Below are 576,716 nucleotides of genomic sequence, written 5' to 3' on the forward strand. Positions count from 1 at the left end.
CAAGCTGACTTGCTCCTCAAGCCTGTTCTCTCTTGAACACATGTCTGTCTTACTTTCTGTCTGTCTGTCTCTCCCTCTCTCTCCCTATCTCTCTCATCCCTGTCCTCTCTTCTCTCTCTCCTCTCCTCTCCTCTCCTCTCCTCTCCTCTCCTCTCCTCTCCTCTCCTCTCCTCTTCTCCTCTCTCTCTGTCTGTCTGTCTGTCTGTCTCTCTCTCTCTCTCTCTCTCTCTCTCTCTCTCTCTCTCTGTCTCCTAATGCTTTTTCCACTCTGGAGAAGCCCTCTTCCTCTTGAGCAACTATTCCTCTCTTTCTCTCCCCTCGCATATTTCTAAGCAAATTCCTTTCCACAGAAACCATTTGGCTTCACTTAAAAAAAAAATTTCTGTGAAAGCATTGATACTTTATTTATTTATTTATTTTTAACTTTTGGATCATACCTGGCAGGACTCAGGGGCTATTCTTGGCTCTGTGCTCAGGAGTTACCCCTGGCAGTGTTCAGAAGATCACGTATGGTGCCTGGAATTAAATGTATAGTTGCTGGTTAAATTCTCTCTATTTATAAATTTTACAATGACACAGAAGGAAACCACAGATCAGATTTTTTAAGCTAAGGATAGATTAGGTTTTGTTTCGGTTTGGTTCGGTTTTTGGCCTCCACCCAGTTGTGCTCAGGGCTTACTCCTGGCTCCCCACTCAGGAATCACTCTTGGTGGGCTCAGGGGCTATAGGGGTTATAGGGCTGCCAGGGACACAGCCTGGATTTGCTTCATGCAAGGCAAACACCCACGCACTGTACTATCACTTTGGCCCTTAAAACAGACTAGATTTTAAAGTACATCAAAGGAGATGCATTTCAAAAATAGATGTTTAAAAATACCCGTAGATGCCACAAGTCAGATTATTATCAGATATTTCCAATAAAAATCCAGCACTGAAAAAAAAATCTAGCACTGAACATGCCAAAGCTCTTTGTTCACTGACATAGATATTTCGTCAATGAGGAAAGGATTGGGGGAAAAATAGAACTATAATGGAACATAATGGGCATTGAATGTGTGTCTTTTTGTTTTGTTTTGTTTTGGGGATCACATCGGGTGGTGCCAGACTTACTCCTGGTTCCATGCACAGGGATCACTCCCAGTGGGCTCACGGGACCATATGGAATGCCAGAGATCAAACTTGGGTCAGCCTCATGCAAAGCAAGCACCTTATCTGCTGTGCTATCTCTCTGAAGCCTGCATGATTCTTTTGGAAGGATTAAATGCCAGGGAGCTAGCTGAAAGGAATCGTGTTCATGCTTTGCACATGAGAGGTCTGGTTTGATTGCACATGCCCCAACAGTCCCCCCAGTATCACCCAGAGTGAGACTCTGAGCACTGAGCTGGGAGTGGGACTGAGAACTCTGGTATAGACCTAAAACAAAATAATAGTAATAAATAGATGTCATTAAGAACTGCATATCTTCCTTCTGGGAGAGAGAGAATGACTCAAAATTGCTATATATTCATAGAGAATAGCATAATACAGTTCTGAGAATAGAAGAAGCAGAAGAGATTTTTTTTTGAAATGTCATCAAACAGTGCCAATGAATATAATTTCTGCCAGGGAACAGCACAAGAGAAAATGTTTTATTCAAGAATATCCCAGGAAATAAAAATTACATTTAAATTGAACGTGTGTCAGTGCCATCAAAAATGTTTAATGAAAAACAGCTTTGGGGAATAAAAGTGTTATATATTTCATTCTGAGAATTAAAAGTGTAATATACTCTGTGTAGTCTCATAAATGACTACTCTTTAGCTGCTTGATTTCCAGCATCAAAGAGTGCTGGCAAAGAAATGACTAAATGGAATTCTGAAATTCAGATTTCTGAACTTCACGTGACTCTGGCAAGGTCCTACATCTTGGCCATCCTGCTAGTCCCCACGTGAATACACTGGGACTAGTGAAGCGAAGTCCACAGACACCAGTGAGCTTGTGGTCATGAGTTCAAATCCCTGGTGCCCCAAATGCCCCAGGCACAAACCTGTGAGCTCAACTGCTTTCACCTCACAGCTCTGCTATCTGGAATCTATGATGTGGGAGGGTCTCCGCCACACCCAGTCATGTGCAAGCATGAAAATAGAAATAACCACTGCAATTGGGGAGACCAGACCTAAAAGCGCATCAGCACAGTAGCGCTTTTCCGAGCTGCAGAGCTTGATCACTTGACACCTGACTTCCCGTTACTCATCGATTTGCTTGAGCGGGCGCCAGTACTGTCTCCATTCATCCCTGTCACGTGCTAGTGTAGCCCAATGGCATCTGTTCATTCTAGGAACACGAAGAGCCTCAAACCGATAGTTCAGGGTCTTGACGAAGAAGTCTGACCATCTTGTAGGTGGGCAGCCACGCCGTCTTTTGACGTCCTGTGGAATCCAGTCGGTAACAGCTCTAGTCCAACGGTCATCTCCAAATCTAATTATGTGTCCAGCCCATCTGATTTTTGATGCCTTGGCAAACAAGATAGCATCCCTGATTCTTGACCGTCGATGGAGGTCGGAACTCCAGATTCTTTCTCTCATTTGAGTGAAGCATGATACTCCGAGCATAGCTCTTTCGATTCCTCTTTGGGAGACCCGAATAGCGTTCTCATCCTGTTTTCATAGAGCCCAGGTCTCTGAGGCATAGGTTAGTGCGGGAAGAATAGTGGAGTCCAAGAGATGTGTGCAGAGCCGGAGGTTCTTCATCCTCTTAGCTCTTTCTTCCATGCTCTTGAAGGCATTCCAAGCCGCTCTCTTCCTCCTGTGCAACTCCGGTGCCAGGTCATTCGTCATGTGACTTCTTGACCTAGGTACACGTAACAGTTGCATTTGGAGATGGTTATTTCATTGAGAGTGAATGGAACGTCAGGAACGAGACTGTTTCTCATAAACATTGTCTTCGTGAGATTCAGCTGGAGTCTGACCTTTCCACACTCGTGGTCAAAGTTGGCCAGCATTTGTGCCACTTGGCTGATGTTTGGTGTTATTAAAACAATGTCATCAGCAAAGCGGAGGTGGTGTAGTTGCCGACTATCTATCTTCACTCCCATTCCTTCCCATTCCAGTCGCCGCATGATGTTCTCGACGGTGGCACTGAAGAGTTTCGGTGAAATGGTATCACCCTGCCGAACCCCTCTCTTGACATCGATGATTACTTCTTTGTAGAATGGTGAGATCCTGGTAGTGAATCCGCAATACAGCTCACAGAGGATCTTGATGTATTGAGCTTGAATGCCCTGATTGGCTAGGGCTTCTATGACTGCTTCCGTCTCAACAGAATCAAAGGCCTTTTTTAAATCAATGAATGTTAGACAGAGCGGCATCTTGAACTCCTGAGAAATATCAATGAGCTTAGTAATCGTGTGGATATGGTCGATGGTGCTGAATCCTTTGCGGAACCCAGCTTGCTTGCATGGTTGTCCTTCATCTAGTGTTCTGCCAATTCTATTTAGAATGACTCGAGTGAACAACTTGTAGATGACAGACAATAGGCAGATCGGGCGATAGTTGCCAATGTCATGGATGTCTCCCTTCTTGAACAGCAGTACAGTCCTGCTGGTCCTGGCCACATGCAATGCAAATACCTTCCCCACTGTGCTATCACTCCAGCCCCAAGGCTCAGCCTTTAACAATATATTAGTGATCTCTTCTAGAAGGGCTCAATGGCCCCTGGTGAAATACAACAATCTTCACATACTTTCCTCTAAGGAAAATTCTTTGGAGCATCTTCAGCGGTTTTTCATAAAAAATAATACAAAACAAAATTATTTCAGTTCTGCTTTGGGGCAGGAGTTGGGGTTCAGGATGGAAACATCTGAAATATAGTGGTGGGAAGGTGTCATGGTGGTGGGATTGGTGTTTGAATATTAAATGTAATCAAATATTGTGAACTACTTTATAAAAATAAAATTAAACTAAAAAAAGGTTTCCGTTTGTGCGAGCCCCAGCAGAACAAGAACACAGAGCTGGGTGAACACTGTGGCTAGGTGTGCACCACAGCCTGAGAGGCAGCGCCAGCAGCAGTGGCCAACTCACAGTGTCTGCAAGACACCAGTCCCTGGAGGGAAGGGGAAGGCGGCCATCAACAGGCAGGCTGGGAGAGAGGGGGGCTTGATCCCCTTACAGCTTGGTCTCTGAACACCGCCAAGAGTGACTGCTGGTCCTCAGGGAGCTTGCTTGGACACAGTAAGATGACTGCATCAACAAATGTCAGCGAGTTAAACTCAGCAGTGGGAAGAAATGGTGAGTTCAGCCAGTTACAACATGGAAGAATGTTAACTGTATTTTACTGTGAGAGAGGACTACACATCAGGAGTCTATGCAAAATACACAGCCCGGAAGAGGTGGATCTACAGAGACAGTCAAGAGAGCAATAGTGTCCAGGAGTTCAAGGAATAGGAGCGAGAGTAGGCAGAGGACAGAAGATTTTGAGAACAAGGAAACAATTCTGCACAATAGTGTAATGGAGGAGGCATTTGATCAAACCAAATCAACACCAGAGCTCTAATCTCAAGGTGAGTGCTGCAGTTGGGGTGCAAGGGCCTGCCAGGGTGGGCACAGCTGTGGGTAATGGCAGGTTCTGTGGGTGTGGGGAGAAGGCAAATGAGCACTTCTTCATTCTTCACAAAATCCAGAGGGAAAGACTCTGGCATCGCCGGCTGCTGGCCAAGGTTCAGTCCTGGATGGCAAATGGTGCCTACATATTGCCAAGACTAAGGCTGGAGCACAGCAGGTATGGCCTAAACACGTCTGCAAAACCAAATTAATGAAATAATATGATTAAGAAAAACACAAAATTATGTTAGGAGGGAGGCTACCTCACCCAATGGAGACTATTTTTTTAGATAAGGGTTCTTAAGCTTTGGCCCAGATCCATTAGTTCATTTCTGCAGGATTAGGAGAAGTTTCAATAGGTTTCTTCCCTTCGGTTTTGGGGCCACACCAGTGGTGCTCAGGGTGTACTCCAAGCATGGTGCTCCCAGGTTGTTCTCAGCTCCCATGCCCCTGGGGCCATGAGGTGCCAGGGTTGCAGCTGGCTCTCCTTCCTGCAAAGCATACCCTTCGGCATACTGAGCTATTTCTCTAGCCCTCATATCAGGATTTTAATTTTTATAATAATTTTACTTATTTTTAATTTTTGGGTGACTCCCAGCTGTGTTCAGGGCTTACTGCTGCATCTGTGCCCAGGGATCACTCCTGGCAGGGCTCAGGGAACCATATGGGGTACCAGGAGGGATCAAACCTGTATTGGAGCATGCAAGGCAACTGCACTATCGCTCTGGCCCCAATATCAGGATTTTTAATAAGTGCCCGTGTGATCATTTTGATTAGATACGTTTGGGTGATACTAGTTCCAAGATGAAAGCAATCATGGGAACTTATAGCTAAGGTCAGAGTTGGTGGCTTGGAAGAAATTTATACACAGCATCAGTAAACCACATTCTTTCGGAACCACTGAGGGGACAAGAAGTTCCGAGAAAATATTGTGGTTCCATGTTCCCTTTGAAGTCAAAATGCCACAGGCTATGCTTTGAATGTGAGTGAGAGCAGTAAGAGTGCAAGAGATGTGGGATATTTTTGCACAGGAATTTCAAGAGCCCGGGCGTGATTTGGCATGTTGCTTTGCCCCTGCTGACATGATCATGGAGAAATTTAGAGACTTGTGTCACAGTGATTCCTTGACCTATTTTTCTTTTCTTTCTTCCTTTATTTTCTTTCCCTTTTTGCCTTCTTTTGTATTTGAGGGCCACACCCAGTGTAGTGCTTGGGCAAGGGGGGGAAGGGGCTCACTCCTCACAGTATTAGGGGATCATGTAGGACTGTGGATGGAGTCCAGTGCTCCTGTGCCCCGGCCCTTCTAGTCATCTCTGTCCCCATATCACTTCCATGTACAAAAGAAAAGTCCACTTCCTCAGAAAGAAAGCAATTAGAGGACTGGACAGATCACAGACTGCATCTGGCCCTTGTCTTACTCACAGCAGCTCCACGTTTAATTTCAGGCATGGCATAACATCCCCTGAGCATTGTCAGGAGTAACCACTGAGACTAGAGCCAAGAACAAGCCTGAGTACTGATAGATGTAAGAAAGAAAGAAAGAAAGAAAGAAAGAAAGAAAGAAAGAAAGAAAGAAAGAAAGAAAGAAAGAGGGAGGGAGGGAGGGAGGGAGGGAGGGAGGGAGGGAGGGAGGGAGGGAGGGAGGGAGGAAGATATACCTCCAGTTGGGATGAGGAAGATTCCACAATGGAATGCGCCTTAATATTTCTTCCTCTGCGGCTCCAGCCCCACCCCCAAAGAAGCATGATGATGCAGTTAGTTCTGGCTGGTGAAACTGGAGTGGGAGGACCCAGGGTCACTCAGGGGTGGCAGTGATGTCCCCCTGCCTCACCCCCCATCTCTCTGCCCTCCCCACCTCCAGTCCTGATGAACGAAGCCATCTGGATCAATGGGGCTCAGTCCGGGCAGAGAGAAGGGGGTGCGCACATAAGGACCCCCATGCGTTCCAGGCACTGCTCAAAGGTTGCCACATAAACCCGACTTTTCACCCCACCTCCCTATGATTATTTCCTTTCACCACTTTCTCTGTAAATGATTCTCAGCATCTCCAGCTGCCACCACCTCCACCCACCACCCACAATCACTCCCCCCTGAGTCTCCCATTCCTCAGATTATCTGGTAGCTCTCTCTTCATTCACAGATCCATTTCTGGAAGGAACCTCCACTTCCTCACAGCCCATTCACTCCTTCAGTCCTGGAGATCTGCCTTCTGCTCTATTCCTTCTCCAGAAACTCTTTTTTTCTAAGACCAGCAACTGATATTTGCAGTGCAGTCATCTGCTTGTCTTCTTTTCTGTTAAGGCTCCAAATACAGGTCACATGCTTTCAAATAGTTTTGTGATCACAGACCTCTTTGACAATCATGTAAAGCTGTGGATCCTATTTCCAGAGCAATTACATCCACATGCACACAAATTTTTCATACATCGCAAAAATTTGAAGCAATAGTACAGTGGGTAGGGTGCTGCCCTTACAAGCAGCCAACCAGGGTTTGGTCCCCAATATCATATATGGTTCCGTGAGCCTGAGCACCACCAGGTAAAGGCCCTCCCGTTGTTCATCGATTTGCTCGAGCGGGCCCAGTAACGTCTCCATTGGAGATTTTGTTGTTACTGTGTTTGGCATATCAAATACATCACGGGTGGCTTGCCAGGCTCTGCCGTGCGGGCGAGATACTCTCGGTAGCTTGCTGGGCTCTCCGAGGGGGGCGGAGGAATCGAACTCGGGTCGGCCATGTTGGCTGCGTGCAAGGCAAACACCCGGAGCACCACCAGGTATAGCCCAAAAACCAAAATAAATAAATGAATTGAAAAACATTGGGGGCTGGGAAGAAGGTCCAAAAAGTGCAAGCACAAAAGACTGAAATCAGGCTGGAGAGACTGTACAGCAAGTAGGGTGCTTCCCTTGCCTGTGTCCACCCTGATTGGACCCCTGGCACTCCATATGGTCCCCCAAGCCTGCTAGGAGTAAACCCTGAACACAGAGCTAGGAGCTAGTCCTGAGCAATGCCAGGTGACCCAAAAAAACAAACAAAAAATAGCATGAGCCCCTAGCATAGAATGGTCCACCAGAATGAGCCCCACACGGGAAACTGGAGTAGCCCCTGAGTATGATTGGGTGTGACCCCCCCCCTCAAAAAAATGAAATAAAAACTCTCCCTAGCCTGTACTTAAGAAAGAAACTGAGAAAACCGAGAGAGTTATTTCAGCAGAAAGGCTGTGCCCACACTGCTGACGCCACCCTAGGTTGGATTCCCCCTATCACATATGGTTCCCCGAGTCCTGCCAGGCTGATTCCTGAGCACAGAGCCAGGAGTCAGCCCTGAGCACGGATAGTGCTCCCCAACCAAAACAAGAAAAAAGAAGCAGAGAAAGGAGGGCCACGCATCCCACAAACAAATCACATGGAGTATTCTTGCACCCAGTGCTCTTTCTTCCTCTCTCCTCTCTTCCTTACTTCCTTTCTTTTTTCTTTCCTTCTTCCTGCCACACCCATCAGCGCCATTTCTAGTGGTGCTGGGGAATCGCCCAGAAGGCAGGATTCCGTCCTGGACTGAGGTTCAGAGAACTCCAAGACCTGGGGAGCAGGCTCAGTCCTCAAGCACCGCCAGCTGCAGCCCAAAAATAAAGAGCAAGAACTTGAGAAACAGAACAAGAACACCTATTAATAAGTGGGAGACAGACTGAATCATAACTGGGGAAGGGTCAGAACCTGCTCTTGTATGAGAAGGAATGCCAAGTGGGCTGGAAATTGGAGCTGCATGTTGATCAGCCAAGTATCTGGGACAGAATAAATTACGTGACAATGAGCTGTTGGGGACAGGGCGTGGATAGAGCAGAGACAACAGAACAGGCGGTTGAGGCCAGTCTCCTGTTAACCCTGGGAACAGGAGCGCGGGCAGCATCCTCAAGCAGGCGCTTTGACCACAGCCAGTACAGCCCTGCTGGGTCTCTGCCTATGGGTCCGTAAGTACCTGAAGGGGCTGCCACAGCACCTTCCCCATCAAGACCGAATCCGGGGAGTTCTTAAGCCCAGAAATTCTTGGTGAACTCAGGACTCCGATGGTCTTTGCTCCAGCTTCAAGCTGGTCTGGCTGGGACTGGCTGAGGTTTCTAAGTGTAGAACCCTGTTCGCTCCCCCACTCTGCCATCCCGCTGTCCCACCCACTTTCCTGACACCATTTTCCTCCTTCTCTTCACCTGCAGGCTTCCTGGGCATAGTACCCCCTCACCAACTAATAACAAATGCTTTAGAAATGCATGCCAAGCATATTATAAAATTAGCACTGTAGCACTGTCCTCCCATTATTCATCAATTTGCTCGAGCAGGCACCAGTAACGTCTCACAACAAATTGTGAGACTTGCTGTTACTGTTTTTGGCATATTAATACGTCACGGGTGGCTTGCCAGGCTTTGCCGTGCAGGCGAGATACTCTCAGTAGCTTGCCGGGCTTTTCAAGAGGGGCGGAGGAATCGAACCAGGATTGGCTGCGTGCAAGGCAAACTCCCTACCCGCTGTGCTATTGCTCTAGCCCATATAAAATTATTGCAAGTAAAACTTAAACTGATAGCACTCGATTATACCTTAGGAAAAAATTCCAAGCATAATTCTGTTACCAACTAGAAAGTTAAGAAATATGATGGTTGGGGCCAGAGAAACAGTCCAGGTGGTCAGCACCCTGTTGACCCAGGCATAATCCCTGGCCCCACAAAGGGTTCCCTGATACTACCATGGGTTACTCCTGAGTACTACATGTGTGATCCCAAAGCCCCCTAACCTCCAAACATTCATAGATGCTTCCATTGAATTTGATGTGATGAAATAGTTTCAATTTTCTTCTAGTTTTCATAATGTTTACATAAGAAGGATTTAATTTGAAGATACTAACTTTGCTGATTTAAAACACAGAGTTTAGCTAAAGAAAAATGCTGGTGGGGCAGGGATAGTACAGTGGGGGAGCTTTATGGGGTCCCCAGCATAGCTCTGCCTGAAAGAGTGACCTTGGCACTGCCGATGTGACCCCCAAGTGTCACATTCACCAGGTGGGTGCAAACACAACTAAAGTGTGAGACCTCCAACAAGCACCGCAGCCACGTGAGTGCTACCCCAATCACCACCACAGCAAAATAAAAATTTTAAAGGAAGAGAAGCAGGGTAAATAAGCATTAAACTATGAGTTTAGGATGAAAATTATAAATACGGTTTTTTAAAGGAATGTGATAGTCTAAGGTATTGAGAAAAACACCAAGGGTCGTTGCATGAGTTAATTTTCTACAAAATGAAGTCTTTTCTCTAACTTCAGTTGAGATTAAATAAGAGCCTAGTGTCATTTTGGGACATTTCTTTATTTAGAGGAGGTGATTTTTTTTTTTTTTTTTTTTTTTGGTTAGGAGAGCAGTGTCATCTCACAAGTGAAAGTAATAATGGGTTGCATGGCTGGAGCATAGCGGGCCAGAGACAAGTGTCACAGAGGAGCTTCAGCAAGGCCACAGCAGCCGGTGTCCTGGAAATCCGGTCTGTGCATAACAAAGATTCCTGAGCATACTTACTGTCTGTGTGCCTGAGAATGTTCTGGAAAAATGGAAAGACTCTCCTGTTCTGCAAAGAACCATCACATGATGTCCCAACTTGATATTCAGAATGAAACGGAAACCCACGGGACAGACCATCGCTCAGCATCAGCTACACAGTTTTTGTCTGTGGGGAACTGCCCCTATAAAGTTGGAGGTGCATTTTGTGTGTGTCTATTGAGTTGAGGGAAATGAGCTGGCCATTGAATTTCTGTTTTCATAGAGTTATTTGAGAATCAAACTGTTACGTGAAAGTAGTTTCAAGCCAGTATTTGATTGGCCATTTCATTCTCATTTTTGAAAGAATTGCTTCATCCTTTTGTTGTTTATACAAAGTTTGTTTCCCCACTTGAATTGAGGAATAACCGGCACACATTGCTGTATGTTTAAATCACAGAATATGAGAAAATAGTTTTCTCTTAAAATAGATATATGTAGAGATTGCAATGTTTCAGTAACATAAATTCAAATGATCATCTCTCTTTTAGAAAACAATTTTTTAATTCTCCTTACCTCCAGCATTGCTATTGTCTATGAAGTTTCCCTTCCACATTCTCTTTCCCATATACTTCTCCTTGCTCTTCAATTCCAACTTCTTACTTTTCCACACTATGCGCACTTGTCCAACTCTTTACTTCCATTGAGACATTGGGTCTCTTCTCAAAAAAACAGAAGTCATCAAAAGCTGCTTATCTTCTGATTTCCAAAGCTTTCATTTCTTTTGTTCCTGAATATTTTCCCTGTCTCCTTTCTAATTTCTCCTCCCCACATATAATTCCTACTCTGGATCCTTCTCCCCACATTCTGTCTTTCTAATAAGTTATTCTGACACCAAACAAATATGTGCTAGTATCTCTCATCTGCACAAAACTCCCTGGCAACAAATATGCCCCCTAAATGACCAGTAGTCCCTGAGCACAGCCCCTTCTCCCAGCTTCAAAAAGCTACAATTTCTTTGTCTCACAGAAACTCCTTGAAATATCCTATCTAGACATGCCCCGAGTAGGGCGTTTGCTTTGTATGCAGCCGACCCGGGTTTGATTCCTCTGTCCCTCTCAGAGAGCCCGGCAAGCTACCAAGAGTATCCCACCTGCATGGCAGAGCCTGGCAAGCTTCCTGTGGCATATTTGATATGCCAAAAACAGTAACAAGTCTCACAATGGAGACATTACTGGTGCCCTTTCGAGCAAATTGATGAACAACGGGAGGACAATGCTACAGTGCTACAGTGCATTCATTCTTTTTTATAAAAAAAAAAAGTTCCCTTACTTTTATTCTTATTCTCATAGAACCTACTCCCTATTCAAGAATTAGATACTCTGTAAGTTTCAAATTGTGACTAAAACTTGTTGTTGAAATTGTGTGTATTGGTTTCATTGCACTTGGAGTAAATATTAATTCTTAGCCCAATTACTGGGGGAAAAGTATAGGTTTTACATTGTGAAAAAGCTTGACTCATATTACTAAGTGAATGAGTGAAGCAGGGATTAAGGTGTTAGATGAAGGATCAGGGATAAAACTCAAAGAGCTGGAGGACATGCTCTGCATGAGGAAATCCCAAATTTGACCTCCAGTTGCATATAGTCTTTGGAGCACTGCTGAGAGTAACACTTGAGTACCAAGTCAGGAGTGATCCGTGAGCCAGGAGTGATCCCTGAGCACTATCAGGTATGGCCCTGAAACAGAAGGAAAGAAAGAAAGAAAGAAAGAAAGAAAGAAAGGAAGGAAGGAAGGAAGGAAGGAAGGGAGAAAGGGAGAAAGCGAGAAAGAAAAGAAAAAAGGAAGAAAGAAGAGAGAGAGAACGAGTGAGAGAGAGAAAGGAAGAAAAGATAGAGATGTTCTGGCAAGAAAAAATTGTCTCTTGCAAGGTCTCTCTTTATGCCTGGAGATGACTAAGGTCCTTTGGAGGAATATGAAGATGGTTAAAAACAACAAAATTGGCTACTTTTAATCATTCACAGTACATCACTAAATACTTATAAATGCAGTCACCTAGAAGAATCTCTTCTCTATTAGGGGAAAATAAATTTGCTTGCCTTTTTTTTCTTTTGCCTTCTAAAATGATTCTTATCCAAATGAAATTTGCTAATCAATGATATTATAGGATTAATAAAATATTATCCCCCCCCCAAAAAAAAGAAAAGAAAAAAATACTGCCACCAATAGTCTTCTGGCCGCAGCACGGCCAAATATGACCTTGTGGCCCCTAAGTATAGTGCCAGGATTGTCCTGGTGACTCCCAGCTCCTCTGGGCCTGAGCATCTCTGTATCATCAGACAGAGCACTGAACCATCTGGCCCTTTTGGACAATATCAAGTAGCACAAGTAGTGTCCAAATAGAGTACTCTTTGGGAAGCCCCCCGGGTCCCAAGAAAGATTCTCCCATTACCACCCTCTCTGCTAGTGGTCAGCGTAGGCGGTCACTGCTCCTGACATCCAAGCGAGTCCAGAATAACTAAATCACCACTACCACACAGCCAGCATTATCCAATTTAGCATTCCTCATTCGAGACTCAACGTAACTGGTTGCCAAATGAGGGTTAAGGATCACTGGGGAAATGAAATGAGAAGATGAATCTCACCCCTCAAGCTCTTGAAGTTGGACATAGCTTCCTTCTACCCAAGCCTTCATAATGAGGATTTTTCTAAATCTAGTAAGTGGGTTCAGATACTAAGCAGTCAAAAATAATAACAGCTGCTCGCTATTCTAAGTATTCTGAATAAAGAAAATGAAGTATATTTTTAGCAAGATCATGTTGTAAGAAAATGAGACAAATGTATTCTTTGTATTACTAATTCTAAATTTAAGAACTGTCCAAAACATTTACTCTTTGTTCTTGAGAGAGATGCTTCTTCATTCAAGCTTTGGTTCACAGATGATCTTTGTTTCTGTTTTTGGGACCACATCCAGTACTCAGAGCCTACTCCCAGCTCTGTGCTCAGAAGTTCACTCCAATGGTGCTCAGTGCTGGAGATCAAACCAGTCCTGGCCACAGGTAAAGCAAACACTTTGACGTTCTACTAACTCTCCCCTGTCCCAGAGAAGCTTCAGAGAGGGTGGCACCAGTGTGAACGTGCATTTCTACAAGCAAAGGCCCTGAAATTTAATGAGTTTGTGGGGGACATTGTTTTGTGCACTGGATTTTTTATGGCATTCCTGGGATAGTATTTAAAACTGGATTAACTGAGTACTAATAGTAAAAAAATAAATCTTTCAAACTTAACTCAAAGTGGATCATGACTTCCATGCAGAATATAAATGATAAAACTCCGAGGGAAAATATCTTAAAATAACATAAGACTGGAGTGATAGCACAGCGGTAGGGCGTTCGCCTTACAAGCGGCCAACATGGCCGACCCGAGTTCGATTCCTCCGCCCCTCTCGGAGAGCCCGGCAAGCTACCGAGTATTCGATATGCCAGACATAGTAACAACAAAGTCTCCAATGGAGACGTTACTGGGCCCGCTCGAGCAAATCGACGATCAACGGGAGGGCCTTTACCTTTACCTTTACCTTTAACATAAGACTAGGCAGAGTTCTTCGATTTGATATGTTTGACTCACAGAAGAACAATTCTGTGCAGAGACATGGCTGAGTGGCAGTGCACCTGGCTTGTAGGCTTCAGGTCGTGCATTTGATCCCAGCACCACCCTGTGTTGGCAGGGGTGTTCTGCTGCCACTGCCCTGTGTCCCTGACAGCAGAACAAAAGCACAATCTCTGGCACACCACAACCAGTCGCGAGTGTGAGTAGTTCAACAAAGTGTGCAAGCTCCAACCTCTGGATATTGCAATAGCAAAAACAAATGAAAGGGGGAAAATTTTAGATAAAAATATTTTTCACTTTAAGTAACTTAGTTTTAAAAGGAAAATTAATATGATCTTATGAATATTTTAAACATTTTCTTTGAAAAAGATCTTATTAAGAGGACAAAAAGATGAACTACAAACAAGATAAAAATATTTTCAGGTAAAGTGTCTGAGAAACACAGTGGCAGTAATTCACAATATAAAGAATTCACCAAATGCAACAATAAAGTATCAAGCAGTATCAAGATTAGAAAATAGGCAAAATCCCATGGGCTTCACCAAAGAGGGTGGCAAATAAACCCATGCAAACATGATCAAAGTCATTAGCTGTTAGGAAACTGCAAATTGCAATGAGATGCTCTATGAAAATGGTTAAAATAGGGTCTGGGGAATAGTATACTGGGTAGGGTACTTGCATGCACCTGACCTGCATTCAATCCCCAACACCCCATATGGTCCCCTGAGAACTACCAGAAATGATCCCTGAGTGCAGAGTCAGGAGTAAGGCCTGAGCTCTGCCAAGTGTGGCCCCCAAACCAGAATTTTTTTTTGCTTTTTGGGTCACACCTGACAATGCAAAGGGGGTACTCCTGGTTCTGCACTTAGGAATCAACCCTGGCGATGCTCAGGGGACCATATGGTATGCTGGGAATCGAACCCAGGTTGGCTGCGTGCAAGGCAAACGCTCTATCCGCTGTGCTATTGCTCAGCCCCCAAACCAGAAATTTTTAATGAAAAAAAAAAAGGTTAAAATAGCAGTCACCACTTGACCAAAATTTTAGCAAGATTTCCTTATGCTTTGTTGGAGCAAGCAATATGAAGTAAATTTGTTATGTGCTTAGGGGGGTGGGCTGGGCTGGAAGGGAAACTGGGGACATTGGTGCAGGGAAGGTCACACTGGTGGTGTTGGGACACTAAATGCCTGGAACTGTATTGTGAACAACTTTGTAAATCACAGTGTTCTAATAAAAATAATTTTTAAAAAATTTTGGCAAGGATGCAGAGAAACTAAGTCATACATACCATGGGTGAGGATGTAAGTTATACAGATATTCTGAAAATTGGTCTGGAAGTTTTTTATTTGCAAAATATTACATACAATCCAGAATAACACAGAAATTATACTCTTGGGCACTTATCCCAGGTAAATTAAAATGTATACCCACAAAACCCTATGGTTCAATGCATGTAATTATGTTTTAAAAAGCCAAAACTGGGGCTGGAGCAATAGCACAGTGGGTAGGACATTTGCCTTGCACGCGGTTGACCCGGGTTTGATTCCAAGCATCCCATATGGTCCCCCAAGCACCGCCAGGAGTGATTCCTGAGTGTAAAGCCAGGAGTAACCCCTGAGCATTGTCGGCTGTGACCCAAAAAGCAAAAAAAAAAAAAAGCCAGAACCAACTTTAACAGGTGAAGCAAACTCTGATCAATCCATCCCATGAATGCTAGTAGGCAGGAAAAGGGAGAAACTATTGGTAAATGCAGCAACTCTTATACTTTTATGAAATTATACTGGAGTAAAAAGACCCAATCCTACAAGTTACTTCCTGTGTGATTCCATTTATATGATAGAAATCCTTTTTCTTTTAATTTTTATTAGTGAAACACCATGAGGTACAGTTGTAGACTTACAAATTTTTGTGCTTGGGTTTCGATTATACAATGATCAACTACCCGTCCCTCCACCAGTGCCCATTTTCCACCACCATGGATCCCAATATCCCTCCCACCCCCATCCCCCCATCCCACTCTGCCTCTGTGGCAGGGCATTCCACCTTGTTCTCTCTCTCCTTTTGGGTGTTGTAGTCTGCAAAAGAGGCATTGAGTGGCAATCATGTTCAGTCCACAGTCTACTTTCAACATGCATCTCCCCTCCTGGGAGGATCCTCCAAACACCCTTATGATAGAAATCTTACAGTTGGATAATCACTTGATCACTTGATCCCCCGCTATTCATCGAATTACTCGAGTGGGTGCCAGTAGTGTCTCCATTCACCCTGTTGCGTGCTAGCGTAGCCCAATGGCATCTGTTCATTCTAGAAACATGCAGAGCCTCAAACCGGTCATTCAGGGTCTTGACGAAGAAGTCTGACCATCTTGTAGGTGGGCGTCCACGCAATCTTTTGACGTCTCGTGGAATCCAGTCAGTAATGGCTCTAGTCCAGCGGTTGTCTGTAAACCTCATTACATGTCCAGCCCATCTGATTTTTGATGCCTTGGCAAATCTATTATCCAAACAGTTGGATAATAGATTAGTAATTTCCAGGGAAGTAGGTGATGGTGGCAATTAATGAAGTGAATGTGACTATGAAATAAATCAACAGGAGGGATTCTATTTATTTATTTATTTATTTATTTTTTATTGAATCAAGTGATGTACATATTTACAAAGTTGTTCTTGTTCCACCCGTCCCTTCACCAGTGTACCTTTCCCACCATCGGTGGTCCCAGTTTCACTCCTGCGCACCCCTTCCCCATACTCTGCCCACCACCTGCCTCTATGGCAGATATTTTTCTTCTTCTTCTCTCTCTCTCTCTCTCTCTCTCTCTCTCTCTCTCTCTCTCTCACTATCTCTCTATCTCTGCTCCCTGGTCAGATCATTTCTAATTGTCATTCCCCCAGTGCTTCATTTATCAAATGCTACTTCCTCAAAGAAACCTTCCTAGGTCTCTCAGGTGTCCCTGTTCTACGCAGCTGGGGTACACTTTGATTAAAGCATATAGCAACCTATAGAATTGGTTGTCTAATATCTGTTTAATATCTGATTGCTCCATATATACAAAACTTTGCATGATGGTCTCTTTTGTGGGAACTGTGGGATTTAAAGGAAAGCCTCAGACACTGTATATGATTTAAAGCAGTACTAAATTAGTGGTAGCAGATACCTTGTGGCAGATAATCAGTTAACAGAATCAGTTTAGCAGAAGCAAAGTTTAGAACTGGAAGTGACCATAAAAATATAAGTCCCCCCACCCCAATTTCCCATTCATTATAAAATGAGGCATGGATGATTTTTCAATGTATAGATAAAAGTTTGAATTAGTTTTGTTGAAAGATTTTAAGAAGTAGAAAGAGCTCAGCAGACATTGGGTTAGAATTTTTTTCTCCTTAGTCAATCCACTGGGCAGTGAACTCCTTAAATAAAAGGACTGTGTTATTCTTGTAAACACATCAAACTTGGTATTTTGGAAATATTCGATAAATATTTATTTTTTTATTGAATCAATGAACATGTAGTTCACTCTGGAAAACTAGGATTTTCTCTATTATCTCCCATATGAATCTTTAAATTTCAAGAGATTCTGCTTAGTACAAAAAAGAAAAAGAATGCAAAGGTAGTGTTTCAAACATCAGAGAAAGTGCAAGTATCTTGCTGACTATTCTGATTATCTATGCAGACAACTCTATTCCTTATGTGAAAAACCTTTTTCTATTCATATATATATATATATATATATATATATATATATATATAAACCGGGGGGTATGTGGAAAGGGTGCACATCCTCCCGGTGCATTAGTTATTATCTCTCCACTGACTCTATTGTTAATTTTTCATCTACCATTAAGACATACATTACATCTTTCCCCTATCTTTGCTTATGAAGTAAGTTATAATTATTATAGCTTCATTATAGCACTATGCAAAGCTCATCAGAAAGAAACACAAAGAGGGGGCAGGAGGCCCCACAGTCACACCCCACAGCCACCACCGTACAGACTTTATTGCTTCACTCAACTCTGAAGAGATGCCAACCCAACGAGACTCCCAGTTCCACAGATCCTGGAGCTCCTGGGGAGACCTCTCCAAATCCCACAATCTCAACAGCCCAATTGGAGCACAGCGAATCAGACGCAAAAGGAGCATGGAAGCACACTGAGCTCAGTGAGCCAAAACATAACACAGAAGGCTCGACTAGCAATGAGCAGAGCAGCTCGGTCAACCCTCACAATGAGTTTAATAACACCTTGAGAGACATACCAGTTTTCACCAACTTCCTTGTATGGAACTAGTTTTTGTTAATTCCACTTACAGTTTAAAATAAATTATGGTGGGCCTGCTAAGGGGCAGGCAGGGTGGGGGTGGATGGGAAGCTGTGGACAATGATGGAGAGAAGGTCACACTGGTGGTGAAATTGGCACTGGAACATTAAAATGCCTGCAAGAACTGTATCATGGATGACTTTGTAAACTACACTGTTTAAATAAAATTTTAAAAAAGACACTAAGAGCTTCAGTGGTGCTAAAAAAACCATTCTTTGTATGTAAGTTCTGAGTAGGTATTTTCAAAATAATAAATTCTTTTGTTTGTTTTTGGGGCCAGTGCTCAGGGATCATCTATGGTGCTCAGAGGACCACCCAGTCCTGGGGACCTAACTCTGGCTCTCGTGTCTGAAGCAAATGCTCAAGCCGTCTGCTCTCCCTCACTAGCCCATAGCACTCCCTAATGACTTGACACAGCATTGCCTGTGGGCAGACACTGTCTATAGCTCTGGTGGTGACAGGAGGCTTCTGAAAAATCTAGCTGTCTCTTATTGCCTCCTTTTGCATTTTGTCTATTCTTTTAACTCTTTTATTTCCCCTTTTAGTTGTCCTTGCACTGACCACAGGGTTCCCACGTATGCCTGGTTGTGACACTCACTTTTGGGAGCAGATCTGGCCACAGAACTCACATGCTAGGTCACAGTGCTCTCTGAAAGGTGCGCTGGTCCCACCGTGATGCTCACACACATTCTGGCTGCAGTGCTTGTTCTCTGGGGGAGCACATGCCTGCTTGCAGGTGTCCATACTCCTAGCCATGGTGCTCAGGCACCTTACAAGGGTGGCCCTGGACTCACAGCACTCACACACAGCTAGCTGAAGTGTTTTAAAGACTATGCGCACCTGGGGGCTGGAGCGATAGCACAGCAGGTAGGGCGTCTCCCTTGCACGCGGCCAACCTGGGTTCGATTCCCAGCATCCCATATGGTCCACCGAGCACCGCCAGGAGTAATTCCTGAGTGCAGAGCCAGGAGTAACCTAAGCATCGCCGGGTGTGACCCAAAAAGCAAAAAAAAAAAAAAAAAAAAAAAAAAAAAAAAAAGACTGTGCACGCCTGCAGCACCTCGGGCTAGAACTTCCGCTGGCCTGATTTCTGTGCTGGTCTCCAGCTGGTCTCGGGCTACAGTGTTGGCCCTTCGGGTTACTGAACCACCCCTCAGGCAAGTGAATATCTTTGAGTCGAAAATTTCTTAGAGCCAGAGAGAGGGTAGGATGTTAGGATGCATGGATGTTTGGATAGAAGTTATGACGTGGCTGTGACTGCCACCCTGGTTTGAATTTACAACTAGTCCTCTGAGCATCAGCAGCATGGTTCCTGAACACAGAACACATGTAGTCCTTGAGCCCATGGGTATGGTTTAAAAACATTTTTTTTAAAAAAAGATTTATTTTTTAGGCATCTTGGAGTTCCATCGCTTTGTCTGCTTGACCTAAAGCAGGGACATTATGTATGTATGTATGTATGTATGTATGAATGTTTTTGAGCCATACCTGGGCAATACTCAGGGGTTACTCCTGGCTCTGCACTCAGGAATCACTCCTGGCAGTGCTTGGGGAACCGTATGAGGTGCCAGGGATTGAATCCAGATGGGACACATGCAAGGCAAAAGCAGAAATACTCTTACAGAGGAATACTGCATTAAAGACAAAAACAAATGAAAACCATAGATGACCTTACACATAGAAGATGAAAAGCTCCAGTTGACAGAAACAAAGAAAAAAGGAAAGTTAGTGGTTGTGGTATGCCTAAGAGTTAACTGCTTCAACTTTGCAACAATGATTAGATCTGTAAATGGCAAACGAACTGGATTTTAATAACTACTCAATAAGAGAAGTTGAAATCTTAGACCTTGGGGATATCAAAGGAAAAGAAATATTCCATAAAAAACAAAATTCTCAGGGCTGGAGCAATAGCACAGCAGATAGGGCATTTGCTTTGCATGTGGCCAACCCAGGTATGATTCTCAGCATCCCATATGGTCCCCCAAGCACCGCCAGGAGTAATTCCTGAGTGAAGAGCCAGAAGTAACCCCTGTTTAACACCGGGTGTGACCCAAAAAGCAAAAATAAAAAAACCAAATTCTCCCAGGGTTGAATTTGTAGGCCTTTAATTTACATGAAATAGAAAACCAAAATTATACTAGCTGAAAGTGAGTTCAAATATTGATTAGTACAAGGTCTATGATACATCTGTCAGTCTGGCAAAAGAAATAAAAAAAATTCTCTGATTTACACAGAATTTCTACAGAGAATAAAAGTTATCTCAATATAATCTCATAAAAAGTAATGAAACATAAGAAAATTGTTCCACCATGAGAAAAAGTTAATATGTGCAAAGCACCTCTAAGAATCTGAGATAACACAAAGTCAATCTAAATATGAATACCTAAAACAACTAAGTATGTCTAAAGTGATAAAGAAGATGGAACTATAAAGAACAAAACTCATGAAGAAATTGCATGGGCAGATTTGGAAGAAAACTAGTTAGAACTTTTAAAGGTGAAAACAATGAATACTGAACTTAATAGCTTAATAGTCAGCTCAAATAACAGATCAGAGAGATCCCAGGCTGGAGCAATAGTACAGCGGGGAGAACATTTGCCTTGCACAAGGCTGACCCGGGTTCGATCCCCAGCATCCCATGTGGTCCCCCTGAACATCACCAGGAATGATTCCTGAGAGCCCAGCCCAACCCGGAGCTTCGCTGGTTGTGACCCCAAAACCAAAAGAAAAGAAAAGAGATCCCCCAAAATTCCAAGAATTAGAAATAGAGATGATAAAGTGATCCAAAATGAAAAATGAGACTGAAAAAGAGGTTTACAGGGTATTGGAATAAACATGGAGATGAGAATGACAATAGGATGCGGATGAGGATGAGAAAGAGAATGGCTGACTGGAGTGCTAGAATGACAATAGGATGAGGATGAGAAAGAAAATGACTGACTGGAGTGATAGCGGGTAGGCAGGTCCCAGCAGCCCTGAGTCATACAGTTCCTGAGTCATCAGGGGTGATCCCAGAACACAGAACCAGGAATGAGCCCTGAGCACTGTCAGATGTGCCCCCCAAACAAACAACAATAAGAGAAACTATATGACTGACAGGAGTTTTACAAGGAGAGAAGGGTCACAAAAGTGACATAGAGATGATAGCTAAAGAATGTGCATGATTTGGGGGTAGTGGTTGACCCAGGACCTCACACATGCTAGGCATGTGTTCTGCCATACGACCTTTCTCATCTGCTGTGACCCATGACCGTCAAGAATCTTTGGATTCAGAAACACAGACACCGTGGAAGAGAAATGGTGAAAACTTCACACATAATTACACAGTAGGGACAGACAGTACAGGAAAGCTAAGGGCCTCACTTGATCTTTTAACTATATTTTCTTCCTCACTCCTGCCTGCCCACTTATGCCCTGACCAGTCTCCCAGTTTAGAGCACCCTCCTGCTCCACACAGCAAAATGCCATCACCCACCCCTTAGGCTTTCTTCCTCCAAAGGGATTTTGCATTAGCCCTGGGCGGGCTTTCTGCCCAGCTTCCTAGGAATCTGACACTGGATCTCCCCTTCTTGCTATTTCAGGTCTCAAACCCTTCCCTTAGACACCCAGGCAGTCCTGTCACGGGGTCTCAGGGGTCCTGTAGTTCACCATCCTCTGTTTCAATTCAGTCTCCACACACAGTCAGGCCCCTCAAATTCTGAACATTCTTCACAAACCTAAGTTACATCATTCCATCCCTAGGCTTAAAATCTTCCAGATCTTCATTCTCTTTAAGACCAAGCTCCAGGCCGGAGTGATAGTACAGCAGGTAGGGCGTTTGCCTTGCAGGCACCGAGCCCAGGTTGGCATCCCACAGTCTCCTGATTCCTGAGTGCAGAGCCAGGAGGAACCCCTGAGCATCGCTGGGTGTAAACCCCTCTCCCCCCCCTCCTCCAAAGATCAAGCTCCAGAATGGCTGGGGAGAAAGTCAGTGGGTAGGGTGCTTGCCTTGCCCGCCACCAACCCGGGTTCAGTCCCTGGCACCGCATATGCCATGGTCCCCAAACGATCTCTGGGTGCGGCCAAAAATAAAGTTCTGCAAACTCCTTAGCACGTCCTTCGTTCTCGGCTCTCCACCCGCTGTCCAGCAACCTTGGGCAGCGGCCAGGGAGCCGGGCGGCGCGGGGCGGCGCGAGGTGGGCAGCGCGGGGCGGCGGGGGTGGGCGCGGGTGGACGCGAGGTGGGCAGCGCGGGGCGGCGCGGGTGGACGCGAGGTGGGCAGCGCGGGGCGGCGCGGGGCGTCGCGGGTGGACGCGCGGTGGACAGCGCGGGGCGGCGCGGTGGGCGCGGGCGGACGCGAGGTGGGCAGCGCGGGGCGGGCAGCGGGGCTATCAGCGGGGCGGATAGCTGAACAGCGCGGGGCGGGCAGCGGGGCGGTCAGCTGGGGCAGCGCGGGGCGGGCAGCGCGGGGGAGCGGGACGGTCAGCGGTGTGCGCAGCCAGGCGGCGCGGGGCAGGCAGCGGGGCGGGCAGCGGGGCGTTCCGCGAGGGCAGCCCCGCCCCGGCCCGCCCCGGGCCCGCCCCGGAAGTGAGCGTTGCGGGCCGGAACCGGGCCGGCGCGGCGTCAGCACCGGGCCGGCGGGCGGGGCCGGGCCCAACGTCGCGGGCGCGAGGCGGGCGCCCGGTGGGGCCCATGGAGCCGGCGCGGCGGGCGGGCGGCGGGGACCCCCCGGAGCCGGGCGGGCCGGGCGGGCCGGGCCCGCGGGCCTGGGCGCCGCAGAAGGAGATCGTGTACAACCGGCTGCTGCCCTACGCCGCGCGCCTGGACGCCGAGGCCGACGTGCAGCTGGCCCTGATCAAGAGCAACCTGGGCCGCGCCGTGCGGCTGCAGGAGCTCTGGCCCGGGGGCCTCTTCTGGACCCGGAAACTGGCCACGTAAGTGCGCCCGGCGCCCTTTGTGCTGCCGGCCTCGGCCCCTGCCCGGCCCGCCTGCGGGGCCGCGGGGCGGACGGTCAGGGGGCCCGGCGCCCGAGGCGGGGCTTCATGGGGGCCCGGGAAGGGTCAGGGTGGCCGCAGGGCCGGAGGGTCAGGGGGCCGGGGCGCCCTTGGAGGTGAGGGGTGTCCTGGGATGAGCAGTGCCCAGGTGCCCTGGGAGTGAGGGGTGCCTCCGAGAGGGTTAGGGGTGCCCGGCGCCCTGGGGAGGGAGGGTCAGGGGGTCTCGACGCCCTTAGGGGTGAGGGGAGCCCGGGGTTGAACGGTGCTCGGGTGCCCTGGAGGATAAGGGGCGTCCTGGGAGATGAATGGTACGCGGGGTGCCCTGTGGGATGACTGATGCGTGGTAGTACCCCGGGTCAAAGAGAGATGGGGCGGGGTGGCCTTGGGGGGAAGTATGATGGGGAACTGGGTGCCCTGGGGGTGAGCTGTGCCCGAAGATTTCTCCGGGGTGAGACTTGTCGGGGTTTCCCTGGGGTGGGCGGTACCCAGGAGTTCCCTGGGGGTGCCGTGCGGGGCGGGTGGGGGGGCGGTCCCGGGGCTGGGCAGGGCCCGGGGGTTCCCTGGGGGGTGGAAGGTGCTGAGGGGTTCCCTGGGTTGGGCGGTGCCCCGGGGGGTTCCCTGGGAGTGGGCAGTGCCCGGGCGATCCCTGGGGCTGGGGAGTGCCCGAGGGTTCCGGGGGGGGGTGAGCTGGAGGGGGGGGTCCCTGGGTCCCCGGGGGTTCCCTGGGGCTGAGCGATGCCTGGGGGTTCCCTAGGGGTGGGGGGTGCCCGGGGGCTTCCTGGGGATGGGCAGTGCCCGGGGGTTCCCTGGGGGTGGGCAGTGCCCGGGGGTTCCCTGGGGGTGGGCAGTGCTGGGGGGTTCTCCGGGGGTGGGAGTACCCAGGAGTTCCCTGGGGTGGGGGTACCTGGGACTTCCCTGGGGGGTGGGGGGTGCCGGGGCGCCCGGGAGGAGACTGGAAGCAGGCCCTGGTCCCAGCCCGAGGCGGCCAGAGTCGGGGTGCGGTGCGCACTGGGCACATTGGGTTTCGGGGCCAGCGAGGCGTGTGCCCGTGTGACACTGACTCTGGAGGGAAACGGGGCGAAACTGGGTTGTGAGGGTGCCCGGCTCTGTTAGCGTCCAGTCTCCGTTCATTTCCACGGGATGACCTAAATTGGCTTCAGGCCATCTGTTTCAGTGGGTTTTTAAATAAACTAGCTACAAACTGTAGAGTAATTAGGCGAGGAGTAAAGATACAGTGTAGCTGCAGACCATTAGCTAGGGAGGGGTCTGCGCTGAGTGGGGCTCTTCCCCCAGATGTGCTCCGGTTGCGTCCGCTGCCCGAATCGGTCGGTGCTCCGTGTGGATGCGCTTGAGTGAGCGCACGGGACGGCAGCAGGACGCTTCCTTATCCACTGTTTATTTACCCAAATCTGCTGAGTGAACCTGGCGGATGACTCAGGCTTGCGAAATGCAGTCGCGGCTACATTTCCTTACTGGATGAGCCTCGGGAGTCGTGATCTGCCCGTTCTTTGGGAAGCCTTGGACCGTTTTCTCGGCTCCAGTTGGGGGTGGAGAAAATCATTTTTTTTTTCGTTAGAAAGAAGCAGATCTAATGGACTGCTCTTCCCTAAGACTGACCCTAAAGTGTCAAGGTGAAGAGTGCTCTTCTCTCAAGAAGTTGTCGTGTTAGAGTTCTTAAGGAAGGGGGCTGGGGTGGGGCAGACAACAGAAAGAATGTTTTATAGGTGATTGAAATAATTTCTAAGTTAGCCTTCTTGGTGTTTGTTGCTCTGTCGCTGAAAATAAAATTGGTTCCAGTTCCAGTCAGTTTTAGCAATACTCCCGTCTAATCACTTGGCTCATATTTGTCTGGGAATAACCATTTTTGGAACTATAAACCGCTTCTTTTAGATGCGTAACATATAAATACACCAACGTGTGAATGCATGTCTGAATTGGCTCTATGAATCTAGGATTCACACTGGCATAGTTTAGCATTGTTTCCCGACAGAGTTACTACCAAGTCTGGCAAATTAGAAGCTGAGGTTTGTTATTTTCTTCTTTATTGGGGTTAATTAGCATTTTTTTCTTCCAAATCTAGAAGGGCTTAAAAAATATGTTAAAGACAGTCGTCAGGATGCAAGTTTGTAAGGCAAGATTGAAGTTCGATGGCTTAGTGATTTATAAATGCAGAGTAAGTAACTAGCAAGAAATCGTGAAATTTTATTTTTGAGACCATGGTTCAATGCTGCAAACTGCTTTTGGGATTGTGTGTAAAACATTTTGTATTGGTGACACGGTGTGATCCTGGGAATATTTTTCCTCCTGGTCATGTTAAGGTGATCTGTTTATAGCTGAGTGTGGCTTTTTTAAGTCTTGTATATTGCACAAGATTTTATCAAAATGATGCCTAGACAGCGATGGTAGCTATTAATTGCTTAGAGTAGTGACCAGATTTAGTACTTTGCAGAAGAATGGAAGGAAGTCATGAAAATGGTCGCATCTCTGCCAGTTAACTTTGAGACTGAGAGTTACTTGTGATAAATTGTGCATTTCAGTGTCATGAGTAAAATGATGGATTTTGGACTAAATTCCTGAGAGCCAATCTTGCTCTTGTCCTTTATAATTTTGTTTTTTATTCCGTAGATTCTCAAACAAGCCGGCGTGTATCTTTGTCTGCGGCCTGTTTAAGCTTTGTGTAAAGCACCGAGAATAGTTTCATAGATAAGCACATTCCTGAAAACTGGACAGGGTGTACTTACAGCGCCTGGGTCTTCAGCCTCACGTGCACCCCTCAAGCTGTATATCGCAAGTTTTTGGGGGGTCAGCTTCTGCCTCAGGAGATGCTGAGGCTCTGCATTTGGTACCCCTTTGTAATTTTTTACTTCATTATAGTAGCGATTGTATTTCTGCTTTAATTGTAACATTTTGAGACTTGCAGGTCTGTTTATCATCTCTGTGATGAAAGGTGATTTATATGTATTTTTAAAAATGATCCTATGATAGAATACAAGCTTTTGTATATTTTAAATTATTAGAATGCCTGACTGGAGAAAAGTGGCCTAAATTAGCAGCCTTTGGAAAATGCAGGAAGAAGCTCCTGCATTTTCACGGGGTCACGGGGAGGAAGATGCTATGAGAGGTAGCTGGTGGACCCCATCAAGGAATGGAAAGATTCTTTTGAAACTGGAGTTTTCCCTTTGTTCTTTCATCAGGGGTCACCGGAACTGGTCTCCATTCATCCATGCCCTGATCCTGGAAGTTTGTACTACTAGGCAGAGTAGAAACCACACTGATTTCAAAGCAAGGCAATAAAATCTCTGACTGCTACTCTGGGTTTTAAAATGTACTTAAAAAAAAATCACTGAACTGGTACAGCAGTAAACTGATCTGCAAGAGGGAAAGGAGGGACAAGTAAATGAGATCTACACTTTCCTACAAACTTAATGCATCTGTGATCATTTTTTTTTCTTGTTGCTTTTTCTTAAAACAATTTTGGTTTCAATTAAGTACGTCGATGTGGTGTAATAAAGTAAGTAAGTAAGTAAAGGCCCTCCCGTTGATCATTGATTTGCTCGAGCGGGCCCAGTAATGTCTCCATTGGAGACTTTGTTGTTACTGTGTTGTGTTTGGCATATCGAGTACGTCATGGGGAACTTGCCAGGCTGGGCCCAGTTACAACCCTGGTACCAACAGGATCCCTGCCATCCCCAGCAGAGCCAGGAGTAAGACCTGTGCACTGCCAGACTCCAATACCTGTCACACCCCCAAATTGGGAATGATGACAAGAATTCAGAGTGCACTGAGTTCTAAGTACTTTGAAAAATTGCTTGCCTTCTAACCAGTGTGCTTGCTTTAAAAAAATATGATTTGGGGGTTGGATATGGGCACCCCTGGCGGTGCTGGGGCTTTGTCTTGGCTCTGTGCTCAGGAATCACTCCTGGCAGTACTCTAGTGACTGTGTGTGGTACCAGGATCGAAGCAGGGTCAGCTGCTTTCAAGGCAAGTGTTTTAATCCCTATACGATCTCCAGCTCAGACCAGAGTATTTTATTATTGGCATTGAGGAAGCCATTTATATAGTAAAGCAAACATAGTGCCGTTCATTCTTGTGAAGTTAGAGTATATTGTTTAAAAATAATTTGTTTTGTTTTGGGGCCACACCCAGTGGTCCTTGGGCTGTTTGCTGGTCTGTGCTCCTAAGGGGCTTGGGGACTCGAACCCACGTCTCCTGTGTGCAAATCTGTGCTGAGCCCGTTGAGCCATTTCTCTGGCCCTAAAAACAGTTTTCCCAAATAATCTTGGTATCATGTTGTAAAATTAAAAAATGTTTTAGCAGTCGTACTCTGAACAAAGTAACTCTTAACCCCCTAGGAAAGGATGGTGATTCCTAGGGGGAATGGGAATGGGAAGGGCGCGGTGGGGTAGAGGTGACATTGGCCGAGTCATGTCAGTGAAACTGGTGTGTGAAGGCACTCCCAGAACTGGACAGTGCCGGCTCGACCTTATTTCATTTAAAAAGCAACACAACAAAAAAACTTATTTTTAGTTAAAGTGTGAATTGAGGGCAAATATTTACTGTAGTCAGAACATTTTCAGGTGAACAAGTTGTAGACAGTTTTTTTAAATTATGGAAGCTGAGCATTAGCTTTTTTCCTTTGAGACTCTTTTCTCTAACTTTTTGTGGTGCCAGAAGTGGAATCTTGGAACCTCCCCAGGGCCAAGTACCCCACCACTGAGATGCCCTGCCCCTGGCCTTAAGTGGGAACCTTTCAAAGGAGTCAGCCTTGTGGGTTTGTCATTGTTTGGGGCCTGGGGTGGCGTCGGGGACGGGCTGGGTGCTGGTGGGCCCCAAGGTGCTGGGAAAGGCTCGGCCGCCCGTTGGTGCCGGGGAGGCTGGTGCTGGGGACAGGCGCCGTGGTTCCCTGGACTGTCGCCATACTCCCTGTCACACACCCTGCCCGCTCTACCTGCCCCACTTAGCTCGAACATGCAGCCCAAATCTGTTTTTCCTCTGTGGGATGCTATACCTGAGTCCGCGAGCCTCTGCTGAGAAGGTTGGGACAGGAAGCAGACAGCCCCACTGGAGCCCCGGGTACCCAGAGCAGCGCCCTGGCTAAATGCGCGCCCGAGGTCACCACTCTCCTCCCCTTGCTCCTGTTGTGTTTTCTTTGTGTGCTCATGCTGGGGCTTCCCAGTCAGCATCCTCCTTCTTCACCTTTCAGTGCTCAGCCTCACTAACTGCTGCCCTGCCTCCAGCCCCATAAGGATATCTAATTTAGTGCGTGTTTATGTGTTGGTTTGGGGGTCGCGTGGCTGTGCCGGGGTGGCACTGCTTGAGGTCCTGGGCTGGCACTGGGCCTGGCCCCTGCAGAGCCTGTGTCTCTCTGGCCCTCAAGCTTCATGCGCTGGCTTTGTCCTTGTGGTCTGGTTTGGGGGCCACATCTGGTGGTTGTCAAGGTTTCTTCCTGGTTCTGTGCTTAGGGGACCAGAAAGGCCACTGGGGGTTGGACCCTGGAGTGGACGTTCAAGGCAGATACCCTCGCCTCCCGGCTGTCTCTTCGCAGCTGCTATCACTTCCACGGGCAAAATGGGAAAAGGGTTTAAAAGAAAGTAGGTATTTGAAAAAAAGTGGAAAGAACGAACATTTTAGTGAAAGAAAATGATCATTTTTATGACCCAAAGAAGGGGTCTGGGGAAGTGGGATTTAGCAAAATGGAAATGAAAGTAGATTATATGGTGGTTTAATCAAACTTACACCAAACTACTATAAGACTTTTGCACTGAGTTTGTTACACATGAAAAGTAAACCTAATGACTGGGGAAGATCAAAGGGTGGAACACATGCTTTGGAGGTCTGGAAGGCCCCAGCAGGACCCCAGGTATACTGTCTCTCCACCAGTCCTGCTGCAGCTGGTTATTAAATAAAAGAAGTATTACATAAAGCTTTAGGCTGGAGATATGTTCAGTGGTACATGTTTCCACATATGATGCCCTGAATTATGTCCCTGGCACCACCAAGAAAAGCTAAAACATGATTATTAGCGTTAACTACTTAGTTTCACAAACATCGAGAGTCTGGTTCTGTGTGTCTGTGTGTGGGGAAGATCTTGCTGGGATTCCTGAGGAGCATAGAGCCAGGAGTAAGCCCTAAGCACGCAGGCTCTTCACCCCCCACAAGAAAAGCAACAAAAATGTTTTTCATGGAAGACCCATAAGTTTTGGTGGTGGTCAACACCTGTGTATGCCAATTTCTAATTTTGGCTCTTTATCATATTACCTACACCCTAAATTGTAGCTGTACAGTAAAAACCTTTTGTCTTTCTAAGACAGACACCACCATAACTGTGGCATTGGTTTGAGAATAGTGTTGTGGTTCATACAAGATGGAAATTGCATGGAAATTAAGAATGATTAGTAATGCCCTAGTCTTTTCATCGTTGACAGTTTAATTTGGAATGTGTAATATTTGGGTTGTTAAGTGTGGGTGGTTTTTTTTTTCATTTTCTGATTTTTTTTTTTTTAAGCCAAGAGTGAAATAGAAGTTTTCATAGCAAGAAATTTTTGGAATGTAATCATTTGCCTGTGTATATTTAGGGGGTATACTTCAGAAGAATTTAATTAGGTTGATTTGTATATTTAGGGATGGTAGGTTACTTAGAGAGATTCTAGTAAATACAAAGGCAGATTTCTTTTGACATATACTAAATGGAGGCTTCTTTATTGTACCATTTAACAAATACTGGACTGTAGCTTTTTAAAAGTCATAAGTCACCAAACTACTGTAAGACTTTTGCACTTAGTTTTTAGTTTGATTTTTACAATTTTTTTTTCTTTTTATCTAAAAAGGTGTTTACAAAGAATTATCCGGGTTCTGAATCATGCCCATATTCTTGGTTTTGAGATTTTTTTTCCCTAAATACAATTGGTGCTTTTATTTCTCTCAAGAAATATCAACGAACTCATCACAGACTATACCTTTCTATTTGTAACAAAGCAGCTCTGTTTTGCTGAGATCTTAGAAATAAGAAAAAAATTAACTAAAACAAAAATTTATTAGAGATGACTTTTACAAACACACAAAGTGCGTGGAACAAGTAACGTCCCTTAACAAGCCTCAAGCGTTTGAAAATTCCATCAAAGAGTCTTCTAAGAAGCTGGCAGCAGACGCTGAGGCAGTCACCAGCCTTCGCTATATTCCTGCCTGGGGCCATTCCCAGCCACAGCTCCCAGGGCTCAGTGGGGGCCCCCCCAGGGTGTGGTGCTCTTGGGACCCCGCATTTCCGAGACCAGCATGCCCCTGTGGCCAGGCTCAGGGTCACGGGGAGTGGACACAGGTTGAATGCATGCCTTTCTGCCTCTGCATTTCAAAATGTAGCCTCTCAAGATTCTTCTCTTTAGAGCAGTAGTCCACATCTCCAGGTTTTGAGGTATTTTTGTTCGTGAGCCAGTCTCAGATGAATTTGGAAGTAATAATGGTGAAAGTTTATGCCTTTGTTTTAATTTTATATGTGTGTTAGATTATATTTTTATTATTCTGGTTTATGTTCTCCCCCCTCCCCCCAAATTAAAAGTCATTGACTTAACAGGAATTTTTTTTTCTCTATTTCAGATCATAATACAGTTCTTTACTGAGAGGTGTAAAAATATACTAGGAATGAAAGTGAAAAGTTCCCAGTGTGAAAATACCAGTAACTTGAGAGATCTTACACAAGAGCATTAATAGATTTTTAAATGAGTGTCATAGACACTTCTACCATGTTCAGGACTCTGTTAAGGGCTTTGTTTTCATTTTTTTTTATTTAATTTTCTCAAGCATCCCTATTTTACCATTGGGAAAAATGAGGCGTAAGCTGTAGCCTTTCTGATGACCAGAGAGCTTTTGTTCTTTTGTTTGGTTTTGGGCCACACCCAGGGATGCTCAGGGCTTACTCCTGCTCTGCACTCGGGGATCACTCCTGGGGGTGCTCAGAAGACTGTGTGGGTGTCAGGGACCTGTCCTAGGCTGGCAGACGTCCTCCCCGCCATGCTGTGGTTCTGGCACCAGAGAGAGAGCTCTTGTTCATGCCCATATTTCTCGTTTCTCTGTGTGGCAGCGTTCTGTGCTGTGTAGCCTGGAAAGGTACCCCAGGGGAAGGAGTTTCACCTGAACCTTGGTTGGTATTTAGATTTGGAAAGCCATTTTCTGTGGTGAAACAGAGACATTGACTCCTGTAACTCTTCAGCCTGTGCTCAGGGCATTTTAAGACTAGTTACCGGTCTCCTGTTGTAGAGTGTATGCACCAGGACATTTTCACATAGATGTCTTTTATTTTTATGTTTTCTTTTTTGTTGGTGTTTTGGGGACCACACCCAGCAGTGCTCAGGGATCACTCCTGGCAGTGCTCCAGGGACCATATGCATTGCCAGGAATCAAACCTGGGTAAGCCATATGCAAAAGAAGCACCTTAGTCTGTCCTTTTTCCCAGCCACTACTTTCATGTTTTAATCACTTGTTCTTTAATGACTCCTCAGTGAAGCATGTCAAGAAATGATGCCTGATGCCTTGAAAGAATGTTAATATTAATGACTTTATTAATCTGGAAGCTAGATTTTAATGTCAGAAAAATGTAACTCTGGAAGAATAACTGCATGCTGAGTGAGCATTGCCTATGGTTTTAACTATGGCCCACAGGTGGAAAGTGAGCGAAAGTCACAGACTGAGGATAACAAGTGGATGCCTTAGATCTCCTTGTGCGTCTTGCACCTCCATCGTAAATGCTAAAGATGATAGCCCTATTTTGCTCAGAGATCTTCCCCCTTCTTTTGAAAACTGCAGTTAACTCTGGCGAATTGCTTGTGTGTGTATGATTCATCTGTCTTTACTAGAGCCATTTGTACGGGCACATCTGCCCAGATGGGACTCCCAGGATGACCATGTTTTCTTTAGTTAGGATTGAGGATTAATTAGAGTCCTGGCTCTTGCCATCTCAGCTTTTACTCATCTAAAAATAGTGATATACTAGAGGGAGACTCAGGTCACGTGAAGGCACTAGCCTTACTGTGGCCAACTCTGCTTCAGTTCTTGGCACCACACAGGATCCTCCAAGCCCTACCAGGAATAATCCCTGGGCACAGCCAGCTTGACCCCCCCTCCAAAAAATGGAAGATTTGTGCTTAAAAATTGCATCTCTAGTTCTTACAAATTCGAGAAACTGCACCTGAGATTAGAAAAGTTTTACAGCAAATCAAAGTGAAAGAAACGAAGTGTAACTCATGGGATTGAGAACGATCTCTCACTGAAAATATGTATTAAAAGCACACAATTAAAAAAATGGAGCCCAAACCCTTCCCTTATAGTGTAACCCCCGTGAACTGATGGCCAGTGTGATGGGGTCAGTGGTCACTGCACTTCAGAAGAGGAGTTTTCTTCACTCATGTTAACAGTGTAGCATGAATGTGAGTTTTTCCATCTTATGTACTATGACAGTAAGTCTGTATGCTATAAATTAAGTCTGCTTTATTTTGGTAACCGACAGTGGGGACTCCATGCAATTCAGGCGCAAGATTGGTTCTGGTACAGTTCTATGTTTAAATATTTATTTATTTTATTATAAAGCTTTGAGCCTACAGTTTTCACAGAAAAATAATTACTGTTTAGCATATAGCATATTTGGCAAGCCTTCTGGTTCAATAGTTCACATTGTTAATTCATATTCCTGGCGCTGCCTCAGGGATCACACAGGTGGCCTCTGGGGGACCCTGTGGGGTTCTGGGGATGGACCCAGGGTTGGCTCTGCATGAGGTGAGCTCCAGCCTGCTGTACTATCATTCAGGCTCCTGTTGATACATCTTTTGTCTAAGTAGCACCTTGAGGAGGCCCTCGAGGAATCTCCTGGGGTCCTAAAAACACCTCTTGTTCCAGCCCTGCTCCTCCTGGCTCCCTGGCAGAGTCCCGGGGTGGGGGTGGGGGTCCTGTGCCCCTCTTCTCTGCTGTCGCTTCTTTGCCCTCACTGCTCTGGGTGATCTGCAGGGCCACCCTAGCTGTGCCCCCATGCCCACTGCTCTCCCACACCCTCCCTTTCTGCTTTTCATGCACCAAGGAATGTCTTTTTTTTTTTTTCTTGTTGGGTCACACACACGGCAATGCACAGGGGTTACTCCTGGTTCTGCACTCAGGAATTACTCCTGGCGGTGCTCATGGGGCCATATGGGATGCTGGGAATCGAGCCCGGGTCTGCCATGTGCTAGGCAAACGCCCTACCCGCTGTGCTATTACTCCATCCCCGGGAATTTTTTTTTTTACATGTTCTCTGCAAGTAAACTGCTTTCCACAAATATCACACCAAAGTGATCTGACTCTAGTATGAGCGAGCAAATGGCTTTTTTGCATTTGCAGATAGTTGGCTACACAGCTAGAGTAAGAACATTTTAATTTGTTCCCGATTAGAGATGATTCACCACTTCACTGCTTCCTGTTTTGGTCAGGACTTGGAATTGTCTGAAGGACAATATTCATGAAAAGAACTAGTCAATCCGTACTTGAAACAATCATAAGTAAGTCCCTGGTATCAATCTCTGAACCCCTTGGGCCAGACCCGAGCCTGGACCTGAAACCAGTCTAGCCTCCACCCAGAGTGACTTCAGTCAGTAAGTGACAGTTCCCACTGTCCCACAGTCTTGTCTGAGTGTAGGGCTACATCCAGACTGGTTCTTCTTCGGTGAGCGATCAGTCGGCATAGCCGGGAGGCTGTATCGCTGAGCATTTGCTCTCGAAATTGGTGTCATTATTCTTATATCATAAGCAATTTTCTGCACTTTGGTGGTTCTTCCTTGTTCTGCCAGTTCTTGGATTTCCCAGTAGCTCTCACTCTTCCAAACACTGGAACTGTCAGGTTCGTTTTAAACAAGTCTGGAGAATCATCTGGGACCCAGCTACTGCCACTTACTTGGTAGTTTTCTCTTGGCTCTCTTAACATTACAGCCCTCATTTTCAGTTTTTTTCTAGTCCCTATCAAATTGGTAAGATTTTCTGTGGCCCCGAAGAGATGACTGGTTAAAGAAACTTTGGTACATCTGCACAATGGAGTACTATGTAGCTGTTAGAAAAGATGAAGTCATGAAATTTACATACAAGTGGTACAACATGAAAAGTATGCTAAGCGAAATGAATCAGAAAGAGAGACAGACATTAGACAGACATTAGAAAGATTGCATTCATCTGGGGAACATAAAGTAACAAAATCGGAGACTAACACCCAAGAATAGCCGAGATAAGTACCAGGAGGCACTTTTACTCCATGGTTTGGAGGCCAGCCGCACACGCTAGGGGAAAAGGCAGCTCAGTTAGAGAAGGGAGCACCAGATAAAGGGTGTTGGGAGGATCCTCCCAGGATGGGAGATGCATGCTGAAAGTAAACTATAGACCGAACATGATTGCCACTCAGTTTCTCTTTTGCAAACCATAACACCCAAAAGGAGAGAGAGAACAAAAGGGGATGCCCTGCCACAGAGGCAGGGTGGGATTGGGGAGATGGGAGGTGGGAGGGATACTGGGATTAGTGGTGGTGGAGAATGGGCACTGGTGGAGGGATGGGTATTTGATCATTGTATAATTGAAACCCAAGCACAAAAATTTGTAAGTCTACAACTGTACCTCATGGTGTTTCACTAATAAAAATTTAAAAAAAAAAGATTCTCTGTGGCTCAAGAGACGTGCAAATGTTGGATTCCATGAAGACAAACCATCTCTGTCCGCTGGTTTTCCTTTTGTTTGTTTGGTTGGTTTTGAGCCACACCTGGCTGTGCTCAAGGGTCATAGCGCACAGTTCTGTTCATGAATATTCGAATTTGTCACTTCAGACCCTGGAACTTCTGGCTTAGTACTTTGATTTAAGGCAGCTTTACGGGAATTTCGGCCAGTTTAAAGGACTTCATTAACTCAGATGGCTGGCCACTGTCCTCACTTGAGTGGCGTTTAGGCTGCAGAGCAGCTCCGTGACAGTGTTCCCCAGGTCCAGGATGACCAAGGAGTCTTGAGCCCCAGTGTCTAAATGGCTAGTATTGTCGGATCGGGACTTGCTTTGTTTGAAGAGCAACATCAAGTCTCACAGAAACTAACCAGGGTTTCTCACGAGCTTTAAAGATTTTTCTGTTCTCCGCAAAGCTGACATCACAAAGAATGCCCTTGAAGGTTGTTGCTATTGTACAACAATAGAAGAAGATGCTAGTGCCCGGGTCTCCTGTGGCCTCCTAGCAGCAATGTCACGGCGCTCTGCTCGGACAGAGAGTCGTCTACCTCTGGTGGCCTGGTGGGTGGCAGAGGGTACCTGCAACCCCGGAGCCCAGCAGAGCCCAGCGGAGCCCAGCAGAGTGAGTTCCTGGTTTCCTTATCGGCAGGGGTCTTGACAGCAGCCACAGGAGGGCAGTGGTCTTGGCCACGGCAGCTAAGGAGCATCTCTGAGCCATGGCATGGGCGGGGCACTGGGCCTGTGTCAGTCAGAGACTTTGGCCTCAAGGGTGGGCCATACCAGAGTGTCCCATGGGGGCTGCCTGTTGCCTTGGCGTGTCTCCACCACCTCTGCCCTCCTGAGCCCTGCCACCACCCTCCCCTGTGGCAGTGCCGCCATCTGGGAAGGGGCTGCTGCCACTGTTAACACCGCTTGGCCATCTCCTTGCTGCCAACTTGCTGTGCATGGAAACGTCATTTAAAGCCATGTCTTGTGGGGCCTGCGTACCTGCTTCGTGGGGAGAGCCCTGCTCTGATACCCCCGAACCAGGGCAGTGCTCAAGTTGGGCTCTGTGCCGACACCTGTGGAGCTGGGATTCGGGGTCCTTTCCAGAGGAAAGGGGCCGGGGCAGCCCCAGGGCCTTAGGAGAAAGCCCCTGCCCTCAGCCACTGGACCCTGCAGACTCGCCCATCTCGGTCCTGCTGGGCTCCGGGTTTGAGCCGTATCCTGCCTCTGCAGACTGACCTTGGCACGCCGCAGTGATTACCACCCTCAGACCTTCTCGGATCACTTCTCACACACGCGGCTCGGACTTGGAGGGAGACGCCTCCTGTGAATGATGCTACATCCGTCCCCTGCTTCTGCAACTTTGGTTTCCTAAGTGCCTGTGTCCTCACATCTGGTGGAGCACTGTGCAGGAGCAGCTACTGAGCCGTCCTTGGCACTGCACGTGTCGTATGCTCCGGCAGTGCTCTTTGGACAGATGACTGACGTGGAGGGGGTGGATTTAGGAGATAATGCTTTATTTCATTTTCTGGCAGTGAGTTGTCTGCATTTTTAATACTGAGTTTGGTGCTGAAGAACTTAGCCCTGGAAAGTCAAAGTAATTTATTACTGATACTACAGGTGTTTTGTTTTGTCTTGTTTTGTTTTCCACCATCCCCTCCCCCACCTGCCCACCTGTTTGTTTTATTTTAATGTTTTCTATTTGATGACACCTAAGGGAGAGAAGGAAAGATAGGGACTGACATAGTTACAACAAAATGATTTTTTTTTTGGTAGAGGAAGGAATTATAGCTACTGTCTGAAATTATTTGGGGGATTGGTATTATTAATTTCATTGGTCAGGGTCATTTTCCTTGCTGCAAGATATTTGTCATATTAACTCTAGTTATTACTTCTTTAGCAACATTTAACTCTAGCTGTTACTTCTTTAGAAACATTTAAAAATAACTCCCTATTAAAATATGTTGCATTTGAGTTAGTTTAAAGCAAAATTTTTTTTAGGCACCCTGATTTATAGTATTGTCATCGATGAGATTTTGTGCATAGTCTTCCAGGACCTCACTGTCCATCAGACCCTCTGCTTCCTTCCCTCCCCCCATACTCCTCTGCCCCCCAGCACTGCCTGCCCCCAGTCCCTGTCCTGTCATAGAATCGGGTCTGGAGAGCCTTCTCTGTTGGCCTGCTTTTGGCTATTTGTGACTCCCTTACTATTCTATATATCCTACATACCGTAATATATTCCACATATAGTAATAGTAATCAGGTTTTACTGTTAGAAAAATTTATCTTCTGTGCATTTTGTGTGTGATGTGTGCTAGGAATCAGGGCCCTGCATTGTGTGTGTGTGTGTGTGTGTGGTGTATGCTGGGGATCAGGAACCTGCACGTTATAGAAGCTGTTTCCAATTAATCTTTTTGGTATTTATGAATGGACCTATTTTCTCCAACGACTATAATTTTGGAGAGGGATTGTAGGTTTTGGGGGGAATTTTTTTTTGGAGAGGTGGGGCACACTTGGCAGAGCTCAGGGTTTATTCCTGACTGCTCAGAGTTTGCTCCTGGTGGGCTCATAGCAGGGACTGAAGCCAGGTTGGCTGCGTGCAAGGCGAATGCCCTCCCAGCTGCACTGTCTCTTTGCTCTAAGAGAGGGGCTGTGCTTTCCAGAAAGGTGCTAATCAGAAATTTTTTTCTGAAAGTTTTCTTCATCTAAATATGGGTGTTGTTTTGTTTTGTATTGTTTTTGTGTTGTTTTTGTATTGTTTTGGGTGACACCAGGGTGTGTCCAGGGCTTACTCTCGGCAGTGCCTGGATATCTCATTCAGTGCCAGGGAGTCTGCCAGGGTCAGCACCTTCATCCCGGTACTGTCGCTCCAGCTCCAGTTTGAATATTTTTTGTTTTGGGCCACTCCTGGTTGTTGTTGAGGGCCAGTTCCCCTCAGCTCTGTGCCAGGGGACTAGGCCAGCCCCAGCCTCCTCTGCGAGGCCTGCGTTCTTTTCTCCCCAGCCAGGTAGTGAGTGGAGTTTCAGACCTCGGTCAGCCGCCTTCCTGCCCAGGACTCTGTTAGCTGGCATGGGAACAGGGTGCTTTCACCCAAGGGATAAATGCTTGATGAGTGGTTGTTGTCAGGTTTCTGGTGGTAAAAGGTTGCTTGTTCTTCTCCACCATAGTACCAGGTGGTGTTTCCCACTGATCGCAGACCCCAAGCTCTGCACCACGCCGGGGTCTCTCCACCAGGACCCAGCTGCGGCCTTCTTTTAAAAGTTGGCTCTCTCGCTGGCATTCTTTGCAAGTGTGATCTGTGAGGCTTTGCTTGCATTTGTCCTTTGTAGTATTGTGAATTCAGAAGGCTCAAATATAGTTACAGAATCTTAAAACCCAGTGATTGTCTTGAAGAAAAATAATTGGCTGATGACAACGCTTGTACTGAAAAGCAGGTATTTTCAGTTTGGGGTCTGGCTCTAATTCTTGGTTTATTTAAACTGTTTTGCACCTGTTTCTGCACTACTTTAAAATTCCATTCAGTGTTTAGCAAACTTAGGATGTGTGCCTGGTCTCCCACTGTGGCATCAGACAGAAAAACATGTGCTTAGTTTAACCCCATGTTGTGTAGAGGAAGCAATGAAAAAAATTTTTTTTTTCTTTTTGGGTCACACCTAGCAATGCTCAGGGATCACTCCTGGTTCTGCACTCAGGAATTACTCCTGGCAGTGCTCAGGGGACTATATGGGATGCCGGGGATCGAACCCGGGTCAGCCGTGTGCAAGGCAAATGCCCTACCTGTTGTGCTATTGCTGAAGCTATGAAAATTTTTTGTTTTATCTTTTTTTTCTTTTGAGGGAGACCAGGGTGGGGGAGGCTTCCCTGGCAGTACTCAAGCTGGCTACCCTACTTGGTGTTTGGAGGGGGGGTTCCAGTGGTGTTTGGGGGATCCTGTTGCGTTGGGACCCACCCCAGGCTGGCCCTGTGTGAAGTGGGTGCTGTAGTCCTTGGCAGCTGTTGGGGGACTCTGCTGGGAACCATGTCTAGGCCCCTCTCTTCCTGCATTGTTTGGTGGTTTTTGTTTCTGAGTCTTTTCCCCCACGCCCAGTTGTGCTCAGGACTTACTCCTGGCTCTGTTCCAAGAATTGTTCCTGGTGGGCTCGAGGGACCATCACGATGTCGGGGGTCGAACCCCGGTGCAAGCCAAACACCTTCTGTGCCTGTACACTCTCTCCCTGTGCCCCCCACCCCCATTATCTCTGATCATGCTCAACGCTGCTCAGGGCTTACTCCTGGCTTCACACTCTGGGATCAATCCTGGCAGTGCCCAGGATTGTATAAGATGCCAGGGATTGAACCCAGGTCAGCTGAGTGCAAGGCAAGCACTTTGAGTGCTGACTCCTCATCCATCCTACCCCCATCTGTTCATGTAACACCCGTCCGATCCTCTGGGGGAACAATGATGGCTTGTCATTTGTATATTCTGGATCATTTAAGAAATGCTCTATTTGAAAGTTAAGTCGTGAGTTTTAGCAAGGATTTCCACAGCTTGTAGTAATTCTTATTTCAAAATTTAATGGAAAAAGAAATTGGATAGTCTAGTCTTTAAATATCATTCAAAGTAGTTTTAAGCATTTAACCAAAAAAAAAAAAAATCAGCCAGAGAAGCTTTCTTTGTTTTTTTTGTTTTTTGTTTTTTTCTGTTGTTGTTGATTTTGGGTCAAGCCCAAAGATGCACAGGGGTTACTCCTGGCTTTGCACTCAGGAATTACTCCAGGCGGTGCTTGGGGGACTATATGGGATGCTGGGAATTGAACCTGGGTTGGCCACATGCAAGGCTAATGCCCTACCCACTGTGCTATCGCTCCAGCCCCACTCTGGTTTTGGTTTTAGAGCTGCAGGTGCCCAGGGCTTAACTTGCGGTTCTGTGCTCAAGGATCACTTTTGGCAGTGCTCTGGGAGGCCGGGGTTGCCTTGTTCTTTCTCCCATCCCAGCGGTTGGTATCTGGTCTTTATCTGGGGCCACACTTGCCTGGCACTGCTGAGGAGTGAGCCCTGGCAGGGCCTGGAGCCATCTGTGGTGCCAGGGCTTTGCGCGAGGGGCTCTGGCAGAAGCGTCCAGGGATCCCTCACTTCTGTGTGGGCAGCCGAGTAGGAGCTCAAAGTGAGGAGTCTCAGTTTCCATACTAAGTGATTTGATAGGTTTACGTGTAGAGAATAATTTAGTACCAAACGAGGTGGGGGGAGGGGGGGGGCGAATCAATCTTTTAAAAATTGAATGATGGCATCGCGATGGGCGAGGTAGGTCGACAGCACCCTTCACCCTTGGGGTGCACAATGGACCTCAGAGCCTGAGCTTGTGGTTACAAGCACGATGCGCCACCTGGGCCGCTCTGTGCCCTGTCCGCCTCTCTACTTCTGCCGCCCGCCATCTTTCGTCTGGGCTGCAGTGTCCGCACACTGTGGGGTCAGGTCACCAGCGGCAGTGCTGCCAGGATGGCATGGGTGCTCTGGGTGGTGCTGGGGGAAGGGATGCTTCCTCACGCCTGCTGAGCCATGCCCTGAGCCCCGCTCTCGTGCCACACTTGGCCCGTGCTTTATGACAGAATTGTGTGGCACACAGCATTTGTGAGTGTCGCTGCTTCTACCCAACACGGTGACAGTGAGACTGGAGTCCATGTCTCGCTCTTGGTTGACACAGCACATTTCCTGCAGAGCCTGGTCACGAGGTCGCTGCCCCCCTCCCTCCCCCCCCAGGCCTTTGACTTGGGGCCATGTCATAGGTTCTCCCTGATCTTTCACCAAGAACTGTGGCTCCACGTCCTCACCAAGTTAGGCTTTGTTCAGCTTCCCCATCCTCGTCACTGTAGTGGTGGAATCGAACCCTGTTGCGTCTTCCTTTGCCTTTACTGGTCGTTAATGGTGCTCAGTATCCTTTGATGTACTTTGGAGTCATCTGCATGTCAGTGATGAGTGCCTGAGTCCTCTCACCGTTGCGAGTGTGTCTTACGAAGCTCTGCTGATTTGAAGGAGGTTTTAGATCATTTGAATGCGAGTTATTTTTCAGATACATGTGTATAATCTGCCTAATTTATTTCCTTTTTATTGTTGTTGAATTGTGACTAGGAGTCCATCTGTTTGGTTTTGGGCCACACCTGGCTGTGCTCAGGAGTCACCGTGAACATGCTTTTCATGAAGACTTGTTTTTCTTTTAGTGCTTTTTTTGTGCTCTTCAAAAGAAGTCCTGGGCTGTGCTTTGAGAAATGTAGAGACAAGAACCACTTTCCAGTGGGCAGTGGCTGCTTGTTGAGTGATTCTTGAAAATTCTCCATAGTTTTATCAGAGTAGCTGTAACTCCATCAGCAGCCCCTGTAGGTGTCTTCATGGCAGAGTTGGGGGCTCTGCTGTAAGCACAGTTGTTCCTAGCAGGAAAAGCAGCAGGCGTCCAGCTGTGTCATGGCAGTCATGTGACCAGTTGTTCTCTGCCCAGTAAATTCCTCTGTTCTACAAGGCCTGAGGTAACTATGGAGAGCAAGGAAAAGTTCTTGCAGTTTTGTTTTATATATTTGAGCTGATGTGGGGCAATATACTTGGAAAGTAGCATGTTAGCATTTACTCCTGTGCAGAGTGAAGTTGGGGGAGATTCGGGAAGCTTGTAGCCTGTTATTGAAGGCAGCAGCTTAGCTAAAAGAATCTCTGGCATCTCTGGGTTTAAGGTATGTTTTAGTTTTCACTCGTTTATTTGCTTTACGAGTCCAAGGCAGGTAAACATTCACAGGGGCTGGAGAGAGCACAGCCTTATAGAGCTCTTCTCTTATATGCGGTCAGCCCATGCTCAATCCCGGGACAATATATAGCCCCCCCTGAGCACAGTCAGTGAGCCTACCACCCTCCAAACAAAAACAAGGAGGTGTTTTTCAACAAAGAGGGGGCTAAGGGATTTAGGCACTTGGCTTGCAGGAGACCAGCCAGCTTTGGTCTGCCCCCACCCGTTAGTCTACCCTGCCAGGTGACCCCACCACCCAAATAAGGAAGGGTCATTTGTGATTGCCATGGAGGTAAGCGCCCCCCCACCCCCCACCCCCTCTCTTCCTGGCAGGACAGTTTCCTGGGTGGCAGCAGTGGTTTCCAGCGAGGGCTGCCAGAACCGTCAGACAGCCGGTGACCGGGAGTGCAGTTGGGGGCACTTTCTGCTTATTGGCTTAGAAGTTTTTCAAATTGTAGATTTCTAGGGCGTTTTCTTTCCCTGGCAACACTAGTAGACCAAGTAAGTTGGAGAAACTTTGGACTAAATATTGAAATATTGAAACTTTGGACTAAATATTGAAATATTTCTCTCCAGTGGGATGAGAGCTGGCAAATGTATAATAGTCTAAAGGCGGGGGTGGGGGAGCTTTTAGTTGGCTAAGAATTTTCAGGAAAACAAAATGTGGTTTTTGTGCGGGAGGAAAGGGGTCTCGGACCTGCAAGGCAAAAACAAGCACCCTGATTTTAGAAGTTAATTTTCCTCTCAGTTGTTGAAGAAGTGGTGTAGATCACATAAGGACTCCTTTCCAGTGCTCCTCGTCCTGTTGGTTTATTATTGTACTTGCTTAGTGCCCTTCCTGAGAAGAATATCTGGTCGTGAGTTCAAAGTGAGCTTTGGTTTCTTAAGTTTTAAAACAGTAACTGCGTTTTAAGGTAATATACTTAAGTTTTGGTTATTAAATTTAGGGTACTTAAATTAGTTCTTTTGTTCATTAATTACTCCAAAATGATTAAAAAAAACCTTTTGAGAAATCCCTTCAGATTGTTTTTGCTTGTAGGTCATGCTTTTGATTACATTGGCTCTTCAAACTTAAAAATAGAAAAGCTGCATTTTTGAGATGAAAGACTTTATTTTTGGTAATCAGTTAATTTGAAAAATTATATTCTACTTATGTAACCTGCCTATATTATTTCAGGATCCTAAACCATCTGTGTTCTTCAGAGTTCTTACGGTTAAAATTGTGAACTTTTAATTGTGAAGCCATCTGCTAGTAAAATATTTGGTACATTACTTTGGTTTGGGGGCCATACCTGGTGGTGAAGTCAGTGGCCCACACAGTGGTTTATGTGAGGCGAGGGTGGTGGGGGAGAGACATTCACTTTCTCCTGGTCCGCCTCTGCCGCCAGGGACCCCTGGGAAGGCCGGAACAACATCACAGATGATGAGGCCCTGCGCAGGCCAGGGTCAGTCCCTGTCTTCCCCAGGGTTACCGGGTCCTTTGTCTCACCTCACAGAAAAGAGTCTCAGGAGTAGATGAGCAGTGAGGTAAACGCATTTTATTTGGAAGCATTTAGGAAGGGGAAGAGGGCAGGCAAGGTGAGGGACTAAGGACACAAGGGAGAACCGGAGAACTTGGCTTCTCCCGCCAGAGGGCGTCTCCACAACACCCCAGCATTCCGTGGGAAAGCATGAGAGCACACCTCTCCAGTGGGGCTGCGGCCCACATGCGTGCTCGGGCAGCATGTGTGCGCGTCTCCTTTGTCCAAGGTGGCTCTTGCAGGGTTTGCCCCACGCAGGGCTTTCTAGCTGGTAAGAGTCCACTGTTAGGGAGATTGCCAATGGGGTAGGGCTGGGAATGGTCATGGCCTTCTTTGAAATTCCTTTCGTGGCCTTTCTCTCCTACTCGAGCTTCTCTCAGAGGGGATCCAGCCTTTTCTGGGTCTGTTGCTGCGGCGAGGGTAGGGCCCTACCAGGCCTTGGTTCCTATGTTTGCAGCCTTGGCCCAGTTGGTTTTATGATTTCCTAGGACTTCATTGGGCCCTTCCCTGTCTGCCTGCCTGTGTTCATGGTGCTTGGGGACTGTCCTGAGTGGTGCCTGGTGGTCTTACCAGTCATGCCCAGGGGACTATGCAGAGCCTGACAGGATGCACCCGGCCCCTGCATGTAGGCATGTGCTCCAGCCTTGTGTGCCATTATTCCTGGCTTGTTGGCAATCTGTCAACTACAGAACAGAATGATTTTTTTTTCCTGTACATTAATGGGTAGCTAGAAAATACTTAGCATAAAGACATTTGAAATAAATCACCATATTTTTGTTTTATGGGAAATTTTTTAATGCATGCCCTGTTTTATAAGTGTACAATTTCTTAAAATTAGAATATTATACTTTGTGCAGTATTTAACAGATTTCTACAACTTCATCTTGAGTGACTAAACCATTCCCCTTAAATGTCAGTTCTTTCTTTGCATCCTCCCTATGCCCTCTGGCAACCTCCGTCCTACGTTTTGTTTCTGTGAGTCAGGCTACTCGAGGTACATCTTAAAGTAAATCAAGACTTATTTCACTTGACATCATGTCCTCAAGATTCATCCATCTTGTAGTAGGACCAAAATCTCCTTCCTCTCAAAGGCTGAGTATTTCATCGTATGCATATGCCATGTATAGTCTGTGTTTATTTATTTGTTGATGGCTATTTATAATTCTTAAGCTTCTACTTCTTGACAATTATGAATGATACTGCAATGAGCTTGAATATGTCTCCATATTTATGTCATGGACTATTAATAGATTTTGTTGTTATTGCAGATATATTCGACTTTATGGGAGAAAATTTAGCAAAGAAGATCATGTTCTTTTTATCAAGTTATTGTATGAGCTGGTATCAATTCCAAAACTAGAAATCAGCATGATGCAGGGATTTGCTCGTCTCTTGATTAATTTGTTAAAGTAAGTCTGTTTCCTTTGATTTCTCTCGTGATTTTTGTTTGTTCCTCAAGGTTTAGGGAATACTTATTTGTGTTCTTTTATGAGCAGACCAACTCTCAAATTGCCAATTTGGAAGATAATTGCAGAAGCCTATCATGAGTTTAACATATGTATTAATTTTTTATTTCATCTTCTCCAAACAGCTGTCTCTTTCAGAACACATATTAAACTATGTGATGTCTGGTTATTTTACTTATCCTAATCGTCTTTCCTTATATAAGTTATAAGACCTTTGAAGAGACAGGATCTTTGTATTTAATCATTCTTTTTTCAAATCCCAGAATATCTTGTGTGATGCTAGAAATATTAAGTGCCTCAAAGATTGTGTGGAGTTTATCTACAGTAATAGTGTCGCAAATTTTAACTGTCCCCTTTCACCAGTGCTTTTGGGGGTTTTAGCAGCAGCAAAAATCAGAGAGATTGTTCTTCTGAATTTCACCCTCTATTTGTGAGTGTTGTGAATAGGGAAATGCAAAATGACTGCAACATTTGACATCTATCCGTCCTGTACAACATATGTAATATGCACATGTTTTTGCATACATGCATTTATCTGATTTATCTATATTTTTAATAGAAAAAAGGAACTTCTTTCAAGAGATGATTTGGAGTTACCTTGGAGACCACTTTATGACATGGTGGAAAGAATATTATATTCCAAGACAGAGCATCTGGGATTAAATTGGTTTCCTAAGTAAGTATTTCTATTTAAAATACTTTGGGAGCACTTGGGGACTTTTAGGAAATTTATCCATAATCGACAAATATTGAGTGATTAGTTCTAAACAAGCATATATACTTTTTAATGTGCTCATTTCAGCATAATTTAACTGCTAAAATAATTCCCTGCCCTCTTTAAACTATACATGCAACTGTGCTTAAGAGTTTCCCACCAGCATAATTCTCCCAGTCAGTGTCGTCATGCTTGCCAAGAGATTTTTGTTTGAAATCTAGTAATTTATCATTAAGATAATGCACATTTGGCATTTTAAAAAAATATATTCACATGTGTTTTAAGTCAGGTAAAATGTAGATTTTAAGAAGAGCAGATTTGTGTAGCCCGGGGGGGGGGCAGTACCCCTACCTAGCGATCCCGTTAGATGCCCAGCTCCGCCCGTGCCACCCAGCCTCTACCTTTGTTATTGACAGTAATCTAACATCTCTGATTACGGTTTGTTCAGATAGAATCGCCTCCTTCAGATTTTTAATTTTGGCATATTCAGTGTTTCTGAATTTATAGAGTCAAATATATCACCTGCCTGTTTTGGTTAATGATTTCAGACTTCGCTGCGAAGTGTTATTTCTCACTAATAATCAAGGCTTGTCCAGTTGTGATCTTTCCTTACTTTTTTTTTTTTTTTTTTTTTTTTGTCGTGCCAGAAATCAAACCAAGGGCCTCAGACAAACAAGGCAAGTATTCTACTCCTGAGCTGTATCTGTGGCCTGAAAAGCATTTTTTGGTTTGTTTTTTCTTCGGGGGCCATACCTGGTGATATGCTCCGGGGTCTCCCAACTTCGTGCTTGGGCAGCTGCGGGCCAGAGAGCAGAACTGGGACACCCCTAGGATGCAGGGCCTCACTCTGTGAGCTCTTGCTCGAGCTCCTTTCTAGGGAAAATAAAATTTTTAAAAAGTATTCTTATTTGTCCTGGAAATAAATGAGAATGAGGACATGAGCTACCAAAACCCGTGGGACACAGCTTAACCAGTGTCACGGGGAAAGTTTATAGCTCTCAAGCGTTATTAGGAAGGAAGAAAGGGCCCGCATAAATAACTTGGCTTCACAGCTTACGATCTTAGTAAATGACCAGCAAAAGGAGCTCAAACCAGGCAGAAGGATGGAAATCATAAAACTTAGAGCAGAAATCAACAAGCTGGATTCCTAAAAAGCGATCCAAAAGATCGTGAATCCAAGAGCTCATTCTTTGAGAATATAAATAAGATTGATAAACCACTAGCAAGACAGAGAGAGAGAGAGAGAGAGAGAGAGAGAGAGAGAGAGAGAGAGAGAGAACTCTAATAAACCGAATCAGAAATGAAAAAGGGGGACATCACAACAGAAGCCACAGAAATTCAAAGATCATCAGAGATTACTTTGAAAGTCTGTATGCCACAAAACACGAGAACTTAGAAGAAATGATTAAATTCTTGGATTCCTATAACCTCCCAATGCTGAAACAAGATTTGGAATACCCGAACATATCTATCACTATCAAGGAAATTGAAATGGTAGTCAAAAGTCTTCCCTAAAACAAAAGCCTAGACCCAGGTAAATTCAGTAGTGAATTCTTCCAAACATTTCAAGAGGACCAGATTCCAGTCCTTTTCAAGCTTTTCCAGGAAATTGAAGAATAAAAACACTCTCTGTTTTTATGAGGCACATGTCATTCTGATACCAAAAGCAGACAAAGACACCACAAAAAAAGAAAATTACAGGCCAATATCTGATGAAAATAGATGCAAAGATCCTCAGCAAAATATTAGCAAATAGAATCCAACGACTAATCAAAAGGATCATACACCGTGACTAAGTGGGATTCATCCCGGGAATGCAAGGATTGTTTAACATTTACAAGTCAATCAACATAATACATCATATAAATAAAAGATAAAAAATCATATGATCATATAAGTAGACGCAGAGAAAGCATTTGACCAGATCCAGCACCCATTTATGATGAAAAATATCAGCAAAATGGGAATTGAAGGAACTTTCCTCAATATAGTCAAAACCATCTACCACAAGCCCATGACAAATATTATTTTCAATGGGGAAAAGTTATGACTTACCTATAAGATCAGGCACAAGACTAGGATGCCCATTCTCGCCTCTTCTATTCAATATAATACTAGAAGTACTTGCTATAGCAGTTAAGGAAGAAAAAGATATTAAGGATGTCCAGGTAGGAAAGGAAGAAGTCAAGCTCTATTTGCAGATAACATGATAACTATATTTAGAGAACCCTAAAGTCTCTTCCAAGAAGCTCCTAGAAACAATAGACTTGTATAGTAGAGTGGCAGTTCACAAAATCAATACCCAAAAGTTCATAGCTTTCCTGTATGCAAATATTGAGAGTGAAGAAAGTGACATAAAAAAAAACCAATCCTGTTCACAATCATGGCTCAGGAAATCAAGTACCTTGGAATAAGCTTAGCTAAGGAGGTAAAGGACCCATACAAAGAAAACTACAAACACTACTTCAGGAAATAAAAGAGGAGATATGGAAATGGAAATACATCCCCTGCTCGTGAATTGGAAAATTAACATTGTGAAAGTGGCAATACTCCCCAAAGCATTGAATAGATTCAATGTGACCCCTATAAGGATACCTGTGACATTTTTCAAAGAAATTGATCAAACATTCTTGAAATTTATATGGAACAATAAACACCCATGAGTAAAGCAGTTCTTGGGAGGAAAAAAAGATGGGAGGCATAACCTTCCCCAACTTTGCTATAAGCCGGTAATAATTAAAACAGCATGGTATTGGAATAAAAATAGACCCATAGACCAATGAGATAGAGGTGAATATCTTAACACACATCCTCAAACATAGGATCCTTTAGTCTTTGATAAAGGAGCAAGAAATACGAAGTGGAGAAAGGAAAGCCTCTTTAACAAGTGCTAGAAAAACTGGAAAGCTACATATTTTAAAAATAAAAACAAAAACCAAACTCAGACCTCTATCCAACACCAAGCACAAAAGTCAGATAAAAATGAATTAAAGACCTCAGCATCAGACCAGAATCCATAAGGTACAGTGAAGAAAAGGTTGGCAAAACCCTCTGTGATACTGAAGCTAAAGGTATCTTCAAAGATGAAATGCCACTGACCAAGCCAGTGGAAGCAAAGATAAATAAATGGGACTATCTTAAACTAAGAAGCATCCGGTACCTCAAAAGAAATAAAGGTAGCCCACAGAATGGGAAAGGTTATTCACCCAATACCTATCTGATAAAGGATTAATATCAAAGATTACAAGACACTGGTTTAACTCTACAAGAAAAAAATCCAACCCCATCAGAAAATGGGGTGATAAAATGAACAGAGACTTTCTTAAGCAATTCAAATGGCCAAAAGACACATGAAAAAAATGCTCTTCATCACTAATCATCAGGGAGAAGTAGATCAGAACAACAATGAGTTATCTCACCACAGAGACTGGCACACATCTAAAAGAACAAGAGCAGCCAGTGCTGGCGTGGATGTGGAGAGAAAGGGACTCTTTCATTGTTGGTGAAATGCCGACCGATCCAGCATTTTTGGAAAGGAATATGGACATTTCTTTAAAAAACTAGAAATTGTGCTCCCATTTGGCCCAGCAATACCATTCCTGGGACTGTACCCTGGGGACTCAAAAAACACACAGCAAAAACACCCTCTGCACTTCTATGTTCATTGCAGCACTATTCGCAATAGCCAGAATCTGGAAACAACCCAAGTGCCCAAGAACAGAAGAATGGGTAAAGAAACTATGGCATATCTACACAATGGAATATTATGCAGCTGTTAGGGAAAATGAAGTTATGAAATTTTCCTATAAATGGATGGATATGGAGAGTATCGTGCTAATTAAAATGAGTCAAAAGGAGAGGGACAGATATAGAATGACTGCATTCATTTGTGGAATATAAAAACATACATAGTAGAACAATAATATTCATGGATAAATCATGAATTTATTGTAGTTTATCCATGGTCAGGGAAAACAGACTAGGAGGACAGGTCAGTAGTTGGAATTTACCACAAGTGTGTGTAGGGCAGAGGAAAGGAAGACAGAAAAGGGAGCAGTATGGCAGCCTTTCAGTATCAATATTGTAAACCACAATGTCCAAAACGGCGGGGGGTGGGGGGGTTGGGGAGAGAGAGAGACAGAGGAGAAAAGCACCTGCCATAGAGACAGGTGGGGGCGGGAGGGTGATGGGCGAGAACCCAGGGACACTGGTGCTGGGAAATGTGCACTGGTGGAGGAATGGGTGTCTGAACACTGTATGACTGAAACCCAATCTTGAACCCCTTTGTAAGGGTCTACCTCAGTAATTTAAAAAAATAGTAAAATTTTTAAAAATTTAAAGAAAAAGTGAAGAAGAGGGGTGAATAAATCTGTCCAAAAGGGTGAATGATAAGGGATGAAATTGGCTTTGAAAATCATGAATTTATTGTACTTTATATACACGTGGAGTTTCACTGATGTGTGATTGAAAACTGTATAAAGCTATAGTGCAGTCTTACTTCAGTAAAAATGAAAATAAAAGAAATGTCAGAAAAAAAGAGGAAAAAATTCATTGTGATTGCGTTTTAGTTTAAGGAACTTAATTTTTTTTTTAAATTTTGTCTTTCTATCGCTGTTTCCTGAAGAATGCCTGTATATTCACATTTTTATTATGAGTTAAGCCTTAAGGATTTATTGCCATAACTTCTGTCTCAGTCTATACATCTTAACATTAATTGGTTGTTTATTTTGGTGTGGGGGCACTCCTGGTGGTGTCAGGGATACCGTCTGGGGCCTCCACATGCAGAACATGTGCTTTGAGCCTCCCCCTGGCCTGGGTTTTGTTCTTGGAGACTTTTCTGTTTAGTTGATTTGGACCGTGGTGATCCTCAGCTTCACATAAGTCATTACCCTTTTGTACTTTTATTGTAGGAGTTCTGAAAAGGACCGTATTCAGCAGACTTTAAAAGGTGTTTAGGTCTTAAGGGAACAGTGAAGCGCGGTAAAGAGTTTCTTAAATGGCTGTGAGGAATCCTGAGCCTCAGCCCGGCGGGCTTCTGGACAGTGGCTACATCAAATACGCAGAAGTTGTTTTCCTTAGTTTCACTGACTAGAGCGAGGAAGTGTACTTTATCTTGGAAGGAGCAAAATTCATAAAACTCTGGGAAGTGATGTGCAAATAGGTCTTTATCAGTGTTTACCAATGCAAAGTTGAATATGCAAGAACTATTGTAAAAGTCCTAATTTGGTTTGTCTTTGAGGGCCCAGAGCTGTCCCGCACGCTCGCAACGTCCAGCCCTGAGCCCAGCCCGGCACCTGCCCTGGGTGTGGCCTTTCCTTAGGAAGATGCCGAGTTTCGTGTCTGTGGTGGGCAGCAGGCATAGGTGAGATTCACTGGGCCACCCTTTGGCTTCTCTTTTTTTTTTTTAAATGTTCCACACCCAGTGTGGGCTCCTGTTCCGGCTAGATGGCACGAGACCATCGACCTGAGCACGCAGGGCACGCACTCAGCCAGCCCCTGATCCTTTTAGCAGCAGGAGTCGCCTTTTTGATTTCAGGGACCTTTAAGCAGTTCATAATCAGCTATCTTTGTGCAGTTTTCCAGGTGCGTGCGTGCGTGTGTGTGTGTGTGTGTGTGTATGTGTGTGTGTGCGTGCACGCGCGCGCGTGCAGCTGTTTCTTAAAATCTCTGGAGAATTACAGGGGTGGAGAGAAGGCAGTGTCTGCCTTGCAGTGAACTTCTTCTTTGCTTCCTTGTACCTTTGCAAGGCAGGGCTGCTGCGTTTAAAGTCACATGTGCCCACTAATAGGGGCCAGCGGGCCATGCCATCAAATCCTTGACTTTGATCCCCTGCACCCTGCTGTTGCCCCCAGGTGTTGTTCTGGTGGCCCCAGCAGTGCTGGCCCTCAGCATGGAACTGCCATGTCCTCTGGGAGCAGTGCCTGGGCCCAGAGAGCTTTCCTCTCCGCCCTGGGTTTCTTTGTATGTCGGTAGCTTCCTGGGACTCCCATAGGGACAGTCAGTCAGTGCTGTTGGTGTCCCTGCTCCTCGTCTGCTCCTACTACACCACTCAGTGTCCCTCATGCTCCTCCCAGCTGGGACCCTTCCAGCCTGTTTTCCTAACATGACTGTCAGCTGTGGCCTCCTTGGAGTAACCTGCAGTCATCTGGCCCAGAGATATGCGGATCTGAAGCATTTTAAAACTTACTTTTCTAGTTAAGATCGCTGATGGCACCACACATAGTCGCCAGAACCTGCCAGGATCCATCCCTGAGCTTTGCTGGGGTGTCCCCAAAAGCAAAGAATCTATTTTGCACAGTAAGATGGCGTGTACTTTTGAACCTTCATAGTCAGGATAAATTTGTGATTTAAAAATATTGACTTTCTAAGGGGAAATTGCAGAACACTGTTTTTGAAATGGTGTTTGGATTTCACTATTTTCTTCTTAGATGCGTTCTGTCCCATTTTGAGACAGTTTTGCCAGCTGACTTGAACGTGCTATCTTGCTGGTATCTTTGGAATGTGGTTTTTGTGATCCAAAGGGAAAAGTTGCTTCAATTCGTTGTCTTTCAAGTCCCAAAACATATGTTCCTTGTGTTTGTCTTCATGGAAATCAGTGCTTTTTAGTGGGACCAGCGCGATAGTACAGCGAGTAAAGCTCTTGCTTGCATGTGCCATGCCCGAGTTTGATCCTCAGCATCCCACATGGTCCCCAGAGACCCTGTCAGGAGTGATTCCTGAGTGCAGAACTAGGAATTAGCCCTGCGCATCACTGGGTGTGGCCCCAAACAACAAACAAATCACTGTGTGAGTGCAGTGCATTTTACCCTGTTCTAAAAATTGTTTGTATTGTTGTGATCCAGAAATTACCTATAAAAAAAGCATTTGGATCTTATTCTCTATTTTATAAAAGTACTTCATAGACCTAATTGACCTGTAGTTTAAGTTTCACATGTTGGCAGCATACCATTGAAGGATATTGCAATGAAAGTATTATGGGAAGTTATGTTTAGGTTAACTTTTACCAATGGTTATGGGTCATTCATATTTGAATTGCTCTGTGTATACATTTTTGTGATTTTACACAATTCATGGCTAGTTCAATCCTAAATAACTTGCTTGCTTAAAAACATTTTTGTGAGAGAGGTGTGACTTGTCTCTCCATGGTGAATTGCGTGCCTCCTGAACGAAGCACTGAGCTTTCGCTAATACCACATGCATGCATACATGCATACGTACATATAGTTCGGTTTAGGTAGCATTTTTTTCTCTTTCCTATGTTGGTGTTATACCCTTGCATTATTCATTTTAATTTACCTCTGAAGAAGTTTGATATTTTCCTTTTGTGTTTCTTAAGTAATTTTTGCTCTGTTATTTGTTACTCCTCTCTCTATCTCTGTCTCTGTCTCTGTCTCTGTCTCTCTCTCTCTCTCCTTTTGCTTTTTGGGTCACAGCCAGTGATGCCCAGGGGTTACTTCTGGTTCTGCACTCAGATATTACTTCAGGTGGTGCTTGGGGAACCATCTGGGGTGCCGGGGATTGAACCCATGTTGGCTGTTTGCAAAGTAAATGCCCTTCTCTTCTCACTGGACTATCACTCTGGCCCCTGATTTGCTAGTCTTGTCTTTAAGATACAGCGAAATTCCTTTCCTTCTTTTCCTTTATTATGGCACATAAATTATATACTCTTTATTATCTCTGTAGGGGTAGAACAGTGTCTTGATACAGGTGGCCACTTTTCCGAGCTTAAATTACTGTCACTATCTCTGTGTCCAGAATTTAACATAATAAAATGATGAAAGTAACTTCTGGGAGGACTTGTTGAAATTTAACAGAGTCCATTTGGGAGGATGGAAAAATAGTACAACCAGCAGGTCAGCTCTGGCCTTTTACGTGGCCACCAGTTCAATTCCCAGCACCCTTATGGTCCCCTGAGCACTGCCAGGAGTGACACAGAGAGTAACTGCTGATCACCACAGGGTGTGGACCCCCAAAGAAACAAAGTGAGTCCATTTTGTTAATGATGGTTACTGATTTGGTATGTACAGTGACAGTTGAGGAACTCTTTGCTTTTTAAAAAATTACTTTTACATTTATTTGGAAATTAGAGATGAAGTGATTTTTATTTAAAGCCTTTTTGTTGTTTCTGCCTTTTATTTTGGGGCCAGCCCTCGGGTACTCAGAGATGACTCCCTTGGGGCTCACTCCTGGCGCTGTTGGTCTCCAGTGGTGCCCAAAAGTCAGATCCAGAGCTCCTGTGCGCAGCTGCCTCCTCTGCTCGCAGCCACCCCAACCCGATACATTGTGATGGTGTTTCTGGGAATCTTTGAAATAACTCTTCCAGGAGTTATCTCACTGATCCTTCCTTCCTCCTCTCCTTAGTTGGTTCCTTCCTCCTTTCCTCCCTCCTCTCCCCACCGTTGCACCCCCTCCCCCTCCCCTCTCCTCCTGCTACTCTCCTACTCCCCCCTTCCCTTCTTTTCCAGTCAAACCAGGGTTTCATACAGAAACTTACTATTCTTTAGAAATCGCACTTTTTAAAGCATTTTTTAAAAAAATACTTGATTGAATCAGGTAGGATCATTTCAAGGATATACACTTTTTACACGTGTGGTCAGGGTTATTCCAGTTTTTAAGTGCTTGCCATAAAAGATTTTTTTTTTCTTTAATTGTTAGGAAGAATAAGAATGAGTACTGTTTCAGTGGCATTTCATACCTTTATTATGGTAAAATTAACTAGACCCTAATTTTGTGTGAAGTGTTGTAAAAAATGGTTATTTAACCAAGTAATACTATACTTTTGAAATATTAGATATGAGGTGGAAGTGGTAAACTAAGAATGGAGTTATTTTGATTTAGAAAAAAATTAAAGCAGGCAAAACCTGATTTTCTTAGATAAAGTGTTCTACATAGAAAAGTATAGTGCATTAACCAGTTATTATTAAATTACAAGGAAGAATTATAGCAGAGGTTTATTGAGTATGTCACCATTAAGTTACAAGCAAATTAAAGCAGAGATTTATAGAATATGACAATGTTAGAACTTAGTGGTTCATTTATGAAAAAAACATTTATTTTGAAGTTAAGCTCTAATTTAGTGAAGAACTGTCTAATGTAAATTGCTCTGACTGTGGATAATACACATTGCTCTTATCTTGAATGTATCGCTTGCTGTAGATTTCTCTAGTTTAGAAATGAATGTTGTCCTTATATCCCATGATAAGTAATGCCAAGAAGGCAGGAAGCTTAGAATTCCAGGTTTCCGCAAATCAGCCATTAGTAACTGGGTAACAGACGCCCAAACTCTCAGTTCTCCTCAGGCCGTTCTCTAGTTCACATTTACTTTCTTAATGGCATCCTAAAGAGATGACAGTTTAAAGAGGAAAATTTACCCAGGAATTTGTTGAAACTGGGACAAGGACTTACTTTCTGCCCTAATAAATAGGGGGTGATAAGAAGAAGAAGAATTTCTTACTTGGATGTGATTTCCTAAACTTTGAGGATTAATAGCTATTCAGAATAAATGTAAAAGCAAAATGAGCAAAAACCTAATCATTAAAGAAAATGAAAATAAAATTTATTTTGGATAGCTAGGAAACAGTAATTATAATTAACATTTGTTGTGCTTAATATTGAACCAGATAGCTGTTTTTTAAAAGTATTATTTAAATTTTGTAACAGTTATTTTAGATACCATTAGAGGTTTATCACTTAAATAGATGGAAATATGGAAGCTATAACACTATAACACTATAGATTTTGAATAGTGGAACTGCTATTCAAAACCAGGTCTCACCGTAAGCTCTAGCTGGGATCTGTGCTTTTCTGTGAGGAATTAGGATCTGAGAAAACCTGTTCAGAGCTTAGTCCCTCAGTGGTTTCCCTTTGAGTTTTAAAAAATAAAGATGTTTTTGAATTGTTAACCCTTTAGTACCATAAGTTCCCAACAATTGGAAAAGTATATAGTGATTATTCACTCCCTCTAAAAATTAGTGAAATATACTCTGGTAGCATTTAGCCTTAACCTTTCATTTTATTTTTAAACAGAAACATTGTTCCCTTCATCTTGAGAGATTACAAGAATCACAAAAGGTCACTATACAGATATCACAGGTTAGAGAGATTGTACCCTTTTCTGGACAAAGAGAATAAATCCGATGGTACAGACCTTAAATACGAGGAGGGGTTGGAATGGACTTGATGAGGTGAATTGAGTCATGTCCTCTGATGAGCGGTGTGACCTTTGGCCCTTCTGTAACTGTTCTTTGGTAAAGTGAAGGGAACCAGAGACAATGTATTTTACTTGCTTTCTTACTACCTCCTTTCCAGAATCTTTTTTTGTGTTCTGTGAAAGTTTGTTGGTGACAGAGAAGGTCCTCGGTGACATTAGTTTTCTGTGTCAGCACCCCAGTGAGTTACCACAGAAATTGTGAAAGAGATGGAAAGTTCAAATGATTATGAACTTCAGACACTCTTAATTAAAGATCTTTTGAGTTTGGGGACAGGAAGCTTACTATTTTAGAATTAAACTTTAATATCTCCATTTTAGTTCATCTTTTTTTTTTTTGGTTTGGAAATTCGTGGCTCTTTAAACCCCTTCTATATTATTTTCTAAATGGGTTTTTCAGCACAAATTAAAGCAGATCTAACAATCTCTGTTCTTTGTTGCCATTGCAAATGACGTTTATTGAGTCCTCTAAGTATCATGAAGCTAATGTGTGTGGCTAGATGAACACATTGCCTTGTACTTTCTGGAAGTGCTGGAGTGAGAAGCTTAGTTGTACATTCCGGGGGTTATAGATACAGTTTGGGAGACATTTTGACAGCACCCCATCCTTTTTTTTTTTTTTTAATAAGCAGGTATTTTAGATGCTCTGAGCTTCACTCTCACTGTCCTCCCGTTGTTCATCGATTTGCTCGAGCGGGCCCAGTAACGTCTCCATTGGAGACTTTGTTGTTACTGTGTTTGTTATATCGAATACGTCACGGGGAGCTTGCCAGGCTCTGCCGTGCGGGCGAGATACTCTCAGTAGCTTGCCGGGCTCTCCGAGAGGGGCGGAGGAATCGAACTCGGGTCGGCCATGTTGGCTGCGTGCAAGGCAAACGCCCTACCCACTGTGCTATCGCTCCAGCCCTACTCTCTGAGCTAAACCTGTTTTTTTTTTTTAATTGCTTATATATTTTTTAATGAGAGAGGGAAATACTTATGTATTTTTCTAATAACAGAAAAAGTGCTTACAGATGTCTCTGACTATGTGCCCCTGTTTCTTAGGGTAGAACCAGGCACGGAGCCTCGTTTTCTCCTCGGTTATTTTTTCTCTGAACAGTTGTGGGGTTAAAGTGAATTCCTACTATTGCAAGCAATGAAATTCTAATTCTGACTCTTGATTTTATAATACATTGGCTGCCTGTTGTGAGTTTGGGTCTGTGTTATTCCTTAGAATTTCTTGCAGATTAGTTCTTAAGCTTTCAGAGACATAGGATACCTGACATAAGAATTTCCAAGAAACTTGAGGGGAAAGTACTCAGTGGAAGCACTGTCTGAAAGTTACCTTATTCCCCATCGAATTGTTTTTGTTTGGGGGCCACACCCAGTTGTGCTCAGGGCTCACTCCTGGCAGTGCTTGGGGGACCATATGAGGTGCAGGTTGGGTATGTGCAAGTTATGTGCTCTGCCTGTTGTTCCATCTCTGCACCCTCCACACCCAGCACAAACTGGGATGTTTCTGCTTGTTACCATGCCACACTTTCACTTTAAAATTGCAGTTCATATCACCTAATGCCCATTTGGTTTTTTTGCATTTGACCTCTTGACTGGGTCTAATTAATAATTTACATATCCCCTTAATAGTTCTGTGTGTTTACACATTGGCTACTACATTTGTAGTAGCGCTAAAACTTCTGTTACAAATTTATGAACAAATCCTTTTCTTGCTATATGTTTGAAGCAACTGTAAGGAATTAAGCGCAGCTTTTCATTTTGTTCAGCTGGCTTGCAGTCACTGCTCCAAGGGATGCTTATTAGATCTCTGACCCTTGTCGCTGGTGGTACAGGCCTTTGAGGGGCAGGGGCTCTCATCAGGTGGTTGTAGGGACCAGTTTCTGGTGGTCGCTGGTAGAAGTGCACCAGATTTTGCCCTGTCCTCTATGTTTTGACATCTGAGTACTTGAATAAAAGTGAAAAGTTGGTATCTGACATGTTAAAGCCTGAGACTGTTTACTGTGTGGATAAGTGCGGTGTTTGCTGTATCCTTGGTGAAGATGGAAAATGACTCATTGTATTCCCGGTTTTCTTCTTCTACCTTGTGGCAGAGCAGGAATTTGGGTGGTTAGTCCTTAGAATTCATCTGCATGAAAGAGAAATATTAGTTACGACATATACAGAGAATATCTAAAAATATGAGCAGATCTTAGAGATGCATGTGACTGAATTCTATGTGTTCTTAAAATACTTAACCTAATTTACCCAATGAAACCTAATTTATCAAATGACTTTTTTTCCCCCAGTTCTGTAGAAAATGTCCTCAAAACACTCGTGAAAAGCTGCCGACCGTAAGTAGCTTCTCGATTGATAAAGCCTCTTATTTCTCTGGGCTTTCCCCCAACTTTAGTTGCTTTGAGAAAGAAATTAAAGGTATAAATAGCTTTGTGACATTGTGATACTAGGTATTGTCACTGGGTGCAACGTATTCCAGTTTTTGGGGGGTGGGTAGGAGCCTGGGATGGAGGCTCTGCAGAACACTTCGTGTTCCACCACTGAGCTGTATCTCTGCTCTATTTCTAACTCTTGAACTGGATTTAGAAATTTTGAAGTAGTGTGGGTGTCATAAGAAACTCTTAATTTCTGTGTAATTATCTTTATTTGCTAGGTTTTCCTAGAACACAGTTACTCAAATATAAAAAGTTTTCCAAAATGGTCTTTGTAGTTAACTGCATTGATGTGCTTTCTTCTCATTTTGATTAATTTTTTTAATAGAATATTTGGCCTTAAATATGTTACATTCTGCTGTTTAAAGATGACTGTAGATAGATTTTTATTTCAGTTGGGTGAATTCCCAGTTCTCATTTGAACTGCTTTTTTGTTACCGGTTGTTTGTTCTGACACTGCTTACCTGCTGTAGTGCAGTGACTTCTCTCAAATGAATATCCCTGGATGTACTTATACTTGTAGCAGGAATTCAGGTTAGTTTCTAAATCAGCTCTCTGTTGCTGACCAGTTACTGTATGACTCAGGCTAAGCCTGCAGGACAAGATCCTCTAGTCCAGCAATCTTCAAAGGCTGGGCCACAGATGGGTGTTGGCCATCAGGTGTGGAAAGTTTGCAAACCACTGGTCTAGCCCCTTTGGTGCTGATGGCCGGCTGTTGTCCTCACATGTGGACAGTCAGTCCAGGGGTATAAGCGTTGAAGAGTGCTGCTCTAGGGTGGCGGTGTCCCGCCTTTTCTGTGCTTGTGGGTTAGTTCCACTCTCTTGTACACAGGCTAACTGTCACCTTGGGGTCTCAAGATTCCCACACTGACACCTTATCACATTACTGATTAGCATTTCTTTTGTAGCGTGGATTCTGTATGATAAGATTTTCTTTCTATTTCTGTTATATAAACAGGAAAAAATCTGCAACAACCATGTTTACATTTATAAGACAAGACCCTTGCGTCCTTAGATTTGAGTGTATATGTTTTTAGCCCTGAGTTTCTCAACTGCAATTTCCTAAACCCCATAGAAAAAAGAATTTGTCTTCTCCAGTGTTACAGAATAGTCATTGTGGAGTTAGGGAAGTCTGTGTATCTTGTCACCTGCCTCTGTAGTCAGGGATGGAGCTTAGGAAACCCTCTCCCTCCCGCTCCTGTTTTGGTCGATGCTAAAGAGAGACATGGCACCTTGGTTCGGCCTCCAGACCCGTGAAAGCCTTCTTCTCTCCAGGTATTTCCCAGCAGAAGCAACAGCCGAGATGCTGGAGGAGTGGCGGCCTTTACTGTGCCCGTTCGATGTCACCATGCAGAAGGCCATCACTTATTTCGAAATATTTCTTCCTACCTCCCTTCCTCCACACCTCCATAATAAAGGTTTTAAGTAAGTATCTTGCTAAATTCTACAATGTGGTAGGAAGTATAAATAGGCAAGCTAACAAGTAATGCAAAAAATGTTCAAGAAAATACAAACTCGGCTATTAATTTTACTACATTTGAAGTATGCTTGAAGTCTGGTGAAGGTTGAAATGATACAGGATTGTACGTAAAGAGACAGGAATACTTGTGTGTGGAGCCTCAGAAGATGAGGGACTTAAGAAACTGGGGGGCAAACAATAAGTAGAGAAATGTTCAGTTATATCAAATTTAGAGAGAAAAGTGTTTCCTAGAACTTGGTTTTAATTTACATTCTGTGTGCTTGGGTCTTTTGAAAATACCCCAGCCTGTTGCCCCCTTTAACTAGGATAGTCTTTGCCCCAGTTTCAAGAAGTGCTTTCCTCTAGCACTTCAGGAATATAAGAAATCATACAAAATACCTTGACTGTATTTTTTTTACAGCCGAGAGTCTGAAAGGACAATAATGATTTCCACGGTGTTGTATGCATTTTGCTTGGCCCATTTCGTTCACATTTCCACTGAGATGTCAAATCAGAAAAAATGGTATATAGCTGTGTATTTGTAAAATTGTAATTAAAAGATGCTGAATGTTTCTATTTGACATTGGTAAAGATTGACTAATGATACTCAAATTTCTTTTGTTTCTGATTTTCTTTTGTTTACTTAAGTTGAAGTTCTTCCCCTCCCCTCACCCCCTATCTGCTCCATCCCCCATAATAGCACTTAGCACTCTGGCTTATTTCTGTTGAACTGTTTACTATGATGCTGATTAACAGTATAATATATTTACTATTTATTAATTGGCTTGTTAAAGAAAAGGAAGTACAGACAGCTGCACAAGCAGGTAGTAACAAGAAACTGCTAAGGAGAAGGAGAGAGAGTGAAAGAAGCTTGCGCGCAGTCCCTGGGTAGGAGTGGCAGTAAGTGTGTGAGGAGACAAGCACACGTGGGAGGAGATTTCTCTCCAGCAGGAGTGCAAGGACATACGCAGACAGAAGAGTTCTTTCTTCTGTGTTTGTAACTTGCAGCATTGTTTTTTCTAGGTTGCATAGTTCTCAGTAAGTGTAACAGATTTTTAAAAATAGAAAGGATCCCTGGCTTTGATCACTTGCTGTTCCTAACGCCTGTTTCCTTCTGCAGACTTTGGTTTGATGAACTCATGGGCCTGTGGGTCTCCGTGCAGAATCTCCCGCAGTGGGAGGGGGTGAGTAGCCACGCTTTGCCCTTGTTGGTTTGGAAATAGATATTGGCACATCATTTTTATTTCTCAGAAATGGCTATAACGTGGTGTTACCATCTTTTTGTTGTTGATTTTTAGTTGCTTTATTCTAACAGAAGTAGGCATTTATTTTGGTTTGATCAGTGACTGGTAGCATCCGTATGTATTTGTGAAATGCATGAAATGTAAAGGTCCTGTTTCTCTTTTATCTCCATCAACTGGTGCTGGAAGCAAGGTGCATGCTTTCTACATGCTGATTTGGTTAAAATCTCTTCTTCTGTTTGCATTGTGGATCTCTGTTGTTTTCCTTATTAAAAATGTTATTAAAAATCAGCCGCAGTTGATTTTAAGTAGGTGGAAAAAAACAGCTTAAATTGGGTTTTTTTTTAAGTGCTCGAGCGGGCCCAGTAACGTCTCCATTGGAGACTTTGTTGATACTGTGTCTGGCATATCGAATACTCTCGGTAGCTTGCCGGGCTCTCCGAGAGGGGCGGAGGAATCGAACTCGGGTCGGCCATGTTGGCTGCGTGCAAGGCAGACGCCCTACCCGCTGTGCTATCGCTCCAGCCCAATTTAATTAATTTGGTTTTTTAAGTGAGTAATATTAAATTGTGTTAATGATTTGTGAAAATAAATGAAAAAGTTTAGAACATGGTACTTAACAACAACAAATATATATATTTCTTTGTTTACTTTCAGCAACTAGTAAATCTCTTTGCTCGTTTGGCTACAGATAATATAGGGTACATTGACTGGGATCCGTATGTACCAAAGGTAAATAAGAACATTTGAACATACATGTAACTGCATTGGTGTTGGTTTTGGTTTGTTTTTTGGGGGGCACGCCGGGTGATGCTCCAGGCTTACTCCTGGTTCTGGACTCAGGGATCACCCCTGATGGTGCTAGGGGGTGGGGGTGGGGTGACTATACAGGATGCTGGGGCTTGAGTCCCTGTTGGCCACTTGCAAGGCAAGCCTTCTACGTGCTGTACTATTACTCTGTCCTAAACTGTGTAATTTTGATTAAGACTTGATCTGATGAGAAGATACTCAATAACACTATCAATTATTTAAAGAGTTGATGCCTATATGTAAATGTTCATACTCAATTCCTTTTTTTCCCTATAAGATATTTACAAGAATTCTGAGAAGCTTGAACCTCCCAGTGGGAAGCAGTCAAGTGTTAGTTCCAAGATTTTTAACAAATGCCTATGATATAGGACATGCTGTAATATGGATCACCGCCATGATGGTTTGTAACACTATAGTTCAGTGCTGCATAGATTCACATCTGTTTTTGTGTTAATTGTCCAGAAATCCTGTCTGACGATGCAGGTGCATATTGACCCTGTTGATCACATTATTTGGGGGTATTTCCGATACATTAAGTTTATCAGAATGTAGGCATAATGTCGCATTTATAAATTTTCTTAATTCAGACCTTAATAATCAAGTCAAAAGAGTTTTGAGAGCTTTAAAATGTCTGTTAGAGTTCTATAGATGAACACTCAGATTCAGAAAGGAAAAAACCCAAAATTTCCTAAAATCGAATTGAAAATGTTAAAGGTAGGATTAGAACCTAGGCTTCAGCATATGCTCCATTTTTATGCATTCACTTTTAATATTCATATAAAAATTTAAACACATAGTTTATTTTTCTATTCTTGTGACAATGGGAATTGAACCCAGGGCACACCCAGGCTGGTGGTCTTTTACCTCTTTCCTGGCCCATAGCGTGTGAATTCCTTTGAAACATTTAGAAATAGCTATAAAATATTTTAATGTGTTTATATAAATCTCACCTTTTTATTTTGTACCATCAGAATTTTTAAAGAATGACCTTTGGAATTCTTGGGGTCAGAGAGATAGTACAAGAAGGAAAGCACATGCGTTGCATGAGGCGAGTCCTGGTTTGATCCTGGCCCAGGAGGGTGTCCTGTGATGCACCAGATGTGCCCCCCCCCAAAAAAAAGCAAGAATAGAAACAAAACCTTGAATTCATAAGGAATTTTTTTTTTAATGTCTGATGTTGTCAATTTAGTGACAAGCTCTGCAGAGATTTTTCTTTTAAAAAGTACACTGTTATCCTAAATTTTGAGATACTTTTCCAGTTTTCTGATCTGGTTTAATAAACATCCCAGATCCTCCTTCCCTTTTATTTCTTTTTCTTTCCCTCACCCCCCTTTTTCTTTTTTGTGCTAAAGATCATACCAGAGCCTCATAGAGGTTAGAAGAATGAGTAGAATATAGGTGAGTAGGTGAGCAGGATACAGGGGAATAGGATTAGAATCTAGGCTTCAGCATATGCTGAAGGATGAGTAGAATACCGGTTAGTGGGTGAGTAGGATACAGGGGAGTAGGATGAGTAGGCTGTGAGTGAGTAGGATGCATAGGACACAAGGAGAGTAGGATGACTAGGATATAGGGGAGTAGAATGAGTAGGACGACTTTCTCTCTGGCTCCAGCTGCAGCCCCAGTTGCTGTTTTTGTTGGCTGGTTTGATACTTGTGCCACACTCAGCCATGCTCAGAGGCTGCTCCTTCCACTGCTCAGGGGCCACCCCTGAGGTTGTTCAGTGGGAGAAGCTTGTGGGACTGGGGTGTGTGTTCAGCCCATGAGCTCACTCTAAATGAGTGACTTTTTAATCGATGAATAAGAAGTTGTCTGGGAAGTTGTTTTGACTCTTGTCTAGAGCAAGAGTCTGTCCCCGCTTCTCAGCAAAATGGACCAGGGACGCCAGAGTCGTATTTTTAGTACCCTTGAGTTAGTGACCTTAAATTTTACAGTGGATTTATTTAGGTTTAGGGAAAGCAGGTAAAAACTGAGTTTTTAGGGTAGTTTTATAGTAAAATATGACTACTGACACTTTTGCTCTTTTATCTGAACAGGGTGGACCAAGTAAGCTGGTACAGAAACACTTAACTGGTTTGTTTAACAGTATCACATCTTTTTATCATCCTTCAAATAATGGGCGTTGGCTGGTAAATATGTTCATTTTTCATTCTAGGGTTTAGAAGTTTTTAAGATGCAGTCATACTCAAGTATTGCCTATTGGGAAAACTAATACACTTTCTTTCATATAAATTATATTTAAGTGAGTTAAGTTCAAATAAAGTTACTGTATTTATAAACCATGTGCAAATAAGTTAAAATATTTGCCACATGGGAAACTGATGATAAATGTATGTTCTGGTAACAAAATGATGGCCAAAATACCATAAAAACATGGAATTACCTCTCTAGTTTTGTGACTTTTATATAGATATAGATTGTGTGTGTGTGTGTGTGTGTGTGTGTGTGTGTTTCACACAATGGAAGATTAGTGCTAGAAATGAAAATAAGTTTTAAGTAAATTTCAGTTTTGTTAAGTAATTGGTAATGGCATAGTATCTAGCTACACTGTGCAGATATAGTGTAAGAATTGTTATTTAAAAAATCTGTTTGATGTATATAGAGAAACCATGAATATATCTGTGGAAAATAGAGCATACTCTAGACTTTGTGCTTCTGTGTCCCCAGAACAAGTTAATGAAACTCCTCCAGCGGCTGCCAAACAGCGTAGTTCGAAGATTGCATCGCGAGCGGTACAAGAAGCCCTCATGGCTGACTCCTGTCCCTGACAGCCACAAGCTCACCGACCAGGACGTCACCGACTTTGTACAGTGCATCATTCAACCCGTCCTCCTGGCAATGTTCAGCAAAACTGGTAGTTTAGAAGCAGCCCAGGCTCTGCAGAATCTTGCACTCATGAGGCCTGAGTTAGTAATACCTCCTGTTCTGGAAAGGCAAGTGTGGCTCTCAGTGTTCCCCCAAACCTCAGCAGCAGCCTTGCCCTGCTTCTTCCTCCTGCTGTGCTGACTCTTCTTTCTTTATTGGTTCTGAATTGTTCTTGATCAAAAGGGTGTTGATCGTTCTTCTCAGAGAAGTAATATACATTTAGCCTATATCTGGTAACTTGATAAAGACTATCAGGGAGAAAAGATAATTGGGACAGAGTAAGTGCTGGGGGTTATTTGCACATTTTGCTACTCATATCTTTGGCTCTTAAACATTTTTTCATCAGGTGAGTGTCAGAACACAGCCATAGACGGGGTTGTGGATATTTGTTGTTTCTTAGAATGAAGAGTAGGGCAATTTCTTGTTTTTTATTATTTTTGCCTGCTCTATAAACGTAACTATTATTTTCACATACAGTATAGTCTTTATTGCTTTCCTCTTTGTTGGGGTGGGTCTGCGAACCGCACTGAGGTCTCCTGGCGCGAGGCTTGTGAGGTATACACATATATGTCTGAGGTATACACACAGCCCAAAAAATGTCGTGCAGTTCCCTACTTGCTGGCCCAGTGTGCACCCTTAGGTCATTGTAGCTCTGTGCTTTTCCTTCGCTCTTGCCTTAATTTGAGCCTTAAATTCTTTAAGAGCATTTGTCAGTATTAGGCATTGCTTTGTAGAAATCAGGAGGAAATTGATTTGTCTAAGAACTCAAGATTGTCTGAGGACCTTGGTGGCAGAATGCAGTTTCTTTTAATTTGTTGAAAAGGGAATAATGGGTCACATTTCCTTACGCCATAGGCGCCTCGATCCAATTGGGACTTCAGTATATGTCAGTTTGGTTGGTTCTGCTCTCTGATGATCTCAGTGCTGTGCCTGGCCTATACCTTATTTTCTCAACCTGCAGTTCTTGGGAGCCTGCCTTGGGCCCAGTGTTGCCCCCTCCGCCCCCCAGAGCTCCCCCGGGGCAGCGGGACGGGGGGGGGGGGGCGGGGGGGGTGACCAGTGCCTGCCTGCGGTGCATGGGCATGGGCATCAGTGGGCAGCTGCTCGCATAAATTTGTTAAAATTTGGGGACATTTTCATGTTTTTTTTTTTTTACTTCTCCCCTTTCAGTTTTCCCCCAGCTGTTTAGTGAGATAATATTGAACAGGAGGAACAGAATTTATAAATAAAAATGTCCTTTATGTTTTTCTGTAGTTCTCAATTCATGTAATATTAGTATCTTGAATAATATGCTTATTGATAAAATTGACAATAGAATGATATTTGGGGGGATTCTAAGGGGGTTTTTTTGTTTGTTTGCTTGTTTATTTTTTGATTATTTAGAAGTGACAGGATTGCTCCTGGAGGAGAAATATTCTTGTTTTCATAAAATCAAAGTTATTTTACAAACGAGAGTTTGGGGACATTTAGTTTTGCATTTTCTGAAAAGGGATAAAAACTATTTCTAATGGAGTTTGGTGGTGCTGAATTGTGGCAGGGAGAGCCCGGGGCCTCACACATGCCCGGATCCCTCAGCCCCGTCATGACAACACGTCTTCATCTTTGGAAGTGTGCATTGGTCTAGGTGTTTGGGTTTTCTCCCTTTTGCTTATTGTTTCCCTTTTCTCCAGAGGAAGAATATAAAATACATTTTCTGTGTAGGTGAATATTAGATATGGCTCTGTGAATAATACCTTCTGTATAGAATCTTAAGGGCAGTGAGTGAATGTTGTCTCTCAAACACTGTGATGAAAGACTGGGTGTGTCTTGATCCCCCTCTCTCTGCTCTGGCACCAGCATATTCTCATGTTCTGATAGCTGATTTTCAGCTTCAAAATACCTGGCTTCAAAGTTATAAAATAGAGGGGTAATTTTAGCATTCTGCTAAGAACCTTTTCGAGAAAGGGGGAAAAACGAAGGTTAGTTTAGACTTTTAGGTCCAGATTTCTAGTATTTGCTGACCATCAGGTTACATGGAAACTTGTTGGAATGTGAATTGAGAAGGCAGAAATAAGGCAGAATCTACCAATTTGTGCTCTTTTTCACTGTGGAATTTCTGTGGAGTAATGTGTTGAGGAGGCAGAAGTTTAGGGGAAATCTTATATTACCTGTGCTTTTCTTCTCTCTTTTGTGATTTCCTACAACTTTTGAGTGCAAATTTTCACCCAAAGATTTTGCTTCCTACAAGCTTAGGAATCAAAATGCAGCCACAAATTTAATATATCTGATAGCATTTGTAGAGTTACCTGTGATGGATGTTCTTGGATGTTCTCTTTTCTCATGGCAGGACGTACCCCGCGCTGGAGACTCTGACGGAGCCCCACCAGCTCACGGCGACACTGAGCTGTGTGATCGGGGTGGCCCGCAGCCTGGTGTCGGGGGGGAAGTGGTTCCCCGAGGGGCCCACGCACATGCTGCCACTCCTGATGAGGGCGCTGCCGGGGGTGGACCCCAATGACTTCAGCAAATGCATGGTGAGCGACAGAGCCGTCTGTCTGGCATTTAAGTTTCCTGAGTCTTCGATGCACATTCTATTCATTTGTACTTAAATGGTCTTGGGAATGCAGATCAGTGTACACTTTGCTAATAGCAACAGAATTTTCTTGAGTAATGCCCAAGTGTACACATATCTGAGACCTGTTCCTTTTTCTCCACAGCGTGTGTCTTCACATGTATTTGCCTTATCTTGTGTAATTTATGTTTTAATAATCATGGCTTGGCTTGGTTTTTTACTGCTGCGTATCATTCATCTGGTGACAGGCAGAGACTCTGGGTGCCTCAGGGGCCTGCCCTGGGCCTCCTGTTTCGGGGAAAGCTTGTGCTCCCCATCGAGTGCCCTCCCTGAGCGTGACATTTGAAACTTCATTGTGTTTGCTGCCTGTTTCTGTTAGATTTGGGGTGGGGGAGGGAGGAATATAATTGTTTGCATGTTCCTTCATGTACACTGGTGATGAGGGGTATTAGAAAAGTTACTAACTGTAGAATACAGCTTTGACACACACTCAGACACACACTCAGAATACAGATACAGCTTTGACACACACTCGCACACACACGTGCGCGCTTTTGCTTTAGTTTCCTCCCCCCACCGCCCTCCAGTGCAGGGGTTCAAACCTAGGGCGTCACACGTGTGTGGCCATGGTGTCCACAGCTGCGTTCCTGTCCAGGGCAGAGCATTTCTCTTAGCCCTTCAGTAATGTCACCTTTTCAAGAAGGAGCAAAGAAACTTCTCACTGTAGCACTGTTCACCTGTTGTTCATCAACTTGCTCAAGCTCGGGCACCAGTAACATCTCCGTTGTGAGACTTGTTATTGTTTTTGGCATATCATATGCATCATGGATAGCTTGCCAGGCTTTGCTGTGTGGGCAAGATACTCTTGGTAGCTTGCTGGGCTCTCTGAGAGGGGTGGAGGAATTGAACCCAGGTCGGCCACATGCAAGGCAAATGCCGTACCCGCTATGCTATTGCTCTGGCCCAAAGGAACTTCTCATTGACAAAAATTTGAAGATCTTGAGACTTAAACAATATGTAAGTGAATATAAGTTCGTCTTGTTTACTAAGTGTGAGGAACCTTAAAATGTTGATTGAAAAAAATATTTTTTCTGTTTTGACTTTGGGGCCACCCCAGGCAGTGCTTTGGGGCTTACTCCCTCTCTCCTTTCCTACCACCCATCACTTTTTTCTTTTTTTGGTTTTTGCATCATACCCAGCGATGCACAGGGGCCACTCCTGGCTCGTGCACTCAGGAATCACTCTTGGTGGTGCCCAGGGGACCGTATGGGATGCTGGGAACCGAACCCAGGTTGGCCGCGTGCAAGGCAAATGCTCTACCCACTGTGCTATTGCTCCAGCCCCTGCCCTTCACGTTTTTCTTTCTTTTTTTTTCCCCTTAAATTTTATTTTATTTATTTTAAGTTTTTGGTTACACTGGGTGATCCTCAGGAGTCACTCCTGGCTCAGAATTTACTCAGAATTTACTCCTGGTGGTGCATGAGGTCAGGGGTGTGTGTAGACCATATGGGATGCCAGGGATTTTCTTATTCTTTTGGGGTCATACCTGGCGATGCTCAGGGGTTACTCCTGGCTCTGCACTCAGGATTACTCCTCAGGGACAGTGCTCGGGGACCATATGGAATGCTGGGGATCGAACCCAGGTTGGCTGTGTGCAAGGCAAATGCCCTACCTATCACTCCAGCCCTTCACGTTTTTCTTGCATTTGCATGCAGCCAACATGGCTGACCCGAGTTTGATTCCTCCGCCCCTCTCGGAGAGCCCGGCAAGCTACCGAGAGTATCTCGCCCGCACAGCAGAGTCTGGCAAGCTCCCCGTGACGTATTCGATATGCCAAACTCAGTAACAACAAAGTCTCCAATGGAGACGTTACTGGGCCCGCTCGAGCAAATCGATGATCAACGGGAGGGCCTTCTTTAAATTTTACCAGCACAGAGAATTGTACCAGCCAGAAGCCCAGAATCTCTGAGATGTGCCAGTGTGCCAGTGACAATGGGAGTCGGGGTCCTGGGCGTTGTCTCTGTCAGACACAGTACTCAGCTCTGTCTTCTCAGAGGACTGCACTGCTGTGAGGGTGTGGCTGTCCAACTGCAGCCTGCTGACTCCGACAGTTCGGGCCCATGACTAGTTGCTCTTGTCCAACGGGGGAGACAGTCATTCCTGCTAAGTGAGTGACGGGTTTGAGGCCACACCCGACAGTGCTCAGGAATCAGTCCTCATGGGGCTGGGCTGGGGGTAGGGGATGGCACCCTTCGGGATGTCAGAGCTGGAATCCCAGTTCGCCATGTGCGAGGCAAACACCCTGCCTGCTCTCCTGCTGCTCCAGTGCCCGGAAAATATTCATTTGTAACTGAAGACTTCCTAGATGGTTGTGGAATTTCCCCCAGGATGTGTATCTTTAATTACTTTATTGTAACCCCGGGTGTACTTGTACTTTTGAACCAGAAATCTAATGTTTGGATATTTTGTTTTTTCCCATAGATCACATTCCAGTTTATAGCAACATTTTCCACTCTGGTGCCTTTAGTAGATTGCTCATCTGTACTGCAAGAGAGAAATGATCTCACAGAAGTAAGGGTATATTCTGGCTCTACAGGGATTAGTTAATGGATTTCTAGTTCTTGTCCTCTGTCTAATCCCCGGCAGTGATGAAGTAGCTTTGCATGCTATGAAAAGGCCATTTGTGGGGGGGAACAGATGACATCCAGCAGTGTATTTCAATTTTTTGTCACTTTTTGGTGATTACTTAAGTAAAGGTGATGGGTGGTGGTTTGTTTTTTCATCTTGGGTTAGACATAAATCTGTTGATGAGGTGGGTATCTAGTGAAGAGAAATTTTATTCATCATAGATTGGTACTTTGAGGATTCTTGCTCTGTTTTAGGGCCACCAGGAGATGGGGTTGGTATAGGGCAAGGGTTTCACAGGGCTAACTCCTGCCTCTGCTCAGGGATCAGTCCTGGCAGGCCTGTGGGGACCATGGGAGGGGTGGCAGGGATTGAAGCCAGTTGACTCTACCCTAGCTGCTGTACTATCTCCAGCCCACCTTCAGGACACTTATTTGCTAGGGGCATATTACTACTGAGCTCTTGTCATTTGGCTGTTTAGTAGTGAAGGATTCTTCACATCTTATACCAGCAGTTTGAAAGCTAATTGATAATAAAAAGGGTTCCTGTTTTTTTCCTTTAGAAACTTTGTTAATTACCTTCTCATTTGGGTTTCTAGAAGGAGGTTGCTTAAAAATCTATAATATGATCATGATGGAGCTCTTAATGATACTTAATGGTGTTATAGATCTAACACTATTTCATACGTCACCAGGTTTTGTTTAGAAAAAAGAATTAAGTGCTATTTTAAATTTCCCTTCATGTGAATTGTTACAGGTGGAGCGAGAACTTTGTTCAGCCACAGCTGAATTTGAAGATTTTGTCTTACAGTTTATGGACAGGTAAGTGTGTACTTCACACCTGCCCTTTCTCTGACATTGCCAGTAATGACTGTCCTGTTTGGTTTCATTTTCCTTATAATCTGTATTTTATTACTCCCCAAGAATGATGCTCTATAGTGGGAAATGGACAGTCTGTCAGCTGCTTATTTATTAAGTGGCTCGAGTTGAGTGGTCGTGATAATAGTGATGACCTAATCTTCAAAACTGTTCATCTAGGTTTCAGCTGCTAAAATTGTACCTTTTTTTGAATTATTTAGATGCTTTGGACTTATAGAAAGTAGCACATTGGAGCAAACAAGAGAAGAGACAGAAACGGAGAAAATGACTCACCTGGAGAGTTTGGTCGAGTTAGGTCTGTCTTCCACGTTTAGTACAATCCTCACACAATGTTCCAAAGAAATATTTATGGTAAGAGTGTATTGTTGCAGAAATTATAAACTTTTATTTGTGAAGCTTTACGGTCGGACTTTGATGACTCAGCGTGGGGGGCTTCTCCTTCCTTTCCTTCCTGGGATGGGGCAGAGGCACACAGTCTTCAGGATTCACGAACCGCATATGTCAGATTCCCACCACAGGCCTCAGCAATTGAGTGCAGATGTGTAGAAGTGAGAAACATCTTTTTCCTTGTTTCTCGCAGAGGTCGGACCCGTGTTCTGCCTGGTAGCTCTCGTGCTATAGAAACTCTCCTGTGAAAACTGTGCATTTTCATGGTTTTGGGCTCTTCTGTTGGTGATTTTATTTCGTTTTTCCAATTTTTAATCTATTTTCCCTTTCCCTCACGATGAATGTTGTGAGCAGGGGTCCAAGTGGGTGATAGTGAGCCCACCCATGGCATCCTCACATTCGTTGCAGTTTGCTGAAGCTCCCGAGGTGCAGAGTCCCTGGCCCCAGAGCCTGGTGCCGAGAGTCTCACCTGGACCTACTTCCGGGAGGCAGGACTTGGCCCCGAGCCATGTGGGGAGCCTGGCCGTGCCTACGGAGAGCACCAGTAGGGATGCCTGACGAGAAAAATCCCCCGTCTTAGTTCCCTTCTTTAGGTTTCCGCTATAGGAGCTCAGCGCCTAAACTGAAACACATAAAGCGAAAGCATAAACCAGAAGCATCTCAGGATTTCATTGTTTTCCCTGAGGAATAATGCAGTTGTTCAGTATTTGCTAATTCTGTGTTCACAGCGACCTTTTAGTGGTAACTACTATAAGTAACAAAAATCCAGTGTGTGCTCAGTGTGCGTGTTGAATAGGTCAGTGGCCAGGACTTTTGGGCGAGGGCTGAATCTTGGCTTCTCATATGCAGTCCTTCAGTCCAGCCCTTGGGCAGTGAGCCTGCCCCTCAGTCATTTATTTATTTATTTATTTATTTGTAGGAGTGCTGCTATTTATTCAGCCACTGATTAGCTGATTGAATTGGGCATGAACTCCACCTTCCTTTTTTTTTTCATTTTTTATAATTTTATTTATTGAATCACCATGAGAGCAGTTACAAAGCTTTTGGGTCTAAGTCTCGGTCATACAATGAAACACTCGTACCTTCACCAGTGCCCATTCTCCACCACCAAAAACCCCAGTATATCCCCATCCCACACCCTCCCCCTACCTGTGGGGCAGATGATTTCCACATTACTCTCTCTCTACTTTACTCACATTCAATATTTTGACACCAGACCCACTATTATTATTTGAGATTTTACCCCAACACTCAGATCTGCTGAAAAGGCAACAATAGACAATTTGTGTTCAATTGCTGGTTATGAATAACGTATGATGTCGCGTGGCTGCAGTAGGGCCATGTGGTTTTGAAATTCCGAAATTTTAACACTTAAATCTGGAGGGATTTCTGCCAAAAGCCACTGGGTTTCGAGATCTGTTCCTGAGTCTCTGGGATCATGGCCGTTGAGCAGCTTGATGAGGAGCCAGAGAGGCCGTTTGTGGGTGATGACTTGGGGTCTCGTTGGGGTTGGGAGGACAGGCCCGGCTCCACCCTATCCCGTGAGGCCCAACAAGTTTCATCACTGCGGGCCCAAGCCTGACTGTCCAGTGGCCTCTGGAGAATGATGGCTACCGAGCCGCCAGAAGGAAACAGGCGGAGGGACAGTACCCTTTCCCCCCTGTGGTGGCCCGGCGACAGTAACCTACTGCGGGGTCCGAACACATTTCTGCCAAAAGCCGCCCTCAGTCATATATTTAAAATGTAATAGTCAATGTTATTTTTTTTATGCCATCATATGTTAAGAATTAAATCCTAAATATAAAATACCAAACTATGGGTTGGAAATAGTTTGAATCTCATAAAACATTCTGCATCATTTGCTTATATCTGTTAAGTTTAGTATGTCTTTCAGATCACATTATAATTCCATTTCTATTTCTTTTCCTTTTGACTGAGGTCATCACTATTTTTAATATGTTTATTTAGGATAAAAGCTGACCTTTAGAGGCACATAAAATTTTTACTAAGATGTTAACATAAATTATAATTGAGCTTTCGTTTAAACAAAATTTCTTAAGTGGAATTGCCTATATTTTTAGCAGTTCCCTTACACCTGGAGCTCATTCTTTTATGACAAATTTACTTAAAATTCTGTGACATGACCATAAAATTAGACTGCTTCAGATCTTTTAGAGCAGGTCAAGTTTTCATTTATAGTTGAGGAAGGATAAATATCTGGTACTTAAAAAGTTTCCCTTGTTGTAATGAAATTACATCTCTTCAATACCCACCCTACCCTGCCCAGCAATTATAGGGTGTTTTTTTTTTGTTTTTTTTTTTTGCTTTTTGGGTCACACCAAGCAATGCACAGAGGTTACTCCTGGTTCATGCACTCAGGAATTACTCCTGGCCGTGCTCAGGGGACCATATGGGATGCTGGGAATCAAACATGGGTCAGGCCGTGTGCAAGGCAAACGCCCTACCCACTATGCTGTCACTCCAGCCCCAACTATAGTTTTTTATGTTTAGTTTTTTTTCTAACAAAATCTTTTTTTTCTTTTATTTTTTTGGGTTGCACTGAGTGATGCTCAGAGTTTACTCCTGGCTCTGCACTCAGAAATCACTCGTGGCGAATTTGGGGGACCATATGGGGTACCAGGGTTGAATCTGGCTTGACCACATGCAAGGCAGACACCCTCCCACTGTACTATTGCTCTGGTCCCCTGTGATAATAAGATCTTATGTCTCAGATGTTTTTACTGATGTTAGTGTCTTATCTAGATATGGTGGCCCTGGAGGTGACACTATAGGAATCCCTGGGTAGGAGCATGGCTCTGCTGTGCTTCACCAGGTGAGCTCTGCCAGTGTGGTCCAGAACAAAACCCAAAAGCAAGTAGAAGAAGGAATTCTTCTAAATTCACATGCTTAAATTTTTCTATCTTTAGCCTAGTCTGTGTATCATTTTCTTTTGTCCTGTAGATGTTGCGATGCCTTTAAAGTTCTAATCAGACGTTCTTGTCCTCATGTCCCCTAACAGGTGGCCCTTCAGAAGGTCTTCAATTTCTCTGTTTCCCATATATTTGAAACCAGAGTTGCGGGGCGTATGGTGGCGGATATGTGCCGTGCGGCTGTGAAGGTACGTCTGGTTTCTTCCCACAAGTGGGTGGCGAGCAGTAAGTTCACATGCTTCTTTGAGTAGCTGCTTGTATGACACTGAACCTAGTGTGTTAGTGTATACTTTGTGACTTTTAAATGTTTTCATTTTTACAAGATATTTCTAGGGCATGAATATTTGTGTTTTCAGGGCAGGGGATATTGGGAATTTGGCTTGGGTGTGGCCTTCTGGCTGTCAACAGGATGTGATCATTGCTTTTGGCTTCCTGTTCAACACTTCCTGTCCTTTTTTTTAACTAATTAAATTTAATGTGGATAGGGGCCAGAGTGATAGTACAGCGGGTTGAGTGTTTGCCTTGTACGCGGCCCACCCAGGTTCAATTCCCTGCATCCCATATGGTCCCCAAGCTCCGCCAGGAGTAATTCCTGAGTGCAGAGTCAGGAGTAACCCCTAGCATCGCTGGGTGTGGCCCAAAATAAAGCTAATAATAATAATAATGTGGATAATTCATTAAAGAAATTTGTATTGGGTTTTCTTTTTTAATCTCCTGTACAATCTAACTCTGGCCATCAAATATATTTGCTGAAGTGTGAACTTCTCTTCCTAACTGCAGTGTTGGGTGATGGCCAAGCACATAGAGGATTGCCTGACCCCAGCTGTTTAGTTTTTTTGGCCCCGAGCACTGCTGTGTGGAGCCCCCATGTTAGAACAAAAAGAAGAGAAATACGAAGGGACAGGAGATAACTTCAAGACCAAGACCGCTAGAGGCCTGGCTTCAGTTCCTAATGCCACACTGTGCCCTGGAGCTGGGAGTAACCCTGAGCACTGCTGGGTGTAGCCCCAAATGCATACAAGTAGAGCTAAACCTGAACAGTGTTGGAAATTAGTGTTGTCGTAACAAAAATAATGTTGAAATTATTTATATAAACATGTTTTCAGTGCTGCCCAGAGGAATCCTTGAAGCTCTTTGTTCCCCAGTGCTGCAGTGTTATAACTCAGCTTACAATGAGTAAGTCATCACATTATTATTCTTTCTTAGTTTCTAGAACTCTGTTGGTGAAAACACACTCTTTGAGCTCTGCAGCACTTTGATTTTGTTGTTTTGAGGGAAGTTATTCAAAATGTAAGCCATCATTCAGGCTCATCGTTGCCTATAAAAAAAATAATTTTGTTGATACTTTTTGCGTAATGAACCGTACAAAGGTTGCCATGAAAAATGATTTAGTTTGTAAGATGTGGAGGGGCTGAAGACCAGCCTGATTGATGGGTTTATTTTCTTGAGAATCGAATGTCCACCTTCTCTGGCATGCTCAGCTTCCTGAAGGGTAACTATAAAGCCTCTCTAGAAGGAACTCTGGAATGTAAGCATTGTCAATGATGTGTTTCGTTGGATACATAGGTTTTTTACCCTGATACTATTTTGCCATTTTTAGATGATGATGTATTAAATGAAGAAGAGTTAGATAAGGAGTTACTATGGAATCTTCAACTTTTATCTGAGGTATTGTAAATCTTCAGAATAAGAAAATATTACTGTGAAAATGTAAACCTGCTTTTTGGTTGATTTTATCCTTTTTCTGAAAAAATTCATGTGAAAAATTATAAATTCAAAAAATTTCTCAATATGACTATAGAAAACCAGTAACCTTTCTCTTATTATTAAAAGGATTCTTGAAAAGTCCATGTTCAACATTTTTCTTGACTCTTTTACTGATCAGTATGGGTAACTTGTTGATTAAGCACTTTATCAGGTTTGCCAGTTCCTTTTTCTCAGCTCCATTCTAAATTTAGCCTCCAAACAAACTTCAGTTTTCTTTATGGGATAGTTTAAGAACCAAAGAGCAAGAAAATCCAATTTTGTTGGAAAGAATGCAACTGTGAAAGATGAGAATCTAAATTCAGAAAATATGTGTTTTGATTTTAAAAATAAATGAATGGTTAGGCCACAGTCGGAATGCACAAGGCTAAGACACCAAGCATTTCCCAGGAGACCTGGTGAGAACCGTGTCTCAGAGCTACACTGGCCTTGGTGTGCCAGGCACCGGGTTTGACCCCTGGCCTGGGGGTGGGGTGGGGGTGCAGGCGGGTAAGGGGATACTCCACTTCAGGCAGTGGTAGCGACAAAACATGGATGTTTAGGAATTTTTACGATCACCTGGTTCTTGATCTTTGATACTGTCCCGAACGGTTCTTTTCTCTCTGTTCAGATTAGCCGAGTGGACGGGAAGAAACTCCTGCTGTATAAGGAGCAGCTGGTGAGGATCCTGCAGCGGACGCTGCACCTGACCTGCAAGCAGGGCTACACGCTCTCCTGCAACCTGCTGCACCACCTGCTGCGCTCCACCACGCTCATATACCCCACTGAGTACTGCAGCGTGCCCGGCGGCTTCGACCGGCCTCCGTCCGAGTACTTCCCCATCAAGGTGCGGGCCCCTCGCCCGCCCGGCTGTCACTCTGTGTGCACAGAGAAATAGCTCTTCCGGTAGCATCTCAGCTTGGCAGGTGCCGGCAGCCGGGCCGTTGCCGTGTCCCTGCTAGCACTCAGCCTGATGTGGCCTCCGACCCCTCCACGCGCACTTTGGCCTCACAGTCGCCTCCTGTTTGCGCTCTCTTCGGGACGGGGACGAGCATTTCTTTGCTTGGTTTATGATTATGCCTGTGAGCAGCCAGCGTGGGTGCTCCCCTCTTTACGCTGTCCTGTGCTCCATCCAGCTCTTTGCTTGGTACTGTTGGGGAGGCTGTTTGTCCTCAGAGCCCTGGTGCCACGCCCAGACCCTCAGGCCCAATGCAGAACCTGCTGGGTGACCCCGGGCCCTGGGTGCCAGCGTTTCTGCCCTTCCAGCCTGGCCCCGCGGAGAGAGTGATCAGGGATGGTATGGGGTGATGGGAGGTCTCCTGGGGTGAATTCTTTGCTACTTTAGATCTGGATGATTTACACAGGCTTTTTTTTAAACCTTTAAGTTTTGTGTATCTGGGCTAGAGTGATAGGACAGTGGGTGGGGCATTTGCCTTGCCAACCCGGGTTCGATTCCCAGCATCCCATATGGTTTCCTGAGCACCGCCAGAAGTAATTCCTGAGTGCAGAGCCAGGAGTAACCTCTGTGCATCGCCAGGTGTGACCCAAAGTAATAATGATAATAATAATAATAATAATAATAATAAGAAGAAGAAGAAGAAGAAGAAGAAGAAGAATCTTTTGTGTCTCGGTGCCAGAGTGATACAGTGGCTAGGGTGCTGGCCTTGCTCGCAGCCGACCCCAGATTCCATCCCCAGCATCTCATATGGTCCCCTGAGCACATGTACCAACAATAAATAAAATGTGTGTCTCTGGGAGCTAGCAGGATAGGACAGTGGGTAGGTAGGGCGCGTCCCTTGCATGCAGCCTCCCGGGTTCAATCTCCAGAACCCCATGGGAAGTGACCCCTGAATGCAGAGTCAGGAGTAAGCCCTGAGCACAACAGGTGTGACTCCCAAACCAATAAATAAGTGAACAGATTTTTTCTGTCAAAGAACAAAATTTGCTTTAAAAAGAAATGGTCTTTTCTAGGACTGGGGTAAGCCTGGAGACCTGTGGAACCTAGGGATCCAGTGGCATGTCCCTTCTGCTGAGGAAGTCGCCTTTGCCTTCTATCTGCTGGACTCTTTTCTTCAGCCTGAGCTTATTAAACTCCAGCGTTGTGGAGAAGGAGAACTGGAAATGTCTCGGTTAGTTTCTGTATGTATGCACTTACTGATAAATGGTTGCTCACTTAAAAACTGGTTGCCTTTTCTGTGTGTTATTTCTGATCTGTACATTTCACTGTTTTGAGTGTCCTATGGGTAATCAGTTATAAAGTAGAACAAAAGTTTGGTCACTGTGTTGAACCATTTTAGAAAAGTTTTTTTTTTTTTTCTGGTTTGATTTTAGTGTCCTAGCAATTTTTTCTTATGTATCTATAGGTTTTTGTCTCTTTGAAAAGAAATACCTTTTGTCTAGACTCAGCTTAGATTTTATTGGACTGTTTTTTTCCGGTAATTCATATTATTGACATTAGTATTACATAAATACCTTTATGTGATTTCTTTTCCCTTTCCCTGGAGACTCTTACAGGAAGCACTTGAGACTGTTAGATTTTTGTAGTTTAAAATAATCAAACCTAAAGTTGAACGTTCTTAAAGTAATAATGCAAAAAGTATGTGCCAAATATCAGTAAAAAAAATTTGTGTGTGCCATACCCGGCAATGCTCAGGGCTTACTCCTGTCTCTACTCTCAGGAATTACTCCTGACAGTGCTCACAGGACCATATAGGATGCTGGGGATTAAACCCTGGTTGACCTTAGGCAAGACAGGCTCCCTATGCGCTGTTTTGTCACTCCAGTTCCTACATTTTACTAAGAAAATTCAGTGGTTTAGCAGCCATAGAGGTAACAGATTGATTTAGGTTGCTTTCTGGAATGTAAAGTTAGTTTTTAAAGATGAAAGGTTAAGGCACTGGCCTCTGGGTGGCTGTGATGGCCACGGCCTGATTTAGATCCCTGAGCACTGCCAGGCTCTCCCTGAGTGCAGGCCCAGGAGTAATCTCAGACCACAGCAGTGGGCCTGCAGTGAGACAGGGAGACCAGTCGCTTCCCAAAGGGAATCTGATATTACATCGGATTATGTCACACCATTGAAATCAGCAGGTCTGTTCAGTGTATGTGTTTGGCTGCTTTGCCCATCAGGGAGCTCACATGAAGATACTTGGCATATCTCTGTCTCAGTTTTGTGTGTCCCAACTTGGCGCTGTTTCTGGCTCTCTAACAGGGCTTTTTGTTGAGTAGGAGTTTGTACTGTTCTAAAATATGAAACACTTTTTCTTTTTTAGAGATGATGTTCTACAGAGTCTGACTATAGTACACAACTGTTTAATCGGCTCGGGAAACCTCCTACCTCCGTTGAAAGGAGAGGCAGTTGCTAACTTGTAAGTAAAAAGAACTACTTTACATTATTTTGCTGTTTTGCCATTTAAGTCTCACAGAATGATTCACTAATTTTGTTACTGGTGTTTTTTTCTGCATCATTTTATAAAAAGCCTGAGCTACAACTTAGCATTTTCAGGTTTTTATATGGTACGAAGAAAAAGGTGCCTTCTCTGCTAATCAGTTTTGAAATAACTTGGAGTCAATAAGTTCATGTGTTATTTTATACTGAGTTAATTATGATGAATGATCTTACTGAAAATATATTTTTGGGTCTGCAGTCAGTGTTGATTGAGGACTTTATAACAGAAAAGTATTTTATTTTTAAAATAAAAATTTGTTCATTGCAATTTTGTACTTTTTAATCATCAGACGGTTTTCGTGATTTTGAGTGCTTTTCCGCACTTTGTTACTTTTGATGAATTTAAAATTTTTTTTATTCTATCTGTGGTGTAGCAATTTGAAGAAAAAAATTAATTTTAATTACTTCAGTGGCATATCGTTTTAGCTCAGCTATTAGATAGTGGCTAGTTTTCAGTGATCATCTGAGATCATTTCTCTCACCTGAACAGCTTAATAAAAATCACATAAAAATGAAAAATTACCTTCTTTAAAACACACACACACACACACACACACACACACATACACACACACAGGGGGTGAGGGGAGAATTTCTTATTTGTTGATTTTGCAGCAGAAATCTTTAAAGGAGTGATTTTTTTAATGTGGCTTGCTTATTTTCCCCCTATTTTATATGAACATCGCTTGTAGTTCATACCTTTTCATAACTTTCACATATTTTACTCTAATAGCTGTTTCTAGACATCAAATTTTAGAATTCTTAAAGAGGAAGACCCGTTTAGCAAAGGAGATTTATTTAAGTTTGCCTAAGTATTTTTTTTTTTTTAAGAACCTTTTCCATTGCATTTTACGGTTTGATCTAAGAGCAGATTTCACTTTTGTTCAAGATGAATTTTAAACAGTATTAAAAGTGAGAAAGCTAAAGAAATGATTTTGAGTTTTCTAATGACCTTTATAGTAAGAACTTGTTATGGCATGCTAAAAATTACTCATACACAGCAGATTTATTAAATCAGTACGTGTAGTTCTGCCAGGAAATGTTGATGATGAATGTGATCCTTTATCTAAGATCGGGAGCTTATGTCTTTTGTGGGTATGATTAGATGGTCTTGAGTGTAGAGCTGCTAAAGGCTCAGCCAAGTGGGTTGGAGGATTCCAGTGCTGCCCCGTCGGCATGGGCCGGACTCATGCTGCAGCGGTATCTCTCAGCAGAATAGTGATTCTGTAGGTTCAGCATGCCTCGGGGGTCTGGAGAGACAGTACAGCAATGGGGTGCTTGCCTGGTATGCAGCTGACCTGTGCCTGATGTCCAGCACCTCGTATGGTCCTATGAGCACAGTGCCAGGAGGATGCCCTGAGCACTGCTGAGTGAGCCCCTAATGAGAACAAGAAAAATTCACATTAGGATAGAACTTTCCTTATTTCGCTGTTATAAAGCCAATTAGGTTTTTATATAATAAAATGCATTTTTATTGGTAAAAAGTCATGTTAAGAGTTTTTCATATCATGAAATATATAGGTAAGTAGATTACTAATCTACGTATATACATTTTATATATGTATATTATAAGCACTAAGATTAATCTGTGTATCATCAATGGTTTTTCTCAGAAAAATTGAAGATATAATTTAAACTAAAAGCTTTTGTGTTTTAGGAATTTCACTTTTGGAGTAAAATTTTAATATGAAGTATAGAAAATTATATTATGTTGATATATTTTAATGTATAATGAAAATGCTTGCTTATATATGTAACAATACTGATTAAGTAAAATATAAAACACAAAATCTTCAGTCATCTTAGTCATTGAACAATACACAGCGTTAGGGTTCTTTTGTAACATCTTTCTAGAGTTTTAAATAGTGCTTAACATAAAAATTTTAAGCAGTTTTTTTACTATCTGAAATTTTATTTTGACAATGTGCAATTTTTTATATTTCCTTTTTATAACATTTAACATTTTCTCGTTGATTGTAAGTTTAGTTCTCACCAAAGTATCATACAATAAAATTTCTTAAATGCTTATTCAAGTACAGGTAAATAATTGGTGATAATTTAAATATTTAAAATATTTTTTTAAAGTTTTTAAATATAATCTGATTTGAAAAAACAGCTAAATAATTTCAATTGGTGGTGCCATTGTTCTTTGATTGATCTTCTCACTAAGCATAAATTTAATGCTTAGAATTACGCTATAGGAATTCCTTCTCACTAAGCATAGTCCTATAGCATAGTTCTTAGGAGATTATCATTAAGAAGTTAAGTTAAAACTAGTAGAAGAAAATAAAACTCTACTTTGGATATTTGTTCTCCAAGGAAATAGAGTAAATTGTGGTAGGTGTGGGAGAAAGGAAACAGGTAATTGTGATGGATGCTTTTAGAGTTACTCTTAAGATATTTATGAAGACTTTCTTGTAACAAAATAGCTGTGGTGCTATGTGGACAGGATATGTTTTCTGAGAAACCAGGCCCATTGGTGGTATAGATCTGGTACTTCAGATCCATACCAAATTTAAATTGGTATTAAATTTTATCAATCTCAGGTAAAATATTATGACTGCTTTAATTTTTTTGTTAGATTATGCATGATTAAGTTTTCTCTGTATGTGTTTGAGTAGTTTTTGTCTTCTGGAAAATCACAGTAACTAAAAACTAGACGCTTTGGTTGAGTTTTCCTATAAGAATATATAGTTTCTGGGTCCAGAGCGATAGTACAGTGGGTAGGGCATTTGCCTTGCACACGGCTGACCCGGGTTCAATCCCTGGCATCCCATATGGTCCTCCAAGCACCACCAGGAGTAATTCCTGAGCTTCGCTGGGTGTGACCCAAAGAGCAAAATAATAATAATAACAATAATATAGCTTCATTCTGAATAGAGTGTATGAAGTGGTCTAAAATTTCGTTGTTTGAAGGCTGGAGCGATAGCACAGTGGGTAGGGCATTTGCCTTGCACACGGCCAACTCAGCTGACCAAGGTTTGATTCTTCCACCCCTCTTGGAGAGCCCTGGCAAGCTACCGAGAGTATCTCAACCACTTCAATATGCCAAACACAGTAACAAGTGTCACAATGGAGATGTTACTGGGCCCGCTCGAGCAAATCGATGAACAACGGGAGGACAGTGACAGTGACAGAGAAAATGATTAGTATTAAATGTAAAAAGCAAGCTTTTGTACTATGTGATTAAATTGACAAAATGCTTAGTTGAGTCCATTTTCCCAAGTGTACAAATGAATGTTATACCAATGGGTATAGACATTGTTCTTTTTTGGCCTTTCAGCAGACAGCTTTTATTTATTGTAAATTACTATTTTAAGATAGCATGGTTGTTGAATTAATTTTAAAATGGAACCCTCTCTGTTTTTCTCTTGAGACCTTTAGTTAATGTTTCCAGATAAAATGTTGTGCATAGGTCCTCATGGTTCTCCTACCTGGAGAACTGTGGTTGGATCACACCTCTCCAGGTTCCTACAGGAATTTTGTGCCCTTCCTATAAATCCTCAGGCTGCCTGTTGCAGCCCACTCATTATTACCTTTTAAGTTACTTCGGGATGCAAAAAACATCTTTTGAAAAACAGGGTTAGTCAAGGTAGCAGAGTGATCATGCTCCATCTCCAGTGTGTCTTGACTTTGTGCCCCTCCCTTTGCTGGAGCATAGTCAGAGCGTTCCTAGGATCTCAGCTCTTTCTAGCTTTACCTTCCAAAGTTAAGACCCGTGAACTGTGCGGGGATGTGTGTTCGCTGCGGGCGGGGCTAGCTAACCTCTCTTGGCACCTCCAGGAAACTTCCCAGCTCAGCTGGGACAACCGCTCTCCCTCAGGGAAGGAAACGGTCCAGCTCCATGGTGAGTAACCCTGTTTCTCCTATTGCACCTTCTTGCTGTTTCCATTGATTCTGAAAAGCTCGTGTGTCAGACAAACTTCGTTTTTATGCTTAGCATTCATTTCAGACCCAGCAGGGTGTAAGGTTCCTCTGTACTTAGGAAAGCCCTTTCCGCCTGCAGACTTAGGAACCAGCTTTCCAACTGTTCTTGTAAGTGCTACAGAGCCCAGGATTGTAGTGTAATTTGGCACAGGAGACCAGGGCTCGCTCACGACACGCATGGAATTGTCTAATAATGACTTGATGTATATCTTTTCTGTTTTTCATTTGAGAAGAGATTGTTAGGAAACACTAGTGTGACCTTTTATTTTTAAACTGGAAAATTCTTACTTGCTGTTGTTTAATGATAAACCACCTACTTTCAAGTGCATATTTAGTAGACAGTGTATCTTGTCTGTTACTAGTCATTTTATTTTTCTTTTCCCTTTCTCACCAGCGATTGCAAATCTAAACACGTTGGCCCTTTAGTAGTACAAATAATATAAAACATACTGGTGGGAATTTTACAGGTTTCTTTTTCTCACACACACACACACACACATACACAAATATTGAACATGCTTTATAAATTGAGTGACTCAGCACTATCTGTATTGCTATGAAACTGATTTAACTTTATTATAATTGTATAGTTTGTATTATTTACCATGTGTTGTGTTGAAGTTCCTTGCCAGAGATTTTTTTTTCTTTGTCTCTGAGGTCAAATGATTACACTGTTTATAAAATGAAACAGGAAAATGATCCGAATGAATTTCATTAGGGGTAAAGGGAGTGATGGTATTTGATTTCAGTTTTATGCTTTTGGCCAGTGAACAGGGTTTGTACTCTTTGGGTCCACGTACAGATGGCCCCTCTGTCTATGGCTTGGCTTTCAGGGACACAGCTAACTGCGGGTGTCAGTCAGTTCAGTAAGTGTGTGCATGAATTGATGGGGGTGTGGGGGAGAATGGGACTAGACTTGCCTTCAGGTGGGCAGCTGACATATTCCAGACCTGGTCTGTTCAAGGGTAAACTGTGCGGCTCTATTTAAGCAAAATAACATGCGTAGCTGAAAGTTAAAAGCAGTTTAAAGAAGCAGAGCAGACAGAGGGTAGAGCGACAGTACAGCAGGGCGAGAGGGCACTTGCTTTGCACTTGGCCGACCTGGGTTCCATCCCCAGTGTCCCATATGGTTCCCCAAGCACCACTAGGAATAATTTCCTGAGGGCAGAGCTAGGAGTAAGCCCCAGACATCGCTGGGTGTGGCCTCCAAACTAAAAAAAAAAAAAGCAGAAAGAAGCAGAATACAGCCTGTACACACACAGACTCATTGTGACTACAAAAGAAACTATTATAAAATTTTACTTGGGTAAGTGGACAGATTTGTTTCATAAAAATCATTCTTCTGGGGGCTGGAGATGTAGAGGTAGTATAGCAGGGAGGGCACTTACATATGGCCAATCTGGTTCGGTACCCTGTATAGTCCCCCAAGTCTGTCAGGAGTGACTCCTAGTTGTAGAGGCAGGAGTAATCTCTGAGCACTGCCAGGTGTGGCCCCCAAACAAAAAGATCATTCTTCTAAAGGCCAGAAAAAATACACTGGTATAAATTTGAATTCTTGCTGCTACACATCTAGTATAAAACACGAGTTGATGGTTTGATAAGTTTAATTTGTCCAAGACACTCCTCCCCTGTCCTTCCATCACTTTTACTGTGATGGGTCTTTGGCAGTTTGATGGTGAAGGCACAATGCTTTTTCTAAAGAAGGTAGTAATAAAGGTATGCGTCAGAACTACAGACAGGCTGGAGTGACAGACAGCACAGCAAGTGGTGCCCTGGGCTGAGAAGCATCTGGACTGATCCCTGAGCGCAGAGCCAGGAGTTACTGAGGCGGCCAGGTGTGACCCCAGCACACACGCACCCCGGGAAAAAAAAGCATAAACACGAAGAATTGTAATCAGATTACCTAAACCACAGTAGAAAAAATGGTAAATTAGTTAGATAAGGACAAATTAGATAACTGCTTCATTATATAAGAAGTGACTCTTAGCCTAAAAGAAACCTGGACAGGGAACTCGCCAGGGCCCTGGGCCAGGCCACGCTGTGGTAATCCAGACTTCATAGTTTCTGGTAAAGAAAAAGCCCAGTGTCACGTGGTCCTACAGAGTTAGGACCAGGCTTCTTCGATGGGACTTTCAAATGTACAGTTACAGACACACAGATGTAGCTTAGCGTTGGAGCATGTGCCTCACTTAGATGAGGCCTTGGGTTCAGTCCCTCGGCCAGGGAATTTTCAAAAACCAGGGCTGGAACTAAAGTGCTCTCTGGGTTGGGGTTTGGGTTCCACATGGTCCCTGTGCTCATCCGAGCAAGGCTCCACAGCAGAACTCAGAAATAGAAACAGACACGTGCTTGCAGTGTGCTCTGGTTCCCAGAGACAATACAAAACAAGAAAGACATTTCCGATTCCCGGTGGTTTTCTTTCATTTAAAGGGTAAAATTGTTAGAAGGAGATTCATTGTTTTGTGAGTTTATTTGTGATAGGATTAAAAAAGTGTGCTTGGCTTGGTATTATTTGGTACTCACCATAGACTGGGAGAGGTAAAATCATGTCCCATAGCAAATGACGTCCGTTTGTAGTTGCTGCAAGAAGACGTGGACAGCTCCTGTGATGGCTTTTGATAAAAACCCTGCCCATGTCCTGTGGGCTGGGCTGGGGTGGGCCTGGGCCCTGGCCGTGCTTGCTGCTGTTCAGGCAGTCTTTGCTGCTTTGATGGTGACATTGAACTTGAATAGAGTTGTTCCCTTGAAGTTCATTGGGAAAAAAATCTGTGATGGGGGGGGCAGGGTTAGCAACTAATATGTATGCTTTTCACCATATGAAATTTTATAGTATAGAATGTTCGATTTCTTTTCAATTTAATCATCACCAATCGTGCAGTTATTCGTAATTGGTGTCCAGTGCAGTGTCCCAGCCCCGTCCCTCCCCCAGTGCCCGTAGTCTCCCGCCACCCCCAGACATTCAGTTTTCTAAGTTGTCACCAAAGTTTAATGTGGAACCTTAGAATATGAACCAGATTTTTAGAGGATGTTGGACTTCACAGTCTCTGAAAAACAAGGATTTTCTGTTTATCAAGTCTGAATGAATGCATTCACGGCAAAAGCTGCTCTTTCATCCTCTGCACTGGCCCTGCAGCGGGACGAGGTCACACCAGTTGGGTTCCAGCATCTTAGTCATTCCAAAGACCTCACCTGTTAACATAGACCAGAGCATTACCTACCAGATGTGGAGTAGAATTGACTCATTTGTTCAACAACAAAGATGAAATATAAGGGCCTGAGAGACAGTGTGGAGGAAAGGCACTTGCCTTACGTGTGGCTGGCCCTGGGTTGTTCCATTCCTTTACCTAATATGGTCCCCCGAGTCCGCCAGGATCAATCAGTACCTGAGCACAGAGCCAGGAGTCATCCCTGAGCACCGATGAGTGTAGCCCCAAACAAAAAAAAAAATCAAAGAATATATGAGTCTGTGAAACTCAGGATTCAATCCATGGCATTACGAAACAATGATAAGTAATGGGTATGCTGATTCCTTTTAATAAGTTGTGTAATTCATGATTACTGACTGTGAATTTTTCTATTTATCACTAACAGTTATTTCATATGCCCTTGGCATTTGTGCCTGTATTCTTCCTTTTTATGATAATTCTCTTTGGTTTTTAAAAGTTAATGAATTAAATCTTATAATTTGAAAGAGTATTAACAATTAAAGTATATTTTTTTAACTAAAGGAAATTTATATTTCTGATAAAATTTTTATTTTTCCCTGTGAAGATCTGTTCTTGTGCAACTAAAAAATGACTCACCTGCTTAATGAGTTTCACTAGCTTTTCTGTCTGGTAACATGAATGTTTATAACAGATCTTTATGATTCTCCAGGAAATTAGGAAATGCTATTATATCTGAATAGTTTTATAAAAGTGAAACTGTATTGCTGTACATGGTAGCTCATTATCACTGCTTTTTAGAAGAGCGATAGTGATTACTCATCTGCTATAATACAGTAAAATTTAGCTTTAATTTTGGTTTACAGTTTTAACTTTCATTGTTACATCATAAGGTTGTCTTCTGTATGAGTAAATGTATATTCTCAGACTTAGGCTTTCATATTAATATTAATAGTATCAATATTTTATTGTTCACTGTGTTTAAAGTAGTGGATTTTCTTCCCTAAAGTTATTAAATTTAATACTTTGTTTCAATAAGGACAGTATTTTCATCTTAAAAGAGAGCATTTATCTTCAAAGGACAGCATACAGAATTGCTGTATTGAAGACCAAATCTTTGTTTGTGAAAGAACAGCATCTGTGTTTTAAGCATTCTAGCAATGAGATTTTCCCCTTTACTTCTTCTTTTTGGTCTCATTAATAAGTATAAGCACTCTTGTTTTTATACAGGGTGCCAAGTATGGTGTCCTTGCAAGAGACAAAGTTGTATACTGGACTTGAATATGGTATGTAAATCCTATCTCAATAAATTTGTGTCACTCTATAAGGATTAAAATGCAATTAATTATCTCAGAGTTCTCCTAGTTTCATTATTCCATATAACATTAATGTTATTTATCTAAAAGTTTTTTCTCAAGAAATTGAAAAATTATTATATAAAAAAGAGTCAGTGAAAGAAATTGAGTCCAAGAAAATGAGTACTTAGATGTGTTCTATGCATGGGCATTTTCATTTATTGCAATACCTTTAGATTTGCTTTAGAACAGGTAAAATTTGATGTGAATGATGGGAATGTTGATATCTTTTTTTATATTTTTCTATAACAGTAAGTTGAAATTTTAATAAAAATGATGTAACATGTTTTATTAATGTAATATTCCAAGTCTAAATTAATGGGAATTTAGTAGTCATTGCTAGATTAATCCTGGAGTTCATTACATGCTTTAATTGCTAGGGTGTAATTTTTCTTTGCTTGACTTGGGTCACCCATACATAATTAGAGAATCCTTTTCAATTAAAGTCTCTAATTAGTGAATCAAGCCTTTGAAATATTCGTTGATATCTTTTTCTCCTGCTTCCTTCCTACCTAATAAAATTTTGTGAGCAGGTTACAAAAATGTTAGATTTTAAATATTGTTTCTTACCATGCCTGGCAATAAGAACAGACTCATTTGAATTTCTTTCTTAGATGATTCATTATCCCTTCCTGGTTAGCAGTCTGAGAAGCCACCAATATATCTAAAATAACTTACCTCATTTTTGTTGTTGTTGTCGTTTGTTTTTCAAAACTAGATCTGTCCAGAGAGAACCATCGAGAAGCAATTGCTAGGGTCATAAGAAAACTTCTTAGTAAGTATATACATATGTTTAACTTAATTTTCACTAGTAATTCTTCAGAGATTTTATTCAGAGCATATGTGCTTTTATTTTTAACATTTAGACTCTTAACTGGTGAGAGTTTTAGTGTTTCCCCATCCTTGAAACTATAGAATGACATCAGGAATCTTCAGGTAATTCCCAATTTTTTGATCAAGATTCTCTTTGTTTTCTTATTCTAGATCACATCCTGGAAAATTCAGAAGATGACACCAAATCCTTGTTTCTCATCATAAAGGTACAAGCCTCACTTAATAGTTGTGTGATGACTATGATTAGGGTATGATGACTCACAAATATAAATTTTGATATTTTTGGACACAGATTATTGGAGACCTTTTGCAGTTTCAAGGATCACACAAACATGAATTCGACTCCCGGTGGAAAAGCTTTAATTTAGTAAAGAAATCCATGGAAAATCGGGTTAGTATTTTCCTTTAAAACTCTGAATTATGTGAAAGATATCTAATGTTGATATGACCATTGAGCATGGATTATTTTTTTTTTCAATATACAGAGGAAATTTTCTTACAAAGTAAGTAGTAAGTTTCCAAAATAGATCCTGGGGTGAGGTAGACAGGTAGCCAGCAGTTTCCCTGGTGGGGGTTCTCTGGCAACACGTGTGGCCCTCACGCCCATGGGAGTGACCCCTGAGTCAGGAGGAAGCATCTGGCGGTGGCCTCCAGATAATGATTAGATAGATGTTCTGTTTCAGACGAGGTAGTCTAGTAGGTGAGGTGCTGCCCTTGCACCAGGCTGGCCTTGGTTGTACCTCCTGAGCACAGAGCGATGGATAAGCCCTGAGCACGGCAGACGGGGCCTAAAAACTAAAGACCCTAAAAGCCAAAGACCCTGTAGGACAGGGCGGCCCCAAAACTCTCCTAGCTTCCCAGACAGTTGCAGAACTTTGGGGGATTTGAAGTATTATGACAGCATGCAATTCACACTGCCTCATATGAACTCGAAGAATTAAAAAAGACAAGGAATTGTCCCTAGAAATGGATTTAAAGCAGTGGACTAATGAGTACGGATCTAAGAAAAAATACTTGTTCTAATGTTCTCTGGAAGGAATTAATACCAAGCTTCTCTGGGAGACAGCAGTCAGGACATTCCAGGCAGTGCTTTGCTGGAGGAGAAGTTTGCTGTAATTTTGTTCGTTGTTTTGGCAAGAGGTGCTGTGTATGTTAGACAGAGAGATGTTCTGTAAAAGTCTGAGGGCATTAAAGTATGTTGGGATACGGGGGAAAGTGACAGAGGAAAAAGTAAGTTGTTTATCGGGAAAAAGTATTTTTTTATATTCATCAAGTGGAGAGGATCATTAAAGTTTCACAAATAGACATGATTAAATTCTTATTGAGATCAATTAATTGTTTTGTGTGTATGTTGGTGAGGGGGTAATTTGAGCACACGGGTACTGCTTGGGGCTTATTCCTGGCTCTGTGCTCACGAATCACTGCCAGAAGGGCTTAGGGGATCATATGGGGTGCTGTGGATCGAACCCAGTTTGGCTGTTTACAGAGCAAGCACCCTTCCTGCCTAGCTAAGTCAAGTTTGCAAAGATCTACTAGGGGAAAAAATGAGTAGTTTGAGGTGAAAACTAGACTTTTATTTTTCCCTTAATAATTCTACTTACCAGATCTCCACTGTCTTCCTGAGCTAATTTTTCACTGAGGGATTCTGGAGAAACCTGAATTATGGGGTATTATGAGGAAATTGAACTTGGTTACTTACGGGGAAATTCTGATTGTTATTATTATCTTTCAGCTCCATGGGAAAAAACAACATATCAGAGCACTGTTGATTGACAGGGTAATGTTGCAGCATGAGGTAAATATCATTTAAAATCTCAGTGAATTTTCTAAATGGCCATTTTTCCAATTGGATATTTGTGAGACGTTTAGTCAGAACTCTTTTGACTTGAAATGATGTAATACTCTGCTCTCGTAGCTACGAACGCTCACTATTGAAGGCTGTGAATATAAAAAGGTCCATCAGGATCTGATCCGAGATCTCCTGCGATTGTCGACGAGTTCATACAGTCAGGTAAGGCAGCTCCACACGGGGCCTTTTCCTCCCCTCCTCACTAGACACAACAGAGAGAAGTCCATGTCTCCGGTTTCTGCGGATACGTTTGAGGTGATTTTCCTAGTAGTTGTGCTTTTGTTGAGAGCCATACCCAGCTACCCTGCCCGGATAGTGGCTTGGTTACCTGGAGGCTATTCCCCTGGTGCCAGGGGGCAGACCTGGCCTGCCTGCCTGCAAAGCTTGGGGCTTTTGAGCCACCTCTCTGGACCCTAGTTTTGTGTGTATGCCCTTAATTTTGCTGTTTGCAATTGTTTCTGTAGTTTAACACAAATATTTTAAGACTATTTAGAAGGTGATGGCAGAATGATATTGCTGCCATGTAACGAAAATCACATTTAAAGACTAGGAAAGACGCTCGAACTCACCTTCAATTCGGGAAGCTGCTATTATGTGAACTGTGTAATCTGGCCAAGCAAGTAGCACAGAACCACAAAATGATTTCCAAGCAGCAGAGAACTGGGGAGAGGAACGTGCAGCCAGTTTCTCTGTCATGGAGCAGGATGTGAAACTAATCTTTGCAGAGATTTTAAGAGTTTGAGATTGAAATTGAAATACGATGTATAAACTGTTGGCACTACAATCATTTTTGATCCTTTACAGAGTAACTGGTAAATAGGCCATATATTTATACTGAATCTTTTGTTTGGTTTAAAATATGCGAACTCTCTTTTTTTAGAGGGGGGAGGGGTTTTTTTTGTTGTTGTTGTTTATGGGTCACTCCTGGCATGGCTCAGGATCTACTCCTGGCTCTGTGCTCAGAAATTACTCCTGGCGATGCTCAGGACAATATGGGATGCCAGGGATCAAATCAGGGTCACCTGTGTGCAAGTCAGCCATCCTCACTGCTGTGCTATTGCTTTGGTCCCAGTATGTGAGCTCTCGCTAGGTTTGCGCTCTAAAGTGTCATTCTTCACTGGCATTGCTTCTTTTGAAGGAGAAAGGGCCTCAGTGATGCCGGGGCTATCCTGGTGTTTCCTGAGGGGCCAGAGCAGCACCAGGTCTGACTGGGTTGTGGATGCATGTGAGGCATGTTCTCCACCCCTGATCTCTCTTCCCGACCCCCAGTTGTTCTTTGTTCTAGAAAATCCTTGATTTTGTTTTTGTCAGCACAACCAAAAATCGAACTCTTCTCTCAATAAGAGCAGCTCAGTAAAATAATAATAATAATAATGATAATAGTCTCTTGATAGTTACTCAGCAGTGCATGTCAGATCTTTTCAGTTTCTTCTTAGAAGAAATATTTGAAAATTTTCTAGTATTTTCTAAGCCAGTGTTTCTCATTTTTTTTTCTCACCATATCCACTTTCTACACTTGTTTCCTCCCTGTCACCCCATCCGATAGGGTTTTGACCCTCTACTATCAAGTGTGGCATCGCAATTTTCAATGTTTTCACCTGTGACCCTCTTAGAATATTGTGGGGGCCTGAGGTCATGAACTCCCAACTAGTCTAAACCATGGCAGTGCTTGCTAGTCATATACTTTCTTGCTTGCTGGTAATGTACTTTCCCTTCAATGTGATAATCCTTTTGTTTTAGTTATGCCAACATTGAAATGATATTCACTTTGTTCTGAATAAAACATCTCCTCAATCATTCAGAAATGTAGTATGGGTAGCATTTAACGAGTGTGCTAATACTGTGTTCTTCAGGTCAGAAATAAGGCTCAGCAGATATTTTTTGCTGCCTTGGGAGCATATAATTTCTGCTGCAGAGATATCATCCCCTTGGTTTTGGAGTTCCTGCGGCCCGACAGACAAGATGTCACACAGCAGCAATTCAAGGTAGGGAGTTGGTTCTGCGCAGAAACGTTCCTACCTTGAGAAAGATGGAGGGAGAACTTTGTCATGAACATCAGTATGTGTACTGCTCAGATTCTTTACAAACACTCCTCTACATTCTCTGGATCATATTTGTGTCCACCTTGCTTTATCTAGTCAAGATAAGTTGCTGGCGTTAGTAGACTTCTACTATAGAGTGTCAGCGGTTTCTACTCCGGAGAAGTCTATGTTCACTGTTGAACACATTTTTTTTTTTTCACTCCTCATTGTCTTTCTGTGATTGCCCCCACAGTGGAGAACTATCAGGCACAGTAGGAGTTATATCAGTGAGTTCATGGTGCTACCACCACCTTCATACATAAGTACATACTTTAATCCCAAGGAGCCTGTGGAAGAGACCAGAAAGTGGCCTGGTGTCATCGTCATGAGGGAAGACCTGAGGCAGGGCAGGGCAGGCCGGTGCGAGCTGCTGAGGGAAGGCTGGTGCCATCAGAGAAGGGACGGAAGGGACACCCATCCCCGCTCTGGGATGCATGCAAGCAGAGGGGAGGGCAGTTCATGATTACTTTGGCCGTTCAGTAGAGGGAGAATGGATGGATTGGAACTGATTTGGAAGGGGATTGATAGAATTGGTGTTGAAGATGATGACTACAAACGGTTTCATGGATCTGCATTATGCACCCGGTGGTCAGGAGTATCAAAGATAAAAAGAAGAATGGAGGAGGAAGAGCTAGTTTGTTCGGACATGTTCAGGCCAAAGCACCCAGAGGCCATGAAGTTGGTGCTCAGAGCTAGACTGTTGCAGCCTTCATGCTGTGTCACTTGGGGCCCAGAGAGCCACAGGGAAGAGAAGCAGCCTTAGAGGGCCAGTGGAAGGGTAACAGCAGAGGGGAAATGAGGCAAGATGGCGAGAGCATAGGGAGAGCAGGGGACAGGTAGCCTCCCTTCATGAACCCCTGACAGCGTGGTCGTATTATGGGAATTGATCACAGCCCGCTGGTCGGCTGTGAAGGCGCTGCGCTCTGGGTTGGCTCACTCACTCGCCATGTTGGTTGCCCATTCTCTCAGTCATGTCTGGGTCCTGTGCTTGCTGCCCCGGCGGAGAGGAACAGTTGAGACAGATCGGTCACTGTTTACTCTCGCCCAGGAGAGTAGAAGTTTGCCGACCCCCAGTGTAGGAAATGGAGAACTCAGTAATGTTCTAGAAGGTCTTCGGATGGCATGGTGTTGGCTGTCTTGAGAGTCAGGTCTTGCAAGATAGAAATTGAGGTCAGGAAACTGAAGATGCCATAAGGAGGGAAGGAGAGGGCAGAGCGCAGGGCGTGGAAGAGTCCAGACTGGCTGGGTGAGGAGGATGTTTGAAAAATGCATATTTTAAGACGAATACCTTAGAAATGTACACTGGCATAGGATGCATCCATCGAGGACCTGATGGTACAAGCGCGAAAGATCAAATACAACATCATTGGTCTGACCCAGATGAGAAGGCATCAATCACATCATGCCGTTTTCAACACTGGAGAAGAACTGTTCCTCGGAACATGCGACAGAAGAGGCGCCGATGGTGTCGGTGTCCTTGTCAACATGAACTTGGCCATAAGCATTGATTCATTCAAATGCCTAACAATCCGAATTGGACGATTACACTTGAATAGATGTGGCTCACTGTTGGCAGTTTCTATCTTTGTTGTCTACGCACCAGCATCCAATTATGATGAAGGAGAAATTGTGGCGTTCTACATGGAGCTGGAGAAGTTCTATAAAGAAGACCACACCTCCTACAAGATCATTGTTGGTGATTTTAATGCCAAGATAGGACCGAGAAGATCAGCCAAAGAACTCCACATCGGGACCCATGGCTTAGAATAGAATGAACAGGGTGAGAGACTATCTGAGTTCATCATGACGACCAAGACCATCCATGGTAACTCACAGTTCCTGAAGGTCGAATCTAAACGTTGGATATGGTAGTCTCCTGGTGGACGGTTCCACAACAAAACTGACCACATCATATTCAATCGACGGTTTTGCCTGACCAATGTCACTGTTGTCCCAAAATTCCAAACGGGATTGGACCACTGTCTACTTTGTGCAAAATTCTACTTCACTACCAGGATTTCACCATTCTACAGAGAAGTGATCATCCATGTCAAGAGAGGGGTTTGGCAGGGTGATACTATTTCACCGAAACTCCCTCGAGGATGTCATGCGACGACTGGAAAGGGAAGGAATGGGAGTGAAGATAGATGGTTGGCAACTACACCACTTCCACTTCGCTGATGACATCGTTCTAATAACACCAAACATTAGCCAAGCAGCACAAAAGCTGGCCAACTTCTACTGTGAGTGTGGAAAGGTCGGACTATAGCTGAATCTCACAAAGACAGTGTTTATGAGAAATGGTCTCGTTCCTGACATTCCATTCGCTCTCAATGGAACAAACATCTCCGAATGCAACAGTTACATGTACCTAGGTCGAGAAGACAACATGACGAACAACCTGGCACCTGAGTTGTGCAGGAGAAAGAGAGCGGCTTGGAACGCCTTCAAGAGCATCGAAGAAATAGCTAAGAGGATAAAGAACCTCCAGCTAGATCTCTTCAATTACACTGTTCTTCCTGCATTAACATATGTCTCAGAGACCTGGGCCCTATGAAAACAGGATGAGAACGCTATTCGGGTCTCCCAAAGAGGAATTGAAAGAGCTATGCTTAGAGTATCATGCTTCACTCAAATGAGAGAAAGAATCCAGAGTTCTGACCTTCATAGATGATCAAGAATCAGGGACGCTGTCTTGTTTGCCAAGGCACCAAAAATCAGATGGGCTGGACACGTAATGTGATTGGAGACGGCCGCTGGACTAGAGCCATTACCAACTGGATTCCACAGGACGTCAAAAGATCGCTTGGCCGTCCACCTACAAGATGGTCAGACTTCTTTGTCAAGACCCTGAACCATCAGTTTGAGGCTCTTTGTGTTCCTAGAATGAGCAGACGCCATTGGGCTACACTGGCTCACAACAGGGATGAACGGAGACATTACTGGCGTCCGCTAGAGCAAATCAATGACTAATGGAATGTGAAGTGATCAAGTGACCTTAGAAAAGAATTTCTAATGTCACCAGAGTTATTTCGGTTAATTGACCATTTATGGTTATAAAACATGGAGAATAACTAAGAAATCTCATTTTCATATGCTCAGGAAAATAATTGGTGCCAAAACCATCACTGTTTGGGGAATTATTCTGAGCAATATGCCTGAAAGCTAACACTGGCACATTTTATGGCCAGAATCATAAATATTTAAATATTATTTTTTTAAAAAATGATGCTAGTTAAAAAGGACTAAAATGGAATCTTTAGTCTCAGAAACATCATTTTAACCCTTACCTTATTACCTTTTCTGTTATTACCTTTTTGAACTAAGTCTACTAAGTTAGAGAAATTGCTCCACGTCAAATGTCAGATTCAAGCTTCTAAAAGATAATATGTTGAATGTGGAAACGGTTCTATTTGGAAGCACACGTGAGTGGGCTGCGGATCAGGTGCTCCCCTTCCTGTTGTGACCTCCGTGTCCCTGCAGGGCGCCTTGTACTGTCTCCTTGGGAACCACAGTGCCGTGTGCCTGGCCAACCTTCACGACTGGGACTGCATCGTGCAGACATGGCCGGCCATTGTGTCCTCGGGTCTGAGCAAAGCCATGTCTCTGGAGAAGCCGTCAATTGTGAGACTCTTCGATGATCTGGCAGAAAAGATTCATCGACAGTATGAAACAATCGGCCTGGATTTCACTGTAAGTAAACTTCTTACTGGAAATCTTTATTCCCAAATTTTAGTGAAAATAGTACCTTGATTGAAGTACCTCTTATTTTTTGTATCTTTTTATGTTTTCAGCAATAACATTCTTGATATTTTATTCTAATTTTTTAAAAAATTCTCATTCGGTTTTGTTTGCTTGTTTTGGGGGGCATACCAGCACTTGAGGCTGTTTCCAGCTCTGCTGGGGCCACTCAGAGGTGCCAGGGATCGAACCTAGAGGTCTGCATGCAGGGCACGCACACCTCCCCATGCAAACCCATTGAGCTATCTACCTGGCCCTGCGGGAATTTACTTGGGAGGTCAGAGTGGGGAGTTGGGGCCAAACCCAGTAGTGCTCAGGGATCAGTCGCTCCTCATGGTGCTGGGACACAGTATGTGGTGCTGGAAACCTCACCCAGTTCAGCCACGGAAAATGGAGTCTTAACTGCTGGACTATCTTTCAGGCCCCACTTTTTTTTTTTCCTCCTGTCCCTTGTGGTCACCTGTTCTCAATGACATGGTAGGATAGAAAGTTGGAGCATGACCAGGAAAATGCTAGTTTCCTACCTGGAAGCAACAAAAGGATTATTACATTTCTAGTGCTTTCCTGACTCTGTCCAGACTTTTGTTGTAGTTTAAGTTATTTATACTAGCCAAACTCCAAGCAAAAATAAAACAAAAAATTGCCCACTGGTACTGTAACTGACAGACTGACACTCTGACACTGCGGAAAGCTTGGGTGACGGTGGATGGACCAGAGGGGCAGGGCCAGGCGGCTCCCAGTGCCGTCAGCATTGCTCAGAAGGGAGGCTCAAGAGCGTGGGTGGTGATGCCACTTTCCCTAAGTCAGTCATTGTTCAGATAGGATGCACATGTCCTGAAACATGCCGCACTGATCCGGCAGTTGCATGGATTCACAAGGCACTGATGATGTTTTATCGCTTTGAAAATGAAAGCTTCCCACTCAGTAGCAGTTACCCTCACGGTCCATTGTGTCTGACCCTGGAAACCCGGTCTCCTGGCTGCTGTTGCAGGATGGAGCACGGAGGTGGCACCGAGTGCTGAGTTGCCCTTGGAGTGGGTTTGCAAAATGCATTCATGTTGTCTAAGTGTCGACCCTTGACTTCTCCCTGTCTCTCTTTTCAATAAGATTCCCAAATCGTGTATTGGAATAGCGGAACTACTCCAACAATCAAAACACCCCTCTATCAATCAGATAACTCTTAGCTCAGAAGAAATTAAAGAAGGACTTAAACGCCAACAAGAAAAGAATGCTGATGCCCTAAGGTAATTGTGAAGGCCCTGCTTATCAGATGGGCACTATTGTAGAACTTGGCAGGGAGTGGGTTTAAATTTACACTTGATTCTAGGAAAATTAAAACATTCCTAGCAAATTAATTATTGTGAAGATTTTTGGAAAGCACTATTTAACACATGTATCTCTTCAGAGCTCTTCCATAGTTATTTTAAAATCAGATTTATCCAGTTTTGGTATGAGAGCACTTAGATTTTATTTTATATTTTATTTCAACTTTTTAGATTTTATTTTCCGTTTTTTCTAGGAAGGTAGTTTTATTTTTACCCAAGTTGTTTATGATGCATTTGTTTCAGCCATTCAGTATTCCAGTACCAGCACGTGTTCCACCACCAGTGACCTTCCCTCCGCCATTGTCCCCATTTTCCCAACCACTCTCCAAGCCTGCATCCTGAGCAGCACAAAATAATTTATGGCTTTTCAACTAAATGGCTAATAGAACTTTCAAAAAACATACTCCAGTAAAAGAAAATTGTTGTATCTCACCATGGAGCCATTAAGTTGCTGTCTGCATGTTTATTAAGCTGTCTGTTGTTAGTTGAGCCTTTTGCGTTTTTTTGAGCTTCTGTGGCTTCTGTGTTCCTTTCTGTGCCAGGCTCTCGGAAGGGGATTGTGGAGAAGACCTGGGCTTTTAGCCTAATGACAGGTCTACTTGGGATTTTCTGCAGTTTGGCATCTTCAGGCTCAGTTGTGAGGCAGTGGGTCCAGCCAGTATGGTGGGGATTCAGCCAGCCCCACTCCTGAGTAACCTGGAGCTCTCCACTGGGGACCCGTGACGCTCTGTAGCTGTTGATCCCTCCGAGATCATTAGTGCTGGAAAGGGCCAGAGGATGTGCTTGCATGGGGTGTGGGTTGTCATTAGATTTTAGATATCAAATTACTCTTAGCTTTCATTGTAAAGTGAAGCAGAAATATTAATTTGACTTTGTTTTTGTCTTTTGAATATGCTTGCTGATTTTTTTTTCTAGTATGTTTGTGTACATGATTCAGTCTTGTGTCTCCCTTTGGTAAAGCTGGAGTACATGTAAATAGGCCACTTCTGTCTTACCAATCATTCCAGTTTTTTTTTCCAGTCATTTGGGGCCCCCCAGTGGGGTTCAGGAGCTGAGTGGCAGCCGCCATCAAGTCTGGCCTCTCATGCAGACAGGCACTCTGCCTTGGAGCATGTCCTCAGCTTCACTGACTGGCTGCTCTGTAACGCCCACAGACGAGCATTGGAGACGCTCTGCCCTTCCCCTCCTTCTCCCCTTGTCTGTTAAGCTATCTGAATTATTTTTTATTGTTTCATTTTAGGAACTATGAAAAATTGGTAAACGCTTTGCTGGATGGTGTGGAGCAGAGAAATTTGTAAGTGAGAAAATCTTTCGACTTTTGAGCTTTCATGGAAATATTTTTGTTTTCTATTATGCCTCTGTCAAACACAAACAGAACATTGGTAGTCATGATTTTAGAAGAATAGCAAGGAAGTTTGAGGGGTTAGGGATAAGGAGTGTTGTTCTTCACTTTGGGCTGGAGCCATAGCACAGCGAGTAAGGCGTTTGCCTTGCACGCAGCCAACATGACTGACCCGAGTTCGATTCCTCCGCCCCTCTCGGAGAGCCCGGCAAGCTACCGAGAGTATCTCGCCTGCACGGCAGAGCCTGGCAAGCTACCCATGACGTATTCGATATGCCAAACACAGTAACAACAACAAGTCTCACGATGGAGACATTTCTGGGCCCACTCGAGCAAATCGATGAACAACAGGAGGACTGTGACCGTTCTTCACTTTATCTGCTAGGATTCTTGGGAAACTTAAAACTGTTTTGAATGCAGTTTTATATGTATGTTTTTATAAACAGGTTTTATGTATTGTGATTCTCATGGAGGTGTGTATATATAAACAGGTTTTTCTATATTGAGACTTTTCTTCAATGAGAGAAACTGTTGATAAACTCAGATCTCCTGTGTTGTTCTCTCCCAAGGCCCTGGAAGTTCGAGCACATTGGCATCGGGCTGCTGTCCCTGCTCTTGCGAGACGACCGCGTCTTGCCACTTCGTGCCATCCAGTTTTTCGTTGAGAATCTCAATCATGACGCTATCGTTGTTCGGAAGGTAAAATGCTTCATGGAGTTTCAGTCCTGGGTTTGGGCATCTTGGAATGTGTTCCTTTGATACCCTCCATTGACTCCCTGCTGAGGAAGTCAATCAGGAGATATTCGGGTGCTTATATTTAATTTTGACACTTAAGAGCGCAAACATCGGATAAAAAGTTTTTAGTCTAATGGGAAAGATTGTTTTTGAAAAATTATTTTTAGAGGGAGGCATTACAGAAAGGGAAAAGATCTTGAGCCATTGTACAGTGGGTAAGGCACTTGCTTTGCACACAGCTGACCCAGGTTCGCTCCCTGGCATCCCGTTAGGTCTTCCAAGCCCCATCGGGATTTCTGAGCACAGAGCCATGAGTAACTGCTGAGCATTGCCGGGTGTGACTCAAAAGCCAAAAAAATAAATAAGAAGAAAAAACTCTTAAGAAGCAACGCTTTGATTTTGTTTCAGAGTATGAAAGCATGAAATGGAGCTGACTGAGTCTAGTGCATTGTGTAAAGGAATTTAGGAAATGGTTAGCTGATGGGCCGGAGTGAAAGGCCAGAGGGGAGGGCGTTTACCTTGCGGCCGACCCAGGTTTGATCCATGGCATCTCAGATCGTCCCCCAAACACCGCCAAGAGTAATTCCTGAGTGCAGAGCCAGGAGTAACCCTTGAGCATCGCTAGGTGTGACCCAAAAAGAAAAAAGGAAAAAGAAAAAAGGAAATAAATGGTTAGCTGAGATTTGAAGGGTGGAATTTGTTTAAAATAGAATCCAAAATAGGATGAAGCGTGAAGACCAGAAGCATGACTGGCTCATCCCAAGCCGTTCTGAGCCCTCACCTGACTGTCCATTTCATGTCTGCCTACACAGGGCAGAGTGCTCTGTATGAGACTATCAAGTGTTGGTCCGTGTACTGACCGCTTTGTTTTCTAGATGGCCATCTCAGCTGTGGCTGGCATTCTCAAGCAACTGAAAAGAACTCACAAAAAGCTGACCATCTGCCCCTATGAAATCAGTAAGTACTGACCAGATACCATCAGTGGCTCTGCCCAGTCAAACAGTTCTTGATACCAGTGTTGGTTTAGGGATCTTTTTTGGGTCACACAGTGTGAGGAATTTAACCTGAGATTTCCTCAGGCAAAGTGCCTGCTTCAGGTAGAGCGACAGTGCACGAGGGCTGGGCACTTGCCTCGCACATGGCTGCCCCTGATTTAATGGTCCCCTGGGCCTGCAAGAGTGACCTGAGTACAGAGCCGTTAGTCAACCCTGAGCACTATCAGGCATGACCCAAAAATCAAACCAGAAAAGACATGTTCTTCAGCCCTTAAGTCATCTCCTCAGCCTCATCTTTGAGTTTTGATTTTTCAAGGTATTAGCATGAAGGAAAGCACTTGTTTCAGTGGTAAGGAAGTTTGATAAAGATAGATGGACTTTTTCTGTCTTCCGTGTGTACAGATCTTTTGCACACCTGACAGACCTGTCATTTCTTACCTCACTAACCATGCCAGAAATCTATCAGATTGTAATTCAGACTCAAATTTTCGCCACTGGTTAAGCATCTGAGAGTGGCAGGGTTATGGGCAAAGTTAATTTTCTTTTCAGAGACTGTTTCTCTTTAGAACGATCACTATATTATAGAACAATGTCATTGCAGCTTATAATCAGGAAAATTACAAAGAAACCATTTGATGTTGGTGGCAAAGTGTCCTTTTTATTCCTTTGGATACCATTTATTTATTTATTTATTTATTGCCTTTTTTGGGTCACACCCGGCGATGCTCAGGGGTTATTCCCGGCTCATGCACTCAGGAATTACTCCTGACGGTGCTCGGGGGACCATATGGGATGCTGGGAATCGAACCAGGGTCGGCCATGTTGGCTGCGTGCAAGGTAAACGCCCTACCCACTGTGCTATCTCTCTAGCTCCCTGGATACCATTTAAAGAAGAAAAAAAAACTCTGGAAACTCCCAAGATGTTGAGACGGCTGTTCTCAGTTCTCGCTCCACATTTAAGGGGGGGAACTAGCTATAAATCATTTTTTTTTAATTTTTTTGCTTTTTGGGGTCACACCTGGTGATGCTCAGGGGTTACTCCTAGCTCTACACTCAGGAATTACTCCTGGCGGTGCTCAGGGGACCATATAGAATGCTAGGATTCAAACCTGGGTTGGCCGCGTGCAGGGCAAATGCCCTACCCGCTGTGCTATCACTCTAGCCCCTATAAATCATTTTAAATATGATTAATTAACTGTGCACTTTGAAGCATATCCAGAGGGCTAGAACAGCAGGTGGAGCACTTAGTTTATACAAGGTTCATCCCCCGCACCCGATATGGCTCCCAAGCCCCACCAGGTGTAACTTCTTAGTGCAGAACCAGGAGTGAGCCCCAAGCACTGCCAGTGTGGGCCAGAAGCCACCAGAAGTACAAATGGGTAAGTAGGAGAGGAAGTATGCTTGAAAGTGTGGGCTTCTCCAGAGGAGTCTCATGACTGAGACAAACTTGCACCCACACACCCTCCGGGCAGCTGTGGCTGGCCAGGCTGGGCTGCACTTTGAATCAGATTCTGAGCTGGCATCTGCGTCAGCCTCATGGGCAACGCCTCTCTGTGTGCCAGCCGTTAGTCCCTGGTGGGGTGCCCACGCCCTCTCTGGCTCCTGGCACATGGGCGGCGCTGCTGTGGGCATTACCATGAATGTTTTAGATAGAGAAGATTTTCTTCAAAGATAGGCAAAGAGTAGAATCTTCTTCGTTTCTGTAACATACTGGTCATTAGGTGATAGTTTATGAATGCTGACCATTTTCTAAGCCACGTTTTAATTACTAAGTTGTAAGGATTTTTTTGTTTCCCGTTTGCTTTTCACTTGTCATAATGTGACATATTTTTATGTTTGTCATCCTTAAACTGTGTATGTATATCAGAAAAGAATCGTCTGTAAGCAAAAATGCTTTTATATTTTATATTTCACATTTAGAAAAGTGTCCCTTTCTTTGGTATTTAAATTTCACTAATGGTTTTCTTATTCCTACTAATCATTTCAAAATTTTTGTCTCAGATAACTTAATTTCTAGATTTTGCTTTATAAACAGTCTCCAGTGTAAGGAACCAGTGCTTCCTGGATAAATGACTGATTTCAAGGCTCTTGCCTGAAACTCCAGGAGCCACATCTGGAACAGTTTCACTATTACACTTTTTAAATGGTATTAATTGTATACTTACAACCTTTGCAGTAAATCTAGTGTAATTCATGTATCTCCATAAACAAAAATGGCACTAGTAGATTACAACCCTTAGAATAAAGTAACATCACAAGTTGCTTCCTGTTGACATAAATTAAAAAAAAAAAATGAGTAAAAAGAGATGAGAAAGCTGGTTTTGTTTTTATATTAGAATAACAACTAGCATCGTGGTAATAATAGAACCGGAAAATTACCATTTGGTTAGTCATTGGAACAGGAATTAGGAGGCGGCAAGCCGGGCATCTTGCCCTTCCAGTCCTGCTGCAGGGTGCAGATCCTGTGTCACTCACTCATCACTCACTCCTGTTTTTTCCCAACGCTCTTCTGAGATAATCCACACCAGGTAAACACAGCCTGAGGGGCAGGAAAGGCCAAGTCCTGCTAGGCCTGAGAGACATTCTCCGGGGCCAGAGCAATAGTGCAGCATGGAGGGTGCTGGCCTCACACGTATCCAATCCTGATTTGATCCCTGGCCTCCCATAGGGTCCCCTGAGCATCGCTGGGCATGGCCCCCAAACACACACATGAAGAGACATTCTCAGGAGCTGTTCCAGGTTAAAGACTAAGCGCTGACACGAAATGTACCGTTTCCCTGTGGATCTGCAAAATGATGTTTTCAACAGTTTTTCTCCTTGGCTATAAAAAATGTTAGTGGGATGTTTGACAGAGTTTTAATAAGGTCTGCTTATTCAAAGAGTTAGTGTTCATTTTTTTATTTTAGGAGTTGTGTTTTGGCTTTGTGAGAGAATGTTCTTGACTGTGTGGCATGGAGACTGCTGTACTGGAGGGTAGCTGAGGTGGGGGAAGCGGAGTGCCAGGACAGGCCCGGTGGTCTTCAGCTTAAGTGTGGGGGCATGGACTCTGTTACCTAGAATTCAAACCTAAAAGCTTTATCCCAATTAATCCTTTTAATTTTAGATAAATGAAATGTGAAATATACTTGATTTTTTTTCTTCCCCAATAACTATACCAGCATCGTTTAAAGTTGAGAATAATGAACTGCATAGGTGTTTTTGAAGTCCTAAACTAATAATCCTTTCTCCTTAGGTGGACATCCAAAACCCATTCAGATCCTTGCTGGGGACAGACCTGATAATCACTGGTTGCATTATGATAGCAAAAATATCCCAAGGACTAAAAAGGAATGGGAGTCAAGTTGCTTTGTGGAGAAAACACACTGGGGATACTATACTTGGCCACAGTAAGTCTCACTTGGCTCTGTGTCTTGTTTGGTTTGGGGTGACACCCAGAGTTACTCCTGGCTCTGCACTCAGGGATCAACCCTGGCGGGCTCAGGGGATGCTGGGCACTCCGGAACCAAACCCAGCTGGGCTAATGCAAAGCCAGCACCCTGCCTGCTGTGCTGTCGCTCTGGCCCCTTCTGTGTGTCTAGGAGCATACAGCCTGTCTTGGATCAGTTTTGTCATCTTTAGATTTTGAAGAAGGCTCAAAGGTGCTTAAGGATCTCTGAAAGCCTTCCTCCCCCAGATGTGCAGTGCTCCTCCCTTTTCCCTTCTGCTCCCATTAACCCTGTGCCTCAATCCTGTTTTTTCTTTTTCTAGATTATCTTTCACTTTCTTCCTCCCTAATCATTATTCATTAAGGAGATTCTGAGTACCCGTTGTTCATAGTACTGTCAGTATGAAGGTGGTCACTCAGCCCAGAGAATTGTTTGTTAATTTAGAATTTGTCTTGAAGGCATTGTCATCTGATTTTTGTATCTGAGACCCTGAATATTATCTTCACATCCCTAAACTTATCAATGCTCATTAAAAGTCTCCTGTAGGGGCTGGAGCGATAGGATACTCCTTGCCTTGCACCCAGTTGACCCAGGTTCGATCCTGGCATCCCATTACAGTCTCCTGAGCACAACTGGGTGTGACCAAAAACAAGCAAGCAAACTAAGTGCCTTCTGTTTTCTGTGTGCAAAATCGTCACCTCACTGTCTTGCCATTGTGAATTCTTCCTCCTAGGAATATGGTTGTTTATGCTGGTGTGGAGGAGCAGCCCAAGCTTGGCAGGAGCAGGGAGGACTTGACCGAGGTAAGGATACCGCTTGCACTAGCACGAGCACTTTCGGGTCAGATGCAGCTTTGAGCACTCCAGTCTTGAGGGGTTACCCGCCCCTGTTGCTTCAGCAGAGCACTGAGGCCATATTGGGGGTGTCTGTCCTGACAGACACATGGGTGCTATCAGTTGGCTGAGTACTTATCACAAAGGTTATGTGGGGGCATGGGCCTACTTACCTGAGTGCTGTTTGTTCAGTTACCCACTCGTTTGTGTGACTGGACAGGACCGCTTACTCACTTTTCCTCAGTTTAGATGTGTCTGGTGTTTCTTAGTGTTTTTATATTAGTTCTGTCTTTTTATACAATTTATTTATTGAATCATCATGGGAAAAGTTGCAAAGCTTTCAGGATTAAATCTCGCTCATACAATAATCAAACACCCCTCCCCTCACTGGTAATTATTTTTCACCACTAAGTTCTGTCTTTTAACACACTTCCTGAAGGCATGGGAAACAACTGCTGGCTTTGTATCGCATATTCAGTAAATAGATGTTTCTAGATTTAAATTGACACTCCTTATTCTTGGACTGGAATCGTTTTGAAAGTTGAGAAAGAGCACCTGAGTTTTTGTCCTAAAAAGCTTTTCATTTATTTTTTAATTATTTTTTTCCTTTCATCTTTTGGTGTTGGAGCGCCCCCAGCAGAGCTCAGGACTCACTCCTGGCTCTGCACCCAGGGATCACTGTGGGAAGTTGGGGGCGGGAGACCGTACTGCCTGTGGCATCAACACAACTTTGGTTTTCTGATTTTGATCCGAGTTTTCTTCTTAACTTTTCATGTTTTTGGACTGATTTGCTAGGGTTCGCTTTTCATTTAGAGGGGTTTTCCCAAAATTGCTCACCAGATGGCCTAATAGCATTTGGTTTCCACATCTCCCACAGAACATGGGATCTGTTGGTCTCTCTTTTCCATTGGAGAGTGGAATCCAAACCTGAACTTTCAGCTAGGGCGACTTTTAGCCAGGAGGTGAACTTTCAGATATTCTGACGGATTTCACATTTTAGAAAGACTTCATGTGGGCTGCAGTGTGCCTCTGTGGCAACGGCAAGGCTTTTTCAGGGCTGGGGGCACAGCCAGGAGTGGCTGGGGGACACTCCTGCCCAGAGGCCCTGAGCTCCCCCTGGCCCTGCACCCCGAGGGGTTTGGCTATGGGGGAGGGAAGAGGCCAGCTGTGCTGAGGGGTCAGTCCTGGCAGTGTTGGGGGGCGTGTGTGGTGCTGGGGTAGAGCCAGGTCGGGGCGAGGTCGGGGGGGACTGCGTGCTCAGCGCAACGACTCAAGTGTTTTTCAAACAAAAATAGAGCATGTGATTGAATATCAGAATTTCATAGTTGAATTTGAACTTTTCAACATGTATTTGAGCAGACATAAAGCCCTTAATGTTGTTCTTATTCTCTTTAACTTTATAGGCAGAACAGATTATATTTGATCATTTTTCTGATCCAAAATTTGTTGAACAGTTAATTACTTTTCTATCTTTAGAAGACAGAAAAGGAAAAGATAAATTTAATCCTCGCCGTTTTTGCCTCTTTAAGGTAACTATGCTATTTCCATACTGTTTGCAGCTTGGTACTTGCAGTCTGGGGGAGGGGACACCGTGGCCTTGTCAAGGATCAGACGGGGCGCCCGCCTTACCGGCTGAGTTCTGTAGCTCTGGTCTTGGCTTGCTGAAGAGTCAGGTCTAAGTTTGAGCCAAACCAGCCTCAGCGCCTTCTGAAAAGGCTGGGAAAGCTGTAGAGCTCGTGTTTCTCGGTCTCGGGGTGTGCTCAAGGGCGGGTGGCTGGGCTGGTCGGTGGACCCCTCCAGGCTCCTGGGTGATTTCTGACACTTGTTGGTATACTTCTCTTCATAACAACCAGAACTCTACACAGGAGGCTGTGCGTGTGGTTGGGGTGTGGTGTTTTTGATGTGTGAATTGTTACTGTTTCTATTCTTTTGGTTGGATTGTTTCTTCCCTTTCCTTTGTTCTTTAATATGTGTAAGGTGACATTATTCTGGATGTTTTAATTTATCTGACACCAAAGCGGCCGGGCCCTCCAGGCTTGTTAGCAAGCTGTGCCGTGGCCGACTGCGGGCAGCAGGTGAGAGGTTCAGATGCCCGAGCACCCCTGTCTTGGCAGGGTCTGTTCAGGAACTTCGATGACGCCTTCCTGCCAGTTCTGAGGCCTCACCTCGAGCGCCTGGTCGCAGATTCGCATGAGAGCACCCAGCGCTGCGTGGCAGAGATCATGGCTGGCCTCATTCGGGGCTCCAAGCACTGGACCTTTGAGAAGGTGAGAGTTTATCAGCAGTCCTACAGAGGCTGCGATGTCTGTTCATTTGGCAGTTTCCAACATGTTAGATAATGACCCCAAGATGAGAAATGCTCTGTTTTGTCTTGCTTTACAGCACAGACCACACGCCTCATGGACATTTTGCTAAAGTCTTTTTTTTTTTCTGCTTTTGGCTCTTTGGGTCACACCCGGCAGTGCTCAGGGGTTACTCCTGGCTCTACACTCAGGAATTACCCTGGTTTGGAGGACTATAGGGGACCATATGGGATGCTCGGGATCAAACCCAGGTCAGCCATGTGCAATTCAAATGCACTACCTGCTGTACTATCACTCTGGTCCCAATAGTGGTCATTTTTAAATTTGAATCATTTGCCAACTGCAGGGATAAAAATTAGGAATGTCAAAAAAAAATCAGGAATGTTATGTAGAATCTTGATTTCTCTTGAAAAAGAAAAACATTACTCATTGGGTCTTGTGAGCGGTTAAGGTTTTTTAGTACTCCCCCCCCCCCCCCTTTTTGTTTTTTTATTACAAGGTTCAGTTTTACATACAGACCCTAAGGTTGGTTTCTTAGAAAAAAGAACTGGTCTTATTATTACCTAATAAAAATCTAATATCCTTGAATATAAGGAATCATCAAAGAATAGAAATACTGTTTTGAGTAAGTAACTTAATAACATGTTTTTAGGAGGACTCAGAGAACTTTATTTTTTTATGTTTTGGAAGGCAAAATTTTGCTTTATTTAAGATTAATGATTGCTCCCAGAAAGGCATTTCCCACGTAGCTTCATTATATCCACTTATAAAGACCATTTCCTGGACAATTGTTTAGCTTGTTTATGTTTCAGAAGACTCTTAGATTTTCTCTCTCTTACTGTCACTCTCACTGTCCTGCATTTGTTCATCAGTTTGCTTGAGCGGGCCCAGTAACGTCTCCATTGTGAGACTTTGTTGTTACTGTGTTTGGCATATCGAATACATCACGGGTAGCTTGTCTTATTGTAATATTTTATTTGTTTATTTATTGAATCAGGCTGGAGCGATAGCACAGCAGGTAGGGCATTTGCCTTGCACGTGGCCTACCCAGGTTCGATTGCTCCACCCCTCTTGGAGAGCCCGGCAAGCTACCAAGAGGATCCCACCTGCTCGGCAAAGCCTGGCAAGCTCCCCGTGACTTATTTGATATGCCAAAAACAGTAACTACAAGTCTCACAGTGGAGACATTACTGGTGCCCACTTGAGCAAATCAATGAACACCGGGAGGATAGTGCTACAGTGCTATTTATTGAATCACCATGAGATACAGTTACAGACTTACAAACTTTCGTGATTAAGTTTCAGTCATACAGTGATGGAGCACCCATCCCTCCACCAGTGCCCATTCTCCACTAACAATGTCCCCTGAATCCCTCCTGCAACCCCCACCCCTTCCCACCCCCTGCCACTGTGGCAGGCACACTCCCTCTTATTCTCTCTCTCTTTGGGGGTCTTACGGTTTGCAACAGAGGTATTAAGAGGCCATCATATTTGGTCCATAGTCTACTTTCAGCTCCCATCCCAAGCAAGCCCTAAAACCATCATATATGTAATGGTCCCGTCACTATCCCAGCTGCCTTTTCCCCCAGCATGTGAGGTCGGCTTCCAAGCCATGGTGTGATCCTCCTGGCCCTTATCTCTACTGTCCTTAGGTGTTAGTCTCCTATTATGTTACCTTATATTCCATAAATGAGTGCAGTCATTCTATGTCTGTCTTATCTCTTTCTGGAAAAAACCCAAGTACCTGAGAACAAAAGACTGGTTAAAGAAGCTTTGGTACAATCTACACAATGGAATACTATGCAGCTGTTAGAAAAGATGAAATCATGAAATTTGCATATAAGTAAATGGACATGGGAAGTATCATGCCAAGTGAAATTAGCAGGGAGGGACAGTCATAGAATGACTGCACTCATTTGTGGAATATGAAGTAACACAATAGGAGACTAACACCTAAGGACAGTAGAGATGAGGGTCTGAGCACTTTTTAATACCTTAACGTATACATCCATCACTTACTGAAAGTGATTGTTGATGTTCATGGGTAATATTGCCCCTTTTCCTGCTCACATGTCATGGAACAGTTGATATAAACATGATACACATTTTGTTGTTGTTGTTCAGTGTGTGTTATTTTTGAGTTAACCGCTTTTCCAGAGCATGTCAATTTTCTTACGTTATAGATATTTTTTGTTCTGTGTTTTTAAACAACCACTGCCCATTACTACCACTGGGAATGTTATCCCAGGTCCCCTCCCCGTTTGTCATATATAGTCAGTGAAGCTGCAGCATGGGCATCGCCTCGGGAAGAGTCAGAAAATAAGATCTCTGGTTTCATCCTGAGCCGTGAGTCAGGGTCTGCATTTTATCAAGATCAGGAGGTGATTTATATTTTCATTCAAGCTTGAGAAACATCTGTACACATATTTATTGTCTGTAATGGCACTTCTCAAAGACTGAGAACCCCAGGGCTTGCAATGTGAAGATTAGACATCAGCGCCCTTAACAAAACTTTTGAAGAGTCCTTGCCTCCTGATTTAGGATTTAATCAAGTGACCTCAATGAGTGTGCAGAACAAATTGAGCAAATTGAGATTTTTTTTTCCAGAGTACTGTGTTACTCAGAAACGTAAAATAGAAGGTTTTGTAAGGAACCATTTAAGGTATCTTTCTCTTTTAAAATAAGCTCATTTGAGACAGGGGGTGGGATTAACTTTACACATTTAGTTTTCGGAATAATTTTGAGAAATTATTTGGGGCTGGAAAGAGATGTCGCAGCAGGCAGGGTCCGCAGGCTCTGCCTGCAGGGGTCTGGGTTCAGTGATGGCTCCCGCCCTCCCTCGACTCCACCTCCCAGCCCCAGCAGAACAAGGGGCATCCCCTGGTCATGCGAAGGTGGCGAAAAGCAACAACAAAAATTTAAGTGAAGCCTGTTTTTTGGTTTTTTGGGGGGTCATACCCGGCAATGCACAGAGGTTACTCCTGACTCTGCACTCAGGAATAACTCCTGGCATTGCTCGGGAACCATATGGGATTCCGGGGATCGAACCCAGGTGAACCATGTGCAAGGCAAATGCCCGACTGGCTGTGCTATCACTCCAGCCCCTGAAGTCTGTTTTTGTGCATTTGTATATGCGTGTGGCTTGTGGGGAAAAAAAAATAGAAGAAAACTGAGAGTGTCAGTAAGAATTTCTGACTGACATTTCTCTGGGTAGGTGGAGAAGCTCTGGGAGCTGCTGTGCCCGCTGCTGAGGACCGCACTGTCCAACATCACCGTGGAGACCTACAATGACTGGGGCACTTGCATCGCCACGTCCTGCGTAGGTGTCCTTCCCCTCCCCAATTGTGTCCGACCTCAGCCCTCTTAAATCTTGACATTTTATTCATAGTTCCATCATCATACATAGCTGGGGTCGATTCTGTTTAGTCTCTCAAATAAGCATGGAGTAATAACTCTTAAGAGATCAGTTTCCCTTCTGTGCCAGGGAATGTAAATGACACTGAGTTGAGCCCATCTGAGTAGGAGCCTCACAACATGGGGTCATGGGTTTTACTCTGGAGACTAAGACTCTGAACATCGCTTGTATAACTTTCAAGAGTTCGCTGATACAGCATTATTTTTATTTTTATCTCTAATACATTGTGTTGACTCACCAAGGAATTTTAGTTTTATTGTCTTCCTTAGATAGAAATATATACTTCTGGCATGTCTAAAATAAGATAAATATGTTTGTATATAAAATTGGAGGTTGGGGCTGGAGCGATAGCATAGATAGTGATAGCATGTGCCTTGCACATGGCCTACTGGGGTTCGATTCCCAGCATCCCATATAGTCCCCCAAGCACCACCAGGAGTGATTCCTGAGTGCATGAGCCAGAAGTAACCCCTGTGCATTGTCAGGTGTGACCCAAATAGGAAAAAATAAAATAAAATTGGAGGTCCCTTGGGGCTGGTGAGCTCAACAAGGGTTAAAGTGCTTGAGTGACACGTGGCTGACCTAGTTCCATCCCCGCCACCACATGCGGTTCCCTGAGTGCAGAGCCAGGAGTGGTCCCTGAGCACCTGCAGACCAATAACTGTGTTTTAATTGTTCCTCTCTGTTTTTGAAACAGGAAAGCAGAGATCCCCGAAAACTTCATTGGCTTTTTGAGCTGCTGTTGGAATCTCCATTGAGTGGCGAAGGGGGCTCATTCGTAGATGCCTGGTAAATAAAAAGGACCCCTGGGGCCGAGGCAGACACTGGGGCTGACTGATGTGTTTAAGTGGCATGGGCATGTGCCAGCCTAGGACCCCTAAATGGGGGATGGCGTGACCCAGCTCAGGAATGCACAGGCCACTGGTGGCAGCATTTCTCAGCAGGAAGCAAACAGGAGAAAACGGGAGCCCAAGCAGCTGGGAAGTGGCTGATGGGTCTCTGTATCCCACCCTCATCAGGGCTGCTGTGTGCCGCAGCAGCTGTCACTTCCTACCACATCTTCCACCGCTGTTTGTTGCTCTTTTGGGAAGGGTGGTAACCCTCTCCAGGGAAAACCCCCTTGGTGCGTGGAAGGAGCTGGGAAGAGTAGAGAAGGGAGCAAAGATTGTGGCTTCTTAGCAGAAAACCTGCAGTTGCACAAGGATAGTTAAGGACTGAAGAGAATTTCTGATGCCAGGTGTTTTGACGGAGTGTTCCACAGCCAGTTGTGCTGGCACGGTAGGAGAGGAAGTGAGAGCACAGAGAAGAGTCTACGTAGAAAAATGATTTCAAATGTTGATGAAGTTGGGGTTCTGCACAGCTACGTATGCTTCTATGGAGGAAGCCTTTGTAGTTGACCCCAGGCATTTAGTATCAGTGTCGCCGTGGGGTGGGGGGAGAGTCCTGACCAGCCCTGACCTCCTTGCAGCTGGCTGTATGTGTGGTGGGTGGGAGTGTGGGGGGTGGGCTGGTGGCTGTCGGAGAGAGCGTGACCCACCCTGCCTTCCTTGCAGCCGGCTGTACGTGCTGCAGGGGGGCCTGGCGCAGCAGGAGTGGAGAGTGCCAGAGCTGCTGCACCGGCTGCTCAGCTACCTGGAGCCCAGGCTCACCCAGGTGTACAAGAACGTCAGGGAGCGCATCGGGAGGTAGGTCATGGCCTCTCAGCTTGCGACAGTACCACAGAGTGGCCTGTTGCCATGCACTTCCACCGTGTCTGCCTGCAGATGTTGTTGCACAGCAAGGGTCTCTGAAAGTAAAATAGTACAGAGAGGGCATAGGGCAGAGGGGAGCAGAGGGCACAGGAGAGCAGAAGGCTCGGGGCAGAGGGGAACAGTCACAGGAGAGGGGAGCAGAGGGCACAGGGCAGAGGGTCTCGTTGTCCTTCCCGGAGTGTGGCATTGGACAGGGGCTGTGCGTGGGGAATTCGGGCTCCCTCCACTGTGTCATCTTGAAGCCACGTCTGACTGTGGTGGGTGACTGCTCAATGCCTGTTTCCTTCCCAGTGTGCTGACCTACATATTCATGATCGATGTTTCCTTGCCAAATACTGCGCCCACGTCATCCCCACGTGTCCCTGAGTTTACTGCTCGGATTCTAGAGAAACTGAAACCCCTCATGGATGCGGATGAAGAAATTCAGAACCATGTTATGGAAGAAAATGGGGTTGGTGAAGAAGACGAACGAACTCAGGGCATTAAACTCTTAAAAACTAGTGAGTGACTGAAAATAGGAGAAACTGCCTCCAAACATTTCTCTGGGTTGTCTTAGGACTGGCTTGGATGCACTTTTTCCTCCTAACGCACCCACCGTGTGAAAGCTGGGTCAGTGGTCTCAAAACCCCATCACATCACCCAGCAACAGAACAACACGTTTGTGCTTTCCATCTTCTGAAGCTCCTGCCTGTTAGGTAGAACTCCTCGCTTCCCCCCGCCCGGCCCCGCAGGCATACGTCTGCTCTCTGCATTTTATCGAGGTGGGTGGGTGCAGGGTTTGCCTTCTGTGTCTGGAGTTAGTGCAGTGATCTTGGTGGCTGTGGGAGTCCTTGGTCCTTTTGAGCATTGTGATTAGTACTGTGGAGCTTTAGAGCTTTGGTGTTGAAGTGCCTTTTTGGTTCCTTGCTTTTTTCTTTTTCTTCTTGGGGGGTCACACCCAGCAATGCACAGGGAATACTCCTGGGTCTGCACTCAGGAATTACTCCTGGTGGTGCTCAGGGGACCATATGGGATGCCCAGGTTTACCACATGCAAGGCTAACACCCTACCTGCTATGCTATCACTCCAGCCCCTGATTCCTTGCTTTTAATTATTGTTTGTATCAGAGATGGAATTGGGGGCCCGGGGGAGGGGGATGGGGAGGAAGGGGTGTAGTTCTACCATATGTGTGATCCCTGCTATCACATGGTCCCAGTGCTGCTCGGGGCAGCCTGTGATGACAGTAGACTTGGGACCTGCGACTAGTAGACACCAAGGGAACACTCTGGCCGAGCAAGCACGGCACCCAGAGATAGTTCCCCTGCATCCTGGGAGCTCTAGAACACTGTCCAGGGTGGTCCAGTTTCTCCTGGCAACAACTGATAGGCAGCAGTCGGTCCAGCCTTCTGAGCACTGCCTGGAGAGTGCAAAGTGAGCTCTTTTTTTTCCACAATTCCCAGAGCTCACAAGACTCTGTCAGGGGCTCCCAAACTGCTTCCACACTGGTGGTGCTATTTCACATCTAACAGCAGTACTGGCAATTCCGTTTGTCCGCCTTCGTGTAGCACTTGTTTTGTTTCTGGTGGGGCTGGAGGCAGCTCCCAGCGCCTCTCTGCCAACTGGGTCCCGCTAGGCGGATCCTGCTGCCCATTGATGTACTGGCACCCCGGAGGTGCCAGGGATCAAGCCAGGGCTGAGCATAAGCAGGACCCGTGCCCACACCCTGCCCCCCCACCACCCCACCCCTTGGTCCTGCCCTCAAAGCGTGGCTGTTCTGACGGGTGGATGGGCATGTTGGGACTTTACCTTGCCTTTCACTCACAAGAGCCAAGCACCTCTGCATACTCTCTTGCCTTTTGAATTTCTTCTTTAGAGAAATTTCTGTCCAAGTCCTTTGCACACTTATGCCCTGGGTTATTTCATTGTTGAATTGTACTGCTCTTCGTTTTCTGGCTTTCTGTCTGTTGGTGATGCATGATTTGAGAATATTTTCACCCCTGTGTGGTGTCTCGCACTCCCTTGATAATGTCCTTTGCGGGACAAGAATTTGTAGTTATTTTCAGCCGATAGTATTTGCTTCTGGAGTCCTACTCCTTTGTGGTGAGGTGTACTGGAGGGTGCCACCTCTGCTCACCCGCTGGGGGCCGTAGCCTGCCCCGGGGCCCTGTTCTCATCACTGTAGTTTTGTAGCAGTGAATTTTGAAATCTGAAATTATGAGTTTTTCATCTTGGTTGTTTTTCAAAGTTGTGTTTGGTATCATGGATAGCTTACTTTTCAGTACCTATTTTCTGTGATTTTTTTTTTTTTGCTTGTTTTGAATCACACCCATCTGATTTCAGTTTAAAGTTTCAAAGAATAGCATCGTTCCTCTCTCTTTTTCTTCCTTTGCTGCACTGGGAGTCTTGATTTCTGTTCCCTGTAGGTATTTGGTAGAGTTGGAATGTTTTGTTATCTCATTCAGCACGAGTCACTTAGAGAGTGACTTCGGCACTCCAGGTTGGCTGATCCCTTTTATTGTGATTCTAGTCATAATTTTGCTCACTCAGTAGTAGATGGTTTCTCAGTAGTAAACAGCTATCATAGGCCCAGAGAGAGAGTCCCGGGATTTAGGCTCTTGCCTTAACACGTCGCTGACCCTCACTTAATCCCCAGCACCCCAAGTAATCCCCTGAACACCAGTAGAAACAGTGATCCCTGAGCATAGCTGGACACAAAACACACCCCTCCCAGCTGCCCCCATTCCCCAAAGGAAAAAGCTGGGGGCCTGGCGTGAGCATTGCGGTGTGTAGCAGCTCTGCTCCCTACTGGACAGCTTGGACTGACCCTCAGCGCGTCTCTTTCCAAACAGTATTGAAATGGCTGATGGCGAGTGCAGGAAGGTCCTTCTCCACGGCGGTCACGGAACAGCTGCATCTTCTCCCTTTGTTTTTCAAGGTAAGCTTCTGACCTGACGTGCATTCTCTCTGACCCGAAAAGAGGTCTAGACTGACCATTTGTTCCATGTGTTTTCAGACTGGATGTTTTGTTGGCATCAGAAAGGCTTAGACTTATCACCAGTATTGATGTGGTGGTAGGGATTTAATGTTTGCTGAAATGATCCTTTCATTGTTCCGTTATAAAGAGGAGGAGCTGGGTAGTTACCTAAGAAGCTCACAGACGACGGCGATCAGTAACTCCCAGACACATTTCATCCTGAAATACTGTCTTGCATATATCTAAAAGATGTGTTATCTTCTGAGGGTTGCGGGTGTGTTTGCGAGCTACCCTAGCCCTGTGCTCAGAGGTGGGGCCCATGTGAGGTGCGGAAATGGCCCCAGTAAGCCACCCACCCAGCGGGGCTGGTGACGAGACGAAAAGACTTTTCTATAAATGTGTAACAGATCTAGGAGGAACAGAAGAGAGAAATAGCCCGACCTGCTGGGCAACACCAGCTCTGACCCAAACACCAAAAATAAAATGTTCAAGCATACTCACATTCCCCATTTTCTCAATCATGTTATTACTTCTGTGTGTTTTTTTTTAAATTAGGATCAACAGCATGACTACAGGACTGTATTTAATGTATTTAATGTTTTGTCTGAGCGTTGGGCTGGAGAGAGGGTCCGACGGTCGACACACTGCGCAGCTTGCACCCATGGCCCTGACCAGTCCCAGCCCCAGCCAGTCCTGGCTCCGAGCACCACCAGTGTGGGCCCCCAAAATAAACTTCAGAAAACTCTTCAGTGGATACTAAATTTTAATAAGAATATATATAGTCCATCATCTTACCTTCTTGTAATATTTTACATAGTTTTCAAAACCTGTCAGGGAGAAGGGGGGTACTCTGTTAGGTTCTAGTTCTAAATTTAAAGTTTCCCGAATGCTTAACGGACTCGCTGCCGAAGAATAGCTACAGTTTTGATTTTTGTCAAACTAAAGAAATAACTGGTGTTGTAACAGCTGATAAAAATATTACATACTACTGATGGCATTTCTTCAGAGAAATCCTTTCTCTTGATAATTAAGAGGAAGGTTCTGGAAGGTGATTATTTTGCTAACTGCATAGGCAGTATTTTCTACAGTCAGTCCTATCTGTGGGCTTACAGAACAAAGAATCTGAACTCCTCTTCCCTCCTGTTTAAGAGAGAAAAAAAAGAATTCTAGAGAACTTTATGTGATTAGATGCTAGGGACATAAAGAGTCAGGGACAGGATGTGTCCTGGTGCTGACACTGGTGCCGGAAAGCCAGTTTGACAATGATTATGATTTGCTTATGTCTGGGATTCACTTCAGATCATGAAAATGGGGGTGAGAGACTTGGAAAGAAGAAAAAAGTGAAACAAGGAATGTTATATAGAAGCGTGTTGATGCTGAGGAAATGACTGTTTCACAGGGATTTATTGTTACTCTCTAGTTTTGTTTTATGTTTGAAATTTTTATCGACACCCTGAAAATTAAACAATTCAGTTGCTAGGGCTGGGCGTGTCTGTGGCTGCCTGGTTGAATTCTTGCCCTGTGTGTGGGAGATCCTCGATTTGACAACCAGTCATGCACGTAAGGATGTCTTGCTACTTACTGGCACTGTTGCTTATGCCAATGTTTCTTTCTTCTCTCTAGATTGCCCCAGTAGAAAATGACAATAGCTACGATGAACTGAAAAGAGATGCAAAGTTATGTCTGTCACTAATGTCTCAGGGGTTACTCTACCCTCATCAAGTGCCTTTGGTACTTCAGGTGCTAAAACAAGTAAGGATGCATAATAAAATACCTGCCTTGGGGGTGGAATTTTGGTTTGCATTTGTAAGAATTTCATGAAAAATCGCTGCAGTGCACCCAGTCCCTCAGCCTTGTTTTCTTTTTTTTTTTTTTTTTTTTTTTTAGCCTTGTTTTCTTGGGGCCTTATTTCGGCATTAGTTAAGAGGCCACGTGCCCACTCAGAAGCAGCCCAAAGCTGCCCATGTGGGCCAGCCGCCAGTGCCAAGTGCTCCAGGGGGGTGGAGGGGTTGTTTCCTTCTTTCACCTCCTGGTCTACCCTAGAAAGACCTTCGCCTGGATTTAATTTTATTACTTCATTTTTGGCATATTGTGCTCTCTGTTTTATCGAAGTCACGAGGGTGTCATTTAATGTAAAACTGAGCATGTTTTCAGATTTCTAAGTTTGATTTGCAGCCCCAAATAGTTCTTTTATTTTGCCCTAGTAGCATTGGTCCTCCTCAACCTTGTTTGCTTTTAAAACACTCTGAAGTGGTAACTCCCTGGTGGAGTCAGTCATTCACTGTAAATGGCTGCTGCTTCTGGAGTCAGCTAGGCTAGACAGTCCCTTCCCTTTGCACCTGCCTGAGTAACTTCACCAGGCTGGGTGGTAAGTACTTATCCACAGGAGGCCCTGGGCTCCATCCCCAGCACCCCGGAAAAGTAAATGTACTTGTTCAGTCTTTTCCCGAAAGGGCTGTCGCATCAGCCGGGCTTGCATGCATCGTGTGTGCTGTGTGGGTCCTGCTCCGGTGCCACCCCGTCACGTTGGTCTCGCCCATCTCGCCCGCAGACCGCGAGCAGCAGTTCTTGGCATGCCAGGTACACAGTGCTGACCTACCTCCAGACCATGGTGTTTTATAACCTCTTTATTTTCCTGAACAACGAAGATGCAGTCCGGGACATCAGGTGGCTGGTGTTAGGCCTTCTGGAGGATGAGCAGCTCGAGGTAAAGTTCCAGTCATGTTGGAACCAAATGGGTTGGTGCTGAGAATGCGTCTGCTGCCTCCCCTCCGAAGAGCTGGCCCCTTGCTAAGAGGTGTTCGGAGACATCTCAGTGCCTGCCTATGCAGTGGTTCTTCAGTCACTGACCTTCCTGATATCGGGGAGAAGAAAGCTCCCCACCTCTCCGGGTTCTTCTAGGGCCAACCGAATAGCAGAATCAGATGTGCAGGGGGAGCTGCCGTGGGCTGCATAGGGGGTTGACAGAGTGGGCTCCAGTGAGGCAGAGGTGGCAGGAAGTGTGCCTGGCCAGGGGGTGGGCTTGAGGCTTTGTCCCCCGGAATGGTGTGAACAGCTCTGACTTTGCATCTCTTGGTGATGCGATGAAATAAAATTTAAAAAGTAGAAGGAAAAAGACTTAGGACAAGGACCTGGGCCCTCAAGGAGAGGGAAGTGGGACTCAGCTGAGGTCCTGGGGATTCCCGCCATGGCGTGGCTTCTCCCATGGAAGACAGCGTCAGAGCAAACCAGAACGGTTTTGAATCTTCTCGTGGCTGAGAGTGGCAGATTCCCCCTGAGCCTGCGGGGCAAAGGTTAATAATCCCCTTGTCAAGGGACACATCAAGAACAAATTTGGATGTGATTAAAAGCAGTTTCAAGCCAGTATAAATCTTAAACCTATACATAGAGACTGTGCAGTCGACTTCGGCAGGACTGTTGTCCCATTTAATTTCCTTGGTAAAGAAATGAAAAGAAGGGGCTAGAGCCAGAGCACAGCAGGTAGGACCTTTGCCTTGTACACAGCAGATTTGGGTTCGAGTCCCTGCTGGGTCCCATATGGTCCCCCGGCACCGCCAGGAGTAACCTTCTTGATTGCAGAGCAAAAAAAAAAAAAAGAAAGAAAGAAAAGAAGCCATAAAAAAAAAAAAGAAAAAAGAAAAGAAGCCATGTTTGTAGTGAGATTATATTAATTCTGTATTGACTTTAGGTAACAGAAGTATAATTGAAATTTTTGTGAAAATGTTGTGGACTTGATGGGTTTTCTTGTGCTGGAGAAGTGGCAATGCTGTTTATTTGAGAACATTAAGCAGGGCTGTTAGGCCGGGGAGAGAGGGCCACAGGTGAGGTGTTCCTTACACACAGCCCATCCAAGCAACCTGGCACACGGACTGTCTCCCCACCCCCCCAAAAACAATGAAATGATTTTTGATACAGGAAACTTGAGAGCAGAAGTGTCTGCACCTCACCTGGTGCCGGGACCTCACACCGGCTTCTCTGTCTTCCAGAGCAGATTCTGCCCTTTCTCTGGGCTCTCACACAGCTGTGAAGAGAATTCCACAGACATGCACAGCGGCTAGGGCCAGGGAATGGCTCCGAGGGCCAGAGGATATGCTCTACACACGGGAGCCTCAGCCTTGACCTTTGAGTGCTGCCTGGTCCCCCAAGCACTGCACTAAGAGTAGTTTCTTGCACCACCCTCATCCAGAGAAATAAAAATATTTACAGTTGTCTATAATTTTTCAATCTTTTTTTTTTAAACTAAAGAAATGAAAATGAAGATGTACCTCTTGAAAAGTCAGTGTTTTCTAACTTTGTGTTAAATTTTTTTTCTTGGCCAGAGAGATAATATGGGAAGTGCAAATACTTGGATATGGTGAACCCACTTTGAGTCCTCGGTTAGTCCCTCAAGCACTTCCGGGAGTGAACCGTGAGCACAGTGCTGGGAGCAGCCTCTGAGACCACCCCTCTACTCCCTAGGTTGTTTGGGGTTTTTTAAGAACATTTTTATCAATTGTTCTTTTTTTTTTGGGTCACACCTGGCAATGCACAGGGGTTACTCCTGGCTCTGCACTGAGGAGTTACTCCTGGCAGTGCTCAGGGAACTATATGGGATGCTGGGAATCGAACCCAGGTCAGCCGCGTGCAAGGCAAACACCCTTCCCGCTGTGCTATCTCTCCAGCCCCTCAATTGTTCTTTATTTTCCTCTCTGTCATATGCTTTACTATAGCTATTGCTATCACTATAAAACAACTGTGACATTTTTAAACCTCGTAAAACGTAATTTTAAATATCAGTAATATTTTATACTAATGCACATATTACAACTATTGATAGTGTTGAGGCATTTTATGATAATCTGAATCTAAAGAAAAACATTTTAGAAGTAATAGAATACAATTGGTTATTTTTATGGAAATAAAAGCTAAATACTTTGTTTCATTTTCAAAAATTCATAACTATAGACTTTCACATCCTGACCCTTGGAACAAAATATCCCAGAAGTGAGTCTTCCTTCTCTGACCAGGAAAGAGTATAAAATCATTTAGTTCATCTCAGACTGAAATATACGCTGTCCCCACTTTGGAGAAACGAGTTTGGATCTTTATAAGAGCTTCATGCGGAGATGACTGTCGAAACCTACCATGTGAATAGACGTTGCGACTCAAAAATGAGCAGGGACAACACAAATGTTGAGTCCTGTCTGCAGGATGCGGCTCCCATGAAGCGCTGTAGCAGAAGAGTGTTCGAGACCTGGGTGGGGCTCAAGGAGACTCACTGGGGTTAGGACGAGGCCTGTGAGAACCATCACCACGGCAGAAAATATGCGGGAGATCCGAGTGGGTGCCTGGCACCCATGGTCCAGTCTAGGCTGGAAGGAGAAGCAGGACATCACTGGGTGTAGCCCTCGAAAGGAAAGAGAGAGAAATTGCTGTATAGACAATGCTAGTCTGCTTACCTATCCGCTCTTTAAAGAACAAGCTATCAATAATAGGTCAGTCCTCTGACCAAAGAAATGCCAACTTAAAGCTACCATACGAACCCAAAATGTCACTGTAAGAATTTTTACGAATATGTCTTGGGGACTGAGCAATAGTACAGCAGGTGGGGCACTTACCTTGCACGTGGCCAACCCAGGTTCGATCCCTGACACCACATAAGGTCCCCTGAGCCCCACCGCGGTGATCCAGGAGCATCATTGGGTATGGCCCCAAAACAAAAATCTTAATAAATGAATAAATAAAACTTCAGAGTTTTGAAATACTGATTATCTACCTTTATGAATATTTAATAAGAATGCTTGATTTATATGAATTAAGATTTTCCTGCATTTTGTCTTCCTCAAACTTGAGTTATTTTTTTCACTGTGCAGTGGGGTCACTGTTTTCTGTAAACTGTATAGTCTGACAGCAACCTGTGAAATTCCTAGGAAGTCAGTTGGATCTGAGCCCCATCTCAGGTGCCAGTGTGGAGCTGGGCTCTCCCTCGTCCTTGGTGCTCTGGGCAATGGCAGTGGCTTTGAGAGATGTAGATTCTATGATCACTGTCCCGTTGTTCATCGATTTGCTTGAGCGGACCGAGGAACATCTCCATCGGAGACTTTGTTGTTACTGTGTTTGGCATATTGAATACATCATGGGTAGCTTGCCAGGCTCTGCCGTGCGGGCGAGATCCTCTCGGTAGCTTGCCGGGCTCTCCAAGAGGGGCAGAGGAATCGAACTCGGGTCGGCCATGTTGGCTGCGTGCAAGGCAAATGCCCTACCGCTGTGCTATGATTTTTTTAACATGGACCTCATACGGAAAAGTGTTCATTTGGTGTGAAAAATCATTAATAAATGGAGATTGCTTAATTCTGCGTAAAATACTGGTTTATACCCTGTAATGTGAACTCCAGCGACTGGTCTCCATTTGTAGACAGTAGACTTGAGAAATGAATGAGATCTCTGTAGAGAAGCAAACAGGAGAATCGTCTCGTAAATTGCATAGAAATCTCCTTCTGACCCCTGTCCCGTTTCCCCAGCCCTTACTGGTCCTCTTCCTACCAAGATCCCGGCACTCATGGCAGCTTCCGCCTACAGGTCCGAGAGATGGCTGCGACCACCTTGAGCGGCCTCCTGCAGTGTAACTTCCTCACCATGGACAGTCCTCTGCAGGTTCATTTTGAGCAACTTTGCAAAACAAAACTACCCAAGAAGAGGAAGCGAGACCCTGGTTTCGTGGGCGATACTATTCCTTGTGCAGGTAACTGAAGGGAGATGTGCTCACATCCTTCCTGGGATCGCCCAGGCACGGCCAGTGCGAGGGAGTCTGCGTGCGTGGGCTGTACTTGGGCCGGGAGGAACTCTGCTGACTCTCGGGGCCTCTCGTGCCGAGGGCACACATGGAGTACCAGAGCAGGAACTGAGGTGGGTTCAGACGGACGAGACAGATGTAGCGATTCCATCAATCAGGTTTGTAGCCAGCCGCCTTTGGGTCACTGTGTGAAGAAAGGGAATAGAGTCAGTTCTTTGGGCGGGCCTAAATAACCTGTTCTTAGAATGTAGCATGTAACTACCTTGCATGGGGAAAGAGAGAGCAATCCCCATTTTTATTTGGAAAGGAGAGTATTGAGTGCTACGTTGCATGTTTGGAATAGGGCAGAGGAGTTATTCTGTAGAGGATTCCACTCAGCAGAAAGTTAAAACAGGTTTTTTCTTTGCTGCATGCTGGCCTTGCCTTGTTTCAAGAGAAGTTTGCAAAGTTACCTGGCCTTGCCACTCCAGCTGTAGCTGTAGCATTGAGCAGTGGAGAACAGGGTGGAGAGAGTCTTCCGGCAGGCACTTGCTGGCACCTCGCTGCCCTAGGTCTAGTCCCTGGCACCACCTCTGTTCTCCTGAGCACTGCTCAGTGTGGCCCCCAGAAGGGGGAAATAGGGGCTCACCAGAGAGATAGTAATAAGCATAGGGTTAAAGTGCGTGCCTCCCACACAGCCGTCCTCCAGCACAGGGTCCCTGGCGTCACTGGAGTGCCCCGCAGGCTCTGATCACTGATCTTTCTCCCCCGTTTTCCTGTTTGGTGTTCAAGCCACACCCGGCTGTATTAGGGGCTTATTCCCGGTGCTGTTCAGGGATCACACCAGGCACAGCCACTGCCCTCCCCTCTTTGTTTCTCTCCAGTGCTCCCGGACACTTTCTGATCTTCAGAAAGCTCTTCAGTGCTGTAATAGTACTTGTTCTTCATTATTTTTTATAGTTCTTTCCAAGGAAACATCAATGTGTATTCTAGGTTTTTTGCTTGAAAACTCTGTTAATTAAGAACCAAGGTGTTTTTAGGTCTTTTAATAGCAAATGACATTATTTACAATTTTGACTGCTTCAGATTCTCTTCCCTTCAGCTCCTGTTCACTGTTCCATGCATCTACATATATTGCACTTATAAATGTATAATGTCCACTTTTTTTTTTTTTAAATCTGAGTACCGGAGAGAGCACAGCTGGTTAGGCACTTGTCTTGCACACACCGACCACATTTATACCCCCAAGATCATCAGGAGTGATCCCTGAGTGCAGTCAGGTGTGGGCCCCAACCAAGAATAAAGAGAATTTAGAAGTAGCTTATGGTAATTTCTAAAGAAAGAATAGAGACCCCCTCCTAGAATCTTACACCTGATAAGATTACAATAATCTTATTATTGATTGGGGGGGACCCCTTTACTAAAAAATGTGACACATTTCTGACCTGGTGACTTAGAGTTATGTTATCATTGACAGGCAGCTATAGACTGTCCTTAGTCCCACCTCAGACTCCTTACATTTATTGACGTAAGGACATAGTTTTTGTTTAAAATAGAAATGCATCTCTTGGAAACACTCTCGGTCATTGCACTCCTTCACTGTGAGTATACGCGCACCCACTTCCCTTCCCTTCACAGAGTTGGTCAAGCGGCATGCGGGGGTGCTGGGCCTCGGGGCGTGTATCCTGTCCAGCCCGTATGATGTCCCCACCTGGATGCCACAGCTGCTCATGAACCTCAGTGCGCACCTGAATGACCCTCAGCCAATCGAGGTGAGGCTGCTCCGTTACTGGGAATGTTTGGTTTCAGAGACACTAGCAGGGCTGTGGAGATAGTTCAAGCGCCAGCCCAAGTCTGCTCTTGGGTGCCTCGTGTGCCCGAGCATCATACCTGCAGTCCTGCATCCCTGGCCACTGCCTCTTTAAAAAAGCGTTTCTACCCAATTCCCAGACACTTTGGTCTTCCTCAATCCCCTTTAACTGATCCCCTTGCCAGGGCAAGTTTACCTTTTTAGTCATCAAACCCTTCCAGAGACCTGTCCCAAGATGTATTTGCCATCTTTTGGAGCCAAACATAATGCTGTATGTTCTCCTGGTCCCCTGGAAGCAAAGTATTGGCTATGTTTTGGGATCCTTCAACTTTATACTCTTGTTTTCTAGCATTCTAGATAGAATGAGTCAGGAGTGTAACATCAGGTACTGGAAGTATCTTACCTCGAGACTAGTATGAAACAGGGAACTGCGATCTGTTCCTTAGTTGTGAACATGAATGCTTGGGCCGTGTCCTTGTGGCCTGGTCAGTGTGCATCTGGGTCCGAGAGCAGTTTTGTGGCCCGGGAACACGGGACCCGAGGTCTCGCCCTGTGCAAAGTCACTCCAAAGCAGGAGCTCGGTGTCTGCACGGTGGCCTTGAGACATATGTGGGATCGGAAGGCGACTTTGCAAAAGGTGTCCTAACTGTCCCGTGCTTGTCCAGAAAGTCACCATTAAATGTGTGTGGGTTGCCTACTCTACAGATGACTGTAAAAAAGACCTTATCCAATTTCCGAAGGACGCACCATGACAACTGGCAAGAACACAAACAGCAGTTCACGGACGACCAGCTGCTCGTCCTCACCGACCTCCTTGTGTCACCGTGCTATTACGCCTAGGGGGTGAGTCTCCTGGCCTGTGCTGCGGCAGGTGGGCTTCATGCCCGAGAAGGGGGTTTCATCAAGTGTTTGTTTCTTGCTACAGATATTCTTAGATATTCAGAGGGCTTTCTCTTTTCTTTGTTTTCATAACTGAATCACCATGAGATGTACAGTTACGAAGTTGTGCATGATTAAGTTTCAGTCATAGAATGTTCCACCATCAGTGCCCCAGTTTCCCTCCCACCAGAACCCCCCCAGCCCCTACCTCTGTCACCAGACACTCTACTCTCTCTCCCTCTGTCTCTCCCTCCTCCTCTCCCCCGCCCTCTCTCCCTCTCTCTTCCCCATCTCTCTCTCCCTCCTCTCTCTCTCCCTCTCTCTCCCTCCCTCTTTCTCCTTGACACCCCTCTCTTCCTCTCTCCCTCCCTCTCTCTCTCTCTCCCCGCTTCCCCCTCCCTCCATCCCTTTCTCCTTCTTGTCACTTTCATTCCCTTTAGATACTGTGGTTTACAGTACTGTTACTTAAACATTCTCATTTACATCACTTGCCCTCCTCTCAGCACTCTTGTCCAGGGTCATCATTCCCAGCTCTCCTCATGGTGTCTTAACCGCACTCCTCCACATGAACCGGTCCTCCCGACCCTCATTTCTACAGTTTTGTTTTGGTTTTTTTTTGGGGGGGGGAGGTATTATTCTCATACTATGTTTTATTTTTTAATATCCCCCAAATGACTGTGATCATTCTGTGTCCCTTTCCTCTGACTCATTTCACTCAGCATGATACTCTCCAGGTCCATTCGTTTGAAAGCAAATTTCATGGCAGCTGCATAGTATTCCATTGTGTAGATGTGCCATAGTTTCTTTATCCAGTCATCTGATCTTGGGCATTTGGGTTGTTTCCAAATTCTAGCTATGGTGAACAGTGTCACAATGAATGTAGAAGTGCAGGTGGTGTTCTGCTGTGTTTTGGGGCCCCCAGGGTAGATTTCCAGGAGAGGTATTGCTGGGTCATATGGAATGAGTTTTTTTGTTTTCTTAACATGAGTTGCTTTAGCTAGGGGAAATAAGAGTTTCCTTGCTTCTCTGCTAAAGGTTATAAGCAGAGTGCTTATATGCAGCTGCTGTTGGACCTTTCTTTTAAAAAACTATCTTAGGGGGCCGGAGTGATAGTATAGCCGGTATGACGTTTGCCTTGCCCGCAGCCAACCCGGGTTCAGTCCCCGGCATCTCATATGATCCCCCAGGACTGCCAGGAGTAATTCCTGAGTGCAGAGCCAGGAGTAACCCCTGAGCATCACTGGGTGTGACCCAAAAACGAATATATATATACATATATATATATATTTTTTTTTTTTAGGGGCCTGAGATTTAGGCTCTGAGGCAGAGGACATGCTTGCATGTAGAAGGCCCAGGATTCAAAACCCAGCAGGAACAGGGGGAGGAAAAGAAATACACATGTAACCTTATGTATGTATAAAGTTATATGTGTGTGTATGTGTAAACAAATAATTACATTAAGTTAATAGTACATAAAATAAATCTCAGGCTGGAGAGAGTACTGTGGATAAGGGCATGGAACACGGCTTACCCAGATGCGATCCCCAGCATCCCATATGGTACCCTGAGCCCTCCAGTCGTGATCACCGAGTATGGCCTGGTGTGGCCCTGAGTCTTATTCTTAGTTGTTCCCAAGTTGGCGCTGGCCATTTTTCTCGCCACAATAGTTCTGGGTTTTCCGGTAGGTTCCTTCTGTTTCATGTTGGAAAGAGGCCTCTCTGTCAGCCTCGGAGGGCTTCCTTCTGAATCACTCACTGGGCTTTTGGAGTTGCGTCTGCTCTTGTCTAACTAAGCCTTTGCTTTTCCTCTGATGCAGATAAGTAGTCTGCACTTGAAGCTCTTTCCATCAAAAACCCCAGCTCCTCAGGTCCCATCTGTGGTGGCTCCGCAGCTTCCCCAGCTCCGCCTCCGTGAGCCCGTCGTGTGGTGGTTCCTGCGTCTGGTCTCACTGGTCTGCGTTCCATAGGTTCACAGCTGCCGTTTGATTTCTTCTTCCTAACTTGTTCGGAAGCATTTCGGAATATTGATCAAAGCCACAATGTCCCAGACTAGAAATAATTACCCAATCTGATCATGGCGTCCAAGACCAGACGGAGTCCAGGAAACAGTTTCCTCGGGATGGAACCTGTGCATCTGTCAAACAGGTCCTGGCATTTCACTCATCTCAAATTAGTTTGAAATTTTTTTTTCCAAACGGCTGTTGGGTGTAGCTAGTAGTATCGCCGTGGGCCCGAGAGCCTTGGGCGTGGACAGCCGCCATGCGGGAAGGACGAGGCGTCACTCAGACCTGACCCGGGCCTGCTGGGTCACTTGACCAAGACAGAAGCAAGTCTGTGTCCCTGTGGTTCCCACAGACTGGAGTTTTTGGTGCTGAATAGAAAGAAGAGCAGTTGCTTAAAAATCGGGGGTTTGGTGAATAAATTTTTGATTGATTGTTGTATGTGTATACAATGCGTGATTTTGAAAATAAACAGCAACAACAATAAAAACCCTGACTGGTTGATTTTTACCTGTATCCTTTACAAATATTGTTTGACCTCTTTGAAAACTGTTATGTTTCACCTAGTGAAAAACTTGTGTTTGTGGAAATTCTGTGGGTTTTTTTTCTCCCCCCCCACCCTTTGTCTTTGTTTGGGTTTTTTTGTTTTGTTTTGTTTTAGGTGTTTTTGGTTTTGTTGGTTTTTTTTTTCTGCTTGCGGAATTGGTGAGAGGCTATTAAGGCTTGATATTTAATTGACTCGTTTATTATATAGATGTAAAAGACTGTATAAACTGTAGCAATAGCACTGACATGACTTTGTACAGATACGATCTTTTACACAACACCATTGTGTAATTAATTTGTAAAGATTGACATGTAGCTCTTACAGTGAATTTTGGCTTTTGTGCCAATTGAATGCCTTTTTGTGTGTGTATTTTTAAGTTATTTTCTTTTATCATTTCATGTTACAAAAGCTGATGGATTTTTTTTAAGTTCATTTATCATTAGACTGTCTGAATTTTATGTAATTTCGTGTGCATCTCTTAAATGCGAAAACCACATTTTTGCCTATGACACACATAGAGAATGCAAAGCACCCTCTAAGTTGAAGTGATTCACAAGTTGGTGAATGTCACCCTACAACACACCCTGTACAGTCTTCCTTAAAGGAACACTAAATCTATTTTTAGTATCTCCTTGTCGAATGACCCAGTACATAGCTGAGCCTGCCGAGTTCTGGTACCGTATTCCGACATCGCATCCATGGCATAGTCCCTGTATAGAGTAGTGCCAAACTGATTCTTTCAATGGTGTAACTAGTTTGAAGCCCAATAAATGAATTGTTTTTAACACCTGGCTTCTGTCTTGATTAAGAGGAGAAGACAGTACTATGAGCACTCGCTGTGGATTCTCTTGCAGACAGAGGTCTGGGTATGCCGAATCTTATCCTGACATAAATTGGCTAGTTCTAGCCAGTCCAGTAAAGCAGCTTTGTTCCTCTGTTTACATCCAAACTGAAAGTCCTTTTCCTGAGTCTCACTGGCTGTGATTCAAGTGTCTGCTGTCCCTTGCAGGTACTGGGTTGCCCTTTGGAATCACACGGCTGCTTCCCACCCTCAGCCTGATTTGCGAATTGCATCTGAGAATCATGGGAGAATTGTATTAAAATGCGAACTCAAATTCTGGCTTCTGGCTCACGGTATCAGTGCCTGGTCCTGAGAGTGCCTTCAGTTCTCTGCAAGTGGTGCCAAGGGGCTCTCCCAGCTGGGCCAGGGAACCCTGGATCTCCCCTAGGCCCAGAGCGGGAACTGGAGCAATGGTAGCGGGGGTGAGGTGCTTGCTCTGCATGCCGCCAGCAGAGTGCTCCCTGAGCACTGCTGAAATCCCAACCCCCAAATCCCATCCCAGCAAACAACAAGAATGATTTCGTGCATTGATATACTCCTCAGCTAGAATTTCTCTGAGTAGGAATGAGGCATCGATGTTGAAAACTGCCTCAGGGATTCACATGTGCAGCAAGAATCAAGATGTGGCCAGACTCTGGGTGAGCCCCCACCAGCCCAGGGTCACTAATTCCAGCGCATGATTGGTCTCCAGCTCCCCACCACCACTACACCCCCCAGCCAAGGGTAATTCTGATGCTGGGATTAGAAGTTGCTTAGACCCTGATACCATCATTTTGTTAAACTTGAAATCACACTACCTAAATTTTCAGTGGCCCCGAGAATGAAAGGTAGGAGGAAAAAAATAAGTGATGGTGGCTCCTGAGTAAAATGATCTTAAATGTCTGTTGTGTCAATGAAGGGGAAAGGCAGGAAAGGTATGAAGGGAGGGAGATGATGGAGAGGTCAGAGCACTGTGAGAAGGTAGGCAGGCTTCTCTGGAGGGGAGAAGGCTCTGAGGAAACAGGTAATAAAGGTCATTAAAGTCCATCTGGAGGGAGGGAGGGGAGAGAGGGAGAGAGGGCAAGAGCTGCAGTTCATATACAGGCAGGTGACTGGATTTAGTGCCCAGCACCTCTCAAGCACCACCAGCAGTAATCCCTGAGCATGACTGGCTGTGGTCCCCTCTCAGCAAAGACTCAGAATTTGTTTCTAAATGAATCCCTAAAAAAAAATTAAATATTTCAGAATTATGGGGGGCTGGAGCGATAGCACAGCGGTAGGACATGTGCCTTGCATGCAGCCAACATGGCCGACCCAAGTTCGATTCCTCCGCCCCTCTCAGAGAGCCCAGCAAGCTACCGAGAGTATCTCTCCCGCATGGCAGAGCCTGGCAAGCTCCCTGTGATGTATTCGATATGCCAAACATAGTAACAACAAAGTCTCCAATGGAGACGTTACTGGGCCCACTCGAGCAAAATCGATGAACAACAGGAGGACAGTGACAGTGAAGGAGGGCTGGAATGATAGTATAGGGATCATGGCGCTTGCCTTGCATATGACCAAGCCGGGTTCCATCCCTGGACCATTTATCATCCCTTGAGTACCAGCAAGTGTGCTCCCTCATACCCTCCACCCTTTTTTTAGGAGGAAAACTTTTCCCATTAATTTGACAAAAGTTGCAGAGCATAACAATTCTAAATAAGATAAAGACACAGCCTGCCTTGGTGGGGGCAGGGTCCAGACCGTGCAGTGCTTAGGAGATCCTGTGGTTCTCACATGGAAAACTTGGTCTCCAGCACATGCAGCAGTTTTCCTGGCAGAAGGAGCAGTTGGCACTACTGGAGATGGCTGAGGATGGGAGAGTTTGCTTGTACACGCCCTCTGCATGGTTGAAGGGGAGGGGGCTGCTCAGTGCTTCATGGTCCCCTGAGCACTGCCAAGGCAGCCCCAATTATTTAAAAACCTGTTATTGGAGCTGGAGTGATAGCATAGTGGGTAGGGCATTTGCCTTGCATGCAGCCGACCTGGGTTTGATTCCCAGCATCCCATATGGTCCCCCGGGCACCACCAGGGGTAATTCCTTAGCGTATTAGCCAGGAGCAACCCCTGTGCATTGCTGGGTGAGACCCAAAAAAAAAAAAAAAAACCCTGTTATTGCCAAGTCGTTTGGGTTGCAGGCATTTTTTTTATATGTTGAGTAGTGCATACATAAAGGTACTGGCAGAGGGACAAAGCCACGCGGGTTCCGGGGCCGAGACCTCCAAGTCTACTCGATTGGAGTCGAGCATCTTCCACCCAGATCCTCCAAATTCCAGTAGGCAGGGGTCACACCCACCACCTGGCCCCCTGGCGCTGTGTAATCCCATCAGCGGCCAAGACTCAGAGACTATAAAATCCAGATCCCGGAACCTGACATCTTATCAGGACATCTTTTTTATGACATCTTATTGTCTCATTCCTACTTTGGACAAACTTGCAGGCTATCGAATGTAGCCTGCCCACAGGGCAGAGTCTGGCAAACTCCCCGTGGCGTACCAAATATGCCAAATACCAGTAACAATGATGGGTCTCATTCTCCTAAAGAGCCTTGAATATAATCTCAGGGCTAGGATGAAAGAGACGTTACTGGGGCCTGCTCGAGGCAATCGACGAATAACAGGATGATGAAATGAAATGAAATGAAATGATGAGTAGTGTGAAAGAAAGAACCCATGAAAAATTACGAATTTTGTTCTACTGAAAAAAATTGATGACATAGTCTTCATACTTTTGTAGACAAACCCCATTTGTTTTGTTCACTAATGTAACTTTTGCTATTCTCCCGTTGAATATTAAAGTTTTCGTTTTGGAGCTGGAGAGAGAGCACAGCGGGAGGGCGTTTGCCTTGCACACTGCGGACCCGGGTTCAATTCCCAGCATCCCATATGGTCCTCTGAGCACTGCCAGGAGTAATTCCTGAGTGAAGAGCCAGGAGTAACCCCTGTGCGTTGCCAGGTGTGACCCAAAAAGCAAAAAAATAATAATAATAAAAATAAAGTTTTCGTTTTACTGTCAAATAAGCTACAACATTTTCAATTTTGTTTGGGTTTGGGAGCCACACCTGGTGATACTCAGGGCTCATTCATGGATCGCACCTGGCGATGCTTAGGTGCCCACATGGGGTCCTGGGGATCAAACCCAGGTTGGCCACGTGCAAGGCACCAGCCCTCTCTACCCGTTGTACTATCGCTCCAACCCCAGGAGCAGAATGTTAAATGTGGGGTTAAACTGACACTGATTTAAAATTAAAGGCCTGAGCGACAGTACAGCGGGAAGGGCGTTTGCCTTGCATGAAGCGGACCCTAGTCCATCCCGGGCATCCCATATGGTCCCCGAGCACCGCCAGGAGTGATTCCCGAATGCAGAGCCAGGAGGAACCCCTAAGCATCGCGGGGTGTGACCCCAAAAGAAGAAAAAATAAGTAAAAACGTGATGTACAATGCGCTGGACCATGACACACCAGTTTAGGAGAAAAACGTTCTCAGCCACGGCTTCCCGGCGGTGGGCGCAGGGGGCGGCGGGGCCAGGGCGCGCACGGGGGGCGGGCGCGGGGGGCGGCGCCGGCGCGCGTGGGCGCGGGGGGCGGGCGCGGGCGCGGGCGCCGCGGGGGTCGGGGCTGCGCGATGGAGGCGGGGAAGGCGCGACCGCCGGCAGGTGAGGGGTCGCCGGGAGGGGGGAGGCCGGGCTGGCGGCGCCTGCGCGCTGCGTTCCCGCCGGGCCTGCGGGCGGGGGGCTGTCTCAGGCCTGCGGGGGTCCCTGTCCTGTCGCCAGACTGCGGGTCCCTGTCCCGTCGCCGGCCTGCGGGGGGTCCCTGTTCCGTCACTGGCCTGCGGGTCCCTGTCCAGTCGCCGGCCTGCGGGGGTCCCTGTCCTGTCGCCGGCCTGCCGGGGTCCCTGTCCTGTCGCCGGCCTGCGGGTCCCTGTCCTGTCGCTGGGCCTGCGGGGACCCCTGCCCCGCGCGCTGCGGGGATCGGTGTCCTGCGCCTCGGGGATCCTGTCCCGCGCCGTGCGGGGTCTCTGTCCCCGGCCTGCGGGTCCCTCTCCCGAGCCTGCGGGGTCCCTATCTTGTCGCAGACCCACAGGTCCCTGTCGCCGGCCTGCGGGTCCCTGTCCTGCACCTGGGGCACCTTGTCCTGCGCCCTGCGGGTCCCTGTCCCGCGCCGTGCGGGGTCTCCGTCGCCAGCCTGTGGTCCCTGTCGCCGGCCTCCTGCGGGCGGGGCGCTACACCCCCGGGAGCCCACTCCGACGCAGTGGTCCCGCCGCCCGGCCCGGGGCCTCCAGGCCGCACCCGCACCCGCACGTCGCGCTCGACCCTGGCCCCACCCCCCCCCCACGCCCTGCCCTGTGCGCGCGACCTTGGACAGCGTCTAGGCGCCCAGGCGCTCCCGCTGGGACAGGAGTCTGGCCCCTGTCAGGGCCGGCCTGTGCGCAGCGCCGGGGTTTGATCCTGGCACCGTTTTTGCGTTTGTTGTTTGCTTGTTAAGTGTCTAGAAAAGAACATATTCTTTCAAAAAATGTTTTTAAGCAGCGCAGTAAGTCACGAGGCGCTGCGATTGCAGTGAGCGTGTCCCCTGGCGGCAGCCCACACCTTGCCAGACTTGAGGTCCTCGCCTTTGGCGTCAGGAGCTTGGCTCAGCGCCGATCTTCCAGCACATAGCTGGAGAGTGGGCTGACAGGTAAAGGGAAGCAGGGGCCGGGAAGGGGGGCCGGGGCTGGGAAAGACCCCCAGAGATATATCAAGAGGCCTTGTCGTTTTCATCTCATAGTCGGGAGTAGCAAATAGAGAATTGACTTGCTCCCGTTTCCGCGGCGCAAAATCTTGCCATCAGAAGAACTCTGCTCCCCTTCGCATTCTCAGTGTCTTTGTTTACTTTAAATTGCCGAAAACTGGTACTAAGACCTGGTGTCTTTCCCTACCGTTTCACTCCTATCAGCTCCTGAGGTTTCTCTGCTCAAACCTTCAGTTTATTCTGCCTCTGCTTTCCTCCCTTTCTGTCCCAGCATCTGATGGCCTTGGACCCTTCCACTGCCCCGCAAGCAAGCGGGAGAGAATACAGGGTTCCACCACGCAGTAACTCCTACCAGGGGTCACCCTAGCTGCTCTGAGGCTGCTGGCCTGGTGTAGCCAGCTAGCCAATACTGAGTGCTCAGCTGTGGCTTCTGTACTGCCCTGTGGAGAACTCAAGGTGAGGAATGTGGGCTTCAGAGATTGGCACAGCAGGGAGGGTGCCTGTCTGGCACAAGGGTGACCCGGGTACAATCCCCAGCCGCCCATAGAGTCCCCTGAGTCCCACCATGAGTGATCCCTGAGCTCAGAGCAAGGAGTGAACCCTGAGCACTGCTGGGGGGGTGGTTCCCTTCGGGACTCAGGCTCTACCTATTAAGTTAGGTTTTTCGCATTTGGACTCAGTTTCTCACCTGTAAAATGGATATGAGTTACCTATCTTAGGGATGCTGTGAGAATTCCGTGAGTTATTACTTAGAAGCACAGCATGGAGTGTGGCCTGTCATAACACTTACAGTTCATTTACTAATAACAATGATGACAGTTATATTCCAGACCTGGAATACTCTTATTATTTAGAATTGCCTCTTGGTTTAGAAGTGAGGTAATATCAAAACCATGAGTGAACCTGTAACTCAAACTAGGAGGTAAATTGAGAAAGGACTTTCCTGATGGGGAAACAGAGAGTAGCCTTGGGATGTTATGGAAGGGCCATAGCACTGGTGGCAGGTTTGTAGTTGGAATGCTCAATGCCCGAACTCAGTTACTTAAAGCTTTGTTAAAAGAAAAAAAAATCTTTGTAAATTACAGTGCCTAAATAAAACACTAACATTAAAAATAAAATTATTGAAAGTTTAAACAAATGAAGGGGTATGGAGAGAGGTCCCAGGAGTCACCCATGTGCATTGCCTCAAGCCTTACCCCGGATGCACAGAACCCTCAATAGCTGGGGATGCCAGCCCTTCCCCCCACCCCCCCCACACAATGAGGCACCCTAGAATGACAAGAAAGTAAAAAAAAAAAAAGAAAAAAATGCCTCTTATCTTTTACATCCCCAAATTTGTTTTCCTCCGATTTTTTCTTCCTGTTAATCTCAATTACTGGCTAGCATGTAAAAACAAACAAAACCCCAGGAAGATAGCTTAGAGGCACTGAAGGTTATCTTTAGCAGAATCCATGTTGAAGAGCTTCAGGAAAAGCTCCCCTCCCCCTGCCATGCAAATCACATGATCCAGCTTTGGGCTTTCTCCCCTAGCCCAGCGTTAGACAGTTTTAAAGTTGTAATCATTAAGAAACAGAGAATCAGGATCTCTCCCCCCCCCCCCCCACACACACACGCGCACGCAAGCACAGCGTGTGGGGGCTCTTCAGGTCACACAGCAGTTTAAGGGCTGATCCTGGCTCTGATGTTCAAGGGTCATTCCTAGAAGTTCTTTTGGGAGGGGGGTCCCACCTGCGGTGCAAGAGAGCAAGGGCTGAGACAGGAAGCTCTTTAACCTGTGCTGTCTCTCTGGTGCTCACGAAAGTGTTAAGGGGGCTGACGCCCTGACCCGACCCCTTTCTCTGCTTCTATGGTCCTGCAACTGACTGGTTAAGCCCACACACAAGTGGAGGTCTCTTCACACCAACTGGTGCTGGGAGTTAAGTATTCTGAACATGCCCCCAGGTGTCCCAGTGGCCTTAGTGATGGCTAAAATGCTGGACTACAGTGAATGCTTTCCCTTCTCGAGAGCCGTCTCCAAGAGACAGTTTCAGCTGTCCCACTTTCAGCATCTCTGGGAATAGGGTGTGTACCAAGCCATACAGGGTTTGGGATTTGGAACAGAAAGATTAGACTGTATGTGTGTGTGTCGGGGGGGGGGGGGGAAGAGGGTTAAATCATACTGCAAAAAAACAAAGAAAAAATGATTAAGCAAGGCGCCAGAGGTTGTGCTTTTGAAGTGGAGAGAACCTTATGCCTTCACACCCTCCACACCATACGTGTGGAGCTGCCATACGTGTGCACATGGTACATGCAAGCTGAGGAAAGGGCCACGGGACCGTACATGCTTTCTGATCCACACTTAGTCACATTTACTTAGTTGCCAGTGGGGGAGTTTTCACTTGGTAAATTTTCTATAATTCTGACCCCCTTCATTACTTCCCTTTCTCAACTTCATTATTTCTCAAATGTAATTCCACATAAAGTTTTTTCCAAAGGAGGGTTTATGGGGTTTACTAAGAAATCATAAATAGGGATAAGAAATGATAGAAAATAGGGGAAAAAGGGATTCCTCCAAGGGAAAAATATGAGTTGCTAGCAATTTGTGAGTTACACAAAAGACTACAAAATAATTCAGCAAAATTTATATCTACATATAAATACATAGCTACAGATATATAAATATGTATGTATTTACATAGATGCAGGTATTGCTGAGTATGTGTGTATGTGTGTGAGCATGAGTGTGTGTGTGTTGGAGGAAGGGAAAGGTGAGACTAGGTCCTAGGGGTTACTTCAGGCTTTTTGCTACCCAAGCACCTCCTCCCACCCTTTGCTATATCCCTGGTCCACCTCAGCCCTACCCCCCTTCTCTCTGCCCCCTCCTCTAACCCCCACCCCTGCCCTTTCACCTTTCACCCACCAGGCTTCTCACAAGACTCCCTTTCATCTCCCTAGGAAGGATAAGCTTCCCTGCTCCCTGCTTTCTTAGTGGCCGCCACCCTCTGATCATCCATACAGTCACATTAACCACCAGCCTGGTTGCTGGTCTTGCTCCCTGGGCTTAGCTGGGTAGTAGGCTCAGTGCAATTCAGGGGGCATTTTCATTTGCACACTTAAATTTCTGGGGGGCCCTGAGCAGTAGGGTATGTGTGTTCTGAGAGAAAGGCAGTGGGATATAGAAACTGATCTGGACTAGGCTCTGACCTCTCTGGCAGAGAGGTCATGTTCTGTGTCTCCAATGTCACATCTGCAGTGCCAGTCAGAAACCCAAGGGGTGGGCTCAGTTTCTATATCCCACTGCCTTTCTCTCGGAACACACACACACTACTGCTTTTTATTTTATGGTAATCATAATTCTGTATATATATATACATATATATATATATATATATATACATATTTGGGCTGGAGCGATAGCACAGCGGGTAGGGCATTCGCCTTACAAGTGGCCAACATGGCCGACCCGAGTTCGATTCCTCCGCCCCTCTCGGAGAGCCCGGCAAGCTACCGAGAGTATTCGATATGCCAAACACAGTAACAACAAAGTCTCCAATGGAGACGTTACTGGGCCCGCTCGAGCAAATCGACGATCAACGGGAGGGCCTTTACCTTTACCTTTATATACATATTTAACTTTTATTACATCACTGTGAGATAGATCCTTGCAGAACTGTTCATGATTGGGTTTCAGTCATACAGTGTTCCAACACCCATCCCTCCCACCAGTGCAAATTTCCTAGCACCATTGTCCCCAGGTTCCCTCCCATCACCTTCCACCCCACATCCCCTACCTGCCTCTATGGCAGGCACTTTCTCTCTCTCTCTCTCTCTCTCTCTCTCTCTCTCTCTCTCTCTCTCTCTTTCTCTCTCTCTCTTTCTCTCTCTCTCTCTCTCCTTTTGGGCATTGTGGTTTGCAATATTGATACTGAAAGGTTATCCGGAATATCCCTTACCTACTTTTCATCCTCAGATCTTGTCCAGCAGTCTGCTTTTAAAAACACTCCAGTGCTGAAGAGATAGTATGGGGTAAGGCCTTGCATGTGGCCAGCCCTGGTTTGCTCCCAGGAAAGCATGTGGAATACCTCATGCTCCATTAGGAGTCATTCCTGAGAACAGAGGCAGGAAGAATCCTTGAGCACTGCCTGGCATGTCACATGATCCCACCCCACCCCCAAATTAAGTAAATAAAACACTCTACAAGCAGGGGTCGGAGTAATAACAACAATAATAACATTGAGTTAGGCACCAGCCTTGTACACAGCCAGCCCAGGTTTGTCCCCGACATCCCTGTGGTCCTCTGAGCCTGCCAGGAATAATCCCTGAGCACATAGCCAAGAGTAGATCCTGAGCTTCATCGGGTGTCTCCCTAAACCTAAAACAAACAAACAAAAACCCACAAAGCACTCTCCAGGTAGTTCATAAGCCAGTTTGAAAAGTTTGGTTTCATAAAGCCTAATGGAATGACTTTATCTTTTTTTTTTTGGGGGGGGGGGTTAGTATATCAAGAGTTCTGCAACCATAGCTGCAGTTAATTTTTTTTTTGAATTTTTATTAGTGAGACACCATGAGGTACAGTTGTAGACTGACAAATTTTGTGCTTGGGTTTCAATTATACAATGATCAAATGCCCATCCCTCCACCAGTGCCCATTTCCCACTGCCACGGATCCCAGTATCTCTCCCACCCCCCATTCCCCCCATCCCACCCTGCCTCTGTGGCAGGGCATTCCCCTTTGTTCTCTCTCTCCTTTTGGGTGTTGTGGTTTGCAAAAGAGGTAATGGGTGACAATCGTGTTTGGTCTATAGTCTACTTTCAGCATGCTTCTCCCATGGGATGACTTTATCTTGTGGAGTTTTTGTCTCTCCTGTGTTGGGCTTTGACAGGCAAAGTGTGGCCTGTGCATGGGGGTGGGGGGGAGCTGGGAACATGGGGGGAGGTGCTAGCCCGAGACCACTCCTCTCTCCATTAATTCCTTTCTGCTTCTGGGCATGCATTTTGTGTGCAGGCTTTAAGCCTCAGGCCTCTTTGTCACATGTTGCTCCTCTGTGAATTGAGGCCCTGACCCCCTCCTGCAGAAGGAAGAGTCGTTTCTCCCTGAAGATGAACTCAACAGCCCCCCTCCCAGAGGCCCTCAATGCCAGCTGGCCCCCTGTGCACCAACCCCCCGGAGGAAACGGCACTGCCCTCTCGGAGAACTGCCCAGAACTCGTCCACACGGCCACCTTGGTCACCTGCACGCTCCTCCTCACCATCATCTTCTTCCTGGGCTCCTATGGCAACTTCATTGTCTTCCTGTCCTTTTTTGATCCAACCTTCAGAAAGTTCAGGACCAACTTTGACTTCATGGTCCTAAACCTGTCCTTCTGCGACCTCTTCATCTGTGGGGTGACAGCCCCCATGTTCGCCTCTGTGCTGTTCCTCCACTCAGCCAGCGCCCTTCCCGATGCATTCTGTTTCACCTTCCACCTCACCAGCTCGGGCTTCCTCATCATGTCCCTGAAGACGGTGGCCGTGATCGCGCTGCACCGGCTCTACCTGGCCCTGGGCAAACAGCCAAGCCGCGCGGCCGCCCTGCCCTGCACGCTGCTCCTCGTGTTGCTGCTCTGGGCCAGCAGCTTCACCCTGGCCGCCCTGGCCACGGTCAGAGCCAGCAAGTCCCACCTCTGCCTCCCCATGTCCAGCCTGATGGCGGGGGACGGGAAGGTCATCCTGGCCCTCTATGTCGTGGACTTTGCCTTCTGCGTGACCGTGGTCTCAGTCTCATACGTCATGATCGCTCAGACCCTGCGGAAAAACGCCCAGGTCCGGAAGGGTCCCCCTGTGATTGCCGTGGATGCGTCCAGGCCGCAGCCCTTCGTGAGGGGCCCTGGGAAGGCAGGTGCAGAGCCCCTCCAGTGCACCATGCCGGCCCTCTACAGGAACCAGAACTACAACAAACTGCAGCACGTGCCAACCCATGGGTACCCCAAGAGTCCCAGCCAGCTGCAGCTGGTCTCAGCTGTCAACCTCTCCACCACCAAGGACTCCAAAGCAGTGCTCACCTGTGTGATCATCGTGCTCTCCGTCCTGGTGTGCTGTCTTCCCCTGGGGGTGGCCTTGGTACAGGTGGTTCTGTCACGCAGGGCGAGCTTCCTCCTGTACCAGGTTGAACTGTTTGGGTTCACCCTCATCTTTCTCAAGTCGGGACTGAACCCTTTCATATATTCTAGGAACAGCGCGGGGCTACGGAGGCGTGTGCTCTGGTGCCTGCAGTATGTTGGCCTGGGTTTCTTCTGTTGCAAGCAGAAAACCCGGCTCCGGGCCATGGGCAAAGGGAACCTGGAGGTGAACAGAAACAAATCTTCACACCACGAGACAAACTCCGCCTACATGCTCTCTCCGAAGCCCCAGAAGAAATTTGTGGATCAGGCTTGTGGTCCCAGTCACTCCAGGGAAAGTGTGGCGAGTCCCAAGCTCTCGGCCGGGCTTCAGCACCACGGCCAGAGCACCTCCACCCCAGTCCACACGCGGCTGGACGCCTACTACAGCATCTATAACAGCAGCCCGCCCGGGGAAGAGAGTGTCCCCTGCAGCTTGCAGCCCGTAAACTCCTTTGCGTTTGCCAGCTCCTACATTGCCATGCATTATCACACCACTAGTGATCTAATGCAAGAATTTGACAGTACTTCTGCCCGGCAGATTCCAGTTCCTTCTGTCTAAAGTCACAGGGTCCTGAGAGTCTCGTGCAGACTCGTTTTCTTTCTGATACTAACTTAGCTTATCTTTTAGTTTTGTGAGACCAGTGGTAGGTCAAAACTTAGAGTCAGCTAAATAGTTGGCAGTTGAGTTTTCCTTTTTACTGAAATCTGATGATGTGCTCTGTGATTTCTTGACATTTCTTGATTGGACATAGATGGTTACTTTTTAGATTTTTACCCTGGTCTAGCTTCCAGTCTTTTGTACTGATTATTTCATAGATACCAATAATGATCCTACTACGACGTTAAAGTGGAGAATGAACTGATTATAATCGCTGGGACATTAAAATATACATGAACTCAATTTTTTAAAGAATGTGAAAGTATATATTTACTGATGCTGTTTTTTGATTTATAAACGCAGAATTACTAAATTATAAATTTTGGTTCATTGAAGTGTTGAAATGGGGTGCAATATTTTTGGTACCAGGCTTATTTGATCACATAATATACTGTTGGGACTGGAGTGATAGTACAGCAGGAAGGGTATTTGCCTCGCATGCAGTCATCCCGGGTTTGATCCCTGACATCCCATATGGTCCCCCAAGCACTTCCAGGAGTGATTCCTGAGTGCAGAGCCAGGAGTAACCCCTGAGCATTGCTGGGTATGACCCAAAAAGCAAAACCAAAACCAAAACAAGACCCCCAAACAAATAATATACTATTGGGGCTGGGGGAGGCATTCCAGGGGTGAAGGCACCAGCCTCTCATGCACTGACTCAGTTCACTTTCTAGTGACACATGCCTGTGCATTGCTAGCGTATCCCTGAGGCTCCCTGGACACTGGGGGGTGTGGCATCACAGAGCCCGACCATCACTGTATCCTTGGATCCTTCCACTGGGCCTTCCCTACCCTCATACATAATTATTGCAGAAAATAAGAAATATATTGTCTATGACTATCCTTAGCAAAAATATACAAGCATTGGGTCTTGTGCAAGACAGCCAACTAAGAATATAGTTATGTTATGTTATGTTATGTTATGTTATGTTATGCTTAGTGCTATCTGTTACTCTACACATTATTATTTTGTGCCCATTGAGTATGTCATTATTTTAAAACATGCTCTTACTTGCTAAAAATAAAGTGTCTATTTTGAAGTCCTAGAGAAGAGGGCTGCATTGGGGTGGCCGTGTGCTATCCTTGGGAGAGTGGGCACTGTGGCTGCCCGCCTGCTCTGTGAACAGCACTGGACACAGTGATGGTGGGTGCTGCGTTCCTGCTGAGGAGAGTGTGCAGTGAGGCTGGCAGTGTGCAGATTCAGGCTTCCTCCATTGTGAGACCTCACAGAGCAAGTCCAAGCAACTATTCAGAAGTCAGTGTTTGTCTTTTCATGCATTACAAGGGTAGGAAAATTCTTATGATGATCTATTTTCAAATACATTATTTTCCTCCTGTATTAGCAGGAAAAGAACTGGAAATGAACAGAAAGGAAGCATTGATTCATTATTTCTGTGCCCAAAACCAATTTTCTTAAGTACTCTGTGGATTCAGGCATAAAGATGAACATATTTTCATGTAGATTTGGATATTATTATACAGTTAACATTTGAACTTGTTGCAGTTTTAAAAGTATAACTGCTAGACACGAGATAAGCATGAGATACAGGACTTCTCTGTCTTGGTGGTCATTTTCAGGAACTGCTGTTCCTCATTGGAAGGCGTGTTTGCTGAGAGGCATTCACCTCCTACACCTCTTCTTGGGGTTACTGAATAGAGTAGTCAGGAGGGGCCTGGGGTGGACAGAGGGTGACCAGGTCTCTGTCAGGACCAGCCAGCCATTCTGCTTCTAGGATTTCAATGTGAGAAAGGTTTTTACTTCTTTTTCAAAATTTTCCTTTGAGGCTGATGTTTTCTCCTTTTTTCTTACCCTTTCATCCATTATTGATTTTGTTTTGGGGCTACGGTCAGCAGTGCACAGGGATTACCCCTGGCTCTGCACTTGGAGATCACCCCTCATGGCATTGAGCCCGGTTTGGATTCAGGCAGAGCAAGCACATAACCACTGTGCCATCTCTCTGCCCCCACTTCTTTACTTTTGCTATTAAATTTTATAACAAGAGAAGATATCCACTCTCACATTTTCTTTTGTAACTGAATGCTACTCTTGGAAGTCACTGTGACCTATTTGAATTGTGCTTTTCTATTTTTAAAAGCAACACTTCATTTATTAGTACTTTCATGAAATGGGTTAGTATACTACCTCTTTTTGAAAAAGAATTAAGAAGTCTATTCCAAGATATCTTGAAGAATTGTGGCAAACTAAGAATTAAACTTTTAACTTCAACTCAAAATCTGGTATTTAATTCAATAAGTCAGATAGCTTTCTAATTATTAACATTAAGATATTTCACACTTTTTAAGGTATATATTTCTTTTTGGCCAGGCGTATCAAATGTGATTAAATATAAGATTTTTTAAACATAATTTCTACTTGTAAATTTTTTAAATGACAGTTTTTCTGTGTGACCTTTAAGTTTTGAGATGATCCATCTTAGGGAGGTAGAAATTATAGCATATATAAAATTGAGCATGTGCATATGAGGTATTCAGTCTCTTTATGCTCATCAAGAAATTATTGATTCTGTGCTGGGAAGATTCTCAAGGGATGACGCACATGCTTTGCATGCAGGAGTCACGGGTTTGATCCCCAACACCACACGGTCCCCCCAGCACTGCCGAAAATTCACAGAGCACTCCTGGGTGTGGGCCCGAAGCAAAGAAAATAACAACAAAGCAATTATTGATTCAACTTGCATGAAATACACAGTAGGCTAGATTCTTAGCTGTCCTTCACATCTATATCTATGCAGGTATAGAGGCATTTATAACTCTTCATAAGGGCTAAAATGAGAACTAAAAGTAATGAGAATTCAGTTGAATATGACTAATTAGCAGGGCACAATAATTAGTTCTCCTGATGCTTTACTGTGATGCAAAGTATGTGACATATTTTAGACATTTTATAATTATTCTGATATTAACCATTAAGTCAGATTTGTATTTCTGATGCTTTTAATGTAATTTTAAAATAATGTTTGGAAAATAAACATATTAAAAATCCTAACATTTCTGGACATATTTCAGTGTGGTGACTTTCCTGTCTGGTCATTTGAAAACCATCATAGAGGGCCAAAGAGTGCCTTCTGAGTGTGAAGACCTACTTACTGAGGGCTGGCTTGGCTTGAATCTCCAGCACCACATATGGTTCTCTGGGTATTGTCCAGAGTGATCCCTGAGCACAGAGCCAGGCAAGAATAGGCCCTTGGGGGCTGGAGAGATAGCACAGTGGGTAGGGCGTTTGCCTTGCACGCAGACGACCCAGGTTTGAATCCCAGCATCCCATATGGTCCCCTGAGCACTGCCGGGAGTAACTCCTGAGTGCAGAGCCAGGAGTAACCCCTGTGCATCGCCAGGTGTGACCCAAAAAGCAAAAAAAAAAAAAGAATAGGCCCTGAACACCCCAGGATGTAACTGCCCCGAACCAAAATAATAACATAAAGGAAATTATTATGGAACAAATTATTGTTAATACATTACTTAACATTGATGCATTATTGCACTATTATAAACGGCATTATTGCCTAAATCTAAGAGGTACTTTCCTTAAGTGATGAAACAATCCGTTTGAGCACAGTTTGTTGTATCTGCTCAGATTTGTTGTATCTGAACACCTCGAAGATGTTTCCTGATCTAGAGGCGGCCATACATCAGAGTGATAGCCCAGTGGGGGCCACTCAGAGTCTTCTGAACTGGGAGGGCAGCCAGAGGCCACGTTCTGTCCTACCCAGTGACAGGTCATTGCTACAGGCTGTGTAGCATCTGAGAAGAACTTTGATTTTGCTGGCACCATGTCTTATCACCTAGCAGTACATAAATCTTGAAGAAGTGGATTAGAGAAGTCGATCAAATGTAGGATGACTTGGAGTGGGAGCAATAGTATGGTAGGACATTTGCCTTGCACACAACCCACCCTGGTTTGATCCCCGGAATCCCTATGATCTGTGAGTCCCACTAGGAGTGATCCCCAAGTGCAGAGCCAGGATTAAGCCCTGAACAATGCCTGGTGTGACCCCCAAACCAAACAAAACAGAGACAAAAAGCTGTGATGCCTTAAAGAGACATCAACCCTAATATCTAAGTAGCTGGCTTCCAATTTGACCTTTTTCACTCCCCTCCCCCCGCAATTTCCCTAGGATGATTATCAGTAGGAAACTAATAAAAGGCACCAGAGCCAGAGGACAGTGAGCAGTGGGAGGGTACCTGCTTTGAATGTGTGAGGCCCTGGGTTGGATCCCCGGCCCTGCACATCAACAAACAAAACCCCTAAACTACCACCAAAACATCATTAGACAAAAATCAAGAAACCAAACAGAGAGTACACCTAAGGGGCCAGGAGATTAATGGGGGGCCTGAAGGCCTTGAATCTAACTGCTGTGCGAGGCATCCCTCTGACACTCAGCACCACTAATGAACATCAGCCCTGGAGAGCACTGGGGCAGGGGGTGCGAGCACCAAGCCACATATGCAGCCTCCAGTAAGCGTGCAGGCAAGGGTGTGTGAACCCTGACACTGTGACATCCATAAGGAAGAGGGGAAAAGGAAACAGGATGCAGGTCTTGTTCTAGGACTGCCAAACTTTTCCCAACTTCTAAGCTGAAGGACCAGTCATGAGGGACTGTCCTGGCTCATAGGAGCTGACACTAACCTACGTCCTTTCTCTGTGGAATCCCATGGCTTGTGCTAGCATATGTTGGCACAGAAACTCTTTAGCACTCTCAGAGGAACAATAGGAGAGGAGGCAAGAGAGAAGTCCGTGATAACTTGGATAAAGGTGCATATTTGGTGAAATTTTGCCTCCCAGAAATGATGGTTAATAGGCAATCTCAACTTTTTGAGATTAATTTTACCAAAGCAAAAATACTGTTTCATTGCTTATAAACACATTACTGAGTTTTCCTTCCCCATCCGGATACACACATAATTATCTTTTAAAAGTGAATATTCTTTTAAAAGTGAATATATCTAGCGAGCACCAAGATGAGTTCATCTACAGGGTTAAGGCTTGACCTTGAGTTTTCCCCACCCTTCCCACTGCCAGCAGTCTGTGCTGAGGAAACAGCTTCTGCTGATTCCCAGGCTCAGGATCTTGATTTTCATGCAGAGCCTGCGGTTTTGCAAAATGCAGTTTGTTCATATGCCAGCTAGGCCTTTGGAAGTGGAGCAATTCACAAAGAGTGTTTTATGCTGTTCTGTGGACCTGGCAATGGGAGACATTTCCTAACCTGTGTAAATGTCTTGGGTTCAGTACATTTTTCTTTTCCTTTTCTTTTTCTCTTTCTTTTCCTCTCTGTTCTGTTCTTTTTGGTTCTTCCCCCCCCCCCCCCGATCTTTTGTGTTCTGTTTTGGGGCTACACTTGTCTGCACTCAGGATTGACTCCTGGCTTTGTGCTCAAAGGACTGTGCATGGGGCTGCGTTAACCGTGCATGAGGGAAGCTCTGCTTGCCCATGCTACTCTTCAGCCCGCTACATGTTTGCATATAGACGCTCGCAAGGATTCATGGAACCTACGTACTTATTTTTTTGGCATTAGTAATACATTAAGCTGATAACTGATTTTATTAATATATTAGTAACTGATTTCATTAAGATTACTTCGAAAACATGACTAGGCATTGTGTTCTTTACAGAGAATCTTGTTAAACTTGAAAAGAAGGGCATGGTGTGTGGCAAGGGGAAGTTCAGAGTGCCTTAGAACCTGGTTTTCGGTTCATGGACTGAACAGAGTGAGAATTCAACTTTTGGGTTCGAGTGATGGTTCAAAGGGTTGAGTTTTACAAACGGGGGTTCGATTCCTGGCACCACATAGTCCTTCAAACACTGCTGAGACTTGAATAGTCCCTGAGCACTATTTGGTGTGTCCCTCAAACAAGCAAAATAGAATAAAATAACTCACAACAACAAAAAGAAAATTGAGCGGTGTTTCTTCCCCCCCCCTCCCCCCCGCCAATTTCTTTGCTTGACTAGAGAGATCAGGAACTTTCAGTTGCTGCCCATAACTGTGAGAAATATTTAGTAAGTGTTCAATAGATGGCAGTTATTATTTTTTTGATAAGAGTGTGGGGAGTCTATAATCAAAATCAAAAGAATAATAACTTAAAATTGTTTTATAACTGGACAGGACACTTCTGTTTTGATCCATACCCTGCAGTGCTCAGAGGTCACTCCTGGCAGTGGTCGGGGGGACAAACTTGGGGTTGGCTGCTGCATGCAAGGCAAGCTCCCACCACGTGTACAATCCCTCCGGTTCCTGGGGCAGGGGTGAGGAGGTGGAGGAATGGAAGGGGAGGGGCACTTTCCTGGAGTGACTGATGAAAGCTTTTCCAACAAATGATATCTCTCTATATGACTAACAAACAGCAATTAAAATGACAGAAAACAAATCCAGGGAAAACAATTTCTGATGATCAGGTCAGGGCCAGGCTCAAAGTACAGCTCACAGGTTTGCACTTGGGAGCTCTTGCTTTGTCTCCGGCACTGGCACGGGCTGTGTTCCTGAGCACCAAACTTGCAGTATCACAGCAACATTGCTGGCTGTGCCCAAGGACCAAGAAAGAAAAAACAACTTCCAGTTATCATGGCCAAATTCTTGTTCTAATACAAGAGGTAATAGAGTGTGGCTCTAACTCTTGAATAAATAGATTTTACTGTTTTTTTTAGGAGACTGTCTAGTTTCTAAAGCAGTATATTGTTGAATATATAGAAATATAACAAGCCAATAGAATTTGACAAAGTTCTATTTTTGGCTAATGGCTGAATTTAGAGAAAATAGTAGATTTGACAAAGCAATTTTTTTTTCTTTAGAACTAGGGATCATATCTGGCAGCTTTCAGGAGCTACTCCAGGTGTGGTGTTTGGGGGGAGGTTGTCCCAGCTGCTCCTGGGAGATCTGGGGTGCTAAGACTCACATCTGGGCCCCCACAAGCAGAGCATTTATGGTCCTTTCACCATTTCCAGCCCAGCTCCCCCACGGAGTTCTAACCTTTAAGTTACTGAATTTTAAGGAAATTTGTTTTTGGTACTGTATTATTTACAGAATGGAAATGATGTTAGTACTTTGGGAAAATATACAGAAAGTCACATTGTGTCTAAATTCAAAGCCAGCATAATTTAATCTGTTGGAAGGTAAAGTAACTTAGTAACTGGAAACACCCGTGTACAGGTTTAGCTGAGATGATAAGCACTACTTTATGGCTCACAAATGTCTTCAACCATTGAAATGGAGAGGGATGGATAGGGATCGAAAATACCGACAGTAAGGACTTGCCATCCTCATGGCTGGCCCAGGTTCGCTCCCCCGCACCTTACTTAGTCCCCTGAGCACTGACAGGAGTAAATCCTGAGCTCAGAGCCAGGAGTAACCCCTGAGCACCGCCAGGTATGGTTCAAAACATAAGACTAAAAAACAAAAACAAAAAATAACACCCAAACACCCCCAAAACAAAAGATCAACACACACACAAGCACACACCCTCCCTTCAAAAAACAGCTAAAATGTTTACCACTCTCAGATATTTCACTTTTGCTTTTAGCAAACTGAAATGAGGGCCATAAAATAGCAGCTGTGGAGGTCCCGGGCTCCACTGGGTGTAGTTTGGAGGCGCTGGGGGCCAGAGGGTCACCACTGGGGGATCAGGGGAGCACTGGCATCACACTGCCTGCCAGCTGGAGGGTCCCCACTGGAGGCCCAGGCCTCCCAACCACCACCAAGAATCTGAACTGCTTACCCGAGCAGAATTAAAAAATAATATAAACTCTACATTCCATTTATTAACGAATTTTCATTTCTTATTTACACTATGTAAACTTTGGAACTGTCAGTCCTATTTCTTCTAAGTGTATGAATGGAAATACTGTTAGTCTCTGGTAGTGGTTTTTCTTGTAAGCACTAGTAAGGAAAGCACGCTCATTCTTCCCAATGCCTCAGCGTGCTGTACTATTTCTAACAGAATAAAGACTTGCTGGTATGAAGTAGGTGATGAAAAGAGCCTGACAAATGTTAGCCATGATGCTGATGTGTTTTGTAACTAACAATGTATGGTCTGGATGCTAATATTTAGAGGGATGATCCCGTTTTCTGAAAGATGATGGAGATATTATTTTAATCTAAATGCTATAGCAAGATGAAAGTGAAGAATATGATGTGTCCCCATCAAGTCCCTTCCACATGAAAAGAAAATCTTACTTATGAGTCATTGTGGACACCACTGTTAGCCCACCTATAAAATATTACTCAAGTACGAGTCTCTGTTGCAGATGAGAAATGTGCATATTAGAATTTCTCACTTTCTCTTCCATGGGGTAATTCTGCCTGCATGTGCAACTCCCAACTGTCAATGAGAAGTGTGCCCTTGGGTATGCTTGTTTGTTTTTGTTTCTGGGCCACACTCAGCAGGCAATGCTCAGGGGTTACTCCTGGCAGGGTTTGGGGACCATACTGGATGCAAGGGTTAGACCCGGGTTGGCCACATGCAAGGCAAGAGAGAGCTCTCCCTGCTGTACTACCTCACTGACTCAGCCCTTGAGTAATTTGTGGTCCAGGATTTCCCTATCACCTTTGGAAAATAACTGAAAAGAGAAACAGATTTCCCATTTTGTTTGTTTTTGGTTATGCTCAGGAATCACTGACCTGGGGTCAGCTGTGTGCAAGGCCAGTGTCCAATGATGGTACTCTCTCCAGCCCCAAAGGTTTCCTTTTAAACTATATCACCACAGGAACATATTTTGAAAACTTACTCCAGCAGTTTGTTATAATTTATAAACCCCATATTTATGATAGCTCCATTTCTTTATTTAAATGGAAATAAATGTAATCTTTGGCAAGAAAAACCACAAAAATAATAGGAAGAGTCTAAAATAGGATTCTAGGAGAGCACTTTAATTAGAAACTCTGCTTGTAAATCCTTCTTTTCAATCTTTTAAGCCTTGATTTTTATTTTTCTGTTTAGCTCAAGTCCTTTTATACTAAACATCCAGTGCTAGGTCAGTCACGATGTACTGGGAAATTTAAGTACTGTCCGAAGTTGTCAGGGATTTGTAGATCAGACTGCCTGAAAAGGATAGTCAAGAATTATACACCAATAATACTAGTTTATCTTTAAACGTCATTTAGTATAGTTGAGAAAATTGAATGCCTTTTGTTGCTAGTCCCTTTAATCAAGGATATAAGGATACAAAAAAAAAAAAAAAACTAACCAAAAACAAAAAACAAACAAACAAAAAAAAACCAAACAAAAAACGGGCAATAGGCTCCACCTAACGGTGTCTCAAAGGAAAGCAGGTAGGCTAAAAACCAAACCAATCATCCGGAGTTGGAACCCTGATTAGGAGGGTTGGTATGTGTGAAATGTTTAAAGTATCTTAGGTGTTTCTCAGACATGAGAATTTAACATAAAGATAGTAAGTATTTAAAATGCAGGTGCTGGGTCTTTGCCCTGGAGACCTAGATGGTGAGTGGGGAAGATCACCCACTTGGGAGAGACCCCCAAGAGCTTCAGCATCCTGCAGTCCCGGCGTTGCTGGGTACCCCCACTCACCCCCGCGCCCTCTAAGACACCCAGTGTGCAGTCCCAGGGAGACCCTCAGAGAGCCGGGATGCACGTTTTGCACGCAGGGGCCCTGGGTTCGAATTCTGCCATTGCACGGTCCCTCAGCGCCCCCGGAAGTGGCCCTGGTCGGCCCCCAGAACTGCTGGATGTTCCCCCAACAGAAAAGAGCAAAGGGAAGAAAGCCGACGAAAACAGAACGGCTGCAGAGCAGAAGGAGCACAGCCAGACTGGAGCGGGCCTGGGGGGACTGGAGGAGAAGCAGGGGTCCAGACTCCCGAGACCCTCAGCGCTCCTTCCCTGGGCCCCGCCTCCTTCCCCGGACCTCGCCCCCTTCCCTTGGCCACGTCCCATCCAAAGACCCCCCCTGGACCCCGTCCTCATCTCCAAGTCCCGCCCCTCCGGTCCAACCCCACCCGGAGACCCTCCCCGGTCCCGCCCTCCCTGGAAGCTCAAGTCCTGATGGACAGGCCGAGTCCCGCTTGACCCTTCCGTTCTCTGGGCTGTGCTCCTGACTTGGTCCGGCCTCCGGGCTGGGCTCACTCCTGGTGGCGCTCAAGGTACCACTGAGGTGTCATTCCATCTTCCGCTCCCTCACGTTCTACTTACTATTTCAGTGTGAGTGTTAAAGATTTTTGTCCCCGTCTCAAGAGTCCAAAGGAAAATTCATCTTCAGACTGACTCCAAGACTGTTTCCAAAATTGCCAGAACGGAGGGGAGGTGCTTGTTGGAAGGGCTGAGGGGCCCGCAAGACTGTGTGTATGTGGGGAAAGGCAGCGGGGCTGGCACCTGGCCGGGGTGCTGGCATCTGGGTGGGGTCGCTGGCCCCCGGATGGTGCTGTATCCATAAAGTAACTGTATCCATAAAGTAAAGCACTGTATCCATAAAGTATAAACTTTTGATCTGGGGGCGGGGCCACAGTCCAGCGGTGGGAATTGTGTGCATGTGACTGACCTGGATTCAATCCCTACAGTCCCTAGAGCCCCACCATGATCCCTGAACAGAGCCAGGAGTCAGCCCTGAGCACCATTGGCTAAGCCCTCCCCCACAAAATTTTGTTTTGAAACATATTAAGACTAATCAAAATAAAAGGTTCTTATAAAAAAATGTTCCTTGTGAATGGAATATCCCATGTCTGACAGTAATTTTTCATAGTTCTACCGATTCTTCCGCCCCTCTTGGAGAGCCCGGCAAGCTACCGAGAGTATCTTGCCCGCATGGCAGAGCCTGGCAAGCTGCCCGTGATGTATTCGATATGCCAAACACAGTAACAAAAAAATCTCCAATGGAGACGTTACTGGGCCCGCTCGAGAAAATCGATGAACAATGGGAGGGCCTTTACTTTACTTTACTTACTTTACCTGCCCCACACCTAGATTACAATCTAACATGAGGGTAACTTTGTCTTCTTTCACTCATAAACACAGATAATTCACTAAAGGAAAAGATTCTAGCAGGTTGAGCCTCCGTCCTACAATTCCAGGTGATGGGGCTAGTGGGCAGGGCACCAGCCCCCTCTGGGCATCTAGCTGGGCTTCCCTTGGGGTGCTAGGGATTTGGGCCGCCTCAGGTGGTGCTCCTGCTCTGTACCAGGACCACTCCTGGGGGTGACCTCACTTAGCCCTGGCCTCTCCTGCTGCATGAAGTAGGCTTTTTCTGCACCGGAAGTACCAACGCACTCTTGAAAGCGCAAAATGGGGGTGAGGCTAAGAGTCAGAGGAGTGGGGTCAGAATTCAAAGTGCATACTCTTTCCATATTTGTCATTCTGAAGAATGACAAAGACTCGCATGGGAGCCTTGTGGACAGCAGGTATGAGCCGGGGGTGTGGGGGCGACTAAAACCTCATGGGAAGGGGGGCGTTCCGGTCCGTCCTTCACGCCCTACCGAGGTCACCGGTTGCCCCCCACGAGCGGCTCCCCAGCACAGCCACGGCCCCAGAAGCACAAGGACTTAATGCAGAACCCAGCAGCTTGGAGCAGAAAAGTGAACGGACTATGCATTGATCCAGGCCATCAAGTCTGCCGGAGGGGAAAGGGTGTTGCCCCATTCGCCCTCTCCTCTCTGGAAAGAAAGATGGCGGCCACATGGGAGCCTTGTGGACAGCAGGTATGAGCCGGGGGAGTGGGGGCGACTAAAACCTCATGGGTCGGGGGGCGTTCCGATCCGTCCTTCACGCCCTACCGAGGTCACCAGTCGCCCCCCGCGAGCGGCTCTCCAGCACGGCCATGGCCCCAGAAGCACAAGGACTTAATGCAGAACCCAGCAGCTTGGAGCAGAAAAGTGAACGGACTATGCGTTGATCCAGCCCATCAAGTCTGCCGGAGGGGAAAGGGTGTTGCCCCATTCGCCCTCTCCTCTCTGGAAAGAAAGATGGCGGCCGCATGGGAGCCTTGTGGACAGCAGGTATGAGCCGGGAGTGTGGGGGCGACTAGGGCCTCATGGGAAGGGGGGCGTTTCGCTCCGCCCTTCGCGCCCTACCGAGGCCACCGGTTGCCCCCCGCGAGCGGCTCTCCAGCACGGCCGCGACTCCAGAACACAGAAACCAGTTTCTTAACTATCTGACTTTCAGTAGAAATACTTCCGGGGTCGATAGGTGGAATAGCAGAAATCCAAAACCAACATTTAATTCTTGAACCCAGCTGTGGAAAGCAAATCACTTCACAATGCTTTTTCAGCATGTCTGATTTGGGGGGGGGGGGGGGTAAACTCTAAATGATGGTGGTGAATCTTTTGTTGAAACAATGAGTCTAGTCAAAGCAGATAGAGTGTTGGCTAGAATTCATCTGCCTCACAGGGACGGGGAGGGGTGGGGGGTGGGGTTTTGTTGGGGGTTCTTCATGGTGAAGAATGGGTGTTTGATGTTTGCATGACTGGGACATAGACCTGGGAGCTTTGTGGCCTTTCCCACAGTGATTCAATAAATAAAAAAAAAAAAAAAAAAAAAAAAAAAAGAATGTTCTTTTCTTTTGCTGCCTGAAAGAGGTGTAGGGAAGGTTTTGTATTACCCACAGAATTGAAAGATTGTATATTGTTATATGTAGAAAAGTGAAGTATATATGTAATGGTGGAGAGTACACATGGAAATTAAAAGTGGATATAAATCTAACATACTAATAAAATAGGTAAAATAGCAGAAATCCAAAACCAACATTTAATTCTTGAACCCAGCTGTAGAAAGCAAATCACCTCACAATGCTTTTTCAGCATGTCTGATTTGGGGGGGGGGGGGTAAACTCTAAATAATAGTGGTGAATCTTTTATTGAAACAATGAATCTAATCAAAGCAGATAGAGTGTTAACTAGAATTCATCTGCCTCACAGGGACGGGGAGGGGTGGGGGGTGGGGTTTTATTGGGGTTCTTCATGGTAAAAAATGAGTATTGGTGAAGGGAAATGTGTTTGATATTTGCATGACTGAGACATAAACCTGAAAGCTTTGTAACCTTTCCCACAGTGATTCAATAAATAAAAAAAAAAAAAAAAAAAAAGAATGACAAAGACTGTGAGCCCCCTCCCCCCCCACCTCCCTGCCCAGTTGTCAGCTTTATCGGCTCCTTTCAGACTAAAATATCTGGTTAGACGTACTGGAAAGGTAGAGAAGTTAAGTATTTTATGGCCAATGTAACCAACTTATTCGGATATGTTTGCTGAAAATAAGATAATGTGTACACAGGGCAATGCAGAAAAGAAAGAACCGAATCAACTACTATACACTACATTGCAACACTGCTTGTGGATGCTTTATTCACTTAAAAATAAATATTGTGCTATAAAACTGTCAAACTAAAATCTGCAGTATACAGTAGGCGAGCACAAAGGCTAGCCAGCACAGTGTGTTTTGTTAGAGTAAACCATTTAAAATCAAAAGAGTATCACTGACTATCTATACCGGGCATATAGATTGGGACAAACATACTAATGTCAAGGAGAAAGAAAGAGCTCAAAATTAAGAGAGAAGCAACTTATTACAAATAGGAGTTTCTTGAGATTGACAGAGGTTAAAAAAAACTTATTTGTAAGGCTCTATTAAGTTTCTAACTTATTACCTGGTACGGAGCGGTTGCTAAATAAAAATTTTGTTGGCAAGATTTTAGGCACTAGAATTTACATATTTTACAGTCTCTCATTTGAACAACTGCCTATTATTTTCTTTCTTCATTATTTTTGCTTCATTAACTAGTTACATATAATTTACATAATAAATTTATTCAAAATTCTTCAATAGGTATAACAATTAAGACATTTAATTAGACTGGATTCTAAATTGCTTGGATGAGATTTATTTTGAAATCACATTAGCCAAGCAATGAAAAATGTGCACAATCAGTTCATAAGACACAACAAAAATATGAAAAAAAAGTGAGAGAAATGTCAGCAATTGAAGTTTATCTATAACCTCTTATATACACATATTATTCACAAACAGCTGAGTCCTTTTATGATCTTTCGTATGAGGTTCAGTTCAGAAATCATAACTGTCAATGATCTTTTCTTTCCCTGGACTTTATTATCCTTTAGTTGGGGAGAGAAAGAAGTCCATTTTCATCTGCTGTGTCTAGGATTTTACAGATCACTGGAGATTCAACCTAAAGAACAATACACCATTAAAAAATTAAGCTGAACATGCACATAAATATGATAAAGGTACACGAGTCTTTGTTTTGGATAAATCATCCAATGTTATTCCTTATTTTGGAGGGGGGAGGAGCGGGGTTGGGTCACACCTGATAGTGCTCAGGGCTTACTCCTGGCTGAGCTCAGGGATCATTCCCGGTGATGATGAGGGGACATGCAGGGATTGAACCTGGATCGGCTGCCAGCAAGGCAGTGGATCTTACATAAGTACCTTACCGCAGTATTTATCTCTCTGGCCCAATACAGCTAGATCTTATACAACCAGAAACAGGATACCATAGAATACTGACAGAATGGTTGTGCAATTCAAGGAAAAGACAAAGAGCGACATAACAACAAAGATGGGCCAGGCAATGAAATGACCTGATACTAAGATAATTGATGAACTGACACAGCACAGGAAAGAATCAGAAGTTCAACAGAAATGACGCAAACTGAAACAAGGAACTTGAGAGTTAAAATAGAGCAGCTAAAATTTTGGGATAATTTCAAACTCACATATTTGAGTCCCAGAATTAAGAGGAGGAAAGAGGGGGGCAAGAAGAAATCTCTTGAGGAGATAAGGGTCAATTCCCCCCCCCCCCAATAATGATAAATTATTTGTTTTGTTGCTTTTTTAATTTTTGGTCACACCCAGTGATACATAGGGGTTACTCCTGGTTCATGCACTCAGGAATTACTCCTGGCCGTGCTCGGGGGAACATATGGGATGCTGAGAATAGAACCCGGGTCGGCCGTGTGCAAGGCAAATGCCCTACCCACTGTGCTATCTCTCCAGCCCCAATAATTATAAATTATATTAAGAAACTCAGTGAATTCAAAACACAAAGAAAATCTTTAGTCACAACATAGTTTCTGGAAAGAAATACTATGTAAAAATCTTCATTACTTTGGGGTAGCAAAAAATTTTGGGACCAAAAAAATTAAGACTAATAAAATTCAAATTTAGTACATTTCAACAATCTCCTGTTAACTGAAAGACATGAATAAAATGAATATGGGAACAGAGAAGAGCGGAACAGACTGAGTGACTGGCTTTGAATGCAGGAGGCCAGAGTTCCGTCCCTGGCACACATCTGGGTTTGATGTCTGAGCACAGAGCTGGGAGTACTCACATTGCCAGGTGTGGCCCCACAACAAATAACAACAAAAAGAAGGCAATGCCATAGCCTGGGGAGGGGTTGGGGGGTGTGTGTGCAATATAACACTAAGAATTTGTAACCATAATATATCTGAAATACAAAAAACCCACAAAATCCCCCAAACAAAACACCAAACAAAAACCTAATTAAGTAAAATAAAAACAAACTTTTCATGGTGAGCAGCAGGAAGGGAAAAACAAGGTGATGAAGCGGGTGAAAGATGACCGTATGGTGAAAGGCCGAATAAGATCTTTTTTCCTGCCTGGTTTGCTCTGCGGGCCACACCTGGTAGTATTCCAGGGCTGCTCTTGGCGTGGTGCTCAGAAGCTGTTCACGGCAGTCCTCAGGGTACCATGAGGTACCAGGGAGTGAACCTGGACTCCCCGTATGCGAAGCATGCTCTTCAGGCCCCAGAGTTAGACTTTTAATGATGAACTTAACATACAGTGATGGACACCTAAAACCAGTATAATGTTATAAAGCGGTCTTACGTAGAATAAAAACAATAAGGAGACAAAAGCAGAAATGTGTAGAAGACCGATGGGGGACCAGTGCGATGGCACAGCAGGGACGCCACTTGCCTTGCCAGCAACCCACTGGCTTCAATCCCTTGCTGTGAGCAGAGAGAGAGGAAATTCCTGAGTGCAGAGCCAGGAGGAAGCCTCAGCATGTGCTGGGTGTGACTCCAAACAGACAAAAGCAAAAGCAATGCTCATTCCCTCTTTGTTTCTGGAACACCCACTGGTTGGTGCTCAGGCCTTAGGCCTGGCTGTGTCAGGGTCACTCCTGGTGGTGGGCCACATGCGGTGCTGGGACTGGCTGGAGGCGAGCGGTTTAACCTGCACTATCTCCCTGGCTCCTGTTTAATTCCATTCATAGGGAATAAAAAAAAGACAAAACAGATCAGTGGTATCAAAAATCAGAAATGGTCTTTCACGTTTGAGGGGTGTGGACGGAACAGAAGTAGGGAACAGGAAAATTTTCTGCAGTATTGATTCCATGGATATAAAGTTTGCCTAAATTTCATCAATCTCAACATTTGAACCATTGCTTCTTATATGTGAATTGTACCCCAATTTAAAAGAAGATGGCAATTTTTACAAAGATGGTGTGGGGGCTATACTAAACTTTGAGGAGATGAAGGTTCTACTGAGACTTAATGCTAAAAATCAAAAACACAGTTTAAAATGAAACTTGATTTTTTTTTTTTACTTACCCCAAGAATATACTGACAAGAATGAGGCTCTAACATATATACTGTAACAGCATGAGGAGAATCTGATTCTTTACACCTGAAACGAAGAGCACGTTAGGGCAATACCCAAATCATACACATTTATTTGGATTTTTCTTTTTTTTTTTCGGGGGGGGGGGCGCATTAGTGCTGCAGGATTATAGCTCCTGGTATGGGGGACTAAGGGGTGAAATACCGCAAAGATTGGGCTCTAGCCTATCTCCTGACCCCAACAGGTATTTCCCCCCGTAAGTTGTAAAATCATGTGTGATTTAATAAATAATATTTACCAATAATCTTGTAAACAATTATAAAATGATATCAGCATTTTAGAATAAAACTAACCTTATAAACATCCATATAGAACTGCAACTGCAACTGCAATTGCTCATAATCATAGATTTGTATACACTTTTGCCCATAGGTAACAGACTAAGAAGGCAGAAGGTGTGAGTTGGTCTGACTTACTTTAGCTTCACAGTCACCTGTCTTGGTTTGTCAGTTATATCACAAACATCTCCATTCCCATAAAAGTGTGACACCATCCTGAATCAGAGAAACATACAAGCTTTACTCAAGTAAACCTTTTCCAATCCTAATTCACAATGATAATAAAGGGTGAGAAGATGGTTAAGGGGATCAGATTTTCACTGGTTAAATATTATTTTAAAATACCAAATTTTAAGTTTCCATCATGGAGAAGGTATTTCAGATTTCATAATGAACATACAAAACTTTGGCATGTAGATTCTTTCGAGCTGTGGTCAATAGAGGTTCCCAGGCTCATGAAAAACTTACAATTCTTTATGAGAAAAATAAGAACTGGAGGTAATCCCCAGAAAAGGGATTCTTATCATCTTATCAGAAGTAAGAATGGGAGCAAACTACCCATATGGCAAGGAAGCATCTAATTATAGGTTGCTGGGGCTTTGTCATATGAGTGCCCCGTTTTTTAAAAAAGGTTCTTTTGGGAAGCAGAGGGATGATGCAATGGGTGGAACACTTGTTCCGCGTGCCTGAGCAGAGTTCAATCCCCTATGTCTCACATGGGTCCCCGATCCCCGGGTTCAGAGTGGGGGTAAGGCTAGAGTATGGCCTTAAAGTCCTCTTGGCGTGTTCGGGAAAGCACGAACACAGCCCCTGGCACTATCTCCCGTCCCCATCCCTCTCGGACGCCCCCAGACCCTTACTCTCTATTCCTGAGCTGAGTGATCCCTCATCTGGCCCCACTGGCCTGAGATTCTGCATCCCCGGGGATTCTGGATATGACGTGACTGAGTGGACCGGAACCCAGAGGGGCACTGGGTACTTTCTCCTTCACCTCCACAGCAGCAAGTGAAACGTGCCAGAGTGACCCATCTTGGCCTTCTCTCAAAGAGACCGGAGTGAAGGATGCCCGAAGACACTGGCCAGGGGGCCAACATGCTGGGCCCTGACGGTCAGCACTCTGCACAGGTACAGCGAGGAGGCTGCTCTACCTGACCGTCTGCGTGCCATCATCCTGGAGGTGATAGGCGCGCGCTGTGTTCTTCTTGGCCCACTCGATGTGCTCGTCTTGGTTCCAGGTGCCCACTACCACAGAGGTTTTCCCACTGTCCTTGTCCTTTACATAAAAGCAAAACACAGAAACATATTTGTGATTAAAACACTTATTATCAAGTTGAAATTTACACTTGTAAGTTCTTGTATCTATATATACAAGGCTATCCATGCTTAGAATCGATGTGAGCAAAACCTGACTAATAGAAATTTCAGTTCTTACTGTCTTTACTTCTTCAATTCTGTTTTGTTCGGGGAACACAGGCCTTCGTCCTAGCTCTGTGCTCAGGAGTCACTTCCGGCAGGGGCTCAGAAAGCTGTGTGTAGTGTGTGGGGGTCAAACATGGTGGGCTGCCAGAATGCACGAGCCCTGCCCACTGTGCTTTCTCTCCTGGCCTGCTCTTTCCTTCTTGTTTATTTTTTTTTGCTTTTGGGGTACATTTGGGGGCACTAGGGGAACCAGGTGGTCATGGGGTGCCAAGAACTGAACCTGGACTGCCTGATCGCCTGATGCCACGTCTGTCGTAGCACTCAGACTGTCATCCTACTTCCCTCTTCCAAATGTGGAACTGGAAATCGTGCCGGGCTCCAGACTACTTACTTCACACCGCACTTGTTCGGGTTCGATACATTTTGTCCAGAAACTCTCATCCCAGCCTCCCACTGTGTCTTTCCTGATTCTTTTTTTTTTTTTTTTATTAGTGAAACATCATGAGCTACAGTTGTGGACATTAGAAGTTTTTGTGCTTCGGCTTCAGTTATACAATGATCGGGAACCCATCCTTCCACCAGTGCCCATTCTCTCCATTCACCAATGATGCCAGTTTCCCTCCCACCCCCCTCTTTACTGATTCTTAAAACACCCCATTCTGCCTCATAGGTGGCTTCCTTTCCTCTCCTCTTCCCCTTCCTTCTTTGCTTCTCCCCTTTCTTCCATTTAAAAGAAAAACGGCACTAATATGTACCCAATCAGAATTAAAAATTCTTACAGAGCCCGGTGGAGCTCGTTGTCTAGGCTGATAGATAGAGCGCTAACTGAGGAACTAGACCGAAGTTTCTAGGCAGACTGGAATCACAGCTCTACAGAGATATGGATCAAGACTATTTAGTTATCCATTTGCACGTGATTTTAGGAGAGTTCCTCAATTTCTGCTTTGTTTCTTCATTCTGGGATAACAATACCTCTTAAGTACTAAATGAAGATCAAATGAGTTACTGTAGTATTTAGAATATATCTAGTGTACAGGAACCCCATCTATTAGTGTCTATTATTTTTCTACTTCCCAAAGTTCCTAGTAGGGCCCTTGTGGACAAATAGATGAAAAAAAGTCATTTCTTGGCTTTGTTCTGGGGTTGTCTCAGTGCTTGGGTATCCCTTGGTTCTGAGCTCAATGGTCAGGGGACCATGTGCTCGGGCATGAAGAACATGTGCTCTACTTTTGTCTGTGTCCCTGGCCTCGGGAGAGCCACTGCTGACGGGACTGGAAACTGGCACACACCACCATGAGGCGATTATTCGGCACGCAGATGCTCTGACCCATCTGCACAGAAACATGCTCTAGGAACATACTCCAGGATGGAGCACACTTCACCAGAAGAATTATTCATTTTATTCATTAACTTCTTTTGCGTGCTGTCAGGCTCAGCCCAGGACTCATGCGCGCAAGTGATGGGCTTTCCCACGGAGTCCCATAGAATTATTTCCAAATGTTCACTAAGACGTTATGAGAGGGAAAACTGGAAAAAAACCTCAAAAGTTTACTAGAGGTTTGATTAAATAGATTATGAATTTCTTTCTTTGTTTTCTGGGCCACACCTGGTAGTTCTCGGGGCTTACTCCTGGCCCTGCATGTAGGAATCCTGGCAGTCTCAAAGGACCAAATGCCAGGGAATAGACCCAAGAGGGCCACGTGCAAGGCAAGTGCCCTACTGCTATCCTCTCTCTGGTCCCAAACATCGTAAATTTAGATGTGAAAAAGAGATGAAAACCCCCTGTTGCTGACATGGGAAGCTCCATTCTGCCGAGTGGGGGAACAGGGCGAGGAGAGGGCTTTGCTATGAGCGTTTCTGTGGCATTCAGGGCAATACCAACATTTACATGTATGCCTGATTTTCACTTGGGGGTAGTGGGTTTATCGACTAACAAAGCAGCTACTTTTGAGATGCTGGATAATGGTGGGGGGACAGTTTCCTTATTTGAACTTCTGGCATGCAAGTGTTTTATAAAGCCACAGGGGGAGAGGCTGGGAAATAGGAAGTTCCAGTCCTGACTAAACCCTGGGCACCAGGCATGTTCCCTTGCACACTGCCGGGGGTGTTTCCTGAGTACAGAGCCAGGAGCAGCTCCTCAGCGCCACTGGCAGTGCCCACAATGCCCCCAGAGCCACCAGGCATTGTCTGGGCTGTGCTTAGATGATATCTGGAAGCAATATTTCTGTATTACTAAATGTAATTAAAAATATAATATTCACAAAGCAGCAGAATAAATGGAAACACACTGAAATGGAACTTCTTAGGCTAAGGGAAGAAACGTTCTAGTGTCTCACAAGTTGGGGTGATTTAAGCATGCATGGTATCTTTTCCCATATGGCCTAACTTGAAATTTAAGAACATCTTAAAACATCTCAAAGAAGGCAAACAAAGTATTTTATATTTCCTTGTGATTATTTCTTTCGGTCAATAAAAAGCTTTTTAATTTAGGTTAACAGCAATTAAAATTTGTCTTCAGTGTCTAGCAAGTTTACCATACCAAAGTACAACTGTAACAAAATTACTGGGGCTTGAACTTGAGAATTTAAGCATTTAGGTCAAGTGTAGGAGGAAATAATGCCTAATTAATGAAATTATAATAATAAAAGGTTGGTATCTTAAAGCTCATATTAAATTTAATGACCTGGTATCTTTTTTAACTAAGAAAAAAAGTAAATTTAACTATTTTACTAACTCTAGTGATAATATACTATCTTCTCATTCGTTTACTTGATTTTTTTCAATCAAAGCTAGAGGTTAGTCATAATAGCTTGTTATTTCTCCAAGTTTGTAAAGATACAGGAATGTCAGCTTAAGATGACTGTTAGTTTCTATTTTCTTTAATTTACACACTGATTAGTATAACCATATCAAAATCCTTCGTACTTTCATACTTAAAAGTAACAACAGTGCCTCTCTTTATGTCTACGAAGGATTTTAGGCTTCACTTCCCCGAGAGCAGAGAGATAGCGCGCGCTATTCTGTACCTCGTGGTACTGATGGACGTGTTTGCCATAGCAGAACTCATACTTCCACCAGCCAACACCCTAGAGGAAAGAAAACAGAACCATTCTTGAGCCGAGAAAGGGAAGGAAGATGGGCTCCCTCAATGCTGCCACATGAGGTGACAGAATTTCCTGCAAATGTAACACTATGGCTGGAGATCAAGAATCACCGAGTGAAACTGAACCTGTACTCCCTGAGCGAGAATTCCCAGAGCTCCTATGAGTCAGGGAAGTCCTTCTAACAATCAGTGTCAGAGCCCACCGGCTGCTTCATGCCAAGTAAAGGTCACTTCTCAGCTTGTAAAGAAAGGCAACGTGATGGGCGTGGGGTAGGTTACAGTAAGATGCTAAGAAATGTTCACTGGCGTCTTCTAGAATTCTGTCTTTTCTCCAGAGACTAAATTCTTTCTCAGTGCTATTAATGTCCTGTGCTTACATGAGTGACAAATAAAAATTATTAAGATAAAAATTCAAACCAAAGTTTTACTTCTCACCCCATGAAAACAGTAAGACCCACTAAGGAACTCCTTTATGAGCTGGTCATCTGTCAGCTTGGAAATGTGGGTTGTTCCAACGGTGAGCAGAGGCTGAGAGCCAACAGCAATAGGTTTGTGGATTGCTGGGAATTTCTCTTCTTTAGTTGATTGCAGATCTTCCTAAAAGTAATTATAAAAAGGTCTAATAACTTCCATGCCGCTAAAAGTAATTATAAAAAGGTCTAATAACTTCCATGCCGCCGTTGTCTACTACTTTAAATTATTTAAAAATTATATACAACTTAGAAATTATGGGTTGCCCACTCATTTTGAAGGCATTATAAGCAAATTTTGCAACACTTAATAGTAAAAAGAAAGTTGGATAAATATTAGTTATATTTTCTAGTCAGGGATATGTTGGTCATTCTCAGTCTGTCATTAAGGACTCAGCAACTTGTTTCTACAGTAAGATCTGTGAAGTGTGGTTTCTATGGGTAAAGAGGCAACAGGGAAAAAACATGAAACTAAGAAGTTGGAAAGCATGTGAGAGTTTTAGGAAATTCTAAGTTTTTTTATAATAGTAGGGATAATGGGAAGGAATGAAGATGGGCACTAAGTCTGAAGTCAGAACTGATAAGCTCGTAGTCCCTATAAATTCCATGATCAACAATTGTATACTGATACATGAACATGTTTTTATATATGTTAAGCTATATGTATATTCATTTATAATATATATTGTATACACAAAAATATATACCAATATATACTGTTTCTTAAATATATTATATACATATACTATATATATCTCTATAGGGCTGGAGCGATAGCACAGCGGGTAGGGCGTTCGCCTTACAAGCGGCCAACATGGCCGACCCGAGTTCGATTCCTCCGCCCCTCTTGGAGAGCCCGGCAAGCTACCGAGAGTATTCAATATGCCAGACACAGTAACAACAAAGTCTCCAATGGAGACGTTACTGGGCCCGCTCGAGCAAATCGACGATCAACGGGAGGGCCTTTACCTTTACCTTTTTATAGTATACTCTATTGGTTAAATATGATATATATATATAAAACCTATACATATATCATTTATATATATTTGGAGGTGGGCCACGCCTGTCATTGCTTGGGGTTACTCCTGGCAGGTGCTCAGGGGATCATATGGGGTGTTGGGGATCAAACCCGTGTTGGCCCCATGCAAGGCAAGCGCCCTTCCCGCTGTACTATCTGGCGCCCCAGATACGTATCACGAACATCACTAATGGATTAAATCCAAAATCAGATGTTCATTTAGAAAGAGCATTGGATTGACTGTGTGAGAATAAGGAAGTGGCTGGGTAGTTTCTTGTTCCTAGAAATGATGAGGTGCTGACCGAGGAACAGGTTGTATCTGAGTACCATCAGGAAGAGAGCAACATCACTGCAGAAGGTGAGAGTCTGAGATGAACCAGGAGACAGGCAGAAAGCAACAGGTTTCTAAGTGGGACAGTTGGATACAGTGCTTTAAATGCAATGAGCAGGACACCCCGAAGGCTGCAGGTCATGCCCCCAGGAACTGCACGGTCACTGTGCGCCACTGCATGTGGCCACGATGGCCTGAGCACTACCTAGTCCAGGCTGCAGTGCACCTCTAGGCCCAAGCACTGAACTGTGGAGCCCCAGATCCAGCTTCTGACCACTTAGGCACTGTTAGGAAGCTACCTTGCCTCTACTCACCGGGGAAAGTAATGGACGAGACAAGGGCCAGTGTGAAATGGAAAAAATGGTCCCCTTGGGATTACTAAAGTGACAGGGAAAGGAGACAGTGTACCAAAAAGGAAAGGCGTCACAGTTAAGACTCCAGGGTCAGGATGTGCTGATTCTGATCAATAACCCATCACCTGTCACTGCCCCTCCCTGAGCCTCAGCTTCCTAATTTGTTAAAAGGGACACTTGAGCTGGTTAGAAAGACTCTCAGTGAGCCGACCAGTGCCCTGCATGCAAGAGGTTTAGCTCTGCTCCCCGAGCACCCCCAGGGGTGACTCCTGAGCATGGAGCTGGCGACAGTGCCAGAGCACCACTAGTAGTGGCCCAGCCCCCCAATGCCCCCAAACAGAGCAACTGCCACCAAATGGAGGGACGATACAGACAGGCCCGTGGCTTCCTGAGCTGAGACAAGATTCCCTACATGGCAGTCTCCATGAATGGAGTATGGGCTGAGGAGAAAGGTCAGTGCTGACGCTCTCAGGAAGTGCCGGGCAGTACAGCAGATGTTTCAAGAATGGGCACGGACGAGCTCACTTAAGAAAATGCCACAAAGGGCTGGAGACGGCACAGCAGGCTCACTGTCTGCCTTGCACACAGCCGAGCAGCTTCAGGGCCTGCCTGGAGTGATCCCCGAGTACAGAGCTAGATCAACACTTTCCTTTGGTGCTAAAGTGCTAAACAGGGTCAGCGAGCCGGCGGAGGAAAGGCACTTGTTTTCCTGGGCTGGCCAGCCCGGTTCCTGGCAACCACCTACAGTCCCCAGTGCCACCAGGAGGGACTCCTGAGCATAGAACCAGGAGTAAGCCCTGAGCACAGCTTGAGTTTGACCCCCGAAACAACAACAAAATTATAAACATCAATAAAAGATGGCAGCAAGGGATAAAACTATGAGAATTTCAACTTTTTAAGAGGCAAGTGTAGGAAGGAGAATGATCTGGGAGTTTAGGCTTCAATGTCAAGTGCTGCATGCGATAAAGAATGTCATCCAAGTGCGAGTGGACGCAGCGCTGTAGGGTCACTGCTATCAGGATGGCTTTAGAGGATGCTGGTGTGCCAGGAATGGACCAGACACTGGGAAAGTACCCTGAGGGTTAGCTGGGAAATCAAGGCAACTAGCTGACATTAAACACAAGGATGTAAAGTTTTGTATTATTATGAGATCACTGTTAAGAGATTGCAAGGAAAAAGAAGGACTAGAAAAAAATAAAAACAAACTGAAGCTCAGGCAGAGCACTTCCTGTGGGGTCCTGGGTTAGAGCTTGGGAGAGCCTGGAAGAGAGCATGGGATAGAGCCTGGGATAGAGCTTGGGATAGAGCCTGGGACAGACCCTGGGATACAGCCTGGGTTAGTCTGTGATAGACCCTAGGATAGACCCTGGGGTAGAACTGGCACCACAAATAAATAAATGAAAAGAAATGGAACCTAAAATTCTGAGTCAGGAAAATTAAAAACAAAACAAAACAAAACAACTATAATACTACAGAAATCAAACATTGATATATGCTCTGAAATTTGGCCGGGGTTGGGGGTGGAGAAGCCCCGAAAATACAGTGTTAGAAAATTCTCATACCTCTTTATTTCTCCTGAAAGGCACTCTCAGTATTTCTTCCTGCTGTTCCAATTGTCTCAGGGTGAGGGGCTTAAATGGTGATCCTGGCAGTGACTGGCAAAATATGTCATTCACAGGAGATGCTCTGAATCTGTAGGAAGGACAAAGAACTAGAGCTAAGTATCAAACACTTCAGAGCATGCCTGTATGTTATACATAATATAATATTTAATGCTTACATATCCAATCCCCATCCTACCTATATTTAGGATGGCTGCACAAGAGTGGTGTCAAAATGACAACTTCATATTCACAAGTTGTGACTTCGGCTACGGAGAGGATTTCGTGCTTGGACTCCGGGTGACATATGTACATCACAGTACTGGATCTGGGCCGGTTCTGTTTCAAACTACAAGGTGTCCCATTTCCCATCCCCACAGGGTAGTATGGTGTCATCTGACCTTCAATGTTTTTAGTAGGAATCTTAAAAAAAAAGAGTGCAAGACAGACTTTTTATTAGAAGTGGAGGTGGGGTTAAAGATAGGAGAAGCACTTATATTGAAAGGAATAGAACCATTTAATTTATAAACCAAAAGATAATATTTCTGTATATTCGATAAATTTCCCCCCTAATATTCTTTTGATTCCTAAATTCTTAGTTGAACAAGCTTTAAGAGAAAACAATCTTTTATTTGGTGCTAAAACTAAAATGTTATGCTGGAGAAATAGTACTAAATGCTGGAGATATAGTACAGTGACACTTGCCTTGCATGGGACCCACCTGGGTTCGATCTTGGGCACCACATATGGTCCCTCTGAGCACTGCCAGGAGTGGTCCCTGAGCACAGAGCCAAAAGTAAGCCCTAAGCATTACTAGAAGTGGCCCCCAAGTAACAACAAAATAAAAATAATAAAGTTAAGATGAACAATTCATATAAAAGGCTATCATTATCATGATAAGATTTTTTTTGGCGGTTCTAAAGAAGGAGGTGAAAATACAGAAACCTCTTGCACTGTCGGAATTTTTCTTTCTTTTTGGGCTATACCGGCAGTGCTTGGGGGTTACTCTAAACTCCATACTCAGGAATTACCCTGGTGGTGCACAGGGAACCGTATCATATGGGATGCGTGGGATCAACCTGGATGATCAACCATGTAAGCAAGGTCCTACCCTTGGTACTGGACCATGAAGAGTTCTTCAGGAAGTCCTCAGTGAATGACTGTTTAGAGGACACATACTAAAACTCAGAAGTTTGATTTGACAAAAATGGAATTAAATAGAAAAACACAATCTTCTAAAATAGAAATGTAATTGCTATGCAGATTCATTGTTCTGCTTACTTTTGTTCCATTATTAATAGTAAAAGATATACTTTCCAGCATATGAACTCAGATACATGTATTCAAGGGAAGAAAAAGACAAATGAAATTTTCATGGGCTGGGGTAACGAGACTATTATTAGTCAAGATTTAGTTTTCACAGCTATAAAAATACAAGAAAATCTAAAGTAAGGAGTGAAAAAGACAGTGTTAATAATATAATGTTTAAGCAATCTCTTGGAGGCAGGAACTCATGTTGGATCACTTTGGCGCCATGTTCCAAACAATTAAAAACAAACAAACTTCTAGGAAAAAATATCTCAAGATTTATGTTATTTTCAGGCTTGTGTGTCATTAGAAAATCCATTAAAAATGTTCTTTTTGAGCCACACCCAGTGCTCAGGTTTTATCCATGCGGCGCACAGGGCTCCCTCCTGGAAGACTTGGGGATCATATGGGGTACCTGAGATCAAACCCAGGTTGGTCATGGGTAAGCCAAGTGCCCTTCTTGCTGTACTACTATACTGGTCCTATGCCCAAATTTTGAGTTTACTGGTTTTATGACCAAATTTCAACTTTTGTCACGTTAAAAGAAGAGTAATATACATTCATGTTCTCTAGGAAGGATTAAGCATTACCTTTTATGAAACGCCCCGCACAGTACTTAGCTTAGAATTGAGGCTCAACAAATGTTATTTTCTTTCCTTGACCTTGTTTCCTCCTACTTTATCATTTCACACTTTCAATTCCATCCTTATATTTTCTTGAACCATAGTAAATAAACAATTCATCTCAAAGGCAGTTTGCAACATTAAAATATTTAAAACATAGCCATGCTATTTGTGTCTCTACAAAGGATTAGCTTATCCAAAGTCTACCAACCTTTTAAAAGTATGAGCATTATTTCAAAATCATTTTTGAGGCCATTTACCTTCACTTTGATTCTAATTGTCACTAGGGTATGTGATCATTTACAGAAATACCCTGTCAACATTTAAACCATGGAAAGTCTTAGGATTCCAAAAGCATCCCTTGAACTCACAAAGGCACTTATAATTCAGTAGCGTATGCTTTGTTACTTATGAGGTTCTGGATTCAATCTGTGGAATCCCTATAAATTCTTTTTAATTTCCAATGTTTTCATAAGGAAATATTTGTAATACAAATAATTTTATCCCGCCCCCCCCCCCCCCCCATTTGCTGCTGATGCTGTTTGGCTGGTGAGGGTTTGCATACTGGCCTGGTTGTGGGCTGGCACCCATTTGACTTGTGGAGCTTGGCAGGTACCGCACTCTGGAGGCTCAGCAGTTCTGGCTGTGCTGCTTCCTGGGAGTCACAGATGCTCACACAGGGCCTGGCGCTCCTGCAACATTAGGCTGAGCGGCTTTAGGACTCATGCGTCCCTTCTGTGGTGCTCACACCTGGTCGCAGAGCTGCCAGGCTGTGCTTGGGATGCTGGGATCTGGACTCAGAACTGAGTGTTTGCAAAGCGGATGCTCTGAGCTACTGCATTACTCCTATGGGCCACAGGTTTTCTTAAATTATTATTAGGTCCCATCAGGACTCATCCTTTTTTTTGTTTTTGCTTCTTGGGTCACACCCGGCGATGCACAGGGGTTACTCCTGGCTCTGCACTCAAGAATTACCCCGGCAGTGCTCAGCGGACCATATGGGATGCCAGGAATCGAACCCAGGTCGGTCGCATGCAAGGCAAATGCCCTCCCTACCTACTGTGCTATTACTCAAGCCCCAAAGACTCATCCTTTAAAAACAACCATATTTTTCAGTCTTTAAGCATGTATTCATATTCAACAGTCATTTATGAAGTGCACGCATTCTGTTTAGCTCTCTGCTTTGTACTCTAGCGTAGACAGATAGAAGACAGTCTGTGCTTCTAGAATGCATTCTTGTAATCTACTATATTCTTGGGAGTTTATTACAATTTTCACATATCTCTTATCTCATCTGCCTACAGGAAATAGGGCTCAAACAACAGGAGTAAATGCAAAAGCTCATACTATGTTTTTTTCCAACTTAGAATGTCTGCTAACACAGGAGTGATTTAATGCTACTAACGGCACTTTTCCCAGATATAACACTGCTAGATTTATTTACTTCTGTTGGATTTTTAAACTTTATTTTTGTTTTTGAGCCACACCCAATGATGCTCAGGGATCACTCCTGACTGCACTCAGGAATCTTTCCTGGTGGTGCTTGGGGAACTATATGGTATGCTGGAGAGTGAATGGAAGTTGGCCGTGTAAAAGGCAAGCTGCATACCTGCTGTACTATCGCTCTGTTCCTACTTTTGTGTGATTTTAAGAGCAAAAAAAAGTATATTACAGCAACTTTTACTATGGAATGAAAAAAATACAAAATGAAACTTTCATTTGAATCAATTCTTTCGAGGTATTTGATAGTTAAGGAACACATAGCTATATTCTTTCAATTAAGTATAAATTCATACCTCACTAACAATAGATGTTATGAGTGAAAAATCAACATTTATCACTTGCCTCTTTTGATTTTTCTGTTTCTTCTGCTTCTTGTTCTGTGGAATATAAGGGCATGGTAAGTGTAAATAATAAGATTCAAATGACTAACTTTTCCGTTAATTTTATACTCTTTCTAAAGATGACTCAAAGCTTACAATCTTACAATTTTTGGCAAAGTTCTTAGAATTTGTTTCATCTTTATGCTTTTACTGGGCATGAGTCTATTTCTGAAGTGGCCCTACCAGTTTCCTTCGGGCAATTAGTATTTTTTAATTTCCAACCGGTGATGCTGGGCTTCTGGATGGCCAGGCACATGCTTTTGCCCTAAGCCACATCTCTGGCCCTAAGAGTTTTCTTTGGAAGAATTTTTTTAAAAAATTTTTATTAGTGAAACACCATGAGGTACAGTTGTAGACTTACAAATTTTTGTGCTTGGGTTTCAATTATACACTGATCAAATACCCATCCCTCCACCAGTGCCCATTTTCCACCACCACGGAACAGTATGGTATCTCAGTATCCCTCCCATCCTCCATCCCACCCCCCCATTCCACCCTGCCTCTGTGGCAGGGCATTCCCTTTTATTCTCTCGCTCCTTTTGGGTGTTGTGGTCTGCAAAATAGGCATTGAGTGGCAATCATGTTTGGTCTATAGTCTACTTTCAGCATGCTTCTCCCATCCTGGGAGGATCCTCCCAACACCTTTTATTTGGTGCTCCCTTCTCTATCTGAGCTGCCTTGGAAGAAATTTTCTTTGAATCCCCCTTCCCTTCTGCCTTCAGCTGCTGCGAGGAGCTGGGGCTTGAGCACCATCTGGTCGTGCTCCCCCACAGCTGCACTCCTGGCACAGTGCTCTCAGTCTGAGCATGCCAGCTGAGCGGCAGGACTTGCCGTTGCACATGGGAGGGCCAGGGACAGGACCGATAGCGTGACCCCCGCAAGGTGGGCTTATTCTCCCAGGGCCTTCCTCGACCTTTTCTGGGCCATACGTAGTGGTGGTTGGGGGCAGCTCCTGGTGACACGCAGGTGGGACCTCCCATGGAAAGCACGTGCTTTAGCCCTGAGCTGCTACCTCCAGAGCTCCTCTGCTCAAGAATTTCACTTCAGTGAAAAGCTTAATTTTAAAATAATTGACCCATCTGAGTAATATGAATGAACAGAAACATTTTACAACTTGAGGGATCAAACCACATGCCTATTTCCCCATATATTTTTTTGCTTGGGGTCAGAGAGATAGCACAGTGGATAGGGAGCTTGCCTTGCACATAGTCGAATTGGGTTTGATCCCCCGAGCACTGCTGGAGTGATCTTTGAATGCAGAGACAGGAATAAGCCCTAAGCGCTGCTGGGTATGGCCCCAGAACAAAAATAAGAGACGCAAATAAAATTTTTTTACTTTAATATTACAGTAGAAAAGCACAATGTTTCTTAAAGCAGAAAATGAAAACCTCTTTGTAAAACTTTCTGAGAGATTGCTATGAAATTTAGAGTTTTAAAATTTATCATCTTCGATAAATCTTTTAATTTCCAATGAGAACATATATTTGACACCAAATTCCAACAGCACTATAAAATCATTCTGTAGAAACAAACCTTTTTCAGACAGAAGGTTCTTAGCCAACATATTTCCAAGGTAGTATTCATGAATATTTACTTTCTGTATTGAAAAAGAAAACAGAAACAAATATTTTGAAATGACATTTATTAAAACACAATGTTGATATCAATCTTAGTATTAAAATTATTTTATAGTGCTTCATAATTCATACTTTTAAGAATAACGTACCTGCCCACTTTCTTTCTCTTCATGGTACTGCCGGATGTGTTTCCCATGACATACTTCGTAAGTCCAGTAAGACTCAATCTAAGCAAGATAGAGGGATTTAGACACAGTGAGTGGTCTAGGGAGAGAGCCCAAAGCGCAGACGTTGTCTTAGGCACTGTCCATCCTGCTCAAGTTTCAGACCTCGTGAACACAAATGCACCAGGGCATGGGATCACTGGCTGCCATGGTCATGGCTGGCCAAGAGCGGCAGAGAGGGCCCCACCCCAACATAAATAGCACTGCAGTACTGTCCTCCCCTTGTTCATCAATTTGCTTGAGCGGGCACCAGTAACATTTCCATTGTGAGATTTGTTACTGGTTTTGGCATATCGAATATGCCACAGGGAGCTTGCCAGGCTCTGCCGTGCAGGTGGGATACTTTCAGTAGCTTGCCGGGCTCTCCAAGAGGGACAGAGGAATCAAACCAGGGACGGCCGTGTGTAAGGCAAATGCCCTACCTGCTGTGCTATCACTGGATATTTTAATAGATTTCCAAAAATTTCACATACATTTTCATTAAGTTATACTTAATATATCATGGCTTGGAACAGTGGGAAACTACTTAAGTCTCTTCATTGTTTGCACTGTATAGTGATATGTGAGGATTCTGCAAAAGGAAGTACTGGGGGGTCTACCATAACCACTGAGTTTAGGAATCAATTCTGTATAGCCCAGAAAATAACAATTAGATTTTTTTGAGTTAAAATTGTACATAGAGACATTTTTATTGGGGGAAGGGAGTTGGGGCCCTGCCCAGGCAGTGTTTTGGGGGGGTCATGTGGTGCCTGGGATTCTGCAAGCAAAGCATGCACTCCAGCCCTCTGAACTATTCCCGGGACATGAAAAGCTTCCTTTCCTTCCTTTCCTGAAAAACATTCCAAACAGTTGGATAAACAATATTATTTGGCACTGTTAAAACCCAGTATCTGTTGCCTCTATCATACAGGAATTTACATGAGCAAAATACTAGTAAGTGATAGCTTAAAGTTATAACTTAAAATTTGATGCGACATACAGTAAAATGAAATGCAAAATTATTTTTTGGGGTTAACTGATTGTTGAAAGTTTATTTCCTGGTTATCAAGTGAATGCAGAACACTTACCCTGTAAGAACAACTGCTTTGCTTAAAGAGTGGTTCCAGCAGCTCTCTTGGATTAGGGCCTTTATAATCCTTTTCTTCTTCCTAGAAAAGAATGAGAGTTTAATATTTAATAATTTTAGAATCTCACCCAACTTTACTGTTTGGGTAATTATTCATTAGTCAAATCACAAATGCTTGGAAATGAAAAATGAAAGGGGAAAAAAAGGCAAAATCTCTAATATAATCCTATGATATGTCACACTTTCAAAATACTTAAAGTATAAAAATGGAGCCACAGAATAATTTTCTATTCTTTCTTCTCCTAAAGGGGGATTTAGAACATTAATTCTCAGGACAATTTTCATAAACCTATTCTGAAATTTTTAAACACTTGAATTCCAAAAATTCTATAGCTACAGAACATTCAGAATTTTCAACCTTGTAGAATATACTAGAAAGTTTAGAAAGTTTTAAGGTACTTCTCAGTTCTTTATAGTTTTACACTTCAGATTTAAATGCCATATATGTATATGACTGGTTTTATCTGTGTAAAACAAAATGAAACAGAAAGCTTTTTGGCAGTGATTTAAAATTTGAACAAATAAAATTTGAACAAAACCTAAGGAAGACTCATTGAGTTTGATTCTTTTCATTTTACAGATTGTGAAAATATTATGTAACAGGCTCAATGAATTGAGTGGAGAAATTGCGTTTTGGATCGGTCCAAGTTCCACAGCTGACTATAGCCTATACCTCAGCCTCCTGGCGCCTAGGCCGGTGTCCTGTCCACTCTACCATGCTGCCTCTCCTGTTCCATCTTCCAAGAAGTCATTGCCTTGAAGGATGGATAAGAGGCAGTTAGGACATTTTAGGAGGAAGAAACGGGCATGATCTAAGTACTGAGAAAGCAAAGGGGAACCTCTAGGTTTGTTTATGAGAAACTATTCATAAAAAAGTCAAATATACACATAAAATTTCTCTTCAGAATCCCCATTTTTATGAAAGTTAGCAAGCATGGAGTTTGACTTTCATTCAAATCACTAATAATTAGAGGCTGATTTTTCCAAGTTGAACTGTAAAATTAAAGAATTCAGGAATGAAATAGGTAAAATATGGTAAAAGAGGATTATTATAAACTTGTCTTTTAATTTTATTTAAAGAGTGTGGTTGCAATAAATACCTTTGATGACAGGGATTATCAATATATTTATTCAAACTTACCTCATCTCCACTTGTTACAAGGGGAAGAATGCATTTATATTTTTCTTTATGTGTAGTTGTCATGATGACATAATTATCTTCTTTATACAAAACTCCAGTTGTAGGCTAAGAAGAAAAAAAAATGTTTATTACTTTTTCTGAGTGGTAGCCAGCGGGTAGGGCATTTGCCTTGCACATGGCCAACCTGGCTGACCAAGTTCGATTCTTCCGCCCCTCTCGGAGAGCCTGGCAAGCTACTGAGAGTATCTCATCAGCACAGCAAAGCTTGGCAAGCTACCCGTGACGTATTCGATATGCCAAACACAGTAAAAAGTGTCACAATGGAGATGTTACTGGGCCCGCTTGAACAAATCGATGAACGACGGGAGGACAGAGACAGTGACTTTTTCTAAATTGTGCTGCACTGAATAATTTTCTATACTAGGTGAAATGAACTCATTTCAACAAATGATTTTAACATCACATTTCCAAAGGTAGAGAAATGGTTCTATATATTTTTAAATGACAAAATAAAGAGGAAAAACTTTACCATGGATATTACAATGTAGTAGAAAAAAGATGAATAAAAAACTTTGAATATCAAGAAAAACTTAAGCGAAACAACAAACTCAAATGTGAATTAAAAAAGCTTAAGAGGCAATGAATACACAGACAGATACACCACACAGAATACTCTCTGTTCTACCTAATGTGACTCTATCAATTTACAAACACTCTCAATTCTGTTGGTGTACTAGAAAAACACAGCCCAATTTTTTTTTCAGTTGGTCACTGTATGAATAAACTGCCGTTTAAAACATACAAATGCCATATAATACTACTTTCAGTTATACTGTTCGCATCCATTTCCACACAGTTACACATTTTTTCCTTGTGATATTTTTAAGATCTCTACTGAGCAACTTTCAAATGACATCTCCATGCTGTGCATTACATCTGAATGACCACGACTTATTCTATAACCAGAAGTTTGTATCTGTTGATACCTTTGACCCATTCTCATCCTACTCCTTTCCCATACCTACCTGATCCCAACCTTCAATACATTTTATTTATGAGCCTGGACATTAAAAAAAAAAATCCACATATAGGATCACTTATTTGTTTTTTCTCTGACTTAGTTCACTTAGAATAACGTACATGGTTGTTGTAAATGGTTAAGATTTGTAAATGGTTGGTAAATGGTAAGATTTCATTATCTCCACCTTTTTTTTTTTTTGGTCTGGGGGCCCCACTCTGGTTCTCAGGGGTTATTTCTGACTCTGTGCCAGTGACCCCTGGCAGTGCTCAAGGAGACCATTTGTGGTGTCTGGGATGGGGCCGGGGCCAGGCCAGGGCTGGCTGATGTATCTCTCTTGCCTAAGATTTCATTTTTTAAAATGACTGGACAAAATTGATTACAGTATCTGTTTCCCACAGTGGGTAGTACAGCACCCTGGGGGACACAGGAAGGGTGGGGCTTGGGGTGGGAGTAACCCCCGTGTAACTTTGAGGTAGTTTTCTGTTTTTGTGAAAAAGGGGGCCATAGTCTAGATATGTTAAAAGGAAGAGTTGGTAAAGTTTTTGGCTACACTGGCAATGCTCATTCCCTGCCCACGGCTCAAGCCCAGTCATATTCGAGAGATCCTATGAGGGGCTGACCGGTGTGGAACCCTGGCTGGCTGGTTGGCTGCATGCAAGGCAGGTGGCCTAAGCACTGCACTGTCGCTCCAGTCCTATTTACTTAGCATATGTCATACATGTGTCGGCAAACTTTTTCTGTAAAGAGCTAAACAGTAAACATTTCATTCTTGTGGACCATATGATTTCTACTTCCTCCAAGTACTATCATTGTAGCCAGCAAGCACACAGGTACTAATTAACAGGTATGACTATTCTAAAACTTTACTTACAAAAACAGATGGGAGGCCAGCCCAAAGTCTGTAGTTTGTCAACTCCTGATGATATATGTAAAACAAAACTATCCTTAAAGCTTTCAATTTAGATTTCACAAAATCAGAATCAATATAACTAGAATGAACATTTCAATATTATTGGTATTATTTAACTTTAAAAAAGGTGGCTCCAGCACTCAAAAGGAGAGAGATAACAAAAGGGAATGCCCTGCCACAGAGGTAGGGTGGGATGGGGGGGATGGGGGGTGTAAGGGATACTGGGATCAGTGGTGGTGGAGAATGGGCACTGGTGGAGGGATGGGTATTCAATCATTGTATAACTGAAACCCAAGCACAAAGATTTGTAAGTCTACGACTGTACCTTATGGTGTTTCACTAATAAAAATTAAAAAAAAAAAAGGTGGCTCTGCTTTGTTATACCAAACGTGTCACAAAGTCCTAAGATACCAAAAAGACCTAAGGCAAAGGTTTTTGATCTGAGCCCTATGAAAATTCAACCCAGTGTCACCTTTTCTCTTTTTGCAGTACTGTAAAAGCAGTACTAGCTTCTTAAATTACGGGGATTATACAACTTAAGATATAGATAGGGCTAAGTAATTGAATGTGGATGTCACAGAAACATTTGCAAGAGTAAAATGTCTCACCATAACCAAAAATTCACTTAAAACCAAATGTGTGATGAATCCAAGTTGTTTCTGGTGGCACTCACCTGAGCCCTATTGAATTCTTTGGGAAAAAAAAAAAAAGGGTCACGAGTGGAAGAAGCCCTGTCTTGAACTACTTACATTTATTATGTCTTCATATGTACAGACCCTCATGATATATACAAATATAACTTTATAGGAGCTTTAAACTGAAGTGTGGGTTTTAAAGTTCTATTTTAATAATTTTATAGAGTATGTTTATCACTGGAGTGATAGCACAGGGGCTGGAGCGACAGCAAAGTGGGTAGGGCATTTGTCTTGCATGCAGCCAACCCGTGTTCAATTCCTCAGCCCCTTTGCCCCTCTCAAGAGAGTCTGGCAAGCTACCGACAGTATCCCGATCAAGAACTTGGCAAGCTCCCCGTGGTGTATTAGATGTGCCAAAAAAAGTAACAAGAAGTCTCACAGTGGAGATGTTACTGGTGCCCTCTGAGCAAATCAATGAACAATGGGAGGACAGTGCTACAGTGCTACAGCAAAAGCAGAACAACACTATTTGACAACACCTGGCAAGGGGAGAACCACTCCTCTTAGGTACTGCATTTCAGGAGGTGTCAGTTTTGGGGCCACACTGGGTTGACCTCAGGCTTTACTTCTGTCTGTGCTGAGGGCTCGCTACTGGCAGGGGTGGCGGGGGCACACGAGTTCCCAGGTTACACATGCGCAAGGCAAGGGCTTTCCCTCTGCCCAGGTCTGAACAGTTTTAGGTCATTTTTTTGTTAAATCCTTTAAGATTACAATACACAACAGCTGGGCTGTCACCTAGATGAAGAACACTTGTCTAGCACGTGTGAAGTTCCAAGCTGGACCCCAGGGACCCCAGAATATGGCTATATAGACTCCTAGATTACAGCAACATTCTTTAAGAGGTGAATTCAATCAGCGGTGTAAGTGAGGTCTGCATCATAAAGGGATCTTGAAGGACTTTATTATGCCAACAAATTGCTCTAAGATAACAATGCTTTCAGTTTTTTTTTTCAGATACACTTATAATGAGTGAGTTAAGCAAAGTATGACTCATCCACTTGGCAATGAATGGCCTGGTATCTTGTCAAATCATTTACCTCAGAAAGGACACGGAAGCACAACTGATATCACCACACCCATAGGTGATACACCTGGCAAGTCTAGCGCGCAGACTTGAATTCAACAGAGCCATCAATCGATTTACTAAGATGGTCCACCACGATGCTAATGACAGTAGAAGGAATTACTTGTTTGGAACGACAGCAAGGAAAGGAAGGTAGCTCTTGGGCTTACGTCGAGGGGATAAAGACTTTCGTTCCTTGGTCTGTTTTAAAGAATGGAGCTAGGAGAGGTGGACAGCAGGTAATGGGGATGGGGTCACAGGGGTCTCAGATACCTTGGTGGTGTAGAGGTGTGGTATGTGTATATATTTAACCACATAGTAACACGGAGAGCAAGAGACCCAAACTACAACAACGAGCTTGAAAATGTGGTTGAAATATCTCAGGGCCAGAGTGATAGTACAGCAGGGAGGCGGTTGCCTTGCACGCCGCTGACCCAGATTCAATCCCCAGCATCCCATATGGCCCCCCAGAACCGCCAGGAATTATCCCGAGTGCAGAGTCAGGAAGCTCTGATTTGGATTTCCAGCATTGCAAGGCCCTCTGAACACCATGTGGCGTGACCTTATGGGCCCTAAGCACTGACCCCAACAACCAGCCCCCCAGAAGCTTCCTTCTGGTTTGGAGAGACAGATGTTTGTCGGAGAAAATGAACCACAGTCGTTGGGGAGAGGCTAAATTCCATTCCTTGCATGCATAATCCCCTGGCCCCTGAGCAGTGACAGTAGGCATGAGCATTGATGGGTGGGGGTGTCAAAAAAAACCTCTGAACAAAACAAGAAACCATAATACATTATGAATACACAAAATTAGAAATGACAAAAAAACTCCCTTTACATAATACTATAAAGCATTTTTGGGATAAGAAATAGTATCAGTGATCGCTGAAAATCAGATTTTACCATGAGGAAGTCAACCAAATTCGGTAAAATTCTGTAGGCTGAGGAATACTTTGGGGGGGGGGCGATATCTCAGTGCTGAGGGTTACTCCTGGCAGTTGTGGGGATTGAACCGTGGCCTCCTGCATACTTCACAGAAGGCGCATGCTCCAGCTAGCTGCAGGGCAATAAAGGCCCAGCGCAAGGAATTTAAAAAATGTCCTGGCCTGGGGGAGACTTCCAAAGTTAGAGGGCTCAAGGAGGATTAAAAAAAACCTCTTCCTGGAAGAGGCTGTAAAATTTACTAAAAACAATTTAGCAACATATGCTTGGAAATGTCGACTTAGCCACCACTTGGTCAAATGCAGTTCTTAGGACCATTTTTTGAGTGGGAATACAAGCAAACAGTAACAGAAAGGGTCGGGAACGTGGCCTGGCCAGCACAGCACCTGCAGTGCATGTTTGAAGAGGCCTGGGTTCAATCGCTGGCACTGCAAAACCAAAACAAAACCAAAACAAGTAGAGAGAAAATTCACTTTGTGGCTTTATTTTGGTGACATCCATGTATAAATAACCAATGGCAGACAAAATTTAAGATGGAAACTACATACTCAAAGACAAATTTTAATGCTAAAACTCAGTAAAGTGGATTATAATTGACTTTAAAATATAGCACATTTTGGGTGCCTTTTTCTAAGCAATCATGGAAACAGGACTGTAAGGCTGACGTGGAGTACTGATGTATCTCAACGGGAAGATGACTTGAAGCAGAGAAGAATTTTAAAGCTAAAATAAAAAAGGCTATTCAAATTTTCAATCCAGCCTCCTCCAGTTTCAGATGGCAGTGACACAAAGGCCCTTACTCTGGCTAATGCAGCTGCTTGGTTTTACAAAAATGTCTAACTGACCCAGAGGGAAAAATGACAGTGACAGGTGAAGGGGCAGGAATTTGGATTACATAAAGAAAGGAAGATTTCAGATCATAAAAGAGGCAAAAAAAAAAAAATATCAGAAGACCAATGACAGCAATTCTTGTGATTTATGTTTTGTTAAATGTTACATATAAAAAACACTTTCTCTCAAAATAACTAAAACTTTTGAATAAAAATAGAAACTTTCCCCGTGCAAGGGTCTGGAGAGACTGTAAGGGACCAAGGTGCATGCATCCCATTGAGACCACCCTGACTTTTTCCTGGTATGACTCAGGGCGCAGCGCTGAAGCCTTACCAACCACCTTTGGCACAGACTATGGTGGGGGGGGGGAGAGGTCCAGGCTCTCCTCAGCACTGCAGGAGGCTCCTCCCCACACCCACCCGCACCCCTGACCTTCAAATGTGCACATCTTCTTATGCTGCACAGCTAAAGAGAACCCAGTATGAGTTTCAAAGCAAAATAGTGCTGGCACAGCAGACAGAAGACCTGAATCTTTCCCCCTCTTTTAAAGCCACTAACCTGTGTCAAAGAAAAGAGATGAGCAGTTTGGAGGCAACTTCTAAAAGGGTTCCTTTTAGTTATTCTATACACAGAGGTTAGTAAGCTTGCATGGCTGCCAATAAAATGTTCTTAAAAATTAAAACAGCTTCAAGACTGAAAAAAAAATTTTAATGACCACATATTTTAAAATGTGTGTTATTGGAAATAATAATAGAACTTGGACCAGAGTTTCACTCCAAGTCTGCTAAAATTATATCTGACCTAGAAGAAACTTTAATGTAAGTCTTTTTAATGTACCCGGCTTTCTTGGTACTAATATAAAGATAAACCTGGTTTAGCAGAGAAACTCTTAGGTCAATTAAAAACCCATCAAAGGGCCAAAATGGGAGAACTGAAAAACAGGTGTAGAGAAATGAAACAGGTGTGATGAAAATGAAACATATGCAAAAACCAATATTTGCATCGAGAGCTGTTCCGTGGTGATGATATCACTTATCATGGTAAACCTCACTATCATGGTAAACCTTATTGTACCATCACCGCATCACTAAAGTCGAAATAAAATAATAATAGTGCCATAAAATACTTTGCCCGGTTGGAAGGCTGTAGGCAGAGTAAGAAATATTAAAAAAAAAAAAACCTGTACTTTCGTGGCAGAGTCACAGTGCAGGGGCTAAGGCGCTGGTCTCACCTGTGGCTGACCCCCCCCCCCGACCCCCCGCTTGCTCCCCAGCACCACACAGGTGTTTCCGAGCACCCCAAAGTGAGCCCTGAGCACAGAGGCAGGAGTTAGCCCTGAGCATCGACGGGAAGGACCCACCGCCTCCCCCGCTGCATTTCCTAGGGGTTCAGGAGCGAACACTTGCTCCAGCATGGCCCTCCAGTAAAAAGCACGACCCGCAGGTGGCTGAACTGACAACAGCCTATTCCGGGGGGTAGGACCGCTCCTGAACGCACTCTGGACTGCGGCAGAACCGGGTAAAACTCCTGTGCTAGGGCCTTAAGCCTCAGGCACATAAACACCGTAAATGATATTCCGCAGAGAGGGTCGTCGCGAGAGAGGGTCGCCAACAGCTCGCAGATCAGAAGGCTTCTCGATAAAGGGGTCCGGAAGGAAAAGGGGTGTGTGCGTTTGCATGCGTGTGCGTGCATGCACGTGTGCACGTGCCTGCGTGTGTATGCAAGTGTGTGCACGTGTGTGCGTGTGCGTGCGCATAGAAGAGAGGCGCGAGTGTGCAAGAGTGGGGCACGAGCAGGGAGGCAGTGCGGCCCGGGCGGCGCACACCGGGCAGGGGAGGACCAGGGGGCCGGCAGCGGCCGGAGAGGAGTGACCGCGCCCGCGGGGCTCGCAGGCTCTCCTGCAGGGTGGCGGCAGGGGCGCGGGTGCAGGGCGCCGGACGGGCGGGGAGGGAAGAGGAGGAAGAGGAGGAGGGTGGCGAGGGCCGGCGGGCGGCAGGAAGGGGCGAGCGGCGGGTCCGCGTGGGCACTGACCAGAGAGAACTCGGTGCCGGGCCAGTTGACTCGGAAGGGGATGTCATCGCTGAGCGGCGGGAGCGCCCGGCCGCCGCCCGCTGCCCGCAGGAGGCCGCAGAGCAGCAGCAGCAGCGGGCTCCGCGCGCCGCCGCCCTCCATCCTCCGCCGCGCTCTCAGCCGCCGCCAGCCGGGCGCAGGGAGGAGGCGGCCGGCCGCGAGCGGGCAGCGGGGCCCCAACCGCCGCCACGTCTCCTTCCGGAGCGCCCGCCGCCACTTCCGGGCCGTCGCGTCGCCGCGCCCCGCCACTTCCGGCGCCCTTCCCGGGACCCGGGCTTAGCCCCGCCCCTCGCCGTCACTTCCGGCGCCGCTTTCCGGCCCCGCGCCTGCCGCCGCCACTTCCGGCACCACTTCCGGGCCCTACGCGCCGCCGACGGGAGCCGGGACGGTCCCGCCCCAACCGCGTCGGAGCCGGTGAGTCCTCCCCGAGGCGCGCGGGCCCGTTTTGGGCGGCGCCGTCGTCCGGAAGGGGACGCGCGGGAGTCCCGCCAGGCGACGGGCACTGGCGGGACGGAGGCGCCTCAGACCCGGAGCCTCAGACTCCCGACCCGGCCTCGGCGCGCGCCTCAGCCCCCCTCCCCGTCCCATCCTTCCTCAGCGCCCCCCTTGTCCCACCTTCCCTCAGGTCCCGTCTCGCGTTTCCTCAGCCCTCCGTCCCTCCTTCCCTCAGCCCCTCCGCCCCACCCCCCTCAGCCCTTAGCGCCTCCTCTTCCCACCTTCCCTCAGGCCCCTTCCCACCTCTCTTCAGCCCGTTCCCAGTCCCGCCCTCCCTCAGCCCTCCGTCCCACCTTCCCTCAGCCTCCCCGGTTCATCCCTCCTCATTCCCCCCTCCCATCCTCCCTCAGCCCTCCTCCCCCCTCCTACCCTCTCCTCACCTTCCCTCAGCCAACCCCCCACCCTTCCTCAGAACCCCCACTCTCACCCGCCTGCAGCCTCCCTCCCACCCTCCCTGTGCCCCTTCACTCAGCTCTCCCCTGGGTCTGACCCTCCCTGTGACCCTTCCCAAAGCTCTGTCCCTCCCTGTGCACCCCGCCCCCCAGTCTCAGCGTCACATGTTTGTTAATTATAATGGAGATTTTGTTATAGTCATTCTTTAGGCATTGACTTCGATTATACGTTGAAGGGAAGTTACAGATTGTCTCAGTCTGAAGTGAGTGGGGAAGCAGATTAAGGTTTAGTTATACATTTGGACGTTGTCAGCAGTAGATATAGTTAAAGGCATACTACTGACTGAGATTAGGGGGGAAAACGAGGATAACAGCAAAATCAAGGGTTATTGCAACATTGGGAACTAAACAGCGTTGAAGAGTAACAGAACGGACTGAGAAGTTATGCCCAGTAGGCCAAAATAAAATCAGGGAATTTAGATATCATAGAAGTCAAGAGAAAACTTTCTTCCCGACTACTGGGAATTTATATAAAATGAGGAAAGTAAGCAACTTTAAATTTTCTACCATTGAATTGAAGACTTGCAAAGGTTTACGTTAAATTAAAAATAGTATTTTGCATTTTAGCAGAATTAAAAAAATATTGGTGCTATTGGGCATTTTTTGGACTAGTTTATTTTTCATAATGAGGGGCTTTCTTGTGTATTGCTTGATGTTTCCTAGTCTCCCCTGGTTGTGTTTTTGAGATGCCAGTAATAGTATCTCAGTCCCCTATTTGTGATAATCAAAGATCTGCAAACATTTCCAGATGTTCTTTCTTTAGGCAAAATGGTTGTGGTTGAGAAACACTGATTTAGAACCTTAAATAAGAGGAATGAATATTATTAACTTCGGAGAGCCCGGCAAGCTACCAAGAGTATTCGATATGCCAGACACAGTAACAACAAAGTCTCCAATGGAGACGTTACTGGGCCCGCTGGAGCAAATCGACGATCAATGGGAGGGCCTTTACCTTTACCTTTACCTTTTAGTCATTAGCTTACTAAGTGGAAAGATATGGGTAAGTAGAGGACCTTTGTGACAGTATAGACGATTAATACGTAAGAATATGTTGTGTTTCTATATGTACATAATGAACTAGCTAAAAGAGAACTTAGGAAAACAATCCTTTTCACAGTTACAGCAAAAAAAACTAGATGCCTTGGAGTAAATAAAAGAAGTGTAACTTGAAACTAATGACATTGATAAAAGAAATGAAGAGATTGTAATGTATCCTGTATTGTCTTAAAATGGCTATCTTTCCTAATGCTGTATACAGGTTGAATGTAACCTCTGTCATAATTTAAATGGAATTATTCACAGAAATAGTATCGTCATGATATTTATTAGAAACTACAAAAGATTCTGAATTTTAAAAACATGAGAATAAAACAAAAATGGAGGAAGCATGCTCCCATAATTCAAGCTACACTACATGATGATAATTAAAACAGCATGGTATTGGAATAAAACACAATTAACAGAACAGAATTGAAATCTAAGATAAAAATCACATGTACATGGCCAACTTGGTAATGACCAAGGAACCAAGAGCTTATGCTGGAGCATAGAAAGTATCTTCAATAACTTTTGTTGGACCAACAATCATTATCACAGTGTGACAGTATAGACGATTAATACGTAAGAATATGTTGTGTTTCTATATGTACATAATGAACTAGCTAAAAGAGAACTTAGGAAAACAATCCTTTTCACAGTTACAGCAAAAAAAACTAGATGCCTTGGAGTAAATAAAAGAAATGTTCTAACTGCATTCCCCCATACCATTAATTGTGGCAAGCTTCCAATTATGGACCAGTCCTTCTGGCCCTTGTTTCTACTGTCTTTGGTCTCATACTATGTTGTTTTTAATATCCTGCAAATGAACACTGTGTCTGGCATATCGAATACGTCACGGGGAGCTTGCCAGGCTCTGCCGTGCGGGCGAGATACTCTCGGCAGCTTGCCGGGCTCTCCGAGAGGGGCGGAGGAATCGAACTCAGGTCGGCCATGTTGGCTGTGTGCAAGGCAAATGCCCTACCGCTGCCATTCTACATCTTATCACTCTCCAGCATGAGTCATTTCACTCAGCATGATACTCTCCATATCCATCCATGTCTAAGCAGATTTTATGACTTCATTTTTTCTAGTGTCTGCGTAGTATTACACTATGTAGATGTACCATAGTTTCTTTATCCAGTCTTTTGTTCTTGGGCACTTAGGTTTTTTCCAGATTCCGGCTATTGTGAATAGTGCTGCAATGAACTGCAATGATGCCTTTTCTGCGTTATGTTTTTTTGGGGGGGCCCTAGGATATATTCCCATATTGCTGGGTTGTATGGAAGCTCAATTTCTAGTTTTTTTGAGGGATGCCCATACTGTTTTCCAAAAAGGCTGGACCAGTTGGCATTCCCACCAGCAATGACCGAGAGTCCCTTTCTCCCTGTATCCACACCAGCACTGGTTGTTCTTGTTCTCTTGGATCTGTGCCAGTCTCCGTGGCATGAGTTGATAGCTTGTTCTGATTTTCATCTCCCTGATGATTATATTTTATATATTTTATATGAATATATATATATATTTCTATATCTATAAAGAAGATCACACCTTCTACAAGATCATTGTCGGTGATTTTAATGCCAAGATAGGACCAAGAAGATCAGTCAATGAACTCCACATCGGGACCCATGGCCTAGAATGGAACGAACAGGGTGACAGACTGTCTGAGTTCATCATGTCAACCAAAACCTTCTATGGTAACTCACAGTTCCAAAAGGCTGAATTTAAACGTTGGACATGGGAGTCTCCCGATGGACGGTTTCACAATGAAATAGACCACATCATATTCAATCGGCAGTTTTGCCTAACCGATGTTGCTGTTGTCCCAAAATTCCAAACGGGATCAGACCGCCGTCTTCTTCGTGCAAAATTCTACCTCACAGAACGAGGAGAAAAGAATGCAAGGTTTAAGAAGAGGACTCCCAGAACAACCACCAACTGGGAGCTCTTTGGCTCTGTTGCGGCAACATGGGAAGATGCTGTCATTGACAACATTGATGAGGAATACGATCGAATGATTCAGCACCTCCATGATTGTGCGAGGAATGCCAAAAGAGAGATAAACACAAAAAACTGCCTTTCTTCGAACACTCTTGAACTTATTCGCCAACGTGGCTTGGCACATGCCTCAGGCAACCACAAGCGAACATCCGAACTGGCAAAACAGTGCAGAGAAGCCATCAAGGATGACCTCAAAAACAGGAGAGCAGCAGTACTGGTAGATGTGGCAGAAGCTGGGAAAAGCATTCGTAATGCCTGCTTGTCCTTCACCAACTACAAAACCAAGATGACTGCCCTCCGACATCATGATGGATCTATCACATCTTCCAGAAGGGCAATGGAGAAGATTATTCATGACTTCTACTCAGATCTCTTTAATAGCCACGTCCACTTGCCCACATACCACATACCACATGATGGATATGTCGTTCCCAATGTTCTCCCTTCCGAAATCCAACATGCCATCTCGTCGGTAAAGAAACAAAGAGCACCTGGCCCAGACAAGATCAGACCTGAACACCTGAAGAACTTACCATCAGTACTCATCAATACATTGGCTCGGCTCTTCACACGCTACCTGTCTGAATGCAAGGTTCCATCGCAATGGAAAACCAGCAGGACTATACTACTATACAAGAAGGGAGACATCCACGACATTGGCAACTATCGCCCAATCTGCCTATTGTCTGTCGTCTACAAACTGTTCACTTGAGTCATCCTGAATAGGATTTGCAGAACACTAGATGAAGGACAACCATGTGAACAAGCCGAATTCCGAAAAGGATTCAGTACCATCGACCATATCCACACGATTACTAAGCTCATTGAGGTTTCTTGGGAGTTCAAGATGCCGCTCTGTCTAACGTTCATTGATTTAAAGAAGGCCTTTGATTCTGTTGAGAAGGAAGCGGTCATGGAAGCCCTAGCCAATCAGGGCGTACAAACTCACTACATCAGGATCCTTCGTGAGCTCTATTGCGGATTCACTACCAAGATCTCACCATTCTACAAAGAAGTAATCATCCATATCAAGAGAGGGGTTCGGCAGGGTGATACCATTTCACCAAAACTCTTCAGTGCCACCCTCGAGAACATCATGCGACAACTGGAATGAGAAAGCATGGGAGTGAAGAGAGATGGTCGGCAACTACACCACCTCCGCTTTGCTGATGACATCCTTCTAATAACACGAAACATCAGCCAAGCGGCACAAATGCTGAACGACTTTGACCGTGAATGTGGAAAGGTAGGACTACAGCTGAATCTTAAGAAGACAATGTTTATGAGAAACAGCCTTGTTCCTGACGCTCCATTCGCTCTCAACAGAACCACCATCTCCGAATGCAACAGTTATATATACCTAGGTCAAGAAATCAACATGATGACCTGGCACCTGAGTTGCGCAGGAGGAAGAGAGCGGCTTGGAATGCCTTCAAGAATGTTGAAGAAATAACTAAAAGGACAAAGAACCTCCAGCTACGAGCACATCTCTTTGATTCCACTGTTCTTCCTGCATTAACATATGCCTCAGAGACCTGGACCCTACGAAAACGGGATGAGAATGCTGTTCGGGTCTCAAAGAGGAATCGAAAGAGCTATGCTTGGAATATCACGATTAACTCAAATAAGAGATAGAATCCGGAGTTCTGATCTTCGTCAATGCTCAAGAATCAGGGACGCTCTCTCATTTGCCAAGACATCAAAAATCAGATGGGCTGGACATGTAATGAGGTTTACAGACAACCGCTGGACTAGAGCCATTACTGATTGGATTCCACGGGACATCAAAAGATCACGTGGATGCCCACCTACAAGATGGTCAGACTTCTTCGTCAAGACCCTGAATGATCAGTTTGAGGCTCTGCATGTTCCTAGAACGAACAGATACCATTGGGCTACGCTAGCACGCAACCGGGATGAATGGAGACGTTACTGGCACCCGCTCGAATAAATCGATGAATAACGGGGATTAAGCGATGATAAGTGAAGTGATAAGTGATGATTAGTGATGGAGAGCATTTTATTCATGTGCCTCTTGACCATTTGTATTTCTTTGAGGAAGTTTCTGTGAATTTCTTCTACTCTTGATGAGGTTGGATTTTTTTTCTTGTAAAGTACTACCAGTGTCTTATATATTTCTGATATTAATCCCTTGTCAGATGGTGTTGGGTAAATAAATTTTCCCATTTTGCGGACTGTCCTTGAATCTTGGTCATTGTTTTCTTTGAAGTGCAAAAGCTTATTAGTCCCATTTATTTATCTTTGCTTCCACTTGTTTAGTCAGTGGTTTTTCATCCTTGAAGATACCTTTAGGTTCAATATCATGGAGAGTTCTGCCTATGATTTTCTCTATATTTTGGGTTTGGGTCTGATAATTGAGGTCTTTAATCCATTTTGATTTGATTTTTTGTGCCTGGTGTTAGTCTTTCATTTTTTTCCCGCATGTAGCTGCCCAGTTTTCCCAGCACCACTTGTTGAAGAGGCTTTTCTTGCTTCACTTCATATTCTTGCTTCTTTATTAAAGATTAAATTATCATATATTTGAGAGTCTGTGTCAGGATATTCAACTCTATTTCATTGATCTGAGGGTCTTTTTATTTCAGTACCATGTTTTAACTACTACTGCTTTGTAGTATAGTTTGATGTTTGGGAATATGATGCTTCCCATCTTTTTCCCCCCAAAAAAGGTATTTGTGAGGATTTATTGTCCCATATGAATTTTAGGAGCGTTTAATATATCTTGAAAAATGTCATGGGTAAAAATGTTGTAGGAAATGCATTGACTCTGTACACTGCTTTTGGAAGTATGATAGTGTTAATTCTCCCAGTCCTTGAGCAGGGAATGTGTTTCCATTTCCTTGTGTCCTCTTTTATTTCTTGAAGTAGCATTTTGTAGTTTTCTTTGCAGAGAGTTAAGCTGATTCCAGTGTACTTTGTTTTCTGAGGCACAATTATGAATGGGATTTTTTCTTTAATCTCTTTCATTAATTGTATATAGGAAAGCCATGGACTTTTGTGTATTGCTTTTGTAATCTGTACTTTACTATACAAATCTACTGTTTCTAGGAGCTTTTTTTGTAGCCTGTAGAATTTTCTAAATATTGTCATGTCATCTGCAAATAGTGAGAACTTAACTCTTCCATTTCCTGTCTGGATCCCCTCAGTATCTTTTTTTTTTGCTTAACTGTTATGGCAAGTATTTCCCGTATCATATTGAATAGAAGTGGTGAGCTTGGGCATGGGCTGCCTTGTCTTGTGCTGATTTTAGAGGGAAGATTTTTCCAGTTTTTACCCATTGAGAATAATGTTTGCTGTGGGCTTGTGTTAAGTGGCTTTGACTACATTGAAGAAAGTTTCTTCAGCTCCCATTTTGTTGAGTCTTTTTATCATGAATGGATACTGGATCTTGTCAAATGCTTTCTCTACATCAAATGGTTTTTTTTTCCTACTTGATATTGTGTATTATGTTGATTGATTTGCATATGTTAAACTGTCCATGTATCCTCAGGATGAATCCTACTTGGTCATGGTGTATGATCTTTTCGATTAGTTATTAGATTCTACTTGCTAGGATTTTGTTGAGGATTTTTACATCTGTGTTCACCAGGGATATTGGCCTATAAGTGTGTGTGTATGTGTGTGGCACCTGTCTGCTTTTGGTATCAGGATGATGTTTACTGTTTGGGAGTTTTTCTGTTTCTTCAGTTTCCTCAGAGAGCTTGAAAAGGATTGGCAGTAGATCCTCTTTAAAGGTGTGAAAGAATTCACCATCTGGGTCTGGGCTTTTGTTTTTGGTAAGGCTTTTGATTACTGTTTCAGTTTCCTCAATAGTGACAGGTCTGTTCAGATATTCCAAGTCTAATTGGTTCATCCTTGGGATGTTATAGGAAACCAGGAATTTATCCATTTGTTCTAGGTACTCTTGTTTTGCAGCATAAAGATTATCAAAGTAATCTCTGATGAGCTTTTGAATTTCTGTGGTGATGTGTCCCCCCCCTCATTTCTGATTAGATTCATGAGGGTTCTCTCTCTCTGCTCTCTCTTTGCTCTCTCTCTTCCTCCCTTCTCCCCTCTTTCTCTCTCCTGTTAGTGGTTTATTGATCTAGTTTATTCTAAGAACTAGCTTTCGGTTTCGTTGATGTTTTGGGTTTTTTTTTGGGATTCCAGCTTGTTAATTTTTGCTTTAAGTTTTATTATTTCCTTCCTTCTGCCTGGTTTGGGCTCCTTTTGTTAATCATTTTCCTTTCTGATGAAAGCCTGCAGAGCTATAAACTTTTCTCTTTATACTGTTCTTGTGTTCCACATGTAGCTGGTTAGCTTGTGTCATCATTAACTTTTGTTTCCAGGAATCTTTTGACTTCCTCTTTAATTGTCTCTCTGACCCACTAGTTGTTCAGTAGTGAACTGTTTTATATTTAGGTGTTTGTTTTTATTCTCTGTTTCTCTGTAATTAACTTCTATTTTCAGTGCATAATGGTTTTAGAAGATAGTTGATACAATTTCTATCCTCTTGATTTGTTGTTGTTGTTGTTGTTGTTGTTGGCTTTTTGGCTCACACCTGGTGATACTCAGGGGTTATTCCTGGCTCTGCACTTAGGAATTATTCCTGGTGGTCCTCGGGGGACAGTATGGGGTGTCGGGGACTGAACCTGGGTTGGCCACATGCAAGACAAATGTCCTACCCACTGTACTATCACTCAAGCCCTAACTACCTAGCTGTCTTTTTGATTTTGGTATGTTTTGTGACTCAGCTTGTGGTCTATCTTGGAGAATGTCCCATGTGTATTTAAATGTTTTGCTGGTTCTTCATTGGGTGCAGATATGTTTTAGGAGTGTGATTTCTTCCTGATGTACATATCTCTTGATTATTAAGAAATGACCTTTGCTGTCTCTTAAAACCTTTCAACCTGAAATCTGTGTCGTCAGATAATAGTATGGCAACCCTTGCTTTTTTTTTGGGGGGGGGGGTTCACACCTGACGATGCACAGGGGCTACTCCTGGCTCTGCACTCAGGAATTACCCCTGACAGTATTCAGGGGATCATATGGGATGCTGGGAGACGAACCTGGATCAGCTGCGTGCAAGGCAACCGCCCTACCTGCTGTGCTATTGCTCCAGCCCCAGGCCTTGCCTTTTTTGAGGGAGTTGTGTTCTTGAAGAATTATTTTCCTATCTTTGACTTTGAGTCTGAATTTGCTCTGACTATTCAAATGTGTTTCTCGTAGGCAGCAGAATGTTGGATTCAACTTTTTAATCCATTTTGCCACTCTGTGTCTCTTAATTGGTATGTTTAGACATTGAGAGAGATTATTATTCTGGGGTTTTGTCCATCATTCTGTAAAATTTTGGTGTGTTTCATGGGGTTTGTCTTGCCTTAAAGTAACCCTTCAGTTCTTTCAAAATTGGTTTGAGTCTTTGAGTTCCTGAGCGGTTGTTTATCCATGAAGTTGTGTTGTGTCCTCAAGTCTTAATAAGTGTCTTGGCTGTGTAAAGTGTTGGTGAAATGCTGAGGCCAGTTGATAGCACATTGAGTAGGGTGTTTGCCTTGCACGCAGCCAACTCAGGTTTGGTCCCTGGTATCCCATATCTTCCGTTGAACACTGCCAGGAATAATTTCTGAGCACAAAGCCAGGACTAACCCCTGAGCACCACTGGGTGAGACTCAACAAAACAAAACAACTCCACTCAGTTATTTTATTTCTGGCCATTTACCTAAAAGAAATACAAGAACTGAGTTTAAGAACTATATGTACTTTTGTGTTTATTTACAATAATCAAGAACTGGAAAACTAAGTGCTTATATAATGGATAAAAAGTTATATACACACAGTGAAATACTATTTAGCTATATTAAAAAAAGATGAAATCCTGCCATTCCCAACAGTTTGAATTAACTCAGAGTGTATTATTCCTCATAAAAATAAGTCAGGTGGAAAAAGAGAAACACTGTATGATTCCACTCAAGTGGCACACAGTGAACACAAGCAAACAAATCTAAAACAACAAACTTTTGAAATATTAAATCAGTTAGTAGGATTGGGAGATATTATAGTGGGAGATAGTACCAGACCTAGGTTTGATCCCTGGCATCACATGGTTCCCAAGTATCACTGGATGTCACCCTGCAGGCCTGCCTGCCACTGCTGAGTGTGACTCTGGAGATCCCCAGGTAATTGCCAGCATTGCAGGGCCTGAGCAGGACAGTTCACTTTCATTGAACTACCAGTGGAGCCTCTGCCTCCTGAGCCCCTTTTGAGAAGCCCTCTCCCCAAAATACAAAACTCGTGGTTTCCAATAGAGGAGGACCAATAAGTCAGAAGAAAGGGGACAAATGTATGCTGAAGGATACATTTGAACTTTTAATGGGGAATTCATATATATGTGCTGGTTTTCAATGATGTACACCTCAAATTCATGTAATGCTACTTTAATAAAAATAAAGCTTTGTCTAGTTAATGAAGATTCTGCCTTATAGCTGTAAAAATAACTTCAAAATGAAGAACTATAAAGTTTTGAAGTATACTGTAACATTTAGTGAAAGGTAATTCTCAAATGGTGCTTTTTACTGACAATTTGTGTGTGTGTGTACATATATACATAATTTTTTTTTGTTTGTTTTTTGGGTCACACCCGGTGGTGCAAGATCATATGGGATGCCGGGGATCGAACCTGGTTGCAAGGCAAACGCCCTACCTGCTGTACTATCTTTCTGCCCCCAATGTTGTTAATTTCTTATGAGTTTTTGGTTGTATTTGAATTGGTACTTCAATTGAATAATATGATTTGAATTTAATGTGCTTAAATCTAATGGGTTGTATAGATTCCCACCTTTGCTTGATTGGCATTATAGAAATATAGAAAATGACATTATAGAGGAGTAGAAATTGGCGTAATTAAAGAAGTTTAGCAATCATTTTGTGTCCTGGAAAACATTAAACATCAAAATACAGTCAAGTTTGTTTCTTGACAGTTTTTTTTTTGGGGGGGAACTTTAAATTCATGCTCAAATTGATACTGTTTTTAAAACACAATTGGAAAAAATTTATCAAAGGTCTGACAAGTTTCATGTAATTAATCCTACTCCTTTTAAAAGATAATTTCATAAGTTAAATAAGTAAAAAAATATATGCACACGTGTAGCTGTTCTGCCACCTAAAGTGTTTATTTGCTTTGTTTAATGTTATGTATACTAAAATATTAATTTTTTTAATAAGATAGGTTTTGAGCTGATTTTCTTTGTTCCAATTGGTAACATTTTCCTCTGCAAAATTTTATTAGATTCTTAATCACATCACAGGTTTCATGATATATTTAAAACACATACCTAGTTTTGGTTCTTTTTTAAAAACATGTTTTTTATGTTACTTCATGAGTCATTTACTTCTGGGACATTTTCTCCTATTAATTACGAACTTCCTTTTCCTCTATTCTACTCAATACCATTTGGATTATTCTAAAGAAAAAAAAATCCTATAATATGACAAATCAATCCAAGAGGGTCTTTTCTTTGTCTCCCATTCTTCCATTTGAAGCTTTTTATTTATTAATTTTTGCCAGTGAGTGCTTTGTTGTGACTGAGGCTCAGCTCTTGACTGCACATTTGCAGGGTGGGGGACAGCAGCTCCTTCCGCTGCTGCCTCTTGGTCTTCAGCTCTCCTCTTGCTTGTTGAGTCCATGGTGTTTTCTTGGGCCACAAATCCAGGGTCTTGTATTTCTTGCCCTTGTAGAATTTTCTGAGGTTCTCTTTCTGAGTCTGGTTAATAACTGCAAGAACATAGGCGATGGATTTGTGAACAACTCTTGGAGACCTTAGAAATGAGCCGCCTCTCACTTTGGTGACACATAGCTGGAACAATGCCACCCTCAGGTCATCCACTTGCTTGAGCAGCTCCTTCTTGCCAGGAAGGTCTTGGGCCTTAATCTTGGCCATGCTGCTCAAGCTGCTGCCTTTGACACCTGTTCACTGAGGCTTTTCCCAATATTCTCCCTTCATAGTTTCAAGTCACTCAATATTTAAAAAACTAATTAAATTTGGGTCTCCAGGGGTGGGAGAGAGAGTACAGTTTATAGGGCACTTGCCTTGCATGTGATAGACCCAGGAGTAAGCCCCAAACAGTATCAGGTGTGACCTTAAACAAGAAATTGGGGGTTTCCCAGAGGTTCTTGGAACCACCAGGGATAAACCCATGAGTGGGGGGGCATGTGGTATCTGGGATTGAATGAAAATCTGCTCCCACTTAAAAAAAATTACTCTTCCCTGTTTGTTGTTGATGTTAAGACTGGAGAGTGCATATTTATTTGATTGCTTTTTTCTTCTTTTTTTTTTTTATTTATTTGGGCCATATCTAGCAGTGCATGGGACTACTCAGAGTGTGTGCTGGGGTGTTGAGAAGGTTACATTTTTTTAAATTACTGAATTACCATGAGGTACAGTTACATATTTACAAACTTTTGTGCTTGCATCTCAGTCATACAGTGATCAAGAGTACCCATCCCTCCACCAGTGCCTATTCTATACCACCAGTGATCCCAAATACTCCCCACCCCACCCTGTCTCTGTGGCAGGGCATTCCCTTTTGTTATTTCTTTCCTTTTGGGTGTTGTAGTTTGCAATAGAGGCATAGAGTGGCCATTGTGTTTGATCTATAGTCTACATTCGGCATGCATCTCCCAACCCTGGCGGGTCCTCCAAAGAGAAGGTTACATTTGGTAGTGCTTGGGGAACTATGAATTGCTATAGATTGACCCTGAAACTCTGGTACATAAAGTATGTGCTCCAACCCTTTGAACTGTCTTCCCAGCCCTATTTGTGTGTGTGTGTGTGTGTGTGTGTGTGTAGGGTGGGGAAGGGGGTTCCTCAAATAGTGCTCAGGTGTCCTTACAGGTTCTCAGCCAATTGGATCTGATGTTTTGTGCCCATGAATTTGGTACAGCTTGGATCCTGCACTGTTGGGGATTACGTGGACCCTTCCAGTGGAACTCGAGACCTCCAGGGCTCCACCTGGTGATGGTGGGATCATCATGTGTTGGGATTAAACCAGGGTCTGCCACATACAAGGAATGCACCTTAACACCTCCACTGTCTCTCCACAGACCCACTATTTTTTTCCTTGTTTTCTTGTTTTTAGACCATATCAGACTGTGCTCAGGTCTTAGTCCTTGCACTGTGCTCAGGGATCACTCCTGGCAGTGCCTGGGGGACTTTTTTCTATATTCTTTAACTGCTTTGTATCTACAACCACTTGAAGGGGAGGCTATCCTCTTTGCCAAGAAAGAACAAATGAAATACAAAGTGAAAGAAATGGATAAAAATTGGAGTGGAAATAAATTACATAGAAATAAATCTAACATATCAGTGAAACCAAGAGCTATGGTATTTTTTTTTTTTGGGGGGGGGAGGGTCTACCATTACCAAATAGCTACTTCCAGCTCTGTGTTCAGGTTGCTTATTGGGGAACCATTTGATGCCAAAAATTGAGCCTGGGCCTCCTGCATGGAAATCATGTGCTCAACTTAAATCGAGCTATATCTCTGATTCAAGAGCTCAGCTGTTATTTGTAAAGAATAAGTGAGATATAAAATCTCACTGAGAAAAAAGAAATCCAGTAAGTCGAATTAGAAATGAAAAGGAGAAGTGACAACAGATACCCAAGAAATACAAAAGATCATAAAAGATTTCAATGTGCCTTTATGCCACTAAACTGAAGAATTCAGAAGAAGTGGATGGATTTTAGACTCATAAAAATTATGTCCTTGGGGAGTTGGAGAGATAGTTCAGCAGGCAGGGTGCTTGGCATTGTTTGTGGTTAACCTGGTGTAAATCCTTGGCACTACATATGGTTTTCTGAGCTCCTCCAGTAGTGATCCCTGAGTTCAGAGCTAGGAGTAAGTAAGTCCTGAGCACCATCAGGTTTGACTCAAAACCCAAAACAGTCAAAAATCTTTTTGGTCTGGAAAGGTTATAATGAGTAAGACTCACCTTGCATATGATCCTCAGCCCTGCCTGGTGTCATTCCTGAGAGCAGAGCCAGAAGTATTTACTGAGCACAGTCAGGTGTGGCCAAAACCCAAACAAACAAAAAACAGTCCTTGGGAGGATTTTCACCCACCTAAAGAATGAAGTATGAGAAAATAGAAAACTTTCACAGACCTGTTACTAGGAAGGAAATTGACTCAGTAATCAAAAACAAAATTCAGAGCCAGACAGGTTTACTAGTGAGAGGTTTCATTATCTATCCTTCCTAATTTCTTCTAGAAAATTCAATAAACAGGAATTCTTCCTAATAGTTTTGTGAGGTCAGTATTAGTCTAATATCAAAAATAGAGACGTTTCTAATAAAATTATGGGCCAATATTCCTGATGAACGTTGATGCAGAATTCTGAACAAAACATTAGTGCACTGAATTCAACAATATATCAAAATTATACACCATAATCAAAAGGGATTCATTCCAAAGACACAAGGATGTAGTTCACTATTTGCAGATTAATAAATGTGATATACCACATCAACAAAAGATAAAACTTATAGGATCATATCAACAGATTATTTTGATAAGCATGTGATAAAGGCTCTCACCAAAAGGGCTAGAAGGAATATTTCTCAGGATACTTAATGTTCACTGCAAGAAACCTAAAACTAACATCATAGTGGAAAAAACTCAAGAGTTGGACCTGAAAAGTATTGTAAAGATTAAGGTGATTTCATTGTATCCCACTGACTCTGCTTCAAATCCCCAGCACCCTTATGGTCCTCTGAGCATTGCCAGGTGTGCCAGGTGTGCCAAAGAGCCAAGAGTAAACCCTGAGCACCTGTGTGTGTGTCCCCCAAACAAAACAAAACGAAAGATAACATGATAATATTAATATGATGGACCCTAAAGACTTAACAAAAGCTAAAAACAACAATCAATACAAAATCAATACAAAATACCCTGTTCCATTTCTATATGCAAACGAACTAGAAGAGAAGTAAAAGGCAACCCCATTTAAAATAAATCTAAGAATAAAACAAGTATTTTGGATATTAAAGATTTATACATGGAAAGATTTATACATTGAAAATTATGTCATATTGAAAGAAATAGATGGGGAACCAAGGAAATGGAAAAAAAACAGGCTGTCATGGATTGGGGAATTGACATTGGCATACATTGTCAATGGAAGAGTTGGAAGAATTACTGTCAAAATGATCATATAAAATATTCAGATTCAGTGTTTAAAATATGCAGATTCAGTGGGTGCTATCTCTGTCAAAAATTCCACTGACATTCTTCAAGTTCTTAGAGGAAAATAATACTGTTAATGTGCATTGAACCATAGTATTCTCCAAAGAGCCCACGCAATGCTAAGATAAAAGAAGATGGATTGGATTGCATTATTTAATTTTAATAAGGCAATAGTAATAAAAATTTTGTGGTATTGGAATAAAAGACATATCAATGGAATAGAATTGAGAACCCAGAAATAAACTTTCAAATATATGGACATTTTACCTATGACAAAGGAGTGAGGTGCATGAATTGGAACAAGGAAAGCCCTTTCAACAAATGGTGCTGGGAAAACTGGATACACCACACAGAGATACACACACACACACACACACACACACACACACACACAGCTAAATCTCTGTCTTACACCATAAAAGTTCAGATTGGGTTAAATACTTTGAAATGGGCAGTCACACCCATGAACCACCTACAGCACCATCTAAGCTTAGATCTACTGACCATGTTCTAGAGACTCATAAATAAATCTTGAAGGAGATAACAAGCTATGATAGATTTTTCTGCGCATGGCTGAGATGTCTAGGGCATCCTGCAGGAATATGGGTTCTGGGCTGGCCCACTCAAACAGCTCCAACAACTACACAAAGTGGTATGGAGACATTGCTAAATAAGTAAAAAATAGTTTCCATGTGGTTCTAGAGAGTCTCTTGCCCCTGCGCCTGGCTGTCCTTGCCGGGGCCCCTTGTAGGGGAGCGGGTTGAGTTTTCCTCCCTGCCCTGACTAGGGCTCCGGCAGCCAAGGACCTCCAGCACCAGCCACCACCATGCTGAGACCACTCTCCGCATGCATGAAGGCACCGGCATGGGAACAAAGGCACGCAGGTCCCGGGGTTGAGATCTCCAAGCCTACTCGGATTGGGGCTGAGCATCCTCCACCCAGATCCTCCAAATTCCAGTAGGCGGGGGTCATACCCACCAACTGGCCCCCTGGCGCCGTGTAATCCCATCAACGGTCAAGACTCAGAGACTATAAAACCCAGCTCCCGGAAACTGACATTTTATCATCTTTTTTTTTAATGTTTAAAATGTTTAATTTATATATATATGTATATATATATATATATATATATATATATATATTATTAGTGAAGCACCATGAGGTACAGTTGTAGATTTACAAATCTTTGTGCTTGGGTTTCGGTCATACAATGATCAAATACCCATACCTCCACCAGTGCCCATTTTCCACCACCATGGATAATATCCCCCCAACCCCCCCTCACCCTGCCTCTGTGGCAGGGCGTTCCCTTTTGTTCTCTCTCTCCTTTTGGGTGTTGTGGTCTGCAAAAGAGGCATTGAGTGGCAAACCTGTTCAGTCCATAGTCTACTTTCAATATGCATCTCCCCTCCTGGGAGGATCCTCCAAACAGCCTTTATTTGGTGCTCCCTTCTCTATCTGAACTGCCCTTTCCCATAGAATACCCGGCTGGCCTCTAAGCTATGGAGTAATCCTCCTGGTGTTGATCTCAGCTATTCTTGGGTATTAATCTCATATTTTGTTACTTTATATCCCCCAGATGAATGCAACCTTTCTATGTCTATCCCTCTCTTTCTGACTCATTTAGCTTAGCATGATACTTTCCATATTGTACCACTTGTATGTAAATTTCATGACTTCATCTTTTCTAACAGCTACATAATACTCCATTGTGTAGATGTACCAAAGTTTCTTTAACCAGTCATCTGTTCTCGGGCACTCAGGTTTTTTCCAGATTCTGGCTATTATAAAGAGTGCTGCAATGAACAAACAAGTGCAGATGTCACTTCAACTACACATTTTTGCCTCTCTGGGATATATTCCCAGGAGTGGTATCACTGGGTCAAATGGGAGCTCAATTTCAAATTTTTTGAGAAACGTGCATACTGTTTTCCAAAAGGGCTGAACTAGTCGGCATTCCCACCAACAGTGAAGGAGTGTCTCTTTCTCGCCACATCTGCGCCAGCATCGGTTGCTTTTGTTCTTTTGAATGTGGGCCAGTCTCTGATGATTAATGATGTAGAGCATTTTCTCATGTGCTTTTTTGCCATTCGGATTTCTTCTTTGAGAAAGTTTCTCTTCATTTCATTACCCCATTTTTTGATGGGGTTGGATGTTTTCTTCTTGTGGAGTTCAACCAGTACTTTGTATATCCTTGATATCAACGCCTTGTCAGATGTGTATTCGGTGAATATCCTTTCTCATTCTGTAGACTGTCTTTGTATTTTGGTCACTGTTTCTTTGGAGGTGCAGAAGCTTCTTAGTTTAAGATAGTCTCATTTATCTATCTCTGTTTTCACTTGCTCGGCCAGTGGCGTGGCATCTTTGAAGATACCATTAGCTTCAATGTCATGGAGGGTTTTGCCAACTTTGTCTTCAATGTACCTTATGGTTTCTGGTCTGATGTTGAGGTCTTTAATCCATTTTGATCTTACTTTTGTACATGGTGTTAGGCAGAGTTCTGAGCCCATTTTTTGGCATGTAGCCGTCCAGTGATGCCAGCACAATTTGTTAAAGAGGCTTTCCTTACTCCACTTCACATTACTTGCACCTTTATCAAAGATTAGATGATCATATGATTGAGGGGAGATGTCAGTGTATTCAACCCTGTTCCATTGGTCTGCAGTTCTGCCTTTGTTCCAGTACCATGCTGTTTTAATTATTACTGCTTTGTAGTAGAGTTTGAAGTTAGGGAGGTTGATTCCTCCCATTTTCTTTTTCCCAAGAATTGCTTTAGCTATTCGCAGGGGCTTATTGTTCCATATAAATTTCAAGAGTTTTTGCTCCATTTCTTTGAAGAATGTCATGGGTATCCTTATAGGAATTGCATTGAATTTATACAATGCTTTTGGTAGTTAAGTCAATGTTAAGTCTCCCGACCCATGAGCAGGGGATATGTTTCCATTTCCTCATGTCCTCTTTTATTTCCTGAAGTAGCATTTTGTAATTTTCTTTGTACAGGTCCTTTACTTCCTTAGTTAAGCTGATTCCTAGGTACTTGATTTTCTGGGGCACAATTGTGAACGGGATTGATTTTTTCATGTAGCTTTCCTCTCTCTCACTGTTTGCATATAGGAAAGCCATGGACTCTTGGGTATTGACTTTATAGCCTGCAACTTTACTATGCAAGTCTATTGTTTCTAAGAGTTTTTTGGTGGAGGTTATTGGGTTCTCTAAGTATAGTATCATATCATCTGCGAATAGTGAGAGCTTGATTTCTTCCTTTCCTACCTGAATGCCCTTAATATCTTTTTCTTGCCTAATCGCTATTGCAAGTACTTCCAGTACTATATTGAACAGCAGTGGAGAGAGTGGGCATCCTTGTCTCGTCCCTGATCTTAGAGGGAAGGCTCTCAGTTTTTCCCCATTGAGGATGATGCTTGCTGTAGGCTTGTGGTAGATGGCTTTAACTATGTTGAGGAAAGTCCCCTCTATACCCATTTTGGCTAGGATTTTCATCATAAAGGGGTGCTGGATCTTATCAAATGCTTTCTCTGCATCTATTGATATGATCATATGCTTTTTATCTTTTCTTTTGTTGATATGATGGATTATGTTGATTGATTTCCGAATGTTAAACCATCCTTGCATCCCTGGGATGAATCCTACTTGGTCATGGTGTATGATCTTTTTGATGAGTCGTTGGATTCTATTTGCTAGTAGTTTGTTGAGGATCTTTGCATCTGTGTTCATCAGGGATATCGGCCTGTAATTCTCTTTCTTTGTGGTATCTCTGTCTGCTTTTGGTATCAGTGTGATGTTCGCTTCGTAGAAACTATTCGGAAGTGTTTTTGATATTTCAATTTCGTGGAAAAGCTTAAAGAGGATTGGGAGTAAGTCTTCTTTAAAGGTTTGGAAGAATGCAGTAGTGAATCCATCCGGGCCAGGGCTTTTGTGCTTGGGGAGACTTTTTATTATCATTTCAATTTCCTTGGTGGTGATAGGTCTGTTCAGGTATTCCAGGTCTTCATGGTTCAGCCTTGGGAGTCTGTAGGAGTCTAGGAATTTATCCATTTCCTCGAGATTTTGATGTTCCGTGGCATAAAGCTTCTCAAAGTACTCTCTGAGGATCCTTTGAATTTCTGTAGTTTCTGTTGTTATGGTGAAGTTCATGGCCAATTCAATCAGCCTAATCAATGGCTGAATAAATAGCAATACTCCTACATTTGCTCCAGCGGGCCCAGTAACGTCTCCATTGGAGACTTTGTTGTTACTGTGTCTGGCATATCGAATACCGAATACGTCATGGGGAGCTTGCCAGGCTCTGCCGGGCGGGTGAGATACTCTCGGTAGCTTGCCGGGCTCTCCTAGACGGGCGGAGGAATTGAACTCGCGTCGGCCATGTTGGCTGCGTGCAAGGCAAACACCCTACCGTAGGGCGTTCGCCTTACAAGCGGCCAACATGGCTGACCCGAGTTCGATTCCTCCGCCCCTCTCGGAGAGCCCGGCAAGCTACTGAGAGTATTCGATATGCCAGACATAGTAACACCAAAGTCTCCAATGGAGACGTTACTGGGCCCGCTCGAGCAAATCGACGATCAACGGGAGGGCCTTTACCTTTACCTTTACCTGTTGTTATGATCCCCTTTTCATTTCTGATTCGGTTTATTAGGGTTTTCTCTCTCCCCTTCTTTGTGAGTTTTGCTAGAGGCTTATCGATCTTGTTAATTTTCTCGAAGAACCAGCTCTTGGTTTCATTGATCTTTCGGATTGTTTTTTTGGTTTCCATCTCGTTAATCTCTGCTCTGAGTTTTATTATTTCCTTCCTCCTGTTCGGGTTGTGCTCCTTTTGTTGGTCCTTCTCCAAGCTCTTAAGCTGTGAGGTTAGTTTATTTATGTGGGCTCGCTCCTCCTTTCTGAGGAATGCTTGTAGAGCTATAAACTTTCCTCTTAAGACAGCTTTTGCTGTGTCCCATAAGTTTTGGTAACTCGTGTCCTCATTTTCATTCATTTCTAGGAATCTTTTGATTTCCTCTTTGATTTCCTTTCTAAGCCACTCGTTGTTCAATAGTGCACTGTTTAATTTCCAGGTGTTTGATTTAGTTTTCTGTTTTTTTGTGTGATTTACTTCTAATTTAAGCACATTGTGGTCTGAGAAGATTGTTGATACAATCTCTATCTTCTTAATTTTATGGAGGTATGTTTTGTTACTCAGCATGTGGTCTATCTTGGAGAATGTTCCATGTACACTTGAGAAGAATGTGTATTCAGCTTTTTGAGGATGAAGTGTCCTGTATATATCTACTAAGTCCCTTTCTTCCATTGTTTCCCTCAGATGAAGTATGTCCTTGCTAAGCCTGAGTCTGGTTGATCTATCCAGAGGAGACAAAGCGGTGTTGAAGTCTTCCACTAGTATTGTGTTGCTATTGATGTCTTTTTCCAAATCTATGAGTAGTTGTTTTAAGTACTTTGCTGGTCTCTCATTAGGTGCATATACATTTATTATTGTAAGCTCTTCCTGTTGTACAGATACTTTGATCACTAAGAAATGGCCTTCACTGTCTCTTATGACCTTCTTCACTCTGAAATCGATGTGGTCTGATATTAAGGTGGCTACCCCAGCTTTTTTTTGGGAGCTGTTTGCTTGTAGGATTGTTTTCCAGCCTTTGACTCTGAGTCTGTGTTTGCTTTGACTATTGAGGTGTGTTTCTTGCAGGCAGCAGAATGTTGGATTCAATTTTCTAATCCATCCTGCCACTCTGTGTCTTTTAATTGGTGCGTTTAGCCCATTGACATTGAGAGAGATTATTGTTATGGGATTTTGTCCCATTGTTCTGTTGAAATTAGGTGTATTTGAGGGGCCTGTCCTGTCTTAAAGTAGCCCATTTAGTTGTTCTTGTAATCATGGTCTTGAGTCAATGAAGTTCCTGAGCTGTTGTTTGTCTGTGAATCTGTGTGTTGTTCCTTCTATTATGAATGAGAGTCTCGCTGGGTAAAGTATTTTTGGAGAGGCATTTATTTCATTGAGTTTTTTCACTATGTTCCACCACTGTTTTCGGGCCCTGAGGGTTTCATCAGAAAAATCAGCTGTGAATTTTAAGGATGCTCCTTTGTAAGAGATTTCTTTCTTCGATCTTGCTGCTTTCAGAATTTTGTCTCTGTCTAAAGTTTTGGTCATTTTGATCAGGATGTGTCTTGGGGTATTTTTGTTCGGATTTCTTCTATCTGGTACCCTTCGGGCCTCCTGAATGTGGTCACAAGTTTTCTTCAGCTCTGGAAATGTTGTAGCAATGATGTCTTTGACAGTTTCTTCTTCATCAGGGTTTTCTTCCTGTCCCTCTGAGACTCCAATAATTCTTATGTTACCCCTCTTGGCTTCATCATGATCTTCTCTTGCCATCTGTTCCCGAACTGTGAGTCTCTTTTCCATTTTCTGCTCTTTTCTGGCGAGTCTCTGAACTTCATCTTCGAGCTCACTGATTCTGTTCTCAGCAGCTGTTACTCTGCTCCTGAGGCCTACCAGGTTTTTCAGGTCCGACATTTCCGATTGCATTTTTCTCATTTCTGCCTTCAAATCCTCTTGTCTTTTATTGGCATTGCTTTCCATTGTTTCTTTTAGTTCCCTAAGCATCCTAAGTAGTTCCCTTCTGAATTCCTTGTCAGAGAGGTTGTCTAACACTACAATACTGTTGGTGTCTTCTGGGCTAGCCTCTTCAATAAGAAAGTTTGGTGGGCTTTTGTGTTGCTTTACCATTGTGACCAGTGTGCTTTAGTCCTTCACGTTCACTGTTCCTTACTATTCAGGTTGAGTGAGGAGAGAGTTCCCGGATCCGTTCAGCTTTGTTGCTGCGGGATGTGATGTTGCCTCAGTTCCCGTCCCGCGCAGGTCAAGGGAGAAAACCGGCTATTCTAGGGGTTCTAGCTAGCTGAGTCCCAAGCCGTGGGGGCAGGCTGTACCTGGTTGAATGAGGAGAGACTACCAGGAGCCGTTCAATTTTGTTGCCGAAAAATGGGCCTCGGTTCCCGTCCGGCACAGATTATACTGTTCCCTCTTATAGTGGGAAAGGATTTTGGATAAGGTTTGGTCGATGGTAGGCACCCTTCTATGTTTCTGAGTTTGACCTTCTCAATCCGGCGTTATTCTTTCTTTTATAACCGACATTGAGTGAAACTTTTGGAGGAGGTGCTATTTGGTACTGAGCTTATACAGCTATTTTCAAACAGGTCTTTGTTGGAAATTGAGTAGGCGAGTGGGATGTTGTTGGATTGTAGTAGAAGAGGTGGGAAATTTTTGGTTGGTATTAGGTGGCAAGTTGTGGGATGAGAGTCCTGAGTGCTTGATGTGAGTGTTATAACTGCGGCCGCCCTCGGAGGAGAAAGCCACGCCCACTTTAAGAGGCCACGCCCCTTTCTTGGTGGCCACGCCCCTAGCCCGTCCCAGGCGACTCCTACCCAGTATCCTGAAATGGAGGGAGGGTGGTCAACAGTCTCCCCGCTGGGCTTCAGGTGGGAATCTGAGGCGTGGCTGGGGGGCAGGAGCACTTCCCGGCTGGATGCCCCCTACCCACCTCCATTTTATCATCTTATTCCTACTTTGGACAAACTGGCAAGCTACCGAATGTAACCTGCTCACACGGCAGAGTCTGGCAAACTCCCTGTGGCGTACCCAATATGCCAAATACCAGTAACAGTGAAGGGTCTCATTCTCCTAACTCTGAAAGAGCCTTGAATATGGCATTTTTTAAAAAAATCTCAGGGCTAGGACGAAGGAGACGTTACTAGGACCTGCTCGAGGCAATCGACGAATAACAGGATGGTTGTGATCGTGATTGTGGTTCTAGCAGTTAACACTTGTTAGCATCTATCAGAAAAACAAAAAGCATTACAGCTCGAAAAGAGAGACACACATCTGAGTTCATTGTAATGTGAATTTCAATAGCCAAGATGTAGAAACAACCTAAATGTCCAGCCACAGGTAATTGGAAAAAATTGTGAAATATGTATATGTATATATAAAAATGGTATGCAATATGGAATGCTATAAAGCTGTAAGAAAAAAATTTTCATTTTTGTACAATGTGGATGGAATTATATGGTGTCACATAAAGAATAAGAGAGAGAAGGACATACAGGAAGATCTCAGTCATATGTAACATATTAAGAAACCAAGCTAGTAAATAAAGGTACAAAGGCAGGCAGTAGTCTCTAAAGCTAACAAACACTTGGGCCTTTGACGACAGAACAGAGATTACCCAAGTAAGTAGTGGGGGGCGCGTGGGATGTAGATAGAACAGGTGAACTAGAAGTGACACAGGGGAAATAGTGATGGTCTGCCACAGGTGGTGGTGGAGGTGTGGTAACTTTGTACACCAACAGCATAAACTTTTATCGGTTGTAAATGTGTTACCTCAGTTCTAACCAAAATTTAAAAGTGTGGTTAATATTTGTACACAACCACATAAGAAATGAAGAAATCATGCCGTGTGCTACAATTTGGGTGGAATTCGGGTGTGTTAATGTTGAAAAATAATTCAGAGGGAAGAGGACAAATGCAGGATGATCTCACGCATGAGGTAAAGAAAGAAAGCAAAGGAACGGGCAATGTCCAAGAGGGGGAAAAACCTTTGGACTCTGACAGCCGAACTGAGGTTACCAAGTGGGTGTGGGGAAAGATAGAAAAGCTGCTAGAAGTGACACGAAGAGACAGTGGAGGATTTTAGGTGTTTTTGGGTACTGATATAGTAACTATATCAAAAAGTATGAAATAACATTATTATAATCCATATTACCTCAATAGTAAAATAAAATTTAAGGTATTTAAGGCAAAAAATAATTTCTGAATGATTAGCAGAAGCTATAGTGAGTTGTCACTGAAAAAGAGGTTGTGATTATTAATCTTGGAGATTAATAAAGAGATGATAAGAGATTATTAATCTGGAAAAGGATTTGAACAAAAACTTAAACGTTCACATTCAACCATAACAACTTTTTTTTTTTTTTGCTTTTTGGGTCACACTTTGCACTCAGGAATTATTCCTGGTGGTGCTCAGGGGACCATATGGGATGCTGGGAATCGAACCTGTGTCAGCCTTGTGCAAGGCAAATGCTCTGCTATACACTGTACTATTGCTCCATCCCCAACTACATTTTAAAAAATTTTTTATAATTTAATTTATTGTACAAGCGGCCAACATGGCCGACCCGAGTTCGATTCCTCCACCCCTCTCGGAGAGCCTGACAAGCTACCGAGAGTATTCGATATGCCAGACACAGTAACAACAAAGTCTCCAATGGAGACGTTACTGGGCCCGCTCGAGCAAATCGACGATCAACGGGAGGGCCTTTACCTTTTTTAATTTATTGTATCACCATGAGAGCAGTTACAAAGCTTTCGGGTTTAAGTCTCAGTCATACAATGAAACACCCATACCTTCACCAGTGCCCATTCTTCATCACCAAAACCCCCAGTACACCCCCCCCCCCCCACCTGTGGGGCAGGTGATCTCCACATTACTCTCTCTCCACTTTGGTCACACTCAGTACCTTGACAGTAGACCCACACTACTACCTGGGGTGGGATCTTACCCCAACCAACACTCAGATCTGCTGAAAAGGCAATAGTAGACAACCTTTTTTCCACTGCTGGCCATGAACAACACATGTCGAGTGGCTGTAGTAGTGGCCGCGCCATCTTGAAATTCCGAAATTTTAACAAATCTGGAGGGATTTCTGCCAAAACCTGCTGGGTTCCGAAATTTGTTCCTTGTCTCTTGGATCATGGCCATCAAGCCGCTTTATCAGGAGTCAGAGAGGCCATTTGTGGGTGGTGACTCGGGGTCTCGTTGGGGAGGGGAGGAAAGGGCCGGCTCCAACCCCATCCCATGAGGTCCCGTGTGTCTCGTCACTGCGGGCCCAAACCTGTCCAATGGCCTCTGGAAGATGGCGGCCACCGGATCGCCAAGGGGGAACAGACGGAGGAAGAGCACCCTTTCCCTCCTGAGGTGGTCCGACCACAGTAACGTACTTTGGGGTCCCGACACATTTCTCCCAAAAGCCGCTGAGTTTTGAGATTTGTTTCTGAGTCTCTGGGATCATGGCCATTAAGCAGCTTGATCAGGATCCAGAGAGGCCATTTGTGGGCAGTGACTATGGGTCTCATTGGGACAGGGAGGAAAGGGCCGGCTCCACCCCCATCCTGTGAGACCCCACATGTCTCATCACTGCGGGTGGGCCCAAACCTGACTTTCCAGTGGCCTCTGGAGGATGGCGGCCATTGGGCCGCCAGGGGAAACAGGCCAAGGCACAAAACCTATTCCCACCTGGGGTGGCCTGGCGCCGGTAACCTACTACAGGGACTGGACTCATTTCTGCCAAAAGCTGCTGGGTTTCGAGATTTGTTTGAGTCTCTGGGATCATGGCCATTAAGCATCTTGATCAGGAGCCAGAGAGGCCGTTCGTGGGAGGTAACTAGAGGTCTTGGGGTGGGGGGGGGGAGGGCCTGCTCCACCCTCATCCTATGTCTGCATGTCCCGTCACTAAGGGCCCAAACTTGACTGTCCAATGGCCTCTGGAAGATGGTGGCCACCGAGCCACCAAGGGGGAGCAGGCAGAGGGACAACATCCTTTCCCTCCTGGGGTGATCTGGTGCTGGTAATCCATTGTGGGGACCAGACACATCTCTGCCAAAAGCCGTTGGGTTTTGAGATTTGTTTCTAAGTCTCTGGGATCATGACCGTTAAGCAGTTCGATCAGGACCCAAGAGAGACCTTGCCTCCAATTATATAGCTGAGCCGGAGGTGGTTTGTGGGTGTGTCTCCCACATACCTAACTTTCGGCCGTTTACTTTCTTGGTAAACTTTGCCCCAAGTTTTTGGGGTCTGGCCAAAGGCACAGCAGCAATTTTGGGGTATCTGGAAGTCTGAAGGAGCCATTGGGCTGCTGATACACTTGCCTCACAGGTACAGAAATTGACCTGCTGGTGGCATCATACCCCCAACCAACATATTTTTAAGGAGAAAATGTTTTGGCCAGTAAAGAAAATTACTTAGTGTTTTAGGAAGTAAAAGTTTGACAGATTAATAAAAAATGCAGTCACAGCATTTTTACTGAGAAAAAAATATTTTAAATATTTGATCAGAAGATTTCAATATAATCTGTCACTGTCACTGTCCTCCTGTTGTTCATCGATTTGCTTGAGCGGGCCCAGTAATGTCTCCATCATGAGACTTGTTGTTACTGTGTTTGGCATATTGAATACGTCATGAATAACTTGCCAGGCTTTGCTGTGTGGGCGAGATACTCTTGGTAGCTTGCCGGGCTCTCCGAGAGAAGCGGAGGAATCGAATCTGGCTTCGCCTGGCCAGCTGTGCACAAGGCAAACGCCCTACCACTGTGCTATCGCTCCAGCCCTTTAATATGATATGATAGGAAATTTGAAGCATATTCAACATATACCTGATTTTTTTCCATTTTTTATGATTTTATTTATTGAATCACCATTAGAGCAGTTACAAAGCTTTTGGGTCTAAGTCTCAGTCATACAATGAAACACCCGTACCTTCACCAGTGCCCATTCTCCACCACCAAAAATCCCAGTATACCCCCATCCCACACCCTCCCCCTGCCTGTGGGGCAGATGATTTCCACATTACTCTCTCTCTACTTTGATCACATTCACTATTTCGACACCAGACCCACCATTATTTGAGATTTTACCCCAACACTCAAATCTGATGAAAAGGCAGCAATAGACAATTTGTGTTCTGTTGCTGATTATGAATAACATGATGTCGTGTGGCTGCAGTAGGACCATGTGGTTTTGAAATTCTGAAATTTTAACACTTAAATATGGAGGGATTTCTGCCAAAAGCCACTGGGTTTAGAGATCTGCTCCTGAGTCTCAGGGATCATGGCCGTTGAGCAGCTTGATGAGGAGCCAGAGAGGCCGTTCGTGGGCGATGACTTGGGGTCTCATTGGGGTGGGGAGGACAGGCCCGGCTCCCCCCGCCCCCCATCCTGTGAGGCCCAACAAGTTTCGTCACTGCGGGCCCAAGCCTGACTGTCCAATGGCCTCTGGAGGATGACAGCCACCAAGTCGCCAAGAGGGAGCAGGTGGAGGGATTGCACCCATTCCCCCCTGGGGTGGCCCGGCGACAGTAACCTACTGCGGGGTCCAGACACATTTCTGACAAAAGCAGCTGGGTTTCGAGATTTGTTTCTGAGTCTCTGGGATCATGGCTGTTAAGCAGCTTGATCAGGAGCCAGAGAGGTCATTCATGGGCGATGACTTGGGGTCTCATTGGGGTGGGGAGGACAAGCCCGGCTCCACCCCCATCCCTTGAGGCCCTGTATGTCTCGTCATTGGGGGCCCAAATGTGACTATCCAGTGGCCTTAGATGGACGGCGGCCACTGGGCCGCCAGGGGGAACAGGCCAAGGCATGAAACCTATTCCGACCTGGGTTGGCCCAGCACCGGTAGCCTACTGCAGTGATCAGACGCATTTCTACCTAAAGCCACTGGGTTCTGAGATTCGTTTCTGAGTCTCTGGGATCATGTCCATTAAGCAGTTCAATCAGGAACCAAAGAGGCCTTGCCTTCAATTATATAGCTGAGCTGGAGGTGGTTTGTGGGTGTGTTTTCCACATACCTAACTTTTGGCCGTTTACTTTCTTGGTAAACTTTGCCCCAAGTTTTTGGGGTCTGGCCAAAAGCACAGCAGCAATTTTGGGGTATCTGGAAGTCTGAAGGCGCCATGAGGCTGCTGATGCTCTCGCCTCACAGGTACAGATTGACCTGCTGGCGGCACCATAACCCCGGATACCTGATTTTGATACTCCCAACTGCTAAGCTTGTAGGGGTTATTTTACTCATCAAAAGCACGTAATTTTCTGGTTACAGTTTTGAATATCTATGTATCTAGACAAGTTGCAGTGTAAAAGAACAAAGTGAAATGTTGAGACTACTGAATAGAGAATGTGTGGTTCTTCAACACAGGTTTATAAATCTTGAGATATTGGACCTATGGAATTACAAACTCAATAAATATATTTATTGCTTATTATTAATGCACTATTGGCATTAAATAGGGTACTTTGTAATGAACTGTTTCTCTATGTAATGAACTTTTTGAATAAAAGTTGTATCAAAGTTGAATTTAGCAGTTCTTGGTAGGTAGAGGAGTATGTTTAGAAATGAAAAGGAAATAAAATAGTGACTTGAAGTAGGAATACAGACAATTCTGTAAAAAATCTATTCCATTACAAGGACTTAATAATTTTTTCTCAGTGTAGAATTTACACATACTTTTGAATTCCTAAAATTTACCAAGACTCAGGAATGAGAATTTGAATTTTGTGTGTATGATAAGATAGAATGAGAAAATATTTCAAGTCAGTGTCTGTAAAAACAGTCTTCCAGTTTTGCTTACAATAGGAAGTTATGCTTTAGAGAACAGGGTAATTTCATTTCAGTTCTTGCTATCTTGGAGTTTTCAAATCCTAGCTTCTCTCCATTTCAGTATTATTTTCTCCATTTTGGTCATGTTTCTCTCTTATTAACAAGTATGATTCTGTCTGCCCTTAGGGTCTTTGATTATGGCGTCCCTATAAGTATATGATAAACCAGATGTATGCTCATGTATTTTCCCATCTAAATTCGAACAGCTTGAAAAGACATGTAAATGGAGATTCCTAGGTTCCCCCCCCCTCCAAGTATTTTGTATCATAATTAAATGTTAAATGGTAGAGGAATCACTTGGGAAGTAATAGATTCCTTTCTCCCTAGATCTCTGTACAGTTAAGGCCTCTATCTCTGGATTTATATAGTCATTCTTAGCTATTATATTTGAATTTTCAATAGTCACATTATCTTTGTGAGAATCTGTACTTATCTAAAAATTAGCTTAACAACTTTATATAACATATTAATTCATCATATGAAATAATACTGTTTACTTCCAGAATAAAAATGCAGGTTGGAGAAAATGGGCATTCAAATGGGTTTTTAACATACATCAAAAGGATATTTTTCTTTTGAGTTTGAGACATGGACTTCTGTCCCATACTAAATATATAACTGAAACAAGATCAGAGAAGTTAGCCAAAATACGATTCCACATATTAACTGTCCAGCAATTACCTAGCTCAGTACAGATTAAGTGTTAAGAGCAGAAAAGAAAATATGAAAAGAACTATGAGCCTATTGTAATAGAATAGCTTTATTTTATGTTTTTTTGTTCATTTGTTTGGGCCACGCCTGGCTGTGTTCAGGGCTTACTCCTGGTTCTGTGCTGAGAAATCTCTCCTGGTAGTGCTCAAAGGATCCTGTGTGGAACCTGGATTGATTGCAAGACAAGTGCCTTACTTTCTGTACTGTATCTTCAGCTCCCTCTTATGTGACAGATTTGTCTACTATTAGTCATGCCTTGGTTTGAGGAGTTTTTATTGATTCATTTTGAGAAAAATCATTTGTGATCAGAAGAATTATGATAATGATAATCTTGATAAAAATCAAGATAAGTTAATAAGTTAATATGTTATGTCAGTTAATAAGGTACAAGTATCTTTTCTGTTTTGGAGTGCCCCCCAGGAATTCTGGAGGCCACTAGGACTATAAACAGGACTTTTAGGTGGTCACGTGGTAGGAGGGATTGAAATCAGCAATTTCTGCCTGTTAGGCATGCAGTCCACTGAACTATCTATCTCTGTGGCCAATATGTATGTTTGTGATATGAGTAGCATTATTAACATAGTTCAGTAACTTTTACTTAAGTGGTGATCTGAGAAGAAAATAAAAGCCTTGTTTTACTTGAAAAATTACAATTCTTATAGCCATTTCAAATAACAGGTTTTCATGATATGTTTTTGTTAATTTGTTTTGTCAGAAAGCTTATCTTTTAAAAAGAAGTTCCAGTATAAAATGCAAAGTAAATGAAAAACTTTGTTGTTAGTAGATGTGATTTAGCTTAAGGAGTTTTAACTTGTAGTAAAATGCATTTATTAAAAAGCAGGATTACATATATTACAGTTCCAAGGAAATTTCTATATTAAATTTGTCAATTTTTTGGGCTTACATGTGAAGCCAAAATTTCTAATATGTGAACGGGAAAATTAATCAAGTTTGTAAGATCAAGTTTCTAATTTCTATTTCCATTTACACATTATTTTAAGCTATATTTTAAACCATGGTTACAGAATTACTGTGTAAGAATATACTGAAGGTATAATTAATACCTTATTATATTCATTGGAATTTATTCTCTACAACTTCAAAATAGTATTATTTGAGCCAACAGAGTAATTTTTACTTTGATAAAAATAAGCTCTGAACCCAGTCCTTCACTGTTTTTCTAGAGAACTCACTTCTCATAGAGTAAATGTTCAGTATCATATAGCTAGGAAATCATTATATTAAAACTTGAATTTTTTTTCTTTTAACTAGACCACAGTATTTTGAATATGTATTTCAGGACCTTAAACTCGATTTTGAAACATATTGACTACAACATTAAAAATAAGTAAGGTCTTAAAGTAAACACATTTCCAAATCATATTGCCATTGTGGAATGACACAATTCTCTGAAGACTAAGAGCTCTGCGTATTTGGAAAAGTCAATGATTAGATGTTTATATGCAATTGAGATTCTGTGTTCCTTCTAAACGTTCCTTTACTAGTTTTTCCAAAGAAAAAAGATGCTCATCTGCATCTTCTGGCACAAGATTTCTAATAGAATTAGCAAGTTCAAAAAGGTATTCTGTATTTCTTCCACTTGGACCAGCTGCATTAAAAATCTGTTCAGCAATGTCTTCCAGGGGTGCGGGACCAAGATAATTAGGATTATCACATGTTCCAATATACAGTAACACACTGAATGGTTTTGTTGTGGGATCTTTTGGATAAAAAAGGACTGTGGTTGTCATGTAGCCTCCTTTCTCTCGGAAGTCAAGGTATGCTTTTACTTCTTCTTCTTTTCCTACTGGTAGTCTGTAAGCAACACCCCATACACAACCCTGTGAAAGACGAAAAGCAGGTATTATTTACTTTTACATGGCCAAGCCAGGTTGACGATATGTTGTGATCTTAGAAAATAGCAGATATTTTTAGAAATCAATGCTATTTTTCTTCACTGAAGGTAATAAGGATGTATAATACCAGATAAAATCAGTACTTGAAAGCATTCTGAATTAGTAACTTCCTGTTTCTTAGGCACACCAGAATATTTGTTTAAAATTTTAAAATAAGGTCTTTTTCTTTTAACTAATGGGGCCTTCATTTGGTCATGAAAAAATATTAAAATGTTTCACTAACTGTCTAGGACACTAGCTGCCCTCATCTATCACAGGGGCTAATTAGATAATAGTATTGGGGTGCTGGTTGGGAGAACTTGCATACCCCAACCTTCTTCAGTGACAGCTAAGCATCCCTTAATTTTACATGTTCCCTGTTTTTCAGAAAGGGTTTTGTGTCTTCAAAGCTTTGTAACAAAATAAAAAAAAACCCAACCATTTTAGGTTGTAATAGATTTATTTTATTTGTTCAGTTCTTCACTGCCTCAAGTTTCAGATGTCCTTAGTAAATTACTACATCTGAAATACTAGATGGCAACCTCTTTGGTTAGAGAGCCCATGAACAAAGTGCCAGTAAAAACAATGTACTTTAGCTGCAAAGAACTTTTTTTCAGTATATACAAAGAGAAGATTTAAGAGTTTGTAATGCAGATTTTCTAATTTCTTGGACAAGTTTTAGTATTAAATATTAGGCTGCTAAACATCTTCAATGCTTTTATAAAATTTTATAAAACAGTCACATTGTTGTTAGCAGTATCAAGCATCTATCCAAACGTAAATTTTAAAAGCATTTCCAAATCTGTACTATTGTCTGCTGTTGCTAGCTGCTTAGTTTTTGTATAGCCAAGTACTCCTTTCCAAAATAAAAATTTTCTTCATAACATGAAAATTTGAATCACTATCAATAAAATGACTAGAAATATTTTAGAAACAGAGGACTAACAGGTAAATTAAAGTTTTCTGATGCTTCTACACCTGCCAAAAAGCCTGTATAGTCTAATAGAACTAGGCTATTAAAATGAGAATATCTGACTTGAATTTTTGCTGAAAATATTAGAAATATGAGAACAAGATTGGATTAATTTTACTTGTTTTGGGGCAATACCTGGTGGTGCTCATGGCTCACTCTGGCTCTGCCTTAGGGATCACTCCTGGCAGGTTTAGGGAACCATTTTTGGTGCTAGAATTTAAACCTGGGTTGACTGCATGCAAAGCAAACACCCTACTCCATGTACTATCGTTCCAGCCCTGCACTAGATTCTTAAGGGTATTCTGTCTATTGGCTGTACCTTTCATTGTCAGCTAACAAACTTGTTTAGAAATTTGGTTTAATTTTATTGTCTAGCTTGCATTCTGTTCTGACTTTCCCTACAGGTATCATTTCTATAAACAGATGAAAAGAAACGTAATAGAGAGGAATTCTAAATGCAATATAATTCATACTATCTGATGACTGTCAGTGAAATTTAATTGAGTATTAAACTGAGAAACATCTCAACATTTGATATGATTAAAGACTATACAAAAAGGAATAGTTATACCATACCCCAGGATCTTCAACAAGAGTCACAACTCTTCCAGGCTGTTTTTAAAAAAGTGGAAAAAAAAATTTTTTTTTCTGAGTTAAAATTCATTAAGTAACTAAGCAATAGTAACTTATTGTTGACATGGAATATTTAAATTTTATTTGCTCACACTAAGCACTGTTTGCTAAGACTTATTTTTATGATAAATTTAAAGAAAATCTATCTTATTCAGACTATCTTAGATTTTCTAAAAGATTCCTTTTAATGTGTATTAGGTATATTATTGTTACTAATAATGTGTATTAGATATATTTTTGTCACTTAAAATGAATATATTTAAAAATACACCAGTACTTAAGACTCATTTAAAATTAAAGGCAAAGGAAGAAACAATTATAAATGAAAGTTCTGGTCACTTTTTTCCCCACTGGGGAAAAAATACAGTTATAGGTTTTGTGGAACAAAACTTGACATTCCAGGGTGCTTTTGTTTAAGGAATTAGTTCTCAAACTTTAGTATAGACCAAAATCATATAAGACGGTGTGATGAAAACACAATGCAGGGCCACATTCCCAGGGTTTCTGCTTCTGTAGGTATGAAAAGTTTGACTGAAAAATCTTCCTGGCAAATGCTACATCTCTCTGTGACATGTAAAGTCATTTAGTGAAACTGGTAAGTTGTAAGTCACAGTCTTATGTCCAAGTATATCCACTGTGCATTACTTAGTGGCCTAATTCATTCTGGAGATTGTATCATCTTTGTTACTGTTTCATGCTGGTATTTGCCATTTGTGTAAGTTATTATGGGACAAGTTGGTTTTAGGTTATATCATTTTAATAACTATATAATTTGTTGTCAACTATAATAGAAACATTCATGTGTAGAACACTTGAGGTTTAGCTTGTTTTATGTTGAATACAATGCTGCAATGAGGAGTGTACTTCCAGTTCAAAGTCAACTCATTGAACATCCACTGTGTTTATTAGAGAAGATAACTTGCTTCCAAAAGTATATTTTGTAACTCAGAAACATGAACTTAATATGTAAATAGAGAATTCTTAATGCCAGTAACATATGGAATTTGTTAAATGCAGTAGGAATTTTGAGTATCAGGCAGTCAGAAAGGAATACAAAATTCTAGCAAATGGCCACCTATACAAGTCAGAGCTTGGAGAGGACTAGACTAAATGTCTTATTTTAGCAGAGGATTCCTTATGGCAGTTTAACTAGGTAGACCAAGATTTGAAAGGTCAGAGTGGTGGAGTTGAAATTAGGGGATGAGAAATTAGAAGCTACTGAAACTTGGTAGAAATATATAGTAACTAACATTTTTAGCACCTGAATAGCAGGGAACTGGCATGAAAAATATGCAAGTGGAGTGGGAAGAGGTAGATGCTGGGAAAAGAACAGCGAATGGTCCAAATGACTAGACCTGTATTCTGCCTTTTCATATTCCCCCTTACACCCAGCCAAGGCAACAGGTTTTGGTGGCTCTGTTTTCTGATTATCTTCTGGATCTGGTTCCTCTTTATCAGTCTGTTGTTTCTTAGGGATCTCAGTGTCTCTATTTATTTATTTGCTTTTTGGGCCAAATCTGGCAATGCTCAGGGATTACTCCTGGCTCTGCACTCAGGAATTAACCCTGGTGGTGCATGGGGGACCATCTGGGATGGTGGAGATTGAATCTGGGTCGGCTGCTTTAAGGCAAATGTACTACACTCTGATCCCTGACTGTCTGTTTTGCTTTCTTCCATTTTGCCCTGTATTTGACCTACAATCACTTTCTTGTGCCAAAAAAATGCGTCACTTACTCCTGAGCTTTGAATATTCTACAGAATTAAATAAAAAATCATTATTATGACTTACAGATAATCATCTCTTCACACTTTTCCTCTTCTCTGTATTAACTTTGTTTCTTCAACAACAATTCCTAGCGTAGGGTGGCCTCCCCCCTGTATCAGTGGGCCCTTACCTCGTTAAGCACAACTCCACCCTTCCAAGCTATCTCCCTGGCTCCCAGAGTCAGAATTTTTTAAAACAGCAGTTCTCAGTCCTTTTCTCCTTTTAAATCTGAGGCTGTTTACCACTTTCTCTGTAAAGGCTTGGATGGCTCCTAGGTACTGGAGCACTTCCTTTTTCTAAACATTGCTCCTTTTATTCCTGTCCCTTACAACATTTAATGGGTGTTATCTGCATTGACATTTCCCAGTTACTTGTAAGTACTCAGTACTAAGGAGCACTTACATATGATTGTTGAGAGGAAGAGTAATGAAGTCCAGGAATTAGACAATGACTTTAGGGACAGAAAACAGAATACATAGAGAATGATTTTGAGGACAAATAAATGGGTTCATGTGAATACTTATGACACAGATATGGACTGTTGACAATACATGTATATGGATATATTTAAAAATATTTTTTATAAGCTCCCAACTGTGTTACTGAAACTGTACATTTGTAGATGCACTTTACTTTTTTTTTGCATTGAAACTGAAAAAGGTATTTTCAGTTGAAGAGGATGTGAAATATGTCAGAGACATTTTTGTTGGGTAATGAGTATTGTTTTTGATATATATTAGGAACTTTGGTAAATGCTCATGTTTATCTCTGTTATTTGCTTCCTCTTTTTGAAACTGAAATACACTCTGATGTGAAACTCATTTAAATACATCCTAATTTGGTGAGAAGTTGCTAATTTGGTGATATACAAATGAGATGTGTAATTATATGAAGGAAGAAATTAAAGTTTAATGAAGCTAACAGGAAAGCATAATTTAATAAAGTTTGATATTTTCCCCATTCACAGGCAGCTATGAATCTTTGTTTAACAGTATCATACTCTGTGTTATGATGACTTAACTTATTAGTCATATTACTATGAAAAATACAGGCCAATATAGGGCATCTACTCTTTCTTAGTATGTGCTTGCTATTTCGGTAGCCTTTCACTCTCTCGTTTATTATCAACTAATATTTCCATAAGGTTGATGGCCTATTATAAAAGTGTAAAATTGTTTTAACAAAACAGTAAACTTAGAAAAAGTTCTTTAAATACTTTCCTTTAATTTCTTTGGATGTATTCTTTAAATAAAATTACACAACTTTTAGCATTTTATTTTTTTCCCTCCTAACATTCCTACCCTATATTTTAATATAGTACTTTTTACTGACTTGACTGTTTCTATTGTTAGGCAATTTGCATCTCCGGAAATTATATCTTACAAGCACATCATTTAGTTTGGATGAGACTAGGCCAGTGAAATATGCTATTTATAACCACATTCATAAGCATGTTATTAATACATGGTTATTAAAAATTGAAGCCTGAGTTCACACTCTTTAGAATGACAATTTTAATCAGTCATATTGGGCAATTCATCAGGCATTTCACTTAGTAGATTTTCGTTGTTTTCGGGCCATACGTGGTGCTAGGGGAGGATAAAAGAATGAACTGTGTGACCCTGAGAATTGAACATGGGACCCTAGCATGCAAAGCATGAGCTCCTGGCCCCTTAGTTCTTTAAGGTCATTCCGGTTTACAGTCATCTATCTGCGTTAAGCCAAATTCTCAAACTCATAAACTCCAATTTGAAACATGGCTTCTAACTCATGTTGTCTGTAATTTTTCTCTTTTCTATTAGCAGGGCCAATTCTTCACGATCTTTCTCTTTTTCCATCACTACAGGTTCTTCTTTGAAGTTAACCCCCATCTTTTTCTATATGCAATTTCTAGCATTTTAGAGTGTGTATTTAGGTCACTCTTTTAAAAATAGTTATCAGGGAAAAAAGTAATCAGTATTATATAATTCTCAAAATATTTTGGAGAACATTTATAAGCAACAGAACATTTGGTACTTTTCCAAAAGAAAAAGGTGTTTACTAAGTTACCCAAATTGTTAGCTGCCTAAAACTTATCTTGACTCACGAGTTGTTTTTTAGCTGATGTAAGGCTGAATTGCATAAGTAATTGAGTGCTACTAAATCTCAGTGCTAACATCTAGACGAATGTCTTGGCACGGCCGAAAAAAAAAAAAACTATCGGAGAACTCAACGTTTTCACTGTGTAACTCAGCAGAACCGGGGACAAAGAACACAGTGCCAAGGTGGATTTTCCTGCATACGGGAAGGGGGAGGTTGCCCAAGGTGAATTCAGAACTACTCCACTCCGTAGTTTGGAATCGGTCATCTAGTAAGTGTACATTCCTGTTTTAAAACAGACAAGAACCCACCCTGGATCTTTCAGTGGGTGGTGCTGCTCAGGAAGCAAACCGGGACTCATTTAATTTCACGAGTGCCCGATCACCCCAGTGATCTTTGAAAAGCAGCCTGGAAACCGTTTCCTGCATGGCTGGAGCTCTGCGAGTGTCCGAGAGACCCAGCCGCACTCACCGCGCCCGGTGCCAGCTGGGTCCCGAGGCTCCGGCCTCCCCTCCCCAGCGCGCCTGGCTCACCTTGCCGGGGACCCCGCGGTGGTCGGTGCTGCCCTGCCAGAAGCGCCTGCTGTAGCCCGTGATGTGCCCGACTAGCTTGTCCTGGTATGGGAAGTCCACCTTCCAGATGAGGGAGCCGTAGCCGAACACCCACATCCTGCCGGGCGGCGGCCGTCCGCCCAGTCAGCCCGCTGCAGTCGGGGCTGTGTAACCGGCCGCCGGGCGCAGGCGCAGACGCAGCGCCGCAAGGCACGCCGGGAGCGCCCTCTTTCTCGCTGCCGGAAATGCTGCCAGGCCTCGCGGCCCCCGCGTCCGCCTCAATGGTGCCGCCGCTGGGCGCCGCCGGAACTACAGCCCTAGCCTCGCGGCCTGCGGCACCGGGCGACCGGGACGGGCTGCTGCTGCCCCGAGAGCCGGCTGCAGGGCATATTGGCCGCGGGGCGGGAGGGTGGCTCTGTGCCCTAGCCCATTTCCTGAGGAGATCCGGCTCCAGGGCGAGACTTTTGCCTGAGACTCCAGTCAGGAGAGATCTAAAATGCTTGATCCCTCAGGATCAGTCAAATATTGAGGCTCCGGTGAAAGAGATCTTTAATACTTAATTCCTTGGGATCAGTTAGATAGTGAGGCTCCAGTGAAGAGATCTCCATTGAAGCCTCAGGGTCAGTCAGGTATGAGAATCCAGTCAAGAGACCTCTAATACTTGGACCCACAGGATCAGATAGTGGGACTCCAGTCAAGAGACCTCCATTATTTAAACCCACAGGATCACTTAGCTATTGAGATTTGAACCGTGTGTCTCCTCGGTGCTCTCAGTCACTACCTCAGGAAAAGTGTGCAGGAAGGTTCTTGGCTCACAGGCTCCACAAGCGAGCGATATGGGGATCCTTCTGAAACTGTATGCAAGTTGGAGGGTTTCATTTTTCTAGGAGGAATCTTAACAGCTTTTCAAGGATCCTAGTCATTGTTAAGATCTGCCGCCTAGTTTCTGCTCTGCAGACTATTCACTGTCGTGTTTCTATTTGAGAAAACAGAAACGTTATCTAATGATTGTTTTCCTGAAGATTTCTTAATCCGGTTGAAAGAATATCACTGGGCTCTTAAATAATTAGGAAGCCGCTACAGTAAAAAGGGTTTGTTTAAACATAAGCCGGTCTTTGCATATTTTTCTACATTGTGCTTTCCCCATCTAATTGTCTCGTTTCCTTCTGCCCCCAAATTTTGGGGAAAATTTCAAACATTTAGCAAAATTTGAAGAATTTTTATAGGAGAGATGACCCAAGAGGTGGAGTACATGTATTAAGTCTACCCCAAGGACCCACATACCTGCTTATCACCCACCATCCCCACCTCCAGCTGCAATGGATATAGCCTCTATAAGTAGAAGAAAAAGTTATAGTTAGCATATATGTGTATATACTTTTTCTGTGAGTACTGTGTGTGTGTGTGTGTGTGTGTGTAGAGTTATACCCAGAGGTGTATAGGGTTCTCTTGGCTTTGTTGCTTGAACCCTATGTGGAACCCAGTGGGGATCTGCAGCCTGTAGTAATGCAGGCACCTTAACCCTTGTATTATGGGGGAGTACATATACATTTTAATATAAAAATGTATGTGTTAGAACTATCAGTTGCTAATTTTGAGAATGTAAGGACAGCCTTCAAATAACCACAATGCTTATATCACATCTAAGAAAATAAGCAATAATTGCATCATCACATATTTCATATTCAGATTTCTGAATTATTTCAAGATCGTTTTTTGTGACTTTTCTCTCACAGTCCTGGATCCAGTTGAAATTTATATATCTCATAATTTTTTGACTCTGTAATCTTTTTTCTGTTCAGTACTCAGGTTTTGTAAAAGGAGAGCTTGTAAACAGTTTGCTTATGTTAGAGTTGAAATGACTAATCCTGTTATTATAGGACATACATATATGTTTTAAAGTTTTTGTCTACACCTGACATATATACATATTTATGCATACACATATGTGTTTATATTTTTTAATGTTTTTATACCTGATTTGATACTCCCAGGAGGTATTCAGGGAATGAATTGAATTAGGGCTTCACACAAAACATACTCCAGTCTTTTGAACTAGCTCCTGGGTCCAGGTCCTATAGAATTTTTTTTTCTTCTTCTTTTTTTTCCCATAGGAAACTCAAAGATATTCAGGTTTTCTTTCTTTTTTTTTTTTTTTTTTCAGATTATTCCCTACTCATCTGGATCTGATAATATTTTTTTTGTAAAATTAGGAAAAGAATTAATGGCTGTTCTTGAATTTGGGAGGAAGGGGTTTGTTTTTGGGGTTACACCTATTGGTGTTCAGGGTCTACTACTTCCTAGGGTGGGAGAACATACGGGGTGCCCGGGATCTAACCCTGGTTGGTGGTGTGCAAGGCAAGTATCCTACTGTACTAGCTCTTTAACACATTGAATGTTTTTAATGTTCTTGGTATAATTTTCTGTGTGTTTTTCTTACAGAGAAATTAGTTTTCTTGTCCTAGAGGGATATGCTTATAAGTTAAAATTACCCTAAAATGTGTGATTTGCTTTCTTTTGTTCATCTTAGATGTAATGGTCTTGACTATAAGTTTAGCATAGTTAAGGTGGTAAATATATTTAGGATACAGGATTTTCTGATGTTTAGCCTTCAACTGCTTCTGTAACCTCGTTTTCCTACTCTTGTTAACTTAAAACTCTTTTTGGAGTAAACTAGTTGTTTCCTGTCTTCATTGTCCCTTACCCTTTCTAATTCATTTCCATAATATTGATGATGTCTTACATTCCCTTAGAAATTCCTTCTGTGTTATCTTGTTACATCTTCTATAACCATTAATGCCCAGCTCTTATCCTTCACAAAGTAGTAGTAATTTGTCCTATTTTTTGATTATTCAGTGGCGGGACCTCTGTAATTTTTTTTTTTTTTTGGCCTTTTGGGTAACACCCAGCAATGCTCAGGGGTTACTCCTGGCTCTGCACTCAGGAATCACTCCTGGCAGTGCTTGGGGTACCATATGGGATGTCGAGGATTGAACCCGGGTCAGCCACATGAAGGGCAAACACCCTACCTGCTACACTATCACTCCAGTCCAGACTCTGTACTTAGAGGGACCTAAGTAATAATAATAATAAGTATTATTATTACTTCTAATAATACTTTTTTAAACAGTTTTGAGTCACATGCATTATCATTCTATGAGAATGTTACATGGTAGAATTTGTGTCTCATGTTTACATCTTCCACATTGCTGATCAGCTAGTTGGTGATCAGTAAATAAATGTTAAATGGTTTGTAATAAGTATTTATACTTTCCTAGTTGATCCAGTCAGATTGATCTGTAGCTAAATTGAACTGTTTGACTCATTATAGAATCAATTTTTGTAGTTGAAGCTTTATATTTTAACTGTGATTATGAATAAATTTAAATTTGATATAGAAATGTTGTGGGTTTTTTATTTTTATTTATTTATTTTTTAATTTTTGGGCACAGCGGTAGGGCGTTCGCCTTACAAGCGGCCAACATGGTCAACCGGAGTTCGATTCCTCCGCCCCTCTCGGAGAGCCCGGCAAGCTACCGAGAGTACTCGAGAGTATTCGATATGCCTCAAATCGACGATATGCAAAATAGAGAAACTAATTTATTAATTTATTAAATTATGCTATTAATACAGATACTAGACATTTGGTGCCAGTGAAAAGAGCTGTAATGTGTATTTATAAATTAATATTAAATTTATTATATGTAATACTACTGTAATTATAAATTATAAATTATAATTGTAAAATCAACTCCTCGGGGGCTGGAGCAATAGCACAGCGGGTAGGGTGTTTGCCTTGTACGCGGCCGACACTGGTTCGATTCACAGCATCTCATATGGTCCTCTGACCACCACCAGGAGTGATTTCTGAGTGCAAAGCCAGGAGTAACCCCTGAGCATCGCTGGGTATGACCCAAGAAGCAAAAAAAAAAAAAATCCCAACAAACCCAAAAAATAAAATCAACTCTTCTTGTTTTCTAGATCATGCCAGCAACTCGTGCCGTTTTTGTTATGGTTTTATTTAATTATGATTAAACTTTATTATGTACTCAATTTAGTTAATATTGATTATTGATACTATCAATAATTTGTAATTAACACTGATAATATTGATTACTAATTTAATACTAGTGATTTGTTATACCAGTAATGTATTATATAATACCAGTTGCAAAGGATTCTATTAGTAATGTTGTATTTTATAGAAAGAAATGCTTCAGGGAAAACACCCTAAGATTGTTACGTAACCTTTGACAAGTGATGCCTCTGAGTTTATCTTCACCAATAAAATGCATAGAACATTAATACTGTCATGCTATTACTTTATTAATCACTTAATCACTTAATCACTTAATCCCCGTTATTCATCGATTTATTCGAGCGGGTGCCAGTAACGTCTCCATTCATCCCGGTTGCGTGCTAGCATAGCCCAATGGTATCTGTTCGTTTTAGGAACATGTAGAGCCTCAAACCGATCATTTAGGGTCTTGACGAAGAAGTCTGACCATCTTATAGGTGGGCGTCCACGTGATCTTTTGATGTCTCGTGGAATCCAATCAGTAATGGCTCTAGTCCAGCGGTTGTCTGTAAACCTCATTACGTGTCCAGTCCATCTGATTTTTGATGTCTTGGCAAATGAGACAGCGTCCCTGATTCTTGAGCGTTGACGAAGATCAGAACTCCGGATTCTATCTCTCATTTGAGTGAATCGTGATATTCCAAGCATAGTTCTTTCGATTCCTCTTTGAGAGACCCGAATAGTGTTCTCATCCTGTTTTCGTAGGGTCCAGGTCTCTGAGGCATATGTTAATGCAGGAAGAATAGTGGAATCAAAGAGATGTGCTCGTAGCTGGAGGTTCTTTGTCCTTTTAGTTATTTCTTCAATGCTCTTGAAGGCATTCCAAGCCGCTCTCTTCCTCCTGCGCAACTCAGGTGCCAGGTCATTCATCATGTTGATTTCTCGACCTAGGTATATATAACTGTTGCATTCGGAGATGGTGGGTCCGTTGAGAGTGAATGGAGCGTCAGGAACAAGGCTGTTTCTCATAAACATTGTCTTCGCAAGATTCAGCTGTAGTCCGACCTTTCCACATTCACAGTCAAAGTCGTTCAGCATTTGTGCCGCTTGGTTGATGTTTGGTGTTATTAGAAGGATGTCATCAGCAAAGCGGAGGTGGTGTAGTTGCCGACCATCTATCTTCACTCCCATGTTTTCCCATTCCAGCCGTCGCATGATGTTCTCGAGGGTGGCACTGAAGAGTTTTGGTGAAATGGTATCACCCTGCCGAACCCCTCTCTTGATATGGATGATTACTTCTTTGTAGAATGGTGAGATCTTGGTAGTGAATCTGCAATAGAGCTCACGAAGGATCCTGATGTATTGAGTTTGTACACCCTGATTGGCTAGGGCTTCTATGACCACTTCCGTCTCAACAGAATCAAAGGCCTTCTTTAAATCAATGAACGTTAGACAGAGTGGCATCTTGAACTCCCGAGATACCTCAATGAGCTTGGTTACTGTGTGGATATGGTCGATGGTACTGAATCCTTTTCGGAATCCAGCTTGTTCACATGGTTGTCCTTCATCTAGTGTTCTGCTAATCCTATTCAGGATGACTCGAGTGAATAGTTTGTAGATGACAGACAATAGGCAGATTGGGCGATAGTTGCCAATGTCGTGGATGTCTCCTTTCTTGTATAGTAGTACAGTCTTGCTGGTTTTCCATTGGGATGGAACCTTGCATTCAGACAGGTAGCGTGTGAAGAGTCGAGCCAATGTATTGATGAGTACTGATGGTAAGTTCTTCAGGTGTTCAGGTCTGATCTTGTCTGGGCCAGGTGCTCTTTGTTTCTTTACCGACGAGATGGCATGTTGGATTTCGGAAGGGAGAACATTGGGAACGACATATCCATCATGTGGTATGTGGTATGTGGGCAAGTGGATGTGGCTATTAAAGAGATCTGAGTAGAAGTCATGAATAATCTTCTCCATTGCCCTTCTGGAAGATGTGATAGATCCATCATGATGTCGGAGGGCAGTCATCTTGGTTTTGTAGTTGGTGAAGGACAGGCGGGCATTACGAATGTTTTTCCCAGCTTCTGCTGCATCTACCAGTACTGCTGCTCTCCTGTTTTTGAGGTCATCCTTGATGGCTTCTCTGCACTGTTTTGCCAGTTCGGACGTTTGCTTGTGGTTGCCTGAGGCACGTGACAAGCCACGTTGGCGAATAAGTTCAAGAGTGTTCGAAGAAAGACGGTTTTTTGTGGTTATCTCTCTCTTGGCATTCCTTGCCCAATCATGGAGGTGTTGAATCATTCGATCGTATTCCTCATCAATGTTGTCAATGACGGCATCTTCCCATGTTGCCGCAACAGAGCCAAAGAGTTCCCAGTTGGTGGTTGTTCTGGGAGTCCTCTTCTTAAACCTTGCATTCTTTTCTCCTTTATTATTATTATTATATATTATTATTATTAATTATTCTCTTTATTAATATAAATTGTAATTAATTAGGGCGTTTGCCTTGCACGCAGCCAACATGGCCGACCTGAGTTCGATTCCTCCGCCCCTCTCGGAGAGCTCAGCAAGCTACCGAGAGTATCTCGCCCGCACGGCAGAGCCTGGCAAGCTCCCCGTGACGTATTCGATATAACAAACACAGTAACAACAAAGTCTCCAATGGAGACGTTACTGGGCCCGCTCGAGCAAATCGATGAACAACGGGAGGGCCTTTACCTTTACCTTTACCTTTACATATTTTATAGCACTTTATAAAAACATTATTCCTTTGGATAATTATTCTTAGAATCTTAAATCTCAGCCCAATATGCATCATGATGTGACTAACAATTTGGCATGATATCTGTACTGGCCACTGATTTCAGGGGAAGTTGAAAGGGAAATGATTAGGAAGAAGTTAATAATACTCTAAAGAACTTGTTGCACTGGTGTCAGAAAGCTGGATTTAGCTCGTTTTTTGGTTTTTTTTGTTTGTTTGTTTTTGATGATGGGGCCCACACCTGGTGATGCTCAGGGGTTACTCTTGGTTCAGCAGTCAGGAATTATTCCTGGCAGTGCCTTGGGGACCATATGGGACGCCAGGGATGTAATCCAGCCTGGCTGTGTGCAAGGCAAGTGCCCAATCTGCTGTACTCTTGCTCCAGCCCCTGGATCTATCTCTCTCTGTCTCATTCCTTAAATTCAGTTTGTAGGACTATTTCCTCAAGGAAAGAGAATCTGGGTGTTTATCCTCTGCTGGAAAGGATTAGCAAGTGCAGGAAGTCATACTGTTAGTTACATTACCCCCTCTGCATATTAGGGATACATTTAGCATTCGTGCTATGTGTATAGATCTTATCTACAGAGTTCTATAGAGTGCATTTTGGTGGGGTATGAACAGGAAAATGAGTCTGCTGAAAGGTACTGCTTAGACATTTGCAGAAAATGTATGATGGGGTACTTAAATCTCCCTTGATATTATTAGTAAGAACATTCAAGGAATCATCCTAAATCACCAAATGCAGATAGATTTCCAGACTTAGACTGTAGCAAGAGACCATGGCCTGACAGGTGGCTTTCTCCCTCATGGTCTTCCTTAGTAGTGTGGGATGTGTGTGGGATGACAGGCCCATTACAATCTGCTAATCTCTAGGGGTATAATGTATTACTGACTAGTTTCTTGTTTTTTTTTTTTCCTTTCTGCCTTGTTTTGTAGACTGATCAAAAGAATGGATTTTACAGAGGCCTATTCTGACACGTGTTCTACAGTTGGACTTGCTGCCAGAGAAGGCAATGTTAAAGTCTTAAGAAAACTTCTTCAAAAGGGACATAGTATTGATATTGCTGATAACAGGGGATGGATGCCAATTCATGAAGCAGCTTATCACAACTCTGTAGAGTGTTTGCAGATGTTAATTCATGCAGGTAAAGTAAATTCAAAGTATGGGAAGATGAATGTGGAAGGTGAATTAAAAAACAAAAATATGTTAATGCATGACTTATTAACAGTAATACTTGCTTCTGTCTCAGTAATCATAAATTAATTTCCTGTGCTTATTTCTTAGGCTTGCCTGTCCTGAGTTACATCCAACTGGTGTTCAAAATGAACATTTATAAATGCTGCTCTTCATATGGGAGTACTGGTGCCTGGCCACAATTATGTTTGAGCTAGATGATGTGGCAAAAGTGGCTTATGTTTGAGCTAGATGATGTGGCAAAAGTGGCGTGCTATTTTAATTGGGATAGTTGCTGGTCATATTTATTCTTCCTTTCTTTTCCAAACAGAGGGAGCAGTGTTGTTGAGATTGAGGGCGTGATTGTTTAGCTTGCATTAATCATTTCTGTATTTTTCTGTTTCTTTTGTTTTAGAAGTCTTTGCAAATATTTTGACTTTATTTGCTGAGGACACAATAGAGAACAGGACAGACAAGATCCCTGCCTTTATTATATTCTTGAGAGAGGAGACAAATGATAAATATATAAACAGACAAGATAGTTTAAACAGGTGAAAGCATACAGAAAATAGATTAATGGAACAAGGAAATGTTACGTGTTATTGCACATCTCTTTCCAACTATGTATGCAGTTTAATTAATACATATAACTTGGGATCAGTTCTGTGGGAGAAATCAAGTGCCGAGGTTCCCTATTCCCCACCCCCAAAGATTCCGTCTTAAACACACATTACTTAGACTAAATGAGAGACTGACATTTAGGAGATGAGAATACAAAGAAAATTTGTAGTGATTAAGCACTGTTTGGTAATGTTTGGTAATGTACTAGATGCTTGGTTTGTATATAAAAAAAACTGGTATTGATTGATAGTAGGTGCCCCACTTGGCAGTGTTGGGAGCTGGCAGTTGTGAGTTGGGTTGGCATGTGAACTCAGGCCTTGTCTATGCTGACTATGTGTTCTACCACTTTAGCTATCTCCAGGTTCCTGTTTTCTGAATTTTATTCTTGAAGATTAAGGCATGGAGACGTTTATCTGTCAAAGGTTTCTTAACAACCTAGGGTGTTTGATTTGAACCATTTTTTTCCGACCCTAATACATATGTTTTTCTTTCTATTGCGTGTTTCCAAGATTTAATCAAACCATTTATATATAGCATTTAGTTAATTTCAATTTAGATTGAGTATAATTCCATGTTGTAACTCATGAACCATTTATATTTTAGTGTCCTTGGATTTTGATTGTTTCCTGTGTAGTTATTACCAGGAATGATAGTTTAAGCTCAGTTTAAATCTTTGACTACTCATGTAATCAGAATTGCTACTTTGTGTGCTTATAAGTGGGAAAGGAAGTAGTCCTTACATAGGTTTGTGTGTGCATGTAGCGGGGGTTGTGGATGTTTGGTCTTTGGAATAAGGGGTGAATATTAGAAAGGCCAAATTCACCAAATTATAATGCAAAAATTTTGTCATTACTGCTTTTATATGTTCTAGAGTCTTTTAAAGTTACATGTTTAAAGATAATAGAATAATATACTACACTCCTCAAATTTATACAGCTTAATATATGTGTTCAGAATCTGAAGTTAATTCTGTAGCTTGAGTTTGCAAACTCTGGTAACAGAGGCATTAATTTGCATATATAATCAAAAAGCTCATCTCTCAAAACAGCTCATAGTGTTTTTCCTTTCCCCATATTAGAATAGTGTTGTTCACGTTACAATATTTTCCCTTTAGCTACTGAATAAATTTGGTATATTTTTGGCTACATGTTTTTGAACTTGCTATAGTAAGTCTATGGATTTTGTTGGGAATTTTAAAATTTACATCATTATTAATAGTATCTGGGGGGGAGGCTTGATGTTTTTGGAGTATAAGCTATGCAATCTGGGTATGTAGCTGTGTGAAAGAGCATTTGCCTTGCATGTATGTAAGCCTTGATTTAATCTGGGAGCCATCCCCCAAACCCTAGACAAAAAAAAAAAAAACAAGAAAGAAAGAAAAGAAAAGAAAAAGAAGAAAGTTAGCCACACAGTTAATTATGTGAACAGTTGATATAGTCAAATGAAGTTTTCTCACTATATTATTAGAGTTGGCCATATAAAATGAACTTTGGCTGGATCTGACTTATGAGTGGTGCTTACACAAGGATTTCAGTAGGGTTTCTGACTGGTAGTGAAGCAATTGTATGTCTTATTTTAGGAGAAAGCTTTAATTTTGGCCAAACAACCGTGTTTGGTTGTCTTCTATAGTATTTATTCTTAGAGATGGTGCTATTGTCTGAAAGTCTATCAGCATTGGTTATATGATTCTTCAAATAGAAAAGTCAAACTAATGAGGGACAGGACTATATAACCTGTTGGTCACTTTTTTTTTTATTAGTGAAACACCATGAGGTACAGTTCAGTAGACTTACAAACTTTCGTGCTTGGGTTTCAGTTATACAATGATCGAATGAGTACCCATCCCTCCCCCAGTGTTCATTCTTCACCACCAATGATCCTAGTAGCCATAATACCCCACACCCCATCCCCCTATGTGGCAGGGCATTCCCTTTTGCTCACTCTTTCCTTTAGGGTGTTGTAGTTTGCGATAGAGGTATTGAATGACCATCGTGTTCAGTCTATAGTCTACTTTCAGCACGCATTTTGCATCCCGAGTGAGTCCTCCAAACATCCTTTACTTGGTGTTTCCTTCTCTGTCTGAGCTGCCTTTTCCCCCAGCATGTGCTGCCGGCTTCCAAGCCGTGGAGCAGACCTACTGGTACTTATCTCAACTATTCTTGGGTGTTTGACTTCCATTCTGTTACTTTATGTTCCCCAGATGAGTGCAGTCTTTCTATGTCTGTCCCTCTCTTTATGGCTCATTTCACTTATCATGATACTTTCCATGTAGAACCACTTGTATGTAAATTTCATGACTTCATCTTTTCTAACAGCTGCATAGTATTCCATTGTGTAGATGTGCCAAAGTTTCTTTTTTAAAATTTTTTAAAAATGTTATTGGTGAAACGCCATGAGGTACAGTTGTAGACTTACACATTTTTGTGCTTGGGTTTCAGTTATAAAATGATCGAGTATTCCCTTCACCAGTGCCCATTCTCCACTACCAATGATCCTAGTTCCCTCCCACCCGCTCACCCCTCCATCCCCTCCATCTCACTTCACCTCTGTGGCAGGGCATTCCCTTTTGTTCTATCTCTTCTTTTGGGTGTTGTGGTTTGCAAAAGAGGCATTCAGTGGCAATCATGTTCAATCTATAGTCTACTTTCAGCAGGCATCTCCCATCTTGGGAGGATCCTCCCACACCGTTTACTTGGTACTCCCTTCTCTATCTGAGCTGCTTTTTTTCCTAGCATGTGCGGCTGGACTCCAAGCCATTGAGTGAACCTCCTGGTACTTATCTTGGCTATTCTTGAGTGTTAGTCTCTGTGTGACATCTTATTTTCTAGCTCTTACTCTGGAGAACCTGGCAGGCTACCAAAAGTATCCTGCCCACACAGCAGAGTCTGGCAAACTCCCCGTGGCATATTCAATATGCCAAAAACCAGTAACAATGATGGGTCTCATTCTCCTGACCCTGAAAGAACCTCGAATGTGGCACTTTTTAAAATCTCTGGGCTAGGACGAAGGAGACATTACTGGGATCTGCTTGAGGCAATTGATGACCCACAAGATGACAGTGATACAGTGATATTCCTCTGATGAATGCAATCTTTCTATGTCTGTCCCTCTCTTTCTGACTCATTTCACTTAGCATGATACTTTCCATGTAGTACCAGTTGTATGTAAATTTCATGATTTCACCTTTTGTAACAGCTGCTTAGTACTCCATTGTGTAGGTGTACCGAAGTTTCTTTAAGCAGTCATCTGTTCTCGGGCACTCGGGTTTTTTCAAGATTTTGGCTATTGTGAATAGTGCAGCAATGAACTTAGAAGTGTAGATGTGGACTTTTGGGTATTGATTTTATAGCTTGCAACTTTACTATACAAGTCTATTGTTTCTAGGAGTTTCTTGGTAGAGGTTTTAGGGTTCTCTAAGTATAATATCATATCATCTGCGAATAGTGATAGCTTGATTTCTTCCTTTCCTACCTGAATGCCCTTAATATCTTTTTCTTGCAATAGTTCCTAACCACTATTGCAAGTACTTCCAGTACTATATTGAAGAGCAGTGGAGAGAGTGTGCATCCTTGTATTGTCCCTGATCTTAGAGGGAAGGCTCTTAGTTTTTCCCCATTGAGGATGATGCTTGCCATAGGCTTGTGGTAGACGGCTTTAACTATATCGAGGAAAGTTCCTTCTACACCCATTTTGGCGAGGGTTTTTTATTATAAATGGTGCTGGATCTTGTCAAATGCTTTCTCTGCATCTATTGATATGATCATATGTTTTTTATCTTTTTTTTGTTGATATGATGGATTATGTTGATTGATTTCTGAATGATAAATCATCCTTGCATCCCCAGGATGAATCTCATTTGGTCATGGTATATGATCTTTTTGATGAGTTGTTGAATTCTACTTGCTAGTATTTTGTTGAGAATTTTCACATCCATATTCATCAGGGATATAGGCCTGTAGTTTTCTTTTCTTGTGGTGTCTGTATTTTCTTTTGGTATTAGATATGAGCCTCATAGAAACTGTTTGGGAGAGTTTCTGTTTCTTCAGTTTCCTGGAAAAGCTTGAGAAGAACTGGCAATAGGTCCTCTTTAAATGTTTAGAAAAATTCACTAGTGAATCCATCTGGACCTTGGTTTTTGTTTTTGGGGAGACTTTTGATTACAGTTTCAATTTCCTTGATATTAATATGACTATTCAGGTATTTTAGATCTTCTTGATTCAGCCTTGGGAGATTATAGGAATCCATTTCTTCTAGGTTCTCTTGTTTTGTGGCATACAGACTTTCAAAGTAGTCTCTGATGATCTTTTGAGTTTCTTTGGTTTCTGTTGTGATATTCCCCTTCTCATTTCTGATTCGATTTATCAGGGTTCTCTCTCTCTCTCTCTCTCTCTCTCTCTCTCTCTCTCTCTCTCTCTCTTTGTGAGTCTTTCTAGTGGTTTATCTATCTTGTTCATTTTCTCGAAGAACCAGCTGTTGGTTCATTGATCTTTCAGACTGTTTTTTTTTTGGTTTCCATGTAATTGATTTCTGCTCTAAGTTATATGATCTCTTTCCTTCTGCCTGGTCGGGCTCCTTTTGTTGGTCGTTATCTAAGACCTTGAACTGTGAGGTCAAGTTGTTTATGTGGGCCCTTTCTTCCTTCCTCTTAACACGGCTTTAGCTGCTCCCATAGGTTATGGTAGCTCGTGTCTTCATTCTCATTTGTTTCCAGGTATCTTTTGATTTCTTTCTTAATTTCTTTCCTCACCCACTCATTGTTTAACATTGACTTGCTTAATTTTCAGGCGTTTGATTTGGTTTTCTGTGTCTCTGCATAATCAACTTCTATCTTCAGTGCATCGTGGTTCGAGAATATAGTTGATACAGTGTCTATCTTCCTGATTCTGTTGAGGTATGCTTTGTGGCCCACTGCATGGTCTATTCTGGAAAATGTTCTATGTGCACTGGAAAAGAATGTGTATTCTTTTTTGGGTGGGTTGCAAAGTCCTTTATAGATCTATTAGCTCTCTCTCTTTTATGTCTTCCCTCAGAGCCATTATTTCCCTGCCCAGTTTTAATCTTCTTGTTCTATCCAGAGGTGATAAGGTGATGTTGAAGTCTCTGACTACTGTTGTGTTGCTAGCAATGTCCTCATTAAAATTTGTTAGCAGTTGTTTTAAATATTTAGCTGTTCCCTCATTAGGTGCATATACATTTAAGAGTGTGATTTCTTTCTGTTCTTCATATCCCTTGATAAATAGAAAATGGTCTTCGCTGTTCCTTCTAATCTTTTTCAATCTGAAATTTATGTTGTCGGATACTAGTATGGCCACCCCAGCTTTTCTGAGGGAGCTGTTTGCTTGTAGGATTGTTTTCCATCCTTTTAACTTTGAGTCTGTATTTGCTCTGACTGTTCAGATGAGTTTCTTGAAGGCAGCAGAATGTTGGGTTCTGTCTCTGAATTCATTTTGCCACTCTGTGTCTTAATTGGTGAGTTTAGACCATTGACATTGAGAGAGATATTGTTATGGGGTTTTGTGTTATCTTTCTGTAAGGGCTTGTAGTGCTGTAGTGCTTGTAGGGGTTTGTCTTGTCTTACAGTAGCCCCTTTAGCCCTTCTTTTAGGTTTGATTTTTGAGTCTGTGTAGTTCCTGAGCTGTTGTTTATCCAGAAAATAGTATACCGTTCCTTCGAGTTTGAGTGAGAGTTTAGCCGGCTAGAGTAATGCATTCATTTCAGTGATGCATTCATTTCAGTGAGTTTTTTCACTATATCGCACCATTGCTTTTGGGCTTGGAGGGTTTCCTCTGATAGGTCTGCTGTGAATCTAAGGGGTGCTCTTTTGTATGTGATTTCCTTCTTTGACCTTGCTGCTTGCAGTATTGTGTCTCTATCCGTGGCATTCTTCTTTCTGACTATGTCTTGGAGTGCTTTTGTTAGGGTCTCTTTTATTTGGCACTCTGCGCTCCTTGGATCTGAATGCCTGCATTCTCCATCTCTGGAACTTTTCGGCAATGATATTTTTAACTGTAGCTTTTTCATTGAGGTTGTCTCCTTCTCCTTCTGGTACTCCAATGATTCTAATGTTGTTCCTCTTGGAATCATCCCCTAGGACTCTAGGGCTGTTTTGAGATCTCTTGTCATTGTTTGTTGTTGCTTGTAGGCTTTGTGCAGCTGATCTTCCAGCTCACTGATTCTGTCTTCAGCTGTAGCCATTCTACTGTTGAGGGCTCAGACTGAGTTTTTTATTTCATCTACTGAATCTTTTATTCATGACATTTCTGTGCATAGCTTTCCAATTTCTGCTCTCATTTCTTCTTGTATTTTCTCGATTGTTTCTCTCATGTCCTCCTTTAATTTACTGGATATCTGTCTCACTGTTTCATTGACCTATTGGTCACTTTTAAAGTGGTTTTTGTTGTTGGTTTTATTTATTGAATCACCGTGGGAAAGGTTACAAAGCTTTCAGGTTTAGGTTTCAGTCATGCAAATATCAAACACATTTCCCTTTACCAATACTTATTTTTTACCATGAAGAACCCCAATAAAACCCCACCCCCCACCCCTCCCAGTCCCTGTGGGGCAGATGAATTCTAGTTAACACTCTATCTGCTTTGATTAGATTCATTGTTTCAATAAAAGATTCACCACTATTATTTAGAGTTTACCCAACCCCCCAAATCAGACATGTTGAAAAAGCATTGTGAAGTGATTTGCTTTCTACAGCTGGGTTCAAGAATTAAATGTTGGTTTTGGATTTCTGCTATTTTACTTATTGACCCTGGAAGTATTTCTGCTGAAAGTCAGATAGTTAAGAAATTGGTTTCTGTGCTCTGGAGTCATGGCCGTGCTGGAGAGCCGCTAGTGGGGGGCAACTGGTGGCCTCAGTAGGGCGTGAAGGGCGGACCGAAATGCCCCCCTTTCCATGAGGTTTCAGTTGCCCCCACTCCCCTGGCTCATACGTGCTGTCCACAAGGCTCCCATGCGGCCGCCATCTTTCTTTCCAGAGAGGAGAAGGCGACTGGGGCAACACCCTTTCCCCTCCGGACAGACCTGATGGCCTGGATTAACGCATAGTCCGCTCACTTTTCTGCTCCAAGCTGCTGGGTTCTGCATTAAGTCCTTGTGCTTCTGGGGCCGTGACCGGGCTGGAGAGCCGCTCGCGGGGGGCAACTGGTGACCTCGGTAGGGCGTGAAGGACGGACCGGAACGCCCCCCTTCCCATGAGGTTTTAGTCGCCCCCACACCCCCGGCTCATACCTGCTGTCCACAAGGCTCCCATGTGGCCGCCATCTTTCTTTCCAGAGGGAGGAGGGCGGAAGGGACCAACACCCTTTCCCCTCCGGGCAGACATGATGGCCTGGATTAACGCATAGTCCTTTCACTTTTCTGCTCCAAACTGCTGGGTTCTGCATTAAGTCCTTGTGCTTCTGGGGCTGTGGCCGTGCTGGAGAGCCGCTAGTGGGGGGCAACTGGTGACCTCGGTAGGGCGTGAAGGGCGGACCGAAATGCCCCCCTTCCCATGAGGTTTTAGTCGCCCCCACACCCCCGGCTCATACCTGCTGTCCACAAGGCTCCCATGTGGCCGCCATCTTTCTTTCCAGAGGGAGGAGGGCGGAAGGGACCAACACCCTTTCCCCTCCGGGCAGACATGATGGCCTGGATTAACGCATAGTCCTTTCACTTTTCTGCTCCAAACTGCTGGGTTCTGCATTAAGTCCTTGTGCTTCTGGGGCTGTGGCCGTGCTGGAGAGCCGCTAGTGGGGGGCAACTGGTGACCTCGGTAGGGCGTGAAGGGCGGACCGAAATGCCCCACTTCCCATGAGGTTTTAGTCGCCCCCACACCCCCGGCTCATACCTGCTGTCCACAAGGCTCCCATGTGGCCGCCATCTTTCTTTCCAGAGGGAGGAGGGCGGAAGGGACCAACACCCTTTCCCCTCCGGGCAGACATGATGGCCTGGATTAACGCATAGTCCTTTCACTTTTCTGCTCCAAGCTGCTGGGTTCTGCATTAAATCCTTGTGTTTCTGGGGCTGTGGCCATGCTGGAGAGCCGCTCATGGGGGGCAACTGGTGACCTCGGTAGGGCGTGAAGGACAGACCGGAACGCCCCCCTTCCCATGAGGTTTTAGTCGCCCCCACTCCCCCGGCTCATACCTGCTGTCCACAAGGCTCCCATGCGGCCGCCATCTTTCTTTCCAGAGAGGAGAAGGCGACTGGGGCAACACCCTTTCCCCTCCGGACAGACCTGATGGCCTGGATTAATGCATAGTCCGTTCACTTTTCTGCTCCAAGCTGCCAGGTTCTGCATTAAATCCTTGTGCTTCTGGGGCCGTGGCCGGGCTGGAGAGCCGCTCGCAGGGGGCAACTGGTGACCTCGGTAGGGCGTGAAGGACGGATCGGAACGCCCCCCTTCCCATGAGGTTTTAGTCGCCCCCATTCCCCCGGCTCATACCTGCTGTCCACAAGGCTCCCATGTGGCCGCCATCTTTCTTTCCAGAGGGAGGAGGGTGGAAGGGACCAACACCCTTTCCCATCCGGGCAGACATGATGGCCTGGATTAACGCATAGTCCTTTCACTTTTCTGCTCCAAGCTGCTGGGTTCTGCATTAAATCCTTGTGTTTCTGGGGCTGTGGCCATGCTGGAGAGCCGCTCGTGGGGGGCAACTGGTGGCCTCGGTAGGGCGTGAAGGACGGACCGGAATGCCCCCCTTCCCATGAGGTTTTAGTCGCCCCCACACCCCCGGCTCATACCTGCTGTCCACAAGGCTCCCATGCGGCCGCCATCTTTTTTTACAGAGGGGAGAGGGCAAATGGGGCAACACCCTTTCCCTTCCGGGCAGACATGATGGCCTGGATTAACGCATAGTCCTTTCACTTTTCTGCTCCAAGCTGCTGGGTTATGCATTAAGTTCTTGTGTTTCTGGGGCTGTGGCCATGCTCCAAACTTAACTATGATTTTCAGAGAGAAACATTGGGTGGTTTACTTCCCATGGATCACTTTATATAGAGAGATGTTGCGCGGCCGCTTATGCTTATGCGGCCGCGCGGTTTTGAGGAAAAGTCCTAGTTCCCGCATACTCGAGCTGTGCTTGTAGAGGCTTCTGGTCACCGGGGTTCCATCTGGGGGAGGCGGGATGCGGTACCTACCCCATCTGGGACTTCCCGATGATCTCGGCTCTTTTTGGAACCTGTTTTTTTTTTTTCCTTCGGGATCTGTGGATCCCGCCCTCCGTGTTGCCCTTCTCTTCGGCTGAATGCTGTCTGTTGTTGGTTTTAATATTCCCCTTCTGTATCTTCCCCCTTGTAAATAAACTGTCTATATTTTATTCAGATCCTTTGCCTTTAAAAAATATTGTTATTTAAACTCTCCTGGATTATTCATGTTCCTTAGCATTCACCTGTGAGAAACAATAACTATTTTGTAACTCAACTTGCCAGCATAAAGTTATATATGAGGAGGTTTTTTGAAAATTTTTTTAATTTCATTTTAGTTGCGTAACAGGACTACCCCTGCTGGGGTTATAAGGAATGAATGAGGGCCTCAGATACGCAAGTCCTCCACCACTTAGAGCAACTTGCCTGGACCCATGAGATGTTTTTAAATGACAATAAAATAAAAATCTAGTCTTGAAGAGTAAAATGAGATTCCCTCTGTTTTAGGGAGAACATCTTTATATCTGTACTAGTTAATTTAGTATTATGTTAATGTTAAAAGTTTTCAGGGGTCCTTTGATTTCTCTGATTCCTTTTGGTTCAGCCTTACAGGGTTGTAAGAGTCCAAAATTTTCTTCATTTCTTCTAAATTTTCTAATTTCGTGGCATAAAGATTTTCACAGTAGTCCCTGATGATCCTTTGATTTTTGTGGTATCTGTTATGACATCTCCCTTTTGTTTCTGATTTGATTTATTAGGATCCTTTCTTTTTCTCTCTTGTGTGCATTGTGAATTTAGCTAGTAGTTTGTCTATCTTGTTTATTCTCTAAAAGTGTCAGCTCTTGGTTTCGTTGATTTATTTTTTTGAAAATTTTTTAGTTTTCATTTCATTGATTTCTGCTCTGTATGTTATTATTTCCTTGCTTTGGGGTCCCGTCGTACTTTTTCTAGTACCTTAAATGTGCTTGTTAGTTATTTCACCTTAATGAATGTTTGCAGTACTATGAATTTCCCTGTTAGCACTGAAAAGCTATTTCTTTTAATATTATCTTTCAGTGTGGAGTTAAAAGTTTTTTGTTGTTGGGTCAGACATAGTTAGGGGTTAAGGATTACTTTATAGGTGGTCAACCCTAGTTCAATCTCCAGCATCATATGTGTTCCCTGAGCACCACCAGGGCACACTTCCCAGAAAAAGTAATAATTTAAATGTTAACACAACTTACACAATTTAAATATTACCAGAACTTTGGGACTGAAGCGATAGTGCAGAGGGTAGGCCGTTTGCCTTGCATGCGTCCGACCCGGCCAACCCAGCCGACCGAGTTCGATTCTTCCACCCCTCTCCAAGAGCCTTCCAAGCTATCAAGAGTATCTGGCCCACTCGGCAAAGCCTGGCAAGCCACCTGTGATGTATTTGATATTCCAAACACAGTAACAACAAGTCTCACAATGTTATTGGGCCCGCTTGAGCAAATTGATGAACAACAGGAGGACAGTGCTACAGTGCAACCAGAACCTTGAGATTTTCATAACAAACTCTATAAATCTTGAAATGAATTAGCTCATAAGTTCCCTAAAAACAGTATGGCACTAGTTGGCTTATTTGTAATATACTTTATTGTTTTACGGATATAATTATTACAAACTATACTAGAAAAGGAATATTTTACCTATTTTCATTTTAGTTGAGTACAACAAAGTAATGTTAGAGATAAGACTATTTCCCTCAATGAAATTTTGAAATAAACAAACTTATTGATATTTCAGTAGTTTTAAAACAAATATTTGGTTCACCTTCACATACTGATTTTGTGTTACATTTTGACTCTTACTTCCCTGCCCAAAAAAAGTTAGAAATGAATGTGTGTGTAGAATTTGTCTGCTGTGTATTTGTTTTTGTTTTGCGGCCATACCCAGTGATGCTTAAGGTTGTTTCTGGCTCAGAACTGGTGAGGCTGGGGTGTGGGTGGGGGAATGCCAAGGTTGACCGCGTGCAAGGCAAGTGCCTTACCAGTTGTACTATTTCTCTGGCCCCTCTTATGTGTTTGAACAGAGCTGTCATGTTCTGACCCCATTTTCTTTTCATTTTTCTTTTTCTCTTTTAAGATTTATTTATGAGTCTCTGGAACAGGGCTGGTAGGTAGTTAGACTTACATGGCTGTGGGTGGGACATGGGCATGGCTACTTGGGCTTCTAGAAGTAGGGGTGGGATGGGGAGGTCATCCATCCTGACTTTGAGAAGGCCTGGAGTTTTCAGTCAAAACACCCCAGTGTATTCTTTTTTTTTTCTTTCTCTTTTTTTTTTTTTTTAAATTTTTACTATTGACAAACCAAGAGGTACAGTTGTATGTAGACTTACAAATTTTTGTGCTTGGGTTTCAATTATACAATGATTAAGTACCCATCCCTCCACCAGTGCCCATTTTCCACCACCCCGGATCCCAGTATCCCTCCCCCCCAGTCCCCCCACCCCACCCTGCCTCTGTGACAGGGCATTCCCTTTTGTTCTCTCTCTCCTTTTGGGTGCTGTGGTTTGCAGAAAGAGGCATTGAGTGGCAATCATGTTCTGTCTATAGTCTACTTTCAGCATGCTTCTCCCATCCTGGGAGGATCCTCCCAAAACCCTTTATTTGGTGCTCCCTTCCCTATCTAAGCTCCCTTTTCCCCTAGCATGTGTGGCTGGTCTCCAAGTCATGGAGCAAAATTCCTGGTACTAATCTCGGCCACGCTTGGGTGTTAGTCTCCTATTTTGTTACTTTATGTTCCCCCGATGAATGCAATCTTTCTATATCTATCCCTCTCTTTCTGACTCATTTCGCTTAGCGTGATGCTTTCCATCCAGTACCACTTGTATGTAAATTTCATGACTTCATCTTTTCTAACAGCTACATAGTACTCCATTGTGTAGATGTACCAAAGTTTCTTTAACCAGTCATCTGTTCTCGGGCACTCAGGTTTTTTCCAGATTCTGGCTATTTTAAAGAGTGCTGCAATGAACAAACAAGTACAGATGTCACTTCGACTATACGTTTTTTGTCTCTCCGGGATATATTCCCAGGAGTGGTATTGCTGGGTCAAATGGGAGCTCAATTTCTAATTTTTGGAGAAACGTCCATACTGTTTTCCAAAAGGGCTGAACCAGTCGGCATTCCCACCAGCAGTGAAGGAAGGTCCCTTTCTCGCCACATCCACGCCAGCACCTGTTGCTTTTGTTCTTTTGGATGTGGGCCAATCTCTGGTGTGAGATGATATCTCATTGTGGTTTTGATCTGCATCTCCGTGATGATTAATGATGTGGAGCATTTTCTCATGTGCCTTTTAGCCATTCGGATTTCTTCTTTGAGACAGTTTCTATTCATTTCATCACCCCATTTTTTGATGGGGTTAGATATTTTTTTCTTGTGGAGTTCAACCAGTACTTTGTATATCCTTTGTATCAACCCCTTATCGGATGTGTATTTGGCGAATATCCTTTCCCATTCTATAGACTGTCGTTGTATTTTGGTCAGTGTTTCTTTGGAGGTGCAGAAGCTTCTTAGTTTGAGATAGTCCCATTTGTCTATCTCTGTTTTCACTTGCTCGGCCAGTGGCGTGACATCTTTTAAAATACCATTAGCTTCAATGTCATGGAGGGTTTTGCCAACTTTGTCTTCAATGTACCTTATGGATTCTGATCTGATGTTGAGGTCTTTAATCCACTTTGATCTTACTTTTGTACATGGTGTTAGGCAGAGTTCTGAGCCCATTTTTTGGCATGTAGCCGTCCAGGGATGCCAGCACAATTTGTTAAAGAGGCTTTCCTTACTCCACTTCACATTACTTGCACCTTTATCAAAGATTAGATGATCATATGTTTGAGGGGTGATGTCAGTATATTCAACCCTGTTCCATTGGTCTGCTGTTCTGCTTTTCTTCCAGTACCATGCTGTTTTAATTATTATTGCTTTGTAGTAGAGTTTGAAGTTAGGGAGGTTGATTCCTCCCATTTTCCTTTTCCCAAGAATTGCTTTAGCTATTCATGGGGGCTTATTGTTCCATATGAATTTCAGGAGTGTTTGCTCCATTTTTTTGAAGAATGTCATGGGTATCATTATAGGGATCACATTAAATTTGTACAATGCTTTGGGAAGATTGCCATTTTGACTATGTTAATTCTCCCGATCCACGAGCAGGGGATATCTTTCCATTTCCTTGTGTCCTCTTTTGTTTCTTGAAGTAGTGTTTTGTAGTTTTCTTAGTACAGGTCATTTACTTCCTTAATTAAGCTGATTCGTAGGTACTTGATTTTCTGGGGTACAATTGTGAACGGGATTTTGTTTTTCATGTCACTTTCTTCTCTCTCACTGTTTGCGTATAGGAAAGCCATGGACTTTTGAAAAACCCCAATGTTTCCTATGTACCAGTTACTAACTGTGGAAATGTACAGTAGTACAAGGGGGATGCCTAGATCATCCTTGACCCCAGAGTTTAGAGAGGATGGCAGAAGAAAAAAAAATGCAATTCGGCGGGGGGGACGGGGGGGAGAATAGAAAGTAATGGATGAAGAGGCATCAGGGATCAGGCTTCAGTTATCCTGGTGATACGGCTGAGGGGTTTAGCCATATATCTGAAGCAGTGACTGATTCAACAACACTGAAAACATGAGATGTAAGCTGCAAGTATTGGAGGTTTGTAATGTGCCTGTCAGGTTGACAGGTGGAAATGGGTGAGGATGGAATATGGGAACACTGGTGGGCCGAAGTTGACACTGGTGTTGGGATTGGTGTTGAAATACATGTCGTCTAGGGCCTGTAGAGATTGTACAGCAGGGGGGGAATTTCCCTTTCATGTGGCTGACCTGTGTTCTATTCCTGGCATCCCACATGGTCTCCTGAGTAATGCCAGGACTGATTCCTGAGTGCAGAGCCAGAAGTAACTCCTGAGCATAGCCAGGTATGACCCCCCAAAAGCCCAAAAAATAAATAAATAAAAATGAAATGAAACACATATCTAAAACATTAAAGAAAAAAATACATATCTAAAACTAAACTATCAATAACTTTGTAAATCATAGATATTTAATTGAAAAAACTAAAACCCAGTCTACTATTTTATATATACATATATATACACACACACACACACACACAAAAACCCAAAACCCAGTTTACTTGACGTTTTTGGCCCCTTTGCATCTCTGTGGAGCTCAGTCTGAGGCATTGGGATCTGGCCTGAGGCATGGCAGCAGCTGTTGGGGTGTGATGCTGCTGCAGGACCTTGGTCCTTGTCCCTTCTGAGATCACCATGAATGACCCCTTTCTCTTGATTTTAAAGTATTTTATGCTATGGGATGTCTCATGTAAATTATTTCTATTTTAATCCTATACTAAACTTTCTTGTATTCTATCTTTTTATTTGTTTTTTTAAGCTTAAGTAAGATCTTATTGGAACTTATTTGGACAGATAGGAGGGGAGAGAAAGAGGAAGTACTTGTTCAAGAGAGAACATGGTATTTAAGTGGAAATGAGCAAGTGAAGCCACATGGAGACTAGCAAGTGAGATATGTAGTCAGGGGAGAGCACGAGCTTGAAGAGCAAGCCTAATTATATTAATCCTAAGAAATAGAAATTACATATTTCAGCTTATCTTTGATTTTTTTTTCTAGATTCATCTGAAAACTACATTAAGACAAAGACTTTTGAAGGCTTTTGTGCACTGCATCTTGCGTCAAGTCAAGGCCATTGGAAGATTGTACAAATGCTTTTAGAAGCTGGTGCAGACCCGAATGTGACTACTTCAGAGGAAACCACACCACTGTTCTTAGGTGAAGGAAGCTATTTGTAGTACTATTTATTCACTTACTAACTAAGTTAGCTAAAATTGGAGACCTGCTTCCCCTCGCCTTCAAAACACCCCTACTAGCTTTTTATACTTATAGTGTTTTCTTTGGCAAATGTTGCAGTGACTGATTCTGAAACAAAGAGATACTTTTCAAGATTTCCTCATTATTTTCCACCCTTTGGTGATAGCATCTGGGAACACACACACACACACACACACACACACACACACACACACACTTTGTCTATTTATGGTTTTGGGCACGTTCAGTGGTGCTCAGGGCTAGCTCTTGACGCTATGCTCAGGAATCATTCCAGGAGTTGCCTGCGGAATTGTATGTGGTGCTGATGACTAAACCTGAGTTGGTCTTATGCAAGGCACAACACACTCCCTTCTGTACTGTCTCTCTAGCCCAGAAATAGTTGAAGTATAAAGTGACTATGAATTTTAGTCACCATCACTGTTGTTCTTATTGTTACTAGGAGGACCAGGTAGAGCTTAGCTAGCAGCAGTTATAAACTTAACTTCTGAAAGTTTTGTATTTGCTTTTATTTTTTCTTGACATTAAAAAAATCTGAAAGTTTTTTAGACTTTGTTTTGTTTATGGATCAGAGCCAGTGGTACTGAAGATTGACTCCTGGCTCAGTACTCAGGGATCACTTCTGTTGGGGCTTAGGAGACCACATTGCGTGCTGGAGATTGAACGTAGGACCATATGGGTTGCTGAGGTACACATATGTAAGGCAACTGCCCTACCTGCTGCACTGTCTCTTCAACCCAAAAATCAAGAAAGTTTTATGGAAGAAATTGGTAGTTAAGCCTTTAACACCAATCAGCTTGTTGTTACTATAATATCATTTTTTTAGACTTTTTAAATTGTGGACTATTTTTTTTTAATTCTTTAACTCTAGTGACCAAATTCTGAGTAGCATAATCTTAGTGTTTCTTCCTACCTACCCAATTCTACATTCCGTCTAATGCTTTTATCTCTTTTATATCATCTTGGCCTAAGAAGTTTTGAGAAACATGAGAAAATTTAGAGAATAAGACCTTTTTATAGGATCAATGTATTTAAACTACAGGTTTGGCCCTACTGCATATTTACTGTATTACTATAGTTTTCTCACTTACTTAATGAGAGTAATAATACTACTTAGTTTTATTTGGGCTGAAAATAAATGAGATATCAGTGAAATAGTATCTTCCTTGTGAACTAAAATTTCATACTTAAAATTATAGTTATTTGTCATTTTTTGGTATAATTTTTTTGTAATGCCAATTAAGATACAGAACTTTTCCATTATTCCTCAAATTCCTATGGTGTTATCCATTTTTAATTAGCCTTTTTCCAGCACTTTATTTCTGATATCCACTGATCTTATTCCATCCCAATAATTTGATTTTTGCAAAATATCAAAAATATAAATGGAGTACTATAATCTTTTGGAATGAATTCTATAACTTAACATACTTTTGATATTTTATCCTTGTTGGTTCATATATCATATTTCATTTCTTTTATTGCTAAATTAGTAGACTGTTAACCAAATGCAACATAATTTATCCATTTTTTATTGGAAATTGTTTTGTGATTATTAATATGTTTATAAAAATTTGCATACCAATTAAAATACATAAATTTTAATTTTCTTGGAGTAATAGACTTCCTAGATCATGTGGTGTGTGTGTGTATGTGTGTGTGTGTGTGTATGTGTGTGTGTGGTATGCTGGGATTGAACCCAAGTCTCATGCATGCAAGTCATGTGTATTACCACTGGGCTACATATCTGGTTCTTGGGTAGATGAAAGCATATTTAACTGTGGAATCTTATGATTCCATTTGTATAATACCAGTATAATTTTCTTCACAAATGTTTGTGAGTATAAGTTGTTCCACATCCTCATCACCAGTTGATACTGTCAGATCTTTCTTTATCCTTTACCCTTTGACCATTTTAATAGTAATTAAAGGTAAAAGGTAAAGGCCCTCCCGTTGATCGTTGATTTGCTTGAGCGGGCCCAGTAACGTCTCCATTGGAGACTTTGTTGTTACTGTGTTTGGCATATCAAATACTCTTGGTAGCTTGCCGGGCTCTCCGAGAGGGGCGGAGGAATCGAACTCGGGTCGGCCATGTTGGCCGCTTGTAAGGCGAACGCCCTACCGCTGTGCTATCGCTCCAGCCTAATAGTAATTAGTGCATTTAATTCTTTTAATTTTTCTCCCTGACGACTAATTACTTTGGGTATCTTTTCACATGATTCTTTGCTATTTTTACTCCATGCCCTATTTTTGTTTAGACATTTGTTTTAAAGTAAGTTCAGAATTATAGATTTTGTATTAAAAGTATGAAGAATTGTTGCAGAAAGATAGTAAAGAGGTTAAGGTGCTTGCCTTGCATGTGGCTGACTATATCAAGTTTGATTTCTGAGCACAGAGCCATGAGTAAGCACTGCCAGGTATGACCCCCCCCAAAAAATACAAAGCTTTTTTATTTTTGCTCCAATTTTTTCTTTGTTTATGGGTTATCAATTTATTTCTCTATATTTTCCATATATTATTCATAAATTATTTTTCTGATTTCTTTGAGATTAAAGGTAAGGTGTTAATTTACCGACAATTATTTCAGTGTGAATTTACTATTGCTGTCATACAGTGGCCAAAGCTAGAAATGTAAATAGACACAATACTGCCATTTACAGATTTTATTCAATTTTGGCAATTGTTCCGTTAATTTTCTATAAATGAAAAAGAAATATGTTCAAGGTTCCCAACCAGGGTAACCTTTTACTTTAGTTACCATGTTTCTTTAGTCAGTTATAATTTGGAATGTTCGGTACTTATCTTTTCTATATTTTATTATTTTTGAAGAGTCATTAGCATTCATTATATGATATCTTTCAATTTGTGTCTTTTTGATGTTTTTTTCTGTTGAAAGTTTATACATTTCTAGCAGGAAAACTATTCAAGTAAGATAGTATTTTTGCCACATCCAGTCAAAAGAATCTAATCCTTTACCAAAGTTGTTAATTTTGAATATGTAAACTGTTTTGAAGATGATTCAGGGATGATGTTCTGTAATATGGTTCAAATTTCCTAGAGGGGACATTACTTTCTTTAATTAATAATTAATTTTTGATATTTGTGCCATACTCAGCAGAGTTTATTCCTGACTCCGTGTTAGTGCCCAGAGTTTATTCCGGGCTCTGTGTTTAGGGATCACTCCTGAGGGGGCTCGGGGGATCATGTAGGATTCCGGGTTCCACCCCAGGATGCTTGCACCCAGGGTAAGTGCCCTACTCACTCTACTATTTTTCCTGCCCTGAGATTATTTTCTAATATAGAGATTTTTCCCCCCTTTTCTAATTTTTTTTAGTGAGACACCATGAGGTATAGTTGTAGACTTACAAATTTTGTGCTTAGGTTTCAATTATACAATGATCAAATACCCATCCCTCCATCAGTGCCAATTTCCTACCACCACGGCTCCCAGTATCCCTCCCCCCCCACCGCCTCCCCCCCCCCCCCCATCCCTCCCTGCCTCTGTGGCAGGGCATTCCCCTCTGTTCTCTCTCTCCTTTTGAGTGTTGTGGTTTGCAAAAGAGGCATTGAGTGGCAATCATGTTTGGTCTATAGTCTACTTTCAGCATGCTTCTCCCATCCTGGGAGGATCCTCCCAACACCCTTTATTTGGTGCTCCCTTCTCTATCTGAGCTGCCTTTCCCCTTAGCATGTGTGGCTGGCCTCCAAGCCATGGAGCAAAATGCTCCACATCATTAATCATCAGGGAGATGCAGATCAAAACCACAATGAAATACCATTTCATACCACAGAGACTGGCCCACATCCACAAGAACAAAAGCAACCAGTGCTGGCGCGGATGTGGCGAGAAAGGGACCCTCCTTCACTGTTAGTGGGAATGCCGACTGGTTCAGCCCTTTCGGAAAACAGTATGGACGATTCTCAAAAAATTGAAAATTGAGCTCCCATTTGACCCAGCAATACCACTCCTGGGAATATATCCCAGGAGAAGCAAAAAAGTGTAGTCGAAGTGACATCTGCACTTGTCTGTTCATTGCAGCACTCTTTACAATAGCCAGAATCTGGAAAAAACCTGAGTGCCCAAGAACAGATGACTGGTTAAAGAAACTTTGGTACATTTACACAATGGAGTACTATGTAGCGGTTAGAAAAGATGAAGTCATTAAATTTACATTCAAGTGGTACAACATGGAAAGTATCATGTTAAGCGAAATTAGTCAGAAAGACAGGGATAGACATAGAAGGATTGCGTTCATCTGGGGAACATAAAGTAACAAAATAGGAGACTAACACCCAAGAATGGCCGAGATTAGTACCAGGAATTTTTTTCCCCCTTTTCTAGAGGGAAGTTTCTTTATTTAAAGGTTTTGCTCCCACAACTACTCCCACAACTACATTTAACGTACTTTCAGTATTCTGTGTGCTTATAGACATGGACAGTATCCATTTTAGCTGTATTTTCAAGAAGTCTACCATATATATGACTGAACAATAGTTTTCTATAAAATACAAGTAAAGTGCTGAAGATATTAAAGGTAAAGGCCCTCCTGTTGTTCGTCGATTTGCGCGAGCGGGCCCAGTAACATCTCCATTGGAGACTTTGTTGTTACTGTGTTTGGCATATCGAATCCGTCACGGGGAGCTTGCCAGGCTCTGCCGTGTGGGCAAGATACTCTCGGTAGCTTGCCGGGCTCTCCGAGAGGGGCAGAGGAATCAAACTCGGGTCGGCCATGTTGGCTGCGTGCAAGGCAAACGCCGTACCGCTGTGCTGTCACTCCAGCCCTGCGAAGATATTAAAAGCAAGTTTTAAAAAAGTCACACTGGGATGACAGAGGAAGGTATTGTTGGCAGAATATTATTAACAGCAGTAACAATATATATTGAGTAGAGTGTTTGCCATTCCCTGTATCGGTGTCTTAAACAACTAGTTGATTTAATTTTCAACAGTGGTAGGGCGTTTGCCTTGCACACAGCCAACATGGCCGACCTGAGTTCAATAACATTCTCATCCTGTTTACGTAGGGCCCAGATCTCTGAGACATATGTTAATGCAGGAAGAACAGTGGAATCAAAGAGATGTGCCCGGAGCCGGAGGTTCTTCATCCTCTTAGCTATTTCTTCGACGTTCTTGAAGGTGTTCCAGGCCGCTCTCTTCCTCCTGCGGAGCTCGGGTGCCAGGTCATTTGTCATGTTGACTTCTCGACCTATGTACACATAGCTGTTGCATTCAGAGATGGTCGTTCCGTTGAGAGCGAATGGGGCTTCAGGAACGAGACTGTTTCTCATAAACATTGTCTTCGTAAGATTCAGCTGTAGTCCTACCTTTCCACACTCACAGTCAAATTCGGCCAGCATTTGTGCCGCTTGCCTGATATTTGGTGTTATTAAAACAATGTCATCCACTCCTTCACTGTTGGTGGGAATGTCCACTGGTTCAGCCCTTCTGGAAAACAGTATGGACGATTCTCAAAAAATTAGAAATTGAGCTCCCATTTGACCCAGCAATACCACTCCTGGGAATATATCCCAGAGAGGCAAAAATGTATAGTCGAAGTGACATCTGCACTTGTTTGTTCATTGCAGCCCTCTTTACAATAGCCAGAAACTGGAAGAAACCTGAATGCCCAAGAACAGATGACTGGTTAAAGAAACTTTGGTACATCTACACAATGGAGTACTATGTAGCTCTTAGAAAAGATGAAGTCATGAAATTTACATACAAGTGGTACAATATGGAAAGTATCATGCTAAGCGAAATGAGTCAGAAAGAGAGGGATAGACATAGAAAGATTGCATTCATCTGGGGGATATAAAGTAACAAAGTATGAGATTAATACCCAAGAATAGCTGAGATCAGCACCAGGAGGATTACTCCATAACTTAGAGGCCAGCCGGGTATCCTAGAGGAAAGGGCTATTCAGATAGAGAAGGGAGCACCAAATAAAGGATGTTTGGAGGATCCTCCCAGGAGGGGAGATGCATGTCGAAAGTAGACTATGGACTGAACATGTTTGCCACTCAATGCCTCTTTTGCAGACCAAAACACCCAAAAGGAGAGAGAGAACACAGGGGATTGCCCTGCCACAGAGACGGGGGGATGGGGGGATGGGGGTGGGAGGGATATTATCCATGGGGGTGGAAAATGGGCACTGGTGGAGGGATGGGTATCTGATCATTGTATAATTGAAACCAAAGCACAAAAAATTGTAAATCTACAACTTTAAAAAAAATAAAATAAAATAAAGGGGAAAAAAAAAAAAAAGAAGAAAAAGATCCCCTCATTTAACTACATCCTCACAAAAAAAAAAAAAAAATAAAACAATGTCATCAGCAAAGCGGAGGTGGTGTAGTTGCCGACCATCTATCTTCACTCCCATTCCTTCCCATTCCAGTCGTCGCATGATATTCTCGAGGGTGGCACTGAAGAGTTTCAGTGAAATGGTATCACCCTGCCGAACCCCTCTCTTGACATCAATGATCACTTTGTAGAATGGTGAGATCCTGGTAGTGAATCCGCAATACAGCTCATGGAGGATCTTGATGTATTGGGCTTGAATGCCCTGATTGGCTAGGGCTTCAATGACCGCTTCTGTCTCAACAGAATCAAAGGCCTTCTTTAAATCAATGAATGTTAGACAGAGCGGCATCTTGAACTCCCGAGAAACCTCAATGAGCTTGGTTATCGTGTGGATATGGTCGATGGTTCTGAATCCTTTGCGGAACCCGGCTTGCTCGCATGGTTGTCCTTCATCTAGTGTTCTGCCAATCCTATTTAGGATGACTCAAGTGAACAACTTGTAGGTGACAGACAATAGGCAGAACCGGTGATAGTTGCCAATGTCATGCACGTCTCCCTTCTTGAATAGTAATACGGTCCTGCTGGTTTTCCATTGAAATATACTTGACATAATATCTTTTTCCTTGTGGAATACTTAGGAATGTCTCAAAAGACATTAATATTCCATTAATTTTAAAATACGGTAGTCTCTTGGGACTGGAGAGATAGTGCCACTGATAGGATACTTGCTTTGCATGCAATTGACCTGGGTTCTATTCCTGTCATCTCATATGGTTCTCCAATCACCACCAGGAGTAATTCCTATATGTGAAGCCAGGAGTAACTCCTGAGCATAACTGGGTGTGGCCCCAAACCAAATATATATATTGTAGTCCCATTTGTGAAATTCAGTGTTATGCTTATATAAGTGCTTGGAAAAACTAGGATATATTTACATTGCTTTTTCTATATTAAAAATTATTCAATCCAGTGAATACTTTAAATCCCACTTTTTAAGTAATAGTGTGTATATTTAGTTTTTTTACAGCAAATTTGCCATTTTAAATTGTTTTATATTGGATAATATAAAAACTAATTGACCCAAGCCAAGGTTTTAAAGTCTAAGGAGATAAACACATGTAGTACTTCTATGCATAAGTACTTCGTCACTTATATTAGGTTTTGTTTGGAAGCCGACAGGGTACTTCTTTTAAAAAGGAAAAATTACAGCTTTAGCTTTGAAAGGATATGAAGTTGAAATATGGAACTCTTTAATGTGATCTGAGCTTCAATTTTATTCTGTTGCATAAGTACCTGGTAATATTTAAGCAATCTACTTTGCATGTCTCTATTTTTATACCACATTGGTTTTTTTTGGGGGGGGTGGGGCATAACCATTACCTTATTTATATATTTTTTGGGGCGCGGGGGTACGTCCAGCAGTGTTCATGGGTTACTCCTGGCTTTTACTCAGGAATCACTTCTGGTAGGCTTGGGGGACCATATGGGATGCCAGAAACTGAACCCAGGTTAGCTGTGTGCGAGGCAAGTTCCCTCACCACTGTATTAATCTCTCTGGCCCAATTTCAGAAGCCAAACAAAATCAAATTGTACTGTTAAAACAGTACAATGTCGTGTCTCTTCAAAGTACTGGTTTTCATACCACACTCATAACAAAGTACCACTGCCCCTCCACCATGCCATTGGACCTTACTTCTTCTACCACTCTGAAATAGCCATGAAGATCTCTGTTTCAGCTATAATGAAAAAAGATTCTTCTATAAAAGAAAATCCGAATCTCTTTTAAGGAATGGCACAAACTAGACTGTCTCTCACTCTCTCCTCCTCCACCTCCCTCAACCCCCCACTCCCCGGCGGTGCTTGGCAGACCATATGTGGTGCCAGAGGAAATTCAGAGGCTTTTCCTTGTTTTCTACTATAAAAGTGACCCTGTATTATATGTATTTTTACTAATGTAAAGTTTAGTTTTTAACCAAGAGACTGCCCTCTTTTTCCTTGTACCCCTTCCTTGCTCTGTCCATTCCTCTATCCCTTTCCCTTAGCTCTTTATATAAGTGTAAAAAATATTCTAAGGATGCATTTGTAAGCCTGTTTCAGAAGATACGATAGAATTATTTTGAAAAAACAGCAGATTCAAAGAGAAAATTCAGCTAATTAGTTAAAATTTAGCTAATGTTAAAAATTGATATTTTAAATTTTTGCTTTTTTTTTTTTCCTGATGGGTCTCATTGTCCTAACCCTGAAAGAGCCTTGAATCTGGCACTTTTCAAAATCTCAGGGCTAGGATGAAGGAGACGTTACTGGTGCCTGCTTGAGGCAATCGACAAACAACAGGAGGATCGTGATCATGATCGTGAAATTTTGCTATATAAAAAACAGTACCGGTAAACAGAGGCTGAAGTCCAACCAAGTTTGGCTTCATTGAACAATTCTTAATTTTTTCCTTTTTGATATTTGGGCCATACCCAGTATTGTTTGAAGGCCACTCCCAGCACAGTGCTCAGGGGAGACCATGCAGTGCTGGGATTCAACCTACAAAGCATGTTCTGCAACCCTTTGGACTATCCCCCTGTCCATAAGACAATTTTTAGTTAGAATCACGGTCATGGTCCTCCCATTGTTCATCAATTTGCTCGAGTGGGCCCAGTAACGTCTCCATCGTGAGACTTGTTACTGTGTTTGGCATATAGACTTCTTTTTTGCAATGCCAGTAATGAAACCTAAGGTCTCATATGTGCAAGACAAATGTTCCAGCTGCATCCTTGGCCCTAAAACAGTTTTTATGGGAATTTCACAGCATGACATTTTGGCTGTTGATGGATTGTTTTTCTTTTATTTGTTCTTTGTAACCTTTAATGTTAAAACATAGAGTAATGTTTAATAAGGATGAAGTATTTGACAAAGTGTTATGTAAGGCTTCCTATGTCAATATATAACTGTGCCATGTCAAACTTTAAACCTTACGGCATACTGAGCTCTAACTCTGCTAGCAGATACCTTCCTGAATTGAAAAGGAAGACTTTGCACTCATATCTTCATAGATATATAATTGCTCATACGAACTATTTTTTGAGATGCTAAGTAAATTTTGAGATTCATTATTAATTGGTTTTGGGGTCACACCTGGCAGTGCTCAGGGCTTACTCCTGAGGACCACATTATGTGGTCCCAGGGATTGAACTGAAGTTGGATGACAATGGTTTTTATTTTAATTAAAAAATTTTTGTTATTTTTGGGCTGGAGCGATAGCACAGCGGGTAGGGTATTTGCCTTGCACGCAGCCAACATGGCTGACCCGAGTTCGATTCCTCCGTCCATCTCGGAGAGCCCGGCAAGCTACCGAGAGTATCTCGCCCGCACGGCAAAGCCTGGCAAGCTACCAGTGACGTATTCGATATGCCAAACAGAGCAACAACAAGTCTCATGATGGAGACGTTACTGGGCCCACTCGAGCAATTCGATGAACAATGGGAGGACCGTGACTGTGGTTGAAAATAAAGTTCATCTGTTTAAAAAAAAAAATTTTTTTTTTGTTATGTTTGTGCTACATCAAGCAGAGTTGAGGCCCTACTTCCCAGGATACTGCTCAAAGGACCATGTGGTCCTAGATCCAGTCTTGGTCTCCTACATGAAAAGCATGTGCTTAGGTCTTTTAAGCTCACTCCCTGGCCTTAACAATGTTTTTTCTCCTTCCTTCCTTTACTGACGTACTATCTTTATTTTGGTACTATATATGCAATTATTGGTATTTTCATGTATCATCTCAGTACGCTGGAGCGATAGCACAGCAGGTAGGGCGTTCGCCTTACACACCGCCAACATGGCCGACCCGAGTTCGATTCCTCCGCCCCTCTCGGAGAGCCTGGCAAGCTACCAAGAGTATTCGATATGCCAGACACAGTAACAACAAAGTCTCCAATGGAGACGTTACTGGGCCCGCTCGAGCAAATCGATGATCAACGGGAGGGCCTTTACCTTTACCTTTACCATCTCAGTACCATGCCCAGCACCAGAGTATCCTTTCACTCTCCCAGTGTCCCTTCCTCTCCCCGCCTGCCCTAGATAAGCTCATTTCTAATGGTGCTTTTTCACGTGCATACTCGGTTTTCCCGATCTGTGTTTCCTTTCAACAGAGAAATCCAGATTTTATTTATTTCAGGACATCTTTTGGAAACTATAAAAAATTTACCTGGATTTTGGTGGTGGATTTATTTTTTCCAGGTTTCATCTAAAATATTCAAGCTTACATGGTTTTTATATTATCTAGCTGTATTTTACCCGGACGTTTACACATCGATGTCATATCTGTTTTCACAATCTTAGCTCTAGTTTTTTAAAACATTACTGTCATGGTTAGCTACATTTTCATTCAGTTTATAATAATATTGTTGTCTTTTTTGGGGGGGGTACTACTCATTTTGTCTATACCTTACAATGTTTTCTGTTTGTTTTAAATCTTTTTATGGTTTTTTTCCTTGCTGTTTTGTGAGAATTCATCTGAAAATGTGAGGTTTTTGTTATTCAGCTTTTATTATTTTTATGCCTTTGTGTTTCAGCTGCAGCTGGTGGTGCTCAGGGTCTGGGGTTACCCTAATCTTGTGTTCAGGGCTCACTCCTCCTGATGCTCCAGGAAACATATGTTGTGTGGAGCATCAAACCAAGGTCAGCTGAGCCCCACTACTGTCTCTCCAGCCCTCAGGAGGCTTAGGAAGGAGTTAGTAGTGCCACATCCAAATCTGGCTAGTGTTCCCTTTTGTCTTAGTGTGAATTTGTTTAGCTTTTATCTTTAACCCTTGGGCAAGTGTTTTGCATTGTGACCTCTCTTCTGTGGTGTGACTTTGTTTAGACTGATTACTTGATTTACATTTTACCTTTGATCAGTAAAAGACTTGCTGCCCACTCATAGATCTTTTCCTTTTGCTTAAAAATTTATGTTTTGACCTCAGAGTTACTGGTTTACCTTTCTTTGTCAGCTTTCTGAAAATATCTAAATGGAACACTGTTTTTCCCTATTATTTCATAAATACCTAGAATGTGCTCCATTTTAGTAAAAGCTCTTTTATTGTCCCCCAACCCCCCATCATCCCCATCCTTTCACTATTTTTGATAGGATTTTTTTAAAGTTGGGTTCTCATTTTGTTGAAAATGGAGAGTGTGTTGTATTTCTCGTTTTCCTTGATGATTTTGGATTAGTTGGTAAGAATGCTTCAAGGAAGAATAAAGAGAAATTTTTAAGTTTTGGTATTAAAATTAGAAGTCCACACCATTGATTTTTGATTGCATATTTTTTTATATTCTAGTATATAATAGTATATACTAGTCTGATGGCTTATGCTATTAAATAGTATATCCTGATATCTCAGCCTAGATGAGCTTCCCCCCCACACTTCCTGCTGAGTACACTCTCTGTTCCTTAAGGTTAGAACAGAACAGTGCAACTCAACATGTCAGTGTGTTGATACTGGTGCTTCACTTAGATGCTTAGCAGTGTACCGCTTTTTTTATCAACAAAGACTCATTTCAAGAAATAGCTTGGTTGTGCTTGCTTCGGCAGCACATATACTAAAATTGGAACATGCCCCTGTGCAAGGATGATGCACGTATGCGTGGAGCGTTTCGTATTTTAAAAAAAAGAAAAAGAAATAGGTTGGCTGCTCTGTAGTGTACTTAGGGACATAACTGAGTTATGTACTGGTTAAAATTTCTTGCATTGTTGTAGATAGTTTGTTGAGTGATAGCCAGGCAGTGAGTGACACCCAGAGGCTGGAAGTTCTGTCCATGTAGTTACTGATTTGTGTCTTTACATAGGTAATGCAGTTGCCTCTTAATTTGTCGTAATTATCATCTCTGTGGGCCAGTTAATTACTTATTATTATCACTGATTAGCATTATTGAAATAGAAATATTACTTTTGTTAAATAGAAGTTCTCTGGATAAAAGATAGTTTATCCAAACAGTTTCTCTGAAAGGAAGTTCTCAGTTTCTTTCTCTAAGCTGTACTCTGGGAATCATATTTATAGGATGGACTACTATAGTGGAATCCTAGCAATGAATGTATCAGAAATGTGAATAATTATATAAAGTAGCAGGAATTGCTCTGGGGGCTCTCTTCTACACTAAAGCATACGTTTAGAAGTGTTTTATCTAAGTCAGGTTTGTCTTGACTGCTGCGTGGGACATATATGGAAAAAATACATGATCAGGTATCTTGCATTTTTGTTTTTGGAGACTTATTTGTCACTAAAGATGTTTTTCTGGATCGATCTTTGATGTCAAATTGGTCATGTGCATTCTCTGTCAAAAAATTAGAGATTTGGGGGCTGGAGCAATAGCACAGCAGGTAGGGCGCTTGCCTTGCACGCAGCCGACCCTGGTTCGATTACCAGCATCCCATATGGTCCCCCGAGCACTTCCAGGAGTGATTCCGTTTAGAGATTTGTAGTGGCAGTGTATGTTGGATTGGATGTTCACCACAATCTTTTTGTTCTTTTCCTAATATAACAAACTTTGCTTATCAGCACTGTAGCACTGTAGCACTGTCCTCCCTTTGTTCATCAATTTGCTTGAGTGGGCACTGTTGGGATCGGGAGTTCCCTAGCCCTGGGAGGCGCGGAGAGACCAGATAGACACAATTCCTGCAGGAGTAAAAACGGGGTTTATTTAGACCAGCATGCTGGGGCTCCACAGCATACCCCAGAGTGGGCAGTGGCTGAGAGCCCCGAGCTTCTTCAAAGGGGATCTTATATAGGCCTTCATCAACCGTTACAGCAAAGCCTGCGCATTTCATAGCCAATAGATTTGTAACAACATATACTTTCTTGACCAATCCATTTAAAATTACACCCCTCCTTAGCCTATAGATTCAAAGATCAGCCTTTACGTACATTGATTGTCAGCATAAGCAAAGTTATAGCCTGAATCATTAAGCTTAGGTCATCTCCCGCATTTTGAGTTATCCATTACCCACGACATTTACAAGAACAATACATTCTTAGCTAGAACAATACATTCTTAGCTAGAACAATACATTCCTGGAGCGTGGGCAGTCTGCACGCATCCTAAGTTATCCTTTACCCAAAACGTCGACAGGGGTGTTTGCTGAGACAGTACATCCCTGGGATGGTGAATGCACCTGAATCCTACCATACTTGGGTTTACAAGAAGTTATGCCCAATTTACATTCCAGGTTCCCTCCCTTCCCCCAAGTGCGAAGCAGCCAAGCAGTTTTACAGAAAGCAATGTAGCAGGTTAGCTGAAGCATACAAGAATTTAATGTCCTAATATGGATTCTTTCATTCCCCACTTCTTTTTAACAAGCATCTCTAATCCTAGAGATAGTGGGGAGGTCGGGGCCTTATTTGAGGACTCATGGTTAAGAGTAGCTTTCCTCAGTAGGTGACAGAGCTTGATACTGCTGCCTTACAACCAGGAGTTGAACAGAATTTACGCGTTCTCTAACAAAATTCACCAACCGATTCAAGATGTAGGGTCCCAGGGTCATGATGATTAGAAGGATCAGGAGGGGGCTAGCTAAAGTTCAGAGGAGAGTAGCTAGCCACGGGGACCGATTAAACCATGACTCAAACCAGCCTTCCCTAGCTTCTCTTTCCCTCTTGCGCTGTTCAAGGCCTTCTCGAAGTTTCGCCATGGAGTCCCTAACCATCCCCGTGTGGTCCGCATAAAAACAACATTCTTCTCCTAGGGCCGCACAGAGCCCACCATTCTTTTTTTTTGTTTGTTTGTTTAAAGGTATTACCAGTATTTTAATTCTTTTTTTTTTTTTACTGAAAACGTTATTTATTTATTTATTTATTTATGGAATCATTGTGAGATACAGGTACAGAGCTTTCATGTTTGAGTATCAGTCATACAATGATAGAACACCCATCCCTCCACCAGTGCACATCTTCCACCCCCAACGTCCCTCAGTATCTCTCCCCCCATTTCACTCCTCCCCGTACTTCTGTGGTAGACAATTTTCCTCTTACTCTCTTTTTCTACTTTTTTTTTAAATTTTTTTTTTTATTAGTGAAACACCATGAGGTACAGTTGTAGATTTACAATTTTTTGTGCTTGGGTTTGATTATACAATGATCAGATACCCATCCCTCCACCAGTGCCCATTTTCCACCACCACGGATAATATCCCCCCCCACCCCCATCCCCCCATCCCCCCCGCCTCTGTGGCAGGGCAATCCCCTGTGTTCTCTCTCTCCTTTTGGGTGTTGTGGTCTGCAAAAGAGGCATTGAGTGGCAAACATGTTCAGTCCATAGTCCACTTTCGACATGCATCTCCCCTCCTGGGAGGATCCTCCAAACATCCTTTATTTGGTGTTCCCTTCTCTATCTGAGCTGCCCTTTCCTCTAGAATGCCCGACTGGCCACTAAGCTATGGAGTAATCCTCCTGGTGCTGATCTCAGCTATTCTTGGGTATTAATCTCATATTTTGTTACTTTATATCCCCCAGATGAATGCAATCTTTCTATGTCTATCCCTCTCTTTCTGACTCATTTCGCTTAGCATGATACTTTCCCTGTTGTACCACTTGTATGTAAATTTCATGACTTCATCTTTTCTAACAGCTACATAGTACTCCATTGTGTAGATGTACCAAAGTTTCTTTAACCAGTCATCTGTTCTTAAGCATTCAGGTTTCTTCCAGTTTCTGGCTATTGTAAAGAGTGCTGCAATGAACAAACAAGTGCAGATGTCACTTCGACTATACATTTTTGCCTCTCTGGGGTATATTCCCAGGAGTGGTATTGCTGGGTCAAATGGGAGCTCAATTTCTAATTTTTTGAGAATCGTCCATACTGTTTTCCAGAAGGACTGAACCAGTGGACATTCCCACCAACAGTGAAGGAGTGTCCCTTTCTCGCCACATCTGCGCCAGCATCGGTTGCTTTTGTTCTTTTGAATGTGGGCCAGTCTCTGAGGTGTGAGATGGTATCTCATTGTGGTTTTGATCTGCATCTCCCTGATGATTAATGATGTAGAGCATTTTCTCATGTGCTTTTTTGCCATTCGGATTTCTTCTTTGAGAAAGTTTCTCTTCATTTCATTGCCCCATTTTTGGATGGGGTTGGATGTTTTCTTCTTGTGGAGTTTAACCAGTATTTTGTATATCCTGGATATCAACCCCTTGTCAGATGTGTATTCGGCGAATATCCTTTCCCATTCTGTAGACTGTCTTTGTATTTTGGTCACTGTTTCTTTGGAGGTGCAGAAGCTTCTTAGTTTAAGATAGTCCCATTTATCTATCTCTGTTTTCACTTGCTCAGACAGTGGAGTGGCATCTTTGAAGATACCATTAGCTTCAATGACATGGAGGGTTTTGCCAACTTTGTCTTCAATGTACCTTATGGTTTCTGGTCTGATGTTGAGGTCTTTAATCCATTTTGATCTTACTTTTGTACACGGTGTTAGGCAGAGTTCTGAGCCCATTTTTTTTTGCATGTAGCCGTCCAGTGATGCCAGCACAATTTGTTAAAGAGGCTTTCCTTACTCCACTTCACATTACTTGCACCTTTATCAAAGATTAGATGATCATATGATTGAGGGGAGATGTCAGTGTATTCAACCCTGTTTCATTGGTCTGCAGTTCTGCCTTTGTTCCAGTACCATGCTGTTTTAATTATTACTGCTTTGTAGTACGGTTTGAAGTTCGGGAGGTTGATTCCTCCCATTTTCTTTTTCCCAAGAATTGCTTTAGCTATTCGTGGGGGCTTATTGTTCCGTATAAATTTCAGGAGTGTTTGCTCCATTTCTTTGAAGAATGTCGTGGGTAACCTTATAGGGATTGCATTGAATTTATACAATGCTTTCGGTAGTATTTCCATTTTGACAATGTTAAGTCTCCCGACCCATGAGCAGGGGATATCTTTCCATTTCCTCATGTCCTCTTTTATTTCCTGAAGTAGCGTTTTGTAGTTTTCTTTGTACAGGTCCTTTACTTCCTTAGTTAAGCTGATTCCTAAGTACTTGATTTTCTGGGGCACAATTGTGAACGGGATTGTTTTTTTCATGTTGCTTTCTTCTCTCTCATTGTTTGCATATAGGAAAGCCATGGACTTTTGGGTATTGATTTTATAGCCTGCAACTTTACTATACGAGTCTATTGTTTCTAGGAGTTTTTTGGTGGAGGTTATTGAGAGCCCACCATTCTTAAGGAGTAGCAAATCTAGCCCTCTCCGGTTTTGGAGAACTACCTCCGACAAAGAGGTTAGGGATTTCTCAAGGTGGCTAATAGATTTTTCTATGCGATCCAGGTCCTCATCTCCTCTAAGAGAGGAGAGACCTGAGTGCTGGGTGGCTAGGGAGGCAATTCCTGTGCCAGCCCCTGCCAGACCTACCCCGACCAGGGTGGCGATAGTCAAGGTGGAGATAGGCTCCCTTCGAGTCCGAGGCGGTTTTTCAGGTGGGTTGGACCAATAATCAATGGGAGTCCCAGCGGGGTGGTATATGATTCTGGGTACCACGATTACCATGAGGCAGAATTCTCGGGCAGCATTGAAAACTGATCCGGCCAGGTGTGGAGTGAGCCCGGAAAGAGAGCATACCCACCAGGCCCTGGTGGCTGGTGATATCCACACAGAGCTATTCCATCCCGGACTAGCTATAATCTGGGTACACAGCCTCTGTTTTCCTCGTGGGACTGTGCCTACACAAGTCCCCTGACCACTGATCTGGGTCATAGTCAAACCTTGACGGGTGCGGGAAACCCAGCCAGAAGGTGTTGTGCAGCTGATGTTGTAAGAAGCATTAACACCAGTGGCCTCATAAAAGGGTGGGGCCGGGCTATAGCAAAGCCAGCAGGACTCGGTCAGGTTAGGAGCTGTGGTATTGAGGATCTGATAAGCGGCTAGTATGAGATCTCTAAGAGGGTTGTGGGATGGACTGGGGGTATATGTAGGTGGGAACTTAGTTTGGGAAGGACTTGGGACAGCTACTTGAGGTGAAGTGGCAGGGGCTTGGCAGTCTGCCGAGGGCTTGAGGGTCTCGAGGGCCCTATTAGGCCCGATTGTCCCCTGTACTGGCTCTACCTTGAGGAGGATTTGGAGGATAATGCCGTGCCTTGGTCTACTATATAACATCAGACCCCAATTAAGGCCATTTACCCAGCGTCCCTCTCTTTTTCCTTTGTCGGTAAAGGAAATCTTGATCTGGATCATATTTCAATGATATTGGACACCCAGCGGAGTGTAGCGCAGGGGCACAGCAAACTGGACCTTAATGAGGTCGGGAGTCACCACCCACTTCCAATAGCCATCATTAGAGTCTACACACCCCCAACTGGCACAGTAATAAGATTCTGGCCCACCACATGTGTTTCTCCATTCCCTGGGTCTGGACCCCGGGCATGTAAAGAACCCGTTGCGCCTTATGGAGACTCTAGCCTGCGGCTTGTTTCTCATGCCCTTAAAATGTGGCACCGCATCCTCTAATGAGAAATACAGATCAGGAAAACATTGGTTAAGGGGCGCAGCATTACAGACCGTGGTATTTCAAACTTCATGGTCTTCTCATCTTCGGATGACCCAAGTCTGCTTGTATGGTTGATGGGGGTTGTCGGCGGGCTGTGCCTGGGGGATGCCTGCGAGCAGAATCGTCAGCAGCTGGAAAAGTGATTGAGTGCGGTGCTCCCGTGTCCAGAAGCACCACGCGCCAACCGGAGCTTGAGGGGATCCGAAGGATGATGCCGCACGATCCATGAGTCAGCGGGAGCTGGGTCGACTGGAGCTCTGGCATCGAGGGCAGGGGCAGGCTTGAGATGGCTGCTGTGAATCCACGTAGAAATCCCATCAACCTTGACGGCAGTAGGGGTAGTGAGGACAAGGTAGGGTCCTTTCCACCGGGGTTCAAGATTCCGAACTTGATGTCTTCTCACGTACACCCAATCACCTATAAAATAGGGGTGGGGGGAAACAGAGCCTGGGCGATACTTATCAGAAAGTCCCTTCCATATATGACGCTGGATAGCCTCTAGCGCTTTAAGCCTAGGCATTAGCTGAGCTGAGGTTTCAGGTAACACTCCCAGTCCCTGCTCAGTCATGGTTTTAAGAGGTGGGGACCCCCCATAGAGTATCTCATAAGAGGTGAGATTGTTACGAGAAAGAGAGGGTGTATTTCGAGCGCGGAAGAGAGCGTAGGGTAAGAGCATCGTCCAGCCTTTAACGCCAGTCTCTAATGCTAATTTTGTTAAGGTCTCCTTAATTGTTCTATTCATTCTCTCTACCTGTCCTGAGCTCTGGGACCTACAGGCACAATGTAATTTCCAATCAAACCCCAGAGACCTGGCCAGTCCCTGACTTACCTGGGCCACGAAAGCGGGACCGTTGTTGGAACCTATTACCTTAGGCAGTCCGAAGCGGGGGAAGATTTCTTCGAGGAGCTTTTTGGCCACCACCAGGGCGGTTTCCTTCTTCGCGGGGAAGACTTCAGGCCACCCTGAAAAGGTATCTATGAAAACTAGCAGATACTTATTTCCATACCTGGCAGGAGATACTTAAGTAAAGTCCACTTCCCAGTATGTGCCAGGGCGGTCTCCTCGCAGACGTTCGCCCTGCGTTCCCTCAGTCCTTCGAGCATTCACCAACGCACAGGCTTCACAGGAAGCGACAATGTCTTGAGCTAGTTCCCTTGCCCGCCCTGGGGCAAGGGTGGGTAGGTCTTGATCCTTTAATAGTTCCAGTAACACTCTGGTTCCTAGGTGGGTCAGGCTATGGGTGAATAGGAGGAACTCATTTACCTTACTTTCTGTCTCATCATGTTCTCCAGCTTGAGGCAGGGTAGTTGTCAGGATATCTGCTGCTGGGATCTCCTGGAGAGCGGCTGCTGCGCTTATTCATCTGCCAGCCGATTCCCGACCGCTATAGGATCGTCCCCCTTCTGGTGTCCAGGACAGTGTATGATAGCCAGGGCCCGCGGTAAATGGACAGCTTCAAGAAGATTAAGGATCTCGGCTTTGTTCTTAATGTCCTTGCCGGCGGAGGTCAGAAGGCCTCGCTGCCGGTAGATGGCGCCATGCACATGGACAGTAGCAAAAGCATAGCGACTGTCCCTGTAAATGTTCACCCTTTTACCTTTCGCGAGCTCCAGTGCCTTGGTCAGGGCTATGAGTTCTGCTTTTTGCGCTGATGTTCCTGGTGGGAGAGGTGCTGTCCAGATCTTCCCTGTGGTTCCCATCACAGCTGCCCCGGCTCTCCTCTCCCCTTGCTGGAGAAAACTGCTGCCATCGGTAAAGAAAGTGTAATCTGCCTGCGGCAGGGGCGAGTCTTTTAGGTCAGGCCGAACCCCAGTCTCCTCAGCCAAGATTTCTTGGCATGAGTGAAGAACATCTTGCCCGTGCTCCACAGGGAGTAGAGTGACAGGGTTAAGAGTAGCCGGATTGCCAAAGAAGACCCGTTCCTTATCTAGCAGGAGACTTTGATAGTGAGTGATGCGAGCATTAGAGAGCCATCGATCAGGGGGCTGCCTAATCACACTCTCGAGGGTGTGTGGAGCAACCAGAGTCACTTTTTGCCCTAGCGTGAGCTTGTCAGCATCTTTGAGCAGGAGAGCCGCTGCCGCAATAACCTTGAGGCATCGTGGCCATCCCGCGGCCACCGCATCTAGTCTCTTGGATAGATAGGCAACAGGGCGTTTCCATGGTCCCAAGGTTTGGGTCAGCACTCTTCTTGCCACTCCGCCTTTCTCTTCTATATACAGAGTAAAGGGCTTGCTAACAGGTAAGGCAAGCGCCGGAGCACTGAGAAGGGCCTGCTTGAGTTTATCAAAGGCCTCCTGTTGTTCTCTTACCCACTCATAAGGAGTGTCCTTTTTAGTCAGGGGATATAGGGGAGCTGCCAAGTTGGCAAAGCCGGGGATCCAGAGACGACAGAACCCGGCCATTCCCAGGAATTCCCTCAACTCCTTCCGTGTTTGCGGCAGGGGAATCTGAGTCACAGTCCTCCGTGAGCCAACGCTTCCCGCCCTTAATCTTGTAGCCCAGGAATATTACCTCATTCCTGCAGAGCTGCGCTTTCTTTGCTGAGGCTCGGTATCCCAGGGAGGCAAGGATCTTCAGGAGGGCCTTGGTTCCTTTCTTGCACTCGCCTTGGGTTTCAGCAGCTAATAAAAGATCATCCACATACTGGAGTAATGTTAAAGTCTTATGAGTGGTGCGGAAGGACTGTAGGTCCTTATGTAGGGCCTCATCAAACAGTGTGGAGGAGTTCCGGAAGCCCTGTGGAAGCCTGGTCCAAGTTAGCTGCCCCGAGATTCCCATATTAGGGTCGCTCCATTCAAAGGCAAACAGAGGCTGGCTCTCTGGGTGTAGCCGTAAACAAAAGAAGGCATCCTTAAGGTCCAATACAGAATACCAAGTCCTGGTGGGGCTGAGGGTGCTCAGCAAATTATAGGGGTTGGGCACCGTGGGATGAACAATCTGTACTTGGGCATTTACTTCCCGCAGGTCGTGGACTGGGCGATAGTCATTAGTGCCAGGTTTCCGTACAGGAAGTAGTGGCGTGTTCCACGGGGACCGACAAGGCTTCAACACCCGTAGTTGCAGTAATTTGATTATGTGGGGCTTTATGCCTTCCTTGGCTTCTAAGCTCATAGGGTACTGTTTAACCTGAATAGGCGTGGCCGAAGTTTTTAATGAGACTACTATGGGTGGTTGGGCTGTGGCCAGCCCTAACCCCGCTGTTTCTGCCCAGGCCTCAGGGAACTCTCGTATCCAGTCCTCGACACCTTGGGTCTTTTCTAAAGGTTCCTCAAAAAGTTTATATTCGTCGTCTAAGCTTAGAGTTATGGTCTTTAGTACCGGTGGGGTGGTTCCTTCTGCCGCCCTCACTATTGGATTGAGGAACTCGACCAGAGGGCCTGATTCAGTAAAGGTAATTCTTGCCCGTAATTTAATCAGCAGGTCCCGTCCCAATAGTGGGGCAGGACAGTCGGGTAAGACCAAGAATGAATAGTGGACCCTTCCATTTCCCAAGTCCACTGTTCTCTGAGTAGTCCATGGTTGGAATCGGCTTCCGTTTGCCCCCCTCACTAGGGCGTGCTTATGTGAAAGAGGTCCCAGTGGTTGTTGGGAGAACAGAATGGACCGCGCCAGTGTCTATCTCAAAGTTTATAGGAGTCCCCTCCACCTTAAAGTTTACCCTGAGCTCGGGGAGGGGGTCCGAGCCCCGTCCCCCCTAGTCTTCGTCCAGTGCCAGCACCTCAGTGGGGCGAGGGCCCGGGTGCGTACCTCTGTTCTTCTTCTTCTTGGGGCAGTACTTGGCCCAGTGGCCTCTCTCTCTACAAAAAGCGCATTGGTCAGAGGCCAGTTTAGGCTTATTTCCCGTACGTGGGCCCAGGTTCCCTCTCCTACCTCCCTGAAATGCCTTACCCTGTACTACCACAGCGGCCAGGACCTTAGTCATTTCCCTGCTCCTTTTTCTGTCTCGTTCTTTCTCCTTTTCCTCTCTCTCTCTCTCTCTCTCTCTCTCTCTCTCTCTCTCTTCTTTCCTCCTTTTCTTTTGCCGTTTCCCTTTTATTAAAGACCTTGTTAGCCTCTGTCACTAAGTCCCGAAGAGACATATCCTGTAATCCCTCCATTCTTTGCAACTTTCTTCTGATATCAATAGCAGACTGACCTATAAAGACCATGGCTACTGAGGCCTGATGCTCCTCTGATGTAAAAAACTATGCACGCAGAAGGTTGTGTGTTCGCGGGCTCCCTGGACGGCTCTATCTCACCGCCTGCGTTCGGTGCCCTAGAGCCGCTGTGTGTGGCCTGCATCCGGACGGCTGTTGGCCAAGGGCAGATGAAGGAAGAGACGAGGGCCAGGCCGGTTGATCTTAGTGGCAGTTTATTACAAGGAAGTTTATTCCATAGAAGAACTTATGTTGTGGAGGGCCTAGGTTCTCTCAAGCACATGTTCCCCTTGCTAGTCTCTCGGTAGTCCATCTTTCAGCCCTGCTCTCTCCCTCTCCAGCTCCCTTCTAGTCTGGGCTGACACTCCACCCAGTCAGGTAGCCAAATCAACATAAGAAAGCCCTTCCTGACTGCTCAAGGGCAAGATACCTCTTAAGGTGTTTTTCTCTTTTCCTCAGTCCAATAAACTATCAACTATTTCTGAGGTTATGCAGGAAGGACAGAACAGTGTTATCCTACACTCTGACATAGGGTCAAAGGGAGTATACTGTCGGTAAGCTTCAAACAGCCTTTCCAGAAATAAGGAGGGGCTCTCATCTGGTCCCTGTATCACTCCTCTTACCTTGGCCAAATTGGTAGGCTTTCGCCCTGCTTCCCGAAGACCCGTGGCTAGAGTCTGGCGATAAATATGGAGATGTCTCCTACCTTCCAGTGAATTAGGGTCCCACTCAGGTCGTTTCAAGAGGGAGTATTCGTCAGTGAGGTTCTGCAGTATGGTGGGTTGCTCGTCTGGTCCCGGCACATATTTGCGAGTGTTGGTAAGGACGGCTTCCTTCTCTGCTGTAGTTAGCAGAGCAGTGAGCAGCTGCTGACAATCGTCCCAAGTGGGGCTATGTGAGTTCATGACAGAGATGATGAGGTCAGTCAATCGGGTGGGATCTTCCGAAAAAGGAGGGTTAAAGTTCTTCCAATTAAAGAGATCGGAAGTGGAGAAAGGCCAATACTGAATGTAAGGCATCCGACCTCCCTGTCCATTGGGCATATCTGTGCCGTAGGCTCGGAAGGGAAGGATAACTGCCTCGGCCTCAGTGGGGGGCCCTTCTCCCGCCCGGGCCTCCCGCCTTCTGGTTCTGAATGCTGGCCCGGGGAGGCATTAGAGAACTCGGGGTTCAGGGGCGGAGCAGAGGTGTCAGGGGAACTCAGAGTGGGAGACAGAGGTATAGGGGGAGGAGAGGGTTGAGGAGCAGGTGCTGGCTATCGCAGGTAGGGCGGTGGTTCATCAAAAAGAAGGAGATCCTGGGACTCTGGGAGGAGAGGTTTAGAGTTGTCAACATGGGCCCGGAAGGGTGCGAACTGGGGGTGGAGTGGTAGGGAGAGGGGTCAGTGCCACCAGAGGAATCTGAAAGGACTTGACCCACGGAGGGGGATGTTCGCATAGGTCTTGCCAGACCAAAATGTAAGGCTCCTGGTCCGGGTGTCCTCAAGGGGCTGGCCCGTAGATGGCTCCCTTGACCTGGAGAACTGTCAGCAGGTGAAGGGATCCCTGGGGGGGGAGGGGGCAGCCAACCTGGAACATTGGCCACTCTGCGGAACAAAAGGTCTGCCATTTGGCCTTTTTAATAATCAGAGAAAGATTCTGAGCACAAGAGCGGACCTCTGACCAGTGGGAGAGGGTGAGTGAGAGAGGAGTGGACGGAGATTATCCCATGGTTCCAAAGACGGTGTCTCGGAGGAGAAAAAGGACGAGCATGATAACAACCTACAAAGAAAAATGACGCAAGCGCAAGGCCTTTTGGAGAGGAAAGAAGAATAGAGAAGTAATAGAGCGGCCGATGATTCCTTCTTTGACACACCAGATGTAGCCTCTCTTGTAGGCTACCACAAAAGAGGCCTCCAGGCGTCCCTGGCCCTCATCCACCTCCGGGGCGTCCCCCAGGGCTGCGGCCTGTGTCTATTCCTGACATGTCTGTCAGACACAAAGCTCACATGCACACCACTGTGCTGCACACTACTGTGCCACCGATCGGTTACTACAGTAAAACGGTACCAGAGAAACAGAGAGAAAGAGGTGCCTTAACTTACCCCACTGCTCAATCCGGCATCCCTGGGGCAGGGTCCTCGGTGATCTCGCTGGGGCCTCCAAATGTTGGGATCGGGAGTTCCCTAGCGCTGGGAGGCACGGAGAGACCAGATAGACACAATTCCTGCAGGAGTAAAAACGGGGTTTATTTAGACCAGCATGCTGGGGCTCCACGGCATACCCCAGAGTGGGCAGTGGCTGAGAGCCCCGAGCTTCTTCAAAGGGGATCTTATATAGGCCTTCATCAACCATTACAGCAAAGCCTGCGCATTTCATAGCCAATAGATTTGTAACAACATATACTTTCTTGACCAATCCATTTAAAATTACATCCCTCCTTAGCCTATAGATTCAAAGATCAGCCTTTACGTACATTGATTGTCAGCATAAGCAAAGTTATAGCCGGAATCATTAAGCCTTAGGTCATCTCCCGCATTTTGAGTTATCCATTACCCACGACATTTACAAGGGTCTTAGCTAGAACAATACATTCCTGGAGCGTGGGCAGTCTGCACACATCCTAAGTTATCCTTTACCCAAAACGTCGACAGGGGTGTTTGCTGAGACAATACATCCCTGGGATGGTGAATACACCTGAATCCTACCATACTTGGGTTTACAAGAAGTTATGCCCAATTTAAATTCCAGGTTCCCTCCCTTCCCCCAAGTGCGAAGCAGCCAAGCAGTTTTACAGAAAGCAATGTAGCAGGTTAGCTGAAGCATACAAAAATTTAATGTCCTGATATGGATTCTTTCAGGCACCAGTAATGTCTCCATTGTGAGACTTGTTATTACTGTTTTTAGCATATCGAATACACCAGGAGAGCTTGCCAGGCTCTGTCATGCGGGCAGGATACTCTCGGTAGCTTGCCGGGCTCTCTGAGAGGGACACAGGAATCGAATCCGGGTCAACTGCTTACCTGCTGTGCTATAGCTCTGCCCTTGCCTATCAGATAAGGTAAAGGTAAAGGTAAAGGCCCTCCCGTTGATCGTCGATTTGCTCGAGCGGGCCCAGTAACGTCTCCATTGGAGACTTTGTTGTTACTGTGTCTGGCATATCAAATACTCTCGGTAGCTTGCCGGGCTCTCCGAGAGGGGCAGAGGAATCGAACTCGGGTCGGCCATGTTGGACGCTTGTAAGGCGAATGCCCTACCCGCTGTGCTATCGCTCCAGCCCATCAGATAATAGTTTTTTAAAAAAAATCATGTGTAAGATTGTTAGTCACTGGGCAGTCAAGAGGTCCTTAATAAGACAGAAGTGTAACTTTTAAATACGAACATTTTGTTTCACCACATTTCAGAATAAAGATGACCAAGATACATTGTAGTAATCTATCAGAAGGCATTAAGAGACTTGAAGTTATTAATTTTTTAAAGTATCATCATAACTTATATTATTGCATTAATTGTTTTACAGTTGTTTAAATTGTTTACGTCACCCTAGTAGGAAAACTTAATTTTAAAACTAATATGATTATAAATTTCAATTATAAAGTCAATAAATGCGGGCATTTCTACTTGCTCAACGACAGTCTTAAAACAAAGGAGAGCAGTCTGCATCTCCACTCGTCTTTGCTAAAGTGAAGGGTCACAACTGACAGATGCTGTCATTGGCGTTGGGAGAGGATTTTAATGCTGCTGCTGGGACAAATTCTGTGGTCCATAGAATAAAGTAGGAAGAGTAGGGGGAAAAAAAAACCCTTTTCACTGCAGCTGAAGTGCCACCAGATGTCAGTGTAACCATAGGGCCGGAGAAGCACTGCAGTAGGTGAGTGACTTAAGAATGTGCTTTTCGCCCCCACACTCCCGGCTCATACCTGCTGTCCACAAGGCTCCCATGTGGCCGCCATCTCTCTTTCCAGAGAGGAGAGGGCGAATGGGGCAATACCCTTTCCCCTCCGGCAGACTTGATGGCCTGGATCAACGCATAGTCCGTTCACTTCTCTGCTCCAAGCTGCTGGGTTCTGCATTAAGTCTTTGTGCTTCTGGGGCCATGGCTGTGCTGGAGAGCCGCTCGTGGGGGGTGACTGGTGACCTCGGTAGGGCGTGAAGGACGGACTGGAACGCCCCCCTTCCCATGAGGTTTTAGTTGCCCCCACACCCCCGGCTCATACTTGCTGTCCACAAGGCTCCCATGCGGCCGCCATCCTTCTTTCCAGAGAAGAGAGGGCGAATGGGGCAACACCCTTTCCCCTCCGGCAGACTTGATGGCCTGTTCCGGTCCGTCCTTCACGTCCTTCTGCTGCTATTAAAGTTTAAAATTTTGCTTTTGGTGTAGAACTTGTGTATAGCAGTTCCCTAGAAAATAAGACCTTTTCCCAGTAGGATAATACCATTTTTAAATGCTCCTTTAAAATTTTATTTTTTAATAAACGCTGCATTAAACAATTATTATTTACTATTCTTCATTATATTTATCACTTTCATGTACATATGTCTGTCTTATTTACCCTAGATGGGAATCTAATTTTGAGTCTGCGCCTTTATGAACTTTCTTTTATGTGATACTAAATGCTTTAAGTTTTGATTTTGTTTTACAGTTTCTTGTTTGTGAAAGGCTACTTCTAGTTCCTTAATTTCCTTTCACGAGTATTTTGTAACTTAGGATAGATTTTTCTCACAAACCTTTTTTTCTAGAAGTGTTTGCAGGAAAGGATGTTTTCACGTAGTTTTTTGCTTTCTTAGACTTTCGCCCTTACAGGTTTCTTCAGTATTATAGCAGGACCTGTCATTGTTCTTCTCAAGAGTTCTTGTTTTTCTTTTCTGCTGTCTCAGTTAAGCCATGTAGACAATACCTGTATGACCAAAGGCAGATAAGTATCTCTCCCATCTCACCAACCTTTTCAGATCCCATTACCTCTGCCTTTCGAAGTGGCCTGTTTTATTTTGCCCTTATTCTTTATCCTTGGGCCTCTTTATCTCTTAGGTGCTAGTGTGATACCAGAGAGTATGTTTCTACTCTTTTTCTCTTTGAGAATCCACAGTAATACTTTCTTTCTCACGTTGAATGCTTAACCAAGCTCCAGGAGCCACAGCTAATGGCCTAGCTTCCTATTCTCATTGCCAGACATGTATGTTGGAGGTAATCCCAGTAATCTAGGTTAGATTTCAATTTAGAACTTTAGTTCTAAATTCTAGACCAGTATTTTCCCCCATAGAACTTAGAAATGTGCCTTGTCTATACTGTTCAATATGAGAGTTACTATCCTTGCACACTTGAAATGTGGCTAGTGTGAGGAGCCAGATTTTTATGTTATTTAATTTCAATTATTTAAATTTAATAGAAAAGTGAGTGGCTTCTCTATTGGAGAGAGCACAAGTCTTGTCATCTACAGAATGAGGGTAGGTCTTCATATATCCTTAACTAAGTAATATGAAGTATTTCCCTGCTTTGCATGCAGGCTAGACAGGTCTACATACATACAGAAGTGAATGAGCAAAGAAAAGCTAGTTTATCCAGTTAGCTTGGACTGTCAACAGGTTGGTGGAAACTGCACCATAAATTCTTCATTATCTTCAGTTGATAACGTGATGATTGGATATCTGTACTCTTTATTAGTATCTGCACTAAGGACTTAGCATCTAATTGGGGATGTTGGGCTGGAGCGATAGCACAGCGGGTAGGGCGTTCGCCTTACAAGCGGCCAACATGGCCGACCCGAGTTCGATTCCTCCGCCCCTCTCGGAGAGCCCGGCAAGCTACCGAGAGTATTCGCTATGCCAGACACAGTAACAACAAAGTCTCCAATGGAGACGTTACTGGGCCCGCTCGAGCAAATCGACGATCAACGGGAGGGCCTTTACCTTTACCTTTACCTTATAATAACCATAGTTCAGGACAAACTCTAATAATCATGTAAGAGAAACTAAGTGTTATAAAGTTTAGTTCTTTCCTAATTACTGTTATTTTGCTGTAGATTGGATCTGGTTTCTTTTCTCACATTCTCAATTTCTTTAGGTTTTAACGCATTTTAAAATGAATATTCACAGCACATAGCACCATAGCACTGTCCTTCAGTTGTTCATCAATTTGCTTAAGCGGGCACCATTAACGTCTCCATTGTGAAACTTCTTGTTACTGGTTTTGGCATATTGAATACACCATGGGGAGCTTGCCAGGCTCTGCCATGCAGGTGGGATACTCTCGGTAGCTTACCGGGCTCTCTGAGAGGGATGGAAAAATTGAACCCGGTTTGGCTGTGTGCGAAGCAAGCACCCTACCCGCTGTGCTATCGATATACAGCATTGACTCTAAATAATTTTAGTGTCTAAATAGGATGGTATTCAGGTCGTTTTTGTGTTTGTTATTGCTTTTGTGTGACACCCAGCTGTGTTCATGGTTACTCCTGGCTCTATGCTCAGGGATCACTCCTAGTTTTTTGGGGACCATATTTAGTGATGGGGATCAGACCTGGGCTGACTGCATGCAAGACAGGCGTTCTACCTGCTGCAATCGTTCCAGCCTCCAGGGAGGTTTTTAATTCTTCTCTCTCTCTCTCTCTCTCTCTCTCTCTCTCTCTCTCTCTCTCTCGCTCTCTCATTTTGGTGGTACACAGGACTTATTCGTGGTTCTGTGCTCAGGTGTCACTCCTGGTGGTACATGGAGGACCACATATGTTGCTGTGCATAGATTCAGGATCAGCTGCATACAGGACAGGCACCTTGACCTTTTTTTTAAAAATTTAAATTAGTTTTTATAAAGTAGTTCACAATATTTGATTACATTTAATATTCAAACACCAATCCCACCACCATTATACCTTCCCACCGCCATATTTTCAATGTTTCCATCCCAAACCTCAGCCCTTGCCCCTTAAGCAGAACTGAAATAATTTATTTTGTATTGTTTGTTATGAATAATCCACTAAAAATGATCTAAAAAAAGGTTTTTTGGAGGAAAGTGTGTGAAGATTGTTGTATTTCACCCAGAAGCCATTAGATTCTTCCGTAAGAGATTACTAACATGTTGTTAAAGGTTTACCTGTGTGCTTATGTATAGCACTGCACTGTCCTCCTATTGTTCATCGATTTGCTCGAGCAGGCACCAGTAACGTCTCACAACAAATTGTGAGACTTGTTGCTACTATTTTTGGCATATCAAATATATCTGTATAAATATATTTCCTCCTTAGATTGGTTGCCTTCCGTTTTAAACCTCATCAAATGTGGTGTGCTACTCTTGGAATGTTAGTGGTGTTAAGAAAGTATGAGATGTTGTGACTGCATGGTCCAGGAATAGTTTCATTCATGGGTGGGGCCTTACAGGCATGTGGAGAGCAGCCATGAGCCTGGCAGTGGTTGAGTTCTGGCTCCTTTGGGGTGGGGAGGGGCCTCACCCACCCCTCTGGGTTCCCCTAAATGAAACAGCCTGGCGCAGGGTCTGGTGGCAGGGCTATGACATATTGTTCTCTGCTGTCTTTTGAGAGTTTTCTGCCTTTCGAGTCTCTTATTTTTTTTTTAAATTTAGAGTTAGCTTTAATACACATCAAGAATTTTTCATGTATTCAGAATGTTTCTGGAATTCTCATTTGAAGTTGTCTCTGAAATTTGTGATAGAGTTAAAATTTTTTTAATTTCACAGATTAATTTCAATATATACTTAAGTGTAAGTATTTCAAATTACTGTGTATCTAACACTCGGCATTAGCAGTTTGCAACTTCGGACCAATTTTGTTTCAGTTCCAGTGCTCTCCACTGCTGTTTGATTGTTTTGGGGCTACGTTGGACAGAGTTCAGAGGCAGCTCCTGATTTGCTGCTTAGGGTTTGACCTAGGTGGTGTTCAGGAGACCATGAGGTGTCAGAAGTTCAACCTGGAATTTTTGCATGCACAGCACATGCTCCCAGGCCAGAGCGAGAGGATGATGGGTAGGGCACCTGCCTTCTATGGGGCCAACCAGGACTTGACCTCTCGTACCACATATGAGCCTCTGGAACTCCACCAGGAGTGATCCCTTAATGCAGAGCCCCAGAACACAAAAACTCCCCCATGCCTCAAAAACAAAAACAAAAACCCCAAAACCCAACAGCATATGCTTTAGCCTGTTGAGTTATCTTTCTGACTTTGCCATTATTTTGAGGAAAACACCTATAATTTGACATAAATATTCATGTGCATATGTCCAAAGCAGAATACTTTCTGAAAAGGCAATACTATTATGGCTCCTCAAAAATGACATTAATTTATTAATTTTAAAATTAATGTACAAATTTTGTACATTATGTACATAATGTAAAAATTAATGTAAAAATTTTCTGGTTTTCATATGTATAGCTATGCATATATTTTTCATTTTGTTGAAGTCTAAACTCAATAATCTCTGCTTTTCACTGATTCTGATTCTGATTCTTAGGCCTTTCCCCCCCAAAGTTATACAAAGTTATTCATAGTTGGATTTTTGACACATAATATTTCACCATCAATCCCTCCACCAGTGTTCTGATTCCCTCTCCTACCTTCCCCACCCTCAACGCGCCATCTTGCCAGCTTTTATGCCTCTTTTCTTTTTGTATTTTATCAGTTTTATTTCATATGTTGTTTGTTACCTGTTTGCATATTTATATATTGGTTATAAAATAAGATATTTAATGAATCAGTGGCCAGTGATGTTTTAGGCATCTGTCAGGATTGATAATGGTGTTGTAAAAGAATACAGTACATTTGCAAATTTGAGTTAATTTTCCTTTGTTCTCAGATGCCATCTTGTGCACAGATGCTCATTTGTGCACATTACTTGAAGATTTTGATGATGAGATAATTATGATCGTACTACTACTAATTCAGACAGAAGAATGTATGGGAATGTATGGTTTTTGTGGATGAAATGTTTGACCTTAGTCATAGACACACACGAAGTAGTTACTTTTTCTTTTTACTCATTTTCTCTAGATTTTCAAAATATCTTAGAGAATCTTTCTCGTATGTTCATCCTTGTATGTGTAAATTTTCTATTTTGTAGTATTTGCAAACCATTTTTTACATAATTCAGAATTATGTGAATTGGAAAATACTTTTAAACCAAAGAAAGTTAGTGTTACTACAATTGTTGGGAAAAAGAAATTTCTACCCAACAGACTAGAAAACATTTTCACACAAAAACTTCTGCATGAGAGAGAGTAGGACAAGGCAAAAAAATCTCTTACACAAATGTGTATAGTTGGCTTTTTCATAGTATTTAAAAAAGCAGAAATAACCCAAATGTCATTCATCTGCTGATGAGTGGAGAAAATAAAGTGGTATATCTTTCTGCCATTGAGTATTATTTAGTATTATTTAGCCAAAAAAGCAAATGATGTACTATTATGGACTATGCTATGACATGAACCTTGAATATTTTGATATGTGGGAAAAAAAAAGCCAGACTGAAAGGGCATATATTGTGCGATCCCATTTGTCACTCCTGAATGTCCCGAATAAGCAATTCCATGGAGACAGGATAGGTTAGTCACCAAGGTTGGTGGGAGAGGAATGGAAAGTGCACACTCATTGGAAACAGAATCTCCTGGGACCAGCATCTTCTTTTCATTTCCTGGCTCTTTCAGTCTTTCTTTCAAACTGGAATTGTGTCTGTTAATATTGCTCTTATTAAAACTCTGTGAGTCTTTTGTGAATCTTCTTAACGTTTATGTAAGGAAATAAATGTCACTGAAAAGCTCCTGCAGATACCTCCTTTCTCCCCGGGAATTTTCCGCGGAGGAGCAGCCCTTAAACCTCTCTGGAGCTCTATCTGACTGACTGAATGTGCCTGTGAGTTACACTGTTTAAATCTTCAGAGATGTCACTTTGGCTACACATTTTTGCCTCTCTGGGATATATTCCCAGGAGTGGTATCGCTGGGTCAAATGGGAGCTCAATTTCTAATTTTTTGAGGAACGTCCATACTGTTTTCCAAAAGGGCTGAACCAGTCGGCATTCCCACCAACAGTGAAGGAGTGTCCGTTTCTCGCCACATCCGCGCCAGCATCGGTTGCTTTTGTTCTTTTGAATGTGGGCCAGTCTCTGAGGTGTGAGATGGTATCTCATTGTGGTTTTGATCTGCATCTCCCTGATGATTAATGATGTAGAGCATTTTCTCATGTGCTTTTTTGCCATTTGGATTTCTTCTTTGAGAAAGTTTCTGTTCATTTCATTGCCCCATTTTTGGATGGGGTTGGATGTTTTTTTCTTGTGGAGTTCAACCAGTATTTTGTATATCCTTGATATCAACCCCTTGTCAGATGTGTATTCGGCGAATATTCTTTCCCATTCTGTAGACTGTCTTTGTATTTTGGTCACTGTTTCTGTGTAAACTCACACAAGATAGGGGCTCGGCACCCACACGGCGGCGGCTCTATCTCTCCCGCCACCCGCGTTCGGTAGTCTCACCCTTCTACCACCCCGGAGAGGTCGATGGTGATGGTCAGGCAGAGGAAGGAACGAGGGCCAGGCTGGTAGGTATTAGTCGTAGTTTATTCTGATTCTCTCCTCATCTCTTCTTCTATCTCTGCCCCCATGCTACTTCATTCTCCTTCTCCATCCCCCTTCATCCTCCTCTTCCTTCTCATCCTCTCTGAACTCTCTTCTTTCTTCTGCCCCCTGCCCCACTCCTACAGTACAGTTATATCCTCTCTCCATGAGGAATTGGGGGAACAAATACACATAGGTGCGGTCACAATCAATAGGGGTGGAGATCAACAGGGGTAGAAATCTTAGCCTCAGGGAAGACCGCTCCTAGGACAGATCCTTCCTCAGCAGGAGGACCCACCCTAGAGCAGAATCCCATGGGCGTGCCTCTCCTCTCCTTGTCGGACAAGCATACAAGAATATAATATAAATCATTTTGTATGGATACAGTAAGAAATATCTTAAACTTATAGAATTGCTCTCCTAGGGCCATCTTCATCTCAGACTACGGTGCTCAGGCCAGATAGTCTTTCCCACCCCTAGCAGGATCCTAGTCTTGTCGTTACCTAGGATCATGACAGCATTTGTCCATGATCAAACTCTTAACTTATAGTTAAGAATCGTGGCACTTTGGCCTGGCCCATTTCGCTGCCAGGGTAGCTCACTGCTTGCCCTGGGTCCATTCAGTCCCTCGTCGGGACCCTGCTTTTGGGGTGTTAGGAACTAAGGGCAACTGAGGCTTAAGTCGAGAAAGATGCCCGGGAGTGAATAATATTCAAGGCCAATCAAATCCTAAATTACAAAGCATAATGTTAACGGTCTTCCTGTATCTATACAAAAAGGACATTGCTTTAAAGTAAACTATTCATAAGGCATAAGGAGAGGAGAAAGTCAATATTTCACTCATACATATAAAATCATAGATTTCTGGGAAACTGATCTTACAAATTAACAAAGTCTGATTAAGGGGAAAGCTGATTAACTGGGTGGGAAGGAGAGCATAGGGAAGATTGTTTACATGTTTACATGTAAACACAATGGAAGTGGAAGTGCTTCAGGAGCACTGTGATGGGTGTAACCAGATTGATGGGTGTAACCAGATGAATGGGTGTAACCAGATAAAACCTAAGCTTCTTGAAGGACAAAGCAATGTTACCCAACAGTTTCTTTGGAGGTACAGAAGCTTCTTAGTTTAAGATAGTCCCATTTATCTATCTCTGTTTTCACTTGCTCAGCCAGTGGCGTGTCATCTTTGAACATACCATTTTTATCTGGATAGCATTTTTTGCAGCACTCTTTACAGTAGCCAGAAACTGGAAGAGACCTGAGTGCCCAAGAACAGATGACTGGTTAAAGAAACTTTGGTACATCTACACAATGGAGTACTATGTAGCTCTTAGAAAAGATGAAGTCATGAACTTTACATACAAGTGGTACAATATGGAAAGTATCATGCTAAGCGAAATGAGTCAGAAAGAGAGGGATAGACATAGAAAGATTGCATTCATCTGGGGGATATAAAATAATAAAATATGAGATTAATACCCAAGAATAGCTGAGAGCAACACCAGGAGAATTACTCCATAACTTAGAGGCCAGCCGGGTATTCTAGGGGAAAGGACAATTCAGATAGAAAGGGGAACACCAAGTGGAGGGTGTTTGGAGGATCCTCCCAGGAGGGGAGATGCAGGTTGAAAGTAGACTGGACTGAACATGTTAGCCACTCAATGCCTCTTTTGCTGATCACAACACCCAAAAGGAGAGAGAGAACAAAAGGGAATGCCCTGCCACAGTGGCAGGGGGGATGGGGAGATAGGGGGATGGAGGGGAGGGATATTATCCTGGTGGTGGAAAATGGGCACTGGTGGAGGGATGGGTATTTGATCGTGGTATGACCGAGATCCAAGCACAAAAATTTGTAAATCTACAACTGTACCTCATGGTGTTTCACTAATAAAAAAAAAAATCTTCAGAGAACCTTTAGGACTGAATGCTATGGTGAAGAATTAAGGAAGAGAAGCACTTGGGGAGAAAAAAAGAGGAAAGAGGTAAAGCTAAGGAAAGATTTTTAACTGCCGAGAACCAGATCCTGATGGTCTCGCAGCCTCTGTCTTTAGTGAGGGGAATTTGACTCCTGCCTAGGAAAACAAAACAAAAAATAAACAGGTATGTCACATAACCTCAGAAAGCCGTTGCACTCCAGAAGAAAAGAAGAAATGATCATTAAGACAAAAAGACATCTTGCTGAATGGGAGAAATCTTCTTGGCACCATATATCTGATAGAGGTTTAATAGCCAAGATAGGTTTTTGCTTTGTTTTTTTGTTTTGTTTTGTTTTGTTTTTGTTTTGGGGCCTTACCTGGTGGTGCTTAGGGCTGTATCTTTGCTCTGTGCTCAGTGATCACTCCTGCTGGTGGTGAGGACCATATGCACTGTCAAGGGTCAACCCAGAGTTCTCTGGTCTTTTGCAAAGCAATCACCTTGTACCTTTAGTGCACCATCTCTCTAGCCTGAAAGATAAGCTCTGCTCTGTACTACACATATGGAACTGGCAAGTATTATGCTAAGTGAAGTAATTCAGTAGGAGAAAGATAAGCAATGTCACTCATATGTGAGACATAAAGGAACAAAATGAGGAAATGGACAGTATTCAATGAGAACAAACCTTAAATTCCAACCACAGATTTGGAATGGGGGCAGGCATGGATTGAGAGAATTCAGTGACTTGTGTGTGGGGGGGAGGATTGCCTTTTGTTGGTGGACATGATGTACTGTCTTGCTGGCCCCTAGTTTTTTTGTTTGTTTTTAACAGTTTTATTTCTTTGCTTAGAGTCTCTGTGCATTTTTATCTGGATAGCATGTATATTAATAGGGAAATCTTTGAACATATTTTTCTTGAAGTTTAAGGACATATTTCCAGTAAGTGCTTCAGTTGATCTGTTAAATCTCACATCTGGGCCATGTTACAGTTTCTGTTGACTATTTTCTCATTTGTATGCCAGATATTGTGGATTCTGTGTAACAGAGATGTGAATTCTTTCCCTTCATCTGAGAGATGTTGATTTCCTTTCTGTCACCTTGAACTTGTTTTGGTTTGATTTTATGTCTTGTGACTAGGTCTGGAGAGAACTGAAGGTATTTTCTAAGCCGATCAGCTCCCTACCTTGGCCCCTTTTCTGTTTTCGTTAGGATTTATTTTAGGTTTAGTCAGAACAGATAAAGAAGCTCACAGAGGTGGCCCTTAGACCTTGGCCTCTCTTGAAGAGCTCAGGTAGATCCCCAAGGTGTTAATGAGGTATGTGGTTCACTGCTGTGACTTGGCTGGACCTCCAGGGTTCTATTGCTCAACATCATAGTCTGACTCTTAATTCTTTTACTTCTAATTCTTGAGCCATCATCTGGGAAGCATCCTCTTGCCCATGCGTGTGTGACCCAAACCTTAGCCAGAAATTTTCGAAGAACTTATATACTGGTGTCTCTCCTCTGCAGTTTTCTTTTCTCCGGGGCTTTGCTTGACAAATTCCAACTATTTAAACATATTTCAACTTCTGTACTGTACAGAGGTTAAGGCACTTCCCTTGATGGCAGCACCAGGCACCTGAGCACAACTGGAGACCTTCGAACACAGTGCCCTCAGCAACACTGGTTGTGTACCCGAACCCAGAAAACGGATTTCATTTTCGTAGCTCAGTGGACTGAGTTGTGCTGCAGCAGTTTTCTGTGTTTGGAGTATTCACTCTTCAATCTGACCCTCCCTTAGCTTGAACTTAAACTGCCCTTAATACAATAAAAAAATAAATGTAGTTGTGGGTGATAGTGGGGAAACCTCAAGTGTTGCTCTTTTCACAAGAATTGGTCTTCTGTCTGTTGTTTAATACCAATAAAAGTTCCCTGATATATTTTGTCATTCTTAAGATAGTTTATAGCAGAATGACTGCTTAAATAACATTATATTGTCATATCCTGCAGTCTAATTTCAAAGTCTAGTCAGTTTGAAAAGGAAGCATATTTTTTAGGATAGACAAGTATTGCTATCTTTTTATTTTGTTTCAGGATATATCCATCGCAACTTGGGGGCTACTGCTGGTGAATGTCTAGGGGGTCACTCCTGGCAGTGCTCAAAACCATGCAGTGCTAGTGATTGAACCTAGGGCTTCTGCATGTGACACAGTACTTTAGTACTTTCAACTGTCTCATCAGTCCCTTGAAAAATACGACATTTTTAAGTGATTATTTAAAAAATTTGTCCAATCTATTATTTGTTACTGGCCTGAGAGATAATACAGAGGTAAAGGTGTTTGCCTTCTATGTCGTTGATCAAGATTCTAGCCCCAGCCCTGCTTATGGTTCTCCCAAGCACTGCCAGGAGTGACCTCTGAGCACAGAGTTAGGAGTAACCCTTGCATCCTGTCAGGTGTGACCCCAAAACCCCCAAAAAATACATGGGGAGAAACCAGCTATTTATCACCTTAGTCTCAGTTGACATGGGGTCTAAAAGCAGAGGATGTTTTGGGGCCACACCTGGTGGTGCTCAGTGACTGTTCCTGTCTCTGTGCTCAGGAACTTCTTCCAGTAGTGGCTGATTAGTACCTATTTCCATCCACCAATAAGGTTTTTAAAAAGTTTTTCTTTAGTGAAGATTTATAAGAAACAATAAGACGAGAGATAGTTTCTGGATTCTTTGTTTTATCTTATTTGAAATATGAATCTGCATTTTAGGAAAATACTGATATGGTAAAGTTGCTTCTTAAAAAAGGAGCCAACATGGAATGTCAGGTCACTTCTACCGGTGCTCAGGGTGCCCGAGGGTGCTGGGATCAAACCTGGGCTTTCTGCATGCAGAGCTTTTCCTCAGTTTGTTGAACTATTTCTCCAGCACATGCCTTTTAAGAGTTGTTGTTTAAAAAAAAAAGTTTTCATTAAAGATTCAAGGCCCATGATTTACAAAGTTATTCATAGTTGGGTTTTAGACACATTTTGTTCCAGCACCCATCCCACTCCCAGTGTCTTCTTCCCTCCACCAGGGTTCCCAAGGCCCCACCCCCACCCATCCCTACCCCTACCCCCACCTCAGCCAGCTACCCAGACAGGCACGTTTTTATCTTTGGTTGTTGAAGTCTGGGTCTCTTGTTTTCAAGTCTCTGACTCTGAGGCCTGGATATTTAGCGGCACGGCTCCTTTACACCACCTGTGCTCAGACTCCTGCCCCCCCTGCTTCTTGTTGCTTTTTCTCTGTCTTTTCTTCCTCCCTGAATTTCTTTCCTTCTCACCCCTTCTCTATATACTCTGGCATCAATGATCTAGGCATTCCCCTTCAAACATTGTATTCCCTCCCCAGTTAGTCTATACACATATAAGTGAGATCATCCTGTGTTTGTACTTCTTGTTCTGCTAGCTTAACTTCATTTAACATGGTAACATTCTTACTTATTACTTCCTACTGTGGAAAACATTTGTATGCTTGAAGTGAAATAGAAATTTGTGTTTCAAATCTTCTTGCCCCATAGCCAAGCACATGAAGTTCATACACATGTCTGCACTCCTTCCTTAAAGATACAATATTTTCTCAAATGTACAGTTCTAATAGTGATTATAATAATTTCACAACACAACAGTCACAGTCTACCTTATTTCTTAATTGCATATGTTTGTGTGCATACTTACTAAGCTCTACTTAGTTCTGTTTTATCTTTTTCATTCTGTGCCTAAACTACAAAATTACTGACACTGTCATAGCAAAGTTTTGTGGTAGGAAATACTCTGGAAAATTTAACTCCATTTGCTTGTATGAGTTTAAACATTCTAACCTTACTAGGTAGGATTTGCAAATTGTTATATATACATCAGGTTAGAATTCACATATCTTGTGGTAAAGTTAAGTTAGAATATATGAGGAAAAAGAATTTGATTGGTACAAATAGTACAAATAGTAAAAGGGCATATGATTTTTAAAGTATGGGTATGTAAAATTCCTTTAGAGGATCTGCTCTAGCAGCAGTGTACGAGAGAGTCATTACTTTCAGTTATGGAAGCTAAATCGCATTGATTCAACATTTGTTGCTTATGTGGTTTAAATGAGCAAAATTTTACGATAATTTAATTGATAGAAGAAAATTTTAGCAGCTGCTGTTTATGATGGTAAAAATGAACTAAGACACAGAACTTGCAGTATTTCCCTTCTATTTTGTTAGTGACCATGTCATTTATGATCAAATAGTAATGATAATAAATCTTTGGGCCTTTGAACAGAATAGAAACATACTCTCTCTTATCAGAGAGAATAAATGTTTGCCTCTTCTGTTTCCTTTGTACTTTTTAAAATTGGGTTGAAAATAATTTGTAAGTGCCCAGAAGAGATGGAGATGTTAATTGGTTTGCGCTTAGACCATTGTGATCAGTGTCTTTGGTGTTGCCACAGGATTTTGTTTTGTTAGTAGGAATGCTCACAGCATTGCAAGTTCTGAGGTGAGTAAGTGGTGAGAATATCTCCAAAGTGCTCATGCCTACAAACATGCATTTTTACTGACAGCAATTTTTTTGACTGCTGTATTGCAGCTGTTGAAAGCGGACAGATAGATGTGTTAAAGCTGTTGCTTAGAGGTGGAGCAAAAGTTAATGGATCCCATTCAATGTGTGGATGGAATGCTTTGCACCAGGCTACTTTTCAGGTAACCTCTAAATTTATTATTTTATTTCCATGTAAATTGTGTGTTTTACCCTTTTAAAATGACAGTTCTATTCAGTTTTTGCTTCCTACTTGCCTGTGATTTATGATGGTTAGTGTAGTAAAGAACAGGCAGTCTAAATGCTAATGATGATTCAGAGTAAGCCAACTGCTCTAGTAGTTCTAGCTGTTTTCTGCTACAGGGATAATCTGAGTTATTCAAATGTTGATAACATAGTTAAGAGACCATCAGAATATTTGGGATATAAATTGGTAAAGAATGGTGACTCCTATTTAAATTAGTATGTTTAGAAACTGTCATAACTCTTTGGAACTGAGGCTAGTAAGCTAATTATTTTTTTTCTCTTGTTTTGGGAGGTAGGGGTGTGTGGAGGGGGCGGGAGGGCACACCCAGTGGTTCTCAGGACTTACTTTTGACTCTGTGCCAGGAATCACTTTTGGCAGGCTCAGGGGACCATATGGGGTGCTGGGGATCAAACCTAGGTTGCCTACATGCAAGTCCTACCTGTTGTAATAGATCACTGAGGCCCCCGTAGTAGCTGATTTTATAGGATTTTTATAAAGTTTGTAATTTCCTGAAATCAGGGTTCCATCTGTTTGTTAGATAGTCTAGGCAAAATTGTAGATGATCTGATTAGTACCTATTTCCATCCACCAATAAGGTTTTTAAAAAGTTTTTCTTTAGTGAAGATTTATAAGAAACAATAAGAAGAGAGATAGTTTCTGGATTCTTTGTTTTATCTTATTTAAAATATGAATCTGCATTTTAGGAAAATACTGATATGGTAAAGCTGCTTCTTAAAAAGGGAGCCAACATGGAATGTCAGGATGACTTTGGAATCACGCCTTTGTTTGTGGCCGCCCAGTATGGGAAACTGGAGAGCTTGTGCTTACTTATTTCCTCAGGTAAGAGAATCTGTTTGCACTATTAAGCTGAGTTTTAACTTTGTATCTTGGTAGAATAATTCTTCACCAGAAACAAATAGGATAGGAGCTGATAGGAGTACATATGAGTTGATTTACAAGCCTAATTATTAGGTGTCTATTACTCATGTAATGTAAGGCACGGCTCCTAATTTATCCAAAGAGTAGCATGATGATGTATAACTAAAGCAGGCTTATTGACAAATTGAATGGTAGGGCTGTCCTTTCTTATTGGAAACCAAACACTTCTAACTTTCTTGGACACAAGACTAGGTTAGCCTTAATTTATTTGATAGCTACTTTGATTTTTAAGCCTTTGAACTGTGTATTTTGCAATTATGTGATTATCCAAATGAGTTTATTTCAAAGCAGGGTTACATTTTGTCAACACATATAATGCCAAAGGGTCCATCATAATAAACAATACATTTTCAGCATTGCCAAAGAAGATGGTGTTGGGTTGCATTTGTATTGGATTTTTTGAGACAAGAAAAGTTCTGTAAGAACTTTCAAATTTCTAAAAAAAAAAAAAAAAAAGAACTTTCAAATTTCTTTCAGCACTTTATATGCTTACACTTGATCACCTGATCACTTGACATCCCGTTACTCATCGATTTGTTCGAGCGGGCACCAGTAACGTCTTCATTCATCCCTGTCATGTGCTGATGTAGCCCAATGCCATCTGTTCGCTCCAGGAACACGAAGAGCCTCAAACTGATCGCTGAGAGTCTTGACGAAGAAGTCTGACCATCTTGTAGGTAGATTGCCACACGATCTTTTGATATCCTGTGGAGTCCAGTCGGTAACGGCTCTAGGCCAGCATTCGTCTCCAAATCGCATTACGTGTCGAGCCCATCTGATTTTTGACGCTTTGGCAAACGAGACAGTGTCCCTATTCTCTATCGTCAACAGAGGTCAGAGCTCTGGATTCGTTCTCTCACTTGTGTGAAGCGTGATACTCCAAGCATAGCTCTTTCAATTCCTCTTTGGGAGACATGAATAGTGTTCTCATCCTGTTTTCGTAGGGCCCAGGTCTCTGAGGCATATGTTAATGCAGGAAGAACAGTAGAATTGAAGAGATGTGCCCGGAGCCGGATGTTCTTCGTCCTCTTAGCTATATCTTCGACGCTCTTGAAGGCCAAGCCGCTTCCAAGCCACTCTCTCTCTTCCTCCTGTGCAACTCAGGTGCCAGGCCATTCGTCATGTTGAATTCGTAACATATGTACACATAACTATTCAGGATTACTCGAGTGAACTTGTAGATGACAGACAACAGGCAGATCGGGCGATAGTTGCCAATGTCATGGATGTCTCCCTTCTTGAACAGTAGTACATCCTGCTGGTTTTCCATTGGGATGGAACCTTGCATTCAGACAGGTAGTGTGTGAAGAGCCGAGCCAGCGTGTTGATGAGTACTGACAGCAGGTTCTTCAGATGTTCAGGTCTGACCTTGTCTGGGCCGGGTGCTGTTTGTTTCTTTACTGACGAAATGGCGTGTCGGATTTCGGAATGGAGAACATTGGGAACGACATATCCATCCTGTGGAATTTGGTACGTCGGCAGATGGACATGGCTCACTGCCGGCAGTTTCTATCTTCGTTGTCTACGCACCAACATCCAATTATGATGAAGGAGAAATTGAGAAGTTCTACATGGAGCTGGAGAAGTTATATAAAGAAGACCACACCTTCTATAAGATCATTGTTGGTGATTTTAATGCCAAGATAGGACCGAGAAGATCAGCCGAAGAACTCCACATCAGGACCCATGGCCTAGAATGGAACAGACAGGGTGAGAGACTGTCTGAGTTCATCATGTTGACCAAGACCATCCATGGTAACTCAGTTTCAGAAGACCAGATCTAAATGTTGGACATTGGAGTCTCCCGGTAGACAGTTCCACAATGAAATTGACCACATCATATTCAGTCGACTGTTTTGCCTGACCGTTTCACTGTTCTCCCAAAATTTCAAATGAGATCAGACCACCGTCTCCTTTGTGCAAGATTCTACTTTATGGAGTGGGGAGAAAGGGCTGCAAAGTTTAAGAAGAGAGCTCCCAGAACAACCGCCAACTGGGAGCTCTTTGGCACTATTTTAGAAACATGGGAAGATGCCATCGTTAACAACATTGACAAAGAATATGATTGACTGGTTCAGCACCTCCATGACTGTGCTAGGAATGCCTAGAGAGAGAAAGTCACAGACACCTGTCTTCGAAAACTCTCAAACTTATTCATCAACGTGTTATGGAATAAGCCTCAGGCAATCACAAGCTAATGTATGCGCTCGCAAAACACTTCAGAGAAGTGATAAAGGAAGACCTCAAAGAGAGAAGAGCAACAGTGCTGGCAGATACGGCAGAAGCCGGGAAAAGCATTTGCAATGCTCGCCCATTCTTCACCAACTACAAGACCAGGATGACTGCCCTCCAACGTCCTGATGGATCTATCACATTTTCCAGAAGGGCAATGGAGAAGATTATCCATGACTTCTACTTGGATCTCTTCGATAGCCATGTCCACCTGCCAACATGCCAAATTCCGCAGGATGCATGTCATTCCCAATGTTCTCCCTTCAGAAATCCGACACGGCATTTCATCAGTAAAGAAGTGAACAGCACCTGGCCCAGAGAAGGTCAGACCTGAACACCTGAAGAATCTGCTCTCAGTACTCATCAATACACGGGCTTGGCTCTTCACACGCTACCTGTCTGAATGCAAGGTTCCATCCCAGTGGAAAACTAGCAGGACTACTCTACTGTACAAGAAGGGAGACATCCACGACACTGGCAACTATCGCCTGATCTGCCTATTGTCTGTCGTCTACAAGCTGTTCACTCGAGTCATCCTGAATAGGATTGGCAGAACACTAGATGAAGGACAACCATGTGAGCGCGCCAGGTTCCTAAAAGGATTCAGCACAATCGACCATATCCACACTGTAACCAAATTCATTGAGGTTTCTCGAGAGTTCAAGATGCCACTCTGTCTAACGTTCATTGATTTAAAGAAGGTCTTTGGTTCTGTTGAGATTGAAGTGGTTATCAAAGCCCTAGCCAAAAAGGGCCTCAAACTCAATACATCAGGATTCTCTGGAGCTGTATTATGGATTCACTACCAGAATCTCACCATTCTACAAATATGTGATCATCCATGTCAAGAGAGGGGTTCGGCAGGGTGATACCATTTCACCAAAACTCTTCAGTGCCACCCTCAAGAACATCATGCGACAAATGGAATGGGAAGGAGTGGGAGTGAGGATAGACGGTCGGCTACTACACCACCTCTGCTTTGCTGATTGACATCGTTCTAATAACACCAAACATTAGCCAAGTGACACAAATGCTGGCCAACTTTAACTGTGAGTGGAAAGGTTGGACTACAGCTGAATCTCACGAAGATAATGTTTATGAGAAACGGACTTGCTCCTGACATTCCATTCACTCTGAATGGAATGAACATCTCTGATTGCAACAGTTACGTGTACCTAGGTTGAGAAGTGAACATGACAAATGACCTGGCACCTGAGTTGCGCAGGAGGAAGAGAGCGGCTTGGAACTCCTTTAAAAGCGTTGAAATAGCTATGAGGATGAAGAACCTCTGGCTCTGGGTACATCTCTTCAATTCTACTGTTCTTCCTGCATTAACATACGTCTCAGAGACCTGGGTCCTATGAAAGCAGGATGGGAACGCTATTCGGGTCTCCCAAAGAGGAATCAAAAGAGCTATGCTTCGAGTATCATGCTTCACTTACATGAGAGAAAGAATCCAGAGTTCTGACCTTCGTCAATGATTGAAAATCAGGGACGCTGTATCCTTTGCCAAGGCATCGAAAATCAGATGGGCTGGACACATAATGCTATTTGGAGATGACTGCTGGACTTGAGCCGTTACTGACTGGATTCCACAGGACATCAAAAGATCGCATGGCCACCCACCTACGAGATTGTCAGACTTCTTTGTCAAGACCCTGACAAAGGCTCTTGGTATAGATGGAGCGAGCAGATGCCATTGAGCTACACTAGCACACGACAGGACGAATGGAGACGTTACTGGTGCCTGCTCGAGCAAATTGATGAATAATGGGATGTCATGTGATCAAGTGATATTACTATATTATTAGTATAGTATTGATAATATTACTGTATTATTTATTATTATCATTATTATTACTACTACTACTATAAGCTACCAAGAGTATTCCGCCTGCGTGGCAGAGCCTGGCAAGCTCCCTGTTGTGTATTCAATATGCCAAAACCCAGTAGTAATTCTCACAATGGAGACTTTACTGGCGCCCGCTTGAGCAAATCGATGAACAATGGAAGGACAGTGCTATTATTATTAGTATTATTAACAATCCCAGGCTAATATCTTCTGCTTCCACAAGTTCCAGATATTAGTGTGTGATAATACTCTGAATAAACAGGTTGAATTGCCCCTAATGGCTCTCTTCTTGACTGCTTTCCTGGAGTACTAAATACCTGTTTTGTTTTGCTTGTGCAAAAGGTTTTTTTTTTCTTCTCTCCTCCCTGAGTAGCTTTGCCAGGCTTTACTCTCGGTAGCTTGCCGGGCTCTCCGAGAGGGGCGGAGGAATTGAACTCTGGTCGACCATGTTGGCTGCGTGCAAGGCAAACACCCTACCACTGTGCTATCACTCCAGCCCTGAGTAGTTAGATTAAATGAAAAGATAATGTAATACGGTCATAATGTAACTTTGTATGTTTCTGGCTCCTTAAAATGACTTTCCTTTCAGTGAATCATCTGTCATTTTCCCATCTTTCCAACCTGTAATCCTACAGACCTGCTTCCTTATTCTTTCTGATATTTTGAAATTGTCAGTCAAAAATGAGCATGCTTAAAGAAAGATAAGTGGTTTTCTTTCTTGATTTAGTCTTTCTGAAAGTGGTAGTAGGTGAGGCATCCACCTTGCGTGTGTCAAGCAGATGCGTATGTAGACATGTTGAAATCTAGTTAGAATTTCTGAAGGTTCTACAGCCCTACCCCTTTTGTTTTGGTTTTATTTTTGGCCACACCTTGCAGTGCTCAGGGCTTACTCCCAGCTCTGCACTCAGGAATCATTCCCGGTAGTGCTCGGGGAACCATATGGGGTGCTGAGGTATGAGCCTGGATTAGCCTTATGTAATGCAAGCACCTTACATGTTGGATTATCTCTCCAGCTTCGGGTTTCATAAAATCTTTAACTTATAATTTGTGTTTTGCTTAGTTTTTACCCTTTTCTGGAGTCTGGCTTATTCAAAGTGTATTTATAGAATTTTATTGTCAGTAAATGTTCTTTCTCCTTGGGGGCTGGAGAGTTTGTACAGTGGGTAGGGCTTTTGCCTTGCTTGAACCTAACCTGAGTTTGATCTCCCCTTCCCTTCTCCCTCCTTCCTTCCTCCTTCCCTCCCTTACCCCTCCCCCTCCCTCTTTCTCTCCCTCTCTCCCTCCCTCCCCCCCCTCTTCCCTCCCCCTCTTCCCTCCCTCCCTTTCAGTCTTAGTGGTGGTGCTCAGGTATGCTGTGTTGTCAGGGCTTGAGCCTGGGCTTTCTGGAAAGCACACATCACAAGCTAGTCCTTGAGTTATCTCTCCTGTCCCTGCACTTGTCATATTTAATTGATTACCCATGCCCACATAGTCCTTGTTGGAGGAGGGACTGGAATAAAATTATTCCAATGAGTAAGATTTTTGTTTTAGTTAAAAATGAATTCTGAAATTAATAATCACTTGTTTCTTGCTGACTTGAAAGCAAAGACAAATGGAATCAAGTGAGGAGGATTAATGTTTATATAAAAAAGTCCACTCAGGAGAGAAAATATTGTATTATGAAACCCTTTTTATCATAACTGCTTTGATATTTATGATAGTTATATCTTTGTGCTTAAAAGAGGATTATCTGTTAAATATTTCATTCTGTGTTAGGTGCGAATGTCAACTGCCAGGCCTTGGACAAAGCGACTCCCTTGTTCATTGCTGCTCAGGAGGGTCACACGAGCTGTGTAGCGCGTTTGCTGTCCAGTGGGGCTGACCCAGATCTTTACTGTAATGAGGACAACTGGCAGTTACCTATTCACGCGGCTGCGCAGATGGGCCATGCACAGTAAGTGTTAAACAGGAGTTAAAGACGGTCTCGTGATTAAAAGGAAATCAGTAAACCTCTGGGACAGGCCTTGACGTCTCAGGGCTAAACCCTAACTAGTTCTTTCTTCACTAGTTTGCTGGGTGAGTTTGCTCAGTACCTAGATCCACCTCCCCACTAATTGTTCCACAGAGACAAAAGAAGGCCGGGCTTTTTTTCAGGAGGTAAGTCTTTCTTTGACTTTTCAATCAAAAAATGGCCATGCTTCTCCACTTTTCCTCCAGCTTATCCTGGGTATCTGTAGTCTAGATCTGATCGGTTCATTCATTGTATTCAAATTTGCTACCCTGGGAGTCTTCTGACTCTGTGACCTTGCTAGAGGTCTGTCTTTGGTATGGGTTCGGGAAACTCTGTGTCTAACCCTTTGGTTGGACTTCTCTTTATCTCCAGTCCAACCCAGTACTTGTCAATGCTTCTATTATGATTCTTTTGTGACCAGAAATCTATAAATTTTGCTATTTGAGAGAGTGAGAGAGAGAAAGAGACAGAGATGAAGACAGGGAGAGGGGGCAGTGAGGAGAAAGTTTAGTAAGGGAGGAAGGGAATTCTTGAATCTGATAAGCCTGTTCTTAATTTTAACATATTTTGACAAATTGCTCCTCAACAGCTTCTTAAAATACATGTTTTATGTATTAGAAGTCTTAGTTATACTATAATAATTTTGCATGCTCATACATATTAATAATTAATTTAAAAAATGAAATGTTTTCATTTATCAGTGAAGTCATCAAGTTTAGTAGGAAAACATTCTGCAGTGTAGGTATTATGTCACTAGGTGGCCTGCTATTTTACTACTATTTCCTTAAAGATATTTATTGTGTGGTGTGTTTGGTGCTGAAATATTACATGCCTAAAATGAAGCTATCAATAATTTTTAAAATCCTGGTTTTTTAATACAATAAAAAATTTTAAAACATATATTTGGGGATTGGAGAGAGACAACAGGAGTTAAGATGCTTGTCTTGCCTTGGTTTTATCCCAGACAGTGCTTGTGGTTCTTTTAAATAGCCAGAAATGATTCCCTAACACAGAACAGGACTAAGCCCTGAGCACAGATGCATGTGGCCCCCAAATGGAAAAACAACAGCCAAAGGAAGATATTTATAAGCATGTGTGTGCCTTGTGGAAGAGTATAAATTTTCAACAAATAAAAAAAATTTGAATCATTAAATTTAAGAGAAATTAAGCAGATTATTTGAGTACTTGAACAGAATTCCTGGGCTTTAAATTTTAATGTTTCTTTCTTTCTTTGGAATAAAATTTATTTGGAATAAATTTTACTTATAATTATATTCTGAATTTTAAATTGCTAATAAAAACCCTCTTGTCCTTAGTGGTACTGAGTTTTGTTTTGGGCTTTGTTTTGTTTTTGGACCACAGCTGCCTGTGCTTAAGGCTTACACCTGGCTGTGCTTGGGGGACCCAAGGGTGCTAGGGATTAAACTCCAGCTGGCTGCATGCAACACAAGGGCTTTACCTGCTGCACTGTCACTCCAGCGTGTTATACTCAGTCTTGAGATTTCCACCGATGTTTCCTTTATACACCACAAGCTAAGTAAATCCCTCTGAATATAAATTCTCCTTAAATATTAGACTTCTATACATAAGGAAGAGTAGCAAAGAGAAAGGATGTTAAAGGGAGAGTTGGCATATCCTGCTGCTTTTCCAAGAAATAGGAAGGATTTCCTGGTTTACTTTATCCCTGTAGTTTTATTTTTAATTTTAGAAGTGCAGATTAGGTTGGCCTTTGTATTCAGCTGATGACTAAAGGTCAGTTTGAAAATTATCTAAGAACTTAATTGAGATGATTTTCTTTACAGTTTTTCCTACTTAGCTACCAATTTCCTTATAAATCATCCTGAGAGTCTAAAATATTGCCCTTTCTGAGAATAGAATATTTTAGCAGAAATTCACATCTTTTCCTGAAGAGATGAAGAGATGTCTTGTTGCTCATTATCTTAAAATAATGTACTAGTTAAAAATAATAATTAAGTTGCTTTTATTTAGAAGAGAATAAAAGAAGGAAAATTGTTGGGGAACAGTTTTTCCCCAAAGTGCCCAGACATGTTGTGCACTGGGTCCGGGGCAGACGTGGGGCGAAGGATGCCAGGCACATGGAGAAACCACTCCAGGAGACAGCTGATGGCTGCTCACTCTATTGCCAAATACACACATATTTTATAGCAGGCCTCGGCTTCCGAGGATGGTCCAATCACATGAAGTTTAGCATTACTGACCTTTCCAACTCTGCTTTGCCCTGGTCCAGTTCCAATTAGTGCTAGATGCTGCAGTTAGAAATGACTCGCTAAGCGTAGGTGACAATTCTTGGGGTTTGGGTGAGACTCAAGACCAGATCCCTGGTGCTTATCAAATGAGCCCAGACACTTCTGCTGGGTCGCTATGCAGGTACAGATCTTATCTGTTATGCAGGGACAGATCTTATTTGCTCTGACTCTTGTTGCCATGCTCCTCAGAAAATAGTAAAATAGTAATTATTTTGTTATAAGATTATATATGTCTGATATATAAGATATGTATATGTATATATGTATATTTGTTTTGTTTTGGGGCCCCACCTGACAGTGCTCAGGGCAGTGCTTGGGGATGCTGGGGATCAACCTCAGTTCAGCTGTTGCAAGGCAAACTTACCAGCTATTCTATCTATTGCTCCAGCCCCATAAGTTCATATTTATTATAATGAATTTAAATAATTTTGAGATCCTGAAGTGTCTGACATAATGTTTAAATTTGAGGGAGTAGGCTAGTAGGGTAAATAATAAAAAATAAGTGTTGCCTGTTTATTTGAAGGAACATTAATCCTGTTTCAAATATAATTAAAGATTTTCATATTAGCGGTAATACAACATTCTAAAGAAGATCGGTAGCTAGAAATAATTTAATGGCAGTAGAGGTACACTGAATGCAGAGGTTATTTTTTTTCTTTTTTTTTATTTGTTTCTTTTTTTTTTTTACAGTTGTAGATTTACAATTTTTTGTGCTTGGGTTTCGATTATACAATGATCAGATACCCATCCCTCCACCAGTGCCCATTTTCCACCACCATGGATAATATCCCCCCACCCCCATCCCCCCATCCCCCCCTGTCTCTGTGGCAAGACAATCCCCTGTGTTCTCTCTCTCCTTTTGGGTGTTGTGGTCAATGCAGAGGTTATTTCTAAAAATCTTATCAGTGGTTCATGCTGTAGAAAGAATGCTGACTTTTCACATGTACTTTAATTCTTCCTGAATTTTTCTACTTGCAGAATCTTGGACTTGCTAATACCACTTACTAACCGGATCTGCGACACTGGCCCAGACAAAGTGAGTCCTGTTTACTCAGCAGTGTTTGGAGGGCACGAAGAATGTTTAAAGAAATTGCTCCAGTGCGGCTACAGTCCTAGTGCCCAGATGTGTCTCATCTTTGGATATACTTCTCCCTTATGTATGGCTTTCCAAAAGGAGTAGGTATATTTATTATGTTTATGTTATTTTTCCTGTATGGAGACGTATTTACAAGTGAAAATTGTTTTGTTTGTCTAAGTAAAGTATATCTATATAACAAGTTATTTTTTTTGTGATAACCATAGAGCTTATTGCTACCTTAAGACATGAAACAGGCAAGTAGAAAAAATAGTCCTCTGAGATATACCCTGTTTAGTCAAAGTTCAGTAAAGATGAGGTGATAATGCTAGATTTATTTTCTTCTCTCTTTAAATTTGGATTATATTTCTAGAGTAGAAACTTTGAGGGAATGTTTTCAGTACATTAAAGTAAGTACAGTAATTCTCTTAGATCTTCACTTAATCACTTATCACTTAACTTCCTGTTAGTCGTCGATTTGCTCGAGCGGGCACCAGTAACGTCTCCATTTGTCCCTGTCGCGTGCTAGTGTAGCCCAATGGCATCTGTTCGCTCTGGGAACATGAAGAGCCTCAAACCGATCGTTCATGGTCTTGATGAAGAAGTCTGACCATCTGGTAGGTGGGCGACCACGTGGTCTTTTGACATCCCGTGGAATCCAGTCGGTAACAGCTCTAGTCCAGCGGTCGTCTTTAAATCTCATTACGTGACCAGCCCATCTGATTTTTGACACCTTGGCAAACGAGACAGTGTCCCTGATTCTTGATTGTCGACGGATGTCTGAACTCCGGATTCTTTCTCTCATTTGAGTGAAACGTGATATTCCAAGCATAGCTCTTTCAATTCCTATATGGGGAAATGTACATACAGTGTGTAAATATATAAAATCATTATGTTGTATACTTTAAATATCTCAAAAATCTCAGAATCAGTTATTCCTCAATAAAATGGGGTAAAACTTCAGTCTTCTAGATTGTATTGTGTTTTTAATGTCATTTGGGTGATCATAGTATTTTAATCTAGAAGTCTTAAAAATATTTTTTTTTTTGGCTAATCTGTTACAATTCTGTGATAGAGAATAAGTGAAGACTTATAGATGCTATTCTAGTTTCTGACCACCTATAACCTGTAAGACTTCTAAGATTTAAAATAAACAGGTAGACAAGTAGAACAAGGATATCTATAAGAAAAGTCCTATTAAGTAATGTCTATGGTTCATCCCATAATGTTCAATATTAGCATTATTAACGCAAAGATTTTTTTGTTGTTATTGTTGTTTGTTGTTGTTGCTATTGTTGTTGTTTGCATTTAGATCATACCTGGTGATGCTCAGGGGTTATTCCTGGCCCTGCACTCCGGTAGTATTCCTGGAAGCCCTTGGGGGAACCACATGGAATGCCAGGGATCGAAGTCGGGTTGGCCTCATGCAAGCAAACACCCTACCCATTGTGTACTATTGCTTCGGTCCTGATAGACGTTTGTTTTTAATGATGCAAAAGACATTACTGGTGTAGCTGAAATTTCATTACTTTTCCTGAATTCACCATTATGTGTCACTATACATGATTTACTTTAAATATGTTCCATTAAAGACTTACTTGCTAAACTTTTATGTTTTTACCATGTTTTAATTTTTTCTGTATAAAACAAAAAGTTTCCAGGTACACATTGTTGTCTGAATATTTGGGATTTAGATTAATTTGTGTATCAGGACTCACTCTATAATTTGTATGATTTCGTTGAAGCTTGTTGTATTCCCCAATTCATTTTATCTTTCTAAAGAAAGAAGCCCTAATTATTTTTATTTCCCTTCACTAAGGCTGTGTTGATATCATTGACAACTTTAGTTGTTTCACTTGTCTTTATCATCATCTGTGTTCATTTTGTTTTATTATCAGATCAGAATAGAACATTTTAAAAATTAGATCAAAGCATAATGATTTGGGAGTGTGTGTGTCCAGTCTAATGGAAATCTTACTTGACATTCATCTTTTTTTGGGGGGGCTTTTTGGGTCACATCTGGTGATGCGGGCTGGAGCAATAGCACAGCGGTAGGGCGTTTGCCTTGTGTGCAGCCAGCCCGGTGGAGCCGGGTTTGATTCCTCCGCCCCTCTCGGAGAGCCCAGTAAGCTACCAAGAGTATCTCGCTGCACAGCAAAGCCTAGCAAACTACCTGCGATGTATTCAATATGCCAAAAATAGTAACAACAAGTTTCAAAATGGAGATGTTACTGGGCCCGCTCAAGCAAATCGATGAACAACGGGAGGACAGTGACAGTGACCCGGTGATGCACAGGGTTACTCCTGGCTCTGCAGTTAGGAATTACTCCTGGAGGTGCTCAGGAAACCTCAAGGGATGCTGGAAATGGAACCTGGGTTCACTGCGTGCAAGGCAAACAACCTACTTTCTGTGCTATCGCTCCAGCCCCCACATTCATATTTTTTCATGATTTATTTTTTATTGAAATAACATCAGTTTGCATGATTATGTATTTTATTTTTGTTTTCTGAGCCATACCCAGTGGTGCTCAGGGCTTATTCCAGACTTTGTGCTCAGGAATCACTCCTAGCTGTGCTTGGGAACTTGTTGCCTAGCCTGCTGTTCTGTCTTTCCTGCCCCTTATCGTATGTTTTAGGGGTAGCACTGTAGCACTGTAGCACTGTCCTCCTGTTGTTCATTGATTTGCTGAGCAGGCACCAGTAACTTCTCCATTGTGAGACTTGTTACTGTTTTTGGCATATCAAATATGCCATGGGGAGCTTGCCAGACTCTGCTGTGCAGGCAGGATACTCGGTTGCTTGCTGGGCTCTCCGAGAGGGATGGAGGAATCTAACCCGTGTCGGCTGCATGCAAGGCAAACACCCTACATGCTGTGCTGTCGCTTAGTTTCATATCTATTCACATAAATGCCACCAAACCACAACCTCCATGAAGTACTAGTACCCTACTAGGATTCTCACCTCTGTCCCCTCCTCCACCATCCCTGCTGATCACAGCTCTTCAGTTTAAGTCCACGGGTTTGTTTCCATTAGTTTAGTCTGTTTCTATGATTTGCTTTTCAATGTCCTTCATATGACTCGTCTCATCTGACACTTGTATTTCTACATCTAACTTATTTCACTTGATCCCCTTTCATCTTGTTCCATATTGTTCCATATTGTTGCAGAAACAAAATTTTATTTTTCTTATGGCTGAGTAGTATTCCATTATGTATACACCACATTTTCATCATCGTCTATTTATCTGCTGTTGGACACTTAGGTTTTTTTGTTTTTGTTTTTTTAATTTTATTTTGTTTTTTGTATATAGTGCTATGGTAAACATAGGTGTGCCTATTTCTTTTTTTTTTTTCTTGTTGGGTCACACCTGGCGATGCACAGGGAATTACTCCTGGCTCATGCACTCAGGAATTACTCCTGACGGTATTTGGGAGACCATATGGGATGCTGGGAATCAAACCCTGGTTGGCTGTGTACAAGGCAAATGCCCTACCTACCCACTGTACTGTCGCTTCAGCCCCGAGGTGTACCTATTTCTTTCTGAATTAATGTTTCTGTTTTCTTGGAGTGATTGCTAGATCAAATGCTAGTTCTATTTAAAAATCTTTAAAAGTTCTTCATACTGTTTTCCACAGAAATGGGACCAGTTTACATTCTCACCAATATTAATTGAGGTTCCTGTTTCTCCACAGCTTTGCCAACACCCTTTCCTCCATTTTTGAGAAGTTTGAGGTTTATCCGACCTTTTAGAGGCTTTCTATTTTTCTCACCATACCTGGCTCTGTGCTCAGGAGCAACTCTGTGTCAGAGCCACACCTGGCAGTGCTCGGGGGACCGTATGTGGTGCTAGGATTCAAACCATTGTAGACCATATGCCTTTGCTTCTGTACCCTTTTTCCATCCCCAGGAGGGCTATATTTTTCCTTCTGGTCCTGGCAGCTAAAAGATGATGACTATGTCTCATCATCTTGGGACTGGAGAGATCAATTCAGCAAATAGGGCATTGCCTTGCACACAACTGAGTTCAGTTCCCAAATCCTGGGTTCAATTCCTAACTCCTATATGGTCCCCCAGAAACTCCAGGATTGATCCTCTGAGTGCAGACCAGGAGTAAGCCTTGAGCATCACTGGGCATGCCCCCCACCCCCGACCAAAAAAATATATAAAATTTAATATGCCTCATTTTATAAGTATACTTTGAATTAAACAATATTGAACCATAGCAATTCTCCTGTCGAAGTTAAAATACATTAAAATGACTGTTTTCGTAGTCAGAGAAGTCTGGTTAATCGAACCCTGGGAGATAGCATGAGAACTGGGCTGGAGGCAAGCTGGAGAAGGGGAATCCCTTTATTCAGTATAAAACCTGCATATGTCCTGAATTTATCCCAAGTTTGGAATGTATGAGCCAGGTTAAAGTGGTTTAAAGCAAGATTTAAACTGCTACCCGCATCTTAGACTAACCTCTGAGATGCATTTTTTTTTTGGGGGGGGGGCTATACCCAAAGCAAACTTTGAGCATTGAACTGATGGTGGAACCACTGTCTACAACAGGCAAAACAAAAATTGCTATCTGAATTTATTTCATGCCTCTACAAATGGATAAAAACAAAATCAACATACTTGAAAGAATTTTAGCAGGGCATAGAACAGAGTCTAAAATACACATTAATATCACAGCATCTAAGTTTATTAAAAAATTAACTAGACCTAAAGAACTGGTGAAATATGACAGTTCTCAAGGGAATGCTCAATCAACACATACCAACTCAGAGATAATCCAGATGTTGTAAGTGCTGAATATTTGATGTAGATATTCTAATGGTCCTTCAAGAGTCTTTAAACATACTTGAGAAAAACAGATAGAAACTCTGAGTCCGAGAGATGTACAGATCAAGGCAACTATTCTATATGCAGCTGAGCCCAATAAGATCCTTGGCACTGCATATGGTCCCTGGAGCATTTCCTGGAGTGATCCTGGAGTACAGAGCCAGGAATAAGACCTGAGCATCTCTGGGTGTTGCCCTAGAGCATAGAACTAGGAATAAGACCCGAGAATCTTTGGGTGTTTTCCCAATGCTTGTTTACACTCCACCCTCCCCAGATCCTCCTCCCCCAAATATATATACAAATACATGTACATATGTATTGGGGCGGGCTGGAGCGATAGCACAGCAGGTTGGGCATTAGCTTTGCATGCAGCCAACATGGCCAACCCGAGTTGATTCCTCCGCCTCTCTCGGAGAGCCCGGCAAGCTACCGAGAGTATCTCGCCCACACGGCAAAGCCTGGCAAGCTCCCTGTGATGTATTCGATATGCCAAACACAGTAACAAGTCTCACAATGTTACTGGGCCCGCTTGAGCAAATCGATGAACAACGGGAGGACCATGACCGTGATGTATTGGGGGCCGAGAGAGTATATACTACATGTATGTGTACATGCATATACAGATATGTACTATATATGCATATTATGTATTGGGGCTGGAGAAGATAGTACAGTTGCTTTCCTTGTGCATGGCTGACTGGTTCATTCCCCAGCACCACTGGGTGTGCCCAATCCTCCCTCCACCCCACAAAAAGAAATGTCTTATCTGAGAAATAGAAACTCTATTTTAAAAGCAGACTCGAATGAAAATTTTGTCAGGGGTCAGAGAGTACGGCGAGTAAGGCATTTGTCTTGCATGTGGCCAATTCTGGACTGAGCTCGGGCCCTACAGATGATCCTTTTAAGTGCTGCCAGGAGTGATCCCTGAGCATAGTCTGGCAGGTGTGACCCCAAACAGACAAAAAATTAGATCGTTACCAAAAATGAAAATCATCGCATGGGCTCTATAGGAGTAAATTAATAAGGCAGTCACTTAAATTGAAGACAGCTATAGAAATAGTTCAACAGGAGAATAAAGAGAAGATTGGAAGGGAATAAAGAAGTCAGGGATATGAGTGGCCATGTCAAACAGTTGGCGATTCACGATTTTAGAGTCTAGAAGGAGAGGGAAAAGAGATCACTCAAGGAGCTGGGGAATAACTCAGAGATTTGAAGTGCATCTTTCATGGAGGAGAGGAAAGGCAGGTGTGACCCTGGGCACAGCAGGGCTCCCTGCTGTGTGTGACAGCCCTGCCCCCAGAGAGGTTGGTGCAGTAAGTGCTACAGACCCCCTTTCTGAGACTGGGATAAAGGTAGAAACTTACAGATTTAAGCTACTCAGTAAACTCACAGGGGATAAACTCAAAGAAAACATTGCACACCTTTAAAACACAGAAATCTGAAAATAAACTGGCTTATAGCTTGTGATCATAGACATGAGGCAGATTTTTTTTTTTTTACTGTAGCACTGTCCTCCAGTTCATCGATTTGCTCAATTGGGCCCAGTAACATCTCCATCATGAGACTTGTTGTTACTGTGTTTGGCATATCGAATACATCATAGGTAGCTTGTCAGGCTTTACCGTGTGGGCAAGATACTCTCAGTAGCTTGCAGGGCTCTCTGAGAGGGGCGGAGGAATCGAACTCAGGTTGGCCGCGTCAGCCCACTTGAAAAATTTGTTCTGTGAAGTTGCTCTTTAGAGCATAATTGAAGTATGGTTGGTTGCTCTTGAAGGTCTTAGCACTATTTTTTTCTATGTGAAAATTTGCAATGGAACCAAGTGTATTCTTAATTTGTAGGAAGTTTTTCAGTAAGAAAAGTCTTTGGAAAATACTTTTTTGTTAGTCTGTCAGGAAAAAGATAAAATATTAAAACACCTGTTCTATGAGGGCACATTTTCCTGATTCATTTGTTTGTCTGGGACCCATGGCAATAGGTATAATTTTGATACATCTTTTGCCATTATGTTCCTACTTTGTGAAGGAGGAAATCTTTTCCAAGGGACTAAATTTAAATGTTGGTAGAATGATAATTATATATGTTTGCATTTAATGTGTAGATGTAAAGATTGAGTTAATTATAGTATGTTGCATTTTTTTTAGCACATATAGAAAAATATCAAGGTTATTGTGTTTCTCTGTTCTTCATTTAGGAAGAAATAACATTAAGTTTTTAGTCTGTATACAGCATTTATATTAGCTAATATCTGGCTATTAGTTTTTGTACATATAATATAAAAATTGATTATTTCTGGACTCTATGGAGTTTTACTGATCAGAAAAAAAAAACCCAAACCTGTCAATTCTGTAGTAGTTTTTCTTTTGGGAGGAAAGATAAGATATAACTGGTGACAAAGTGGAAAAATGTCACTTCTTTCAATAAAAAAAAGTTTGAATTATCTGTAGCACTGTCGTCCCATTGTTTATCGATTTGCTCGAGCGGGCACCAGTAATGTCTCCATTGTGATACTTGTTACTGTTTTTATTTATTTATTTTTACTTTTTGGGTCACACCCAGCGATGCACAGGGTTTACTCCTGGCTCTGCACTCAGGAGTTACTCCTGGCAGTGTTCAGGGGACCATATGGGATGCTGGGAATTGAACCCAGGTCAGCCTCGTGCAAGGCAAATGCCCTACACTCTGTGCTATCTCTCCAGCCCCTTGTTAACTGTTTTTAACATATCAGATATGTCATGGGGAGCTTGCCAGGCTCTGCCATACGGGTGAGATACTCTCGGTAGCTTGACTTATCTATAGTTCCATATTTAAAAATTAATCAAAAGGATCAGAATTATTACATACATGGCAAGGAAAATTGAATATGATTTTTGTTTTGAAAAATGTCATGATCTGGGGAGAGTAACTCAAGTGTTAGAGCACATTTGTAACATCCACCCGGAGTTCCATCCCAGAGTCACATCACTGCTCCATGGGACCCATCTGGCCCCAGCACTGCTATGAGTAGTCCCAGAATTCTTGAGATCTGCCAGCGTGGTCCCCTTTAGAAATTGTCTGTACCCTGGACACAATCCTGGCACCACCAGGAAAAAAACAAAAAATCCAACGAACCCTTAAATATAAGAAAACAGAAGCCTATCATGCTGTTTTTTTCCCTTAGTGAAACAATATATGAATTTCATTTACCCATTAATGTAAATGGAACCTATCACATAACTTGAAGATGCCATTTAAAAATTATTAAATCATATTTTGGAGCTGGAGCGATAGCACAGCGGTAGGGCGTTTGCCTTACAAGCGGCCAACATGGCCGACCCGAGTTTGATTCCTCCGCCCCTCTTGGAGAGCCCGGCAAGCTACCGAGAGTATTCGATATGCCAGACACAGTAACAACAAAGTCTCCAATGGAGACGTTACTGGGCCCGCTCGAGCAAATCGACGATCAACGGGAGGGCCTTTACCTTTACCTTTACCTTAAATCATATTTTTAGTGATTTTATAATAGTGAGAAAAGTTAAGTGGCATACGTTTTGCAAATCCGCTTACAGCAACAGTGCATTTTCTCAATAATGTTTGGTGTTGGATTATTTTATAAAAAGATGTGATCAACACTTATCTAAGTAGGTGTTAATGAGTCAAAGTCTTTTTCTCCTTTCTGTGTTTTTGGTTTAATATATATGTTTAATATATATGTTTCTGGCATTTCTGGACATTTGGTATATGTAGCCCTTTGCACTGTTGACTTGTATGCATGTAAACTTTTATTTCCTTTTACAATCAGTACAATTAATGTAAAAAATGATGAAAATAACACAATATTGGCTTTCTGGGTTTTAAGTTTTTCTTTCTTTATGTCTTATTGAGCTGATTCAATTTTTTAGCCCATGATTAATGTTCTGAAAGAATTTTGCTGGCTACCCCTTTGAGAGGGTGAACTTCCACTGGAAGCAGTTGCTCTGTAGCTCCTCTCAGCACTGCAGCGGTGATGGAAAGATATCTTCACCATTGTACAGAAGCTGCCTTTGTCCTTAGGGACTAAAACATCAGTAACTAGAGTGACAGGAAGGTAGTTTTTCAAGGGCACGATGAGTAATAACACAAATGAGAAAAATCTAGGGAAAAGATGCTTTGAATAGAAATGGGTGAAGAAGTAAGGTATTTGAGAAATTTTAGGACTATTTGAACAAATCTTAATGCTTTTGAAAACCATAGAAAGAGACATGAGTTAAATAACCTGATTTTGTCTTTCTGATATTGATATAGTTGCCCTTCATTTTTCACTATAAAACTTATGGTTTCTTTAATGTGTCCTAAATAGTTCTTGATATTTATGTTAATAGAATACACTTTATTATTTTTTTTTCTGATGAGCAAGTTAAATAGGTTCATTTCCTATTTATTTAATTAATTTATTTATTTATTTTGCTTTTTGGGTCACACCCTGCGATGCTCAGGGGTTACTCCTGGCTCATGCACTCAGGAATTGCTCCTGGCGGTGCTTGGGGGACCATATGGGATGCTGGTAATAGAACCTGTGTTGGCCATGTTGGCTGCGTGCAAGGCAAACGCCCTGCCCGCTGTGCTATCGCTCCAGCCCCTCATTTCCTATTTAGTGTCTTAAGAATTTCCTTAATGGTGGTTGGTTTTTTGAATTCCTTAAAAAAGAATGAATCTAAGATTTCGAAAGATTGAACTCATAGGATGCTTTATATTTACAAAAAAAATGTACTGTTCTTCCTTTGCTATTAGACATTTGGGGACTTAGTTTCAGTTTAATTATTTTTATATTTTTATTTATTTTTTTGGGCCACACCTGGTGGTGTGGGAAGCCATATGGACTGCCAGGGGTTGAACCGAGGAAGGCCACATGTAAGGCAAATGCCCTTCCCGTTGTACTGTGGCTTCATCCCCATTGTATTAATTTTAAAGACGCTCCCAAAAAGTGTTTGGAGGTTGGAGTAAAAAACATCTGGACTTAATTTGAAAATGTAGTTATTGTATTTAAAAATACTTAAAGATGAATTATCTTATATTTCTCTTATCTCTTCTCTGGACTCAGCTGTATTCAATATAAGCATCCTGATATATTAGCATACAATCTTTTCCATATGGATTATTTTCAGGACATTCTGTTACATGGGACCGTGTGTGTGTGTGTGTGTGTGTGTAGAGGATTCTAGGTCATCACACCTGGTGGAGCTCTGAGCTTATCATGCTTTTGTGCTCAGGGATAACTCCTGGCAATGCTCAGAGAACCATATTCAGTGCTGGCTGCATGCAAGGCAGGTGCCTTACCTCCTTATTGTTTTTCCAGTCCCTCGTGGCACATATTTTTGGAAACATAGGTAGGACCTTAAAATATTCCTCAGTCTGACTATTTCATGATATTGGTGTTTGTAATAATTATAGGAGAGAGTTATCAAATACTTGCTCTATCAGATTTCTAGTTAGATTTCGCTTTGATACCATTATCTCAATTTTTCCAGTTATCAGCTTTGTGACAAAGTTTGGGTGTTCACAAATTTTAGGAGATAATAATAAAATTGTTTCTTCAAATTGTTGTGAAGATTCAAATAACTCTTTCTCTAGGGGATCCAACAGATACTAATCAGAGATAAAATGAGAGCTTGGTTATAAGGTCAATGTTGAAATAAACATTAGTGGTAACTGTTTAGAATCAATGCTCAGAAGTATCTTTGAGCATTTCTTGTGGCGCAGTATTGCTAGCAACAGATTCTCATTTTTCCTCTCTCTGAAGGTAACCAGAGGAGAATTCTATATAGGGATGTTTTTAAGAATAGTCTTAGGTGATAGAATTTTCATTAGGAACAAATAACCAGATAGTGGCAGGTAACAGTGTCCTTACTATTTTTTTTTAATCCATGACACTGAACTAAAAAGCAACTTTAAAGATGAAGTGACCAAGCAAGTGGAAGCAAACGTAAACAAATGGGACTACATTAAATTAAGAATCTTCTGTGGGTGGGGGTGGCGGAAGGGATACTGGGAACATTGGTGGTGGAGAATGGGCAGTGGTGGAGGGATGGGTGCTTGAACATTGTATCACTGAAATATAACCACGAAAGTTTATAAGTCTGTAACCATCTCACGGTGATTCAGTAAAATAAAAATTAAAAAAAGGATCTTCTGCATCTCAAAGATATGGCAGGGATCAAACCTGGATCAGCTGTGTGCAAGGCAAGTGCCTTACTTGTTGTACTATCTCTCTGGTCCCTGTAATTTCAATTCAATTTTTTGGTGGTTGTGGTGGGGTTCCACACCTGGCAATGATCAAGGGTTACTCCTGGTCCTGCACTCAGAAATTTCTGTTGTTGGTGCTTAGGCGACCATCTAGGTTACTGGGGTTTGAACCTGGTTGACTGTGTGCATAGGGCTAATGCTCCACCTGCTGCACTTTCTCTCTGGCCCCCATAATGTTACACAGTTGTTTATATAGTGAACATTCATGTTAGCATTGATATTTTAAAAGTATGTAATAAATGTTTTACCATAGTAAAACACCTGTCCTAATTGTAACTTCTGAGGACTCATGCTTTTGTTTTATTTTTAGTGGAGGCATACCCAGCTGTGCTGAGTGCTTGCTTACTCTTTACTCTGTGTTCAGGAATCACTCCTCGCAGTGTTCACGGGACTATTTGCAGCACTGGAATCAAACCAAAATTAGCCACTCTCTCTTTCTCTCTCTCTCTCTCTCTCTCTCTCTCTCTCTCTCTCTCTCTCTCTCTCTCTCTCTCTCTGTGTTGCTGCTATCACACCTGGTGGTCCTCTTGACTTCCTCTGTGCTCAGGGATCACTCCTGGCAGCACTTGGGAGACCAATGCTGTGCTGGGTACGTGCAGGCAAGTGCCTTAATCCCTGAGCTATCTCACTGGCCCCAACTCATATCTTTGATGATCTGTTCCTGTTCTTGAACATTTAAGGTAATTTCTTCTATACCTTAGAAAGTTTTCTATAGATAATGCTATGATTAACATATTTATGGAAATAGGATGAAATTTCTCTTTTCTCATGAAAATGTTCAAGATTTATATTTGTTACTTTGTATTTTAATTGATCGATAGCATAGCGGTAGGGCGTTTGCCTTGCACGCAGCCAACATGGCCGACCCGAGTTCGATTCCTCCGCCCCTCTCGGAGAGCCCGGCAAGCTACCGAGAGTATCTCGCCCGCATGGCAGAGCCTGGCAAGCTCCCCGTGACGTATTGGATATGCCAGACACAGTAACAACAAAGTCCCCAATGGAGACGTTACTGGGCCCGCTCGAGCAAATCGATGATCACGGGAGGGCCTTTACTTACTTTACTTATTTTAATTGATGTGGTATTTGGCTTTTTTTTTGGTATTTGGCTTTACATGTTTTATTTTATGTAGACATATATTGCTAGTTAATTTGTGCCATAGTAAAGATTAATTTATTCAGAGTGACACAGCTAATGAGTTTTTGAAGAGTTGTTTGCTTTCCTTTGACTTTGCTATGGTACTTCTTTTGACATATCTTGCCAATAACTCTCCAAAGACAGTTCATTTAATTTCCATCAGTTTGACCACAGCTTGTAAATATTTTAAGGTTACTATTTTTAGTTAATAAACTTGATAGATATAGTTAAAAAATTTGATCCCATGAAGGTACTTTGTTTTGTTTCCCCATCTACCAGTGCTTTATTATTAACTACTCTTGACTCAGTGCTCAAGGGATCATTGATACCTGCCAGGTATCAAACCTGCACCTCCTATATGCAAAGAATACAAAACTTTTGAATTATCTCCCCAACCCTATTTGGTAAAAGCACTTCCTGAAAAATATTAGTTTTAGAAGGACCAGAGTGATAGTACAATGGAGAGAGTGTTTGCTTTGCATGTGGTTGACCCAGGTTTGATCCCTAACATCCCATATGGTCCCCCAGACTCCACCAGGGGTGATTCCTTAGTTCAAAGTCAGAAATAACCCCTGAGCACTGCCAGTTGTTGTCCCAAAACATATACATATATATACTGTTTACTACATAGTATGCATACACACAATATAAAGTGGTACATTAAAGTGTTTATTAATAGAAGAGCTTTTCTCACAATTGCTTCTTAGCATTAGGCATTTGAAAGTAATAGATTGGCCCAGGCTGTTGCTGTTGCTAAAGGACTTGGAAATTCCTCGAATGGGAATTGTGTCTCTTTCAGAGTTCACTGACTCTCTTTAGTGAGTATTCTTATAGATGATGAAATATCCTAGACATTATAATGAGAATTAACCTGCTTATCAATGATAATGATAGTTTAAAAAATTGTAAAATGATTCTTTTTAAAATCTAAAGGTATTCTCTGTTCATAGTTGCAAGAAAACTTGCAGGTTTGTATACATTGAAAAGTAAATGACTCTCTGCCCCTGCCCTGTCTTCTAATTTCAGTCTGTTTGTTATACCTGGAAAAGTCATCTGTCTGTTCTTCTGTGGCTGAAACTTAGAGGTGTTTGTAAGAAGTACATTTTTATAATGTAAAAGTCTAACATTTTCTCTTTTTTCCCTTCTTTCCTTTATTATTGTTACTATTTTTTCGTGGTGGAGCTGTGAATTTTTCAGAATTGTGAATATTCTTTTGAAGTATGGTGCCCAGCTAAATGAACTTCATTTGGCGTATTGTCTGAAGTATGAGACGTTTTCAGAGTTTCGCTACTTTTTGAAGAAAAGCTACCCGGTGGAACCTTGGTACCACATATCCGAATTTATAGTTCATGCAGTTAAAGCACAGAAAAAATACAAAGAATGGTTACCGGCTCTGTTGCTTGCTGGATTTGACCCTCTGAATATGCTCTGCAGTTCTTGGTAAGAAATCCTACTGTAGTGGACCTTATCCTTTTTGAGTAAATGTTCTACCTTTAATTTTCCCTAATTTCTTGATATTCTTGTGTTATGAGGAGAGACGAAGAGGGGAGGGGAGATTGACTATAAGGATACAGTCCTAGAAAAAGGTCAGAGATTACTGGAAGGAAGAAGTTATGAATGGGTGTGAACTCTTTTCAAAAAAATGTATAAAGTTGCTCACAATTTATTACATTCAGTATTCCAACACCAATCCCACCACCATTACACCTTCCTACCACCATTATTTCAAATCTACCCACCACCATCCAAGTTGCCCCAAAGGCAAATTCTAAATAATCTACATTGTATTGTTTGTTATGAATAATCTGCTGAAAATGATCCAAAAAAGTTTCCTTAGAGGAAAGTGTGTGAAGATTGTTGTGTCTCACCCTGGAGTTATTAAGCTCTTGTGTAAGAGCTTAACTAACATGGTGTTACAGGTTGAGACTTGTGTGCTAATATATGTATATATGTATATATATATATTTTTTATCGTGATTGGTTGTCTTCTACTTTATACTCCATCAAATATGGTGAGCTACTCTGGGAAATCAGTGGTGTAGAGTATGAGACATTGCTCCAGAAATTCTAAAATTTTAAATAGGGTGATAGAGTAAAATTTTTTTTTTTTTTTTTTTTTTATTTTTTTTTCCCCCCTTTATTTTATTTTATTTTTTTTAAAGTTGTAGATTTACAATTTTTTGTGCTTTGGTTTCAATTATACAATGATCAGATACCCATCCCTCCACCAGTGCCCATTTTCCACCACCATGGATAATATCCCTCCCACCCCCATCCCCCCATCCCCCCGTCTCTGTGGCAGGGCAATCCCCTGTGTTCTCTCTCTCCTTTTGGGTGTTGTGGTCTGCAAAAGAGGCATTGAGTGGCAAACATGTTCAGTCCATAGTCTACTTTCGACATGCATCTCCCCTCCTGGGAGGATCCGATAGAGTAAAATTTTTAACTGCATGGTGACTTAGGGGTCTAGAGACATCTCTGCAGTGTGTTGCTCTCTTCTGAGATTTATTTGTGAGTCTCTGGATCATGGCCATTAATGAGCTTATATGGTGCCAGAGGCAATTTGTGGGTGTGACTGCCAGGCCCCCAGAAGCACAAGGAGATGGGGGGGAGCTCACCCATTCCTGACTCCATTAGAGCCTGGGGGTTTCATTCACAAATCCCGCATACTTGGATTTTTCAGCAGGTCCGTTCTCATGTGGGAGCCTTGTTCTGAGCATGTGGAGATTGGCTGCGAGCATGGAGGCCATTGGGTTCTGGAGAATTTTGGCTGCCGGGGCTCTTGTAGACTAAGTGGTGGGCTCACCAGCCCCTCGCCTGGACGATTGGAATGAGATGCAGCCTGGCACAGGGTCTGGAGGCTTCTCTGCAGCTTGTGGCTCTCTTCTGAGATTTTTCGAGTAAACTCTTTTTGAGAAAATCATTGAGAAGAAAATTTCTTTCCTTGGTATGTTTCTTTCATGCGTCTCTTGGAATGACTGTGACAGAATGATGTAGCTGCTTTAGAGATTTATTTCATAGGTAGCTAAACTGAATATGCTCCATAGCATCCTGTCTAGTTGAAATCTGTCTCCAGTAATGCATGCTGATTTTTGAAGTAGCCGAGGATATAGCTTCAGTAGATTCTTAGGACAGCCCCTATAAGTGGTTATATGGAAAGTAAATTAGGATTTTTGTTGAGCGAGAATTCTGTCTCACCCTTCAGTCTTTGCATATGTTGTTAGTGTCTTAGTGGGATGCAAAGATAATTGTAGCAATGAGAGAAGTTTTTTGGTCTAATAGTGCAAGGCAAATGAGAATATGGAATAAGTGTGTCTAGGAAAGAGTTACATAGGTATTTTATTAAAATTTTAATAAAAAGTTTAGCAATATTTATACTTCAGAAACTATTATTCACTCAAGTAGTTAAGCTAAATATACTGAGATTTTGTATTTTAGAGTTAAAGCGCTTTGATATCTTGTTATTTAAATTATTCTTCAAAAGAGATAATTCTTTGGGTTTAGTCAGGCAATATTAGTAGTTCCTCCTTGTAAATTTAGTTTGAATTTCTGGGTCTTCATTTTCCCTCTGGTGAGTTCTTTATCTTCATGTAAAGATCAAGTTTGATTGGTATTGATTGGTAATATATTAGTATCACACTTTCTTAAAAAAAAAAGGTCTACTGTGATGTAGAATTGGGTGGTTTTCTCTTAAGTTTTTATGCTTAGGATTTGTCTTTTTTTTTTTTTTTTTTGGTTATTGGGTCACACCTGGCTCTGCACTCAGGAATTACTCCTGGCAGTGCGGCAGGGGACCATATGGGATGCTGGGAATCGAATCCAGGTCGGCCGTGTGCAAGGCAAACGCCCTACCCACTGCGCTATTGCTCCAGCCCACTGTCCATTTTTGACCTGTGTTTTGTAAACCTCCTTCTGAGTTGTTTAATGTACATGGAAGAAAAAGTAAAGTTTAGATGTTCTGATCTCCACTTTACCTTTTAGTTTATAGTCTATAATACATTGGGTCCTGGATTGTATTTATTTCTCTATCAGTTAATACAAAGTTATCTATCAACTGCTGATCATTACAAACCCATCAGTAATTTTTACATAAAATCTCACAAATAATTAGGTACTGGATGAAATATAAAGATTATTGACAATCAAGAGATTTGATTTTTAAGCTATTTGCATGTATATATTGATATGTTTAAAGTCCCTTTCACAGATGTGCTGTCCACATAGAAACTGAGATAAAAGCTTCCACTAGTGAGTGCTGTATCTGACAAAACAGTCACTTGAAACCGTTGGACTTTGTTTCAGTGGATGTTGTTGTTGTCTGGACTCCTACTACATAGCAGCAGTTGTCCCTCAATGTTCTAGGATACCCCGACCGCCACTCTGAAACCAGCACACGCATGGGGGCTTGGCTGATCCTGGCAGTGTGCTCCTTTTCTTCCCGGACCCCACTTCAGGCGGCATTCAGCACATTCCTTTCTCATCTACTGGAAACTATTAGCTCTGAAGTTCTACCACTTGCCCCATACTAAAAGCTCTTTAACTTCATTTGATTTCTAGTTTATTTATCAAATAAACACTTTACTCAATATTGACATAGTTAATACTGTCCTAATTTTTTATTATATTAACTCATTTAGTATAAAGTAGAGTAGCACTGTTTTTCGTATTTTACAGGAGATCAAGGTACCGAGTATTTAAATAAATACTTGCCCAAACTCACACAGCTAATGTAAGTTAGAATTTAGACTAGAACTGGTTTGTCTGTACATGACTCAAGTTTGTGTTTTTAACCACTGAGCTATGCTGCCTTTGCCCTGTGTAAACAGTCATATCATTTAAGTTCAGGTACTTTATTTCAGGTACCTTAATCATGCTTTATGGTGATGCAGTTTTCCCTGCAGTACCTGTACACACTGGGCTCACACCCGTTCATTCTTGGGCTGATGGATTTGTGCTGGGTTTGGTGATTTTTTTTTTCTTTTTGGGTCACATCTGGTGATGCACAGGGGTTACTCCTTCAGGAGTTACTCCTGGCGGTGCTCAGGGGACCATATGGAATGCTGGGAATTGAACCTGGGTCGGCTGCACACAAGGCAAATGCCCTATCCTCTGTGCTATCTCTCCAGCCCTGGGATTGGTGATTTGACGCTGCGGCTTGATGATGTGGACTAACATCATAGTCCTGGGTCATACGTGTGGTGCTGGGGCTAGGGCCTCTCAGTGTCAGGCATGCACTTCAACCTGGGGCGCCGTTTCCCAGACTTCTTGGGTACCTTTGCCTTAATCCCTGCTTCATCTGAGTGGTTGATGTCTATTTTTCCTACTCCTAAGGTAGGAAGATCCTACGCAGAGAAAAAAGACTGCACATGCTTCTTTTTCTTCCTTTTCCTTAGCAAATACATGGAATTCTGGAGGGAGAGGGATTGTGTAGCTTTACTGTCCTCGGAAGGTCTGTAAAATACACTATCCCATCCCCAATTCTGACACAAATTTCTTCCCTGTGTGAGGAGTCCTTTTTTAGAATTTTGTGATAATAATTCACTGGATGTATACTATATTGACTGGTTGTATTGATATAGAAAAGAGTTAAGAATCAGTAAATTACAACTTATTTTGAGTTAAATTGTAAAGTTTCGGCTATGTGAACTGAGAATGCCCATTGCATATATTTTACTCTAAAGGAATAACTTTAGTCACTTTATATTCATTAGGGAAAAAAATACAATGGGAAATTTCACTCTAGCAGTGAAAATGCTTTAGCATGGTTAAATTTTTGTTCACCAATCTTTGTTGAATGGATAATGCCAGTGTTTGTGTTGAAATGACAGATGTTTTGCTTTCTTTGATCAAATTTATACTCAAAGAATAGTTATAAAACATTATTCTATAGAAATGCCAGTATGTTGGTAAAGTAGATTTTAGTTGTATCTTATTTATATCATATGTGTGTTGCTTAATCTTTGTCATATAAATTATAAATGTCTTTTCTAGGTATTGCCTGTCTTAAACACTCATAAAAATGTATCTGGCTGAATAATTGCCTGTCACAATGTAATCTACAAAGTTGAAATGTTTTTTTTCAACTTTAAGTGCAAGAATAGCTTCCCCTACAATGTAATAGGCAAAGTAAATGTCATCAGTGGTTAGGTTGACTCACTTTTATTTGCTTACGATTGTACAACTACTTTGTGCAATATAATGGCCAGTGTAATACAGTAACAGTACATTTTTAGTGGCATCAGTGACACATAAACATTATATTTACTAACACTGTATAACACAGATTCATTTTTCAAGTATAGGTTTAGATAACTAGTGTTTGGTCACAGGAAGGCTTAAAGCACATTAAAAGTGAGAAATGAAATCATTGAGATACTACTGGAGAGTGGATGCCAAAAGCAGTCATTTTTGGTAACCTGGAAAATCAAGAAGGTTGTTCTTTCAGTATATCTTTTCGTTTTGTCTATTCTCGCTTGCAATCTGACTGACAGTATTCTGAGAAGAAAATGTCTACCCATAGCATTTGTGCTACTCTTTAGCATATTAGAGAATGAAGGACTTGAGAAAAAACTTTTATACTCTCCAAACAGGTCTTGTAATGGTACATTGAGTTGTGAGAAGCAAACTTTCAGAGAAGAAAGATTAGAGTACTGCTTATTTTCTTTCTTTTCTTTTTTTTGTTTTCTTTTGCTTATTTTGGCTCAGTAATATCTTTAAGAAGGTGATCTTTTTTGAAGTATTTTTATAACATTGTATTGTTGTAAAAATACCTATCAGAGTTCTCATTATTTTCACATACACTCTTGAACTGTAGCACTGTAGCACTGTCCTCCCGTTGTTCATCGATTTGCTCGAGCGGGCCCAGTAATGTCTCCATTGTGAGACTTGTTACTGTGTTTGGCATATTGAATACGCCACGGGTAGCTTGCCAGGCTTTGCCATGTAGGTGAGATACTCTCGGTAGCTTGCTAGCTCCACTCTTGAAATAAGTAACATAAACATTATTTTCATTTTAAGATTAGGATTGATGGCTTAAAGACCAATGTTACTAAAAATCAGAACTTTTCTGACTTATTGCAAAATGGTAGAATAGATGACAGCAAATTGTTTTCCACAAAATACAACTAGATGTCAACGGCTGGAGCCCAATTACAGCAGGTAGGACGGTTTGTCTTACATGTGGGCCAATTCAGGTTCAGTCCCCGCCACCTCATATGATTCCCTAAGCACTGCCAGGAATGATCCCTGATCACAGAGTAGCAATCCAGGTGGTCTCAGAGACCTTGGGGACTGTGGAGGTGATCTCAGGGCCCTCTAGAACCACGGGGCCTGAGTAGCTTTGCATTGCTGCATTGAGCTGTTGGGCCCTTCCAGCTGAGCTGAGTATTACCAGCAGTGGCACTTGGGGAGCCCAAACATTTCCTGGGAGGCCCCCAAGTAAATAAGCAACCTAGTCAAAGAATGGGCAAGCAACTGAATAGAAAACTCTCCAGAGAAGATGGTAGTAGGGCTGCGGGAGGAATGCAGTGGCCCCAAATGCCTCCTTAGTGGCTTTGCATCCAGTCTCAAGGGTAAATTCCGGTGTTTCCACATGTGCTGAGCACAATCCTCGTAGTTCTTTTTTCAGAGCCTGATTGAACTCTTCTGTCTACTCTCCCTGGCACTGTAGACAGCCAGGTGTGTGTAGCCCTGGTGAGCACTGCACCAGGGAGAGATGTGTGGGCACCATAGTGAGACCCTGGTGAGCACTGCAACAAGAAGAGATGTGTGGGCACCACAGTCAGTGAGACTTGCAACAGGAAGAGATGTGAGGGCTCCTCAGTCAGTGAGACCCTTGTGAGTACTGCAGCAGGGAGATGTGTGGTCTCCATAGTCAGCCTGACCGCTGGCAAGGGCTGCAACAGGGAGAGATGTGTGGGCACCACAGTCAATGAGACCTGCAACAGGGAGCTATGTATGGGCTCAACAGTCAGCCTGACCACTGGCAAGGGCTACAACAGGGAGAGATCTGTGTGTGGGCATCGCAGTCAGTGAGACCTGCAACAGAGAGAAATGTGTGGGCTCCCGTCAGCCTGACTGCTGGTGAGGGCCACAACAGGGAGAGATGTGTGGGCACCACAATCAGTGAGACCCTGGTGAGTGCTGCAATAGGGAGAGATTTGTGGGCTCACAGTCACTCTGACCTTTGGCAAGGGTTGCAAGCACAGTGTATGTCCTCATACCATGGTGAGCACATGTGCAAGCAGCAGTGCAAAAGGAGCACAGACACTGCTGAGCACTGTGGCTCACTGTGGGTGAGTACTGTGGACTGGGGACCACTGCTGAAAGGCTAAATGCCACAGCCACTTGTCTGTGTGAATTCTGGTATTTCAGTGTCAGCATCAACAGCTATGATGCTAAAGAAGGGGGAGAAGGGAGGGATTAAACAAATGGACAAACAGCCCACAGACACACAAGTAATAAATGCCAGGGGAAATTAATAGAGTTACAGTGAACTCTCGCCTCACACCTGGGAAGAAAAGAGAACTCCTTTAGTTTTAGTGGGAGTATAGGTTGGTGTTACTTGGAAAATGTCTAGAGGTTTTTTGTGAAATAAAAATGGCAGTTCCATATGATCCATTAATACCAGGCCTATGTGTTTATCCAAAGAGTATGAAAGCACTAATTTGAAAGAATATCTACAGCCCTATGTTCATAGTACCATTATTTACAGTAACCAAAACACAGAATCAACCTAAATATGTCAATTATCAGATAGCTGCATAGACAATAGTATAGTATATACTATAGTGTAGATTCTATGCTTGCTATACTTGCTATCGTATAGATTCTCAAAGAAATCCTTCCCTACCTTAAAAAAAATGAAGCAGTGACACAAAACGGATGCATCTTGACATAATTGTGCAAGATGCAATAAGATGTGAAAGACGATTACTAGATGTGTTCACTCATACATACAATTGGAACAAATAAAGCATATTAACTGGTGAAAAAAAATGAAAAACTTATAGTTGGTGAAGACTCCTGTGCTACCACAGGGGACAGTTGGGTGGGGTGAAGGAATTAGTAAGGAATCTTTGGGTGCCATGAAGCACTGGCACTTTGAATGTGGGGACAGCGAGTGCTGTGTCCATGCAGAGTTTGGAGCTGCAACCCTAAGTTCCATACTGAATCAATAAACAGCATTCAGAACTTTGCTTAAACCAGTGATTTAAGTTCTCGTGAACTTAGGGACCTTGGAGGGAGCAGGGGGCTATATTGTTAGAAAATCTGACATTATTTGAAAAACACGTGGAGGCTAATTGTCTTGAACACATTTGTTCAGTCCTTAAAGATAAAACTTAACTCTAGTACATTGTGTAGGGCACAACTTCTAAAAGGGAGGACGTTGCACATCCTTGGGTTTTGAATAGAAACAAGTCCTCTTTCCTGGACTCTCAGAGTAGGGATAACGGGGAGTTTGGGTTCTATCTTTTCAGTACTATTATGTATCTATGATGAGCAGGATGGTTTTTTGGGAGAAGATAATGCAAATCTACTAGCTCCATTGATGCTGTCTGTCTTTTCTTACCCCTGCTTCTGGGGAATGGGAAGGAATCTTCCGGGAGTCTACAAGACTAGAGATTTTTCTTACCATGTGGGTAATTAGACTCAGTTTTGTTTCCTTTAGGAACCTGTTGATAATTACTCTTAGCTGCTGAATTTCACTCCCTTTGAATGAATATTTTTCTTTTTGGGGGTTGGGGGCACACGTGGTAGAGCTCAGGGGTTACTCCTGGCTCTGCACTCAGAAATTACTTCTGGCGGTTCTTGGGGAACCATATGGGATGCTGGGGATCAAACCCGGGTCATCCATGTGCATGGCAAGCGCCCTCCCCGCTACACTATCTCTTTGGCCTAACATGAATATTTTTCTATTTTTGTCAGCCTTCCACATTAAAATGAAGTGTTGCTTGTTTGTAGTGTGAGTTCTTGGTACACCTTGTATGTAACGGCATGTTACCATCTTGCTTCTGTAGGATTGATGCAGTCAGTGATGATGTCCTTATCTTCACGTTGGAGTTCACCAACTGGAGGAGGCTGCCCCCTGCTATTGAGAAAATGCTCTCTGCTCGGGCTGCACACTCGGCAGCCCCGCTGCAGGAGCACGTTGGTAAGAAAGCTCTGTTCTGAAAACATACTCTGTCTCTCTTCTGTAGCTCTGCCATCCTTTGAAACAGTAAAAAAAGTTTCTCAACTTCACTGGGAATCTGTACAAGTTCTCCAGGAGGGGAAAGAATAAGACCAGGAGGGCCAAGGAGGAGAGATTATGGTCATTTCTTTCAACAAAACCATATCTGATTTTATCTGAATAGCCCGAGGGAATATACAAAGGAAAACAGGGTTGCTGATTTCTTTAATATAAGGATAGCCTTTATTCTATTCTCTCCACTGCTCCTCTGTTTAGTAACTGGTAACTGGTGAGGCAGAGGCCTTCCAACAATGCTTAGGGCCCCCAGGGGTCACACCCTTTGATCTTGGTCAACCAGGGTGCAGAGAATAACCTTTTATCCTTTAAAAAATAAAGGACTTCTTTTTGCAATTTTTTAAATATATTTTCATAGTGGTTCACAATAGTACATTACAGATAATATTCAAACACCAATCCCACCACTGACCACCTTCCCGCCACAATAAGAGGGAAGTGTATAAAGGGTGTTGTATTTCATTCTGGACCCATTTAAGCCCATACATAAGATAATACAAACAAGTATGTTAAAACCAAACAAATGTGTGGTACTTTTGGTATGTAAGTGGTCAGAGTATAAGAGGTCACACTGACACAGGACATTCTGCGTTACTCTCTTCCGAAAGCTTTAGTTTATAGTCTCTAGGTGTTGGCTGTTGATAAGATTACATGGTGTGTATGTGTGCGGGGGGGGGGGGGGGGGGGAGCAATTTGTGGGTGTGACTGCCAAACTACTGGAAAACTGGGGAGCTGAGGGGAAGGGGCCAAGTCCCGATTCAAGTGGGCTTGGAGATCTCAGTCACTGGTCCTCACATCCTGGGTTTTTCTGCAGGTTCACTCTTGAGTGAGGCTCGTCTGAGCATTTGGAGTGGCCTTGAGCGTGGCAGTGGTTGGGTTCTGGAGGTTTTCAGCTGCTGGGGTGCTGCTTGGGCTGGGGAGGGAAACTCAACCCACCCCTCTCTGAGTTGCCCTGGTGAAGACAGCTTGGCACATGATCAGGAAATTATGCAATAAGGGACATTTTAAACAAGAATGACTCCTAGTGGTTGCTAATGAATAATTTGTTTATAGTCAGAAAAAATATTTAAAAAAATATAAAAAAACATTTTTCCCCCTTTGGGTTCATGTTCTTGTTTCAATATCTTACCCCTAAAAGGAAGTTTGCTATTCTTTTTTTTAATACTTCTCCTTACAAATAGATGTTAATGTATTGGTATAATTTAACTCTAGAGGTGAATTATGGAGGAAAGTATAACTTTATTGGCATTTTAAATAATAAATTCTCAATTTCTCATTTATTAACATTTTTAAAAATAGTAAAATCAATGAAATATAGTAGAAGTTTATTTACATGAAAACCAGCTTAAACACTTAACCCACTTAAACACTTAACCATGTACTTCTGTTTACTCATTCATATTTATTTTCCTTTAACTCTATTTTGTTAACCAGATTTTATGTCTTTAAGTTACAGAAATTTTTTTACTGCTGTTTTTACATGAAATGTAACTTCATAAAACACATTGAATAGATTTTTCACGAGTCAGCTTTTGCATATGTAGAAATGTGTCCTGTAATTTCTTGGGAAATACGTTTAAGTAAATATTCTCAATCAGAAACATTCAGGAAGATGTGCTCTTGAATTGAGGTGTATTCAAGCTGTTAGATTTCTGTTGAAGAAAAAGGTAATCTGCTTGGAGTCTGAGTTTATCAGCACAGAATTTCTTTAATGATAATGTTGGAAAACTTTACTTACATGTCATTCTTAATGTTGAGGAATTGCATCTGCTTTTGCTAATTATGTATCTGCAGCAGAAAAGAACAAATATCTGTTTAGAACAGATAGAAGATGGGACAATGGGTTTGGGAACAAAAAGTCAAAAGAGGGAGCATATGCCAAATGCGAAAATTACTGCAGCATATCAATTAGTAAAGATATGTGAGAGTTTACTCTGAAGACTTTAACATATGTCAAGTTTGTCCAGATGAAGGTAAAAATTGCGCATGAGTACATTACCCTGCAGTAGACTAAATCCATCAAGGACTTCTTGTTTAATTAGGCATTAGGTAGAGCTTGTGTGGGATAATAATCGTCATCTCTTAAGAGGATTTTATTTTGGCTGAAGATTTGCAAATGCCTTTCTCAGGGGTATTAATGTAGCTATTGCTTTTCTGGTCTGTTTCCCTAGCTTAAACCTCTTTTCTTGGTTTCAGTACCAGATACCTAACTACCTTCTGCAGGTCTTTCCTTAGTATCCCACTATTGACACACCAGATTTCAAACTTGTCATTTTCCCTCCAAATCCTGCTGTTTCTTCTGTTCCCTGACTCAGGAGATGAGCTGGAAATGCTGTCCACCAGCACAGCAAGTTCTCCCTGGCAGCTGTTTTTCATTTCTTTCCCCTATAGCAGTGGGAATCAACAGTGATGGTATTGCCCCCTCCCAACCCTGGAGACACTTTTGCAATGGCTACTAACCGTTTTGATCGTCATGACTGGGAGTTGCTGCTATTGCCTTCACAGGGGCTGGGGGACTGCCAGATACCCTGTGTTGCGTCTGGCAGCCCTCCATAGAGTCTTCTGACCCAGAGGCAGCTGTGCCGAGACTGAGAAATCCCCATATGGCTTCTTCGTGTGTTGGTCAGTCTTTAATTCTGCCCTTGGAAGGCCCTTTGACCTCGTTCTTAGAACAGACTGCTTAGAAAAAGTTTTGGTGTTTTGTGTGTCTTAAGTGGTTCCCCTCTGGAGGTCACAGGATGGGGGGAGGGGGCATTGTAACACTGGGTTTAGCAGACCTGGGAGGAAGAGGTATGCCCATCTACTCAGCTGTTGGTGTTTCAATGGGATTATGATTCTTGGTGCACACAAAAACTTGGGTGGATTTTTTGTTGTTGTTGTTTTGGCTTCCTAAGCCATGCATGGATCAGAACTATTGTTGGTAACTAGGCCTCCCAGACTGGAGGGTTCAGGCCTGAGCAGGCCTGGTGATGTTGGGGGCTACCAGAGCCACATCTGGCAGTGCTACGCCTGGTGGAATTGAGGGGCCATATATAACTGGGGTTTCAACTTGGCTCCCGGTGTTTGCATGTGCCCCTAACCATTTTGCTTACCTTCCTGATCCCAGGGTGTTGACACTAGAGAGTGAGCTGTGAAAGAAACATTTCTGGTTACTGCTCTCATTTGTGACATTCTTGCTTTCTTACCATCTTCTACTGTTGGGTAACATTGCTTTGTCCCTCTACAAGAAGCTTAGATTTATCTGGTTACACCCATCAATCTGGTTACACCCATCACAGTGCTCCTGAAGCACTTCCACTTCCATTGTGTTTATCTGTAAACAGTCTTCCCAATGCTCTCCTTCCCACCCAGTTAATCAGCTTTCCCCTTAATCAGACTGTGTTAATTTGTAAGATCAGTTTCCCAGAAATCTATGATTTTATATGTATAAGTGAAATAATGCCTTTATCTTCTCCTTATGCCTTATGAATAGTTTACCTTAAGTAATATCCTTTTTGTATAGATACAGAAAGACCGTTAACATTATGCTTTGTAACTTAGGATTTGATTGGCCTTGAATATTATTCACTCCCGGGCATCTGCTTTCTCGACTTAAGCCTCAGTTGCCCTTAGTTCCTAACACCCCAAAAGCAGGGTTCCGACGAGGGACTGAATGGACCCAGGGCAAGCAGTGAGCTACCCTGGCAGCGAAATGGGCCAGGCCAAAGTCCCACGATTCTTAACTATAAGTTAAGAGTTTGATCATAGACAAATGTTGTCATGATCCAAAGGTAACGACAAGACTAGGATCCTGCTAGGGGTGGGAAAGACTATCTGGCCTGAGCACCTTAGTCTGAGATCGAGATGGCCCTAGGAGAGCAATTCTATAAGTTTAAGATATTTCTTACTGTATCTATACAAAATGATTTATATTATATTCTTGTATGCTTGTCCGACAAGGAGAGGAGAGGCACGCCCATGGGATTATGCTCTAGGGTGGGTCCTCCTGCTGAGGAAGGATCTGTCCTAGGAGCGGCCTTCCCTGAGGCTAAGATTTCTACCCCTATTGATTGTGACCGCACCTATATGTAATTGTTTCCCCAATTCCTCATGGAGAGAGGATTTAACGGTACTGTAGGAGTGGGCTGGGGGGAGAAGGAAGAAGAAGAGAGTTCAGAGAGGATCAGAAGGAAGAGGAGGATGAAAGATGGAGAAGGAGTATGAAGTAGCTGGGGGAGGAAGAATGGGGGGCAGAGACAGAAGGAGAGATGAGGAGAGACAGAGAGAGACAGGAGCAGAGACAGATGAGGAGAGAATCAGAATAAACTACGACTAATACCTACCAGCCTGGCCCTCGTTCCTTCCTCTGCTTGACCATCGCCATCGACCTCTCCGGGGTGGGAGAAGGGCGAGACTACCGAACGCGGGCAGCGGGAGAGATAGAGCCACCACCGCTGTGGGTGCCGTGCCCCCTATTTTGTGTGAGTTTACACATTCTACAATAATTTTCCATGGCTTTACTATATCAATACATAAATGAATTTTTTGTTTTGTTTTGTTTTTTGCTTTTTGGATCACACCCGGCGATGCACACTCAGGAATTACTCCTGGCAGTGCTCAGGGACCATATGAAATGCTGGGAACTGAACCCGGGTCAGCTACGTGCAAGGCAAATGCTCTACCCACTGTATTACTACTCCAGCCCCACATAACTGAATTTTTTAAAAAAACATGCTTACTTCTCTTAGTAAGCATCCCAGTCATCTCAGTTCCTCTCTGCCCTTAGTGTACACGCGTTCATCCCTCTCTACAGATTTTCAAGTCCTTTGTTCAGTTCTAGAGATGCTGTATACTTGGTCCAAATTCCTCTTTATTTTTTTCTTCCCTAAGTGACACGCCTTGGTAATTTACAAATAAAAAAATATAACTAGCCCCTTTCTATTTATATTTTAATTACTGAGTCAAATTTTTCAAGTTTATTTTTTGCATCAGAAATATATACCAGGTAACAATTTTCTGACTGATTATAGGTTTAATAATATTTTTGATCCTGTGCTTTATATTTGTGCCTTAGAAACACCAGCTTAATCAAAAAGCAATATTCTTTTTATCCTTATTTATTTATTCATCGACCCAAGTTCGATTCCTCCACCCCTCTTGAAGAGCCCGGCAAGCTACCGAGAGATTCTTACCCGCATGGCAAAGCCTGGCAAGCTACCAGTGATGTATTCGATATGCCAAGCACAGTAACAGGTCTCACAAATTTACTGGGCCCGCTCCAGCAAATCGACGAACAACAGGAGGACAGTGATACAGTGATTTATTCATAGCTATTTTTATTGTAAAGCTACTCAGATCTGGTTTTATTTTGTTTTAGTCACAGTGATTTTCAATGCTGTCAATGGTTAGGGTTTCATGTATATATTCCAGCACCACACCCTCCCTGCCAGGTGTGTCTTTCCCTCCTCCACTCCCCTCAGGTCCCTCTCAGCCCCCTCAGCCCACCTTCCTCTCTCCCTGCCATGGTCAACTCAGTTCTGTAAACCAATTCTCAGATACTTTTGCTTTTGGCCATTTCCCCCCACTTCTTTATATCCCACATTGTAAAATCAAATGATTCACTAAGCCCTAGTGTGTAAACGCAAAAAAGACAGCAGCGGTCTATCTTTCCTGCTGCCCATGTTCGGTAGTCTCAGGCCGTTCCCCCCACCTTGGGGAGGTCGATGGCAACAGGCAGGTAAAAGAAGGAAACGAGGGCCAGGCTGGTTGGTGTCAGGTGCAGTTTATTCCATTCCCATCTCCATTCTTCTTTGATTCTCCTTCTGCTTCTTCCTCTCCCATGCTACTTCATTCTCCTTCTCAATCCCCCTTCATTCTCCTTCTGGCTCTGAAATCTGGATCCAGCCCACTCTTATTGCCTAGTTAAATGTGCTGCCCCCCTTTCCCCCCGCATTAGGGGTTGGGGTTTACACATAGATGTGGTCACAATCAATAGTGGTAAAGTTCTTTTCCCCCGGAAAAGCCGCTTCTAGGACATATTCTCATTTAGCAGGTCGACCCACCCTAGAATGGAATCCCATGGGTGTATTTCTCCTCTCTTTGTCCAACAAACATATAAGCATTCATAATATTAATCATTCTGTATGGACACAGTAAGAGATACATTAAGCTTATAGAATTGCTCTCCTAGGACCATCTCGATTTCAGACTACAGTGCTCAGGCCAAATAGTCTTTCTTATCCCTAGCAGGGTCCTAGTCTCGCCATTACTTTTGGATCATGACAGCATTTGTTCATGATCAAGCTCTTACAGTTAAGAATCGTGGCACTTTGGCATGGCCCATTTTGATGCCACGGTAGCTCACAACTTGCCCTGGGTCCATTCAGTCCCTTGTCGGAATCCTGCTATTGGGGTGGTAGAAACTAAGGGCAACTGAGGCTTAAGTCGAGAAAGCAGATGCCCAGGAGTGAATAATATTTAAAGCCAATTAAATCCTAAATTACAAAGCATAATGTTAATGGTCTTCCTGTTATCTATACAAAAAGTGCATTGCTTTAAAGTAAACTATTCATAAGACATAAGGAGAGGAGAAAGGCAATATTAACTTACAAGTTCAGTACCTGCTCGGATCGGGACTGGGCCTCCTCCATCCAGATCCCCCATCTTCCAGGCATTACACCCACCAACTGCCCCTGCTGTGTAATCCCATCAACGGCCAAGACCCAGAGATTATAAAACCCAGCTCCTGGAAGCGCGCGGCTGCAAATCTTATTATCTAGTTCTTACTCTGAAGAACCTGGCAAGCTACCGAAAGTATCCTGCCCACACGGCAGAGTCTGGCAAACTCCCCATGGGTTATTCAGTATGCCAAAAACCAGTAACAATGATGGGTCTCATTCTCCTGACCCTGAAAGAACCTTGAATGTGGCACTTTCTAAAATCTCAGGCCTAGGATGAAGGAGGCGTTACTGGTGCCTGCTCAAGGAAATCGATGAACAACAGGATGGCAGTGATACAGTGATACAAATTCAGTATCCTAGAAGGATCTGACCTTACAAATTAACAGAGTCTGATTAGGGGGAAAAGCTGATTAACTGGTCGGGGAAGAGAACATAGAGAAGTGGTTACAGATAAACAAAGGAATGGGAGCATTGTGATGAGTGTAACCTGATAAACCTAAGATCCTTGTGGCAAGGAGAAAGGACAAATCAATTGTTATCCTACACCTTAGCCTCCTGTCTAAGGTAAAATTCTTGAGTATGTAATTTTTAAGTGTAGGGACCAGAGCTTTATCCATGTGAGATATGGATTCTGAGCCACATCTCTGACCCTTACCCGTTCTTCTGAATAAAGTCTCTTTAATTTGTGCTTTTAATGATCAAATAATGTATGTTCTCTCCAAAGTATTACCCTATCAAGATCATATGCAGGATTCTATCTTCTTTGTTTTTTGGACCACGCCTTGCAGTTTTCCAGGGTTATTCCTTACTCTATGCTCAGGCAACAGGTGGGTCCCTGGTCTAATCCTGGCCTTCTGCGTTCAAGCACGGTTTCCAGCAGGTGGAGCCCTTTCTTCGACCCACTGCCACGGATTCCTTTTTCATTATTGTTAACTTTTTGATCATACATTACATATACATTCATACAGTGTTTGTATGATTTACATTTAGTTCTGTGATATAGTAAATTTGGCATTAGTTTGAATTATTAATTAATAGAGACTGGTGCCAGAGAGATAGTACAATAGGCAGGGTTCTTTTTCTGTATGAACTCAACCTGAGTATAATCCCTGGGGCACCCCATATGGTCCCCTGAGGACTGCCAGGAATGATGCTTGAGTGCAGAACCAGACCTGAGCACTGCCAGGTGTGCTCTCCCCCAACCCCTCTTCCCCCCCCCCGCGCCCCCCCCCCCCGCGCCCCCCCCCCCCCCCCCCCCCCCCCGCCCCGCCAGCTTCCCCACTCCCAATCAAAAGAAATCTGAGACTGGGGATATAGCTTGGTGGTGTAGCACTTACTGCATGTGTGAGGCCCTGGATTTAAACCCTAGGGGGAAAAGTGTGGGATTTATTTTGATCACTGTGTCTGCTCTCAGTTTTAATAAAACTTCATATAACATGTCCCCTTATAACTTGATTATTTGTAAGTCCATACAACAAAATGAACAAAATTTTAAAAGCTAGGTAGGAATCAAAATGGAAAGGTTATATGCTTGTACAAAATTAACTCCTAGACTCTGAAAATTATGGCGATTATTGGACAAAGGAAAGGGAGGGATTAGGGGGAATGAGTTGAGTCTTTTGGAGGGTGAGATGCATTGGCATTTTTATAGTGGGTGCCATGAGTTCTGTATAATGTGGGGGTTCAGCATGCTGATGCTGGCTCATATCACCAGGTGCTCACACTTTGATGGGGATTAATAAATACATATTGCAGCCATGACCGTGTTAAGGCTATGCTCCTGAAACACTAAAGTATTGAAAACTAAGTCAAATTTTAAGTCAATTTAAAAGTGTTGCTTTCTTACAAATAGATCTAGTGACAAGTTTAGTTTAATGTACTAAAGTAAAGATGATTTAGTCAGAAAGGTGAATTCAGAGTCTGAATTTAAAGATCGTCTAGCCTGTTTCAATGCTCTATAACCCCAAATGAAAGATTTAACAAATTAAAATCTAGTTTCCACAAGTTTTTGTGAAAAAATGCTTTACGTACCACTGTAGCACTATCCTCCCGTTGTTCATCCATTCGCTCGAGCAGGCACCAGTAACATCTCTATTGTGAGATTTGTTGTTACTGTTTTTGGCATATCGAACACGCCACAGGGAGCTTGCCAGGCTTTGCCTTGCAGGCAGGATACTTTCAGTAGCTTGCCAGGCTCTCCGAGAGGGATGGAGGAATCGAACCCAGGTTGGCCATGTGCAAGGCAAACGCCCTACCTGCTGTACTATCGCTCCAGCCCACGTAGCTTTCGTATTATAAAGTCAAGGCATGACTTGTTCTTTTCTCAGTCTGGAGGCAACACAGCTGGAAAATCTATGCATCACTAAAACTTTTATAAGAATTTTTCATGCTTTGAAGTATTGCATATATGATTATAAAATTCCCTTTTCCACTGGCATTTTAATCTAAGATGGTACAGATGAGTATATTGCCTATATCAACAATCTACAGATGACTCAATTCAAATAAAGTTCTCACCTCTAATTGTTCATCAGGCTAGTGATCTGTTGTGCTTGCAAGAAAACAAAAGTGGTACAATAAAATTGGACCTGGTATCTGAAGTAAATATACCCTTTCCTTTTTTTTTTTTTTTATTATTGAATAGACTTTGTCCCTCTGCCAGTACCTTCATGTGTGCGGAGAGTGGTCTCAGCATGGTGGTGGCTGGTCCTGGAGGTCTTCGGCTGCCGGAGCCCCGGTCGGGGCGGGGAGGAAAGCTCAACCCGCTCCCCTCCAAGGGGTCCCGGCGAGGGACACCCAGGCGCGGGGACAAAAGACTGCACTGTTCTCGTCCGGGATCTGGATTTTATAGTCTCTGAGTCTTGGCCGCTGATGGGATTACACGGCGCCAGGGGGCCAGGTGGTGGGTGTGACCCCCACCTGCTGGAATTTGGAGGATCTGGATGGAAGATGCTCAACTCCAAACCCAGTAGGCTTGGAGGTCTCGGCCCCGAACCCGCGTGGCTTTGTCCCTCTGCCAGTACCTTCATGTGTGCGGAGAGTGGTCTCAGCATGGTGGTGGCTGGTCCTGGAGGTCTTCGGCTGACGGAGCCCCGGTCGGGGCGGGGAGGAAAGCTCAACCCGCTCCCCTCCAAGGGGTCCTGGCGAGGGACACCCAGGCGCGGGGGCAAAAGACTGCACTGTTCTCGTCCGGGATCTGGATTTTATAGTCTCTGAGTCTTGGCAGCTGATGGGATTACACGGCGCCAGGGGGCCAGGTGGTGGGTGTGACCCCCGCCTGCTGGAATTTGGAGGATCTGGATGGAAGATGCTCGACTCCAAACCCAGTAGGCTTGGAGGTCTCGGCCCCTGAACCCGCGTGGCTTTGTCCCTCTGCCAGTACCTTCATGTGTGCGGAGAGTGGTCTCAGCATGGTGGTGGCTGGTCCTGGAGGTCTTCGGCTGCCGGAGCCCTGGTCGGGGCGGGGAGGAAAGCTCAACCTGCTCCCCTCCAAGGGGTCCCGGCGAGGGACACCCAGGCGCAGGGGCAAAAGACTGCACTGCTCTCGTCCGGGATCTGGATTTTATAGTCTCTGAGTCTTGGCCGCTGATGGGATTACACGGCGCCAGGGGGCCAGGTGGTGGGTGTGACCCCCGCCTGCTGGAATTTGGAGGATCTGGATGGAAGATGCTCGACTCCAAACCCAGTAGGCTTGGAGGTCTCGGCCCCGGAACCCGCGTGGTACTGGCAGAGGGACAAAGCCACGCGGGTTCCGGGGCTGAGACCTCCAAGCCTACTGGGTTTGGAGTCGAGCATCTTCCATCCAGATCCTCCAAATTCCAGCAGGCGGGGGTCACACCCACCACCTGGCCCCCTGGCGCCGTGTAATCCCATCAGCGGCCAAGACTCAGAGACTATAAAATCCAGATCCCGGAACCTGACATCTTATCAGGACATCTTTTTTATGACATCTTATTGTCTCATTCCTACTTTGGACAAACTTGCAGGCTATCGAATGTAGCCTGCCCACAGGGCAGAGTCTGGCAAACTCTCCGTGGCGTACCAAATATGCCAAATACCAGTAACAATGATGGGTCTCATTTCTCCTTAAGAGCCGTGAATATAATCTCAGGGCTAGGATGAAAGAGACGTTACTGGGTCCTGCTCGAGGCAATCGACGATTAACAGGATGATGAAATGAAAAAAATGAAATTGAATAGACCTTCTGAGACATGGGATAGTTTGAATAACTTGGACATTGTTAGAGAATTATTTGGGGCCCAACATAGTTGGTAGAATTCTAGACTTTGAGTTAAGAAATTTGTATTTAAATATTAACTGTGTTGTCGATGTCAATATATGCAAATCACTAAGTAATGTGTACTGCTCAAATTTGGCTTGATTCCAAATAATTATGCTTCCAAGAATATTAGCATAACCAAATCAGTGGTTTATTTAGCTCTGAAGGTAGGCCTGCAGTAGTAGAGTGATTTGAGCTGAGAAGGTGTCGGGTGTGGGAGGCGTTAGGCAGCCAGAGGTGTCCTCAGTCTGTCTGGGGACTGTCAGATTCAAGAAGCTGGAGAAGCATCATGGATTCTTCAGCCCTGGGGTGCAGAGCCATTCTTTGTCTTTCTTTTGGGTGCTTAAAAAATGTCTGTGCTAACAAGATTGTGCAAAAATGAAGAGTTCAGTTTAACAAGATACATATCAAACTCTAGCTCAATATCAGTAAAAATTTTCATGAGCAAGACCTTCCACCATTCGAGTTTTGTCACTTTCTCTCCCATCCCTCTGATTATGTGGTCCTCATGCTCACTGGTTGCCATTGTATATTACTCTCTGGTTTGGCAGCATGTTTTTGTCCCTACTGGCTGAGCAGCCTGCTTATCAGAAATTTGTTATGCTTATTTTCAATATTTAAAGATTATGTTTATCTGGGCCCAGTGACACTTGGACCTGTTACTATTTCAGATCTCACTAAGCGCTCTTATATTGAGTGGTTGGGTCTAAGTTGAACCTGTTACTTACACATGGGAAAACTGGAAGTTTGCAGTTTGAATATGTTCTTCATGTGTATTCTTGATATTCCCCTCTTGCTGTCTTTATCTGTACTTATCAATCAAGAGAATGATTATTTCTTTAAATTTACAGTTTTTTTTTAAATTTTTAAAAAATTTTTATTAGTGAAACACCATGAGGTACAGTTGTAGATTTACAAATCTTTGTGCTTGGGTTTCGATTATACAATGATCAAGAGCTTTCCTACCCATATCTTAAAGGGAATGTTTAAGATATGGGTAGGAAAGCTTTGGTAATGTGCCATGTATTGCAGAGGTTTATTCTTAGTTCTTTTTCTGTTTTTTGGGCTGTACCCAACAGTGCTCTGGATTTATGCCTGGCTCTGTGCTATGGGATTACTCCTGGTGAGACTTGGGGTGCCAAAGAGTGAATCCAGGATGGCCTTGTGCAAGATAAACACCCTACCTATTGTACTATCACTCCAGCCCCTCATCTTAGGCTTTTTATGTACAAAAATTGTGTAATGCTCACTTTTCTTATTTGGTATTTTGAAACAGAGCTTCGTGGTTTGATGAGTTTCCCAATTTCTGAATAAACTTCAACCAGTATGCTTAAACTGAAATGGAACTGCAGTGGTTTGAAAGAGGTTAGAGATATTAGAGAATTTGTCTCTCAGGTGTTGCAGTATAGTGGGCTGCTGCTAGCTGGCCTGCAATAGGACTGTCTTGGTCTCATCCTGACTCTTGCATTCCATGGTGACTTAGGAAGTTTCTTTTGGACTAGCAGAAGGCATTAGCTTTTATTCACATAAAAGTGCTGTTCTTCATGTTTGCCACTCAATGCCTCTTTTGCAGACCACAACACCCAAAAGGAGAAAGAGAACACAGGGGATTGCCCTGTCACAGAGACAGGGGGGATGGGGGGATGGGGGTGGGAGGGATATTATCCATGGTGGTGGAAAATGGGCACTGGTGGAGGGATGGGTATCTGATCATTGTATAATTGAAACCAAAGCACAAAAAATTGTAAATCTACAACTTTAAAAAAAAATAAAATACAATAAAGGGGAAAAAAAAAAAGAAAAAAAAAAGAAAAAAAAAGTGCTGTTCTTAGTATGCTCAGTTTTACGGACACTAATGCCACTTTATATTTAGTATTTTTCATCTTGAAAAATAAAACTATCTTGATTCTTGAGTACATAAGATTCCTCTATAATTGATATTTTGCTTTTGATGATAGTGGGTTTTAGTGTGTGTTTTTGCACACTTACATGCTTTGGGCAGATGCACTTAGTTTTTTTTTAATTTTTAAAAAATTTTTATTAGTGAAACACCATGAGGTACAGTTGTAGATTTACAAATTTTTGTGCTTGGGTTTCGATTATACAATGATCAAGTACCCATTCCTCCACCAGTGCCCCTTTTCCACCACCATGGATCCCAGTATCCCTCCCACAGCCATCCCCCCCATCCCACCCTGCCTCTGTGGCAGGGCATTCCCTTTTGTTCTCTCTCTCCTTTTGGGTGTTGTGGTCTGAAAAAGAGGCATTGAGTGGCAGTCATGTTCAATCCATAGTCTACTTTCAACCTGCATCTCCCCTCCTGGGAGGATCCTCCAAACACCCTTTATTTGGTGCTCCCTTCTCTATCTGAGCTGCCCTTTCCCCTAGAATGCCCGGCTGATCTCTAAGCCATGGAGTAATCCTCCTGGTACTGATCTCGGCTATTCTTGGCAGATGCACTTAGTTTTAATCCCTCCTCAAGCACTTGTCTAAAATTGTGACTTGAGCCGGAGATATAGTACAGCGGGTAGGGCTTTTGCCTTGCACATGGATGACCTGGGTTCCATCCCCAGCATCCCATATGGTCCTATTGGGATGCATTGCCAGGAGTAATTCCTGAGTGCAGAGCCAGAAGTAACCCCTGAGCATCGCTGGGTATGACCCAAAAAGACAAATAATAAAAATAAAATAAAATGGGAACTTCAGAAAGTCCCTTAAGTATCTTTTGGGGGGTGTCAGAAACCCTCTTGATAGTACGAGGGGGGCATGCAGTGCCAGGAATCAGACCTGGGGTGTCCACAGGCAAAGCGTGTACCCCAGCCCTTTAAGCCATCTTTGCAACACAAACCCCTTTCTAAAGGTTTAAATCTCTGTATCAGCATAATATATATCTCTCAGGGATAAAAAGAGATAAGAGAAGACTTTTTGTGAAGCATATGACATAGTGTTGAATAACATTGGCTTGTTTTTGCTCCTCCGCAAGAAGCTTAGGTTTATTGAGCTACTCCCACAACAGTGTCCCTCAGGCATACCCAGTTCAATCAAGCACTAATAATCCTATATTGCTTTTCTCTTTCCTTCATGTCATTTGCATGGTTTATTTAGCAATGTCCCTTTTGTATAGACACAGGAAGACAGTTCATGCTATGCTTTGTAACATGGGAGTTAGTTGACTCCAAAATAATATTTACTCCTGGGCATCCATATTTACTTGACTTAAGCCTCAGTTCCTCTTAGTTCCTAGCATTCCAAAAGCAGGGTCTTGATGAAGGACTGGATGGACCCAGGGCAAGCTCTGGGCTACTCTGGCATCCAGAGGGGACAAGTTAAATACCACAAGTATAATAAGTTAAGAGCATGGGCATGGGAAAAACTGTCATGACCCAAAGAGAAGTAACTGAATAAGGACCCTGCTGGGGTTAGGAAAGACTAACTGGCTTGAGGACTGTGGTCTGGAATATATAGTGAGATGTCCCCAGGAAGAGCCAACCTTTAAGCTTAATATATCTCTTACTGTGTCTTATCCAAAGTGGTTAGAAATATTAGCACTGTAGCACTTCCTCCCGTTGTTCACTGATTTGCTCGAGCGGGCACCAGTAACGTCTGCATTGTGAGACTTGTTACTCTTTTAGGCATATCGAATACGTCATGGGTAGCTTGCCAGGTTTTGCTGTGCAGGCAGGATACTCTTGGTAGCTTGCCGGGCTCTCCGAAAGGGATGGAAGAAGTAAATTTACTCTGATGGTTTAAGTGGATTACTAACTGAGGAAAGGAGAAAGCAATATACCCGAGATGGAATCCTTCCCTTGAGCGGATCTCCTAGTAATCTGGAGTGCTGAAGCCTCAGATGAGATTTTCTTGAGTCAATCTCCTAGAACTTCCCCTGAAGGAGTGGCTTTATCTCTGTTGTTATGACAATGTTCAACCCTAATTTTGTGTACCCTACTCTTCATGATTTCTATATAACTGTGCTGTAAAGGAACTAGACTAGACAATGAGTAGAGGACTTTGAGGTCTATGAGGAGACTAGGATGATGGGACTATGATGACTGGAGCTACGATTGTGCTATAAGGGGAGAGATCGGACTACATTGGGAAGGAGAGAGCGATAGCACAGTGGTAGGGCATTTGCTTTGTGCACAGCCAGGGCATTTGCCTTGTGCGCATTTAGCCCAGCCTAGCCAGTTTGATTCCTCCGCCCCTCTTGGAGAGCCTGGCAAGCTACCGAGAGTATCTCGCCCGCACGGCAAAGCCTGGCAAGCTACCCGTGACGTATTCAATATGCCAGACACAGTAACGAAAAATCTCAAAATTGAGATGTTACTGGGCCCGCTCGAGCAAATCGATGAACAACGGGAGTACAGTGATACAGTGATACCAACAAGCCCAGTCCCTGTTTCTCTGTTCCCCCAGTCCTTTGTCCGTCTGTCTCCATGGGCTAGCCTGGGGAATGGCTCTTGGCCATCAAACACTTGAGTCCTTCGTGCTGCCTGTGCTTTCTTCTGAATCTCACAAGTAGTACTTAATAACTTTGTTTGTTTTGGGGCCATACCCTGCTGTGCTTAGGAATCATTCCTGGTGGTGCTCTGGGGGCCATAAGCTTAGGGGATAGTATCTAGACTGGATGATGAGCAAGGCAGTACCCCATATACTGTCTTTTTGACTAAATAATAATTTTACATATTCTTTATACCATCTTAAAAATTTTATTCTATGATCTTAGGCAGGGCTGGAGCAATAGCACAGTGGGTAGGGCGTTCACCTTGCATGCGACTGACCCGGGTTCGATTCCTCCATCCCTCTTGGAGAGCCCGGCAAGCTACTGAGAGTATCCCGCCTGCACGGCAGAGCCTGGAAAGCTCCCCGTGGTGTATTGGATATGCCAAAAACAGTAACAAGTCTCACAATGGATATGTTACTGGTGCCTGCTCAAGCAAATTAATGAGCAATGGGAGAGCAGTGCTATAGTGCTACAGATCTTAGACAAAAAAGGAAAACTTTGCAAACTGTGTTTACTTACTTGATGTTGTCTGAAAGCATTTGCAGGGAAACTGAGTAATAGGGGTATTGCATTTTTTGCTGTGAGTTTCTTTAGTTTGTTAAATTAGTTCAGTTTGTTTTTTATGGTGCTGGGGATCTAGCCCAGCTCAAGGCAAGTGAATTACCACTGAGTTACATCCCTGACCTCCTTCCTTCCTTCCTTCCTTCCTTCCTTCCTTCCTTCCTTCCTTCCTGTTTCTCTCCCTTCCTTCCTTCCTTCCTTTCTTTCTTTCTTTCTTTCTTTCTTTCTTTCTTTCTTTCTTTCTTTCTTTCTTTCTTTCTTCACTCAGCTGTGTTCAGGGCAGTGTGATATCTCTGCTCAGAGATCACTCCTGACTGTGCTCAGGGAACTTTGTGTGGTGATTAGGGTTGAACTCAGGTTAGCCAAGTCCTTTCATTTTGTAAGTGCCAGTTGTTATTGCTGCATCTTTAGAATTTCAGTGTTTAGTTTTATGTGATCCTGGGTACTTGTGGTCCTGAACTCTGAAATGCATGACTAACTACCAGAGAAAAAGGAACCAGAAAAGGAAGTGGGAAGACTAAAGAAATAAAGTGAACTGTAATAATTCTGGCCCAAGTCACCGATCAAAAATAAGTCTCCACATCATAGTCACTTCTCTTTTACACACCAAAATGGGGGCCGGGGACAAGGGTGGGTTTTATCCTAAAATGCTGTTGCATTTTACTATTTAGAAAGTTTTAATTTTTTTTTTGTTTTATTTTTTCAGCCTCTGTTCCATCCTTGAGTCACCTTTGTCGTTTGGAAATTTGGTCTGGTTTAAAACCAAAGCATCTACAGTCTGACATATTTGTCAATCAGTTGCCTCTTCCCAGAAGCCTACAGAATTACTTGCTCTATTCAGATATTCTGAGGAGGAATGATGTTCCAGAACTGACAGTTATTCAAGACGAAGAGATCAGGGAAGCTACTTAACCATGGTTACTGGAAATAACACCAGGACCAAGAGCCGTAGATAGAGAACGTTTTTGATTTTATAGTTACAGAAGATGAATTTTTATTTTTGTGGTGGGTTAGGTTTGTGAGATACTAATAAAATAGAAATGTTTACAACAGAAATTCTCAACCAAAAAAAGAAAAAAATGAAGACCTTACTTAGGCTACTTACTTGATTGCTGTTTCATTATTAGTACATTTTATGTTATAATATCCATTTACTAAGCTGTTTTCTACTTCCATCAGTGAACTTTCATAAAGATAGATATGACACATTTCCTCCACCTGTGTTACTGTGTTTACCTAAGGCTTACTAAGTATGAAATTCTTCCATAAGCATTATTGGAAGTATTCATGACAGTAGGATAGAGTATATTATTTTATTTGTGCTTTACTATCATATTTATAGATGAGTATGTTGTTTTACATTTTATTCTCATATATTAAGGTTGTCACTTTTATTTCTTTTTTTTCTTTTTGCGAGATACCTGCTGATTTTTAGGGTTTACTCCTGACTGCACTCCTGGCGGTGCTCGGGAGACCATATGGGGTGCCTCGATTTGAACCCAGGTCAGCCTAGTGCAAGGCAAATGTCCTACCCATTATACTATACTCCAGCACTTAGTCACTTTTATTAAGAATTTTATTTTGTTTTTTTTTCCTCAGGTGAACTCAGGATAATTATTTTTTATATCAAAAATGAACCATTATGCTATTTTTTAAATTTTTTTGGTATTCTGAATAAGCAAAAACCAATTTCTAACACTTAAAAGTAAAACCACATCTAAATTCAAGGGTATGCTCAGTTAAAAAAAATTAGGTCAGTATTGAAATAAATGAACATTTTTTTTTAACATTTAGGATATGATCAGGAGACAGGGAAGGATATTTCTATAGCACCATCTTTTGAAAAAGTTAAACATGTTTGCCAGTTACTATCAAAAACACTCACTGGCCATTCATTTTCTAAGGCAGAGGATAGCTGACCCTAGCAGCAGAATTCCCAGTAGTATTGATGAGAAAAATGTTTTCTCCAATAGTTACCAGAGTCCATTGAGTTTACACCTCTGTATCCTAGGTCAGTGAGATATTCAGCTCATTTTAAAGTCACTAAATCTGAATTTAAAGTGCATGGGAGCTAGTGAGATGACTTGAGGCTTTGGAACCGTTGCAGGAGGTGGCCAAAGGTAGGCTCAGCATGGGCAGCGTAGGCAGGCATGGACATGGGCTCAGAGTGGGCAGCTGTGGCCATGGGCAGCACGGGCAGGCCTCTCTGGAGAGCCCGTGCTTAAGAGGAACGTCTGTGCTGGCACAGATGAAGGGTGCAGAGTGAAGAGCTAGAGGGCTGTGGGTCCAGGCAGATGAGGGAGATAGAGTTGGAATGGGGGTAGACAGGTTGGAGTAAATGTGGAAATCAAAAATTAAATATGAGAAACGTGTAAATTCTTACTTAATAAAGACATTTCAATATAATATTTGTATTATGTAGTATTTTTTTAAAATGTTGTCCAAATCTATGTTTTCCCTAACTCTGTCTTTGATTTGCAGTGTAACAAGTTTTTTTTATGAGGGTCAAGTATGTACAGAAAAGTTTAAATTTCAGGTGTAATCATTTTGTTTTTATGTATATTCAAAAATGTAATAAAAACTATTCAGGCTTACCATTCTGTTCTTTCCTTTTTTTTAAAAATTTATTTATTTATTTATTGAATCACCGTGGGAAAGGTTACAAAGCTTTCAGGTTTAGGTCTCAGTCATGCAAATATCAAACACATTTCCCTTTACCAATACTTATTTTTTACCATGAAGAACCCCAATAAAACCCCACCCCCCCACCCCTCCCAGTCCCTGTGGGGCAGATGATTTCTAGTTAACACTCTATCTGCTTTGATTAGATTCATTGTTTCAATAAAAGATTCACCACTATTATTTAGAGTTTACCCCCCCCCCCCCCCCCCCGAATCAGACATGCTGAAAAAGCATTGTGAAGTGATTTGCTTTCTACAGCTGGGTTCAAGAATTAAATGTTGGTTTTGGATTTCTGCTATTTTACTTATTGACCCTGGAAGTATTTCTACTGAAAGTCAGATAGTTAAGAAATTGGTTTCTGTGCTCTGGAGTCGTGGCCGTGCTGGAGAGCCGCTCGTGGGGGGCAACTGGTGGCCTCGGTAGGGCGTGAAGGGCGGACCGAAACGCCCCCCTTCCCATGAGGTTTTAGTCGCCCCCACTCCCCCGGCTCATACCTGCTGTCCACAAGGCTCCCATGCGGCCGCCATCCTTCTTTCCAGAGAAGAGAGGGCAAATGGGGCAACACCCTTTCCCCTCTGGCAGACTTGATGGCCTGGATTAACGCATAGTCCTTTCACTTTTCTGCTCCAAGCTGCTGGGTTCTACATTAAGTCCTTGTGCTTCTGGGGCTGTGGCCGTGCTGGAGAGCCGCTCGTGGGGGGCAACTGGTGACCTCGGTAGGGTGTGAAGGACGGACCGGAGCGCCCCCCTTCCCATGAGGTTTTAGTCGCCCCCACTCCCCCGGCTCATGCCTGCTGTCCACAAGGCTCCCATGTGGCCGCCATCTTTCTTTCCAGAGAGGAGAGGGTGAATGGGGCAACACTCTTTCCCCTCCGGTCAGACAAGATGGCTTGGATTAACGCATAGCCCGTTCACTTTTCTGCTCCAAGCTGTTGGGTTATGCATTAAGTCCTTGTGTTTCTGGGGCTGTGGCCGTGCTCCAAACTTAACTCTGATTTTCAGAGAGAAACGTTGGCTGGTTTACTTCCCATGGATCACTTTGTATATAGAGAGACGTCGCGTGGCCGCTTATGTGGCCGCGCGGTTTTGAGGAAAAGTCCTAGTTCCCGCATACTCAAGCTGTGCTTGTAGAGGCTTCTGGTCACCGGGGTTCCATCTGGGGGAGGCGGGATGCGGTACCTACCCCATCTGGGACTTCCCGATGATCTCGGCTCTTTTTGGAACCTGTTTTTTTTTTTTTCCTTCGGGATCTGTGGATCTCGCCCTCCATGTTGTCCTTCTCTTCGGCTGAATGCTGTAAATATGGCGCTGGGGGGCGGGCTGTGGGCGTGACTTCCGGAATCTGAGGTTACCTGGGAGTTGTAGTCCCAGCAGATTTGAGGAAAAGTCCTAGTTCCCGCATACTCGAGCTGTGCTTGTAGAGGCTTCTGGTCACCGGGGTTCCATCTGGGGGAGGCGGGATGCGGTACCTACCCCATCTGGGACTTCCCGATGATCTCGGCTCTTTTTGGAACCTGTTTTTTTTTTTTTTCCTTCGGGATCTGTGGATCCCGCCCTCCATGTTGTCCTTCTCTTCGGCTGAATGCTGTAAAATCTCTTTCCTTTGTTTGATGCCACACCTACCCATTCTCATTTCTTTCTCCTGGTTCTGTGCTCAGGGATGACTTGACTTCTGGTGGTCTTGGGGGACCATTTCGAGTGCCAGAGATGGAGAACAGGCCAGCCTTGCGCAAGGCAAGCACCCTACCTGTTTTCCTATCTTGAGTTCTTCATTAAATAAAAAAAAAATATTTCTGAAGCATTTAAAAGTTCTTGGAATTTTTAAAAAATGATTTTATGTATTAATATAATGCATACTTTTTATTTATGATTTTTTATTTGCTCGAGCGGGCCCAGTAACGTCTCCATTGGAGACTTTGTTGTTACTGTGTCTGGCATATCGAATACTCTCTTTGAGAAATCTAATTTAAAAGTTTTAAAGGTAAGTTATAGCATTTGATTAGAATGATTTATCTAGTTAATGTGAACCTTAATTCCTTGCCCTACACACTTCATGGTGCCTTAGTACTGTCTCAATTCCAGTACGCCTAATGAGGAATAAGTAAGTCACTAGTGGTGGTATATTTTATCAGTGAGACACAAATCCGTTTTAATAATAACTGCCAAGGGTTCACCTTTCCTTGGTCCCATGTTTTTCTTTTAAGTGTATTCCCTGCTGATTATTCCTGTTTGAAAATATTTCTTTGTGAATCATGATCATTTGATATTAATAGTGACAACCCTGAAATTATTTGAATTTTCCTTCTCCTCTTGCCAAATATCAGGTATCTTGCTTTCTGTTGGCACTGTGTAGTATATCAGTGCTGAGTAAATCATTACATCTTTCCTGTGTTCTATGACTCTCATGGTGTAATCTTTGATAAGCAGCTTAAGTGAAATATACATCACCTGATGAGTTGATATCTTTATCTTTTTGTTGTTGTTTGCTTTTGGGTCATACCTAGCAGTGGTCAGGGCTTTATCCTGACTCTGCACTCAGGGCTCACTCTTGCAGGGCTCTAGGGACTATAAGTGGTGCTGGGGACCAAGCCAGGTCATTTGTATGCCAGGCGAGTGCCCTCCCCACTGTGTACCATCGCTGGCTCTCTAGTAGTCTTTAGGTAACTTTAGATAGCTTATTCTCTGGTAAATACATCTGTAATGTGTGTGAAAATTGTGGTTTGTTAAGGATCTTCAAATGCCGTTTGTCTTAGACATTTGAAGACATATAAATAGTATTAATTGGCCAGTCTTTAAAGTTAATAATTTTGTTATTTCTCAAAATTATTAAAAATAGCTAATAAGAAAACAGATAACTACATGTTTTCTGGAACAGTGAGCTTGTTACTGGAATGCACTGAAGGAATTTGAAAAGATTATCTAAAAATTTACTTTTCACTTTTATTTTTCTTTTTGGGTCACATCCAGCAATGCACAAGTATTACTCCTGGCTTTTCACTCAGGAATTACTCCTGGTGGTGCTCAGGGAACCATATGGGATGCTGGGAATCGAACCCGGGTCAGCCACATGCAAGGCAAGCACCCTACCTGCTGTGCTATCCCTCCAGCCCCCGCTTTTCAATTTTATACTCCTTATTCTTAGAGAATCTTACTTTCCTCTAATTACATTTCCTGATACATTTTAGAAATACTTGTAAGAGAAAGTCTCAGTCTAGTTACTGCCAATTTTTGCCTAGTGCCATTGTTCAGCCCTTTTGGAAAACAGTATGGACGATTCACAAAAAATTAGAAATTGAGCTCCTATTTGACCCAGCAATACCACTCCTGAGAATATATCCCAGAGAGGCAAAAAATATATAGTAGAAGTGACATCTGCATTTGTTTGTTCTTTGCAGCACTGTTTACAATAGCCAGAATCTGCACAAAACTTGAGTGCCCAAGAACAGATGACTGGTTAAAGAAACTCTGGTACATTTACACAATGGAGTACTATGTAGCTTTTAGAAAAGATGAAGTCATGAAATTTACATACAAGTGGTACTACATGGAAAGTATGTTAAGCGAAATGAGTCAGAAAGAACGGGATAGACACAGATTGCATTCATCTGGGGAACATAAAGTGACAAAATGGGAGACTAACACCCAGGAGTGGCTGAGATTAGTACCAGGAATTTTGCTCTATGACTTGGAGGCCAGCCAAACGTGCCAGGGGAAAAGGAAGCTCAGATAGAGAAGGGTGCACCAAATAAAGGGTGTTGGGAGGATCCTCCCAGGATGGGAGAAGTATGCTGATAGTAGACTATAGACCAAACATGATTGCCACTCAGTGCCTCTTTTGCAAACCATAGCACCGAAAAGGAGAGAGAGAACAAAAGGGAATGCCCTGTCACAGAGGCGGGGGGGGGGGGGGCTGGAGGTGGGAGGAATACTGGGACCCGTGGTGGTGGAAAATGGGCACTGGTGGAGGGATGGGTACTTGATCATTGTATAATTGAAACCCAAGCACAAAAATTTGTAAGTCAATGAACTTGAAGCTGGAAAAAAAAGTGTACAACTGTACCTCATGGTGTTTCACTAATAAAAATTAAAAAATAAAAATTAATAAATGAGTAGACTACCAATACAAAAAAAAAGTGAAAAGGTTTTGAAGTGATGAGAATAGGTGGACGATTAGTGAGTTAAGTTGCTGGTAACGTGGCTGTTTAAAAGTTTTTATGATTGAGTGTTTTAGATCTAACAATTTGGTGGAATAACCAGTCAGGCTTATATACTATCTTTATCCGATTTTACAAATTCATCCTCTACCCAAAGCAAATGGACTATTGACTCGCTGACTTCATCCAAATGCTCCGTGTAAAGTCTGTCTTAGGCAACAGGATCGTTGATAACGTAATAGTGACATCTGGTGGCCAGGGTGATTTGATTGCCCAAGTGGTCTTGGACCTATGTCAATCCTTGGCTTGTATGGACACATCACCTTCCTAGCATCACCAGCTGCAAGAGGAACTCAGGCATCAGTGCATTCATTGCCTTCACCAAGCACTGAAGCATAGACCTACTGTCAGCCCAACTTGGAGTTACTTCCATCAAGTGAAATGTCAGATAAATAATTGTATCCAGGGGGCTATTCATTCTGCCCAACTTTCTGTACTAGAAACACATCAGTACAGGTGAATGATGGCCCACACCAAGATTCCACGACTCAGCTCTATGGCCTAGTTACCTGAGAGGTAACCCCGCAGGCAGATATGCCTCAGGAGAGGAATGCTGTGTTCTAGGTGGCAGGAGTGTTGGACCTCTGACTTACCCTGTCCCCTTGGAGAGCCAGTGTTTATGGCCAAATAAATATGACCCATAATTGAGAGCTTTGACATCATAAATATGTGTTTTTATATCGTATTTTAGAAATAAGCGTTGCTTTTTCTCAGATATCATTTTTCATAGTTTAATAAAAGATTTAAGAAAAGTTGAACATTCCCGTGTGCAACTGTTGAGCTTATTTTCTTTTTTCCTCTTTGAGGCTGAATTACTCTGTTAACCACCTCTATTTATTATTGTTGTTGTTAAATGACAAGTGGTTATTAATGTGAAATACCTTTCAAAAGCTAACTCCCCCAAAAAGTGCTTGTAGTCTTAATGAGGCAGAGAATGCATTGTACTTAGTAATTTTCTCACATTGGTCAAACTAATTGTATATTTTTTGCAACCACATACCAGTGAGTTATAATGAGAGGGTGCCAGCTTGCTTGATTTATGTTGCAGTCATGCACATCAGAACAAGGGTTCAAGCAGGCTAGGCAGGTAGGTGCCTTGCTGTTAGCTTAATCTCCTGACCTGACTATATATTGTGTGGAAACTTTAGTAGGTGCAAATTTGGGGGTTAAAAAACCCCCATGCAGTGCTCAAGGAACTGAAAGTCCTCCGCCAGCAACTGTCCACTGGCTGGGTGCTTGAGAGCATGGTGACGCTTGGACCTTTTGTGCCGGGTGTTCTCAGGCACCCTGGGGACACTCAGAGACCTCCCGGGCTGACCTGGCAGTGCTCAGGGAGCACCCTAACTTCTATACTGTTTCTCGGAGCCCTGGGTGACGTTTTAAGTACAGATCTTCTGCAGTTGCTTTAATGAATAAAACACCATTTTTGTTGTTTGGGGGCAATCTCCTGTGGTCCTCGGGACTTACTCTTGGCTCTGTGCTCAGGGATTACATGTGGCTGACTCAGGAGCTAGGCAAGGACCTTGTCTGCTGTATTATCTCTGACCCCCGGAAAAACAGGAGGATAAACTCCCCCTCCCACCATTTTGTTCTTGCTCTGGGGCCCACAAATAGAGGTGCTCAGGGAGTGCTTCTGGCCCTGCGTGGTGGACATCTGGGACGCCAGCCTTGGCTGCACACAGCAAGTGCCTGCCACCTCGCTCCAGCCCCAAAACATTTTAATTTATGTAATTTAGCCTATTCCAAAATTGTCTTTTAATGATCATATAGCAATAACAATAATAGCCCACCTGAAGGTTTTCTGTTCTTTTCTTTTTTTTTTTTTTTATTATTAGTGAAACACCATGAGGTACAGTTGTAGATTTACAAATTTTTGTGCTTGGATCTCGGTCATACCACGATCAAATACCCATCCCTCCACCAGTGCCCATTTTCCACCACCAGGATAATATCCCTCCCCCCCCATCCCCCCATTCCCCCATCCCCCCCAGCCACTGTGGCAGGGCATTCCCTTTTGTTCTCTCTCTCCTTTTGGGTGTTGTGATCAGCAAAAGAGGCATTGAGTGGCGAATATGTTCAGTCCAGTCTACTTTCAACCTACATCTCCCCTCCTGGGAGGATCCTCCAAACACCCTCCACTTGGTGTTCCCCTTTCTATCTGAATTGTCCTTTCCCCTAGAATACCCGGCTGGCCTCTAAGTTATGTAGTAATTCTCCTGGTGTTGCTCTCAGCTATTCTTGGGTATTAATCTCATATTTTGTTACTTTATATCCCCCAGATGAATGCAAACTTTCTATGTCTATCCCTCTCTTTCTGACTCATTTCGCTTAGCATGATACTTTCCATATTGTACCACTTGTATGTAAAGTTCATGACTTCATCTTTTCTAAGAGCTACATAGTACTCCATTGTGTAGATATACCAAAGTTTCTTTAACCAGTCATCTGTTCTTGGGCACTCAGGTCTCTTCCAGTTTCTGGCTACTGTAAAGAGTGCTGCAATGAACAAACAAGTGCAGATGTCACTTCGGCTACACATTTTTGCCTCTCTGGGATATATTCCCAGGAGTGGTATTGCTGGGTCAAATGGGAGCTCAATTTCTAATTTTTTGAGAAACGTCCATACTGTTTTCCAAAAGGGCTGAACCAGTCGGCATTCCCACCAACAGTGAAGGAGTGTCCCTTTCTCGCCACATCCGCGCCAGCATCGGTTGCTTTTGTTCTTTTGAATGTGGGCCAGTCTCTGAGGTGTGAGATGGTATCTCATTGTGGTTTTGATCTGCATCTCCCTGATGATTAATGATGTAGAGCATTTTCTCATGTGCTTTTTTGCCATTCAGATTTCTTCTTTGAGAAAGTTTCTGTTCATTTCATTGCCCCATTTTTGGATGGGGTTGGATGTTTTCTTCTTGTGGAGTTCAACCAGTATTTTGTATATCCTGGATATCAACCCCTTGTCAGATGTGTATTCGGCGAATATTCTTTCCCATTCTGTAGACTGTCTTTGTATTTTGGTCACTGTTTCTTTGGAGGTACAGAAGCTTCTTAGTTTAAGATAGTCCCATTTATCTATCTCTGTTTTCACTTGCTCAGCCAGTGGCGTGTCATCTTTGAACATACCATTAGCCTCAATGTCATGGAGGGTTTTGCCAACTTTGTCTTCAATGTATCTTATGGTTTCTAGTCTGATGTTGAGGTCTTTAATCCATTTTGATCTTACCTTTGTACATGGTGTTAGGCAGAGTTCTGAGCCCATTTTTTTGCATGTAGCCGTCCAGTGATGCCAGCACAATTTGTTAAAGAGGCTTTCCTTACTCCACTTCACATTTCTTGCACCTTTATCAACGATTAGATGATCATATGATTGAGGGGAGATGTCAGTGTATTCAACTCTGTTCCATTGGTCTGCAGTTCTGCCTTTGTTCCAGTACCATGCTGTTTTGATTATTACTGCTTTGTAGTAAAGTTTGAAGTTAGGGAGGTTGATTCCTCCCATTTTCTTTTTCCCAAGAATTGCTTTAGCTATTTGTGGGGATTTATTGTTCCATATAAATTTCAGGAGTGTTTGCTCCATTTCTTTGAAGAATGTCATGGGTATCCTTATAGGTATTGCATTGAATTTGTACAGTGCTTTCGGTAGTATTGCCATTTTGACAATGTTAAGTCTCCCGACCCATGAGCAGGGGATGTATTTCCATTTCCTCATGTCCTCTTTTATTTCCTGAAGTAGCGTTTTGTAGTTTTCTTTGTATATGTCCTTTACTTCCTTAGTTAAGCTGATTCCTAGGTACTTGATTTTCTGGGGCACAATTGTGAACGGGATTGATTTTTTCATATAGCTTTCCTCTCTCTCACTGTTTGCGTATAGGAAAGCCATGGACTTTTGGGTATTGATTTTATAACCTGCAACTTTACTATACAAGTCTATTGTTTCTAGGAGTTTTTTGGTGGAGGTTATTGGGTTCTCTAAGTATAGTATCATATCATCTGCGAATAGTGAGAGCTTGATTTCTTCCTTTCCTACCTGAATGCCCTTAATATCTTTTTCTTGCCTAATTGCTATTGCAAGTACTTCCAGTACTATATTGAACAGCAGTGGACAGAGTGGGCATCCTTGTCTCATCCCTGATCTTAGAGGGAAGGCTCTCAGTTTTTCCCCATTGAGGATGATGCTTGCTGTAGGCTTGTGGTAGATGGCTTTAACTATGCTGAGGAAAGTCCCCTCTATACCCATTTTGGCTAGGGTTTTCATCATAAAGGGGTGCTGGATCTTGTCAAATGCTTTCTCTGCATCTATTGATATGATCATATGCTTTTTATCTTTTCTTTTGTTGATATGATGGATTATGTTGATTGATTTCCGAATGTTGAACCATCCTTGCATCCCTGGGATGAATCCTACTTGGTCATGGTGTATGATCTTTTTGATGAGTAGTTGGATTCTATTTGCTAATAGTTTGTTGAGGATCTTTGCATCTGTGTTCTTCAGGGATATCGGTCTGTAGTTCTTTTTCTTTGTGTTATCTCTGTCTGCTTTTGGTATCAGTGTGATATTTGCTTCATAGAAACTGTTCGGAAGTGTATTTGATATTTCAATTTCATGGAAAAGCTTAAAGAGGATTGGGAGTAAGTCTTCTTTAAAGATTTGGAAGAATTCACTGGTGAATCCATCCGAGCCAGGGCTTTTGTGCTTGGGGAGACTTTTTATTACCATTTCAATTTCCTTGATGGTGATAGGTCTGTTCAGGTATTCCAGGTCTTCTTGGTTCAGCCTTGGGAGTCTGTAGGAGTCTAGGAATTTATCCATTTCCTCGAGGTTTTGATGTTCCGTGGCATAAAGCTTTTCAAAGTACTCCCTGAGGATCCTTTGAATTTCTGTAGTTTCTGTTGTAATGACCCCCTTTTCATTTCTGATTCGGTTTATTAGGGTTTTCTCTCTCCCTTTCTTTGTGAGTTTTGCTAGGGGCTTATCGATTTTGTTAATTTTCTCAAAGAACCAGCTCTTGGTTTCATTGATCTTTCGGATTGTTTTCTGGGTTTCCATCTCGTTAATCTCTGCTCTGAGTTTTATTATTTCTTTCCTCCTGTTAGGGTTGTGCGCCTTTTGTTGGTCCTTCTCCAAGTTCTTAAGCTGTGAGGTTAGTTTATTTATGTGGGCTCGCTCCTCCTTTCTGAGGAATGCTTGTAGAGCTATAAACTTTCCTCTTAAGACCGCTTTTGCTGTGTCCCATAAGTTTTGGTAGCTCGTGTCCTCATTTTCATTCGTTTCTAGGAATCTTTTGATTTCCTCTTTAATCTCCTGTCTAAGCCACTCGTTGTTTAATAGCGCACTGTTTAATTTCCATGTGTTTAATTTAGTTTTCTGTTTTTGTGTGTGATTTACTTCTAATTTCAGCGCATTATGGTCTGAGAAGATTGTTGATATAATCTCTATCTTCTTAATTTTATGGAGGCATGTTTTGTGGCTCAGCATGTGGTCTATCTTGGAGAACGTTCCATGTACGCTTGAGAAGAATGTGTATTCAGCTTTTTGTGGATGAAGTGTCCTGTATATATCTACTAAGTCCCTTTCTTCCATTGTTTCCCTCAGATGAAGTATGTCCTTGCTAAGCTTGAGTCTGGTTGATCTATCAAGAGGTGACAAAGCGGTGTTGAAGTCTCCCACTAGTATTGTGTTGCTATCGATGTCTTTTCCCAAATCTATGAGTAATTGTTTTAAGTACTTTGCTGGTCTCTCATTAGGTGCATATACATTTATTATTGTAAGTTGTTCCTGTTGTACAGATACTTTGGTCAATAGGAAATGGCCTTCACTGTCTCTTATGACCTTCTTCACTCTGAAATCGATGTGGTCTGATATTAGGATAGCTACCCCAGCTTTTTTCTGGGAGCTGTTTGCCTGTAGGATTGTTTTCCAGCCTTTGACTCTGAGTCTGTGTTTGCTTTGACTATTGAGATGTGTTTCTTGCAGGCAGCAGAATGTTGGGTTCAATTTTCTAATCCATCCTGCCACTCTATCTCTTTTAATTGGTGCGTTTAGCCCATTAACATTGAGAGAGATTATTGTTATGGAATTTTGTCCCATTGTTCCGTTGAAATTTGGTTTATTTGAGAGGCCTGTCTTGCCTTAAAGTAGCCCATTTAGTTGTACTTGTAACCATGGTTTTGAGTCTATGAAGTTCCTGAGCTGTTGTTTGTCCGTGAAACTGTGTGTTGTTCCTTCTATTATGAATGAAAGTCTCGCTGGGTAAAGTATTTTTGGAGAAGCATTTATTTCATTGAGTTTTTTCACTATGTCCCACCACTGTTTTCGGGCCCTGAGGGCTTCATCAGAAAAATCAGCTGTAAATTTCAAGGATGCTCCTTTGTAAGAGATTTCTTTCTTCGATCTTGCTGCTTTCAGAATTTTGTCTCTGTCTAAAGTTTTGGTCATTTTGATCAGGATGTGTCTTGGGGTATTTTTATTCGGATTTCTTCTAGCCGGTACCCTTCGGGCCTCCTGGATGTGGTCACAAGTTTTCTTCAGCTCTGGAAACGTTGTAGCAATGATTTCTTTGACAGTTTCTTCTTCATCAAGGTTTTCTTCCCGTCCCTCTGAGACTCCAATAATTCTTATGTTACCTCTCTTGGCTTCATCACGATCTTCTCTTGCCATCTGTTCTCGAACTGTGAGTCTCTTTTCCATTTTCTGCTCTTTTCTGACAAGACTCTGAACTTGATCTTCGAGCTCACTGATTCTGTTCTCAGCCGCTGTTACTCTGCTGCTGAGGCCTTCCACTGTGGTTTTCAATTCGGCTACCAGGTTTTTCAGGTCCGACATTTCCGATTGCATTTTCCTCATTTCTGCCTTCAAATCCTCTTGTCTTTTATTGGCATTGGTTTCCATTGTTTCTTTTAGTTCCCTAAGCATCCTGAGTAGCTCCATTCTGAATTCCTTGTCAGAGAGGTTGTCTAACGCTATAGTACTGTTGGTGTCTTCTGAGCTAGCCTCGTGAATAATAAAGTTTGGTGGGCTTTTGCGTTGTTTTACCATTGTGACCAGTGTGGTTTGGTCCTTCACACTCGCTGCTACTCTTCTGGTTGAGTGAGGAGAGACTGCCAGGAGCCGTTCAGCTTTGTTGCTGCTAGATGCGCCTCTTCTACCTTTCTGAGTCTGACCTTCTTCTCAATCAGGCGTTATTCTTTGTTTTATAACTGACATTGAGTGAAACTTTTGGAGGAGTTGCTATTTACTACAGAGCTTGTATAGCTATTTCAAACAGAACTTTTGTTGGAAATGGAGTAGGCGAGTGGGATTTTGTTGAATTGTAGTAGAAGAGGTGAGAAATTTTGGTTGGTATTAGGTAACAAGTTGATGAAAAGGATGAAAGGTTGAAGGTCCAAGTTGCTTGGAGTGAGTGATATACCTGCAGCCGCCCGCCCGGAAGCAGGCCACGCCCCCTTCTTAGAGGCCAAGCCCCTAGGCAGTCCCAGGCCACTCCCTCCCAGGATCCTGGGGTCTGCGCTGTCCTCCGGTGGGGCTTGCTCGGCGGGTGGCGTGTCTGGGGTCAGGGGCGGGGCTCCGCTGGGGTCCTCGAACCCACCTGGATGGGGGGGCTGGTGGGCTGCTGTGCGCGCCGGTCTGGAGCTGGACGCCCGCTGAGGCCTGGGGTCCGCGCTGTCCTCCGGCGGGGCTCGCTCCAGCGGGCGGTGCGTCTGGGGTCTCTGTTCTTTTTCTTTCTGTCTCGTGTTTGGGGGCTACACTCTGGTGTTCAAGACTTATTCCCACCTGTGCCCAGGAGTGAGTTTGGGTAACTCCTGGGTGACCTGATGTGCTGAGGATCGGACCCAGGTTGGTCCGTTGCAAGGCCAGCACTTTCCCTACTACACTACCTCTCTCCTGTGCAATTGTATATATTTTTGATCTATAAATCTTTTCAAGCCCAGGAAATATAGAAAAAAAGGCATATAAAGCTGTCATTTTATTTTCCAGCTCCTATATTAATGATTTCCTGTAAGTTGAAATATCTTAGGTTTAAAATGAAATCTATCAAAAGTTTCAGGAGTGTTTTAAAATATTTAAAATTTTAGATTATAGTTTGTTGGGTAGGAGGTTGGGACCATACCCACTATTCCTGGCTCTGTACTCAGGAGTAACCCCTGGGGGTACTTAGAGAATCATGTGGTACTGGGGATCTGAGTTGGGTTGGCTCAATGCATGATAAGTACCTTTTTTGGGGTTTTTATTTTTAAATTTTTTAAAAATTTTTATTAGTGAAACACCATGAGGTACAGTTGTAGACTTACAAATTTTTGTGCCTGGGTTTCAATTATACAATGATCAAGTACCCATCCCTCCACCAGTGCCCATTTTCCACCACCACGGATCCCAGTATCCCTTCCTATCCCCCCATACCCCGTCCCACCCTGCCTCTGTGGCAGGGCATTCCCTTTTGTTCTCTCTCCTTTTGGGTGCTGTGGTTTGCAAAAGAGGTATTGAGTGACAATCATGTTTGATCTATAGTCTACTTTGAGCATGCTTCTCCCATCCTGGGAGGATCCTCCCAATACCCTTTATTTGGTGCTCCCTTCTCTATCTGAGCTGCTTTTTCCCCTAGCATGTGTGGCTGGCCTCTAAGCCATGGAGTAAACCTCCTGGTACTTATCTCAGCTATTCTTGGGTGTTAGTCTCCCATTTTGTTACTTTATGTTCCCCAGATGAATGCAATCTATGTCTGTCCCTCTCTTTCTGATTCATTTCGCTTAGCATGATACTTTCCATGTAGTACCACTTGTACGTAAATTTTATGACTTCATCTTTTCTAACAACTACATAGTACTGCATTATACAATGATGGGGGGATAGGAAGGGATATTGGGATCCGTGGTGGTGGATCCATTGTGTAGATGTACCAAAGTTTCTTTAACCAGTAGTCATCTGTTCTCGGGAACTAAGGTTTTGTCCAGATTCTGGCTATTGTAAAGAGTGCTGCAATGAACAAACAAGTGAAGATGTCACTTCGACTATAATTTTTTGCCTCTCTGGGATATATTCCTAGGAGTGGTATTGCTGGGTCAAATGGGAGCTCAATTTTTAATTTTTTGAGAATTGTCCATACTGTTTTCCAAAAGGGCTGAACCAGTCGGCATTCCCACCAGCAGTGAAGGAGGGTCCCTTTCTCGCCACATCCACGCCAGCACCTGTTGCTTTTGTACTTTTGGATGTGGGCCAGTCTCTGTGGTGTGAGATGATATCTCATTGTTGTTTTGATCTGCATCTCCCTGATGATTAGTAATGTAGAGAATTTTCTCATGTGCCTTTTAGCCATTTGGATTTCTTCTTTGCGAAGGTTTCTGTTCATTTCGTCGCCCCATTTTTTGATGGGGTTGGATGTTTCCTTCTTGTGGAGTTCAACCAGTACTTTATATATCCTTGATATCAACCCCTTGTAGGATGCGTATTGGGCGAATATCCTTTCCCATTCTGTATACTATCTTTGTATTTTGGTCATTGTTTCTTTTGAGATGCAGAAGCTTCTTAGTTTAAGATAGTCCCATTTGTCTATCTCTGTTTTCACTTGCATAGCCAGTGGCGTGACATCTTTGAAGATAACACTGGGTTCAATGTCACGGAGAGTTTTGCCAAACTTGTCTTCAATGAATTTTATGGATTCCGGTCTGATGAGGTCTTTAATCCATTTTTTTATATTTTAATAATTATTGGTGTCAATTATACAATTATCAGATACCCATCCCTCCACCAGTGCCCATTTTTCACCACCATGGATAATATCCCTCCCCCCCATCCCCCCATCCCCCCGTCTCTGTGGCAGGGCAATCCCCTGTGTTCTCTCTCTCCTTTTGGGTGTTGTGGTCTGCAAAAGAGGCATTGAGTGGCAAACATGCTCAGTCCATAGTCTACTTTCGACATGCATCTCCCCTCCTGGGAGGATCCTCCAAATATCCTTTATTTGGTGCTCCCTTCTCTGTCTGAACTGCCCTTTCCTCTAGGATACCCGGCTGGCCTCTAAGTTATGGAGTAATCCTCCTGGTGCTGATCTCAGCTATTCTTGGGTATTAATCTCATACCTTGTTACTTTATATCCCCCAGATGAATGCAATCTTTCTATGTCTATCCCTCTCTTTCTGACTCATTTCGCTTAGCATGATACTTTCCATATTGTACCACTTGTATGTAAATTTCATGACTTCATCTTTTCTAACAGCTACATAGTACTCCATTGTGTAGATGTACCAAAGTTTCTTTAACCAGTCATCTGTTCTTGGGCATTCAGGTTTCTTCCAGTTTCTGGCTATTGTAAAGAGTGCTGCAATGAACAAACAAGTGCAGATGTCACTTCGACTATACATTTTTGCCTCTCTGGGATATATTCCCAGGAGTGGTATTGCTGGGTCAAATGGGAGCTCAATTTCTAATTTTTTGAGAATCGTCCATACTGTTTTCCAGAAGGGCTGAGCCAGTGGACATTCCCACCAACAGTGAAAGAGTGTCCCTTTCTCGCCACATCCATGCCAGCATCGGTTGCTTTTGTTCTTTTGAATGTGGGCCAGTCTCTGAGGTGTGAGATGGTATCTCATTGTGGTTTTGATCTGCATCTCCCTGATGATTAATGATGTAGAGCATTTTCTCATGTGCTTTTTTGCCATTCGGATTTCTTCTTTGAGAAAGTTTCTGTTCATTTCATTGCCCCATTTTTGGATGGGGTTGGATGTTTTCTTCTTGTGGAGTTTAACCAGTATTTTGTATATCCTGGATATCAACCCCTTGTCAGATGTGTATTCGGCGAATATCCTTTCCCATTCTGTAGACTGTCGTTGTATTTTGGTCACTGTTTCTTTGGAGGTGCAGAAGCTTCTTAGTTTAAGATAGTCCCATTTATCTATCTCTGTTTTCACTTGCTTGGCCAGTGGCGTGGCATCTTTGAAGATACCATTAGCTTCAATGTCATGGAGGGTTTTGCCAACTTTATCTTCAATGTACCTTATGGTTTCTGGTCTGATGTTGAGGTCTTTAATCCATTTTGATCTTACGTTTGTACATGGTGTTAGGCAGAGATCTGAGCCCCCCCCCCTTTTTTTGCATGTAGCATGAAGTTTTCCAAGTATAATTTGTTAAAGAGACTTCCCTGGCTCCACTTCAAATTTCTTGCTCCTTTATCAAAGATTAGATGATAATATCTTTGAGTGGAGATGTCAGTATATTCACCCCTGTTCCATTGGCCTGCAGCTCTGCCTTTGTTCCAGTACCATGCTGTTTTAATTATTACTGCTTTGTAGTAGAGTTTGAAGTTAGGCAGGTTGATTCCTCCCATTTATTTTTCCCGAAAATTGCTTTAGCTATTCGTGGAGGCTTAGTGTTCCATATGAATTTCAGGAGTGTTTGCTCCATTTCTTTGAAGATTGTCATGGGTATCGTTATAGGGATCGCATTGAATTTGTACAGTGTTTTGGGAAGTATTGCCATTTTGACAATGTTTATTCTCCCAATCCATGAGCAGGGCATATCTTTCCACTTTCTCGTGTCCTCTTTTATTTCCTGAAGTAGCATTTTGTAGTTTTCTTTCTACAGGTTCTTTACTTCCTTAGTTAAGCTGATTCCTAGGTACATGATTTTCTGTGGCACAGTTGTGAACGGGATTGTTTTTTTCATGTCACTTTCTTCTCTCTCACTATTTGCATATAGGAAAGCCGTGGACTTTTGGGTATTGATTTTATAGCCTGCAACTTTACTATACAAGTCTATCATTTCTTGGTAGAGGTTAGAGGGTTCTCTAAGTATAGTATCACATCATCTGAGATTAGTAAGAGCTTGATTTCTTCCTTTCCTACCTGAATGCCCTTAATATCTTTTTCTTGCCTAACCGCTATTGCAAATAGTTCCAGTACTATATTGAACAGCAGTGGAGAGAGTGGGAATCCTTATCTCATCCCTGATCTTAGAGGGAAGGCTGTCAGTTTTTCCCCATTGAGGATGATGCTTGCTGTAGGCGTGTGATAGATGGCTTTGACTATATTGAGGAAAGTCCCCTCTATACCCATTTTGGCAAGGGTTTTCATCATAAAATGGTGCTGGATCTTGTCAAATGCTTTCTCTGCATCTATTGATAAGAACATATGGTTTTTATCTTTTCTTTTGTTGATATGATGAATTATGTTGATTGATTTCCAAATATGAAGCCATCCTTGCATCCCTGGGATGAATCCTACTGGGTCATGGTGTATGATCTTTTTGATGAGTCGTTGGATTCTATTTGCTAATAGTTTGTTGAGGATCTTTGCGTCTGTGTTCATCAGGGATATCGACCTGTAATTCTCTTTCTTTGTGGTATCTCTGTCTGCTTTTGGTATCAGGGTGATATTTGCTTTGTAGAAACTGTTCGGAAGTGTTTTGATATTTCAATTTCGTGGAAAACTTAAAGAGGATTGGGAGTAAGTCCTCTTTAAAGATTTGAAAGAATTCACTAGTGAATCCATCTGGGCTAGGATTTTGTTCTTGGGGAGACTTTTATTACCATTTCAATTTCCTTGATGGTGATAGGACTGTTCACGTATTCCAGGTCTTCTTGGTTCAGCCTTTCGAGTCTATAGGAATCTAGTAATTTATCCATTTCCTCGAGGTTTTCATATTCTGTGGCATAAAGCTTCTCAAAGTATGAGGATCCTTTGAATTTCTGTAGTTTCTGTTGTAATGACCCCCTTTTCATTTCTGATTTGGTTTATTAGGATTTTCTCTCTTCCTTTCTTTGTGAGTTTTGCTAGAGGCTTATCGATCCTGTTTATTTCCTTGAAGAACCAGCTTTTGGTTTCATTGATCTTTTGGATTGTTTTTTGGGTTTCCATCTCATTAATCTCTGCTCTGAGTTTTATTATTTCTTTCCTCCTGTTCAGATTGGGCTCCTTTTGTTGGTCATTCTCCAAGCTCTTAAGCTGTGAGGTTAGGTTACTTATGTGGGCTCGCTCCTTTTTCCTGAGGAATGCTTGTAGAGCTATAAACTTTCCTCTCAACACAGCTTTTGCTGTGTCCCATAAGTTTTGGTAACTCGTGTCCTCATTTTCATTCGTTTCTAGGAATCGTTTGATTTCCTCTTTAAACCACTCGTTGTCTAATAATGAACTCTTTAATTTCCAGGTGTTTGATTTAGTTTTCTGTTTTTGTGTGTGATTTACTTTTAATTTTAGTGCATTATGGTCTGAGAAGATTGTTGATACAATCTCTATCTTCTTAATTTTATGGAGGTATGTTTTGTGGCTCAGCATGTGGTCTATCTTGGAGAATGTTCCATTTACGCTTGAGAAGAATGTGTATTCAGCTTTTTGAGGATGAAGTGTCCTGTATATATCTACTAAGTCCCTTTCTTCCATTTTTTTCCCTTCAGGTGAAGTATGTCTTTGCTAAGATTGAGTCTGGTTGATCTATCAAGAGGTGATAAAGCAGCGTTGAAATCTCCCACTAGTATTGCGTTGCTATCAATGTCTTTCTCTAAGTCTATGAGTAGTTGTTTTAAGTACTTTGCTGGTCCCTCATTAGGTGCATATACATTTAGTATTGTAAGTTCTTCCTGTTGTACAGATCCCTTGATCAATAAAAAATGGCCTTCACTGTCTCTTGTGACCTTCTTCACTCTGAAATCAATGTGGTCTGATACTAAGATGGCTATCCCAGCTTTTTTATGGGAGCTGTTTGCCTGTAGGTTTGTTTTCCAGCCTTTGACTCTCAGCCTGTGTTTGCTTTGACTCTTGAGATGCATTTCTTGCAGGCAAGAGAATGTTGGGTTCAATTTTCTAATCCGTCCTGCAACTCTGTGTCTTTTTTTAAAAAAATAATTTATTTATTTATTGAATCATTGTGGGAAAAGTTACAAAGCTTTCAGGTTTAGGTCTCAGTCATGCAAATATCAAACACCTTTCCCTTTACCAATACTTATTTTTTACCATGAAGAACCCCAATAAAACCCCACCCCCACCCCTCCCAATGCCTGCGAGGCAGATGAATTCTAGTTGACACCCTATCTGCTTTGATTAGATTCATTGTTTCAATAAAAGATGCATCACTATTATTTAGAGTTTACCCCCTCCCCCGAAATCAGACATGCTGAGAGAGCATTGTGAAGTGATTCGCTTTCTACAGCTGGGTTCAAGAATTAAATGTTGGTTTTGGATTTCCGCTATTTTGCTAATTAACCCTGGAAGTATTTCTACTGAGAGTCAGATAATTAGGAGATTGGTTTCTGTGGTCTGGAGTCGTGGCCCTGCTGGAGAGCCGCTCGTGGGGGGCAACTGGCGGTCTCGGTATGGTGTGAAGGACGGACTGGAACGCCCCCCTTCCCATGAGGTTTTAGTCGCCCCCACAACCCTGGCTCACACCTGCTCTCCACAAGGCACCCATGTGGCTGCCATCTTCTTTCCAGAGAGGAGAGGGAGAATGGGGCAACACCCTTTCCCCTCCGGACAGACATGATGGCCTGGATTAACGCATAGGCCGTTCACTTTTCTGCTCCAAGCTGCTGGGTTCTGCATTAAGTCCTTGTGCTTCTGGGGCCGAAGCCATGCTGGAGAGCCGCTCGTGGGGGCAACTGGTGACCTCGGTAGGGCGTGAAGGACGGACCGGAACACCCCCCTTCCCATGAGGATTTTGTCGCCCCCGTGCCTTTGGCTCACATCTGCTCTCCACAAGGTGCCCATGTGGCCGCCATCTTCTTTCCAGAGAGGAGAGGGCGAATGAGGCAACACCCTTTCCCCTCCGGGCAGACATGATGGCCTGGATTAACGCATAGTCCATTCACTTTTCTGCTCCAAGCTGCTGGATTCTGCATTAAGTCCATGTGCTTCTGGGGTTATGGCTGTGCTCCAAACTTAACTCTGATTTTCAGGGAGAAACGTTGGGTGATTTACTTCCCATTGATCACTTTGTATATACGGAGATGTCGCGCGGCGCGCGGTTTGGAGGAAAAGTCTTAGTTCCCGCATACTCGAGCTATGCTTGTGGAGGCTTCTGGTCACTGGGGTTCCATTTGGGGGAGGCAGGATGCGGCACCTACCCCATCTGGGACTTCCCGATGATCTCGGCTCTTTCTGGAACCTGGTTTCTTCTCCGGGAGCTGTGGAGCCAGCCCTCCATGTGTTCCTTCTTCTCTCTGTATGGCAGTGTCAACTCTGTGTCTTTTAATTGGCGCGTTTAGCCCATTGTTGTTGAGAGAGATTATTGCTATGGGGTTTTGTCCCATTTTTCTGTTGAAATTTGCTGTATTTGAGGGGCCTGTCTTGTCTTAAAGTAGCCCATTTACTTGTTCTTTTAACCATGGTTTTGAGTCTATGAAGTTCCTGAGCTGTTTTTTTGTGAAACTGTGTGTTGTTCCTTCTGTTATGAATGAGAGTCTCGCTGGGTAAAGTATTTTTGGTGAGGCATTTATTGTATTGAGTTTTTTCACTATATCCCACCACTGTTTTCAGGCCATGAGGATTTCATCAGATAAATCAGCTGTGAATCTTAAGGATGCTCCTTTGTAGGATTCTTTTTTTTTTTTGATCTTTCTGCTTTCAGAATTTTGTTTCTATCTAAGGTTTTGATCATTGTGATGAGGATGTGTCTTGAGGTATTTTTATTCGTATTTTTTCTAGCTGGTACCCTTCACGCCTCCTGAATGTGTTCCCATGTTTTCTTCAGCTCTGAAAACGTTGTAGCAATGATGTCTTTGACAGTTTCTTCTTTATCAGGGTTTTCTTCCTGTTCCTCTGGGACGCCAGTAATTCTTATGTTAGCCCTCTTGGCTTCATCACGATCTTCTCTTGCCATCTGTTCCTGAATTGTGAGTCTCTTTTTCATTTTCTGTTCTTTTCTGGAGAGTCTCTGGACTTCATCTTAGAGCTCACTGATTCTATACTCAGCAGCTCTTACTCTGCTGCTGAGGCCTTCCACTGAGTTTTTCAATTCGTGTACCAGGTTTTTTCAGGTCTAACATTCCTGTTTGCATTTTCCTCATTTCTATCTTCAAATCCTCTTGTCTTTCATTGGCATTGCTTTTCATTGTTTCTTTTAGCTCCGTAAGCATCCTCAATAGCTCCCTTCTTAATTCCTTGTCAGAGAGGTTGTCTAGCATTCCAATACTGTTGGTATCTTCTGGGCTATCCTCTTTAATAAGAAAGCTTGGTGGACTTTTGCATTGATTTACCATTGTGACCAGTGTGGTTTAGACCTTAACACTCACTGTTACTATTCTGCTTGAGATGCAGAATTAATTGACATGCACTTAATAATTATTGGCTAATGTGTTTCTGGTGGTTAAGCTAACCTAGTAAAAGTTCCATCTAAGAGGGTAACTTATGGTTCCTATGGGGATATGCAGTGGGAGAATAACTTGTGGCCACGTTACTGGCCACAACTCCAGGAAGGGGCCCTGCTGCCAGGCAGGTACCTGGTTAATGAGGAGAGAGTTCCCACAGTGGTTCAGCTTTGTTTTCATGCAATGTGCCTCAATTCCCGTCCCCCGCAGACCAAGGGTGAAAACCAGCTGTAATCAGGGGATCTAGCTGGCTGCACAGGAAGGGGCCCTGCTGCTGGGCGGGTACCTGGTGAATGAGAGTAAGTACCGTAATGCCTGTACTAACTCTCTGGCCCCACGAAAGGATATTTATTTATTTATTTATTTATTTATTTATTTATTATGACTCACTGTGAGATAGACTCTTACAAAGCTGTACATGATTGGATTTCAGTCATACAGTGTTCCAACACCCAGTCTCCACCAGTGTACTTCTAGTGTCCCCTGTTTCTCTCTCATTATCTCCTCCACTCCCCACCTCCTGCCTGCCTCTATGGCAGGTGCTTCCACCCCCCCTTTTGTTTTGTACATTGTGATTTACAAAACAGATACTGAAAGATTAGAGAAGAGACCAGGATGACAGTAATAGCTGGAAATGATCACACTGGACAAGAAGTGAATGTTAAAAGTAAGTAAAGAGATATACAGGATAACCTTTTTAAGAGGGGCTTTAAAATGATTAACATCAAACCATTTTTACAGTTTGCACCACGATCAAGCATCTTTTATCTTGTGATGATATCTGCTGTCAATTTGAAAGCACAAATTATTTCAAATTTGTAATTATTAAGGATAAGAAATAATGAGGTGTGTCTGGGTTGACTTTTTATTCTAAGAGATCTGTGTATGGCAAACAGCCCCTCCCTCCTCTTTGCAAGGGAAGGAAAGGGATGGAGGTGAGGGCAGGTGAGTCCTTTGCTCTTTCTCACAACACAGCGTAGTTATACAGTTGCATAGTCTCAGCATTCCTCGTTACAGTATGCATGTGTTTTTAATGAAGGGATGAAAGTGCCATTGTTGCAGTAAAGATTACTGTCTGCATGATTTTTCTGTTCTTGGCTTCATTTTCATCCATAGCACTAATAGCTGAAGCAGAACAGGTGGTAATTTACATCAGCGCACTGAGATTTGTGAATAGCATCTGTTTATGTCTCTTACCACCCAACGGCTAGTCCAACCTTCTCTTCACTGCTTTCCTGTGTGGAGGATAAAAGTCTATCATGCATCATTATAAAGTGCTAATTTACACTCTATAACATGATGGACTAGGTGAAGAAAAAATTCCATCTGGTTGCTATGTATGACTATGATTTGAATCAAACAACAAAAATTAAGGCATCATTTTTATGAATGTTGAAACTGTATGCATCAAAGATAATTCAAAGGCACTGTATTCCATATATTGAGACATTAATGAAGTCTGGTTTTTGGTTTTGATACTTAAAAGTAATGTATTTATTATGGTTTTTATATCCTATCTTCTTAAACTGGATTGCAATCCCATACAGGGTTGCAATCCTGTAACTGAATGTGGGAACCTTTCCCCAATTTATAACAGTAAAGGTTTCAGCCAGGCACATGTTGCCAGCTCAACGGCCGTCCGTTTGACTTCCGTTTTTAGATGAAGAGATGCTTTTCTCTTTTATATTTACTTTTTCTGAGATACCACTCATAATGGATTTTTTTGTGTGTGTAAAATATCCCAGAATTGCCTTTTAAGCTCTTAGTCTATTGTTCATACAACCTTTATACATTATCTCAAGCAGTTCCCAAGTTAAATACTTACTTCTAATTATTTTGAGTAGGGTCCCTAGTAAAAAGGTTTTTTTTTAATGGGGGAGTTGTGAGGTCAAATACAGACAACTTTGCAAATGAGGTCTTTCACGAAACTGCTACATATTTCAAGCAATGACAATTCTTTGGGAATGAAGCTTTGACAGAACTTTCATCTTATTCTGCTCGCTTGGTGGTATTCAAGTTGATGGGTTTTCTAGGATTGTGGGCTAAAATTTCTCGGGGCTCTTCCGACAGAGAGAGTAAGGGGTGGGATTAGAAGAAGCAATGCCACAAAGATCAGCATCCACAGGAATAATCAGCCATTTCTCTTGAATGATGCACCCTTTACTCCTCCTGTTCTGCACGCAGAAATTATCCCTGGTAAGGTTCAGGGGACCATGTATGGTGGCAGGGATCAAATCACGGCCAGCTTCATGAAAGATAAGCATCTTACCTGCAAATCTATCTCTCCAGCCACTTGCTTATTTTATTCTTATATAATGAGGCTTGAGAATATATTAGACGTTTGTTGTAAAACTTATTGTGACTTAGGGGGTATGGTGCCGCCATCAGGTTAATCTGTACCTGTGAGGCGAGTGCATGAGCAGCTGTGCCTTTGTCCAGACCCCAAAAACTTGGGGCAAAGTTTACCAAGAAAGTAAAAGGCCAGAAGTTAGGTATGTGGGAGACACACCCATAAACCACCTCTGGCTCAGCTATATAATTGGAAGTATGGCCTCTCTGGTTCCTGATCGAACTGGTTAACAGCCATGATCTCAGAGACTCAGAAACGAATCTCAGAACCCAAAGGCTTTTGACAGAAATGCGTCTGTTCCGCAGTAGGTTACTGGCACTGGGCGACTCCAGGTGGGAATAGGTTTTGTGACGGGGCAACTGCAGTCGCATGGGAAGGAGGACTGTACCAGCTCGTCCTTCATGTCCTATCGAGGTCACGAGTTATCCCCCACGAGTGGCTCTCCAGCACAGCCATAACACCAGATGCACAGAAACCAATCTCATAATTATCTGGCTCTTTGCAGAAATCCAAAATCATTATATGATTCTCATAACCAGCTATAGAAAACAAAGTATTTCACAACGCCTTTTCAGCAATTCTGATTCTTGGTGGGTGGGGGAATTCTAATCAATAATGGTGCATCTTTTGTCAAAATAATGAACGTAATCAATGTAGAGAAAAGTTAAGTAGAAATCATCTGCCTCACAGACATTGGGAGGGGTGGGAGAGGGGTATATTGGGGTTCTTGGTGGTGAAAAATGAATACTGGTGAAGGGAAAGGTGTTTGATCATTGTATGACTGAGACTTAGACCTGAAAACTTTGTAACTTTTTCCACAGTGATTCAGTAAATAAATATTCTTATATTTATTATTAATAATATTTATTGTTAATTATTAATTATTAATAATCAATCAGTAATAATTAATTATTATATATAATTATATAATATAAAATATAAAATATTTATTAATAATAATTTATTATTATATACAAGAATATATAAATATTCTTATATTTATTATTAGAAAAAATAAATAAAATTATGAAAAAACTTATTGTAACTTAAAAAATGTTCAAATGTAGTGGTCTTTGGAGAGGAGAATTTATAGGGGAGAATTTGTTAAGGGTAAATTTGACCATAAATTTATTCTGTTTATTTTTCTAATGTCATATCCACCATCCCAAAATATTGCAATTGCTTAGCTAAATTGGGAAGCAGAATCCTGATCCTTGTCGTCTGAGGTGGAAGGATGCCCTGCAAGGCTGACCCAGGTAGGTCCTGTCTCTGCTCTACCCCTGCTCCCTCTCCTGGAAGAATTTGCTCTGGAGAAAGCCCTTTACAAAAATGTCTATCCTGATAAACTAATTCCCTCAGATATATAAAATCTAACCCTGATAGATAAGTTAGACACCTGACCTAAGAGTTTTGTTCTCACCCTGATGCTTACTGATTCTAAGCAGTAGATACTGTACGTGGAGGATAGTCGGGCTTTTAGTTTGTAAGGCTGTGAACCCCTGAACCCGGGCTTCTTCTCTGTTTCTGTCTCTTTCCTTAATCCTCGAGACATCCCTGCTTCAGACCTGTTCACCGCAGCTGATCCCAGGTACTTAGCTATTTAAAAACTATTATTTGAAGAAAATAAGTTTTATATTTGTATCAGTTATCTCTTTCTGTATGACAAATTACTACAAGTGTCTAAAACAACACAAGTGTCTAAAACAACACAGTTTCATAAATCTAGACATGGATTAACTGGGTCAGAAATTTAGGTGTTTGATTCTGTTTTCTTTCTAAAATCCAGAGATGCTTACATTACTCCTGATGACATCACTTTTTGATTACTTTCTTGCCCTCTGAAACCCAGACTCTTTAGGCAAAACCAAGGAAGATCTGTCCTTAACATTTTTGCTTGTTTCATTTTGGGCCATACACAGAGATGCTCAGGGGTTAATCATGACTCGGCATTCAGGAATTTGCTCCTGGCAGTGCTCAGGGGACCATATGGGATGCCAGAGCTCGGACCCTGGCCAGTCACGAGCAAGGCAAGCGCCTTATCCTCTGTAGTATTGCTCTGACCTAGCTGTCCTTAACTTTTAATCACATATAATGCAACTTTCCCATAAGAAAATTCAAAGATGGGGAAATAGGTTCAGATAGGATAAGCAGTTTGTCCAAGATCAAACAGTGAATAGTATTTGCTTTCTTCACTCCTGGCCTACCTCCATTAAATAATTAAATTAGGAGTATTTGCTTTAGTTTTAAGTCCTTTCTTGAGTGTTTTATCTAGTAAAATCCATCAACACCTCAGGGAAAAAATATTTGTTTTTTCTATTCTGTCTTACAGAGGCTTTAAGAGTTCCAATAGGTTCAATACTCTGTTTATTTCATATAACAATTACAGAGATGAACTTTAGACCTACACGCCAATTCCCTTCTTTTGGACTCTTGGAGCACATTTAGAATACTCAAGAAGGAAAATACAGCTCCAAACATAATATTCCACTGAATAACAAAATTCTTGAGCAGCTTAATTTTAGTTGATGATGTATATCAGTGTGCATATTTTATTTTATACTCCTCGGAAAAATAGAATAATAATAATTCAGGGCATCAGGGACAATAATAGATTGTCAGCTATTATTATCTCTAATGAAATGTAAGTCCCGCTGGAAAATAATGGGGAATTAATGATTTATGTAATAGACCAAAAATCACTATGCCCTGGAAAAAAGAAATGGCAGTAACATCTCCCTTTTCAATAACTTTCCCCCACTCTGGCTTAGAGAAAATTATGTGGAAGCTGAAGATATGCCTGTTTATTAAGGAGAATGAAATCGAGGTGCTGAGCACGGAATCTGGAGTTCCTTGAGGTTAAGTAACTGTGAGCTCTGCCGCAGGTGAACTTCTGGTGGTGATGCTTGGCACCTAAAGACCTGTTATAAACGTCTATGACTGAAGGCCCTTATTAGAAAGCCCTCATTTTTCCCTTTCTTTTCTTTTCTTTCTTTTTTTATTATTAATTTTTATTAGTGAAACACCATGAGGTACAGTTGTAGACTTACAAATTTTTGTGCTTGGGTTTCAATTATACAATGATCAAATACCCATCCCTCCACCAGTGCCCATTTTCCACCACCATGGATCCCAGTATCCTTCCCACCCCCATTCCCCGATCCCACCCTGCCTCTGTGGCAGGGAAAGCCCTCATTTTTTCCCCCTTTATTTTTTTTTATTAGTGAAACATCATGATGTACAGTTATAGACTTACAAATTTTTGTGCTTGGATTTCAGTTATACAATGATCAAGTACCCATCCCTCCACCAGCGCCCATCCTCCACCACGCGGGTCCCAGCATCCCTCCCAACCCCCGTCCCCCCATCCCACTCTGCCTCTGTGGCAGGGCATTCCCTTTTGTTCTCTCTCTCTCCTTTTGGATCCTGTGGTTTGCAAGAGAGGCACTGAGTGGCAATCATGTTTGGTCTCTAGTCTACTTTCAGCATACTTCTCCCATCCTGGGAGGATCCTCCCAACACCCTTTATTTGGTGCACCCTTCTCTATCTGAGCTTCCTTTTCCCCTAGCATGTGTGGCTGGCCTCCAAGTCATGGAGCAAAATTCCTGGTACTAATCTCAGCCACTCCTGGGTGTTAGTCTCCCATTTTGTTACTTTATGTTCCCCAGATGAATGCAATCTTTCTGTGTCTATCCCATTCTTTCTGACTCATTTCGCTTAACATGATACTTTCCATGTAGTACCACTTGTATGTAAATTTCATGACTTCATCTTTTCTAAAAGCTACATAGTACTCCATTGTGTAAATGTACCAGAGTTTCTTTAACCAGTCATCTGTTCTTGGGCACTCAGGATTCTTGCAGATTCTGGCTATTGTAAAGAGTGCTGCAATGAACAAACAAGTGCAGATGTCACTTCAACTATACATTTTTTGCCTCTCTGGGATATATTCCCAGGAGTGGTATTGCTGGGTCAAATGGGAGATCAAATTCTATTTTTTTGAGAATAGTCCATACTGTTTTCCAAAAGGGTTGGACCAGTCGGCATTCCCAACAGCAGTGAAGGAGGGTCCCTTTCTCGCCACATCCACGCCAGCACCAGTTGCTTTTGTTCTTTTGGACGTGGGTCAGTCTCTGTGGTGTGAAATGATATCTCATTGTTGTTTTGATCTGCATCTCCCTGATGATTATTGATGTAGAGCATTTTCTCATGTGCCTTTTAGCCATTTGGGTTTCTTCTTTGCGAAAGTTTCTGTTCATTTCCTCGCCCCATTTTTTGAAGCCCTCATATTTAAAAAAAAATTATGGAGTCATTGTGAGATAGTCATAAGCTTTCATGTTTGGGTTAAAATCACACAATGATCAAACACCCATCCCTCCACTGGTGCACATTCCCCACCACCAATCTCCCAAGTATAGCCCCCTCCTCCCACCTCCATGGCAGACATATTCCCCATATTCTCTACTTTTGGGCATTATGGTTTGCAATACAGACACTGAGAGTTCATCATGTTTGGTCTGTTATCTACTTTTGGCACACATCTCCCATCCAGACTGATTCATCCAGCCATCATTTTCTTAGTGATCCCTTCTCTAGTCCAGCTTCCTTCTCCCCTCCACTCATGAGGCAGGATTCCAGCTACGGGGCAATCCTCCTGGTCCTTATATCTACTGTCCTTGGGTGTCAACCTCATACTATGTTATTCTATACTCCACAAGTGAGTGCAGTCCTTCTGTGTGTGTTCCTGTCTTTTTGACTCATTTCACTTAGCATGATACTCTCCATGTCTATCCACTAATAAGCAAATTTAATGACTTCATCTCTCCTAAAAGCTGCATAGTATTCCATTGTGTAGATGTACCGAAACTTCTTTAACCAGTCATCCTAGGGTACTTGGGTTGTTTCCAGATTTTGGCTATTGTGAACAGTGCTGCAACGAATGTATAGGTACAGGTGTCATTTCTACTGTGCTTTTTTGCATCCTCGGGATATATTCCCAGAAGTAGTACTGCGGGGTCACATGAAAGCTCAATTTCTAGTTTTTGAAGGACTGTCCATATTGTTTTCTAGAAAGGCTGGACCAGTTGGCATTCCCACCAACAGTGAAAGAGCGTCCCTTTCCCCCACATCCACACCAGGACTGGTTGCTTTTGTTTTTTTAAATGTGTGCCAGTTTCTGTGGTGTGAGATGGTATCTCATTGTTGTTTTGATTTGCATCTCCCTGATGGCTAGCAATGTGGAACATTTTTTTCATGTGCCTTTTGGCCATTTGTATTTCTTTTTTGAGGAAACTTCTGTTTATTTTTCTCCTCATTTTTTGATGGGGTTGGAGGTTTTTTCCTTGTACAATTTTACTAGTGTCTTGTATATCCTGGATATTAATCCCTTATCAGATGGGTATTGGGTAAATATTCTTTCCCATTCTGTTGGCTCTTTCTGTATTTTGGTCATTGCTCTTTTGAAGTTCAGAAGCTTCTTAGTTTAATGTAGTCCCATTTGTTAATGTTTGCTTCCACTTGCATTGTCAGTGCTGTTTCATCCTTAAAGGTGCTTTTAGCTTCAATGTCATTTAGGGTTCTGCCTACATTTTCCTCTATGGACCTTAGGGATTCATGTCTGATATTGAGGTCTTTAATCCATTTTGATCTGACTTATTGTGCCTGGCATTAGACAAAAGTCAGAGTTCATTTTTTTGCAGGTAGCTAGCCAGTTTTCCCAATACCACTTGTTGAAGAGGCAGAAGGCCCTCATTTAAATAGTTCGTAGAACATTGCTATCCCCTCTACTCAAGGCAGAGGACTGTTCCTTATTGCCCAAAGGACCATATTACTTCCAGTTATTTACTGACATTGGAATCTACTCAGGAAATCCTTCAACAGACATATGTGGACATTGTCCAAACTCCACTTACCACTTCAGTTAAAATCTGGCAAAGGAACTAGGACGGTGGTTATTTTTCTTCACCAAAGAAAACTAAGTGTGTAATCCATTAATTATTCTTTAAAAATAAAGGCAATTCCAGTTTTGCCTTTCCTCTCCTTTTCTCTTCCATTTATTGGGAGATTTCAACCCTGGTTGGGTTTCCTTGGCTTTCTTTGGAGTTAAAGATACTGATGCACAAATAAAAGAAAGTGCAGCACTGGCCAGCTGGGAAACAGGGGAATGCTCCAGTTCTTCCATGACCTCTCTAGGTTGTGGGTCTCATTTATTGATTTATATTTAGCTGCTTGATCCTGACCACTTCATCTTCAGCCCTTTGGATGATGATGACCCAGGTGTTGGTTTTCCTTGCTCCTGAGATGCTGCCTCTCCCGTAGTCTGTGGGTAAGTGACAGACCTTGCCCTTCTAGGCCTCTGGGGTTCCCCACCTCATCCAAATTTCAGTCCCTGGGGCCCCTACTTGTCTGAGAAGAGGTAACTGAATTCAAGGCAGTATTAAAAATAATGAAGGCAGAGGTGATTGAAAGGGCTATCCAGAATGAGGAGGCTTTGCCCTCTGCTTTCTGGAAGTTAAACTCGGGAATGGAAGACTAAAGGCACACTTGAAAGATAATTTATGCCCCAGATAATATAATTCATTGACATTATGGAATAGCTGTGAAGGTCATTCATTATATATTTATTGTGCATCTACTTGCATAAAATTTTTAGCTTGGTAGTGTCATAAATTATTGTTTAGTTGGAGGAGAGTATTTCTGCTCATGCTCATCTTGGCTTCATATATATTCTTTAAACATTTAAAATTTTTTTTGGTTTTGGGGTGCATTTAGTGATGCTCAGGGGTTACTCATGTCTCTGCACCTAAGAATTAATTCTGGCAGTACTCAGGGTCCATAGGGATGCCAGGGATTAAACTTGGACAGGCCATGTACAAGGCAAGCACCCTAGCCAGTGTGCTATCACTCGGACCCCTGAGTTAGGATATATTATATCAGTTTCAGTGAAATTAATTGGAATATAATTATCTCATATTAAAGTTATATATCATTTTTCATTTTTGTTTTTATGATTTAATATTCAGAATACATTTTATGAACACACTATAAAAATACAAGTTAACAATTTGATATTTAAAAAAAATAGACAATAAATCACAATATTAAATCAATCTTGACTGATTCAGAATATATTGTGGGCCTGCAGATCCTCAGCAGGCCAATGAGGCCTGGCCACATCAGAATGTGGAAGCATTTCCCAAATGTAAGTGGATTTGTGATATAGTATTGGCTCTAATAAAAACTGAAAGTAGTAGGAAAGTATCTGGAAACAGGGATTTTCAGTTAACAGAATGTTAAATTTCCCCCAAGTTTAATCCTTTTTTTTCTTTTTCAGAAGAAAAACTACAACTAACATGAATAATCCCACCTTCATTGAAAGTCAGCTAGGTGTAAAGTTGTCTCCCAGTGTTCACGGCTGTGATCTGGGTGTTATGATACCATGCACTGAAGATCACTTTGAGGGGTTTTCTGAGGTAGTCGAGCCTAGTAGTCAGGAAGTCTAGCCTAGCTACAGCCTAGCTGTTGAGCTGAGGCTGAAAAAGGTGTAAAGTTGGGGAAAGCTCCCTGAGGAACCCACTCAGGTTTTAGCCATAACATCCAGAGCCTTAGTTCCAGGTTCTCCTGTACTAGGTTCAGGCTGCTGTCTATTTTGCTAGGTGACCTGGAGGAGTAGAATTAGATGACAAAGGATGCATCACCTATGGGATGCTTGAAGAAATACTCCTCCTCCATGTCTAAGGAGGAGTCTAAGGAGGAGTTGACCGCCCCCTGCCAAGGCTGTGTGCGAAGAGGTTCTAGTGACAGTGTGGTGTCATTGTGTCAAGGGGGCCAGCTCCTCCTGGAGTTGCAGAAGACAGGAGTGGAATAATTCAACGAGAGGAGTTGTTTGGCTATTAGGCTGAAGCATAAAGGCGGATTTATTCCCAAATCACCTTGAGGAAAATGGCTGCTGGAGAGACTTTATAGAAGAAAGAGAGAAATTTAAGCTTGAATTCATTGTAAGGATGTTTTGTAATTGTGTCCAATTGTGATAAAGATTTAGGATTGATGTAAGAGACCTAGCACTTGCTCATTTTTTCCCTGAGGTGGCATTTGGAAGGCTTTTACTAGAAAATGGTAAGCATAAGTAGAAGGAGGATACATGTTTTCAAAGTGACATAGTCTAAGAAAATTTTGGGAATATGTAAGAATGTTTGTTGAGAGAGAAAGTAAATTCTCTTCTCTCTTCCTCCTCCTCCTCCTCCTCCTCCTCCTCTTCCTCCTCTGCCTCCGCCTCCACCCCCCCTTCCTCCTCTTCGTTTTTGGGCCACACCTGGCTATACCCAGGGCTTACTCCTGGCTCTGTGCTGAGGAAAGTTACTCCTGGAAAGTTTAGAGGGATCATATGGGATGCTGGGGATTGAACACAGGCTGGTTATGGAGAAGGAGGTTAATCTAGAATAGACAGATTCTGTATTTATAAAAAAATTCACATGCCTGTTTGTGATGTTTAGTGTTGTCTAATGATCTGACCTGTTGATGTTCAGATGTGTTATTGGAGGGTACCACCTCCACAGAGCCATTAATGGGATCCCTCTGCCTCTCAGGAGTCTTGTCTCCAGGGTCCATCTTAGTACCATGGTGCAGGGCATTCTGGGCCCTGCTCGAGATCATTCTCACTTTCAGAGTCCTCATCTCCATGCCACAGCTGGTTCTGGGCAGTATCTGGGGGCAGAGCAGTCGAGTTGGCTGCTAGAGCTGTAAAGCTGTCAGCCATAGTGCCTACCTTCTTTCCTTCCATCTTTCTTGCCATATTTCATTCTTCTTTTCTAATCTCAACTGTGGCAGACAGAGGAGGTAACTAAAGGGACTCTGCAGAGAGAGCACTGCAACCAAAAGACGCTTTTTTATGGCTTCAAATGTCCAAACTGTTATATAATGCTCTGGCTCCCGAGAGGCTTAGGGTCAAAAGTGGCATGCTGAAGAAGAACCACCTGCAATATCTTGTAGAAGCTGCTGGATTATGTTCAGAATCCTTATCTCTTCTGGCTAGTCTTTTGCCTGGCTTTATTCTATACTGTTTTATTTGTTTAATCAGACAAAAGATCATCTGGCTGCAGACCCATATGCCTTCCTCCACGTTCCTAGTCTGTCCGGGTCTGAGCGGGGACCTTCCGCAGCCCCCCACAGGAATTTCACCTGTGTGGTATGGCCAATGTCTTATACTCCTTTGACATCCCTTTAGGCTACTTAGAGTCTGGTCAAAGATAACACTAACATCTTGAGAACAGATCACAAGTGAGGCTGAGTTTACAAAACCCCGTAATTTTTATTTCAGGGTCTTCCAAACTGTTCCCAATCTGGTTCAATCTGTTGGTGGAAATGGGTTATCTGTGTTTGCATGGGAAGGGAGGATGGCTTTGAGTGGGCCTACTGTCCCTTCCTCTTGCCATCACCTACATACATAAGGCCAGAGAGAGCCATTGCTCCAAGGAGGCAAGGAGCTGAGGGCAGGAACAGAAGGTCATTGAGGGGGGACTATTGGCCCTCTCTAAGCAGAGGACTGTGGGTCGGCTGCAGTTGGCTCCTGAGCACAGTTCCCAGCCCAGCTCCAGGTTTTCCTGTGCAGGGCTAGGATGGTGGGATTTATCCTGAAAGTTCCGCTCAAGTGTGGATTCTCTTGAAGAGCCATAGATGCCTGAATGGCTTTGTCCACAGTCTTTCCCTCTGCAAAAGAGATCTTACTAGTGATCCGCATGAAAGCTTAAGATGCCATTTGTTGGTCATATATAATTTTTTCCTTTTCTTTATGTATTTTTGGTCACACTCAGCGATACTCAGGGGTTGCTTCTGGTTTTGCACTAAGGAATTATTTCTGGCGTTGCTCCAGGGGACTCTATGGGATGTTGGGGCTTGAACTGGGTCAGCCACGTGTAAAGAAAACTCCCTCCCTGATGTACTATTGTTCTCATCCCTTCGTTGACCATATTTATTCTGTTTACTAACTTATTTTGGGATCAGGCCATGTCAAAGGAAGATCAGGTTCTTAGGAGAAAAACAAGGGGCAGTAGGACTTTCTCACTTGAAGCATCCCTTTCTCAGCTTTCAGATTCTAACCTAGGAAGATTGAGACCGTCCAGTGTAGGGGGCTGGGATGCCTTAGCCTTGCTAGCTGCCATACCTTAGGTCTCCTTTAGTGGAACAGTGGGGTTCAGAGAGTCCCTGTCCTCTATAATTTCCCCTGCAAAAGGAATGGGCCTAAGACCAAGTGTGTCTCCCCAAAACCATCCCCCCAATCCAACCCAAGTGTGGGTTAAAGGAAAATCAGACTAGAGACACTCCAAACTGTAAAGAATGGCTAATGTAGTTCCTGCCAGGTAAGGTGAAAAAGATTTTCTGTAAGAACAGAAAATCTAAAATTGCATGAATAGGCAGAAATTGAGGTTCAAGGAAACTTGGAAAGAGAAAGAAATGGAACTGTCATCATCAGGCTTGAGGGAAAGCAGCAGGTGTGACCCAGCTGTGGAGCCAGTCAGCAGTCTAGCCACGTTACCTGGGTGTAGCGAAGAACCCAAGTCCCTATTGCTGTTTCTTCTCCACGTAAGCAAAACATTGCACTAAGGTATGTTGCTAGGAAAAGTGACAGCATCGTGTCCTGTTCCTCAGGTTCTGTCTTCCAGAAGAGGAAGATTCCCTCAGGAGATGGGCCAGGACCGTGACAGTGAAGGCATCTGCAGGTAACTGGGGATCCTGCATTGATAAAGAGGTCTAGGGAAGCAGATTTCTCAGATGCAGTCTCTAAGTCCCTAACTAGTCACATACAAATGGACCTCAGTGAAAATACTCTTTCACCAAGAAATTGAAGAATCCCTGTAGCCGTTGCTAGGCAGACCACTCAGTGTGGGAAGATCTTTCCCTGTCCCAGGTTGAATCCATGCTCTTTTGTCCATGCTTAGAGTGTGTGAGGCTTATGGTTATCTGGTCAAATCTTAAGGTCGTTGGAGAACAGTATTCCCACTATAGCAAGAGGGATGTACTGAGGCACAATGTTCTTTGCAGACCCCAGGGAGAGACCGGCTGATTATGAAGTCTACAGTATCCTCTGGAATCCTACCATACCCATCTTTGAAATTTACCTAGTTTCTGTCCCTTCTCCATTTCATGCAGAGTTCAACTTGCCAACTCTGATTTCAAGATACAATTGGCTGGTGGATTTAGAGTCCTCCCAGGGGCTTGAAAACCAATGCACGGCTACTGTATTCCCCTGAGATTGAGAACTGCTTAACGAGTCAATCTTGGCAATCTGACCTGAACAGGAACGCGAGTGATTTATCCAAGGTTAGCTTGTTGGTCGGGATGGAAAGCGGAGGCCTCTCTATAATCCTCGTGTTGAAGCCCTGATCCCCACTCTGATGGTGTTCAGAGGTTGGATCCTTGAGAGAGAATTAAATTTAAGTCATGTTTCTGAAGATGTCCCCTGTCCCTCCCAGAATGAGATTAGTGCATTCAGAAGTAGGGAGGTATCAAAGCGCCCTCTTTGTTTGTGAGGATACAGCTGGGAAGAGAACCCTCCCCCCAAACTGAATCTGTTGACACCTTTATCTCCCAGCCTCACCCCAGGAGAAATGCTACTTAAGCTATTTGTTGTATAGCATTTTTGTTATATAAGTTGTCCAAGAAACACACTCTGTCTCTGTTTTGCTACACTTTGTTTTGATGCTTAATTTTTGTGTATGTAGTGTGTGAGTGTGTGTGTATATAATTTATTTGTGTATATATTGACATAGGACCAAAATTACACACACTATTATTTTAAAATGAGGCCCTAAGTTTCAAATTTATTTAATTCAACCAGATTAATTAAGGTCGGAAGACAACTGAAACTTAAGGCTCTTCTTTTTAAAAGGGAATAAAGACATTTTTCAAGGTATTGTAGACAACAGATAGAATATGGTTCTTATGAAAACCAATTAGCATGTTTGAGATTAATAGTTACATTCCATAGGAGATAAAATTAAATTTGGAAGTCTCGATATTTTGAGGGGACATATCGTAAATAATCCAGCAAGGATACATCTCTTTTGGTTACAAAATACTAAGGAGAATAGTTTTAAGATGTGGGAGAGATAAAAAGTACACAGGGGCCTTCATCCAGAAGCAGTTTAAGATTTCTATCTTTATGAATGTCCTGAGTCTTTTTTTAATCTAAGAAGGTCTTCTAATGGTTAAGAACTTCCCAGACTGAAACGTGGTCATATGATTGAAGCAAGTTGCAGGAATTCAGAACGGTCTTGTCTTCTCTATTTGAATTGTTTTTGTAACTTGAAGATGTCACCCAGTTTGTCATTCTTATCGAAAAACCAGAAACTGTGCTACACAAGTTTATTTTAAAGACTTAATTATTATAAATCACATTTTAAAATGAAGGGTTAGATAAATAATGAAGTACAAATGCTTGGGTATGAATATTAAAGCTGAATCATATATACTCATTATTTCACAACTTGATCTTGCAGATCTTCTGGAGCTGCTTTTCCTTATTTTCAACAAAGCCACATGCCACATTTTTAAAATCCTTATTTCCTCGAATTGAAGAGTTTTTTAAAGAGAGGTATTATCTACTGAGGATACTTGAAAGGTTTAAGAATGTGTGGCATTTCTTAAATTACTCTTTTAGCAGCAGACTCTTCTACAGTGCCAGTACAGGTTCTCAGAAGTCCAGTTTTGTTGGGGAACAGTTTTTCCCCGAAGTGTCCGAGCAGACATGGGGCGAAGGATGACAGGTGTGCAGAGAAACATCCTCTGGGAGCAGTTGATGGCTGTTCACTTTATTGCCAAATACACACATATTTCATAGAGGGTTTTGGCTTACAGGAAGGTCCAATCACATGAAGTTCAGCATTATTGACCTATCACCTTTCCTACTCTGCTTTGCCCCAGTCCAATCCCAATCAAGGTTAGATGCTGTGGTTAGGATGACCTGCTATGTGTATGTGACAGATTCTGTGTCTGGCATATGTGACTAGGAGGTCTAGTGAGGCTCAAGGCTGAACACCTGGTGCTGACACCTTGTTTTTTGCCAACTTTGCCCAGATACTACCTTCCATGGGGCCTCACTTTAGGACCACTTTGCAAGGTCAGATCTTATCTGCTCCAGTGCCCGTTGCCATGCTCCAGACAGTTTCCTACCAAGGAAGCACTTATGACCCATAAATCTGCCTCTATAGTGTTTCAGTACTGTAGGGCTCAAACATGATAAGCTGGTGTCAGTCACCCAACTTTTCACCCCAAAATACTCATAAGCTTCTCTTGGTTTTCCAAGAGAAGTTGATAATGTGCTGTAGTTGGTAATGTGCTGCAGCTGGAGTGAGTTATGGTGAGTTACCTACTGCTCTCCACAAGGCCTTGGAATGTGGTCATACCTTTACCATCCCTTCAGTGCTTCCTCTCCCTTTTCCTGTATGAAGTTTTCCCAGCCTATGAAGCTCAGGCCCAGGCTGCCTTCCCTTCTCACCTCATCATCTAGTCTCCCCTCTGGTGTTTGTGTTTTTCTTTAAAATTGAATCACCATGAGATATACAGTTACAAGGTTGTACATGATCCTGTACACCCACCCCTCCACCAGTGTATATTTCCCACCACCAACGTCACCAGTCCCAACACCCCTCTCCCCCATCCAGCCTGTTTCTATGATAGGCTCTCTCTCTCTCTCTCTCTCTCTTTCTCTTTCTCTCTCTCTCTTTCTCTTTCTCTCTCTCTCTCTCCCCATCTCTCTCTCCTTTTGGGCATTATGGTTTGCAAGACAAATACTGAGAGGTTATCATGTTTGTTCCTTTACCTACTTTCAGCACACCGTTCTTATCCAGAGTGTTTTGTCTCAGGCAACTCTACTCTACCTTAAGCTGAGTTTCTAAGTGCTGATTAGCTTTTGTTTTTATTTATTTATTTTTAGCATAACTCACAAAAGGTGCTCAGGAGGTCTTGGTGCCCCACTGGTAATTCTCAGCCAACCAGGTTGACAATTCAATGCCAGGGCTCAAGTGATTGTTTGGGCCCTGTGGTTCTAGGGATACCCAGTGGTGCTGGTGGCCTTCATGCCCATACCCAGTGATGCTGGAACATGGGTTGGTTATATCTAGGCATGCACCTTAACCGCTATATCATCTCCAGGTCTCCAGATTTGCTCTTTCAATGTCTATCTCTGGAGAAATTAATGGACAGATTAAAATTTTTAAATACTCAATATAAAAGTGACCGCAAAATATATTGTCTCTTAGTAGCACGAATTTCCCCTGCAGTAGTGTCTTTAGTAGATAAGAAAGAAAAATTGCTAACAAAATGTGATTATTTTAGTGCAATTAAAAAATGGAAGTGTAGCTCTAAAAGAAGAATGCTTTAATTTGGCAGATAACTCTAAACTGGTGTGAATTTTTCTAAGCTATTTGCTTAGTTATGCAAGTATTTCTTCACAGATTTACCATATATTGGGTATGTTCTTTAATGACTCATTTGTATTCTGCTCACTCAAGGATAAAACAGACCACCATAGCAAGTATACATATTTATATACTTGGGAGTCAGGACCCAGGGTGTCAAAGTAAAGACAGAGCAATTTATAGTTTTGAGCAAATTTGGAGATGGGTAGGAAGTAGGGGATGAGGTAAGGATGAATAAAAATGCAGTTCCATGACTGTTCATCTATATTCATTCTTCCCTCTAGGTTATTTTTATTTTTTGTTGGTTTCTTTTGGGGGAGTCACACCCATGGGTGCTTACAGTGCTCTTGACTCTGCCCTCAGCAATCACTCCTGGCTGTGCTTGGGTGTCCCTGGTAGTGCTGGGAACTAAATATGGGGTCAACTGTGTAAGGCAAGTGTTTGCCCACATACTATCTCTCTGCCTCTAAGTTATTTTTGTTTATTACTTTATTCAGTTTTACAGCCACCCTTATGTGATCAGGGCTTATTCCTGGCTCTGCACTCAGGAGTTACTATTGGTGGCCTTGGGGAAACTTATGGGTTTCTGGGATCAAACCTGAGTCAGCTGCGTGCATGACCAGTGCCCCACCCGCCATACTATCTCTCCGACTGTGCCCTAAGTTATTTTTGTTTCTATTGAAAGTTCAATCTGTCAGTTATTTTTTTGGGGGAGGAATTTTCTCCCAAGCATCTCAAAGGGCACCAGACTCACTCCCTGTGCCTTTGACCAGGCGATGCAGCCCTGACCTCTCTGTGCTATAGCATAAAGATGCGATTCTGTGCAGGCCCAGGGGTTCTGGAGCCATCCATGCCCAGTCATGCTGGGGTGTCAACGGGGATAGAACTCAGGGTCTCCTGTCTTTCCAACTCTCTCTCCAGCCCAGTCTTCCAGATCTTAAATATACAGATCTTAAATATCCCTTACAAAAGGGATATGGGCAAAATGCACCTGTGACTCTAAAGAAAGTGTGAAGGTCTTGTTTAGGAGTTGGACACTTGGTCTTATAGTGGCTTTGGAAAATAGGAATAAAATGGTAAGGTGCTCATTGGGTGGTGAGCTGTGGGATCATTTAAAAAATAGATATTGGAGAATATTTCCGTCTCTTGAACTACTCTCAACTATAATGTAAGTTCCACCAGTCCAGTTAATTTTATATGCACAGAAAGTGGTACAACTACACGGGAAATATAAATTTTTCATTGACTAGTAGCCTGTAACTGCTTTAAGTGTAATTACACATTTTTCACTTAAGATCAATTTCACAAAATCATTTTTATGATTTAAGGCTGCCTTCTTCATAATTGGGCACAGCTAATTCATTAGGGTTTGTACATGTTGGTATTGGTGTCATTCCCGCCTGATTTTAATAGAAACATGCTCTTCCTGAATATGTGAAAGATTCACTAGTTTCCTATTTATTTTCTTTATATCATACCATGGCATTTGCGGTCGCGCGACATCTTATTATCTCATTCTTACTTTGGACAAACTGGCAGGCTACTGAATGTAACCTGCCCACACGGCAGAGTCTGGCAAACTCCCCATGGCATACCCAATATGCCAAATACCAGTAACAATGATGTGTCTCATTCTCCTAACCCTGAAAGAGCCTTGAATATGGCACTTTTAAAAAAAGTCTCAGGGCTAGGACGAAGGAGACGTTACTGGGGCCTGCTCAGGGCAATCGACGAACAACAGGATGGTCGTGATCGTGATCATCATACCATTGAAACCTCCTTGGAGAGCCCGGCAAGCTACCGAGAGTATTCGATATGCCAGACACAGTAACAACAAAGTCTCCAATGGAGACGTTACAGGATATCTAGTCATGTAGAAACCCTGTGATAACCTGTTTTTTAAAAATCTCAGGAAACAAGGATATTTTCCATTTAATTCTAGGGAAGATGCCCCCCCCTCCCCCCCAAGAACATTCAGTCTCTCTTATCTGGAGCAGCATGAATAATTCATGGAATGTAGCATAATCAGGTTCTAGGCTTAAAAAATTTGGGGTCAATATGCAAAGCTGAATTTCTTTATTAAAGGAAATTATCATCTGGTGCTGTTTCCTATGTCAAGACTCAAGCATGAAGGAAATTCTAGTCAAGTGTAGGAGGGGAGCTGAGAGCTGTTCCTTCATGAGGAGCGAAATGGATTTGTGTACACAATTCAATTTAACCTGCATCTCTTCTCTTACATGAAGATTAGCAAGAGGCTAATTGAGTGGGAGGAACCTAGAGTCATGGGATGCTCCCTAAAGCTGCCCTCTCTGCCAGTTGGATCATTCATGGAGGAACCTGGGATATATAAGCTTGTTAAAAAGATTCCTTTCGGGGGTGTGGAGATAGTACAGCAGGAAGAGCACTGACTCTTGGTACCCTAGGGTCTTCCAGAGTTCAGGGCCAGCACTGTGATCCCAAAACCAAAATAGCCAGGGGAGAGGGCGAAGGAGAGGGGAGGAAGGGAGGTTTCCGGTTTCCAGTTTCTAAGGTCCCCAGCACCTGCCTTCTACATCATCCCACGCGCTGCATTTGCTGGGGCCCCCTAAGTTTAGCCAGGCCCAGCTCACGGACTCATTTCGGAGTCCGAGGGCCAAAGCCTAGGGCCATGGTCCACGCTAAGAGGAAGCAGAAGCTGCTTCTGCTCTGTGTGTGTGTGTGTGTGTGTGTGTGTGTGTGTGTGTGTGTTTGTGTCCTTCTGCTGCCAGAAGCTCCTGGCTTTGTGTCACAGCCCTGGAATAATGGTGGCAGGTAGATGTGATCCAGCTTTGGCACCAGGTGGTGATAGGAGAGCTTACCTCCTAAGAGACCCGCATTCTAGACTGGGGCTTGGCCACCTTGTCCTATAAAGGTGAGTATTTCAGCTCCCCCCCCATTAAAATAGTTTTATTTAATTAAAGAACCATGATTTATAAAGTTCTTCAGAGTGGAGTTTTAGGTCAGCTTCCCCTCATCAGTGTACCCAAGTTCCCTCATGCCTCCAGCCTGCCTTCTGGACAGTCTCGTTTTGAAGTTTTGTTGTCTTTGGAGTGTGGTTGGCCGCACTGTGTTGGTCTCTGTTCTAACAGTTTACCTTTATCTTACCAGTGAGGAAAGCAGCATAGGCAGCATTTAAACAAACGAGCAAGGCTGTGTCCCGTTAAACTTTATAAAATTAGTGGGAAAAGGGAAGAGTTAGCCTTCCAGCTGTAATTGCCAAGTGTCTTGTCTGGGCAGTAGCTAATATTAGAAAACTTACGAGGAGATGACCATATTTAGGTGACTAACAAATTATATTCCACCCTTCCCTGGTTTTCCTGTTCGCCCTCTAGGTAAACCAATCCTAAATATAACAGGAAATTATGCATCTTTCAAACCGTGCAGCTTACTTATTTTATTGAATGCTATATGACGGTGAAGAAAAAAGTCTCAGAAGTCATTATGGATATGCAAAAAATATGTTTGTTGGTGGGCTGGAACATGATGATCATGCAGCAGTGGCTGGCCACATACAAGTGAATACTTCATGTGTGAGTGAGAAATATAGACACATGTTTTTTTTTTTTAGGAGTACTGCTATTTATTCAGCCACTAATTAGCTGATTGAATTGTGCATGAACTCCACCTTACTTTTTTTTTTCCTTTTTTTTATAATTTTATTTATTGAATCTCCGTGAGAGCAGTTATAAAGCTTTTGGGTCTAAGTCTCAGTCATACAATGAAACACCCGTACCTTCACCAGTGTCCATTCTCCACCACCAAAAATCCGAGTATACACCCATCCCACACCCTCCCCCTGCCTGTGGGGCAGTTGATTTCCACATTACTCTCTCTCTACTTTGATCACATTCACTATTTCGACACCAGACCCACCATTATTTGAGATTTTACCCTAACAGTCAGATCTGCTGAAAAGGCAACAATAGACAATTTGTGTTCTATTGCTGGTTATGAATAACATATGATGTCGTGCGGTTGCAGTAGGGCCATGTGGTTTTGAAATTCCGAAATTTTAACACTTAAATCTGGAGGGATTTATGCCAAAAGCCACTGGGTTTAGAGATCTGCTCCTGAGTCTCTGGAATCATGGCCGTTGAGCAGTTTGATGAGGAGCCAGAGAGGCCGTTCGTGGGCGATGACTTGGGATCTCGTTGGGGTGGGGAGGACAGGCCTGGCTCCACCCCCCCCCCCCCCCCCCATCCCGTGAGGCCCAACAAATTTCCTCACTGTGGGCCTACGCCTGACTGTCCAATGGCCTCTGGAGGATGACAGCCACCAAGTCGCCAAGAGGGAGCAGGCAGAGGGACAACACCCTTTCCTCCCTGGGGTGGCCCGGTGACAGTAATGTACTGTGGAGTCCGGATGCATTTCTGCCAAAAGCCACTGGGTTTTGAGATTTGTTTCTGAGTCTCTGGGATCATGGCCATTAAGCAGCTTGATCAGGAGCCAGAGAGGCCATTCATGGGTGATGACTTGGGGTCTCGTTGGGGTGGGGAGGACAAGCCCGGCTCCACCCCCATCCCTTGAGGCCCTGTGTGTCTCGTCACTGGAGGCCCAAATGTGACTATCCAGTGACCTCAGATGGATGGCGGCCACTGGGCCGCCAGGGGGAACAGGCCAAGGCACAAAACCTATTCCCACCTGGGTTGGCCCAGCACCAGTAGCCTACTGAAGAGACCAGATGCATTTCTACCTAAAGCCACTGGGTTCTGAGATTCGTTTCTGAGTCTCTGGGATCATGTCCATTAAGCAGTTCAATCAGGAACCAAAGAGGCCTTGCCTCCAATTATATAGCTGAGCCAGAGGTGGTTTGTGGGTGTGTTTCCCACATACCTAACTTTTGGCCATTTACTTTCTTGGTAAACTTTGCCCCAAGTTTTTGGGGTCTGACCAAAGGCACAGCAGCAATTTTGGGGTATCTGGAAGTCTGAAGGCGCCATAAGGCTGCTGATGCACTCGCCTCACAGGTACAGATTGACCTGCTGGCGGCACCATACCCTCTCACATGGTTTTTTTTTTCTTCATTTTTTTTTTTTATTAGTGAAACACCATGAGGTACAGTTGTAGATTTACAATTTTTTGTGCTTGGGTTTTGATTATACAATGATCAGATACCTATCCCTCCACCAGTGCCCATTTTCCACCACCATGAATAATATCCCCCCCACCCCCATCCCCCCATCCCCCCTGCCTCTGTGGCAGGGCAATCCCCTGTGTTCTCTCTCTCCTTTTGGGTGTTGTGGTCTGCAAAAGAGGCATTGAGTGGCAAACATGTTCAGTCCATAGTCTACTTTCGACATGCATCACCCCTCCTGGGAGGATCCTCCAGACACCCTTTATTTGGTGCTCCCTTCTCTATCTGAACTGCCCTTTCCTCTAGGATACCCGGCTGGCCTCAAAGCTTAGACAACCCCATTGTATCAGACCCACTTTCTCCTGGTCTTGGTTTTTAAATTTGTATTTAATTGAATTGTATAGAATTGACAAAATTCTATAAACTCTGTTTAATTTAGTCACTGTGAGACACAGTTACAAAGTTGCTCATGATTGCGTTTCAGTCATACAGTGTTCCAACACCCATCCCTTCACCAGTGTACATTTCCCAATACCAATGTTCATTTTGCTTGTTGTTTGTTTTGGGGGGCAATATCCAGTGGTGTCTAGGGCTTATTGTTGTCTCTGTGCTCAGAGGGGTCCACATCTATACCCAAGATGAGTCTGGAGTCATGTGCTGTCCCGTCTCTCCTGCCCTGGGATGCCTTTTCATGCACACACGTATGTTCCTCAGTTTTCCGTGGCCTGGTGCTGCAGCCCTGCAGGCCAGAGCACATCCACTCATGTACAGCCTACTAGCAACCCGACCCCTGCCACACTCCCTGTGCCTCCGTGCAGCAGGCATCCATGCCCACTCCTTCAGAATTCATCCAGAGTGCACTGGCAGGCCTGGGAACCAATGGGTCAGTTCATTAAATTGATGGACATTAGCTCTCAGTCCTTCTGGCTCTGTTCCCTGGAGTCTGAAACTGTGGGTCCAGATTTCACACAGGGCCACACCACAATCCCTGGACCATTGGAATGTAAATTTTCATTATGGTTTGTTATCCATAAATGTTTGAATTGTAAAGTTATTTTATATGATGCTCTACCCAGAATCAGGTAAAAATTTCTCGGGGGTGAGCGGTTGCAATAGGAAGCAGTTTAAGAAACTCTGCATTGGCCTTCTGGGGGCCCTCTGAAAAGATGCTCCTAGATGAATACTCCTGCTTTGCCCAGTCCCTGCCCTAGGAAGAAATAGTTTATGTCCCAGAAGAGTTGCAGGGTCTAAGCAGAGACGTGCCAGAAGGGGACATTGCAGGACTTTTGCTGGGGAGGGACGTTAGTAGCAGAATCTCTGAATCACTCGTCTGCCACCCAGGGGTTCTGCTGGTGACAGGCAGAGGGAGAGGCGCTCAGCACCCTGCTAACAGTGCTCCAGTGCTCCTCCTATAAGTGCTCTTATGCCCCCAGTTGCAGACTTGGATGGCAGCCGGTGATGGAGCTGTGAGGAGGCATGTCGTGAGCTTGAGGAAGGCGCTTCAACTTCTGCTAACAGCATTGGAAGTTGGAGAGAGCTCCCAGGCTAGTGCTCTCCATCCACTCCCGGGCCACTGTGGAACAAGAGACCCTGAGGGCGACGCGTGCCCCGCAGCTGCTGGGAGGGCACTGTGCAAGGGAGGCATCTAGTCGGTGCCGCTTTTCAGTGGTTGCACGAGGCAGGCAGAGCTGCACGCAGCGCCCGGGGACAGAGAAGGCTGAGTGGGTGGGATGTTTGGTTACTGCCTGCAACCCCTGGAGATGTCTGGTCCTGGAGCGAGACCCCGGGCCCTGGAGTGCGTGGCACCGAGAGCCTGGGGCAGCAATGCTGGTGCAGGGTGCAAAGCTGGGGCCTCAGCACAGCCTGGTTGGAGGAAACTGCTGAGGTAGATGCAGGTCCTGGAGGATCCAAGGAAGGGGGAGTGTGTGTGACTGAGTAGGCGCAGGAGAGAGTGGACCGGGTGTGGAGTACCCTGTGGGTATGGGTGTCCTGTGAATGTGAGGTGCCCTCCTGCTAGGCACCCTCTGGGTGTGGGTACCCTGTGGGTGTGGGTTAACTGTGGGTGTGGGTGCCCTCTGGGTGTGGGTACTCTATAGGTGTGGGTGCCCTGTGGTGTGGGTAACCTGTGGGTGTGGGTGCCCTCCTGGTGTGGAGTACCCTCTCGTGACTCTGGACTCAAATGTTCTGGGCAGTATCTTCTGGAATTTGCACCCCCGGAGGTGCCTTTGCCTGTGATCCCCAGATCCTCACACCACCCCATTACTGATGACTTAACTGGGACCCAAGGACCGACTTTGCTGTGTGATGCTCTCACTTCCCAGAATGTGGCTTATCCTCTGGCTGACAGTCCTCTCTTTATTCTGGGTCAAGGGAGGAAGCACTGGTGTTCTCTCAGTTTCTAACGCATTCCACCCGGGCCCAGCTCCCTGCTGCGGGAATAGTCCTATCTTCAGCCTCTGGAGATGTTGGGGATGTAGCTCACAGCCAACAGAATATGGCCCCATCACGGAAGCTTAGGGTTTCCAGCTGTTATGTGATATCTCAAAAGGTGGTAAGAATTGTGCTCCGAATCTGATCTCAGACTTGGAAGTGGGTCCTAGAAATTCACTTCTGGCCAGGTCCCCTGTTGGTGGGGGAAAATGAGGGTTGCTACTGTGGAATGGATGTTCTTTCCTGCCCTGGTCCAGCACCTTGCAGGGAAAGTGTGCTTCCCACAGTCACCAGGTCCCACTGACGCTGGTGTGAGAGAGTCACTAGCCCCAGTGACGGGCCTTACAGCTCATTCACCCAAGCAGTCAGAATTCTGATTCAGTATTGTCTTGTTTTTGTTTTGCCTTCAAAGCAGCCTCTAGGATTTTTCTATTACATTTCTTGATCCTATTAGTTCCATGCTTCAGCTGTTCACGCTTCTATAACTGCATCTGCATCTTTGTTTCTAGTCCCAAGCCAATTTCAAAAATTCCAGTATGAGGGCATTAGAAGGAAAGAAAGGAAAGAAGCAAAGGTTCAGGCAGAGTGAGTGGTAGGACAGAGCGAGATGCCTGGGCACCTCCTCTGCTTTCATCTTCTGGCTCACAGATAAATCTAGATGGAATTTATTCATGTATTTCCACTGGCCTTTTGCTTAGTTGGTTTCGTTTGTTTGCTTTGGGGCCACCTCAACAATGCTCAGGGGTTACTCCTAGTTCTGCACTCAGGAATCATTCCTGGTAGTGCTTGAGGGACCATACGGGGTGCTGAGGATTGAACCCTGTTTGGCCACATGCAAGACAAGTGCCTTCCCTGCTGTACTATCCCTCCAGCCCTGGCCTCTTGCTTAGTGTTAAGGCTCTGATAAGAGGCGTAATTTCCAGCTTATTTTTCTCCTGACAATTTTCATTAGCAACCTGAAATTTCTTGGATCTTGTTGACAAGGTACGTACTCTATTAGGTTGAAAATTATTTGGTGAAGACAAGAGATGTGCTTCTAGAAACTCTTCTAATCCTTTCATTCAAAAGTTCCATCTGAGATGGGCTCTTTCATGAGGAATCTTGGCAGAGAGGAAGTTCATGTTGAGTGCTTGAGTTATAAGGGCACTTCAGTCTCTCAGAACTATGACCGCACACTTGTTTTTATCTCTCTTTGGTGGAATTCCCTTTGAAAACGAGAGCACTACGTAAGAGAAGCCTACCTTCCTCCCTCCCTCCCTCCCTCCCTCCCTCCCTTCCTTCCTTCCTTCCTTCCTTCCTTCCTTCCTTCCTTCCTTCTCTATCTCTCTCTCTTTCTTCTTTCTTTCTTTCTTTCTTTCTTTCTTTCTTTCTTTCTTTCTTTCTTTCTTTCTTGAATCACTGTGAGATACAGTTACAAAGCTTTCATGTCTGAGTTTTAGTCTTACAATGATCAAACACCAATCCCTTCACCAGTGCCCATTTTCCACCATCCCAACCCTCTCCCTGCCTGTGTAGCAGACAATTTCCACAATACTCTCTCTCTACTTTGATTACATTCAGTATTTCAACACCAGTCCCACCATTAGTATTTGGAATTTTCCTGCCACCACCCAAACCTGCCAATGAGGAATGCTAGACAATTTATTTTGTATTGTTTGTTGTAAATAGCAGAAGATTTCGTGCAGTTGCTCCTGGAATTCTAAAATTTTAGATAATTAGGGTCTGGAGAGATCTCTGCAGCGAGTTGCTCAGTTCTGAAATTCTTTTGTGTGTCTCTGGATCATGGACATTAAGGAGCTTAAATAGTAGCTGGAGGCAGTTTGTGTGCATCATCTCAGGGTACCATCAGGGTAGAGGGTTGAGAGGGACCAACCCATCCCCTGTCCCATAAGGCCTGGCGTTTGCCGTTACTACTCCCACATACCTGGGTTTCTCATTGGGTTCTGGAAGATGGAGGCCACCGGGATTCCTAGGGGGCAGGTGGAGGGGCAGCACCTGCTCCCGTCTGGAGTATCTCCATGAAATCAGCCTGATGCAAAGTCCAGAGGCATCATTGCAGCGAGCTTCTTGGTTCTGAGATTCCTTTGTATGTCTCGAGAAGTATTTCTAATGTTTGAGAAGATCCATGCAAAGCAACATCAGCTGCAGATACATTATTGTACCTGGCAGAAGGTCTCTCTGTCAGTTATGTTGGGCTAGATGAGGCTAGAGCTTACCCAGAACACAGAGTGTACAGTGGGCAGAAAGTAGGTGATGGTTCCTGTGATGTGAGTAGTCGATGTGTGTGCTTGTTGCTTCCCACTTCGTGCCTATAAAGAGCACTTTGGGATGGGGTTGTCCAGTCCAGTAAAGGTGGTGCTTGCATGTGATGAACCCAGGTTTGATCCCTGTCACCTCGTGCACACTTCCAGGAGTGATTGCTGAGCACAGAACCAGGAGTAACCTGTGAGCATTGCCAAACAAGTCGCTTTGCAGGCTGGAGGCTGGGGTTCCCTCTATGGTGCTGCAGGGTGCCCTGAGCACTGTAGGGATGACCCTGAGCACTGACCAAGAGTAGCTGCAGGGTTGCCAGCTGTGCTCTAAAACCGAAGGAAAATAAAATAGACTTGAAAGACCCATAGAAATCTGTGGTGAGAAAGAATAAGCATCAGCACCGCTTTATTTTCTGTTACTGTTTTCTATTTCATTTGTGGGCATTCATCGAGGTGCTCAGGGCTGACTCCTGGCTCTACATTCAGGGATCACTCCTGGCAGGTTGGAGGGACCATCTGGGGTGCTAGGGATTGAACCCAGTTTAGCCACATGCAAGACAAGAACCCTACTTGCTGTCTCTCTGGCCCATCACTGTTTTTTTATATGCTGAGAAGATCCCCTTCAGGTAACATTTTTAATTAAGTGGGCAGATCATTATATCTGGAGACACAGTATAACAGCATCAAAGCACAACCAACTTACTTGCTGTCACAGCTGTTATGGGATCCAAGGAAGAATTGCTGTGCTCACAGGGTAAGTGCCAAGTACATGATGACCAGTATTTTATCCAGTTGTTCCAATGTTTCTGGGCTGCAGACACTGTCCCCAGACTGGACACTAGGCCAGAGGGAGGATGAATAACTGACTTACCTAAAGTCACACTGGGTGACTGAGGCAACTCAGCCCAGAATGAGGCACTCAAAGTTCTGACCTGTTGGTTCAGCTGCCTCTATCCCCTGAGTTGTACCCACGAGGACTGTTAGCACGAGATGAGCATCGATTCCTGAACCAGAAGTAACCCTGGAGCAATGCTGGGTATGGCCAAAAGCAAGGCAAAACAAACAGAGATGAACTTAGGAATTGCCTAGTTATAGCCCTGTTTGGTACTGGACTGGCCCTCTGGGGCCTGAAGCCAAAGCACAAAGTGAGTCCCCAGAGCCTAGTGACTCCGGTATCTTGTGGGGCTATGGAGACAGCTAAGGGGTTAGAGCTTTACCTGCTGAGGCCTGAGCTAGAAACAGCACAGTGAACCCCCGAGCACTGGCACTATGGGTGTTGGTCCCCAGTGAGAGCAAATAGGCACAATAGGTTCTTGTCGCTGAGCATTGTAGACTCTGAGTGTTGAGGCAGTGCCATAGAGTGCTGGGACCCTCCCTCCTGCTTGGCCTGCCTTCTGCCAGCTGTGCGGAGCCTCAAACTGCACCAAATGTGTGGGAATAACGACGACATCTGGAGCCACTGCAGTGCTGCCCGCACCCCCAGATGCCAGAATTTTTTTATTCAGGCAGGGAAAAAAATTCAGAGGATGGATATTTCAGAAATATGAAAGGGAGGGAGAGAGATAGAGAGACAGAGACAGAAGCAGAGAGAAACAGAGAGATAGAGACAGAGAGAGACAGAGAGGAGAGACAGAGAGACAGAGTTAGAGACAAACAGAGACAGAGATAGAGCAGAGACAGACAAACTCAGAGATAGAGAGAGAGAGAAAGAGGGAGAGAGAGAGAGAGAGAGAAGTGGGTACCCCATAAAATAAAAGAAAAGAGCTTGGACCCTGGTGACCCCATGAAGCCAGAAGTGCCGCTTGCAGGTAAAGGGTGGAGTTGTGCTCAAGGCCAGCCCACTTCCTTTTGCACAATGCTTTATTAGGTTTTCCATGGTTGAGATCTATTGCTTGGGCACTGTCAGGGAAAAAAATAAAAAAGACTTTTGGTGTTGTTTCAAAATTTTTCCAATAAGGGACTTTTGTACCTGCTGAAGTGTCTCGGTCCCTGAAGGGGATGTGGCCTTCCCTAGGGCTGAAACCATTCCGAGCCTCCATCCCTACACACTCATCTCCTCAGGCTCGGGCTGGTACTCAGTAATTTCTACTCAGAGCACATCATGATTTTATTAGTCCCTGAAACTCATTGCCAAGGGGTATCTGCCTACCAGTCTACTCCATGCCTCCATTTAGAAACAAAGGGAGAAGTTAATAAAATCTCTCTGCAGAAACTGATTGCAGCTCTGTGTTGACTGGCAGCTCTTGGCCTGGATGCTTGGACCAACTGAGGTGGAATTTTTCCATGGCAAAATAACACAGAATAGTAAAACAAATCAATAGCCGCTCCCTTTACTAAACAACGGGGTATTTTGGGCCAGAGAAATAATACTGCAGTTCAGGCGATTTCCTTGTATGTGGCTGAACTGGGTTCCATCCTTTGCACTCCTAAGTACTGCTGGGCTGTTCCCTGAGCCTGGAGTGATTCCTGAGTCCCACCAGGGTGGTCCCAATTCGCCTTTTCCCCAATTTGATATTTTGTTTGTTGTGGATTTTTTTTTCAAAGAAAGGTAACACTTGTGTATTATTTACTCCTTTTGTTCTCTTCCCTCTCCTCCTTCCCTTTGCTGTGGTGACTGAGGGTCGCACACAGGCGTGGCTATGGTGCTCACACAAACTCAAGTGCTTCCCAAGCATCACACTTTGGGTGGTATTTACAAGCATTTGGCTTGGTGTTCACTAAGGTTCACACTCCTTGCCAGCATAGTGCTCCCTGGGGCCATGTTTCCTGGCCCTGATAACCACATGTCGTTTTAGTTGTACTCGTTGGAGGTTGCACTGTTATGTGTGTGTGTGCGTGTGCGTGTGCATGTGCGTGCATGTGTGTGTGTGTCTGTGTGTGTTGCTTCTCTGTGTCCAGCTGGGGAGCAGTGGTAAATCACTTGCAGTGCTGGTCAGTCATTGCAGTTGTTGAAAATGCATGAATCAAACTTGGCACATGTGGGACTTGGGCATTTGAACATGTGACTATGCTCAGGCAGGCATGCTCAGCCCCTGTACTCTTATTCTTCCATCCCCACTATAGATTTTATTTTATTTTTAAACTCGATGGTGACTTTGAGGTCCAGAGGCATCTCTATGACGTATTGCTCTGTGTTGTTCACTTCCAAGAGATTTATTTGGGAGTCTCTGGATCATGGCCGTTAATGAGCTTTTATGGTGCCAGAGATAGTTCCTGGGCATCTAGATTTAATTTTTTAAACAATAAATTGCTTATCTTAAGGGTCTTTTAATGCCTCTAGATTTTTTAGGGTGCTTGAGATAAGAGCTTCACCCTCCTGACCCTAATCTTGAGCTTCTTCATTGGCAGCTGGTGAGAGAGAATCATCCTTGTTGCAAGCAGTATACCCAGCCAACATAAGGGTGAGGGTGACTCTCCAGGGAGAGCATAAAACAGTGACCACACACTGAAAAGCATAGGGAATTTTGTTATTTCCTCTGAGAGAGAGAGAGGGATAGGAGAGATGGAAGGAAGGATGGAAACTGTGTGCTGGGGGCTGAGGGGTGGCGGTGTTTGCTGGTGCAGGGCCAGTCTTCTTCAAGTGCTGGACATACTCTTGTAGAATAGTCTCCCAGCTTGCCTGAGGGGTTTCCTGCCATTCGGTCACCACCCTTGCTTCTGGCTGTCCCCAGTCATTCTGTGCTGGACGGTGGCAGGGGTCAGTGCATACCTCTTTCCCTCCCGGGAGGTTTCTGCAGCTGATTCTCGTACTCTCTCCACAAGCAATAACTAATTTCCTTGCCAAGCTAAGCATCCGTTCTTAAAAACAACAGTTGAGTTTCATAGGAGGAGGAATATTTACTCCATCCAGCATGATGTTGCTCCTGCAGTTTTCAGAACAAAAAGTGTCATCTAACTGTGCTCTTTCCTGCCTCCTCTCAGCTTGACTTATTTCAGGAAGAAACCACACAGGCCCTGAACATTATTGTTGCCACCCGTGGGGTGGCACTGATTCTAATCACACTCCATTAATTCCATTTGTCCCTCTGCTAGTCTAGTAAGCGTGCCTGTCTTGGAAGTGAAGTCTATTTTCTTGCCTTACAAATCTTATCCAAAATAAGAATATTTTTAAGCCCAGGAATCTCTTCAGTCACTGTTTCAGGCATGAAGAGAAAGACTGTATAGTTTTGGGGCCAACTTGATTATTTCAACTTAGAAATAAAACTCACCCCATACCTATCATAGAGAGGCTATTTCCTGAATTTTCCCTTTCACGTAGGACTGCTCCCAGCTATAGTGCTCCTCAGGGATAGTCTCTGCTTAGTCCACACTATTTTTCTTCCTATTGCCCAAAGATGAGACTTTTCCTCCTTTATGCATGAGTATCAGCTTCTCTCTAGCAGAAGTCAACTGCTCTCTCTCTCTCATCCTTCACAACATACAGGGGCTGTCTTCCAGAATGAATGCTTGAAATTTCTGTTGCTTCCCTTGCACTCACCAAGTGCCTCCAATAGTTGAAAAGTCTTCAGTAGTTGAAGACTCTGCTCTTTCTTCTGTAGAGATGTGAAAATTATAGAATCACAATAGACATAAATGTGTGCAAGGGGGTATGGTGCCACCAGCAGGTCATTCTGTACCTGTGAGGCAAGTGCATCAGCAGCCTGATGGTGCCTTCAGACTTTCAGATACCCCCAAATTGCTGCTGTGCCTCTGGACAGACCCCAAAAACTTGGGGCCAACTTTACCAAGAAAGTAAATGGCCAAAAGTTAGGTATGTGGGAGACACACCCACAAACCACCTCCGGCTCAGCAATATAATTGGAGGCAAGGCCTTTCTGGCTTCTGATCAAGCTGTTTAATGGCCGTGATCCCAGAGACTCAGAAACAAATCTCGGAACTCAGTGGCTTTTGGCAGAAATGCATCCGGTCCCTGTAGTAGGTTATCGGCGCCGGGCCACCCCAGATGGGAATAGGTTTTGTGCCTTGGCCTCTTTCCCTGGCGGCTCAGTGGCTGCCATCCTCCAGCGGCCACTGATGGTCTGGTTTGGACCTGCAGTGACAAGACACGTGGGGCCTTATGGGGTGGGGGTGGAGTCAGCCTTTTCCTCCCCACCCCAATGAGACCCCGAGTCACCACCCATGAATGGCCTCTCTGTCTCCTGATCAAGCTGCTTAATGGCCATGATCCCAGAGACTCAGAAACAAATCTCAAAACCCAGCGGCTTTCGGCAGAAATGCATCCAGTCCCCTCAGTAGGTTACTGTCGCCAGGCCACCCCATTGGGGAAAGGGTGCTGTTCTTCCGCCTGCTCCCCCTCGGCAGCTCGGTGGCCGCCATCCTCTAGAGGCCATTGGACAGTCAGGTTTGTGTCCTCAGTGATGAGACACGCGGGGCCTCATGGGAAGGGAGTGCAGCTGGCCCTTTCCTCCCCTACCCCAAAGAGACCCTGAGTCGCCTCTCATGAATGGCCTCTCTGGCTTCTGGTCAAACTGCTTAGTGGCCATGATCCAAGAGATTCAGGAACAAATTTCGGAACCCAGCAGGTTTTGGCAGAAATCCCTCCAGATTTAATTGTTAAAATTTCGGAATTCCAAAATCACGCAGCCACTACTGTGGCCACAGGACATTGTATGTTATTCATAACCAGCAATAGAAAACAAATTGTCCACTGTTGCCTTTTTGGCAGATCTGAGTGTTGGGATAAAATCCCAAATAATAATGGTGGGTCTGGTGTCAAAATATTGAATGTGATCAAAGTAGAGAGAGAGAGAAATGTGGAAATCATCTGCCCCACAGGTAGGGTGAGAGTGTGGGATGGGGGGTATATGGGGGTTTTGGTGGTGGAAAATGGGCACCGGTGAAGGTATGGTTGTTTCATTGTATGACTGAGACTTAAACCCAAAAGCTTTGTAACTGCTTTCACGGTGATTCAATAAATAAAATTATATAAAAAAAAGTAAGGTGGAGTTCATGCCCAATTCAATCAGCCTAATCAATGGCTGAATAAATAGCAATACTCCTTCATTAAAAAAAAGAAATGTGTGGAATTTGTGATGTTAAGGCATTGCCTTTCCATGCCTAAGGTGGCTCAGGTTTCAAAAGAATTGTCAGAAAAAAAATATCTCTGGAGTCAGACAATCCAGGCTTCAGGATTTTGCCACTTACTTGCTACATGATTTTAGGAAAAAGCTAAAACTCTTAGGTGGCACATCTGTAAAAAGGGAAGATGGTATTTTCTTCAAGGAGTTGATATGAATACTTATGTAAAAAATGCATTGAGTGTAAAGGTACTTAATTATTTCATAGGGGTTAGCTTTATTATTGTATATAATCTACCAAAGGTATAACTCAGAGATCCTAGAGCATAACCCCCAGATAAGATTTTAACATTATTATCTGTTGGAGGTAGGAACCTCTTCCTTTCTGAAGTTGGAGGGTCCTGTTAGATGCTACTTTTTCTTGACTGTATTTCTCTTATTTCTGTCTTCGAAGTGGAGGAAGAATGAATCATCAGGCTGTAGGTATAAACAAAAGACTAAGGGCCAGCGAGCAACTCAGCCTCTCGCTCTTTCTCTCACTTGCTCTCAGAGGGCCATGGGGGGCTGGTGTGTCTTCTTGGCATTGAAGACTGTCTGTTTGGGTGGATGTCTATTTTAACCTCCTGTCTGGCAGCAGTTAGTAAGTGCATTGGAGACTTAAAACCCATTAAGTGCTTAAGACCCATTCTTCTCCAGTTTATCATAATAAGGCTGTTTTGATGTTTATTGGCTGGACAGGTGTGCCCATCTTTCGATTGCTCTGAACTCAAACTTGGGAAAGGGAGATGCTTTTCAGGAGCACTTTAAAGGCAGGAATAAGGGTTAGGCTTCGGGTTCGGGGTTAGGATTAGGTTTAGGTTTAGGATTAGGGTTAGCGAGGGTTAGGGTTAGGGTTAGGGTTCAGGTTAGGGTTAGGGTTGGGGTTAGGGTTAGGGTTGGGGTTAGGGTTCGGGTTCGGGTTCGGGTTAGGGGTTAGAGTTAGGGGTCGAGTTAGGGTTCGGGTTAGGGTTAGGGGGTTAGGGTTAGGGTTCAGGTTAGGGTTCGGGTTTGGGTTAGGGTTCGGGTTCGTGTTAGGGCATGGGTTAGGGTTAGGCTTCGGGTTAGGGTTCGAGTTAGGGTTCGAGTTAGGGTTCGGGTTAGGGTTCGGGCTCGGGTTAGGGTTAGGGTATGGGTTAGGGTTAGGGTTCGCGTTAGGGTTCGGGTTAGGGTTAGGGTTTATTTTATCAAATGTTTATTTTTGTTTCCACCATTACAATTCGCTGAATTAATAAACTTCAAACTAAGTTTCCAGGTAGTGAGGCCTCTAGGTAGTCAGATCCCTGGTCAAGCACTCGCTGCCCCATCTAGAGGTGACCGCTCTTGCACGGACCACAGCTACTGGAACAAGTTAAAGTGCCGGTGAGTGGTTCAGATGGAGACAGAGCTGTCATTTCCTGCTGCATTTTCAATTACAGGACTGTATCTTGTTTCACCTTGATAACTGATGAAGCTGTTTATAAAAATGCTAAAGTGCCTGTTCAGAACAGCAGGATGCTCCCCTTACAGACACACTTTGACTGTAATGTTACACAGAACATGACCACAAGTTTCTGCATGAGAATGACCTTGTGACATGACAGAATGAATTATTCACCCTGTCTACTCAACCCAGTTCTGGTGATGATCAGATGCCGATGAAACTCTTCACGGCTGGGAATCATCTCCATGTCCAAGTTACCCAATGCTGGTTTTCAGCAGCCTGTTCATATATCACAGGCGTGTTGTTCACTGGCTATCCATTCAACCCTGGTCAGCTCTTCATTTCCCTCTCCACAATACCCAGACTTCTGAAATCATTGGAATCTCCCCTACAGAATGTTCCGTTCATTCACTGCGAGTCTGGAATACATCTGAATCTCCACTCTACACAGGTTTTCGTTTCTCCACTGATGAGTCTACCTAGAAACTTGAAATCATCAGAATCTGCACTCTATAATCCGCCATCGTCTGCTTTTCAACTTCCTATCCACACTGCCGGTCTGGCCCAATAGCACAGCGGTAGGTCTTGTGCCTCACTCAGCCAGCCTGGCCAAGCCGGGTTCAATTCCTTGTCCTCTCAGAGAGCTTGGGAAGCTACCGAGAGTATCTGGGCCTCACGGCAAAACGTGGCAAGCCTCTCGTGAAATATTCCATATGCCATAATTACAGTCACCATATGTCTCCAAACGAAGACGTTATTGAATCATGCCAGCAAATCAATGAACTCCGGGAGGACTGGGAGAGTGACAGTGATGCACACTGCTGAGTATTGAATTCATCTCAATCTCCAATGTATTAGGCCTGCTTTTCTTCTCATTATCCAGGAAATCGAGTCGAATTAGAAATCTGCCAAGTGAGCATTTGCTGTCAACTCCCCAGGCCTGCTGTTCAGCTCCCTATCGACTCGAATATAGTATTTTGTTCAGTAACCTTGCCAAACTACCGAGCGACCTTAGTTCATCTAAATATCAACATCTACATATCTGGTTTTCATCTGCCTGTGCACTCAATCAAGCCGAAATCTCCATCATCTCGTCCACTCTACCCAGGCCTGGTGTGCATCGACCTCTGAATCAATTGAAACCATATGTTTCTCTCCCGGTCAACGCCACCCAGTGGTGGTGATGATCGGATGCCTCTAAAACTCATCAGGGTTGGGATTCTTCTGCATGTCCCAGTTACCCAATGCTGGTGGTCAGCAGCATGTTCACATTCCGCAGGCGTGGTGTTTACTGGCTATCCACTCCACCCTGGTGAGCTATTTATTTCCCGGTCCCCATAAACCAGACTTCTGGAATCATTGGTATCTCCACTACAGAAGGTTCCGCTCATTCACTGCGAGTCTGAAATACATCTGAATCTCCACTCTACGCTGGTTTTGTTTCTCCAATGATGAGTATACCCAGAAACTTGAAATCATCTCAATCTGCACTCTATAATCCTCCATTGTCTTCTTTTCGTCTTCCTATCCACACTGCCATTCTAGCGCGATAGCACAGCAGTAGGACGTGTGCCTCACGCAGCCAGCCTGGCCGAGCCGGGTTCAATTGCTCGCCCTCTCCGAGAGCCCAGGAAGCTACCGAGAGTATCTGGCCCTCGCGGCAAAGACTGGCAAGCCACCCATGAAGTATTCCATATGCCACAATCACAGACACCGCAAGTCTCCAAACGAAGACGTTACTGAACCACGCCAGAAAATCAATGAACTTCGGGAGGACTGGGAGAGTGACAGTTATCCACATTGCTGAGTATTGAATTCATCTCAATCTTCAATATAACAGGCCTGCTTTTCATCTTGTTCTCCAAGAAATCGAGTCGAATTAGAAATCTGCCAAGTGAGCATTTGCTGTCAACTCTCCCCAGGTCTGATGTTCAGCTCCCTATCCTCTCGAATTTAGTATAATGTTCATTAACCTTGCCAAACTTCCGAGTGACTTGAGTTCATCTAAATATCAACATCTACATATCTGGTTTTCATCTGCCTGTGCACTCAATCAAGCCGAAGTCTCCATCATCTAGTCCACTCTACCCAGGCTTGGTGTGCATCGACCTCTGAATCAATCGAGACGATATATTATTCACCCTTTCCACTCAACGAAGTCGTGATGATCAGATACCGATAAAACTCTTCATGGCTGGGAATCATCTCCATGTCCAAGTTACCCAATGCTGGTTTTCAGCAGCCTGTTCACATATCACAGGCGTGCTGTTCACTAGCTACCCACTCAACCCTGGTCAGCACTTCATTTTCCTGTCCACACTACCAAGACTTCTGAAATGATTGGAATCTCCACTACAGAATGTTCCGTTCATTCTCTGTGAGTCTGGAATACATCTAAAGCTCCACTCTACGCTGGTTTTCGTTTCTCCACTGATGAGTCTACCCAGAAACTTGAAATCACTTGAATCTGCACTCTATAATACTCCATGATCTGCCCTTCGTATTGCAATCCACACTGCCATTCTCGCCCGATAGCACAGCAGTAGGACGTATGCCTCACGCAACCAGCCTGGCCGAGCCAAATTCAATTCCTTGCCCTCTCAGAGAGCCCGGGAACCTACCAAGAGTATCTGGCCCTCGCGGCAAAGCCTGGCAAGCCGCCCGTGAAATATTCCATATGCCATATTCTCAGTCATGACAAGTCTCCAAACGAAGACATTACTGAACCGTGCCAGCAAATCAAGGAACTCCGGAAGAGAATACAATATTCGACTGGATAGGGAGCTGAACAGTAGGCCTGGGGAAAATTGACAGCAAATGCTCACTTGGCAGATGTCTAATTCGATTCTATTTCTTGGAGAACGAGAAGAAACGCAGGCCTAATCCATTGGATATTGAGATGAATTCAATACTCAGCAGTGCGGATCACTGTCACTCTCCCAGTCCTCCCGGACTTCATTGATTTGCTGGCCCGGTTCAGTAACGTCTTCGTTTGGAGACTTGTGGTGTCTGTGATTGTGGCATATGGAATACTTCACGGGTGGCTTGCCAGTCTTTGCCGCGAGACCCAGATACTCTCGGTAGCTTCTTGGGCTCTCGGAGAGGGCGAGCAATTGAACCCGGCTCGGCCAGGCTGGCTGCGTGAGGCACACGTCCTACTGCTGTGCTATCGCGCCAGAATGGCAGTGTGGATAGGAAGACGAAAAGAAGACAACGGAGGATTTTAGAGTGCAGATTGAGATGATTTCAAGTTTCTGAGTAGACTCATCAGTGGAGAAACGAAAGCCTGCCTAGAGTGTAGACTCAGATGTATTCCAGACTCGCAGTGAATGAACGGAACATTCTGCAGTGAAGATTCCAGTAATTTCAGAAGTCTGCGTTGTGTGGATAGGGAAATGAAGAGCTGTCCAGGGTTGAGTGCATAGCCAGTGAACAACACACCTGCGAGTTTGAAGAGGCTGCTGAAAACCAGCATTGGGTTACTTGGACATTCACCAGTGGTGTCACGAAAGCCTGCCTGGAGTGCAGATTCAGATGAATTCCAGATTCTCAGTGAGTGAATGAATGAAACATTCTATAGTGGAGATACCAATGATTTCAGAACTCTGGGTTATGGGGACCAGGAAAGGAAGAGCTGACCAGGGTAGAGTGGATAGCCAGTGAACACCACGCCTGCGGTATGTGAACAGGCCGCTGACCCCTAGCATTGGGTAACTTGGACATGCAGGAGAATCCCAGCCCTGACTATTTTTACAGACATCCGATCATCACCACCACTGGGTGGCGTTGATCAGGAGAGTACCATATGGTTTCTATTGATTCAGAGGTCGATGCACACCAGGCCTGGGTAGAGTGGACGGGATGATGAAAATTTTGGCTTGATTGAGTGCACAGGCAGATGAAAACCAGATATGTAGATGTTGATATTTAGATAAACTCAGGTTGCTCGGTAGTGTGGCAGAGTTAATGAACAGACTACTATTTTTGACTGGATAGGGAGCTGAACAGCAAGCCTGGGGAGAGTTGACAGCAAATGGTCACTTGGCAGATTTCTAATTCGACTCTATTTCTTGGAGAACGTGAATAAAAGCAGGCCTGCTACGTTGGAGATTGAGATGAATTCAACACTAGGCAGTGTGGATCACTGACAATCTCCCAGTCCTCCCGGAGTTCATTGATTTGCTGGCGTGTTTCAGTAACGTCTTTGATTGGAGATTTGTGGTGACTGTGATTGTGACATGTGGAATATTTCACGGGTGGCTTGCCAGGCTTTACCGCGAGGGCCAGATGCTCTTGGTAGCTTCCCAAACTCTCTGACATGGCGAGGAATTCAACTCAGCTCGGCCAGGCTGGCTGCGTGAGCCAAATGCGCTACCGCTGTGCTATCGCGCCAGACCAGCAGTGTGGATAGGAAGATGAAAAGCAGACCATGGAGGATGGTAGTGTGCAGATTCAGATGATTTCAAGTTTCTGGGTAGACTCACCAGTGGTTTAACAAAAATCTGCCTGGAGTGGAGATTCAGATGAATTCCAGATTCTCAGTGAATGAACGGAACATTCTGTAGTGGAGATTCCAAACATTTCAGAAGTCTGGGTTGTGTGGACAAGGAAATGAAGAGCTATCCAGGGTTGAGTGAATAGCCAGTGAACAGCACGCCTGTGATATGTGAAAAGGCCGCTGAAAACCAGCATTGTGTTACTTGGACATTCACCAGTGGTGTCAGGAAAGCCTGCCTGAGTGCAGATTCAGATGAATTCCAGATTTTCAGTGAATGAATGGAACATTCTGTAGTGGAGATACCAATGATTTCAGAACTCTAGGTTATGCGGACCAGGAAATGAAGAGCTGGCCAGGGTGGAGTGGATAGCCAGTAAACACCACGCCTGCGGTATGTGAACAGGCTGCTGACCACCAGCATTGGGTAACTGGGGCATGCAGGAGACTCCCAACCCTGACGAGTTTTACAGGTATCCGATCATCACCACCACTGGGTGGTGTTGACCAGGAGAGTACCATATGGTTTCGATTGATTCAGAGGTCGATGCACACCAGGCCTGGGTAGAGTGGACGGGATGATGAAAACTTTGGCTTAATTGAGTGCACAGGCAGATGAAAACCAGATAGGTAGATGTTGATATTTAGATGAACTCAGGTCGCTCGGTAGTGTGGCAGGGTTAATGAACAGAATAGTATATTCGATGGATAGGGAACTGAACAGCAGTCCTGGGGTGAGTTGACAGCAAATGCTCACTTGGCAGATTTCTAATTCGACTCGATTTCTTGGAGAACGAGAAGAAACGCAGGCCTAATCCATTGGATATTGAGATGAATTCAATACTCAGCAGTTTGGATCACTGTCACTCTCCCAGTCCTCCCGGACTTCATTGATTTGCTGGTGCAGATCAGCAACGTCTTCGTTTGGAGACTTGTGGTGACTGTAATTTTGGCATATGGAATATTTCACGGGTGGCTTGCCAGGCTTTGCCGCGAGGGCCAGATACTCTCGGTAGCTTCCCGGGCTCTCGGAGAGGGCAAGGAATTGAACCCGGCTCGGCCAGGCTGACTGCGTAAGGCACACGTCCTACTGCTGTGCTATGGCACCAGAATGGCAATGTGGATAGGAAGATGAAAAGCAGCCCCTGGGTGATTTTAGAGTGCAGACTCAGATGATTTCAAGTAACGAAAGCCTGCCTGGAGTGGAGATTCAGATGAATTCCAGATTCGCAGTGAATGAACAGAACATTCTGTAGTGGAGATTCCAATCATTTCAGAAGTCTGGGTTGTGTGGACAGGGAAATGAAGAGCTGTCCAGGGTTGAGTGCATAGCCAGTGAACAGCACACCTGTGATACGTGAAGAGGCCGCTGAAAACCAGCATTGGGTAACTTGGACATGGAGATGATTCTCAGCCGTGAAGAGTTTTATCGGCATCCGATCATCACCACGACTGGGTTGAGTGGACAGGGTGAAGAATATATCGTCTCGACTGATTCAGAGGTCGATGCACACCAGGCCTGGGTAGAGTGGATGGGATGATGAAAAGTTCAGCTTGATGGAGTGCACAGGCTGATGAAAATAAGGTATATGGTTGTTGATATTTACACGACCTCAAAACCCTTGGTAGTGTGGCAAGTGTAATGAACAGTATACTAAATTCGAGTGGATAGGGAGCTGAACATCAGGCCTGGGAGAGTTTAGAGCAAATGCTCACTTGACAGATTTCTAATTTCACTCGATTGCTTAGAGAACGAGAAGTAAAGCAGGCCTGCTACATTGGAGATTGAGATGAATTCAACACTCGGCAGTGTGGATCACTAACATTCTCCCAGTCCTCTCGGAGTTTATTGATTTGCTGGCGTTTCAGTAATGTCTTCGATTGGAGACTTGTGGTGACTGTGATTGTGGCATATGGAATATTTCACGGGTGACTCGCCAGGCTTTACTGCGAGGGCCAGATGCTCTCGGTAGTTTCCCAAATTCTCTGACATGGCGAGGAATTGAACCTGGCTCGGCCACGCTGGCTGCGCGAGGCAAACACGCTACCGCTGTGCTATCGTGCCAGAATGGCAGTGTGTATAGGAAGATGAAAAGCAGACCATGGAGGATTGTAGTGTGCAGATTCAGATGATTTCAAGTTTCTGGGTAGACTCACCAGTGGTTTAACGAAAATCTGCCTGGAGTGGAGATTCAGACGAATTCCAGATTCGCAGTGAATGAACGGAACATTCTGTAGTGGAGATACCAATGATTTCAGAACTCTGGATCATGGGGACCAGGAAATGAAGAGTTGACCAGGGTGGAGAGTGGGGGACCCCGTCAGATCACTCTCCGGCCCGCGGAGATGGCCCTAGGATCCGTAGGTGCAGGGAAGGACTGACTGAATGAACACAAGACACAAGAGACATAATGCAGAGGAAACAGGACAGAGCAGACAGGACAGCAGACAGGGTAGCATAGGACAGAACAGAACAGATCTTTATTCAGGGCAGCAGGGGCTTAAATACCTATCAGTACAGGAAAAGCACAATGCAGTTACACAAAAAGGGTCGTGCCCATATGTGCTTAGGAAAGTTACAGAGTCTATAAGTTTGACATACCATGCATTACAAAGTTTATACCAAGTTAATCATTGTCAGTTACAGCCATGACAGATGTTTTCTCAGGATAACCATACAAAGCACAGGCTTTACCTGCCAAGGGTCACGTTGGTCAGGATAGCCCTACCTAGCACAGGCTTTACCTGCTGAGGGTCATGTAGGTCAAGATAGCCATACCTAGCACAGGCATGTAGGCCCTTGGTCAGTTAAAGGGCCAGTTTCCCACACTTATTTCCTCACGGAAGGGAGGGAATAAAGACACGAAAAGGATTTGGAGAATTCACTGCTGGTTAGAATTATGTCCGTTTCAGCCTGGTGGAACCAGTATGGAGAGTTCTCAGTCCATTGAAAGGTAAGTGGCTTTGACGTCTGGAACACCCAGGAGAGAAAATATTCCTTCAAAAGGCTGTCAGCACACCACCCTTCATGGAAAGAATAAGGAAAAGAGCTAAACTCTATAATCAACGTAGAGTTTCAACAGCAGTTCAGAAGATCCTGAAGATGGATCAGAAAAATGGTGTCTCTGTGTACATATATATCCTACTCAGCTATCAGAAATGATGAATTCCTGCAACTTGCTGCAGCATGAAAGAGAACTGGACCAGATCGTGTTCACTGGAGGATGGGAGAAGTAGAAACAGCGGAGGAGATCGTTTAGAAATGCTATTTCAGGGAACTGCAGGAGATGTTTAGACCATTGGACCCAGACCATAAAGACGGAGGAAGGATAGTGTGAGGAGAGAGTGGGGGGGGCAGAGGTGAAGGGAACTCAGGTACATCCGTGGGAATGACAAAATGCTAGAGCTAAATATTCAAACCGATATTCGGTTCATAAGACTGCAATTCCAAGATTCAAACTTTCCTCACAAGATTTTCAAGGTGCCTGTCAGGAGGACACGTTCGGACTGGGGGAGGGGTGGAGGAGAGAGCCTCCAGAAACACTGGTGGAAGGATTAGGGATGGAACATTGGACGCCAAAAGCCACACTCTGAAGAACTTTGGGATTCCCGTTCTTTAGCACTGCACTGTCCTCCCGTGGTTCCTCGATTTGCTGACCCAGTAACATCTTCATTTTGGGACTTGGGTTGTCGTGTGTTTGGCCTCAAGAATACATGGAATCCGGCACAGGGAGCTTCTCAGGCGTTTTCCGAGCTGGCCAGCGACTCTGGGGAGCTTGCTGGACTCTTGAGAGAGGGGCGGAAGAATTGAAGCCAGGAAGGTGGGTCTGGCTGTGACTGCGGGGAAGGCAAACGCCCTACCACTGTTCCTGTGCTCCAGCCTCCAAATCCTGCAAACCTTCCAAATCCTTTTCGCGTCCTTATTCCTAAGGACGCGAAAAGGATTTGCAGAATTCACTGCTGGTCAGAATTATGTCCGTTTCGGCCTTGTGGGACCAATATGTAGAGTTCTCAGTCCATTTAAAGGTGAGCTGATTTTTGGTCTGGAATGCCCTGAAGAGAAAACTATTCCTTAGAAAGGCTGTCAGCACACCACTCTTCATGGAAATACTAAGGAAAAGAGCTAAGCTATATTGTTGACCTAGAGATTCAACAGCAGTTCAGTGCATCCTGGAGATATATCAGATAAATGGCATATATATATATATATATATATATCCCTCTACCACATCCCTACTGCAAGTATAATCCTCATTGAGGAAAACCTGAGAGCCTTCTCTGTAAGATTATCGATGAGACATGGATGCCCACTGTCTCCACTGCTTTTCAATATAATACTGGGTGTTCTTACAATAGCAGTTAGGCCAAAAAAGGTATTAAGGACATTTAGGTAGGAAAGGAAGAAATAAAGATATCACTATTCGCAGATGATATGATACTATACTTAGAGAACCCTATAACCTTTACCAAAAGACTCCTGGAAACAATAGACTTGTATTGTAAAGTTGCAGGCTATAAAATCAATACCCAAAAGTCCATGGCTTTCGTATATGCAAACAGTGAGAGAGAAGAAAGTGACATAAAAAACAATCCCATTCACAATTTTACCCCAGAAATCAAGTACGTAGGAATTAGTTTAGCTAAGGAAGTAAAGGACCTGTACAAAGAAAACTGCAAAACGCTACTTCAGGAAATAAGAGGACACGAGGAAATGGAAAGATATACCCTGCTCATGAATAGGGAGAATTAACATTGTCAAAATGACAATTCTTCCAAAAGTATTGTACAAATTCCATGCAATCCCTATCAATATACCCATGACATTCTTCAAAGAAAAGGAGCAAACACTCCTGAAATTCATATGGAACAATAAGCCCCCACGAATAACTAAAGCAGTTCTTGGGAAAAGAAAATGGGAGGACTCAACCTGCCTAACTTCAAACTCTACTACAAAGCAGTAATAATTAAAACAGCATGGTACTGGAACAAAGGCAGAGCTGCAGACCAATGGAACAGGGTTGAATATACTGACATCTCCCCTCAAACATATAATCATCTAATTTTTGATAAAGGAGCAATAAATGTGAAGTGGAGTAAGAAAAGCCTCTTTAACAAATTGTACTGGCAAAACTGGATGGCTACATGCAAAAAAATGGGCTCAGATCTCTGCCTAACACCATGCACAAAAGTAAGATCAAAATGGATTAAAGACCTCAACATCAGACCATAATCCATAAGGAACATTGAAGACAAAGTTGGCAAAACTCTCCATGATATTGAAGCTAATGGAATCTTCAAAGATGTCATGCCACTGGCCCAGCAAATGAAAACAGATAGGCAAATGGGACTATCTTAAACTAAGAAGCTTTTGCATCTCAAAAGAAGCAATGACCAAAATACAAAGACAGTCCAAAGAATGGGAAAGGATATTCACCCAACATACATCCGACAAGGGGTTGGTATCATGGTCACGGTCCTCCCATTGTTCATCTATTTGCTAGAGCTGGCCCAGTAACATCTCCATTGAGACACTTGTTACTGTGTTTGGCACATCGAATATGTCACGGAGAGCTTGCAAGGCTCTGCCATGTGGGCGAGATACTCTCGGTAGCCTGCCGGGCTCTCTGAGAGGGGTGGAGGAATCGAACTCAGGTCAGCCATATTGGCTGCGTGTAAGGCAAATACCCTACCGCTGTACTATTGCTCGAATATATAAAATACTGGTTGAACTCCACAAGAAGAAAACATCTAACCCCATCAAAAAATGGGGCAACGAAATGAACAGAAACTTTCTCAAAGAAGAAATCTGCATAGCAAAAAGGCACATGAGAAAATTCTCTATATCATTACTAATCAGGGAGATGCAGATCAAAACCACAATGAGATATCATCTCACACCACAGAGACTGGTCCACATCCAAAAGAACAAATGCAACCAGTGCTGGTGCAGATGTGCCGAGAAAGGGACCCTCCTTCACTTCTGGTGGGAATGCTGACTGGTTCAGCCCTTTTTGAAAACAGAATGGATGATTCTTCAAAAATTAGAAACTGAGCTTCCATTTGACCCAGCAATACCACTCCTGGGAATATATCCCAGAGAGGCAAAAAAGTATAGTTGAAGTGACATCTGCACTTGTTTTTTCATGGAAGTACTCTTTACAATAGCCAGATTCTGGAAAAACCCTGAGTGCTCAAGAACAGATGACCGGTTAAAGATACTTTGGTACATCTACATAATGGAGTACTATGTAGCTGTTAGAAAAGATGAAGTAATGAAATTTACATATAAGTGGTACTAGATGGAAAGTATCATGTTAAGCGAAGTGAGTCAGAAAGAGAGGGATAGACATAGAAAGATTGCATTCATCTGGGGAATATAAAGTACAAAATAGGAGACTAACACACAAGAGTGGCTGAGATTAGTACCAAGAGTTTTGCTCCATAGCTTGGAGGCCAGCCACACATGCTAGGGGAAAAGGGAGCTCAGATAGAGAAGGGAGCACCAAATAAAGGGTGTTGGGAGGATCCTCCAAGTATGGGACAAGCATGCTGATAGTACACTATAGACCGAACATGATTGCTACTCAATGCCTCTTTCGCAAACCACAGCACTCAAAAGAAGAGAGAGTACAAAGGGAATGTCCTGCCACAAAGGCAGGGTGCATGGAGGGAGATGGGAGGGTGGGAGGGATACTGGGACCCGTGGTGGTGGAAAATGGGCACTGGTGGAGGGATGGATTCTTGATCATTGTATAATTGAAACCCAAACACAAAAACACAGAACTTGTATTTTAAGTTACATCTTAAAGCAATGTCCTTTCTGTATGGACACAGGAAGATAGTTAATGTTATGCTTTTATAACTTGGGAGTTGATTGACTCTGAATAATATTTACATCTGGGCATGTGCTTTCTTGACTCAGTTGCCCTTAGTTTCTAGCATCCCCAAAGCAGGGTCCCAACAAGGGACTGAATGGACCCAGGTAAGCTGTGAGCTACCCTGGCATCGAAATGAGTCAGGCCAAAGCACCAGAATACTCAACTATAAGTTGAGGGCATTATCATGGACAAATGCTGCCATGATAACGATGAGACTAGGACCCTGCTGGGGCTAGGAAGACTAACCTGGCCTGAGAACTGCGGAATATATAGCGAGATGTCCTCAGGAAGAACCAAACCTTAAGTTTATATCTCTTACTGTGTTCCTACAGAATGACATTGCTAGAAACATTAGAAGTAGATTTACTACAACTACTTAAGTGGATTACTAGCTGAGGAAAGAACACACCCTCGTTGGGATCCCACCCATGAGCAGATCTCCTAGTAATCTGGAGTAATCTCTTTAGATGAGATTTTATCCTTGACTTAATTTCCTGGAGGAGTGGTCTTACCTCTCTTTGTTGATTTGTTAATGTTCAACCTACCTTTGTGTCACCACCCTAATGTGATTGCTATATAAACTAAGAATGTAAGATTGGGGGGGCTCAGGCTCCAGGGGTCAGAGTCAGATCCAGAGGCCGGAAGGAGAATGGGGGGGGGGAGTCAGAAGTGAGAGTTGCTTGGGGCGGGGGATGGGGGAGAGGAGAGAGAGAGAGAGAAGCAGAAGGGGAGTGAAGATTGGAACAAACTACAATTGATACCAACCAGCCTGGCCCTCGTTCCTTCCTTCACCTACCTATAGATGTCAGCCTCCCCGGGGGGGGGGGGGGAATGGTGGTCCAGAGACCACCGAATGTGGGTGACAAGAGAGATAGAGCGCTGCCAGCCTTTTAAAAACACACACTGGTGGAGGGATGGATACTTGATCATTGTATAATTGAAACCCAAGCACAAAAACACAGAACTTGTAACACGTGTGAGTAACTAAGGCATAAAACCACGTTCTGTGTCTCTAGGCTTGGGTGTGTGCATGTGTGGTTAGTAAATCATTAGTAAATCATGTGTCACACTGACATGTGCCACAAAAGAGCACATACAGGAACACAGCATCGAAGAAAGTATGAAGAAATGGTGCCAGAGACAAGGATGCAGACACGTTTCTGATCTGACACTGTGATAAGGTTGGGCTGTGCAGCTGTGTGGAAAAAGCACTGCCACTATACGGCACATGAGCATTGATGCTCTGTGTGCGTCTGTCAGAAATCAAGCCATTAAAATTTAAATGCAACCCACAAAATCTAAATGCACAGACTGCAAAACAAATTCTGAACAATAACAAGGCATGCCATGCAGACTGTCGGATGTGACGTCCAACCAAGAGCCACCAGAGGGACATGGAGTCATGAACATGCAAAGTAAGTGCTGCAGAGCATGAAACATACTACCATTTTTCAAAAAAAAGCATATACATGAGAATGAGTCATGACTTACTCTTGTGTCAAACAGCCTGCTAGATAGATGGTGATTTCTGCAAATGCATCTTATGTGAGGGTTGAATTTGTGAGAGCATCTGTGTTTGCTTATATTCAGGTCCTCGGTTCATGAGGCCCCTGACCCCATGCTTTCTCATTTCTGTCTCTTTCCTGAATCCTCACAATGTTACTGCTTCAAAGCCTTTTCACCTTTGACTGGTCCCTGGCTACTGGCACCAGAAGAGGGACCGCAAAGGTAAGGACTCTGATATAGAATCTAATCAGAAAACCCCAATAAAATGTGAGGACCCAAAACTGAAGGAGCGGATCCCTGCTGAAACAGTGAGTGAAGCTCCAAGGGTGAGTGTGTTCTGGGGATTTGTTACTCAGGGTAATAATCAACCAAAGTGCTTCCAAAGATGGTGAGTACATTCCAGTCCTTTGACAAGGCTAAGGTAGATTTTCAGAAGGTTTTAAGAACGTTAAAACCAGCAGGAGGAAAATCAGAGAATTAAAGTTCGCAGTGAAATTGGGTACTGCACATTACAGAAACAACATTGTCATAGCAGAAATGCACACAGCTAAAGTGTGGAGCTACTGTTTACAGAGCATGGAAATACAATCTGAACAACTGCGAGTCATGAGGTGAACTTCACAATAAAAGGACTCTGCAACAGTCAGAAGTATATAGTAATAGTATGTCACAGCAGACTGGACCATTCAGATGGATGGCTTTATAACCTAATAAAGAGTCCAACAAGGCAATGGATACTACATAAGGACTGCAGGTCATATCCATCATTTCATATCAGCAACCTGAGCATCAGAACAATTTCAAAGTCAGTGAATGACAAACATTGGTAACAGTGCCTGGTTCTGTCAACCTCTATTGTGCCCCACCAATGACACCTGAAATAAGATCATACAGCAATAGAATATGCAAAGCAAATGCGACAGGCAAAGCAAATATGAAAATGCTGCTTAAGGAAATGCAGACAGGTCCTCTACCTCCTATCATTTCACTAGGAGTCTCAAGAGCTCCACACGGGGCCGAATCCAAAAGTGGGCAAAGAGCTGTACGTGGCTATTCACAGCATCAATGCTCACAGGTGAGTAAACGCTAGACAATGGGCATGTGGAGAAAGTGTGATCTACAGAATCTGCACTACAGTTCACTCATCAATGTGAGAAGTACACGGAAGTTCTACAGGACAAGAGGAAAAACTTTTAATAAAGTTAAAAGGAAAAGAAATTCATTTACTCTAGCATGATTTTGCACTGAAAGCACAAATGCACCTACCAGCCCTCAGTGGCAACACCTGGATCTGGGCTCGGGATCATGAAGTCAGTGGCAGGGATGAAATCTGGACCTCCTTCAAGCTGCAGTGCGTGCTGTCTGGACCCTCACCATTTTAAAATCAAGGATAAAAATACAAAGAAAACACTTCAGCAAGGGGGCACAGCCCTTGGACATACAAGATACAGAGCGAAGTCTCTGGCATGTAGGTCCCAACCACAGCAAAGTAATGTGCAAGCCTGGGGGCCCCTGACCTGCCCGCTCTGTGCTCCTTGTGGCTCAGTTATAAGACAAGCCAAGCATGCCCTGGGGATACCATGGGCCCATCTGTAGCACCTGTAAGGAAGCAGAAATCCCACAATCCTGCATTAGGAGGCATTTCTGGACCATACCCCAGGTGCTCAATGCCTGACCCTGTGCAAATGCTCGGAATTGAACTCCAGTACTATTCAGGGGACATATATAAAGGATGAAACTGGGTGATCTGGTGGCCAAGAGACAACCAGAACCCCCTCATGTGTAGGTCTGGTCCCATCATACCAGGACTTTAGGGGGAAAAAAAAAACAACTAGAGCCTGGCAACTGTTATGCCTTCATGAAACAAATGGTGGATTTATTAAAATCTAATCCCTTATCATGTTCTATAGGGATGTCAATGAACACACCCAGGAAACAGCTGAACGATGTAAATGAACAGACCCAGAAGACGTGCAGCAAGGTTCTGTTCATTACACATGTTTCACTGTATAGAGAAACTTCATTCCTGAATCATACTTAGGCACTGTAAAAATTGGAAAAGATTAAGCACAGTTGAATGGAACAAAACTTTCCACGTGATGTGAAAATGAGCATGTGACACACGTGTGCTGTGTGTGATCGGCGATGACTCACCTGCACAGTGCACTCTGGAGCGGGAAGCTGACAGTGTTGCGGCAGGAGCAGCCACGTGAGTCTCTGGTGGAACATGATGAGCACCAAGCCATGCATGCATGCCGGGGTTCTGGAGGCTGACAGTAAAACCTAGGAAACAGGCCCGTAATGGTGGCTGAAAATCCATGGATGGATATGGTCAGGACACACGTGCGTGTAAGGGCTAGAGTGATGTCTGCAAGTGGTCAGTGGCAAGACGCCCAGCACACTCCATCTCTATGGATTTCTCCTGGAGCCCTCTTGGGGGGTGGTCACCCAGTGCTCTCAGTCCTGGATGCTCCTCTGACTGAATCACTCACTGTGCAGAGGCAGAGCGGTGTGTGAGAACATGGGACATGGCACCCTGCACCTGACAGTGAGTGCGAATCATTGTCTCAGATGGGAGGAGCGAAACTGTAATGCTACAGTCCCTAACCTGTCACATGCTAAGCCTGTTGCTTCCCACTGACCCTCATCGCAATGCCTTCTATTCATTGCAACTGTGAATTAACTCACTCAAAATGAACGCAGTCTGAGAAGGAGTGCTCCCTTCAACATCCCATGATCTTTCAGGGGCTGGAGGGATGGCACAGTTGGTAGGGCATTTGCCTTGCACACGGCCGACCCAGGTTAGATTCCTCCCAGCATCCCATATGGTTCCCCGATACTACCAGATGTAATTCCTGAGTGCATGAGACAGGGGTAACCCCTATGCATCACTGGGTGTGACCCAAAAAGCAAAAACAAAAAAAAACAAGAATACAAAAAAACACAAAAAACACTCCATGATCTTTCAGAGCTGCTCCCCTGAGACACGTATGCTAGGGAAGGGCAGTGATGGTCTAATAGTAACATGGGTTACTATGCAAAAGGGGAGTAAGAGTCCAGCAGGAGTCCTACTTCTGAAGCCTAGGTGCTCTGACCTCATCTTCTGGAGCCCACCCACAGCTCCCAGTGGACCCTGGTAACAGAAGCACACACAGTCACGTGAGGCACATTTCTGGTGCACGCAAGGGTACCTGGCCCTGGGGAGGAAAGCTGGGGACGGTGGCGGTGAGAAGCGTCGATGGAAGAAGGGATGGGTGTGTGGACATTAGGATCTCGGGACTGGAAAATCCAATCATCAACAACTTTGTAACATGTATCCCACTGTGATCCAATTCAAAACGTAAAAATTCAGAAACTAAGAAGAGCTTTATTGAAAACAATCAAAAGGGAAATGCCCTGCCACAGAGGCAGGTGGGATGGGGGGGACAGGGGCGGGGGTGGGAGGGATTCCAGGATCAGTAGTAGTGGAGAATGGGCACTGGTGGAGGGATGGGTACTCGATCATTGTATAACTGAAACCCAAGCACAAAAATTCATAAATCTACAGCTATACCTCATGGTGTTTCACTAATAAGAATCTTAAAAATAAAAAAAAAGTCAGGGACAGCTCCCGACAGTGGTGAGGCTGGCAGGGCCTCCCTGGGCGATGAAAGGGGGTTGGGTGTGTGGGGACTCTGCTCCAGCCCCGAAGCCCAGCCCGCCTGGGTGGCCCAGCCGCGATCTGCCGCGTCCCAAGTGCCTGGCCTGAGCGGAACTGGCCACTGTTCTGGCAGTACCGACCCCGCTCACCTGAAGGATGCAGCGCAGTGGCTGCGGGGTCCCCGGGGCGCCCAGAGCAGGTGGCCAAGGGCCTAAGGGTCAGGACCCCAGGCGCTGGCAGACAAGCTCCACACACACACACACACACACACACACACACACACACACACAGTGACCCGAATGCGCCGGACACAGCCACACGGGGCGGGGCCTTCCAGGTCAGGGGCGCCAAGGCTGACCACAACCGCAGGAGATCCCCAGGTGTGCAGCAGTGGCTCCCCCTGAGCGTCTGCCCCTCTCCCCTCCGCTCCCTCAGGTAGCTCCCTGGTGAGGCCCCAGGAGGCCCCAGGAGGCTCACACGGGGGACCACGCCCCCAGGCGGGGCTTGCATGGCCACACCCCCGGAGACCGACAGGCGAGGCCACGCCCACTTGCGGCTCAGAGGTGTGGCCATGCCCCAAGGAGGCTCATAGGGAGGCCACGCCCACTGGCGGCTCTAAGGTGAGGCCACGCCCCCAGGAGGCTCATAGGGAGGCCACGCCCACTGGCGTCTCAAAGGTGAGGTCACGCCCCCAGTAGGTCACAGGTGAGGCCACACCCCCAGGCAGCTCACCTGCCTCACGAGGCTCACGGGGAGGCCATGCCCACTGGCAGCTCAAAGGTGAGGCCACGCCCCGGGGGCCCCCAGTCCCCCAGGCACCGGGAATGGGGCCCACCTCCAGGAGGTACACTGGACTCTAGCCCCGAGGCCCTTGCAAGGGAGACCCCACCCCCAGCTGGTGGAAAGCAGCGTGAACATAGGGAAACAGGACGTCAGTTTCTCCAGACAAACTGGAAAAGCCGGGAGGTGACGTGGGGAGGCCTGAGCCTCGCACGTGGGCGACCCAGGTGTGATGCCAACACCCCCTCGGGTCCCCGAGCACTGCCAGGAGGGAGTCCAGAGTGCCGAGCAGACCTACCCCCCCGACCTGATTGCAGGATAAAGGGGGTGGGTCCGGGTGGCTCTGGGACCTCCGGGTCTCTCTGCCCGCCTCTGGTATGACCAGGTCACACCCGGCCTAGCTCTCTACCCCTGTGCCCTTCCCCCAGTCTCAGGCCGCGTGCGACACCCGTGCTCTGGGTCTGTCGCTGGGCCTCCAACTGCACCAAGAGTCTCCTCCCCGGATGTGGCCACATGCACCCCCTGGTCCCCCTCCTTATCGCTGCTGGGCATTGGAGTCCAGCCTGACCTGGACCTCTGCCAGCCCTGCCTGCACCGGCCCTAGCTGGGCCCAAGCAGCCTGCCCTGCTAGGCCCTGGGGACTCAGAGCCCTACCTGACTCTGGACACCCAAGGGGAGAAAGTCCAAGAGCAGGGACGAGAAAGAAGTGGGTCTGGGGACTCTTATCTGCTCCTGTCGCCCACCCTCCAGCCCTCCCATTCCTACTCTGATTGGCCACTTGTTCCATGGGTGAGATGTAAAGTGACACACCTGAATACGCCTGGCCTGCATTAGTGAGATCTTAACCCCCCCCCCCCCCCCCCCGCAACAATCCTAGCAATGGACTTGCACGGGGCAGCCCTTGAGAAATCTCTAAAAGCCAACTTGACCATATAGGTTGCTCCGCTTAGGTGGTGCCGGAGCACACGTGTCACCGCATCTCCCTCTTGAGATCTGTGCTTTCATACTTTCATATGTAATGCGGGGACATGACTGCGACCCCCTCTCCACGGTGGAGAAACCTTAGCTACTGTGAGCAAGTCACTGTGGTGAGGCTGTGGTGGTAAGTGAGGCCACAACCCAGGCGGTGCTCCAATCCGGCCACACCTCCAGGAGACAGCAAAGTGGGGATAGGGTTTGCCTTGCACATGGCTGAGCCAGGTTCTACTCTGTCACCCCACCGGGCGCCATGGGGAATCGTTTACTGGGGTGTAGGCACAAGGTTCCCACACCGCCAGGAGTGATTCCCAAGTGGAGAGCCAGGAGTAACCCCAAACGCTGCTGGGTGTGCCTTGAATGATGAGTTGGGTTCCCCAGGACTGATCTCCCTGCTTGATGATTTGCATCCAAAGCCTCTGATGGGAGTTCCAGAGGTGGCACTGGGCCTCTACAGGAAATACAGGAATGTAGGTGCCACTGAGGCCTCTAATGTTGTTCCAGAGGCAGCACTATTTTCTGGGGTTTGTGCACCATTTTTTTCTGCACTCCTGGTTTTCTGGGTTTTGAGAGTTGGCTCAGGCATTGGGGATGTCTTCTAGACTCTGGTCTGTGTCGTGAATGTCTGGGTGAGTGACTGATTCGGTCCCAGGGCACCCACTACAGGATCTGGTGGGCTCTAACAGGCGGTTCTGTGGATGACCATTTCCGCCTAATGGAGATGTCCGTCTCCGACGCTGGTCCTTCGAGGTGTGGCCCGAGTGGGGGGCTCATACCAACACTCCTGAGGGAAGATCCCACAAGGGGTCTGGCCAGATGAGCACCTGAGAGTCGCCTGAGGCTTGTCCATGGGGTCCCCTCCCTTGTGACATTATCCATTGGAGGTAGGCACATATAAAATTCTCAGTATCCCCCTTCTCATGGTCCAAGAAAGTCTGCTCGAATGAAATGATCTGGTGAAAGAGAGGAAGGGCCTTATGTCCAAAGTTGAATGGTATTCCACAGCACTATCGCACAGGCTGCTTGCGGAAGGGGTTCCACTTAAAGAAATGGCATCATCACTCCTGTCTCCAGGAGCAAAATCTGGAGACAAAGATTCTGAAAGTAACGGAGATGCCCTTGTGCTTTTGGACCTGTGCGGCCACTTCAGCAGCTCTGTGCTGCCCCTCCAATCCCTCTGGCTGCATCCGAGTCCGGGTCCGAGCAGCTGAAGAGAGTCAGCAGTCACCATTACAGTTCTGGCATTTCCTTTGATATGAATTTTTCCCTAAAATATTCTTATTGGTATTTATTAATTCATCATTTTATAAAGGAGCACATCACTGTACTTCTGGGTCACTGATAGATTAACATTTGACTCCAGAAAGATCTGATAAAGTACTCAGAATCCATTGTAATTATATTTTTACTTTAAAAATATTCATGCCCCCCACCCCCCAAAAGAGGGCCAGGGACAGAGTACAGGGGTTTACATGCTTGCCTTCCACTCAATGACTGGCACTACATAGGGTGCACAGAGCACCCGTGGGTCTGGCACTAAAGCTCCCCTTGAACAAAAGAAATCAGGGGGCTGGGAGATAGTAAAGCAGTTAAAAAAAAAGAATGGACCCAACCCTGATTCAGTTCAATCCCTGGCACTACGAGCCTGGGTATGGACCTATAGGTCCCCGAACACTGCTAGTTGTGGCAAAACCTCTCCACAAAATTTAAATCCCCCAATAGGTATGTAATTTCCATAAAAACAGAAGGCTTATATGATGGGTGCCCAGAGTTAATATTATTTGGAGTCAATGAACTCTCAAGTAACAAGAGCATAGCATCACTTGTCTTCTTGTGTCTATACAAAAGGAACATAAAGGAAAGAGAAAAGCCGTACTTCACTTACAAGTACAAAGTCCAGAGATCTCTGCAGACTGTCTTTACAAGTCACAGGTTATGATTGGAAGAAATGAGCGATTAACAGACAGGGGAAGCAGAGCACAAAGGAGAAGTTAAGGATGAATGCGAGCGAATGGAGTACTATGTAGCTGTTAGAAAAGATGAAGTCATGAAATTTACATACAAGTTGTACTACATGGGAAGTATCATGTTAAGTGAAATGAGTCAGAAAGAGCGGGATAGACACAGAAAGATTGCATTCATCTGGGGAACGTAAAGTAACAAAATAGGAGACTAACACATAAGAGTGGCCGAGATTTGTACTAGGAATTTTGCTCCATGGCTTAGAGACAAGCCACATATGCTAGGGGAAAAGGGAGCTCAGATAGAGAAGGGAGCACTAAATTAAGGGTGTTGGGAGGATCCTCCTAGGATGGGAGAAGCATGCTGAAAGTAGACTATAGACCATACATAGACTATAGACCATGATTGCCACTCAATGCCTCTTTTGCAAACCACAACACCCAGAAGGAGAGAGAGAACAAAAGGGAATACCCTGCCACAGAGACAGGCTGGGATGGGGGGTGGGAGGGATACTGGGACCCGTGATGGTGGAAAATGGGCACTGGTGGAGGATGGGTACTTGATCATTGTATAACTGAAACCCAAGCACAAAAATTTGTAAGTCTACAGCTGTACCTCATGGTGTTTCACTAATAAAATTTTTTTTAAAAAAGTATAAATGGGAGTGCTTCAGGAGCATTGTGATGGGTGTTACTCAGTAAACCTAAGGTCCTCATGGGGAGGAGAAAGGACTGACCAATATTATCCAGCAAGTGATAAGAAATCTACACATACATTGCTAATTAGGATGTCCGTTGTTTTTAGTACTTGTTTTTAGTACTTGGCCACTCAGGGAGTTTAAATGTCCGTTGTTTTTAGTATTTGGCCACTCAGGGAGTTTAAATGTCCATTGTTTTTAGTACTTGGCCACTCAGGGAGTTTCAATGTCTGTTTCAAGAGGAAATGGAGCGGTTCATTTTCACTAGAAAGATGCCCCTCACAGACAAGCACTGTGATTCCTTGAAAATCAAACAAAATCAAAGATCGACAATAAAATCAAGTTGATCAGGGTCCCGAATTAAAAGAAAGCCTGAGGAATCCCATCCCAGTCATAATGGGAATGTAGATGGCAGAGTACTCGTGCAGAGATGAGTCAGCTGTATGCTGGGCAGTTAGCTCAAAGGCTGCAGTGTGTGCTTCATGCATGGAAGCCCCTGGGCTACATATCCAGTATCTCACAGTGTTGATGTCTGCCAAGTTTGAAGAGAACAAGAGCCTTGTGCCTTTCCATGGTTCCGTTTCACAGAAGTGTTTTCACCATGTTGAAGATTATCAAATATGTTCAATGTCTAATGGTTGAGGGACCCATAGCCCAAGAGAAACTCTGGGTGACCAAGTACCTGGGGGTCACGTCTCTGCTGGCCCTGGCCTGACTCACCAAGCTCTCAGCCACTTGGACCCAATTCAGCAGGAATATCTCATTCCAAATTCCCCACAAAAAGAAATCCTTAAAAGTAAGTGCTTCGCAATGTTAGTGGGAATGTAGTCCCACTCAGACACTGTTATTAATAATGGGAAAGAAATGTTATGTTCATTTTAGAAGCGTCACAAAGCAAGAAATACCTAAAGCTTTAAAAGTTACAATTTTCAGCTCTTATTTTTTCCAGAAATTTGTCCTAAGGAAATTATGAATGGTCAGTTCAAAGATTTAGTTCCAAGAATGTTCACGGAAATATGTTTTATAGGTACAGGAAATTGTTAACTGATGCTTAAAATGGATCAGGTAAACTCTGTTATCTTCATATGCAATAAAATCATTTTTGTTTATTGAAAAAAAAGTAAGTGCTTCATAGATAAGTATTTGGGTCTTTACAGGGAATACAGTTGGCAATGCTCAGGTAATTATGCAACACTGCAGAACACATCCAGGTCACATCCAGTTTCCAGAATGCAAAGCATATATTATAGCTCACTGAGCTCTTCCCCAAGAAACCCAAATCATATTTTAAGGGAAATATCAACATTTTCCCTATAGTCAACTCAAGATAATAAATACATGTAGAACCAGAAGGTAAAGCCAGACCCAGAAGGTAGAACTTCCTTGACTCCAGTCTTACCAGGACTTGGGCTTTGGTTATTCCACCAAGGTAAATGAGGAAACGCACACCAACCTTCTGCCACACTCCATTGAACCCAACTCACACATGCAAGGAAGACTGACCACCACCACCACAACAACAACAACAACAACAAAGATTTGCTTTCAATTGCTGAAGTAGGAATTGGTGAATTCATAGTCATAGCCAGCTGCGTGGCCTCGGCCCCAAGGGTCCACATACTGCTGCCTGTGCGAAGCACAGAATGCCACCTGCTCGGGAGTCAGAGCTTGAAACTGAAAGAGAAAACACAGTCACCAGGACCAGGGGCCACACTTCTCACACACCCTGAACTTGAGGAGCAAGGAGTTTTGAGAAGAAGCCAACCCAGTCCATATAGCACTTTCTCATCACTTTAGCAGATCAGATTAAGGGACACACTCGCACTTCCTTGTGAGTCCTAAATACCCAGGATCAGAAATAGCCTTCAAGCTGAGTGCAAGTTTGGATTTGAATCCAGGTCTTCAGATCTGAGGGGTCGGACTAATAGTACAGCCGGAAGGGCACTAGTCTTGCACATGGCCAACCTGCCTTCAATCTCTGGCATCCACACAATCCCCTGTGCACTGCCAGGAGTAATTCCTGAATGCAGAGCCAGGAGTAACCCCTGAGCAAAACCAGATGGGCACAAAAAGTTAAAAAAAGTCTTCTTATTTATGCCTGCTCAAATCAAATCAAAGTGTTGAGTATAGCAAATAAGCTCCCACAGAAGCCTGTCTAATCTGAAAGCAGGACACAGTGGACAGTTCTGGGATCAGGAGACCAGGGTGGGCTTAGGAGTCAGAGTCCCCAAGGAAACACCTCTCAGATCTTTGCACCAGCTGCTAACCCCACCACGCAACTGGTCACCCCTGAGTCACATAGCTCCTGGCCACCTCACTGCCAGATGCTCTGAGAAGTCTGCCACATCCTGATGTAGTACTTGGCCCTGTCCTAGCTCTGAGACCTGAGCTGCTTTGATATGAATGTACGGAGAAAGAGACGGATTCTGCTGTTTCCAGCTGGGACTGTCCCTAGGGTCTTCACACTGTGTTTTAGAGGAATTCTCAAATGGAACCATTGGGGGGTATCACAATAGGGGCTAATGAGGAGTGGACAGCTGACTATTATCCCAGGATCTAGAATGAGTCCCCTGAAGAGAACTGTCCTTTGATCAGAAGGAGAGGAAGAAACTGCTTCTGGAGGCGTCTATGCAAGTCTTCCAGCCCAGCAGCCTCCCCCAGGAGTGAGGCCCCACCTCCTTCCCCCAGGATCGAGGACCTAGGGGACAGTCTGGAAGAGGCTCTGGTCCTGAGGACAGGGAGCATCTCAAGACAGAGCCCCTAAGGACGGGGAGTCCCAGAGGATGGGGAGATACTCGGGATGGAGAGACCCTCAGGATGGGGAGACCCTTGGGACAGGGAGCCCCTCAGGAGAGAGAGAGACCCTGGGGATGGAAACACCCTTAAGACAGAGAGTCCCTGGATGGGGAGACCCTCAGGATGGAGGGGCACTCAGGACGGGGAACAGCTTAAAGTATCTCAGGAACACTGAAGTGGCTTCTTGAATTCCTTGTATAATATCATCTCTAGAATACACACCACTCACTTTATTGGCTTTCAACTGAGACTCCAGAGCTTCTGTTTCTTTGAGCAAAGACCTAGTTAAGAAGAAAGAAAAACATGACTCTCAGAGGTCAGCGTTTTGAACAGAGATATACAGGTACCCTGGGAGGAAACAGCTCCCAGTTCTCACAGACCCCGGCCCCTTACATAGCCCCAATCTGCCAAGACTCCTCCGAGAGCCAGCCCAGTCTCTCTGCTCACACACACTCCCAGAGAGCACTCAGCTCCGCGAAGGGGCCTCTGCTCTGCCTGGCAGGAAACAGCCACTGTCCTCACCTGCCGCTTGGCACTTGGTCTCAGCCCGCTTTTGCTCCTAAACTGATCCAATCTAGGTGGCCTCAACATGAGTTTCCTGGGTAAGACAGCACAGTAGACACAAGACTAGAATACTGACCCGTCCAGGAAGTAGGCCCTGGGTGGTCCCAGCAGGAGGCTGAGGAGAGAAAAAGGAAATGTGAGTTAGCAAGGCCGCACAACACTGCTTGTCCAAGTGTACGAGACACTTGGATGCTTTGTAATAAACACCTTGCTCCACCCAGGGTCTCCCTGAGAAGCTAAGTGACCCTCAGCCACAGATCTGGGACAGATAAATCAGGGGCGGGGCTTGAGATGCAGGCTGGGCCCGGGAATCCAGGCTAGCAGTACCTCTAAGCCATGTCCCCTCTGGCCTCCGCCTCCCAGGATTTCTAGGCTCATGAATGGCATACCCTTGTTGGGGACAAGCACAGACGGACCATCACAGATGGTCCAAACCCCACATGAACTCTCAAAATGGCACTTTCGACACCTACTGGACAATTGACCAGCTTGGGCAATTTCTTTTAACCCGTGACACCTTCCACATTTCCAGGTCACATGACATCTGACGTGTAGAATATTTTGCATTTAATTAAAGCGACAACCACAGACTATCTGTGGTTCTCGTCAGTCTCAGTGACTCAGGCCTTCCTACTGGGTGTTCACACCAGGTTTGTCTTCCATTTGCCAGTGAAACACATCTCCTGAGCCTGTGCATAATACTTGGTGACACTCAGTCACAGGCAGTCCGAGCTGCTCTGGATGGAGAATCTTATACACATATTTGTTTGGCTTTGGGTCTCCAGGGAGGACACGGAGACAGTGTGGGAGCCTGGGAACCACTGAAGCACTTGTGGGTGGGGACTGCTGAAGGAGGTCATGCTAAGGTCCCCAGGCGTCACTTTTAATACCTTTGCTCTCTTATTCTAAACCTGTGTTTCTCTCCTTCCAGAACCCAGGAAACTGCAGTCAATGTTGTTATTAATATTGTTATAATACTGAGACTAACAATATTATTGCATTAATAATTCTGTATTCTTATGTTGTATTACTGTATATAATATACAACATACATTGTATATAGGGTTGGAGTGATAGCAGAGCAGGGAGGGCATTTTTCTTGCATGCGGCCGACCCGGTCGACCCGAGTTCAATTCCTCTGCCACTCTCGGAGAGCCCGGCAAGCTACCGAGAGTATCTCACTGTCAAGGCAAAAAAGCCTGGCAAGCTCCCCGTGACGTATTCGATATGCCAAACACAGTAACACCAAGTCTCACAATGTTACAGGGCCCGCTCAAGCAAATCAAAGAACAACGGGAGGACAGTGACATTGTATATGTGTAGAATGTATGTAAGATATGCATGTGTATATAGTTATGTATACAATGTATATATTGTATAATCATTGAATTATCATACTATGTTGTATTATTATTGTATTACTGTATTAACAATATTGTTGATATTGTTAATTAACAGTTAACTGGAAAATAGTAACAAGCTGAAGGGAGGCTCAGTGGGACTGGACTCCTTCCAGGGAATGTGCTCTGAGCAGTGCATGGCCAGGGACAAGGGTGGGACAGAAGCCAACAGGCCAGGGAGCTGAGACGAAGGAACAGAACCATGAAAAGACATGCAGAAAGAACATCGTGGGGGGGGGGGGGTGGAGGCGGGTATGCACACTGCAGAAAGTACGGGGATGGGGGCACACTGCAGATAGTACTGGGGGCATGCATACTTCAGGTGGTGGGGGGGCAGATGGGGCCTCAAAGTGGACCCCTCCTTGCAGAGAGCCTACTGCAGACTCTCGGGTGTGACTTGAGGTGTCCCTCATCACCTCCCTGTTCCATCCCGCACCATGACGCTTCTGGGGAACCTTGACCGATCTGGCTGCAGAGATGATCTCAACCCCAAGTGGCACAATGCAAGATGACCCCGTTCACAGCTCTTCCGTTCGTGGGTGACTCGCAGATTCAATTTTGTACAAGATCCTCCAGCAGGGAGACAGAACCTTGCTGGTGGCTCAGACGATAGTTCACATTTCTTAATTTTTGCTGTTCTGGGCCACATTCAGTGGTATTCATGCATCACTTTCGGCAGTGCTGGAGGGGCCAAATGGGGTGCCGGGGATCAAGCTGGAGACAGAGGCATCGATGTGAGGTAAGTGCCCTTCCTTCTGTACTCTCTCCAGCCATGTTTCATTTTTTCTAACCTCTCTTTTGAAGCTACATAAAGAATCCGGAGTTCCGACCTCCATCGAGGGTCAAGAATCAGGGACGCTGATTCTTGCCAAGGCATCGAAAATCAGATGGGCTGGACACGTAATGAGATTTGGAGATGACTGCTGGACTAGAGCCATTACCTCCTGGATTCCACGGAACTTCAAAAGACTGCGTGGATGCCCACCTACAAGATGGTCAGACTTCTTCATCAAGACCCTGAACAATCAGTTTGAGGCTATTCATGTTCCTAGAACAAACAGACGCCATTGGGCTATACTAGCACGCAACAGGGAAAAATGCAGACGTTACTGGCGCCCGCTAGAGCAAATTGATGATTAAAAGTCAGGTGATCAAGTGATTTCGGGTAACTGGATGAAGAAAAGCAATGTTTTATTTTTTTATTTTATTATATAATATATATTTTTGTTTTTTGTGTCATACCCAGCAATGCTCAGGGGTTATTCCTGGCTCTACACTCAGGAATTACTCCTGGCAGTACTTGGGAGACCATAATAACACCGAAATTCCAAGATTAATAACAATTAATATTATTAAATTTTAAATATGAAAACAAATATTATATATTTATTATATATATTTATATATACTATATATAATATAGTATATATTTATATGTATATATAAATATATATTTACATATTAAAATAAATATTAAATATTTTATTTATTTATTTATTTAAATTATATTTATTTATTTTTTAATAGTGAGGCACCATGAGGTACAGTTGTAGACTTACACATTTTTGTGCTTGAGTTTCGATTATACAATGATCAAACACCCATCCCTCCACCAATGCGCATTTCCCACCACCACGGATCCCAGCATCCCCTCCCCCCAAGCCCCCATCCCACCCTGCCTCTGTGGCAGGGCATTTCCCTCTCTCTCCTTTTGAGTGCCATGGTCTGCAAAAGAGGCATTGAGTGGCAATCATGCTGGTCGACAGTCTACCCTCAGCATGCTCTCCCATTGTGGGCGGATCCTCCCAACACCCTTTATTTGGTGTTCCCTTCTCTTTCTGAGCTCCCCCTTCCCCTAACATGTGTGGTTGTCCTCCGGGTCATTGAGTAAAATTCCTGGTACTAATCTCTGCCATACTTGGGTGCTAGTTTCCTATTTTGTTACTTTATGTTCCCCAGATGAATGCAATCTTTCTATATCTATCCCTTTCTTTCTGAGTCATTTCGCTTAACATGATACTTTCCATGTAGTACCACTTGTACGTAAACTTCATGACTTCGTCTTTTCTAACAGCTACATAGTACTCCATTGTGTAAATGTGCCAGAGTTTCTTCAACCAGTCATCTGTTCTCGGGCACTCAGGTTTTTTCCAGATTCTGGCTATTATAAAGAGTGCTGCAATAAACAGACAATTGCCGATGTCACTTCGGCTATACTTTTTTGCCTCTCTGGGATATATTCCCAGGAGTGGTATTGCTGGGTCAAATGCGAGCTCAATTTCTAGTTTTTTGAGAATCATCCATACTGTTTTCCAGAAGGGCTGAACCAGTTGGCATTCCCACCAACAGTGAAGGAGTGTCCCTTTCTCACCACATCCGCGCCAGCACTGGTTGCTTTTGTTCTTGTGGATATGGGCCAGTCTCTGTGGTGTGAGGTGATACCTCATTGTGGTTTTGATCTGCATCTCACTGATGATTAATGATGTGGAACATTTTCTCATGTGTCTTTTAGCCATTCGGATTTCTTCTTTGTCAAAGTTTCTATTCATTTCATCTCCCCATTTTTTGATGGGGTTGAATGTTTTCTTTTTGTGGAGTTGAACCAGTATTTTGTATATCCTTGAAATTAACCTGTTATGTTATCAGATGGCGAATATCCTTTTCCATTCAGTTGACTGTCTTTGTATTTTGGTCACTGTTTCTTTTGAGGTGCAGAAACTTCTTAGTTTAAGATAGTCCCATTTATCTATCTCTGTTTTCAATTGCTTGGCCAGTGGTGTGACATCTTTGAAGACACTATTAGCTTCTATGTCATGAAGGGTTTTGCCAACATTTTCCTCAATGTATCTTATAGATTCCGGTCTGATGTTGAGGTCTTTAATCCACTTAGATCTTACTTTTGTACTTGGAGTTAGGCAGAGATCTGAGCCCATTTTTTGCATATAGCCGTCCAGTTTTGCCAGCATAATTTGTTAAAGAGGATTTCCCTGCTCCACTCCACTTTTCTTGCCCTCTTATCGAAGATTAGATGCTCGTATGCTTGGGGGGACGTATGTATATTCAACCCAGTTCCATTAGTCTACAGCTCTGCCTTTGTTCCAGTACCATGCTGTTTTAATTATTACTGCCTTGTAGTAGAGTTTGAAGTTAGGGAGGTTGATTCCTCCCATTTTCTTTTTCCCAAGAATTGCTTTAGCTATTCGTGGGGGCTTATTGTTCCATATGAATTTCAGGAGTGTTTGCTCCAATTCTTTGAAGAATGTCATGGGTATCCTAATAGGGATTGCGTTGAATTTATACAGTGCTTTGGGAAGTATTGCCATTTTGACAATGTTAATTCTCCCGATCCATGAACAGGGGATATTTTTCCATTTCCTCGTATGCTCTTTTATTTCCTGAAGTAGAGTTTTGTAGTTTTCTTTGTACAGGTCCTTTACTTCCTTAGTTAAGGTGATTCCTAGGAACTTGATTTTCTGGGGCACAATTGTGAATGGGATTGTTTTCTTCATGTCTTTTTCTTCTCTTTCACTGTTTGCATATAGGAAAGCCATGGACTTTTGGGTATTGATTTTATAACCTGCCACTTTACTATAAAAGCCTATTGTTTCTAGAAGTTTCTTGATAGAGGTTTTAGGGTTTTCTAAGTATAGTATCATATCATCTGCGAATAGTGAGAGCTTGATTTCTTCCTTTCCTACCTGGATGCCCCTAATATCCTTTTCTTGCCTAATCGCTATTGCAAGTACTTCCAATACTATATTGAACAGCAGTGGAGAGAGTGGGCATCCTTGTCTCGTCCCTGATCTTAGAGGGAAGGCTCTCAGTTTTTCGCCATTGAGGACGATGCTTGCTGTAGGCTTGTGGTAGATGGCTTTAACTATATTGAGAAAAGTCCCCTCTATCCCCATTTTGGCTAGGGTTTTCATCATAAATCGGTGCTGGATCTTGTCAAATGCTTTCTCTGCATCTATTGATATGATCATATGATTTTTATCTTTTCTTTTGTTGATGTGGTGGATTATGTTGATTGAGTTCCTAGAGTTAAACCAGCCTTGCATCCCCGGGATGAATCCTACTTGGCCATGGTGTATGATCTTTTTGATGAGTAGTTGAATTCTATTTGCTAGTATTTTTTTGAGAATCTTCGCATCCGTGTTTATCAGGGATATCGGCCTGTAGTTTTCGTTTCTCGTGGTATCTTTGTTTCCTTTTGGTATTAGAGAGATATGGACTTCATAGAAACTGTTTGGGAGAGTTTCCATTTTTTCAATTTCCTGAAAGAGCTTGAGAAGGACTGGCAGCAGGTCCTCTTTAAATGTTTGGAAAAATTCGCTAGTGAATCCATCTGGGCCCGGGCTTTTGTTTTTGGGAAGGCTTTTGATTGCAGTTTCTATTTCGTTGATGTTAATAGGTCTATTCAGATACTCCAGGTCTTCTTCTTTTTTTTAAATTTTATTTATTTATTTATTTTTATTAGTGAAACACCATGAAGTACACTTATAGACTTATAAATTTTTGTGCTTGGGTTTCAGTTATACAATGATCAAGTACCCATCCCTCCACCAGTGCCCATCCTCCCCCACCATGGGTCCTAGCATCCCTCCCACCCCCCATCCCCCCCCCGTCCCACCCTGCCGCTGTGGCAGGGCATTCCTCCCTGTTCTCTCTCTCTTCTTTTGGGTACTGTGTTTTGCCAGAGAGGCATTGAGTGGCAGTCATGTTTGGTCTATAGACCACTTTTAGCATGTCTCTCCCACCCTGGGAGGGTCTTCACAACACCCTTTATTTGGTGCTCTCTTCTCTATCTGAGCTTCCTTCTCACCTAGCACATGTGGCTGGCCTTCAAGTCATGGAGCAAAATTCCTGGTACTAATCTGAGCCCTTCCTGGGTGTTAGTCTCCCGTTTTGTTGCTTTATGTTCCCCAGATGAATGCAATCTTTCTGTGTCTATCCCGCTCTTTCTGACTCATTTCGCTTAACATGATACTTTCCATGTAGTACCACTTGTATGTAAATTTCATAACTTCATCTTTTCTAACAGCTACATAGTACTCCATTGTGTAAATGTACCAAAGCTTCTTTAACCAGTCATCTGTTCTCGGGCACTCAGGTTTTTTCCAGATTCTGGCTATTGTAAAGAGTGCTGCAATGAACAAACAATTGCAGATGTCACTTCGACTATACATTTTTGCCTCTCTGGGATATATTCCCAGGAGTGCTATAGCTACTCCAGGTCTTCTTGATTCAGCTTTGGAAGATTATAGGAGTCCAGGAATTTGTCCATTTCTTCTAGGTTCTCTTGTTTCGTGGCATACAGACTTTCAAAGTAGTCTCTGATGATCTTTTGGATTTCTTTGGTTTCTGTTGTGATGTCCCCCTTCTCATTTCTGATTCGGTTTATTAGGGTTCTCTCTCTCTGTTTCTTTGTGAGTGTTGCGAGTGGTTTATTCTCTCGAAGAACCAGCTCTTGGTTTCATTGATCTTTCGGATTGTTTCTTTGGTTTCCATGTCATTGATTTCTGCTCTAAGTTTTATGATCTCTTTCCTTCTGCCTGATTTAGGTTCTTTCTGTTGATCCTTCTCTAAGGACTTGAGCTGTGAGGTCAAGTTGTTTATGTGCACCATTTCCACAGACCTAAGATATGCTTGCAGAGCTATAAATTTTCCCCTTAATACAGCTTTAGCTGCATCCCATAGGTTCTGGTAGCTCGTGTCTTCATTCTCATTTGTTTCCAGGTATCTTTTGATTTCGTCCTTGACTTCGTTCCTGACCCATTCATTGTTCAGCATCGAGTTGTTTAATTTCCAGGTGTTTGATTTGGTTCTCCATGTCTGTGTGTGATTCACTTCTATCCTCAGTGAATCATGGATTGAAAAGATGGCTGATACTATTTCTATCTTCCTTATTTTGTTGAGGTATGTTTTGTGTCCTAGCACATGGTCTATTTTGGAAAATGTTCCGTGTGCACTGGAGAAGAATGTGTATTCTTTCTTTTTGGGGTGTGAAGCCCTGTATAAATCTATAAGCCCTCTCTCTTCTATTTCTTCTTTCAAAGCCAATGATTCCTTGCTGGGTTTTTTTCTTGTTGATCTGTCCAGAGGTGATAGGGCAATGTTGAAGTCTCCAAGTACTATTGCGCTCCTTGCAATGTCCTCCTTAAAGTCTGTTAGCAGTTGTTTTAAATATTTGGCTGTTCCCTCATTAGGTGCGTATACATTTAAGAGTGTGATCTCTTCCTGTTGTATGTATCCCTTGATGAATAGAAAATGGCCTTCACTGTCCCTTCTAGGCTTTTTCAGGGTGAAATTAATGTTGTCAGATACTAGTATGGCCACCCGAGCTTTTATACAGGAGCTGTTTGCTTGCAGGATTGTTTTCCATCCTTTGACTTTGAGTTTGTGTTTGCTCTGAGTGTTGATATGAGTTTCTTGTAGGCAGCAGAATGTTGGGTTCTGTCTCTGTATCCATTTTGCCACTCTGTGTCTCTTCAATGGTGAATTGAGACCGTTGACATTGAGAGAGAGTATGGTTATGGGGTTTTGTGTCATGTTTCTGTGCGGGTGTGGTGTGGTTATAGGGTTTGTCTTGTCTTATAGTAGCCCCTTTAGTACTTGTTTTAGGTTTGGTTTTGAGTCTATGAAGTTCCTGAGCTGCTGTTTATCTAGAAAATAGTGTAGCGTTCCATCTATTTGGAGAGAGAGTTTAGCCGGATAGAGTATTCTTGGTGAAGCATTCATTTCAGTGAGTTTTTTTGACTATATCTCGCCACTGTCTTCGGGCTTGTAGGGTTTCCTCTGAGAGGTCTGCTGTGAATCTCAGGGGTGCTCCTTTGTATGTGATTTCCTTTCTTGCCTTTGCTGCTTGCAGTATCGTGACTCTATCGGTAGCATCGATCATTCTAACTATAATATGTCTTGGGGTGTTTCTGTTGGGGTCTCTTTTAGCTGGCACCCTTCGGGCTTCTCGAATCTGGATGGCTGTATAATGGAGCTCTGGGAATTTTTCGGCAATAATTTGTTTCAGCATGGTTTTTTCATTGGGTTTGTTTCCTTGAGCTTCTGGTAGTCCAATGATTCTAATGTTGTTTCTTCTGGAATCATCTCGTAGGACTCTGATTCGCTCTTGAGCTATTTTGAGGTCTCTTACCATTGTTTGCTGTTGTCTGTTGGCTTGGTGCAGCTGATCTTCCAAGTCACTGATTCTTTCCTCAGCTGTGGTCGTTCTATTTTTGAGGGCAGTGAGAGAGGTTTTGACTTCATTTATGGAATCTGTGATGCGTGCCATTTCTGTGCGGAGCTTTCCAATTTCGGCTCTCATTTCTTGCTGTATTTTGTCAATAGTGCGATCGATTGTTACTTTCATGTCCTCTGTCAGTTCAGCGGATATGTGTGTGACAGTTTCATCGAGTTGATTGAACATCTTGATGACTTCATATCTGAATTCCTTGTTAGAGAGGTCCCTAAGCTGGCTAGCACCTACTGAGGCTTCTACACGTATTTCCTCATGCAATTCCTGTGGTGGGGATATGCGTTGTTTCCTCATGTTGTTGTGTATGTGGAGGGGTAATAGTTGTTGGTTTGAGGGAACTACTTGCAGCAAATTACGCCACGCCCACATTTAAGCCACTCCCACCTCTGAAGTGGACACGCCTCACGGATACCTGTTTTCTGTCCAGAAAGTAAAGACTGGGTGGGGGACAAGGGAGCAGCTCTGATGGGGGGCCGGACCAAAGGGACAGGCAGAGAGATGAAGATCCCCTTTTCCACCCAGCGTCGTGGGGGGGGGGGGGGCGTCTGCAGATACTTGCGTGGTGGGGTTCCAGTCCCAGGTCAGAGGGGAGGCGCAAACACCAACCTGGGGGATGGGGGACAAGGAAGCAGCTCTGATGAGCGGCTTGACCAAAGGGAAGGGCAGAGAGAAGATCCCCTTTTCCTATCAGCGTCAGGGTGGGGGGCGCCTGCAGACACTTGCGGGGTGGGGTTCCAGAACCACGTCAGAGGGGAGGCGCAAAGACCAAGCTGGGGGATGGGGGACAAGGAAGCAGCTCTGATGGGCGGCCGGACCAAAGAGACAGGCAGAGAGACGAAGATCCCCTTTTCCTCCCAGCATCAAGGGGATGGGGCATGCAGACACGTGCGTGGTGGGGTTCCAGTCCCAGGTCAGAGGGGGGGCGCAAAGACCAACCTGGGATACGGGGGACAGGGAAGCAGCTCTGATGGGCGGCTGGACCAAATGGACAGGCAGAGAGACGAAGATCCCTTTTTGCTCCAAGAGTCGTGGAGGGGGGCCGCCTGTAGACACTTGCGTGGTGGGGTTCCAGTCCCAGGTCAGAGGGGAGGTGCAAAGACCAACCTGGGGGATGGGGGACAAGGAAGCAGCTCTGATGGGGGGCCGGACCAAAGGGACAGGCAGAGAGACGAAGATCCCTTTTTCTTCCCAGCGTCGGGGTTGGGGGTGCCTGCAGACACTTGCGTAGTGGGGTTCCAGTCCCAGGTCAGATGGGAGGAGCAAAGACCAACCTGGGGGATGGGGGAAAAGGAAGCAGATCTGATGGGCGACCAGACCAAAGGGACAGGCAGAGAGACGAAGATCCCCTTTTCCTCCCAGCGTTGGGGGGGTCGTCTCCAGACACTTGCGTGGTGGGGTTCCAGTCCCATATCAAAGGGTAGGCGCAAAGACCAACCTGGGGGGATGGGGGACAAGGAAGAAGCTCTGATAGGTGGCCGGACCAAAGGGACAGGCAGAGAGACGAAGATCCCCTTTTCCTGCCAGCGTCGGGGGTGGGGGGGCCCTTCAGACACCTGCGTGGTGGGGTTCCAGTCCCAGGTCAGAGGGGAGGCGCAAAGACCAACCTGGGGGATGGGGGACAAGTCGGCATCTCTGATGTGCGGCTGGACCAAAGGGATAGGCAGAGAGACGAATATCTCCTTTTCCTCCCAGCGTCGGGGGAGGGGTGCCTTCAGACACTTGCATGGTGGGGTTCAAGTCCCAGGTCAGAGGGGAGGCGCAAAGACCAACTTGGGGATGGGGGACAAGAAAGCAGCTCTGATGGGCGGCTGGACCAAAGGGCTAGGCAGAGAGACGAAGATCCCCATTTCCTGCCAGCGTCGGGGGCGGGGGGGCGCGTGCAGACACTTCTGTGAGGGGTTCCAGTTCCAGGTCAGAGGGGAGGCGAAAAGACCAACCTCGGGGATGGGGACGAGGAAGCAGCTCTGATGGGCGGCCAGACCAAAGGTACAGGCAGAGAGACCTAGATCCCCTTTTCTTCCCAGCGTAGAGGGGGACGCCTGCAGACACTTGCGTGGTGGGGTTCCAGTCCCAGGTCAGAGGGGAGGTGCAAAGACCAACCTGGGGGATGGGGGACAAGAAGCAGCTCTGATGGGCGGCCGGACCAAAGGGACAGGCAGAGAGACGAAGATCCCCTTTTCCTGCCAGCGTCGGGGGGGAGGGGGCGCCTGCAGAAACGTGCTTGGTTGGGTTCCAGTCCCAGGTCAGAGGGGAGGCATAAAGACTAACCTGGGGGATGGGGGACAAGGAAGCAGTTCTGATGGGCGGCTGGACCAAAGGGACAGGCAGAGAGACAAAGATCCCCTTTTTTCTGCCAGCGTCGAGGGGGGGGGCGGCTGCAGACACTTGCGTGTTTGGGTTCCAGTCCCAGGTCAGAGGGGAGGCGCAAAGACCCAGCTGGGGGATGGGGGACCAGGAAACAGGTCTGATGGGCGGCCGGACTAAAGGGACAGGCAGAGAGACGAAGTTCCTCTTTTCCTGCCAGCGTCGGGGGTGGGGGGCGTCTGCAGACACTTGCGTATTGGGGTTCCAGAACCACATCAGAGGGGAGGCGCAAAGACCAACCTGGGTGATGGGGGACAAGGAAGCAGCTCTGATGGGCGGCCGGATCAAAGGGATAGGCAGAGAGACGAAGATCCCCTTTTCCTCACAGAGTCAAGGGGGGGGGGGGCGCATACAGACACTTGCGTGTGGAGTTCAAGTCCCAGGTCAGAGAGGAGGCGCAAAGACCAACCTGGGGGATGGGGGACAAGGTAGCATCTCTGATGGGCGGCCGGACAAAAGGGACAGGCAGAGAGACGAAGATCCCCTTCTCCTGCCAGCGTCGGGCGGGGGAGGGGGGGACGCCTGCAGACACGTGCTTGGTTGGGTTCCAGTCCCAGGTCAGAGGGGAGGCATAGAGACTAACCTGGGGTATGGGGGACAAGGAAGTAGTTCTGATGGGCGGCTGGACCAAAGGGACAGGCAGAGAGATGAAGATCCCCTTTTTTCTGCCAGCGTCGAGGGGGGGGCGGCTGCAGACATTTGCGTGTTGGGGTTCCAGTCCCAGGTCAGAGGGGAGGCGCAAAGACCAACCTGGGGGATGGGGGACCAGGAAACAGGTCCGATGGGCGGCCGGACCAAAGGGACAGGCAGAGAGACGAAGATCCCCTTTTCCTGCCAGCGTCGGGGGGGGGGGCGCCTCCAGACACTTGCGTATTGGGGTTCCAGAACCACATCAGAGGGGAGGCGCAAAGACCAACCTGGGTGATGGGGGACAAGGAAGCAGCTCTGATGGGTGGCCGGATCAAAGGGATAGGCAGAGAGACGAAGATCCCCTTTTCCTCCCAGAGTCAAGGGGGGGGGGTGCGCATGCAGACACTTACGCGGTGGGGTTCCAGTCCCAGGTCAGAAGGGAGGCACAAAGACGAACCTGGGGAATGGGGACGAGGAAGAGCTCTGATGGGCGGCTGGACCAAAGGGACAGGCCGCGAGACGAAGATCCCCTTTCCCTCCCAGCGTGTTGGGGGGGGTGCCTACAGACACTTGCGTAGTGGGGTTCCAGTTCCAGGTCAGAGGGGAGGCGCAAAGACCAACTTGGGGGATGGGGGACAAGAAATCATCTCTGACGGGCGGCCGGACCAAAGGGACAGGCAGAGAGACGAAGATCCCCTTTTCCTCCCAGCGGTGGGGGGGGGGGAGCGTCTCCAGACACTTGCCTGGTGGGGTTTCCAGTCCCAGATCAAAGGGGAGGCGCAAAGACCAACCTGGGGGATGGGGGACAAGGAAGCAGCTCTGATGGGCGGCCGGACCAAAGGGACAGGCAGAGAGACGAAGATCCCCTTTTCCTGCCAGCGTCGGGGGGGGGGGGCGCCTGCAGACACGTGCTTGGTTGGGTTCAAGTCCCAGGTCAGAGGGGAGGCATAAAGACTAACCTGGGGGATGGGGGACAAGGAAGCAGTTCTGATGGGCGGCTGGACCAAAGGGACAGGCAGAGAGACGAAGATTCCCTTTTTTCAGCCAGCGTCGAGGGGGGGGGGGGCGGCTGCAGACACTTGCGTGGTGGGGTTCCAGTCCCAGGTCAGAGGGGAGGCTCAAAGACCCAGCTGTGGGATGGGGGACCAGGAAACAGGTCTGATGGGCGGCCGGACCAAAGGGAGAGGCAGAGTGACGAAGATCTCCTTTTCCTCCCAGCTTCGGGGTGGGGGGACGCCTGCAGACACTTGCGTGGTGGGGTTCCAGTCCCAGGTCAGAGGGGGAGGCGCAAAGACCAACCTGGAGGATGGGGGACAAGGCGGCAGCTCTGATGTGCGGCTGGACCAAAAGGATAGGCAGAGAGACGAATATCTCCTTTTCCTGCCAGCCTCGGGGGGGCGGGTGCCTTCAGACACTTGCGTGGTGGGGTTCCAGTACCAGGTCAGAGGGGAGGCGCAAAGACCAACTTGGGGGATGGGGAACAAGAAAGCAGCTCTAATGGGAGGCTGGACCAAACGGATAGGCAGAGAGACGAAGATCCCCATTTCCTGCCAGCGTCGGGGGCGGGGTGGCGCGTGCAGACACTTCTGTGGTGGGGTTCCAGTCCCAGGTCAGAGGGGAGGCGCAAAGACCAACCTGGGGGATAGGGGACAAGGAAGTAGCTCTGATGGGCGGCCGGATCAAAGGGATAGACAGAGAGACGAAGATCCCCTTTTCCTGCCAGCATCAAGGGGGGGGGGGCGCATGCAGACACTTGCATGGTGGGGTTCCAGTCCCAGGTCAGAGGGGAGGCACAAAGACCAACCTGGGGGATGGGGACGAGGAAGCAGCTCTGATGGGCGGCTGGACCAAAGGGACAGGCAGCGAGACGAAGATCCCCTTTTCCTGTCAGCGTCGGGGTGGTGGGCGCGGGCAGACACTTGCGTGGTGGGGTTCCCGTCTCAGGACAGAGGGGAGGCGCAAAGACCAACCTGGGGGATCGGGGACAAGGAAGCAGCTCATATGGGCGGCCAGACCAAAGGGACAGGCAGAGATACGAAGATCCCCTTTTCCTCCCAGCGTGGGGGGGGGGGGTGCCTGCAGACACTTGCGTGGTGGGGTTCCTGTCCCAGGTCAGAGGGGAGGCGCAAAGACCAACCTGGGGGACGGTGGACAAGGAAGCATCTCTGATGGGAGGCCGGACCAAAGGGACAGGCAGAGAGACGAAGATCCCCTTTTCCTGCCAGCGTCGAGGTGGTGGGCGCCTGCAGACTCTTGCGTGGTGGGGTTCCAGTCCCAGGTCAGAGGGGAGGCACAAAGACCAACCTGGGGGATGGGCGACAAGTAAGCAGCTCTGATGGGCGGCCAGACCAAAGGGACACGCAGAGAGACGAAGATCCCCTTTTCCTCCCTGGGGTGGTGGGGGGGGAGCGTCTCCAGGCACTTGCATTGTGGGGTTCCAGTCCCAGATCAAAGGGGAGGCGCAAAGTCCAACCTGGGGGATGGGGGACAAGGAAGCTGCTCTGATGGGTGGCCGGACCAAAGGGACTGGCAGAGATACGAAGATCCCCTTTTCCTGCCAGAATCGGGGGTGGGGGGGGCCCTGCACCACTTGCGAGGTAAGGTTCCCGTCCCAGGTCAGAGGGGAGGCGCAAAGACCAACCTGGGGGACGGTGGACAAGGAAGCATCTCTGATGGGAGGCCGGACCAAAGGGACAGGCAGAGAGACGAAGATCCCCTTTTCCTGCCAGCGTCGAGGTGGTGGGCGCCTGCAGACTCTTGCGTGGTGGGGTTCCAGTCCCAGGTCAGAGGGGAGGCGCAAAGACCAACCTGGGGGATGGGGGAGAAGTAAGCAGCTCTGATGGGCGGCCAGACCAAAGGGACACGCAGAGAGACGAAGATCCCCTTTTCCTCCCTGGGGTGGTGGGGGGGGGATCGTCTCCAGGCACTTGCATGGTGGGGTTCCAGTCCCAGATCAAAGGGGAGGCGCAAAGTCCAACCTGGGGGATGGGGGACAAGGAAGCTGCTCTGATGGGTGGCCGGACCAAAGGGACTGGCAGAGATACGAAGATCCCCTTTTCCTGCCAGCATCGGGGGTGGGGGGGCCCTGCACCACTTGCGAGGTGGGGTTCCCGTCCCAGGTCAGAGGGGAGGCGCAAAGACCAACCTGGGGGATGGAGGACAAGGCGGCAGCTCTGTTGTGCGGCTGGACCAAAGGGATAGGCAGAGAGACGAATATCTCCTTTTGCTCCCAGTGTCGGGGGGGGGGTGCCTTCAGACACTTGCGTGGTGGGGTTCCAGTCCTAGGTCAGAGGGGAGGCGCAAAGACCAACCTGGGGGATGGGGGACAAGAAAGCAGCTCTGATGGGCGGCGGGACCAAAGGGCTAGGCAGAGAGACGAAGATCCCCATTTCCTGCCAGTGTCGGGGGCGGGGGGGGGGGCCCGTGCAGACACTTCTGTGGTGGGGTTCCAGTCCCATGTCAGAGGGGAGGCGTAAAGACCAACCTCGGGGATGGGGACGAGGAAGCAGCTCTGATGGGCGGCCGGACCAAAGGAACAGGCAGAGAGACCTAGATCCCCTTTTCTTCCCAGCGTATAGGGGGACGCCTGCAGACACTTGCGTGGTGGCGTTCCTGTCCCAGGTCACAGGGGAGGTGCAAAGACCAACCTGGGGAATGGGGGACAAGAAGCAGCTCTGATGGGCGGCCGGACCAAAGGGACAGGCAGAGAGACGAAGATCCCCTTTTCCTGCCAGCGTCGGGGGGGGGGGGGACGCCTGCAGACACGTGCTTGGTTGGGTTCCAGTCCCAGGTCAGAGGGGAGGCATAGAGACTAACCTGGGAGATGGGAGACAAGGAAGTACTTCTGATGGGCGGCTGGACCAAAGGGATAGGCAGAGAGATGAAGATCCCCTTTTCCTGTCAGCGTCGGGGTGGTGGGCGCGGGCAGACACTTGCGTGGTGGGGTTCCCGTCTCAGGACAGAGGGGAGGCGGAAAGACCAACCTGGGGGATCGGTGACAAGGAAGCAGCTCATATGGGCGGCCAGACCAAAGGGACAGGCAGAGATATGAAGATCCACTTTTCCTCCCAGCGTGGGGGGGGGGTGCCTGCAGACACTTGCGTGGTGGGGTTCCTGTCCCAGGTCAGAGGGGAGGCGCAAAGACCAACCTGGGGGACGGTGGACAAGGAAGCATCTCTGATGGGAGACCGGACCAAAGGGACAGGCAGAGAGACGAAGATACCCTTTTCCTGCCAGCGTCGAGGTGGTGGGCGCCTGCAGACACTTGCGTGGTGGGGTTCCAGTCCCAGGTCAGAGGGGAGGCGCAAAGACCAACCTGAGGGATGGGGGACAAGGCGGCAGCTCTGATGTGCAGCTGGACCAAAGGGATAGGCAGAGCGACGAATATCTCCTTTTCCTCCCAGTGTCGGGGGGGGGGGGGTGCCTTCAGACACTTGCGTGGTGGGGTTCCAGTCCCAGGTCAGAGGGGAGGCGCAAAGACCAACTTGGGGGATGGGGGACAAGAAAGCAGCTCTGATGGGCGCCTGCACCCAAGGGCTAGGCAGAGAGACGAAGATCCCCATTTCCTGCTAGCGTCGGGGGAGGGGGGGCACGTGCAGACACTTGTGTGGTGGGGTTCTAGTCCCAGGTCAGAGGGGAGGCGCAAAGACCAACCTGGGGGATGGGGGACAAGGAAGCAGCTCTGATGGGCGGCCGGATCAAAGGGATAGACAGAGAGACGAAGATCCCCTTTTCCTCCCAGCGTCAAGGGTGGGGGGCGCATGCAGAAACTTACGCGGTGGGGTTCCAGACCCTGGTCAGAGGGGAGGCACAAAGACCAACCTGGGGGATGGGGACGAGGAAGCAGCTCTGATGGGCGGCTGAAGCAAAGGGACAGGCAGCGAGACAAAGATCCCCTTTTCCTGTCAGCGTCAGGGTGGTGGGTGCGTGCAGACACTTGTGTGGTGCGGTACCCGTCTCAGGACAGAGGGGAGGCGCAAAGACCAACCTAGGGGATCGGGGACAAGGAAGCAGCTCATATGGGCGGCCAGACCAAAGGGACAGGCAGAGATACGAAGATCCCCTTTTCCTCCCAGCGTGGGGGGGGGTGCCTGCAGACACTTGCGTGGTGGGGTACCAGTCCCAGGTCAGAGGGGAGGCGCAAAGACCAACCTGGGGGATGGGGGACCAGGAAACAGGTCTGGTGGGCGGCCGGACCAAAGGGATAGGCAGAGAGACGAAGATCCCCTTTTCCTGCTAGCGTCGGTGGGGGGGGGGCGCCTGCAGACACTTGCTTTGTGGGATTCCAGTCCCAGGTCAGAGGGGAGGCGCAAAGAGCAACTTGGGGGATGGGGGACAAGAAAGCAGCTCTAATGGACGGCTGGACCAAACGGATAGTCAGAGAGACGAAGATCCCCATTTCCTGCCAGCGTCGAGGGCGGGGGGGGGGGCGCGTGCAGACACTTCTGTGGTGGGGTTCCAGTCCCATGTCAGAGGGGAGGCGCAAAGACCAACCTGGGGTTGGGGCCAAGGAAGTAGCTCTGATGGGCGGCCGGATCAAAGGGATAGACAGAGAGACGAAGATCCCCTTTTCCTCCCAGCGTCAAGGGGGGGGGAGTGCATGCAGACACTTACGCGGTGGGGTTCCAGACCCAGGTCAGAGGGGAGGCACAAAGACCAACCTGGGGGATGGGGACGAGGAAGCAGCTCTGATGGGCGGCTGGACCAAAGGGACAGGCAGCGAGACGAAAATCCCATTTTCCTGTCAGCGTCGGGGTGGTGGGCGCGTGCAGATACTTGTGTGGTGCGGTTCCCGTCTCAGGACAGAGGGGAGGCGCAAAGACCAACCTAGGGGATCGGGGACAAGGAAGCAGCTCATATGGGCGGCCAGACCAAAGGGACAGGCAGAGATACGAAGATCCCCTTTTCCTCCCAGCGTGGGGGGGGGGTGCCTGCAGACACTTGCGTGGTGGGGTTCCAGTCCCAGGTCAGAGGGGAGGCGCAAAGAACAACCTGGGGGATGGGGCACAAGGAAGCATCTCTGATGGGAGGCCGGACCAAAGAGACAGGCAGAGAGACGAAGATCCCCTTTTTCTGCCAGCGTCGAGGTAGTGGGCGCCTGCAGACACTTGCGTGGTGGGGTTCCAGTCCCAGGTCAGAGGTGAGGCGCAAAGACCCACCTGGGGGATGGGGTAGAAGGAAGCAGATCTGATGGGCGGCCGGACCAAAGGGACATGCAGAGAGACGAAGATCCCCTTTTCCTCCCAGGGGTGGTGGTGGGGGAGCGTTCCAGACACTTGCGTGGTGGGGTTCCAGTCCCAGATCAAAGGGGAGGCGCAAAGTCCAACCTGGGGGATGGGGGACAAGGAAGCTGCTCTGATGGGTGGCCGGACCAAAGGGACTGTCACAGATACGAAGATCCCCTTTTCCTGCCAGCATTGGGGGTGGGGGGGGGCCCTGCAGCACTTGCGTGGTGGGGTTCCAGTCCCAGGTCAGAGGGGAGGAGCAAAGACCAACCTGGGGGATGGGGGACAAGGCGGCAGCTCTGATGTGCGGCTGGATCAAAGGGATAGGCAGAGAGACGAATATCTCCTTTTCCTCCCAGCGTCGGGGGGGTGCCTTCAGACACTTGCGTGGTGGGGTTCCAGTCCCAGGTCAGAGGGGAGGAGCAAAGACCAACTTGGGGGATGGGGGACAAGAAAGCAACTCTGATGGGCGGCTGGACCAAAGGGTTAGGCAGAGAGACGAAGATCCCTATTTCCTGCCAGCGGCGGGGGCGGGGGGGGGGCGCGTGCAGACAGTTCTGTGGTGGGTTTCCAGTCCCAGGTCAGAGGGGAGGCGCAAAGACCAACCTGGGGGATGGGGGACAAGGAAGCAGTTCTGATGGGCGGCCGGACCAAAGGTACTGGCAGAGAGACCTAGATCCCCTTTTCTTCCCAGAGTGGGGGGGAGGCACCTGCAGACACTTGCGTGGTAGGGTTCCAGTCCCAGGTCAGAGGGGAGGTGCAAAGACCAACCTGGGGGATGGGGGACAAGAAGCAGCTCTGATGGGCGGCCGGACCAAAGGGACAGGCAGAGAGACGAAGATCCCCTTTTCCTCCCAGCGTTGGGGGAGGGGCGCCTGAAGACACTTGCGTGGTGGGGTTCGAGTCCCAGGTCAGAGGGGAGGCGCAAAGACCAACCAGGGGGATGGGGGACAAGGAAGCAGCTCTGATGGGCGGCTTTACCAAAGGGAATGGCAGAGAGAAGAAGATCCCCTTTTCCTCCCAGCATCGGGGTGGGGGGCACCTGCAGACACCTGCGGGGTGGGGTTCCAGAACCACGTCAAAGGGGAGGCGCAAAGACCAACCAGGGGGATGGGGGACAAGGAAGCAGCTCTGATGGGCGGCTGGACCAAAGGGAATGGCAGAGAGAAGAAGATCCCCTTTTCCTCCCACCATCGGGGTGGGGGGCGCCTGCAGACACTTGCGGGGTGGGGTTCCAGAACCACGTCAGAGGGGAGGTGCAAAGACCATCCTGGGGAATGGGGGACAAGGAAGCAGCTCTGATGGGCGGCCGGACAAACGAGACATGCAGAGAGACGAAGATCCCCTTTTCTTCCCAGCGTCAAGGGGTGTGTGGGTGGGGGCGCGTGCAGACACTTGCGTGGTGGGGTTCCAGTCCCAGGTCAAGGGGAGGCGCAAAGACCAACCTGGGGGATGGGCGACAAGAAACCAGCTCTGATGGGCGGCCGGACTAAAGGGACGGGCAGAGAGACGAAGATCCCCTTTTCCTCCCAGATTCGGGTGGGGGGGAGGCGTCTGCAGACACTTGCGTGGTGGGGTTCCAGTCCCAGATCAAAGGGGAAGTGCAAAGACCAACCTGGGGGATGGGAGACAAGGAAGCAGCTCTGATGTGTGGCGGGACCAAAGGGACAGGCAGAGAGACGAAGATCCCCTTTTCCTACCAGCGTCGGGGTGGGGGGCGTTTTCAGACACTTGCGTGGTGGGGTTCCATTCCCAGATCAAAGGGGAAGCGCAAAGACCAACCTGGGGGATGGGGGACAAGGAAGCAGCTCTGATGTATGGCGGGACCAAAGGGACAGGCAGAGAGACGAAGATCCCATTTTCCTGCCAGCGTCCGGGTTGGGGGGGGGGGCGCTGCAGACACTTGCGTGGTGGGGTTCCATTCCCAGGTCAGAGGGGAGGCGCAAACACCAACCTGGGGGATGGGGGACCAGGAAAAAGGACTGGTGGGCGGCCGGACCAAAGGGACAGGCAGAGAGACGAAGATCCCCTTTTCCTCCCAGCGTTGGAGGGGGGGGATCGTCTCCAGACACTTGCGTGTTGGGGTTCCAGTCCCAGATCAAAGGGGTGGCGCAAAGACCAACCTGGGTGATGGGGGACAAGGAAGCAGCTCTGATGCGAGGCCGGACCAAAGGGACAGGCATAGAGACGAAGATACCCTTTTCCTGCCAGCGTCGGGGGGGGGGGGCGCCTGCAGACACGTGCTTGGTTGGGTTCAAGTCCCAGGTCAGAGGGGAGGCATAATGACTAACCTGGGGGATGGGGGACAAGGAAGCAGTTCTGATGGGCGGCTGGACCAAAGGGACAGGCAGAGAGACGAAGATCCCCTTTTTTCAGCCAGCGTCGAGGGGGGGGGGTGGCTGCAGACACTTGCGTGGTGGGGTTCCAGTCCCAGGTCAGAGGGGAGGTGCAAAGACCAACCTGGGGGATGGGGGACAAGAAGCAGCTCTGATGGGCGGCCGGACCAAAGGGACAGGCAGAGAGACGAAGATCCCCTTTTCCTCCCAGCGTTGGGGGAGGGGCGCCTGAAGACACTTGCGTGGTGGGGTTCGAGTCCCAGGTCAGAGGGGAGGCGCAAAGACCAACCAGGGGGATGGGGGACAAGGAAGCAGCTCTGATGGGCGGCTTTACCAAAGGGAATGGCAGAGAGAAGAAGATCCCCTTTTCCTCCCAGCATCGGGGTGGGGGGCACCTGCAGACACCTGCGGGGTGGGGTTCCAGAACCACGTCAAAGGGGAGGCGCAAAGACCAACCAGGGGGATGGGGGACAAGGAAGCAGCTCTGATGGGCGGCTGGACCAAAGGGAATGGCAGAGAGAAGAAGATCCCCTTTTCCTCCCACCATCGGGGTGGGGGGCGCCTGCAGACACTTGCGGGGTGGGGTTCCAGAACCACGTCAGAGGGGAGGTGCAAAGACCATCCTGGGGAATGGGGGACAAGGAAGCAGCTCTGATGGGCGGCCGGACAAACGAGACATGCAGAGAGACGAAGATCCCCTTTTCTTCCCAGCGTCAAGGGGTGTGTGGGTGGGGGCGCGTGCAGACACTTGCGTGGTGGGGTTCCAGTCCCAGGTCAAGGGGAGGCGCAAAGACCAACCTGGGGGATGGGCGACAAGAAACCAGCTCTGATGGGCGGCCGGACTAAAGGGACGGGCAGAGAGACGAAGATCCCCTTTTCCTCCCAGATTCGGGTGGGGGGGAGGCGTCTGCAGACACTTGCGTGGTGGGGTTCCAGTCCCAGATCAAAGGGGAAGTGCAAAGACCAACCTGGGGGATGGGAGACAAGGAAGCAGCTCTGATGTGTGGCGGGACCAAAGGGACAGGCAGAGAGACGAAGATCCCCTTTTCCTACCAGCGTCGGGGTGGGGGGCGTTTTCAGACACTTGCGTGGTGGGGTTCCATTCCCAGATCAAAGGGGAAGCGCAAAGACCAACCTGGGGGATGGGGGACAAGGAAGCAGCTCTGATGTATGGCGGGACCAAAGGGACAGGCAGAGAGACGAAGATCCCATTTTCCTGCCAGCGTCCGGGTTGGGGGGGGGGGGCGGTGCAGACACTTGCGTGGTGGGGTTCCATTCCCAGGTCAGAGGGGAGGCGCAAACACCAACCTGGGGGATGGGGGGACCAGGAAAAAGGACTGGTGGGCGGCCGGACCAAAGGGACAGGCAGAGAGACGAAGATCCCCTTTTCCTCCCAGCGTTGGAGGGGGGGGATCGTCTCCAGACACTTGCGTGTTGGGGTTCCAGTCCCAGATCAAAGGGGTGGCGCAAAGACCAACCTGGGTGATGGGGGACAAGGAAGCAGCTCTGATGCGAGGCCGGACCAAAGGGACAGGCATAGAGACGAAGATACCCTTTTCCTGCCAGCGTCGGGGGGGGGGGGCGCCTGCAGACACGTGCTTGGTTGGGTTCAAGTCCCAGGTCAGAGGGGAGGCATAATGACTAACCTGGGGGATGGGGGACAAGGAAGCAGTTCTGATGGGCGGCTGGACCAAAGGGACAGGCAGAGAGACGAAGATCCCCTTTTTTCAGCCAGCGTCGAGGGGGGGGGGGGCGGCTGCAGACACTTGCGTGGTGGGGTTCCAGTCCCAGGTCAGAGGGGAGGCGCAAAGACCCACCTGGGGGATGGGGCACCAGGAATCAGGTCTGATGGGCGGCCGGACCAAAGGGACATGCAGAGTGACGAAGATCCGCTTTTCCTCCCAGCTTCGGGGTGGGGGGACGCCTGCAGACACTTGTGTGGTGGGGTTCCAGTTCCAGGTCAGAGGGGAGGCGCAAAGACCAACCTGGGGGATGGGGGACAAAGCGGCAGCTCTGATGTGCGGCTGGACCAAAGGGATAGGCAGAGAGACGAATATCTTCTTTTCCTCCCACCGTCGGGGGGGCGGGGTGCCTTCAGACACTTGCTTGGTGGGGTTCCAGTCCCAGGTCAGAGGGGAGGCGCAAAGACCAACTTGGGGGATGGGGGACAAGGAAGCAGCTCTGATGGACGGCTGGACCAAACGGATAGGCAGAGAGACGAAGATCCCCAATTCCTGCCAGCGTAGGGGGCGCGGGGGTGCGTACAGACACTTCTGTGGTGGGGTTCCAGTCCCAGGTCAGAGGGGAGGCGCAAAGACCAACCTGGGGGATGGGGGACAAGGAAGCAGTTCTCATGGGCGGCCGGAACAAAGGTACTGGCAGAGAGACCTAGATCACCTTTTCTTCCCAGCGTAGGGGGGGAGGCGCCTGCAGATGCTTGCGTGGTAGGGTTCCAGTCCCAGGTCAGAGGGGAGGTGCAAAGACCAACCTGGGGGATGGGGGACAAGAAGCAGCTCTGATGGGCGGCCGGACCAAAGGGACCGGCAGAGAGACGAAGATCCCCTTTTCTTGCCAGCGTCGTGTGGGGGGTGCGCCTGCAGACACGTGCTTGGTTGGGTTCAAGTCCCAGGTCAGAGGGGAGGCATAAAGACTAATTTGGGGGATGGGGGACAAGGAAGCAGTTCTGATGGGCGGCTGGACCAAAGGGACAGGCAGAGAGACGAAGATCCCCTTTTTTCAGCCAGCGTCGAGGGGGGGGGGCGGCTGCAGCCACTTGCGTGGTGGGGTTCCAGTCCCAGGTCAGAGGGGAGGCGCAAAGACCCACCTGGGGGATGGGGGACCAGGAAACAGGTCTGATGGGCGGCCGGACCAAAGGGACAGGCAGAGAGACGAATATCTCCTTTTCCTCCCACCGTCGGGGGGCGGTGCCTTCAGACACTTGCGTGGTGGGGTTCCAGTCCCTGGTCAGAGGGGAGGCGCAAGGACCAACTTGGGGGATGGGGGACAAGAAAGCAGCTCTAATGGACAGCTGGACCAAATGGATAGGAAGAGAGACGAAGATTCCCATTTCCTGCCAGCGTCGGGGGGGGGGCGCGTGCAGACACTTCTGTGTTGGGGTTCCAGTCCCAGGTCAGAGGGGAGGCACAAGGACCAACTTGGGGGATGGGGGACAAGAAAGCAGCTCTGATGGGCGGCTGGACCAAAGGGCTAGGCAGAGAGACGAAGATCCCCATTTCCTGCCAGCGTCGGGGCCGTGGGGGCGCGTGCAAACACTTCTGTGGTGGGGTTCCAGTCCCAGGTCAGAGGGGAGGCGCAACGTCCAAACTGGGTGATGGGGGACAAGGAAGCAGTTCTGATGGGCGGCCGGACCAAAGGTACTGACAGAGAGACCTAGATCCCCTTTTCTTCCCAGCGTAGGGTGGGAGGAGCCTGCAGACACTTGCGTGGTAGGGTTCCAGTCCCAAGTCAGAGGGGAGGTGCAAAGACCAACCTGGGGGATGGGGACAAGAAGCAGCTCTGATGGGCGGCCGGACCAAAGGGACAGGCAGAGACACGAAGATCCCCTTTTCCTCCCAGCGTTGGGGGAGGGGCGCCTGCAGACACTTGCGTGGTGGGGTTCCAGAACCACGTCAGAGGGGAGGCGCAAAGACCATCCTGGGTGATGGGGGACAAGGAAGCAGTTCTGATGGGCGGCTGGACGAAATCACAGCAGAGAGACGAAGATCCCCTTTTGCCAAAAGTGTCGCGGAGGGGGGCGCCTGCAGACACTTGCGTTGTGGGGTTCCAGTCCCAGTTCAGAGGGGAGGCACAAAGAACAACCTGGGGGATGGGCGACAAGAAAGCAGCTCTGATGGGCGGCCGGACCAAATGGACAGGCAGAGAGACGAAGATCCCCTTTTACTCCCAGCGTCGGGTGTGGGGGGCATCTGCAGACACTTGTGTGGTTGGACTACAGTCCGTGGTCAGAGGTGAGGCGCAAAGACCAACCTGGGGGATCGGGGACTAGGAAGCAGCTCTGATGGGCGGCCAGACCAAAGGGACAGGCAGAGATACGAAGATCCCCTTTTCCCTTTCAGCGTGGGGGGGGGGGCCTGCAGACACTTGCGTGGCGGGGTTCCAGTCCCAGGTCAGAGGGGAGGCGCAAAGAACAACCTGGGGGATGGGGGACAAGGAAGCATCTCTGATGGGCGGCCGGACCAAAGGGACAGGCAGAGAGACGAAGATCCCCTTTTTCCAGCCAGCGTCGGGGGGGGGGGGCGGCTGCAGACACTTGCATTGTGGGGTTCCAGTCACAGGTCAGAGGGGAGGCGCAAAGACCCACCTGGGGGATGGGGGACCAGGAAACAGGTCTGATGGGCGGCTGGTCCAAAGGGACAGGCAGAGAGATGAAGATCCCCTTTTCCTCACAGCGTTGGGTGAGGGGCGCCTGCAGACACTTGCGTGGTGGGGTTCGAGTCCCAGGTCAGAGGGGAAGCGCAAAGACCAGCCTGGGGGATAGGGGACAAGGAAGCAGCTCTGATGTCTGGCAGGACCAAAGGGACAGGCAGAGAGACGAAGATCCCCTTTTCCTGTCAGCGTCGAGGGCGGGGGGAGGGGCAGCGTTCAGACACTTCTGTGGTGGGGTTTTAGTCCCATGTCAGAGGGGAGGCGCAAAGACCAACCTGGGGGATGGGGGACAAGGAAGCAGCTCTGATGGGCGGCCAGATCAAAGGGATAGATGGAGAGACGAAGATCCCCTTTTCTTCCCAGCATTGGGGGTGGGGGCCCTGCAGCACTTGCGTGGTGGGGTTCCAGTCCCAGGTCAGAGGGGAGGCGCAAAGACCAACCTGGGGAATGGGGGACAAGTCGGTAGCTCTGATGTGCGGCTGGACCAAAGGGATAGGCAGAGTGACGAATATCTCCTTTTCCTCCCAGCGTCGGGGTGGGGGGTGCCTTCAGACACTTGCGTGGTGGGGTTCCAGTCCCAGGTCAGAGGGGAGGCGCAAAGACCAACTTGGGGGATGGGGGACAAGAAAGCAGCTCTGATGGGCGGCTGGACCAAAGGGCTAGGCAGAGAGACGAAGATCCCCATTTCCTGCCAGCATCGGGGGCGGGGGGGGGGGGGCGCGTGCAGACAGTTCTGTGGTGGAGTTCCAGTCCCAGGTCAGAGGGGAGGCGCAAAGACCAACCTGGGGGATGGGGGACAAGGAAGCAGTTCTGATGGGCGGCCGGACCAAAGGTACTGGCAGAAAGACCTAGATCCCCTTTTCTCCCCAGCGTAGAGGGGGAGGCGCCTGCAGACACTTGCGTGGTAGGGTTCCAGTCCCAGGTCAGAGGGGAGGTGCAAAGACCAACCTGGGGGATGGGGTACAAAAAGCAGCTCTGATGGGCGGCCGGACCAAAAGGACAGGCAGAGAGACGAAGTTCCCCTTTTCTTCCCAGCGTAGGGGGAGGGGCGCCTGCAGACACTTGCGTGGTGTGGTTCGAGTCCCAGATCAGAGGGGAGGCGCAAAGACCAACCAGGGGGATGGGGGACAAGGAAGCAGCTCTGATGGTCGGCTTTACCAAAGGGAATGGCAGAGAGAAGAAGATCCCCTTTTCCTCCCAGCATCGGGGTGGGGGGCACCTGCAGACACTTGCGGGGTGGGGTTCCAGAACCACGTCAGAGGGGAGGCGAAAAGACCAACCAGGGGGATGGGGGACAAGGAAGCAGCTCTGATGGGCGGCTGGACCAAAGGGAATGGCAGAGAGAAGAAGATCCCCTTTTCCTCCCAGCATCGGGGTGGGGGGCGCCTGCAGACACTTGCGGGGTGGGGTTCCAGAACCATGTCAGAGGGGAGGCGCAAAGACCATCCTGGGGAATGGGGGACAAGGAAGCAGCTCTGATGGGCGGCCGGACAAAAGAGACATGCAGAGAGACGAAGATCCCCTTTTCTTCCCAGCGTCAAGGAGTGTGTGGGGGGGGGGCGCATACAGACACTTGCGTGGTGGGGTTCCAGTCCCAGATGAAAGGGGATGCGCAAAGACCAACCTGCGGGATGGGGGACAAGGAAGCAGCTCTGATGTGTGGCGGGACCAAAGGGACAGGCAGAGAGACGAAGATCCCCTTTTCCTACCAGCGTCGGGGTGGGGGGCGTCTGTAGACACTTGCGTGGTTGGGTTCCAGTCCCAGATCAAAGGGGAAGCGCAAAGACCAACCTGGGGGATGGGGGACAAGGAAGCATCTCTGATGTGTGGCGGGACCAAAGGGACAGGCAGAGAGACGAAGATCCCCTTTTTCTGCCAGCGTCCGAGGGGGGGCGCCTGCAGACACTTGCGTGGTGGGGTTCCAGTCCCAGGTCAGAGGGGAGGCGTAAAGACCAACCTTGCGGATGTGGTACAAGGAATCAGCTCTGATGGGCGGCTCGACCAAAGGGAAGGGAAGGGCAGAGAGACGAAGATCGCCTTTTCTTGCCAGCGTCAGGGGGGGTGGGGCGACTGCAGACACTTGCGTGGTGGGGTTCCAGTCCCAGGTCAGAGGTGAGGCGCAAAGACCAACCTGGGGGATGGGGGACCAGGAAAAAGGACTGGTGGGCGGCCGGACCAAAGGGACAGGCAGAGAGACGAAGATCCCCTTTTCCTCCCAGCGTTGGGGGGGGGGGGGATCGTCTCCAGACACTTGCGTGGTGGGCTTCCAGTCCCAGATCAAAGGGGTCGTGCAAAGATCAACCAGGGTGATGGGGGACAAGGAAGCAGTTCTGATGGGCGGCCGGACCAAAGGTACTGGCAGAGAGACCTAGATCCCCTTTTCTTCCCAGCGTAGGGGGGGAGTAGCCTGCACACACTTGCGTGGTAGGGTTCCAGTCCCAGGTCAGAGGGGAGGTGCAAAGACCAACCTGGGGGATGGGGGACAAGAAGCAGCTCTGATGGGCGGCCGGACCAAAGGGACAGGCCGAGAGACGAAGATCCCCTTTTTCTCCCAGCGTTGGGGGAGGGGTGCCTGCAGACTCTTGCGTGGTGTGGTTCGAGTCCCAGGTCAGAGGGGAGGCGCAAAGACCAACCAGGGGGATGGGGGACAAGGAAGCAGCTCTGATGGGCGGCTGGACCAAAGGGAATGGCAGAGAGAAGAAGACCCCCTTTTCCTCCCAGCATCGGGGTGGGGGGCACCTGCAGACACTTGCGGGGTGGGGTTCCAGAACCACGTCAGAGGGGAGGCGCAAAGACCAACCAGGGGGATGGGGGACAAGGAAGCATCTCTCATGTGCGGCTGGACCAAAGGGAATGGCAGAGATAAGAAGATCCCCTTTTCCTCCCAGCATCGGGGTGGGGGGCACCTGCAGACACTTGGGGGGTGGGGTTCCAGAACCACGTCAGAGGGGAGGCGCAAAGACCATCCTGGGGAATGGGGGACAAGGAAGCAGCTCTGATGGGCGGCCGGACCAAAGAGACATGCAGAGAGACGAAGATCCCCTTTTCTTCCCAGCGTCAAGGGGTGTGGGGGGGGGGCGTGCAGACACTTGCGTGGTGGGGTTCCAGTCCCAGGTCAAGGGGAGGCGCAAAGACCAACCTGTGGGATGCGCGACAAGAAAGCAGCTCTGATGGGCGGCCGGACTAAAGGAACGGGCAGAGAGACGAAGATCCCCTTTTCCTCCCAGCGTCGGGTGGGGGGGAGGCGTCTGCAGACACTTGCGTGGTGGGACTCCAGTCCGAGGTCAGAGGTGAGGCGCACAGACCAACCTGGGGGATCGGGGACAAGGAAGCAGCTCTTATGGGCGGCCAGACCAAAGGGACAGGCAGAGTTACGAACATCCCCTTTTCTTCCCAGCGTGGGGGGGGGCCTGCAGACACTTGCATGGTGGGGTTCCAGTCCCAGGTCAGAGGGGAGGCGCAAAGACCAACCTGGGGGATGGGGGACAAGGAAGCAGCTCTGATGTGTGGCGGGACCAAAGGGACAGGCAGAGAGATGAAGATCCCCTTTTTCTGCCAGCGTCCGGTGGGGGGTGCGCCTGCAGACACTTGCATGGTGGGGTTCCAGTCCCAGGTCAGAGGGGAGGCGCAAAGACCAACCTGGGGTATGGGGGACCAGGAAAAAGGACTGGTGGGCGGCCGGACCAAAGGGACAGGCAGAGAGACGAAGATCCCCTTTTCCTCCCAGCGTTGTTGGGGGGGATCGTCTCCACACTTGCCTGGTGTGGTTCCAGTCCCAGATCAAAGGGGTGGCGCAAAGACCAACCTGGGTGATGGGGGACAAGGAAGCAGCTCTGATGCGTGCCCGGACCAAAGGGACAGGCAGAGAGACGAAGATCCCCTTTTCCTGCCAGCATCGGGGTGGGGGGGGGCGCCTGCAGACACTTGCTTGGTTGGGTTCAAGTCCCATGTCAGATGGGAGGCATAAAGACTAACCTGGGTGATGGGGGACAAGGAAGCAGTTCTGATGGGCGGCTGGACAAAAGGGACATTCAGAGTGACGAAGATCCCCTTTTTTCAGCAGCGTCGGGGGGGGGGGGCGGCTGCAGACACTTGCGTTGTGGGGTTCCAGTCCCAGGTCAGAGGGGAGGCGCAAAGACCCACCTGGGGAATGGGGGATCAGGAAACAGGTCTGATGGGGGGCCGGACCAAAGGGACAGGCAGAGTGACGAAGGTCCCCTTTTCCTCCCAGCTTCGGGGTGGGGGGACGCCTGCAGACACTTGCGTGGCGGGGTTCCAGTCCCAGGTCAGACGGGAGGCGCAAAGACCAACCTGCGGGATGGGGGACAAAGCGGCAGCTCTGATGTGGGGCTGGACCAAAGTGATAGGAAGAGAGACGAATATCTCCTTTTCCTCCCACCGTCGGGGGGGGGGTGCCTTCAGACACTTGCGTGGTGGGGTTCCAGTCCTAGGTCAGAGGGGAGGCGCAAAGACCAACTTGGGGGATGGGGGACAAGAAAGCAGCTCTAATGGACGGCTGGACCAAACGGATAGGCAGAGAGACGAAGATCCCCATTTCCTGCCAGCATCGGGGGCGGTGGGGCGCGTGCAGACACTTCTGTGGTGGGGTTCCAGTCCCAGGTCAGAGGGGAGGCGCAAAGACCAACCTGGGGGATGGGGGACAAGTAAGTAGCTCTGATGGGCGGCCGGACCAAAGGGATGGGCAGAGAGAAGAAGATCCCCTTTTCCTCCCTGCATCGGGGTGGGGGGCGCCTGCAGACACTTGCGGGGTGGGGTTCCAGAACCACGTCAGAGGGGAGGTGCCAAGACCAACCTGGGGAATGGGGGACAAGGAAGCAGCTCTGATGGGCGGCTGGACTAAATGGACAGGCAGAGAGACGAAGATCCCCTTTTGCTCAAAGAGTCTCGGAGGGGGGCGCCTGCAGACACTTGCGTGGTGGGACTCCAGTCCGAGGTCAGAAGGGAGGCGCAAAGACCCACGTGGGGGATGGGGTACCAGGAAACAGGTCTGATGGGCGGCCGGACCAAAGGGATAGGCAGAGAGACGAAGATCCCCTTTTCCTGCCAGCATCGGGGTGGTGGGCGCCTGCAGACACTTGCGTGGTGGGGTTCCAGTCCCAGGTCAGAGGGGAGGCGCAAAGACCAACCTGGGGGATGGGGGACAAGGAAGCATCTCTGATGGGCGGCCGGACCAAAGGGACACGCAGAGAGACGAAGATCCCCTTTTCCTCCCAGCGTCAAGGGGGGGGTGCCCAAAGACCAACCTGGGGGATGGGGGACAAGGAAGCAGCTCTGATTGGCGGCTGGACGAAATCACAGGCAGAGAGACGAAGATCCCCTTTTGCTAAAAGTGTCGCGGAGGGGGGCGCCTGCAGACACTTGCGTTGTGGGGTTCCAGTCCCAGGTCAGAGGGGAGGTGCAAAGACCAACCTGGGGGATGGGGGACAAGAAGCAGCTCTGATGGGCGGCCGGACCAAAGGGACAGGCCGAGAGACGAAGATCCCCTTTTCCTCCCAGCGTTGGGGGAGGGGTGCCTGCAGACTCTTGCGTGGTGTGGTTCGAGTCCCAGGTCAGAGGGGAGGCGCAAAGACCAACCAGGGGGATGGGGGACAAGGAAGCAGCTCTGATGGGCGGCTGGACCAAAGGGAATGGCAGAGAGAAGAAGACCCCCTTTTCCTCCCAGCATCGGGGTGGGGGGCACCTGCAGACACTTGCGGGGTGGGGTTCCAGAACCACGTCAGAGGGGAGGCGCAAAGACCAACCAGGGGGATGGGGGACAAGGAAGCATCTCTCATGTGCGGCTGGACCAAAGGGAATGGCAGAGATAAGAAGATCCCCTTTTCCTCCCAGCATCGGGGTGGGGGGCACCTGCAGACACTTGGGGGGTGGGGTTCCAGAACCACGTCAGAGGGGAGGCGCAAAGACCATCCTGGGGAATGGGGGACAAGGAAGCAGCTCTGATGGGCGGCCGGACCAAAGAGACATGCAGAGAGACGAAGATCCCCTTTTCTTCCCAGCGTCAAGGGGTGTGGGGGGGGGCGTGCAGACACTTGCGTGGTGGGGTTCCAGTCCCAGGTCAAGGGGAGGCGCAAAGACCAACCTGTGGGATGCGCGACAAGAAAGCAGCTCTGATGGGCGGCCGGACTAAAGGAACGGGCAGAGAGACGAAGATCCCCTTTTCCTCCCAGCGTCGGGTGGGGGGGAGGCGTCTGCAGACACTTGCGTGGTGGGACTCCAGTCCGAGGTCAGAGGTGAGGCGCACAGACCAACCTGGGGGATCGGGGACAAGGAAGCAGCTCTTATGGGCGGCCAGACCAAAGGGACAGGCAGAGTTACGAACATCCCCTTTTCCTCCCAGCGTGGGGGGGGGCCTGCAGACACTTGCATGGTGGGGTTCCAGTCCCAGGTCAGAGGGGAGGCGCAAAGACCAACCTGGGGGATGGGGGACAAGGAAGCAGCTCTGATGTGTGGCGGGACCAAAGGGACAGGCAGAGAGACGAAGATCCCCTTTTCTTACCAGCGTCGGGGTGGGGGGCGTCTGCAGACACTTGCGTGGTTGGGTTCCAGTCCCAGATCAAAGGGGAAGCGCAAAGACCAACCTGGGTGATGGGGGACAAGGAAGCAGCTCTGATGTGTGGCGGGACCAAAGGGACAGGCAGAGAGATGAAGATCCCCTTTTTCTGCCAGCGTCCGGGGGGGGGTGCGCCTGCAGACACTTGCATGGTGGGGTTCCAGTCCCAGGTCAGAGGGGAGGCGCAAAGACCAACCTGGGGTATGGGGGACCAGGAAAAAGGACTGGTGGGCGGCCGGACCAAAGGGACAGGCAGAGAGACGAAGATCCCCTTTTCCTCCCAGCGTTGTTGGGGGGGATCGTCTCCACACTTGCCTGGTGTGGTTCCAGTCCCAGAACAAAGGGGTGGCGCAAAGACCAACCTGGGTGATGGGGGACAAGGAAGCAGCTCTGATGCGTGCCCGGACCAAAGGGACAGGCAGAGAGACGAAGATCCCCTTTTCCTGCCAGCATCGGGGTGGGGGGGGCGCCTGCAGACACTTGCTTGGTTGGGTTCAAGTCCCATGTCAGATGGGAGGCATAAAGACTAACCTGGGGGATGGGGGACAAGGAAGCAGTTCTGATGGGCGGCTGGACAAAAGGGACATTCAGAGTGACGAAGATCCCCTTTTTTCAGCAGCGTCGGGGGGGGGGGGCGGCTGCAGACACTTGCGTTGTGGGGTTCCAGTCCCAGGTCAGAGGGGAGGCGCAAAGACCCACCTGGGGAATGGGGGATCAGGAAACAGGTCTGATGGGGGGCCGGACCAAAGGGACAGGCAGAGTGACGAAGGTCCCCTTTTCCTCCCAGCTTCGGGGTGGGGGGACGCCTGCAGACACTTGCGTGGCGGGGTTCCAGTCCCAGGTCAGACGGGAGGCGCAAAGACCAACCTGCGGGATGGGGGACAAAGCGGCAGCTCTGATGTGGGGCTGGACCAAAGTGATAGGAAGAGAGACGAATATCTCCTTTTCCTCCCACCGTCGGGGGGGGGGGTGCCTTCAGACACTTGCGTGGTGGGGTTCCAGTCCTAGGTCAGAGGGGAGGCGCAAAGACCAACTTGGGGGATGGGGGACAAGAAAGCAGCTCTAATGGACGGCTGGACCAAACGGATAGGCAGAGAGACGAAGATCCCCATTTCCTGCCAGCATCGGGGGCGGTGGGGCGCGTGCAGACACTTCTGTGGTGGGGTTCCAGTCCCAGGTCAGAGGGGAGGCGCAAAGACCAACCTGGGGGATGGGGGACAAGGAAGTAGCTCTGATGGGCGGCCGGACCAAAGGGATGGGCAGAGAGAAGAAGATCCCCTTTTCCTCCCTGCATCGGGGTGGGGGGCGCCTGCAGACACTTGCGGGGTGGGGTTCCAGAACCACGTCAGAGGGGAGGTGCCAAGACCAACCTGGGGAATGGGGGACAAGGAAGCAGCTCTGATGGGCGGCTGGACTAAATGGACAGGCAGAGAGACGAAGATCCCCTTTTGCTCAAAGAGTCTCGGAGGGGGGCGCCTGCAGACACTTGCGTGGTGGGACTCCAGTCCGAGGTCAGAAGGGAGGCGCAAAGACCCACGTGGGGGATGGGGTACCAGGAAACAGGTCTGATGGGCGGCCGGACCAAAGGGATAGGCAGAGAGACGAAGATCCCCTTTTCCTGCCAGCATCGGGGTGGTGGGCGCCTGCAGACACTTGCGTGGTGGGGTTCCAGTCCCAGGTCAGAGGGGAGGCGCAAAGACCAACCTGGGGGATGGGGGACAAGGAAGCATCTCTGATGGGCGGCCGGACCAAAGGGACACGCAGAGAGACGAAGATCCCCTTTTCCTCCCAGCGTCAAGGGGGGGGTGCGCAAAGACCAACCTGGGGGATGGGGGACAAGGAAGCAGCTCTGATTGGCGGCTGGACGAAATCACAGGCAGAGAGACGAAGATCCCCTTTTGCTAAAAGTGTCGCGGAGGGGGGCGCCTGCAGACACTTGCGTTGTGGGGTTCCAGTCCCAGGTCAGAGGGGAGGTGCAAAGACCAACCAGGGGGATGGGGGACAAGAAGCAGCTCTGATGGGCGGCCGGACCAAAGGGACAGGCCGAGAGACGAAGATCCCCTTTTCCTCCCAGCGTTGGGGGAGGGGTGCCTGCAGACTCTTGCGTGGTGTGGTTCGAGTCCCAGGTCAGAGGGGAGGCGCAAAGACCAACCAGGGGGATGGGGGACAAGGAAGCAGCTCTGATGGGCGGCTGGACCAAAGGGAATGGCAGAGAGAAGAAGACCCCCTTTTCCTCCCAGCATCGGGGTGGGGGGCACCTGCAGACACTTGCGGGGTGGGGTTCCAGAACCACGTCAGAGGGGAGGCGCAAAGACCAACCAGGGGGATGGGGGACAAGGAAGCATCTCTCATGTGCGGCTGGACCAAAGGGAATGGCAGAGATAAGAAGATCCCCTTTTCCTCCCAGCATCGGGGTGGGGGGCACCTGCAGACACTTGGGGGGTGGGGTTCCAGAACCACGTCAGAGGGGAGGCGCAAAGACCATCCTGGGGAATGGGGGACAAGGAAGCAGCTCTGATGGGCGGCCGGACCAAAGAGACATGCAGAGAGACGAAGATCCCCTTTTCTTCCCAGCGTCAAGGGGTGTGGGGGGGGGCGTGCAGACACTTGCGTGGTGGGGTTCCAGTCCCAGGTCAAGGGGAGGCGCAAAGACCAACCTGTGGGATGCGCGACAAGAAAGCAGCTCTGATGGGCGGCCGGACTAAAGGAACGGGCAGAGAGACGAAGATCCCCTTTTCCTCCCAGCGTCGGGTGGGGGGGAGGCGTCTGCAGACACTTGCGTGGTGGGACTCCAGTCCGAGGTCAGAGGTGAGGCGCACAGACCAACCTGGGGGATCGGGGACAAGGAAGCAGCTCTTATGGGCGGCCAGACCAAAGGGACAGGCAGAGTTACGAACATCCCCTTTTCCTCCCAGCGTGGGGGGGGGCCTGCAGACACTTGCATGGTGGGGTTCCAGTCCCAGGTCAGAGGGGAGGCGCAAAGACCAACCTGGGGGATGGGGGACAAGGAAGCAGCTCTGATGTGTGGCGGGACCAAAGGGACAGGCAGAGAGACGAAGATCCCCTTTTCTTACCAGCGTCGGGGTGGGGGGCGTCTGCAGACACTTGCGTGGTTGGGTTCCAGTCCCAGATCAAAGGGGAAGCGCAAAGACCAACCTGGGTGATGGGGGACAAGGAAGCAGCTCTGATGTGTGGCGGGACCAAAGGGACAGGCAGAGAGATGAAGATCCCCTTTTTCTGCCAGCGTCCGGGGGGGGGTGCGCCTGCAGACACTTGCATGGTGGGGTTCCAGTCCCAGGTCAGAGGGGAGGCGCAAAGACCAACCTGGGGTATGGGGGACCAGGAAAAAGGACTGGTGGGCGGCCGGACCAAAGGGACAGGCAGAGAGACGAAGATCCCCTTTTCCTCCCAGCGTTGTTGGGGGGGATCGTCTCCACACTTGCCTGGTGTGGTTCCAGTCCCAGATCAAAGGGGTGGCGCAAAGACCAACCTGGGTGATGGGGGACAAGGAAGCAGCTCTGATGCGTGCCCGGACCAAAGGAACAGGCAGAGAGACGAAGATCCCCTTTTCCTGCCAGCATCGGGGTGGGGGGGGCGCCTGCAGACATTTGCTTGGTTGGGTTCAAGTCCCATGTCAGATGGGAGGCATAAAGACTAACCTGGGGGATGGGGGACAAGGAAGCAGTTCTGATGGGCGGCTGGACAAAAGGGACATTCAGAGTGACGAAGATCCCCTTTTTTCAGCAGCGTCGGGGGGGGGGGCGGCTGCAGACACTTGCGTTGTGGGGTTCCAGTCCCAGGTCAGAGGGGAGGCGCAAAGACCCACCTGGGGAATGGGGGATCAGGAAACAGGTCTGATGGGGGGCCGGACCAAAGGGACAGGCAGAGTGACGAAGGTCCCCTTTTCCTCCCAGCTTCGGGGTGGGGGGACGCCTGCAGACACTTGCGTGGCGGGGTTCCAGTCCCAGGTCAGACGGGAGGCGCAAAGACCAACCTGCGGGATGGGGGACAAAGCGGCAGCTCTGATGTGGGGCTGGACCAAAGTGATAGGAAGAGAGACGAATATCTCCTTTTCCTCCCACCGTCGGGGGGGGGGGGTGCCTTCAGACACTTGCGTGGTGTGGTTCCAGTCCTAGGTCAGAGGGGAGGCGCAAAGACCAACTTGGGGGATGGGGGACAAGAAAGCAGCTCTAATGGACGGCTGGACCAAACGGATAGGCAGAGAGACGAAGATCCACATTTCCTGCCAGCATCGGGGGCGGTGGGGCGCGTGCAGACACTTCTGTGGTGGGGTTCCAGTCCCAGGTCAGAGGGGAGGCGCAAAGACCAACCTGGGGGATGGGGGACAAGGAAGTAGCTCTGATGGGCGGCCGGACCAAAGGGATGGGCAGAGAGAAGAAGATCCCCTTTTCCTCCCTGCATCGGGGTGGGGGGCGCCTGCAGACACTTGCGGGGTGGGGTTCCAGAACCACGTCAGAGGGGAGGTGCCAAGACCAACCTGGGGAATGGGGGACAAGGAAGCAGCTCTGATGGGCGGCTGGACTAAATGGACAGGCAGAGAGACGAAGATCCCCTTTTGCTCAAAGAGTCTCGGAGGGGGGCGCCTGCAGACACTTGCGTGGTGGGACTCCAGTCCGAGGTCAGAAGGGAGGCGCAAAGACCCACGTGGGGGATGGGGTACCAGGAAACAGGTCTGATGGGCGGCCGGACCAAAGGGATAGGCAGAGAGACGAAGATCCCCTTTTCCTGCCAGCATCGGGGTGGTGGGCGCCTGCAGACACTTGCGTGGTGGGGTTCCAGTCCCAGGTCAGAGGGGAGGCGCAAAGACCAACCTGGGGGATGGGGGACAAGGAAGCAGCTCTGATGGGCGGCTGGACGAAATCACAGGCAGAGAGACGAAGATCCCCTTTTGCTAAAAGTGTCGCGGAGGGGGGCGCCTGCAGACACTTGCGTTGTGAGGTTCCAGTCCCAGGTCAGAGGGGAGGCGCAAAAACAACCTGGGGGATGGGCGACAAGAAAGCAGCTTTGATGGGCGGCCGGACCAAAGGGACAGGCAGAGAGACGAAGATCCCCTTTTACTCCCAGCGTCGGGTGTGGGGGGCGTCTGCAGACACTTGCGTGGTGGGACTCCAGTCCGAGGTCAGAGGTGAGGCGCACAGACCAACCTGGGGGATCGGGGACAAGGAAGCAGCTCTTATGGGCGGCCAGACCAAAGGGACAGGCAGAGATACGAACATCCCCTTTTCCTCCCAGCGTGGGGGGGGGCCTGCAGACACTTGCATGGTGGGGTTCCAGTCCCAGGTCAGAGGGGAGGCGCAAAGACCAACCTGGGGGATGGGGGACAAGGAAGCATCTCTGATGGGCGGCCGGACCAAAGGGACAGGCAGAGAGACGAAGATCCCCTTTTCCTGCCAGCATCGGGGTGGTGGGCGCCTGCAGACACTTGCGTGGTGGGGTTCCAGTCCCAGGTCAGAGGGGAGGCGCAAAGACCAACCTGGGGGATGGGGGACAAGGAAGCAGCTCTGATGGGCGGCTGGACGAAATCACAGGCAGAGAGACGAAGATCCCCTTTTGCTAAAAGTGTCGCGGAGGGGGGCGCCTGCAGACACTTGCGTTGTGGGGTTCCAGTCCCAGGTCAGAGGGGAGGCGCAAAAACAACCTGGGGGATGGGCGACAAGAAAGCAGCTTTGATGGGCGGCCGGACCAAAGGGACAGGCAGAGAGACGAAGATCCCCTTTTACTCCCAGCGTCGGGTGTGGGGGGCGTCTGCAGACACTTGCGTGGTGGGACTCCAGTCCGAGGTCAGAGGTGAGGCGCACAGACCAACCTGGGGGATCGGGGACAAGGAAGCAGCTCTTATGGGCGGCCAGACCAAAGGGACAGGCAGAGTTACGAACATCCCCTTTTCCTCCCAGCGTGGGGGGGGGCCTGCAGACACTTGCATGGTGGGGTTCCAGTCCCAGGTCAGAGGGGAGGCGCAAAGACCAACCTGGGGGATGGGGGACAAGGAAGCATCTCTGATGGGCGGCCGGACCAAAGGGACAGGCTGAGAGACGAAGATCCCCTTTTCCTGCCAGCGTCGGGGTGGTGGGTGCCTGCAGACACTTGCGTGGTGGGGTTCCAGTCCCAGGTCAGAGGGGAGGTGCAAAGACTAACCTGGGGAATGGGGGACAAGGAAGCAGCTCTGATGGGCGCCCGGACCAAAGGGACAGGCAGAGAGACGAAGATCCCCTTTTCCTCCCAGCATTTGGGGGGTGGCGTCTCCAGACACTTCGTGGTTGGGTTCCAGTCCCAGATCAAAGGGGAGGCGCAAAGACCAACCTGGGGGATGGGGGACGAGGAAGCTGCTCTGATGGATGGCCGGACCAAAGAGACATGCAGAGAGACGAAGATCCCCTTTTCTTCCCAGCGTCAAGGGGTGTGGGGGGGGCGCGTGCAGACACTTGCGTGGTGGGGTTCCAGTCCCAGGTCAAGGGGAGGCGCAAAGACCAACCTGTGGGATGCGCGACAAGAAAGCAGCTCTGATGGGCGGCCGGACTAAAGGAACGGGCAGAGAGACGAAGATCCCCTTTTCCTTCCAGCGTCGGGTGGGGGGGAGGCATCTGCAGACACTTGCGTGGTGGGGTTCCAGTCCCAGATCAAAGGGGAAGCTCAAAGACCAACCTGGGGGATGGGGGACAAGTAAGCAGCTCTGATGTGTGGCGGGACCAAAGGGACAGGCAGAGAGACGAAGATCCCCTTTTCCTACCAGCGTCGGGGTGGGGGGCGTCTGCAGACACTTGCGTGATTGGGTTCCAGTCCCAGATCACAGGGGAAGCGCAAAGACCAACCTGGGTGATGGGGGACAAGGAAGCAGCTCTGATGTGTGGCGGGACCAAAGGGACAGGCAGAGAGATGAAGATCCCCTTTTTCTGCCAGCGTCCGGGGGGGGTGCGCCTGCAGACACTTGCATGGTGGGGTTCCAGTCCCAGGTCAGAGGGGAGGCGCAAAGACCAACCTGGGTTATGGGGGACCAGGAAAAAGGACTGGTGGGCGGCCGGACCAAAGGGACAGGCAGAGAGACGAAGATCCCCTTTTCCTCCCAGCGTTGTTGGGGGGGATCGTCTCCACACTTGCCTGGTGTGGTTCCAGTCCCAGATCAAAGGGGTGGCGCAAAGACCAACCTGGGTGATGGGGGACAAGGAAGCAGCTCTGATGCGTGCCCGGACCAAAGGGACAGGCAGAGAGACGAAGATCCCCTTTTCCTGCCAGCGTCGGGGTGGGGGGGGCGCCTGCAGACACTTGCTTGGTTGGGTTCAAGTCCCATGTCAGATGGGAGGCATAAAGACTAACCTGGGGGATGGGGGACAAGGAAGCAGTTCTGATGGGCGGCTGGATAAAAGGGACATTCAGAGTGACGAAGATCCCCTTTTTTCAGCAGCGTCGGGGGGGGGGGCGGCTGCAGACACTTGCGTTGTGGGGTTCCAGTCCCAGGTCAGAGGGGAGGCGCAAAGACCCACCGGGGGAATGGGGGACCAGGAAACAGGTCTGATGGGGGGCCGGACCAAAGGGACAGGCAGAGTGACGAAGGTCCCCTTTTCCTCCCAGCTTCGGGGTGGGGGGACGCCTGCAGACACTTGCGTGGTGGGGTTCAAGTCCCAGGTCAGACGGGAGGCGCAAAGACCAACCTGCGGGATGGGGGACAAAGCGGCAGCTCTGATGTGGGGCTGGACCAAAGTGATAGGCAGAGAGACGAATATCTCCTTTTCCTCCCACCGTCGGTGGGGGGGGTGCCTTCAGACACTTGCGTGGTGGGGTTCCAGTCCTAGGTCAGAGGGGAGGCGCAAAGACCAACTTGGGGGATGGGGGACAAGAAAGCAGCTCTAATGGACGGCTGGACCAAACGGATAGGCAGAGAGACGAAGATCCCCATTTCCTGCCAGCATCGGGGGCGGTGGGGCGCGTGCAGACACTTCTGTGGTGGGGTTCCAGTCCCAGGTCAGAGGGGAGGCGCAAAGACCAACCTGGGGGATGGGGGACAAGGAAGTAGCTCTGATGGGCGGCCGGATCAAAGGTATGGGCAGAGAGAAGAAGATCCCCTTTTCCTCCCTGCATCGGGGTGGGGGGCGCCTGCAGACACTTGCGGGGTGGGGTTCCAGAACCATGTCAGAGGGGAGGTGCCAAGACCAAACTGGGGAATGGGGGACAAGGAAGCAGCTCTGATGGGCGGCTGGACTAAATGGACAGGCAGAGAGACAAAGATCCTCTTTTGCTCAAAGAGTCTCGGAGGGGGGCGCCTGCAGACACTTGCGTGGTGGGACTCCAGTCCGAGGTCAGAAGGGAGGCGCAAAGACCCACGTGGGGGATGGGGTACCAGGAAACAGGTCTGATGGGCGGCCGGACCAAAGGGATAGGCAGAGTGACGAAGATCCCCTTTTCCTGCCAGCATCGGGGTGGTGGGCGCCTGCAGACACTTGCGTGTTGGGGTTCCAGTCCCAGGTCAGAGGGGAGGCGCAAAGACCAACCTGGGGGATGGGGGACAAGGAAGCATCTCTGATGGGCGGCCGGACCAAAGGGACAGGCAGAGAGACGAAGATCCCCTTTTCCTGCCAGCGTCGGGGTGGTGGGCGCCTGCAGACACTTGCGTGGTGGGGTTCCAGTCCCAGGTCAGAGGGGAGGCGCAAAGACCAACCTGGGGGATGGGGGACAAGGAAGCATCACTGATGGGCGGCCGGACCAAAGGGACACGCAGAGAGACGAAGATCCCCTTTTCCTCCCAGCGTCAAGGGGGGGGGGGGCGCAAAGACCAACCTGGGGGATGGGGGACAAGGAAGCAGCTCTGATGGGCGGTTGGACGAAATCACAGGCAGAGAGACGAAGATCCCCTTTTGCTAAAAGTGTCGCGGAGGGGGGCGCCTGCAGACACTTGCGTTGTGGGGTTCCAGTCCCAGGTCAGAGGGGAGGCGCAAAGAACAACCTGGGGGATGGGCGACAAGAAAGCAGCTCTGATGGGCGGCCGGACCAAAGGGACAGGCAGAGAGACGAAGATCTCCTTTTACTCCCAGCGTCGGGTGTGGGGGGCGTCTGCAGACACTTGCGTGGTGGGACTCCAGTCCGAGGTCAGAGGTGAGGCGCACAGACCAACCTGGGGGATCGGGGACAAGGAAGCAGCTCTTATGGGCGGCCAGACCAAAGGGACAGGCAGAGATACGAACATCCCCTTTTCCTACCAGCGTGGGGGGGGCCTGCAGACACTTGCATGGTGGGGTTCCAGTCCCAGGTCAGAGGGGAGGCGCAAAGACCAACCTGGGGGATGGGGGACAAGGAAGCATCTCTGATGGGCGGCCGGACCAAAGGGACAGGCAGAGAGACGAAGATCCCCTTTTCCTGCCAGCGTCGGGGTGGTGGGCGCCTGCAGACACTTGCGTGGTGGGGTTCCAGTCCCAGGTCAGAGGGGAGGTGCAAAGACTAACCTGGGGGATGGGGGACAAGGAAGCAGCTCTGATGGGCGCCCGGACCAAAGGGACAGGCAGAGAGACGAAGATCCCCTTTTCCTCCCAGCATTGGGGGGTGGCGTCTCCAGACACTTCGTGGTTGGGTTCCAGTCCCAGATCAAAGGGGAGGCGCAAAGACCAACCTGGGGGATGGGGGACGAGGAAGCTGCTCTGATGGATGGCCGGACCAAAGGGACACGCAGAGAGACGAAGATCCCCTTTTCCTCCCAGCGTTGGGGGAGGGGCGCCTGCAGACACTTGCGTGGTGGGGTTCCAGTCCCAGGTCAGAGGTGAGGCGCAAAGACCAACCTGGGGGATGGGGGACAAGGAAGCAGCTCTGATGGGCGGGCAGACCAAAGGGAGAGGCAGAGATACGAAGATTCCCTTTTCCTCCCTGCCTCAAGGGGGGGGGCGAGTGCAGACACTTGCGTGGTGGGGTTCCAGTCCCAGGTCATAGGGGAGGCACAAAGACCAACCTCGGGGCTGGGGGACAAGGGAGCAGCTCTGAAAGTCGGCTGGACCAAAGGGACAGGGAGAGAGACGAAGATCCCCTTTTCCTCCCAGCGTCGGAGGGGGGGGGGCGCTTGCAGACACTTGCGTGGTGGGGTTCGAGTCCCAGGTCAGAGGGGAGGCGCAAAGACCAACCAGGGGGATGGGGGACAAGGAAACATCTCTGATGGGCGGCTGTACCAAAGGGAAGGGCAGAGAGAAGAGGATCCCCTTTTCCTCCCAGCATCGGGGTGGGGGGCGCCTGCAGACACTTGCTGGGTGGGGTTCCAGAACCAAGTCAGAGGGGAGGCGCAGAGACCAACCTGGGGAATGGGGGACAAGGAAGCAGCTCTGATGGGAGGCCGGACCAAAGAGACATGCAGAGAGACGAAGATCCCCTTTTCCTCCCAGCGTCAAGGGGGGGGGGGTCGTGTGCAGACACTTGCGTGGTGGGGTTCCAGTCCCAGATTGTGTAAACACACAAAGAATAAAAGGGCCGGCGGTCTTGCCGTTTCCCCACTCCAGGGAGGTCGATGGCGATGGTCAGGTGAAGGAAGGAAACGAGGCCAAGCTAGTTGGTCTTAGCAGCCGTTTATTACAAGGAAGAGATGTATGTCATGGAGGCCCCAGGATCTCTCAAGCACATGCTCCTTTGTTCTCTCAGCTTCTGCCCTCAGCCCCATCTTCCCAGGTTCTCTGATGCACGTGTCCCCCAGAGAGCCCTGAAATCTACCTTATATAGATCATAGTACCTCTAAAGGGCGCAATACAGTGATGTCATCAAAAGGAGTTACAGAAAGAACATTGAGGCGGCAAACCATACATTGTTTCTTTACATCTGCAGGCCAGTAATCCTGGCCTCACCTTTTCACAAACTACAAGCACTTAGATTAGCACAACAAAGACCAGTCTGCTAGAGCTTGGAATCTACATCTCCAAAAAAGCAGTCTCATCCAAGCTAGTCAGGACACACAGAAAACTGCTTCTAGGACGTGTTTCTCCTCTCCTTGTCCAAACAACATATAAGTATACATAATATTAATCATTTCGTATGGACACAGTAAGAAATACTTTGAGCTTATAGAATTGCTCTCCTAGGGCCATCTCGATCTCAGACTGCAGCGCTCAGGCCAGATATCTTTCCTATTCCTAGCAGCAGGGCCCTAGTCTCGTCGTTACTTTTGGATCATGACATCATTTGCCTATGATCAAACTCTTAACTTATAGTTATGAATCGTGGCACCTTGGCCTGGCCCATCGCGATGCCAGGGTAGCACATAACTTACCGGCTTGCCCTGGTTCCATCCAGTCCCACGTCGGGATCCTGCCCTTGGGGTGCTAGGAAGTGAGGGCAACTGAGGCTTAAGTTGAGAAGGCAGATGCCCACGAGTGAATAATATTCAAAGCCAATCAATTCCTAAGTTACGCAGCATATTAATTAATTGTCTTCCTGTACAATCTATACAAAAGGACATTGCATTAAAGTAAACTGCCAAAAGACATAAGGAGAGGAGAAAGACAATATTAACTTACAGTAGAGCTTCAGTGTCTAAGAAGGATGAGACCTTACAAATTGGTTGGGGAAGAGAGCATAGAAGAGGTTATAGACAGACAAAGTAATGGGAGTGACTCGGGAGCACTGTGATGGGTACAATCTGATAAACCTAAGCTCCGTGTACTCCAACACCAGAACAGAGGGGAGGCGCAAAGACCAACCTGGGGGATGGGGGACAAGGAAGCAGCTCTGATGGGCGGCCGGACCAAAGGGACACGCAGAGAGACGAAGATCCCCTTTTGCTCAAAGAGTCGCGGAGGGGGGCGCCTGCAGACACTTGCGTGGTGGGACTCCAGTCCGAGGTCAGAAGGGAGGCGCAAAGACCCACCTGGGGGATGGGGTACCAGGAAACAGGTCTGATGGGCGGCCGGAACAAAGGGATAGGCAGAGAGATGAAGATCCCCTTTTCCTGCCAGCGTCGGGGTGGTGGGCGCCTGCAGACACTTGCGTGGTGGGGTTCCAGTCCCAGGTCAGAGGGGAGGCGCAAAGACCAACCTGGGGGATGGGGGACAAGGAAGCATCTCTGATGGGCGGCCGGACCAAAGGGACAGGCAGAGAGACGAAGATCCCCTTTTCCTGCCAGCGTCAGGGTGGTGGGTGCTTGCAGACACTTGCGTGGTGGGGTTCCAGTCCCAGGTCAGAGGGGAGGCGCAAAGACCAACCTGGGGGATGGGGGACAAGGAAGCAGCTCTGATGGGCGGCCGGACCAAAGGGACACGCAGAGCGACTAAGATCCCCTTTTCCTCCCAGCGTTGGGGGGGGGGGCGTCTCCAGACACTTGCGTGGTGGGGTTCCAGTCCCAGATCAAAGGGGAGGCGCAAAGACCAACCTGGGGGATGGGGGACGAGGAAGCTGCTCTGATGAGTGGCCTGACCAAAGGGACAGGCAGAGAGACGAAGATCCCCTTTTCCTCCCAGCATCGGGGTGGGGGGCGTCTGCAGACACTTGCGGGGTGGGGTTCCAGAACCAAGTCAGAGGGGAGGCGCAGAGACCAACCTGGGGAATGGGGGACAAGGAAGCAGCTCTGATGGGCGGCCGGACCAAAGAGACATGCAGAGAGACGAAGATCCCCTTTTCCTCCCAGCGTCAAGAGGGGGGGGCGCAAAGACCAACCTGGGGGATGGGGGACAAGGAAGCAGCTCTGATGGGCGGCTGGACGAAATCACAGGCAGAGAGACGAAGATCCCCTTTTGCTAAAAGTGTCGCGGAGGGGGGCGCCTGCAGACACTTGCGTTGTGGGATTCCAGTCCCAGGTCAGAGGGGAGGCGCAAAGAACAACCTGGGGGATGGGCGACAAGAAAGCAGCTCGGATGGGCGGCCGGACCAAAGGGACAGGCAGAGAGACGAAGAACCCCTTTTACTCCCAGCGTCGGGTGTGGGGGGCGTCTGCAGACACTTGCGTGGTGGGACTCCACTCCGAGGTCAGAGGTGAGGCGCAAAGACCAACCTGGGGGATCGGGGACAAGGAAGCAGCTCTGATGGGCGGCCAGACCAAAGGGACAGGCAGAGATATGAAGATCCCCTTTTCCTCCCAGCGTGGGGGAGGGCCTGCAGACACTTGCGTGGTGGGGTTCCAGTCCCAGGTCAGAGGGGAGGCGCAAAGACCAACCTGGGGGATGGGGGACAAGGAAGCATCTCTGATGGGCGGCCGGACCAAAGGGACAGGCAGAGAGACGAAGATCCCCTTTTCCTGCCAGCGTCAGGGTGGTGGGTGCTTGCAGACACTTGCGTGGTGGGGTTCCAGTCCCAGGTCAGAGGGGAGGCGCAAAGACCAACCTGGGGGATGGGGGACAAGGAAGCAGCTCTGATGGGCGGCCGGACCAAAGGGACACGAAGAGCGACTAAGATCCCCTTTTCCTCCCAGCGTTGGGGGGGGGCGTCTCCAGACACTTGCGTGGTGGGGTTCCAGTCCCAGATCAAAGGGGAGGCGCAAAGACCAACCTGGGGGATGGGGGACGAGGAAGCTGCTCTGATGAGTGGCCTGACCAAAGGGACAGGCAGAGAGACGAAGATCCCCTTTTCCTCCCAGCGTTGGTGCGGGGGATAGTCTCCAGACACTTGCGTGGTGGGGTTCCAGTCCCAGTTCAAACGGGAGGCGCAAAGACTAACCTGGGTGATGGGGGAAAAGGAAGCAGCTCTGATGGGCGGCCGGACCAAAGGGACAGGCAGAGAGACGAAGATCCCCTTTTCCTCCCAGCGTTGGTGCGGGGGATAGTCTCCAGACACTTGCGTGGTGGGGTTCCAGTCCCACTTCAAACGGGAGGCGCAAAGACTAACCTGGGTGATGGGGGAAAAGGAAGCAGCTCTGATGGGCGGCCGGACCAAAGAGACATGCAGAGAGACGAAGATCCCCTTTTCCTCCCAGCATCGGGGTGGGGGGCGTCTGCAGACACTTGCGGGGTGGGGTTCCAGAACCAAGTCAGAGGGGAGGCGCAGAGACCAACCTGGGGAATGGGGGACAAGGAAGCAGCTCTGATGGGCGGCCGGACCAAAGAGACATGCAGAGAGACGAAGATCCCCTTTTCCTCCCAGCGTCAAGAAGGGGGGGCGCAAAGACCAACCTGGGGGATGGGGGACAAGGAAGCAGCTCTGATGGGCGGCTGGACGAAATCACAGGCAGAGAGACGAAGATCCCCTTTTGCTAAAAGTGTCGCGGAGGGGGGCGCCTGCAGACACTTGCGTTGTGGGGTTCCAGTCCCAGGTCAGAGGGGAGGCACAAAGAACAACCTGGGGGATGGGCGACAAGAAAGCAGCTCTGATGGGCGGCCGGACCAAAGGGACAGGCAGAGAGACGAAGAACCCCTTTTACTCCCAGCGTCGGGTGTGGGGGGCGTCTGCAGACACTTGCGTGGTGGGACTCCAGTCCGAGGTCAGAGGTGAGGCGCAAAGACCAACCTGGGGGATCGGGGACAAGGAAGCAGCTCTGATGGGCGGCCAGACCAAAGGGACAGGCAGAGATATGAAGATCCCCTTTTCCTCCCAGCGTGGGGGGGGCCTGCAGACACTTGCGTGGTGGGGTTCCAGTCCCAGGTCAGAGGGGAGGCGCAAAGACCAACCTGGGGGATGGGGGACAAGGAAGCATCTCTGATGGGCGGCTGGACCAAAGGGACAGGCAGAGAGAAGAAGATCCCCTTTTCCTGCCAGCGTTGGGGTGGTGGGCGCCTGCTGACACTTGCGTGGTGAGGTTCCAGTCCCAGGTCAGAGGGGAGGCGCAAAGACCAACCTGGGGGATGGGGGACAAGGAAGCAGCTCTGATGGGCGGCCGGACCAAAGGGACACGCAGAGAGACGAAGATCCCCTTTTCCTCCCAGCGTTGGGGGGGGGCGTCTCCAGACACTTGCGTGGTGGGGTTCCAGTCCCAGGTCAGAGGGGAGGCGCAAAGACCAACCTGGGGGATGGGGGACCAGGAAAGAGGTCTGATGGGCGGCCGGACCAAAGGGACAGGCAGAGAGACGAAGATCCCCTTTTCCTCCCAGCGTTGGTGCGGGGGATAGTCTCCAGACACTTGCGTGGTGGGGTTCCAGTCCCAGTTCAAACGGGAGGCGCAAAGACTAACCTGGGTGATGGGGGAAAAGGAAGCAGCTCTGATGCGTGGCCGGACCAAAGGGACAGGCAGAGAGAAGAAGATCCCCTTTTCCTGCCATCGTCTGGGGTGGGGGTGGGGCCCTGCAGACACTTGCGTTGTGGGGTTCCAGTCCCAGGTCAGAGGGGAGGCCAAAGACCAACCTGGGGGATGGGGGACAAGGAAGCAGGTCTGATGTGCGTTCGGACCAATGTGACAGGCAGAGAGTAGAAAATCCCCTTTTCCTCCCAGCGTCGGGTGGGGGGGGCGCTTAAAGACACTTGCGTGGTGAGTTTCCAGTCCCACGTCAGAAGGGAGGCACAAAGACCAACCTGGGGGATGGGGGACAAAGAAGCAACTCTGATGGGTGGCCGGATCAAAGGGACAGGCAGAGATTGGAAGATCCCCTTTCGCTCCCTGCTCGGGGGGAGGGGGCGCCTGCAGACACTTGTTCGGTGGGGTTCCAGTCGCAGGTCAGAGGGGAGGCGCAAAGACCAACCTGGGAGATGGGGGACAAGGAAGCATCTCTGATAGGCGGCCAGAACAATGGGACAGTGAGAGAGACGAAGATTCCCTTTTACTCCCAGCGTCGTGGGTGGGGGCCGCCTGTAGACACTTGCGTCGTGGGGTTCCAGTCGCAGGTCAGAGGGGAGGCGCAAAGACCAAGCTGGGGGATAGGGGACGAGGAAGCAGCTCTGATGGGTGGCCGGATCAAAGGGACAGGCAGAGAGAGGAAGATCCCCTTTTCCTCCCAGCGTCAAGGGTGGGGGGCGCATGCAGACACTTACGCGGTGGGGTTCCAGTCCCAGGTCAGAGGGGAGGCGCAAATACCAAGCTGGGGGATGGGGACGAGGAAGCAGCTCTGATGGGTGGCCGGATCAAAGGGACAGGCAGAGAGACGAAGATCCCCTTTTCCTCCCAGCGTCAAGGGTGGGGGGCGCATGCAGACACTTACGCGGTGGGGTTCCAGTCCCAGGTGAGAGGGGAGGCACAAAGACCAAGCTGGGGGATGGGGACGAGGAAGCAGCTCTTATGGGCGGCTGGAAGAAAGGGACATCCAGCGAGACGAAGATCCCCTTTTTCTGTCAGCGTCGGGGTGGTGGGCGCGTGCAGACACTTGCGTGGTGGGGTTCCCATCTCAGGTCAGAGGGGAGGCGCAAAGACCAACCTGGGATATGGGGGACAAGGAAGCATCTCTGATAGGCGCCCAGACCAAAGGGACAGGCAGAGATACGAAGATCCCCTTTTCCTCCCAGCGTGGGGAGGGGGGGTGGTGCCTGCAGACACTTGCGTGGTGGGGTTCCAGTCCCAGGTCAGAGGGGAGGCGCAAAGACCAACTTGGGGGATGGGGGACAAGGAAGCATCTCTGATGGGCAGTCGGACCAAAGGGACAGGCAGAGAGACGAAGATCCCCTTTTCCTGCCAGCGTCAGGGTGGTGGGCGCCTGCAGACACTTGCGTGGTGGGGTTCCAGTCCCAGGTCAGAGGGGAGGCGCAAAGACCAACCTCGGGGCTGGGGGACAAGGAAGCAGCTCTGAAAGGCGGCTGGACCAAAGGGACAGGGAGAGAGACGAAGATCCCCTTTTCCTCCCAGCGTCGGAGGGGGGGGGGCGCTTGCACACACTTGCGTGGTGGGACTCCCATCCGAGGTCAGAAGGGAAGCGCAAAGACCAACCTGGGGGATGGGGACAAGAAAGGAGCTCTGATGGGTGGCCGGATCAAAGGGACAGGCAGAGAGTCGAAGATCCCCCTTTTCTCCCAGTGTTGGGGGGGGGGCCCTGCAGACACTTGCGTGGTGGGGTTCCAGTCCCAGGTCAGAGGGGAGGCGCAAAGACCAACCTCGGGATGGAGGACAAGGAAGAAGCTCTGATGGATAGCCAGACCAAAGGGACACGCAGAGAGATGAAGATTCCCTTTTCCTCCCAGCGTTGGGGGAGGGGCGCCTGCAGACACTTGCGTGGTGGCGTTCCAGTCCCAGGTCAGAGGTGAGGCGCAAAGACAAACCTGGGGGATCGGGGACAAGGAAGCAGCTCTTATGGGCGGCCAGAGCAAAGGGACAGGCAGAGATATGAAGATTCCCTTTTCCTCCCAGCGTCAAGGGGGGGGGGCGAGTGCAGACACTTGCGTGGTGGGGTTCCAGTCCCAGGTCAGAGGTGAGGCGTAAAGACCAACCTCGGGGCTGGGGGACAAGGAAGCAGCTCTGAAAGGCGGCTGGACCAAAGGGACAGGGAGAGAGACGAAGATCCCCTATTCCTCCCAGCATTGGGGTGGGGGGCGCCTGCAGACACTTGCGTTGTGGGATTCCAGTACCAGGTCAGAGGGGAGGCCAAAGACCAACCTGGGGGATGGGGAACAAGGAAGCAGGTCTGATGGGCGGTCGGACCAATGTGACAGGCAGAGTGTAGAAAATCCCCTTTTCCTCCTAGCGTCGGGTGGGGGGGGGCGCTTAAAGACACTTGCGTGGTGAGTTTCCAGTCCCACGTCAGAAGGGAGGCACAAAGACCAACCTGGGGGATGGGGGACAAGGAAGCAGCTCTGATGGGTGGCCGGATCAAAGGGACAGGCAGACAGTGGAAGATCCCCTTTCCCTCCCTGCTCGGGGGGAGGGGGCGCCTGCAGACACTTGTTCGGTGGGGTTCCAGTCGCAGGTCAGAGGGGAGGCGCAAAGACCAACCTGGGAGATGGGGGACAAGGAAGCATCTCTGATAGGCGGCCAGACCAAAGGGACAGTGAGAGAGACGAAGATTCCCTTTTACTCCCAGCGTCGTGGGTGGGGGCCGCCTGTAGACACTTGCTTGGTGGGGTTCCAGTCCCAGGTCAGAGGGGAGGCGCAAAGACCAAGCTGGGGGATGGGGACGAGGAAGCAGCTCTGATGGGTGGCCGGATCAAAGGGACAGGCAGAGAGATGAAGATCCCCTTTTCCTCCCAGCGTCAAGGGTGGGGGGCGCATGCAGACACTTACGCGGTGGGGTTCCAGTCCCAGGTCAGAGGGGAGGCGCAAAGACCAAGCTGGGGGATGGGGATGAGGAAGCAGCTCTTATGGGCGGCTGGAAGAAAGGGACATCCAGCGAGACGAAGATCCCCTTTTTCTGTCAGCATCGGGGTGGTGGGCGCGTGCAGACACTTGCGTGGTAGGGTTCCCGTCTCAGGTCAGAGGGGAGGCGCAAAGACCAACCTGGGAGATGGGGGACAAGGAAGCATCTCTGATAGGCGCCCAGACCAAAGGGACAGGCAGAGATACGAAGATCCCCTTTTCCTCCCAGCGTTGGGGTAGGGGGGGCGGTGCCTGCAGACACTTGCGTGGTGGGGTTCCAGTCCCAGGTCAGACGGGAGGCGCAAAGACCAACCTGGGGGATGGGGGACAAGGAAGCATCTCTGATGGGTAGTCGGACCAAAGGGACAGGCAGAGAGACGAAGATCCCCTTTTCCTGCCAGCGTCAGGGTGGTGGGCGCCTGCAGACACTTGCGTGGTGGGATTCCAGTCCCAGGTCAGAGGGGAGGCGCAAAGACCAACCTCGGGGCTGGGGGACAAGGAAGCAGCTCTGAAAGGCGGCTGGACCAAAGGGACAGGGAGAGAGACGAAGATCCCCTTTTCCTCCCAGCATCGGGGTGGGGGGCGCCTGCAGACACTTGCGGGGTGGTGTTCCAGAACCAAGTAAGAGGGGAGGCGCAGAGACCAACCTGGGGAATGGGGGACAAGGAAGCAGCTCTGATGTCTGGCGGGACCAAAGAGACATGCAGAGAGACGAAGATCCCCTTTTCCTCCCAGCGTCAAGGGGAGGGGGCGCGTGCAGACACTTGCGTGGTGGGGTTCCAGTCCCAGGTCAGAGGGGAGGCGCAAAGACCAACCTCGGGGCTGGGGGACAAGGAAGCAGCTCTGAAAGGCGGCTGGACCAATGGGACAGGGAGAGAGACGAAGATCCCCTTTTCCTCCCAGCGTCGGAGGGGGGGGGGGGCGCTTGCACACACTTGCGTGGTGGGACTCCCATCCGAGGTCAGAAGGGAAGCGCAAAGACCAACCTGGGGGATGGGGACAAGAAAGGAGCTCTGATGGGTGGCCGGATCAAAGGGACAGGCAGAGAGTCGAAGATCCCCCTTTTCTCCCAGTGTCGGGGGGGGGGGCCCTGCAGACACTTGCGTGGTGGGGTTCCAGTCCCAGGTCAGAGGGGAGGCGCAAAGACCAACCTCGGGATGGAGGACAAGGAAGAAGCTCTGATGGATAGCCAGACCAAAGGGACACGCAGAGAGATGAAGATTCCCTTTTCCTCCCAGCGTTGGGGGAGGGGCGCCTGCAGACACTTGCGTGGTGGGGTTCCAGTCCCAGGTCAGAGGTGAGGCGCAAAGACCAAACTGGGGGATCGGGGACAAGGAAGCAGCTCTTATGGGCGGCCAGAGCAAAGGGACAGGCAGAGATATGAAGATTCCCTTTTCCTCCCAGCGTCAAGGGGGGGGGGGGCGAGTGCAGACACTTGCGTGGTGGGGTTCCAGTCCCAGGTCAGAGGTGAGGCGCAAAGACCAACCTCGGGGCTGGGGGACAAGGAAGCAGCTCTGAAAGGCGGCTGGACCAAAGGGACAGGGAGAGAGACGAAGATCCCCTTTTCCTCCCAGCATCGGGGTGGGGGGCGCCTGCAGACACTTGCGTGGTGGGGTTCCAGAACCAAGTCTGAGGGTAGGCGCAGAGACCAACCTGGGGAATGGGGGACAAGGAAGCAGCTCTGATGGGCGGCCGGACCAAAGAGATATGCAGAGAGACGAAGATCTCCTTTTCCTCCCAGCGTCAAGGGGCGGGGGCGCGTGCAGACACTTGCGTGGTGGGGTTCCAGTCCCAGATCAGAGGGGAGGCGCAAAGACCAACCTGGGGGATGGGGGACAAGGAAGCAGCTCTGATGGGCGGCTGGACTAAATGGACAGGCAGAGAGACGAAGATCCCCTTTTGCTCAAAGAGTCGCGGAGGGGGGCGTCTCCAGGCACTTGCGTGGTGGGGTTCCAGTCCCAGATCAAAGGGGAGGCGCAAAGAACAACCTGGGGGATGGGGGACGAGGAAGCTGCTCTGATGAGTGGCCTGACCAAAGGGACAGGCAGAGAGACGAAGATCCCCTTTTCCTGCCAGCATCGGGGGTCGGGGGGGCCCTGCAGCACTTGCGTGGTGGGGTTCCAGTCCCAGGTCAGAGGGGAGGCGCAAAGACCAACCTGGGGGATGGGGGAAAAGGCGGCAGCTATGATGTGCGGCTGGACCAAAGGGATAGGCAGAGAGAAGAAGATCCCCTTTTCCTGCCAGTGTCAGGGGGGGTGGGGCGCCTGCAGACACTTGCGTGTTGGGGTTCCAGTCCCAGGTCTGAGGGGAGGCGCAAAGACCAACCTGGGGGATGGGGGCCAGTAAACAGGTCTGATGGGCGGCCGGACCAAAGGGACAGGCAGAGAGATGAAGATCCCCTTTTCCTCCCAGCGTTGGTGGGGGGGATAGTCTCCAGACACTTGCGTGGTGGGTTTCCAGTCCCAGTTCAAACGGGAGGCGCAAAGACCAACCTGGGTGATGGGGGAAAAGGAAGCAGCTCTAGTGCGTGGACGGACCAAAGGGACAGGCAGAGAGAAGATCCCCTTTTCCTGCCATCGTCTGGGGTGGGGGTGGGGCCCAGCAGACACTTGCGTTGTGGGGTTCCAGTCCCAGGTCAGAGGGGAGGCGCAAAGACCAACCTGGGGGATGGGGGACAAGGAAGCTGGTCTGATGGGCGTTCGGACCAATGTGATAGGCAGAGAGTAGAAAATCCCCTTTTCCTCCCAGCATCGGGTTGGGTGGGGCTCTTAAAGACACTTGCGTGGTGGGTTTCCAGTCCCACGTCAGAAGGGAGGCATAAAGACCAACCTGGGGGATGGGGGACAAGGAAGCAGCTCTGATGGGTGTCCGGATCAAAGGGACAGGCAGAGAGTGGAAGATCCCCTTTTCCTCCCTGCTCGGGGGGAGGGGGCGCCTGCAGACACTTGTTCGGTGGGGTTCCAGTCGCAGGTCAGAGGGGAGGCGCAAAGACCAACCTGGGACATGGGGGACAAGGAAGCATCTCTGATAGGCAGCCAGACCAAAGGGACAGTCAGAGAGACGAAGATCCCCTTTTACTCCCAGCATCGTGGGTGGGGGCCGCCTGTAGACACTTGCGTGGTGGGGTTCCAGTCCCAGGTCAGAGGGGAGGCACAAAGAACAACCTGAGGGATGGCGGACAAGGAAGCAGCTCTGATGGGAAGCCGGATCAAAGGGACAGGCAGAGAGACGAAGATCCCCTTTTCCTCCCAGCGTCAGGGGGGGGGGGGGCGCATGCAGACACTTACGCGGTGGGGTTCCAGTCCCAGGTCAGAGGGGAGGCGCAAAGACCAAGATGGGGGATGGGGACGAGGAAGCAGCTCTGATGGGTGGCCGGATCAAAGGGACAGGCAGAGAGACGAAGATCCCCCTTTCCTCTCAGCGGTGGCGGGGGGGGGGGCGTCTCCAGACACTTGCGTGGTGGGGTTCCAGTCCCAGATCAAAGGGGAGGCGCAAAGACCAACCTGGGGGATGGGGGACAAGGAAGCTGCTCTGATGGGTGGCCGGACCAAAGGGACAGGCAGAGCGACGAAGATCCCCTTTTCCTGCCAGCATCGGGGTTGGGGGGCTCCCTGCAGCACTTGCGTGGTGGGGTTGCAGTCCCAGGTCAGAGGGGAGGCGCAAAGACCAACCTGGGGGATGGGGGACAAGGCAGCTCTGATGTGCGGCTGGACCAAAGGGATAGGCAGAGAGTCGAATATCTCCTTTTCCTCCTCGCGTTGGTGGGGGGGGGGGGTTGCCTTCAGACACTTGCGTGGTGGGTTTCCAGTTCCAGGTCAGAGGGGAGGCGCAAAGACCAACCTGGGGGATGGGGGACAAGGAAGTAGCTCTGATGGGCGGCCGGATCAAAGGGACAGGCCGAGGGACGAAGTTCCCCTTTTCCTGCCATCTTTGGGTGGGGTGGAGCTCCTGCAGACACTTGCATGGTGGGGTTCCAGTCCCAGGTCAGATGGAAGCGCAAAGACCAACCTGGGGGATGGGGGACAAGGAAGCAGCTCTGATGGGTGGCCGGATGAAAGGGACAGGCAGAGAGTCGAAGATCCCCTTTTCCTCCCTGCGTCGGGGGCGGTGGGGCGCCTGCAGACACTTGTGCGGTGGGGTTCCAGTCGCAGGTCGGAGGGGAGGCGCAAAGACCAACCTGGGAAATGGGGGACAAGGAAGCAGCTCTGATGGGCGGCCGGAGCAAACGGACAGTCAGAGAGACGAAGAACCCCTTTTCCTCCAAGCGTCGGGGGTGGGGGGTGCCTGCAGACACTTGCGTGGTGGGGTTCCAGTCCCAGGTCAGAGGGGAGGCGCAAAGACCAACCTGGTGGATGGGGGACAAGGAAGCAGCTCTGATGGGCGTCTGGACCAAAGGGACAGGCAGAGAGACGAAGATACCCTTTTTTCTCCCAGCGTCGGTGGGGGGGCGCCTGCAGACACTTGCGTGTTGGGGTTCCTGTCCCAGGTCATAGGGTGGCCCAAAGACCAACCTGGGGGATGGGGGACCAGGAAACAGGTCTGATGGGCGCCCGGACCAAAGGGACAGGCAGGGAGACGAAGATCCCCTTTTCCTCCCAGCGTCGGGGGGGGGGGGGTGCCTGCAGACACTTGCGTGGTGAGGTTCCAGTCCCAGGTCAGAGGGGAGGCGCAAAGACCAGCCTGGAGGATGGGGGACAAGGCGGCAGTTCTGATGTGCGGCTGGACCAAAGGGATAGGCAGAGAGACGAATATCTCCTTTTCCTCCCAGCGTCGTGGGAGGGGGGTGCCTTCAGACACTTGCGTGTTGGGGTTCCAGTCCCAGGTGAGAGGGGAGGCGCAAAGACCAACCTGGAGAATGGCGGAGAAGGAAGCAGCTCTTATGGGCGCCTGGACCAAAGGGACAGGCCGAGGGACGAAGATCCCCTTTTTCTCCCAGCGTGGGGTGGGGGCACCTGTAGACACTTAAATCAGGGTTGGAAGGACAGTACAGCAGATAAGCACTTGCCTTGCATGGAGTCAACCTGGGTTCGATCCCTGACATCCCATGATCTTTCAAGGATCTCCAGGAGTAATTCCTGAATGCAGAGCCAGGAGGAACCCCTGAGTCCCTCTGGATGTTACCCAAAAGCTAAAAAAAGGTTGAGGCCACATCTATCTCTCCAGCTCCAGGAAAAGGAAATATTTCTAGAGAAAAATCCCTGCGTCTTCCTTCAACCAAGAACGAAACAGGAGGTACTTGCTGTGTCTGAAGCTGGTGAATTTGAGGTGATCCTCTGCCTGGATGCAGGTGAATGCCTGTGTGTTAATCCAGGGGTATCAAAACACACAGTGACTTGGTCCCCAGAGATCTTGTCATTTTGAGCTCAGGAAACTTTCTGCTGTGCCCATGGACCCACAAATTACTGACTGAGTTGCAAATGGATCAATTCACTTGATCACTTGGCTTCCTGTTAATTATCGATTTGCTCGAGTGAGCGCCATTAACGTCTCCATTTGTCCTTGTCGTGTGCTATTGTAGCCCAATGGCATCTGTTCGCTCTAGGAACACGAAGAGCCTCAAAGCGATAGTTCATGATCTTGATAAAGAAGTCTGACCATCTGGTAGGTGGGCGGCCATGTGCTCTTTTGATATCCCATGGAATACAGTCGGTAATGGCGCTAGTCTAGTGGTTGTCTCTAAATCTCATTACGTGACCAGCCCATCTGATTTTTGACACCTTGGCAAACAAGACAGCATCCCTGATTCTTGATCGCCGACGTAGGTCGGAACTCCAGATTCTTTCTCTCATTTGAGTGAAACGTGATATTCCAAGCATAGCTCTTTCAATTCCTCTTTGGGAGACCCGAATAGCATTCTCATCCTGTTTGCATAGGGCCCAGGTCTCTGAGGCATATGTTAATGCAAGAAGAACAGTGGAATTGAAGAGATGTGCCAAGAGAAGGAGATTCTTCATCCTCTTAGCTATTTCTTCGATGCTCTTGAAGGCGTTCCAAGCCGCTCTCTTCCTCCTGTGCAGCTTGGGTGCCAGGACATTTGTCATGTTGACTTCTCGACCTAGGTGCACATAGCTGTTACATTCGGAGATGGTCATTCCGTTGAGAGTAAATGAAGCATCAGGAACGAGGCTGTTTCTCATAAGCATTGTCTTCGTAAGATTCAGCTGTAGTCCGACCTTTCCACAACCATGGTCGAAGTCGGCCAGCATTTGTGCTGCTTGGCTAATGTTTGGTGTTATTAGAATGATGTCATCAGCAAAGCGAAGGTGGTATAGTTGCCGACCATCTATCTTCACTCCCATTCCTTCCCATTCCAGTCGTCACATGATGTTCTCTAGTGTGGCACTGAAGAGTTTTGGTGAAATGGTGTAACCCTGCTGAACCCTTCTCTAGACATCAATGATTACTTCTTTGTTGAATGGTGAGATCCTGGTAGTGAATCCTGATGGAGGATCATGGAGCTCATGGAGGATCCTGATGTATTGAGTTTGAATGCCCTGATTGGCTAGGGCTTCAATGACTGCTTCCATCTCAACAGAATCAAAGGCAGCATTATTGTGTAATAGGAAAGTGGGTTGGGGACAGTGAGTAGGCCTGGTGATCGCCTCCATCGCACAAGGTCCTCTAAGCACTGCCAGGTGCAATGCCAGAGTGCAGAGCCAAAAGTATAATCCCCAGAATCACTGGGCATGGCTCCCCAAACAAAACAAAATACTCAGACACCAGCCTTTGATGCCCGGCACTGCATTGACCCCATATGGGCCCTGAGACAGGTCAGGAGTCAACCTTGAACACCAGTAATCTTTGAGCTGGGTGTGGTCCAAAAGCCAATACAACAAATCTGACACAAATGTGTCCTCAGTGGAGAGCTGGGCACTCCAATAAGGAGGCATATTGCAGGATCCTTCCTGAAACAACTCAGAGACAAAAAGCCCTGGAAGCCAATTATTCCTGCCATTGCATCGTCTCATTTTGTCACTCTCCTCCTGCCTGAGGCCAGTGTGTCTGATGGCATCTCACCATCTTCTCCTGCCTCTGTTTTTCCTGAAGATCAGAGACCTGGAGGAGAAGTCAGAATTGTGAGCACTGGAGAGAAGCAGAAATCCCCAGTGAACACTTGAGAGGAGCAGAACCTCCCAGCTCTGACAGCCACACACTTGGGCACTGGCTCACACACCCACCTGGGGGACACTGCCTGATGCTTCTATCTCCCCAGGAGAAGCAAAATGGGTTAGCATCTGTGCTGCCTCTCGTGACACAAGTTCTGGACATGGCTACAAGAGAGAAAAGTCAGCCAAGCCTTGGCCTGGGAACTCCTACCTAGGTACCACAGAAGGCTCTCACAGGCCCAGACCGGAATCAACTCTGAAGCCAGGAAATTCCATACATCAGCACCCCATGCAGGCCATTGCAGGGCTGCGCCAGTGATAGAGGCACATTGTGGGCTATGGTTGCCTGGGGCAGTCCCTCTCCTTAAAAAAATAAAAAATAAAAAGCAGGGGCTGGAGCAGTAGAACAGTGGGTAGGGCATTTGCTTTGTAAATTGCCGACCTGGGTTTGATTCTTAGCATTCCATATGGTCCCCTGAACACCAAAGGAGTAATTCTTGAGTGCAGAACCAGGAGAAACCCCTTGCATCACCGGGTGTGATCTAAAAGGCAAATAAATAAATAAAATTAAATTCAGAAAAAAAACTTTCTACACACAGATACACACTTGTACCCTCAGTACACACACACACACACACACACACACACACACACACACACACATCCCTTTTACCCCCAGTACTCACCTCAATACCCAGGGGTCTGTGAGGGCTTTCCAACTTGATGCAGATATTCCTATTCCAACATAGAGTAAATCTGTTAGGATTTTTGCCTTGCTGACACCAATCAATCCTCTGCATCCCTAAGGCCCCCAGAATACTGCCAGGAATAATAGCTGAGGCCAGAGCCAGAGCTAGCCCTCGGGGTATCTCTGGGCATGCAGAAACCCCTATTACCCACAGCAAAAATAGGTCCAAAGGAAACTATCAATAATAAACACCAGTCACCTGCAGATCCACTGGCCCGGCCTGACCCACGAGGGCAGCCAATGAAAAAGCCAGACGCCAACAGAGTCTCTTGCCAATTGGGGGCTGCGGATCTGTCCCTCAGAGTGAATCTGGAGATTCTACAGCAGTGAAACTGGGGGCAGCTGGGAGGGTTTGGATGGCCAAGGCCCCATCCCGGGCAGGTCCCGCACCCCAAGGCCTGCAGCCCCCACGCTCAGCCCCATGCCCAGCCATGGTTGCACCAATGCAGAGCTGAAGGCGACCATGGCTGAAGCACCCCCCAGGATCACACACTCAGACCTGCGACCCCTGCCTTCTGCCACAGCCCCCTATGCCCCACAAAGCTCCGTGGCCCCAAAAGACTCCATCGTACCCCAGGAACCGCCTGGATATCTGGGAACACAAGAAAAACAAGCACAAAAGCAACCCCCCCAAGATAGTGCGGCCTGACGCCTCACAGTGTGGAGAGCAGGAGGCGCCTGGTGCTCACGGGAGGCCGCCCCCGTCCTGCAACAAGACAAAACACACCTTCACAGTCCTGGCTTCCTGTCTTCTCACTTGTGCCCTACCTTGTCCTTTACCCACGTGAACAATGACTCTCAGACCGGTTTCCAGGAAGAGAAGCACCAGGAAGGCCCACTGTGATGTCACTTCCCTTCCTCCCAAAAGCCCTAAAAGGCCAGACTACCGTGTTCAGAAAACCATTATCCCCACTCAGGTGAATCAGTCGCTCAAGGGAGGTGGATTCGCATAAAGGAGAGGAGAGGCAGCCGCTAGAGTTGCTGGTCAACTTTCTGTGGTACCTAGGGAGGACCAGTAGGGTGCTCGGGGCTACTCAGGGTCAGGGACTGCTGCTGGAGTGATCAGGGGACCATGCAGTGCTGCGGATCAAGCCCAGGCATCCCACATATAAAGCATGTGCTTCTGCCCTTTGAGCCACATCCAGACGTTGCCATCTGAAGAGTTGAAGAATCTGAGGTTCTAGTTAGAAATTTCCAGGAAACTGGGGCTGGAGAGACAGGACAGTGGGAAGGGTCCTTGTCATGCACTCATATGACTCAGGGTTGATCCCCAGCACCCCAGAGGGTCCTCTGAGAACCACTAGGTATTATCCCTGACAACAGAGCCAGGAGTAAGCCCTAAGCATGACCAGGTGTGAATAGGACACAAAGTAAAACAGAATAAAATCTCCAGGCTGCCTCTTGTTCCCAAAGCCCACATAGTCTCATTTTCTTCTGTGTGAGATTGTGTTTTCTGTTCAGGACATACATACAGAGCCTTGTCTATTGCCAGCATCGCAACTGTGACCTCTGCATTGCCCGTGACCTTCAGTTCCACTTTGCTCTGAGGTTATAATCTCAGCATAAAATCTTCATTCTTCAGTGCAATCTCTAGCTGATCAAGAAAAAAAGACACCCAGCCCACCCCAAGCTCATTTTCAAATTCATCCTCTACACAGAGCCTCAGGGAACTCCACCAGCCCAGTTCCAGCAACACACACTTGTGTGCAGCCTTCACTAGTCTCCTGCTTGAATCCCTACCTTCTCTTTTTGTTTTTTAAGTCACAGAAGGATGAGCTCAGGGTTTGCTCCTGGCTCTGGGTTTAGAGATAACTTCTGCTGTGGCTCCAGGAACCCTCTGGGGTGTTGGAAAATGAACTCATGTCAGCTATGTGCAAGGCAGGTGCTCTACCCGCTATACTACTGCTCTGGGCTGACCTCTTTTTTTTTTCTTTTCACTTTTTGGCCCAGTGATGCACAGGGGTTATCCTGGTTCTGCACTCAGGTGTTACTCCTTGCAATGCTTCGAGAATCACATTGGATGCTGGAAATTGAACCTGGGTCAGCCGCGGGAAAGGCAAATGCCCTACCCGCTGTACTATAGCTTCAGCCCCCTGGACAGAACTCTTAAAAGCCACCATTTCCCGCCCCTGTCCTTACTAAGAGTCAGCCAACTGGGCAGGTCCCCTGACTTAAGGAAGGTTCCATACAACTTCAGGGAGTGTGACTCACTGTCTCCATACACCTGTCATTCATGTAGATTCATAATGAACCAGACACCAGTTCAGGGTCCCCTCTTGTCTTCCCTGGGGGCAGTAGGTAGAAGGCCACGATGGGGAAGGAGGGCAGCAAGCTGGGGGCACATCCATAATGGTTGTTGTGTAGATGCTTCCAGGATTCCTTTGCTGGTGTCTGGCATGCACGATCTGACCCTTACTCAGGATCTAGGTAGCAAAGAGGTCCCAGAAGGAAAGGGTAGAAATAGCCCTTCCCCAGACCTGGCTCAGCCCAAGAGGGGGTCAGTGTCTCAGGGTCAGCTGCTTTGGACCGAGTTCATCCCAGTTATCTCCCATAAAACCCAGATAGTGTTATTCCATGGTGGTCGGCATTGGTGGGGAAATAATTCAAGTCCTGACCCTCTGATAATTCAGGGCCTGAGTCCGGCTGGGAGGGTTGTGCTCTCAGCCTTCCTATGAAAACCCTCTTGGGTTGAGGCCTCTTCTTAGCTCCTCCTATCACAATACCACTGGCCACAGGATCTGCTCGCAGTCCCTTCTGCCTGACCCTCTAGGGCGTGGCCTTCTTCCAGTCCCTCCTATCAGATGCCCCAGAGGGCAGGATCTCCTTTCATTCCCTACCACCAGGCCCCTTCTCACCAGAATGATGAAATGCGTGATCTGCTCCTTGGTGTGCGGGTTCCAATGCCTAGTATTGAGGTTCCTCTGGAGGATGCTGTAGACCTCTGTGCCCAGCGCCTTCATGTCGATGTGCAGTGAGTTCCCTGCCCCATCCTGGGTTGTCTAAGGCAAAAACGTCATCGTGGCTGACGCCTGTTTCTCTGGCCTGAGAGACGAGTCCTTACTTCCACCTGGAGACGGAAGTGGCAGAGCGAGCGCCCAGAGGACCCCTGCAGCCGCTCCCCCTTCATAGCCCCCAGTCCTGCCCTTGGGCTTGTACCTGGGTGGGCAGCTGCTGCCAGGTGGAGTCCGTGCTGGCAGTTACAGCAGCTGCCCCACCGGGGAGGGTGAACACACTCTGGTTCTGGGACCAGACGGAGCCTCTGGAGGCCGGGCACCCACTGGGGTTTGAAACAAAGACCTGGGGTGGAACACGGGTGAAATGCAGGGTGGTCTCCGGATGGAAGTGTGAGACGTGAGAGGTGGGAAATGGGGGAGCGATCTGGTTGAATTTCTTTTGTTTTGTTCTGGGGTCTCCTCTCCATGCACGTATTGAGGGCCTATTTCAGGCTCTGCGTTCAGGGACCCAATCAAAAACAAATTTAAAAATAAAACACTTTCTCTTCGGTTTGTTCTTATTTTCCTTGTTTCTGACACTTCCCAAATGACTTTTGCTCCTCAAGCTGATTTTTCCCTCCTCTACCTCACGCTTCAGCCCTGAGTGAAGCTGGTATGGCCCTGCCTGCCCAGAGCTAAAGTCGCCCCTCAACTGCCTTTCCAAATAAACATAATTCCTCCTCAGGCAAAACTCCCTTGTTTCCCTAAAAACAATTAGTAGGACAAACCTCTCCACAGGGGCGCTTGGGGCATCCTGGGGAGGGGACGCCACACCCCGCCCTGGGATGGAGCAAATGCGCTGCTCACAAGGCTGAGGCCACGGAGGTTCGGGGTGCCCAGAGCGACCACTCAGCAGCTGGCAAGGAAACCGGCCCCCGCGCCCTTCTGTTCCCCCTCGGCTCCCCCTTCTATGCTCCCCTCAGGACAGCTGAGGTGGTTGAAGGCACTTTGGCCTGGAAGACCAAAGGGGAGGTACGGAAGGGGAAAACAAACCCGGATGGATCCCATGATGTCACCTGTATTTCCGGTCAGACCCTTAAAGGGCCAGGCTTCCAATATATTCCTGACCAGGTTCTTTCTGCTCAGAAAGAACATTTGTTTCCCACGGTCGGGGGTACGTCAGAACCCGTACGTCTGGGGGTCCAGGACAGATGGAGGGTGAGGGAGCAAAAAGACAGCATATGGAGGAGAAAGTCTCTGTTTTCACTAAGGGAATAAAGTCCTGATTCCTTTGCAAACAGCCACACCAGGGCCATGATGCAGCCCTGTCTCATCAACCTCCCCCCACGCCCCCACTCCAAATGGCTCAGAAATCACTGGGCAGTAATATTCAGATATTCATGAAGTTTTGTGTTACTCATTCTTTTCGGGGACCCTAATCCACTAGGGATAAGGACTTATCCCTGACTCTGTGTTCAGGGAAGGAAGGATAGTCCAGAAGCTTGACACCCGCATTGATCTTGGTCACCTGGAGTCCATCCCTGGTATACTAAATGGTGAGCCGAGCAGCTCCAGGAGGAACACCGAATACTGACATGTAGGCCTCACTCCCAAACTTCAGTAAATAAATCCCAGGGTATCAACCAATCCTAAGATTGCAGACATATATTTAGAAAAAGAACAGAAAAATATACTGGTCACTTGGTAGCCTTATGTGGGCTTTTGGACGATATAAATCTTTTTTTATCCTTTTGGCCACTACTTGATGGTTGGCATTTCATTGGTTCCAAATCCAAGTTTTGTTTTCTCCCAACACTACTGAATTGAGAGGGGTGGGATCCAGGAACGTGACTACTCTTAACTGTTAAGAATAACAGCTGACTGGAATTGCCTGCTGAGATGGGGGAACTATTAGCCAAGCTGCACAAATGCTGGCCGACTTCGACCGTGAATGTGGAAATGTCAGACTACAACTGAATCTCACGAAGACAATGTTTATGAGAAACAGTCTCGTTCCTGATATTTCAATCAAATTAGAGAAAGGATTCGGAGTTCCAACCTCCGTCGACGGCATATGGAGGAGAAGGGGAAAGAATCAGGGACGCTGTCTCATTTGCCAAGGTGTCAAAAATCAGATGGGCTGGACAAGTAATGGGATGAGGAGATGACTGCTGGACTAGAGCCGATACCGACTGGATTCCACAAGACATCAAAAGACCGTGTGGCAACCCACCTACACGATGGTCACACTTCTTCGTCAAGACCCTGAATGATCAATTTGAGGCTCTTCATGTTTCTAGAACAAAAAGACGCCATTGGGCCACACTAGCACGTGACAGGGATGAATGGAGATTTACTGGCGCCCGCTCTAGGAATTCCATGAATAACAGGAAGTCAAGTGATCAAGTGATGGGATGCTTCCCAAGTTCCCACTATCTGGAAAATATTTAACTCATGGGACTCCTTCCATAGTTCAAAGCAGCAGCAAATGTCCTTCTGTGCACAGTAAAGCACATTTCAACTGTCTACAATCCACCCTAATCAATGGCCTTGCCAGAGCCATTTTCATTACCTACTATTGTGACTTTAATCTTCTGTGTACATGTAAATTAACAAAACTATGACCACACAAAGTGTAGAAATGGTACAAAATTGAAAGTACTTGCTGGCAAACAGCTGACTTGGATTCTGAGCATCCATAAGGATACCTGTGAACCCCGGCTCCTTGAGCCCAGATCCAAGAGTAAGGCCTCCCCAAAACCTAAAACCGGAAAACCTGATAAGTAAAGGTTTGTTTTTTCACTTTCAAAGGATTCACCGCAGCATTGTGGTTTATCTCTGCCATAACTTGTGCCAACCAGGGCATCTGGCCCAAGCCAGAGTAAGCTGTTTGCTTCCCCACCCCCCACCCTTTGGCCTATTTTGACCTTAGGGTTTCGGGAGATCAAACCATCCAGTATGAATTTTCCTATGTCTACAAAGGCTTGATGGGAACAGGAAACCCTTCCCATAGCCTCCATCACATTCCTGGCTCACAGGCCCAAGAAATCATTCGTGGGCAGACCTGGCTGCCCACGAATGATTTCTTGGGCCTGTGAGGGTGCTGCACTACAAGGTTCCTGGAGGCACCCGACTTACACAGACACCCCATGGCCAACCCCAGCACCACTGGTGCAGTGAGCACTGTAGAGAGTAAGACCTGAGCACGTGCCCAGCACAACCGAAAAGGAGCTACGTGAGGGTGGACAAAAACACTAGACAACCTCTCCGCCATGATACATCCCACATTCCTGTTCTAGGGATAAGAAGGGGCCAGTCAATATCCAGTCAGCAACTCAAAGTTGTGGGAGGAAATATGTGCTGGTAGAACTCTGAAATCTCTGACTCATTTTCAACCCGCCTAAGACATGGGAATGTAGGTAGGCAGCCGGGGGGCATTCCCGGGATGTCCCCACGCCCCACCCCTAGGCTTCGAGGGTCCCTGCAGCAGAGCCAAAGCTGTGATGGTCACACAGTGTCCACGAGATCTGCGGGCAAACTGGGGCTCCCGCCAGCTCCGACAGGTTCTCTCTGGTTGGGGGCCAGAGCGATGGGTCGGGGAGTGTGCGGGCCTGGTGTCCCCACAGCCATGGGGTCGCCCGGGCCAAGTGCTGCCCCAAAACACGATTAAAAACAAATCTGAAAAGAAAACACATTCTCTTCTGTTCTTATTTCATTGTTTCTGACATTTTCCGAATGACTTTCACTCTCAAAGCTCGGGTTTTCCCTCAACCTCAGGAGGCAGCCCCGGCAGCCCCGCCTGCCCCGGGACTAACCACCTCTCACGGGCCTTCTGAAATAAGTTCTCTCCAGTGAAAACCATCCTTGTTTCCCCAAAAGGAAAGGAATGAAGGAGACAAACCTCTCAGAAGGGGCACTCCGGGCGTCCTGGGGAGGGGCTACCGCCTACGGCCCAGCACAGAACGACCCTCTGCTCACAAGGTGGAGACCTCGGAGGGAGGCTCAGGGCGACAAGAGGGAATGACCACTCTGCGGCCTGCGAGGAAACCGTCACCGACGCCAGGACCCTCTGTCGGCCCTGGGCTCACCCTTCCAGCCCCTGCCTCCCCCCCACACACACCTCACGCCCCAATAATGGCAGCTGAAGCAAGATTCCACAGACTCCAAGAAAAGACCGGAGTGCATGATGTCACCTAGATTTCTGGTCAGAGTTTTAAAGAGCCAGACTCCAAATAGTCCTGACCAAGTACTTTCAGGTCGGGAAAGTTCTTTTCTTCCCTGTTTCTGGTCTTGGATCTTGGAGGACATCTGGGGGCGGGGGTCACCAGGTAACAGATAGATGCAATGAACACATGGTCTATGGAGCCAAAGTTTTTTTTTTTTTCTTTTTGGGTCACACCCAGCTATGCTCAGGGGTTACTCCTGGCTCATGCACTCAGGAATTGTTCCTGGCGGTGCTCGGGGGACCATTTGGGATGCTGGGAATCGAACCTGTGTTGGCCATGTTGGCTGCGTGCAAGGCAAACGCCTTACTCGCTGTGCTATCACTCCAGCCCCGGAGCCAAAGTTTTTACGTTTTCACAAAGGGAATGAAATTCACAAAGATTTCATTGCAAACAGCCACCAATAAGCACCCCAAACCTGATCCCCAACCAACACAGCCAAAAAGCAATCTTCAACAATCACTGGGCATGAATATTCAGATACCATAATGTTTTCTGTTTATTGATCCATTGTTAGGGAGGGCACATTCTGTAGTGCTCAGCACTTTTCACTGACTGCTCAGGAATCATCCACACTGGGAAGGGGAACCCTCCAGGGATCTAATCATGGCACCTGGGTCAGCTACTTTCCAGCTGGACTATCCTAACCCTAATTTTTGTTTAAATTGCACTGAACTTCCAATTGCCAGAGTAGCTCCAGCTGTTCATGTATCCTGTAGCAGGAGTGAGCTAGAAACTAAATGAATCACATGCCCAGAATGGGGGTCTGAGGTGACTCAGAATGAGCCTCAGGAATTGAACTGGAAAGTATTGCATGTGTAATCAATATTCCTGTACATGTGTGTGTGTTCACATTCACTGGTATTCTCAAGCTACTTCTAGCTCTGTGCTCAGCAACTCTTCAAACAGTGCTCAAGTTTGACAATGCACGAAAATTCAACTGGGATCTAAAATGGATCAGCAGCATGAAGGGAAAGTCCCCTCACTTCTCTGTAGCTGAGTAGTCATTTAGTAGTTTAATAGTGGATAAATTATGCAGCAAAGAGTAAGTTCTTCAAAAATTTAAACCAGTGATCAAGAAGAATTGTACAGTGGGTGCAGAAGAAACTCTTTTTCACACATATTGACCTATTGTTAAACTATGATTTTTGTTTGATATAGTAAAAAATGAAATTTAGCCAGGTTGGAAGTTTACTTTTCAGTTAACATAGTTATTTGATAACTGCATTAGTATACTTAATTTCTTGTAACCCCTTCACAAACGAGTCTGCCAGTCATGGAGTAAATAGGAAAATGGCTTAGGGTCCACAAGAGTGATGTGGTAAATGATCAATAGTTGATTCCTTTGTGTAAGCACTTTTTCTCTTTTGCTTCATTATGCCTAGAGAAATTTACTGGGTGCAAGCACATGGACCCAGTGAGTTAAACTAATTTTTGGGGTGCTTATGAAAATGACAGATATGACAGAATGTGGTTTTTCCTAACCAAAAGCCTGTGCTTCTGCTGGGAGGCTGCTGCTCTTGTGTAGCAGGACAGCCTGCCCTCTGGTATGAATGTACTTTGTTTTACTTTATCAAATTTAATTTGATGTCTCCATGTCTCCCTTGATCATGACCCCAAAACCTTTAGGGCTCATGTGGGATTTGATGGTAGACCCAAGCACAACAGGTCCCTGGGGACAGCCACAGAGATTCTTCAAAGGATCATCTTGCCTTTGCTTTGTTCAAACCTTTGCCCAGTTGCCCAGCATGTCAGTCAAACTGATGCCCCAAAATCTCTTAGATTTGATTCTCAGGAGACCACTGTTCCTCACCGGGGAGTCACTGACAATCTTCTGTTTGGGCCTCTAAGTCGCTGTCCGGGACTGTATGGAAGGCTGGATGAAGAGCTACTGCCCCGAATAGGCCTGGACATGACTTGTCAAGATGAACCACATTTCAAACACCTCAGCACAAGCACATTACTCTCAACATCAGAGAGCGTTTTTGTTCTTATTTTCTTGGGCTGGAGCGACAGCATAGCGGGTATGGCATTTGCCTTGCACACCGCCGACATGGACGACCCGGGTTCGATTCCTCCACCCCTCTCGAGAGCGCGGCAAGCTACCGAGAGTATCTCACCAGCATGTGAAAGCCTGGCAAGCTCCCCGTAATGTATTCAATATGCCAAAAACAGTAACAGCAAGTCTCACAATTTGTTGTGAGACGTTACTGGTGCACACTCGAGCAAATGGATGAACAACATGAGGACAGTGCTTTGTTTTCTTAGTTCTATTTATTTTGGAGGAGGCACAACAAGCAGCACTCGGGGATGAGTCCTACTGGGGCACCGGGTACCATATGGGGTGTTGGGGATGGAGCCCACGTTTCCACTTTATACCAAGCAAGTGCCCGTCCCACTTCACTATCACTAGACACATAAACCAGTTCTTTGACATAATTAACACTTGGACTAACTTTCTATAGAAGGCAAACTCACAGTATTCCATTAGTACAAAAAATAAGAGAATTTTTTCAGGTTTCAATTTGACTCATTTCAGTGCCCAGGGAGACTAAGTCCCTCCACTCCCAGCATTAGGCTACGCATTTCCTCCTGAGCTGTCAAGAGACCATTTTTCGGGGATGGAACCTGGACCCCCACCTTTCAAATCACATGCTTGCTCCACTGAGCTATCCCGCCAACATAAAAATATTCAACATGCGAGCTTTGCCAGCAAACTCATATTCGGTGACCTCATTCTCAAATCAAACTGCAGCAATGCCAATTCCTGAAGCTGTGGTTTGAGTTCTAAAATCGGTCACAGCAAGTAAGGTACAAAATGATCGAATGGCCCCTGGGTGAACAGGCCGAGCAGGTGGATCTCTGTGGTTCTCACAATGCAACAGGCTACAGCAAAGGGAAGGTCATTTGGAGGTTCACTGTTATAGTCCTCAAACTAATTTTTGTCCTTCTGTATTGTTAGGACCAGAAGATCACTCCCTCCTTATTCAGAGAGACAAGAGAATCCAGCTGGGAATGCAAACCACGCATTGAGGTTTTATTACCCCAGGTACCCGGGGCAAAGATATTCTGACTCAGCATGTCAGAGCTCAACTTAAGGGTTTATGTAGTCATCCTGGGCACACAGGCCCCAGAGGTAGGTTCAAAGAAAAATAATTCCAAAGGCAGAAATAACTTAAACATTTCAAAAACGAACAAAGGCATACGAGAGCAATATATCAAGAAAGCAATTCCAATTAAGAAAACAATCCCAATGAAGAAGATATTCCCAATTAAGAAGACAGTCCCAACTCCGATACATCAAGAAAGCAAAGCATTCCCATACATCAAGTAGGTAACTTTTCAGCCCGAGAGACGATACAGGAAATGGGTATATTGACTCCCGACTACCCAGCTCCATGTCTGTGTAAACACCAGATGGTACTTTCAGCCAACTGTCCCAGTCAGAGTCATATAACCTTCATGACCATAATAGCTGCCTGCCAAAATCTTTACAAGCAGGGTGAGAGAAGGTGGGCTAGCTGCTTCTGAGAGAAAGTGGTGGGCTACCTGTTTCTCACAGTATTTGACTAGAATTGGTGATATTTGGGGGAGCTTATAGAGTGCTGATCATGGGTAAGATGTACACCCTCCCTGCTGTACTGTCGTTCCACCCAAACCAGCTTGGTTATGGTCTCACTCATTTGCTTTTAAACATAAAAGCTGAAGAAAATCTCTTAGTGGGTTATAGAGAGAACAGCAGGTATGCATACAAGGGTGACAGGGGCTGATCACTGTGCAAGGCTCAAAGGAATCCCTGAGAACCACCAGAAATAACCCCTCATTAACACCAGGCCCCACAAACAAAATAAAAGTATTTTTTCCAGGATGCTCAAAAACTAGGCTGGATTGATAGCCCAGCGGTTTGCCTTGCACACGGCTGATCCAGCAGACCCGGCTGATCCGGAAACGATTCCTCCCCCATCTTGGAGATCCTGACAAGCTACTGACAGTACCTTGCCTGCACAGCAATGTCTGGCAAGCTACCTGTGATGTAATCGATATGCCAAACAAAGTAACAACAAGTCTCACAATGGAGATGTTTTTGGGCCTGCTCAACAAATTGATGAACAGTGGGAGGACAGTGCTACAGTGCTCCGAAGGCAAACAAGTGCAGTGTCAGAGAGGGCAGGGTGGGAGATGGTTCTGCTGCTCCTGAGAAAGACAACAAAACACTGCAGGCTGTGGAGCCAGCCTGGTAAGGGACAGAGGGGGGTGGGGCACGTAGGGTCCGGAATCTCATGGACACATACCAGATGAAAACATTGAAGTTATGTGAAGGAAGCAAAGCACAGTTTTCATGACAGACAGTTTGGGTGAAGGAAGGGCAGAATGAACGCAGCACAGTTACCTGGATCCAGGAGCCTGAGGCACCTGGAGTCAGTAGCACAATTCACAGAGCTCAGAGCATCCACACACTGTCCAGGGTCCATGATAGGGAGGGACCCCAGACACTCAACTGTAGGTACCTCACACATCTCTCCTTCCTTGTCTCAGAGCTCCTCCTTCCACAAAGGAGATCACCAAAGGTTTCATTCCAGAATGCTCTGAACATCACACCCACACCCACACCCCACCACACACACCCACACTCCCCTACACAGAGGAATGTGTTAATGACAAGGAAAAGTCAAACAGTGAGCTACTCTGGCATTGAAGCGGCACAGGACAAGCACCATAATACTTATAAGTGAAGATAAGGGTCATAGACAAATTCTGTCATAATCCAACGAAGAAGAGCTGGATTAGGATCCTATTAGGGTTAGAAAAGACTACTCTGGCCTGAGCACTATAGTCTGGGATCTATAGCAAGCAGTCACAAGAAGAGCCAACCTATAAACTTTATGTACCTCTATCTCCATAAAAATAGATGAGAAAGATTATGTAAGTAACCCCCTAGGTGGGTATTACATAGAAAGATTATGTAAGTAGACACTCTTAGGTGGTATTCTGCCTTGAGCAGATCTCCTAGTTCTAGGAGGTCTATATCTTATCTTAGAAGAGCTTCCCTGGGAAGGAAGGGCTCTCATGTTGATTGTGCTACTACATCTCAGTGTAGTTGCTACCAGGAATGCTTACAGGGTGGGTCAAAGACCAAGGCTGCAAGAAGGAGTGTGTAGAGACTAGCATGGGGGGCAGGAGGAGACGAGAATGAGGGGCAGGGTGAGACTGGAATGGGGAGCTAAGTTATACTAGAACAGTCCTGTGTGGAGAATGGAATAATCGGCAACTGATCACCAACCAGCTTGGCGGTCCTGCTCCCTACTTCATGCGTCCACTCCATCTCATTTATTTTGTGAACTTACACAACTCACCTACAAATACACCTTACTTTGCTGGATTCAGAGCTCCTTCTTCCAGCCAGATCACCACAGGTTTCTCCATGGAATGCCCTAAAGTCCACAGACACATCTGCATGAGCCTGCATCCAGCACTCATTCCTGTTTTTCAGTAATTTATTTGAAAACAGTGCAAAAAGTTTATGGTATAGGAAAATTATACTAATATCCAGGATGTTTTCTATACAAATGGATGTGAGCTGTGTCTCAGAGTTGTAGCATCTTGAGTGATTCTACTTTTTATAGATGCATCTTATACTTTTGGGCCCAGTTGGTGATATTGTAGAGAAGGTGCTTGCCTTGCACTTGGCTAACCCAGGTTCGATACCCGACCACCCCACATGGGCTCCTGACCCTTAGCAGAAATGACCCCTAGCTCCAATCCAGAGTTATCCATGAATATTGCAGGGTGTGGCCCCCAAATACTGAACAATAAAAGGCAACTAAGGAAGAAAACAAAACCAAAAATAAATTCATGTGCAAAGACAAATTTTACAGTGAATGACTTAAAGGATTGAACAGTGGGTCCTTAAATCACTTTTTTGGACTTCATGCTGTAGAAGTCCATGATTTATCCTGAATACTTTTTCTTTTTTCTCTGGTCTCATATCCACTGTGTTTGTCTGTTTGGTTTTGGGGCAATAACCAACAGTGCTCATGTATTATTCCTATCTCTGGGATGAGGGATTAGTCCTGGTGGGATTTGGGGACCATATGCAATACCAGAAATACACAGTACCTGGGTTGGCCACTTTCAAGGCAAGCACCCTACTTACTGTACTCTGGACCTTTCTAAATAAACTATTTCCAGCACATCAGGAGTGAGCCCTAGGTGAAGGTACAATTCAACCCCATTCACCCTTAAGAATCAAGTATATTCCTTCAAATATCTTACTTTACTAGCACAACTCAAAACCACAGCAGGGCTAGCATGCAAAGGGAGAGATGAAATGAGGGGGGTGCATTGCTCCTCGACTTTAAGAAGAAGATATTCCTACATATTCTTTTTTTTTTTTTTTTACTTTTTGCGTCAAACCTAGCGATGCTCAGTGTTTCCTCCTGGCTCTGAACTCAGAAATTACTCCTGCAGCTGCTCAGAGGACCATATGTGATGCCAGTGATCGAATCTGGGTTGGCCATGTGCAAGAAAACCGCTTTATCTCTGTACTATCACTACGGTCCCTGAAGGAGATATTCTTGACTAGGAAAAAGAAAAAAGAAAAGAAACTTAGAGCAAGACATAGTAAAGTGGGAAGGAAGCTGATTGCACACTGTAAACCAGGTAACTACTTGGAATCCCTTAGAGTCCACTAAGTCGGCCCACAGAAATTCCTGAGCATGGAGCCAGGAAGAAGCCCTGAGAATTTTCAATGTGGTACAGAAGTAAACAAGATGATTATAAAAATGAGTTTCATTTTAAAACCGCACCAACCTGCCAGGTGGCTGCACCCATCATGGCAACCAGGGAAAGGATAGGCAATAACTAAGTCTCATGTGTTAGTGGTGGGGCCCTGCCCCTCAGAGTTTGCTGGTTCTACCCTTGTGATGTCCAGACCAAAGACACAGGGACCAGCACATCCTGTATTGGGAGGGTCAGCAACTCCAAGCCGCCCATCCTTGGCAGGAACCACAAACGCAAGGCTTTAAATACTCAAAAAACAAACAAACAAACAAACAAACACCTTTATGCATGGTGTTTACCCTAAAAGCCTGAGAAACCTAATCAGAGAGAGATGAGAAATATGGGGGGCTTTGCAACTTGATGTGACAGAGCAGAATTCTCTGATGTACAAAAACACCAACACTGGAATTGGACAGACACTAAAGGGGTAGGGTGCTTGCCTTGCTTCCATGGGTCAATCCTCGGTATCCCTTATGGAACCCAGAGCGTTACCAGGAATAACACCTGAGCCAGAGCCAGAAGTAAGCCCTGATTATCTAGAGACATGGGTGCCCTCCTCGTTCCCTCCCTACCAAGAAATGCAAAAAAAAAATAGCCCAAAAACTAAATTTTCATTTGCAAACTCAAACCACTTGTGATGACCACACTCTTAGGATGGTCCTGGACATCATGGTAACTGATAAATGCATGACTGAAAACAACATGGTGGCTTGTCTGGGGGAGCCGACGCCCTGCCTCTCAAAATAAATCTAGCTTCAGTTTTATTTTTTTGGAGGTCACATAGCCAATGCTAAGCATTTATTCCTGGTACTGCACTCAGGAATCAGTCCTGGTATTGCTCGCAGGATGGAATCTAGGTTGGAAAGTGGATAGCAAAGGCTCTAAGTGCTTCGATATAGGTCCCTCACCCCAAGGCCCACAGCCCCTCGCTCAGCTCTGCTCCCACCCGCTGGGGCCCATTTCGGACTTGGAGGCAATGGTGGCTGCAGGGGCCCCCCAGGATCACACACTCACACCCACGAACCCTGCACCCCAGTACAGCTCCCACCATACTCCACAAAGCTCCATGCTCTCCTAAAGCCTCCGCTGCTCCTCAGTAACGGCCTGGATATTGGGGAACAAGTGAAAACAAGCACAAAAGCGGCCCCCAAGCTGGTACGACCCTGCCACTCACAGTGCAGAGACAGGGAGGCATGGGGTGCGCGTGTCTGAACAAAATCGGCATTCACAGCCAGCTTTCCAAGAAGAGATCCTACTTTTACCTGTATCTATGTGATCAATGACTTCTGGGCCCCGTGTCCAGGATACCAGCAACTGGAGGCCCTGAGTTCACTCTGATTGCAGAGTTTGGAGTAAGCTCAAGCACTCCAGCAAGGAAAAGGATGGCAAGCCCCACAAATTTACATTAAGGTAAAAACAAAGGGGAAGGGGCTGTAGCAATAGCACAGCGGGTACAGCATTTTCCTTGCACAAGGACAACCCAGGATCGATTCCCAGCATCCCATATGGCCCCCCTGAGCACTGCCAGGAGTAATTTCTGAGTGAAGAGTCAGGAGTAAAACCTGTGCATTGCCAGGTATGATCCGAAAAGCAAAAAAAAAAAATGGGGGGGAGATGGAGGGTATCAGGTAGTACAGCAGGTGGGGTGACTGTCTTGCCCATGGTCAATCCAGGTTTGATCCCCCACGACCCCATACTTTCCACTACCAGCTAAGCATGATCCCTAAGTGCAGAGCCCAGGAAGAAACACTCAGTAAACTGCGGTTTGGCCCAAAAGAAATTTTAAAAACCTTTAGAGAATCTAATGGAGGCAGGAACGTCCGAGCTGGCAAAACAATGCAGAGAAGACATCAAGGATGACCTCAAAGACAGGTGAGCAGCGGTGCTGGTAGATGTGGCAGAAGCCGGGAAAAGCATTCGTAATGCCCGCCTGTCCTTCACCAACTACAATACCAAGATGACTGCCCTCCGACATCCTGATGGATCTATCACATCTTCCAGAAGGGCAATGGAGAAGATTATTCATAACTTCTACTCAAATTTCTTTAATAGCCATGTCCACTTGCCCACATACCACATTCTACATGATGAATATGTCATTCCCAATGTCCTCGCTTCCGAAATCCAACATGCCATCTCGTTGGTAAAGAAACAAAGAGCACCTGGCCCAGACAAGGTCAGACCTGAACACCTGAAGAACTTACCATCAGTACTCATCAATACACTGGCTCGGCTCTTCATACGCTACCTGTCTGAATGCAAGGTTCCATCCCAGTGGAAAACCAGCAGGACTGTACTACTGTACAAGAAGGGAGACATCCATGACATTGGCAACTATTGCCCAATCTGCCTATTGTCTGTCATCTACAAACTGTTCACTCGAGTCATCCTGAATAGGATTAGCAGAACACTAGATGAAGGACAACCATGTGAACAAGCTGGATTCCTAAAAGGATTCAGTACCATCGACCATATCCACACGATTGTGGATATGCCCATTGAGGTTTCTCAGGAGTTCAAGATGCCACTCTGTCTAACATTCATTGATTTAAAGAAGGCCTTTGATTCTGTTGAGATGGAAGCGGTCATTGAAGCCCTAGCCAATCAGGGCATACAAACTCAATATATCAGGATCCTTTGCGAGCTCTATTATGGTTTCACTACCAGGATCTCACCATTCTACAAAGAAGTAATCATCCATGTCAAGAGAGGGGTTCGGCAGGGTGATACCATTTCACCAAAACTCTTCAGTGCCACCCTCGAGAACATCATGCGACAACTGGAATGGGAAAGAATGGGAGTGAAGATAGATGGTCGGCAACTGCACCACCTCTGCTTTGCTGATGACATTGTTCTAATAACACCAAACATCAGCCAAGCGGCACAAATGCTGACTGACTTCGACCGTGAGTGTGGAAAGGTCAGACTACAGCTGAATCTTACGAAGACAATGCTTATGAGAAACAGCCTCGTTCCGGACACTCCATTCGCTCTCAACGAAACCACCATCTCTGAATGCAACAGTTATATATACCTAGGTCGAGAAATCAACATCATGAATGACCTGACACCTGATTTGCGCAGGAGGAAGAGAGCAGCTTGGAATGCCTTCAAGAGTGTTGAAGAAATAACTAAGAGGACAAAGAATCTCCAGCTACGAGCACATCTCTTTGATCCCACTGTTCTTCCTGCATTAACATATGCCTCAGAGACCTGGACACTACAAAAACAGGATGAGAATGCTATTCAGGTCTCTCAAAGAGGAATCGAAAGAGCTATGCTTGGAATATCACGATTCACTCAAATGAGAGATAGAATCCGGAGTTCTGATCTCCATCAACGCTCAAGAATCAGGGATGCTGTCTCATTTGCCAAGACATCAAAAATCAGATGGGCTGGACACGTAATGAGGTTTACAGACAACCGCTGGACTAGAGCCATTACTGACTGGATTCCACGGGATGTCAAAAGATCGCATGGATGCCCACCTACAAGATGGTCAGACTTCTTCGTCAAGACCCTGAATGATCGGTTTGAGGCTCTGCATGTTCCTAGAACGAAGAGATGCCAGTGGGCTATGCTAGCACGCAATAGGGATGAATGGAGATGTTACTGGCACCCACTCGAGTAATTCGATGAATAACGGGGGATCAAGTGATCAAGTGATCAATGGAGGCAGGGTGACAATGCACAGGATTGGAGAACATACTTTGAACACAGAACCTCTGACTTGATGCTGGGCACCAGCTGGCCTCCCAAGATCACTTCCAGTGACCCCAAGCACTGAGCAAAACAGCAATTGAGGAGGTGGGACTCTAAAAAATAAATGATCTTAGAGGCTGGAATGACAGCATAGTGGGCAGGGCATTTGCCTTGCATGTAAACCACCAGGATTCGAATCCCAGCATACAATATGGTCCCCAAGCACTGCCAGGAGTGATTCCTAAGGGCAGAGCCAGGAGTAACCACTGAACAACACTGAGTGTGACCCAAAAGTAAAAAAAAAATAATTAATGCAAATTAAATGCACTGTAGCACTGTCCTCCCATTGTTCATCGATTTTCTCGAGTGGGCACCAGTAACATCTGCGTTGTGAGACTTCTTGTTACTGTTTTTCGTATATCAAATACATCACGGGTAGCTTGCTAGGCTTTGATGTGCGGGTTTAACATTCTTGGTGGCTTCTGGGCTCTCCGAGAGGGGCAGAGGAATCGAACCCAGGTTGGCGGCATGCAAGGGAAATGCCCTAATCACTATGCTATCACTCTGTCACGGAATTTAAAAATTACAAATAAAAGATAATGAAAATGCCGAGTGTGTCCCTGAAAAAATACCAAGAGAAGTAGCAAAACACTCAAGTTACCTGTGGAAAGAAAAGTAAATTTATTTGGTTTGATTTGGGTCACACACAGCAATATATAGGACTTTTTCCTAGCTCTGGGCTGAGGAAATACTCCTGGTTGTGCCTGAGGACCAAATTGAATGCCAGGAATCGAACCAGGAGTCATTCCTGAGTGCAGTTCCTGAAGTCACCTATGCCCATTGCAAGCTGGACCACAAAATAGAATAAACAAAGTAAAAAAATTAAGTTGAACTCATAAGAAATAAAGCCAGGGATTGGGGAGACACTCCAGCAGGTTGGGGCTTGCCTGTACCCTGCACACACTTAGAATTCTGACCTCCATCCATTCATTCCTCCGGGATGAAGCTCACAGCCAATCGGGGAAGGTCACTCTTTCCTGAACCAACAAACACAAGGGACAGGAGTGAGGCCATCCCACCCCATACTATGGGGTGTGAGAGGATGAGACACCCCAGTGCCCTAGAGGAGTTCAGCGCCTCTCCCTCTCCCCACACCCGCCGGGAGAAACCAACTGTCACCCACATTTTGGACTAATGAGCCCAGGAATCCCTCACAGGAAGCCAGATCTGTTAAAACAGCACTATGCTAGAAGATTCTGGACAGGTTCTAGACAGGTTCTGGACTTCCATGCAGCCATTCCAGGGATAAATCTAATGAGAACTGCAGAGGGTAACACCTGAGCAGAAACGCAACAGGACCCCCCAAAAATCCTGAGAGGGAACAAAGCACTAGACGCGCCTTCACCCCCAATGCCATCCCACAGTCCCTATTCTATGTTTTATGGATGAGAAGGGGACACACAATGTCCACCCAAGATGCCACACTGTCCTGACAAACTGAGGCCAGACTGAAGTGACTGTGACACCAATACCAGGGACACAACCAGAAAGACCCATCTGTGATGTCACAGTAGTTCCCTGGCCCCCACCCTGTGCAGCCTTAAAGGGCCAGGGTCCAGGAGTGGAAAGATTCTTGGAAAACCCAGGTGCATCTGTGCTGCAGAAGGAGTGGGCTGGCTCTGAGAATGGAAAGTTAGAGGCAGTGTGGGGCTGGAGGTAAGGACAAGTCCCCTGATGCTGTACCTGTCAGTCAAACGTTCAACCAATGCTTTCACACACAAGCCATCAGGAAAAAAATGCAAGGATGTTGATTCAAGGTAAAATAGGCAGGTAGGGAACAGGTGGTGCATGGACAATGAGATTCTCAGGAAAGTGATAAATCACGATGGGGTATAAGCAGTGACTCCAAAGCCAGCCCTGCAGAGGAACTGGGGCAACTCAGAGAACAGCCACCAAAGAGGCAGAGAAAAACTCGAAAAGGAGTAAAAGGAATACCTGAAAGTAATTACGATTAACCCTCTACCACTGATAACATGCAAGCATTGGAAACTCACCAGCTTCAAAAACAAGTTTTCAAACCCAGAGTATAGACCAGGAGGAACCAGTAAAGTGGCTTAGCACTTGCACTGAACTAGGTAAGCTTGAGTTCCATTTCTGACATTCCAAATGATGACCCAAGAACCACCAGGAGTAACTCCTAAGAAGTTCCAGGTGTACCGCAAAATTAAAAATATTAAATACAGGGGCTGGAGAGATAGCACACTGGGTAGGGTGTCTGCTTTGCACACAGCCAGCCCGGTTTCAAATCTCAGCACCCCAAGCACCACCAGGAGTAATTCCTGAAGGCATGAGCCAGCAGTAACCCCTGTGCAACACTGGTTGTGACCGAAAAAGCAAATATATAGAAGTAAGACCCAGCATACGGATCAATTCTAAAATGGAGGGATACACTGATCTCAGAGTTAGCAAACCATACTGGTTTTGCAAAAGCCTTGCTTATACTTTTTGACCTATCTAAATAATTTTTAGCATTCTGGTGGTCACTGGGCATTTCTAACATTCTGATTGGGATAGTACTGTTTCCAAAAGCAACTGTATCAGGTTTTCTTACCTCTAATACTCCTGAAATAAGAGGTGGGATCCGGGTATGTGACCACCACTACTGTTCAACAATCACAGCTGAATGGAATTAACTGCTGACATGGATGGAATTTGGGATCTCCCTAACATTTGTAAGAGATTTCACTCAAGGAGACCCTTCAATTCTTTCAAAACACTGGTCCATGTTTCTCTATTCACAGTAAAGACATTAGCTGTCTCCCATCCACCCTATTGAAGAACATTTCCAGGGCCATTTTCCAAAGATGAAAATTTTGGAAATATCTATCCTTAATCCTTCTGAAAGTCTAATAAAAGATCCTGAATACTATGTATGCAGAGAGATGATAAAGAGGGTAAAGTGCTTGTAAATATGGGCGACCTGTATTCCAACCACAGCATCCATAACGTGCGAGAATTCTCCCAGGTATGGAGACCTGAGCTGAATGTCAGGTATACAGCCTGACCTCAGGCATACACAGGAAGGCCTGAAGAAACTTTTGCCTGATTTAGATTTGCAATGATTCTTGGCAACATTATGGTTGGTCTTTGCCATAAACTCCTTCAAAACAGGGCCTCTGAGCCAAGCCAGAATCAGAGCAATGACTGGAACGATGGTGAACCTTGGCAGTCCAGAGTGAGGGGTGATTTTGTATGTATGTATTTAATTTACCAAGAGAAAAATCCCCAGCTGCTAATAAAGTTCTAGGATTAAAACTGATGAGACAACAAACTTTCCGTATCAATAGATGTAGAAAATGTAAGTGAACATTGTTATATTAGATTGCAGGATTTTTAAGAGTTTATGAAATTTTGAAGCTTTTTGTTGCTTCAAGACGTTTATACCGATTTATGTTTTATTTTTAGTCACCTTCCTCCTGACTACAATCACCAAGATCCATTATTTACAAGTTAACATACACATGAAGTTCAAATGCCAAGAAACTGTTAAAGCCTAATCCCAGGTTATAATCATCAAGTACTTTCCCTTATAATACTGATATCACTGGAAGCTTGTCACATGCTATGTGGATTGCTTCCTTCTTGGCTGCACTTCTACAGCCCCCAAAACTCCTGGTGCAAAAAAAATCCTTGTCTTCTCTAGGGGCACTCCTCTGAACATGAGGATAGTTTGTAGTGATCAACTCATCCAGTGTGCATTTTATGATGTCTAAAAGGCTTGAGAGGTATGCAAAGGCCTTGCCACATTTACATACATAAGATTCTCTCAATTATGTGTTTTCAAATGATTAATAAGGGTTATGGGTTGAGTGAATGTTTTGCACCTTACTTACACACATAAGATTTCTCTCCACTTTGACTTTTTATTTTTTATTTTTTTATTGTTAGCGTATTTTAAGTTTATTTTTATTTAATTAAAGAACTGTGATTTACAAATTTACAAGACTATTGCTAGATGAGTCTTAGGCATACACTTTGACTTTTTAAATGTGTAATAAGGCTACAGGGTAGAGTAAAGACCTTCCCACATGTCAGACATTTATGTGGTTTCTTTACGGTATTTTTTTCTGTGCTTAGTAAAACACCAAGTTTGAGAGAAGGCCTTCCCACAGTCTTTACATATGTAGAGTCTGTCTCCAAGATCAATTTTCCTCATATTGTAAGGCTTAAGTAGGCCTTCCCTCATTGCAGACATATTTGTTTTCCTTCCGTTATGAATATTACTATGTGTAATAAAGAGGAGTAAGTGAACATATTCCTGTAATCCTTACTACAATAAGGAGTACCCCAAATTCATCTCAAAGGTGGTCAAAGTGATTTGATCCTAAGGTTCTCTGCTCCAACTCCCTGGAAAAGGCGCATGCCCAGAACTGCACACACAACATCATGTGAACATGGGATTATGAGACTGAGAAGGTGAGGCTCTCAGAGTGGAGAGAAATAGGAGAAACACATGTCCTGGGGCCTATGACATTCGTTACCATCAGGATACATAAATAACCAGCACACCTGGTTTCCCCTGAAGCCTATAAGGGGTGAATCTGGAGCACAGAGCCAAAAGGAATCCCTAGGCACCTCCGCTGTGGCACAAAAATAAACATGAAAGAAAACAAAGCAGCAGGATGGAGTAACAGGACAGCGGGTCAGTACACAGCAGGTAGGGATGGTGACCCTGCCATCCATTATGGTTCCTCAAGCACTGCCAGATGCGTACAGAGTCAGAAATAACCTAAGAATCACTGCGTATGGCCCATCCCCTTCAGCACCTTCCAAAAAAAAATAGTCTAATCAGCGTTGGACCTCTGGCACTCCATACAGTCCCCCAATCCTGACAGTAGTGATCCTTGAGCACCACTAATATGATCCATTCAAATCAACAAAATAAACAAAACAGTGGCCTTAAACAGAGAGCCGTTTAATCAGGCCAGGAGCCACATCCCCATCTCCTTCCTAAAACAATCAGAAACTATCGGCCTGGGAAGCTTGTGCTTCCTGTCACTGCACTGTGTCATCTTTTCACTCTCCTGCCTGAGGACAGTGTGGCAGAGGGAATGTCACTATCTCCTGCCTTTGTTTTTCCTGCGAAACAGCAGGTGGCTCCATGCAAAGATCTGAGTCGTGAGCACTAGAGAGGAGCACAACCAGCCCTTCCTCACACCTGACCAGAAGTCCCTGCATTGGAGCCAGAAATGTAGTGGCCAGCCGGATGTTTGGACATTGGCTCAGAGATCCATCTGCCGGGAGACACTGCCAGATGTCCCTGCCGCTAAGGGGACAGAGAAGTGGGTTTTGACCCCGCTGCCTGTCAGGACAGGAGTGCTTACGGCCAATAGGCGAGGAAACCGTAGCCATGCCTTAGCCTTGGGACGCCACCCTGTGCAACACAGGAAGGTCCCTAAGGCCAGTGACCAACTCTGAGGACAGGAGCTCATGCAGAGTCGGCCCCTGCAGGCCCTAGTGACCACAGCCCCATTAGTTATTCTGCCATGGGGGCAGCCACAGGGACTCAGGATCAGCAGCCCTCTTGCAGAGTGGACAGGGATATGGGCCTGGGCACTCTCTTCTAGGGACAATAGTTACTTCTGGGCTCATATGAGCCTCAGGCAGTCCCAATTATGACCCACTGGACCTGGACCCATCCTGGTCGTGATTTACTGTAATCCCAAATCAGCATAAGAGCCTCATCCAGCACTCATTCCTGTTGTACAAGAAAAGCTCTGAAAAGTAAGGGGCTAGAACAAGATTACAGCGGGTAAGGTATTTGCCATGCACGCAGCTGACCAGGGTTTGACCCTTGGCATCGCATATGGTCCCCTGAACACTACCAAGAGTAGTTCCTGCATGCAAAGCCAAGAGTAACCCCTGTACTTTGCCGGGTGTGACCCAAAAACCCCAACAACAACAACAACACATGTAAACAGTATTATATCACAAAATTATCCAAATATCCAAGGTGTTTACTATGAACCATGATGTTACATGTGTCTGACAACCGGAACTTCTAGAGTGACTCTACTTTTAAACCATGAATATTATATCTTGGGTACTGAGGTGGTAATATAGTGGGTAAGGCATTCACTTGGCTGACCCAGGTTTAATACACAAGGACATATATGGGCCCCTGATCCCTGCCAGAAGGATCACCCTGAGTTCAGAGGCAGAAATAAGTCACAAACAATGCAGGGTGTATACCAAAAATACTGCAATTTCAAAAGGTAACTTTAATGAAACAAACAAAAATACTCAAGTGTGGATTTCTCAGGTACACACCCTGGGTTGCCAGTAATGAATAATATTAAGTCAGTAGGTCCCACAGTACAATGCATTCGGTGTTTCGTCTCTCCAGGGAAACGAAGACACAGGGCACACAATTGATGGCCAATGGATAGTGAATAGTGACCTTTAATTCAGAACAAATTAGCATACTTATAGAATATCTGAGGGGGTTTTCAGTACAGGGCTGCATGTATTGTGATTTATCATTTACAGAGGTCAAGTGTTTTAACTGAGGCATTTCTTTTGGGGGAATTAACTCAAGAGAGGTTCTGTCTGAGACAATACAAAGAAATTCGCTCGGACTATAAGCATCCGTGTGCTTTGCTCTTTCCCTGCTTGTACATATTAAACAATCAACTTTACTTCTTAATAATATTTGCAGTTATCTGGATATCCACAGTAAGAAATAAACATTCCAAAATTTACTTCTCTGGGGTCCAGGAGCTAACGTTAAAAGCTGGCTAGGCTTTTATCATAAATTCCACATGGAGTCCTCAGGCCAGTTTTGCTCCCCCTATTCCATGGGGTCGGGTCATTTAGGTCCTGATGGCTTGGAAACAAGATGGTGCTTTATGATTTCTATACTGTCCCATCTTGAAGCCAGGGTAGCTTTGCTGCTTGCCCCAGGTCCATCCAGAGATTCTCGGTGGGATCCAGCTTTCTGGGGTTAGAAATTATGGCAACTGAAGTCTGATTCAAGTAATTGTGATGAAAGCCCAACAGTAAATATATTTCAGAGTCAATTAACTCACAAATATTAAGAGCTTAGTATTAACGGGTTTTTTGTTGTTGTTTTGAAGCAAAGAACATTGCTCTATAATGATAGATAATAGATTGTACAGGTTATAGGGGAAAGAGAAATGCAAATAAATGACTACAGATATAAAGTCCAGAATCACTAGATGATTTAACTTTATGAGTTAAATATAAACTCAGGGGTTTGAAAGTGTTTATAAGACCACTTCTGTGTGTGTATGTGGAGGTGGATTGGCAATTCATTGATCAAGCCTAAAACATTTAGGGTTAATATCCAATATCATATGTAAAGACATATAAAGAGTGAAACATTTAACAAGGATCCTTAAGCCCCCTTTCCTGGTTTTTTTTGTATGCTGCATAAATCTGTGTTTTCTCCTGAATACGACTTCTCTTTCTTTGCTCTTATATCCTGTGTATGTCCGTGTGTGTGTGTGCGCACGTGTGTGTGTGTGTGTGTGTGTGTGTGTGTGTGTGCATGTGTTTCGATTTTGGACCACAACTGGCAGTACTCAGTGATTATTGCAGCTCTGGTATCAGGGCTCAGTCCTAGTGGGACACAGGGACAATACGGAATACTAGACTTAGATCGAACCTGGGTTGACCGTTTGCAAGGCAAGCACCCTACTTGCTGTACTATTGATCTGGCACTTTCTACATGAAATATTTGCACCACAGCAGGAGACAAACTGGCAGGCTACCGAATGTATCCTGCCTACATGGCAGAGTCTGGCAAACTCCCTGTGGCGTACCCAATATGCCAAATACCAGTAACAATGATGGATCTCATTCTCCTAAAGAGCCTTGAATATAATCTCAGGGCTAGGATGAAAGAGACATTACTGGGGACTGCTCGAGGCAATCGACGAATAACAGGATGATTTGTGATTTGTTTGTGACAGCAGGAGTGACCACCAGCAAAGCTTCCCCAACACCACCACCCACCCCAGAAATAAACTATTTCTCTTTAAAATAAAAACCCCAAAACTTAAGCCCCAGTACTCACCACAACAGCTGACAGTCGTCTGGTAAGGGAGGGATTCCATGTGTGGCGTGCTTTGCCACTGGACACTAGGAAACAGAAATACTTGACTTAGGGGAAAAAACACAAAATTTGGGATGAGAGACAGCAAAGCGAGTAGGGAATTTGCTTTGCATGCAGCCAACCCATATCAATCCCTGGCATCCCATTTGGTCACTGAGTACAACCAGCAGGAATTCCTGAGTGGAAAGTTGAAAATAAACCCTGAGCATCTCCAGATATGGTACACAGACCAACCAAAAAATAATAATAAAAAAGTTTCGTTTGTAAACCGCACCCTTCCTCAGGGACCAAGCCACAGGGTAGCCCCGCCACATCACGGCAGTCAATAAAAGAACAGAGGAGAAATGGGTGTCCTGCTGTAGGGAGGCTGGGACCTGCCCTTCGAAGTGAATCTAAAGGTTCTACACTAGTGATGCCAGAGACAAAGGCTCCCGGACAGGTTCTAGTGCAGTCCGTGCTGGCAGGTTGGGGAAAGCTAAGCCCTGCCCTCGCCAGGTCCTATAGTGCCTCACACACGGCCTCTTAACCTTTCTGAAGCTGGCAGTGATTGTGGCCAAGGTGACCCGCAGGATCACTCGCTGACACCCATGACCCCTGCATCCCCGCACAGCCCGCATTACACCACCCAAAGCCTCTGGGTCCCCTGAAAGCCTTTGCCGCCTGTCAGGAACATCCTGGATATTGGGAATGAGAGAAAAACAAGCGTGAAACTGCCCGGAAAGCTGGCGTAGCCCCTCTGCTCACATTGTGGATATGCGGAGGTGAGGGGTGCTCATGTTGGGGGTCGCTCACTGGAGGCCGCTCATGTCATGTCACAAAATCAGTCTTCACAGTCCCTCTGTCATGCCATGATGCCAGGCCTCCAACTCCTCCTCTACCCACGAGAACAATGGCGGCCTGAGCCAGGCCACCACAGCTAGAATAGAAAGGATTTCTGAAGGGCCCATCTATGACATCAATTGTGCTTCCTCCAAGAGCCTTAAAAGGCCATGGTCTAGATGCAGAGAGACCATTTTTGCCCACCCAGGTGAATCCGTGCTGCAATGGGGATGAACTGATAGAGGACTGGAGAGGCAGCTGCTGGAGTGGTTGCTCACACAGTGGGGGGCTGGGGATAAAGAGAAGATGCCTGATCCTGTACTGGTCAGTCAAACATTGAAAGAATGCTCTGACACAGTCCATCAGGAAAAACACATGTGGGTAAATTCAAGGTAAATCAGGCAGGTTTGTACAAGGCACCTGGTTTTGTTTCCTGGGGAATTAATCAAGATGAGGCGAAAGCAGTGACTGCAAAGCCAGCCATGGAAATGCAGAGAGGAACTAGCCTAGCAGCAGCCCAGAGAGCTTGACAGACACACGGAAGGGTCATGAACCAGATGCAGAGACCCTTTTTGCCCACCCAGGTGAATCTGTGCTGCAAGGGGAATGGACTGGATAAAGGTTTGGAGAGGCAGCTGCTGGAGTGGTGAGTCACACAGTGGGGCCTGAGGATAAGAAGACCCTTGATCCTGAACTGGTCAGTCAAACAATGACCCAATGCTCTTACACATAGTCCAGCAAGTGAAAACACAGCTTGTTTGATTCAAGGTAAAACAGGAAGGTTGGTACAAGTCACCAGAGGCTGAGTTTCTTGGGGAAGGAATCAAGATGAGGTGAAACCAGTGACTGCAAAGCCAGCCCTAGAGATGCAGAGAGCAACTGGTCTAGCAGCAGCACAGAGAGCTGGACAGACTCTGGAAAGTGGAAAAGGCTGATAAGAACATCAGAGAGCACTGTCCGGCCAACATGCGACCTCTTGAAAACGCCTGACCAGTGGACTCTTGCCTACAAGGAAAACAACGGGAGATGGTATCAGAAACACAATTTCAAATCCAGAGTATGGAACAAGAGGGGTTGGGTGCTTGCCTTGCATGTGGTCAATCTTGCTTCAATCCTCAGAATTCCAAATAGCTCCCTGAGCACCAAAAAAGTGCAAATCCATGAGTAAGCCCTGAACACTGCCACGTGTGAGCCAACAACAAATATACAGAGATAGTATTTGTGTGTTATACATAATATATAAATATATCATATAAATTATATTTATATCAAATTTGCTTATATTTATGTACACTTATCTACATATAGAACCTAGAGTATATTCTGACCCAAAGAATGGAGGCTAGTGGGCAACAAACCATACAGTTCACCTTTGGGCCTTTTTTGGCCTTAAAAAAGATCTGAATCATTTTTATCATTCTAGTGACTAGATGGGACTTTGCCAATTCCAATTAAAAAACTTATTTTTTTCTCTGATATTGTTGAACTGATGGGTGTGATCCAGGAATGTGATCAACCTTGCAAGTAATCACAGGTAAAGAGAGCAGCCTGCTGGGATGTGGGGAGCTTGGGGAACTGACCCATATTCCAAATACTGTCAGATATTTGATTCAAGGAGACCCTTTCATCGTTTCAAATGTCTTTCAGTAAAGTTCATTTAAACTGTTTCCAATAGGGGCTTAAGAGATAGGACAGCAGGTAGAATATTTGTCTTCCACCAGGTTTAACAGGGCCCAGGAGCAACACCAGTACTCTCTTAGAATGTCTCTATGTGACTCAAAAAGTCGAAAAAAAGTTTAAAAAATTAAAAACAAACTCTTCATTTCACACCATTAAAGAACATTGCCGTGCTCGCTTCGGCAGCACATATACTAAAATTGGAACGATACAGAGAAGATTAGCATGGCCCCTGCGCAAGGATGACACGCAAATTCGTGAAGCGTTCCATATTTTTCTTAACATTGTCAAAATGGCAACACTACCGAAAGCATGGTATAAATTCAATGCAATCCCTATAAGGATACCCATGACATTCTTCAAAGAAATGGAGCAAACACTCCTGAAATTTATATGGAACAATAAGCCCCCACGAATAGCTAAAGCAATTCTTGGGAAAAAGAAAATGGGAGGAATCAACCTCCCAAACTTCAAACTGTACTACAAAGCAGTAATAATTAAAACAGCATGGTACTGGAACAAAGGCAGAACTGCAGACCAATGGAACAGGGTTGAATACACTGACATCTCCCCTCAATCATATGATCATCTAATCTTTGATAAAGGTGCAAGTAATGTGAAGTGGAGTAAGGAAAGCCTCTTTAATAAATTGTGTTGGCATCACTGGACGGCTACATGCAAAAAAATAGGCTCAGAACTCTGCCTAACACCATGTACAAAAGTAAGATCAAAATGGATTAAAGACCTCAACATCAGACCAGAAACCATAAGGTACATTGAAGATAAAGTTGGCAAAACCCTCCATGACATTGAAGCTAATGGTATCTTCAAAGATGCCACGCCACTGGCCGCGCAAGTGAAAGCATAGATAGATAAATGGGACTATCTTAAACTAAGAAGCTTCTGCGCCTCCAAAGAAACAGTGACCAAAATACAAAGACAGTCTACAGAATGGGAAAGGATATTCACCAAATACACATCTGACAAGGGGTTGATATCCAGGATATACAAAATACTGGTTAAACTCCACAAGAAGAAAACATCCAACCCCATCCAATAATGGGGCAATGAAATGAACAGAAACTTTCTCAAAGAAGAAATGCGAATGGCAAAAATGCACATGAGAAAATGCTCTACATCATTAATCATCAGGGAGATGCAGATCAAAACCACAATGAGATACCATCTCACACCTCAGAGACTGGCCCACATTCAAAAGAACAAAAGCAACCGATGCTGGAGTGGATGTGGCGAGAAAGGGACACTCCTTCACTGTTGGTGGGAATGTCGACTGGTTCAGCCCTTCTGGAAAACAGTATGGACGATTTTCAAAAAATTAGAAATTGAGCTCCCATTTGACCCAGCAATACCACTCCTGGGAATATATCCCAGAGAGGCAAAAATGTATAGTTGAAGTGACATCTGCACTTGTTTGTTCATTGCAGCACTCTTTACAATAGCCAGAAACTGGAAGAAACCTGAATGCCCAAGAACAGATGACTGGTTAAAGAAACTTTGGTACATCTACACAATGGAGTACTATGTAGCTCTTAGAAAAGATGAAGTCATGAAATTTACATACAAGTGGTACAATATGGAAAGTATCATGCTAAGCGAAATGAGTCAGAAAGAGAGGGATAGACATAGAAAGATTGCATTCATCTGGGGGATATAAAGTAACAAAGTATGAGATTAATACCCAAGAATAGCTGAGATCAGCACCAGGAGGATTACTCCATAACTTAGAGGCCAGCCGGGCATCCTAGAGGAAAGGGCAGTTCAGATAGAGAAGGGAGCACCAAATAAAGGATATTTGGAGGATCCTCCCAGGAGGGGAGATGCATGTCGAAAGTAGACTATGGACTGAACATGTTTGCCACTCAATGCCTCTTTTGCAGACCACAACACCCAAAAGGAGAGAGAGAACACAGGGGATTGCCCTGCCACAGAGACAGGGGTGATGGGGGGATGGGGGTGGGAGGGATATTATCCATGGTGGTGGAAAATGGGCACTGGTGGAGGGATGGGTATCTGATCATTGTATAATTGAAACCAAAGCACAAAAAATTGTAAATCTACAACTGTAAAAAAAATAAAATAAAATAAAGGGAAAAAAAAGAACCTTGCCAGTGCCATTTTGCTAAGATGGTAAAGGTAAATTATTTATCCTTTATACTTCCACAACTCTAATCAGCACTTGAACACAAGGGAGGCAGAGATGACACAGTAGGGAAGGAGCTGGTCACACACAGCAGGCGTGGATTCCGACCACAGTACCCCATAAGGATCCTGAGGGACAGATGTTTTAGCTCAGAGCCAGGAGTGGGCTCAACTGAGTGTGTCTCCCCAGACAGAACATGAGTCAGGAGAAGGCATAGCTGATTCTCTGTCATTATATGTCAAAACCCAGGGCCTCCAAGCCAAGCTACAGGGGCTGGAGCAATAGTCCAGCTGCGAGGGCTTTTGCCTTGCACACAGCTGGTCTGGGATTCAATTCCACCATCCCCTGTGGTCCCCAAGACAGGAGTAATTCCTGACTGAAGAGGCGGGAGTAACCCCTAAGCATCTCTGGGTGTGACCAAAAAGAAAAAAAAAGTCAAGCCTGAGTCAGAGCAAAGAATGAGACAGTGGAGAGTCTTGACAGCTCTGAGCGAGGGGCATCTGTTTTGCCTTTTTATTTTTTCACATTCCTCCTGGCTTTCACCTGAAGATCCAGAAAGTACAAGTTAACATACACGTGAAATCCAAATGCCGGGACACTGGCATAAACTTTCCCTTATTGACTGACATCACAGGAACCTGTCACACACTACCAGGATTATTTTCTTCCTGGCTGTACTTTTGTAGCACACCCAACATTCTGGTACAACAAAATATGTTTTACCGAGGGACCTGTTTTGACACTGTAAGTTTTCTTAGGGCACCAAGTTATCTAGTATGAATTTTATGATGTTTACAAGGCTTATGACTTGGGATATAACTAAGGCTGTAGGAGTGGGCAGGGGGAGGTTAGGGGGAGAGATCAGGGAAGAATCTGAGGGAACAGGGGAGAATCCAGGAGGAAGAAACGGGAGGAGGGGGCTGGAAGATTGGGAAAGGGGACAAGAATGTAGGAGAAATTCAGAAGGAGAATCCAAGGGGAGAATAAGGGAGAATAGAGAAGGGAATCAAGGAGAATAGGAAAGAAAGTCTCCAAGAGGAATCCAGGAGAATTGGGAGAAGGAAGATGAAGGAGGATAGAATCAGGGAGAATTGGGGGAAGGAAATCAAAAGAGAATGGAGATGAGATTGGAATTAACTGCAACTGATACCCTTGTTTCCTCCTTTGTTGACCCATCATGGCCAGGATGGGGGAAGCAAGCGGTGTGAAACTACTGAACACAGGTGGCGGCAGAGAGCCTCAGTATTCATATTTATTTTTTGAATACACACTAAGGGTCTTTAACCCCCAAGAATTAGATTCTGGATTTATTCCTGTCCATGGCAAGCCCTGAACCCTAAAAATAACATGCTGGTCCACTGACCTTCATTCACATAATAGTGTTGATTCCAAATTTGAAATCTTTCCAGCTCTCACTCATACTAGGTAATTGTGTCCCTAAATCAAATTGCTGAAAGGCCAAATCGGAAGCCATGCTTTGAGTTCTGAAACCACAGAATACACAATGTAAGAATTCGTCAAATGGAACATCCTTGAATGAGGCAGTGCTGTTGGAGGACAACTCTATGGTTCTCATAGCCCAAGCATCCCAGAGCAAAAGGTAGATCCCTTGGGAGGATCGCTGTGAGAAGCTTGGCAATCCTACAAGAGATTTTTGGGTTTTTTCAACAGTCTCAGTGATGCTCGGGGACCTATATGAAATTCTGGTTAACTAACCGGGTTGGCAGTGTGCAGGGCAAGCGCATCCCCTGCTTTACTATTGCTCAGAGCCAAAGTAGCACTATTTTGGGTTCACTCATTCAGTAAACAAAAAAGTCAAAAAATATTTTGCAGATAACAGCAACATTATTGGCTGTGGAGTGCTGGTGTAAGGTACAGAAGGTGGAGGTAATAAGGAGCGTGAACCTCATGGACTGGCAGATGAGGAAAAATAATGTCAGACCAAGAAAGTAAAGCACAGGATCATTCCATGATGGAGAGTACATGGGAGCAAAGGGCGTCGTGAGCACTGTTCAGACACCTGGATCCAGGAGCTCGAAGCCCCACTGTCAGCAGCGTTTTTCACATGTGCTTAGGGCACCTACACCCTGCCCAGGGCCTGAGACAGGTAGGATTCTTAGACACTCACCTGCATACACGCCTTTCCTCACTGTCCTCAGGGATCCTCCTTTCAGCCAGGACATCACTGCAGGCTTTAACTCAGAATGCGCTGAATCCTACGGAGATGGAGCATGGACTGGTCACAAGGAAAAGGTGACAAGAAAACCCTGTGTGTCTATATAAAAACAGAGTAAATTAGTGGGAAGGCATGAACAGAATCTGAATTTCTGAAATGCCACAGATCTGTGGTTATCCAAGAGCTAAGATCTAGCTTTTAGTTTATGAGTGAAATATGGGGCCCTAGAAATTACCAGGGATAGTATAGCCCTGATCTTGCACACAGCCTAGAGGATTTTGATTGCATCACAATTTGTAATTTTATATTTTTCTGGTTTGGGATCCTCATCTGGGGATACTCCAGGCTTCCTCCTGACTGTGTACTCAGAAATCACCTCTGCTGGTGCTCAGGGACCACATAGGATGCCAGGAATAGAACCCATGTACATTGCTTGCAAGGCAATCACCGAACCCAAGTTACTCTAGTCCCAGCACCACATGGCATGTCATCAGCCCACTTGAAGTGATGCCTGAGTGCAGTGAATCCAAAAGCTAAACAAATCCAAAAATGGCCAAAGCCCGCAATTGTTTTTAAAAGTAAACATAAAAGGATCCAGACAGACAGCATAGCATGGGGCATTGGTCTTTCTAACGGCAAATAAAGGTTTGATTTCAATATTCCATAGGGTCCCTCAAGCCATCAGCTGTGATCCCTCACTGCATAGTCCAGCGGCAAACCCTGAGTCTTGCTGAACCAAGGACCATTGGAAGTGATCCTGAGCACTAAAATAGAGCAGTGTCTGATGGGATGAGACCTTCAGAAATAAATGAACTGTGGTGGGAGAGACATTACAGTGGTAGGATACAGATGCTGCCCACACATCTGGGTTTTATCCCCAGCAGCACACAGGAAAAATCTGAGTATTTGCAGGGGTAATCCCAAAGCCAAATCAATGCAAAACAAAGAATTTGAACTTGAGGACCAGATGCAGCAGTAGGAGGAGTAAGGCAGCCCAACCACTGCTCCTATGAGCACCGCAGAGTAACAACTGTGCACAGAACCACTGGAACCCAAATGAGTGACCCTGCTTTCAGCCCAATACAATAAACATACTGTATTGGGTATGCTCCTGGATCCAGGTGTCTGTGCAGTGCTCACGCCGCCCTTTGCTCCCATGTACTCTCCATCATGGAATGATCCTGTGCTTTACTTTCTTGGTTTGACATTATTGTGTAATAAACATACACCCCCTGCACCCCACAGCCCATAATCTAGGGAGAAGGGGAAGCTCAATGCTCAGTCATCGACTTAAAGCTGTGCATGCACATATGTGACTGTAGGACTTTCATCATGATGCAGGGCTATCCTAAATGCCTCTTGCAGCAGAAGAAGTATCTAGAGCACAATAGCTCTGCCGGCCCCAGAGATCCATTGCTCCGGCTCTCTGGGACCAGCACATGCCCAGAACTGCAAACTGAGCAGCAAGTGAATGCAGAATGTGTGATAGAGCACACGAGTCTCTCTAGAGCGTGAAGGACAAAATAAGAGAAATGCATATCCTGGGACTTGAGTCACTGTAGCTGCCAGGGAGAAAAAGGGGCCAGCAGGCCCCAGGGGGCCCGTGGTACACATCAGGTAGGAATCCGGAGCACAGAGCCAAAAGGAAGCCCTGTGCATATCCCATGTGGCACAAAAATAAATATGAAAAGAAGCAAAGCAGCAGGATTGTGTAACAGGACAGCAGGTTGGAGACAGCGAGTAGGGCTGTGATCTGCGCCAACCTATAGGGTCCCCTAAGCACTGCGAGGTACACTGCTGGAGTGCAGAGCCAAGAGTATAATCCCCAGAATCTCTGGGTTTAGCATTCCACACACACAAAAAATACCCAGATACAAGCCTATAATCCCCAGCAACCCAAATTGTTCCTGAGATCTGTCAGGAGTGATCCTGGAGCACTGAGGTACAAGCACTCTCTGAGCTGGGCGTGGTCCAAAAGCCAAATACAACAAAACTGACACAAATGTCGCCTCAAACAGCAGAGCCTGGCACTCCGACCAAGAGACACATCAGAGGTTCCTTCCTTAAACAACTCAGAGACAGTTAGCCCAGGAAGCCTGAGTGCTCCTGTCACTGCATCCCCTCATTTTGTTAATCTCCTAATACCTGGGGACGTTGTGTCAGGTGGCGTGTCACAATCTTCTCCCGCCTCTGTTTTTCCCGAGAACCAGAGACCTGGAGGAGAAGACTTGTGAGCACTGGAGAGGAGCAAGACCCCCCACTCTTACCAGTCACACTCTCAGGCACTGGCTCATAGACCCACCTGGGGGACACTATCTGATGCTTCTGTCTCCCCAGGAGTAGCAAAATGGTTTGGCAGCTGTGCAGCCTTCCTAAACAGAAGGACTGGGGTTGGCTACAAGAGAAAAAAGTCAGCCCTGCCTTCTGCCTTGACCTGGGGACTCCTCCCTGGGTCCCACAGAAAGTTCTCACATGCCCAGCCAGGGGCTGACTCCAAGGCCAGGAGCTTACACGCATCAGTGCCACCTGCAGGCTGGCAGGAGGACTGTCCCCAGAAACCATAGCCCAGAAAGTGGCTCTATTCATTTACTAGGCAGCCCCTCTCTTCCAAAAAAAAAAAAACAAAAAAAAAACCAAAAAACAAACCACTTTCCACACACACACACACACACACACACACACACACACACACACACACACACACCTTTACCCACAGTACACACCTGACTAGAAAGGGGTCTAGACAAGGATTTGCAACTTGATATGAGAGCAGAAATTCCTGTTCAGACAAACAGTAAAGCTGGTATGATGCTTGTCTTGCTGACACCAATAACTTCTCTGCATCCCGATAGCCCCAGAGCACTCCAGGGTTAATCCTAAATCCAGAGCCAGAGTAAACCCACCGGGTACCTCCAGGCATTTAGAGCCCCCAATATCCAGACCAAAAATATCTGCAAAAGAAAACTACCATTAACAAACTCCAGGAACCTGCAGATCCACAGCCTCAGATGACCCCGTCCCACAAGGGCAGCCAATGAAAAAGCCAATGGGAACAGTGTCTCTTGCCATTGTTTGGGGGGGGGGCTGCTTCTCTGCCCCTCAAAGTGAATATAGAGATTCTACAGCAGTGAAACTATGGCCAGGTTCCTACATGGTTCACCTGGGAGGGTCGGCATGGTCAAGACCTGAACCTCAGCAGGTCCCTTACTGCAAAGGCCTGCAATTCCCACGCTCAGTCCCGCACCCAACCATAGCTGCTCCATTGTGGAGCTGGAGGCATCCTGGCTGTAGGAGCCTCCTAGGATCACGCATGCACACCCTCGAGCCCTGCACGCCAGAAGAGTCCCTAAAAGCTCTGCCCCAGGTCAGAAACCACATGGATATTGAGAAACAAGTGAAAAACAAAGGCATAAGTGCCCCTCAAGCTAGTGGGGACCTGCAGCTCAGTGTGGAGAAGGGGAGGCACCAGACATTCACAGGAGGCCACCCCCGTCCTGCCACAGAATTGTCTGAGTCACGCTTCTTCATGGGGCCCTATGTTGTCATTTACCCACAAGAACAATGAATCTCTCACCCCGTTTCCAGTAATATAAGCACCAGGAAGGCCCACTGTGATGCCACTCCCATTCCCGCAAGCAGCCTTAAAGGGCCAGACTCCAGATGTGCAGAGAACCATTATATCTGCCCAGGTGAATCTGTGGCACAAGGGGGATGGGCTCGCATAAAGGGGTGGAGAGGCAGCTGCTGGAGTCGCGGGTCACATAGAGTAGGGACAGAATGCAGTAAGGAGAAGTCCCCTGGTCTTGTACTGGGAAAATAATGAACCAATGCTCTCACACACAGTCCATTTCAAAAAAGGAAAAGGTTGTTTATTCAGAGTTAAACAGACAGACAGGGAGTTGGGGCGGGGGGGGGGAGTATGGGACAATGAGTTTCTCTGGAAGTTACCAATCGAGATGGGGTGAAAGCAGTGACTCCCAAGCCAGTCCTGGAGATTGAGAGAAGAACAGGTCGAGCAGCAGCCCAGAGAGTCGAAGAGAAGCTGGAACAGGAGCAAAGGCTGGTAAGAACATCAGAGAGCACTTTCAGTCACCGCTCTACCCCTTTATAACACATGAGTAGTGGACTCTCTCCAACAAGGAAAACTCAGGGGACAGTTTCAGAACATAATTTTTAACTCACAGACGTAGTATAAGTGAGCTGGCACCTGCCATGAACTTGGTTGACCTGAGTTCCATCCCTGGCATCACAAATGGGGCCCAAGCACCACCAGGAGTGACCCTTTAGAACTGCCAGGTGTGCCCCAAACAAAAATATATAATGAAGTAAATAAAATGCAGCATGTGGCCCATCCAAGAATGGAGGCATACATGAAGTTACCACGCTTTAAACTAGATTGTTCATTTTGTGGACTTGATTGGCATCTTGGACAGATCACAATAGTGTTTAACAATCTGGTGAATATTAGATTGTTGGAATTTTACTGCTTCCAAGCAAAAGTTTGACCTTTCCTTTTATCCCCCATACTACTGCTGAATTGAGGTCAGTGGAACCCAGGTATGTGAGTGCCCTTTATTACTAGTCATCACAGTTAAGTGGAATTGCCTATTGAGATGGAGGCAGATGTTGGCAAATCTCTCATGTTCCACCATTTGTATAACATTTGATTTGGGGTCCTCTGGATCATCTCAAAGAACTGGCAAATGTTATTCTATGCACAGCAAAGTCGATATAATGTGTCTTCATCCACCCTATTAAAGAAACTTGCAAGGCCATTCTGTTAACTTGATTCTTCCTAAACATATTTTCCTTTATGGTTTTACAAATCTAATGGAAACCTGAATATAGAGAGTGAATATAAATGTTTGGACTTGGTGATTGAAGTCAGGAAACCTGAATATAGAGAGATGTTGCAGCAGATAAGGTGCTTCCCTGCACACAGGTGACAAGGACACCAAACCCAGGACCTCATAAGTTTCCCTGAGCCACCCCCCCTGTCATGGACTGCTGAACTCAGAGGCAGGAGGATAGTCTGAGCACAGCTCAGTGTGTCTCCCAAGAACATAGTACAGGGGGGGCTTGAAGAATGCAGGTTTGCCTGTTTTTCTAATTTCAAAGGATTTGCTACAGCATCATGGTTAGTCTCTGTCATTAACTTTCACAAACCAAACCAGGGCCTGTGAACCAAACCGGAGTGGGAGCAAAGAATGAAATAGTGGTGAGCCTTGACAGTCTGAAGTGAGGAAAGCATTTGGTACCTGTTTATTTATTTCTAATTTAATCACCTTTTTCCTGACTTCTATCACCAAGTCCAACCATTTATATGTTAACAGACACATCAAGTCCAAATGCAGGGACAGTGGCATAGCTGCACTGGGTGATAACAAGGAAGTACCTTTCCCTAATGTGCTGACGTTATGGGGATGGTGTCCCACATTACCAGGATTATTTCCTTCTTACCTCCACATTGGGGCACCTCCACCTCATGTGAAATCATGTGTTACTGAAGCGGCTTGTTCTTACTGGGGATTTGGTATTAGGGCAGCAGTCATTCAGTATGAATTTAACATTGTCTCCTAGGGCCTGAGTGGAACACAAAGGCCTCCCCACCTTCTTAACATTCATAAGATTTAAGACTGGTATGCATTTTCATGACTAATAAGGTATGAAGATTAAAGTAAGGTCTTTCCATATTCCAAACACACACACACACACACAGACACACACATATATATATATATATTCCAGTGTGAATTCTCAGATGCACAACAAAGCCTGAGTACAGAGTGAAGGCCTTCCCACATATCTGACACTGATGAGGTTTCTCTCCACTCTGAAGTTTCATATGTTAGTAAGTTTTGAGGACAGACTGAAGGTCTTCCCACAGGTTTGACAAGCATGAGGATTCTCTCCACAATAAATTTGCCTGTGCTTAGGAACCTAGAGACTGAGAAAAGCCCTTCCCTTTCCTTAAAAACAAAAGGTTTCTCTCTGGTATGCATTTTCATATGCCTAGTGAAGGCTGACAAATGAATGAAGGCCTTCCCACACTCCTCACATAGATAAGGCTTCTCTTCAGTACAACTTCTTATAAGCATAGAAAGGCCTAAGGGGAGAGTTAAGGCTTTCCCACATGGCAGACACTGATGAACTTTTTCTCCACTATTTAGTGAGGTTCCCAGATTGAGAGAAGACATTCCCATGGTCCATACAAACATAAGATTTCTCTCCAGTATGTATTTTCTCATGATTACAAAGACTTGGGAAAAGGCCAAATACCCTCCCACATTCCCGATATACAAAAGATTTCTCTTCAGTATGAAATGTCCTATCCTGACGAAGGCTGGAGGTGAGAATGAAGGCCTTCCCACATTCCTTACATATATTTTCTTTCTCTCCTGTGTAAATTCTCCTATGTACAGTAACTCTAGAGGATCTAGTAAAGTCATTCCTACACTCCTGATATATATAAGGCTTCTCTCCAGAATGAGTTTTCATATACACAGTAAGGCTGAGGATAGAGGATTCTCACATATATAAGGCTTTTTTCCTGGAAGAGTTTCCCTATGATCAACTAAAAAAGGCTTCACCACAGAATTCCCAGAAAACCACGGAAATGAATGCCCATATTAGTGACAAGGAAAATGATACAGCTCAACATCCATGTGTCCCTAACAAAACTCAGGAAACTACAGAAAACGAGTAAACAAAATCTCCATTTCCATATGCCCAGATTGGCTCCTAGGAGAGATACAAGACCCAGGTTTAAGAGATCAATTTAGTCATGCTGAAGACTCCTAAGAATCTTCAGACGTGAACCCATGCAGTGAAATAGAGCAGTGTCTGACAGGGTGAGGCCCAAAGCAACTAACATCTTGGGTCTAGGGCAATAATACAGTAGGGACGGTGTTTGCCTTGCACAAGAATGACACGGGTTCAATCCCACGTATTGCATATGGTCCCCTAACCATTGCCAGAAGTAATTCTGAAGTATAGAGCCAGAACAACCACTGAGTATAGCCAGGTATGATCCAAAATGCCAAAAGAGAAAAACAGAAATTGAAATGAATCTGTGACCAGAGTGACATTACAGTGGGGCAGGCACACGCCTGATACACAAATATGGATTTCATCCTTGGAATCCATATGGTTCTGCAGCACTGAAATTTATATTTAGAAATTCATAAATTACTATTACTCAGCAGTAATATGAGTATCGCCGGGTGTAGTCCCCAATTCAAATAGAAACAAAACAATAAAATAATGAAGTTGCAGTTCTGGTGCCGTAGTATAGTGGGTAAAGCACCTGCCTTGTAATCTGCTGACTGGGTTAATCCACAGTACCCATATGGGCCCCTGAGCACTGCCAGTACTGATCCTTCAGCACAGAGCCAGGAGATATGGGGACACGAGCCCTGAGTCAACACCCAAAGCAAAAACCAAAATGAGGACACTCAAGTTAAGGGCACCACAAGAACTATAGTATCTCAGAAATAGAAGGGAACTATTTAGAGTAACCTGATTCAAAGTAGGGTCATAGGGAGCTTCCCTTACATGTGTTCAACTCAAGTCTATACACTGAAACCCACTTGAACCCGAGTCCATCAATATTGTTCCCTGAACACAGAGCCAGAAATACAACCAGAGTACCACCAAGTATAGACCAAAAACAAAAATAGAAAAAAAATAGAGGCCCAAGAGAAACAGCGGTCCCCACAGTTGTAAAACATCCTGGTCATCATGATTACGGCCACTTTAAATTCAGAGGAGCCCCTGTGGACCTGTCCAGGCACCCACATGGCCCTCAGCAACAGCCACAGGTGCTGGCAGGTTTCCAGCATCATGTCCCTGTAGAGCTTCCTCTGAGAGGTGGCCATGCAGGCGCATACACTCTTTGGGTGTGAAGCTTACAGCTACGTCAGGGAACGTTCTGAGTCAGGTACACGGGGGGCAGGCAGTACTAAGGGCCCATTGCCACCCTGCTCTAGGTCGTAAAAACGGGATCCCCCAGGGTCATAGAGGGGCTCATTGCCAACAGCCTTGGGAGAAACCACATTACATGTGCAACTTGGGTGGATGGACCCAGAGATCACTCTAAGGCAGTTTGATCAGGTAAAATGGGAGGATGAAATACTAGAGGGTTCCTGGGGTGCAAGTCTTACACACAAACACTGCAGAGACAGTCCCAGCACCACTGTTTCAGTGAGCACTGCAGAGAGGAACACCTGATCACAGACTCAGCAGGATCCAAAAAGTGTTGCTGGGTGAGGCCGAAAATACTAAACATACATGCTCTGCACGCCACAGGCTGTGATCACTAGAGAGGAGAACAGGTCACTCAATGTCCAGTGAGTGATCCAAAGCTGTGCAAGGATAGGTGTGCCATAACGACTCCGAACTAAGGGTTCAGGACCGCCCTCAATCCCTCTTAAAGCAGCTGTCTCAGTAAGAAAAAACTCTGCTGGCCCCAGAGATCCTTTGCTCCGGATCCCTGGGGATGAATCATGTCCAGGACTGCGCACACAGCAGTGAGAGAATGTGAGACTGTGTGACTGTGCAAGTGAGGCTCTCCAGAGCAGAAGGACAAAATAGGGGAAACACATGTCCTGGGGCCCAAGTCACTGTAGCTGCTTGGGCATATATGGTACCAGCACATCCCGGAGGACCCAAAACCCAGTGAGAGTGAATCTGGAGCACAGAGCCATGAGGAAGTTATGACAAAAAATATGAAAAGAAACACAGCAGCAAGATGGAGTAAAGGACAGTGGGCTCGGGGACAGTGAGTAGGGCTGGGAATCCCCACCAAACCATCTGGTTAATCAAGCACTGCCCGATTCAATATTGAATACAGAACCAGAAATAACCTGAGAATCATTGCATGTGACCCTCCCATAACCTCACCTCACCTCACGTCACCTCACGTCACCTCACGTCACCTCACCTCACCTCACCTCACCAAACAAAACAAACCTGAACAAATAGGCCTCTCATTCCGGCACATCAAAGGGTTCCTAAGACTTGGCATGTGGGATCCTTGAGCACTGATCTGCAAGTACTCCTTAAGCATCACTCGGGTATGGCCCCAAAACCCAAATTCAAGAAAACAAACAGGGAGAAAAATGTAGCCAAACAGCAGAGCATGGGGCACTCCAACCAGTAGCCACAACCCAGGACTCCATCCAGAATCAACTCAGAGACAAACGGCCCTGGACACCTGTGTGCTCCTGTCACTGCATTCTGTCATATCGTCACTCTTCTCCTCCCTGGGGTCATCTGCCAGATGGCCCATAACCACCATATCCAACTTCTATTTCCCCAGTATCAGCAGGAAGCTATGTCCAAAGACCTGGAGGACAAATCAGAGCTGTGAGCATCAGAGAGAACCGGCACAGGGCTCTAAGCAGAAGTTCTTGCTCTGGCACCAGAAGTGTCCTGACTGGCCTCTTCCTTTGGCCCGAGCTCAAGGCCCTCCCAGAGTAAACACTGCCAGATGCTCTCTCCTCTTCAGGGGATGCAGAAGTTGGCATCCGGGATACCCACTGTGAAGCCAAGGCAAATAGCTGGGCTGCTGTCCTATCTCTCAGGCCCCTTGGTTTCACCTTAACTGAACATACTATAATAGCTTCACAGGAATCTAATTTGAGAGATGAAAATTAGGTCCGGCAGCCATAGTGACAACACACTGGGGAGGGAACTTGTCATTCATATGCCTGACTCTTGTTTGATCCTCCTATCCCACAGGGTCCCCCATGTCCACCAGGGATGAGAGCAAGCTGATAAGAGTTCATGGAAGGGCTGCTGGTTCCTGGCAACTCTCAGTATGATGCCAGTATGCAGAACCGGCTGCAATTTCAAAGGTTGCAGGGGTTGGAAACAGAAACCAGTGGGCAGGCACTTGCCATATATGCGACAGACTCAACTTCACATCCTGAAATCCCAAGGAGTGATTCCTGAGCATTGCTGGGTCCAGCACAAGTTCCCAGCCCCTCCCCACCCCCCACCCCCCACCCCCCGCCAAACACAAAACCAAATAAAAGCAAAGAGGAAGTTATCTGCCAAAGGCAGAGGAGTGAAATCCAGCAGTATATTCTCAAGAATAGTTTCTTTAGTTTGTCTTTGTTTTGGGGCTACAGCTCCAGTACTGAGAGATAACAGGCTAGGCTTTCACAGACTATATGATTTTACTCCTTTGGGTACATGATTCTGCATAAGAAAGAACAGAAGAAAAACTACACTTAGCCCCAAGGAAATCTTAATGGTAAAAGTCTCTAATTTTTCTCAGAGCCTTCAACTCCTCCTTTTCCTCCTGACAGCATTTTCTGTGAAAGCATTCCAGAATGTTCACATCTAAGAACTTACAATGAATATATCAACAAAGGTCCAGGAGAGAGTACACCAGGCTGGAGCAGATGCCAGCTATCTGCAAGCCCGTGGATTCTCCTCTGGTTCCCACTTTCCACTGGTACAATGAGCAGAGAGCAGGATGCAGTCTTCAAGCACTGGCAGGTGTGGCCCCAAATCCCATATCGTCTGCTCCCCTAGTAGTGAATAGACCCTGGTGATAGGAGTTCAAAGGGCTGAGCACGTTCTTTAAGGTGGGGGACATAGAACCTAAGAGGCACATGGACAGAGGGCGAGAGTCCCTGACCATCTTCAGTTTTTAGCAAAAAGAGGAAACCAGAAATAAAAGACAGGAGAGAATTTCACAAACCCCTGAAAAGAAGTTCAAAGATGTTCATTGTCAAGACAAATTCTGAAGTGAAACTCTTTAACTGGGGAATTTTTGTGCCACACCTGTCAGTGTTCAGAGGACCCTATGAAATGCTGGGGACTGAACCCAGGCAAGCTGCGTGCATTGCAAGCACCCTACCAACTGTTTTATCATTCTAGTCCTTTATATAATTGTTTATTTTTAAATTTGAGGGGGTTTTGGTCCACACTGTAGATGCTCAGGAGACCCCTGGCGGGGAGGGTCAAACCCTGGCTTGCAGCAAGACAGACTTTCTCCTGGCTGTATGACTGAACCAGCCTTTAGAGTGAGAAATCTATAACCTAGTGTAGCTGGTCCCTGGAAACCTCCTTTCCGAATGAAGTTCATTCCAACAGGAGGACACTCACAGGCTCGGGGAGAGATGGTCAGTGGGTAGGGCTATGTTGAAAACTTGACAGGTGAACCAAAACATCATTTTGCTGTGGAAAAAAGTTACATACGATTAGCAGAGATAGTACAGTTGATAGGGTACTTTTCTTTCCAGCACTAAGCCAGATTCAATTCTCGACAGCAGATAGGGCTCCCCGAGTACTGCCAAGAACGATGTTGAGTTCAGATCCTAGACTAAGTCCTGAGCTCTGAATGTTGTGACCCGAAATCTATAATTCAAAAATAATAAATCAAAATTTTCTGTGCAAAGGGGCTGGAGACACAGTACAGCTTCAGAGGTGCTTGCCTTGCACAAGAAAAACCAAATTTTACTACTGGCATCCCATATGGTTCCTTGAGCACCACCTGGAGTAACCCATGAATAGTCAGGTGTGTCACGGAAAAAAAAGAAAAAAAACACTAAATTAACTAAAATAAATCGGTAAAGGTGAGGGAACTTTGGTGATCATATATACTTCATGAGAGGGCCCAGGGAACGCACGAAAGTGCAGAGGTTACTGCCCTTAACTGGGGAGGATGGAATTTATTTCTCTATTAACTTGCATTTTTTAGATTTTCCTCTTTTCTACTATTGTGATGAATTGAAAAGTGATATTTGATGCCAGCCCAGTCGCATTGTTTCCCTTAAGTTTAATGAAGAGTTATCCCTTAGAATGGCCCAAAAGGCATGTTCTTCAGAATTTGGAAACTTGTGAGAAGCCAAACAGAAAATGAGATCTGGATCATTACCTTGTTCATCTGAACAGTTGCTGGGCCACAAAGAAGTTCCATGGGATTCTGTCACATTAGATGCTAAAGAATTGCTGATTTTTTTTTTTACCTCAGATGGAGTGCCAATTGGAGAGCTGCAGCCTTTACAGATTCAAAAAGCGGAAAAGACTTCCATCCTGACACCAGAAATTAGTCCCCAGAAACTTTTGGGTTTGCCTTTTGAAAAAGCTTCCGTATGTCATTACCATGGAATTGAATACTGCTTGGATGACAGAAAAGCCTTGGAGAAAGACGGGGGATTTTCCAAACTGCAGTTTCGACTCATTTGATACAAAACCCAGACCAACTACACCTGGGACAGCATCCCATTCCCCACCATGCTGTCCAAGCCTGGCAGTATCCCAGACGAAGAAGCCCTGTAGAGTAAGCGGCACCTTGAGGGGGCACGGCTGAAAAGGAGAGCAAAGGATGGGAACTGTGCTTATCCCTGCAAAAGATTTGTAAAATCAGAAAGTTCAGATTACCTTCTTTCACATATGAGCTGCAGTAGTCACCAGGTTCCGGCAGTGACTTCCAGAACCCCCCAGGTAGAACCATCAGCCTGTCCCTCCGCTGCAGGTCTTAGCTCTAAAAAGCCAAAAGCCACCACAACCAAGGCCAGTTCGAGACCAAAAGTTGCCTGTGAATCAAAACCCTCGAGGTAGATTAAAGAATCAAGATCACAGAAGCACACACGGATACTGAAAGAAGGTACTGAAAGAAGTCATTACTGAAGCCCTGAAGAAACACAGTATTCCTGAGGCTCATGAATGTTTCACTGCATGTAGTCAGTGTCTCTTTGAGATCTCCAAGTTCTATCTAAAGGATCTTAAAGCTTCAAGAGGGCTAACTAAAGAAATGAAGAAGATAGGAAACAAAAATGTTGAGCAGGTGATTGAATGGGTCTTATAAAAAACAAGAATGAAATAACAGAAGTATAAGATACAAACACTGTCCTCCCATTGCTCACCCATTTTGCTCGAGCGAGCCCAGTAATGTCTCCATTTGAGACTTGTTACTACTGTGTTTGGCATATCGAAGACATCACAGATAGCTTGTCAGGCTTTGCTGTGCGGGCAAGATACTATCGATAGCTTGCTGAGTTCTCTGAGAGGGGTGGAGGAATTGAACCTAGCAGTTGTTAAGCTACGGGGTTCTGAATGTAGCAGTGGTTCTGCTTCGGGGGCAGTCACAGGGCCTCATATGGACAAACTTTTAGCCTCATTTTGCTCACACAATTAGTGTGTGTGTGTGTGTGTGTGTGTAGAGTTTTGATTTGGGGGCCAGAGCAGGAAGTGCTCAGGGACTGTTCTTAGCTTTGTACTGAGGGATCACACCTAGTGTGGCTTGAGGGACCATTGGAAATCCAGGAATTAAACCTGGATTGACCATATGCAATGGAAGTACCCTCCCCGAAATACTCCCACTCCAGTCCTTACTAAATAAATTTCGTTCCAACAGATCAGAATTGATCCCTGAACAAATATATCTTCCTACCCCCCCCAAATAAATATCTTGCACAAAATTTGTAAGTCTACAACTGTACCTCATGGTGTCTCACTAATCAAAATTAAAAAAAAAAGAGGAAACCCATTACACGCAATAACACCAGTACATCTGGGGTTTGCCTAGTCAGAGTCAGGGAGTTGATAAAGAATGGAGGGATGTTTTCCAACTTGACCTGAGGGACCAGAAATTCTTTATCAGGAAAAAAGATACCAAAGTGGGGCCGGTTAGATAATTAAGAGTATATGGTACTGTCCTGCCACAGAGGCAAGGTGGGATGGGAGGGTGAGGGGTGGGAGGGATACTGGGATCAGTGGTGGTGGAGAATGGGCACTGGTGACGGGATGGGTATTCGATCATTGTATAACTGAAACCCAAGCACAAAAATTTGTAAGTCTACAACTGTACCTCATGGTGTTTCACTAATAAAAATTAAATAAAAAGAGTATATGATACTTGGGGCTGAGCGATAGAACAGCAAGTAGGGTGTCTGCCTTGCACGCGGCCAATCCGTGTTTAATTCCCAGCATGCCATAGTGTCCCCTGAGCAGTGAAAGGAGTAATTCCTGAATGCAGAATCAGGAGTAAACCCTGAGCATCACTGGGTGTGACCCAAAAAGGAAAAAAATGAGTATACAGTGCTTCCCTTAATGATAGAGATTAATCATCGGCTTCCCATATGAAACCACAGTCACATGGTTTCATGTGATGGATGACAATTATTTTGATGGAATGATGGAAATTATTTCTGAGTGTACATCCTAGAGAGCCGGGAGCAACTCTGAGCACCTATAGGTATGCCATCCCCCGCACCCCCCTCCAATTGTCAGAAAAGTAACTATTCATTTACAAACCCTAAACACAGGCAAGGACAACTTCCCCAGGATGGCCTGCTTCCTTGCAGCAGCCAGTGAAAATGACGGGTGTTGACAAGGTCTCTCACCAATGGGGAAGTCGAGTCACTGCCCCTCAAAGTGATTGGCGGTTCTATATAAGCACGTCAATACCAAAAGCTGCAGGACAGAGCCCATCACGGCCCCGTGTTGGATGGATAGGGATGTCGAAGAGTCCCTCCATTGGCACGTTCCACACCGCTAAGGCCCACAGCCGCACCCCATGCTCAGCTCCATGACCAGAGAACACTGGCCCATCATGGAGTTGGAGGTGAAGCTGCTCCCAAGAATCATGCACTCAGACCTGCGACCCCTTTTCTGCTAAATCCCACTACGTACAACAAAGCTTCACATCCTGCTAAAGCCTCTGGAGCAAGTCGGACACCAGGAACCGCCTGGACATTGTGGAAGTGAGAAACAAACATGAGAGTACCCCACAACTTGGCATGGTGCCATCCATCACAGTATGGAGACTGGAAGTGATAGGTGCTCATGCCCTGCCCCAAATTGCACTTCAGTGCCCCCCTTCCACAGAGAGGTATTGCGTTGTCCTTTACACAGGTGCCCAGAGGTGACCTGATCCACTCGAAATTATCAGGAAGAATAAGTGCACCTGGAAGACTCCTGTCTGTGACATCATCCCATTCACCAAGGAGTCTTAAATTGCCAAGTTTCAGGTGCAGATAGACCACTAAGCCAGTCCAGGTAAAGGTACTACAAGGGGAATAAACTTGGATAAAGGAGAGGAGAGGCAACTTCCTGGAGTGGCCAGTCACATAGTTCAAGACAGTGATGTAGAGAGAAGTCCTCTGATCTGTACTGGTCAAACATTGAACCAATGCTCTCTCTCACACACACACACTTACATCAGGAAAAACAGAAGCAGGCTGATTCAAGGTAAAACAGGCAAGTAGGTTGTGAATGAGTCCCGGAACAATGAGTTTCTCGGGAAGTAGTCAATCAAGATGGGGTGAATGCAGTGAATCTGAAGCCAGCCATGGAGAAACAGAGAGAAACTGGCCAAGCAGCCACTCAGAGAGCTGGAGAGACACTGGACAGGGCTAAAGACTGGTAAGAACATCACAGAGCACTATACAGTGAACACTCTAGCAGAAAACACATGAGCAGAGAACTCTCACCTGTAAGGAAACCCCAGGATGCAGTTTTAGAAACACGTTTTCAACCCAGAGTACGGGGCCAGTGGGTTAGTACTGTGGCTTAATGCTTTGTTGAACATGGTTTCCCTGAGTTCCATCCCTGGCAACCATAACAACACAAGGAAAAACTCCTAAGAGCTGCCGTATGGAATTATATAAAACATACTTCAATGAATAAATCCCATGTATGGACCAACCCTAAGAATCGAAGCACATAGGAGCAAACAGAAAACAAAGTGTACTGGATCATTTTATAGGCTTTGTCATTTGGAAAAACCAAAAATGGTTTTAATCATTCTGGTGTCTTATAGAGTTTTACTGATTCAAAATGCAAAATTTTATCTTCTCAGAAATGTGACCACCCTTTATTGTCAGTCATCACAGCTGTTATCGCCTACTGAGATGGGAGTTTGGGCACTCTCCCAGGTTCCCACCATTTGTAAGTCATTTTGTTCAAGGGGCCCACTCCATCCTCTCATAGAACAATCAGAAATCTTTCTATGCAAAGTCAAGTCTATTTCAACTCTATCCAATCCACCCTATTAAAGAACACTGGCACAGTCATTTTCCCATACTTTTCAGAAATATTTCTCCTCAATTCTTAGGTAATTCTAATAAACATCCAAGCACAAGGATTGCCGAGCTGATACAGTGGGTAGGTGCATAATTGCACAAGACTGATCTGGATTCCAAGCAAGATCCCCATAAGGATACCTGTTTCCTCCCTCGCAGGCATGGATGAGCTCAGAGCCAAGAGTATGGCCTGAGGAAAGCTGGCATGGCTCCTCAAAACATAACAAAGGAAGGCCCAAAGAATGGAGGTTTGCTTGTTTTTCCATTCCAAAGGATTCACTGCAACATCCTGGTTGATCTCTATCATATAGCCCACAAAGCTGGGTCTCTGAGTCAAGCCAGAATCCTAATAAAAAATGAAATAGTGACAATTTCTTGAGGAGTGGTTTTTGTACCAGTTTACTTAGTTCTTATTTAATCAATTTCCACCTGGATTCCATTACCAAAACCCATTATTCATAAGATAACATACATGTCAACTCTAAATGCTGGGACGCTGGCGTAGGTAATGGTAATCATTACCATGCCAAGGCATGTGTAATTATAAGCAACTACCTTTCCCTCGTAGTACTGAGGTCACCAGAAGCTCGCTATAAGGATTATTTTTTTATCAACTGTACTTTTGCAACCCCCGATCAATCATGCCCAAGCAAAACTGTTATTTTTTGAAGGGGGTTTGTTCTGACCTTAGGTATTATAACTTGGGGTGGAGTCATCCAGTATGAATTCATCCAGTATGAATTTGACTATATTTCCTAAGGCTTCAGAAGAATATGAAGGCTGTCCCACATTCTTTATACACTTAAGAGTTCTCTCCACTGTGTATCTTCATATGCCTACCAAGACCTAAGTTCTGAGTGAACTTACAAACATAAGGATTCTCTCCAGTATGAGTATTCATATGGTTTTTAAGGCCTGAGAAATGACTTAAGGCCCTTCCACATACCTTACATTTATACGGGTTCTCTCCAGTGTGAATTCTCCTATGTATGTAAGCACTGCGGTTACATGTCACACTCCTGACATACAAAAGGCCTATCTCCTGAATGAGTTCTCCTATGTACAGTGAGTGCTGAGATTGCACTAAAGGCCTTCCCACACTCCTGACAAACATAAGGCTTATCTCCAGTATGAGTTCTCATATGCCCAGTCAATGACTGTTTAGTGAAGGCCTTTCCACAAACCTTAAATTTATGAGGTTTCTCTCGAGTGTGAATTCTCCTATGTACAGTAAAATGTGAGGATGTGCTAAAGTCCTTCGCACACTCCTGACATACACAAGACTTCTCTCCTGTATGAGTACCCACATGGCTCTTAAGGCCTGAAAATTGAGTGAACGTATTTCCAAATGCCTTACATTTATAAGGTTTTTCTCCAGTGTGAAGTCTTCTATGTATAGTAAGATATGAGTTTGTGCTAAAGGCCTTCCCACACTCCTGATACACATAATTTTTCTCTCCTGTGTGAATTTTTGTGTTACACAAAAGACCTGCGGGATAATCAAAGGCCTTTCCACAGTTCTGACATGAATACAGTTTCTCTCTGGAGAGACTCTTCCTGTGAAGAGAAAGCTTTGAGTAACAAGTGAAGGCATTTCCACCATCCTGACACGAGTAAGTTTTCATTCCTGTATGAATTTTCCTGGGGACACTAAGTTGTGAGGACCAAAAGGTAAGGTCCAAAAGGTAAGGTCCTCCCATTGATCGTCGATTTGCTCGAGTGGGCCCAGTAACGTCTCCATTGGAGACTTTGTTGTTACTGTGTTTGGCATATCGAATACTCTCGGTAGCTTGCCGGGCTCTCCGAAAAGGCCTGTACACATTCCTCAAATGCATGCGATTTCTCTGTAGTATGAACTCTCCTATGTATAATGTATTTTGAGGGAGAAGTGAAACCTTTCCACAGTCCATACTCATAGACGGTTGCTCTCCAGTTTGGATCTTTAGACTGTCACAATGGAGTGACACCTGACTCAAAGTTTGTTCTCCCTGGTAACAAACCTGAGGACTCTGTCCACTGTGGATTTCTAAGGGAAAATCCCAGTGCCAAGGACACGGAAACACATCTGCACATTCTTTAGTCCTGGATGGGGTCTGTCCATGGTAACTTTGTTTGTGGACCTGTTGGCATGAGGGAATCATTATAAACCGTGTTCCTCTGCCACAGTCCCAGGGCTGCCCGCTTGGGGGCAGTTGTGTTCAAAAACTTAGGACAACAGACTGTGAGGAGCTTGTCTCAGGAGAGGGCTTCTTCACAGTGAGGTCAGTCTCTCTATTCTGATCACCCTTAGAAGACATCCCATAACTGTCTTTGCCATGCGGTTGAGGGGCAGATTGCTCACTCGAGACACTGTCACAGAACACAGGATGACAGATATTCCACCGGGCCTCGCTGATTCCCTGTAGAATACAGAAGAGGATTCCAATTACTGCTCCATTCCTTAAGAGTCTTCCTGTAACTGAGACCTGCGGGTTGTTTTCTAACATTTGCCCCATAAGGAATGCAATGCTTTTTAAAAAAATTTTTTTTATTAGTGAAACACAATGAGGTACAGTTGTAGATTTACAATTTTTTGTGCTTGGGTTTCGATTATACAATGATCAGATACCCATCCCTCCACCAGTGCCCATTTTCCACCACCATGGATAATATCCCCCCACCCCCATCCCCCCATCCCCCCTGCCTCTGTGGCAGGGCAATCCCCTGTGTTCTCTCTATCCTTTTGGGTGTTGTGGTCTGCAAAAGAGGCATTGAGTGGCAAACATGTTCAGTCCATAGTCTACTTTCGACATGCATCTCCCCTCCTGGGAGGATCCTCCAAACACCCTTTATTTGGTGTTCCCTTCTCTATCTGAGCTGCCCTTTCCTCTAGAATGCCCGATTGGCCACTAAGCTGTGGAGTAATCCTCCTGGTGCTGATCTCAGCTATTCTTGGGTATTAATATCATATTTTGTTACTTTATATCCCCCAGATGAATGCAATCTTTCTATGTCTATCCCTCTCTTTCTGACTCATTTCACTTAGCATGATACTTTCCATGTTGTACAACTTGTATGTAAATTTCATGACTTCATCTTTTCTAAGTAGTGTCGATCAAGAGAGAAAGGAGAGGCCGACAAAATCTCAATCAAGAGAGAAATGAGAAAGGAAAGGCTGACAAAATCTCAAGGCCGACCTAGGCTGCCACAATGAAGGAAGACAAAAATGATCGTCTGTACTTTCAATGCACGTACACTAGCATCAGATGCATCCATCGAGGACCTGATGGTACAAGCACGAATGATCAAGCATGACATCATTGGTCTGACCGAGACAAGAAGGCACGAATCTCACCATGCCGTTTTCGACACTGGAGAAGAATTGTTCCTCGGAACATGCGATAAAAGAGGTGTTGGAGGCATCGGTGTCCTTGTCAATACAAACTTGGCCAAGAGCATTGATTCATTCGAATGCCTAACAACCCGAATCGGATGTTTACATTTGAATAGATGTGCTCACTGACTGCAGTTTCTATCTTCGTTGTCTATGCACCAACATCTCATTATGATGAAAGAGAAATCGAGAAGTTCTACATGGAGCTAGAGAAGTTCTATAAAGAAGACCACACCTTCTACAAGTTCATTGTGGGTGATTTTAATGCCAAGATAGGACCGAGAAGATCAGCTGAAGAACTTCACATCGGGACCCATGGCCTAGAATGGAACGAACAGGGTGAGAGACTGTCTGAGTTCATCATGTCGACCAAGACCATCCATGGTAACTCACAGTTCCAGAAGGCAGAATCTAAACGATGGACATGGAGTCTCCCGGTGGATGATTCCACAACGAAATAGACCACATCATATTCAATCGATGGTTTTGCCTGACTGATGTCGCTGTTGTCCCAAAATTTCGAATGGGATCGGACCACCGTCTCCTTCGTGCAAAATTCTACTTCACAGAGCGGGGAGAAAGGGCTGCAAAGTTCAAAAAGAGAACTCCCAGAATGACCACCAACTGGGAACTCTTTGGTACTATTGCGGCAACATGGGAAGATGCCACTGTTGACAACATTGACGAGGAATACGATAGACTGGTTCAGCACCTCCATGAATGTGCGAGGAACGCCAAGAGAGAGATAGCCACAAAAAATCGCCTATCTTCGAAAACTCTTGAGCTAATTCGCCAGCGTGGTTTGGCGCACGCCTCAGGCAACCGCAAGCTAACGTCCGAGCTCGCAAAGCAGTGCAGAGATGCGATCAAGGAAGACCTCAAAGAGAGAAGAGCAGAAGTACTGGTAGATGCGGCAGAAGCCGGGAAAAGTATTTGTAATGCCCGCTTGTCCTTCGCCAACTACAAGACCAAGATGACTGCCCTCCAACATCCTGATCGATCCATCACGTCCTCCAGAACGGCAATGGAGAAGATTATCCATGACTTCTACTCAAATCTCTTCGATAGCCATGTCCACTTGCCGACATACCAAATTCCACAGGATGGATATGTCGTTCCCAATGTTCTCCCTTCCGAAATTCGACATGTCATTTCGGCGGTAAAGAAACAAAGAGCACCCGGCCCAGACAAGGTCAGACCTGAACACCTGAAGAACATGCCGTCAGTACTCATCAATACACTGGCTCGGCTCTTCACTCACTACCTGTCTGAATGCAAGGTTCCGTCCCAGTGGAAAACCAGCAGGACCGTACTACTGTTCAAGAAGGGAGACATCCATGACATTGGCAACTATCGCCCGATCTGCCTATTGTCTGTCATCTACAAGTTGTTCACTTGAGTCATCCTAAATAGGATTGGCAGAACACTAGATGAAGGACAACCATGCGAGCAAGCCGGGTTCCGCAAAGGATTCAGCACCATCGACCATATCCACACGATAAGCAAGCTCATTGAGGTTTCTCGGGAGTTCAAGATGCCGCTCTGTTTAACGTTCATTGATTTAAAGAAGGCCTTTGATTATGTTGAGACAGAAGTGGTCATTGAAGCCCTAGCCAATCAGGGCATTCAAGCCCAATACATCAGGATCCTCTGTGAGCTGTATTGCGGATTCACTACCAGGATCTCACCATTCTACAAAGAAGTGATCGTTGATGTCAAGAGAGGGGTTCGGCAGGGTGATACCATTTCACCGAAACTCTTCAGTGCCACCCTCGAGAACATCATACGACGACTGGAATGGGAAGGAATGGGAGTGAAGATAGATGGTCGGCAACTACACCACCTCCGCTTTGAGGATGACATTGTTTTAATAACACCAAACATCAGCCAAGCGGCACAAATGCTGGCCGACTTTGACCATGAGTGTGGAAAGGTAGGACTACAGCTGAATCTTACGAAGACAATGTTTATGAGAAACAGCCTCGTTCCTGACACCCCATTCGCTCTCAACGGAACGACCATCTCCGAATGCAACAGCTATGTGTACCTAGGTCGAGAAGTCAACATGAGAAATGACCTGGCACCTGAGCTGCGCTGGAGGAAGAGAGCGGCTTGGAACGCCTTCAAGAACGTTGAAGAAATAGCTAAGAGGACGAAGAACCTCTGGCTCTGGGCAGATCTCTTTGATTCCACTGTTCTTCCTGCATTAACATATGCCTCAGAGACCTGGGCCCTACGCAAACAAGATGAGAACGCTATTCAGGTCTCCCAAAGAAGAATAGAAAGAGCTATGCTTGGAATATCACGTTTCACTCAAATGAGAGAAAGAATCCGGAGTTCTGACATCTGTCGATGATCAAGAATCAGGGACGCTGTCTCATTTGCCAAGGTGTCGAAAATCAGATGGGCTGGTCACGTAATGAGATTTAAAGACGACCGCTGGACTAGAGCTGTTACGGACTGGATTCCACGGGATGTCAAAAGACCGTGTGGCCGCCCACCTACCAGATGGTCAGACTTCTTCGTCAAGATCATGAACGATCGGTTTGACGCTCTTCATGTTCCCGGAGCGAACAGATGCCATTGGGCTACACTAGTACGCGACAGGGACAAATGGAGACGTTACTGGCGCCCGCTCGAGCAAATCGACGACTAATGGGAAGTTAAGTGATTAAGTTATCTTTTCTAACAGCTACATAGTACTCCGTTTTGTAAATGTACCAAAGTTTCTTTAACCAGTCATCAGTTCTTGGGCATTCAGGTTTCTTCCAGTTTCTGGCTATTGTAAAGAGTGCTGCAATGAACAAACAAGTGCAGATGTCACTTCGACTATACATTTTTACCTCTCTGGGATATATTGCCAGGAGTGGTATTGCTGGGTCAAATGGGAGCTCAATTTCTAGTTTTTGAGAATCGTCCATACTGTTTTCCAGAAGGGCTGAACCAGTCGACATTCCCACCAACAGTGAAGGAGTGTCCCTTTCTCGCCACATCTGCACCAGCATCGGTTGCTTTTGTTCTTTTGAATGTGGGCCAGTCTCTGAGGTATGAGATGGTATTTCATTGTGGTTTTGATCTGCATCTCCCTGATGATTAATGATGTAGAGCATTTTCTCATGTGCTTTTTTGCCATTCGGATTTCTTCTTTGAGAAAGTTTCTGTTCATTTCATTGCCCCATTATTGGATGGGGTTGGATGTTTTCTTCTTGTGGAGTTTAACCGGTATTTTGTATATCCTGGATATCAACCCCTTGTCAGATGTGTATTCGGCAAATATACTTTCCCATTCTGTAGACTGTCTTTGTATTTTGGTCACTGTTTCTTTGGAGGTGCAGAAGCGTCTTAGTTTAAGATAGTCCCATTTATCTATCTCTGTTTTCACTTGCTCGGCCAGTGGCGTGGCATCTTTGAAGATACCATTAGCTTCAATGTCATGGAGAGTTTTGCCAACTTTGTCTTCAATGTACCTTATGGTTTCTGGTCTGATGTTGAGGTCTTTAATCCATTTTGATCTTACTTTTGTACATGGTGTTAGACAGAGTTCTGAGCCCATTTTTTTGCATGTAGCAGTCCAGTGTTGCCAGCACCATTTGTTAAAAAGGCTTTCCTTACTCCACTTCACATTTCTTGCACCTTTATCAAAGATTAGATGATCATATGATTGAGGGGAGATGTCAGTGTATTCAACCCTGTTCCACTGGTCTGCAGTTCTGCCTTTGTTCCAGTACCATGCTGTTTTAATTATTACTGCTTTGTAGTACAGTTTGAAGTTCTGGAGGTTGATTCCTCCCATTTTCTTTTTCCCAAGAATTGCTTTAACTATTCGTGGGGGCTTATTGTTCCATATATATTTCAGGAGTGTTTGCTCCATTTCTTTGAAGAATGTCATGGGTATCCTTATAGGGATTGCATTGAATTTATACAATGCTTTCGGTAGTATTGCCATTTTGACAATGTTAAGTCTCCCGGCCCATGAGCAGGGGATATCTTTCCATTTCCTCATGTCCTCTTTTATTTCCTGAAGTAGCGTTTTGTAGTTTTCTTTGTACAGGTCCTTTACTTCCTTAGTTAAGCTGATTCCTAGGTACTTGATTTTCTGGGGCACAATTGTGAACGGGATTGTTTTTTTCATGTTGCTTTCTTCTCTCTCACTGTTTGCATATAGGAAAGCCATGGACTTTTGGGTATTGATTTTATAGCCTGCAACTTTACTATACGAGTCTATTGTTTCTAGGAGTTTTTTGGTGGAGGTTATTGGGTTCTCTAAGTAGAGTATCATATCATCTGCGAATAGTGAGAGCTTGATTTCTTCCTTTCCTACCTGATTGCCCTTGATATCTTTTTCTTGCCCAATCGCTATTGCAAGTACTTCCAGTACTATATTGAACAGCAGTGGACAGAGTGGGCATCCCTGTCTCGTCCCTGATCTTAGAGGAAAGGCTCTCAGTTTTTCCCCATTAAGGATGATGCTTGCTGTAGGCTTGTGGTAGATGGCTTTAATTATGTTGAGGAAGGTCCCCTCTATACCCATTTTGGCTAGGGTTTTCATCATAAAGGGGTGCTGGATCTTTCCAAATGCTTTCTCTGCATCTATTGATATAATCATATGCTTTTTATCTTTTATTTTGTTGATATGATGGATTATGTTGATTGATTTCCGAATGTTGAACCATCCTTGCATCCCTGGGATGAATCCTACTTGGTCATGGTGCATGATCTTTTTGATGAGTAGTTGGATTCTATTTGCTAGTAGTTTGCTGAGGATCTTTGCATCTGTGTTCATCAGGGATATCGTTCTGTAATTCTCTTTCTTTGTGGTATCTCTGCCTGCTTTTCGTATCAGTGTGACATTTGCTTTGTAGAAACTGTTCGGAAGTGTTTTTGATATTTCAATTTCGTGGAAAAGCTTAATGAGGATGGGGAATAAGTCCTCTTTAAAGATTTGGAAGAATTCACTAGTGAATCCAACCGGGCCAGGACTTTTGTGCTTGGGGAGACTTTTTATTACCATTTCAATTTCCTTGAAGGTGATAGGTCTGTTCATGTATTCCAGGTCTTCTTGGTTCAGCCTTGGGAGTCTGTAGGAGTCTAGGAATTTATCCATTTCCTCAAGGTTTTGATGATCCGTGTCATAAAGCTTCTCAAATTACTCCCTGAGGATCCTTTGAATTTCTGTAGTTTCTGTTGTAATGACCCCCTTTTCATTTCTGATTCGGTTTATTAGGGTTTTCTCTCTCCCTTTCTTTGTGAGTTTTTCTAGAGGCTTATCAATCTTGTTAATTTTCTCGAAGAACCAGCTCTTGGTTTCATTGATCTTTCAGATTTTTTTTGGGTTTCCATCTCATTAATCTCTGCTCTCAGTTTTATTATTTCCTTTCTCCTGTTCAGGTTGTGCTCCTTTTTTTGGTCCTTCTCCAAGCTCTTAAGCTGTGAGGTTAGGTTACTTATGTGTGCTCGATCCTCCTTCCTGAGGAATGCTTGTAGAGCTATAAATTTTCCTCTTAACACAGCTTTTGCTGTGTCCCATAAGTTTTGGTAACTCGTGTTCTCATTTTCATTTGTTTCTAGGAATCTTTTATTTCCTCTTTGATTTCCTGTCTAAGCCACTCGTTGTTCAATAGAGCACTGTTTAATTTCCAGGTGTTTGATTTAGTTTTCTGTTTTTGAGTGTGATTTACTTCTAATTTCAGCGCATTATGGTCTGAGAAGATTGTTGATACAATGTCTATCTTCTTACTTTTATGCAGGCATGTTTTGTGGCTCAGCATGTGGTCTATCTTGGAGAATGTTCCATGTACGCTTGAGAAGAATGTGTATTCAGCTTTTTCTGGATGAAGTCTCCTGTATATATCTACTAAGTCCCTTTCTTCCATTGTTTCCCTCAGATGAAGTATGTCCTTGCTAAGCTTGAGTCTGGTTGATCTATCAAGAGATGACAAAGCGGTGTTGATGTCTCCCACTAGTATTGTGTTGCTATTGATGTCTTTTTCCAAATCTATGAGAAGTTGTTTTAAGTACTTTGCTGGTCTCTCATTAGGTGCATATACATTTATTATTGTAATTTCTTCCTGTTGTACAGATCCTTTGATCAATAAAAAATGGCCTTCACTGTCTCTTATGAACTTCCTCACATTGAAATCGATGTGGTCTGATATTAGGATGGCTACCGCAGCTTTTTTATGGGAGCTGTTTGCCTGTAGGATTGTTTTCCAGTCTTTGACTCTGAGTCTGTGTTTGCTTTGACTATTGAGATGTGTTTCTTGCAGGCAGCAGAATGTTGGGTTCAATTTTCTAATCCATCCTGCCACTCTATGTCTTTTAATTGGTGCATTTAGCCCATTGACATTGAGAGAGATTATTGTTATGGGATTTTGTACCATTGTTCTGTTGAAATTTGTTGTATTTGAGGGGCCTGTCTTGCCTTAAAGTAGCCCATATTGTTGTTCTTGTAACCACAGTTTTGAGTCTATGAAGTTCCTGAGCTGTTGTTTGTCTGTGAAACTGTGTGTTGTTCCTTCTATTATGAATGAGAGTCTCGCTGGGTAAAGTATTTTTGGGGAGGCATTTATTTCATTGAGTTTTTTCACTATGTCCCACCACTGTTTTCGGGCCATGAGGGTTTCATCAGAAAAATCAGCTGTGAATTTTAAGGATGCTCCTTTGTAAGAGATTTCTTTCTTCGATCTTGCTGCTTTCAGAATTTTGTTTCTGTATAAGGTTTTGGTCATTTTGATCAGATTGTGTCTTGGGGTATTTTTATTCAGATTTCTTCTAGCTGGTACCCTTCGGGCCTCCTGAATGTGGTCACAAGTTTTCTTCAGCTCTGGAAACGTTGTAGCAATGATGTCTTTGACAGTTTCTTCTTCATCAAGGTTTTCTTCCTGTACCTCTGGGACTCCAATAATTCTTATATTACCCCTCTTGGCTTCATCACGATCTTCTCTTTCCATCTGTTCCCGAATTGTGAGTCTCTTTTCCATTTTCTGCTCTTTTCTGGAGAGTCTCTGAACTTCATCTTCGAGCTCACTGATTCTGTTCTTAGCAGCTCTTACTCTGCTGCTGAGGCCTTCCACTGAGTTTTTCAATTCGCCTACGAGATTTTTCAGGTCTGGCATTTCCGATAGCATTTTCCTCATTTCTGCCTTCAAATCCTCTTGTCTTCCATTGGCATTGCTTTCCATTGTTTCTTTTAGTTCCCTAAGCATCCTAAGTAGCTCCCTTCTGAATTCCTTGTCAGAGAGGTTGTCTAACACTACAGTACTGTTGGTGTCATCTGGGCTAGACTCTTCAATAAGAAAGTTTGGTGGGCTTTTGCATTGCTTTACCATTGTGAGAAGTGTGGTTTAGTCCTTCAAGTTCACTGTTACTATTCTCCTTGATATGCAGTGTGAGTTAAGATAGGCTTATGAGTTATTGGCTACTGTGTTTCTAGTGACTGAGCTAAACTAGAGAAGTTTCCATCTAAGAAGGTAGCTTATGGTTCCTATGGCATATGTAGTGGGAAAATATTTTGTGGCCGCGTTAGCAGTCACAGCTCCAGAAAGAGTCCCTGGCACTGAGCGAGGAGTTGGGAACATCTACGGTTGGAATGAAGAGCTGTTCAGCTTTGTTGCCCAGAGCTGGGCCTCCGTGCCCGTCCCGCGCAGATCAGGGGAGAAAACCGGCTTTCTAGGAGATGGAGCTAGCTGTGCATGCGCAGAGAGGGTCCCAGGCCCTTGGAGGCGGGCTGTACCTGGTTGGAATAGGAGTTGTTCAGCTTGGTTGCCCAGAGCTGGGCCTCCGTGCCCATCCTGCGCAGATCAGGGGAGAAAACCGGCTTTCTAGGAGATGGAGCTAGCTGTGCATGTGCAGAGAGGGTCCCAGGCCCTTGGGGGTGGGCTGTACCTGGTTGGAATAGGAGCCGTTCAGCTTGGTTGCCCAGAGACGGGCCTCCGTGCCCGTCCCGCGCAGATCAGGGAAGAAACCGGCTTTCTAGGAGATGGAGCTAGCTGTGCATGCGCAGAGAGGGTCCCCGGCCCTTGGGGGCGGGCTGTACCTGGTTGGAATAGGAGCCGTTCAGCTTGGTTGCCCAGAGCTGGGCCTCTGTGCCCATCCCACGCAGATCAGGGGAGAAAACCGGCTTTCTAGGAGATGGAGCTAGCTGTGCATGCGCAGAGAGGGTCCCAGGCCCTTGGGGGCGGGCTGTACCTGGTTGGATTAGGAGCCATTCAGCTTGGTTGCCCAGAGCTGGGCCTCCGTGCCCGTCCCGCGCAGATCGGGGAGAAAACTGGCTTTCCAGCGGAATGCAATGCTTTTTAAAAAAATTTTTAAAAAAATTTTTATTACTGAGACACCATGAGGTACAGTTGTAGACTTACAAATTTTTGTGCTTGGGTTTCAATTATACAATGATCAAATGTCCACATCCCTCCACCAGTGCCCATTTCCCAGCACCACGAATCCCAGTATCAATCCCACCTCCCATTCCCCCCTCCCACACTGCCTCTGTGGCAGGGCATTCCCTTTTGTTCTCTCTATCCTATTCGGTGTTGTGGTTTGCAAAAGAGGCAATGGGTGGCAATCATGTTTGGTTTATAGTCTACTTTCAGCATGCTTCTCCCATCCTGGGAGGATCCTCCCAACACCCTTTATTTGGTTCTCCCTTCTCTATCTGAGCTCCCTTTCCCCCTAGCATGTGTGGCTGGCCTCCAAGCCATGGAGTAAAATTCCTGGTACTAATCTCAGCCATTCTTGGGTGTTAGTCTCCTATTTTGTTACTTTATGTTCCCCAGATGTATGCAATCTTTCTATGTCTATCACTTTCTTTCTGACTCATTTCGCTTAGAATGATACTTTCCGTGTAGTACCACTTGTATGTAAATTTCATGACTTCATCTTTTCTAACAGCTACAGAGTACTCCATTGTGTAGATGTACCAAAGTTTCTTTAACCAGTCATCTGATCTTGGGCACTCAGGTTTTTTCCAGATTCTGGCTATTGTAAAGAGTGCTACAATGAACAAATAAGTACAGATGTCACTTCGAGTATACATTTGCCTCTCTGGGATATATTACCAGGAGTGGTATTGCTGGGTCAAATGGGAGCTCAATTTCTAAGTTTTTGAGAATCGTCCATACTGTTTTTCAAAGGGCTGAACCAGTCGGCATTCCCACCAACAGTGAAGGAGTATCCCTTTCTCGCCACATCCGCGCCAGCATCGGTTGCTTTTGTTCTTTTAGATGTGAGCCAGTCTCTGAGATGTGAGATGGTATTTCATTGTGGTTTTGATCTGCATCTCCCTGATGATTAATGATATAGAGCAAGGAATGCAATTCTTGACACATGGATAGCTTTTCCATGGAAAGACCCAATGTTTCATGGAAGATGGAAGATGCACAGAACTGAAGGATTCACAGTCAATAATTTAAAATTTTTCAACCCAATGAACAGATAAATAAAATGGACGGTGTCTGCACAATACTGGAAAGGTAGTTTCAAGTAAAATAAAATACACCTGAGTCTGGGTTTGGTTGTATCTGTATTTGGTTGTAAGTGCGAAGCCTGTGATGAATATGTTAAATGAATGCTGCAACCCTCAAAGCCAAGATGGACCACGGGGGCCACTAAAAATATCTTACCAAAAGCAAATCCTCTCCAGGATTAATCAGTTTTTCTGTTTCTTTGTTTTGTAGATTATATATATGTATATATATATTAGATTACATTTATTTTGAGGTTCACCACACCAAGCGGTGCCAGGGATCACTGATGGTGAGTGCCAGGGGACAGGTTGGGGTGCTGGAGATGAAGTCCAGGTTTCAATTCTTTTAGAAAGCAAGTCTGTTCCCAATGCACTATCACTCGTTGCAAAAAAAAAGTTCTTTCAAACAATTAACTCTTTAGCTTACATTCAATCCAATGAAAAATCACTATTTCTTCAAAATTAAAGATAGTAGGGATTCTGGCTAGAATGCTAGTACACTGGGGAGAGCATTTCCATCGTATGTGGCAGATCAGTTTGATTCCTTGCATACCACATGGATCACAGAACCCTGATCACTACCAGGGTTCTGATTCATGAGTGCTGAGCCAGAAGTAAGCTATCAACATACCTGTGTGTGCATGATAAAGCAAGAAATAATAAACATAATAATAATAGTTACATCCTTTGATTTTAAAAATGATTGATTTTAACATCCAGTGATACTACAGACCCTCTACTCCCAGGATTAGGCTGCAAAGTTCCTCCCTGCAGTGGCCAGAACGCCACCTTTCAAGTCACATTCTTGTTCCAATGAACTATCCTGCCAACATAATGTGAATCTTACCAACTCACTTCTATTCAGTGTCTCAATTCCCAAATCAAATTGCTGGATGGAAAACCCCTGAAACTGCAATTGCTCTTCTGAACTCGCACAATGGAAGAATTAGTAATGGAACATAGTTGAATAAGATCCATTGTGGGGAAAGCTGGGAGCAAACTGGGAATACACAAAATAGCTTCTGAGTTTTGTTTTTTGACCAGTCATGGTGAAACTTGGGGACCATATGGGATGCCGGGAATTCAGCCTGGGTCTGCCACGTGCAAGTCAACTATCCTCCCTATTGTACTATCTCTCCATCTCAAATCATCTTTGTTACAAACTCATGCAATCACTATTTAAACAGAAAAGCAAAAGATATTTCTTAGTGTATTAGAGAGAACAGCAGATAGGGCATTTTCCTTGCAAGAAGCTGACAGGGTCTGATACGTGAGTACCACCAAAAGTAACCTCTGAAAACTGCCAGGGGTGAAGACTGAAAAATCGTGGGCCCAAAACCTATACCAAAAATATTAATATACTGAAAAAACATGCTAATTCTCTGAGGGCAAAAATAAACACTAAAGAGAGGGAAGAGTGGCATCCAGATGCTTCTGAAAGGAAAAGCCATCATTGGAAGCTGTACGACAGACTGGTGAATCATAGATGGGGGACTTAGGGTTGTGAACCCATGAATATTCTACATGCCTAACAGATAAGGAATAGTGACGACAAAGCCAAGAAAGAAAAGCACTGGATCATTCCATGACAGGCAGTTCATGAAGTGAAGAGCAGTATGCAGGCAGCACAGATGTCTGCATTCATAAGCTCGAGGACCCCAGGGTCAGCAGTGCATTTCACTCACACTCAGGGCAACCACACACTACCCAGGGCCCAAGCTAGGGAGGGTCCTCCGACACTCACCCGCATGTACATCTCTCCTTCCCGGCCTCAGGGCTTTTCTTCCAGCCATGAGATCATAGCAGGTTTCACTACGAAAAGCCCTGTCCACACAGAGACGGGGTATTAATTAGTGCCAAGAAAAATGTGACAAGCTAACCACATGTATATCCAAAAAAAAATTAGTCTTGAAAAAAAAAACTCCATTTCTGATATGCCCCAAATTGGTGGTTATTAGTCACATAAGTCCCAGGTTTTTATTTTATCTGAAATTGAGCCATTCAGAAGCCCCCCCACCACCAAAAAAAAGTACTGGAAGTGACTCCAAGAACTGAAATACAACAGCACCTGATGAGGTGAGGACCTAAAAAAGAAATGAACATGTGATTAGAGTCATAGTCCAGCAGGGCGGTCACCTGGTGACATACACCAATGGGATTGTCCCCTGGTAACCATATAGGCCAGGAGCACTGCAATGAGAAATTCTTGAATGCACAGCCATGAATAATCCATGAACACTGCTGGGTGTAGGCCCTGAACCAAATCAAAATTGATCCCCCCCCCCAAAAAAAACATAATAATAAACGAAGTTGCAGGCCAGGTATACTAGAACAGCGGGTAAAGCACCTGCCTTGTAGGTGCTGACCCAGGTTAACCCACATCACCCTCAGGGGCTCCTGAGCACTGCCAGGAGTGATCCTTCAACACAGAGCCAGGAGGAATGTGGACGGTGTCCCCGAATCAAAACCCAATGCAAAACTAAAACAAATACACTCAAGTGAAGGATGGTACAGAAATAAATTAATTTACTAATTGAAGGAATTTACAGAAACCTAAGCGATACTGCAACACGTGGAGCGCTTTGCCATGCTCAAGACTGACCTGGATAGATTGCCCACATCCCAGGTGGAAGTCTGACAATTGCCAACTGTGGCCAAATAAGAAAAACAGAAAAAGAGAAACAAACATGGGACACAGGTATCTGCATCGCAGTCAATAATCTGACCCATCAGAAACATGGCCCTGGGGAACATATAGCTCAGTCCTGCCCACAGGTACCACAGAAGAATGGTCTGTGCCCAGTCAGCCCCAGGTTGCTCTCACCTATGGTCGCAGGTCCTGGTAGGTCTCCAGCATCACGTCCCTAAAGAGCTTTCTGCAAGGCATCCAGGCACATCCACTCGAAGCTCATGGCCACATTGGGGATGGTAACTGAATCCTGAGCCACCACACAGAGGGATGCGAGTCAGGGGCCATCTCCACCCCATTCTCAGGCTGTGAGGATGGGAACCCGCAAGGTGCTAACATGGCTCAGAACGTCTCCCTCAGGAGGAATCAGCCTTGATTTCTTTCTCTCCATGCACCCTCCTGGCTGACTGCAGACATTACTCTAAGGCTCTTGGATCCGGTAAACTGTGAGGCACTACAGATGACGGTTTCTTCATACAGCCACCTAAGGTCAATCTCAAACCAATGGTACAGTGAGCACTGCAGAGAGTAACAACTGAACACTGAACAATAGGACCCAAAAGGCATAATTCAGTTTGCCCAAAACTTGAAACACACCCAGTACCCCCACCGTCCACATTCCTCTTGGCTCTGTGTTGTGTCTGTGTTGTATGTTCTAGTATACCTGTTCTAGGGATGAGAAAGAGAGATTTGATACACGGCAAATTATGCAAAGCTGTGTGAGGACATATATTCCTGTAGGACTCAGAAATCATTTTTCAGGACTGCTCCCAAACCCTGCAGAATCAGGTAAAATAGTGCTGTTTGGTTACCATTTTTGATAATCACCCGGTGACAATTTAGGTCTTCCTCCTGGCTCTGTACTTCAGACTTATGACTGGTCATGCTCCGGGAACCATACAGGATGAAGGTGATTGACCCTGGACCAGCCAGGCAAGAGGCAAATGCCCTACTTCTGTCCTAGCTCTCTGGCCCCATGTAAAAGTATCCTGAACTCCAACCTCTCTGGCGCTCCTGGAGATGCTTTGCTCTGCATCCCAGGGAATGGCGCATGCCTTAAACTGTGGAACAGCAGCATGCTACTGTGTGACTGAGCAGGTGACGCTCTACAGAGCGGAAAAGAAAAAAGAGGGAAAACACATATCCTGGTGCCCAAAGTCATTGTAGCTGCCAGAGCACATGTGGCAGCTATGTGGACCTTGTGGCCTACATGCCCATCAGAGATGTATCCAGAGCACAGAACCAAGATGAACACCTGAGCACCTCCACTGTGGAATACAACAAATACAACAGAAACCAAAGCAGCAGATTGAGTTACACTAGAGGGGTTTCAGGGTCCATACGGTCTCACAGGCACTGCCAGGTGCAATGTCATGTGCAGAGCCAGGAGTAACCCCAGACAATCACTAAGTGTGACCCTCCCATATAACACCATAAAACAAAAGGAAACTGAAGTCAGTCTTGAATCCATGGCACCTAATAGGGTCCCTTAAACCTGGCAGGACTGATCATTGAGCACTGAGTTTGGATAACTCATTGGGCACTGGTGGGTGTGGCTAAACTCAAATACAACAAAACAAACAAACAAGGACAAAATGGTTTCAAATAGCAGAGAGACAAGCACTTGGGCCAGAAACTATATCACAGACCTCCTTCCTGAAAATCAAGAGACAGAAGGCCGTGGAAGCCTGTGCATGCCTGTCACTGTGTCATGTCACATCACTCTCCTCCCACCGGGGGACAGTGTATCACATGATGCATAACCATCATCTGCAGCTTCTGTAGTGCCCAAGATCAGCAGGAGACTCTGTGGAAACACCTGGAAGGGAAGTCATAGCCGTGAGCACCAGAGAGGAACACAAGCCAAAGCCCTCACTGGAAGTCTCTGTACTGGAGCTGGAAAGGCCCTGAACACCCTGAGGCACGTCTCACAGACACCACATGCTCCTTCCTCTCCAGGGGACATAGAAGTGGGGTGGGATCCCGGCTGCACATCTCTCTAGGGGAAGGAAAAGCAAGCAGCTGACCTACTGTCCTGTTTCTCAGGGTCCTTAGTTTCACTCTAACGGAAAATTTTATAATATCTGAAGAGACATACCTAGCTGAATGGATGAAAACTAGGTGTCAGAGTCAGAAATAGAACACAGGGAAGGAGGGCACTGGCCTTACACATGGCTACCCGGGTTTGACTGCCCACATCCATAGTGTCCCCAAAGCCCACCAAGAGTGATTCCTGAGTGCAGAGTCAGAAGGAAGCCCAGACTCTAACTACTGCTCGATGGGGTCCCAAAACAAAAACACACGCTCAAGAAATGTGAGTTGTGTACTTAGCAGAAAAAAGAACATCTACTATCACAACTTTCTGGAATTTAACCAGAGTAAAAACTTTTTTTTTGATGGCCACAGAGACTGCACAGACCATTGGGTGCCTGCCTGGCACACACTTCAACCAAGTTTCAATCCCCATCAGACCAAAGGGTCCCCACATGGGGTGATCAATGAGCAGAGTCAGAAGTAACCCATTAGCATTACCAGGAGTGGCCAACAACCGAAAATAAAACAATAAATTTAGAGGCTGGAGCTATAGTCTCATAACTTATAGGCCTCACACAGCTGACCTGGGTCAGTCCATGGCACCAAGTGGGTATTTGAAGCAGCAACCACAGGGTATTACCCAGAAACCAAAAGAGAAAAAGAAGAACTTGTTTATTAGGCAAACCCCACCAGGCAACTTTGTAAGATAAGGTTTTGGTTTTGGGGACAGCAGTGAAAGACCTTTGGGCAGTGCTTGGGGACTCTGCTTTCCCAGGATTGTACCGTGACAGGCTGCTTCCATGGCCAGGGCCTGCACTCCTGGCCTATCTCTGACCCTAGAAATTCAAATTCTATATAAATCCTGTGGATCCTGTGGTAACGACACAGACTGACTACCGGAGAGGCTTGGACAAGGCCCAACTGGTAGAAGCTATGGCAGGCTGCTGATGCGTGGCAGATCCTGGTGAGACCCTGAGCCAAAAACACACACTGCAATTTCTAAGGTTAGCAGGGGCCAGAAAGAGAGACCAGTGGACAGGGCACTTGCCATGCAGGGGAAGACTCAACTTCACACCCTGAATCTCTAAGGAGTGATCCCTGAGCACTGCTGGATTTGATCTCTTCACTCCCCTTCCCTCAAATAAAGGCAAAGAGGAAGTTATCTGCCAACAGAAGAGGTGTGAAATTCATTAATATACCTCAAGGGTCAGTTTTTTATTTTGATTGTGTTTGGGGGCCACTCCCTGCGATTCCCAGAACTTAGTCAAGTTTTCACAGACTATGCTATTTTACTCATTTGCTTATGTGAAGTTAGGTAAGAAAAAAGAGGGGAAAAGTACATTTGGCTGAAAAGAAATCTAAATGATGAAAGTCTAAAATTTTGCACAGAGACTCCAACTCCTTCGTTTCCTCCCCATCGCCTCTTGTTGAAAGTATTCCAGAATATTCACACCTAAGAACTTCCAATGAAGGCATGAACAGAGGGGTAGGAGAGAATACACCAGGGGGGAATGGACGCTGGCCACATGGAAGCTTGGAGGCCTTCACTGGTACCCACTGTCACTGGTACTGTGAGCTCAGAGCAGGGCACAGCCTTCAAGCACTGACAGATGTGGCCCCAAATCCCACCCCCTCTGTCCCCTGAGTAGTGAGATAGATCCAGGGAGAGGAGCTCAGGGGACTGAGCACCTGCTTTGCTGGTGGAGAACATTGCATGGCTCAGACAATCCTAAGGGATATGGGGGGATAGAACCCCGGCCTGTCCTGGATAAGACCAACACCCTCATGGATGTATTAATGCTCCTACCCTTAGAGTGAGGCATTTAAAACCTAGTACTACAGGTCCCTGCAAAGCCCATTTCTGAAAGTACTCACCCCAACAGATGGGGGGCCTCTAGTCCAGGAGAAACTGACCATGAGGGAAAGCGCTCAAACTGGAGAGGTGAAACACAAATTCTTTTTCCGGGGAAAAATAAAATACAGAGTTAGCAGAGATAGCAAGAGGATATGGTGCTTTTCGTTCAAGCAGTTAAGCCAGGGTTAATATGCAAGAGCACATAGGTTTCCCCACCCTAGCACTGCCAGGAGCCATGCCTGACCTAAGAACCAAGAGTGATCCCTGAGTACTTGCCAGCTGTGGTCCAAAACCTACAATTAATAATAATAATAATACCTTGCTGGCAAGCTACCTGTGACATATTCGATATTCCAAAAACAGAAACAACAAGATCTCACAGATTGTTGTGAGACATTACTGGTGGCCCCTCGAGCAAATCAATGAACAATGGGAGCTCAATGCAGTGCAATAATAATTTTACCTAGGTCACGGTCCTCCTGTTGTTCATCGATTTGCTCGAGTGGGCCCAGTAATGTCTCTATCATGAGACTTGTTGTTACTGTGTTTGGCATATCGAATACGTCACGGGTAGCTTGCCAGGCTCTGCCATGCAGGCAAAACACTCTCAGTAGCTTGCTGGGCTCTCCTAGAGGGGCGGAGGAATCGAACTCGGGTCGGCCATGTTGGTTGCTTGTAAGGTAAACGCCCTACCGCTGTGCTATCACTCCAGTCCAATAATAATAATAATAATAGTAATAATAATACAGTGGGTGGGGTTCTTGTTTTGCACATGACTAATCCAGGTTTGATTGCCAGCATCCCATTTCCCTGAGAACCACCAGAAAAGACCTCCGAATGCAGAGGTAGGGATAACCCCTGAATATTGCCGGTGTTTTCTCCCTTGAAAAAAAATATTTTTTTAAATAAATAAATGAATAAATGTGTGGTGAACAATGGTGATCCTAGATTCCATTATGGTAGGGCTTGGGGTACATCCTGGATGTGACCAGGCTACTTCTTGCTACATTTGGTAGACGAACCCCTGTGGCCTACACAGTCCAGATGCTACACCCACTTTCATCAGGGTCTCTTATAGCTCCACCTCTCGCAGGATCCCAAAAATCTACTGCAGGAGCATGAAACATGTGAAAATCAAAAACCTCAGCCAAATACTTCTGAGTCCCAAGCCAGCGAAGAGGGTAGGACACTGGGAGAGGATCTGCCTTGCACGAGGCTGACCAGGACTAAGACTTGGCATTCCACGGGATCCCGGGTACCACCAGGAGGGATCCCCTGGGGTAGAGTCAGGAGTGACATGGAACACTGCCGGTATCGTTCAAAAAATGAAACAAAAATTAATTAAAAAAATAATCCCTTCCACCCCCACCTTTGGAGGGATATCAACCCTTTAATCCTGACTTCATAATGAATGAAAGTGGGCCCTTAAAGGGCTGGCATGGAACAATTCTGGGCCGACCCCCAGCCCCAGCCTCTGACACCTGGGGTTCCGAGTGTCCCCGAGGGATCTAATGGAGAGACAGCCAGCGCAGGCAGGGAAACTGAGGCTCCTTCTTGCTCTCCCTTTCCTTTGGTTGGGGGCCAAAGCAATAGGGCAGCAGGGAGGGCGCGGGACTCCCCTGACACCCCATAGGGCCCCCGAGCTCCCAGGACGGACCCCCTGAGTGCAGAGCTGGGAGTCAGCCCGAGCACCACCTCACCGGGACAGATCAGCAGCTCTCGGACTAAGATCTCTCCAGGGAAAACCATTCTTGGTTCCCCAAAAGTTAATGAATGAAAGAGACAAACCTCTGGGCAGGAGCGCTCAGGAGAGTCCCGGGGAGGGGCTGCCGCCCCCCCCCCCCCCCCAGCCACTCTGCCGCTCACAAGGCAGAGACCATGGAGGCTCAGGGCACCCAGAGTGACTGCTCGGCGGCTGGCGAGGACACTGGCCCGCACACCCCAGTAGGCCCTGGGTGCCCCCTTCCCACCCTCCCCCCACTCCTCACGCTCTGATGGCCGATAGGAGATCCCGCCAATGCAAAGACCCCAGGGAAAGGCCCGGACTCCATGAAATCACCTATATTTCCGGTCAGAGTTTTAAAGGGCCAGACTCCAAATAGTCCTAACAAGGTACTTTCTAGTCTGGATAGTTATATTTTCCCCCATTTCTGGTCTTGGATCAGGTCAGAAAGACACCTGAAGTGCTACAAGGTACCGGATAGATGGAGTGAACACATGGCATATGGAACCAAAGTATTTATGTTTTCACTCAGGGAATACAATTCTCAAAGATTTCCTTGCAAAGACCCACCAGTAAGCACCCAAAACCTGATCCCCAACCACCACCACCAAAAATGCTCAGAAATCACTGGGCGTTCATATTCAGATATCATAATGTTTTGTGTTAATTGATCAGTTTTGGGGGGGACGTGTGCTGTAATGCTGAATACTTATGCCTGACTGCTGAGTGATCACTCCACAGTTGACCCTGGGAACCCTCTGAGGTTATAACCAAAGAACCTGGGTCAGCTACCTCCCCGCTGGAATGTCCTAGCCCTGATTTTTGTTTACATTTCACTGAACTTCAAATTGTTGGGGTAGCTCCAACCGTTCATGTATTCTGTTTACACGAGTGAGCTAGAAACTAAGTGAATCACATGCCCCAAATTAGTTAAACTAATTTTGTGGGTGACCCAAAATGAGGCTCAGGAATTGGTGAATTGGAAAGTATTATATGTGTAATAAATATTCCTGTATAAGTGTCTGTGTGTGTTCACAGACATTGGTATTCTCAAGCTACTCCTAGCTCTGTGCTCAGCAACTCTTCAAACAGTGCTCACGTTCGACAATGCACTGAATTCAACTGAGATCTAAAATGGATCAGCTGTATGAATGAAAAGTCCATTCAGTGTTCAGTGGGTGTGCAGGAGAAAGTATCTTTTTTCAGATATGTTTACCGATTGTTGAGCTATGGGAAATTAGTTTAGTTTAGAAGTTTACATTGAAGTTAGAGAAATTATATGATAACTATATTAGCATACTTAATTTTTTAAAGGGCACCTGGCAGTCACGGAGTAAAATAGGAACAAAGGCTAAAGGTCCACAAGAATGACGTGGTTAATGATCAATAGTTATTTGCTATACTATCATTATGGCTCCAGAGGGAGATATTCTTGACTGGGAAAAAGAAAAAAGAAAATAAAGTTAGAACAACAGACAGCAAAGCAGGTAGGAAGCTGCTTACACAGTCAAGCCGGATTAATCCTGGCATCCCTTAGGGTCCAATAATTTGGCCCGCTGAAATTCCTGACCGCAGTGCCAGGAGGAAGCTCTGAGCATTTTCTTTTTTTTAAGTTTTTTTTATTTACTCAATGAAATACATAGTTACAAAGTTGTTCATGAATAGGTTTAAGTAATATAATATTCTAACACCCCTCCCTTCACCAGTGTACACTAGGAACATTTTGAGGTAACGAGTCTGTCAGCTATCTTGGCTGTGCTGTTTCATGAGTGAATACATATGGCAAAATCTGTCCAATTGTACACTTTATTTATTTTTTTAAAATTTTTATTAGTGAAACACCATGAGATACAGTTAAAGACTTACAAATTTTTGTGCTTGGGTTTCAGTTATACAATGTTCGAGTACCCATCCCTCCACCAGTGCCCATTCTCCACCACCAATGATCCCAATTTCCCTCCCACCCCCCCATAACCCCATCCCACCCCGCCTCTGTGGCTGGGCATTCCCTTTTGTTCTTTTTCTCCTTTTGGGTGCTGTGGTTTGCAAAAGATGCATTGAGTAGCAATCATGTTCGGTCCATAGCCTATTTTCAGCATGCATCTCCCATCCTGGGAGGATCCTCCCAACACCCTTTGTTTGGTGTTCCTTTCTCTATCTGAGTTGCCATTTCCCCTAGCATATGCCGCTGGCCTCCAAGCCATGGAGTAAACCTCCCGGTATTTATATCGGCTATTCTTGGGTGTTAGTCTCCTAATTTGTTATTTTATGCTCTCCAGATGAATGCAATCTTTCTATGCCTGTCCCTATCTTTCTGACTCATTTCACTTAGCAAGATACTTTCCATGTAGTAACACTTGTATGTAAATTTCATGACTTCATCTTTTCTAACAGGCTCTGAGCATTTTCAATGTGGTACAGAAATTAAAAAACATGATAATAAAAATTGAGTTTCATTTTGGAAACCCACCCACCTGCTGGGTGGCCACGCTCATCATGGCAACCAATGAAAGAAAAGGCAATAACTAAGTCTCATGCTTTCGGGGTGGGGCCCGGCCCATCAGAGTTTTGAGGTTCTGCCCTTCTGATGTCCAAGCCAAAGGCTCCAGGGCAAGGACCAGCACATTCTGTGTTGGGAGGGTCAGGAATCTAAGCCACCCATCCTCAGCAGGATCCACAAACCCAAGGCCTTACATACATAAAAAATAAATAAAACCACAACCTTTACTCGCAGTACTCACCCCAATAGCTTGGACCACCTGATCAGGGAGTGATGAGAGATGTGAGGAACTTGGCAACTTGATGTGAGAGAGCAGAAATCCCTGATGCACAAAAACACCAACACTGGAATCAGACAGACAGTAAAGTGTCAGGGTGCTTGCCTTGCTAACACCAGACAACCCTCTGCATCCTGATGACCCCCCCACCCCAGCACTCCAGGAACAATACCTGAGTCAGGATCCCAAGTGTGCCTTTGGGCTATCTCAGGGCATAACAGCCCCCCATTCCCCACACCAAAAATAGCCCCCAAAGAAACTATCATCATTGGCAAACCCCAGTCACTTACCGATCTACTGCTCGGGATGGCCCGTACCAACAGGGCAGCCAATGAGAAAGTAAGACAGGAACAGGGTCTCTTGTCATTGGGGGAACTGCGGCTCTGCCCCTCAAAATGAATCTGGAGATTCTACAGCAGCGAGACTGGGGCAAATGTTCCAGAGGGAAGGGTCAAGTTGGTCAAGCCCCCGTAATTGGTAGGTCCCACATCCCCAAGGACCACAGCTCCCGTCGTCCTCAGCCCCGTGCCCACCCGCTGCTGCCCCATGGCATCTGGGAATGATCGTGGCCACAGGAGCCCCCCAGGATTATGCATCACACCCTTGATCCCTGCACCCCGGATCCCTGCACCCCAGAACAGGCCCCACTGCAACCCCCAAAGCTCTGTTGCACCTCAGGAACCATCTGGATATGAGGGCACAAGTGAAAAACAAGCACGAAAGCACCCCCCAAGCTGGAGTGCATCCACAGCTCAGTGTGGAGATGAGGAGGCGACAGGTGTGCATGGGAGTCTGCCCACATCCTGCCACAAAATCGGCCTTTAGAGTCCCGCCTCTTCGCCGGGGCCCTACTCTGTCCTTTACCCACACCCCGTTTCCAGGAATAGAATCACCAGGAAGAGCCCATTGTGATGTCACTTCCGGTTCAGGATGGAGCCTGAAATGAAACTCCAAATGTGCAGAGAACCATTATGCCCACCTAGATGAATCTGTGGCTCAAGAGGGATGGGTTCGCATAAAGGGGTGGAGAGGCAGCTGCTGGAGTGGCCTGTCACACAGTGGGGCTAGCGGGGAGTAAGGAGAAGTCCCCTTGTCTTGTTCTGGGTAAACAATGAATCAATGCCCTCACACACAGTCCATCAGGAAAAACGCAAAGGGGGGGTCATTCAAAGTAAAATAGGCAGATAGGGAACGTGTGGGGCATGGGGCAGTAAATTTCTCAGGGGAAGTCATCAATCAAGATGGAGGGGGGTATATTGGGGTTCTTGGTGGCGAAAAATAAGTACTGGTGGAGGGAAATGTTTTTGATGATTGCATGACTGAGACTTAAACCTGAAAGCTTTGTAACTTTTCCCACAGTAATTCACTAAAAAAAAAGAGATGGGGTGAAAGCAGTGACTCTCAAGCCATCCCTGGAGATGCAGAGAGGAACTGGGTTAGCAGCAGCCCAGATAGCTGGAGAGATGCTGTAACAGGAGCAAAGACTGGTAAGAATATCAAAGAGCACTTTCAGTCAATGCTCTTGATAGCACACGAGTAGTGGACTCTCGCCTACAAGGAAAACCCAGGAGGCAGTTTCAGAACAAAATTTTAAACACAGAGAGATAGTACAATGTGTTGGCACCTGCCGTGAACTTGGTTGACCTGAGTTCCATCCCGGGCATCCCAAATGGGGCCCGAGCAAGACCAGAAGTGACACTTAAGAACTTCCAGGTGTAGACCAAACAAAAATATATAATTAAATAAATAAAATACAGCATGTGGACCAACCCCAGAATGGAGGCACACAAGAAGCTAACAAGCAGTAAACCAGACTCATCATTTTTTGGGAAGGTCATAATGGTGTTTACTATTCTGATGAATGTTAGATTGTTGTAATTTTACTGATTCCAAGCACGAGTTTGAACTTTCTTTTTCTCCTCCCTACTACTGCTGAGTTGAGCTCAGTAGAACCCAAGGAGGTGACCACCCTGTATTACTAGTAATCACAGTTAAGTCGAATTCTCTATTGAGATGGGGGCGGATGTTGGAGAATCTCTCATGTTCACACCATTTGTAAAACATTTGATTCGGGGGCCTCTGGAAAGGCAAATGTCTTTCTATGCACAGTAAAGTCCCTATAACTTGTCTCTATCCAGCATATTGAAGAATCTTGCCAAGACCATTTTGCTAAATTGATACTTCTGAAAAATTTTTCCTTAATGGTTTTATAAATCGAATGGAAACCTGAATATAGAGAGTGCAGAGATGCCACAGTAGGCAGGATGCTTCCTTGTACACAGCTCACGTGACACCAACCCCAGGACCCCATAAGTTCTCCTGAGTCCCCCCACCAATCATGGTCTTCTGACCTCAGAGTTAGGATGACGGCCTGAGCACAGCTTAGTGAGTCTCCCAAGAACATAACAGGAGAGCCTGAAGAATGGAGGTTTGCAAGTTTTTTCTAATTTCAAAGGATTTGCTGCAGCATCATGGTTAATCTGTCATTAACCCCAAAAAACCAAACCAGGACCTGTGAACCAAGCCATAGTTGGAGCAAAGAAAGTGGTGAGCCTTGACAGCCTGAAATGAGGAGAGGTTTCCATACCTGTTTAGTTCTCATTTAATCACCTGATTCATGGCTTCTATCACCAAGACCCATTATTTACAAGTTAACAGACACATCAAGTCCAATTGCTGGTACACTGACAGAGCTGCACCTGAGTGATAACAAAATAGTCCCTTTCCCTTATGTGCTGGCATCATGGGAAGCATATCCTGTACTACCAGGATTATTCTCTTCTTACCTCCACATTCTGGCACTTCTACTTCCTTCCTTCCTATACAAACAAACCGTGTATTACTGAATGGGTTTAGTATTAGGGCATCACTTACTTGGGGTTTGGTACTAGGGCACCAGTCATCCAGTATGAATTTAACATTGTCTCCTAGGGCTTGAGAGGAACACAAAGGCCTTCCCCATTCTTGACATTCATAAGATTTCACACTGGTATGCATTTTCATGTCTAGTTAGGCATGAAGTTTCAAGAAAGGCCTTTCCAAATTCCTTACACATATAAGACTTCTCTCCAGCGTGAATTCTCAGACGTACAGCAAAGCTTGAGTAAAGAGTGAGGGCCTTCCCTCATGTCTGACACTGGTGAGTTTTCTCTACACTATGAATTTTTGTATGTTCAATAAGTTATGAGAACAGACTGAAGGTCTTCCCACGTTTGACATGGATGAGGATTCTCTCCACAATGAATTTTCCTGTGCTTTGGAAACTATACAGTCTAAGAAAAGACCTCGCAATTCCTTAAAAATAAAAGGTTTCTCTCCAGTATGCATTTTCATATGCCTAGTGAAGGCTGAGGAATGAATGAAGGCCTTCCCACATTCCCTACATATTGAAGGCTTCTCCCCATTACAAAACCTTATACAAGTAGTAAGGCCTAAGGGGAGAGTGAAGATCTTCCTACATGGCAGATACTAGTGAAGTTTCTCTCAACTGTTTAGTAAGGTCCCCAGATTTTGAGAAGACATTCCCACATTCAGTACAAAAATAAGGTTTATCTCCAGTAAGTAGTTTCCTATGACTACAAAGACTTGAGGAATGACTAAACACCTTCCCACATTCCTGATATATAAAAGATTTCTCTCCAGTATGGAATATGCTATCCTGACGAAGGACGGAGGTGTGAATGAAGGCTTTCACACACTCCTGACACATATAAGGCTTCTCTCCAGAATGAATTTTCCTATGCACAGTAAGGCTGAGGATAGAGGATTCACACATATACAAGGCTTTTTTTCCAGGATGAGTTTCCCTGTGATTCAAAACATTTGAACAACTAACAAAGGCTTCATCCTAGAATGTCCTGACCCCACAGAAATGAATGCCCAGATTAGATAGAAGAAAAGCATATAGGTCAACACCCTTGTGTCCCTAATAAAATCCTGAAAAATCAACAAAGGAATGAACAAAATCTCCATTTTCCATACGCCCAGATCGGTGCCTATCAGAGATATAGTACCCATGTTTAAGAGACATATTGAATCATGCTGAAGTATCCCAAGAATCATTAGAAAAAAATCCACACAGAGAAATGGGCAGCATCTGACAGAGTGAGGCCCAAAGTAACGAATTTCTTGGACCCAGAGTGATAGTACAGCAGGGAAGGTGTTTGCCTTGCACATGGCTGACCGGGTTCATCCGAGGTATTCCATATGGTCCCCTGAGAACCACAAGACATAATTCCTAACTACAGAGCAAGGAACAATCACTGAGCATAGACAGGAATGACCCAAAATATCAATAAAGAAAAGTAGAAAAGAAAATGACTCTGACCACAGTGACAGTACAGCAGGGCAGGCACATGCCAAATATGGATTTCATCTCTATATTCCATATGGTTCTGTAGCACTGCAGGGAGAAATTCCTAAATACCCAGGAGTAATCTTAGTATTTCCAGGTGTAGTCCCCAAATCAAATAGAAACAAAACAACAAAATAATGAATGAAGTTGCAATGCTGGTGCAGTACTACAGTAGGTAAGGCACCGGATTCTTAAGGTGCTGACGGGATTAATCCACAGCACCCCCATGGGTCCCTGAGCACTGCCAGGAGTGATCCTTCAGCACAGAGGTAGGAGAAATGTGGATGTGGCCCCCGAATCAAAACCCAAAGCAAAAACCAAAGTGAACATACTCAAGTGAAGGGTACTATAGTAATTCAGCAATAGAAGGGAACTGTTGAGAGGAATCTGAGCAACCATAGGGACGGAGCGCGTAGGGCGCTTGCCTTGCATGTGTCCAACTGGAGTCTATCTTCTGAATTCTATTTGGACCCTAGAGTCCACCAAAAGTGTTCCCTGAGTACAGAGCCAGGAATACAAGTCTTGTGTATCTCCGGGGTGGCCTGACAACAAAAATAACAAAAATGGCAAAAAAAAAGAGGAACAAGAGAAACAGCGGTCGCCACTGTTGTCAAACATTTTCGCCATCAGAATCCAGTCTCTTCTGAACTCGCAGATGCCTCTGTGGATCTTTCCCGGCATGTTAGCCCCACAGGGCCCTCAGCAACAGCCCGCAGGTGCTGGCAGGTCTGCAGCATCATGTTCCTGTAGAGCTTCCTCTGAGAGGCAGTGGTTCAGGCACAACCACTCTTGGATGTGGAGCTTATGGCTGTGTGAGGGAAAGTCCTGAGTCAGGTACACAGGTGGGTAGTACTAACGCCCCGTTGCCACCTTGCTCTAAGTAGTGAGAATGGGAATAACCAGGGCCAAACAGGGGCTCAGGGCCAAGAGCCTCAGGTGAAACCACGTTACATGTATAGTTCGGGTGGATGGGCCCAGAGATCACTCTAAGGCAGTTTGTTCAGGTAAAATGGAGGATGCTATACTAGAAGGTTCCTGGGAGTGCGAGTCTTGCACACAAACACCCCAGAGTCAGTCCCAGCACCACTGTTCCAGTGAGCACTGCAGAGAGGAACACCTGAGCACAGACTCAGCAGGACCCAAAAAGTGATGCTGGGTGAGACCAAAACATGCACTGCACACCACAGCTTGTGATCACTAGGGAGGAGAACAGGTCACTCAACGTCCAGTGAGTGACTCAAAGCTATGCAAGGGCATGTGTGCCACAGTGGTCTGAACTAAGGGTTCAGGATGCTCCAAATCCCTCTCAAAACAGGTAGTGTCTCAATCTGGAAGACCTCTGCCGGACCCAGAGATCCTTGGCCCTGGCTCCCTGGGACTGGCGTATGCCCAGAACTGTGCATACAGCAGCGAGAGAACATGAGACTGTGTGACTGAGCAGGTGAGTCTCTCCAGAATGGGAAGGACAAAAATGGGGAAATGCTTGTCTTAGGTCATGAGTCACTGTAGCTACAGGGTGCATATGGGGCCAGCACATCCCAGAGGCCCCTAAATCTGGTGAGAGTTTATCTGGAGCACTGACCCAAGAGGAAGTCATGAGCACTTCCCCTGTGGGACAAAAACAAATATGAAAAGAAACACAGCAGCAGGACGGAGTAAAGGATAGCGGGCCTGAGGACAGTGAGTAGAGGAGGCAATCCCCACCATACCATCTGGTCTAACAAGCCATGCCAGGTGCAATATCGAATATAGAACCAGAAGTGACCCTTGAGAATCACTGGGTGTGACCCTCCCATCACCTCACTTCACGCAACAAAACACTTGATCACTTGACTTCCCGTTAACTGTCGATTTGCTCGAGTGGGTGCCAGTAATGTATCCATTTTTCCCTGTCGCATGCTAGTGTAGCCCAATGGCGTCTGTTCGTTCTAGGAACACGAAGAGCCACATACCGATCATTCATGATCTTGATGAAGAAGTCTGACCATCTGCTTAGGTGGGTGGCCACACGGTCTTTTGACATCCCGTGGACTCCAGTCGGTAACAGCTATAGTCCAGTGGTCGTCTCTAAATTTCATTACATGACCAGCCCATTTGATTTTTGATGCCGTGGCAAACGAGACAGCATCCCTGATTCTTTTTTTTATTGCTTTCATCAAATAAATTTTACTGGGGTATTAAAAGGGAATATTGCATTTTGATTATAAAACATATTTCATTAAACATTCAAGTTTTATAAACACACACATAGAATCTTTCTTTTTCCTCTCTCATATATTTTTTCATACTTATCATTCTTCATTTCATTTTTAAAAAAAATTTTCCATTTATTGTTCTCATCAGTTCAATCATTGACATAAATGATACCAAAAGGGTGGAAAACAATATTTTAAAAAGCAGCAAAAGATATTGTGTATAAATAATTCAAGAAACAAGGAAAGTGTAACAAAGTATAAAGAAACAGAAGTATATATAACAGAAAAATTATATAATATGAAATGAAAATAGTAATTTATTATTTTCATTCAATGAAAATTTTAGAATAGATAATGTATTCTAGACTGCTGAATCATTCCTCCAATTTGTTAGTACTTTATTTTTGCAAATTATTATTTTTTTATTATTTATTTATTTTATTTATTTATTTTTATTAGTGAAACACCATGAGGTACAGTTGTAGGCTTACAAGTTATTGTGCTTGGGTTTCAGCTGTACAATGATCGAGTACCCATCCCACCACCAGTGCCCATTCTCCACCCTCACCATTACCAGTATCCATCCCACTCCACCATCCCGCATCCCACCCTGCCTCTGTGGCAGGGTACTCCCTTTTGTTCTATCTCTGGTTTTGGGTGCTGTGGTCTGCAGAAGAGACACTGGGTAGCAATCATGTTTGGTCCATAGACTACTTTCAGCAGGCATCTCCCATCCTGGGCAGATCTTCCCAGCACCCTTTATTTGGTGCTCCCTTTTCTATCTGAGCTGCCTTTACCCCTAGAGTGTGCAGCTGGCCTCTAAGCCATGGACTGAACAACCTGGTATTTATCACAGCTGTTCTTGGGTGTTAGTCTCTTATTTTGTTACTTTATGGAAACCAAAGGAACAATCCGAAAGATCAATGAAACTAAGAGTTGGTTCTTCGAGAAAATAAATAAGATAGATAAACCACTAGCAACACTCACAAAGAAACAGAGAGAGAGAACCCTAATAAACCGAATAAGAAATGAAAATGGGGATATCACAACAGAAACCAAAGAAATTCAAAAGATCATCAGAGACTATTTTGAAAGTCTGTATGCCACGAAACAAGAGAATCTAGAAGAAATGGATAAATTCCTGGATTACTATAATCCCCCAAAACTGAGTCAAGAAGATATGGAATACCTGAATAGACCTATTAACATCAAGGAAATCGAAACTGTAATCAAAAGTCTTCCCCAAAACAAAAGCCCGGGTCCAGATGAATTCACTAGCAAATTTTTCCAAACATTTAAAGAGGACCTACTGCCAGTCCTTCTCAAGCTTTTCCAGAAAATTGAAAAAACAGAAACTCTTCCAAATAGTTTCTATGAAGCCCATATCTCTCTAATACCAAAAGGAAACAAAGACACCACAAAAAAAGAAAACTACAGGCCGATATCCCTGATGAACATGGATGTGAAGATTCTCAACAAAATACTAGCAAATAGAATTCAACTACTCATCAAAAAGATCATACACCATGACCAAGTGGGATTCATCCCGGGGATGCAAGGATGGTTTAACATTCGGAAATCAATCAAAATAATCCATCATATCAACAAAAGAAAAGATAAAAATCATATGATCATACCAATAGATGCAGAGAAAGCATTTGACAAGATCCAGCACCCGTTTATGATGAAAACCCTCGCCAAAATGGGGATAGAGGGGACTTTCCTCAATATAGTTAAAGCCATCTACCACAAGCCTACAGCAAGCATCATCCTCAATAGGGAAAAACTGAGAGCCTTCCCCCTAAGATCAGGGACGAGACAAGGATGCCCACTGTCTCCACTACTGTTCAATATAGTGCTGGAAATACTAGCAATAGCGATTAGGCAAGAAAAAGAGATTAAGGGCATCCAAATAGGAAAGGAAGAAATCAAGCTCTCACTATTCGCGGATGATATGATACTATACTTAGAGAACCCTAAAACCTCCACCAAGAAACTCCTAGAAACGATAGACTTGTATAGTAAAGTTACATCCCTGATTCTTGATCGTCAACGGAGGTTGAAACTCTGGATTTTTTCTCTCATTTGAGTGAAACTTGATACTCCAAGCATAGCTCTTTCAATTCCTCTTTGGGAGACCCGAATAGCGTTCTCATCCTGTTTGCGTAGGGCCCGGGTCTCTGAGGCGTATGTTAATGCAGAAAGAAGAGTGGAATCAAAGAGAAGTGCCTGGAGCCGAAGGTTCTTTGTCCTCTTAGCTATTTCTTTGACGCTCTTGAAGGCGTTCCAAGCCGCTCTCTTCCTCTTGCGCAGCTTGGGTGCCAGGTTATTGGTCATGTTGACTTCTCGACCTAGGTACACATAACTGTTGCATTCGGAGATGGTCATTCCATTGAGAGCAAACGGAGCATCAGGAACGAGGCTGTTTCCCATAAACACTGTCTTCAGAAGATTCAGCTGTAGTCCGACCTTTCCAAACTCACAGTAGAAGTCGGCCAGCATTTGTGATGCTTGGCTAATGTTTGGTGTTATTAAAACAATAACATAATAATAACATGCAACAAAACAAACCTCAATGAACACATGAACAAATCAGCCTCTTGTTCCGGCACATCAAAGGGTTCCCAAGACTTGGCAGGAGGGATTCTTGAGCACTGAGCTGCGAGTACTCCTTTAGCATCCCTGGGTATGGCCCCCAAATACAAATTCAACAAAAAAGCATAGGGTCAAAAATTCTGTCAAATAGCAGAGCATTGGGCACTCTATCCAGTAGTGACATCCAAGGCTCCTTCCAGAACCAAATCAGAGATGGATGGCCCTGATGTCTGTGTCCTCCTGTCACCGCATTATGTCATGTTGTCACTCTCTTCCTAGCTGGGGATGGTCTGTCAGATGGGACACTGCCATTGTCCAAAGCTTCTAATTCCCTAGGATAGAAGGAAGTTGTGTTTCATGACATGGAGGACAAATCAGAGCTGTGAGCATCAGAGAGGAGAACAGCCTGGGGCCCTAACCAGAAGTCCCTGCCCTGGCTCCAAAAATGTCCTCCCTGGCCTCACCCTTTGGTGCATGCTCACAGACCCACACAGGGGAGACACTGTCATATGCTCCTTCCTCTCCAGGAGAGGGTTTGCATCCGGGCTACTCATGGTGAAGATAAGGCAAGCAGGTGACTTGGGTCCATTCTCTGAAAATACTATAATATCTAAACAGAAATCTACTGCTACAGATGAAAATTAGGTCCGAGCAGTGACAGCACATCAGGGAGGGAATTTATTGTGCAAGTGGCTGACTCTGCTTTGATCCCCCGTAGCATAGGGTCTCCCTGAGCCCACCAGGAGTCATTCTTTTTTTTTTTCTTTTTGGGTCACACCTGGCAATGCACAAGGGTTACTCCTGGCTCTGCACTCAGGAGTTACTCCTGGCGGTGCTCAGGGTACCATAGGGGATGCTGTGAATCAAACCCGGATCAGCTGTATGCAAGGCAAATGCCCTACCTGCTGTGCTATCTCTCCAGGCCCGCAGGAGTGATTATTAAGCTCACATTCAGGACTAAGCCCATAGCACTACTGACTGGTCCCAGAACACACAAATGTAAGAGTAAGTTGTGTTCCAATGAGAAAAAAGGACATTCAGTTTCACAACTTTCTTGACTTTACCCAGAGCAAAAGCATTTTTATGATGGCCAAAAAATATCACAGAGCATGGGGTGCTTGCCTGGCATGCAGCCAACCCAGGTTCATTGCCCATCACGCACAGGTTCCCAAGCCATGCACGAGGGGATCAATGAACACAGAGCCAGGAGTAATTGCTGAGGAAAGCCTGGCATAGCCTCCAACCAATAATAAATTAATTTATGGGCTGGAGTTACAGTCTGCTAGGGTGTTGGCCTACAGCTGATCTGGGTTCAATCCCTGGCACCCCACTAGGTATCACAAGCATAAAATACGAAACGAAAATGGAAAAAAAACTGTTTTGTCAAAGCCCCCTCCAGCTAGTTTTGTAGGACAGATTTGGGTTTTAGGGCCACAAGTGGCAGAACTTTGGGATTATTCATGAGGGTGTTTGGGGAACCCTGCATTGTGCCAGACATTGCCCCATGGCAGGCTGCTTACAAGGCCAGGACCTGCACTCCTGGTGTACCTCTGACCCTAGTAATTCAAATTCTATATAAATCCTGTCAGCTGTGTGAGATGGACACAGACAGGCATGATGGGGGTGGGTGGGGGAGTACGCAGAGATGAGGTCCAGCTGGAAAAGGCCATGGCATGGCTGATGGTGCCTGGTGGCTCCCAGTATGATCCCAGTATGCAGTACAGACTGCAGTTCCAAAAGCAGTTTTAAAGATTTATAGGGGACAGAAAGAGAAACCAGTCGGCATGACACTTGCCATGCATGTAGCTGACTTAATGTCACACCCTGAATTCCCAAGGAGTGATCTTGGAGCACTGCTGGGTCTGGCAGAAATCCCAAATCTCCTACCCTTAAGACACAAATAAAAGCAACGAAGTAGTTATGTGCCAACAGCAAAGGTTTGGAATCCAGCAGTATATTCTCAAGAGTCAGCTCTTTAGTTTGTCTTTGTTTGGGGGCCACACCTGCCATGTGTCAGAGCTTACAGGCAAGGCTTTAACAGACTATATGATTTTACTCCCTTGGTATGTTACTTTGTTTAAGGAAAAGGAGAAGAAATATTACACTTGGACCAAAAGAAATCTTAATGGTGAAAGTCTGTAATTTTTCTCATATCCTCCAACTACTTTCCTACTGACAGTGTTTCGCTGTGGAAGGGCAAAACTGACGCCTGTTGTGGCAGCAGAAATCAGCACAATCAGCGAGGCCTCAGGCTCCTGAAATTGAAATAGTCTCGGCATCCCAGAAATGGAACAATGTGTAACTAGCCAACCTGAACCCACCTGGGAAAGTTCCTGGGCCCTGTAAGTGGTCTCAGCCAATCATTATTTCCCTAGTCAAAATGCCCCAGAAATTATCTTTTGTTAACCCTAAAAGAATGAGTAGTTTATGTAATCATGAATGATTATGGGAAACAATTAATTACTGCCGACCACTGTTACACTAGACACTTGCCAAAACAACTTTGATTGGTAACTAGCTAAGTTTTTTTTGAAACTATAAGACATGTACTGCTTATGTAATCAAACACTATATAAATTGCTGCCTGTAGCCAAGGTCACTATCAAGAGACCACACTGTGAGTGAGATAGTTGGCTCCAGTATACTGGAATACAATTCCTACTGCTTTCGCATTATCAAGTTAGTATCTCTGTCCATCTTGCTGCTCGGAAACCCATAGTTCCAGGCTTAAATGTTGAAATATTGCAGAATGTTCACATCCAAGAACTTACAATGAACATATCAACAGAGGGCAGGAGACAGAACATCAGGCTGGGGCAGATGTCGGCCAGCTGCAAGCCCAGGGGGCATTTCCTAGTACCCACTGTCCACTAGTACTATGAGCAAAGAGCAGGGTGCAGCCCTCAAGCACTTGTAGATGTGGCCCCAAATCCCACTTCATCTGCCCCCTAGTAGTGAGATAAACCCAGGAAGAGGTGCTTAAAGGGCGGAGCATGTGCTTTTAGGTGGGGTACATGGAATCTCAAGGATATCTGGACAGAGGGGAAGAGTCCCTGACCATCTCCAAGTTTGTAGCAAAAAGAAAAACAAGAAGAGGCAGGGAGCTGGAGTGATAGCACAGCAGGTAGGGTGTTTGCCTTGCACGTCGCCGACCCGGGTTCGATCCCCAACATCCCATATGGTCCCTGAGCACCGCCAGGACTAATTTGTGAGTGCAGAGCCAGGAGTAACCCCTGTGCATCGCTGGGTCCAATCCATAAATTAAAAAAATAAAAATAAAAAAAGCAAAGAAAAGAGAGATATTCACAAAGCTCTGTTAACCCTAAAAGAATAAAGATATTCTTTTAGGCAGGAGAGATATTCACAAAGCCCAAAAAGATGTTCAAAGAATGCTCATTGTCATGACAAATTCTGGTGTGAGACTTTTTTTCTGGGGGAGTTTTGTGCCATACCTATCAGTGTTCACTGGACCCTATGAAATGATGGGGATTGAAACCAGGCAAGCTGCTTGCAAGGCAAGCACCCTATTAGCTGTATCATTACCTAGCGCACCTGGTCTAGGAGAGATGGTCAGTGGGTAGGGGTCTGCTGAGAAACTTGACATATGAAACAAAAAATATTTTTTTCTGTAGAAAAAATTACATAGGTTAAGCAGAGACAGTACATACGATGCTTTTCTTTCTAGCTGCCAAACCACATTCAGTTCTCCAAAGTAGATAGGGTCCCCAAACAGAGCCAGGAACAATGTTGAGTTTAGATGCTAAACTTATCACAGAGCACTGAGTGCTGTGAATCAAAATTTACAATTCAAAAACACAGTAATAAATCAAAATTTCTCTGTGAAAAGGGGCTAGAGACATAGTACAGCGGGAGAAGTGCTTGACTTGCAAGCAGAAAAACCAGATTTGACTACTGGCATCCCATATGTTTACCTGAGAACCATCAGGTGTAACCAAGTATAGCAAGGTGTGCCCCCCCCACTAAAAAAATCTACTAAAACTGAATTAACTGAAATAAATTGATCAAGTCAAGGAAGCCAATGGTGACCATATATTGTGCCATGGAAGGGCTCAGGGCATGCGCTAAAGTGGGCAGGTTACTTCCAGCTAAGATTCCACACTTGGTTGCATGACCCCCTTAATCACTTAATCACATAACTTCCCGTTAGTCGTAGACTTGCTAGAGCAGGCGCCAGTAACGTCTCCATTTGTCCCTGTCGCGTGCTAGTGTAGCCCAATGGCATCTGCTCACTCTGGGAACATGAAGAGCCTCAAACCGATCGTTCATGGTCTTCACAAAGAAGTCTGACCATCTGGTAGGTGGGCGGCCATGCGGTCTTTTGACATCCCGTGGAATCCAGTCAGTAACAGCTCTAGTCCAGCGGTCGTCTTTAAATCTCATTACGTGACCAGCCCATCTGATTTTTGACACCTTGGCAAATGAGACAGCATCCCTGATTCTTGATCGTCGACGGATGTCGGAACTCCGGATTTTTTCTCTCATTTGAGTGAAACGTGATATTCCAAGCATAGCTCTTTCTATTCTTCTTTGGGAGACCTGAATAGCGTTCTCATCCTGTTTGCGTAGGGCCCAGGTCTCTGAGGCATATGTTAATGCAGGAAGAACAGTGGAATCAAAGAGATGTGCCCGGAGCCGGAGGTTCTTCGTCCTCTTAGCTATTTCTTCGACGTTCTTGAAGGCGTTCCAAGCCACTCTCTTCCTCCTGCACAGCTCAGGTGCCAGGTCATTTGTCATGTTGACTTCTCGACCTAGGTACACATAGCTGTTGCATTCGGAGATGGTCGTTCCGTTGAGAGCGAATGGGGTGTCAGGAACGAGGCTTTCTCATAAACATTGTCTTCGTAAGATTCAGCTGTAGTCCTACCTTTCCACACTCACGGTCAAAGTCGGCCAGCATTTGTGCTGCTTGGCTGATGTTTGGTGTTATTAAAACAATGTCATCCTCAAAGCGGAGGTGGTGTAATTGCCGACCATCTATCTTCACTCCCATTCCTTCCCATTCCAGTCGTCGCATGATGTTCTCGAGGGTGGCACTGAAGAGTTTTGGCGAAATGGTATCACCCTGCTGAACCCCTCTCTTGACATCAACGATCACTTCTTTGTAGAATGGTGAGATCCTGGTAGTGAATCCGCAATACAGCTCACAGAGGATCTTGATGTATTGGGCTTGAATGCCCTGTTTGGGTAGGGCTTCAATGACCACTTCCATCTCAACAGACTCAAAGGCCTGGCAAGCTACCAAGAGTATTCTGCCCGCACGGAAGAGCCTGGCAAGCTATCCGTTGTGTATTCGATATGCCAAAACCAGTAACTACAACTGGTCTCATTCACCTGACCCTCCTGACCCTGAAGGCATGACCCCCTAAGATCCAACATAGCCCTGATGCACCACCAACTCTGACACCAGGCTCTGCATCCTCTACAGCTTCCTGTGGGAACTCTAGAACCTACCAATGACTGAGAAGCATGTAAAAGTCAAATAGTTCCATCAAATACTATTGAGCCCCAATAACGTGAGGAATTGTACCCCCCGACCCACACAGGGCAGGAGGTTACTACACTGAGGGAACATTTGCCTTGTATGCTTCTGTGATTGAAGTCAGCATCCCCTAGTTTCACCTGATCACCATCAGAAGAGATCCCTGAGTGGAAAGCCAAGAGTTAGCCCTGAACAAAAATTTTTTTTAAAGGAAGAGAAAAAAAAGAACGCCTCCTACAGAAACCTTTGATAATGGTATTTTGCCCTAACTCTGGATTCAGTCTAAGGAATGAAAGGTGGTCAGCAACAAGTTGTCCTGGAGATACTCCCCCAAATAATCCCCTGCCCCCACCTCCAACCAGCCAAAATGGAAAAATCCTGCACTGTGTGCACTGTGATTGAAAACAGGGGTCAGGGTTTTGGGGGCATCTTATAAATAGGAACCAGGTCTTTGAGAAGCTAAGTTGGATGTTTCTAGCTAAAATTTTCTTATGCCCAGTGAAGTTATTGACATTAATAGCCCAGTGTTTTCACCATTAAAAGAATGCCTTACAGTGTGTATTCACTAATACTCATTTAACACACACTCAAGAATTCAAATTTGAGCCCAGTATTCCCTTAATTCCTTTTTGCTAAGAAATAAAAATAATTTTAAAAGAAATTACTTTCTCTTGTTTGTTCCGTTATTTTGTTTCAGAAACTTTCCCTTTACTCTACACCTTTACTCTACAAACTCTTTTTCTTCCCCAACCCCATGCTTCTTCTAGCCACTCGGAGTTTCTTTTTCAGGTTTTGGGGTGATCACTCCTGGCTGTGCTCCGGGTACCCTGTGTTGTCGTGAGGTTCGAACCCAGGTTGGCTTCGTGCAAAGCCAAAGACCGCCCAGAGAGACTAACGCCCCCCTTATGCATTTTTCTAAATAAGTTATCTTCAGGAAAATCTCCGTTGAGTGACAGCACAGTGGGTAGGGCATTTGCCCTATACACAGCCAACCCAGGTTTGATTCCTCTGCCCCTCTTGGAGAAACTGGCAAGATACTAAGGGTATCTCACCAGCACAGCAGAGCCTGGCAAGCTACCCGTGACGTATTTGTTATGCCAAAAACTGTAACAACAAGTCTCACAATGGAAACGTTACTGAGCCCGCTCAAGCAAATCGATGAACAATGGGAGGACAGTGACAATGACAGTTTCCTAAAAATCAGTAAGTAAGATACAGATTTTGGCAGAAGCGCTCGGTGTGTCCCGGGTGAGGGGCCACCATACCTGTACACCATCACGGAGTGACCCCACCACTCACAAGGCAGAGACCACGGATGTTCAGGGCACTCAGAGCAACCACAGGGTGGCTGGAGAAACAAATCCCTTGGGGACGCTCACTGTCTCCCTGGGCATCCCGATACCTTCTTCTTCCCTGCTCCTCATCCTCAGCAACAATGGTGGCTGATTCTAACTTTTGCCCAGAGAATGAAGCCACCATAGGTGGATGGCAGGGAGGGAAAGACCTGGGTTCTGTGAAGCCACCTGAATCTCTGGTCCTAGCCTTAAAAAGCAGCCTCCATGTATTCCTGACGACATATTTCTGGTCACTGTCACTGTCACTATCCTCCTGTTTTTCATCTATTTGCTCGAGCGGGCCAAGTAACATCTCCATTGTGAGACTGGTTGTTACTGTGTCTGGCATATCGAATACACAGAAGGTAGCTTGCCAGGCTTTGCCATGCGGGCGAGACACTCTTGGTAGCTTGCTGGGCTAGGAATGTATTTTTTTTCTGTTTCTTTCCTTCAGACAGGTGACCAGGACATCTGGGGTTCACCAGGTCCAGGATAAATGGAGAGTGAGGTACTGAACAGATAGCACATGCAGCAGAATGTATTTATGTTTTCATGAAAAGCATATAATTCACTCAGATTCCATGCAAACAACCTCCAGTAGGAAGCATCAGCATGGTGTTATTCTGCATGTTATTCCCAAGGATTAGCCGTACACTCCAAAACAAAGACCTGGTTGAGAAGACATAGCTGTTGAGCAGAGAGAGGACGAACCTCTAGCCCTGACCTGGAAAGCTCCTGCCTTGGACCGGGATATGTCCTGATGACAGGCACTCTGGGGTACCTGGGCAAGCCCCACCTTGGGGAGACACTGCCAGATGTTCCTTCCTCTCCAGGGAATGCAGAGCAGGCTGAGATTTGGGCTGTCTGTCAGGATAGGAGTGATGGGCTCACTGTACAGGGGAGGATATTGCAGCCCTGAGATTCGGGACTCCTTCCTGGATCCCAAGGAAGGTCCTTATGGGCCCAGCCAGGGACTGCCTCCTAGGCCAGGAGCCCCTTTGATTAAGCACCCATGAGCTTCAGTCTCTACAGCAGCCACAGCCCCCAAAGTGGCTCTGCCACGGGGTAGCCACAGGGATTCAGCATGAAAAAACTTTTATCCTCGTTATGCTCACAAAATTATCATGAGTGTGTGTAGCTTTGTGTGAGTGTGTTTTGATTTTTTGGTCAGAAAAGGCAGTATTCAGGGCTTATTTGAACTTGGAACTCAAGGATCACGTCTGTTATGGCTTGGGGGACTGTCTGAATTTCAGGAACTGAACCTGGGTTAGCCTTGTGCAAGGTAATAGCCCTCCCTGCTGTACTAACACCCCGGCTCTTTCTAAATAAATTTCTTTCTAATGCAGCAGGAGTGATCCCTAAACAAATATCTCTTCCTCCTAAAAAAACCAAACAAGCTGGGATTTGTGTTTCAATATTAAATGTAATCAAATATAGTAAAATACCTTAAAAATAGAAAAAAATAAAAAATAACTCCTTGTTTAAAAAATAAAAACCCTTTTTGACAATATTAATTCTCCCCATCCATGAGCAGGGGATATTTTTCCATTTCCTCGCATCCTCTTTTATTTCAAGAAGGAGCGTTTCGTAGTTTTCTTTGTACAGGTCTTTACTTCCTTAGTTAAACTAATTCCTAGGTAGTTGATTTTCTGGTGTAAAATTGTGAATGGGATTGTTTTCTTCATGTCATTGTCTTCTCTCTCACTATTTGTGTATAGGAAAGTAATGGACTTTTGGGTATTGATTTTATAGCCTGCAACTTTACTATACAAGTCTATTGTTTCTAGGAGTTTCTTGGTGGAGGTTTTAGGGTTCTCTAAGTATAGTATCATATCATCTACGAATAGTGAGAGCTTGATTTCTTCCTTTCCTATTTGGATGCCCTTAATCTCTTTTTCTTGCCTAATCGCTATTGCTAGTATTTCCAGCACTATATTGAACAGTAGTGGAGAGAGTGGGCATCCTTGTTTCATCCCTGATCTTAGGGGGAAGGCTCTCAGTTTTTCACCGTTGAGGATGATGCTTGCTGTAGGCTTGTGGTAGATGGCTTTAACTATATTGAGGAAAGTCCCCTCTATCACCATTTTGGCGAGGGTTTTCATCATAAACAGATGCTGGATCTTGTCAAATGCTTTCTCTGCATCTATTGGTATGATCATATGATTTTTATCTTTTCTTTTGTTGATATGATGGATTATGTTGATTAATTTCTGAATGTTAAACCATCCTTGCATCCCCGGGATGAATCCCACTTGGTCATGGTGTATAATCTTTTTGATGAGTAGTTGAATTCTATTTGCTAGTATTTTGTTGAGAATCTTTGCATCCGTGTTCATCAGGGATATCGGCCTGTAGTTTTCTTTTTTGTGGTGTCTTTGTTTCCTTTTGGTATTAGAGAGATATGGGCTTCATAGAAACTGTTTGGGAGAGTTTCTGATCCCCATTAGGATACCCATGACATTCTTCAAAGAAATGGAGCAAACACTCCTGAAATTTATATGGAACAATAAGACCCCTGGAATAGCTAAAGCAATTCTTGGGAAAAAGAAAATGGAAGGAATTAACCTCCCGAACTTCAAACTCTACTACAAAGTAGTAATAATTAAAAACAGCATGGTACTGGAATAAAGGCAGAGCTGCAGATCTATGGGACAGGGTTGAATATACTGACATCTTCCCTCAAACATATGATCATCTAATCTTTGATAAAGGGGCAAGAAATGCGAAGAGGATTAAGGAAATCCTTTTTAACAAATGGTGCTGGCAAAACTGGACGACTACATGCAAAAAAATGGGCTTAGATCTCTGCCTAACACCATGTACAAAAGTAAGATCAAAATGGATCAAAGATCTCAACATCAGACCAGAATCCATAAGGTACATTGAAGACAAAGTTGGCAAAACCTTCCATGACATTGACACTAGTGGTATCCTCAAAGATGTCACGCCACTGGCCAAGCAAGTGAAAACAGAGATGGACAAATGGGACTATCTTAAACTGAGAAGCTTCTGCACCTCCAAAGAAAGTGACCAAAATACAAAGACAGTCTACAGAATGGGAAAGGATATTCTCCAAGTACACATCCGACAAGGGGTTGATATCAAGGATATACAAAGTACTGGTTGAACTCCACAAGAAGAAAACATCCAACCCCATCCAAACGTGGGGCAACGAAATGAACAGAGACTTCCTCAAAGAAGAAATCCGAATGGCTAAAAGGCACATGAGAAAATGCTCTACATCATTAATCATCAGGGAGATGCAGATCAAAACGACAATGAGATATCATTTCACACCACAGAGACTGGCCCACATTCAAAAGAACAAAAGCAACCTGTGTTGGCGTGGATGTGGCGAGAAAGGGACCCTCCTTCACTGCTGGTGGGAATGCCGACTGGTTCAACCCTTTTGGAAAACTGTATGGACGACTCTCAAAAAATTAGAAATTGAGCTCCCATTTGACCCAGCAATACCATTCCTGGGAATATACCCCAGAGAGCCCAAAAAGTATAGTCGAAGTGACATCTGCACTTGTTTGTTCATTGCAGCACTGTCTACAATAGCTAGAATATGGAAAAAACCTGAGTGCCCGAGAACAGATGACTGGTTAAAGAACCTTTGGTACATCTACACATTGGAGTACTATGTAGCAGAAAAAATGAAGTCATGAAATTTACATACAAGTTGTTCTACATGGAAAATATTATGCAAAGCGAAATGAGTCAGAAACAGAGGGACAGACATAGAAATATTGCATTCATCTGGGTAACATAAAGTAACAAAATAAGAGACTAACACCCGAGAACAGCTGTGATAAATACGAGGTTGTTCACTCCGTGGCTTAGAGGCCAGCCGCACACTCTAGGGGTAAAGGCAGCTCAGATAGAAAAGGGAGCACCAAATAAAGGGTGCTGGGAAGATCTGCCCAGGGTGGGAGATGCCTGCTGAAAGTAGTCTATGGACCAAACATGATTGCTACCCAATGTCTCTTCTGCAGACCACAGCACCCAAAACCAGAGATAGAACAAAAGGGAGTACCCTGCCACAGAGGAAGGGTGGGATGAGGGAGGGATACTGGGATTGGTGGGGGTGGATAATGGGCACTGGTTGTGGGATGGATACTCAATCATTGCATAACTGAAACCCAAGGACAACAACTTGTAAGTCTACAACTGTACTTCATGGTGTTTCACTAATAAAAACAATTAAAAAAAACCTTTACATGCAGTATTCACCCCAACAGCTGGGGTCGCATGGTCAGGGTCAGGGAGCTGATGAAGAATTGAAAGATGCTTTTCAACCTAACTCACTCTGTCCTCTCATTGTTCATCGATCTGCTCGAGCAGGCACCATTAAGGTCTCACCAACAAATTGTGAGACTTCTTGTTACTGTTTTTGGCAAATCAAATACATCACAGGAAGCTTGCCAGGCTTTGCCTTGAGGGCTAGATACTCTTGGTAGCTTGCCGGGCTCTCCAAGAGGGGTGGAGGAATCGAACTCGGATCGGCTGTGTGTAAGGCAAATGTCCTACCTGCTGCAGTAATTTTTTACCAAAAAAAACCACCAAAGTGGGGCTGGAGAGACACTTAAGAGAATATGGTGCTTCCCTCAGTGAAAGCGATCAGCCCTCGGCCTCCCATATGAAGCCATGATCACTGATGGAAACAATTTCTGAGGGTAGAGCCTGGAAGAACCTCTGGGGAACTACAGGTATGCCCACCCCACTCCACCCCCCAAAATAAACAACCAAAATAGTCAGAAAAGTAAATATTCATTTACAACCTCAGCCACATGCTAGGACCAGGCCCCCAGTATTCCTTCTGGCAGCTGCCAATGAAAACAATGAACTTCAACAGGGTCTCTCGCAATTGCGGCCTGTGGAGCTGCCCCTCAAAGTGACCTGGCCATTTTACATGCACACTCTACACCAAAAGCTTCAGAACAGGGTCAGTCAGAACACGTGGGTTGGGATGGTCAAGACCTCTGCCCTCAGCAGGTCCAGCAGCTCCACACAAGACCCGTAGCCTCCATGCTCAGGTCTGACCCAAGGCGACGCTGCCCCACTGCACAGTCGAAGGCAAAGATGCCCCCCAAGGATCACACACTCACACCCGAGACCCCTGTGCTGAGAAAAGTGTCCCCCACTGCAACCACCAAGATTCGCATCCTCCTAAAGCCTCTGAAGCAAGTCAGACCCCAGGAACTGACTGGATATGGGTAGGGGAAGTGAAAAGTAACCACAATAGTGCCCCCAAAGCTGGCACATCTCCGTCAGTCACAATACAGGGACTGGAGATGAAAGGTCCTCATGTCCTGCAACTAATTGGCCTCAGTGTCCCCATTTGACATTGAAGTATCACATTGTCCTTTAAACACACGCCCATAGGAGGCCTGATCCACTTGACTTCGTTAGGAAGTAAAGGTGCACATGGAAAACTCCCGTCTGTGACATCATCCATTACCAAGGAGCCTTAAAGTGCCAGATCCCAAGTGTAGACAGATCATTATGCCAGCCCAGGTGAATCGGTGCAGGGGGGATTGGCTCGGATAAAGGAGAAGAGAGGCCAGTGCTGGAGAGGAGAGGTTGAACACAGAATTCAGGGCAGAGAGTTAACATGGAGTCCCTTGGTTCTGTACTCGTCAAACATGGAACCAATGCTTTCCCACACACTTTCATCATAAAAACAGAAGCAGATTGATTCATGGTAAAACAGGGAAATGAGTTTCTCTGGGAAGTCATCAATCAAGATGAGGATGAAAGCAGTGACTCTGAAGCCAGCCCTGAAGATACAGAAGAACTGTCCTAGCAGTAACCTAGAGAGCTGGAGAGACACTGAACAGGACCAAAGGCTGAGAATTTCCGGGTGTGTCCCAAATGATGGGAAAAATAAAATTTAAAGTATTAAAATTTTTTTCTTCATTGAACTTCATTAAAGAACCATGCCAGGGCCATTTTCCTAAAATGACACTTTCAAAAATATCTATACTTTATTCGTACACAAAGTTAACCAACCAGTAACTGAATAGAAGGGAGGCAGAGATGACATGGGGTAAGGAGCTGGTAACACACGGCAGACGTGGATTCCAACCACAGTACCACATAATGATCCTGAGTCCCCCAGGTATGGATGCCTGAACTGAGAGCCAGGAGCATGGCTCAGCTTGGTGTAGCTCCAAAGAACAACAATCAGGAGGACTTGAATAACAAATGTGTGGCCGTTTCTCTGTCATAATCCCCCAAAACCCAAGGCTATCAAAGCCAATTGACAGGGGCTGGAATGATAGTCCAAAGGGGAGGGCATTTTCCTTGCACGGGGCCGAAACCGGTTCAATCCCTGCCATCCCATATGGTTCCCAAGCACTACCAGGAGTAATTCTTGACTGTAGAAGCAGGACTAAGCCCTGAGCACTTGCAAAACAAAAAAAAAATAAGTCAAGCCAGAGTCAGAGCAAAGAATGAGACAGTGTTGAGCTGTGTGTTTTCAAAAGGCCAGCAGTGCTCTATCTCTCTTGCCGCCTGTGTTCGGTGGTCTTGGGCTGCTTCCCCCACCCTGGGGGTCTGTAGGTGATAGGTAGGCAAAGGAAGTAACAAGGGCTAGGCTGATCTGTATCAATTGTAGTTTATTCACATCTCCACTTCCCTTCTGTTTCTCTCTCTCGAGCCCGAACCCCCTCCGAGCTTACAGTTTTAGTTTATATAGCAGTCACCTAGGGTTGTGATACAAAGATGGGTTGAACATTAACAAGTAAACCACGAGAGGTAAAACCATTCCTCCAGGAGATTAATTCAAGGATAAAATCTCATCTAAAGAGATTACTCCAGATTACTAGGAGGTCCGCTCAAGTGCGGGATCCCAACAAGGGTGTGTTCTTTCCTCACCTAGTAATCCACTTAATATTTCTAGCAATGCCATTCTGTATGAGCACAGTAAGAGATATAAACTTACAGTTTGATTCTTCCTGAGGTTTTCTTGCTATATACTCTGCAGTTCTCAGGCCAGACTAGTCTTCCAGTCGCCAGAAGGTTCCTAGTCCCGTTGTTACAACTGGATCATGACAGCATTAGTCTATGACCATGTTCTCAACTTATAATTGAGTACCAAGGCAATTTGGCCTGGCCCATTTCGATGCCAGGGTAGCTCACAGCTTGCCCTAGATCCATTCAGTACCTCGTTAGGATCCTGCTTTTGAGGTACTAGGAACTAAGGGCAACTGACTCAAGAAAGCAGATGCCCAGGAGTGAATATTATTCATATTATTATTTCACACACACTCAGGGCACCCACACACTGCCTCGGGTCTGAGCCAGGGAGGGTTCTCAGACATTCACCTGCACGCATTTCTCTCCCCCCCAGCCTCAGAGCTCCTTCTTCCAGCCAGGAGATTACCGAAAGCTTCACCCCCAAATTCCCTGAACATCACAGAGATGTAGCATGGATCAGTGACAAGGAAAAGGTGACAAGTAAACACCATGTGTCCCTATAAAAATGGAGTAAATTACTAGAAAGTCATAAACAGAATCTGCTCATCTGAAATGCTACAGATTTGTGGTTATTCAAGAGCTAAGATACAGATCTTAATTTAAGAGTAAAATATGTGCCGCAGAAGGGCCAATAGTGGTTTGATCGCATCACAATACGTAGTTGTATTCTTTTTTCTGGTTTGGGTTCCTCACCTGGGGATACTCAGGGATTCTTCCTGACTGTGTACTGAGAAATCACCTTTGCTGGTGCTTGAAGAGCACATGTAATTGTGAGGACAGAATGCATGTTGACAACTTGCAAGACAAGTACTGTGCCCGCTGTTCTGTCTCTCTAGGCTCGGCACCACATGGAAGGTCCTCAGCCTGCTTGAAGTGATGCCAGAGTGCAATAAACCCCAAAGCTTAACAAATCCAAGGATGACCAAAGACGACCAAAACTCCCAATTGTATCAAAAGTAAACAAAAAAAGATCCAGACAGACAGACAGTACAGCAGGTGGGGTACTGGCCTTGCTCACGATCAATAAAGGATCGATACGAACATTCAATAGCACTGAATTGGTGCTGCAACTGATGGGGTGAGGCCCTAAGAAATGAGTGAACTGTGTTGAGAGCGATATTACAGCAGGTAGGACACAGACACTGAACACACATATGGGTTAGATCCCCAGCAGCACACATGGGCTCGTACCACGACCAGGATGAATACTGAATACACAGCCAGGATTAATCCCGAAGTATTTGTAAGTGTAACCACAAAACCAAATCAAAACAAAACAAAACAACTAAAATTGTCGGCCTGGTGCAACATTACCAGGAGTAAGGCAGCAACCTTTTAAGCTGCCAAGTGTGTGCACTCCTCAGCACCTCATGGCCCCTGAGCACACCCATGAGGGATCCTTCAGCACAGAGACAAGAGGGTTCAGGTTGTGCTTCAAATGAAAGCAAAACCAAAATAAATACATAAACGTTATGTGTAGTAGAAAAAGTAATCAGAGAAGAGAACTCAGCAATAGCAGGACTCAGGAACTACTTAGAGGGACCTGAGCGACGGTATAGCGCATGGGGAGCTTGCCATGCTTGGGGCTAACCTGGGTCGATCCCCAACACTCCAGACTCATGGCAACACACAGAGAGTGACTTCTATAGACAGAACTTAGAGTATGCCCTGAGCATCGCCAGGTGAGCACCAACAAGAAAACCAGGGAACGAACTAGAGACAGCTACTGCAAGGCTGTCCTGGCCCATCACAGTCACAACTACTGTTGGACACACAGTCACGGCCAGACACAGGGAGCCCATCCGAGTTTGTGAACACAAGGTCGGCCCTGCGCTGCTCTCACCAATAACCTGCAGGTGCTTGTAAGTCTCAGCATCACATCCCTGTAGAGCTTTCTCTGAGAGGCAACCAGACACGTCCACTCCTCTGGGGTGAAGCTCATGGCCACATCGGGGAAGATCAACATGTCCTGAGCCAGCATACAAATGGGGGCATGAGTCAGAGTCTGTCCCCACCCTGTTCAGTGGGCTATGAGGCCAGGACCCCAGGGCCCTAGAGATCTATCTGTCCCCTTGGGAGGAACCAGCCTCCACATGCACTCCTAGAAGATGGGTCTAAAATGTGAGGATGCTCTACTAGAAGGTTTCTGAAGGTGGTGGTCTCGCTGCTGACCCCAGGGAATTCCAGTCACTGCTCCTATGAGCATTGCAGAGTAATAACTGAGTATGGAACCAGCAGGACCCAAATGAGTGACACTGCTTTCAGCCCAAAACAATAAACATACAACCCATGCTCTAGGGAGAAGGGCACACTCAATGTCCAGCCATCGACTGAAAGCTGTAGGACTCTGATCATGGTTAAGGGCACCCCAAATGCCTCTCAAAGTGTCTTAAGCCCAACAACTCTGCTGGCCTCAAAGAGACTTTGCTCTGTCTCTCTGGGACTTGTGCATGCCCAGAACTGCAAACAGAGCAGCGAGTGAAAGTGGGACTGTGTGACAGAGCAGGCGAGGATCTCCAGAGTGGGAAGAAAAAATAGGGGAAACACATGTCCTGTGGCCCAAGTTTCTGTAGCTGCAAGGGCATAAACAGGGCCAGCATACTCGGGGACCCAGGATGCACATCGGGAGGGAATCGGAGCACAGAGTAAAGAGGAAGCCATGAACATCTCCCCTGTGGCACAAAAATAAATAAGAAAAGAAATAAAGCAGCATTATTGTGTAACAGGACAGTGGGTTGGGGACACTGGGTAGGGCTGTTGATCCCCGCCAACCCACAGGGTCCCCTAAGCACTGCCAAGGACAATGCCATAGTGCAGAGCCAAGAGTATAATCCCCAGAATCACTGCGTGTGGCTCCAAAAACAAAACAAAATACTCAGACACCAGCCTTTGATGCCCAGCACCCCATATTGGCCCTGAGACAGGTCAGGAGTCATCCCTGAACATTAGTAATCTTTGAGCTGGATGTGGTCCAAAAGCCAATACAACAAAACTGACACAATCGTGTCCTCAAACAGTGGAGAGGCGAGCGCTCCAACAAGGACACACATTGTAGGATCCTTCCTGAAACAACTCAGAGACAGAAAGCCCTGGAAGCCTGACACTCCTGTCATTGCATCGCCTTATCTTGTCACTCTCCTCCTACCTGGGTATGGTGTGTCTGATGGCATCTCATCATCTTTTCCTGACTCTGTTTTTCCCAAAGATCAGAGACCTGGAGAAGTCATAGTTGTGAGCACTGGAGAGGGGCAGAACCTGCCAGCTCTGATAGCCACACCCTCAGGCATTGGTTCACAGACCCGCCTGGGGGACACTGGCTGATGTGTCTATCTCCCCAGTAGAAGCAAAATGGGTTAGCATCTGTGCTGCTTTTCATGATACAAGTTCTGGACTTGGCTACAAGAGAGAAAAGCCAGCCTTACCTTGGCCTGGGTACTCCTGCCTGGGTACCACAGAAGGTTCTCACAGGCCCAGCAAGCGGTGGACTCTGAGGCCAGGAAATTCCATACATCAGCACCCCCTGCACGCCACTGCAGGGCTATGCCAGTGATGGAGGCACATTCTGGGCTATGGTTGCCTGGGGCAGCCCTCTCCTTAAAAAATAAATAAACAGGGGCTGGAGCAGTAGAACAGTGGGTAGAGCATTTGCTCTTCAGGTTGCCAACTTGGGTTTGATTCCCAGCATCCCATATGGTCCCCTGACCACCACAGGAGTAATTCTTGAGTGCAGAACCAGGAGTAACCCCTTGCTTCAACGGGTGTGACACAAAAGGCAAAAATATAAATAAAATTAAAAAAAAACTTTCTACACACAGACACACACTTTTACCCACAGTATACACACATACACACACACGTGTGCGCACACACACCCCCTATTACCCCTAGTACCCATCTTGATACCCGGTGTCTGGGCAGGCTGCAGTTTGATGCAGATATCCCTATTCCAACATAGAGTAAACCTGTTAGGATTCTTCCCTTGCTGACACCAATCAATCCTCTGCATCCCTGCAGCCCTGAGAGCACTGCCAGGAATAATACCTGAGGACAGAGCCGGAGCAAGCCCTCAGGGTATCACCGGGCATGCAGAGCCCCCAATTCTTCACAGCAAAAATAGCTCCAAAGGAAACTATCATTGGAAAACCCCAGCCACCTGCAGATCCACCAGCCCGGCCTGACCCAGGAGGGCCCTCCCGTTGATCATCGATTTGCTCGAGCGGGCCCAGTAACGTCTCCATTGGAGACTTTGTTGTTACTGTGTCTGGCATATCGAATACTCTCGGTAGCTTGCCGGGCTCTCCGAGAGGGGCGGAGGAATCGAACTCGGGTCGGCCATGTTGGCTGCTTGTAAGGTGAACACCCTACCTGCTGTGCTATGGAGGGCAGCCAATAAAAAAGCCGAATGCCAACAGGGTCTCTTGCCATTGAAAGGCTGCGAATCTGACCATCAAAGTGAATCTGGAGATTCTACAGTAGTGAAACTGGGGGCAGGTCCCAACAGGGGTCAGCTGGGAGGTTCTGAACGACCAAGGCCCCGCCCTCGGCAGGTCGCACACCCCAAGGCCCGCAGCCCTGTGCTCAGCCCCGTGCCCACCCGTGGATGCCCCAATGCGGAGCTGAAGGTGACCATGGCTGAAGTGCCTCCCAGGATCACGCACTCACACCTGCAACCCCTGCATCACGCTGCAGCTCCAATACGCCCCCCAAAGCTTCACAGTCCCAAAAGACTCCATCATACCCCAGGGACCTCCTAGATATCAGGGAACACAAGAAAAATAAGTGAAAAATCGCCCCCCGCATCTGGTGCGGCCCTGCGCCTAACAGCGTGGAGACCAGGAGGTGCCGGATGCTCACGAGAGGCCGCTCCCGCCCTGCAACAAGACAAAACCTGCGTTCACAGTCCTGCCTCCTTGTTTGGGGCCCTACCTTGTCCTTTACCCACTGGGCTAGCATTTGCACTGAACTTGAGTTCCATCCCTGGCATCACAAATGGTTGCCTGAGCACCACCAGGAGTGAACAATGACACTCTGACCCGTTTCCAGGAAGAGAAGCACCAGGAAGCCCCCTTGTGATGTCACTTCCTCATGCAAACAGCCTTAAAGGGCCAGACTCCACTGTGCAGAGAACCATTATCCCCAACCAGGTGAATCAGTTCCTCAAGGGAGGTGGATTCACATAAAAGAGTGGAGAGGCAGCTGCTAGAGTTGCTGGTCAGCATGGGAGCTTCAGTACGAAGTCCCCTGATGCTGTTCTGGTCAGTCAAACTTTAAACCAATGCTCTCACACACAAGACAATCAGGAAACCTGCAAGAGGGTTGATGCAGGGAAAACAGACAGGTAGGGATTGGGTGGGGCACAGGACAGTGAGTTTCTTGGGGAAGCAACAGATCAAGGTGCGGTGAAAACAGTGGCGCCAATGCCAGCCCTGGAAAGGACCTGGAATAACCCACAGAGCAGCCACCTGAAAGTCAAAAAGAAACTGAAACAGGAGGAAAGTTTGGTAAGGACATCTGAGAGCACTTTACGTGTTAATGCTCTACCCCTGACAACACACCTGCAAGGAAAGTTCGATGGGGAGGCTTCAGAAATATCATTTCAAACCCGAGTATGGACCAGGAGGGACCAGTACACTGGGTTAGCACTTGCACTGAACTTGAGTTCCATCCCTGGCATCCCAAATGGTTGCCTGAGCACCACCAGGAGTAACCCCTGGGAAGTGTCAGGTGTGGCCCTAAAATAAAAAATATTATTGAAAGATAAATATTATTGAAAAATACAATCCAGAAAAATGACCCATCTTAGAATGGAGGCATATACTGAACTCATGGTAACCAAACTTTCCTAATCATTTTATAGCCTTACTTAGCCTTTTCAACAGCCTAAATGATTTATAGCATCCTAGTGACCACTAGATTACTGGGAATTTTACATTTAGAAAAACAAAATGTTTCAGGCTTTTTTCCCTCTAATACTAGTGAAGTGAAAGTGGGTGGAATCCGGGAATGTTACCACACTTCATTGTTAGTAATCATGGCTGAATGGAATTGCCTGCTGACATGGGAGGAGCTTGAGGTCTCTCCCATAGTCCCACCATTTTTGAGAGTTGACTCATAGGGCCTCTTCCATCCTTTAAAAAAAACTGACACAGATGGAGGGACAACAAGTGGCATAAATCCCATGGATAATTTACACACCTAACAGATGAGGAAGTATAACGACAGTCAAGAAAGCAAACCAAGGGTCATTCCCTGACTGACAATCCCCAGTGAGTGAAAGGCAGAGAGAACAAGGCACAGATGCCTAGATCCAGGCACCTGAGGCCCCCGAGGTCAGCAGCACGTTTCACACACACTCAGGGCACACATACTATCCAGGGTTCAAACCAGTGAGGGTCCCCCAACACTTACCTGGACACGCACATCTCCTCGCCAGCCTCAGGGATCCTCCTTCAAGCCAGGAGATCACGGCAAACTTCAACCAGGAATGTCCTGCTCCCAGAGACAGAGACATGTATTAGTGACAAGGAAAAGGTGACATGAGAATCCCATGTGTCCCTGATATAATGGGTTAAATTACTGAAAGGGCATGAACAGAATATCCATGCACAGGCTGTGTAACTGAAGTGGAAGTAAGCACAGAGCAAGGACAAAAATGGGAAACACATGACTTGGGTCCAAGTCATGGTAACTGCCAGGGTGCATACAGGGCTACCACACCCCAGAGGTCTTGATGCCTGTCAGGGGTTAATCTGCAGCATATAGCCAAGATGATATCATAGGCATTCCACTATGGCACAAAAATATGAAAGAAAGGAAAGCAGCAGGCTGGAGTAACAGGTCAGAAGGTGCAGAGACAGTGGGTATGGGTGCCAATCTCCAAGGTGCCATATAGTCGCCCAAGCACTGCCAGGTGCAGTGCATGAGCCTAGAGCCAGGACTAACCCCTGAGAATCACTGGGTGTGTCACCCTCCAAAACAAAACAAGGAAAGATCAGCTTTGGACCGTTGGCAGCCCACTAGGTTCCCCAGGCCTAGCAGGAGTGATCCTTGAGTCCGGAGTTGGGAGTAACCCTTGGGCAGCACTAATGTGGCCCAAACCCAACTAAACAAAGTGACCTCCAACAGCATAGACCCGGGCACACAGGCCAAGAGCCACATTCCATGTCTCCTCCCTGAGATTGTTGGCCCGGGAAGCCTGTGTGCTCCTGTCTCTGCACCGTGTCATCTTGTCTTCAGGAGTCAGCCCTGATCTAACTGGGTGTGGCCCCCAAACAAAAACAAGCCTACCATTGTTGATATGAGGTGAATCCTTCAAGCCCTGGACTGTTCAGCCAGGGAGGTGGGCAGTCCTCGATTGGGCGCTGTGGGCCTGAGAGTGGGGTGCTGGAGCCCAGGCATGCTGGGCCGGGTGGGACCAGTGGTGCCAGTGATGAAGCTTAGGACCTCAGACCTGTGCCCCCGCTCCAGTTATTATCACTAAAAATAACACGGAATGGGCCCAGGGCAGTGTGTGCGATTTTCACGGTGCTTGTCTTATGGACACAGAGATGTGTCTCTTCCCACAAAGGAGGCAGCAGGAAAAAGTCTCCAAAGCCAGCATGGCACCAGAAAGCCCTAGGAGGGTGTCCTGGGAGCAAGTGTCTGGGTGAGCCCCCATCACACACATCCAGGAGCCTGTTGCTTGATCCAAGGCCCAACTCCCAAGTATCCCAGCCGGGGACTAGCCGGTAGGCTCGGGAGGGTCCCTCCGCTTCCCCCGTCTCTGCTTAGGTCCATTACCCAGTCCAGGAGGGTCTCCCTTCTATGGTCCTGTCTCATGACCTTCACCTCCATGTCCTACTGAACTATCTCCAGGGGAATGGGCACGTAGGGCACTGTCTTAGATGGAGTGGGGGCACAACCACCTTCTGTAGAGAGAGGACACCAGGATGTACCCACTAGTGCTCTGGGGCCAATTGGTCACAGGGGTCAATCCTGGGGTCTCACACATACTGCACATGTATTTTGCACTATGAGCTGTCCTCCCTCAGGCTGCCATCTATCTGATGAACAGTATCATATGCACTTCATGGATAGAGCCATGGAGACTCAGAGAAATTGTGAGTGGCCTGTTTTAAGTGGCAGGTTTTCAGCTCACCACTCCACGGGGCTTCCCTTGCTCTTCCCATCTCCTCTGGACTCCCGTTTTTATTGTACCCGAGCTTGCCATAGTGTCCATCCCTGTGCTCACCTTTAACTCCAGTCCAGCGTTCTTGAACACAGCAAGTCTGTCTTTCTCGCCACCTGATATGCAGCCAATGTCATGCCCCTCCATCACATCCCAGACCTGGGGTCAAAAGAGCAAGACAGATGCTGAGCCAGTAAAATACCCTGCCCAGCAGGGAACCAGACAGTGATGAAAAATCGTCTCAGTTAATTCTGTCAATATCACTCATATATTAAGCCCTTACCAGATGCCAATCTCTATTATGTATTGGACCCTTTTTTAAAAGGACCATGCCCAGCCGTGCTCAGGGCTACTCAGTGTCAGAGACTGCTGTTGGACGTGCTCAGAGGACCCTGCAGTGTAGGGGATCAAGCCCAGGCATCTCACATATAAAGCATGGGCTTCTGCCCTTTAAGCCACGACCAGACGTTGCCATCTGAAGAGTTGAAGAATTTGAGGCTCTAGATAGAAATTTTCAGGCAACTGGGGCTGGACACACAGGACAGTGGGGAGGGTGCTTGTCATTCACACATGACTCAGGTTTGATCCCCAGAACCCCAGAGGGTTCTCTGAGCACCACTAGGGATGATCCCTGAGAACAGATCCAGGAGTAAGCCCTAAGCATGACCAGGTGTGAGTCTGTCACAAAATAAAACAGAATAAAATCTCCAGGTTGCCTCTTGTTCCCAAAGCTCACATCCTCTCATTTTCTTCTGTGAGTTTGTGTTTGCTCTTAAGGACATAGAGTCTTGTCAATTGCCAGCAGCACAACTGTGACCTCTGTATTGCCTGTGTCCTTCAGTTTCACTTAGCTCTGAGGTGATAAATTCAGCATAAAGTCTTCATTCTTCAATGCAATCTCTATCTGATCAAGAAAAAAGACACCCAGCCCACCCCACGCTCATTTTCAAATTCATCCTCTACACAGAGCCTCAGAGAACTCCACCAGCCCAGTTCCAGCAACACACACTTGTGTGCAGCCTTCACTAGTCTCCTGCTTGAGTCCCTACCTTCTCTTTTTGTTTTATTAAGCCACATGGAGGTGCTCAGGGTTTGTCCCTGGCTCTAAGTTTAGAGATGACTCCTGCTGTGGCTCCAGGAACCCTCTGGGGTGTTGAAGAATGAACTCATGTTGACTATGTGCAAGGCAGGTGTTCTACCCAATATACTATTGCTCTGGGCTGACCTCTTTAATTTTTTCACTTTTTGGGCCAGTGATACACAGGGATTACTCCTGGTGATGCTTAGAGAATGACATTGGATGCTGGGAATCGAACCTGGCTCAGCCACGGGTAGGGAAAATGCCCTACCCGCTGTACTATATAGCTCCACCCCTTTGACAGAGCTCTTAAAAGCCACCTTTTCCCGCCCCTGTCCTTACTAGGAGTCAGTCAACTGGGCAGGTCCCCTGACTTAGGGAAGGTGAAATACAACTTCAGGGAGTGTCTCCATATATCTGTCATTCATGTAGATCCATAAGGAAGCGGACACTAATTCAGGGTCCCCTCCTCTCTTCCCTGGGGGCAGTAGGTAGAAGGCCACGGTGGGGAAGGAGGGCAGCATGCTGGGGTCATATCCATGATGGTTGTTGTATAGATGCTTCCAGGATTCCTTGACTGGTGTTTGGCATGCACCATCTGACCCTTACTCAGGATCCTGGAAAAAGAGGTCCCGGAAGAAAAGGGTAGAAATAGCCCTTCCCCAGACCTGGCCCAGTCCAAGAAAGGGTCAGTATTTCAGGGTCTGCCCCTTTGGACTGAGTTCGCCCCAGATAGCTCCCATAAAACCCAGATAGTGTTATTCCACGATGGTTGGCATTGGTGGGGAATTCATTCATGTCCTGACCCTCTGATAGTAGGGCCTGAGTCCGGATGGGAGGGTTCTGCTCTCAGCCTTCCTATGAAAACCCTCTTCAGTTGAAAACCCTCTTCTCAGCCCCTTCTATCACAATGCCACTGTGGACAGGGTCTGCTCTCAGTTCCTTCCACCAGACCCTCTAGGGTATGGCCTTCTTCCAGTCCCTCCTATCAGACATTCCTGGGGGTGTGGTATCCTAACTGTCCCTCCAGTCAAATCCTTCTGGGGGAGGGAGGTCTCCTTTCAGTCCCTACTATCAAATACTCCTGGGGAGGGGTCTCCTTCCAGTTCCTCGTATCAGACTCCCTTGGGGTGGGGTCTCCTTCCAATCCTTCCTACCAGATTTCCCAGAGGACGGGGTCTCCTTTCAGTAACCCTCCCACCAGGCCCCTTCTCACCAAAATGATGAAGTGCGGTGATCTGCTCCTTGGTGTGGGGGTCCCAATGCCTCATATTAAGGCTCCTCTGGAAGAGCCTTCTGACCTCTCTGCCCAGTGCCTTCACGTTGATGTGCAGGAAGTTCCCTGCCACATCCTGGGTTGCATAAGGAGAAACTGTCATCATGGCTAACGCCTGTTCCTCTGGCCAGAGAGACGCATCCTTAGTTTCCACCTGGAGAGGAAAGTGGAGAGTGAATGCCTGGATGACCCCTGCAGCCGCTCCCCCCCGTTCATAGGCCCCAGCCCTGCCCGTCGGCTCATACCTGGGTGGGCAGCTGCTGCCAGTCGGCATCCGTACTGGTGGTCTCTGCAGCTGCCGCCCCGAGGAGGGCAAACACACTCTGATTCCGAGACCAGACGGAGCCTCTGGAGGCCGGGCACCCACCGGGGTTCGAAACAAAGACCTGGGGTGGGACGTGGGTGATATGCAGGGTGGGCTCCATATGGACGTGTGAGACGTGAGAGGTGGGACCTGGGGGTAGATGCGGTTGGCTTTATTTTGGTTTGTTCTGGGGTCACCTCTTCAAGGATATATTGAGGGCTGATTTCAGACTCTGCATTTAGGGACACAATCAAAAACAATTTTGAAAAGAAAACACTTTCTCATCTGTTTGGCCTTATTTTCCTTGTTTCTGACACTTTCCGAATGACTTTCACTCCTCAAGCTGATTTTTCCCGCCACCACCTTGCACATCCTCCCTGATTGCCCCCAGGTGCGGCCCGCCAGCCCCGGGACTAACGTTCCCCCTCACGCGCCTTTCTGAACAAGTTTTCTTCAGGAAAAACTCCCTTGTTTCTTAAAAATAATAAATAAGATAAACCTTTGGGCAGGGGTGCTCGAGTGTACGTGGAGGGGTCGCTGACCCTCCCCCCCCCCCCCACACACACAAGGTAGAGACCGTGGAGGCTCAGGGAGCCCAGAGCAACCACTAAGCCACCGGCGAGGAAACCCTCCTGTTCCCCCTCAGCTCCCCCTTCGGTGCTCCTCTCAGGACAGCTGAGGCGATGAAGGGACTTCAGCCAGGAAGACCAAGGGGAGGTAGGGAAGAGGAAAACAAACCCGGATGGATCCCGTGATGTCACCTGTATTTCCGGTCAGACCCTTAAAGGGCCAGGCTTCCAATATTCCTGACCAGGTTCTTTCTGCTCAGAAAGGTTCATTTGTTTCCCTGGGTCGGGGGTAAATCAGAACCCATACATCTGGGGGTCCGGGACAGATGGAGGGTGAGGGAGCAAAAAGACAGCATATGGAGGAGAAAGTCTCTGTTTTCACTAAGGGAATAAAGTCCTGATTCCTTTGCAAACAGCCACCAGAGCCATGATGCAGCCCTGTCTCATCAACCTCCCCCCAAGCCCCCACTCCAAATGGCTCAGAAATCACTGGGCAGTAATATTCAGATATTGATGATGTTTTGTGTTATTCATTCTTTTCGGGGACCCTAATCCACAAGGGATAAGGACTTATCCCTGACTCTGTGCTCAGGGAAGGAAGGATAGTCCAGAAGCTTGACACCCGCAATGATCTCGGTCACCTGGAGTCCATCCCTGGTATACTAAATGGTGAGCCGAGCAGCGCCAGGAGGAACACCAAATACTGACAGGTAGGCCTCACTCCCAAACTTCAGTAAATAAATCCCAGGGTATCAGCCAATCTTAAGAACGCAGACATATATTTAGCAAAAGAACAGCAAAATATACTGGTCACTTGGTAGCCTTATGTGGGCTTTTGGACGATCTAAATCTTTTTTTTATCCTTTTGGTCACTACTTGATGGTTGGTGTTTCATTGGTTCCAAATCCAAGTTTTGTTTTCTCCCAACTCTACTGAATTGAGAGGGGTGGGATCCAGGAATGTGACCGTTCTTAATTGTTAAGAATAACAGCTGAATGGAATTGCCTGCTGAGATGGGGGAACGATTAACCAAGTGGCACAAATGCTGACCGACTTCGACCGTGAGTGTGGAAATGTCAGACTACAACTGAATCTCACGAAGACAATGTTTATGAGAAACAGTCTCGTTCCTGATATTTCAATCAAATTAGAGAAAGGATCCGGAGTTTCAACCTCCGTCGACGGCATATGGAGGAGAAGGGGAAAGAATCAGTGACGTTGTCTCGTTTGCCAAGGCGTCAAAAATTAGATGGGCTGGACACGTAATGAGATTTGGAGACAAGCAGTGGACTAGAGCCATTACTGACTGGATTCCACGAGACGTCAAAAGACTGTGTGGCAGCCCACCCACACGATGGTTAGACTTCTTTGTCAAGACCCTGAATGATTGATTTGAGGCTCTTCATGTTTCTAGAACAAACAGACACCACTGGACTACACTAGCACACAACAGGAATGAATGGAGATGTTACTGGCGCCGCTTGAGCAAATTGATGAGTAAGGGGAAGTCAAGTGATCAAGTGATGGGGTCCGTCCCATGTTCCCACTATCTGGAAAACATTTGACTCAAAGGACCCCTTCCATAGTTTCAAAGCAAATGTCTTTCTGTGCACAGTAAAGTATATTTCAACTGACCCAATCCACCCTATTCAACGGCCTTGCCAGTTGACACCTGCATTGATTTTGGCCTTGCCAGAACCATTTTCATTACCTACTATTGTGACTTTAATCTTCAGTGTACATATACATTAACAAAACTATGAATACATGAAGTGTAGAAATGGTACAATATAGAAAGTACTTGCTGGCAAACAGCTGACTTGAATTCTGAGCATCCATAAGGATACCGGTAAACTCCCAGGTATGGCTCCTCGAGCCCAGGGCCAAGAGTAAGGCCTCCCCAAAACCTAAAACCGGAAACCCTGAAAACTAAAGGTTTGTTTGTTTTTCCACTTTCAAAGGATTCACCGCAGAATCATGATTTATCTCTGCCATAATTTGCGCAAACCAGGGCATCTGGCCCAAGTCAGAATAAGCTGTCCGCCCCCCCCCCCCCCAACCCCTCGGTGATAATAAGCATGTGATTTTCCCTTATAAAACTGAAATCATGAGGTTTTCCGATAGAGGGAGGATTATGTCCTTCTTGGGTGTACTTCTGTAGCAACCCTGATCCCATTGTCCAAAGAAAAATCACTGTACTCAAGGGGCCTGTTTTGACCTTAGGGATTATTATTAGGAGATCAAGCCATCCAGTATGAAGTTTCCTATGTCTACAAAGGCTTGATTGGAACAGGAAACCCTTCCCACACCCTCCATCACATTCCTGGTTCACAGGCCCAAGAAATCATTCGAGGACAGCCAGGTCTGCAGCAATGTGAGGGCGTTACACTACAAAGTTCCTGGAGGCACCCGCCTTACACAGACACCCCATGGCCAAGCCCAGCACCACTGGTACAGTGAGCGCTGTAGAGAATAAGACGGAGCACATACTTAGCACGACTGAAAAGTAGCTACACAAGGGTGGACAAAAACACTAGACAACCTCTCCCCCATGATACATCCCACATACATGTTCTAGGGATAAGAAGGGGCCACTCAATGTCCAGTCAGCAACTAAAAGCTGTGGGAGGAAATATGTGCTGACAGAACTCTGAAATCATGGTTCATGGCTGGGCCAAACCCTCTGTCAGGAGGTAAAAGTTACTTGACCCCCAATAACTCACTTGTCCCCAGGGATTTTCTGATCAGACTCCCTGGG

General features: G+C 45.4%; 6 protein-coding genes, 1 non-coding gene and 1 pseudogene across 11 annotated transcripts; 5 read left to right on the top strand and 3 right to left on the bottom strand.

The window, feature by feature from the left end:
- The first annotated feature begins 22,620 nt into the window (after positions 1–22,620).
- On the top strand, positions 22,621–127,476 carry PSME4 (proteasome activator subunit 4). 2 transcript variants are annotated; one of them, XR_008792465.1, is made up of 48 exons: positions 22,621–22,918; positions 44,204–44,344; positions 44,961–45,077; positions 45,764–45,793; positions 57,603–57,647; positions 59,019–59,168; positions 60,323–60,386; positions 61,101–61,175; positions 61,531–61,653; positions 63,290–63,382; positions 63,921–64,186; positions 66,445–66,631; positions 69,151–69,240; positions 70,051–70,115; positions 70,373–70,523; positions 73,579–73,677; positions 74,596–74,665; positions 75,090–75,157; positions 75,864–76,079; positions 77,204–77,361; positions 78,502–78,597; positions 86,999–87,054; positions 87,842–87,898; positions 88,108–88,163; positions 88,250–88,348; positions 89,690–89,752; positions 89,873–89,968; positions 91,660–91,791; positions 95,371–95,580; positions 96,736–96,872; positions 98,194–98,247; positions 98,865–98,994; positions 99,906–99,987; positions 103,258–103,411; positions 104,184–104,253; positions 105,687–105,812; positions 106,398–106,550; positions 109,801–109,905; positions 110,699–110,790; positions 111,555–111,686; positions 112,044–112,252; positions 114,581–114,666; positions 116,329–116,457; positions 117,257–117,412; positions 121,264–121,426; positions 123,095–123,228; positions 124,007–124,109; positions 125,962–127,476. XR_008792465.1 is itself a non-coding variant. In XM_056113928.1 (48 exons), exons 1-47 carry the CDS (start codon positions 22,677–22,679, stop codon positions 124,104–124,106), a joined length of 5,562 nt encoding a protein of 1,853 aa, XP_055969903.1. In that variant the 5' UTR covers positions 22,623–22,676; the 3' UTR covers positions 124,107–124,109; positions 125,962–127,476. The 2 variants fall into 2 exon arrangements, 1 of the variants encoding a protein (XP_055969903.1); XM_056113928.1 differs by having other exon boundaries at positions 22,623–22,918; positions 123,972–124,109.
- Positions 127,477–131,147: 3,671 nt separating this feature from the next.
- On the top strand, positions 131,148–139,409 carry GPR75 (G protein-coupled receptor 75). Its single transcript, XM_056114092.1, has 2 exons — positions 131,148–131,204; positions 137,334–139,409. Exon 2 carries the CDS (start codon positions 137,359–137,361, stop codon positions 138,955–138,957), a length of 1,599 nt encoding a protein of 532 aa, XP_055970067.1. The 5' UTR covers positions 131,148–131,204; positions 137,334–137,358; the 3' UTR covers positions 138,958–139,409.
- A 12,909-nt stretch (positions 139,410–152,318) lies between these two features.
- Positions 152,319–179,884, bottom strand: ERLEC1 (endoplasmic reticulum lectin 1). Of its 2 annotated transcripts, none has more exons than XM_056114205.1 (14): positions 179,616–179,884; positions 172,126–172,230; positions 170,926–171,006; positions 169,784–169,861; positions 169,591–169,654; positions 168,020–168,054; positions 164,443–164,666; positions 164,205–164,334; positions 160,903–161,064; positions 160,391–160,450; positions 157,094–157,218; positions 156,084–156,161; positions 155,598–155,673; positions 152,319–153,190 (listed from the first exon to the last, which is right to left on the bottom strand). In XM_056114205.1, the coding sequence occupies exons 1-14, from the start codon at positions 179,754–179,756 to the stop codon at positions 153,119–153,121; spliced, it is 1,431 nt and encodes a 476-aa protein (XP_055970180.1). In that variant the 5' UTR covers positions 179,757–179,884; the 3' UTR covers positions 152,319–153,118. The 2 variants fall into 2 exon arrangements, with proteins under 2 accessions (XP_055970180.1, XP_055970181.1); XM_056114206.1 differs by lacking the exon at positions 152,319–153,190 and adding an exon at positions 154,578–154,838.
- Positions 179,885–179,988: 104 nt separating this feature from the next.
- On the top strand, positions 179,989–331,030 carry ASB3 (ankyrin repeat and SOCS box containing 3). 2 transcript variants are annotated; one of them, XM_056114057.1, is made up of 10 exons: positions 179,989–180,068; positions 224,625–224,833; positions 240,263–240,421; positions 279,419–279,531; positions 280,319–280,454; positions 286,393–286,570; positions 289,873–290,070; positions 303,376–303,633; positions 312,210–312,343; positions 329,143–331,030. In XM_056114057.1, the coding sequence occupies exons 2-10, from the start codon at positions 224,638–224,640 to the stop codon at positions 329,346–329,348; spliced, it is 1,578 nt and encodes a 525-aa protein (XP_055970032.1). In that variant the 5' UTR covers positions 179,989–180,068; positions 224,625–224,637; the 3' UTR covers positions 329,349–331,030. The 2 variants fall into 2 exon arrangements, with proteins under 2 accessions (XP_055970032.1, XP_055970033.1); XM_056114058.1 differs by lacking the exon at positions 179,989–180,068 and having other exon boundaries at positions 224,717–224,849.
- LOC130023513 (60S ribosomal protein L35-like) lies at positions 190,984–191,571 on the bottom strand. Its single transcript, XM_056114061.1, has one exon. It carries the CDS (start codon positions 191,569–191,571, stop codon positions 191,185–191,187), a length of 387 nt encoding a protein of 128 aa, XP_055970036.1. The 3' UTR covers positions 190,984–191,184.
- Positions 209,628–217,099, bottom strand: CHAC2 (ChaC glutathione specific gamma-glutamylcyclotransferase 2). 2 transcript variants are annotated; one of them, XM_056114059.1, is made up of 3 exons: positions 216,895–217,099; positions 212,461–212,496; positions 209,628–210,857 (listed from the first exon to the last, which is right to left on the bottom strand). In XM_056114059.1, the coding sequence occupies exons 1-3, from the start codon at positions 217,027–217,029 to the stop codon at positions 210,474–210,476; spliced, it is 555 nt and encodes a 184-aa protein (XP_055970034.1). In that variant the 5' UTR covers positions 217,030–217,099; the 3' UTR covers positions 209,628–210,473. The 2 variants fall into 2 exon arrangements, with proteins under 2 accessions (XP_055970034.1, XP_055970035.1); XM_056114060.1 differs by lacking the exon at positions 212,461–212,496.
- Positions 331,031–495,484: 164,454 nt separating the features above from the next.
- Positions 495,485–495,591, top strand: LOC130023847 (U6 spliceosomal RNA). Its single transcript, XR_008792510.1, has one exon. It is a non-coding gene; the product is annotated as a U6 spliceosomal RNA (small nuclear RNA).
- Positions 495,592–511,445: 15,854 nt separating this feature from the next.
- On the top strand, positions 511,446–512,474 carry LOC130023783 (mdm2-binding protein-like; annotated as a pseudogene).
- The last annotated feature ends 64,242 nt before the right edge of the window (positions 512,475–576,716 follow it).

This window comes from Sorex fumeus, unplaced genomic scaffold (assembly GCF_029834395.1).
Source record: "Sorex fumeus unplaced genomic scaffold, SorFum_2.1 ptg000024l, whole genome shotgun sequence".
In the NCBI taxonomy this organism is placed as follows: domain Eukaryota; kingdom Metazoa; phylum Chordata; class Mammalia; order Eulipotyphla; family Soricidae; genus Sorex; species Sorex fumeus.

What these genes read in the sequence shown, in the direction of transcription:
- PSME4 (XM_056113928.1), top strand. Translation starts at nt 22,677, where the DNA reads ATGGAGCCGGCGCGGCGGGCGGGCGGCGGGGACCCCCCGGAGCCGGGC. An exon ending in ATACCTCCTGTTCTGGAAAG is followed by an intron (nt 64,187 to 66,444) that starts GCAAGTGTGGCT and finishes TTCTCATGGCAG; the next exon opens with GACGTACCCCGCGCTGGAGA. An exon ending in GGGTAATGTTGCAGCATGAG is followed by an intron (nt 89,753 to 89,872) that starts GTAAATATCATT and finishes CTGCTCTCGTAG; the next exon opens with CTACGAACGCTCACTATTGA.
- GPR75 (XM_056114092.1), top strand. Translation starts at nt 137,359, where the DNA reads ATGAACTCAACAGCCCCCCTCCCAGAGGCCCTCAATGCCAGCTGGCCC.
- ERLEC1 (XM_056114205.1), bottom strand. Translation starts at nt 179,756, where the DNA reads ATGGAGGGCGGCGGCGCGCGGAGCCCGCTGCTGCTGCTGCTCTGCGGC. An exon ending in CCGGCACCGAGTTCTCTCTG is followed by an intron (nt 172,231 to 179,615) that starts GTCAGTGCCCAC and finishes TTTTCTTCTTAG; the next exon opens with CCTACAACTGGAGTTTTGTA. An exon ending in AAAGCAGTTGTTCTTACAGG is followed by an intron (nt 169,862 to 170,925) that starts GTAAGTGTTCTG and finishes TATCTTGCTTAG; the next exon opens with ATTGAGTCTTACTGGACTTA.
- LOC130023513 (XM_056114061.1), bottom strand. Translation starts at nt 191,571, where the DNA reads ATGGCCAAGATTAAGGCCCAAGACCTTCCTGGCAAGAAGGAGCTGCTC.
- CHAC2 (XM_056114059.1), bottom strand. Translation starts at nt 217,029, where the DNA reads ATGTGGGTGTTCGGCTACGGCTCCCTCATCTGGAAGGTGGACTTCCCA. An exon ending in ACCGCGGGGTCCCCGGCAAG is followed by an intron (nt 212,497 to 216,894) that starts GTGAGCCAGGCG and finishes TTTTAAAAACAG; the next exon opens with CCTGGAAGAGTTGTGACTCT. An exon ending in CTCTTGTTGAAGATCCTGGG is followed by an intron (nt 210,858 to 212,460) that starts GTATGGTATAAC and finishes CGTCTTTCACAG; the next exon opens with GGTTGTGTATGGGGTGTTGC.
- ASB3 (XM_056114057.1), top strand. Translation starts at nt 224,638, where the DNA reads ATGGATTTTACAGAGGCCTATTCTGACACGTGTTCTACAGTTGGACTT. An exon ending in AACCACACCACTGTTCTTAG is followed by an intron (nt 240,422 to 279,418) that starts GTGAAGGAAGCT and finishes GCTGTATTGCAG; the next exon opens with CTGTTGAAAGCGGACAGATA. An exon ending in GCGCAGATGGGCCATGCACA is followed by an intron (nt 286,571 to 289,872) that starts GTAAGTGTTAAA and finishes TTCTACTTGCAG; the next exon opens with AATCTTGGACTTGCTAATAC.